The sequence below is a fragment of the Panthera onca genome, chromosome E3, assembly GCF_046562875.1.
Source record: "Panthera onca isolate mPanOnc1 chromosome E3, mPanOnc1 haplotype 2, whole genome shotgun sequence".
In the NCBI taxonomy this organism is placed as follows: Eukaryota; Metazoa; Chordata; class Mammalia; order Carnivora; family Felidae; genus Panthera; species Panthera onca.
The window spans coordinates 38,904,937-39,383,391 of NC_138354.1; the positions used below are offsets into that span (position 1 = coordinate 38,904,937).

The 478,455-nt window shown below is 50.8% G+C and overlaps 22 protein-coding genes, 7 long non-coding RNA genes, 16 other non-coding genes and 3 pseudogenes across 93 annotated transcripts; 19 read left to right on the forward strand and 29 right to left on the reverse strand.

The window, feature by feature from the left end:
- Positions 1 to 1,942: 1,942 nt before the first annotated feature.
- Positions 1,943 to 29,570, forward strand: NLRC3 (NLR family CARD domain containing 3). 2 transcript variants are annotated; one of them, XM_060648302.3, is made up of 20 exons: positions 1,943 to 2,371; positions 10,601 to 10,693; positions 11,079 to 11,140; positions 11,391 to 11,592; positions 11,689 to 13,423; positions 14,406 to 14,492; positions 17,198 to 17,281; positions 17,740 to 17,823; positions 19,213 to 19,296; positions 20,490 to 20,573; positions 20,983 to 21,066; positions 21,725 to 21,808; positions 22,362 to 22,449; positions 22,933 to 23,016; positions 23,501 to 23,584; positions 25,654 to 25,737; positions 26,152 to 26,235; positions 26,915 to 26,998; positions 27,378 to 27,461; positions 27,787 to 29,570. In XM_060648302.3, exons 4-20 carry the CDS (start codon positions 11,415 to 11,417, stop codon positions 27,868 to 27,870), a joined length of 3,180 nt encoding a protein of 1,059 aa, XP_060504285.2. In that variant the 5' UTR covers positions 1,943 to 2,371; positions 10,601 to 10,693; positions 11,079 to 11,140; positions 11,391 to 11,414; the 3' UTR covers positions 27,871 to 29,570. The 2 variants fall into 2 exon arrangements, with proteins under 2 accessions (XP_060504285.2, XP_060504284.2); XM_060648301.3 differs by having other exon boundaries at positions 1,945 to 2,371; positions 22,362 to 22,445.
- A 4,884-nt stretch (positions 29,571 to 34,454) lies between these two features.
- Positions 34,455 to 70,139, reverse strand: IFT38 (intraflagellar transport 38). Of its 3 annotated transcripts, XM_078440180.2 has the most exons (14): positions 70,007 to 70,073; positions 69,423 to 69,616; positions 67,269 to 67,380; positions 65,867 to 65,951; positions 64,838 to 65,017; positions 62,214 to 62,309; positions 59,190 to 59,273; positions 54,672 to 54,805; positions 50,181 to 50,322; positions 47,865 to 47,937; positions 42,232 to 42,339; positions 39,253 to 39,308; positions 38,951 to 39,007; positions 34,455 to 35,483 (listed from the first exon to the last, which is right to left on the reverse strand). In XM_078440180.2, the coding sequence occupies exons 3-14, from the start codon at positions 67,367 to 67,369 to the stop codon at positions 35,337 to 35,339; spliced, it is 1,263 nt and encodes a 420-aa protein (XP_078296306.1). In that variant the 5' UTR covers positions 67,370 to 67,380; positions 69,423 to 69,616; positions 70,007 to 70,073; the 3' UTR covers positions 34,455 to 35,336. The 3 variants fall into 3 exon arrangements, with proteins under 3 accessions (XP_078296306.1, XP_078296305.1, XP_060504273.1); XM_078440179.2 differs by lacking the exon at positions 69,423 to 69,616 and having other exon boundaries at positions 70,007 to 70,139; XM_060648290.3 differs by lacking the exons at positions 38,951 to 39,007; positions 69,423 to 69,616 and having other exon boundaries at positions 70,007 to 70,139.
- Positions 61,745 to 76,203, forward strand: CE3H16orf90 (chromosome E3 C16orf90 homolog). Of its 4 annotated transcripts, XM_060648294.3 has the most exons (4): positions 61,745 to 61,827; positions 68,268 to 68,523; positions 74,937 to 75,287; positions 75,692 to 76,203. In XM_060648294.3, the coding sequence occupies exons 2-4, from the start codon at positions 68,499 to 68,501 to the stop codon at positions 75,847 to 75,849; spliced, it is 534 nt and encodes a 177-aa protein (XP_060504277.2). In that variant the 5' UTR covers positions 61,745 to 61,827; positions 68,268 to 68,498; the 3' UTR covers positions 75,850 to 76,203. The 4 variants fall into 4 exon arrangements, with proteins under 4 accessions (XP_060504277.2, XP_060504279.2, XP_060504276.2 ...); XM_060648296.3 differs by lacking the exons at positions 61,745 to 61,827; positions 68,268 to 68,523 and adding an exon at positions 71,493 to 71,917; XM_060648293.3 differs by lacking the exons at positions 61,745 to 61,827; positions 68,268 to 68,523 and adding an exon at positions 74,307 to 74,453.
- A 5,189-nt stretch (positions 76,204 to 81,392) lies between these two features.
- On the reverse strand, positions 81,393 to 105,164 carry NAA60 (N-alpha-acetyltransferase 60, NatF catalytic subunit). 2 transcript variants are annotated; one of them, XM_060648287.3, is made up of 6 exons: positions 105,020 to 105,161; positions 87,753 to 87,868; positions 85,702 to 85,831; positions 84,250 to 84,346; positions 82,735 to 82,969; positions 81,393 to 81,671 (listed from the first exon to the last, which is right to left on the reverse strand). In XM_060648287.3, the coding sequence occupies exons 2-6, from the start codon at positions 87,860 to 87,862 to the stop codon at positions 81,515 to 81,517; spliced, it is 729 nt and encodes a 242-aa protein (XP_060504270.1). In that variant the 5' UTR covers positions 87,863 to 87,868; positions 105,020 to 105,161; the 3' UTR covers positions 81,393 to 81,514. The 2 variants fall into 2 exon arrangements, with proteins under 2 accessions (XP_060504270.1, XP_060504271.3); XM_060648288.3 differs by lacking the exon at positions 81,393 to 81,671 and having other exon boundaries at positions 81,776 to 82,969; positions 87,753 to 87,934; positions 105,020 to 105,164.
- Positions 105,165 to 112,347: 7,183 nt separating this feature from the next.
- On the forward strand, positions 112,348 to 120,873 carry ZNF597 (zinc finger protein 597). Of its 3 annotated transcripts, none has more exons than XM_060648282.3 (4): positions 112,348 to 112,523; positions 112,711 to 112,807; positions 113,581 to 113,707; positions 115,781 to 120,873. In XM_060648282.3, exons 1-4 carry the CDS (start codon positions 112,363 to 112,365, stop codon positions 116,860 to 116,862), a joined length of 1,467 nt encoding a protein of 488 aa, XP_060504265.3. In that variant the 5' UTR covers positions 112,348 to 112,362; the 3' UTR covers positions 116,863 to 120,873. The 3 variants fall into 3 exon arrangements, with proteins under 3 accessions (XP_060504265.3, XP_060504266.3, XP_060504267.3); XM_060648283.3 differs by having other exon boundaries at positions 112,422 to 112,560; XM_060648284.3 differs by lacking the exon at positions 112,711 to 112,807 and having other exon boundaries at positions 112,441 to 112,523.
- Positions 120,874 to 134,478: 13,605 nt separating this feature from the next.
- Positions 134,479 to 141,256, reverse strand: ZNF174 (zinc finger protein 174). Of its 2 annotated transcripts, none has more exons than XM_060628010.3 (3): positions 140,112 to 141,251; positions 138,884 to 139,106; positions 134,479 to 135,614 (listed from the first exon to the last, which is right to left on the reverse strand). In XM_060628010.3, exons 1-3 carry the CDS (start codon positions 140,517 to 140,519, stop codon positions 135,013 to 135,015), a joined length of 1,233 nt encoding a protein of 410 aa, XP_060483993.2. In that variant the 5' UTR covers positions 140,520 to 141,251; the 3' UTR covers positions 134,479 to 135,012. The 2 variants fall into 2 exon arrangements, with proteins under 2 accessions (XP_060483993.2, XP_060483994.2); XM_060628011.3 differs by lacking the exon at positions 134,479 to 135,614 and adding an exon at positions 137,266 to 138,626 and having other exon boundaries at positions 140,112 to 141,256.
- A 1,434-nt stretch (positions 141,257 to 142,690) lies between these two features.
- LOC132688973 (zinc finger and SCAN domain-containing protein 32-like) lies at positions 142,691 to 154,185 on the forward strand. The gene is given in 6 exon segments (XM_081791733.1): positions 142,691 to 143,317; positions 143,320 to 143,489; positions 145,640 to 145,805; positions 148,075 to 148,169; positions 148,285 to 148,408; positions 153,946 to 154,185. Coding segments are annotated over 6 exon segments (840 nt in total). The 5' UTR covers positions 142,691 to 143,127; the 3' UTR covers positions 154,041 to 154,185.
- LOC132688972 (uncharacterized) lies at positions 152,621 to 153,547 on the forward strand. Its single transcript, XM_060648280.3, is given in 3 exon segments — positions 152,621 to 152,867; positions 152,870 to 153,413; positions 153,415 to 153,547. Coding segments are annotated over 3 exon segments (924 nt in total).
- Positions 154,186 to 163,870: 9,685 nt separating the features above from the next.
- Positions 163,871 to 165,033, reverse strand: OR2C1 (olfactory receptor family 2 subfamily C member 1). Its single transcript, XM_078440183.2, has one exon. The coding sequence runs from the start codon at positions 165,031 to 165,033 to the stop codon at positions 164,095 to 164,097; it is 939 nt and encodes a 312-aa protein (XP_078296309.2). The 3' UTR covers positions 163,871 to 164,094.
- Positions 165,034 to 172,251: 7,218 nt separating this feature from the next.
- LOC132688971 (large ribosomal subunit protein eL42-like) lies at positions 172,252 to 172,697 on the forward strand (annotated as a pseudogene).
- Positions 172,698 to 180,885: 8,188 nt separating this feature from the next.
- On the reverse strand, positions 180,886 to 242,459 carry ZNF75A (zinc finger protein 75A). Of its 17 annotated transcripts, XM_078440166.2 has the most exons (12): positions 242,329 to 242,459; positions 240,231 to 240,749; positions 238,905 to 239,070; positions 238,200 to 238,291; positions 237,798 to 237,924; positions 236,640 to 236,731; positions 236,133 to 236,259; positions 198,206 to 198,297; positions 197,791 to 197,917; positions 195,782 to 195,866; positions 186,317 to 186,406; positions 180,886 to 180,989 (listed from the first exon to the last, which is right to left on the reverse strand). In XM_078440166.2, the coding sequence occupies exons 2-12, from the start codon at positions 240,636 to 240,638 to the stop codon at positions 180,944 to 180,946; spliced, it is 1,452 nt and encodes a 483-aa protein (XP_078296292.1). In that variant the 5' UTR covers positions 240,639 to 240,749; positions 242,329 to 242,459; the 3' UTR covers positions 180,886 to 180,943. The 17 variants fall into 17 exon arrangements, with proteins under 17 accessions (XP_078296292.1, XP_078296294.1, XP_078296298.1 ...); XM_078440168.2 differs by lacking the exon at positions 180,886 to 180,989 and having other exon boundaries at positions 186,318 to 186,406; positions 195,782 to 195,892; XM_078440160.2 differs by lacking the exons at positions 180,886 to 180,989; positions 186,317 to 186,406 and adding an exon at positions 192,260 to 195,657 and having other exon boundaries at positions 238,965 to 239,070; positions 242,329 to 242,458.
- Positions 203,124 to 208,625, forward strand: LOC132688968 (uncharacterized). The gene is made up of 2 exons (XR_013552940.2): positions 203,124 to 203,457; positions 207,013 to 208,625. It is a non-coding gene; the product is annotated as an uncharacterized LOC132688968 (long non-coding RNA).
- Positions 242,460 to 242,488: 29 nt separating the features above from the next.
- Positions 242,489 to 248,002, forward strand: LOC144614781 (uncharacterized). The gene is made up of 2 exons (XR_013552941.2): positions 242,489 to 242,848; positions 244,801 to 248,002. It is a non-coding gene; the product is annotated as an uncharacterized LOC144614781 (long non-coding RNA).
- Positions 244,337 to 261,091, reverse strand: ZNF263 (zinc finger protein 263). Of its 3 annotated transcripts, XM_078440157.2 has the most exons (7): positions 260,425 to 261,091; positions 259,361 to 259,541; positions 258,822 to 258,895; positions 258,418 to 258,544; positions 256,468 to 256,584; positions 245,780 to 245,890; positions 244,337 to 245,691 (listed from the first exon to the last, which is right to left on the reverse strand). In XM_078440157.2, exons 1-7 carry the CDS (start codon positions 260,809 to 260,811, stop codon positions 245,603 to 245,605), a joined length of 1,086 nt encoding a protein of 361 aa, XP_078296283.1. In that variant the 5' UTR covers positions 260,812 to 261,091; the 3' UTR covers positions 244,337 to 245,602. The 3 variants fall into 3 exon arrangements, with proteins under 3 accessions (XP_078296283.1, XP_060504257.1, XP_060504259.1); XM_060648274.3 differs by lacking the exons at positions 244,337 to 245,691; positions 245,780 to 245,890 and adding an exon at positions 253,917 to 255,982; XM_060648276.3 differs by lacking the exons at positions 244,337 to 245,691; positions 245,780 to 245,890; positions 258,822 to 258,895; positions 259,361 to 259,541 and adding an exon at positions 253,917 to 255,982.
- A 17-nt stretch (positions 261,092 to 261,108) lies between these two features.
- On the forward strand, positions 261,109 to 266,001 carry LOC132688966 (uncharacterized). Its single transcript, XR_009614756.3, has 3 exons — positions 261,109 to 261,669; positions 265,004 to 265,117; positions 265,305 to 266,001. It is a non-coding gene; the product is annotated as an uncharacterized LOC132688966 (long non-coding RNA).
- Positions 266,002 to 267,165: 1,164 nt separating this feature from the next.
- On the reverse strand, positions 267,166 to 303,866 carry LOC132688965 (uncharacterized). 4 transcript variants are annotated; one of them, XR_009614754.3, is made up of 6 exons: positions 303,452 to 303,863; positions 290,834 to 290,990; positions 285,696 to 285,792; positions 284,921 to 285,170; positions 281,011 to 281,068; positions 267,166 to 271,850 (listed from the first exon to the last, which is right to left on the reverse strand). It is a non-coding gene; the product is annotated as an uncharacterized LOC132688965 (long non-coding RNA). The 4 variants fall into 4 exon arrangements; XR_013552934.2 differs by lacking the exons at positions 267,166 to 271,850; positions 281,011 to 281,068 and adding an exon at positions 292,565 to 292,710 and having other exon boundaries at positions 282,581 to 285,170; positions 303,452 to 303,866; XR_013552935.2 differs by lacking the exons at positions 267,166 to 271,850; positions 281,011 to 281,068 and having other exon boundaries at positions 282,581 to 285,170; positions 303,684 to 303,852.
- On the forward strand, positions 285,927 to 299,679 carry MEFV (MEFV innate immunity regulator, pyrin). Of its 2 annotated transcripts, none has more exons than XM_060648272.2 (10): positions 285,927 to 286,270; positions 288,902 to 289,738; positions 291,288 to 291,667; positions 292,094 to 292,189; positions 295,300 to 295,530; positions 295,898 to 295,920; positions 297,803 to 297,918; positions 298,098 to 298,130; positions 298,481 to 298,513; positions 298,679 to 299,679. In XM_060648272.2, exons 1-10 carry the CDS (start codon positions 285,994 to 285,996, stop codon positions 299,230 to 299,232), a joined length of 2,580 nt encoding a protein of 859 aa, XP_060504255.1. In that variant the 5' UTR covers positions 285,927 to 285,993; the 3' UTR covers positions 299,233 to 299,679. The 2 variants fall into 2 exon arrangements, with proteins under 2 accessions (XP_060504255.1, XP_060504256.1); XM_060648273.2 differs by having other exon boundaries at positions 285,941 to 286,270; positions 288,902 to 289,693.
- A 103-nt stretch (positions 303,867 to 303,969) lies between the features above and the next one.
- On the forward strand, positions 303,970 to 320,470 carry ZNF200 (zinc finger protein 200). Its single transcript, XM_060648277.3, has 5 exons — positions 303,970 to 304,119; positions 304,873 to 305,203; positions 305,807 to 305,898; positions 306,240 to 306,360; positions 318,369 to 320,470. Exons 2-5 carry the CDS (start codon positions 304,957 to 304,959, stop codon positions 319,118 to 319,120), a joined length of 1,212 nt encoding a protein of 403 aa, XP_060504260.1. The 5' UTR covers positions 303,970 to 304,119; positions 304,873 to 304,956; the 3' UTR covers positions 319,121 to 320,470.
- Positions 314,134 to 332,418, reverse strand: LOC132688967 (uncharacterized). Its single transcript, XR_013552942.2, has 3 exons — positions 332,329 to 332,418; positions 316,988 to 317,139; positions 314,134 to 314,330 (listed from the first exon to the last, which is right to left on the reverse strand). It is a non-coding gene; the product is annotated as an uncharacterized LOC132688967 (long non-coding RNA).
- On the reverse strand, positions 324,657 to 331,320 carry LOC132689738 (olfactory receptor 1F1). Its single transcript, XM_078440181.2, has 2 exons — positions 330,440 to 331,320; positions 324,657 to 326,667 (listed from the first exon to the last, which is right to left on the reverse strand). Exon 2 carries the CDS (start codon positions 326,661 to 326,663, stop codon positions 325,710 to 325,712), a length of 954 nt encoding a protein of 317 aa, XP_078296307.2. The 5' UTR covers positions 326,664 to 326,667; positions 330,440 to 331,320; the 3' UTR covers positions 324,657 to 325,709.
- Positions 332,419 to 337,127: 4,709 nt separating the features above from the next.
- On the reverse strand, positions 337,128 to 339,157 carry LOC144614780 (olfactory receptor 1F1-like). Its single transcript, XM_078440184.2, has one exon. The coding sequence runs from the start codon at positions 338,590 to 338,592 to the stop codon at positions 337,657 to 337,659; it is 936 nt and encodes a 311-aa protein (XP_078296310.2). The 5' UTR covers positions 338,593 to 339,157; the 3' UTR covers positions 337,128 to 337,656.
- Positions 339,158 to 344,093: 4,936 nt separating this feature from the next.
- Positions 344,094 to 345,305, reverse strand: OR1F1 (olfactory receptor family 1 subfamily F member 1). Its single transcript, XM_078440182.2, has one exon. The coding sequence runs from the start codon at positions 345,033 to 345,035 to the stop codon at positions 344,094 to 344,096; it is 942 nt and encodes a 313-aa protein (XP_078296308.2). The 5' UTR covers positions 345,036 to 345,305.
- A 3,058-nt stretch (positions 345,306 to 348,363) lies between these two features.
- Positions 348,364 to 348,463, reverse strand: LOC132689817 (U6 spliceosomal RNA; annotated as a pseudogene).
- A 7,785-nt stretch (positions 348,464 to 356,248) lies between these two features.
- On the reverse strand, positions 356,249 to 356,320 carry TRNAP-AGG (transfer RNA proline (anticodon AGG)). Its single transcript has one exon. It is a non-coding gene; the product is annotated as a tRNA-Pro (tRNA).
- A 445-nt stretch (positions 356,321 to 356,765) lies between these two features.
- Positions 356,766 to 356,838, reverse strand: TRNAK-CUU (transfer RNA lysine (anticodon CUU)). The gene has a single exon. It is a non-coding gene; the product is annotated as a tRNA-Lys (tRNA).
- A 3,836-nt stretch (positions 356,839 to 360,674) lies between these two features.
- TRNAP-AGG (transfer RNA proline (anticodon AGG)) lies at positions 360,675 to 360,746 on the reverse strand. The gene has a single exon. It is a non-coding gene; the product is annotated as a tRNA-Pro (tRNA).
- A 1,155-nt stretch (positions 360,747 to 361,901) lies between these two features.
- Positions 361,902 to 361,973, reverse strand: TRNAP-UGG (transfer RNA proline (anticodon UGG)). The gene has a single exon. It is a non-coding gene; the product is annotated as a tRNA-Pro (tRNA).
- A 2,468-nt stretch (positions 361,974 to 364,441) lies between these two features.
- TRNAK-CUU (transfer RNA lysine (anticodon CUU)) lies at positions 364,442 to 364,514 on the reverse strand. The gene has a single exon. It is a non-coding gene; the product is annotated as a tRNA-Lys (tRNA).
- A 1,163-nt stretch (positions 364,515 to 365,677) lies between these two features.
- On the forward strand, positions 365,678 to 365,750 carry TRNAR-CCU (transfer RNA arginine (anticodon CCU)). The gene has a single exon. It is a non-coding gene; the product is annotated as a tRNA-Arg (tRNA).
- A 4,021-nt stretch (positions 365,751 to 369,771) lies between these two features.
- TRNAP-CGG (transfer RNA proline (anticodon CGG)) lies at positions 369,772 to 369,843 on the reverse strand. Its single transcript has one exon. It is a non-coding gene; the product is annotated as a tRNA-Pro (tRNA).
- Positions 369,844 to 373,294: 3,451 nt separating this feature from the next.
- On the reverse strand, positions 373,295 to 373,367 carry TRNAK-CUU (transfer RNA lysine (anticodon CUU)). The gene has a single exon. It is a non-coding gene; the product is annotated as a tRNA-Lys (tRNA).
- A 1,327-nt stretch (positions 373,368 to 374,694) lies between these two features.
- TRNAP-UGG (transfer RNA proline (anticodon UGG)) lies at positions 374,695 to 374,766 on the forward strand. Its single transcript has one exon. It is a non-coding gene; the product is annotated as a tRNA-Pro (tRNA).
- A 2,707-nt stretch (positions 374,767 to 377,473) lies between these two features.
- Positions 377,474 to 377,546, reverse strand: TRNAK-CUU (transfer RNA lysine (anticodon CUU)). The gene has a single exon. It is a non-coding gene; the product is annotated as a tRNA-Lys (tRNA).
- A 195-nt stretch (positions 377,547 to 377,741) lies between these two features.
- Positions 377,742 to 377,813, forward strand: TRNAP-AGG (transfer RNA proline (anticodon AGG)). The gene has a single exon. It is a non-coding gene; the product is annotated as a tRNA-Pro (tRNA).
- A 3,024-nt stretch (positions 377,814 to 380,837) lies between these two features.
- TRNAK-CUU (transfer RNA lysine (anticodon CUU)) lies at positions 380,838 to 380,910 on the forward strand. The gene has a single exon. It is a non-coding gene; the product is annotated as a tRNA-Lys (tRNA).
- A 2,749-nt stretch (positions 380,911 to 383,659) lies between these two features.
- TRNAP-UGG (transfer RNA proline (anticodon UGG)) lies at positions 383,660 to 383,731 on the reverse strand. Its single transcript has one exon. It is a non-coding gene; the product is annotated as a tRNA-Pro (tRNA).
- Positions 383,732 to 384,756: 1,025 nt separating this feature from the next.
- Positions 384,757 to 384,829, forward strand: TRNAK-CUU (transfer RNA lysine (anticodon CUU)). The gene has a single exon. It is a non-coding gene; the product is annotated as a tRNA-Lys (tRNA).
- Positions 384,830 to 389,465: 4,636 nt separating this feature from the next.
- LOC144614782 (uncharacterized) lies at positions 389,466 to 392,886 on the reverse strand. Its single transcript, XR_013552943.2, has 3 exons — positions 390,692 to 392,886; positions 390,427 to 390,495; positions 389,466 to 389,769 (listed from the first exon to the last, which is right to left on the reverse strand). It is a non-coding gene; the product is annotated as an uncharacterized LOC144614782 (long non-coding RNA).
- Positions 392,004 to 392,076, reverse strand: TRNAR-CCU (transfer RNA arginine (anticodon CCU)). The gene has a single exon. It is a non-coding gene; the product is annotated as a tRNA-Arg (tRNA).
- Positions 392,887 to 393,019: 133 nt separating the features above from the next.
- LOC132688960 (caspase-14-like) lies at positions 393,020 to 399,976 on the reverse strand. Of its 6 annotated transcripts, none has more exons than XM_060648267.3 (11): positions 399,844 to 399,976; positions 399,065 to 399,205; positions 398,765 to 398,960; positions 398,565 to 398,653; positions 397,782 to 397,889; positions 397,478 to 397,645; positions 396,718 to 396,940; positions 396,275 to 396,391; positions 395,771 to 395,842; positions 395,173 to 395,276; positions 393,020 to 394,536 (listed from the first exon to the last, which is right to left on the reverse strand). In XM_060648267.3, the coding sequence occupies exons 1-11, from the start codon at positions 399,898 to 399,900 to the stop codon at positions 394,423 to 394,425; spliced, it is 1,389 nt and encodes a 462-aa protein (XP_060504250.3). In that variant the 5' UTR covers positions 399,901 to 399,976; the 3' UTR covers positions 393,020 to 394,422. The 6 variants fall into 6 exon arrangements, with proteins under 6 accessions (XP_060504250.3, XP_060504252.3, XP_060504251.3 ...); XM_060648269.3 differs by lacking the exon at positions 399,844 to 399,976 and adding an exon at positions 399,605 to 399,791; XM_060648268.3 differs by lacking the exon at positions 399,844 to 399,976 and adding an exon at positions 399,290 to 399,575 and having other exon boundaries at positions 395,771 to 395,818.
- TRNAR-CCG (transfer RNA arginine (anticodon CCG)) lies at positions 393,565 to 393,637 on the reverse strand. Its single transcript has one exon. It is a non-coding gene; the product is annotated as a tRNA-Arg (tRNA).
- Positions 399,977 to 400,570: 594 nt separating the features above from the next.
- Positions 400,571 to 406,627, reverse strand: ZNF213 (zinc finger protein 213). Of its 2 annotated transcripts, none has more exons than XM_060648264.3 (6): positions 406,327 to 406,627; positions 404,707 to 405,213; positions 403,856 to 403,979; positions 403,594 to 403,664; positions 403,256 to 403,379; positions 400,571 to 402,244 (listed from the first exon to the last, which is right to left on the reverse strand). In XM_060648264.3, the coding sequence occupies exons 2-6, from the start codon at positions 405,103 to 405,105 to the stop codon at positions 401,514 to 401,516; spliced, it is 1,449 nt and encodes a 482-aa protein (XP_060504247.2). In that variant the 5' UTR covers positions 405,106 to 405,213; positions 406,327 to 406,627; the 3' UTR covers positions 400,571 to 401,513. The 2 variants fall into 2 exon arrangements, with proteins under 2 accessions (XP_060504247.2, XP_060504248.2); XM_060648265.3 differs by lacking the exon at positions 406,327 to 406,627 and adding an exon at positions 406,089 to 406,320.
- A 7,515-nt stretch (positions 406,628 to 414,142) lies between these two features.
- Positions 414,143 to 434,178, reverse strand: ZNF205 (zinc finger protein 205). Of its 7 annotated transcripts, XM_078440177.2 has the most exons (10): positions 424,642 to 425,317; positions 422,299 to 422,353; positions 421,518 to 421,646; positions 421,215 to 421,352; positions 418,860 to 418,968; positions 418,355 to 418,568; positions 417,966 to 418,057; positions 417,475 to 417,595; positions 415,861 to 415,956; positions 414,143 to 415,608 (listed from the first exon to the last, which is right to left on the reverse strand). In XM_078440177.2, exons 5-10 carry the CDS (start codon positions 418,890 to 418,892, stop codon positions 414,542 to 414,544), a joined length of 1,623 nt encoding a protein of 540 aa, XP_078296303.2. In that variant the 5' UTR covers positions 418,893 to 418,968; positions 421,215 to 421,352; positions 421,518 to 421,646; positions 422,299 to 422,353; positions 424,642 to 425,317; the 3' UTR covers positions 414,143 to 414,541. The 7 variants fall into 7 exon arrangements, with proteins under 7 accessions (XP_078296303.2, XP_060504238.3, XP_078296302.2 ...); XM_060648255.3 differs by lacking the exon at positions 418,860 to 418,968 and having other exon boundaries at positions 421,486 to 421,646; positions 424,642 to 425,319; XM_078440176.2 differs by lacking the exon at positions 418,860 to 418,968 and having other exon boundaries at positions 414,144 to 415,608; positions 424,642 to 425,313.
- LOC144614783 (uncharacterized) lies at positions 415,951 to 417,445 on the forward strand. Its single transcript, XR_013552944.2, has 2 exons — positions 415,951 to 416,063; positions 417,042 to 417,445. It is a non-coding gene; the product is annotated as an uncharacterized LOC144614783 (long non-coding RNA).
- On the forward strand, positions 431,331 to 432,365 carry LOC145713302 (cytochrome c oxidase subunit 6B1 pseudogene; annotated as a pseudogene).
- Positions 434,179 to 439,969: 5,791 nt separating the features above from the next.
- ZSCAN10 (zinc finger and SCAN domain containing 10) lies at positions 439,970 to 444,507 on the forward strand. 2 transcript variants are annotated; one of them, XM_078440186.2, is made up of 5 exons: positions 439,970 to 440,365; positions 440,587 to 440,854; positions 441,078 to 441,142; positions 441,318 to 441,375; positions 442,825 to 444,507. In XM_078440186.2, the coding sequence occupies exons 1-5, from the start codon at positions 439,970 to 439,972 to the stop codon at positions 444,384 to 444,386; spliced, it is 2,349 nt and encodes a 782-aa protein (XP_078296312.1). In that variant the 3' UTR covers positions 444,387 to 444,507. The 2 variants fall into 2 exon arrangements, with proteins under 2 accessions (XP_078296312.1, XP_078296313.1); XM_078440187.2 differs by lacking the exon at positions 440,587 to 440,854 and having other exon boundaries at positions 440,078 to 440,365.
- A 3,375-nt stretch (positions 444,508 to 447,882) lies between these two features.
- IL32 (interleukin 32) lies at positions 447,883 to 454,484 on the reverse strand. 4 transcript variants are annotated; one of them, XM_060648249.3, is made up of 8 exons: positions 454,386 to 454,484; positions 450,913 to 450,955; positions 449,782 to 450,030; positions 449,577 to 449,615; positions 449,374 to 449,430; positions 448,940 to 448,969; positions 448,709 to 448,771; positions 447,883 to 448,505 (listed from the first exon to the last, which is right to left on the reverse strand). In XM_060648249.3, the coding sequence occupies exons 1-8, from the start codon at positions 454,394 to 454,396 to the stop codon at positions 448,188 to 448,190; spliced, it is 810 nt and encodes a 269-aa protein (XP_060504232.3). In that variant the 5' UTR covers positions 454,397 to 454,484; the 3' UTR covers positions 447,883 to 448,187. The 4 variants fall into 4 exon arrangements, with proteins under 4 accessions (XP_060504232.3, XP_060504235.3, XP_078296316.1 ...); XM_060648252.3 differs by lacking the exon at positions 454,386 to 454,484 and adding an exon at positions 451,071 to 451,360; XM_078440190.2 differs by lacking the exons at positions 449,782 to 450,030; positions 454,386 to 454,484 and adding an exon at positions 451,075 to 451,360 and having other exon boundaries at positions 447,884 to 448,505; positions 450,913 to 450,957.
- Positions 453,738 to 465,925, reverse strand: MMP25 (matrix metallopeptidase 25). Its single transcript, XM_060648247.3, has 10 exons — positions 465,292 to 465,925; positions 464,767 to 464,899; positions 463,163 to 463,307; positions 462,792 to 463,084; positions 457,959 to 458,135; positions 457,782 to 457,866; positions 457,549 to 457,631; positions 456,588 to 456,740; positions 456,242 to 456,499; positions 453,738 to 456,093 (listed from the first exon to the last, which is right to left on the reverse strand). The coding sequence occupies exons 1-10, from the start codon at positions 465,379 to 465,381 to the stop codon at positions 455,822 to 455,824; spliced, it is 1,689 nt and encodes a 562-aa protein (XP_060504230.1). The 5' UTR covers positions 465,382 to 465,925; the 3' UTR covers positions 453,738 to 455,821.
- Between the last annotated feature and the right edge of the window lie 12,530 nt (positions 465,926 to 478,455).

Genomic DNA, 478,455 nt, shown 5'->3' on the forward strand with positions numbered 1-478,455 from the left:
AGCCCAGGACGTCACCAGCCGCAGGAGGGGTTGAAACGGAAAAAGGCTTGGGCCAGGAGAGGGATGGGGGGAAGGGAGCGCCGGTGGTAGGAGGCCTTGGCCAGGTCAGGTCTTCACCGCGGGCCCCGGGGGGCCCCAGAGGTCGGCAGTGGGCCCAGCAAGGGCTTGAGCCCCGAGCCTGAGCCCGTGCACTCTCGTGGCAGTGAGGGACCAGCCACAAGCAGAGGACTGGCAGCCTCCGGGAGGAGAGCCCTGAGCTTTCCGGACAGGTCACACCTGGCTGGGGAACGGGACAATCAGGCCCAGCTAACTGGTTGAGAAGGAAAACGGTGTGGAGGAGCTGCCTTATCCCAGCACCCGTGGCGGGGCTGGCAGAGCAGGGCCGGCAGTGGGCCTCCTGCTGCACAGCAGGCAGATGTTCCAGAAGCTCTGCCCTGCCTCGTGATGGACAGTTAGCACAGGTGAGAGCGCGCCGAGCCCCGGAGCAGTGGAAAACCAGGCGACACCCCCACTTTGTGCTGTGTCGAGACCTCCCAGGTCTGTCCCGTGTCCTGTGGCGGGCCTGGCCTGGGCATGGTCACTGCAGGCAATCAAAGGGGAGCCACGAGGCCCCCAGGGGCCTGTACAACACCCCACCCCCACCCCACCCCCGCCAGAGGCCCCTGCTCCCGCCGGCAGGAAGCCTCGGGCTGTCTGAGGTGGGAAGGACTGAGGCCGCTGCCCGTCTGGCTTTCCCAGTTCCGGGTGGACAGCAAGCGCCACAGTGAGACCCCGCCGCAAACATACAAACGCCCGGGAGAGTCGAGAGGAAGGCCTCCTGCGTGTCATGGGCGGTCCGTTGGAGGTGGGGCCCCGAGACCCCCAGGGAGGAGGGTATTTCCTCCTGTGCTCGGGAACCACCTTCCCTGAGCTGTGGAGGGGGGAGCAGAGCAGGCCTCTTGGTGTCTTTCACATGACGGATACCCACCAAGCCCCTGTGGCTTCCAGCATCCTGTGGGCGGCCTGGTTTCAGACGCCTCCACTGCACCTTGTGGCCGGCCTACAGCCTCCGGTCTGCGCTCTGCGGGCCTGGAGCCTCAGCAGGCTTCTCGAGGGAAAACCTGTGCGTCTCCCCCAGCGCCTGGCAAGTTGCCGGGGGCCCCGAAGGCACTGGCACAGGGGAGGGCGGGAGGGGCACAGAAAGATGTCACCGCACGGAGCACTGCTGTCCTGCCACCTCAGTCCCCTCTCTTCCCCTCCCCACCCCCACACAGCTCTCGAGAACAGGCTGCTGTGAGCACACATCCCCTCCCGCCTCCCCTCACCCTCAAGTCGTGCCATCTAAACCCGCCGCCCTCCTGCTCTACAACCACTCATGGCTCCTGGTTGGCGTGCTTAGGAAACCTGAGGCGCAGGTCACTCGGCTCCCACCTGGCCACCTGCTTCTCTCCACGGCCCCACAGTGACCTGCTCCCTGACACTGGAGGCTGTCCTGCACTTGTCCCCTGCCGTAGCGTTTCTCCTGTTGTTCACTCTGGGCACGTCCTGCCCCCTCGTCCCTTCTTGGTCACTGCAGCCCACCTGCAGGCGCCCCGGTGAACTGCCACACTCTGCTGTCTCAGGGCGCGGCTCACCTCCTTTGGGACCACATCGCGGGGTACAGCTGGGTTGCAGGGGCCTGCTGGGCGTTAGAAGGAAGCAAGGGGGGCCAAACAGGCCAACGAGGGCCACAGCCGGATCAGAGCGCGCCAGCCCGAGCGAGAGGACTCCGTTCCAGACGGAGAAGCCAGCTCCCTGCTGTGTGGCCTTAGGCAAGTCACCGAATGTCCCCGCAGCTAGCCCGGTTTCCCTCCCACCCCGCAAAAAGCAGAGGCCCGCTCGTGGTGAGTCCCTTCCCTGTGGCCTTGGCTGGACATCTCTCCTGAACATCAGACAGACCTGCAGGTCCCGGCGGGACCCCTGCCTCTCTGAATTACAGGGTGGTGACAAAGCCGAGCCGGGGCAGCCGCGGCTCATTGATTTGTCTGAGAAGCTGTTGGCTTTTGAAATGAGACAGGAAGGAGGGTTGAGGCGGAGCCCTGCACAGGAAGAGGTGAGGAGCCCAGCTGCCGTGACAGCCGGTGGGCTTGGGGGACTGCAGGAGCCGACGGGCCAGAGCCCCCCTGCCCTGTGCAGCCAGTGCCTCCCCATCCCTTCCGACAGGGCTTTGCTCCCGCCCCGCACAGATCCCGAGGGCTCGGGGCCCAGCTGACCGGCCACAGAGAATCTCAGGACATCCTCGCCACCACGCAGCTGCCTCTGTCCCCTGGAGCAGGGCTGAGCCCGGGAGCACCAGGATGGAGAACCCTCGGCCCCTCAGTCTCGGCATCCCTAGGGAAATGAGGTCTGGGAGGTAAGTCGAGTCCAGGCTGCCTCAGTGCAGGATGGGGGAGGAGGAAGAGACCGCCGGCAGGAAGGACCGTGACTTTTAAGGCCTGAGTTGCTCTAGGGAGCGGTGGCTGGGTGGCACCGGAAAGGTGTCCCCGTGGGGGCCGGGAGCTGCTGAGCAGGACTAGTTCACCGTACGGAATAAAGAAACATGTGCCCAAGGGCAGCCCACAATGGGCCAAGGGGACAAAGCCCAGCTCCCCAGGTACCAGTGATGGGCTGGGAGGAGCAGGAAGTAACCAGAAACCGCTGCAGGCAGGCAGAGTGAGGTTGAGCAGCCGAGGGGTTAAACTTGGCATCGACAGACCCGGGCTCCATCCCTGGCCTCACCTTCCACCTGTAAGACGGCAGTGACAATACCAGACCTGCCCCGGGGTCCTGAGGGCCCAGGGAGACGGCGCAGGCAGGCTGGGCTCTGGCATTCAGTGCCTGCCCCACAGACACCACCCTCTTGTTGGGTGAGCAGCCCCCAGGGGTCTCTTCTAGCCACACCTTTGGGTGGACTCGAGGCTCATCATTCTGAGAGGGCCGGTAACCAGAGAGGCCTTCTCAGAAGAGGTGTCACCGAGCTGTGCCTGCGGTGGCTGCTGGCCATGGTGTCCTCCCCACGGTCGGGCTCCTGGGTTCCTGGGGCGCCTCTGGGTCTCTTCCACGGGGACACACGCTTTCCCCAGGCCGGGGCCTCACTGTGGCCATCACAGGCCACCCTGTGGCTGGCTCCCGAGTAGGGGTGTAGGCCGGCAGCACCTCCTCTGTCCCACGGGCAGTGCAGTATGAGAAGGCCTGTGTCCTGCGGCAAAGCCACCGCTTCCTCCCACCTCTAGGAAAGGCTGCTTGGTCTCGAGAGGTCCACGGCCACGGTGCTGAGCCACCTCAAGGGGCTGAGAACTGAACTCTTGGGCCCTGAGAGGCGGGGCGGGGGCAGGGAGTCTCTGGAGACAGGAGCATCCGAGAGGCTGTGGCCTGAGGTGAGGGCGGCCCAGGCAGGTCGGCGCTGCAGGGTCCGAACGTACAGTCCCCAAGTGCGGGCGGGCAGAGAGAGGCTGGCTGTCTTGCAGGCCCCTGGGAGGGCAGCACGGGACAAGACGGGACTTGCCGGCAGAGCAAATGAGTAGATCGGGACCTGTGTCTTCTCTGGGATGAGACGTGAGCTCCGCTGTCCGTCCTGAGGGACGGGGACTGAGCGACACCAACGCCAGTGAGCACAGGTCCTCGGCTGCGTCGCACCCCACGGGTGAGGCTCTGGAGGATGTGGGGGTGTGGGGAAGCCCGCTCCAGGGGGTGGCCGTGGTCTGCAGCTGTCTGGCTGGCTGGCCCTGCCCACCACAGCTCAGAACGACTCTGGCCTTCAGATGGCCCAGGGCAGCCCAGACCACCCGCCCGTCTTCCCCTCTTTAAGCTGGTCGCAGGGCCTCCTTCCGCTCTCACTGAAGGCTGTCCGCACTGGACACGGCCTGACCGTCCCTGGCGGCGTGTGTGGCACTCGGGCCGTGGCAAGCTCCACCCTGCAGGGGCGGATTCTGGGCTGCACACAGGGCCTGTGCGCACACGCGGCCGGGTCGCTGTCCCGTGGGGGGAGCGCCCTCACTGGCCTCTGAGGTTGGCCCTGGGTTTTAAAGTATAAGCACATCCCACGTAATACTTGGGATATACTTACACTGAAAGAACTGCTGTTTATGCGAAATTCAGATTCTAGTGGGTGTCCTGTATCTTAATTTGCTAACCCCGGGAACCCTAGCCCTACGGCCAGCAGGGCAAGAAAGAGGAGTGTCTGACCCGGAGGAAGTGTTGGCTCCCAAAGCCGAGAGGCACATGGGACTGGAGGTGGGGGCAGGGGGGAGCTCCCCCCTGCCACCTTCCCAGACACTACTCTGCCCTGCCTCTTCTCCCCTGCTGTTGTCCCTCCGCTGCCACTTGCCCGGCCTTTCTAGCCTAGCGGTTCCCAATGCCGGCTGCTCCTTACAATCACCAGGGGAGCTCCAAAACACACACGCGTTGACTGGGCACACGGGTGGCTCAGTCGGTTACGCGTCCGACTCTTGGTTTCGGCTCAGGTCATGATCTCGAGGTTTCTAAGTTTGAGCCCCACATCAAGCTTCGCGCTGACAGTGAAGCCTGCTTGGGATCCTCTCTCTCTGCCCCTACCCCATTCACATTCGCTCTCACCCTAAATAAATAAACTTAAAAATTTTTATTAAAAAAATACATACGTGTTGAGGCCCTACCTCACACCAAATAAACCTCTAGGCGGTTGAGCTAAGCAGTGGCTTTTTAAAAATAGTTCTTCCTAGAACGACCATAAGATTCAGCAATTCCACTGCTGAGTATATAAACCCAAAGGAATCGAAAGCAGGGACTTGAACAGGTATTTGTACACCTGGTATTTGAACAGGTATTTGTTCGCAGCAGCATTTATTCACAAGAGGAAAAAGGCAGAGACAACCCAAGTGTCCATGGATGGACGAATGAATAAACAAAATGTGATCTAACTATAAAGACGGAACATGACTTAGAGTGAAATTTTTAGACGTGTCACAACAAGGATGAACCTGGAAAGCAGACACAAAAGGACAAATACTGCATGAGGTCCCTAGAGGAGTCAGATCCGTAGTGAAAGAAAGGAGAAGGCTGGGTTCCAGGGGCTGGGAGGAGGGGCAAGGGGAGTTAGTGCTTAATAGGGGCAGGCTTCCCATCGCGGGGATGAAACATTCCAGAGGTAGATGGCGGTGACGGTTTCACAGCATTGTCAATGTACTTAATGCCACCGAGTCGTACGCTTTAAAAACGGTTACAACGGTAAATTTCATGCTGTGTATATTTTACCACCCCCACACCCACACACACATAGTGCTCTAGACACTGTCCTGCCAGAGCCGAGGAGCCCTGGGCCCGGCCCTTCTTCCACATGGTCCCCTCATTCCCGTAGCCACCACCTCACCCCCAGTAGCAGCAGGGGCAGGGTGTCACCTGTGGGTGTACCTGGACAACCAATGACGGGAAGCCATGTCTGCCGCCGGGCCACGCCCTGACATCACCCAAGCCAACAGCAGGACACAGGCCCTGCTGTCCTGGCCTCACGTGCTAAGAGGCTGCACTAACACTGCTCGGCCTTGGTTTACGCACATGGGGAGATCTGGATGGCTGCGGAGGTACAGCTTACAGAGAGCAAAGTGAGCCCAGCGGGTTTTTACATCTGTAGGCACCTGTGTATCTGCACCCAGCGGTGATCGTATCGATCGCCCAGATCAACGTATACAAGGAGGTGACTACTGCTATTTTGACTTCTCTCATGTCAGATAGGTTGGGCCTGACATTAAACTCCCCATAAGCGGATTCACAGAGTACGTTCTCTCCGGGGTGACATTTTGTTCACTGTGTGTCTGCAAGAGTCAGCCACTTGAGTTTGTCCGCAGTTCCTTCGCTGTCATTACTACCCGGGACCTGATTGTTTCAACTTTACAAAAAATACATACATACACACACACACACACACACATATCCCGTTCTATTGTTGATGGATATTGGCAGTTTCTCCTTTTTTTTTTTTGGACACTATGAATAAAGCTGCTAGAACATTCCAATACTGTGTCTTGATGGATATAAACACTTGTTTCTGTTAGATATACATAGCCAGGCAGAGAATTGCTGTGTCACAAAAACATGCCTATTTGGCCTTATCACTACCAAACACTTCTCTGAAGTGATTTCACTTTGCATTTCTTAGAATTTTTTTTTTTAATTTTTTTAACGTTTATTTATTTTTGAGACAGAGAGAGACACAGCATGAACGGGGGAGGGGCAGAGAGAGGGAGACACAGAATCGGAGGCAAGCTCCAGGCTCTGAGCCATCAGCCCAGAGCCCGACGCGGGGCTCGAACTCACGGACCACGAGATCGTGACCTGAGCTGAAGTCGGACGCTTAACCGACTGAGCCACCCAGGCGCCCCTCACTTTGCATTTCTTTGATGACTAAGGATATTATCTTTTGTGACAGATCTTCAATTTTTTGGCTCACTTTTAACTGAGCTGTTTCTTAATGTTTATTTTTTTTTATTTATGAGAGAGAAACAGAGCGTGAGCAGGGGCGAGACAGAGAGAGAGAGGAGGACACAGAATACGAAGCAGGCTCCAGGCTCTGAGCTGTCGGCGCAGAGTCTGACGTGGGGCTCGAACTCACGAAAGGTGAGATCATGACCTGAGCCGAAGTCGGACGCTCAGCTGACTGAGCCACCCTGGCGCCCCTGTTTCTTACCGGATTTTTAAATGTACTGGAGACATCTCCTAGTCAGTAGTTTGCTGTCTCACCCTTTTAAAACTGTCTTCTGTCGAACAGATATCCCTAATTTTAATGAATCCAAACATGGCACTCATTTCTTTCACGGTTAGTGCTTTTTTTGTGCTCCACTTAAGTCTTTACCTAGCTCAAGTTCCTGAAAGTATTCTGTAACTGTTCCTAAACACTTGGTGGGGCTAGCATTCACATTTAGATCTATGATCCAGCTTGAATTAATCTTTGTGTGTGGTGGGAGGATGGGGGTCAAGGTCCATTTTCCGATAGGAATATCCCATTGGAGCAACACAATGTAGTACAAAGACCATCTTTTCTCCCCTGACTTGCAGTGGAGCCCCTGTTGTAAATGTGGTGACCACACATGACGTGTGGGTCTGTTTCGGGAACCTCTGTCATATTGCACTGGGCTACCTGCCGGCCCTGTGCCAAAACCTACAGCTCTATACTAAGCCTTGATGTTGGGTAGTAGAAGTCGTCTAGCTTTGTTCTTCTTTCTCAAAATAATTTTGGCTAGTCTAGGGTCTTTTGCTTTACATATATGTTTTAGAATCAGCTTGCCAGTTTCTACCCACCCTTCCTCACCAAAAAAGCTTGCTGGAATTTTGATTAGGATGTCGTTCAATTTATCGATCAATTTGGGAAGAAATGATATTTTAATAATAGTAAGTCTTCCAATCCATGAACATGGTAAATCCCTCTTTTAGGTCTTCTTTCATTTCTCTTAGTATTGTTTTTAGTTTTCTGTGTAGAGGTCTTGCAAATTTTTTGCTGAATTTATTCCTATTTTTTTTTTTTAATGCTTATTTATTTCTGAGATAGAGACAGAGCATGAGCAGGGGAGGGGCAGAGAGAGAGGGAGGCACAGAATCCGAAGCAGCTCCAGGCTCTGAGCTGTCAGCACAGAGCCCAACACAGGGCTCAAACTGATGGACCGTGGGATCATGACCTGAGCTGAAGTCAGACGTCCAACTGAATGAGCTACCCAGGCGCCCCTCGATATTTGCTTTTTAAATATTTCAAACTTTTACTTTCAATTTCATTGTTGCTGATAAGCAGAAATAGATATGACTTTTTTAAACCGACCTTGTGTTCAGAAACCTTGCTAAGTTCATGTATTAGTTCTAATCAATTGTAGACTGTTTTGGATTTTCAATGTATATAACCTTGTCAACTGTGAACAGTGAAAGTTTTTTTTTTCCTTTTCCAATCCTGAAATCTTTTATTCTTTCATTTTCCCTATTGCACTAGCACCTAATTGAAAAACCACCAGGGGGGGCCCTGGGGTGGCTGAGTCGGTTGAGCGTCCGACTTCAGCTCAGGTCATGTTCTCGTGGTTTGTGAGTTCGAGCCCCGCGTCGGGCTCTGTGCTGACAGCTCGGAGCCTGGAGCCTGCTTCGGATTCTGTGTCTCCCTCTCTCTCTCTGCCCTACCCCTGCTCATACTCTGTCTCTCTCTCTCTCTCAAAAATGAATAAACTTCAAAAAAATTTTAAAGAAAAACAACCAGGGCACCTAGGTAGCTCAGTTAGTTGAGCCTCCGACTCTTAATTTTGGCTCAGGTCGTGACCCCAGGGTTGTGAGATCCAGCCTCCTGCCGGGCTCCATGCTGAGCATGGAGCCTGCTTAAGATTCTGTCTTGACTTCCCTGTGCCCCTCTTTCTCCGTCCCTCTCCCCCACTGATCTCTAAATTAAAAAAATTTTTTTTTAATTTAATGTTATTTTTTTTACATTACCAAACTCCTTCATATGCAAGTAATATAAATATGTGTTCCTAAGCTCTATATTATGTTCTGATGACTTCTGTATCTATTCTTGTGCTAGCCCACCCTGTTTTACACAGCTTAATACACGTGGAAGATAGTATTCAAGAACCTAAGGTTGGTTCAATGTTAGAAAATCTGTAGTGTAGCTCACAGATTAAAGGAGAGACTGGATATGAACCCAGCATGTCACTCTCTAGTGACTTCCCACCACACTTAGTACAAACCCAAACGCATTATGGCCATTATGACGGTGGGTGGGTCTCAAACGTCCTCTTATCCTGTGAGCCCCACCCCTACCCCCATTCACTGTGCTCCAGCAACTGGCTTTTTCTGCCCCAGTAATGCACAGGGCATGTGTCCTTGCTGTCCCCCTAGCTCTGTGTGTAATTAACGCTTTCTCACTCTTCAGATCTCCGCTCCTAAGTGGCCTTCTCACAGAGGCCTTCCCTGGCCACCGTGACAGCCGACCCACTCCGCCATGCACACTGGGTGTTTCATTCACAGCGTTAATCATGTCAGATGGCCTCACTCATTCACTGGGTTTCTTTACTGTCATGTGCCCCACCCGGATCACACTCACAGGGTCAGGACCTTGTCTAACTTGTTCCCTTCAGATCCCCCATTGCCCACAGGCCACAAAAGGCCCTCAATAAATACCTCCTGATTCAATGACTGAAGGGAAATAAATCATGTGGTTGTGTCAATACTGCTAAAAAGGTATTTGCTAATTTAACAGACATGCCTAATTTTTTAAATGTGGGGACGTACAAGGGGAACCTCAGTGGCTCAGTTGGTTGAGCATCCGACTTCGGCTCAGGTCATGATTTCACGGCTCGTGAATTCGAGCCCCAGGTCGGGCTCTGTGCTGACAGCTCAGATCCTGGAGCGTGCTTTGGATTCTGTGTCTCCCTCTCTCTCTCTGCCCCTCTCCTGCTCATGCTCTGTCTCTTTCTCTTAAAAATAAACATTAAAAAAATTTTTTTAATGAAGAAAAACGTGGGGACGTACTGTAAGAGGCAGGAGATTGTCCAGCACAAAGGCTGCTGTCAGCGAAGCCTTGGTTTCTCTCTCAACTCAGCTGCTCCCCAGCTGTGTTGCCTCGAGCCAGTCACTTAACCTCCCTGAGCCTCAATGTCCTCATCCATAAAACGGGAGTGGTGACAATTTAATAAGGGTTGTTACAAGAAGCTAAATGACGTAAGTACAATGTTTAACAGATCGTCGTCTGGAGCACAGCAAGCCTTCAGGAGCAATCATGTGGTGTTATCTGAATGGTGCTAGGACACAAGGAAGCGAAAGAATCTTTTCCAAGAGGAGAGAACAACTTAGACACGATCACAAACATGAGGCCTGACGGCTTGGGCTCGAACCACGCCTGGGAGTCAGACGAGGATGCCCAGTGTGATTCCCGTCACTCACCACTGCGTGGGGGAGGTGGAGGGTCTGACCCACGTGGGAAAACTTGTTCAGGATAAGTGCTGCGATTTTAGGAAAGAGATGAAGTTATTCATACTGCAGTAAGAATTCACTGAGAAATGATGGGAAATAACATGAATACTTAACATTTGATGGGAAAGGAGATACAACGCACCAAGACTGTCTGCCTCAGTGACACCCACACCGATCTATCCACATTAGTGAGACTTCAGTCAGAACCCCATCTGGTTTCTTTTCCCCTTGGATTTGACGCCAAGAAGAACAAAAGAGGGGGAACAGCCAAGGGGTCCGAAGAAGAAGAATGAGCGAGGCCTCCCCCTGGCCTTTACAAACGCTGCCAGACTCCCTCAGCTGGGCTGGACACGGCCTGCCCTGAATTCATTGTACTTTAACACTTCAACAGTGCTCCGGACGGAACGGCTGGAAAACGCTATTCTACTTGTTGTCAAGCCCCTTTTAGCATCTTCTAGGTAAAAAGGTTCATCCCGGGTTAGAGTGCCAGGAAAGCCCAGTGCAAACACAAGGTCAGGGAACATGTCGGATCCTTGGGGCTGGAGTCAGGTGACCCCTCCTAAGTGACGATCGTTGAGACCCAGAGAACCGCCAAGCTAGAAGACACGGGCCAGACCCATTTCACTGAGCGGCTGGTATCCGGAGTGGCAGTTGTGGCCTCCGCTCAGCCCTGTCCTGTCTTCTCTCCTAGACCCCTGGGCGAGGGATGGCTGACCCCCACCCCCTGAGTTCGTGGGGCCCTGCCGGAGGAGCTGCCGTGGGCCGGACACCCCGCCCGCTGCAGGTGAGGAGGGGGCAGGGGCGCGCCGGGGGTCCTGGAGCGCCCACCGTAGCTGAGGGAGGGACACACGGGATCCACTCGGAGCCTCAGGGAAAGCGACGGGAGCAGGTGGGGCCCCGCACGGCTCCGCCTCTCAGTGGCCCCACACTGCAGCGCCCAGCAGAGAAGGGCGCTGCTGGGGTCAGGAGTCCCCAGGGGCTCCCTCCTGACTCACTCACCCCTCCCCTCCTGGCAACCACGGACGATCTTTTCCCTCTCTCCACAGTTTTGCCTTTTCCAGGGGGGTCACAGAGCTGGGCTCACAGAGCACGCGGCCTTTCCAGATCGACCTCCTTCATTCTCCCCTTCTCGGGAGCAGAGCTGCTCTTAACCCCGTCTCCACTTCCAGGTCACAAATGAGGACAGCACAGCACGAGGAGCTCAGGCGGCCTGCCCGGTGCCACACAGCCAGTAAGTGGCGGAGCTCAGGTTCCAGCCTGGGCCCGGTTCTTATCCACCATGCTCCTGGCGTCAGGGACGACGCTCGCCACCCAGGAACGAACGGCCCTTCCCGGCCCTTCCCGGAGGCCGGACGGAGGGGGCCACCGGCAGCCTGGGGAAGGACAGGGAGTGGGTCCCTCCCCATCCCCAGAGGCTCACTCACCTGTCCCAGGCCAGGGTGGTGACGCGGCACACGGCACCTCAGGCCCTCTCTTCGCAGCTGCTGGCGGCCATCGCGGACCCCATGAGGAAGCAGGAGGTGCGGACCGGCGGGGAGGCAGGCCAGGGCCGAGGCCCCGGCCCCCCGGCTGGGCAAGTGAAAGCCCTCGTGGACCTGCTGGCCGGGAAGAGCAGTCAGGGCTCCCAGGCCCCAGAGCCCCTGGACAGGGTGCCGCAGGCCCCCCTAGGGCCTCACGGTGACGGTAGGCGGAAGGAGGGTGTCCCCGGGCCCTCCCGCTCCCCGCTGCCCTCCCCTCCCCCACCCTCCCCAGCCCTCCCCTTCGGCCTCTGTCCCGCAGACTCGAGGATACAGAAGTGCCGGGAGGCTCTGCTGAACGGGGCGAGAGGCGGCCCCCCGCCCAGGCTGACCAGCCTCCTGCTGCTGGAGGGGCTGACGGACCTACAGCTGAGGGAACACGACTTCACACAGGTGGAGACCACGCGTGGGGCCTGGCGCCCGGCCAGGAGCCTCACCCTGGACAGACTCTTCCTGCCTCTGTCTCGGGTGTCTATCCCCCCCCGCATCTCCATCACCATCGGGGTAGCCGGCGTGGGCAAGACCACCCTGGTGAGGAACTTTGTCCAGCTCTGGGCCCGGGGACAGGTCGCCAAGGACTTCTCCCTGGTGCTCCCCTTGACCTTCCGAGATCTCAACACCCACGAGAAGCTGTCTGCGGACAGACTCGTCCGCTCCGTCTTCTCGCACATCGGGGAGTCCGGCCCGGCGGCGGCGGCCCCGCCCAAAACCCTCCTGATCCTGGATGGCCTGGACGAGTGCAAGACGCCTCTGGACTTCTCCAACACCGTGGCCTGCACGGACCCCAAGAAGGAGATCCAGGTGGACCATCTGATCACCAACATCATCCGGGGCAACCTATTCCCAGAAGTCTCTGTCTGGGTCACTTCCCGCCCCAGCGTGGCCGGCCAGATCCCGGGGGGCCTGGTAGACCGGATGACAGAGATCCGGGGCTTTGACGAGGAGGAGATCAAGGCGTGTTTGGAGGAGATGTTCCCCGAGGACCACACCCTCTCCGACTGGGTCCTGAGGCAGGTGCGGGCGGACAGGGCCCTGTACCTGATGTGCACGGTCCCAGCCTTCTGCCGGATTGCGGGGTCGGCCCTGGGTCACCTGCGCCACAGCGGGCCGGGGCCCCAGGACGCCGGGCAGCAGACTCCGAGGACCCTGTGCGAGCTCTACTCTTGGTACTTCAGGATGGCCCTCGGCGGGGACGGGCAGGAGAAGGGCAAGGTGAGCCCTCGCATCGAGCAGGTGGCCCACAGCTGCCGCAAGATGGTGGGCACTCTGGGGCGGCTGGCCTTCCACGGGCTGGTCAGGAAGAAGTACGTGTTCTACGAGCAGGACCTGAAGGCGTTTGGCGTGGATCTCGCTCTGCTGCAGAGCGGCCTGTGCAGCCGCTTCCTGCAGCGGGAAGAGACGCTGGCCGCGTCGACGGCCTACTGCTTCACGCACCTGTCCCTGCAGGAGTTTGTGGCGGCCGCGTATTACTACGCCGCCTCCAGGCGGGCTATCTTCGACCTCTTCGCCGAGGGTGGCGTGTCCTGGCCCCGCCTCGGCTTCCTCACACACTTCAGGAGCGCGGCCCAGCGGGCCATGCAGGCCGAGGACGGGCGGCTGGACGTGTTCCTGCGCTTCCTCTCAGGACTCCTCTCCCCCGGGGTCAACGCCCTGCTGGCAGGCTCCCTGCTGGTGCAGGGGGAGCACCAGGGCTACGGGGCCCAGGCGGCCGAGCTCCTGCAGGGCTGCCTGCGCCCCGACGTGGCGGTGTGCGCCCGGGCCGTCAACGTCCTGCACTGCCTGCACGAGCTGCGGCACACGGAGCTGGCCCGCGGCGTGGAGGAGGCCATGCAGAGCGGCAGCCTGGCGGGGCTGACCGGCCCCCGGCACCACGCGGCCCTGGCCTACCTCCTGCAGGTGTCAGACGCCTGCGTCCAGGAGGCCAACCTGTCCCTGTGCCTCAGCAAGGGCGTCCTCCAGAGCCTGCTGCCCCAGCTGCTCTACTGCCGGAGCCTGAGGTGGGTGCTGGGGTGGGGGTGTGCGCGGTGCGGGTCGGAGGAGACAGCGGGGGCCTGGAAGGCCGTTCCCCTCCACCACGCCCCCCCGTGCCAGCATCCTGGGGGCCGCCTGCAGGGCCACAGCACGGACGGCTTAAGGCAGCAGAAACTTGTTCTGTCACAGCTCTGGGGGGCACGGTCCAGACTCAAGGGGTCGGCAGGCCTGAGCTCCCTCTGAAGCCTTCCTGCCTCGCTAGCTCGTGCTGTTCACTGGCAGTCCTCAGCTCGTAGACGCATCACTCCGATCCGGGTGGTCCCACGGGCGCCTCCTCCGTGTCACTGTCTCCACGTGGTGTTCTGACAAGGACGCCAGTCGTACTGGCTTACGGGCCCGCCCCCCTCAGAATGACCTCATCTGGACTCATGACATCCGCGATCACCCTGGTTCCGGATGAGGTCATGAGCTTGAGGCGCTGGGGTGGCGGCGGGAGGTCGGAACACCAACATATCTTTCTGGGGAACACGATTCAACCTACGGCACTCTGTGAGCCACCCCTCTGCCGACAGAGGCCGCGCCCACTTACTCCACCACCACCCCTCCCGCCCATCACCCATCCTGCTCTGGACCTCAGTGTCTCTAAGACCAGGGCCGTCAGGACCTGAGAGCAGCTGCCACACCCTTGGAAGCAGAGCTAGCAGCCCGTGTCCCGCGGACACATGATGCACGGGGCTGCCGGGGAGACGCCCTCTGCGCAGGAATCCTGGGGCTCACCACACTGAGGCTCCCGGCGTACCCTCCCGGGAAAACCTCGAGCCTGGCGGGCGTGCCAGCACGGGTCCCCGGGCCACCTCGTGGTGGGGGCTGCGTGGCGATGGAAACGTGGGCCAGGGAAGGGATGCCAGCCTGGGTGTGTCTGCTGCCCTGAGGGCGGCCCTTTGCCGGGGCCTCGTTCCACCCGCCCGCGGGCGGTGGTACCACTCATTATCGCTCTGCCGCCTGCAGGCTGGACAACAACCAGTTCCAGGACCCCGTGATGGAGCTGCTGGGCAGCGTGCTGAGCGGGAAGGACTGTCGCATCCAGAGGATCAGGTAACGCTGACCCGGGAGACCCCACCCGGGGTGCCTACCTGTCGCACGGGGTCCAGGGCTATTTTCCCGTCCTCCTCTCTGCTCAACCGGCCAGAGGCGCCTGCAAGGAGAGGTGCCTTGGAAACACGTGGCTGCTTGTTGCTGCCCCTTCCGGAAAGTTCCGGAGGCTCAGGTCCCTCACCTGTAAGAAGAGGGAAGGGATGTGGTGAGGGTCAGGTGCTCTGGTGGACATGGGAGCATTTCCGCAGATACTCAACGTTCAGAAGTGCTGCGAGGCACAATGTTCTCTAAGCTCCTCTCGATGTTTGCCCTCAAAACAGTATTACAGGCACAGGATTGGCTCTGGAAATTAAATTAGAAATTTTTTAATTTAAAATTTGGATTTAAATTTGAACTTTTATTTAAACGAGTACAAGAAAAAAAAATTTAAACATTGAATCTTTAATGGTGTGATGAGACACAAGTCTGTGTGCTGACGGCAAAACAGAGTTTCGTGCTTGTGAAATCTCCTGTGATCACATTTCCAAGTCTCAGTAACGCTGAGGAGTGGGCTTGTGACCTGGGGGTGGTTAGAACTAGGGAGAGGAGTCTGGAGAACAGGATCCCGAGAGGAATTCTTCATCCTCACTTAAGCCTTCCTCTGGGTTCAGGAATAATCTCTGAGAAAACAAAAACGGAGTGAGTCAGGAGCCAAAAGAAGTCACGGAAGACAGTGGTGAGCGGTGGGCTCTGTGTGACCCTGTACAGTCAACTCTGCGCCAAAGGAGTGTAAAAATGGGGTTAAAACGGTATCTGTGAGTCTGGGGTCTCCGGGACCCCCCAAAGGTTTAATGATTCACTAGAAGGACTCACAGAACCCAGAAGAGCTGTTGTACCTGCACTTGTGGTTCAGGACGTCAAAAGGATACGGATTTAAATGCGCAGAGGGAAGGGTGCACGAGGCGGGCCCCAGAGAGACAGGGGCAAGCTTTCAGTTGTCCTTCCGCTGTGGTGGTGCAGACGGGGCCCGCCTCCCCAGCCACCACGCGCAACAGCACACATGAAGCGTTCTAACCAGGGAGGCGCACCCGGGCTTGGGTCCAGACATTTTACTGGAGGTGGGTCATGGGAAGCCCCTCCGGAGATAGGGACGTCAGGCTGCTACTGCACGGCCCAAGGGCCCCAGGTAAACACAGACAAGACTTATCAGGCAGGACCTTACAAGCGTTCAGAGGTCACCTCTCCAGAACTGGGGCAAGGTTAACCCTTTCCTGCACATTCCCCCTTCCGGTTGTTGAAGCAGCTTCAGTGGGTTAACTCAAGGCAAGTGGTGAGGACGGGCCAGGCACAGAGGAAGCACTGGATGAGGGCCGGCTATTAGCGGGATCCCCTTGGGCTAGCAGCCAGAGATAGAAATGCAATCCCTCTGAAAGAAACACAATAACATTAATTAATTTCATTAATATTCTTCCTTCACGGGAGCCTTCAGCAAAATAGTCAACTTCCAGAGTTTTGCATAAAGGAGTCTGGATAACGCTCAGAAAATATTCTGCACAAAAGCCAAAATTTCTTCTAAGGCCACGTGCTCTTCTCCCCCTCTCTGTAGTTGGTCCTCAGGGGCCACATCCCGTTTGAAAAGGCACCCTTCAGAAAACACACGTGGCTCATGAGATATTAAAAACTGTTACAAAAGTCCTGGGCAGAGAGGGGACAGAGGTTCTAGGACTCGAGGACAGTTATGTAGAGGGCGGTCTGGATGAATGATCTTCAAACTCTACGCAACAGAATCCCCTTTAAAAGTGGCCTATCAGCCAGAATGCCCACAAAAGACGGGCACCCGGGAGCTTCTGGACAGAAAGAGGAGACGTGGAGGCCCAGAACCCAGGCACGTGGTGCCCCTCAGCCTCTGGGACTCCTGAGCTGTTCTGAGGAACACGGGTTTTTGCTCTTTTTGTTTGTTTTTAATGTTTATTTTTCTGAGAGACAGACAGATTGCAAGTGGGGAAGGAGCAGAGAGAGAGGGAGACCCAGAATCTGAAGCAGGTGCCAGGCTCTGAGCTGTCAGCACAGAGCCTGATGCGGGGCTCAAACTCATGAACCGTGAGATCATGACTTGAGCCAAAGTCAGACACTTAACCGACTGAGCCACCCAGGCGCCCTGTTTCTGTTTTACTTTGAAGTTAATTCTAGTTAGTACCATTTTCCTTCCCTGTGCTAGAAAAGGACAGGGGCCAGTGGTGAGCTGGCCACAGTTCATGAGAGCAGGTTTTTAAAGTTTTAGGAATTTTTGCAAGCTGGGACTGCTTGAAATTGGCCGTGGTGAGAGTATTTACACCATGGAAATCGGCCAATGCTACAAATCAGTATTGTTGTACTTTTCCGGCACACTGCTGCCGGGGATCTTTGTGGGAAACTTCTGTAACTGCCCATGCTTTTTGCTGCCCTGTTTGCATAGAAGCCGTCGTACTGGATTCTGGCCAGACTCTGCCTTGGGAATCTTTGCCAGTGTGAGGGTCTGTCCCCTGCACTCTGGCCTTACCTTACTTGGCTCAGAGGCTTTCCTGGCCTGGGCGATTCTGCTCCAGGGCTCACGTCATCTCCACCTGCGTCCAGGCCCTCATGATGCTGGTGAAACCGGGAGGTTTGGATCACAAGCCTGGTGTTGAGGAAGAGGCCATGACAGTCGTAGACCAGCAATAACCACTCTTCTCCTTCTCCTTGGGCAGCTTGGCTGAGAACCAGATCAGTAACAAAGGGGCCAAAGCTCTGGCCAGATCCCTCCTGGTCAACAGAAGTCTGACAGCTCTGGAGTAAGTAGGACACCAGAGGCCAACGTTCTACCACTGGGACAGGGAAAGCTCGTCAGCCATCTTGTGAAGTCCCCCAGACCACACTGTCCCCTTGGTCAGTTGGAAGGACAGCAGAGTGAGCAAATTCCTGGCTCCTCGTCAGTTGTGGGGATCAGCCCAGGGAGGCACTGAATTTTGGCCCTGAAGCTGGTATGATTCTCCTCTCCACACTTGGCCCAAGCCACGTCCATCAGATCCTGCTCCCCTCCCCCTACCCCCCCTGCCGACCCCCCCATCACATGGGGCCATACTGGGAAATTCCTTACTTGTTCACCTGAATAAGGATCTCCACAAAACATGAAATCTTAAACCCCGTTATTTTCAGAGAGCGTAGATTTAAAGGTCAGTGTAACTTCTTTCTTTCCTCCCTGGGAATTGGATAAAAGAAAACAGTTCTTTCTCTCTCTTCTTCCCGCCAGCCTCCGCAGTAACTCCATCGGACCTCAAGGGGCCAAGGCTCTGGCAGATGCTCTGAAGATTAACCGCACTCTGGCCTTTCTGAGGTATGCGCCATCTGCTCCACATCCCGATATAACCAGCAGAGGGCGCACAAAACCCTCTCCCAGGTGCCAACCATGGAGTGGGAGATGATTCAAAATGGCAGGCATGCTATACTGGCTCCTGTCTAGGTGGATGCCACATGATCTCGTATCTATACAAGTTTCAGGTTTCAGTTCTTCCGTGCTCGTTGTCCTTGTGTGTACAGCCTAATCCAGGGATAGAGGAAAAGGAGGATGCGGTTGTATACAGGTGGAAAAGCAAAATAATCTATGAGGAAAACCTCTCGTCTTCCACCGAATGGGAAATCCCCAAGGCCATGGTGTCAGGATGTTCCCCTGAGGTGTCTTCCAGGACGCTGAAAGTGCCATACTCTAGAATATTCCTATGGTTTGCTGTGCTCCTTTTAGGAGTTGGCATATGTGGTTGTACCCATCCTTAGTTGAGTGTGTACTGTCATTTGTTTTTTCATTTATGTATTTTTATTGGGGTGAAATTCACCACTTTAAAGTATACATTTCAGTGTCACTTAGTACGTTCACAGTTGTTCCTTCGTCACCTCTATGTACTTCCACAATATTTTCATCACCCGAAAAGAAGACTGTATTCTTTATCGACCGCCTCCCATTCTCCCCTCCCCCCAGTCCCTGGAAACCACCAATCTGCTTTCTGTCTCTAGGTTTGCCATGGAATCATACGATAAGACCTCTTGTGTCTGGCTCCTTTCACTTAGCATAATGTTTTGAAGGTTCATCCACATTGTAGCCCGTGTCAGTACTTCATCCCTTTTTCTGGTTAAATAACATTCCGCTTTATGAACAGACCCCAACGTACCCATTCGTCAGCTCACGGACATTTGGGTTGTTTCCACCTTTTGGCTCTTGTGGATAATGCTGCTGTGCACATTCATGTGCACGCATTTGAGTACCTGTTCTCCATTCTTTTGGGTAAATACCTACCAGTGAAACTGCTCAGTAACTCTACGTTGGACCTTTTGAGGAAGCGCCGGACTGTTTTCCACAAGGTCCGCACCATTTTACATTCCCCACCAGCAATGGGTGAGGGTTCCGATATTTCCACATCCTTGTTAACATTTGGAGGCTGTGGCTTTTAGCTGTAATTAAGACTACGGACAACCTAGCTATCGTCATCCAGATAATATGCACACCCTGTTCCCAGTCAGCAGATAAATGCTTAGAGACTCAGAGGGAATCCTTATGATTCCCTGGAAGGAACCAACTGTTCCCAAATCCTGTGTGGTGGGCAGCAAGGGCACGCAGTGGTCAGCTGCTCCCCCCACCCCCTGGGGCTTGGTAACACTGTGGTAGGGGTCAAGGCCACCATTGGGCCCTCTCTTGTGCCATTGGTGATGTACCTCTTCCTTGCCTCCACAGCCTCCAGAACAATGCCATCAGGGATAACGGTGCCAGGTTTGTGGCTGAGGCCTTGGCCGCCAACCGGACCCTCTCTGTGCTACAGTAAGTGGATGTGCTGGCCAGCAGAGATACCCCCCCTTCTCCCCTCCTCCAAGGGCCTGTTTCCTGCAAGGAAGGATGATTGGGGAGACGGCCTGAGACTTTCGGGCCCATCTAGATGACCCCTGGATATCTTGATGTCCACTCTTCCACAGAACAGGTATTGGGGAAATAATTAAAAATAAAGCCTCCTGCCAATGCAGAAAATCCTCTCCGCAAAGGTAGAAAAGAAGGAAACAGTTGCATTATTTGAAGAATCAACCAGATTGCACTGCACATCATTGGCAACCCAGAGCTGGCCAGGACAGAAAGAAATCTCACCCCTTTCTACAGCCAAGCAGATACAACCCACGGCACGCGTGTTCTCAAGATAACTTGTCCTCAAGTAAGAGGACTGGACAGCACCGTCTGTCACCCACAGTGTTTCCTCAGTTTGCCTGGTGGTTAAGGTCGTCAGCCGTTCAATGATTGCCTTTACCCAAAGGAAAAGCCAGGCTCCTCGTGCCGTTATGACAAGCAGACAATTACAACTTGGAGTGGTGCTACCTTCCTCGATGCGCTCCTTTCAGAGACGTGGTTCTGAGGTCCCTTGGGGGCCATCACTCCGGCAAAAGGCTTATTTAGCTTTTAAAAGGATTCATACGCTTCTCAAAGGGACAGATTTACAATCCCAAGTTTTCTCAAAGAAATGCTCTGAGGGAAAGGATCCCTTTTGGAACCAGCGAAAATTCCCTTTGGTTGAGATTGTATCTGGCCTTACACAGGACAGGTCCTGCCCTGCCTGCCCTTCTGGGATGCGCACAGGGGTTCTCTTGTAAGCATCTCCCTCCTCCAGATTTAGTATGAAGGGAAGTAGCTTTCGGAGAAGAGCGGAAACGGAGGGTCTGCCCTAGGCAGGACTGCAGGGGTGGGAGGTAGGCTGCGGGCTGGTCGAGAGGGAGGACGACTGTTGAGTGTTGGGAGGGTTGCCTGGGCAAGGAGCCCAGCCGTCCTTGCCTCTGACCCCCCACATACTAGTGTCGATCTGCTGGCATCGTTTCGGCAATGATGCACAGACTGTTGCTAGAGCCCCCTCTGCCCACGCGGTGGGGAGAGCACCTGAGTCGTCTCTGAGCTCTCGCCCTTCCCCCAGACTGTCCCGAGAGGGGGAATGGCTGCGGCCAGCTTTGCTGAGGGACCCCTCCCCTCACCCACAGCCTGCAGAAGAATACCATTGGGCCTCTGGGAGCCCAGCAGACGGCAGATGCCCTGAAGCAGAACAGGAGTCTGAAGGAGCTCATGTGAGAAATGCGGAAGGGCTACATTTGTATCCTCAGTGACCGGCACAGAGCCCAGCCCATCACAAATATTTGTGAGCATGGGGATGGATGGATGGATGGATGATGGATGAACGGATGGATGGATAGACGTGTGGGTACTTCACATGAAGTATCACAAAACCTCTCACCAAAGAGTTGGCCCTGCCCCTGCTAGGGAGTCCAGACGTACTTTGCTAGGTTCATCTCTCACAGGCAGTTGGGAGTCACCTGCAGGGGCCACCAACCAGACTCAAGAACAGACTGTGCCCTGGGCACCCTTAAGACAACAGAGAGAGCACTGCCCTGGAGGGCTTCCCTGGACCCTGATCCCCGGGCCCCACCCGCCAGGCTGCTCCAGAAAACCAGCGCACCCTTGTCTTCTCTCTTGCAGATTCTCCAGTAACAGCATTGGCGATAAAGGTGCCGAGGCCCTGGCTAAGGCCCTGAAGGTGAACCAGGGTCTGGAGAGCCTGGAGTGAGTCTGCCTGACCACACTCAGGAGTGGCCGTGGGCAGTGGGTGACATCCCTGGGTGGGTGACACATGGGTCTAGACGTCCCATCTAGAAGGTGGGCGGGTCCCGGAAGAGGGCTGTCAGTCAGGGCCACCACCCTGCCGGGATCCAGCCAGCCGCCAACCCTGGGCACACTGGGATCTCGGTCTCTCTCCGCGCCTACCTCGCTGTTCCGTCCCACCACCAGCTCCATTTCCCTGGACAGCAGAGGTTGGTGTTGGTTCTGGAGTTTCCAGAGTCACAAGCACCAAGTCCCCCTAGGCTGGCACTGGCGACTAAAGAGGGTTGCAGCTGCAGCAGCCTTGGTGGGGGCTGGGGGAGCTCAGCGCTGCCCCCACCCTGGCTGCAGACACAACGCAAACCCCTTCTCCGGGCCATTTAGAGCCACTCAAATCAAGGCAGAGTCTAAACTTTGGGGGCTGGTCACGCTAGAGCCACCTGCCCTGACCTAGCAGGGTCTGGAACAGGTGGGGGATGGGGACGGGAAGGAGGGATGATGAGAAGAACACCCAGGGTCCCCCAACTCTGTTGAGCCCTACACCTTCAGTCCCCAAGCTGGAACAGCGGCTCCCGGGGGGTCCGGGACAAGCGTCCCAAGCGCTGCCCCGTCCTGTTTGCAGCCTGCAGAGCAATTCCATCAGTGACGCAGGTGTGGCTGCGCTGATGGGGGCCCTCTGCACCAACCAGACCCTCATCAGCCTCAAGTAAGTCCCGCCTTCCCTCTCCGGCCGGGGTGTCCCTTTGGTCAAGGGGTCTGAAGGGCCTTTGGGACTTGGGAGGAAAGGCTGGGGCTGGGAAGGCCACACCTCCCTCTGTGGGTCCATTAGGAAGACATCTGTGGTTGGGCAGCTGGGTCCTGGAGCATCCTGGGTCCCGGAGCCTGTGGCATCCCACCCGCTCTGGAGGGCAGGGGACAGCAGGGGACAGCCGGGGTCCTCAGCTGGCCGGTTCTGCTGCTCCCTCTGCTACACGAGCTTGTGAGGCAGCCAAGCATGCTCGCCTGCCCCCGTCCCCTCACCTCTGAGGGCCCGTCAACCGATCCGCTCCCTCCTGGGTGGCCCCACTGTTGGCAGTCCCACAGGGAGATGCTTGGCCGGCCGGGGAGCCCTGCCTGTCGGAGGCCCTTCACACCCGATCGCTCAGGACGCCCAGGTCACCCCTGAGGTTCCTTGGGTTTGAGAAGCCTGAGTGCCAGGGCTCGTGTCCCCCAAGTCCCCACGTATCTGGTCAGCAGTTCAGGGTCTTCTCTCTCCCCAGCCTGCGAGAAAACTCCATCAGCTCAGAGGGAGCCCGGGACCTGGCTCAAGCTCTCTGCAGCAACAGCACCCTGAAAAATCTGGAGTACGTGAGTCGGGGGCGGGGTGTGCTTCCTACGGCCCCTTCAGGCCCAGGGTGACAGGGGGCTGCAGACCCTCGTCACCTTGTCATTTTACAGGCTGGAGGGGGACCCGGTTGGGGAGGGGGAACCAGGAGACCTGGCCTCTAGGGGCAGCCCCTCCACTCTCATGTGATAAGTAACCTACAGATGAGGTTCGTGGGGACGCTGCCTGCCCCCGTGCCCCAGTCCCCGTGGTGATGTGAGGGGGGCCAGATCTTCAGGGCAGCGCAGCACAGAGATCAGGAGTGAGTCCTCCAGGGGGGATGATCTGTCCCGGGACCCTGTCCCTGTGGCTGTCAGGAAGGCAGGTGCTTGGCACACACCAGCGCTCAATCAACACGAGCTAGGTGGGTCCTCGGGGAGGAGGGGGCCTGGATTCCCAGGTGAGCAAGGACGGGGGCTCCACGCCGGCAGGCTCCTGCTTACTCACCCCTGATCCCTTCCTCCCAGCCTGACAGCCAACCTCCTCCACGACCAGGGCGCCCAGGCCATCGCGCTGGCAGTGAGAGAAAACCGGGCCCTCACATCCCTCCAGTGAGTCTACGGTGCCCCCCACCCCTCCCTGTCCCCTCTGCAACACTGCGGGGCCATCATACCCGCTGGCATCGGGCTCCCCCACAACACGGCCTCAGGGGCTTCCAGTAGGCCGCGCCCTGTCCCCCTCCAGCCCCCGCCCCCGCCCGCTTCCTGGGGCTGATCCACTGAGAGGCCAAAGGTGGGAGGTGGGCACCCACCTCACACCTGCAAATGCCACAAGCCTCATGCAGGGGCCATTTGGAGTCTTCATTTGAGCCCGTCCCTGTGCCCACCCCTAACCAGAGAGTGCTGACTGACCCCTTGGGACTAGACCCGAGGCGGGGTGCAGGAGTTGTGTCCACCAGTGGCCAGGACCCCGTCCTACAAGTACTCCTTCCCTGCCATCAGACTCTCCTGGGAGGAGTCCCCTCTTTCTGCACCTTCCAGAGCCTCCCGGGCTCTGCTGTGGCCCACGTGGTCACACGTGTCTGTGTCTGCCCAGCCTGCAGTGGAACTTCATCCAGGCCGGTGCGGCCAAGGCCCTGGGACAAGCACTACAACTCAACCGGAGCCTGACCAGCCTCGAGTGAGTGGGGCCTTGGCAGGAGCGGCGGGAAGGGCAGGGCGGCAAGGAAATCTGAAACCTCGGGGTCCACCAGGCACACGGCTCGGCTCGTGCCAAAGGCCCTCAGCACACAGCCTCCTCTGCCCTAAGGCCAGCGGGCATATTTCTGTTCTTATCTGTTTTGTTGTTTTTTAAACAGCTTTGTTGATACGTAATCCCCCTACCACAAAAATCTACCCAGATAAAGCATACAATTCGCTGGCTTCTAGTATACTCACAGAGTTGTGCGACCATCCCCACAATTGTAGACCATTTCCCTTAAACCTTAAACAAACCCCCACACTCATCAGCGGTCACTCCCCATTGCCCCCGTGCCCCAGCCCCTGGAAACCACACGTCTGCTTTCTGTCTCTACGGAGTTACCTGTACTGGACACTTCACGTACGTGGGACTGAACAGCGTGTGACCTCTTGCCACCAAGGTCTTTCGTTCGGTATCAGGTTTCCAAGGTTCACCCAGGTTGCAGCGTGAATCAGGGCTTCATTCCTTTCTGTGGCTGAATCCTATTCCGCTGTGCAGATTGACATGCCATTATTTATCCCCTCATCTGTCGAGGAACATCTGGGTGGTTTGTTTGGACTGTTTGGCTCTCATAACGCTGCTGTGAACGTTCGTGTACAAGCTTCTGCCTGGACATGCGCTTTCATTTCTCTTGGGCACACGAGCGAGTGGAGCCGCGGAGTTGAATGGGAACCCTGTCTCTGACCCTCTGAGTCTCACCTGCTTTGGACCGCGCCCATGGCTTCTCCCTTGGCATCCAGGATAGCCTATTTCTGCCTGGTTCTTCTGTCTCACTGACATCCTGGGGCTCCTCAGGGATGTGTTCTAGGCCATCTTGTCTCGAACGAGCTCCCTATTCCAGAAGCTGTCCTCTCGCACACTCCCGGACTTCAGAGTCCCGGTGCCCCCGCGTCTAGACCCCTCTCTCCCGAGCCCCAGACCCACGGAATCACTGCCCACGCCACCTCCCCACGAGTCTGTTTCTCAGCTCCACCTCACGAACGGGCCCGGCCAACCCGGCCCGCGAGCTAGAAACCTCGTCTCTGTTCTCGCTTCCCGCTTGCGACTCTCCTCCCAAGGCCCCACCGGCTCCCTCCACCCTCGCGGCCACCGTCCGGCCACCAGCTCCACTCACCCTGCGTCCCCGTAGCAGCCTCCACATCCAGTGCATCCGCTCACACCGCTGGCCAAACATCTTTCCAAAATGTGTATCTGTCCCCGTCCTGAGATGCTTCGATGGCCGCCCAGCGCCTGCAGAGTGAAACCCACCCCTCGGTGTGGCTTCTAACAAAGGCCCCAAAGGCCTGCTTCCGTCATTTCACACGCCAGCCACTTGGTGCCATTTCTTCGGGTTCCGTGGACGTGCCAGGCCCCCTCCCCCAACTCTCATCCTGCAGGTTTCAGTTCAGACCTATTTCTCCCGGTGGCCTCCGTGACCACACGGGGGCAGGAGACCCCGTGGGCTCCTCCGTCCCCCCAGCACGTGGCCCACGGGGCCGGCTCGTTCGGTCACACCCGCCCACCCGAGACAGGATCAGGCCAGGGCACCACACGCACTAACACGTCTGCTAAAATCGCGAATGCAAACTGCTCCCTTCAACACCCCAATGCCACCCGAGGTAAACTCTCCATCATTTACCGCGCTAGGAACTGACTTTACTCCGATGTGGAAGGGAAGGAAAAAAAAAAAAAAAAGATGTAAAACCCTGACGAGCAAGAATGGCCAGGGACTAAGGGCTTCGACTGAATTCTCTGGCTGGCACGCCCATTTTTTTGTCCTCACCCTTGAGAGTATTTCCACGTGTCCCTTTTCTTGTTTGCTTCTGATGATCCAGGTTCATAGAGACCCCAGAGCCCTCTGCATGTTAATTAGGAGGCCGCGGGGGCGGTTATCCCCTCGGCAACCCTGGGAGTCTAGTCTGCGGTGTGCGCGGTCTGAATGAAAACTAGAAGGTCCAAGCTCAGGACGTCATGCTGGAGTGCCGCTGGCCCCGTGCCCTGTGAGCCCGGGGGTCACGCTCTGTGTTCAGTTTGCAGGAGAACGCCATCGGGGACGAGGGCGCCTCCGCACTGGCCAGCGCACTAAAGGCCAACACGGCCCTCACCGCTCTCTAGTAAGTGTTGACGTGCACGGCAGCCCAGGCAGCCGGCCCTGAGCCCTGCTTTCATACCAAACATCAGTTTTGCTTCCCAGCCGAGAAGGTGTATTAAATTTTCCTAATGTTAGCAATTGGGACAAAGTAAGAAGTAGGGGTTCAGGGAGTGTTTTTCCTCAAACCCTCCAGGGAACCACCTCTCCTTCCCGTATCCGTAGCATCCCGATCTCTGTCCTTGGCATCAGGGGAGGCCGGAGGCGCGGCGTTCTGTGGACGGATCACAGGCCAACAGTTTTCAGCGCTATGTTGTCACTTGCAGCCCTCAGTCCAGGGGTGGAGAAGGAAGGACAAGGATGCATGGAAGCTGGGCCAGGCGGGGTGCAGGCCGGAACGCCTCAGCCTGTCCGCACTGACCCCATCTCTTCTGCATAGTCTGCAGGTGGCCTCCATTGGTGCCCGGGGGGCCCAGGCGCTAGGGGATGCCCTGGCTGTGAACAGGACCTTGGAGATTCTCGAGTGAGTATTCCAGTCTCTGGTTGCTGTCTCTTACCCAAACGAACCAAGCTGTTGATTCAAAATGAAGATACAGAAGGGAAAAAATGTCAATTTACATGGAAAGTCACAAAGCACTTAAATATCATCACTGAGATGAAGCTTTCCCCAGCTTCCCCGCTGCCACCTCACACCTCTTCCCTGGGAGTCACCGCTGTGGCTCCTGCTCTCCTGGGTCTTGCCCAGGCTGCGCACATCCCGAGGTCCTCTGTAGGGGTCCTTGGCCACTGACCTTGGTCTAGGAGTAGATCCAAACCCCGGGCAGGGGCAGGGGCGACTTAAGCTCAGTGGGGGTCTCAGGCATGTCCCAGTCACTCCTGCTCTTGTGGTCCTGTGACGCTGAGCATGTGGGGACCGCTGGAGGAAGTGTCTCCTCTCTCACCTCAGCCCCACTCTCCTTCCTTTGGGATGGAGGGCGAGGGCTCCAACAAACCACCCAGGTCGGGCCAGCTTCACCCCTCCTGGTGCGTCCTGCTCCCCAGAGCCGATCTCTGTTCTGGGCCGGGGAGTCAGGAAGGAGGAACCGCCCCCCGTGGTTGCTACGTCCCTGCTGCCTCTACCCAGCGGCCCGTGCTAGTCTAGGAGGTACTGTTCACACCCCACAGCTATCGCTGTGCTTTAGGCTTCATATCTTTCCTGACAGCTTAAGAGGAAACGCCATCGGGGTGGCCGGAGCCAAAGCCCTGGCAAATGCTCTGAAGGTCAACTCAAGTCTCCGAAGACTCAAGTGAGTGGTTGTAGAGACCTACCTCCGCCCTGGCACAGCAGACTTCTCTGCTGGAACCTCCCCATGTAATGAGACGTTCTTGACTTCCTCTGTAAGCCGCTTCCCTCTGACTAGAAATAGCACTAGAGTCCACGTTGCAGATGAGTTTGTTCATTCTATCTAGCTTATGTCAGAGGTAAGCCATTGAATGCCTGCGGTTTTGGTCTTCCATCCTCCATGGCGCTCGGACGGGACCACCTGGCTACCGGTAGACACTGGTCTCAGGGGTAAAGGCCACCTTGCTCTTGCTGGGACACCTGTGATCAAAGCAGCGCTGCTTCCCAGCACGTGTTCTGTCCCGAATGGCTCACGATGGTGTCTGCATCTTTTCTCTGCCTAGTCTTCAAGAGAATTCCTTGGGGATGGACGGGGCGATATGCGTTGCCACGGCACTCTCTGGGAACCACGGCCTCCAGCACATCAAGTGAGTGGGGCTCGGCCCTTCCCTGCCATTCTGGTCCAACCCCCCCCCCCCCCAACCCCGCAGGCTCACGGCTCCCAGGTCAGGCCCTGCCTTCCGCCCAATTCCTGGAGCTGGCAGACTCCCATGTCTCTCAGCGGCTCTGCGGGGCAGCCCGGTATAAGAGGGAGCCGTTCTGGGCCTTCCCCATAGGACGGATCCTGGAAGCACGGTCTTGCCTGGAGTTCTGCATTTCGTGTGGTGACTGTCTGCTCTTTACTAAAGGGACTTGCAGGCCTCTGGCCCTTGAGCCCCTCTCTCAAGCCGGGTCCGAATCCTTCTCTTCCAGCCTCCAGGGAAATCACATTGGGGAGTCTGGCGCCAGGATGATCTCGGAGGCTATCAAGACCAACGCTCCTTCGTGCACTGTTGAAATGTGAGCGCAAAAGTGCCTGGTGGGTCAGGCGAGAGAACACAGAAGCAACTGGAAGCTTGTGAACAAAAACTCCCCGTCCAGGGCCCGTCCCTGTGGTCTGGGAACGATGCTGACCTGCACAAAAGCTGGTCTCCTGCAAGAGGCAGGAGGGATGCTGCCAAAGGGGTTGGGAGCACCTCTCCCGGCCCGGGTTCCGACCGGGCAGGGGTGACGCAGATTCCCTGCTGTGGCACAGAGGAGGGAAGGTGTCTGCCGTGGGACTCAGGGACATAGGCCTTAAGCCCAACCGGTGAGAAGCGGGCGTGAGCTTCTTCATACCCCGAGGTCTTCACGCGCCCCTTTTGTTTTCATTGTCCTTTTCCACTGGTTAAAATCATCCCCTCACTCTAAAGTGAGCTGTCACCTTCAAGCCTATGCAGAGTATCCGTTTGGCACGGGTGACAGAAGGGACCTTCCTTTTCTCAAGAAGAACAGAAGGTTTTAGGAGTATGATCCTCAGAGATACACGGAAAAACTGTGAGAATTGGTTTGAAGAGAAATTAAGGCTTTGAGTTATAAAATTCCGGACACAGAGACTAAGCTCTCCAAGGTCTTTGCCGTCTTTGATCCGTTACCAAATCTCTCAAAGGCAAGGACTACGTCTGACACACGTTATGTGGGGTCTGGCACGCTGGTCGTCAATAGCGTGTTACATGTTGACGCCTCAATGTTATTCTACAGCCGGCTTCCCAGACCGCTGCTGCGCCTGCAGCGTCCCCATGAAGGTGACATCAGGCTTCCCAGACCCCTGCTGCGCCTGTCGTGTCCCCATGCAGGCGAGCAAGCTGAGCTCCATGTGGCACAAATTCCCTCAGGGGTTGGTCTGTGATGAAAGGAAAAAGTTCCCAAGTGGACACCACAGTTCTCACCAACTAAAAAACCAAGGAAAATGCTTATCAAGATTTTACAGTTTGAACACGAATCGATGTTGTTCCCAATGTTCCCTTAAAAATGAGTATTCGGGGGGCGCCTGGGTGGCTCAGTCGGTTAAGTGTCCGACTTCAGCTCAGGTCACAATCTCATGGTCTGTGAGTTCGAGCCCCACGTCGGGCTCTGGGCTGACGGCTCAGAGCCTGGAGCCTGTTTCCGATTCTGTGTCTCCCTCTCTCTGCCCCTCCCCGTTCATGCTCTGTCTCTCTCTGTCTCAAAAATAAATAAATGTTAAAAAAAAAATTAAAAAAAAAATGAGTATTCGGGCAAGAATCATCAATGTACGTTAAAACCATGGGTGACAGCCTATCGAGGAAGAAGCTATCCACCCCAAAGGGATACTTACAAAGGGGAATTATCAAAATATCACCCCACATGGGGCATTTACAAAGGGGAAAAAGATATCTTTAAAGATGGAAAATTGGGCAAATGCTTTCTTAACAACGTGGTCAAACTTACCATCAGCACGAATGGGAGAAATTGCCATCACGTGCTCCTGATGGGAGGCGCTGACGACACGTCGCCGATGCAGTATTCTCACCAAAACTATTGATTTGACTCTAATCGGGAAGGAGCAGTCAGACAAAATCCAAATCGAGAGGCATTCTGCAAAAAACAATAGCCTGACCTCTTCAAAAAGATCAATGTCATGAAAAATACAAAAGGCCGGGGACTGTCTTAAATTGTAGGTTAAACAGACATGACAACTTAACGCAGGATCTCTGACTGGATCCTCGACTGCAGAGAAACAATCAGCTATAAAGAAAAGTATTTGGAAATGGGAGACATTTGAATATGGGTCTTGGGTAGTATTTATTTGGATTACTGGGTTTTGAAAGTTATTTTTGCTACATATAGAACTTCAGAATGGTTTTTGGCTCCTAGTATTCTCAAGGTGTGGCCATGCTGTCTTCCGGTTTGCGCAGTTTCTGGCTGAGTGGAGAACTCGACAGAAAAAAAGATGTGGTAGCCAAATGCCGGACAAAGCCATGCCCTGCAGGAACCTAGCCACCAAAGAAACCTCAGGGGCCAAAGCAGTGGAGAAAAATCGTGCTCTCCAGGGACTCCGGGAGCAAGCCGCCTCCCTAGCAGCCTACTGACAAGGCTCTCTATGTCGCCAGCCAGCAAAGGCGAGAGATTTACAAGGAATAGCTCTGTTATCACAGAGCAGACCAAGCGGTGAACTGGAGCAAGGCAATAAACCCATAAACAGCACGGTGGGACTTGTCTTTTTCTTTTTCATTTTGAACAGTTTCTACTGCTGTGTCTTCAGGGTCAGTATGTTCTCTTCTGTGGCGCCTCATCTGCTCTCAATCCCAGTTTTTGTTTTTGTTTCTTTAATCTCCCCAAGTTTTGAGATTTTCTTTAGGCCTTATCTCTTCTTAATATGCTCCTGCCTCCCTCTGCCATCTCAATATAGGGAGTACAGTTAAATGTCTGAATGTCCTTTCCTACTAATTCTGTCATCTGTCATATGAGTATGGGGGGGGGGGTGCTCATTCCTTGGTCTCTTTCTTGATTCTTCTCATTATGCCTGGTAAGTTTTGATTGGACACCAGACACGGGGAATTTTATCTTGTTTCGTACAGACTATTTTTATACGCCTTCAAATTCTTGAGCTTAATTCTGGAACACATTACTTAGAAACAGCTGCATCCCGGGGCGCCTGGGTGACTCAGTCAGTTAAGTGTCCAACTCTTGATTTCGGCTCAGGTCGTGATCTCACGGTTGGTGGGATGGAGCGCTGGGTCAGGCTCTGTGCTGATGGCAGGGAGCCTGCTTGGGATTCTCTCTCTCTCTCCCTCCCTCCCTCTCTGCTCCTCCCCTCCTCACACTCTCTCTCAAAATAAATAAATAAACAATGGAAACCAATTTGACAATAAGCCTCATATATTGAAAAAATAAATAAATAAATAAATAAACAAACAAACAAACATAAAAAAAAAGAAAGAAAGAAACAGCTGGATCCTTTCAAAGCTTACTGTTTTCAGCTTTGTTGGCCAGGACCAGCCACCCTTAAGTTCAGGGCCACTGTGGCCCAACTTGTGAGGCAATGTCTCGGTATTCTGGGTGCTCTACTTGATGCCCAAGTCACAAAACTGTTTTGGAGCCTTATCTACAACAGATGCGATAGACATCCAGGTGTAAAAGATGGTGAAATCAATCTTAGCCTTCGCACTCCTAACGGTAGCATCAGCCCAAGTGGTCATCTGGCCAACTGGTCATCATCACACACACAGATGTGTGTGTTTCCAATACACCATATGGATTTAAGCAGGACTCCTAACGAAGACTTTGCTTCATCAGTTATGAACACTCCCTCTTATAGAGTCAACCCTTCCCATTCCACAAACCAGTTCCCTCCAGCTAAAAAAAAAAAAAAAAAAACCCTCGTTTTCCTCTCAAAACACAAAACAAAGCTTCCTCCGCCCCTCCAAAATGTTCTTGGCCACGCTCTTCTCCCCTGGCTGGGCCCTCTCTTTTCACTTGGGACCACCCCCCTTGCGGAACACTCATCAACATTCACCGTGTTGGCTTCGCATTCTGACCTCTCTTCGGCCCATCGCGTGCCGACTGCTCCCGGCTGAGGTCGCCACAGATTTCCTAAGTGCCAATGTGGCCCGTTGTGACTCCGGCCCGTTGAGGAGGAGGATTTAGCTTGCTCACCCCTCCCTTCTGTGGAAATTCTCCCTGCCTTGGCTTCCCTCACACAACCTTCCAGCCCTCCTACCCTCTCGTCACTCTTCTTCAATGGTCTTTGGAAAATAAAACATATTTTCCCCGAATTATTAAAGCAAAATACAGTCACTTTAGAACATTTAGCAAATACTTTCCCAGTCTCTCTTCCTGGCTCCTTGTGGCTTTTGCCTCCGAGACACAGCATTTCTCAGGCTTCCAACCTTGGCTCTCTTCCCACCCCACGTGTTCTCCCCCGAGCAATCTGAGGAAAATGATCTTCAGACCTCAGTCTCCAGCCCTTACCCTTTTCCTGTCTGTAGATTTACCTTTTCCGAAATTCATTTCATCAAAACAACACAATACACGTAGTTTAAAAAGCCAAAAGTGACCAGGCTTATAACGGAAAACAGCAGCCTTCTGTCTTGTTCCTCCCCTTCCTGTACATTCCCACTCCCAAAACTACATACCCTACATACACTGTTTCTTGCTTTATCATCTTCGAGGTTATCTAGTGACCTCTACATGGCAAATGGCACTTGGATGTACGTCAGCTTATATTCCCACTCTGTTTCTCCTTCTTTCTGACAGAGTTAGAGCATGGTTTTTGTTGACATCGTCAGTGTCCGTCTTTTAACTTTATTACCATTGATCACTCCTGCGCCATTTTCTCGTAAGGACTTTATCGTTCTTAGAATGAACAGTGCACCTTTTTTAAAAACTCCATTTTCTGTGTCACTATGGCTTAATTCTTTCCGAATCGCCCAAGAGAAGTGTACAATCAGAATACCGTTTCACAGACACACTGGTTTTTCCATCAGTTACGTTTTCCCCTCACGACATCCCTGCTTGAGCTCTCGTTCCTCCTCTTCCACTCACATCCTCATTGCAAGGACTTTTGTTCCGGGCAGTTTGAGTTCTCTTGCAATTCAACCAGTCCCGGATTCCAGCACCTCGGAGTCTCCCGGGCCAGTCTAACCACTGTGATATTTATGTGGCGTGTTGCTAACTTCAGCCAAACCCACTTCCTTTCAGACGTTCGGCACGACACGATGTTACAGTTTAAAACGCGAACGAAAGAGTGCTCGCAGGTATTCTGCCCCGCCCAGCCGAAACAGCAAGTTCTTCAGACCTCTCAGTGCGAGAAGTCCTTGGACTTGGTTCTTGATGGCTACCACCAAAAAAAATTAATGACTTAAAAACTTCCTTGACATTTTCAGTCAATACACATCTGGAAAGCATTTTAAGAGGTCCTTTAGTTACACGGCTAAAAACAAAGAACTATTGGCAATGATCTAAATGAGGGTTTTTCATTGACCTAATCAGACAATCTTCTTTGGGGCCCGAGTCTGTTCTGACGCTTGGCCCAAAACAAAAGACACGAGGTCATCAAGCTCTTGTACATATCTGACTCCTGGATCTGTTACAGTGACAGACACACACTGGTAACTACAATCAGGTACTTGAAGCTCCTTTGCTGACAGAAGCTGCCCGAGGAAGGAAGTGCCACTCCATGGGGAGACTGTGCAGTAGTTAACCAAGGGATGAGGGACCACGAAGGAAGAGGTGAAATCATAAACCGCACATGGCACTGGAGCCTCTATTGGAGGAGGGGTTACCTGCAGCTTGGGTCAGGCTCCCCTGTTAATGCCCATGAGAAGAAAAAATCACATAAGGAAGGGGCGCCTGGGGGCTCAGTCAGTTAAGCGTCTGTCTCTTGATTTTGGCTCAGGTCATGATCTCACGCTTCATGAGTTCTAGCCCTGTGCTGGGCCCTGAGGTGACAGCGCAGAGACTGCTTGGGATTCTCTCCCTCCCCTTCTCTCTCTGCCCCTCCCCGGCTTGTTCTTTCTCTCTCAAAAATAAATACATAAACATTTTTTAAAAAAAGAAGAGAGCATCACAAAAGGAAAAGAGAAATACATTTTTTGGTTTTTTGTTTTTTTGTTTTTTTTTTTCAAAAGATAAGTCAGGTCAGAGTCAGGGAAACCAAAATGATAACATCCAGGACGATGCCGTGGAAGGCAGGGCTCTGTGGGGGTGAGCACAGCGCCCACACACCCCATTCCCTGTGAGTGCGTCATTTCAAAGAGGGCACATCTCCATCACTCCCAAATTAACCGAATGCCGTTTTAAAACAGGAGTAATCTCTTGGGAATGCAAGCTGGTGCAGCCACTGTGGAAAACAGTATGGAGGTTCCTCAAAAAACTACAAATAGAACTACCCTACGACCCAGCAGTGGCACTACTAGGTATTTACGCAAGGGATACAGATATGCTGTTTCGAAGGGGCATACGCACCCCAATGTTTACAGCAGCACTATCAACAACAGCCAAATGATGGAAAGAGCCCAATGTCCATCGATGGATGAATGGATAAAGAAGATGTGGTCTATATATACAATGGAGTATTACTGGGCAATCAAAAAGAATGAAATCTTGCCATTTGCAACTATGTGGATGGAACTGGAGGGTATTACGCTAAGTGAAATTAGTCAGAGAAAGACAGATATCAGAGGACTTCACGCATATGAGGACTTTAAGACACCAAACAGATGAACATAAGGGAAGGGAAACAAAAATAATATCAAAACAGGGATGGGGACAAAACAGAAGAGACTCATAAATATGGAGAACAAACGGAGGGTTGCTGGAGGGGCTGTGGGAGGGGGGATGGGCTAAATGGGGAAGGGGCATCAAGGAATCTACTCGTGAAATCATTGTTGCACTAGATGCTAATGTGGATGTAAATTTAAAAAATAAAAATTAGAAAAAAAAAAGGAGTAATCTCCGGCACAGGAGTTGGGAAAAGATAGAGGAAACAGCAAACATGATAGAAACAATCATCACATTATCTCCTAAAAGTTGACATGTACACAGTAACCTGTGAACTTTTCTTAAATATTTTACGTTATAGGTGAATATAAACAACGTAATTATAGTTTCAAGTAAAACTTATTTAATAATATAAAAATACGGTCCTAAATACATTTGTTAAGAGTTAAGTAACTTCAGAAGACTTCTGCGTTCATAACTGAAAAATCTGTGAGAGCTGCTCTGCGCTTCCGTATCAGAAACACGACACAACTCCACCTGTCACTTCTCATTTCACATCAGCGACATTATTATCCTAGTGCTACTCAACCTAATGCAATCCCGGTTAAGTTTTTTAGTCAGAAACAGCTTTCCTTTAACTAGCTTTCCTAGGAAGGGATGTCAACCTTCTGAGAGAAAATGAAGTGCTTTTATTCCGGAGCGTCTCTCTGTTGCCTGGATTTGAAAGAAAGTGGGTTTTCATCTAACTTAGCTAACTTTCATTCAGGAAATTTTAGTAAAATACATTTAAAGCTTGGTATCGCAAACGTGCAGAAGAAAATAGGACCATACAACGAAATAAAAGCCAGAATTAAAAGCCGAAGTACAGTAAATGTTCTAAATTGTACAGGTCAAGAGGAGTCAGGTGCCTCCCCGCCCCCAGCCAATTCCTAAACTGAGTCCTGTGCCCAGCCCGGGTCTATCCCCCCCCACCCCCGACTCCTGGCGGAAACGCTTGACAACAACTGCCAAGATGAACAGCGTTGGCCCTTATTTCTCCTCGGGTTTTCGTCCCGTGGAGGTGCATCTCTTAGAACACAGGCGTTTCCCAAGTTCGCTGAAGCTCCGTGGAGTGACCTGGAGGAGGCTACAGACCGAGGTGTTGCTTCATTAACAAGTCCAGCTGGTTTAGCGCGTGAAATCGGTTTCCCTCCTAACCTTCTAACTTCCCGTTTACCTACAGATCTGAGGGATTTAATCTGTCCGGTCTCTTGGCACAAAGCTCAGAAGTCATTGTCGCTCTCATCCAGGGGCTCGGGTTTCCGGATCCTTCGACTGGGCTTCGCTGGCGTGACAGCAACGCTCTCGTCTTCCAAATCGTCGTCTTCTTCATCGCCCTCCATGTCAATCTCACTGTCCTCCGAGTCCTCCTACAGGAAGACGGCAAACACAGCTGACGGCCCGTCTCTTTCTGACAGCTTGTCAGCAGAGGCCCCTTTCCACCAGTAGCTCAGTTAACTAGCAACACCCACACGTGAAGGAAGAGCTCGGCAGAGAAGCAGTGGGGCGTGGGGCGTGAGAAGGGGACCTTTGTTGGCTCAAAGACAAACACAAACGGATCATCTAAGCAGTGATCCTCAGATACGAGCGTGCAGTCTACACCCGGTGCTGCAGGGGCCGGCTTTCCCACTGAGGTCTCAGAAACACCACCAGATGCCGCTCTGCTCCGGGGGCCCAGAGACCCACCAGTGGATAACAAAGACCGAGGGGCTTGGAGATTAGGAAGGGGGTTTATTTTGGCTTTTACCAGACTGGGGGTGGAAAGCCACCCGGGAATTGGGCAAAATAAAAGGAACAGTGTGTCCCTCGCCTAGATCTGGGGTGACCAGCTCAGCCGGGCTTTAGAGCTGCAAGTGCTGGGGCACCTGGGGGGCTCATTCAGTTAAGCTTCTGCCTCTGGACTTCAGTTCAGGTCACGATCCCACGGTTCGAATGTTTGAGCCTGCCATCGGGCTCTGCACTCACAGCACAGAACCTGCTTGGGATTCTCCCTTTCTTTCTCTCTGCCCTTCCCTCACTAGCGCTCTCACATGCGCTTTCTCTCTCGCTCTCAAATAAATAAACTTAAAACCCAAAACTATAAGTCATGCGTCCCAGGTAAACCAAGATGGCTCGAGCCAGACCACTCCCTCCAGCATACATACATGCTGCAATTTCCTTCTTAAAAATACAAAACAACAACCCTCAACTTCATCCCATCTTCCTTGCCAGCTACTCTGCCCTGTTCCTCTGCACCCCCCTCCCCTGGCAACAGTGAAACTCCTTGAAGGAGCACTGAACCCCCCCCCCCCCCATTGGCTCTCCTCTCGCTGTGTCCTCAACATACTCAGCAGGCTTCACCTGCCAATCCCACGACTGCTCTTGAAACAGAGGAATTCAAATCCAATGGGCGCAGCTCCGGCATCTGGTGTGACCTCCAGCCTGCGCCTTCTTGCTTGAAAGCCACCCTGTGCTGCAGGGCGCCCTTCTCTCAGGTGCTCGCCCCACTGCACTCCTGCATCTTCCAATCTCACGCGTCCCTACACCCTCCGTCTCTCTGACTCTACGACGTGGCTCAGCTCAGAGCCCTGAGGCTCCCTCCTCTCCTCTTTCTACTCTCTCCCCTCACACAATCACATGTATCCTTGCAGCTCGAACGCGGCTGCAAACTCAACTCCAGCCCAGGCCTGACCCCTGAACTCCAGACTTGAATTCCAACTGGCCGTTCGACCCCAGCACGTGGATGGCTGGCAGGCACTGCATGCGTAGCATGTCCCAACCCCAACTCCTGCGCCGCTCCCCAAGCCCCACCCACCTCGGGACATGCCAAGGCTACCTGTGCCGTCAGCCAGTACGCCACAAGCTGGGGTGTCCTTCATTTCTCGTCCTCTCACGCCCCATGTCTAGTTAACACAACTTCATGGTTCAGACCATGGAAACATCCAGAATCCGATGACTTCTTAACACCTTCGCTGCTACCACCCTAGGCTGAGCCGCCAGCCCCTCCGGCTCCCGCAAGTGCCTCCTGACTAGGCTCTCTTCATTGCCAGTCGGCTCTGGCACAGCCGGGCTCGCGGTCCTCGGCCCCTTCCCACAGCACTCAGAGAAAACCCCGGGTCCTCATCAGGTCCTGCCAAGCTCTGGCGCCCCCGCTCCCCGCCCTGCCGCTCCTGTCTGCCATCCACTCCATCCCAGTCGCACCACCGTCTCTACACCTCCAAAGCAGGAGCCATATTCCCTGTGTTCTGGATGCCCTTCCCTGCACCACGTCCCTCCTTCTGTTCAGGCCTCTGCCAAATGTCACCCGATCACAGAGACATTCCCTGACCGATCAAAAGACACCAACCTCCTCCCTCGACCCTGTCATTCCGTTCCCTGAACTGCTTTCTTTTCTTCTGGCCACTATGACCCGACGTATTCCCTTGGTTACTGCCGGAACGTGAGCTTCCTAGAGGCGGGGACGCATTCCCCATCATCTGTAACACCTGCACCTAACAGGCACTCAGCAAGTGTCTGTCGTGCGGACGAGTGCGCACACAAAGGACGAGCCCGTACGCCTGGGCCAGGTGCGGAGGCGGCCTCCCTAAAACCAACAAGCGACAACAGGCGCAGAGGACGTGTGAGCTGTCACTCGGGCATTTGTTCTGAGACGAGAGAGCTACGCACCTGAGCAAGCAGATCGTAAGACAAGGGAGCCGACGGTGCCTTCCGGGCATCCCCAGCCCCCACGCCAGACTTCCTATTCGTGCCTCGAATGGGTAAGACGGGTGGGCAGAAGCTATTTGAGCATCCAGCCCGACTCTGTTAAACATGTTTGAGGTGGTTTCTCTGCTTCTCGAAGACTACCTTCTGCGATTCCAAGGCCCCACCTTCTCTGCGCATCTTGCCCAGCAAACCCTCTCCCTCTGTGGATTTCGGTAACAATACACAATGTTGGCACTAAATGGAGGGATCTTTTGTACAAGAATGTCAACTCCTGCTCTGTCCCTGTGCAGCCACTAGAGCCACACTCCAGACACAGGTGGCACACGACCTGATAAGGAGGTCTGTGCTCTGTCAGCCCAGTCACCCCTTGTTTCTGGGGCCTCACAGGCTTGCCAGGGACTGCCACCAAGAAGGCAGGCCTGGGGCAATGGACGGTGCAGCCCCACCTGTGGGGCCCTGGCAAGGACCGGGTTCCCCATCCCGGTTCGTTTCCCCGTCAGTATTAAGTCAGTGACACTCAAGGCACCGGCAGCCTGATGTCCCAGCCTCTTGCCCAGCCTCTCTGAGGCCCTGGTCTCAGGACAGCCTCCTTTTCTGTTCCCTCCCCAGAATGGAACTGAAGAGAGGGCTGGTCTTGACCCCAGGACCTCAGCAGGTTCCATTCTTTTCTAGGTTACAGTTCAAGGGCCTAACGACCTTTCTTGTCTCGTGGCTCACACTCACCCCTCCTCCTCAGCATAGGGAAGTTCTCCGATCTCTGTGGGACCCGGTTGGCGTGGCTCTCACCCAGGAGACAGAGCCATCACTGGGAGGGAAGGCTCTGCTGGCCCTGAACAGGCCAACACACACACACACACACACACACACACACACACACACACACACACACAGATGAGGTGTAGGCCCTGAGCAGGCCAACACACACACACACACACAGACACACACACACACACAGATGAGGTGTAGGCCCTGAGCAGGCCAACACACACACACACACACAGATGAGGTGTAGGCCCTGAGCAGGCCAACACACACACACACACACACACACACACACACACACACACACAGATGAGGTGTAGGCCCTGAGCAGGCCAACACACACACACACACACACACACACACACACAGATGAGGTGAAAAGAAAACCAACCTGCTTCTTGGAGCTGGAAGTCCTGCACTGACCTAAGAGAGCTGGTGCTGCTTCCGTCTTTGGAAAGCGAGAATGGAAAGAACAGGGAGAAGGAAAAAAAGCGGGGGTGGGAGGGAAAGCACATTCATTGGAAAAGAAAAGAGCCATCAACACATCAACAAGCAGAGGAGAGTCCAGCTCCTGGGGGGCCCAGCTCTGCCGTACGCCCAGCAGCGGGCTAGGCTGAGGCTCACGGCTCATCTACAAAGCCAGCCCCGGAGCAGGAAGAACGGAACAGCTAAGGGGAGCTCGTCGGGACTCACGTCGTCATCGGAGTCTCCACCCTGCATTGTGCCCACGATGAGTTTGCTAGGTCTTCCTGAGGAGAACCAAAGCATGAAGAAATTAGGAAAACCTCATTAAAAAAAAAAAAAAAAAGGCGGGGCGCCTGGGTGGCTCAGTCGGTTGGGCATCCGACTTCGGCTCAGGTCATGATCTCGCGGTCCGTGAGTTCGAGCCCCGCATCGGGCTCTGGGCTGACAGCTCAGAGCCTGGAGTCTGTTTCGAATTCTGTGTCTCCCTCTCTCTTTGACCCTCCCCTGCTCATGCTCTGTCTCTCTCTGTCTCAAAAATAAATAAATGTTTAAAAAAAAAAGGCAAGGAATGGTATTCAAGATTTGCTTTCCTTTAGAAAATTGGGGAAAACAAGAATCACACTAAAAAATTTACTTAGGTAGCATCCAAATAATCAAAACTATAATAAACCACAATAGATTTTCTAGATTTCCACTTTGAAAAAAAGGAAAAGGGCAATAAAATATAATCATTAACTCGGAAGTCAGAAAAATATATATGCATCCTGTAAATGTTGTAAGAAAAATCAGTGAATCCCACTATGAGTAACAGATAGCTGTGCTATCCGTTGGAAAAACAAAGTCTTCCTCCAGGGACCAATGTATTTGAATCTATGAGCTTCAAAGAGAAAAAACTAAGTATCACACTTAGTTCATCTTTCAAACCTGCGCCGCCCCCCCCTCCCCCCCCACCAACTCCATTATCTCAGGGATTCTCCTCTCTCCTCTGGAAGTCAGGGTTGCTGACAGGGGACTTCTGCCAACACTCAGGAGCCATCCTGCACGGGGCAGAAGCGGACAGCTGCATCACACCCGGAGGCTGACAAAGGAATAGCCGTGACCCCAGGTCAAGGCCTCGGGGCAAGGGCAGCGAGGGCAGCCCAGAGAGGAGCTCACTCGGGACAGGCCTGGGGTGACCACCAAGAGCTATTTAAGGAAACTTTCCCTCACTCAGATCAAATGCAAGTCTTGTGTTGTCCAAAGCCCTTATTTATAATTTTTAGAAATGGACTTTGTGACTTGACTCCTGCAGGCTGAATGATCAGCAGAATTCAGGAGCCCCAGTGCCTCTATGAGATTCTCCTGAGCCAAACATCTACCTTTCCAGAGCCTCAGCTCCCATCTACAGAATGGGAGTCATAACCTCTAACCTCTATTTGTATCATGAAGCTGTTAAAAATAAAAGGAAAAGACATCAGAGCATCTAAGTAACTTATGTAAAAAGGAAAATGTAATAAAGAACAGCCGAACCTAGAATAAGGGCAGTTAGCAGGAAGAGTTAGTATCAAATGAAGATAATTCACCTCTTAAATATGTTGTGTATATAAAAATGCAAACTGGGGCGCCTGGGTGGCTCGGTCGGTTGGGCTTCCGACTTCGGCTCAGGTCATGATCTTACAGTCCGTGAGTTCGAGCCCCACGTCAGGCTCTGTGCTGACAGCTCGGAGCCTGGAGCCTGTTTCAGATTCTGTGTCTCCCTCTCTCTCTGCCCCTCCCCTGCTCATGCTCTGTCTCTCTCTGTCTCAAAAATAAATAAAAACATTAAAAAAAAAATAAAAAAAAAATTAAAAAAAAAATGCAAACTGCTCCCAAAATTAACAAATGGTAGATAAATGTTTTTAAAGGCAAGTATGGGGCATCTGGGCGGCTCAGTTGGTTGAGCGTCCGACTTCGGCTCAGGTCATGATCTCGCTGTCCGTGAGTTCGAGCCCCGCGTCGGGCTCTGTGCTGACAGCTCACAGCCTGGAGCCTGCTTCGGATTCTGTGTCTCCCTCTCTCTCTGACCCTCCCCCATTCATGCTCTGTCTCTCTCTGTCTCAAAAATAAATAAACATTAAAAAAAAAATTTTAAAGGCAAGTATAGGGCAATGTAGTAATATCTATCAAAATAAAAATTTACATAACCTTTGACCTAAGAATTCCCCCTTGAATGGTACAAACACTGAAGATAAACAGAAGGATGTATCTACGAGGAAAAGAAAAATAAAATAAATATCTTTCAATATGGGAATGCCTGAATAAACCCCAGGTATGATCACACTGTGGAATACTATGCAGCTGTCAAAAAGAACGAAGCAGAATTGTGTTTTCCTGACACGGGAGGAGTTCTAATATATTTCATCATAATGTTTTTAAAAAGCAAGTTGCAGGAGGTGCCTGAGTGGCTCAGTCAGTTGGGCGTCCAACTTTGGCTCAGGTCAGGATTTCACCATTCACGAGTCCGGGACGCGCGGTGGGCTCTGTGCTGACAGCTTGGAGCCTGGAGCCTATTTCAGACTCTCGGTCTCCCTAGCTCTCTGCCCCTCCCCCCCCCCCCAAAATAAACATTAAAAAACAAAAAGCAAGCGGCAAAACTATGCACAGAGTCTGGTCCCATTTAGGTTAAAAAATGTCTCAGGTGGTCTTTGTGTCTAAGTTTCACTGTATGTGTGTGCTTGCCTCTGTGTGAAAAGGCAATGTGGAAGGACCACCCCCCCCCCCCAAGCCACTGACCGGGACCCCTCTAGGATGGAAAGTGGGACCTCAAGAAGATCCCAGGGGAGCACCCACACTTGTCCAGATATTTTATTGCTCTTTACCAGTGAGAAAGCAGAAACGACTAGGTTTTTTACAGGCAGAGATGGTTGTGTGAGTCCCTTCTCTGTGCATAATTCTCTGATTACACGGGATGCAAGTGCACTGAGAACAGTTTGGACCCAAAAAAGGACAGAACACAGCTCAGTGGCAGAAGCAGTGTGTTCCCATGGCCTCTGTGACCAGGACACAAAGAACAATCAGCTATTCTTGAGACCACAGGTAAGAGTATTAGCAGCAAAGGTGACCACACAGAGGACTTTAAGAGCTGAATCCTGATAAACAACAGAGCAGGATAAACCCTGGAGCAGGGGCCACCCGGAGTGTACTATGACAGGGCACGGGAGGGAGGACAAGAGAAAGAAGTCGTGCTACCTTGCATGAGCACCTCCATGGCCGTTCGCGGCTTGGACAACCGTCTCTCCTCCAATTCACTGTCAGATTCGTCTTCCTCCTGGATGTCAATGTCCGAGTCGTCATTACCTGGGAGCAACACAAGTAGGAAAAACAAAAGGGCGGCTCCATCACTACCTCTGAAACAGCTTGTATCCAAAAGGCTCTTGTGCAAAACCATTTGCACTCCTCAGCCTTCCTTCTGCTGCATTAGATTTTATGAGACTCTTAGGATTGGCCTGTAGATACTTAGAAGGGTTAATGCAAACAAGGATATACTGGGTTACTTTTTTTAAACAATTTTCCCAAGCAAGACAAAACTGGGTCAGAATACTATTCTGGTAGGTGAACTACAATTTGAATCACCAGCTGTCAAGGTATAGCTGGAAGTTCTTGGTTAATTGGGGGCAAAGTCCATTCTCTGTTCACGATTAGGAGGCGTTACCACGACTCGAGCTCTTTGTGGGTAACAGAGATGAGGAGACAGAGCCCACTGAAAAGGTGAGGGATTGCACCAAAACAGGCCTGCAGGCGACAATGAGAGCAGGCCAGGAAAGGCTGGCCTGAGAAAGACGGTGATCTAGTGAGTGGCTGTAAGAACTCGTGCTCACGATCTCCTTTCCTGGAGAAAATTCCCTTACAGAGATACACAAAGAGAGGGCGTTCTCACATTGTGAGATGTGCGACAGCCTTACACATTAATTTCTTACACGTTAATTTCTTAAATACTCTTCCAGAGTCTTGTGTGGGTTAGACATTTCCTAATGGGAACTTAGAGGAGGAGAGTTTCCACAGTGGAGAGAAAAAGCTTTCACTGCCCAGCTGACTCCCTGTGACCGGGGAGAGACACTGGTTTTGGAAGGACAGAGCAGGAGGAGTTTGCAGTCGCTGTGCTGACCAATGACTCAGAGGTCAGTTTGGAAGTACAGTAATTGTTCGTCTACGAAAAGGCTTTGCTCAGCCCCTGCTCTAAGTGGGTGAGTGGGTGGCTGCATCTGCCTGGGCACCAAGGGAAAGTTCTCTGCTTTCTTTGCCGTGGAGAGAAGAGCTGTGCTCTCCAGCATGAAGGGGTAAGCTGGGAACTAGGGATGTGTTACTAATAGCATCCTGCAAGGACTTCAACACAATCTGTCTGAAAACCGCCACCGTACAAAAAGCCTATACAGAGAATATAATTAAATACTAACACAAATGAATCACTACAAAACGCAATTACTATTCATCTGAGTTCACTTTTTATGGACATTTTATTATGACATTGTATCATTACCCCTTGCAATATAAATCAAATGATATCATGAATTTTAAAATAATAATAATACATGTTTCTCAGGCTCAATAGGATTTCTTCTGACAAGCTCAAGCCAATACACTAAATTAACGCATGCGGACATGGAAATCACCGAGTTTTATCAGTGACACGTTCAAGTTAAGGATAGCAGACAAGAGTGCCCATAAAATTCAAAGAGGAAAGAACAGTCTTTCCAACAAATGGTGCTGGGACAACCAGAGAGCCACACGCACAACAATGAGTTGGACTCCTACCTCACACCATATGCAAAGACTAATTCAAAATGGATAACAGTTAAAACTGTAAAAGTCTTCCAAGAAAATATAGGGATAAATCCTGGTGACCTTAAATTAGGCAGTGGTTTCTGAGATATGACACAAAAATGCAAACAACAGAAGAAAAATTAACAGCGTGGACTTCATTAAAAGTTTGTGCAGCAAAAGCCAGCACTAATGAAGTGAAAAGACGGCCCAGAGAATGAGAGAAAAATATCTGCAAATCACAATTTGCATAAGGATCTGGTATCCAGAATATACAAATAACTCTTACAATCCAATAATAAAAAAACAACCCAATTTAAAAACGTCCAAAGGACTTGAACAGACATCTCTCCAAAGATTTGTACGAATGGCCAACGAGCCTGGAAAAGATGCTGCACTCCATTAGCCATCACAGGAACAACCATCAAAGCACAGTGAGACACTACTTCATACCCACGTAAGCTACAGGCAGTTTCTTTTCAGGTTTCTCTTTTTATTTATTATCTTTTAGATGTTTGTTTATTTTTGAGAGAGAGAGAAAGGGGGCGCACGCAAGTGTGGGAGGGGGAGAGAGAGAGGGAGCCAGGAGGTGAAGCAGGCTCCGTGCTGACAGCAGCAAGCCCGACATGGAGCTTGAACTCATGAACTGCAAGATCACGACCCGAGCAGAAGATGGATGTTCAACCAGCCGAGCCCCCCAGGCGCCCCCAAGTTTCTCCTTCTACATCAGCACAGTCCAATGGAAACACAATGCCAGCTGACAGATCTAATTTAAAATGGTCTAGTGACTACATTAAAGTAGAAACAAGTCAATTAATTCCAGTAATGTCTTACTTAACCCAATGTATCCAAAATACCATTTCAACAGGTAAACAACGTAAAGTATTAGTAATGAGTAATTTAACTTTTTACTCATACTAAGTCTTCAAAATATTTTCCACCAACGGCACTCCTCAATTTGGATGAGCCACACTCGAAGTGTTCAAGAGTCACACATGGCTTGTGGCTACGAACTGGATGTCACCATTCTGGCCTCGGCTCCCTGAGCGCCTTATCTGTCACCGTGCCCCCAGTGCTGGTACAAGGCCTGACACACAGTAGGCATGCAGCAAGTAAGTGTTGAACGCAAGAACATTTGCTCTCCACTATATCATAAAAACTAAATCCCAGCAAGGTTACTAAAGTGCTTTGTAGCAATTTGTGGGTCATTTTATGAAATCAGAGGACTCTACATTCCTTACACTCCAGTGCTGAATCCTGTAGAGGGCACAGTTATAAATTTACCACGAACAGTGAGGTTTAAAAGGACGGTGGGAAGATGAGGGCTGTCCTTACTGTGACCACAGGGCATGTGAACAAAGTACTTGGCCTTTTTCGTCTCTGAGGTCCCCAGGGCAAGGACCTGTCTCTGATCACTCAGACTTGCTCTCTCTTACTCCAGGCCCTTACTCCAAACCCACAAAGCCAATTTGGTGACATCACCTCCTGCTTAACAGAGAAGACAGGAGCCATCAGATGGGAGCCCTTCAGCACACGACCCATCTTCCAGCCTGAGCTCGAGTCCTGCACGCCCACACGTTTCCTCACTCGGCAAAACTCATCCCCTCACTAAGCTCTGGTTCTCACCCTTTCTTACAGACTCCCAGGACTTTCCTCATCCGGTACCTCCTTCCTCTCCAAGTTACACTTCTCAGCCTTTGCGTAAATAGCATCTCCCAAGGAGGCCTACGTTGACCCCCAATTTAAAACACAATTCCAGGGCATCTGGGGGGCTCAGTCAGTTGAGCGTGCAACTCTTGACTTCGGCTCAGGTCATGATCTCACGGTTTGTGAGTTTGAGCCCCGCATCGGGCTCTGTGCTAATAGTGGATAGTCTGCTTGGGATTCTCTCTCTCCCTCTCTCTCTCTGCCCCCACCCCACTCATGCTCTCTCTCTCAAAAAAAAAAAAAAAAAAAAAAAAAAGAACTTAAAAAGAGTAAACGCAGGCTGCCCGGGTAGCTTGGTCAAAGTGTCCGACTTTGGCTCAGGTCACTTTGGCTCACGGCTCATGAGCTCAAGCCCCACATCGGGCTCTGTGCTGACAGCTCAGAGCCTAGAGCCTGCTTCAGATTCTGTGTCTCCCTCTCTCTGCCCATCCCCCACTCGCACACTGCCCCCTTCTCTCTCAAATATAAATAAATATTTAAAAATTTAAAAAAAAAGGTAAACACAATTCCACACACCCTCACCATCTCCCTCTCTGCGCTACTTTACCCCGAAAGGCATTTTTCACTTTCCATGCACAGTTTGCTCATTGTTTGTCTCCTCTCACTGGCAACCAGCTTGGTTAAAGCAATGATTGCTTTTTTTTGTTTTTCTAAATTTTTTTTAATGTTTTTATTTATTTTTGAGAACGAGAAAGAGTGTGCACAAGCGGGAGAGGGGCAGAGAGACAGGGAGACGTAGAATCAGAAGCAGGCTCCGAGCTGTCAGCCCAGAGCCTGACACAGGGCTTCAACTCCTGAACTGGGACATCATGCCCTGAGCCGAAGTCGGACGCTTAACCGACTAAGCCACCGAGGTCCCCAGAATCCCTGTCTCTTGTCCACTAAGGAACCCTTCTTCGCACCCAGAATAGATACTCAACAATGGTTTACTGCACCGAATCAGCTGTCTACACGATGGTGTAAACAAGATGAGCTCTTTCAGCTCCTGGATTTTGCTCATTCTTACCCCTAATTTGCGTCCGTGTCCTATTTGCCTTTTCTGTTCAGAGAAGTCTTTCAGAAAGTGTCCTTTTATCTAACTCCCCGCTGATCCCAACTCTCTGGCCAATGTTCCCGCATACACAGAAAAGCAAAGAAAGAACATCTTAACAACTTTAGGATGGTTCTTCTAATTTTCCTCACTTCTTTGCCCTCAAGCTAATTAAGTGCTTTCCTTCATTAATTTGGTTTAAACGGGACATTATTTTTCCAAAAAAAGCAAAGTCACAGATGCTCCTAAGAATATTTGTCCTTCAAGAGATCCCACACCTGTGGATCACAAAATTAAAGTGTGAGTTCAGAAGAATAAAGACCAATGACAAAGGTCTTACGGTTGGCCCAGGCACACGGCAGGGTGCAGCCAACCAACCAGGGCTCTTACTTGTGCTGGGCCTCCTGGGAGGGGATAAACTCCATGCAGGCTTATCACTTAGGGCTGCCTCGGGCTCTCTGGCCTGACCTGGAACCACAGAGGTGAGGGGGGCTGCTCTGGCTAGAGAGGCCCCTGGAATTTCCTAAACTTGCCTCTAAAGGATTTCCCAGCACTCCCTATTCTCCTTCCAGAGTTTCCTGAAATTTAGGAGAGAGAGGCAGAAAACAAGTACAAAAGGAGAGAGGCCCAGAGACAGAGAGGGAGGGAACGTGTCCCAAGTCCCACACACGGCATCCTCAAGCATGAGAGAATAAAATACTTCATCATAAAAAAGAGAGCAATAAGCAAGAGGAGGAGGAACCGAGACAAAGCCATTGATTCGGCATTAAGACCATGTGCTGAGGCCGCCCAGACACCTCGGTGAAGTTCGTGGAGGAAACGTGCTAACCAGTCACGGAGAACACCCCTCCCCAGCACGCAGCTCTCACATACGGGTAGCCCCCACTTGCCCCCAGGTGACGGCCTCACTGCACAATCCTGGATTACTGGGGACACAGGACGGGTGTGTGTGGGAGGGGACTAACTCTAATCAAGTGCCCCACTAACATGCACTGCATTAATGACACCTGCTTTCTATCGGTCCTAAAATAAGGAACCTAAAGACCTCCGAGACCACATTTTCTTTTATAGTTACATATTATACGTAACTCAAACCGTATCATTTAAACAGGGAAAAACAGTATTTTAGTTGATAAGAAAATCAAACGTGCTTTGAATGCTGTGTAATTTGAACCAGTCTCTTGAGCTCGAGTGAATTAAAATGGTACTTGATATAGAAGTTTTGAGAAAATCGCCTTTTGAAAATAAATTAAATACACGCATACATTTGTCGAGGCTAAAAACGCTGGTCCAGAAGAAACAGCCCGGTCTACCCATGTGGGCTTACCTTCAGTCTTGAGCAGACGCTTTTCTTCTTCCTTCAGCTTGTTCTGCATCAGACGCAGAGTGTTCTCAGCTTCCTATGGAACAGCAGGAACAAGATTCAGAAGAGATCACCCTTTGGTGGACTGTTCTATCATTCTCTACCACGTGGATAAGCAGGGCCGAGTCTGTGACGCAAAAGCAGCAAAGATGTAAAGCACATGGAGACAGCGAACGCTGCCTGAGAACCAGGGCCGTGGTCCCAAGGCCCCCTCTCTCCAGGATCAGCCAGCAGCCCAGCCAGGGGAGGCCGCCTGAAGTGGCACCGCGGGCCCTCGAAGCCCTGAAAAACACCGAACCGGACAGGGAAATGCCCGTGTGTCTGTGTGGGACGTCGACATGGGGCAGACGCATTGAGAATGGGATAGTACGGGCCTCCTGCTCTCAGAAAATAAGGCATGAATTTTATTGTTTTTCTGCTCTGTGCTATTCCAGCCCCAGAAGATGCTAAATGGTGAAACTGATCTGGGTGAAAAGAGAAAAGAAATAAAAACTAGTCTAATTCCTAGGGGGACAAAAGCTAATACCTCAGCTAGGTGACAAAATGTGGCCCTGATTACGGTCAAGAGAGAGAACGGGAGAGGACAGTGGCTTTTAAAAGTTTGGTGTCATTCTACACAGCAAGAAACAAGCACTGTTTGAGGCACGAGCTACCTTCAGGGAGCAGGTGTTATGAGCACACGGAGCAGGTGTGAGCAGAGGAAGGAATGCTCGTCCCCGGGCCACGTCCTCGGCACGACCTCCACACCCGGGGGCGGCCCCGCGTGACACCACAGAATGCTCACTTTACTTTCACGGCCCTTTTCTGCTCTTCCCCAGACACTGTCCTCACCACGGGCCTGTCCTGCACCCTTGCGGCTCCGTGGCCTGCCCCTGCCATACAGCAGTGGTGGCAACCGGCTCCGTGTCAAGATAAAGGTGTCCCTTGGGGCGCCTGGGTGACGCAGTCGGTTAAGCGTCCGACTTCAGCCAGGTCACGATCTCGCGGTCCGTGAGTTCGAGCCCCGCGTCGGGCTCTGGGCTGACGGCTCGGAGCCTGGAGCCTGTTTCCGATTCTGTGTCTCCCTCTCTCTCTGCCCCTCCCCCGTTCATGCTCTGTCTCTCTCTGTCCCAAAAATAAATAAAAAACGTTGAAAAAAAAAATTAAAAAAAAAAAAAAAAAGATAAAGGTGTCCCCAGGAAAGCATCAGCCACCCCCCGCCGGCCGTCCTGTACAACCAAACAGCCCCACCTCATTCAAACACCCAGCTTTTAAGAAGGAAGCATAATCTTTACGCCGAAAGCTGCCAAGGACGGCGTGAGAGAGGGAGGTTACAGACCAGTTTCAGCATGAACACGGATTCCAAGGGACCATTCTTGGGTTAAGCAGAAATATCCCCAAGGGATAGTAGCAATTCAAAAAACGAGAGTAACCTGGCCCATTTTCCTTTGTTCTGAAATCCGTATTTACCAGCTCATGCTGGGACCTGAAACACTCTTTCCTAAATGGCCTGGAACAATGGGATGAGAGGAACCCGGACGACCGCTTGCTCCGGGTCCCACACACTTCCCACAATAATCAGTAAACTGCGTTTCCTCTTTATAAAGCAGTATCTGATAAACTACTTTCAATTAAGCAGGGCCTGAAAATCTTTCAGTGACCTGACCAAGCAAATTTTCAGAAATCTACCCAAGGCCAGTCACCTACTCCGTGGAACTCAGTGCAAATGAAAACGCACTTAAGAATTATTAAGAATTCAGGGGCGCCTGGGTGGCTCAGTCGGTTGGGCGCCCGACTTCGGCTCAGGTCACGATCTCGCGGTTTGTGAGTTCGAGCCCCACGTTGGGCTCTGTGCTGACAGCTCAGAGCCTGGAGCCTCATTTGAATTCAGTGTCTCCTCCTCTCTCTGACCCTCCCATGCTCATGCTCTGTCTCTCTCAATAGTAAACATTAAAAATAAATAAATAAAAAATTATTAAGAGTTCCAAACCAGTGACGGCACAGCATTAAAGCAAGCACAGGCCCTCCTAAGCTAAGTCTTGTGCGATTGCGCAGGTCACGTGGCAGCCCCGTCTGCCGCCCTAACGGACCAAACCCATCAGAGATCCGACCAGCCTGGAGTCCAGGCCACACCACCAGCAAAAGAGAAGAGCTGCGTGAGCGATCCGCAGACTTGATCAGGGAGGAGCGACATCCAGGGAATGCTCCCCCACGACAACATTTACAAACTGACACGTCACCAAGTACAGAATCCCACGCCAGAAGGAACGGTCTGTGGAGAGGAGCGGGCTAAGCGCTCACCTCAAACCTCTCTTGCTCCATCCTATGATGGTCTTCAAGCTGCTGTTCCAGGTAAGCCAGATTTCGAAATTTCTCCAGATAAATGTCATACTGCTTCTGCAACTCCTCCTCGATCTTCTCATATTCATCCATAAAGGCCGGCCTACAACGACCAAGTGAAATAAAAAGTGAAAGATTCATCAACAGACAGTTGAGATTAGTATGCTGAGCCCCAGGCCCCACCACGGTCTGCTGTGGAAAGCCTTCATGGAGAAGCGCCTTCAGCTGGAAGCTGCTTAAAGCTCATTTCCCTTTCCTCCTCCCTCCCCTCAAAAGCAACACGCTTAGTTTGTTTGTTGATCAAAAGATCTTTGTAAAAACTTGAAAATAATCTTTAAAGTATGAAGAATAAGGTAAAGATTACTCATAATCCTATCACCAGGTACAAGCACTGAATATTTGATAAACATCCTTCCAGACTTTTCTGTGCATAGGTATATATACAGAGAAAGAAATGTGTTTTTTTCTTTGTTTTGCAAGAGAAAGAGAGAAAGGTGGGAGAGGGGCAGCCAGCAGGCTCCATGCTCAGCGCAGAGCCTGAGACGGGGCTCATTCCCACAACCCTGGGATCATGACCTGAGCAGAAATCAAGAGTCGGACACTTAACCAACTAAGCCACTCAGGCGTCGCAGAAATGCATTTTTATTTTTTATTTATTTAAAAAAATTTTTTTTAATGTTTATTTATTTTTGAGAGAGAGAGAGAGAGACAAAGACAGAGACAGAGCATGAGCAGGGGAGGGGCAGAGAGAAAGGGAGAGAGAATCTGAAACAGCCTCCAGGCTCTGAGCTGTCAGCACAGAGCCCGATGCGGGGCTCAAACTCACGAGCCGTGAGATCATGACCTGAGCCGAAGTCGGACGCTCAACCAACTGAGCCACCCAGGTGCCCCAGGAATGCATTTTTAAACACCTTTAAGTACATTACCTTAAATGAAGCTTTGCAATCTTTTTTCTTACTCACTCTGCCATAGATTTTAATACAGACTTAAAAAGTAATCACGTGTCATACACTTCTCACAAAATTAGTAACCTAAATATATACATTATCTTAGTTGAGCAAAGTATTTCGCTGTCTGGATGCTCCAAAAAGTACTCCATCCCCTAAAAAAGGGAAACATAGGTTGCTACAATTTAAAGCTAAGTTTTTAAACAATATAAAATCTAAAAGCAAAGCAATAACACAAAAGCTTGTTTTGACTGATTTGATGAGTTTATGTTTTTTTCTCTTATTTTCGACCTTAAAGGGAAACTCTCTTGTTTTAAAAATATACAGATAGGGGTGCCTGGGTAGCACAGTCAGTTAAGCTTTCGACTTCAGCTCAGGTCATGATCTCGTGGCTCATGAGTTCAAGCCCCGCATCAGGATCCTTGCTGGCAGTGCGGAGCCTGCTTTGGATTCTGGTTCTCTCCTCTCTCTCTGCCCCTGACCTGCTCACACTCTCTCTCAAAAAACAAAACAAAACAAAAACATAAATTAAAAAGTAAGAGATTATCTTTGGGACTAGAGCAAAACCAAACTTTTCTATTAAAAGGATATGAGAAATCTAACCAAAGAGGTGAAAAATCTATACATTGAAAACTATCCAAAGCTTATGAAAGAAATTGAAGAAGGCACACACAAAAAAAGGAAAAAGATTCCATGCTCCTGGACAGGAAGAACAAATATTGTTAAAATGTCAACAGTATCCAAAAGCAATCTACATATTCAATGCAATCCCTATCAAAATACCACCAGCATTCTTCACAGAGCTAGAACAAAAAATCCTAAAATATGTATGGAACCAGAAAAGACCCCAAATAGCCAAAGCAATCTTGAAAAAGAAAACCAAAGCAGGACACAATCCCGGACTTCAAACTGTATAACAAAGCTGTCATCATCAAGACAGTATGGTACTGGCACAAGAACAGACACTCAGATCAATGGAACAGAACAGAGAACCCAGAAACGGACCCACAAACATATGGCCAACTAATCTTTGACAAAGAAGGAAAGAATATCCAATGGAACAGACAGTCTCTTCAGCAAGTGGTGCTGGGAAAACTGGACAGCGACAGGCAGAAGAATGAACCTGGACCACTTTCTTACACCAGACACAAAAATAACCTCAAAATGGATGAAAGACCTAAATGTAAGACAGGAAGCCACCAAAATCCTCGAGGAGAAAGCAGGTAAAAACCTCTTTGACCTTGGCTGTAGCAACTTCTCACTCAACGTGTGTCCAGAGGCAAGGGAAACAAAAGCAAAAATAAACTACTGGGACCTCATCAAAATAAAAAGCTTCTGCACAGTGAAGGAAACAATCAGCAAAACTAAAAGGCAACCAACAGAATGGGAGAAGATATTTGCAAACGCTATATCAGATGAAGGGTTATATGCAAAATCTATAAAGAACTTATCAAACTCAACACCCAAAAAACAAATAATCCAGTGAAGAAATGGGCAAAAGACATGAACAGACACTTCTCCAAAGAAGACATCCAGATGGCCGACACATGAAAAAATGCTCAACATCACTTATCATCAGGGAAATATAAATCAAAACCACAGTGAGATACCACCTCACACCTGTCAGAATTAACATTAACAACTCAGGCAACAACAGATGTTGGCGAGGATGCAGAGAAAGAGGATCTCTTCTGCATTGTTGGTGGGAATGCAAGTTGGTGTAGCCACTCTGGAAAGCAGTATGGAGGTTCCTCAAAAAATTAAAAATAGAACCACCCTATGACCCAGCAATTGCACTACTAGGTATTTATCCAAGGGATTCAGGTGTGCTGTTTCGAAAGGGCACATGCACCCCAATGTTTATGGCAGCAATGTTGACAACAGCCAAAGTATGGAAAGAGCCCAAATGTCCATTGATGGATGAATGGATAAAGAAGATGTGGTGTGTATGTATACACACACACACACACACACACACACACACACACACACACTGGAGTATTACTCAGCAATCAAAAAGAATGAAATCTTGGGGTGCCTGGGTGGCTCAGTCGGCTGAGCGTCTAACTTTGGCTTAGGTCGTGATCTTGTGGTCTGTGAATTCGAGTCCCACATCGGGCTCTGTGCTGACAGCTCACAGCCTGGAGGCTGCTTCGGATTCTGTGTCCCCCTCTCTCTGCCCCTCCCCCACTTGTGCTCTGTCTCTCTCAAAAATATATAAATAAATGTAAAAAAAATTTAAAAAAATAAAATCTTGCCATTTGCAACTACATGGATGGAACTAGAGGGTATTATGCTAAGTGAAATTAGTCAGAGAAAGAAAAATATCACACGACTTTACTCATATGAGGATATTAAGATACAAAACAGATGAACATAAGGGAAGGAAAGCAAAAATAATATAAAAACAGGGAGGGGGACAAAATATAAGAGACTTAAATATGGAGAACAAACAGAGGGTTACTGAAGGGGGTGTGGGAGGGGGGATGGGCTAAATGGGTAAGGGGCACTAAGGAATCTACTCCTGAAATCACTGTTGCGCTATATGCTAAGTAATTTGGATGTAAATTAAACAAAATTAAGAAAATTAAAAATCTATGTAGGAAAAAAAGGGTACGAGACTTAACAAAAATGAATTTATGCTTGAAAGGCAGAATTTTTTAACGAGACAAACATATCAGGTGGGCCACATTCCAAAGGTGGAAGGACGTGGTCTTGTCCGTGGCTGGGAGGAAGCCTGTGGTGCTCCCTGGGTTACCCCAGGCGCTGCCTTCCCTCAGGTCTCAGGACAGCAGCCGGACTGTGGCCCGGTCACCAGTATCTCAAAACAGCAAGACATTCAAACAGGTGCAGGAGCTACACGGAGGAAGAAGCGAAGGGAGAAAAATGAAGGGACGACGGAAAGGGAGAAAAAGTAGTGGCACGGGAGAGAAAATGACAAACAGACACAGCAAGAAAAGGAGGGCACAAAATGAGAGACAGAGAGAGAGAGAGAAAGAGTGCCCGCAGGCTCCAAGAAAACGCGAGAGACACACTTGGAAGGCTCCAACGACCTAGAAGGCATTTGGCGCCCCCATCATCATCCATATTCCCTGGAAAAGAGGTTTTCGGTGATGGAAAGCGAAGAGAAAGACGAATTACCGGTGAAGAATGATAAAGGTCTAAAATCTACTCACACTGAGAAAGGGGAGTGTGCTTCTGTTTCCCCCTCATTTACGGCAAGGCCCAGATCTCAGGGGACGAGCCTCGCGCAACATTCACCATGTGGACTCACTCACTCGGCCCTGCATTCCGAGAAGCTGTGGAAGCCTGAGGGGAGGCTCCAGGTACGGTGAAAGCAGGGGGAGCACGAGCTGCACAGAGCGCTCGTGACCGTGAGCGTCGCCCGTACACCGGGAGGCCGAGACAGTCCCACAGGAGGCCGTCCCCGCTGCCCGTGTGCCGCTCACTCTGCTGGAACTTTCAAAGACGACAGTCTCCTCATCCTTCAGGTGTTCGTATCTACCTGACACTCTGCAGAGTCTGGAGTCGCTTCCGATTTCTTTCCAGTTCTAATTTCCTCTTCTCGATTTTGGCTTCTAAATTAGCTTCGTCAGAGGCCACGTTATTGAGCAGGTCTTTAGTCTTCTGAACCTGTGCCTACAGTGAACAGGAAGTGAATGAGGCGGGGGCCAACAAGGAACACCAACCGGACTCTCGGCAGAGAGGGACTTCGCGACTCGGCAGGCACCGCGACACAGGCTACGGGAAAGCAGAGTCAGCGAACAGGGCAAAGCCTCCCCTGGCCATCACTCAGTTAACCAACTCGTTGCAGAGGGAACGTCACACAGGCCCAGAAAAAAATGACCGTCCTTTTTCCACGAGAAGAGGTGGTTTCTTGCCAGGGAAACAAATGAAGACGGAAAAAACAGTGTCCTGGGCAGAGGGGAGAGGCTCCCAAGGCCTCCTGCGCAGCTCACTTGTTTAGACTGGTCACCCAGCTACTGCTCTGAGTTGGTAGTCTGCCTCTGTTTACACCAGTCAGGTTACTCCCCTGCTCACAAACATCTGACTCACAAAATGTGTGCACACGCAAGCATGGCTTTATTTAGAAGGCAACAGAAAGAAACCTTAGGGGGTCCCAGCCCTAATCCTGCCTGCTGGGACCGAGACAGAAGGCACCTCTTCTCTCCCCGGCAAGTAAACCTCGACTACAGACTAAAACAGAGAAACTACCCTGTGAAGGCAGTGCGAAAGCGGCCCCCTCAGCGGACCTGGCCTTCGGGCCGGAGCGTGGGTAGCAGGGCCTGGGAAAGAAAGCGAAGGGAAAGAGAGAGATCACGGACAAACCGCAGGCCTCCCTGTTGTCCCACGCCGGTCTGGGAAGCCGGCCGGGCCGGGCCTGGGCTCCGAGCTGCCATCGGCCGCAGCAGAAATGGTGTCCGGGAGCGTGGGGCTGCCTCCCAAGTTCTGACGTCCCAACTCTGCCTCACGTCCCCGACGCCCGAGGCGGGCTTCTGCCCACCAGGACCCCACACACGTGTCCTCACCCACGAAGGCCTCGTGTCTGCTCACCTGCAAGTCTATGACACGCTGTGGGGTCCACAAAGAAACCCTGTAAGGAGCGTGGACACTCCGTGACTGTCAAAGACTATATATCTTTGGAAGCAACCACCTCTATTGTTTATTTACGGTTTCATTTTTTTCTACTAACTATACTCACCATTTCCAAGGTGCTTTCATGAAAATAATCGTATCACTATCCGTTTGCTGCAAGTGCTTTAAAAATCCCAAAAGAGATCTAAGCTCACTCACAAGAAGACAAGGGGAGTTTCTAAACAAAAACCTCAAGTTGATGGCAACTATTTCTCTGACTCAAAGTCAGACTAAACCTAGTGCATTTATCTGACTTCAAGAATAAAAACAACTTGGGGCCCCTGGGTGGCTCAGCGGTTGAGCATCCAACTTCAGCTGAGGTCACGATCTCGCGGTTCATGAGTTCCAGCCCCACATCGGGCTCTGTGCTGACAGCTCAGAGCCTGGAGCCTGCTTCAGAGTCTGTGTCTCCCTCTCTCTCTGCCCCTCCCCCACTTGCATTCTGTGTGTGTATCTCTCAAAAATAAATAAACCTAAAAAAAGAATAAAAACAATTTTTTAGGGGCGCCTGGGTGGCTCAGTCGGTTGCGCATCCGGCTTCGGCTCAGGTCATGATCTCACGGTTTGTGAGTTCGAGCCCCGCGTCAGGCTCCGTGCTGACGGCTCAGAGCCTGGAGCCTGCTTCCGATTCTGTGTCTCCCTCTCTCTCTGCTCCTCCCCTACTCGTGCTCTCTCTCTCTCTCTCTCTCTCAAAAATAAATAAACATTAAAAAAAACAAAACAATTTTTTAAAGGTATGCGCTCCTCAAATAAGAAACACCAGTGTGATAAATACAATTTCCCCTAGCCTGAAATAAATGGCCTATAAATAAGTAATAACCCCTTTTAAGTATCCACGCTGTTGTTTTGATTTTGCTTTTAGAATTATCAAATATCATGGATACTTTGCAACACTTCACAGACACCTGAAAAGGTGTTCACCAACTATGTCGCCTACCTGAAGCTAATGGAGCACTGTGTGCCACCCACACTTCAATTAAAGAAAGGAAATAATAAATAACACATACATGCATGCAAGCATGCATAGAGGGTTCTCCGGGAAATGAACTGGGCCCTCATTTGGCTACTGTACTCCTAATACATACTTAGTGCTAAAGGCACATTCATGCCATGTTAACTCCAGCCAGCCAGAACACGGACAAGCAGTTAACTTTTCAACTGAGAAAGCATCACAACTTACCAACAGCTGGGGTAGAACACGAAGCATTTTCTCCTGGCCTAGGTGAGACAGGGTTGCCGACTTGAGGCCCCATCACCGCTAAATACTTGACTCTGTATTTTGCATGAATGGGGTTCTCTCCTCCTCAATCACTGGCTCATGAAATGGACACGGATGCACTACCACCATCTAGTCCTCAGACCCTCTCGGGTTTCCCCACTTGTCCCCATGAAGTCCTTAACACCAGGCGAAAGTCACCCTTGGCATTCCGTCAGCACATCTCCTCGGGCTCTCCTGGACTTTCGCATACTTTCCGCTGGTGAAGAGTACGAGCCAGGTAACCTGCAGAATGCCCTTCAATGTGCCTTTGTCTGATTAGCTTCCGAACATGCAACTTCAGCAGGAAAGCACAGATACGACCGTATCCGGTGCATATCTCCGGGTGCAGAATTCTGATTTGTTCCGTTACCTGTGATGTTCACTTTGACCACTGGATTAAGGGGGTGTCTGCCAGGATTCTCATGGGAAGTTCCTCTTTTGTCCTCTGTAATTAGTAAGTACTTTTGTGGGGAGCCTTTTTTTTTTTCTTTTTTAAGTAATCTCTACACCCAGTGTGGAGCTCGAACTCACAATCCCAAGATGAAGAATCACTCCCTCTTCTGACTGAACCAGCCAGGAGCCCCTGTGGGGAGCTACTTTGAAACTATGTGAGATACTTTCTCTTCATCAGCTTTCACTATTTTTTATACTAGTGAGAACTCATGATCTCCCATTTCATTCAATGCTCTATAAGCCATTACTATAATTTATTCTGAAGCTTAAACTGTCCCTAGTTTAACCAGGGGAAGCCCACTCAAGCTGCTCCTGTGTCCCCCCGACAGATCCCTTTCATTCTTTGGGCACTTCCTTCCTTGCTGGCCCAAAAGGATCTTGTACTTTCCTGTCCCAGCTCTGGACTCAGACATTTCTCCTCAAGAGCCTGGTTCCTTTTAGTGGAGAATGGCATTTAGAAGCCTAGATGTGGGTGCCAAGTGTGCTCAGAGGTAAGAAAGATAGGAATGTGGACGTGGGTGTGCATGTGTACGTATATAAATATGACATAAACTTAAGTGCACAGACATACACGCAGGGAGCTGGCTACCTACCTAACTAGCCAGTGAAAACCATGCATTTAACCAAGAGCTCCAACTTCAGGGTTCATTCTCATTTTCTTCTCTTTCTCCTCCACTAACTCTCTTTTCCAAGAGTGAGAACCTAGGCATTCATCATCTTTAATATAGTTACCTACTTCTCCATCTGTCTATGTGCCCTCAACCTCCCATCTCGGCTGCTCTGCCCTTCTTACCTGCTGAGGCTGCACCCTGGTGCTGGGTTCAGGGAGTATTACTGTTTTAGGACAAGGATATTATAAAAACCTATCAATCTTAGAATTTACAGCAAATCTCAGCAAATTCTTGTTTTCTGCTACTCCGGCTTTACATAAGCCTCCCCTGCCTGTGTGTACTGAATAAAATGCATCACTGATAACACAGGAATACCTACTATGGGCCAGACTGTGTCTGACACACTGTTACAACGAATACACAGAAGGACCCCATGTGGCAGACACTGCCTTTCTCCCTGTTTTACAGACGAGGAGAGTGAAACACAAGGAGGTTAAGCAACTTGCCTAAGATCACAAAGTGGGATTCAAACCCAAAGCCGTCGGAGTCGAGAGTCTCCCTCACTACTACCCTCCAAATGAATGCTTGAGATGAGATGAGCACATAATTGACGGCGGGTGAGCAGTTAACGGTGGCGGCCATTCTATTCGTTACGGCGCCATTTAAAAACCTCGTGCCTAGGTTTCCACACCAAAAAAAAAAAAGGAAAATCTAAAAATCATTTAAATGCCCATCTGTGATGAATTAAATGATTAAATAAAGTGTGAAGAGTCCATAAAAGAGAGCATCACTTATGAAAAGTATTGAAGAATGTAAGTGAATTATGAAATTATTAAAACTGACAAATTTTGAAGGAGAAATTTTTTATATTTATAACAAGGGGGAAAATAATAAAAGGAAGCAACCTACGTATCCTAGAATGTCCTCTGCATTTTTCATTTCCCCACTTTCATATCCCTTCTCTGTCAACAGGCCTAGGGTTGCTCTGTCTTAAGGAAGTAGGGACTAAATCAATTATTTTCAAGTCCCAGGCACAAAAACTTTAAATAAAAGCAAACAAGCTTACCAGAATGTCTTTTATTGCAATTCTCATCACTTTTTCAGTCTCATTTATTTCTAGAGGTCTGGCAATTGCTTCTGTTCTCAGTTCCTGTGAGAAAGAATGAAATGAAGTTCCTTTTTAGAAGAGGAATTCTCAAAACCAATTCCTAGATGTAGATACAGCTTATGGACTAGTGCTCTAAAGTCCCATTACATTGTGGACCTCTGAGGCAAAACCCCTTCTTCTAGCAATTCCTCCAAACGTTCTTCTAACCCTAATGCCAACCTGGCCTCCCTCCAGCTCCCTGGGCCTTCCTCAGTTACAGGCCCCACGTCCCCACAACGCCACAGACAAAACGGAGCCCACCTCTATCGCCTTTACTCCCAAGTTTGCTTCTTTACCTATATTCATTCATGGGAACCCCAAACAAGAGCAGCTCAACCTGCCGTCTGAACCCCCTGCCAGCCTCTAGGATCTTTCCCATGATTAATTCCCTCTAAGTTGCCCGTCACCGACATCTGCAGCCAACGAGAGGAGTCACCTTGGTCCTGCCCCCTAGCATTAAGCACTAAACAATCACGGGAGGCATCTGTGCCTATCATACCAACACCGGGAACTTCTCTGAGCCGTGGGATTTGAACGTGGATGCAGTTCTGAGGTTTCTGCAGCACGTTCCCAAACTGTCTTGGGCTTCCTTCATTCCACAGCGCCTCTCGTCTCCCCCACTGTGGAAAACTACACACGGCAGGGACCATGACCTATTCAAGGACACAGAGCATGGTGCCTTGCCCGTGACTGATACTAGTCCTCGGTGAGTACATGAAAAACAAATACTGGACAGGGGATCTTCCTCAGACCACGACTGTATACAGAATTTGAGAAGTTCCATATTCATGGCTCCCATGGCAACAGTCCGGCCACTGATTATTTCAATTCATTAGAGGACGGTGCTGAAAGAGTCCCCAGTGGAATCCCGGTTCAAGTCTCCCAATGAAGCCACAGCTCTGTGGCAATTAGCAAGTGACCAGCTCTCGTCTCTAGGTCTCTTAGAATCATGTGTAGACACACGTGCCCTCCTGCACTATAAAGAGAAAACACAGGCACCTGAGGGGCTCGGTCGGTTAAGCATCTGTCTGACTTCGGCTCGGGTCATGATCTCACGGTCCGTGAGTTCGAGCCCCGCATCGGGCTCTGTGCTGGTGGCTCGGAGCCTGGAGCCCGCTTCGGATCCTGTGTCTCCGGCTCTCTCTGCCCCTCCCCCACTCACGCTGTCTCTGTGTCTCTCATTCTCTCAAGGGTAGATGTTAAAAATTAAAAAGTAAATAAATAAAATAAAAGAAATAAAAAATAGAAAACAAAGAACCCAGAAAGCCTAGAGCTGCCTTGTTAACTGAATGAGCTACTAGACGGGAGCGGCCGTTGTGTTCTGCCAACCGCCCTTCACCGGGCGGCCACCACCAGGTTACCGTATCGAGAGCAGGGACGGTGCGCTGGTACCCAAGTCCCCTGCTTCCAGACCACTCCTGGCGCAGAAATGAAAAGCAAGAGAAAAAACACTATCATACTTCATCAGTGATGCCAGAACATAGACCAGGAAGCGAGAGGCCACGGCTGACATACCTGACCAGAACGAGATGAATTAACCGCGTTGAACTTAAAAACGTGAGATGTGAGCACGTGTGCTTCCAATGACATACATCTTTACACGTAAGAGTTAAACAGCATCCATTTCTTCTTCAACCAGCGGCTCCCAAACTCTGCCGCACATTGGAATCACCCGGAGATCTTTAAAAGCTGGATGCCTGGCTCTCAGCCCCAGACATTCTGACTCACTGGTTTGGGGGACAACGTGGACATCAGGTGATTTCAAAGGACTATAGGAGCTCTGGAAGGGTTTTAGGAAGCACGCTCTTAAACAGCTCCTTACATGTAGTGGAGGAAGCATTCTCCTTGATGGGCACTGGCCGAAACAAGCATTGCAAATGAATTTTAACTATAGCATCCACTTCAGCTGAGTGGTTGGGACTGCCTAGGTCACGGGCTCCCCAAACCTGCTGCACGTCAGAATCATCCGGAGACTTCTAACTTCCAATGCCTACGTCATACTCCAAACCAATGACATCAGAACAGAAGCTGGTATCCACGCACACGTGATTCTACCGGAAAGCAAGGTTTGGGAACCATGGGCTCAGAAGAGCACTATGTAGACAAGAATGCTGAGTTCCCCAGGAAAAAGCACCATGATCAGCAAAGTCTGCTATGGGCACAAGGAGGAAAGTTCCAGCAACGTGCTACATAACTGCTATTTGTGGACTAGAAGCCACAGCTATTAAAAACAGACCAGTGGGGGCGCCTGGGTGGCGCAGTCGGTTAAGCGTCCGACTTCAGCCAGGTCACGATCTCGCGGTCCGTGAGTTCGAGCCCCGCGTCAGGCTCTGGGCTGATGGCTCGGAGCCTGGAGCCTGTTTCCGATTCTGTGTCTCCCTCTCTCTCTGCCCCTCCCCCGTTCATGCTCTGTCTCTCTCTGTCCCAAAAATAAATAAAAAAAAAAAAAAAAAAAAAAACGTTGAAAAAAAAAATAAAAACAGACCAGTGGCCCTAGAAGCAAGAATGGCAGCTAACGCTGTGTATTACTTCCCAGCACGATATCTCATTTAATCAGGTACATTTATATGTGTGTGTGTGTGTGTGTGTGTGTGTGTGTCTATAGATATATATGTATATACACACACTTAACGTTTACTCATTTTTGAGAGACAGAGAGAGAGAGCGCAAGCAAGGGTGGGGCAGAGAGAGAGGGAGACACAGAATCCGAAGCAGGCTCCAGGCTCTGAGCTGTCAGCACACAGCCTGACGCGGGGCTCAAACTCATGAACCGCGAGATCATGACCTGAGCCAAAGTCGGACACTCAACCAACTGAGCCACCCAGGAGCCCCAGTCAGGTATGGTTTAATGAAATCAGAAGGACCGGGAAAAGCAGAACTGGAAAGGAAAACGATGAAAAATGCTTCGTTGAGGAAGTATTCAAGCATCCGAATACCGCTTACCCTCAGCTCCACCTCCTTGCCCAGCAGGTCATACAGAGAGGCCCCTCTGGATGTGATCTCAGAAGCAAGCTGCCTGGCTGCTTTCAAGTCTGCAATCTGGAAGGAAAAATATCAAAAACGGAAATCTCGGTGATAGGTTAACAGACATTCAGAATAACCAGTTTGTTAACATCGATTCCTGTCTCCCGTCAGGATACCTGACTACTGACCATGTTTTGCACGGGACACATGTTACATCCTGCGGAGGCGCACTCCCGGGACACGTGGGGCTCTCCGAAAATCCAAATGCCAAGTCAAATGTATTCCTCAACCAGGAAGTGTAGGGAGGGTGAAAGGGACATGCTTCCTATTCCGACTCAGTCCCAACAGGGGACCCCGAAGGTAGCAGGGTGACCACAGGAGGGACAACCGGAGAGGCACACGTCCTACCTCAGAACCCTGGTGCCCCGCGTTCATCGCTCCCACCCCCCGAGCCCCCGCCTCCGGACGGGCCGCACAGGGCCGCTAAGGCCCACGTGACGTAACGCGTCCACAGCCCTGCAGCAGCGCCCGGCTCCCTCAAGGGTGGCAGCTGCTGCCGTGAAGATGACGGCCCGTGGTCTGAGCACAAGCTTCTTTCTTAGGGTTCACAGGTCACCCCCTCTTCCTTGCATCTGCTACGTTTTCCAAAGAGCCCCAATGTTTCCTTGCTCTGCTCCCTCTTGCTCTCTTGCAATTACATGTCACCGCCTCTTATTCCCAGACCACCAGCAACAAGGCTCCCTCTTCATTCACAGCTGAGGACTCTCTTCCCGCTTCTGCTTCCTCCAGCCCCAGCTGCACCCGCCTCACGGCAGCAAAGATCTGGTTTTCTCCGCGGGAGTCTCACCTCCCCTGCTTCCGGGCCTGGAGTACATCAGAGTCTGGTCCCCCGAAGTCTTCCTAGTCACACTCCCTCCTGAGTTCTAGCCCTAACGCCGTCTATGACCTGAGGCCCGACACCTCACACTGAACGTGTTCCAGACCAAACGCCCCACCCTTCCCACCAAGCCCGCTCCTTCCATGCTCCCCTCCGTTTGGGAAACGGGCAACTTGGTCGGTTCCGGTGCTCAGACCAAAGACTTTAGAGCTAGGATGTCTGATACTGCACGGACTTGCCACATGTGTCCATTTTCAATGTTAAATTGTTTAAAATTAAATAAAATTTAGAAAAGAAAAAGATGAATAAGGAAGTAAAAAAATTTAGAACCCACCCGGCTGTGCTAGCTACGCGTGGCTAGTGGCTGCCGTACCGTGCGGCGCGGATAAAGAACCCATCCATCATCACAGAAAGTTCTACCGGACAGCGTGGCTGTAGGATCTTCCTTGCACTGTTTTCTCTCAACTCACATCCAAGCCCCCAAGATCTACGTTCAAAGAAGGTTCTAACTTCCGGTCACTTCTTTCCATGGAGGCGTCTCACTCCTGGTTAAAAACCTAGGTGTGGTTTCTCTGGCCTGACCATGGGCGACCGCCAAGGTTTTCCCTGGCGGGCCCCACGGGGAGAGCTGCGCCCACCGCGCACCAGAAGAGACTCCTCGCTGCAGGCTCTGAAGGGAGTGGCAGTCAAGGACTCCGGCCCCCTGACCCACCGGTTCCTACAAAATATCCGCCTTCCTAGCCCCAGGGCCTCCCCTCCCAGGTCTCCCATCCTCGGCCTCCGGCTGAGGTCCTCTCTGGTGCCTCCCAGGCTTCCCTGTTAGGGAGCTGAGGAGAAAACCCGAGGACAGTCTCCCCAAAGACCCAGCACCCACCACTCTGCCACTCCTGGTCCTCCCCCACCTCAGGGTGAAAACTGCTGGGGCCTTTTGTTCAGAGCTCCCTCAGGACACAACCCTTGACTGGTGCGCCCTCTCCTGGGAGAAAAAGGAATGGCGTCGGGGTGGGGGCCGGGGGGACACTTCCTCTGCTTTTAGCCCCTTGCCCAAACCATGACAGTAAGTGACTCAGGACTTAACTCCCACTTCTGACTTGCTGCTTGAACCAGGACTCCGATGCCTGGCAACTCAGCTCCCTCCTACCTCAGCTGAGCTCCTGACGTCACCCACTTGGTTCAAAGTCACTGTCATGTCTTGCTTTGTAACAGGTCCACCTCCACCCTCACCTCCCCCCTCAGTCTGATCTCACCCCAGCAGCCAGAGTGATGCTCTTAACACAGAATTTCAAATCCCTTCCTGTCCTCCTGCTGAAGATGGCACCTCTCCCATCTCCCTACTGAGGACACCTGCCCCGGCCCTCCCCGCCCCTGCCCTGCTTTACAGTTCCCCACACGTCGGCCACCTGTGACCTGACATTCCTTCTGCTGTGTGCTTTAGTCTGACGCCCCTAACTGAGCCACAGGAAGAGCGGGTTTCCGTCCTCGGTGTTCATGCCCGCATCCCCTGCGCCTGAACTGTGCCTGGCATATAGCGGGCTTTCGATGAGGAGCTGGATTAATTTACCGTGGCTTCTGTTTGTATCCAAGTGCTGACGAGTGCAAAACTGAAAAACTGCTCTCAGTTAAGGCGTCAGGAAAGAAGTGGCGCCGGGAGTATCTGACAGGGTCCATTTCAGACCCTAAGAAATAAATATTCCGTCCCTCACCAGGAGCCTTTCATGGGCCTCACCTTTGAGCCAAGATCAAACTTGAATTTGCTGACGTCCTCTTCTCCTATCTTCGAGCCCTCCAGCCCTTTGGTCTTCATGGCGTTATAAAGGACAGAGGTGATCTTGAGAAGTTCTTTCACTGCATACCCATCTGCCTGATAAAGCTTCTTGGTATTGAGTTTTATATGTGCCTTGGTGGCCTATTTGCAGACAAAAGAAGAGTAACAGTTTAAGGCCCTTTCCACGAAAAATCTAAATCAAATCCTATGTAGGTAATTGGAAAATCTCTCTTCAGTAACCTGACTGTATTAACGGTCAAACTTTCAAGTGGCTCAGGCACCGCAAGCGGGTGTGTAAACGGACGCCATCTGGATGGAGAGCAGTTTGGTAAGGGACAAGAAAATTACAAATGCACATTATCTTCGCCCCAACAATTCCAATCCTAAGGACTCATGCTAGAGACGCAGTCATGAAGAAAAGGATATGTACAGGTTATTCACGACAGCGCTGTTGCAGAGACACAAAGTTACAAACGTCTAAATGCCTATCTGTATATAAACTACATAAATCATGGTATACCCAAACAAGCACTACTACTCAGCTATAAGAAAGAATGAGGAAGCTGTATTTGTATTTGGAAAGTTCTCCAAAATGCACCATTAAGAAAGCAAGATCCCAAACACCATGTATGTAAAGGAAGGGCAAAGAATGTATATTGTATTTGCTTACCTATGCATAAAGAAAACTCTGGAAGATGCGACTGGGGACGGAACTGGGTCAACGGGCAGGCAGGATAAAAAGCCATTCATTCTACTGTTTCACATTTGTAAAAAATGTTGAACCGCGACATCTATTACCCATTCAAAACTAACGAAATAGAATTCTTAACAAACAATGAATTAAAAACAGAACCCCAAAACTCTGTGCTGGTGAAACAGCTACCAGAAACCTGCTAACGGGAGGCGGTCAGAAACCCGCAAGCGGCCCTGACGAGGACTCCTCTCCAGTGGGGTTCGTGTTATCACTCTATCACAAAGCCGGGAACTAACCATGAACTGGGCAATTGCCTTAATGAAGAACACTCGGTCTTGTTCAGTCTCCACATCTGAAGGGATGTCAGTGTGAGGTTCATACCTTTCACAGAAAGAAAAGACACAAGTTAATTAAGTGGAAAGTTAACACAAGAGAAAGCAGGCAGCTGAGGGGATCTGTGACAATTAGCTCTTGGAGGCCCCAGCTAAGGGGGCAAGGTTAAGAGAGACCTCAAAAGTAGCATAAAATGCTAAACACTCAAGGGAATGCTGAGTCCTCACCTAAGAACAGATTTATGGGATTCCAGAAATCAAGTCTGCGGCTCAGCACACAAACTTAAATCTGTCTCAGACCTGAAAGTGTAATTAACATAATCAGAACTATTACTCTAGCCGACAGCCCTTGACACAAGGGCGTGAGGTTGGGAAGCGCGGAGTTACAGGTGCCACTGACGACCCGCCAGGGGTCAGAAGTCAGCAGTCTCTTCCTAGGCAGCCTGCATGCTAAGAAGAGTTTTTACACTTTTCAAGGATTACCTATCACAAACAAAACACGTGTAAGAATTTGCAACAAAGATCTTATGTAGCCTGTGACAGCTAAAATAGTCGCAATCCCCTTAGAAAAGTCTGCCAACCCTGAACCGTGGTAGATTTCTCACCCAAAATGAAATTTAAAACTTGGTAATTTCTACTCCAGTGCTCATCAGAGTGTGTGGGGAGACCATCACTCCCTGTGGAAGTGAGAGCATGAAGAGGCGCTTGGACCTGAGCGCAGTGCATGCTTCCGACTAAGAAATCTCCTTTTACCACTGCCTGGTATATTCCCTTCTCCCACGGCGTTCTTTGTACTCCACTGATTTTTTTTTTTTTTTAACATTTATTTATTTTTGAGAGACAGACAACGAGCAGGGGAGGGGTAGAGAGAGGTAGACACAGAATTGGAAGCAGGTTCCAGGCTCTGAGGTCTCAGCACAGAGCCCTATGTGGGGCCTGAACCCACGAACCATGAGATCATGACCTGAGCTGAAGTCAGACGCTTAAACGACGGAGCCACCCAGGCGCCCCTATACTCCACTGATTTTAAACAGGTTACAAAGGAGTCTGTCAAACTCACAATTTATTGAATTCTTGGGGTGCCCGGGTGGCTCAGTTGGTTAAGTGTCCAACCTCGGCTCAGGTCATGATCTCACAGTTCGTGGGTTCGAGCCCCGCGTCGGGCTCCACGCAGACAGCTCGCAGCCTGGAGCCTGCTTTGTATTCTGCCTGTCTCTCTCCCTCTCTTTCTCTCCCGAAAATAAATAAACGTTAAAAAAAATTTTTTTAAATTTATTGAATTCTTCCTTTTGCTTCACAACGGTATTCTATTCTTGGTAGCTATGGAATATGGTATTCATTCTTAGACCTCAATAAAAGTTCTAACCGTTTCACCAGCCAAAGAAGCACTTCAGACACAAGTCCAAAATTTGGTGTGCGGAAATTTTCCATAGAGATATGTCGAGGGTATCCCAAGGCTCTCATCATCTCTGTGAAATCTGTCCAAAGGTAAAACAATTCAGTCAGTTCCCCATCAAAGACCAACCACTTACTAACTTCGACATTTCCCTTGCTTTCCCTGGTTATTCCCAACATATTGGCAGTTTGGGGGACTATTTATCAACTCTCTAAGAGGGAAAGTGAAAAGGAGATGAAAAACATCTCTGCTTCCTGAAAAACATTTAAGTTCAACGGGAGGGCAAAGTAAAAGCTTTACGTTATAACAGGGTTTAGGGACTGGCTGTGAATCTTTCTTTGGTAGGTCATTTCTCTTGGATATCTTTCTCTGTACTATTCAAAATGAGAATTACTTGTGGGGCAGGGTTCCCTCCCTAAGGAGGGAAAAAAAAAACCAAAACCTCAAGGCGACCTGGCTATACACATACCACACGTACGTGACAACATCCGTCACGACCTTGTAACAGGAGATCACTAGTTCAGACTACGTGTTTGTGTCTTACCATATATGGGAGACAAAGAAGTAAAAAATAGATTTAAAAAACTACACCACGAGGCACCGGGGGCTCAGTTCTTCGGGTACGAACCCAACTGAGCGGTGCCGGCAAGAATAAAGTTGCTTCCCGGAAACAAAAGCCTCAGTGTCACGACTCTGCCCGAGGATCCCGCTACACCTGGCTTTATACAAGGTCATAAGGAAAAAATACATTACATGTGAACAGTGGTTATGTTTAGAGGTGATGGTGGTCAGGGAGAAGTTCACCTGAGTTATTTTGGAGTTGTCTTTTTTATCTTTGTTTAGTGAGCATATAGGACTAAGGTCCTATATAACCCAAATTTTAAAGGTTAATTGCATATTTAAAGAAATCTTAAAGAGACTGGTGGAACTATACAGCAATACTTAGATTTTTTTTTTTTTATACACCAGAACAAGAAACAACACTACTGATACTTGTCGAAACCGGAGGTGGTGGTCACTAAGCTTTGAGCAGAATGAGCAAATGAACACAACAAACGTTTTTTGCGTTTCCACAACGTGCCAAGGTCTATATTCGGTGCGCTTCTGGCTACAGAATGCCTATCCTCGCCCTTCCTGAAGGTTCAAAATATCTCAGCGACATTCACAAATAAACTTCCTGGGCACCGGAGGTTAGGTTGGATGTCAGCAGGCAACAGAAGAGAAGGTACGAGCAAAGGAAAGAGCAAAGGCACAGAGGGCCTCTGTCACTGTTTTCTGGGAAATGTGAACAGTGGTGGTAAATAATGTGGCAGTCTTCCCACCACACAGCCAGGACCTGCCTAAATCCGTCCTCCTATTGAGTAGTCAGGTTCGGTTAATTCCGCAAAATGGGGACAATTTGACTGAGACTCTTACCATAAATTGCACACACGTTTGGCATTCATTAAGGGCAAAATGTTCAGAAATTCCCTTCTTACACCTTCCCCCCCAACACAACTCCATTGAGCGTCCCCTAGCAGAACGCTGGCCTCGGTCTCTAACAGTGGGGGGGGGGGGGGGGGGGGCAGAAACTGGTCTCTACAACGCACAGTCCCCCAGACCCCGCAAATCCCAGAGGTCGTAATTCACACCGTGGTACTACCAGGGGTGTCAATAAAACGCGAGGCCTCCAATCACAACTGAAAGGAGTAATCGTTAATGGTGACATTTCCAGCAATTCGGTTGGAAAACTGGCAGTGAAGACGCACCCCAGACCACACCACATTGGCAATCACCGGCTCCACCCACGCAGGTGGAGCCCGCCTGCTCAACCGCTTCAGATTCAGAAAATGATGGTGCCTAAAAGGCAAGAGAATTCGATTCACACAGGGCCAAGTCCGGATCCCTGGTTCCACCCAGTTCTAGCTGCGTGACCTAAAGCAAGCAACTTTACCTCTCCGTGGCTCGAAGTATTTCATCCCGATTACACTACCTACCTCTGCCAAAGCGAGGACTAAAATACCGTATTGAACGTAAAACGCCTGGTGTGTAACAGGTGCTCCAAAGAATTAGTAACGAATTCTCTTATCCGGATTCCACTTCCCCACCCTTCCAGCAGAGGTGTCTGGGCTCCCTTCTCCTCACCAGCTCTGTTAGGAAGCACGCAGGCTTTGGAAGTTAGACAACCTGAATTCAAACTCCAGCGCCGGCTCTCACCGCCTGTGTCCTCTGACCGAGTTACCTGACCTGGCTGCCCGTTTCCTCCTCTCTAAATACAGGAGCACAGAGTAGCTCCGGGGAGTAAATGAAACGATGCACACGCACAGAACAGGAACTACCTGACAGATCGTAAAAATTCGGTATCAGCTGCAAGTATTATCAATCACCAGTCCCCTCCTCGGTTTTCTGAGCTCTTAAGCTAACCCCACTCAAAAACGTCTCATCGTCTTCCAATACGGCAGCGAGCAGCCCCGTGTGGCAATACAAGTCCTATGACATTAGATACGATTAACCCCGGCTCCTCAGCCGCACTAGCCACACGCGGCCGCGGGCACACACACAACCCCCCCGCCATCGCAGAGACAAGTCTGGGGCGCCCAGCCTGGAAGGGGTGGGGGGGGCGGCAGCGGGCAGGGACACCCCTGAGCCGCACAGGCTCGAGAGGGGGTTCTGGCCGTGCACGCCTCGGACCGAGGACCCGCAGGTGACAGCGGGCAGGTATGCCTTACTGCGGAGGTCGCGGAAAGACATGGCGCTCTGGTCCCCAGCAGCCTGGAGTCTGGGTCGCTCGCCCTCAGCGCTCACGGGTTTCTATGGCAACACACCCAGCCCTCAACGGCGCGCGGCCGGGGCCAAACAAGACTGGGCCGGAAGGGGCCCGGTCGCGCGCGTGCGCATGCGCAAGCGAGAGGGCGCTGGGCCGGGTGCGCCTGGCGACGCTGAGGGATTCCGGTCGCGGCTAGGGGCTGCGAGTGCGCAGCATTTGCGTACCCTTCACACACGTTGCAAACACACATGTGGCCCTGGCGGACGCATTCTGATCACCTACTACGTGCCTGACACTGCTAGGCGCTCTACGTACTGCTTCACATTTCTTCCTCAACTCCCCTAGACAGAATGTACGGTAATGTTACGAAGCCGGGTCTCCCGTGCCCAGCACATTTCTCTCTGCCATGGGTAAACTTGCTGGCTTCACCGGCGACCGAAGGCCCAGAGAAGCGGCAACAGCATGAAGGGGCGAGGCCCGGGATGTAGCTGAGCGAAAACCCAGGCTGACCACCAGGCGGCGACAGGCGGCTCTGGCGCGACCGCGCCTGCGCAGCTGGCTCGGGCTTCACAGCAGGCCGGAAATCGGCCCCGGTCCTTGCAGGCCGGGGATTGTCCTGGCAACCGTGGCTTTTGGGGCGTGGGTGTGGGCGTGAGCCCGTGGAGGGAGTGTGGGGCTGCTGGGTGAGGGATGCGCGTGACACGTGGCCTGGCCGCCGGGAGATCCCGTGGGAGTCCTCCCTGCCTGGCTGCCAAGGTGGGAGGCAGGCGACCGAGAGGGGCTGGGGGCGTGAATGAAGTGTGCCGAGTCCGGAAGGGCGGGCCAAGAGGAAGTAGTGCCACCCTCTGGCCACCCTCCTCCCTGTTGGTGTGGGCGAAGGAACCGACGCACAAAGGCTCGGCCCTTAAAGAGAGTCCCGAAATAGAGCCCACACACCTGGTCGCGCTTCCGTGGAGAGTTTTGTTTTTCCCTAAACGTAAAGCTTAAAATCTAGTGCTCGCTTCGGCAGCACATATACTAAAATCTATAGTTTTCTAGAAGAAAACTTAGGGGAAACGGGTTGTGACTGCGTTGAGCAAGATCTCTTAGATACACCAGAAGTATGAGCCCTTTAAAAAAAAAAAGTTTAAAAAAAAATACATTGGACTGCAGCAGAATTTAAAACTGCTCTTCAAGACACTTTTAAGAAAATGAAAAGATAGCCCACAGTCTAGAAAAAAATATCCACGAAACACACGTGATAGGAAGATTTGTATCCAGAATACATAATGAACTCTCCAAATCAGTAAAAAAGCAAATCAGTTAGAAAGCAGACAAAAAGGGGGCGCCTGGGTGGCTCAGTCTGTTGAGCCTCCGATTTAGGCTCAGGTCGTGATCTCACGGTCTGTGAGTTTGAGCCCCGCGATGGACTCTGTGCTGACAGCGCAGAGCCTGGAGCCGGCTTCCAGTTCTGTGTCTCCCTCTCTCTGCCCCTCCCCTGCTCATGCTCTGTCTCTGTCTCAAAGATAAATATTAACAAACAAACAAACAAACATATGGCTGAGCAATTCTACTCCCAAGTATTTGCCCAAGAGAAACAAACAAAAACTTAGGTTCACACAAAAACCTGTACACAAACATTGATCCCAAAACTTGAAAGCATTCAAACGGACATCCCTCAATTTATGAATGGATAAACTGTGGTATATCCATATAACGGATTACCAGTCAGAAGTAAAAAAAGAAACGAACTGCTGATATATATAGGAGGACAATGCTGAAACTCCAATGCCTTATGCTAACTGGAAGAAGCCGGAATCAAAAGGCTACATACTGTATGATTCCATTTACATGACAGTCTGGATAAGAAGACATCAATAGTTGCCAGGAGAAGGTAGGTACAAAAGAATATTCGGAGGGTGATGGAACTGTTCTATATCTTGATCGTGGTGCTAACTATATGACAGTAGGTGTTTATAAAAACTTACAGAACTTTGCACAAAAAAAGGTCAGTTTTACCATATCTAAAATTGTGTCTCAGTAAGCATGACTAAAATCAAAAAAGCTTTAAAAAAGCAAAACTAGAGGTGCCTGAGTGGCCCAGTTAGTTAAGTGTCCGACTCGATTTCAGCTCAGGTCATGATCTCACGATTTGTAAGAACCTGCTTGGGATTCTCTCTCTCCTTCTCTCTCTGCCCCTCCCCCACTCTCGAAATAAAGAAATAACCTATTGTCAATTCTTTGGGGTATATACCTAGGAGCGGAATTACTGGGTTGTATGGCAATTCTATGTTTAACTTGTAGAGGAACTGCTAAACTGTTTTCCCACAGTGGTTGCACCATTTTACATCCCCACCAGCAGTGTAAGAAGGTTCTAACTTCTCCCACATATTCTTTTTTTTTTTTTTTAATTTTTTTAACGTTTATTTATTTTTGAGACAGAGAGACACAGAACATGAACAGGGGAGGGGCAGAGAGAGAGGGAGACACAGAATCCGAAACGGGCTCCAGGCTCTGAGCTGTCAGCACAGAGCCCGACGCGGGGCTCGAACTCACGGACCGTGAGATCATGACCTGAGCTGGAGTTGGACGCTTAACCCACTGAGCCACCCAGGCGCCCCACCTTCTCCCACATTTTCATTAATATTGTCATTTTTTTTTTCTTATAGCCATCCTCATGGGTATAAAGTGGTATCTCACGATCATTTAAATTTGTAATTCCCTAATGACTAATGATGTTCAACATCTTTTCATGTGCTTACTAACCATTTGTGTATCTTCTTCGGGAAAAATGTCCATTTAAGTTCTTCATCCATTTTCAGATTGGGTTTTTGTTGAGTTTTTAAGAGCTCTTTATATATTCTGGATACTGTGCTTATCAGAGATATAATTCATAAGGTTATCCCATTCTGTAGTCTTTTCACTTCTTGATAGTGTCTTTTGTAGCACACAAATTTTCAATTTTGATGAGGTCCAATTTATCTATTTTTTCTTTTGTTGCTTGTGCTTTTGTTATTATATCTAAGAAACCACTGCCAAATCCAAGGTCGTGAAGGTTTACCCCTGTGTTTTCTTTAAATAGTTTTACAGTTTTAGCTCCTACAGGTAGGTCTTTGTTGTATTTTGAGGTAATGTTTGTAAATGATGTGAGGTAGGGGTCCAAGTCCATTCTTTGGCATCTGGCTGTCCAGTTGTCCCAGCACCATTGTTGAAGAGACTATTTTTCTCCTATTGAATAATCTTGGCACCCTTGTTGAAAATCAATTGACCAGAGATGCATAGGTTTATTTCTGGGCTCTCTTTTCTATTCTATTGGTTGGGACATCTATCCTTATGCCAGTTCCACACTCTGGATTACTGTAGGATTATCGTAAGTGTTGCAAACAGCAGTAAGGAATCTTCAAACTTTTTCTTTTTTGGATTGTGTTGCTGTCTCAACCAGGTTAAACCTTCAGTCCATGAACAAGGATATATATATACATATATATATACACACATATATCCATACACACACACACACGTGTGTGTGTGTGTGTGTGTGTGTGTGTGTATGTTTCCCTTTTTTTCTAGCACTTTTGTAGTTTTCAGTATGTCTTCCACCTCCTTGGTTAAATTTATTCCTGTTTTATTCTTTTTCTTTGCTACTATGTAAAAATACAATTAATTTTTGTGTGTTGATCTTGAGTCCTGTAACTAATGAGCTGAACTTTTTATCTCTAATGGTTTTATCCAAATAGGTTTTGTTTTTACATGTGACTTCATGTTTTCCCTATATGAGAACAGGTATCTGTGTATGAGTTTAACTTTTGAAGAAACTGTCTCCCAAAGCAGTCATATCACTTTACATGCCCCCCAGCAGTGCACAGAGCCCCAGTTCCTCCACATCCGTCCTTACACTTGGTACGGCCCACATGATACCCCATCATCAACTTACAGGGCAATGGACGGTTAGAAAAATTAAGTGACTTTCGCAGCCACCCCAAACCACCTTCTCAGCAGGCTCAAAGCACTGGCTCAGATCTCACCAAGTCTGTGCCCTTAGAGCCTCATTTCCCACCCACGGATGAGCAAACTGACACCCCAAGAGGTCACTGAGGGAGTGACTCTCTGGCCTTCAAGACCTGAGTCTGTTTTGTGTGGCCTGTCCCAAACCAGATCAGGGACCTCCTCTAGGATTCCACCCCCTTCCCTTGCCCTCCACCCACCCTTCCCCTACCCCGGGGCATCACGCTCTCCCAAACTTGGGGGTCCAGGAAGGCTGGGAGTGTTCCGTTTGACATCACAGAGCCGGTTGCCACGGGAGACGTGCAGACCCAGGCAGGGGAGAGCAGAGCCCTGCTGCACAGGAGGCCCAGCAGCTCCTCCCCCACCACGCTGGCCCTCCATGGAAGCCTTGGTCTGTGCGTTCTCTGAGCTGCGCATAAGAGAAGGTGCCGGGCTGCAGGGAGGAGTGGCAGGAGGAGAGATGCCCTCCTGTCCCGACCTGGGCCCAAAGCCACCGGAGTGGCCTCAGCTACATGCATGCTTGGGAGAGGGGAATGGCCAAGGGTCTAGGCTGTGTGATCCTGGACCCACTGTGCAATTTCTATACTGACACCGGAATGCTCTTTCTAGGCTAGGGGGGCAAAAATGGGTGGTAGAAAGGGCTTGAAAATCCTGAAAAAAATCTTTGTGCCACGGTCTCGGGTTTCTCAGACCTCCCTGTCGGATGGGAAAGGGAAGAGGAGTAACATATTGGGTGAGGGTTGGCAGGAGGCAGGGGACTGAGCCTGTTTGGCGGACAGGCAGGTCGAAGCTCGGCAAGCCACGGGTGGTGTCCATTACTCGAGCTGGCCTTAAAGCACGTGACTATGTTCTCCCCTCGTGGCTGCCGTGGCCTGCCAGCCACCACCCTCTTGCTCTTCCCTCTGCAGATGCAGTGAGCTGGGCCCGAGGACATCCCAGCCACCCCGACACGCCACCCAACATCTACGAGGGGGGCCTGGGGGCCCAGCAGCAGTGCCCTGGTGCCCAGGGAAGCAAGCCCAAGAACTTCCGGCTGCGCCACCTCCGGGGCCTGGGTCTCTACCTGCTGAGCCACATGCAGCCCGCCGGCCAGGGTGAGAGCCACTGGCTGGGCCAGCTCATGGCCAGGGGCTGCCTCCCACCGCCCGAGGGTATGGCTTGGCCCCTAGACCTGCCACACGGGACTCTGGGCCCAGGGGACAGCCACCGCTCAGTTCTTCTGGAAACTCAAGTGCCCGGGGACAGCCTGGAAAATCCAGGTGAGGCAGGGCTGGGACAGGAGGGTAAGACCCAGAGAAGGGTTTGTTGGGGACTCAGATGGACCCAGATGGGCCCTTCTTCACTCCCGAGGTTCCTGGGTTCCTATCCCAGCTCTGCCTTCAATGAGGGACCTTGGACAACTTCGTCCCCACCACCCCACCCCCAACTTCAGTTTGCCTGTTTGTAAAACGAGGGGGCTGAGTTAGACAAGGGTCCTTCTGGCTTGAACCATCCATTTCCTTCTTTCTCCTCCCTTCCTTAGGGCTCTCTTTATGGAGAACTGCTCCTCCTTTCCTATTCTGAAGAATGCCAGGTTCGGGGTGGGGGGTGCGCTGGTCATAGGATGGGCTAGCAGCCTCCCTTCAGTCCCTCCGAGTGATTCCTCTCTGTCCACTTTCTTCAGCTTCCAGTTCCAGCGTGGACCCGGCCAAGGGTGCCCCCTCCCAGCCTGGGCCGCCAGAAGGCTCGGGGCTCAGGCCGAAGAGGTCCTGGGGGACCTCAGAGGAGTCCACATGTCCCTTGTGCAAGAGAACCCGCTCTGGGGCTCTGGAGAGACCATAGGGATCTGATGGCAGGACTGGCTGTCCCAGCTCAGGACGGGAAAGGAAAGGATGGCTCAGGAGAGGGAGGCAGGTCCAGAGAGGAAGGGCTCAGCCCCCACCAGGAGTCACCCCACAGAGACACCCCAGCAGCTGCCCAGCACCAGAGCCTGGGCCTCAGGAAAACTCAAGGGGGGGGGGGGGGGGAGGGAGGAGGAGGTCCCGAGGGAGGAACAGAAAAAAAATAGAAGCCCTTGCAGCCTGCTCCAACTCAGGTCAGCCACCTGTACCTGGGAGGCCAGGCTGATCGGAGACTTGGGCTCCCAAGAGGCTGAGAAGCCCACAGGTCTAATTTTAATAAAAGCCAAGGCCTGCACCTTCTTGTCCCTGGGTCGGTCTGTGGGGAGGTCAATGCACAGAGTCTCTCAGAGAAGTTGCCAGCTGCACTGAGAGCAAAGTTCTGGGTTGATGCCAGGGAGGATCCAAGGTGCTCCCACCCTTGGTTGAGGAGTGAACACCTTCTTCTGGGTGAGACTCCCAGAAGGCTTCCCGGACGGGCAAGGTCTCGACAGACCTAAATGCGAGGCGTGGGATTCTGGCCGAGGCAGCAGAGTACAAACGAAAGCAGGCCATGTGTAGGGAGCGTGCCAGGAAGAGAGCAAGCTCCCAACCTGGGCAGAGATGCTGGTCTGAACCCCACGCCGCCGCTCACCTAGGCCTTGGTTGAGTTCACTTCTCCGTGGGGAACCCCGGCCGTCCTGTCCCTCCAGGCAGGATGGGCACAGCCCTTCTCCCTGCTGGGCTGGACTCCAGGCACCTCGGCTTGGACCTCTGTACCAACGTGTGTCAGCATCAGCCCCGTTGACATTGGGGCTGGATCTTTGTTGCAGCAGCCATCCCTGCATCGTAGGATGTCTAGCAGCCTCCACCCACTGGATTCCCATAGGACTCTCCTCCCAATGTGTCAACCAAGTGTCTCCAGGGTCCAGTGTCCCCTGGGGGAGACAGAATCACTCTGGTTGAGACCCTCTGCTCTACATCACTAGAACTCAGCCCAGCAGGGACAGGATGGGAGGACCTGGGTTCGTCTCAATGCCCCCCGTGTGGCTGACTTCCAGTCCTGGCAACCCTGCTCGGGCTAGGGCTGAGCTCGTCCCACCATGGGCTCCTGGGTGATGACCCAGGACCAGACCACATGTGATGATGTCAAGGACACTATGGATACCTGGGTTCCTTCCAGATGCAGGGAAATAATCCCTCAGAGCCCCACCCTGCCCCTGTACCCCGGTCCCACCCTTGGACATTTTGTAGGCCCCTGGTCAGCAGATTCTGGAGACTCAGGTCCCTGGGTGGATGTGCACTTGGGCAGTGGGAGCCTGAGGTGGCAGCAGCGACAGCAGCCCCAGGAGGACTGAAGAGAGTAGGTGTTTGAATCCTCCAGCCGGACCGCGACAGGGACACGGCCGCCTGGCGGACCTACCAGATGAGCCACTGGGCAGTGGCAAAAAGGGCGGCTCCCTGCTGCCCCAGAAGGCCAAGGCCAGGTGGACTGCTGAAGACAGATGTTAGGGAGACTGTCCTGAGCACTGGGCAGAAGTGAGACCTTGCCAGAATCCATGGTATATGGTCCTTGGAGGCAGGGCCCCAATCCCTGCACTTTTGGATGAAGCTGTTGGGCTCAGGGAGGAGCACAGGCTGCCCCGGGGTCCAACTCTTGGGATGTGGTCAGTGGCCACCGTGGCCTCTGATGCACGTGTCCTGGTATTCTCGCTCGTGTAGTCCCCACCTGGAATTGGGACTGGCTCTGGGTCTTGCTTCACCAGCAGAATGTGGCAGAAGGGACGTGGTGTCACTTGTGGCCTGAAGGAGGCCTGGCAGCTTCTGGTGTGTGCCCCGGAGGAGCCCCCCATATGATGGGTAACGAAGTCGGCCCGGGGGAGGCCACGTGGAGGGAACCGCGGCCACAGGCACGGCCAAGCTCTGGGCCTCCTGGAGCGGGTCCCTTGGCCCCAGTCGAGCCGCCCCACTTGAGGTCATGGAGACCAGACAACCTGCAGTCCCAGCTCTTCCCTGGGAGAGACATTTGCTGCAATGACAAGCTGGCTCCAAAGAAAAGTCGCTTAGCTCACCTCTAAACGGCTCTTGCCTAAACCTCCCGAGGTTTTCTTGAAAAACACACGGAATAGGCCAAAAACAGCGAAGCCACAGTCCTAGCGTCCTGGGGACTCAGAGTTGATGTGAAGGCACATCCCAAACAAGTCGACACTCGTGGAAACGTGCACTGAGTGCCCTGGGGCGCCCCCACCCCATTCCCTGAACAGCTAGGAGGCACCCAACTTGGCCGCCAGGAGTCCCTTCCGGCCCTTTGGACACGCGGTGTCCTCGACACCTGATGTGGGAAGGCCAGCCTGGGAAGGCACAGCTGTTCTTAGGGAAAGGCTCGACCAGAACCCCCACCCCACAAGGAACAGTGATACTCAGCCACACAACTGGGCAGGGACCCCAGGGAGTCGCCTCCCTACTGCTGAAGCTGACCCATCAGAGGAAAGCAGCCGGACCCGCTGGCACAAATGACCCGGATGTGACCTACCAGCAGCAGGTGCTGCTCAGAGCTCCCCGTGGGAGCATCGACCCCCGTCCCCATCCCAGAGGCTCCCACCCACCCAGCTCTGCAGGCGCCGCAGGCCCTGGCCCCCAGGGACGGCAGTCTGGATGATGCCCACCCCTTGGGGAGCAGTGCACATGTGCTCTGGAGAGTCCACACCTGGGCTGGGCTCCAGGGCCACAGTTCACTTGCTGTGCAGCCCCGGGGTACTTCCCAGGCCCTGAACCACTCTTCCTCATCTGTCTAGTGGAGTGACAAACATGACCCCCTACCCCGGGGTGGCCAGAAGCCCCAAGGAGAGGCTGGTGGAAGCACCTGGTCCTGGGCTTGGCCCATTAGGGACGGGGACACGCTGGCACCCTGCCGCAGGCTGCCATGGTGGGGTGTCCCGGCCCAAGGCTCCCACGAGGCTCCTGTGGCGGGGGCACCGGCCCAGAGTCCCCACCTGACAACCGTGTTGAGTCACCTGCGGAACCTTCTCTCAGCCAGGACAGTGCCTCCCGAGAGGACCGGGCCCAGCTCAAGGCCAAGAGCCGCTCAGAGACCCCAGAACAACAGGCAGCTGCTGAGGACCTTCTGATTGTGCTGAAGCCGGCTGTGCCCCTCAGCTCTAGAACCTCTGCCTCAGGACCGCATTCTCTGGCAGATTACACAAAACAAGTGGCCCTTTCAGCTGGGAGCCATCCTTGGGACAGGGCAGTGCACACGCAGTCTCTGAGCTGTGCTCAGCCACGGGAGCTGAGACCACAGAGGTAGGGCCAAAAGTGCAGCAGGCTGGCACTGGAGAAACAGGATGTGACCAATTAAAGTCTGTTTATTTGTTTGTAATGAGACAAAACACTACAATCTGTTCAACACTGGGCTGGACACTGCAGTGATTGGGGGCAGGGAGGGAGGGGGCAAGGCAAGGCCTCTGAGCTCAATTATGAAAGTCCAAGGCAAAACCTTCCAGAAGACTCTGCCCTTACCCCTCGGGGCAGAAATAAAAATCATACAATCACCGTTGGTTCAGATTAGAGAGGACACTAAACTGGGCCTCAGCATGAAGCCAAGGTCAGTGCACAGGCGGGGATCTCACCCCGAGAGGCACCACCAGTCACGAGGTGGGGAGGGGGGAGAGCGTGTCTCCTGCCCACGGCTTCTCCTCGTCTTGAGGATCCCTCTCTCCTACCTCATGAGTGGAGGTGGCCCCAGACTGTGCAGTTCTGAGGGAAGGAAGCGTGACTGCCCCGGAGGCCCCCCCGGTCTGGCTGTTCCTCCTTCTCCTCTCAGGCCGGCGCGCTGTGGCCACGCCGGGCCTGGCCCTGCTACCCCCTCTCCTCTGGAGAGGAGCTTTGGGGAGCAAGCAGCTTTGGGGAATTGGGGTGAGAGTGACGCCAGAAGCAAGTGATGTTTGCGTGCACCTCCTGGCGCTGATAGCCTCTCCTGTCGCTGCCCCCAGGGGCTGAGGGACCACAAGGCACACGACAACCCCCAGCCCCGAAGGCCAGGTCCCTTTCGACAGACATCCTTTCGGAGCTGCAGCTGGTGGACTTGGGGGACTGGGGAGAAGACCCCCAGGAACCTCCCTGGCACCTGTCCTCAGCCCAGCTCCCTGGGGCAGCCCTGTGCCGTCCGCGACAGTATGAAGCCCCCCGCAGGATGCTGCCAGAGGGCCCGACCTCCCAGCTGAGCAGTGGGGAATTGTTGCGTTATCTGACCTCTCCTGTCAGGGTCTGAGCCCCAGAGCTCTGTGCCTGGGGGAAAAGCCTCCCTGGCCCCGCCCACCGTGAGCCAGCCCTCCATGGACAGGCAGGGGCTGCTCCCCGTACCCCGGGCTTCTGGGAGCCGGTGTTGGACAAGGGTCTGGCACTCCCTTTATCTCACGCCCTCGTTGTTCTGAGGCTCCTCTGTCTTCAGGGTCAAGTCTGTCCACAACACTTGGGTTCCTGCCGTCCATTAGTTCATTCCGGCTCTGGAGGAAGGAACTGGAAGGAATGGGCATCGGAGGGGAAGGGAGCAGTGGAAGGAACAGACCACAGTGGATGCTGCCGCACCTCACCTGGCCAGCGGGGCCGGTGCACGCTCATGGGGGCAGGACCAGGACAGAGGCAGAGGCGGCGGTTTCCACAGGTTACCAGAAAAGAAAGGAGGACTGGAAAAGCCTGTGGAAAAGAAGAGGGGAGCTGGGGTGAAGGCCTCCAGGGAGAGGGCCTGCTCAAGCCTGCACTGTCCCGGCCTGGGGCTCCCAGCTGCCCTTGGTCCCTGCACAGATCAGGGCACCGATGAGGATTCAGCCTAGGTGGCCACGGCCCATGTGAATTGGCCCAAACCACCCAACTGCCCTGGGCTGTGTCTGTGGAAAGGGGTGGGTCTTGGGAGTCCCCATGACTCCTGGCTCTGTGGTCGGAGAGGCCAGCTCTCCTTAGCACACATGGCACTCAGGAGTGGCCGTGTATGAGCAGAGCCCTGGTCACGAGGCCCCGCCACCAGGTCCTGTTAGCACGGGCCTGGAAGCACGGCCATGACACTGAAACACTGGATGCTCCTCAGAAGGGGAGCTGAGTGGTTGGGGGAGGGGTAGGAGGGGCCTCATCTGGTACCTTTTTAATTATTGGAACCACATGAACACGTTCTCTTTTTGTAATCGGAGCTCAGAAGTGAAAAGACAGAAGTCCTGGCCAAGGGCTCAAGGACCCTGCTTTCCTTCCTGAAGTTTCTGAAAGTCAGTCAGACTACTTCAGCTCTTGCCACTACTCCCCAACATCCCTGTGCAGCAGGCGCCCACTCAGGCCCTTCTGTTTTTGTTGCGGAAAGAGCCACGGGCTTAATGTCCTGGCACCGCCATCCCCCCATCCCACCGGGTTCGGCTCCCCTGTACCCCCCCCCCCCCCACGTGCTCCAGCATACCTGTCCGAGACCAGGCATGCCCCACGACGCTCTGCTCCGAGCCCGCGTAGCACCGGGCCTGCAGCTGGGGCAGGCCGACGGGCCCGGCGAGCGGCCACCAGCTCTGTTGCAGAGGATGGAAGTCGGACGGCCAGGAAGGCGGGTTCTGCGGGGTGCCGAAGGGTGGGGCCTGGCGGAGGCCGCCCAGCCGGCGTCACATGGTCCGGCTATACTCGAGGCCACCCTTGGTGGAGATGCTGGACCACGGCAGGAAGCTGCAGAGCAGGCTGTGGGCCTGGCGGTAGAGCCTGTGCGGGATGGAGCAGGGGCTGAGGTTCGCTAGAGCGGAGCCCAGGTGCTGAATGTAGTCCGTGCGGCTCTGTTAAGGAAGATCGACTCGCCCTGTGTGCCCACGCACCCCTGGCGGCACGGTCAGCAGGCCCACGCGGTAAGCCGCAGGCCTGCATGCAGACGCCGCCATTCAGGAAGGAGGCCAAAAGCCCGCTAAGCCTCTGTAGGGTGCTGGAAAGCCTCGTGAGCCGGAGCGGCTCCACCGTGCAAAGAAATAAAGGGTGGCACTGGGTCGGAGAGCACCTCCTGGGTGAGCAGAGCTCAGGCACGTGGAAAGGGACGGGGCGCCAGGGGGAGAGGTCCGGCAGGAGAGTGAATGTCCCAACTTGACCCCGTACTCAGGCATCGGAACGGCAGGGCCCTGGGACAAGGAAGGGGTCACGGTGCCGACCTCCCGGACAGCTGCAAGAGGCCCACATGCACATGCACGGGGAGCCTGCAGGCCAGGCTTCTCCCTCCTGTTTACGTCCCCGTAAAACGGATAAACCCTAGCCTCGCTCGCCTCATCAGCTTCTTGCTGGCTCACCCTCACACAGAGCATTCTGGAGCCACATCCTGAACTATCAGGAAGCCTCCTGGCCTCCCAACTGCCCATTCTGCCCAGAGAGGGCGAAAGAGGAGGGAGCGGCGTGTGGGGGGTGAGGGGGGACACAGCTCTGGGTGACACGCCTCAGGAAAGGGAGGTCCGAACCCCAGGGCTGCAAACAGCCAGCAATTCTTTTCACCTTGTTTGTTTCCTCCCCTGACGGACGGCACACGGGCCGGGCCCCCTGACGGCAGGGGACCCGCTGTTGTGTTGACAGCTGTGTGCATCTCCTGTGCACCTGGAAAAGGAGGCTCCCAATCGGCATCTGTTGGAAGCATGGATCGTTGGCCAAAGGGGTTAAAACCCACACCTCGTGACGGGTGAAGTCTGAGAAACACTCGAGTACAACCAGATCTAGCCACGGCACGTCCCGTGAGCTTGGCCTCCTGAGTCATGGGAAGGCAACGGCGGCTCCATCTGGTGCATGGGCCCTGGCCCTGCGAGCCACCCTTGTGGCTAGGAAGCCATATCCCTCACCCCTGAGAAGTAAAGGATATAGGATTGTCCAGGGAGGGTGGCCACCATTGATGTAGAGGACGTAGGTGAAGCCATCTTTGAGGACCCCTCGGATGGAGTAGTAATAGGGGAGATAGTGATGCTGCTTAAAGTCTCTGTTTTCGTAGAAGTTTATTGCTGTGTTGTTGGTGGTGAGGACGTGCAGGTAGATGGCTTTGCAGTGGTCCTGGGCGGTGGTTGATATGTGATCCTTTAAGCTCTCGAGTAAGAGGGAACCTGCAGGAGAAGGGACGACAGTCACGCACGGCAGGGCAGGCAGGGAGCAGGAGGCAGTTGAGGAAGCGAGACTGCCAGAGATCTCTACAGATCTACAGAGATCTCTGCCACGGTATCACAGACGAACTCCCGCAACCGCTCAGTCAAAGCCCTTAGAATGCCACGGCCAGATGGGGCTCGTTAGGGGCAGACCATCAGGCATCCGGAACTGCACATGGGGGTCAGGCAGTTCCCTCAGTGGGGCCGGGCCCATGGCGGAGACTCACTAAGCTTCCAGACATCACCAAGTGCGAACCTGAGTGGAGGGAAAAGGTAGAACGGACAGGCCTGAGTCACAAAGGGAGACTGCTGCCTGCGGGCTTGGGGCAGAGCAGGGGCTTGGAGCGGCACCTGGGGCACAGCCCCCTGCACGTGACGGGCATCTGGCACAGGGCAGCTAGGACTGGCTGTCAATCGTTTTCTACTCTTAATCAGCAACACCTCATGACCTGACATAAACTGTGTGTGTGGTGACCCATTCCCCGACGAGGACATCTGGGAGTGTTGTGAATCTGATCGTTTGGGGGGCGCCTGATGGCTCAGTCGGTTGAGCTTCTGACTTGGGCTCAGGTCATGATCTCGCGGTTCCTGAGTTTGAGCCCCGCATCAGGCTCTGCGCTGACATCGCACAGCTTGCTTGGGATTCTCTCTCCCTCTCTCTGCTGCCACCCCCCACCCCCGCACGCTCTGTCCCTCTCTCAAAATAAATAAATAAACTTTTTTTTTTTTCAATGTTTTTTTTTTTTTTTTTTTTTTTTTTTTTGGGACAGAGAGAGACAGAGCATGAACGGGGGAGGGGCAGAGAGAGAGGGAGACACAGAATCGGAAACAGGCTCCAGGCTCCGAGCCATCAGCCCAGAGCCTGACGCGGGGCTCGAACTCACGGACCGCGAGATCGTGACCTGGCTGAAGTCGGACGCTTAACCGACGGCGCCACCCAGGCGCCCCTAAATAAATAAACTTTTAAAAAAAGGTCATATTTGGGAATGAAGCCATCACCCAGACGGCCTTTGCTGTCTGCACCTGGCAAGTGGGTGCTAGAAGCAGGGGTCGAAGGCCAATGGGGTGGAGGGAGGTGGGGCCGGGGACCTGCTGGGAGGGGTGGGAGGCCGGAAGTCCACGCAGGACGGGGGGAAGAGCGGGACGAGGGACATTTACAGGCACGTCACCAGCGCATGGGACGTGACTGGACACGGTGGCTGGAGCACACGCCAAACACCGTGAGCACGGCTGTGCCTTACCGATGCCGTGCTTCCTGAACTCCTTGACCACTCCCAGACTCAGAATGTATGCGACCTGTGTGTCAACAGAGAAGTTGGAGGCTAGAATATCTCCATCCTGAAGAAAAAGTCAGAAAGAAAATCAGGTTAACGGCTGAGGGGCCTGGTCCTGGTGCTGGCACATCCCACGGGCCGACTCTCCCGCCACAACCCCTGTGGGGTGCTGGGGTAGGAGGGGACAGAGCAAAGATGATGGACAGGCTCCCCCCCCCCCCCCCACACACACACAGAGACAAGAGGGTGCGAGGCTTTGCGGCGCAAATGGCTAAACTGAGGACACACACAAAAAGCCGCTCCTCTCGGGGACGTGTGGGGGTGGCAGGACCATAGGGTGTGAGGTTACAGCGGTAACAAGGGAACAACTGCGCGGTGTGGGCACGTACTGGGCACTTGGGACAAGACAGCTGGATGAGGTCTGAAAAGGTTTGTCTCAAGGACCTTACACTGCCCCCAGGTGGTCTCTGAGTAAAGGCGGTGGGGGCTCGAGTGCCCCCCCCCCCCCCCCAGCACCCCGTGCGGCCCACACCGGGCAGAGTGACATGGCAGGCCAACCCATGCGTGCTCCTTGGTTCCGGGGATGGCATTTGGAGCCAGGAGAGTCATGAATCCGGCCACCGTGCAAGACGAACCGGAAGCAAAAAGCCCAGGAGGAAGCTGGGATAGAAAGTCACTCCTAACAGAAACTACCTTTGCCACAATCTAGTCACAAGCAAGATGGGGTCCGCTCGAGTGGGTCGGGTCTGTAAAAGGGAGCTGTCCCTCTTCTACTTTTAAAGAAGTAACCGAAGCTGAACAGACAGAACCAATGCAGGTTGTCAGCGGGTTCCTTCCTGTCCTTGGAGTAAATACCCATGTGGGAAACACAGCTCAGTCGCTAAGATGACCAAAATCATTAGGCACAATCTTGATCCAACGTGACGACGTGCAACAACGTATTTGTGGCTGTGGCCTCGCACTGTGCGTTCAGAGCAGAGCTTGTGGACACGGGGCCCACAGACCCTCCAGTTCTCAGATCGGGGAGGGGTCTGTGAATCCGGATGAAAGGAAATTCTCCATGTTCCCTAACCTCTTACTGGAACTGACCGTGTCCTTCAACCAACCACAGCAGAGGTGGCAGTTCCATGACACTGCTGCCAGTACAAGTCACAGATCTTTCCAGAGCCCCTGACAACTCCGGGGATTCTCAGGGCATCACTTACACCCGCCCCCACTTTGAAATGACAGTTGTTAGGAGGCCTGCGGTAGGTCCTTCATTTAACACGTGGGTGACGGTGCCACGTACACCCCCGAGGCTCATACTCGGTCTGGGCTCCCGGGAGAAAGGGCCACAGAGCAGGGCGCGTGCTTCGGTCACCACCCCCAGCAGGCCCGGCCGGCGACGGGGACCACCAGCTCCTCACCACACATACTCACCTCCTTGTGTATCTTGGTCCTACTTTTTATTTCAGCTACTATCATTCCCACGATGGCGCCCCGGTAGGTGGCGGCGAGGGAAAAGAACTTCTTATTGGAGGTGATATCACGATACCATGAGTCTGGGTACCTGAGGGGGAGGACAAGGTCAGGTGAACACGCTGATGCTGGGCTTCTGGCTGCGGAACCACGGGGGACCCGGGGCCGCTCTGCCCACTGCTCCATGACTGAGAAGGAGTCTGTGTGTCCACCACTCCGTCTACACCAAATGGTCTTCTTAAAGCAGGAATCTGTCTAGACGGCACTGGGGATTTCTGACGGGAAAAATGATTTTTCTATCCTCACGTAAGAGAGGAGAGGAAAAAAACTCCCAATGACGTTCTCTCCACGAGAGCATGACGTGCAGGGGCAGCTGGAAGAGATGACCCTCAGACACTTGGGTCATTTCCAAGAATTCTACGAGACCCCTTCAAGACTGGGGGTGTGGGCCAAGTTCACAGCCAAGTGCATCTGGGTTCACTGCACCTCCCAGGTAGCGATGGGGACGAGCCCTCAAGGGCAGAGTGTGGCCAGGGTTGCCGGGGGCTGTTCACAAGACTCCCCGCCCGGGGGAGCAGGAAAGAGAACATTTTGTGCAAAGGCCCTGGGAGCAGTAATGAAAAGGCAGACTCAGCCACAGCCAGGAGACACAGTCGGGAGGGCTGATGGGGGTGTACATTCATTTTTTAACTTGGGACAGACAACAGGTAACACTGAGACGCCTTTCTTGAGACCCAGAGCTGGAAAAGGGTGCCCTACCCTCGCGGTGACATAGCAGAGAGGCCACTGACCACCCACTGGCACATTCGATGGGACCTGAGCGTCGCCCACACCCCTCCCCTGGTCCTCCCCGCACCGTCATCTTCTGACCCCAGAGCGCTCGGCTGGTGTGGCAGCCGGGACACGGAGCTGCCACCACCACGCAGCCCATGGGACTGCAGCTCGCTTCACCGTCATTGGAACCTGGGGCCTCAGGCACAGGAAGCTGTGAGGAGAGGCAGAGGCTCCAGCCCAGCACGGCTCCACCTGGTGCAGGGTCTGACCCGCGCAGGGGACCGCGGGGTGAAAGGACGGCACCCCCGGTGACCCCTGAAGCCGCTGCGCCCACACCCCGAGAAGGCTGACGCTCGCCCTTCCCCTCCCTCCCCGCGCGCGCGGCCGGTGACACAACCCATCAGAGGGCGGGACTCATGGAAATGCAAGATCTAGTTCGTTTTTAATTTTTAAAAGTTTTTTTTTTAAATGATAAATCCTTGTGATGAGAACTGAGGATTTACTGTCGGCACAGCTCCCCGCACAGTGCTCGCTGCGAGTTCACCCCTGGCAGTTACCCAGCTCCCAGCCGGGAGCCTGTAAATACGAAGTTGCACCTATCTCTCCCACCGCAACCGCTGCACGAGCAGTTAGAGGAGGACAGACAGACGGACAGACGAAGCTGCAGCTGCAACCACCTCCCCACAAACCACTGACAACACCCCGTGACGTGCTGTATGACCTCGCAGGCTTTTATCGTGTACAGGTCTTTAAACAGCAGCAGGATGGGCACAGGGCTGTCTCCTACTCTACTTTTCTCATCTGCCGGCTCATTTGAAAAACAAACACAAAAAAAACCCTCATCGACCAACATACCTCTTCTCTTCCACAGGGTTTTCCCTGGCTGAATACTACAGTACTTGCAGGCCCAGAGCCCGACGTGTGCAACCGAGGCCTCACGTTACACTTAAGCTGCTTCTCCGTTTTCTGAGTCGTCACCGGCACTGCGCTCGGCAGCTTTTTGGCTAAAGATTCTCCGTAAAGCCCAGGGCGGAACTCTCCGCACAAGGGACACAGTGAGGTGGAGGGAGCCCGATGGCAGGCAGGGCCCGAGGCCTAGCGACAGGCAACGTGACCCCGGGCCGCCACGGCGCTGACAGGCCGTCCTGGCCTTCGCAGCAAGTCTTCGTGCGCGTCCCCCTGCCCGCTCCCCACCCCAACCCTCTGCAGCGGGGGGCGGCCGGCGCCGCTCGACTTACTCGATGGGGAACCAGTCGCCGCACAGATGCTTCACGGTGTCTATGTCATCGTGGCAGAGGAGGCGCAGGCTGACCTCGCTGAGGGCGCTGGACGGCACCACCTCTGTCATTCACACCTGCAGGGCGGGAGGCAGCGTCAGGAGGGCGGCCGCACCCCTTCACCGTCTGGCCCCACCTGTCACCTGTGAGGCAGCAAGACGGGAAAACTAGTCTCATCCCCCGTGGGCGGACGTCTCCTCGTAACCGCACCGAGCGTTTCTGTCCCTCACGACAGTCCCAGCACAGGTGCCAGTTGCCCCCAGGTTGCAGACCAGGACCTGGAGCGCCCACACCTGCCTGCTTCTCCCTGGTTCCTCTTGCCTGTCGCCACCCCCCCACCCCCCAACCCCAACCCCAGCCAGCCGTTGCTGAGTCTCTACCACGGAGAGCTCAGGGGCTCACACCCGACTTCTCCTGCCCCTGGCCCCCTCTGGGGCTGCATGGCTAGGTTTCCAGGGGAAGTGGCGCTTGCTGGCTGAGCTGTTCCCCACCCCCCCCCCCCACCCCCGCCCCTGCAGACAAAGACTGGGCAGGAAGAGAGCCCGTGAGACAGGCTGAAGTTCAGATCAGGGGTCATGAATTGCTAACAACTCTTTTTATTTTTGTAAGTGTTTTATTTAAGAAAGTTTTAAGTTTATTTTGAGGGACAGCTCATGTTCCCGAGCAGGGGAGGGACAGAGAGAAAGGGAGAAAGAGAATCCCGAGTAGGCTCCACACTATCAGCACAGAGCCCGACGCAGGGATCCATCTCAGGACCTGTGAGATCATGACCTGAGCCGAAATCAAGAGTCAGACACTTAACCGACTGAGCCATCGAGGTCACCCAGGTGCCCCTATTTATTTTACAAAGGATCTTCCATTCCTATTAAAAAAAAATTGTTTTGTAAGTAACCTCCACACCCAATGTGACGCCTGAACTCACCACCCTGTGATTAAGACCTGAGCTGAGATCAAAAGTCAGATGCTTAACTGACTGAGCTACCCAGGCGCCTTTAAAAAAAATTTTTTTTTAAGTAATCTCCACACCCAACATGGCCCTTGAACTCACAATCCCGAGATGAAGAGTCACATGTGCTCCACTGACTGAGCCAGCCTGGCGCCTTGCGAACAACCCTTTTAAAAGACCAGGAAAGGGGCACCTGGGTGGCTCAGTCGGTTGAGTGTCTGACTTCGGCTCAGGTCATGATCTTACGGTCCCTGAGTTCGAGCCCCGCGTCGGGCTCTGTGCTCACAGCTCGGAGCCTGGAGCCTGCTTCGGATTGTGTGTCTCCCTCTCTCTGCCCCTCCTCCGCTCACACTCTGTCTCACTCTGTCTCTCTCTCTCTCAAAAATAAATAAAACAGTGAAAAAATTTTTCTTAAGTCAGGAAAGTACGTTCAGTCCAGGCTGCTGATGGAGCGGCCTCTTTGTGTCAATTAACGGAAGGGGGGGCAGGAAGGCTGGATTCTGACAAAGCGCCTGCATCTCCAGGATTTGCTGACCCCCGGAAAAAGCCTAACCTGCCAACCCAGGTCCAGCAGCCCCACGTGCCCCCAGTGACAGAGCCCGCCCTGTAACCACGAGGTAGAATACACTGACCACTCAGGGTTCTGCCCAAAACGCTGGGCCTGAATTCAGCACACAGGCTTCAGTTTAACGGCACCACGACAGCCAACAAACACGGAATGTGGGGCATCTTAAAAGACAACTGGCCCGGTCTCTTCCAGAGATCAGTGTTGTGGAAAGAGAGAGTGTGTGTGTGAGAGAGAGAGAGGGAGAGGGAGAGAGGGAGGAAGGGAAAGAAAGAAAGAAAGAAAGAAAGAAAGAAAGAAAGAAAGAAAGAAAGAGAAAGAAAGAAAGAAAGGGAAGGAACGAAAGTAGACTAAAAAAGACAAGGAGACTCACTACCAAATGCAATGTGTAAACCCCCACTGGGAAAAGAGAACAAATCAAAAGTAACCTGGGGAAATATAAACAGGGGCTGGAGAGCAGACGGTATTGCGAAGCTGCTACTGGCTGTCCCGGACGTGAAAGGGCGTAACTACGTAGGAAGTCTTGGGAGATGCGCACTGAAATACGCTGGACGGAGGCATCGTGGGGTGTGAAACGAACTTGAAGTGGTTCGAGAGACTTCACTACTCAGGAGGCAAACATGGACACGGTGCTAGGAACCACGGGACACGGGTGGCAGATAAGAGACAGTGTGGGAACTCACCGCCCACACATTCCGTTTCTCGACGTGTTCCAACTTTTTCATAATAAATGTTGGGGGACGGGACCCCGGAGAGGACTGTCATTCCCTACCGGCCCCAACTGACTCTAGCAACCGTTCTGTGAGTGTGCACCCAGACAGTCCTGGTGATGCTCAAAGGTCTCGGGGACCCGGAAGTTCAGCCCTCGCCACTCGGCCAGCCCAAGTGAGGGCCTGTGACAATGCTTCAAGGTCACCTGCTCCTGTTGCCCTGACATTGTTAGGGCCCGGTTCCCATGAGACTTCAGGCGTTCCTGTGTGGGTCTCCGGGAAGGACATGTCCTAATGTGCCAACTGCCAGGGCTGATTTCCACTGCCAGGCTTGACCACTGGGACGGTGGGGGTGCCGCTCACCCTCTAAGCCCCAGACACATAACCCCAGCACGCTCTGCTCAGCAACACGGGCCCCTCGGAAGGCCGGCCATGGGACCAGGTGCTGCTAAATAGGCCAAGCGCCAGCCAAGGGCTGGTTGAGGGCAGGAGCCCCTCCGGCTGGGAACGGCAGGGGCTGTGGGGTGGTCTGCAGGGCTGCAGGAGGCAGGGGTACTGTGGCCACACTGGGTTCCAACTTTCCAGTACACGCCAAACTCCCAGGGGTGGGGACCACGCCACCCGACGTGTCCCTCTCGGAGCACTGGCTCGAGTTGAAATGAGAGGGGACTTGCTCTCTCCTCCTCCCTCCGTGTCTTCAACCAGTGCCTGCACACTGCCCGTGTGGGGTCTGCAGGGTGGGGACCCCTCCTGTGGCCCTCCCGGCAGCACCGGGTGCCCTGACGCAGGGATCTGAGGGGGACGGAATGGGACACCCCCTGGGACAAGGAACGGGTTTGTCCCTGCTTGAGGCCCGGTGGACCCCGATAGGTCGTGGGTCAGGCGACAGTCAAGGTAGCACCTGCACCTTAGAAACTGGTGTCTACGGCAGGAGCCCTGCTGGAGACCTGTCACTCAGAAGGGGACAGAGCTGGTCCCTGGATACAAGAGCTTGACGAAGCCCCCAAGAGCTAAGCTGACCCAGAAAAAACCCTCCTTCCGGGCAGGGCACGGACAGCCATTTGTGCTGACATAACAAGGGACACGAACTGTCACCACAGTTAACTTGGGAGGCCTGCTGGGACGAGGCAGCCCCATCTGTGGGTCGGCATGTATCTGAGTTCTCAGAACCAAACACAAAACGAAACCCAAGCACGGGGCGCCCGGACGCCTGGCTGGTTCAGCCGGTAAAGCACACTACCCTTGATCTCAGGGTTGTGAGTTCAAGCCCCACACTGGGCATGGAGCCTACTTAAAACAAAACAAACAAAAAAAAACACAAACCAATACAGCAACCAAGCAACAAAAAATATCACCAGACTAAGCAAATCTGACCTTCCCACACTGCTTGCTTTTTTTCTTTCTTGGAATGCGCCTTCAGAAACAAAACTCTGTCCAGCCCGATCTCGGGGTCAACAACAGATCCACTGTTTGTTTGGTTCCTAAACAGTGGGGCTGTTCCAGTGCTCCGCTCGTCCGTGGCCGTCCGCTCCAACCCGTCCTCAATGGTATCCAGGATGCGGCCTGTGGCCCAGAACGTTCCAGTGTGACACCAGGAACCTCATGCCTCTCAACTGGCCAGCTACCTCTTGGGAAATGGACCGGTCAACCGAAAGTGTCAAATCCTGAGTTTTATGAGTCATCCCCGTCCAAAATATAGACTAGCGGTCACTGGATAGGCTGTGGTTCCCCAGTCATCCCAAGCGAAGGGCCGTTTTGTCCCAAAGAACCTGAGTGTACGGGCTTGAGGGGTCCGCCCACCAACGGCAGGATGGACCCCCGCAGTCACAGTCCGGTACAAACTGCCACTCCCCTGCAGGTTTCTGTACAACCCGCAAAGCAGGGGTAACTCTCCCTTGTCCCACAAAAGGATGGATTCGGACATTGAGCCTGGACTTGTCTCTGGCTTGGCCTTAGCCAGCCAGTCTGAGTTGCCTCTAAAATAGAAAGGGTGAGGCCCCAGAGGGCAGTGCTGACGCTGGAACGAGCCGCTGACGCCAACGGGCTGGGAGCTGAAGAGGAAGAGCCCATTAACGTGGGCTGCTGGTGACCACCAGCCGCTAACTAGCACCGTCTGGCCGGTCCAGAGACGTTCCCTTGAACTTTATTGAACATCGATCCTGGTTCAGGGCTGGAGGCACCAAACCAGTTCAGGCTCACCTGAACTGGAAAGAGGCTTTCACCTGCTGACCCCCCATTCCCCTTAGCTGGATTCTGAATCCATGCAGTATACCTGTGACACTTAATTTTCTTTAATGTTTTATGTTTGTTTATTTTTGAGAGAGAGAAGGGGGGAGGGGCAGAGAGAGAGAGAGAGAGAGAGACGCAGAAACTTAAGCAGGCTCCAGGTTCCGAGCTGTCAGCACAGAGCCTGACACAGGGCTCTAAACCACAAACCGTGAGATCACGACCTGAGCCGAAGTTGGACACTTAACCAACTGAGCCACCCAGGTGCCCCTACCTCTGACACTTTAAAAAAAAAAAATTCTCCGGCACAACACACAACACACACACACACACACACACACACACAAAGTCTCTAAAACAACAACTGAAGGTGCCATTAACCTTGTAAGGTATAAGAATAGTGTTGTACAGAAAATGTCTATATTCATGTTTTAAATTTTTTAAATATTTATTTTTGAGAAAGAAAGAGACAGAGTACAGTGGGGGAGGGGCAGAGAGAGACACACACACACACAGAATCCGAAGCAGGCTCTAGGCTCTGAGCTGTCAGCACAGAGCCCGACACGGGGCTCGAACTCACAGATTGTGAGATCATGACCTCCCGAGAATATCCATATTCTTTAAGGCCTCCCGAGAATGTCCATATTCTTTAAGAGATGCATACTGGATATGCAGAGGCAAAACGACAGACTATCCTGTAACTTAATTTAGTTGGAGCAAAGTTAGGGTTAGGGCTAAATGTTAGTAACCGTCCAATTGGATGAGAGTACGCGAAGGGACTGTTTGAAAATGTTCCTAATCGAGTAAACGACTTTCCCACAGAGGCGGAGTGTCAGATATAGATGGCAGGTGTGCCAGGCGACGGATTTAAACGCCTCTGGCACCTGGAAAAGCAGCACCACACCCCGCAGGGACGCCCGCCGCCTCTGTGCACCTCCTCCCCCGAAGAGCGAGTTCTCTCAAACCAGGGCTGGTTCACTGACCCACACTCTGGATCCCAGGTGGGTCTGGCGGCCGGTCCAGGGGGTTATGGGCTCAGTGAATACTGCTGAGGACCCGAGTTAAGCAGCCCTCAAACTCCTCTGATGTTTTAAAGAGCGACAGGACACTCACCATGTAGTCCTAGGACACAGGGCACTGTTTTAGGAGCTGGCTTGAAGCTGCCCAAGATGCTATGCATGTGCCACAGGGTCGGTTCAGGGCAACTCCTTCCCCTTCCGGCCAAGAGAACTGGGAAGTGCAGGAAGCCCCGGCCCAAACCCGGAGCCTCTGAGTCACAGGTCAACAGCCCCACATCATCCAAGGCCAACGACAAGCCTTGTCCCTCAGTGCAGTCTTTCCAGAGAAGGCTCCTGAGACGAGGGGCACCCCCCTCTCCCTGCTGCAACAATCTCAGGGGAAAATCCCGGTGGACAAACCCCAACACGTCACCAGCTGCCAATCCAAGTGGCCAAACAGGATGATCTATAAATATCAACACCCCAACAAGGACACAACTCCTCCCCTAAATTGAGCAAAGGAGGGAGGGTGAGTGGGAGTCCAGTACGGACTCACCGAAAACAGCCCTAAAGTGGAAGCAACCCAAACACCTGTCAATGGATGACCACACCAATAAAATGTGGTCTGTCCACACACTGGACATTTATACTGACCCCGGCTACGACAGGGATGGACACTGAAGACATGATGCTGAGCAGAAGCCAGACACAAAAGGCCACCTATCTTAGGATTCTAGTTACAAGAAATGTCTAGAACAGGCAAATCCAGAGAGACAGGAAGTAGAAGTGTGGTTGCAGAGGCTGGCAGCACTGGAGGGTGGCGGCTACGGGGATGCTACTTCTTTCGGGAGCGGTGAAAATGTCCTGAAGCCGAACGTGGTGACGGATACACAGCTCTGTGAGCGCACTGTAGACACTGAACGGCACTCTCTCAGCAGGTGGAGTGGACAGCATGTGGAGGAGATCTCCATCAAGCGGTTCAAAACAAAACCGAACTAATCCTGACAGGGAATGCTAGAGTCTTTCTGAAGGCAGTCACAGGAGATTCTGGAGACCATCAGAAGCTTTCCAGCCTGCAAGTCAAACTGCAGGGACCCACACCAGTGCCCACTGGAGGGGGCGAGGGGGGACCCAGACCTTGCCACCGTCTGTGCCAGCCCAGTAGGGTGGGGACCCCTGGGAAGACAAAGCTGAAGACCAGGGAGCCCGGCAGGAGATACAGACTTAGAGACGGGGAAGAACTGCCAGTGCGCCAAGGCCAACCTGGTAGCTTACCCCCGATTTGGGCCGATCCTAATTAGTTCACACTGGAAGGAAAAAAAGTCGGTCATTGTGCAAGAAGCGATCACAGGAAGCTACTGAGTCTCAGCCAAGAATATCTGTGCTGTCTGTGAGTTTTCACAGGGTAGCAGCTTAAATGCTTTTGAGAAAGGAAACATCACACGCACACCCCATCCCACCCCCCAGTGAGAAATCAACACAAACCACAAATCACCAGATGAATCTAAAAATCAACCCTCAGCTCCAACATTTGGCCTGTGCCAGGAAAGTTCACGTCCTCCTCTTTCCAGGAACAGCTCTCTAGACAGTTCATCTGGTGCTGGATGGGCTCGAGCCAGCCCGAAACGGGGTGCCGTGACTGCCTGCCCTCACTGCCCTTGGCAGAGCCCCAGGGATCTCACTGGCCGTGCCCCACTGTGCTCTTGGTCCCCGGCAAACGTGCTCTGAGCTCCCACGGAAAGGAGGTGCGGGACAGGACGCAGTCGGCACGCTCCCACCAGACCCTCCAGCACAGCGAACGGAATGAGCGGAGCAAGGGCAGCCAGCAGCCGGCGATCAGGGTCCGGATGGCCACAGCCAGGAAGCCAGGCCTCGACTTGTCAGGTTGCCTGAGGCTGGGGACCTGGGAGGCTGGGGGCAGGGCACTTCCTGAGGGGACAGGATGTGGTCTTTCTAGGTGGCGGTGGTGGTTACACACACAGATGCGCGTACATACACACACGCTGAAACTCATCAGGTGCATTCTGTCGTGTGTGTACTAAACTTCGATAGAACTGATTTTATTTTATTTATTTATTTATAAAAATTTTTTTTTAATGTTTATTTATTTTTGAGACAGAGACAGAGCATGAGCAAGGAAGGGGCAGAGAGAGAGGGAGACACAGAATGTGAAGCAGGCTCCAAGCTCTGAGCTGTCAGCACAGAGCCCGACGCGGGGCTCAAACTCGCGAACCATGAGATCATGACGTCCGAAGTCGGACGCTTAACCGACCAAGCCACCCAGGCGCCCCCGATAGAACTGATTTTAAAAGATTTTTTAAAAACCCCCTACCGTGAGGCCTGATAGCAAAGGATGACATCCACAATACACGAGCATCTCTCATATCCTGGGATTTGTCAATCTTTCCCTAGTACCCTTGGGACAAGGCTCTTGACCAAAGTGGCAGGATTTGTTCCCAGTCTGACTTTCAAGAAAACCACCGGGCTCCAAGATACACACCGATTTGTGGATTCTCATGTCCCTGTTAAAAGTACTTCCATGTTTTCATAAGCCTTCATCTAAAAATAGAAAGTCACTTTCAACTAGGGGAAAATGCAGCATTTATAGTGCCTAGTGTGTCCCAGCCCAACGGACAGCGGGTGGAGAAAAGGACAGGAAGGCAGCGAAAGGGAGAACGTGGCTCACTGAGGTTGTCGGACAGGAAGGAAGGGAGTCGGAGGACGAGCGTAGAGATGGCAGCGGTGCATGCGAGATGCCGGGGTGGCAAGTGGGTGATTCACAGACAGAGAGCAGGACAGGGAACCCACCTCTGGCACCTGAAGGAACCCCCACTTATTCTTCCAGAACCTTCCACCATGCGCCAGTCTCCTATTGCTATGGGCTCCTCTTGGGGCTTATGGAGCAAGGATCCTGGTGATTCACTAGAGAACAGGGGCCCACGGGTGAAGCCAGAGCAGAGGCCCCCGAATCGGGCCTCCACCTAAGCCCTGGGATGCTGGTGGATGTGACACTGAAGCCGCAGACACAAAGGCCACATTTCAGCACGCCTCCCTACAAGACATAGGCACATCTACACTACAACAGCAGGGACCTCTTATGCAAGGAACCCAAAGTTCACTTGGATCGTGAAGCTAAAACATGAAGCTGCGAAGGTCCAGGCTTGTGTGACGATTCTTGCCCAGGTTTCCGGGGTCTGCATTCTGCCCCTGACCTCTGGGGGGCAGGGTGGCTGAGTGAAGCAACTCAAGGAGGGACAGAAACCAGATTCTCCAAGATGCAAATGAAGGGCCTGCCTGCTCACCTGCTCTGTCCTTTCTCCGTCCCCGACCACATCCTCAGGAGGCTGTCTGCAAACCCTGTCCTCCTTCTCTGCTGAAATGACCTCCCTGGTCCCTGTACGAAAGGCCACTTTTCCCTGAGGACTCCCAGGTTGTAGGAGAGGGTGGTGTCTGGACACCTGGGCACCGCCTCTGAGTCCTCAGCCAGAGGGACAGAGTGAAAGTGGAGGAAAGGCCACCAAGATGTCCCCAACGTCCGCCGGGGCACTTTCCATCTCCCTTCCACTGCCAAGTGCTGGGAACTCAGAACCTGCGGGCTGAGAACGAACTGTTCCACTTCCCAGAGGGGTTCCAGGCCATCACGAGGTCCACAGGGCACTCCACTCCCGCTCCAGGCAAGGAGGCCGGGACAACCCTGTTCCTGGATGCCCCTTGTCTCGTGCCCCAATGCCCCAGGTCCACGGGGCTTCTGCCTTCTTCAGAGGCACTGCCTCTCGGTCTCACACAAGCCACATTCAACTTGTAAAAACCACCCCATTCTCTTAATGCCTTGGCAGGTACTCTGGCCTCTCCCCTTGCCCTTAGCTGGATATTCGGGCCAGCCATGACCACACTGCACCCATTAGCACTCCTAGAACCTTCCCTTCCTTCTCTTCTTTTACTCCCACTGGTTCAAAAGGGTCCTTCCTCCTTGCCGAGGCTAGACCACCCTCCACTTATGCTCTGGATGCTATGCCCTGTGCTCTCAGACCCCGCAAGGAGGCTGGGGTCAATGTGACCCCAAGACAGCTGTCCTGTATGTGCCTCTGCTTTCTTACCTGCAGCTGCGAAGATGAAATGAGACGGCCCCTTCCCAAGGGCCACCCCACATTCCCGTCCCTGGCCCAGCTCCACATCCCCTCCTGCCCCGCCCACCCACCCCCTACTCTGGGGACTGTGTGTACCTGCTCTTGGACAGGCCTTCCCGCCACCAGCTTCCCTTCAACATAACCCGCGCCGCCACCTTCCTGCTTTATTCCTGACCGTCTCAGGCCGGCTTCTACCCCAGCACACGCGCACAGGGCACCGGCAGCTCCCCCTCTCTGGAAGCCAGCAGCCTCCTCGAGAATCTCCTCTCTAAACCCTCTAAAGCTCACGACTTGGTCCATCCCTTTTCTGAACCCTCAGTCCGTCACCCACGGCGAAGTACCACCATGGCCTTTCCTGGAACTCCAGGCGTCTTCTCAAGTGAGGCTCGAATGAAGATTAGCACAAGCTCGCCCACAGTGCGAGCGTTAGACACAGGGCCCTCAGGAATGTGAAATTCTGCAGACGCCAGGGTGATAGGCTTGAAAAACCCAACAGTAATGAGCTAACCTCTCGCCTTTAGGATGGGTAGGGGGACGGAAACTAAGGCAGGGATGGATTCAGGACCCTGCCTTGCAGCACAGCAGTAAAATGGGCTACAGGGTTCAAAGGAGCCCCGAGGGGCAAAGGGAGCACGCTTCACAGCCCAGCTGTTCACACGGGCAGCTGCTCCGGCAGGCTGGGCTCCTCCCAAAACCTCAGTGCAGGAGCAACGTGAATAATTTACAAGGGGACGCAAACAGGCAGCTGGCGTTCCGGTTCCAAACAGCCGCCCTCTGAGAACCCACCTCCTCACGCTGAGGGGAGCCCACAACTCTCACTCACAATTTTCTCCAAACGCAAAGTCACGATACTGGAGGATTCCACTTGTAGAACATTCTAAAACCAGCTAAAGGGATCGATGGTGACAGAAATCAGAAAGTGGATGCGATGGGGGAACTGAGAAGGGGCAGAAGGCAACTAGCTGGGGGGATGGTGATGTTCTGTGCCTCCTTCCACTACGTCAAACACATGGCTCTGCTTAAGATCTGGGCAGGGGGTGGGGCGCGTGGGTGGCTCAGTCGGTTAAGCATCCGACTTCGGCTCAGGTCACAATCTCTCGGTTCCTGAGTTCGAGCCCCACATCGGGCTGTGTGCTGACAGCTGGGAGCCTAGAGCCTGCCTTGGATTCTGCGTCTCCCTCTCTCTCTGCCCCTCCCCTGCTTGCATGTGCACGCTCTCTCTCAAAAATAAACATTAAAAAAAAAAAAAAGATCTGGGCAGGGGGCTACACATTAATTATAAGCTAATGGTAAACATTACAGTCAGGTGCCAAGTTCTCAGCCAGGCGCCAGAGAACTTGGGGTACAGGCACTTGACAGCTGGGACCTCCTCCAGATTCTCAAGGATGAGAAAGCAAAGACAAAAGCCTCTGTCAAGTTCAGAGGACCTCTTGCATTTTGGAGCTTTGCTCTTTAGTTTTACTTTGTGCCTCAAGACGACATAGATCTTATTTTGTCTTAAATTTATTTTTCCATTTTGTTTTCCCTCATGTCCAGATGTGGAGGGCATACGCTCAGACCACCCGAGCCCCCTTGGGAAGGCTACGTTGCTCAAGACAGTCGGAGAGAACCCTCTGGCTGTTCCAAGGGCCTGCATCACAGCAGTCGGGCCAGCGAACTTCCACAAAGGTGGCAGACAGGCAGCCAAAGGACTATTTGCCTTTTGTGTCCCTACTTGGTCGGTGTCAAATCCGGAGAACAAAAGCCCAGATCTAGGGTGAGACAATGATGAAGAGGAAGATCAGACAAGACTATGAGCTGGGAGAAAAGGGGACACTGGAACAGGGGGCCAGAGATGTGGAGCCATGAGCAGACCCCATGGTCGCCTCACGGGAAAGCTCCAGATGTGTTTCATCTTCCCAGAACAGAAAATGAGCGTGGAGATGAGCCTCTGCTGCCAGCTCGTACGTTCTCCAAGACCGAGCTCAAGGCTGGAGACAGCAGGCCCAAAGGATGGCCTGGTAAAGAAGCGCTTTTGCCCCGAGGCTTTTTCAGCTGGGATCACCGTAAGAGGCCGCGTGACAAGGTGCACCCAGAGTGTAATTCCCAGTTCTGATCCAGTGAGTGGTCAACTAGTTTGGTTTAACAACAAAAACACCTGTAAATACCACATTTGGGGGGAGAGGGGAAATCAAAGGGTAACGTATTTAAGAATGTATTTAATCTATGTTCTTTTTTTTTTTTTTAAGTTCACTGATTTTGAGAGAGACAGAGCATGAGTGGGGGGCGGGGGAGAGCGGGTGCAGAGAGAGAGAGACGGGAAAAAGAATCGCAAGCAGGCTCAGTGCTGTCTGCGCAGAGCCCGACACGGGGCTTGAACTCACAAAACTGAGATCGTAACCTGAGCCAAAATCAAGAGTCAGATGCTTAATGGACTGAGCCACCCAGACGCCCCCTAATCTGCATTCTTGACTATCACCCAAGACTGGACCCTGTCTAGGGCTCAAACCCAACCAAGAGTGTTTGTTCTCCCGCAGGCCACCAGCAATTCTCAATTCTCAGCACTGCCAGGGGCAGTGGTGACACAGACCCAGGTGGTAGCTATTCACTCTGAAAGGAAAAAGTACTCCAATGGGGGAGTCAGGTATCAGTAACCCTGCCCGCCCCCCTCCCCACTGCCCCCAGCAAGCCAGGCCTCCCTGCCTTCCTTCAGCATTTCCACCTCTGCTGGGTTTTGTTGTTGCATGGGGGTTTTTAATCTCCGCTTCTCTGGCTTTGAGTCTAGGATCCTCCAGAATCAAAGAGACGTTAATTATGAAAGTGGGTCAAATTTGGTATAAGTTAACACTTGATCATGAGGTTAACTTATTATTTTTTAAAAGTAATTCGACCTCCTGTCAGCATTTGCCTCTGGAATTATGGCAGACGTCTGTGTTCCACATCACTCATTTCTGCATTACTTGAGCTTTTTTTTTTTTTTAATGAGCTTGAACTATTTTTATTTTCAGAAAAAAAACAACTGTCAGATGGTATGTGAAAATCATGAATATGCTTTTATTAAAATTATCTCATGGGCTTTTTTTTAATTAGCAACAACTGGGAAGTTTTACAGTGTCTCTTCAAATTATAAGGCGAATGGTTACCCATTTTGCTCCAAAATACTATCTCTTAGTGCCAACTTTTAAACCCTAGACCCTCGAAATAGCAGGGCATTTTGTGCACCGATACCAAGAACAAATGTTCTAAACACACACTCAAAGCTGTAATGGAGCAGAGAAGGTAGTTGTGGATGAGGATGCCAAACAGAATTATAAACATATTTTAAAAAGTACACCTGTAATTATTAAAAAACAATTTTAGTGGCTATATAAAATCCAAATAAAAAAATTATAAGTTTTAGATGACCATTTTTTAAAAAGGTTAAAAAAAGAAAAAAGAAAAAAGAAAAAAAAAAAAAAAAAAACATTCCCCGAGCACTGAATGGCTGGCTCAGTCAGTAGAGTGTGCAGCTCTTGATCTCAGGGTCATGAGTTCGAATCCCACGTTGGGCATGGAGCTTACTTAAAATAAAATGAAAATAAAAAAATAAAAACATTCCCCTTTTCTTGAGGGAAGGAAATGCTCTTATAAACCTTTTTGTTTTACTAAGAACACACGTTCACAGTAAAGAAATTCACGTGCCATGTAAAGCACAACTAAGAATCCCCTATATACCCCATGGTTTCTGGTGTTTCCTACAAGATAATGATTCTCCCCCTCCCCCCAACCGGAAAGGGCTTGGCTGATAAGGGACCAAGGGGCCTTCTGGGGCCCCACGTACACAGGTACATTTATGCCGTGACCATTTATCAAGCAGTGTGCTTTTCTGCAGACACACATCAACGAAGGTGTTAAAAATGGGAGGCCAGAGGAGAAACCAAGCACTGTAATGTGAAACTAAGAATAGAACCGGCAGGGGCTCTCTGACCAGCAAGCCCTGCCGAAGAGTTCAAAGAAAGTCAGGAGTGGCTCCAAAAAGAAACAAGTCTGAAAGAACTATCCAACAGCCCTCCCATGAACACAACAGAAAAGATGTAAATACTGCTGCATTAACATTTTCCAACTTTCTTTCCAGTACCTAAAGGACAATTACCCACAGGCTATTTTATATAATGAAACTGCTTTCTTTTTGGTTCTTTTCAAGATGGGCTCAAATTTCAATACGCTGCTGCCCAAATAGATCACGTTTCAGGAACTCAGGAAATAAAAAAGAGGGACAGGATTTGATTTTTAACAACAGTAACTATTCGACAAGAAGTAGAACCGGTGTAACGTGGTTTGTCGCAGATGACAAAATACTTTTCTCTGGTCTTCCTGTGGAAGCAGAGGGAACAAAGACTTCCTCGGACCGTTGTACTGTGTCCCCTTCCACAACCACCTCCTCTGCTTCTCTACAACTGTGAATCTGTGTTTACAAGGTTCATTCCTCGCATCAGTACACAAAATGCCACACTATTCTGAGGCCACGGGGTTAAAAGCTGGCACTAAGAGTCCATTTTGGGGCAAAATGGGTAATCATTCTTACAAGTTGAAGAGACATTTAAAAGTCTCTGTGCTGTCGCATTCACAGGTGGCTTCCCCCCCCCCCCCGGCCACATGGGCCCTGCCGGAGCTGGAAGTCAGTCTCAGGTGAAGACATGAGGAATCCGAGATGCTGACAGGATGCAACCAGGGAACTGGCCCCCACTCGCTGTTACTCCTTCTCTACCCGACCATCTGTCTCAGCTCAGTGCTGTGGCCACCTCGGGTGACTGTGCATGCCGGCCAGCCTGTTCGGCACGCAGGCTCCATCGGGCACCGGTTCGATGGTTGACTGGGACCCCACACCACTTCATGCAGAAAGCCCTGCCTCCGTGTTCACACTTCCTTCCTATCATTCCACAAGCACTGAGCAGACGCCTGAAGGTCCACACCAGAATGCTAACTACCGTATGCTCGCTGGGGTTCCCGATGCATGGGTCTCTCTTTAATCAGCAGTGTGAGATAGCTGGGCCTCAGCTAATCCTGAACCGGCCTGCCAGCCAGCTCCTATCAAAAGCCACGCTAATAAAGGATGAGATTTAGGGAAGGAGGCCCGATCCCGGCATTATCAAAGACACTTGCAGACATTTGCTGGGGGGGAAAAAATCAGCATTTAAGCCAGAAAGAAGTCCAGCATCACTTTGCAGATCGAAAGCAACGCGCACGGACGGAAGCAAGACCAGCCTTGACACAGCGCCGATCGCCCAAGCTCCCTTTCTGCAAACAAGGGACGGACATCAAAAAATCTCGAGGGCTTTGTGGATTCCTTCTAGAAACAGATGTCGAGGGAAGACAGTGGAGGTAAAATGTAAACACGGGGCCACCACTTCAGAGAAGACGCTGCCTCGGAGGCAGCCAGCTTTCTATCCAGGTAGGAGAACTGTCACCAAGAGCTGAGACCTCTGGGCTATCTCAGCACCGCAAAGGCACGTGCCACCCTAAATGCAGAGCTCTGAGGACTCTGAGCTGTGTCACCAGCAGCGGCTGCACCGTCAGCGTTCTGGGTCCCTCTAAACACACCTCAGGGTGCCAGAAACCAAAATGCTGCTAATGGTACACCGAGGCTCAGGCAGTCTCAGGGCCGAGTCCCCAGGGAGCAGTGAGAGCATCACCTCGTAGGTATCTTTTATCTCTCAAATCTCCTAGCATCCAGGACTTTTTTTACATCCCAGCCGAAGGTACGCTGTCGCTAAGTAACTTCAGGTCAGATCTGAAGTTTGCGAGTGGGTCTGGTTGACGTAAACAGGTGACAAAGTCACCGCAACTTATAACCAGAAGAGGTAAAAGCTACAAACAGACCTTTTAAAAACGCGTCAGTACTTTTTAGCAGTGCCTGGGTGGCTCAGTCAGTTGAACATCCGACTCTTGATTTCGGCTCAGATCAGGATCCCAGGGTTGTGGGATCAGACTCTGTGTCAGGCTCCGTACTGAGTGTGAAGCCTGCTTGGGATTTTCTCTCTGTCTGTCCCTCTGTCCTTCTGCCCCTCTCCCCGCTCATGTGCTCTCTCTCAAAAATAAATACACTTAAAACAAAACATGTCTACACTTTTTATTCTGGCCTGTCAACACTACACCACACCTAGACTTAGTTTTGTACAAGTTTTAACAGTCTACATAGAATCCCAGGGTGTCTCGAAGCTCAGGGGGATGGAGCTGTAGCAAACTATGGCCCGATGAGGAGGCCGCTCAGGCACGCTGCATTTTCAAGGGCCGATCTGCACACTGATTCTAAACAAAATCCCTAAACAAGGTGAGTGAAGACCTATGTGCACTGCCATGACTGATCTGTCCATCTGGAAAGATGACCCTTGAGTTTCGCCACCTGTGAGTTTCGTCTAGTGTGTAGTCTCTTCTCTTCTAAACTTAAAGCAATTCAGAGACTTTCATGAGAGAATATGTTTTTGCTCCAGCCCCTTTTAGTTCAATGTTGCTCAGAACTCCCCTTCTTCATGCCTCACGGGGCAAACAAATAACTTCTCACACTTATCTCTACATCACAAGATGCCACAGGGATTGTGGTATATCTGTAGATGACCCGGAGTCACAGAACTTTCCTGGATCAGTTAATCATTAACTAGAAGTTTTCTGCCTTCGGCCCTCTGGTGAGACTTCTGCAACCAGCAATGTTCTCTCCAGTTCTGAGGCTCCAATTAACCACCACCTGGGGACACAGGGAGCTACTGTGTGGGGCTGCTATCCTTCCATCAGGACCACTGACTAACAAAATCTTATGGCTCAGGACTTGGCAGAATTTAACAGATCGATGAAGCCGCCAATGCCCACGTTTATTGCAGAGTAACTCCGGGTCCTGGGCTCTGTCACCCGCGGGGCACACAGATAACGTGTGTGCTGTCAGTGGTCCAGAGAAGGCTCACAGCCTCCCTCACAATTTTCCCACCGGGCCACATCACAGGGGCTACAGACCCCCACCCTTCCTTGAGAAGTGCCCGATCTGGCGGGGAAGGTCGGGGCTGTCCTACGATCTGCGTGCCGGTCTGTAAACTACCAGAAACGAAAGAAATTGATTTGTCTTAAAAACAAAAGGTACAGCTGAGGACGAAAGAGTCGGGAGATGAGGAAGACAGAGCCCCAGGCTTTCAAGAGTTCACAGGAGGGCAAACAAGTCAGCAAAAAACTACAATCCGTGCAACAAGTACCAAAGCGAAGGTAGGGCAGGCCAGGCGGCGGCAAACCGCCGAACTGTGAAAAGGCCAGGCCCTTCACCAGGAGGGAGACCCGGCGGGTCTGCCCTCTGGTCCCAAATTGCCCCCACGAACTCGTCCAGGGCCCTGGCCCGGAGGCGCCCCGGGAAGGGGTGCTGGGGGCACGCGGGGAAGCGCGCCGGGCACTCTACAGGCCCTCTTTACCCCGGGCCGGCGCGAGCCCCGCGGGCCCCTCGGCACCCCGCGGACACGCCTGGGCACCCAGCGGTGTGGGCCGCGCGCGCCCCGGCCGTCCCACGCCCCGCCACAGCCGACTCGCGTCCCCACCTCCCCCAGCCGGCTCCCCAACTCCCCCGCCCGCCCGCCCGGTGCGCGCTGCCCCTTCCTCCCTCACGACCCCAGCCCCCGGCCGGGCCCAGCGCTCCCACCGCAGACCCGAGCCGGGGGACCTCACCTCTGGCAGGAGCCGGCGGCAGCGGACGCCGTCGTGGGGCTCAGCGCATCCTGGGGTCACAGGCAGCCGAAAAGTGAGGCCGCGCGAAGCCCGCAACGAGTTATGTAACCGGCAGGGGCCGCAAGCCCGGACGGAGGCGGCGGCCCGCGGCACTTCCGCCTCCCGCGCCCGGCCGGCGACGCAGGCCGGAAGCCCATTGGCCACCGGCCCCCACGTGGGGGCGCCTCCGCCCGACGCTGCAGCTGCCCGAAGCCGCCGCCGTCATCTTAGGAGCTGGCAGCCTTCCCGTGAGGCCCGGCGGCCGGCGCAGGCGCAGACGAGCCGGATTCCGACCGGTGCGCCTCTGAGTTGGCTGGAATGGTGGAACGCGGGTGGGAGCCCACCGGCTCGGACCTTTTAGGGCCGACTGAGCACCCCGCGCGCACATACCCGGGCTCCGGAGACCAGGATTGCCCTCTGCCCTGCAGTCCTGGGCTAACGCTCCCCTCGGCTGGGCTTGGGGCTCGGGCTTTTCCGCGTCGAGCCGGGGAAGCGTGGGTGACGACCCGGCCGGCGGGCAGCAGCTTCCTGCCGGGCGACACGGCCTGCAGCCAGTCCGTCTGTTCACAAAGGCTGTTGTTGAGAACTGTCGCCGTGCCAATGGGCAGGGGTCGGTCGCACTCAAGGGACTGGAGGCTCTGTATCACAAGATCGAACTCAAGTTCTGTTCCTAGGGAACCCGTGCCGAGCAAAATCTTACAGTAATTTTAAGTCAGGTATTTATTCTTGCCTTCAAGTAAAAATGGTCCACGGAGCCAAAGGATGAAATAAGAAGGATGTGCTTAAAGCCAAAGGCTAAAATGATTCACCCTAAAAGAATTTAATTTATATCCAAATGAATAAACGTTATGACAGATTAAAAGTCTAAATAAAAGTAACACTATCTTAGAAAAAAGTTAAAAGCATATTCTTTTAACATTTTGAAAAGCAAAAGGTATCTAAAGTTTTAAAGGTAATTGGTATAAATAGATCAAGAGTAGAACAATGCAATGTAAAACAACAAGGAATAATCCGTTGTCGACATAATATGCGTAGTGTCTGGTAGAATCTTGACTTACGTAAAGCAACCTTATTTATATTTCCTTTTTTTAACGTTTAGTTATTTTTGAGACAAAGCGCGAGCAGGGGAGAGGCAGAAAGAGAGACACAGAATCTGAAGGAGGCTCCAGGCTCTGAGGTGACAGCACAGAGCCTGAGGCCAGGCTCAAACTCACAAGCCACGAGATCATGAGATCTCGACCTGTGCCAAAGTTGGATGCTTAACCCAGGCGCCCCTAAAAACACTCTCTAAACACAAATGAGAAAGTAACTATTTTCCTAAGGCTTACTATTTGCCAAACACTGTGCTAAGCTTCTAACACAGGATCTCTTTTATTCTCAGGACAAGGATACCACCTATTGCTACAAGGGTTATGCAAGGTAGTTGTCCTCTGAACAAAAACATTCCACCCTCCAATCGGACCCTAATTGGTGTAATGACTTAAGCTCGGCCCCTTCTCTCCTGGCTCAGTGATTTGGGTAGTGTGGTTATCTGTCTCCTGTAGTTGTGTTTCACCAGGAGCAGTTATCTGTCTGAGAATCCAGTCTGTTCTCCTCCCTTGGGCTGCAAGGCCTCTTCGGGTGTACTGTTTTCTCTTGCCTCCGCGTGGCTCTTTTCACCCCCTGGCCATGGATCAAGCAGAGAGATTTCTAGAGGCACTACCCTTGAGGAGAGCCAGCTACTCCTGTAGATTAGCCACATTCCAAGCTGCCAAGCACAGGCAGTACTCCAGGGAGTACATGAAGGGAAACCCTCAATTCCTGCTTCCTCTGCTCCAGAACTCTTTTCCAGCCTTGGAGACAGGAGGTAATCAGGCTTCTCGGGGCCAGAGTGAGCAGCAAAGTACCATCTACATGAGCTGGCTCTGCCCTCCCCGAGCCCTGGCTTCATCACTCTGCTAATTTTGGAAGTAATACATACTTATTGTTCTATGAATCTCCAAGGTCAAGGTCTCTCCAGAAATCAAGGCATTTAAATTTTCACCTCTCCCCTCTGGTCCCCAGGCTGTCATCTGGCCCATAGAGGAACACAGTTGGGTACTACTCTCTTACACCAATCCTGAGTGATACTACCTATGTAGGGCCCTATTCGCTACTCAAATGGACTAGGGTTCGGGAGGGGGATAGCAGAGGCCGGCGATCAGGTTTCCCCAGCAATACACACACATTCAGGTTATAAACAATATTACTACTGCAACTAACAACTTTGTACAGAAACATGCACACACTGCAGATTATTCCTTTTATTTTTTTTGTTTAGAGAGAGAGAGAGAGAATGAGCCAGAGAGAGGGGCAGAGAGAGAGAGAGTGAATCCCAAACCCACTCCATGCTCAGTGCAGAACTTGACATGTGGCTCCATCCCGTGACCCTAGGATCATGACCAGAGCCAAAATCAAGAATCAAACGCTCAACTAACTGAGCCACCCAGGTGCCCCATTTTATTTCTTTAGGAAAAATTCCTAGAACATTGGTTAAAATTATTTTTTTTTAAGTTTATGTATTTATTTTGAGAGAGACAGAGACAGTGCAAGTGGGGAAGGGGCAGAGAGAAAGAAGGAGACAGAGAATCCCAAGCAGGCTTCACATTCACAGTGGCGCTTGAACCCACAAAACTGTTGAGATCGTGACCTGAGCTGAAACCAAGAGTCAGACGCTTAACTGATTGAGCCACCCAGGCACCCCAAACTTATTTAAAAAAATTTTTTTTTTTTTTATTTTAACGTTTTTTATTTATTTTTGGGACAGAGAGAGACAGAGCATGAACGGGGGAGGGGCAGAGAGAGAGAGGGAGACACAGAATCGGAAACAGGCTCCAGGCTCCGAGCCATCAGCCCAGAGCCTGACGCGGGGCTTGAACTCACGGACCGCGAGATCGTGACCTGGCTGAAGTCGGACGCTTAACCGACTGCGCCACCCAGGCGCCCCCAAACTTATTTTTAATTGGCCACATTTCAATTTGGAAACAAACTCCTGCCAGAACAGTTTTACTGGTTTATTCTGACACCAAGCCTGAGAACGCTCCTGTCCCACACAGCATCACCAACATGGGGTATTATCATTCCTTACCTCTCTGCATCTAAGTGATAAGATCTCATTTTAATGTGTATTCCTTAATAAGTGTGATCACTTTCTCCTATTTTTATTAACCATTTATATCTCTTTATCTGATTTTCACTAATGTGTCCAGCATGTGATTTTGGTTTTCGTTTAACAGGGGGATGGGCGATCTTCTGACATAAAACATTTGTTTGAGAAGTATGCGTGCCATGCCCATGGTACATTCTCAGAAGCACAAACCGAAGGAGATATGGTGACAAGCAGGTTTCCCTCTCTCTGACTCTGAGTGCCAGGGCCTCGTTCTCCATTTATATCATCGGGCTAAGACTGGGATTACGGCTCGGATTCACAAAGACTGAGGCTGAAGCCAAATGCTGGTCCCCCTGTTTATGGTTAAGGGTCACTGGAGTACTCCTATCCCCACTCCAGACACCAATTCCTCTCTAGTATTCCTGGGAAGCTACGTTGAGAATCAGAACGTTCTTGGTAAACAGGGTATGCAAGGAACGGAAACAGAGTCTTAAGGGAGACCTTGTCTAGTGTAGGAATGTTTGCCCCACACGTTCAACGTTCCTTTGTCTGAGCAATGCCAGAGGGTGCTGGACTCTTGCTGACTCTTCTTCCACTTGGTTCCACTCTGACTAGACCCCTCTGTAAATACATCCCTTTTCAGACCCTTAAATCAGAACTTGATTAACTTTCCAGGCTTTGCTTGAGGTTACTTTTTTTTTTTTTTGTACAGAAATGTGATTTCATTTCCATTTTCTCAGTGTAATTCTCAAAGTTCAGCCTTAATTCTCCTTCTTCCAAGCTCCCGGGAAACACATCACTACAGGAAGCTCTGTGTGGATTACAACAACGTATCTAATTGCTAAAGAACCAATGTATCGTCATCTTATTTAAAAACCTTTTCAGGGGCGCCTGGGTGGCTCAGTTGGTCAAGCGTCCTACTCTTGGTTTCAGTTCAGGTCATGATCTCGTGGTTTTATGAGTTTGGGCCCCATGTTGTGCTCTGTGCTGGCAGCACAGAGCCCGCTTGGGATTCTCTCTCTCCCTGCCCCTCGCCACTTGCGCGGTCTCTGTCTCTCTCAAAATAGATACATAAACTTAAAAAAAAAACCTTTTCAATTATGAAGCGCATACTTTCTGAGCACTTCTATTATGCTCAGGTGTTGTATGACATAGTATCTCATTTAATCGTCCTAATAATGACATGAGGTAGTTATGCTCATTGTTCCTATTTTGCAGCAATGGAAACTGAGGCCTTGAGAGGTTAAATAAGGAATCCAAGATGTTAGGGCTGTTAAGGTGTTGGGAGCAATTTCAGCCCACACCGCCCAACTCCACACTCCTGCCTTAACTGCCGTGCTAATTTTGGAAGAAATGCACACCCACTGGAATAAGAAAAATATAGAAGAGCATAAAGAGGAAAAAATTACCCTTGGCTCACCAACCCAAGATGAACACTCAAAATGTGCACGTGTCCTTATTGCTCTCTTCGGTATGTTTTTAATAATGACATTGTCTTACATAGAGTTTTGTATCCTGTTTTCATTTTATTTGTTATTTTTATTTTATTTTTGGGAGAGAGAGAGCACGAGCGGGAAAGGGGCAGAGAGAGAGGGAGACACGGAATCTGAAGCAGGCTCCAGGCTCTGCACTATTGGCACAAAGCCTGACGCAGGACTCGAACTCACAGATGGTGAGATCATGACCTGAGCTGAAATTGGACACTCAACCGCCTGAGCCACCCAGGCGCCCCTGTATCCCTATTTTCAAAAAAATGTTTATTTATTGGGACACCTGGGTGGCTCAGTTGGTTGAGCATTTTGACTTCGGCTCAGGTCATAATCTCATGGTTCGTGAGTTTAAGCCCCACATTGGTCTTGCTGCCATCAGCTTAGAGTCTGCTTCGGATCCTCTGTCCCCCTCTCTCTGCCCCTACCCTGCTTGTGCTCTACCAAAAAAAAAATTTTTTTATGTTTATTTATTTAATGGGGGGTGGGAGGCTCATGAGCGAGGGAGGGGCAGAGAAAGAAAGGGAGAGAGAGAATCCCAAGCAGGCTCTGCACTGTCAGTGCAGAGCCAAACACGGGGCTCAATCCATGAACCGTGACATCATGACCTGAGCTGAAATCAAGAGTCTGACACTTAACTCACTGAGCCACAGAGCTGCCCCGCAAGCTTTCAAGCTCCCTTCTTGATCTACTTGCATAGTTCTGGTAGTTAGAAGGTCTAGGGAAGATTTTGTTTCCTCTCCCACTTCAGAGGTAGCCCTCTCTCTCTGGTTATTCATTGAGTTAATTCCACAGTTTCACTTCTGGTCATTGGAAACTGTGCTTATATCTTTGTAATGAGACCCAAGTTCAAAGGAAAGGGCCAGGAGAGCCTCTTATTCTTGGTGAAAGGGCCAGAAATCAAAATCAAGAGAATGTGAGCCCCGAATGAGATATCCCTGATATAAGAATAGCGTTAAATAAAAGCCCAAAGGAAGAGGGGGAAAGACGACTGCTCGAGCACTACCATGATTCTATGATGAATGTGCTTTGAGTCTAGACCTCCGCGTACCAGGCTGTCAGCTGTTCTTGCACATCTCTGCCTTGACTCCGTCTGGCGAGTCGCTGAGTTTGTCCTTCTCATTCTTCCACCTCTGCTTTCGCAACCTTTCTCCTTCCTCCCGGGATCCCCAGATACCTCTTTTGTAACCCATTCCCAGAAGGCCTAGCTCTTTGCTGTCCACAGATGTCATTTGTGGCGGACGCTCTTAGTTATCTATTCGACATCTGTTCTACTGCTTTCTCTTTCTTTTCCGACGGAGCCATGATTTTGTGAGGGTCAAAGGCCAGGGGAAGGTGAGTCCTTCCACCAGTGCTAGGCGGTGAGCCACGGTTGATCAAAATCAATTACGGTAGCTATAGTCTTTTTGCTCTTGAGAATGACTGGTTTGGGATGGGTAGGTACCTGGTACACTGCACATCTGCATGTATTATGTGGATTCCATTGTCACCTCCGCCAACATGCTAAGAATGGCAGAGGAGAAACATGGAAACATTGGGACCTTGGTGTCACCGAGAAACTGGATTAACCAACCTTTACCTGCCCTACTCTTGAACATAGTTTTCTTGGGTTTTCTGCTACTTGCAACTGAAACCATACTAGCTGATATTCCTCCCATTCCCACTACTTATTTTGTCAATTCCAATGACACTGTTGCGGTAACCATGCAACCATTTCTTGAGGAACCCTTTAGCTACACGCACATGCTTGGCACCAGAATAAGAAAACATACTGAGACTTACCCAGAATTTTCTATTACTTATTATCTCAATTGTTTTTTCACCTTTGTATATCGACACCTTTGTAAACGGACAACTTACTTGAAACCACTCTCTGAGGAGAAGCATCCGGAGCTCTTTGAAGCTGAGAAAAGCAAAGTTGTATATTAACCAAGGTAACCCAAGCAATTAGTGGCAAAGCGTGGGAAGGAGCTCAATTTTAAATTCCAAATCCCTACACCACGGCACCCAGTCCGTCAAGTGTAAACTATGTGGCGATGGGGCCGGACGAATGTGAGGTATTCGGAGGTATACGTGTCTCACGAAGCAAGCCTATTGCTCTATTCCCGCTTGAGCTTCGCTGTGGCTGAGCTTGATCTGGCTCAGCTGGGCTGCAGCCACAGGTCACGAGAAAACATCGCATGCGAGACTAGTGACCGGCCGAAGCTGATCTGAACTTTGTCCACGCAGAAGACACCCCTTTTCATTCCACCGCCCCACAGTCCGTCCCAGATACAGCGGACTTTATTGCACAGGCCGAGACTAGGACGTGCACTCCTGGCCACTCCCTCACCTCACCCCGTCCGCACCGACGTTTCGGATCCACAGGGGACACTTGCCGCTCGAACCCACATTTCAGGGCCGACAGTCTTTCGGGTTCTGGAGTCTCCCGGTCTTGCTTTCTTTATTCCCTGAAACGTTACGTCGCTCTGGGATCACCCTATCTCTTCACACCCTACCTATTCACTTACCTGCCTGCAGGTAAGCGGGCAGGAGCTCACCCCGGAGACTCAGGAAGCGGATCCGGAAATACTTGCTTCGAGAGATGGATGAAAAACCACATTTCCCAGCACGCTCCGTGAGAGAGCTGTCCTCCCTTAGCGGGCTCGATTGGTCAACACACGAGAAGGACTGCCCCTTCGGAGGCAGCGATGGCCAATCACAGGGCAGGGTTTCGAAAACGCAAGGGGGCGTGCCGTTTCCGGAGGCTTTCCCGGCAGCTCCCACGTAAAGGAGCGTGGGAATCTAGCAGTGCCTCGGGCTCTAGGTCTGGAGAGTCAGTGGGGCGTCGGCCTCTGCTCCTTCTCTCCGGGTACGGGAGATTTTCTAGGATCGTTAGTCTCACAGCGGTAGGTGGCACCTGGCCGGCCCGGGATCGGCCCCTCCGAGGCTGAGCCACGAAGAGCGGTCGGCTCAGGTTTTAAAGGGGTTGGAAAAGCGAGGGAGCCCTGGGAGTGCAGCCAATTGGCCCCTCGGGGGGTTATTCTCTCTCCTCCCAGATCTGTCCCGAAGTCAGTGTGTCGACTTGAGGAAGGCATTCCCCTCCCCCACCCCCACCCCGAGATGGAGTCCACGCTCCCGACAACCGGGGCCCAGGTAAGACTAGGTCCCTTCTCGGGGTCCCCGTTCCTCTCGATATTTTCCAGCCTCTACCTGCCCTTCTTTGGAAGAGGGTTAGGAACGCCCCTTTCTGTGGGAGGGCCCCTCATCCCCCAAAAGCCCTTTGACCAAGCTGTCTTTGTTCCTAGACCAGGCGCTTGGGAGAAATGGCTCCTCAAAACCTTTCTGAACCACCAACCGGGAGCAGGGCCCATTGGTGAAGGCTATGAGTATCTCAAAGTGTCTTTCTGGAATGTTGCTCCAACTGAAGATTTCTAGGGTCACCCCACACCTTTTGAATAAATACAAAAACAAACAAACAAACAAACACAACAAACAAAACCCCAGGTGATTCTTAATCACATCGAGGCTCTATTGGTTTATAACACTGGTAAACTGAACGAAGGAGGACAAGGCCTGGATGTGATTCTAAAGAGAGCTTAGCAGTGAGTGTCATGTGTAAGGAGAGAGACTAGCAAGGAGAAGAAATCTCTTCTAGAACTTCTCACAGTTCACCGTCTTGGTCCTTATACCACTGCCTCAAAAATTATGTCTATCTTCACTCCTTTGCGATTTACACCACTCTTCCCCTCCTCGCCACCCCCCCCCCCCCCAGAACCCATTTATACATCATCCTCAGCACTCAGGAACCTTTGACACCAAGCCCATTTCTTCCTTGGTCTGATGTTTCTAGCTCTTCCCCGCCTACACTGAGTGAGGGGGTGGCCTTAGGGCCTTTTGTCCTGAGATGGGCTCTAATGTTGTTTCAGGGACCGATGCTGTTTGAGGATCTGGCTGTGTTTTTTTCTCAAGAGGAGTGTGTGTGTCTGCACTCTGTCCAGAGGTCCCTCAGCAGAGACACTACACAGGAGGGTTTCGAGGAGATGGCCTTGATGGGTAAGGCAGTTATTTTTCCTGCATTTTGGAACTTTGGTCAGTTCTAGGAGCAGGATCTCATGTCTCGTTGACATGTTGGTATGGGGCAGTGGGACCTATCTCTGGGTGATCTATGTGGATATGATAAGAACTTGCATGACAGAACTTTGCGGTTTTCAAAGGATGAGATGATTTCTTAAGACAAAAAAATCCAATCTAATACAGTGACTATGGTTTTGCACGAAACCTGGCAGTACCTACTAATCTTCCCAAATATTTGTTGTAGTCAGTTTACAGTTTTACTTGCAAAACCTCATGAGTGTAAGTTACTGTCATTTGTTAAAGATTCAAAATTAATTTACTCTTTTTTTTTTTTAACGTTTATTTATTTTTGAGACAGAGAGAGACAGAGCATGAACGGGGGAGGGTCAGAGAGAGAGGGAGACACAGAATCCGAAACAGGCTCCAGGCTCCGAGCGGTCAGCACAGAGCCCGATGCGGGGCTCGAACCCACGGACCGCGAGATCATGACCTGAGCCGAAGTCGGCCGCCCAACCGACTGAGCCACCCAGGCGCCCCAAAATTAATTTACTCTTAAAGGGGTGCTATGCCTTTTTCACCTAAGGGGAGCTGTATGCAGAAATGTTCCCATGCCGGAGTGGTGTTTGTCTCTGACTAGGATTGACTTTTGGAACTATATCATATCAGAGTTACAGGTATTCTAACATTCTTTCTATTTTTACCATCTGTGTCATTTCTAGATCTGTTTCTGTTAATTGATTGTGCTCCTACTTATGGGTCATAGTTTTCTGCTTGTTTACCTGTCTAATAATTTTTGATTGGATGCTGGACGTTGTCAGTTTCACGTCGTTGGATGTTGGCTTTTGTTGTACTTTTTAAAATATTTTTGGACTTTGCATTTAAGTTATTTGGGATCAGTGTGATCCTTTCAGGGCTTGCTTTTTGCTTTGTTGGGGTGTATTCAGAGCAGCCTTTAGTCTAGGGCTGATCTGACCTGCTGCTCACGCAGTCTTTCTGAGGATACTGCCCGATGCCTTGTGTGTTCCACTTTGGCTGGTGGGGAACATGAACTATTGAACTATTGTGTGAACTCTGAAGCTTGTTCTGTCCCTTTTTGATGATTCTTTTTTCCAGTCTGGGGTAGTTTTCTCACATGCACTTAAAGACTAATACTCAGCCAAAGTCTTAAGGGGACCCTATCTAGATGCCCAGAGCTCTGCCTGGGCACCTGTCTCGTCCCCAGTATTTTGCTGTCAAATCCTAGCCGTCTCGGCATCCCTGAATTTGGTCTCCTCGAGTCAGTAAAACCATTGGGTATCATTTGAATTCCTACACTGCACTGCAACCCAGAAACCCTTTCTGGGCAGTGCACTGGGGCAATCATAGGGCTGTTTCTCCAGAAGGACAGACTCTTTTTGCATTGACATGTTGGCTTTATAAATTAAGAATATTTGGACAGATGTTAAAAAGGAATGCTTTTTGGCAGGCCCAAGGTCTGTTAGCCATCCTAGGAGCGAGACTGGTTCTTATTTGGCTGCTGCATGCATGGCACTCTACATTGATCTTTCCTCGGGGAGAGGTAAAGAAATTTTGAAGAACTCTCCTAGTGACAATAAAACTATTTGTAATAAGCACAGTGTTTCTCTGCTAGATAGAACAATCCTTACTTGCTCTCTCTTTTTCTCTCTTCAATATGAACCCCAGTCTCTCTTCCAGTTGTGGTTGCTCAGCTGTCACTTGAGATCGCATAAATGATGAAAAGTTCTGGAGACATAGGAGACTAACGGGAAACCCCCTGTAGGCAGTGTGTACCAAGAGTGCCCTTAGTTCCTATCCCACTGGACCCTGACTTAGTTACAGCTCTTTTCTCCTTCCACCCCTCACAGGCTCACCTACCACCGGATCCGTGGGGAAGCCAGTAGAGCCTGCTGGCCTGATTTTGTACAGTGCATCAGTGTCTGGGTTCTAGGATAAGCCGTCCACAGTTTCTCGGTCCTCTGTGTAACTAGCTTCTTTCCCAGTACCACCTGAGGGTGCTGTCTATGTTTTGCTTTCTTTTGTTTTTATCTGCAGGAGGGAAAGGCAAGACTGAGATTACTCAGCAGTTAAATCTAGACTCTATGGGAGTTGAGGAACTGGCCCCAGAAAACTCCTCCATTGCTGTGCCCCTTGTCTATTACCCAGAAAAATCTTCTGAGACCGGAGGTGGAGACCCTGAAAGGAAAGTATCAGGTGGAACTCCTGCTTGCAAGAAAAGGTTCAAAAGCCTATTAGTTACCATCAAAAACCATACTCCATTAATAGACCCACCTCAATGTCTAGAAACTACAGCACTTTCTGAAATTCTTGAATTTTCTGGGGAAGAAGCCAAAAATTTGTATAAGTGTCCTGAATGTGACCAAAGCTTCAGTGATAATTCATACCTTGTTTTGCATCAGAGAACTCATTCAGGAGAGAAGAAGTATAAACGTGGTGACTGTGGGAAGGTTTTCAATCACAGAGCTGACCTGAGGACACACAGGAGAAGCCACGCTGGCGAGAAGCCTTGTAAGTGTGCTGAGTGCGGCAGCAGCTTCCGCCAGCACTCACATCTGTCTCGGCACATGAATAGCCACGTAAAGGAGACGCCCCACACATGTGGCATCTGTGGGAGAGGTTCTTTGTGGCCCCCAGGGTTGGCACAGCATCAGAAAACCCACGCTGCCAAAAAAGCCTATGAATGTACCGACTGTTGTAAAGGTTTCGGTCAGAAGACAAATCTTGCTTCGCGTGAGGAAACGCACACGTCAGCCACCCGGTACCCGTGCACTCAGTGTGTGAAGTGCTTTGGACAGCCCTCACACTCTGTCCTCCCCGAGCAGGGCCACGAGGACGACTGTGAGGACGACGCTGAACACTGCGGTGACTGCAGAGAAAATTTGCTTTTGTTCTCAAAATTCAAACCCTTAAAATGTCCCGAGTGCGCAGTGACCTTCCTCCGTGTCTCTGAGCTTATTTCCCATCAGAGCATTCACAGAGGGGAAAAGCCCCATAAATGTAAAACATGTACAAAGAGCTCTATTTTGGACTCAGAGCTCGCATGCCACCAGAAGAGCCACACAGGAGAGGAGCCTTTTAAACGTACCACGTGTGGGAAAAAGTTCCAGGTTGAATAGACATCTCGTTATTCATCAGCAAACCCATAAGAAAACCACCATGTAAATATAGCCAGTTTGCATTCCTACTCTGCTTTTCCGTATCTGTACTGAAAACCAGGGAGGAGTTGTCCTTTATATGCCAGACGCGTGACACGCATTCCGTGCCCTGCACCCCAACCTTGCTTTGGGCACTGTGATTTCTACTTTATAACCGAGGAAGCATAATCATTGTCACAGCCAGTGAATGAAGCCAGGATTCAGTAACTCACTCGCTGTTCAGGTACCATTTGGATGAGCCAGATAATGATACAGAACTTTTTTTTAATTCAGTTTTCATTAAACTGAAAGTTTTGCTGGAGTTGTTTTAATTTTGTTACATGGTTTGTAAGTTCACTTCTGGAAGGAGAAGAATTTTGTTTTATTTTTTGCCAGTTCTGCAGATCTCGTGTCTAGGAAAGTAACGCATCTCTGTGTTACGCTTTTTTTGACTATAACTCTCTGAATGTAACATTTGTTCTGAGAGCTGATATTTCACGTGCTAGTTTCTGAAGTGGTTTGGAAGCTTGTATTTCTGGTGTGGAAAGTTCCCAAATAGGTGGACAGGTTGGTGTTATGATGCCGATTAGTATCTTTGGAGTTCCCATTCTGAGATCTGATGCCACTGGCCTTTCTGACTCACTTGCAAGGAGTTTTGACAGTCTGACTGTAGCCCTTTCTGGTGCCTGGCCTTGAGTGAAAGTTACTTGCTTCTCTCTGAAAGGATTTACCTCTAAGTCTCTACCAAAGCACATTACCTGCCTTTCTATGAGTAATAGTAACTGGTGTTTAGTGAACCTGGTATATTATCTAATTTAATCTTCAGGATAAATCTGACAGAGAAAGGGCTATCCTTGTTTCATAAATGAGGAAACTGAAGCCCACAGAGGGTAAAGTCAAAGTCAGTACGTTGCCCAAGACGAAAATAGCAATGTACTGAAGCCGGCACTTAACCTTGGGTCCCTCTGACGGTAAAGGTTGTGCATTCTTCAGTATTGTTGTGTGTTGGCTTTGTGTTGGGGCCGCAAGCCACCGGGGAGGCTGAGCTGGGTGGATGAGAGCGGTCATCATGGAGGCTACCCTGTGCACATGCATCCTAGAACCCCTCCACTGCCCTGTGCTTTATCCCAAGCCTGACTTACATGTATGGTTATAAAGCAAAAGAAAGATTCCCCAAGACTTCCGGTTCAAATTCCCATTCCTGTGATCAGATCAGAGACTGCAGACTCTACAGAGTACAGTCCTTATGGTTTTAGTTGGGTTTTGGTTTAAAAAACAAAATGTCCTCTTCATCTCCAAAGAAAAATACGTACAGAGAACGCTTAAGAGTTTCACCACACTACCTGACACCACGTAAGTCTTTAGATACTGCCGTTAACATATAAATATTGGAGCAAGATATTCTTAAATGGGTTGGTCATTCATGTTCAAGAATCAGGGAATCTTGTAAAGATACATTCATACACGATTTCGCTTTAAAGAAAAACTGTGTACCTATCAGCAAAGCTGTTTTTAAATGGCCTTTTGATCAGGATGTGAGAATGGTCTTACTCTACTTAAACACTATAGAAGTATGGCATTGACTAAAATGGGGTTGTCACTGGGAAACCGCGTGAGCAATAGTACGCCTCTTTAGGCAAGTAGTACTTGGAAGATGTGGTTTTTCTACAGGACAGCAGGTTGAGAACTGAATATACAAAATGATGGAGGCTGCTGCTCTAGGCTCTTAACACTGTGCAGAGGCAAGAAACTATTCCTGGGGAGTAAGGAAAATGGAGACCCCAACCCAGCTCACTCCTAACTCCCTTTTTGTCGGTCTTGTTTCTTGTTTGCAGCTCCACAGTTGAGACCCTGTGATCTGAATGTCAGGGTCACGTTTGACTCTCTGTTTTGGATGTCTCCACTCAATAGAGACACCAGTCCGCTGGGGCTTTCGGATCTTAAATTAAAAAGTGAAGTTATCTGCAGGTTTTTCTTCAACAAGTCTCTGGGGAGCTTAGAATTGTGTAGAAAGATGGTCTCTAGTTGGATTTCTTATCAGCCAACTTTGGGATGTACTTTGCTAAACACCAGAAAGTAATATCTGCCAGCTCCCCTGCTTCCGCCTTTGGTGGGAGCATTATCACGTATTAGGGGCTCTCCTGTTTCAGCCGAATGAACAGGGTTGCGGGGTGGGGAATGAAACTGGGAAAGAAGCCCCTGCTTGCAGAGTTGCTGCAGAAAGAAGTAGGGAAGGCTATCTTAGAAGGCGCTTGTGCAGAATGGGGCTGACATAAGACATGAAGGCTGTCGTCCTTTCCTTTGCTCCTAAGACTGTATGGGGGAGGGTGAGCCTTTATGCTGTAAGTGCTGTTCTGCACCTCACCGTGGGAAGTCACCTTTCCAGATGAGGCTTCCTTCACAATTAATTTCAGGTTTTACATTTTTGTTTATTCTCTAGACTTTGTAAGATTATGTCAAGCCTCCATAATTGATAAGAAAAATAGCATTTTTATAAAGACATTAACACACACAGAAGTGTAATTAAAATGCCTTTGTGGTGTAGTAACCATTGCTAACGACCAGTATGTAGAAGAAAAAAAAAAAAAAGAAAAGAAAAACCAGTTTGAGTGTCAGTTACTGTGAAAGAGGCATATTTTCAATTGTTGCCTTATTGTGCATTTGCACGTAAACACACTTGCTGGCTGTAATTCACGCTGCTCTGAGCCCAAGGAGTTGGAAGGAAGGGTGAGTTCACCAATGGAATCCATGCTGTTTTTACGATGATGGCTTTTTTACCCTCCCGTTTACAGTGCCAACTGATGGAGATAGATTTCGCAGTTTGTCATTAAGTCAGAGACATTAGCCAACTATGTGAGTATTAACAAACACTGGATAAAATAATATATGCAGGAGTTCATCGTTAGGAGTGGTCGGTTCACTACCTTTTGCGGCATGGATGTTGACATACTATGCAGGGTGAGAACTTCGTACGAAGAAATTGACTTTTGAACAAATTTGATTTCTGTTGATGGATAAAAAAAATGTGTATCAAACATGTCTTTAACGTGATCGCCTGAATATCATGGCACATTAACAACCATCATTGCTACAGACAGCATTATTCCAGTAGAATTCAGAGGTCCAGTTTATATTTTATAGCTAAAGAAGTGGTGGAATTTAGTTGTTAATCCCAAAGGAGTTGGACTCAAAATAGTTCTGTTTAGAGCTTCGTTACAGTAGTTGATAGGCTATTCACATCTCCCCATTTAACACAGAAAATGACTAACCCAGTATAAAGGGAGTTACAACTAAAAACAAGTTACATTTCACAGTAAATGGTGTTTTGAGTCTTTGACTTCTGAGATTCCATGTAATTACGTGGCATTGTTCTGATGACTGCAGCGTGTTATAGGGTCTAATACCCCAGATTTTGCTTAATCTGCCAGTACTGCACATGTGTACAAAGTAGATTATAGTTTATCTAAATAGTCTATTTTGAATTGTGCATTAAGCTTGTTGTCTTTATAGGATTTCAGTAGTAAAGTGTTTTTGCTTTGGCCATCTGTTTAAAAAGTAAAAGTAACTAAATGGTCTTATTTGAAGTATGCCTACTCATCTGTTTTCGTTTTGTAGACTGAGAGAACTAATATCAGGATGATCACTACCCATCTTTTCACCGCCCATCTGACTACAGGTTTTTTGTCTTTTAGTTTTCAACATCCCTCCTTCATGAACACTCTCGGGGGTGGGGGTGGGGGGAGTGGGGGGGTGGAGGTACTATAACATATATGTACATTTGTATAACCCTGAGAAAATGCTGCAATCTCTAGTTCCTCTGAATACCTCAGAAGTATGTTTGTTGTATGCACTTGTACTGTCTAATGTTTTGATTTTACAGATTTTGGTATATTCTCATCACTCTTAGCTCCAGAATGCACGCTGTCACTAGGCTGTGACTGTCTATCTGACACGCGATTTGGCATCTAATAAATGCTGTTCTTGATGATGCAATGAAGTGAACTTTTTCTTTTACACTGCAGTGGTTTTACATGGCAGCGAGTTTTGAAAACTAGCGGGATTGTGGTTTGGAGTGTGAACGAGTGACTTCGAGCCACGTAATAATGGAGGTAAAAATCGCAAAGGAAAATTCCAGCGCGAACCGTGGGACCGCCCTGGACTTCGATGTCCCCTCCCGCCGCGGCGGTCCGGAGTCCGGCACCTCCGACCGCGCAACCTGGGGAGTGCCCTCGTGCTGCCCGCCCAGCGCTGGGGGTACGAGCCGCCCTCGCGCGGTTCCGTTCCCAGGGCCTCTCCGCGGTCAAGGAGCGCAGGCTGGCGGGAATGCCAACGAGATGAGACGCGCTAGAGCGGCCCGCCGGGCTGGGAACAGGAAGTCGCGCGCTCACTTCCGGTGCCCTCTTCGGGTGGCGCGGCTGCGCGCTCCCGGGGCGGCCGTGGCGCGAATTGTGGCGGTCGTGCGGCGGCTGTCCTGGCGGGGCCCCTGACCCACCCCCGGGACTCACCGCGGGGTGGTCTTCGCAGAAATTGGGCTGCGGCCCGGGAGAGTTTGCTACGGGTCCCTCAGGTCTTGCCCTCCGCGCCACGGGTGTGACTGGGACCGAACGATTCTCTGCCCCGCGACTCTAGGCACCGACCGCCGCGAGGGCAGGAGGAGCCCGCGCTACCTCCCCGGCCCGAGCCCTGCTTTGACAGCGCGAAACTGCGGGCACGCCTTGCTCGCGTGCCTTTGGCTTGTAGAAAGGGACGCTTTGTGCTTCTCGCTAGACCCGGCGCCAGTCTCCGTCTGCTTTCTGTGTGTCCCGCAGCCGAATTCTAACGTGCTTCTTTAGAGTATCCTGGGCTCACCTGACTGCAGGGTCCCCCCGCCGCCAAGCGAGCTTCGCCACTCCTATGACTGCGAAGACGTCGCTTTATGTGTGGCCCAGATTTCTTCTCTCCCTGCGCTCCAGATCCCTATATTCAAGTGTCTGTGAGACATCTTCCTTTGGATGTCCCCGACACGTCAAAGCACATGCCCTACCCCGAACTCAGGCTTTTTAGTCCTTGATCTGTTTGCCTCCAGTATGTGGCGCCACACACACACAATTGCTCACGCTACCAACACACTCCCTTTCTCCACTCGCGCATTCCATCATCAAGTTCTGGGGATTCTACCTCAGAAATGTTTCTCAGACCTGACTGATTCTCTGTGTTTCCACTGGCTCCACCTTTAACTACTGGCTGAGGTCGACGGAAACAGCCCTCCGACCTCTCACATCACTCGGTCTCTGCCAGCACAGCCAACACCTCCGATCATGTCACCATCCAACTTGACATCTTCCACTGGCTTCTCGTCGTCCTTAGGGTAACATCCAAAATAGTCAATGCAACCTTCCTAACCATTACTGCCCTGCCAACTCCAGCCACTTTCTTTATTCTCTCTCTCCCTCCAACTGCACTTTCAGTTCAAATACACCAAGCTCTTTACTTAAGAATAGTTAACACACTTTTTCTTTTAGCAGTAACCACCCCCCCCCATCCCTACCTACCATTACCAAATTGAATAGTAATTATAAAACGGATGTTTTAATGTCTGTGGGCGCAGGGACCAGACACATGGCAAGTGCTTAAAATTGTGCATAAAGAAGGACATTTCTGTGGCTCTGTTACTTTTACACTGTTGGATACAGCTACAAGACTGACTGGAAGAAAGGGAATAGGCAGTGGTGTTGTCAGTTCAAGTAGGCAGGAGGTTTAACAGTGGCCGAGAAAAGCTGTAAGGAATTTAGCAAAAAGCTTGACTAAGCTAGTTCTCAGGATAAAATGTTAAAGATGTTCTATTGCCTGGCAAGAATAATTCAGCAAAGATGCACAACTGCTACGAGCCACATTTGAAGGAAGTGAGGTAAATGTGGTTTGAATTTCAAATAGAATTGTGTTTGGCACAAACAGAGAGGGAAACACGAAAGAGCTGGGTCTGTGTCCTACCGCCTTGAACCTTTCGGGACTAAAGCATTAGTGATTAAAATAGCTCAGATCACAGGCACAGAGGGATCCGGCCGATAACATTTCATTTCCTGTACCGTTCCCATCCTGGAAGAGCCCCTGAGTTGGGGAGGAGTAAGCACCCAAGTTGGCAGGCAGAATGGTCCTACACTTGCAGGCTAGGCCGCCCAGGAAATTACCAGAAGGGGAACTGCTGTCACCCTGACAACCCTGGAACAAAAAGGAACTTGGCCAGCAGTTCCACATTCCTCTTAGAAGTTAAGTTTCACTTGACTGAACTGGCTCATGAGCCCATCCCTGGACCAACCACTGTGGCTGGGAGGATGGAGCACACTGGCCAGGCCTGGTTCTCATGCACTCTCCTGGAGCTGTGGTTGGGGTCAGCCCCACCAGTATCCCGTGTCCAAAGTGGGAGAGAAGAGGTGACTCCAAAGGATACCAGGATACTGTAGGAAGAAGAGAGGCTGCGGGCTGGGGTCAAAAATAACAGGCAAGTCAGAGTAGACAGGCAATTGGAGTAGTGATGAAAACGGCCAACACTAACCAAAGACTCGTTCTGTGCCTGGTCCTCCGATGCTAAGCACTTTTCCTAGATTATTTCACCATTGTTATGTACATTTTCCGCATGCAGAAAACAGGGCCGGATTGCAGGGTGTGTTATGAAGTAGGAGGAGACAGGAAGGAATTCTCAGGCTCGTTGTGGAAGGTTGGAAGGTGTGCTGTTAAAGCCCAGCTACCTATGATTGGTGCAAAATTCAGAAAAAGATTCTCAATCTCCTCGAAGGGCCAGAGAATAATCATGAAGTCTACCTTAAAGTACACTTAAACGTGTGTAACGGTTAAGGGAGATGTTTGAGGTATCTAAGGAATCACTGCCATCAAATGACAGCAGGAGAAAGCTGGGAGAACCTGACCTTCCTCTCTCAGGTAGAGCCTTCCCCAGTCACTTCCCATCACGTGATTCCTGCTCAGTTTTGTTTTGTTTTTCTAAGTAGTTATAGTTGCAGTTTTACATTTGTTGGTGCAATTACTTGATTCATGTCCGTTTCCACCAATACACTGGGCTTTCTAAGACCGCAGATGGTCTGGGTTCACAACAGTACTTCCAGCACCTCGTGATGCCTGGCGTGTAGAAGGCATTCAATAAGCATTTGTCACAAGAGTGAATGAGCCTCCAGGACAGTCCTTCAGTTTGAGGCTAACGGTCCCACGCAAGCACGCGCGTTACGCCTCCCGTCGTGCGCTAGAGGCGGAGCCGTCTGGAACTACATTTCCCAGAGGGCTCCGCGGCGGCCAGCCCCGGGAACAGAGGACGTATGTGCTGTCGGGGTGCCCCCCCCCCCCACCATTCTCGCCCACTTATGCCGAGGTTGCCAGTGGCAGCTGGGTCCGGCTGGGAAGTGTCGACCGGGGTCGCTCGGCGAAAGGAGCCTGCCCGGGCGTCCTAGGGGGCGCTGGGGAAACACCCCTTACGCCAGGCAAATCCCTGGCCCCGCAGAGAAGACCCCGCTCCCGGCTCCCCGCTCCGTCTTCTGCGCCACCGCGGCGAAGGGCCCCCGGTGCAGTGGTGAGGACGGAGGGACGGGGCGGGGCTCGGCGTGACCTGCTTTGTGGGTGCAGATTAGGACAGGGGGGTGCAGTGGTGTGAGAGAGCAGGGCCGGGAGTAGGCAGGGGTCCTGGAAACGAGGAAGACGGGGTGGCCTCCAGACAGATTCAGGAGGCAAAAGTAACGATTTCGTGGGGTGAGAGCAGAGAGGCAGAGAGGACTTGGAAGTTTCTGGGTTGGGAGACTGGGTGGCCAGCAGCTTTGTGGAGAGAAGGTGTCTTGCCTCCTCTCGAATCTACAGTTTTTCTAAACTTTCTAGAGAGATAGGTTAATCACAAGTGTGACAGCGCAGCTGTGGTAAACGCTTCAGAGAAGAGGTGTGTCAAGCTACGAGAGGGATTTCACCAGGCCAGGAAACTGAGGGAGGACACTTCTGAGAGCTCAACAGTGACGTGGGAGTTTAGGGGTTGGAAACCTCTGGAAAGGGCATAGGGCGGTGGGCTGCTGTCTCTAATGGAGAACCTCAGGCAGGCCTCTGATAGGTCGGCTGACTCCCTGTATAGCAAGCTTTTCCTGCTCCAGAGAAACACAGCCAGAAACTGGAGAACCCAGATGCCTGACCACACCCTGCAGAGACAAGGTGTGACGTTTCCAGGTCCAGTCCCACCTGGTATGAGACTGTCCCTGGAGCCATGAGATGGCTGCAAACTTGAGTGCCCTGGACCTCCCCGTCCCCTAGAACTAGAAAGCCTCCTGATAAAAGATGCCACGTGGGGGTGGGAATCTCACCTGCAGACCCATGATCTTGGTCCCCAAACACTGTTGTCACTGTTGGTCCTGAAACGAGGAGGTGGCTGGGCCAGGGAGGCTCTTGGTCATCGTTGGGGATTGTGCCATCAGTCGCTAAGGCCAGAGATGCCTCCCAAGGAGGGGATCCTTAAGCTACTGGAGTGCTCGTAACCGTCCTGTCCAAGAGACCCACATTAGGTTCAGCATGAGCACCCAGAGGGTGACAAGGGGTGGCAATCCTGACGGAGGATTTGCAGAGAGAGCCTAGGAAGCCAGGATGCTGGGTGGGAAGGGCCAGAAGAAGCCTAGAGAGTCTCTCGTGTGATGGCTGATAAGCTCCTCTCCTTGGTGGGGGCGGGGGGTACCCTGAACAGATGTTACCCCTCTGCTTCCTCTTCCCCCCGGAGGTCCTGTCCAAGGCTTCCAACAAGAATCTGCAACATTGAGTTCTGGGTGGGTCACCTTTACTTTGCCAGAACCACACTTTCCAGGTATAGAAGGACAGCTCAGAGGAGAACTGAAAACTAGACAGCATTTTGTCTAAGCACCTGATTTTCTCACAAGGAAACTGAGGTGTAGGCCTGTTAGAGCTCAGTAACTGGCTAGCTGAACACTGGAAACGGAACCAGGGTCTTCAGGCTCTTGGCTCAGTGCCTTTTCCGTGGCCCCGAGCCGTCTCCTGGTCAAGTTGTGCTGCAGCAGCGTTGCTAGCTGTGTGATCAGCTAACTCCTCGTGAAAAAGGAACTTGTGTGTCTCTCAGAAAGGTATCTGTGAACACACTAAAAACCAATGGAACTGTATCTACTTTAAAAGGATGTCGCAACGTGGTGAATGCCCTAAAAACCACTGAGCTGTATATACTTTAAAAGGATGAATTTTATAGTATTTGAATTGTATCGCAATGTAAAAAATAACCTTCGTAGTAAAAAAGTTGAAATATGTATTTTAAAGCTGTAATATATGTTTAAATGTAGTACAGAAAATAACATATCAGAGACATGAAAATGATTTATGTGACCAGCTTATTTATGTGCAGACCAGATGGCAAAGCTGCTTTTGTCTTTTCTGTGCAAAATAGTAGAGTATCTTGTAAGATGAACTGTTAAAACTCTTAGCATTTGCAATAATCTGTGTGGGTTAGAATTTGCTTAACACTGTAAATCAAAGTGAAAACCAAATAAGCTGGATGTTAATATAAGAATGCAGTTCCCAAGAAGATAAATAAACCATAGAAAGATGGGTGTCCTGGTTTAGGGGCTATTTCTTTCCACAGAACTCACCTGTTGCAAAGGGAACAGAGGTCCCACAGTTTCACAGAACAGCGTGGGAGGGTTCTCGCTGGGGCGTGGGGGTAGAGTCTGGCCCTGAGTGGAAAATCCAGATGAAAAGGGGAGCAGGTGCACATCGGCCTCGGGAGGGGCACTTCCCACTCAGCACCTCAGCCCACTCAGGGTGAGTAGTCCTCTGGGACAGAACTAGACACCCCGTCCCCTCCGCCTGCCTTACGAGGTCCCTTACTGGAGGAGCAAACTTCTCTGTCAGAGAACTTCCTTCTCAGCTCCGATTTCTTCCTGAGGGCAGGTATCTCATTCTGCTTTCATCGTGACCTCTGATTCCTCCACATCCTGGATCGGACGGCACTCTTGTGCCCTCTTCTAGATCAGAACCCCTTTCCCAGGGAAGTATCTGCCTGGTGCCGTATATGCCTCGGAAGTGAGCATACAGGGGCGTGCTCTCCAGAGGTGTCTCTCGCCTTCACCCTGAAAACACCATCCCCGGTGGGCTCCTTCCCCGCATTAGAAGAGTTCAGATGAACAGATGGTTACCAAGCCTTCGTGTGGGGCACTTGAGAGGCGACGGCATGATCCCTCATCCCTGGTCCCCCTCATCGGCCCATCCCTCTCCAGGGTATTCGCGGAAGCAACCAGGACTCCAGGGGCGAAGACCGCATGGCGCGAAATCCAGCATCTTAGAACCGAAGAGCACTGGAGGCATACAACTTGGGTCCTGTCGTTTAAACCTTACCGAGCCAAAGAAACACATTTCAAAGCGGACCCAGAGCCACGACTGGATGTAGGTGTGTCCAAAGCCAAAGTTTATGCACACTTGGTGCTGTGGTCTGAATGTCTGAGGCCCTCCCAAAGTTTGTATGTTGAAATCTGAACCCCCAAATACAACGGTATTAGGACGTGGGGCCTTTGGGAGGTTCGAGGTTCATGAGGGCGGAGCCTCATGAACAGGATAATTGTCCTAAAAGAATCCCCAGAGAGCTCCCTGGCCCCTTCCACCATGTGAGGACACAGTGAGGGGAGGGCCGACTGCGAACCAGGAAGAGGGCGATCACTGGAACACGACCTGCAGGCGAGGGCACCCACATCTCCATCCTCCAGCCTCCAGGACAGTGAGAGGTAATGTCTGTTGTGTGTAAGCCACGGGGTCTGGTACTTGGTTGCAGCATCCTGAACAGACCAAAACACGGCTACACCCAAGGGTCTCCGTCACGCCTTTCTTAAAGTTTTCCAAAAGGTAAGGCAAGTGCTTTAAAACTCCTCCTGCGAGCACCGTCTTTGGCCTGAACATCCACGTGCCCCATGAACCACGCTTCTCTCCAGCGTCCCTTCCTGGGCTCTGCCATTTCCTGAGACCGTGTCACTCTCTGAGTCCATCAACTCAGCCCTCCCCCGCCCCCCACTGGTGAACACACGGCTCCTGTCCTGTCCCAGACAAAGCTGAGTCCCAGTACAGGTGTCCTCCCCAATACACACCACCCCCAGACATGACATCACTCCTCCCAGTGGGACACGAGTAGCCCCAAATTTTCAACATTCGTTTCGGATGTTCGAAAGGTGCTTAAAGCCGCTCCTGTTGGGGACACCCTCTCTCTGCCACCCCAGTCTCTCTCCTTGCCCCTAACCCTGGGCTCCACCTTCAGAGCAAGCCCTTCCCTAGACCTCGGCCCCATTCCTGTGTGCGGGCACTCCGGGAACACTACTGCGGGTGGCCTCCCGCACGAGGCTCCGTGGCCCAGTGGCAAACTTTTCATCGGATTTCTGAGAATGACGTATTTACAAAAAATCAGGAACACATTATTCACGATAGCCAAAAGGTGGAAACAACCCCAGTGTCCACTGACAGGTGAGTGGATACACAAAGTGTGGTCTCTCCATACGGTGGAATATCACTCAGCCTTTAAAAGGGAGGACATTCTGACAGCTGCCCTGACATGGATGACCTCTGAGGACACTGCACTCAGTGAAAGAAGCCGGTCACGAAAGGACAAATACTGTGCGAGTTCACTTACATTAGGTCCCCGGAACAGACAAATTCCCAGAGGCAGAAAGCAGGAGGGCGGGTGCGGAGGGAGGGGGAAAGGCGAGTGGGTGTTTAATGGGGACAGAGTATCGGGTGTGGGAAGACGAAGTAGTTCTGGGGAGGGGTGGCGGTAAGGGCTGCAGGACAGCGTGAACGCGCTAAATGCCACGGGACTGTACCATCGCAAATGGTAAACCTGTGTAAATTTTCTGTATATTTCACCATAATGAAATAAATTTAAAAGACAAAGAGCAGCATGAAGGGCCACGGTAGAACGGGGTGCCTCAGCTTTTGGGGCCCCTCTCTCTGGGACACACCCATTTTTATTCATAAACAGCCCTTTGGAGAAACTCTTCTTTCAGGACGTGATCTGTGACTGTGGATTAAAAAATGCTAAATTCAGGGGCACCCGGGTGGCTCGGTTGGTTAAGCGTCCGACTTCAGCTCAGGTCCTGATCTCACGATTTGTGAGTTCGAGCCCCGTGTTGGGCTCTGCGCTGACAGCTCGGAGCCTGGAGCCTGCTTCAGATTCTGTGTCTCTCTCTCTTTCTGCCACCACCGCCCCCCCCCCCCCCCCCCCCGCCAACATGCTCATGCTCTGTCTCTCGCTCTCTCAGTAATAAACGTTTAAAAAAATTAAAAATACATAAAAATCTTAACAAATGCTGAGTCCAGGAAATAGGACCTCTCCTCCCTCGAATTGCTACGGCCTCTCTGCCCTTTCTAGGATCTGAGGGGCTGATGGGAGGAGAATTTAAAAAACTACATTTTACTTGACACCTAGTTCGTCTTCCTTTTATAGGACGCTGGCCAGCAGACAAAATGCTTTCACTGACACATGTTCACTTCACCGATCATGTGAGGTTATCAGGGCAGGCCTTCCCATTACCAGTGGAGAAAAGAGGGTGGGATGTTTTATGTTTATTTTTTGAATTTCTAAGTAGGCTACACACCCAGTGAGGAGCCCAGCGTGGGGGCTTGAACTCATGACCCTGAGATCAAGACCTGACCTGAGATCTAGAGTCAACGCTTAACCAGCTGAGCCACCCAGGTGGCCCAGGTCTGGATGTTTTAAATACTTTTTAGTTTTGTTTTTTTTGTTTGTTTTTAAGAGAGAGAGAGAGAGTGCATGAGCGGGGAAGGGGCAGAGAGGGATACAGCATCTGAAGTAGGCTCTGTGCTGACAGCAGAGAGCCTGACCTCGGGCTCAAACTCACGAACCATGAGATCATGACCTGGGCTGGACCCAGATGCTTAACTGGCTGAGCCACCCAGGCGCCCCTTAAATTGTTTTTTTAAAAATTTTAATGTTTATTTTTGAGCAAGAGAGAGACAGAGACAGAGTGCAAGCAGGGGAGGGGGAGAGAGAGAGGGAGACACAGAATCCGAAGCAGGCTCCAGGCTCCGAGCTGTCAGCACAGAGCCTGACACGGGGCTCGAACTCATGAACCACGAGATCGTGACCTGAGCTGAAGCCGGACACCTGACGGGGCTGAGCCACCCAGGAGCCCCAGTGTGGATGTTTTAAATGACGTATCCAGGCCACCAAGTGGGAGAATGACAGAGCTGGGTGCAAGGCTGTTCCTCGGTCTCAACCTGGCACTAAGGCCACTCCTCTGGCTTGTTTACTAAGCTGCCTCAGGTCCGACTACGGCCAAATCACTCCCAAGACAAGGAAGGTTCTTCTGGGTTTGCCTAGTGGGCTCTGCCCCTTATCTGGCCCCAGAGGAGTTTCTAGAGCCAGGAGTGACATTTGGAGTGGTTTGTCTCCATTTGTTTCACCAGTAATTCAGGAATTGGGACCATACTGGTCACCAGTATTTCGGCTTGTGACAGCTGCGTTAAAAGATATACTGCAGGGGCACGTAGGTGGCTTAGTTAAGTGTCCAACTCTTGATTGTGGCTCAGGTCATGATGTCACAGTTTGAGTTCGAGCCCCGCATCAGGCTCTGGGCTGACAGCTCAGAGCCTCCTAGGGACTGTCTCCCTCTCTGTCTCTGCCCCTCCGCCGCTTGCTCTCTCTCTCTCAAAATAAGCAAACTTTAAAAAAATATTTGAAAAAAGATACATCGCAATTGTGCAAAAGTATATTACAAAAGAACGGGAGAAGATACTTGCGAGTCATGTACCTGCGAAGGACTTGACTCCAGGACCTATAAAGGACTCTTACAACTCAACGATGAGAACGACAACCCAATTTGAAAAGAGCAGAGGTTGTGAATAGCCGTCTCTCCAACGAAGATACACAAGTGGGCAGTAAACATCTGAGAAGACGCGCAGCATGAGGGAAATGCCAACCCAAACCACAAGCGACACGGCACTTCACGTCCACTACACGGCCACACTCGGAGAGGCGGTGACAGGTGTTGGCAAATATGTGGGGGAGCCGAGACCCTCACCCACCGCAGGGGGGGACGTGAGGTGCGGTGTGAAAAAGTCTGGCAGCTCCTCAGAAACACTTCGGTGTCAAGTCAGCATTCGACCTGGCAATTCCGCTCGTAGGTATATACGCACAAGAAACGAAAACACATGCGCACAGAAAGCCTCGGGCGCGCGTTCACAGCGGCACTACTCACAAGAGCCCCACAGTGGAAACAACCCAAACGTCCCGCACTGGATGGACGGAAAAACAAAAGCGGTCCACGCACACAGAGGAATATTACTCGGTCACGAAAAGGATAAAGTTCTGATGCCTGCTAGGACGTGAATGGACCTGGAAGCCACTGTTCACGGGGGACACAGGGATGGGGAGCGACCGCTCAACATGATGGGGTTCCTTCTTAGCTGCTGAAAACATTCTCAATGAGATTGTGGCGAGGGTTGCACACCTCCATGAAGATCCCGTAATTATTGAACTATATACTTTAAAGGGACGAATGTTATATTGAAGTAGATCTCGAAAGAGCTCTAAAAAAAAAAAAAAAGCATTTTTCTTTTAGAAACATTGGGGGAAACGTCAACACTGTGTACTGGATGGTATTTGGGAGTTGTTGACTCTGTCGGGAACGGTAATGGTATGAAGGGAAGAGTTTTACAAGTCCTCATCTGCTGTAGATGGAAAATGCTTTTTCAGGGAAATCGCGAGGTCCAGATCCCCAACCTGTGCACGAATGCTTCCTTCTCTGACTCCCTGGGGGCAACCGGGGAACAGAATACCTCGAGGAGGAGTCACCCCCACCCATGGCTAAGTACAAGCCAAACCCACAGAAAATAGTAAACCGTTCAGGTTGCTCATGGGTGAGGGATGCACACAAGAGGAGAAATATTATCACTTAAATGGGGTCACTAACTGCGAGCCAGCAGGTGGGTGGTCCGTGCGGAGGCCTCCGGTGCATCCACACAAGGGCAGGGGGGTGGGGAGAACCCCACATCTGCAGAACTGAGCACACCTGCAAATGTGGCTGTGCGTCTTCTTCCACCCTTCGGACTCTCCTCACTGGAGTTGAGCCTTACCTGCCGGAGGAAAACTGGGCTGGGAGAGACAAGGGAGCATCACAGGTTTGAAAGCCTTCTGGGAAGGAGTGAGATTCAGATTGGCAATTGTGCCACATTTATCCAAGGACCGCATTTGACTTTACGATTCAGCAATTATTTTTTTAAATGTTTACTTATTTTTGAGAGAGACAGGGAGAGGGTGAGCGAGAGGCAGAGACAGAGAATTCCAAGCAGGCTCCACGTTGTCAGCACAGAGCCCGACACGGGGCTCGAACCCGCAAACCAGAAGATCACAACCTGAGCCGAAACCAAGAGTCAGACGCTTAACTGACTGAGCCATCCAGGCACTCCTAAGATTCAGCAATCACTGATTGTGTGCAGGAGAGAGAGAGCACATACACAAAGTTCTCCAAAACATACCAAACAAACAAAGCTCTTATTTAAAGAAGACTTCCTGTTCCAACTCTTAATAAATAAGAAGACTGGAAATCTAGCTCATTAGCTTTCAGGAGAGATCTTTGACTAACCAAGTTGATTCAACACATGGGTATGGTTGGGCCAAATCCGCCCCCCCCCCCCCCCCGAAGATGCCCACATCCTAATCCCTGGAGCCGTGAATGTTACCTTATAGGGCAAAAGGGATTTTTGCAGATATGATTAAGAATCTTGAGACGGGGAGATTATCTTGGATTATCTGGGTGAGCCCAAATATAAACATTACAGCAGTTTCAAGAGGGAGGCCGGAGGGTAAGAGTCAGAGAACGGAGACATGCACTTTGAAGATGGAGGAGGGGGCCACAAGCCACAGAATACAACGGCCACTAGAAGCTCAGAAAGGCAAGGAAACAGATTCACCCATTCGGACACCTTAATTTTGGCTCTGTGAACCTGATGTTGGGCTTCTGACCCTTGGAACTCTAAGAGACTGTGTTGTTTTAAGCCACTAAGTTTGTGATCATCTGTTACAGTGCCGATGAGAAACTGATACAGACATAACTATGATTAAGGGGGTCTTACGACAGCAAAATTGGCCTGGGAAAAGGAGATGGATGAGGTGGGGACAAAGGAGGAATCAAGAGGTCCTGACCGGTGAGAGGCAACAGACAGGGGTGATGTAACGAGCAGGAGTAACGAGGGCAAACTCCTCTAAAACCTTTTTTTTTTTTTTTTAAGTTTTTTATTTTTGAGAGAGAGAGAGACAGGGCGAGTGGGGAAGGAGCAAAGTGAGGGAGACACAGAATCCGAAGCAGGCTCCAGACTGAGCTGTCGGCACAGCGCCTGAGGCGGGGCTCGAACTCACGGACGGTGAGATCATGACCTGAGCCGAAGTCAGATGCTTAAGTGACAGAGCCACCCAGGCACCCCAAACTCCTCTCAAATCTAACGTGGTTGCCGGGAAGGGGACTGTGAATCAGTCTAAAGGTCCGCTAAAAACGACGAGAAAGGCCAATGAGCTTCCATTAAGTCTCTCTCTGCCCAGAAGACAAGAGGCTTTGTCCACTGCACTCAACACATCGTCACCAGGATCTCTGACTCAGGACTTGGCCCTGACAGAACAACACCTATTTCTCTTGGCGGGGCGTGGGCTCAGTCCAAAAGCTAACATGATGGGAAAATAGGGTTCCTGTCCCTAAAGAGCCTTTACCGTGAACAGTACAGCTCCCGACCTCGGCACTACTGCCACTCTGGGCCAGGTGACCCCGTGGTGGGGCTGTCCTGCGCACTGCGGCGCGCTCGGCTGCATCCTGGTCTCCACCCACTAGAGGTCAGGAGCTCCGCTCCCTGCCCCCCAGTCATAAGCACCAAAAGCATTTCCAGACACTGCCAAACGTCCTCTGGGGGGCAAATCTGCTCCCAGGGTGCTCCCAGCACCGGCGTGTGGTGTGAGGCAGGGAGTGACACAACAAAAGTGCCCAGAGAAGGCTTTGCTGGGCAGGCCACTCCTGTGAGGCGGGAGAGGGAGGAAGTGGTGGGGGCGGCAGGTCGTAAGGTCAAAGGGAACAGTGGGCGCAGAGCCCCCTGGGGGTGGAGGGTGCAGCTCGGTAGAGGGCCTGGAGGAGGCCGGCAGGGACCTGCGGATATTCGGGTATCCTCGCTGTAGGAGGAACGCCACACGGCCGCTTCCCGCCGGAGGCACCCATCCACCAGCGGTCTTCTCGGAAGTCCGAGATCCACTCGTTTGCTGCGGGCGACTAAGGACCACACCGACCGGGTTCGGATTCTTACTCCGAAAGAATATGGGGACGGACCGAGATCGACTCTGGCCTCGTTCCAGGACCTGAACGCTTCGTGCAGATATCTTTTGTGTTTTCTTTTTTAGAAACTTCACTGAGAGAGAATTTACACATCCTAAAATTAACCCATTTCAGTGGTTCTTAGTAAATGTCTGAAAGAATCCAGTTTTCTAACATTTCATCACCAGCCTGAGGAAGGAGAGCAGTGAGGGCTCCCCTCACTGTGTGTGCGCACGCGTGTGGAGAACTACTTACTTGGGAATCCTGTCCTCACACAAACACGTTGACGCTCTCGCTTCATGTGTCCTTTATTATGAACAGCCAGCAATGACAGAAAGAGTATTAGGGGATTTATATTCCAATGAGCTTTTGCCTTGAAATCACTGATCGTTATACCGAAGTGCGTGTGTGGTAAAGACTGTCGGGCATGACAGCAAGTACATCAGGTATATACATATGGAATTTCCCCTTGGACGTATTTAGAGAATAAATAAAGCGGCAGGGGGAAGACTGCACACCAAGGTGGGGGGAGGGGCACCTGCGGGATGGGCCGGGTTCTCTCAGCGGTCACTCCCTGCTCTCCAGCAGAGACCCCGGTTCTCTCTGACCCAACGCCCAGACCTGCCACTTCTTCACCCTGTCACCGACACGGTCCCGTCCCCCTCGGCATCTTCTGGAACTCCTCACGGGCCAAACGTGCACCGCATCCCTCAGGGACTTCTTGCTTTCCTTGTAAGTCACACAGACCCCCTGGGATTTACATGCAAGTAAGGGAAGGTGAAATTCGGATGCCTTCCTTCTGAACGGAGAGACCGAAGCCCCGCTTTCAGTCCCCGTGGTGGAGTCTGTGGTGCTGGTGGAGGTTTGAGCTCTGGCGAAAGCTTTTCCCACACTGGCCGCACTGGTAGGGCTTCTCCCCGGTGTGGATCCTCTGGTGCAGTTTCAGCGTTGACTGGCGCCCAAAGCAGTTCCCACACTCTCCGCACGTGTAGGGCCTCTCCCCTGTGTGCACCCGCTTGTGTCTTTTCAGCTCCGAATTCCACGTGAAGCTTTTCCCACAGTCATCACATTTGTAAGGCTTCTTTGCCGAGCGGGCCGCCTGGTGACCAAGGCGCTGCAGGCGACTGCTCAGGCTCCTTCTGCCCCCTTTGCTTTTCTTCAGCTCTCTCAGCGGGTGGCTTTTCAGGGGGCTGCTGATGTACTCCAGTTCCCTGCAATGTCTCTGGTAGTGAGCGAATGGCTTCTGAGCATTCGGGGGGCTGACCTGCCTCCGTGACAACCGGGGTTCATTCCTATTCGCCCCTCTCGGTTCGGGACTCTGCAGACCGTTACCTTTGGGTCTGCCAGGGGACAGGGCACATGGCTTCCCTCCTTTAGCCCCCTCTGGCTGCGGATTTTCCTTGTTGTCACTTTTCATTCTGGGGGCCTCTACAATTAGAAAGAATAGGTTTCATTTCCTGGGCTCTGAAGAAAGGACCTCAGCAAAAGAGCTAAGAAACATTCTCGAAGTGTGGTCCTCTCCTGGCAACTTGCATTCGACTCATCTGGGCCACCTGTTACGCAAGCAGGCTGTCCCTGCATCCCCACAGCTGTGGAGTCAGGATCTCTGGGGGGGTGGGACCTGGAAATCTGCATGGTTAACAGGTTCCTGGGGTGATTCTAATTCGTATTAGAGTTAGGAACCAAGTTCCCCAACCCCATGTCTTCTTCCGACCTTTAGGGAAAGGTTAGGGAAAGAAAAAATATGGAAAAGCAAACCCATCAGCCCTAGCATTAATTAACAAATGGAAATAAGGGAGAGAGTTGGAATTTCAACACTGCAACACACTCACTCACATGGACACTGAGCGATCGCCACGGTTTCTTGAAATAATGGGAAATGCAGCAAACGTGGCATGTTCGTTCATTAGAAACGTGACAGCATTAGGGTTAAAAACCGTAACACAGGCTAGATATGTATCCTGACTTCAGAAACTCCACAGTTTGTGACCATCACGATTGAGGATTGGGATGGAAACGAGCTGGAATGTCTGTGGGCAGGTAGAAGGATCTGGAGTTGTGCTACCCTGTAGGATTCCTGCCAGGTGGGAAGGATACACGTGTATGGGTACCTGTGCACGTGCTATTCAACAGGGTAGCCACTAGCCACCTAGAGCTACTGAGTCCCTGAAATGTGGCTAGTGTGACTGAGAAACCCCATTTTACGTTTCATTTAATTTTCATTAATTTAAATCCAGATTTAAATGAGCAGCCTATACAATTATGGTCAATTGCTTTTCAACAAGGTTGTCGACACAATTCAATGGGGAGAGAATACTTCTTTCAATAAAAGCGGCTGGGACAACTGGATATCCACTTGGAAAAGAATGAGGGTGGACCCTTGCCTCGTAACACAGCAAACAACAACCCCAAATGGATCAAAGGCCTAAATATGAGAGCTAAACCAATGTCCCTTTGAACAAAACACTGGCGTAAATCTCTGTGACTCTGGATTAGACAATGGTATTTTAGATATGTCACCAAGAACACAAGCAAGCTAACAAAAAAATAAATTGGACTTGATCAAAATTAGAAACATTTGGGCTTCAAAGTATACTATTAAGGAAGTGAAAGGACAACCCGAAGTGGGAAAAAATACTTGTAAATTATATATATAAGACTCTAGTATCCAAGATATACAGAGAACTCTTAAAACAAAAAGACTAATGCAAATGAGAGATGGGCAAAGGATCTGAATGGATACTTCTCCAAAGAAGATACACGACTGATCAGTAAGCACATGGAAAAATGCTCAACGTCATTGGCCATCAGGGAAATAAAATCTCCATGAGATACCACTTCACCCCTAACGGGACTGCTGTAACCCAAAAGACTGACAAGTGCCGACAAGGACGTGGGGAAATCAGAATCCTCCCAGGGACTGCTGGCGGGAACGTAAGATGGCGCAGCCGTTCTGGAAAACAGTCTGGCATTTCCTCGAAAGGTTAAGCATAGTTACCGTATGACCCAGCTATGCCACTCCGAGGTATACGGCCAACAGAAATGACAACATGACCACACAAAAACGTGTACACAAATGTTCACAGCAGCATGATTTATAATAGCCAAAAAATGGAAATACCCCAAATGCCCATCAACTGACGCATAAACACCGTGTCTGTATAATGGAAAATCCACCATAAAAGGAACAAAGTAGTGAATGATACGTGTTACAACATGGATGAACCGTGAAAACATTACGCTCAGGGAAAGAAGCCAGTCACAAAACAGCACAACAAATGTGATTCTGAAATATCCAGAACAGGCAAATCCAGAGACAGAAAGTACACAGTGGTTGCCAGGGGCTGGAAGAAGGGGCAACGGAGAGTGACTGCCAATGGGTCTGGGTTTCTTTTTGAGGCTACAAAAATATCCAAGAATTAGAGGGGATGGTCGCACAAGTGCACAAATACACTAAAAACCACTGAACTGTACACTTTGAAGGGGTGAATTTTAGAGCATGTGAATTCTATCTCCATAAATAAAATTTAAATAGCCACCTGTGGCCAGCAGCAACTACACTGAGCAGTGCAGCTCTGACGGAAGGCACTGCTGATGTTCGGGGTGAAGAACGTGAGAATGTACCTGCAGCGATCAAATAAAAGAAGACGGAGCCCGAATGCACACCGAGCTGCCTGTGATGAGGCAGGAGAAGGGAGTGTGCAGGCCCAGGACCACGAAGTCCATAGGTTATGGGTCAGGACCTCAGCCAGGATCACAGTACTTTTCCACTGGATGCCCCAGGTCTTCTCCATTATTATTTATTTTTTATGGTTATTTATTTTGAGAGAGAACGTGAGCAGGGGAGAGACACAGAGACAGGAAGAGAGAGAATCCCAAGCAGGCTCTGCACTGTCAGCATAGAGCCCAGCACAGGGCTCGACCCCATGAACAGTGAGATCATGACCTGAGTAGAAATCAAGAGTTGACGCTCAACTGACTGAGCACCCCGCACCCCCCCCCCGCCCCCACCCAGCACCTCGGTCTTCTCCATTCTTAAGTTCCAAGAATAACCAAATTCAAGTATTTCACCGAATGTAGCAAATCTTAAAAAATCAATGCGTTCTAGCCTTCTGGTAACTTTTTGCTCTAACTTGCTGACCAGCCTCTGTATTCACATCACTAAGGTTGGCCAAAGTGTCACTGTCATTTGGTCTTCGAGTACAGCAGGGCTAACAATTCCTGGCATTGTACCAGAGACAAGTGGGGAAATAGACATAAGACATCACAGGGAGAGGAAGAGGCTGAAGATATTATGGAGCGGGACATTTCCTTTAATGAGCCTAACATTCTTTAGGCGCTTTCTAAACATGGGACCATCTTAAGTGATGAAACTCAGCCAAGGTTTGCATGGATGTTCATCAGTGGCCATATGTGGATCTATCTTCACTGTAAGAAGCTCTGAAAGGAACAGAAAAGTAGGACCTAGATAATCCTATTGTGTACTGCAGTGTTAGAGTCATTAAGAGACACTGAAAGAAACGTACTTCTTGTGTACAGTATTGCTACCATTCTAATCTGTGAAATTTGTTAGGGAATAAAGCTCTCCTGTTATATAAAACATTAAACAAACTCAACGCAAGGTCTATGGCTTTTCAGAATGAGATAATCTGCTGGAGGTAAAGGACTTAGGGAGAGAAGAGGCATCAAGTGTTTACCTGTACCAGCCAATCTGGGGCTTGGTTCCTGGAGGAGTGTGGATTTTTCCCAATGATGAGAGCTCAGCTGGTCCGGAGATCCCGCCTGGGAAGGCTCCTCCAGAGCACTCTCCCGGGGAAACCTCCTAGGAGTTTGCAGTTGAAAGTCTGGTAGTTCCTGTTCTCCAAGCTGAGATCCAGTTTTCTCCAAGAGCACTTTCTGCCCCTGCATACACACGGCCACCTAGGAACAAGCCCTATGCATTAGAGTGCAGCCAGAGGACTCAGTAGAGAGGAGCATGACCTCTCTCACTGCTCTGTGATGACCCCTTTACCCCGGGAATTCCTGATAACAGCCTGGAGGTCAACTTGGAAAGACTTCGGAGACTCTCAAAGGAAGCAAAGGGAAGGACATGCAGAATGATTAGAGAGGCTGCTTCACATCAGCCAGTATTTCTCGAGTGGGTGCCCCTAAAGCATGAGTCTTTCTCGAGACCTCAGAGTCAACACAGAGAAGGCACAAATATCAGGGTTAGTCATGACACTGGCCCAGCAGATGGTCACCCTATGTCCATGTGCCTCCCTACTTCTACTGGAAACAGGTCCTGCTGGATGGGGATGCAGGATGGTGAGGACATTAAAAACAAAACAAAACAAAACAAAACAAAAACCTAATCAATTGTTCTGCCCCAGGCTTCCCTGGGAAGGAGATCCCAGTAGTAACAGGGCTCTGAGTGCACTGCTCACCCTGCTCTCTGACTGCCTCCATTCCCCAAAACACATGGTTGTTTGCTTCCTGCCTCGCCTCTGACTGGAGTCTGACTTGGGGGTGGGGGCTGGAAGAAACACTGGCCAACTGAGCTGCAACTTCCTGATCCAAAAGCAAGACACTTCACCAAAACAAGGTCCACCAGGAAATTCCCCCCCAAATCAAGTTCCTACACGACAACATGATCCTTTCTACTAAGAGTCCTGATTGTAGGAAACCTTCAGGAGGAATGGGTGTGGGGAGATCTGGCAGCCAAAAAGCAAGAACCTTACTTGATCCTCTACTTCCTCACTGGAGTGCCAGTGCCTGAGTTTTCTGACAACCAGTTATCTCTCTCAGGGGGTGTTCCCAAACAGAAGCCAGAAGCACCCTTTGAAGCCATCCGATCCATTTCTGGACTAACTAGGGAGGGAGCCAAAGACCAGAAACTATCCAGATGAAAACGAAATTCTGGGGACCACGAGAGAGGGCCCTCCTTACCCACTGCTTTGGTCTCTTGGCTGCTCTTTGAAAATCTTCCACCAGGGTCACAATCTCCCTGCAGCTCATTGGACATCGATGCCTGACGCGAGCCTGAATCTCCGAGGGCAGGATGTTCAGGAACTGCTCCAGCACCAGCAGCTCCAATATCTGCTCTTTGGTGTGCAGCTCGGGCTGCAGCCACTGACGGCAGAGCTGCTGCAGCCGGACGAGTGCCTCTTGGGGTCCAGTCACCTCTTGATAACAAAACCGTCGGAAGCTCTGGCGGGAGAGCTCGGGATCGGGGCGGTCCTTTTGCAGAGCGGGTCCCCGTTTCTCTTCCAGCTTTGTTATTATGTGTCTCTCTGGCTTGGAGGAGGCCTGAATGTGGGACTGCGAGCTCAAAGTTATCTCCATCTTAGCCGCCATCTTGGGGCTCAGGAGACAGCCTCTCTCTCCCGGCAAGCGGCTCAAGCCTTCAAGATCATGACTCTGGACAAGTGTCTCTAAGCGCTGGAAAGATGTCAGCGAGGGCGGGGCACATACAGGCCCCAAGCTCCCGAAGACAACGCAGGGCCCGACGGAGAGGAGCTGTCTGTCCCTCTGGCAGTTTCTTGAGCTGTCTCCAAATGGAGAAAAGTCATAACGTTCTAAAAGGAACTGGGGAAAATCTTACTTTTTATTTCATCGATAAACGCGCGAGGTCTCAGAGGAACTGCGCAAGGTGATCCATCTGGCGGTCGGGAAATCCTAGGAAAAGTTCAAGTTGTCACACAGGTGGCCTGCGCCAGCTCCGCGGCACCCGGGCTGCACCGACCTCGAGCACGTCGCCCGGAGCCGCGGGGCTGCGCGTGCCGGAGGGGAGGGATCGGAACCCCCACGCGCAGCAAGGCAGGCTGAGCACGGCGGCGGCTTGCTCCCGACGCCCGGCAGGCCCACTCGCTCCGGCCTCTGAGGGCGCCCCGGCTGCCCCTGGCGAGGCGGAGCTGCGGGCTCTCCGGCGCGCGGCTCAGCTTCGTGGCTGCGTGCGGGCCGGGGCTGGCGCCTGAGGCGGCAGCTCCGCCGACGGCCCCGCAACCCGCGCCCACCGGCCGCGGACTCACCTCTCTGGGGACCTGGGACCCAGAACCTGGGAGCCAGGGACGGGGGCGGGGCCGCTCGTCGCGGACACTTCCACTGGCTGAGAAGGAATGACGCGCGAACTGCGCCGCAGGAGGGCCCGCCCCCTCCCCTGGGGGATTGGCTCCCAGAAGGCGTTCTCTCGTGTCTATTTGCTGCTGAGTCTGTCGATGCTGGCGAGGGACGACGCCCGGCCTTCGCAGTGCACGCCGGGAGTTGTAGTCCAAAGGCGCTGCTCGCGAGCATGCGTAGCCGGCGGACTAGCGCCGGGGCTCCTAGCGCACTCTTCCGGCCCGGCGGCTGAGCGAGTCCGGTGAGTGTTCCCTTTCCTCGCGGCCGCGGGCTCGCGGCGGGGTCCGACGCTCGCCTGTGAGCCCCTTTGCCGCTGGGAATCTTTTCAGGACGGTGGGGACAGGCGCGGTCCTCCTTCCGGGCCTTGCCCGTGCGGATGTTTCCCCACACCTCGCACCGGGCGCAGCGGGAGTCCTCAGAGCGTCCCTGCCGAGCGCGAAGTGAATCTGCCCTGCTCCCGTCTTCGTCCTGCTTCCCGCCAAGCGCCAGCGTCTTCGTCGGAGTGAAACACATTTCCGATACCGGCGTTTTACAACAAACTATGGGGGGGGATGGCAGGGGTCATGAAGAGCACCGGCTCCGTCTTCCGCATGAAACTAGGATAGCATTTATTAAATTATTCCTCATCCAGAGAAGGTGCAGGAAGTAGAAAATCTGTGAGGCATGGGATACTTCTTCGAGTCCGTGACCTTGTGCTGAGGAGCTATGCCATGTGATGCTCCTGTGTTTGTTAAAAAGATCTATAATGCCTTCCATTTCTCTCCTTCTAGCATCTTGGGCCGCATTACATGTAAAGTGATTATAAGTGAAGGCAGTTTAACTTCTTTGGAAGAAGAGTAACTTGAGTCCGGTTTTTATTTTCTTTTTAATATTTTTTAATGTTTATTTATTCTGGGGAGAGAGAGACAGAGTGCAAGTGGGGGAGGGGCAGAGAGCGAGAGGGAGACAGAATCTAAAGTAGGCTCCAGGCTCTGAGCTGTCAGCACAGAGCTGGTGGAGCAGCTCAAGCTCATGAACCGTGAGATCATGACTCCAGCCAAAGTCCCATGCTCAAGTCTTACACCCACCCAATTCAGCAATTCCTAGGAAATTTGGAACTTCTACCCCACCTAAAATCTCAAGAGAATTTTGACAGGCTCTGTTTATGTCACATGCCTGCTCCCCAAGGCGGGTGGTGTGGGGTACTGTAACGAATAGCACCGAGAGATCCACTGGGCTAAAGAGGGACTCTTACAAAGGAAGAAGAGACTGCATTCAAAAATAGAAAGGAATACTGGAGAATAAGAGCATACAGCAAACCAGTCATTTCTCATCCACACCGTGTGTGTGCATGTGTGTGTGGTGGTGGCAGGGGGGAGGGTGAAAGTGATGAAGAAGTTAATCTACAGACACCTTAAGAGAAGGTGGCAATTGGGAAGGTGGCTCCTGGCTTCCGGAGGGGAGGGAGGACAGGGACAAGATCCCGATCTATGGGAAACAAAAGAAAGTAGTTTGGAGAATTCATTAGCAAACACCATCTGAACGTAATGAAAACTATTTTGGTATTTCCAGTGCTTTAGATCCTTGGCTTGGATTGTGGAGGAAGCAAAGGGAAAGGACATAAAATGCATCACAAGAGGCAGAGGAAAAGAATAGGAGATAAATTTACCCTGTCTTTTCCCTTTTCTGCAGCCTCCCTTCAAAGCCTAGTCTTTCTCAACTGTGCATGTGCACCACTCTGGTATTCTCATGTGTCTCTTCTTTCACTGGTCTCCAGGAGAATGGCTTCCTAGTGATCTGAGAAGAAATGGAATCTGCTCTCTAGAGTAGAAGCGGCTACCAGTGAGCCAGTTTGCTGAAGCCAGTCATGGCTGCAACAATGAGTCCCCAGGCATACCCATCCCCAAGTGAGGACTCCACAGAGGGACAGAAGTCAGCCCTTCCCAGCAATGGCTCTGACTCTGAAACTTCCCGCCAACGCTTCAGGCACTAATGCTCCCAGGAGGTAGCCGGCCCCCATGAAGGATTTAGCAAGCTCTGGGAACTCTGCTGTCAGTGGCAGAGCCCAAGACACACTCAAAAGAGCAAATACTGGAGCTGCTGGTTTTGGAGCAGTTTCTCACCATCTTGCCACAGGAGATCCAGACCTGGGTGAGGGAGCAACATCCAGAAAATGGTGAGGAAGCTGTGGCTCTAGTTGAGGATGTACAGAGTGCGTCTGGGCAACAGGTGAGAACAGGCAACTTAGAACCTGGTGAGTTTAATTATGAAGTAGGGTGAGGAGCACAGCAATCCCATTGCTGGAGACGTGTTGAGAAATGCACAGTAGCCCCCCGCCACTCACCACAAACTCTTAGCTATCTTGGGTTGGTCCCATGCCCTTCGTCTATGGAGAGGATTTTGTCATTTGGTGAAATAATGTACACACTGATACAGTCAGTGGATGTTTAGGGTCCCTAATACAAAAGTTAAAGCTCAGAACAGTTCTCCAAAAGGCCAGGGAAAGGACACTGTCCCTCACTCAGGGGATCAGGAAAATTAGAGTTGGTGAATTAACATCCAGTCTCTCTTGCCGAAAGGTTCCTCGAGTGCAGATGCTATGGTTATGCAGTAAACAAAGTTGTATCAGAGCCGCTGCCGCCGGGATTAAGGGGTCAGTGTGGGATAGCGATGAGTTTCACACAGTGTGCGCTTGTCCAGGTAGGACTAGGTGTGAGATCCGGTCAGTGTCACGATCTTGTACATTTCGGGAGAAGGGAGCCGTGAAAGGCCCAGCACAACGGGAACGTGGCTTTGGTTGTGGGAGACCTGTGGGAAGAAGGCAACTGAGATCGCAACCAGAGGTCCAGGAGAGGCACAGCCTGAAGGAGGCGTGTGGGTCAGAGGAACGCCGTAGCCTGAGCACCTCTGTGCTCAACAGGAAGCAGCTGGCTGGGTGCGGAGACGGCATGGCTGGAACTGGAGGTACCAGTGTCCCTGGTGAGGAGGCAGACGTGTCCTTGGGCTGTGGGAGGGGGACCGGCGAGGGGCGCAGCATTTCACAGGACTGAGGATTGAGTGGTGTTGACATAACGTGCGGAGGGCAGAGAGCTTGGTGGGGACGCATCAGGGACAAAGTTCATGAAGGATCCATGGCGTCGGGACAGTAACACCTGGGACGGTGCGGAGAAGGGCGAGCAGTAGCACGTGTGTGGAGTCAGAACTGGGACAGGTGAATGGCAGGAACCCCTACAGGTGAGAAGTCATCCTGCTCCAGTTCCCCTTGCCCTCTCCCTGTGGGGACAGTCTCTGTCTCTTGCGGCCCCTGGTGTTTCAGAGCCAAGCTCTGCACAGGAATGCGGACAGGACAGGAACGTGAGGGATAACACAGCCATGTGAAGCCTGTCTGGGGCGCGAAGGGCACCGTGAGCGGAGGGGAGGGAGAGCGGAAGCTGACGGCACTTGCCAGGACGCAGAGGCCTCTCCGCGCCACGCTCCTCACTCACTCAACGGACAGGACACGTCATACACGGCGGACTTAATGAATGAAGGTGGCTCTGAAAGACACAAGTGGCTTTGAGGTGCCTGCCAGACGGCAGACACTGGGGATTGTGCAGTGAACGGGACAGGCGTGGTCCGTGGCCTGCTGCAGGCTACACTCCAGGAGGGACACAGACCACAAGCAAAGGAAGAAAGAGCCAGGAACGAACGAGCCGGCTGATGTGATAGAGAATGACTGTGGGGCAGACGGAGAGTGGGCACCGCCTCTCCGGGCCGTGACAGAGGAGTGGCTGTCAGGAGCCTCAGGTGGCAGAGGGTGTGGCATGTTTGGCAGAGAAGGGAGGGTGGGAGAAAGGGGCTAGGCAAGAAGTGGGGGGACTCTGCAGAGTGTGGACAGAGCACGTGAGCACGTGCTTTCCAAGACCTGCTGGATTCCGTGTAGGCAGAGAGTGGATGGAGGGCCGGCAGCAGAGGAACGTGGCCCGAAGCAGGCTCATGGGTGCAGCCGGAAAGGGCTGGGGCGAGGGACTTTGCGGCTGGCAGAAATGACCGGACTTGGTGCTCCACTGGATGGGGGGTGGGGAGGGCAGGAGTGCTGAGGCCACGGCTTCCTACGCTGCAGGCTGACCTCACTTCGCACAGGTGTGCACCACGGTTAGCACATCGGCCATGTCACCTCTGTGCTAGGCGCTTCCATTAACTCTGAATCGCTAGAGACCAGGGGATTGAGACCAACTTGTATTCTTTTTTTTTTTTTTTTTTTCTTTTAATTACAGGGCCCGGAGAGTATTTTTCTTCTGCCTCCTCGGGTCTCACATTGTTTCCTAATGTCCCTGTTAGGGCTTTTAAAGTCTCTTAGGCAGGAATTTGTAGTGACAGATGATGGGGTCTGTTCTCAGGTCCCAGATTCAGGGAAGGACTGGAAAGTGCTCAATGAGGAGACAGACCCTTGGGGACCAGCCAGAGAGTCACAGAGGTCCCACCTGAAACGGCGGGTTCATCCAGAGAGAAGCACTTTGACGGGGTCACGGAGCTCACAACAAAGATCAGGGAAACAGCCAGAAGGTAAGCAGAACTCTGCCCTCACCTGGGGCTGCGGAAGAACTCATTTTTTAGAATGAGCAGGTCTGAGCTGGAGTCTGCCCCAGTGTTCTAGATTAAATACCTTTGAAATGTACCCACAACACAAGATTTCAAATGTTAGCTGATGGTAATAGCACTTAGGGGTGGAGAATTTTTATGTGTCACCCTAATTCTCCCTTATTACAACTGATTCTGCTGCTTCTGAACCAGGAATATTAAAATCTGCACATGTGCCTTCACCTGCATAGCAGCTCTTTGTATATTTGAAAACAAAAGCCCTTTTCTCATCCAGCTTAACTTCACCCAAAATACATTTCCCCTGATTTTTTTTGCCTTTCTTCCAAAGCTCTATTTTGGTTTCTACTTCTCTTAAACTTTTTAATCAAAAAACTGTTAAGGTGAAGTGAAATTCATGTAACAAAATTAGCCATGTTCAAGTGAACAATCCAGGTGTATTTAGCACACACATTCAATTATACAATCATCACGTCTATCCAGTTCCAAACATTTTCACCCCCTACAAGGAAACCATCTACCCATTTGGGAGTTACTCCTCTTTCTCTCTACAGATCCGCCTGTTCTGGAGATTTCATAGAAAGGGTATGACCCTCCGTGCCTGCCCCTCTCATCTAGCAGGTTTAAGCCTGTCTCACTAGTTCCATCCTTTTCGTGGCTAAATAATACTCCAGTGCATGGACAGACCAGGGCTCTGTCTTTCTGTATCTCTTGGAGTGAACCACTGTGGCTGCATACACTGAGACAGTCCACGGCCACCGCCGCCTCTCTGCTTAATTGAAAGCTGCCATTGTAGCGTGCTCAGTAATTTGTAAAAGCCAGCTCTTTATTTAACCCACACCCTAGAAGAAAACATTACATCTTGACCCAGTTTCCACTGGCTACTTTCTGTTCAAACAGAAAATTGTCTTAAGAGGAGTATTTGCTTTTGTGTTTTTTAAGCAAATGGAACACTCAGTATCTTTGTAAACGCTACCATTTAGCAGTGATTTCTTTTTAATCCTTGGGAACATCACTGCTCTCTAGGATGTGGTTCCCGAGGCTGGGGGTTCTGAGTGTGAAGAGGGTAAAAACTCACCCTGTGCCAGGTTCCATTCCCCCTGTTCACCCGTCTTCATGCTGTTCCTATCTCTAGTTCGGTGACTTCCTCAGGGCCACAAGCCTCTGCGTCTCCTCTGAAGTTCTGTTCTAAAGTGAAAATAAACCATTTGTTTAATAGAATTCTTTTTTTCTTTAACATTTATTTTTGATAGGGGCAGAGAGAGGGAGGGAAGCACAGAATACAAAGCAGGCTGCAGGCTCTGACCTGTCAGCACAGAGCCCAACATGGGGCTGGAACCCATGAACGGAGAGATAATGACTTAGGCCAAAGTCAGCCGCTTAACTGAGCCACCCAGGCGTCCCTGAAGTAGAATTCCTGAAGGTGGATTTCTGAGAAATATATTATGTTGGCCTGAAAAAAGTAAAAGGCTTCAATTGCCATGGTATTTTTAGGAGTTCTAGGGTCATCTCTTGATGGTGGGGCTCAGAGCTTCCCCCCTCCATTAAACTTTTTTTTTAATGTTTTTTATTTATTTTGAGAGAGAATCCCAAGCAGGCTCCACCTTTCAGTGCAGAGCCTGACATGGGGCTCAATTTCACACCGTGAGAGCATGACCTGAGCCAAAATCAAGAGTCGTCCACTTAACCGACTTAGCCACCCAGGTGCCCCTAAACATTTTTTTGGCATAACATGCACACAGCGCTTTAAAATTTATTGATTTTTATTTTTGAGGCTGAGTGTGTGCCCAAGAGAGTGGGGGAGGGGTGGGGGGAATATCAAGCAGGCTCCCAGCTCAGCACAGAGCCTGATGTGGGGCTAGATCCCACGACCCTGGGATCATAACCTTAGATGAAATCAAGAGTCGGATGCTCAACCAACTGAGCAACCCAGGCGCCCCCACAGCGCTTTAGAATGAAGAAAACCTTTTTGATAAAAGCCGTTATGCCAAGAATCTGCTGAAAGGAGCTTCTCGACACACAGAGGCCACTGGCAATGGCAGTGGCCCTCAAACTCTAGTGTGCTCGGACTCACCCGGGGGCCGTGTCCAGGCACAGTGATTGGGGGTGGGCCCCAGGAATGGGCATTTGTGACGGGTTCCCGGTGCTGCCGCTGCTGACCCGGGAACCCCACTCAAGCCCCGGCTCTGGCTGCTCTGTGGCAGCCGCCCTCCAACTGAGGCTGTTTTCTTGCCAGCCTGGCTGACGGCACAGCCTCCCAGGAACCTTCCCCAGGAGAGGGGTCTTGGAGACCAGGAGACAGGCGCTGCGCATGGGACAGCTGGGGCCCAGGTGAGCTGTCACTCACAAAGCTGTCACTTTGTGAGGCCTGTGGCCACGTCTCTGCCCCGCACCAGGCTATAGCGGTGCTACTTAACGGTAGCAGCAGCCCCCGGTGTCGTTACAGGGAGCAGCCACGTGTGAGGACAGAGCTGCACTCCTCGGTCAGGAAGGACGGATGCACCTCGGCCCGGCACAGAGGGCCCTCCACAGGGACATTTCACAGAGGAATGACAAAAACGACTCCCTGGGTAAGGATGCCTGTTCCCTCAGGCCCAGAGCGGAGGTGTTCATTTGTTCAGAGAGAGAGAGACTGGGAGACCGGAGAAAGGAGACAGAGGCAGACCACTGGGTCGAGGCAAGAAGGAAATAAACAGGAAGAGCCTGAGAGCAGGTATGAGACACAGAGACTGGAAGAAAGGGAAGGACAGGCCAGAGGGCTGACGACAGGGTGGACAGCATGCAAGTGGGAACGAGGGAGGGCGGGACGTGAGAGCAGTGGGGGTGGAAGTGGGAGGCAGAGCAAGGGGCTGGGGAGTGAGAGACAGCAGGGGACAGCCAGCAGCGCGGAGGCACCGCCTGTGGGAGCAGCAGGCCGACCTGAGTGCACGTGTGCTCACACACACACCCGAGGGCTGTCCTGAGCGGCTGAGGGGAAACTCAAGAGCGCCCACGTCTGACCGCGTGCTTCTGCGCCCGGGCCTTCAGGAGGCAGCCGGGCCCTTCGGAGAGTCTCAGGACCATCGGTTGCTGTTCTCAAATCGGCTCTGCCCGCGCCCCCCGCGCCGGGCTCTGTGCCGACAGCTCAGGGCCTGGGGCCTGCTGCGGATTCTGTGTCTCTCTCTGCCCCTCCCCCCCGCTCACACTCAGTCCCTCTGTCTCTCAAAAATAAATACAACATTAAAAACAGTAAATCAGCTCTGCCCCTTCCGGGCTGCTCCTCAGAGCATCAGATTCAGGGAAGGGACAGATGCTCTGCAGCTGGCTCGGCCACGATGTCTCCGCCCTGCATGCTCCGGATCACGGAGAACACGCAGGGACCCTAGACACTCACCACTGAACAAGGAACAATTCTAAGAGTTCCACAAGTGACGATGGCTTGGAAGCCCGTGAGACACCGCCGAAAGGGGAAGGATAAGGGCCGGGTGACGCCCAGCAGCCAGAGGAAAGACAGGCAGGGCCCGGGCTGCTGAGGAAACCAGGACGTTCCTGTCCATTCTCAATGAACCTGAATGTTATTGGAAACTCCACGCGCACCAGCCAAGCAGCCGGCTGTGTGGGGAAGTTGCCCAGCTGTTGTGTGAACGTGGTCCCCACGGCCTCTGGATCAACGTGGAAGGAAGTTCCAAAGCCTCGGGGCTGTGCAAGGCCGCAGCCCAGAACCTGTGCCTTTCAGGAGATGAAAGCTTTGCTGGCCTCACGTGGCTCCCGTGGTTCTCCCAGGAGTAGGGCACGTAGGGCGGGTGAGGCCCAGGGATCAAGCCAAGACTCGTGAAGTGCAAAGACACAGTGGAGAATGCAGGCAGCTACACATCTGACCGCAAGCAGCCAGCCCAGGACACCCACAGCCTCTTCCAGAGCCCCTTGCTGAGGACCTGTCTGCACTGCTCCCAGTACTGATCACCTGTAGGAGAGAAGTCCCCCGCTCTGGGCCTTGTCTTCTGGCTATAAACTGAAGATGGTTCCTATTCCCGCCCAGGTGGGGGCAGTCGGAGTAAACACCTTATTGGCTAACCATTAATGCCATTCGTTGGACCGCGTGCAGCTTACGCACAAGGAAAGGAGCACCTGAACCTTTATGCTGATGGCTGGGTAGCCCAGGGCATTTTCTTTGGAGTTGTGAACTTGGGAAGCCAAGGCCAGGTGTGTCTCTGTCACCGAGGTAGTGAATTTTCTGCCTAGCTGTTATCTGTGGACTTCATCTATACAATGCTAAGACAGTAGGAGCCTGGGAATGAGTGCTGTATTCTCTATGAAAGGGGGTGATGTCCTAGCAGGTGTGGCTGGTGGAGGAGTCCAGAAGTTGGTCATAGTGGCTGGGAATGAGGTTCCATTGCAGCTGCAGGACAGTGGAGAAGAAGGGTGATCAAAGGTGTGGGGACGCAGTGGGTTAGACAGTGGCTTTGGGTTTCACTGAGAAGATGACATTTGAACAAAGACGTGAGGAGAAGCCACGAGCCATATGGCTGTTCTGGGGGGAGAGTGTAACCGAGGGAACAGGCCAGCACACAGGCCGAGGCTGCAGTGAGTCTGGGGAGGCGGCCATTGTGACCAGCACAGACCTAGAGAGGGTGAGCCTGATAAATGGTATCCGGCGCCAGATCACGTGGGGCAGTGCTACTGAAAATGACCTGAACTGAGACAGGGCATTTACAGACCCGCCAAGCTCACATCGCTGCTGTGTCCAAGTGCACTTCTGTATCATTAACAAACCACCTGGCTTTTCACAGATAATTGACAAGCTCTAATGTAGGAGCTGGGACCCTACGTAAAGGACTTCGTAAGCACTTGATGTTTTCTCAGTGAAACGGGGTGGCCTTGCAGGGCTCTAAGCACACAGGGAGTCATTTTTAAATGGATCATGTTGACTCTTTCCATTTTTTGGCTCAAGGAGGAGTAGTGGGGTGAAGAGAAGGGCGTGCCCCTCAGAGCACCAGACCAGAGGTTAGAACGCACTTGCTGGGGCAGCTTGAGACACACACAGGAGCCCTCACCGAACCAGCCCGTGGGCACTACAGTGAACAGCATGTGCTGGGAGCTCCCGAGGAACTGGCCGGCCTCATGCCCTTCTCAGCAGAGCACTGCTTCTTCCCACCTTGGGATGGGACGTGCTGTGGTTTAGTTTCTCGCACCTACAGGGATGACAGGAGATCCTCGAGACAGGGATGGGCCAGTCAGGGCTACTCAACATCAGAGGCGGCAGTCGACAGAAGTGGTCTACAAGTGGCCACGTCCTCTCACGAGCCACAAGCCCTCACAGATTCTCCCAACCACGGAGACAGGCATTACACTTACAGTGACATCACTCAGGAGAAATGAGTGGCATTCAGGATAAAGAACAAGAGTGCAGCTTTGGTAAATACTCCACAACCCCTTCTCCGTTAGAGAGGATGCCCTTTCCAGGATGCTGAACGTGTCTGTTTTAGGAAAGACGCACACAGTGAGGTGGTTCCCAGGGATGACAGCAGATGGTGGCAGAGCTGGACAAACCAGTGTGGAACTTGTGGGGAAGTTACCCTTGCCCTGTGGGGTCCAGGCCTCCGTGATCTCATTGTGTGTCCCTTGTCCCCTGGCAGCAGGTGTGTGCTGGGGTGGAGAGACAGAGACTCCCCTGGCCATTCTCTGTAAAACTCAACTTCATGAGAAATTCCAGACTCATCAGAACAGCCAGACCCACAGGGCGGTGGCAAAAGGACTCTGGGAACAGGGCTTTCTGTGGACCCCAGAACAGTGTCGCACCAAGTTCAACTGCCTATAGTTGAGATACCATAAAGTGAGGGGAGACAGTTGCTGAGCCATATGTCCTTGATGAGGAAATGGATACCCTGTCAAGCTCCTGGGCCTCTGCACCCACGGTGGCAAGCAGTGCTATTCTTGGCCAAGAGGGAAGGGTTACGGAGTTTGTGGGGGTAAGTCAGCAGAACGGGGAGCCCACAGAGGTCAGAGAAGGGGCTATGTGGATGGTGCAGCCACACATGAAAAGGACGTCTGGAATCCTGGCCAGGGAGGTAGGAGACATGACCTGCCAGTTCTGTTCCCACACAGTGCTGGTAGGAGTCTTGGCTCTGACGCACAAAGGACACAGGTCCACCCAGAAAGCCTTAGCCTACCATTCAAGTGGGAGCTGCCCCTGCTACTGGTGTGGTTACTGCCTTGATGGATGACCTTCCATGGGCCAGGGAGTCTGGCGCTCTCAGCATTGAGGCTGTTTCCTCTGCCCTTCAGGGCCCAAGTCCGTATCTGCCAGCCTCTTTCACAGAGCGCGTGTCATTTTTCCTGTACAACTCCTTGCGTCGGCTTCCTCAGGTGGCCAGTCAGGCCTCCAGCCCAGACTTTCCTCTTCCCTCCTCCTCTAGCATGATCCTCCTTTCCTGACAAAGTGTCTGCTGGTCAGGTGCTCGCAACACACTTTCTTCTCATTTGGGCCAAACTCGGGAAGGCCTTTGGTTAGGCTGTCAAGAATTCAGATCAAACCTGCAGACAGACTGGCAGTGACACAGAGCTGGCCTCCCTGCCTCAGTTTTGTCACTGTGTCCAAACATCCAAAAAGGGACAGAACAAGAAAAAAGTAGGTGGAATTTAGGGGTATTTATTTACCTGTGAACCCAGGGTTTGGAGCTTGAAAATATTCCAACTGGAAAATGAAATTAGACTATTAATTAGTAGAAGACTGAATCCTATGACGTCTTCCATTTAGGTATTTTTCTTGATGGTGCTTTAATTGTAACTTTCCTCATTCCTGCATGTCACTTTCCAGAGTCCAGCATGTTTCTGTTCTCTCAGGTCTTGAGATCACGAATGGAACTAAAAACGAGAATCGAAAATGGGAAGATCCAGAGGAGGCAGAAGTGAAGAAGGCCCTTTGGAGAAAGTCTAGTGGCCTTTTTTGCCACCCTGAGACCAAGAGAGACAGGAAGGGTGAGCCTCTGCCGAGAGAGCCACATAGACGTTCTCCAGATGAGCGTGAGGGGACGGCCCCGTCCCGGGACGGGGGGGTCAGCAGACACTCCGTGCTGGAGAGAAGGCCCGAGCAAATCTGAGCAGAGAAACCTGCTCTCAGGGATCTCTCTGTGGCCACCAGCCAGGCGCCAAACTGGAAAAAGCTCCTAAGTGTCAGGAATGTGGGAAAAGCTTTAGCCGAGGTCCTTACCTTGTTCGGGATCGGAGAATCCACACGGGAGAAAAGCCGGACAAGTGCGGCGAATGCGGGAAAGGCTTCAGCGAGGGCTCCGACCTCACTGCCCACCTAAGGCTGCACACGGGGGAGAGACCCTACCGCCGTGGGCAGCGTGGGAAAAGCTTCAACCAGAGGTCCGGCCTCGGTGTCCACCGGAGGACCCACACCGGGGAGAAGCCTTACCGGGGCACCGTCTGTGGGAAGAGCTTCAACAACAGCTCCCGGCTCAGCGCTCACGGGCGAGCCCACGCCCGGCGGAGCCCCCACCCGTGCGCGCAGCGTGGGAGAAGCTTCGGCAGCGGCTCCCGCTCCAGTGGCCACCAGAAAACGCACACCGGGGAGAAGCCTCACAACTGCTCTGTGTGAGAGAAGCTTCGCTAAGCTCCGTGCCCCCATCTGCCATCAGGGGGCACACGAGGACGACACCTCACATCGCCAGGAAGGGACACACGGTACGGGGCTGGAGAGCCAACAGGCCAATTCCGGACGTTGACGGGTCTCCTGGAGGTTCTGTCTGCTCGCGGAGGCTTCTGCTAGCCAGTCCCAGGCTCCCAGGCGCAGCAAGAGACTCACAAGTGGACCTCGAGAACCTCGGGCAGGAGTAGCAATCGGCGTGAGAACGCTGAGCTTGCTTTCCCGGTCTGCCTGTGACCCACAGTCCCGTGTCACCGTGGACTTCCATCTGCTCTCAAGAAAGGGGGCTGCGGGGTCCAAAGTCCTGCCAGAAATCGAGGGTAACCGTGTTCCGAACAGAGGATAGGTGGCTAGGGGCCTGGGAAGTATTCCTGGGGCAGGTCGGGGGAGAAATTTTCCCTCATGGGAAGCACATCTCGAAGTTAACCGCCTAGATGTTTCCTAACCCAATAATGACCTGTAGGCATCTGCTTGCAGGAACGTCTACCTCCGAGTCGATCACTGCTGTGTATCCCAGTCACCCAGAGAAGACGGCAATGGCTCAGGCCACCAGGGACTACTACTCTAAGTGACTTAATCTCAGAGCAAGTGTGACATCTGGGTTCCTCTAAGATTTCTCCCATGTATGGCCCCGACCCAGGTTCCTGCTTTCTGGTCTGGTACAGTTAACGGGTACCGCAGGTTCATACGCGTCACTGTTTCTGAAGAAAATAAAGGTGTTTCTCTCTCCGCTCTTGGCCTTTGGTCTGAATTTTCGCCATCAGAAACTTCATCCTCCTGCAGATCCCACAGGGGGATCCAAGGGCGGCGCCCGCTTTGATGCAGTAGGACGTGCAGAGAAGCAGCGGAACTGGGTTGGGAGGGTTTGCACGGTCACCGAGACGGACAGCAGAGCAGTACGGAAAACGGGCACAGGAGAAGGAACGTGGGGTGTGAGGAGCACTAGGAACCAACCGAAAACACTACTTCTGAACAGGCCTAGATCATGAAGCTTCTGTCAAATTTCATGGATAAAACACGGAAAAGACGGGCACGTTGTCCTGCTTCTTGCCCGTGCACACGAGGCGTTAAGACCTTGTCTAATTACGGTGACTAGGGTCCCGGTCACGGATTCAGACTCTGAGGCGTTGAACATGAGAAAGAAGGAATATTCTGTCAAAGCCAAAAAGCTGACATGTTTTTTTAATTTTAGTGAACAAGGATGAGGAAAGCAACGCGTGAGAATGTACGTCATGCTCCCTCCAGTTGAGCCTGGCCTGGGCACCCCACGTGTCCTGCACATACTGTCCTCGAGCATGGCCCTTGCGACAGGCCACGCAGGCCAGTTTCCAGAGTCACAGGCTTCGCTCTGGAAGGAAAAACCAAAAACGTCTTCCGAGAGCCTGGGTGAAGGCAAAGAGATGGGCTTCGGTGTGACCCGGTGGACTTGACCAGAGACGCATGGTGGGGAGGGGGAGACAGGCCGAGGCGGATCGTTCACAGAGGAGCTTTAGAGGCCCACTCAACTTGGGTCTGGTTAAGGGGGAAAGTAGTTAAGGTCCATGGAAACAATGGCGGAGGGCCCAGTGAGGCCTCACAGGCTCCTCCCACTGCAGGGTGTGCTGGGGCCAAGGCATCGGGGGCAACTGCTGACTCCTTGAATCGTCAGAGGTAGAGGTCACCTCCTCCCTCCAACGGTCTCATGCTCCAGTCCGCCGGGCACAGGAAGGAAGACAGTGCGAGAGTTCCAGACCCTGGCCTGTCAGCTACCCCACACAGTCTGGAGGAGACCGTAAGAAGCGGAGAATACATTCATTTATTCATTCATTCGGGAAACATCCGATTCCCTATAACATACCAGGTTATGTAGCAGCCAGACACAAAGCAGTCAGTGGAGCAGACACCGTTTCTTCCAGAATCTCCTCATGAGATCCCTCCAAAGTACCAGCACCAGTGGGCAGCACCACCTAACTCCAACACCCCCACGATGTGACCCAGCTCGGCAGGGCCTGTCTTCCGAGTTGTCGTTAATCCAACCTCCTCCCTATGTTCCCCCAACCCCACGTGGAGCGGCTCTTTCCCTTCCTTCCTTTCACTTCCTACGTCTGACACCTTACTGCCCACCTCCATGGACTAACACGGCCTGATCGCCGCACTCCCACAGGAGAATGAATTTGAAGTAAGTGTACACGAGGTAACACCTCCAAGGCTACAGATCTGCTCTCAGGTGTAGATGACCCCCCTGGTTTGGCTCAGCCCCTCCTAAGACCATGAAGAAGCCGCTGTTCCCCCCTGTATAGGAAATACTGGGACTCTCCGCATGGTTCCTATATCCGTCACTGAAACATCTTAACCACTGACCTCATTTCCTAACGGACAGGATTCTTTTTGCGAGGACTGCTGACCATTCCCATACAGAGGACCCAGTCTTCTCACACCCAGAGAAGCAGGCCAAAGCCCACAGATGCCCTGCTTCCCACTCACCTGCTGTGGTTCCTCAGCTTAAGGAGCCGGATGGGTGGCCAGAGCCAAAGCTGAGCTGGGCCTCTCCGCCTCCTTGCCCCACTTGCCTTTCCTCTTGCCACCTCTTCTGGGCCTCTCCCGTGAGGGGAGTGCCTTTCCAGCCAGTGTGGGAACAGCCGGGGACTCCGGGGACCCCGGGCTGGAGCGTGCCCATTTCACCGCTGACCTCATCACACGCAAACCCTCAGCTTTGCCCATCGTCAGCTCCTGCCTCACAGTCCTGCCGCTCACCCCGGGCCCCGCTCCCTGGTGGACAGAGGGGACCGAGTATCCTTTACTCGTGGAGAACACAGGACTCTAGCAGGTCACCTCACCTTGACCCAGATACAGGACACAGTTGCAGAAGCTGACACATCCCACATACGGTTGCTAAACTCTGGTTTCTGAGGTGGGCCGGGCACAATGGGGCCTCACCCATGCACCCGGTCTCCCTCACCCTCTCATTCTGGCTTCTTAGCTGCTGCCTCAAAGCTGGGCTCTGGAGCATTTCACATGCGTTTCCATTCCTTCTCAACTGACAAGCCACCTGACATGTCCAAATGGGATTTTTTTTTTTTTTTTTTGAGAGAGCTCGCTCGCTTGCATGTGCCCATGGGGGAAGAGCAGAGGGAGGGGAGAGTCTCTGCAGGCTGATCCTGCCGAAGCTGCCACGGAATGAGCCTTTGTGAGGGGAAGACCACATGAAACTGTGAAGCCTACATTCGCAACCGGACATCTGCACCCCGAGCCGCCAGTTTCCCGGTCCCGATTCTGGTCATGACACAACTACAGGGTCATGTCTAGGATGTCACAGGCACTGAAAAACTCTCGTCCCTGATCCTTCCTGCCTCTCCCCTTCCGGCCTGAGACTGTATCTCACCATCTTCTTCAAAGAGTTGGGCCCCCTTTGAAGGCCCCATGGCCCGCGCAGTCTGAGAGGAGTTGTGTCTGGTTCTTCTCTTGGGAAAGCCCCTGGCCGTGGGCTTCACGGGCTCTCCTTGTGGGAGAAGCTTTGCGACTCCCCACACAACCACAGGGCTGCCGGCTCTTCTCGGAGCACACACACCATCACCTGGACAAAACCCCATCACTGCCACCTTCCCGTCCCGAGAGAGATCATCCACGGGCCGAGGGAAGAAAGGTGTAGTGTAGATTCCTGGACGGCCAGAGCTAAATTAAAGACGAAAATAAGGAGGCGGTCTGGGTGGCCGGGTAGAACAGAAGGTCAGGAACCCAGAGCCACATCTGGCAGTGGCAGAGAGCACTTCAGAGGCCCATCTGCTCAGGGCGGTGCAGGGAAGTCGGTGGCAGCCCCACGCAGAGCCCCGCAGCTGACACCCGGCCGTGCTGCCCTCAGCCCCCAGATGGCCTCGCTCTGGCCCTCTCCCGACCAGAAATCCAGTCACATCCGTCTGCTTCGGGGAGGACACTGAGGACGCAGCCCAAGTTCTCACAGCCTCCCGGGCATGCAGCCCCTGCATCCGAGGGCAGAGGGTTCTCATTCACAGAGCCTGCTCAGTCAACATAACCTGCAGGGCAGAACCGGTTCCGTTTACAGGGGACAACTACCTCCCTTTCTTCATCCTTGGGAACAGAGACCTACTGAAAGCTCAGCGACTGTGAAGGTCCAAACTGGCTGTCCACCCACCACCCTGCCCGCAAAGGGGAAAGACAGCCTGAGCTCTTGGGAAAACTAGCACCAATGCCAATCAGGAAATAAACAAGTATTTAAGGAGCAAAGGGGAGACTGAGAGGCTCAGTTGGTTAAGCGTCCGACTTTGACTCAGGTCATGATCTTGCGGTTTGTGAGTTAAGGCCCCAAGTTGGGCTCTGTGCTGCCAGCTTGGAGCTTGGAGTTGCTTCAGATTCTCTGTCTCCCTCTCTCTCTGCCCATCACCCCGCTCATGCTCTCTCTCTCTCTCTCTCTCTCTCTCAAAAATAAACAACATAAAAAAAGAAGAATTAGAAATGCTATTTGTAAAGCATCTAACTCCATACTTGACACGTAAAAGGTGCAGAGTAAATGGTCTGTGGTGGTTAGAGAATCTCCATCTTACAGGAGTTTCTTCATCACATTCACCAACTGACACGTATTTAGATTTGAATTCTGTCATTCTCTTGCAAGAATGTAAGGTTCTTAGAGAGCAGGGAATCGGTCTGGTCATTGCTGAATCACATCACCCCCAGTATTTTGCTTGGTGTGTATTATTATATTGCAAATGAATGAATGGGTGAGAAATACAAGACTGGGGTCAGTCAGTCTTGATTAACTGCCTAGGTGTCAAGTACTTAAGCATTTATGAAGAATATAAAAGGAGATGAAAACTGGGCAGAGATGTCTCTGACATCTGACTCTCCCCCACTTCCAGTACTAACGCTCGAAGCAGGATTTCTGTACCTCAGCACTACAGACATCTTGGGCCACACAGGTCTTTACTGTGGGTGAGTGGGTGGGAGCGTCCTGTGCACTAGAGGATGGGTAGCTGCATCCCTAGCCTTCACCAACTAGAGGACACGGAGGTCCCCCTGAGCTGTAACTCGACAAATCGACTTCATTGCTACCAAATGCCGTTTTGGGGCAAATCGTCTCTGGTTAGGAACCCCTGTAGGGACAATCATTAAACCACACTGGTGTAAGAGTCTTTATCTGTCCACCTGGTCTTTCTACAAAGCAGATCTGAACTTCTCTCCTTTCTACAGAGTGAGTCCAATTGTATAACTACTCTGTCCCAAAGCCCTGGAGACTTCCTGTTGCCGCTGACATAGGCCAAGAGATACAAGCTTGCAAGGCTGTCCTCGGGACTCAAGGCCCAGTCTACCCCTCCAGCCTCACTGTCCACTCTCCTATATACATTTTCCAACCAGCACAGGTGAACCACTCTCGGTCCTAAAACAAACTGGCTCTGGGCTTTCTGGCCGTAGTGCCTTGGCCTGCGAAACTTCTGCCTAGAACACTTTTCGCAAGTTCCAATGCACTCTTTCCACAGCAACTGAACACAAGGGGTTGCAGGTCTCCAGCCATCCCAACCGGGGAAAGAAGGGCAGCTGAGCCTAGAAACATAGAAAATGCCCTCAAGGAGAGCACCACCAAAAGGCAGGAAGTCCACAGGATGAGTACCGGCACCGGCACCACCACCCCCACCACCCCCACCTTCTTGAACCGTCCTCATGCTTTCAACTCTTCGGCCCTGTCTCCGACTCTCTCTCTCCAGGCGCCTTATCTAACTCCACCTAATACCACGATGTTTCTGGCGGGTTTGTCTTCTCCACGAGTTCGAGAGCTGAGGGCAAGGAGTGTGCCTGAGTGGCCTTCTGAGGCAGTAGGGCCTCGGGGAACGAATGTTTTCTCAGCGTAAATCGCAAGGACAAGAGGCTCAGGGCCTTTCAAAGGCCTCTCCCCTGGGAAACGTAGGGACGGGGACCCCGAAGGGAGACGCGCTGGCACGCCGGCTACCTCGTCCCCACGCCTCCCCAGAGGGGCGAGGTCCCGGAACACGGCCAGTCGGCGTCTTCGCGTCCCGACACCCAGGTCGGGAGATGACAGCTATGGGGAGACGCAGGAGCAGCAGCGCCGGGGACCAGAGGAACAGGAAAAGTCAGCTTCACAGGAGCCACTCACCGGCCGCGCCACCTTTTCCCCGCGCGCTGACCCAGAAGCTGCCGCGGGGCATGCCGGGACTCCCTGAAGCCGGGACGCAGGCGCAGGGGCTCAACCCGAAAAGAGCGGGACAGAACACGCAAGCGCGGCCTAAAGGACATTTCCGTTTCTCTGGTTCCGCCTCCCGCTAATCGACAGCAGTCTTCACCAGTGAATGGACAGGATCCTCTTGACGTCACGCCCTGGGACCATTCACGATGTTGGAGAGGACGCGCGGTGGGGGCGGGATTTGGGCGCTTGTTAACGCTCTCCTATTGGTTACTGCTGTTACGTTGGCCAGGTGGTTCTGCTTGTTGACTTTGACGGGTTCTCTTTCTAACCTTGGTGTTGCTCACTGGGTTTTTCACATGTGACAGCGACAGTGATCAAAAACCGTCACGCTAGCGGTATGCTAAGCCCCGTTGTAAACACGTTCATGCTAAGTCATCCTAACAACCAACCTATTGAGTCGGAAATGTTAACTTTGGGCAGGGAGACCTAAAGGACCTTCAGGGAGGCAGGATGCACCTACAAGTGGGAGGCTGAAGAAGCAGCAGCAGCGGAATTTGGGGGGTGGGTGGGAAAGGATGAGATAAATGTATTCTGGACCTGCTGGCCTAGATGCCATGCGTGCAGTCTCACAAACTTTCTCATAAGGTCTCAATAAAAAGCCAGGGACAAAAATCCTCAGCGGCTACCTAGTCGGGACCCCTCTCACTCTCGAGAGCTTCATACTTTCCTTCAATAAACTCTATCACTCTGTGTCTTTGACCACTCTGTTGTCCACGAGATTCATTCTTCGACTCTATGAGACAAGGACCAGCGTCTCTCCCACCCTCCTGTAACACTATGAAGTCAATAGTATTACTATTTTCATTCTCTAGAAGGGGAAACCAAGACAGTTTTCAAGTGACTGCCTAAAGACAGAAGTAGGGCTAGAACTCTCTTCCAACCCAGTGTTTTCTTCCCTGTTTCATTTTTTAAGATTCCATGAGTACCAAATCATTGTCATATTAAAAGGAAATCTCTCTGTTCCTTTTTTCCCAAGCAACACTCTCTCTATATATAGAGGAAATAACTGTTACTTGTGTGTTTATCTTCCTGTACCTGCATACACAACTTTGCCCATTTACTTTATCTTGAAGTTTTCCTATTTCAATATATCCACCGCATTTTCATTTTTAGGCTGCTGTGTTTAGTCATGTACCATAATATAATCAATCTTCAATCATTTCCATTTTGGTGGACATTGAAATACTTTCTTGATTTAAAAAAATGTTTATTTATTTTTGAGAGAGAGAGAGAGAGAGAGTGTGCGAGTGGGGTGGGGGGCAGAGAGAGAGGGAGGCAGAGGATCTGAAGCCGGCTCTGTGCTGAGCGCAGCCAGCCAGATGCAGGGCTCGAACTCACAACCATGGAATCATGACCTGAGCTGCGGTGGGAGGCTTAACTGACTGAGCCACCCAGGGGCCCAACTTTCCTATTCTGGATATATTTTGAAGAGGGAGCTGATAGATTGGGATGTGGAGTTTGAGGGAAGTGACGGTGGAGTCTTCTCTACGGTCTCTACCTTTACTCTGGCCTCTCCATCCTTCCATCATTTATGAAGACACTGGTAGCTCACTGAAGGAGTTTTCCGGATCAGGATATAAAGGAAAAGAGGTGGGTTGTGAAATAGACTGATAAACCTCCCTAGGAAACAATTACACTTTGATTAAATATGACGCTGAGCACTTTTCACTAAACGTTCTCCCACATATATTATCTGTTCGGTCCTTACAATGTTGCTCCTGGCTATTGTATTCATTTTATAGATGATGAAAGGGAGGGCTGGAGACATCACATCCACTAGCTACCATAGCTCATCAATTTCAGAGTACACCAAAATGCCTCTTAGCTCCTATTATTATGAATTTTCTAGGTTATCTGCTGCCTCCTATTCCAAGGGCAGAGTAACTAGACAGCTACATTGTTACGAGTGAGAGAGCGCATGCACAGAGTGATTGTGGGAAGAAACCCAGCATGGCAGTTAGCTTTTTCTCCTCCAATCCCCTGTGTTTTATTAGCCTAACATCAAGTTAGATTCAAAATATTCTGTATTTTTGATAGGGATACCTGAATTGCTCCAAAGTGTTTAAGGAATCCCTATTTCCCTCTTGTTTTCTCCCAAGTTTTTTAGTAATTAAGAATATGACTGCACAGTCTATTTGGCGGTTGAAGTTCTCATAAATGAATCCACTGGCATTCTAGTTTATAAATTACCTTAGGAGCTTAGTTATTGTGATTGTATCTTCTGAGAACTTCATCTACTCTAAGTGTGCTGATAAATAAAAACTGTGAACTTGCCAGTCTCAAGACTCTGATAAATGACCAGGATAATGCCAGTAGAGACACACTTCAAATATTACTGAGTGGAAAATTGAGAATATAGGTCATGGCTCCCGTCTACAACTGGAAAAACCAATTCACGATGGGATAATATAACTAGAGGTCTTTGAGGGCAGGCATTTTAGATATGTGGAAAGGGGGACATTTGTCATTATTTATTTGGCATTGTCCAAGGGACAGGATAACTCCAAAGTGGTAAACCTAAAAGTGGTTCATTTCACAAGTTTAACTTGTAGTGTGAAAACGGGATACTTGTGAAACTTGTTAATTAATTCATTTCACTAAATGTTTATTGAGCATCTACCATGTATGAGGCATATGTTCAGGTGCTGTGGGGGACACAAAGTCCAAGACTCTTAATTATGTTTTAATGTTTATTTATTTTTGAGAGAGACACACAGAGCACGAGTGGGAGAGGGGCAGAGAGAGAGGGAGACCCAGAATCTGAAGCCGGCTCCAGGCTCTGAGCTGTCAGCACAGGGCCCAACGTGGGGCTCGAACTCGGGAACGGTGAAATCACGACCTAAGCCGGTTGCTTAATCGACTGAGCCACCCAGGTTCCCCAAGACTCTTTTAAAAACAGCCTTGGGGCGCCTGGGTGGCGCAGTCGGTTAAGCGTCCGACTTCAGCCAGGTCACGATCTCGCGGTCCGTGAGTTCGAGCCCCGCGTCAGGCTCTGGGCTGATGGCTCGGAGCCTGGAGCCTGCTTCCGATTCTGTGTCTCCCTCTCTCTCTGCCCCTCCCCCGTTCATGCTCTGTCTCTCTCTGTCCCAAAAATAAATAAAAAAAAAAAAAAAGTTGAAAAACAGCCTTAAGATCTATTAATTTCCTTTTCTCTGGAAATGTAGTTGCTAGGCAACTTTCTCATATGAACCCAGTTCCTGTGTCTATGGAAAGAGTACATGGGCTGTGGTGGCAGGTGTGCGTGCCTATGGCAATTCTAGTGATGTGCCGTTGCACATACTGGCTTTCTAATTCCAATACCTGAGCTCCTCAAGATGAGTGGTGGTGTGCTGGACTGACTGCTGAGTTCCAGGAATTTTAAGGCTGCAAAACTAGATCTGGAGGCGGAGGACATGCTTTATAGATAGATGATTTTTTATTTATTTATTTTTTTGGTGCTCAAACTTGCTTAAGGAATCTCAGAGCCTCTCATAATCCAGCAACCATACTAACGTATCCAAATGCTGGTAGCAAGTCTCAGGGTTGGGTCTTAGGAGGAGGCAATTTAAATAAATAGGTTTATTTGAGAGAAAAATAGTCTTTCTTTATTCACATTAAATATTAGATGAAGCAGAAGGTGGGAGGTAGACATAAAGGACAGGGTAAGTAGGATGACAAAGGAACATATAGGTAGGAAGTATGGGTAGACAGACAGGCATACTGGGAAGAGAGAAGGAGAGATGAGAAAAGTGATGAATGGCTATGGTACAAAGACGAATTGTTTGAACTTTCACTTGGGGTGAATCATATCTGGCTTGATTTTATCGAAGTATAGCATCATGATATATAGATATTGCAAGTGGCAGTGCTTTTTAAAGAAAAGTACAGTGGGGCGCCTGGGTGACTCAGGCTCAGGTAGTTAAGCATCTGATTTTGGTTCAGGTCACGTTCTCGCGGTCTGTGAGTTCGAGCCCCGCGTCGGGTTCTGTGCTGACAGCTCGGAGCCTGGAGCCTGCTTCGGATTCTGTGTCTCCCTCTCTCTCTGCCCCTCCCCTGCTCGTTCTCTCTCCCTTTCTCTCTCTCAAAATTAGATAAACATTAAAATTTTTTAAATAAAGCACAGAAATCTCTAGAAATATAAAAATATGTAATATTTTATTACATGTAACAAATAGTACGTGGACCATAGAGACAGTGAGCCAGATCTGTACTAAATCAACAACCCGTGAGCTGTTGATGGGACACATCTACTCCGTTACCTGTAGTCCACGGGATTTTTCGTGACCAAGTGTAGAGCATTAGAAACAACACTAGCCATGCCTTAACAGCTTAGGGCTACTGGGAACACGTCTTGGCCGTAGTAGGGTTAGTCCTCCTCATGTTCATCTGGCCAGAGCGAGAATGAGAAAAAGTGTGTAGAGAAGAAGAGGGGATGCATGATGGAGCTTTCCCTCCTCTCAGCCGAGTTCTCTTCCCTTTCCCAGCAGCCTCCTCAGTGCCGCCTTTACCTCCTTGTTTCTCAGAGTGTAGATGAGAGGGTTCACCATTGGCGTGACCACAGAGTAGAAGAGGGAAATGAATTTGCCCCGGCCCTGGTGGCTGGTCTTAGCCGGAAGGAGGTACCCGTAGATAGCTGACCCATAGAAGAGGAGCACCACCACCAGATGGGAAAGGCAAGTATTAAAGGCCTTTCTCTGTCCCTCAGCTGAGCGGATCTTCAGCACTGCCCGAGCTATGGAGCAGTAGGAGATCAGGATGATGCTCAGCGGGACGGCAGTGAAGAAGGCGCAGACGCCATTGAGCACGGCCTCGTTGAGACTTGTGTCTCCACAGGCCAGTTTGATCATGGCAGGCACCTCACACAGGAAGTTGTCCACCCTCCGGTGCCCACACAGTGGGAGCTGCAGCGTGAACGTTGACTGGATCACGGAGTTGCTCAAGCCGCCCAGCCATGCAATGGCAGCCAGCAGCCAGCAGAGCCGAGGGCTCACGATGACGGTGTAGCGCAGGGGCTGGCAAACTGCCACGTGGCGGTCGAATGCCATCACCACGAGCAGGATGCACTCGGTGGCCCCTAGCCAGAGGAAAACATAGAGCTGGATCACACAGCCAGCGTAGCTTATGGTCTTATCTGGTCCCCGTAAGTTGGTCAGCATTTGGGGGACCGAGCTGGTAGCAAAAGCGAGGTCCAGGGAGGAGAGGTTGCTGAGGAAGAAGTACATGGGGGTGTGGAGCCGGGCATCCAGGCGGGAGAGCAGGATGATGGTCGAATTCCCAACTAGGGTCAGCGAGTAAGAGAAGAGAATGACTACGAAAAAGACGATCTCCAGCTGGGGATGGTCAGATATACCCATCAGGACGAAGCCCTCTGAAAAGCTGTTGTTGGCCTCTGCCATTCTGCTTGTCCAGTCACTTGAAGAGTCTGTCCGGGGAGACGGCCACTTGCTGAGAGAAAAGCAAGTGAACAAGAAGGATAAGGCTGCTCTGCATGAGAGAGGGTCCAATAGTTTTCTGGGCATCAGATTTAAGTACCAATTTAATTTTTATGACCACAAACGTTCGTGCAACCCCCACCCTCTATCGGTATCACATGAATGGAAATGTTGTGTCACCCAGATGGCGAACACGAGCTATTGCTGTAATGAAAGACGTGCCTTATGAAGAAGCAGGGCATTAGGGATCTTCAGTTCAGCACAGTGGTTACAAGGATGGAGGGAACTGACCTTAGAATTACATGTAGAAATTCTTTAAATACACATTTCCCTAGCCAAGGTTTTGATATGCTCAGGGGAGGGGGAAGCAGACTCGCTGTCTTCGGAAAAGCCCTCCAGAAGTTTCTGATGAACGTTTCTCCCTCTCCTACATCTCCCCCCCTCCATGGTGAAAACTCCTGATCCAGAAAGATGAAGTGTGAAGAAGAACATGATGAGTCTATAAAATCATGAAAAAAAAAAAAAAAAGGTGGAAGAGTGAATACAGACTTATTCACCAAACACAGAAGATACAAACATGTAAGTTAAGAGGAGCTAAAAGTAGGACTTCAAATAAACAAAGCTTCACATAAGCCTAAGTAAGTTTAGGTGGAACAGACTAAAGAAATAAACAGCACTTATCCAAAATGGGGTTATTTCGGCTAATCGGAACCCATTATTAGTAAAGGAAACTAGAAGATCTCAGAGGATATCCTTGACCCTTTGAGGTATAGGACCCCATGCCCATGTCTAAACTATGGAGTAAGTCTTACCATCTCACACACAAAAAATAGCTCTTGTTAATAATGGGCCCATTAGCATCTCCTTTCATTGGGTACGACCTAGGCTTTGTTGAAAATCATAAGCCAAAAGCCCTTTTACCTTCTTTAGTAAATAAAGCAAACCTGGGGTGCCTGGGTGGCTCAGTCGGTTAAGCGCCGACTTTGGCTCCGGTCATGATCACACGGTTCGTGGGTTCGAACCTCACGTCGGGCTCTGGGCTAACAGCTCAGAGCCAGGAGCCTGCTTCGGATCCTGTGTCTCCCTCTCTCCCTGCCCCTTCCCTGCTTGCTCTCTCTCTCTCTCTCTCTCTCTCTCTCTCTCTCTCTCAAAAATAGAATAAACATTTAAAGATTTTTAAAAACTAAATAAAACAAACTCGAGAAGAAAGCAGTCTTTGAGGCAGCTGTCCTCATCTGGACACTGAAGACTGGGAGCAAATTCTCTTCCTCTTTCTCTGGACCAAGATGTGTTCCACAGGAACCCTGGTTGCCACACCCAAAGAGCAAGCCTGCTGGGAGACGCTACTCAAGGGAAGTGTGCTGGTGTGTTTGCTACTTCCGGTGCACCAGGTGGTGGCCAGTTGGCCACATCTCTTGGCTAAAGACCCCGATAACTGTCCTTTCCGTCAATTAGTTGCCAAAATACTGGCAATCCGGATGATAGCTTCCGCCTAGAAGTCAGAAGGGACATCGCTTCTAATTGTAGGTTTAAGTCAGCAATAGCATCCCTCTAGTGAGTCAGGGATGGTAAGCATTTCGGAGGACTTTTCAACCCACCTCCATGCCTCTATGTTATACCTCAAGTGGAGGTGACTACTTATCTTTTTCATTTAAGGCTTAAGGTAGCTGGGGCGTCCTGGGTGGCTCAGTCAGTTGAGGGTCCAACTTTGGCTCAGGTCATGATCTCGCGGTTGGTGAGGTCAAGCCCCGCATCGGGCACACTGCTGTCACCGCAGAGTCTGCTCCAGACCCCCTCTCCCAATCTTTCTGTACCCCTCCCCCGCCCACTCTCACTCTCCCCAAAATAAATAAACATTTAAAAAAAGAAGAATTTAAGGTAGCTGAGGAACTGAGCGACCATCTGAAGGCCAGCTCATCTTTCTCTTCGTAAGTTCTTCCTGAAGCCCATCTCACTACCTCTGGATAGAAGTGCCTCCCTCTTGTATCCCTCTAGGGGAAAGAAATAGACAGACACTGCTCATCTCCTTCCACAAACTGTCCGGTCTTTGGGTGTCTGGTGCTTTGTGGAAGCTCAGAGATGCCAACATTTCTTCCAGACTGTGCTCTGTGCCTATGGAGTTTTTATCCCAAGAAGAAATCAGCCAAAACAGAAAAGAAAAAGCTGTACCGAGAGTGGGAAGCTATCAGCCTCAGCCCCCAGAAAGTGCAGAAGGAAATGCAAGACCAGCTAGACTCTTGGCCTGAGCTTGACATACTCCCCAAGCCAACGTGACTGTAACTTCCAGTCTGAATTCAGCAACTCAACTGCTCTTCAGGGCACTTTCCTCCCTCGAAGGTCTCTTCCCTTGTTCCTATTTCTGTCATAATTTGGGAACGTTAAACTGATCCAGAACTACTGACATTTTAAGAGAAGCCCAGAGAGGACAATATTGAACGCAAAGGGTACACCATTTATGGAGCAATTTAGGCAGGGGGTGGGGGGCACCCAGATGGAGGTTGCTTGTGTACGGAATGATTTCCAAGAATGGCTCCTATGATACATACATAGATGGTTACCATCCTGGCCTGCCTGTGGATTTGGACTGAATGTTCAGGATATTGAGAAAAGGAGCCAAGATCTGTGTCTCAAAAAGAATGCTGGATATTGTAATTTCCCACCTTTACCCAGTTTTCTGCCTGCTCTAAATCCCACAACTCTTCACTGACCACTTGTGGATTAGGTGCCGCATCTGGGATTGGGGTTGTCTGCCTCCTGTCATGGAAACTTGCTCCCGAGCTGCTGGCACTCCCCATTGGTGACTGTGTGTTCTGAGAATCCAAGCCTTGCTTTAATGTGAGCCCGAGCAATAAAGTGAAAGTGAGTCATCATCAACAAACAAACCCAATTGTAAATTCCCAATCCTGGTAGAGAGGTTTTTAGACGTGTTTTCGGTATTTCATTTATTTGGGAGGTCGTTGGCAGTGCTACTCCGGAGAGCCCGGTTTGTGCCTGACTATCTTGCATGGAAGTTCTAAGTGAATCTTTCTCGACGACCTGCTCAGAACGGGAAACAGGGTTTTCTGTGGAGAATGACACTGAGGCAGAATGGCCCGCAAGAACCCAAAACAAAACACACTTTGTGTAGAAGGGTGAAGTCTAAGGTGAAATACAATCAAAATCTCTCCAGTCAGAAGGTCTAAGGTATTTGATCAGATTAACAGGAATTTTATCCCCAAATCTTAGAATCCGAGAATTAGAGATGAGGGAGTTGGAATCTTAAAAGAGGTAAGATAGGACCAATAAGTGAGAAAGGTGACAGTTCAAAACTAAACTTGTGGGACGTGTAATGCCTAAGGGGCACCGCAGTTTAAAAATACTGAAATCTAAGAAATCAGTTATAAAGAGGAGTGAAGGGGGAAAATGCCGTTTGAAGGGGACTTTAACTTTTGACGTTCACATCAGGGAAGACAACCAAGTTCCCTTAAAATTGGTTTCTGATGCTCCTGTTAGAACAATCGTGGCTGCAGGGACCATGAGCCTGGCTCGGGTGGCAGTTCTAATGAGCATAGGATCTCACCAAATAGAAAAAGGGCTAAACGCATGGCCACATATCACCCAGGTATACAAACTGAACACCTCAGACTGAGAATGGAACCGGCGGGATAAGCAGGGGGTTCCGGGAATAGCTCTCTAGGTTACGCGTCTCTGCAAGCTGGTGACAGTTCCTTGCAACGGGTGTCGTCAAAGGAAACCCAGAATGTTTGATGCGAGGGCCAGGGGGAGAGTGCTCTGCCTTGTGCTGCCTGGGCAGTTCCTTAGGGGAAGTTCTTACCTGATTTGCCTGACGGTTTAAAAGACACGGAACATGTGCAGAGTTCTACAGAGGAGGCGGCAGAAGGAACTAGATCCTATGGAGAACGGCTAAGAGGCTAACTCGTTTGAGAAGTGGGTGAAGGGAGGTTTGCTTTGGTTTTCCCTTCCAGTTAGTGTCTTCACGATAGTGAGGAGATTTTAAAGATGTGTGAGAGCAGGTGCTCTCCTTATGTGTGAAAAGCAAACTAGGCTTAAATTAAAAGCAAGAGATATTATGACTGGACATTTTTAGATTTCAGCACGATAACACATGGGAGAAAAAGATGGGCTTAGAGATTTGCCTGCCTGAGGGTGTACCGAAGCCTTCCATGACCTTCTTCTGCTGAGGATGCTGTTCTTAGGACACAGGTATGTATGCTAAAGTGTTTCATTTTGTTTTTTTAATCCTCATAGTTGAGAATTTCCCAGGTCCTCTCCCGGACCATTTTAGAAATGACTTTGTTAGGGGCACCTGGGTGGCTCGGTCGGTTAAGTGTCCGACTTTGGCTCAGGTCATGATCTCACGGTTTGTGAGTTCAAGCCCTGCGTCGGGATCCATGCTGATAGCTCAGAGCCTGGAGCCTGCTTCGGATTCTGTGCCTCCCTCTCTCTGACCTCCCTCCCTTGCTCACGCTCTGTCTCTGCCTCTCTCTCAAAAATAAATAAACATTAAAAAAAAAAGAAGGAAAAGAAATGACTTTGTCAAAGAGCTCCTCACATGTAGTTTCAAAACTTCCCTTCACAGCTCGAATATTTCCCCCTCCCATCTCTTCTCTCAGCTGATGGACAAGGTCACAAATGGGCTCGGGGCTCTGTTACCATGTTACTTCCAACCTTTCTCCTGTGGGAAGATTCCAAGACCTGTGCCTTTAAAAAGCGATTCGTTCCATACTCTCTTTTTTCTGCTTCCTTTCCTCATCGTTTTTCCCTTTTCGCCTCTCTTCCATATACTCTGAAGTCTCTATTCATAAAAGCCTGCAGATTTTCATGGAAATATACCTTTGGCTTCAGGGCTCTCCCAAATCCCATCACGCTGTCCTTGGTGGATCAAATGAGAGGGTGATGATCAGAGAGGACGATGTGCCATGTGGCTGCTCCTTGCCCACGAGTTGGGAGCGCAGGCTTTTAACCCTGGGGCCGGCCTTGGCCATCTGAGAAGCACAGGCCCTGCTGCCTGGAAGCCTGGCTGGTTCTGGCTCCTTCTGCAGAGCCCAGGGGGGCACAACCATCCCCCAAAGGCAATCAGCACTAAGCACCGGCGTGGCCAGCAAACGGGGCGGTGGGGGCAGGGGGGAGCTGTCCCTGAAGAACCCTCTCCATCTTTCACCTCAGGCCCGTCCCAAACACACATTACTAACTAATGAGTAATAAGAATTACCACACTCCTTAAATGGTTACTAAGGATATAATTTTGTCCCTTTTAAGGTACTTTCATATGATCTAGCTCAGTTGTTAAAATGCTTTCCTTTTTTTTTTCTTTTTTTTAGTGTTTATCCACTTTTTTAAAAAAATTTTTTTTAACATTTATTTATTTTTGAGACAGAGAGAGACAGAGCATGAACGGGGGAGGGGCAGAGAGAGAGGGAGACACAGAATCGGAAGCAGGCTCCAGGCTCTGACCACACAGCTAATACGAAGTGGAGCTGGTGTATGAACCCAGGTAATCAAATTCCTGAGTCACTGCTCTGACTACCAAAAAATCCCACAATGAACACCAAACTCATGATAGTGGTTAAATTTGGAGAGAGAAGGAATGGAATAAGAATGGGAAGTGGTACACATGATCTTCAATTATACTTGTTAGATTTTATTTAATTGGGTAGTAGGTGCAAAGGTGTTCATTATATTATTCTACATAGATTTTTTTTCTATGTATATTTTGTTATTTTCATAATTTAAATTTAAAAAAAATTTTAACATTTATTTATTTTTGAGACAGAGAGAGACAGAGCATGAGTGGGGGAGGGGCAGAGAGAGAGGGAGACACAGAATCGGAAGCAGGCTCCAGGCTCTGAGCCATCGGCCCAGAGCCTGACACGGGGCTCGAACTCACGGACCGCGAGATCGTGACCTGAGCTGAAGTCAGACGCTCAACCGACTGAGCCACCCAGGCGCCCCCATAATTTAAATTTTTGAGAAAATATTAAGCATTTACTGCAACCAGTTGGAAAAGAGATACAAGAGAGAATCCAATTACTGGTGTGGCTCATATGAAACAGTAGAACATAAAAAATATAAAATACAAATTTTAAGAAGGAAAATAAAAGAGACATAGTAGAACTAATATAAAACAACTATATAGCAGTAAATCTGAAAATCTAGATGAAATTACTAAATTTCTGGAGGAAGATGAAATGCTGAAATTGGCACATGACAGAAAATAGAATTTAATCATTGAAGAAGTTGAAAGAGTAAACAGTAACGTCCTACCAAAAGAACTCTAGGCTTTGAATTCCCTCATTTGCTGGTCTTCAAAACTGTCTTGAGCATTCTTGACCTTTTGCTCTTTCACATACATTTTCAATTTTTTAAAGTTTGTTTATTAATTTTGAGAGAATGAGAACACGAGCAGGGGAGGGGAGAGGGAGGGAGAGACAGAATCCCAAGCAGGCTCTGCACTGACAGCACAGAGACCCTTGCAGGGCTTAGACTCATGAAACTGTAAGATCATGACCTGAGCCAGGTCAAGAGTCAGATGCTTAATGGACTGAGCCACCCAGGGGCCTCCAATTTTTTTTTTTAAGTAGGCTTTACACCCAGCATAGAGTCCAATGCAGGGCTTGAACTCAGGACCCCTAGGTCAAGACCTGAGCTGAGATCAAGAGTCAGTTGCTCAACTAACTGAGCCATCCAGGGGCCCCTCACATACATTTTTAAATCAGCCTTTTCAGATTTCAAAATAAGCCCTGTTGGTATTGTGAATAGAATTGTATTAAATTTGTAAATTAACTGGGAAGAATCAACTCTGCGAGTCTGAGTCATCCCATCTGTGATGAGAGTTTTTATAAGTCTTTAATGTGCTTTAATTATGACATCTTTTTTCCCATAAAGGTCTTGCACATCTTTTGTTAGATTAGTCACTGAATAATATCTTTTTTGCAATAATTGTATAAACGTTCTAACTTTGCTGGTATATAGGAAAGTAATTGATTTATACACTGATCCTCTATCCAGCAAGATACTAACTTTAGCTGTTTATTCTCTTGGATTCCATATAACTGTAGGCAGTTACATAATCTGCTAATAAAAATAGCTTTATTTATTTTTACTTTCAGTGAGAGTGATTTTTTTCTTTTAAAAATTTTAACACATGTATAGTCTTTCTGTGCTGATAGTGCTCTCACAACCATGGTGAACGTTCCTAAAACCTGCCGGACTTTCTGAAAGAAACGTGGCAAGCACCAACCCCACAAAGTGACACAGTACAAGAAAGGCAGATTCTCTTTATGCCCAGGGGAAGCAGCGTTGTGACAGGAAACAGAGTGGCCATGGTGGGCAAACTTAGCTGATTTCCTGGAAAAATGCTAAAACTACAAAGAAGAATGTGCTGAGGCTTGAATGTGTTGAACCCAACTGCAGATCTAAGAGAATGCTGGCTATTAAGAGATGCAAGCATTTTGCACTTGGAGGAGATAAGAAGACAAAGTCCCAAGTGATCCAGTTCTAAGCTTCATATTTTGTTACATTATGAAGATAATAAAATCTTGAGGTTATGTTCACTTCAAAAAAAAAAAAAAGATTTAACACATGTATAGATTTGGGTAATAATCACCATACTCAGGACACAGAATCGTTCAGTCACCCCCCAAAACTCCCTCCTGCTATCCCTTTGGAGTCACCCCCCACAACCCATCGATGCTGGCAGCCACTGATCTGCTCTCCAACCCTACAGAGATGAAAATATCATATAAATTGTCTTTTTTAATAATATCACCTAAGTGGAATTTTACTGTATGTAACCGTTTGAACTAGTACAATGCTCTTGAGATTCATCCAAGTTGTCATGTGTACCAAAAGTTTGTTCCTTTTTATTCCTGACTAACATTCTACTGTACAAATGTACCACAGTTTGTCCATTCATCTGTTGTGGTTGTTTTCAGTTTATGGTGATGATGAAGGGAAGTTCTATACGTATTTGTGTTCCGGTTTTTGTGGGAGCATGTTTTTATTCCCCTAGGGTAGGTACACAGGAGTGGGATTTCTGGGTCACACTGTAAGTGTATGTTTAACTTTATAGTAAATTGCCAAATGATTTTCCAGAATGGTTGTATCATTTTGCATTCCTAGCAGTGATGTATGACCTCTCCAGTTGCTCCACACGTTTGCTACTGCTTGGTATTTTATTTTTATTTTAGCCATTCTCATAGGTGTGTAGTGATAGCTTATCCTAGTTTTCATTTGCATTTCCCTGATAGCTAATGATGTCGAACATCCTTTTTTGTATCATTTGTTGTTCTTATATCCTCTTTGGTGAAGTGTCTGTTCATGACTTTTGCCCATTTTTAAATTAAATTTCTGGTAAGATAATTGCAGATTCACACACAGTTATAAGAAATCATATAGAGAGACTCATGTATTCTTACCTAGTTTCTTTTAGTCATAACAGGATGCAGAACTATATATATATAGTACATTCTCACAAGTCAGAAGTTGCGGTACAACCCACCAATCTTATTCACAGTTCCCCCATTTTACTTGCAATTATGTGTGTGGTGTGTACGCATGTGTGTATGTATATTTAGTTCTCTACAATTACATCACATGTGTAGGTTAGTATGTCCTCCACTACAGTCAAGATAAAGAACAGTTCCATTAACATAAGGATTCCAGAGGTTGCCTTTTTATAATCATACCCACCTACCTCCTGCTCCCTTAACCCCTTGTAACCACCAATCTGTTCAGCATCTGTAAAATTTTGCCACTTCAAAAACTTAATATAAATGGAGCCATATAGTATAGGACCTTTTGGGATTGGCTTTCACCACTCAGCATAATTTATTGGGGATTCATCCAACTCTTTGCAGGTTTGCAAGCATTGGTAGCTCATTCCTTTTCACTGCTGAATAGTAGTCCGTAGTATTTAAATAGTTAAACCATGATTTAACTATTCACCTGTTGAAAGACATGTGGACTGTTTCCAGTTTTTGGCTATATGAATATAGATGTTATTAGTATTTGCATATGTTTTTTTGTCTAAATATAAGGGTTTTGTGTTGTGTTTACTTTTATTTACATTCATTTTATGCAGAATTTACTCCTGGGCTGTAAGTTTTTGTTTCTTCGGTTTCTTCTAGGGTATCTTTTACTTCTCAGTAACCTCCTTTCCTGGTTTCCAAAACTCTGCTCTTTTTCAGTAAGGATCATCTCAATATGCCAGGGAGAGTTTATGTATGGGTTAATCTGACCATCAGCCCTGTAAGTTCTATACTGTATCTTGGGGGCTTTGTTCACTAGGATGTGCTCAATGACCAGAGAATCTACATCTAAACACTTAAGTTCAGCATCACTCTATGAATTTGTACGCATGTGCAGTAAAAATTCAGCACTCTTTTTGGGCCACTGACCCTGTGTCCAGCCCCAGAGTTTGGCCTGGCTACACCTACCAATTCCACCACTGTAGTGATGGAATGGCACGCATCGTTTCTGCAAAGTGGCATCTTTCAGACACTTGGTGGCTTTTCGGGGATGTATGCCTTTGGTAGCCTAAGCAGTTTCACACGTGTTCTTAAAGTGAACAAAGATCTGAATCTCCTGATTTGCATGATCTTGTAGGGTTTTCTGGGTCAAGTGAATAGCGAGACATTTTCAGAGATCACCTCAAGCCATTAAGGTTTTATTTTTCGGGATGAATGCCCAAGACTTTAATTGCTGGTTCTTACGGTAGTTGCATGTTTAGTTTCATAGGCAACTATCAAGATGTTTTCCAGAGTGGCTGTATCATTTTGTATTACCTTCACCAACATATGCGATCCAGTTCCTCCATATTATCGCCAGCATTTGATGTTGTCACTACTTCTTATTCTGGGCATTCTGACATGTGTGCGGTGATATCACACTGTGGTTCTAATTTCATTTCCCTGATGGCTAACAATGGTGAACCTCTTTCAGCTGCTAACTTTCCATCTGCATATCCTGTTGTCTATGTCTTTTGCCCACTTTAAAATTGGACTGTTCGCTTATTGTTCAGTTTTGAGATTTCCTCATATATTCTAGATACAAGCCCTCTGTCAGATAGGTGGTCTGCAAATATTTTCTCCTGTCAATAGCTTGTCTTTTATTCTTATTTTTATTATTTAAAAATTGTTATTATTGTTATTACTATTATTATTATTATTAGAGAGAGAGAGTTTGTGAGTGGAGGAGGGGGGCGGAAAGAGAGAGAGAAAAATCCCAAACGGGCTCCATGTTCAGCACAGAGCCCAATATAGGACTCGATCCCATGACCCTGGGATCACGACCAGAGCTGAAATCAAGAGTCGGATGCTCAATCGACGGAGCCACCCAGGCGTCCCTTATTCTTATTTTTTATAACACCTTTATCAATATAATTCACACATGATGCAATTTACCTATTTAAAGTGTGAGATTGATAGATTTTGGTATATTCACAGAGCTGTACAAACCATCTTCATAATCAATTTTAGCACATTTTCATAATCACGGAAAGAAACTTCATACCTATTGCCATTTTGACCCAACCTTCCCACCCACACCCAAGCTCTAGGCAACAACCAGTCTACTTTCTGTACAGATCTACTTATTTTGAACGTTTCATGTAAAAGGATTCGTATAATATGTGGTCCTTTGTGACCGGTTTCTTTCAATTGGCATAATGTTTTCAAGGTTTACCCATGTTATGACATAAATCAGTATTTCATTCCTGTTTTTTTTTTTTTTTATTTTAGAAAGAGAGAGCATGTTCATGCAAAAGTAGGGGGAGGGGAAGTGGGAAAGAGCAGGCTCCACGCCCAGAGCACAGCTTGACGCAGGGCTCAATCCCACGACCCTGGCATCCTGACCTGAGCCAAAATCAAGAGTTGGACGTTCAACTGACTGAGCCACCCAGGCACCCCCATCCTCCATTCCTTTTATTTCTGATTAACATTTACATTGTTTCCACTTCTGGCTGTTGTGAATAATACTGCTATGAACATTTGTGAATAGGTTCTTATGTGGACATGTTTTCACTTCTTTTGGATACATACCTAGTTTTGGAATTATTGGGTCAGACAGATGTTTAACCTTTTGAGGAACTACCAGTTTCTTTTCCAAAGCAGTCTTCTCATTATTTTAACAGTGACTTTCATGTGAAATTTAAAAATTTTAACAGAATCCAATATATTTGTTTTTTTATTTTATGGACTGTGTTCTAACATCATGTCTAAGAATTCTTTGCTTAATTCCAAGGTCACAAGATTTCCTCCTATTTTCTTCTAGAAGTTGTAGAGTTTTAGATTTTACAGTTAAGACTGTAACCAATTTGGGGTTAACTTTTATATAAGCTATAAGGTTTACATGGAGGTTCTTTTTTTCCATAAGGATGTCCAATTCTTCCAAAATCATTCATTGAAAAGACTGTCCTTTATCTACTAAATTGTTTTTGCACCTTTGTCAAATATAATTTGGCCACAGACATAGAGATTCCAGGAAAAGAAAACTACCCACTAATGTTCCTTATGCATATAGATGCAAAAAATCCTCAACAAAATACTAACAAACTGGGGCGCCTGGGTGGCTCAGCTGGTTGAGCGTCCGACTTCAGCTCAGATCATGATCTCACAGTCCGTGAGTTTGAGCCCTGAGTCAGGCTCTGTGCTGACATCTCAGAGCCTGGAACCTGCTTCGGATTCTGTGTCTCCCCTTCTTTCTGCCCCTCCCCTGCTCATGCTCTCTCTCTGTCTCAAAAATAAATAAAAACATTAAACATTAAAAAAAATACTAACAAACTGTGTCCGACAGCATATTAACAAGATTATATAGCATAACTAAGTAGAACTTATTCCCTGAATGCAAGGGTGATTCAACATAATGTTGAATTACATATAATGTAATTCACTACATTATAAAGTAAAGGGAAGAAATGAATGATGCAGTAAAACCATTAGATAAAACCCAATACCCTTTCATGATAAAAACACTTAACAGACTAGGAATGGAAGGGAACTTCCTCAACATGATAAAGGGGTAATAATGATGATGATGATGATGATGATGATAATAATAATAATAATAATAATATCCCACAGCCAACATCATGCTCAATGGTAAAAGACTAAAAGCTTTCTGCCAAAAATAAGAATCAAAGTAAAGATGCACAGTTTCATCACTGATATTTAGCATTTTACTGAAAGTTCTATGGTAAATCAAGAGGCACGAAAAAGAAATAAAAAGCATTCATATTGGAAAGGAAGAAATAAATCTTTCTCTATTCATAGATGATAGGATCCTATATATAGAAAATCCCAAAGAATCCACATAGAAATCACTATAAATAATAAACAATCCAGCAAAGTTTCAGGATATGAGATCAACATAGAAAAATTAGTTGTGTTTGTATATACCAGCAATGAATAATATAAAAAAGAAATTAAGAAAACAATTCAATTTACAATAACATCCTAAAGAATAAAATACCTAGGTATAAATTTAACAAAAGAGATGAAAGACTTCTATGCTAAAAACTATAAGGTATATATATAAATTAAATAGAATTTAATTAATAAAATAAGTTAAAGAAGATATAAATGAAACAGAAGACACCCTGTGTTCATGGATTAGAAAACTTTACACTGTTAATATGGCAGTACACCCCAAAGCTATCTACAGATTCAGTGCAATCCCTGTCAAAATTTCAATGGTCTTTTTGCAGAAATGGAGAAGCCAATCCTCAAATTCATATGGAATTGCAAGGGATCCTGATTAGCCAAAACAGCCTAAAAAAAAAAAGTTGGAGGATTCACACTTCCCAATTTCAAAACATACTATAATTCAAAATGATGTGGTACTGACATAAGCATAGACATGTAGACTGCTAGAATAGCATCGAGACTCCAGAAATACACCCCTTTATCTATGGTCAACTGATTTTCAATAAAGACCACAAGACCATTCAATGGGGGAAAGAACGGTTTCTTCAACAAATGGTGCTGGGACAACTGGATAGCCACATGCCAAACAAAAACAAAAACCCCTACTTCACATCATACACAAAAATTAATGAAAATGGATCCATGACCTAAATATAAGAGCTAACAGTATAAAACGTTTAGAAGAAAATATACGGGTAAATCTTTGTGACCTTGGATTTGTCAATGGGTTTTTAGACATGATACCAGAAGCAAAAGCAACAAAAGAAAAAATAGATAAATTGGAACTTATAAAAATTCTTAAAATTTGTGTATCAAAGGACTTCATCATGAAAGTGAGAAGAAAACCTACATAAGGAAAGAAGATACTTGTAAATCATATATAGGGTATGGGTTTAATATCCAGAATATATAAGGAACTTCCACAACTCAAAAACAAAAAGACAACCCAAGTTTTTTTTTAAAAGTTTATTTAAGAGACAGAGAGGGAGACAGTGAGAATTCCAAGCAAGCTCTGCAATGTTAGTGTAGAGCCTCATGTGGGGTTCAAACCCACAAATCGTGAAATCATGACCTGAGCCAAAAATAAGAGCCAGATGCTTAAACAACTGAACCACGCTGGTGCCCTAAAAACCCAAGTTTTAAATGGCCCAAGGACTTGAATAGACATGTCTCCAAAGAAGAGAAATGGCTAACAAGCACATGACAAGATGCTCAACATCATTAGTCATCGGGAAAATGCAAATCAAACTACAGTGAAATATCACTTCACATTCATTCAGATGACAATAGTAATAATAATAATAATTAATAATAATAATATAAACTAGGTAAATAGTAAATGTTGGTAAGGATGTAGAGAAATTGGACTTGTATATGGCTGTATATGGCTGGTGAGAATGTAGAATAGTTCAGCCGCTATAGAAAAGTTTGTTCCCAATAATAAAACATCGAATTACCAAATGATCTGATAGTTCCACTCCTAGGTGTATAAGCCCCCCCCCCTCAACTAAAACATTCAAACAAATGTTCACACATGCATGTTTATAGGAGCACTATTCACATTAACCAAGAAGTAGAAAAACTCAAGTGTTCATCAGCAGCTGAAGAGATAAATTGTGGTATATAAATACTATGAAATATTATTCAGCCGAAAAAGCAAGGAAGTGCTGATATGCGCTACAATATGGATGAACTACAGAAACATTATGCTAAAGGGAAAAAGGCCAGACCCCAAAGGTCACATATCGTATGACTCCATTTACATTAAATAGTCAGGATAGATAAATCCACTAAGGCAAAAAGCAAGCTTATGGTTTCCAGGGACTGTGAGAAGGGAAGAATGGGGAGTAACTACCTAATGGATACAGGGTTTTCTTTGGGGATGATTAAAATGCTTAGGAGCTAGATAGAGGTGGTAGGTGCACAACATTGTGAATGTTTAAAAAAAATTTTAACGTTTATTCATTTTTTGATAGAGAGAGACAGAGCATAAGTGGGGGAGGGGCAGAGAGCGGAGGAGACAGAATCTGCAGCAGGCTCCAGGCTCTGAACTGACAGCACAGAGCCCGATGCAGGGCTTGAACTCACAGACCGTGAGATCATGACCTGAGCTGAAGTCAGACACTTAACCAACTGAGCCACCCAGGCGCCCCGAGAATGTTTTAAATGCGACTCGAATGTTCAGTTTAAAATAGTTACTTTTGTTTAATGTGAATGTCACCTACTAAAAAGTTGCCTATAAAAAAACTTGTCATGTTTATATGGGTCTATTGCTAGACTCTTTATTCTATTCCATTGATCTATGTGTCTATCCCTTGACAATACCACAGTGTTTTGATTAATGGGGCTTTAGAAAAAGTCTTATAATCAAGTGATGTGATTCCTTCAAATCTTTATTATTTTTCACAACTCTTTAGGCTACTCTAGTTCCTTTACCTTTCCATCTTACGTTAAATCCATTGATCAGTCAGGGGCGAACTGACATCTTTACTATGTTGAGTCTTCCCAATTCATGAACATAGTATGTCTCTCTATTTATTTAGGACTTCTTTGATTTATTTCACCAATGGTTTGAAGTTCTCAGCATACATATATGGTTTTTAAGAGTTATACATAAAGATTTCATTCTTTGAAGCTATTGTAAATGATACTGTTCCCAGCGCATAGAAATAGGATTTTTTCATTAACTTTGCATCCTGTGATCTCACTGAATTTAATTATTCTAGAAATTTTTGTAAGGTCTTAGGATTTTCTACATTGACAATCACATCTTTTCTGAATAGACAGTGTATTGATTTTTCCTTTCCAATCTGGATGTTTTATATTTCCTTTCCTTTTTCCAAATAGATTTTGTTAATGTTTATTTATTTTTGAGAGGGGGCAGGGAGAGAGAGAGAAGAGGCAGAAAGAGGGAGAGAGAGAATCCCAAGCAAGCTCTGTGCTGTTAGCACAAAGCCTGATGTGGGGCTCAAAGTGACGAACTGTGATATCATGACCTGAGCCAAAATCAAGAGTCAGACACTTAACTGACTGAGCCCCCCATATTACCCTTTATATTTTCTTTTCTTTCATTATTGGACTGGCTAAGATTTCTGGTAGGACGCTGCATAGGAATAGCAGGAGTGGGGATTCTTGTCTTAGTCCTGATCTCAGGGAGAAAGCATTTAATTTCTGGCAATTCAGCATGATTAGGCATTGTTTTTTTAAAATAGATGCTTTTTTACACGTTGAAGAAGTTCCATTCCATTCCTAATTTGCTGATAGTTTTTATCATAAATAAATGTTTTATGTTTGTCTCTATCTTTACTACAGTGTTCACTTTCGGATTTCTAGTTGTGTTGAGATCAAGGGATATGAGAGAAAATAAATTGTAAACTCACAATCAATCCAGTGATACTTTGAATTCCGGTGCTTTTAGCCAAATCACCTCCTGCTGTTGGCTCTTTGTAGTCCTAAAACAGCGTCTTCAAGCATTTTATCCAAGTTTTATAGTTGTTTCTACGTGAGAGAAAAGAAGAGACATGCTCACTCCATCTTACCTAGAACTTGAACCCCAATACCGATAGTGTTGTTTCTGCCTTTCTAATCCTTAACATTTTGCTTCTTTTCTCTATTATTGGTTCTCCCTTCAGATTGGTTCTCCCTAGTCCCTGCCTCCACAGACTTCCTAAATTAGTTTCTTTTCAAAGCCTTTACTTCATCTTTCTTTCTGTCTACACTCTGCCCTGTTGCATCTGTTAGTTACCGAGAAGCCTACTTATCACTCTCCACTTTACTCCCCTTCTTAGTCAAGTTTTAAATTGAGCTATAAGTCACTTACTATAAAACTCACCATTGTAAAGACTATAACTCAGTGGTTTTATTAGCATATTCACAATTCGTCCCCACTATTTAATTCCAGAACATTTGCTTCACCTCAAAAAGAAACGCTGTATCCGTTAGCCATCACCCTCCATTCTCTTCCAGTTCCCAGCCCCTATCAACAACTCGTCTGTCTTCTGTCTCCAAGGTTTTGCCTATACTGGATATTTCATAAGACATGGGATCTTTTGTACCTGGATCCCTTCACTTAGTGCGGTTTCAAGGTCTCTATGTTGTATGATGCATCAGAACTTCATTTCTTTTTATTGATAAATAATGTTCCATTACACACACACACACACACACCACTTTATCCATTTACCCAATGATGGACATTTTGGGGTGCTTCTAGTTTGGGGCTACTGTGAATAATGCTATGTATATTTGTATACAAGTTTTCGTGTGGACACAGGTTTCCATTTATCTTGTGTAGATACTTAGGAGTGTAATGATTGTGTCAAATGGCAATTCTATGATTAGCTTTTTGAAGGGTGGTCACAGTGTCTTCTATAGTGGTTGAAACATTTTACCTTCTCACCAGCAGTAAATGAGAGTTCCAATTTCTCCATATCCTCAATAACACTTGTTATTATCTGACTTCTTTATTATAGCCATGCTCATAGATAGGAATTGTATCTCATTGTGCATTTGATTTGCATTTCCCGGATGTCTAATGATGTTCAGTGCCTTTTTGTGTGCTGATAGGCCATCTATATATCTTATTCTGAGAAATGTCTATTCAGATTCTTTGCCTTTAGAAAAACTGGGCTGTCTTTCCATTATAAAGTTTCTTTCAGATAGTGGTAAATAATGTTGCTTAAGTTTCTGATAATTTTGGGGCTAATGGCTGTGAAAATTTCAGATGTAGACAAAAAAAAAAAAACCTTCTCATCTTGTGGCAAGTAGAATACAATTGCTTATATGCTAAAGTGCTTACAATTTTTAAAGTAGTTTCTTGTGTGTCTCAACGTATTATTATTAAGAGTATATCTACAGGGGCGCCTGGGTGGCTCAGTCGGTTAAGCGGCCGACTTCGGCTCAGGTCATGACCTCGCGGTCCGTGAGTTCGAGCCCCGCGTCGGGCTCTGTGCTGACAGCTTAGAGCCTGGAGCCTGTTTCAGATTCTGTGTCTCCCTCTCTCTGACCCTCCCCTGTTCATGCTGTGTCTCTCCCTGTCTCAAAAATAAAATAAAAATGTTAAAAAAAAAAGAGTATACCTACAATTCTTTCCTCTGCCTTTAATATTCTAATCATTTCTAGATCCCTAAGATTAATTAATAAGTAAAAATACTGGATGTGCCCTTCAAATGTAGGTGTTAATGTCCACTCCCAAATTAGTAGAATGCCTAAGTCAATTCACATTAATTTTTTTTTTTTTTTTTTAGAGAGAGAGAGAGAGCCAGCAGGGGAGGGGCAGAGAGAGAAGAAGACAAAGAATCTTAGGCAGGTTCCACGGTTAGCCTGGAGCACAACACAGGGATCGATTTCACAACCCTGAGATCATGGCCTGAGCCAAAATCAAGAGGTAGACACTTAACTGACTGAACCACCCAGGCACTGCTCACATCTATTTTTAAAATTTAATATTAAGTTAGTCGAGGTATGTTTTTCCTATTCTGTCTTACAGAGCTGAAGCTGGACTTGAAGATAAGGCAGAGTGGGAAACTGGCCTTGGAAAACCAATCAGCCAACCAAATGAAAATGACATAAACGTATACAAATTATGTACCTAAACAATGTAAAGAAATGTAGAAAATGCCCTCTTTATCCCCAATCCATCATTCTTTAGAAGGAAAAGACAAAACCAAAAAAAAGTTTGCGAATATAAAATCCCAACATGTAAAACAATGACATATAGAAAGTGCTCAGTAAATATTTGCCCAACGTTGAATGAATGAATGAACATTCACAGTGCATATCTTTCTAGAAGCTTCAGGGGGCAAACAACCCCACGCAGAAATAAGGAAAGAGCAAGTTTTCGAAGCAGGTCAATTTAAGTGTCAGTATGGGAGTTACAGGGGATAAACCGTAGGCTAACGTACCAGGAACTCTAGTAGCAATAACACTTGGTTGGTTAAGTAGGTTTTATCAATGATAAACTATGACTTTCACAGAAGTGTATAGCTCAGGGGTACCTGGGTGGCTCAATTGGTTAGGCGTCTGACTTTGGCTCAGGTCATGATCTTATGGGTCGTGAGTTCGAGTCCTATATTGGTGCCACGGCTGTGCGCCCACTTTGCGGCCTCTGTCCACCCCCATCTCTGCCCTTCCCCTGCTTGGTCGTTCCCTCTCTCTCTCTCCCTCTCTCAAAATAAATAAACTTAAAAAAAGAGAAGTGTGCAAAAAGAGAATAGGACACTTTTTGACTACCAGGGCCCTGGGTGTTGGAATATACAGCAGCTACTTTAGAATAGATCCAGAAAGAGGATCAAGGGATGGAATGGACACGAATGACAGAAAAGGAGAGAAAACTCCTCATTTAGAATAAGTATGATAACAAATGGAGAAGAAAATGGAATAGAAGTATTAAATTTCCAGGTCACTTTGCATCCTAGCAGTTACTGAAATGTGATGGTCAAATGCTAATTAAAAAATATACATTATCTAGGGTGCCTGGGTGGCTCAGTCGGTTAAGCGTCCGACTTCGGCTCAGGTCATGATCTCGCGGTTCGTGGGTTCGAGCCCCATGTCCGGCTCTGCACTGACAGCCTGCAGCCTGCTTCAGATTCTGTGTCTCACTCTCTCTGTCCCTCCCCTGATCACACTCCATCTCTCTGTCTCTCAAAAATGAATAAACATTAAAATACACACACACACACATCATCATCATCATCAAGCAGGAATGCTGAGGGGGTGAATTATCACAAAATTCAAATGATTTTTAGTATTCATTTACACTTTACACATTATTCCAAGAACAAAAATGTAAAGCCAATGCAAGTAGGTAAATGAGGGCATTTTGAGCTCCCGGGGGAATGCTCTATACAAATACACTAGAGGATAATTAGTATTATTTTGTTTTTTAGTTGCTTCCAGGAAACTATCAATTAACTGTTGCCACCGAACTCTTAATGAGTGAATCACTTTGGGGCTTGTTAAAAGTGCAACAGTTGATTGTGTAGTTTCATCTTATTAATATGTTGTTCTGTTAACTACTACAGGCATCTAGCGTCCCTCCTGGACCACCCTCATTATGATGCATTTGGATTGCCTGTTGTTCTCATAATTGGACACCACAGAGAGGAACCCGGGAGAGTCCTCTTACATAGCCATCTTGAAAAGTTGTTGGTCAAGTTCTGCCCTCAGAGAGAGTGAAAAGCAGCTCCCACGTGCTCAGTTAAACTTCCCTCCTGTGGGAGAGAGGGTCTCTGTCATGTGGGAATTTTTTCTCAAAGATGGTTCAGAATAGAGATTGTCAATAGAGATTGTTCATGTCTTACAAACTAAACTATTTACGGGTGAAACGTTATAACGTCTGAGATTTCCTTTAAAATACCCCCAAGGGGCACCTGGCTGGCTCGGTCAGTAGAGCATATGACTCTTGACCTCAGGGTCATCAGTTTGAGCCCCACACTAGGCACAGAGATTACTTTAAAAAATAATTTAAAAAATTAAAAAATAATAATTAAAAAATAAAATACTCCCAAACAAACAACCCCAACAAAACAAACAAAATAAAAACAAAAAACTGGAAAGGATAAGTGAAACAGGAGAGGTAAAGTGTTAAAGCCTACACAAATCTTCACCGTATCACTCGACTTTTATGTACGTTTAATGATTTCCATAATGGAAACTTTCAATAGGTGTATGTTAAAGGATGCTTCATCTCCTACATCTACATATTAGCTGTTTCTCTATGTATTAGGATTCTTTCAGTTATAATGAACAGAAACTCCAACTTACACTGGCTTAAACATAAAAGGAAACATATAGATTCATGTAGCTAAAGAGTCAAGGGCAGTTCTAGGTATCAGGTGACGCTTGATCCTACAGCTCAATGTGTCACCAAGACTGAGTATTTATCACTCTGCTCTGCCTTCTATGGTGGTTGGTTTCATTCTAAGATTCACACCTCTCCTAGTTTCAGGAAGACTGTCAACAACCAGTGGGTAACATGTATCATCCAATAAACGCTGGGTTTGTTCTACCATTTCAAACAGAAGTCCCCATGGGACCAACTTAAGGTCATATACCTAACACTGAGCCATCTTCCAATCACAGAGGTAGAATCCTCCTTTACTAACTTAGGTTAGGTCACATTCTTCATTTCGAGGAATGAGGGTAAAGAACCTCACAGACCTCCGAATGGAATCAGTGTTGTTGGGAAAGAGGAAAGGGAAAATGGGTGCTAAGAGACAGTCAACAAATCTCTGCTAAACTCTCCACAGGTAAAGCTTCCAATACAAAAGAAGAGAGGGCAATGAAAGATCTCTTCTAACACAGAAATACAGGTATAAAGCTATGGTCAGATATCAGGGACCTGGATAGGCTGTAGAGATGAAAGATGACCGTAATGAAAGGACAAACAGTATCTGAGGTGGATGGGAATACTGGTGAGGCGTTCTAGGAGGTAAGCATTACCATAATACCAGAAACTAGGAAAAAAAAAAAACCTGCAAGAAAAAAATACCTATAGGTCAGCATCCCTCAATAATATGGATTCGAAAATACTCAACAAGATATTACCAAATCAAATCTAACAATGTATAATAAGAATTATACAGTGGGACTTATTCCAGGTATGCAAGGCTGGCTCAATACTCAAAAATATATTAATGCCATTCCTCACATCAACAGGCTAAAGAATAAAAATCATATGATCATATCAGTAGATGTAGAAAAAGCATTTGACAAAATCCAGCACCCATACATGATAAAAACTCAGCAAACTAGGAACAGAGGGGAATCGCCTCAATCTGATTTTAAAAACTGCCGAAACACCCTACAGCTAATATTACACTTACCTGTGAGAATCTAGAAGCTTTCCCATTAAGATCAGGAACAAGGTAAGAATTTCCCTTGCACCACTCCTCTTCAACATCATACTGGAAGCCCTATATAATTTAATAACGATAAGAAAATAAGAGATATACAGATTGAAAAAGAAGAAATGAAATGTTCTTTGTTTACAGAGGACAAGGTCGTGTATGTTAAAACTCCAAAGAATCAACAACAACAACAAAACTCCTGGAACTTATAAAGCACTTGTAGAAAAGTTGAAGGTTATTAGGTTAATACATAAAATTTAACCACTTTCCTATACACCAACAAGGAACAAGTGGAATTTGAAATTAAAAACAAAATACCATTTACATTAGTAAAATAATAAGCTGGCTGAACATCTAAATACCAAAAACATGTACAAGGTATACATGAATAAAACTACAAGATTAAAGAGATAAAAAAAAATAAATGGAGAGACATTCCATGTTCATGGATAGGAAGAATCGATAATGGGATGTTACACAAATTAGGTGAAGAACCGTTAAAATTCAAAGATAAGAAAATGAACAACCCAATTAAAATAATGGGCCAAATATCTGAACAGACACCTCACCAGACAAGGTACACAGATACAAAGATGTTCCACATTACAATTCATTAGGGAATTGCAAATGAAAACAAAAACACTGGGGTGCCTGTGTGACTCAGTTGTTAAGAGTCTCACTTAGGCTCAGGTCATGATATCACAGTTCGTGAGTTCGAGCCCTGCATCAGGAGTTTCACTGACAGTGCAGAGCCTGCTTAGGATTCTCTACCCCACCCCAGCTCTCTCTCTCCCTCTCCTCCTATCCAACTTGAGCACTATCTCTCTCAGAAATAAATAAACTTTATTAAAAAATAAAAAAAAATAACACCATGCAACCATCAAAATGGTGAAAACCCCAAAACACTGAACACAACTGTCGGCAAAGATGTGGAGGAACAGGAAGTCTCATTCATTGCTGATGGGAATGCAAAATGGCAGAGCTTTCCTGTTACTCTCCTGAAAATCTCAGACCCATTTGAGCCTGAGAATGGTTAGAAGAGAGGTTGTTTTCAGGTACTAGACTGTGTACAGGAACAAGAATGATTTTGGAGGGCACAGCATCCTGGTTAACTCTACAGAAAAAAACTGGGTTTCTTTCTGAAAACAAGACACCATCCCTAAGAAGGGATTTCTGGCCCTTGGGGAGATAGGCGAGATAGCAACATTTAGTCAAGAAAATACCACTTCCTGAGATGTAACTGCCCCACTCTCTCTTTCTCTTCCTTCTAAGACGGTGAGGCTGACATGAGTGGTCAAGATAGTGTTGGAATGGAGCACCAGCAGAGTATCTCAGAGAGCTGAAGGGGAAGAATGCATAAGAAGTACTTAGGAGCCCTGACTCATAAATTCTGTTCCCTAACTGCATGGACAAGAATTTGATTTCTTCCTGGACATCTCATATTCAAAGGACCTTGTCATATCTGAACTAGGAACCAGAAATCTTCCATTGTCTTCATGCATCTTCTCCAACATATCTTAAGACAATCACTTTCTGCCATTTGCTTTATATATCTGCTCTCAAATGGGACCCATGATCACTGTTCTTCACCCCTCCTGGCAAGTAGGGTAGATGAGATCCTGTAAGATGAGCTTTGAAGTTGAAAGATGTTATACAAGGTTGGCCCTTCACTAGAGCCTGGTATCACTGTCCTCTGTAAACCTGAAGTGCCCTTCTCTGATCCTGTTTGTAAAGCACTCTTCGCCATGTCAGATGTTGGAACCTATTGAGATTGTTCTTGGTAAAACGTTTGGATCCTTCAGTAACTATGGAAGATGCCAATCATAACTGCTCATTTGACCCTGAAGAAGTGAATTTTTCTGCCAGGCCCATGCAAAGGAATATTCTCTAAGTCATCTTCTTAAAGGAGAATGCACAGGTCCTAGTTCTACTGTCTGCAGTAGGTAGCCATTGGACCTGAAGCTTCAGCTTCCAAGATTGTAATAGTGTAATAATCGTAATAATGATGCCTATCGCACTAACCAAGAAGCCACGTGGAATGGAGGAAAATGATATTAAATTGTTGAGTCAAGTGTTGCAGGAACTAGTTCTGTCCTATTAAACCAGTTATCCTCCCAGGTTCCTATAATGGTGAAAGGATTAACTAGATCTGTGTTCCCCAAACTGGTGTTCCACCAAACAAGCTTGGGAGTTGTTAGGTGGGACTTCCATACACGACAGCATCACCACAAGGGCCTCCAACTCAAACGGGGCTGGTATTCACTGCATGCTTACGCTCCTTTCCTTTGACCTACCCTCCGCCCCCCCCAACACCTCCCGGCTTAGTTTCACACTACACTTAAATGTAAATGCTCGAAGTCTTCCTATAACAAAACATTCACTTTATTCTAACCCACTGTCCCTAAATTTACTTGGATGAATAATACTTTTTGTCATGGAACATCTCTGCACATCTCAAAGTGTTCTCTGAGTACAAGTTTGAGGTTCACTGATGGAGCTAGATTTGTAAGGGCCTTTCCACATCCTTCTGTATGCATCGTCCATGGCAGGAACAGCTCGAGGGCTTGCAAGACTGCCAGGTCTGTGTGAGCATTCAGGCCCTTGTTACCAGCAAGGCAAGTGGTGGAGAGCAGACATTGCAGGGGTTGGACCAGGAGGGGAGGCAACCTGAGTGGAGGTGATTTTCCTGCAGTGCACATGGAATATGGTCTGCCTATTCCAGGGTGAAGATCCCTGAGCTTTGCGTTTGGGCATTCACGAGGATAAAATGATAACCTTGGATATTCATAGGTCCCCAACATATAAGTCTCTGTGTGATCCTTCAGAGCACTTCATGCTTTCTTCCACCTCTTCTGGTCATGTGCAAGACCAGGACTCATGGCCATCACACATCAGTGCAGCACTCGATACCTCAAGAAGAAAGATTACTGAGCCAGTGGATGCCCTGAGGAACCAAAGCTAATGGGCAGGTGGACATGGCAGTTTCTCCTCTTTGGTATACTTTCATTCTTGTGTTTGTTACATACGAGATTGTGTTAGTCTTATGCTTGAACTTAAGATTCAAGGTTGCCGAAGACAGACACAGCCCCTCCCCTCCCCATGCTTATATTTTTATGGGAGAAGACAGACAAAAACAAGTAAACAAACCAAATAACTCTCAGTGGTGACACATGCTATGATGGAAATAAACAGCGCTCAGAGTGGTAAGAGTAGATAGGACTGGTACATGAGTAAAAGGAACAGTGAGCCTTGTGTGAGTGTGGATTTGAAAATGTGGGAGTTTGGAGAGATCATAAAAGAGAATATTGTAGAAGTGCCTCTTTTAAAAAAAAATGTTTAATGTATTTATTTTGAGAGACAGAGAGAAAACAAGGGGGGATGGGGACAGAGAGGGAGAGTGAGAATCCCAAGCAGGCTCTACGCCTTCAGCGCAGAGGCTGACCTGGGGCTCAGTCCCACGAACCATGATATTGAGACCTGAGCCGAGATCAAGAGCCCAATGCTTAACTGACTGAGCCACCCAGGTGCCCCTGTAGAAGTTCCTCTTAAGTGAAAAAATAAGTTTGGAAATACAAAATTCATCCTCTCTTTTAAGGATAAATAGCTATCATGAGGGCTAACACTCCCTCACCATAAAGGATGAAAGAAATGTTTTAAACAAACCTTTATCCTAACTCTTCTCTGTAAATTATTGCTCCTTAAGATACTAATATTTTTTTAATTTAACTTTTCTCAAGTGAAACATATTTTACTTGTACCTTTATGAAATATTAGGGATCCTTCACTTTTTGTTTTTCTTCAAATGCTTTGACACTGTTCCGTTGTTCATACACATCATGGACAAATGCTTAGTGTGACAATTATGATGTTGGAAATCCATCCTTTGCTTAAAATATTCAACCTTAAGCTTTCTTACTAAGTTTTCCCTTAAAGGTGCAGGGTACCCAAATACTATAAAGCTTAATATATTGTGTTAGTGCCAAGATCAGTGCAACTCCACAGTCATCATCCTACCGTGGGAGAAGGGAGAAGCGATTCTGACAGTTCTCCTAAACCTGAAACTCGGAGCTGCTCAACGCCCGTCAGGAGACACAGACGGAGGGCTGCTTTAAAGCAACGTGTGGGTGTTCTCACATGCGCTGAGTCACACAGGAGAGTCTGACACATGCTGGACTGCAGAAAGCACTTCTGCAACAACAGCCCGATTATCACTGCCCACGGCAGATTCATACACGGAGCAATGGCTGCACAGAAGGGACACCGGCAGATGCTTCAACAGCGCTCCAGCCTTGCTCCCTACTGAACCACACAAGAAATGATAAAGGTGACAAGTGTGAGAGGGATTTAGTGACGACAATATGCTTTTGTCCAAATAGGTTTTGGAAACAACCCTAGAAACACCACGTATGAACAAAAAGTTCAACCTTTCCTACTTGAGGACACTCCAGAGACTCCATTCAGGTGAGAACCCACAGAAACAATGGGAGCCCTTCAGCAAATAATCCACTCTGCACACCGGAGGGGAGAGCCCAGAGAGAAAAGCACTAGGCAGTCTTGACCCATGACACGAGTGCAACTGGCCAGGAAATGCAGAAGGTGGTCGGTGAACACTGGTCTGTGCAGTGACTCGATGATTGGAAAGGCCTCTATGGAATTCAAACCACCCGTGTTATGTCAACTGTCCAGGGCGATCTGATCGAAAGGGCTGCCCAGCATTCTTGCTCTCATATTCTCGGGGGGAATGAAACACTCTTCTCACGGCTCCTGTAAAAGCTGATCAACCCTAGCACCTTGGTTCAATTCCAAGCTCTCCTCTTGTCCTCCCCCTCCAGCGAAGACAGCGGAGGTTCGCAAGACCACCTTGAGGTTCCAGATGGAGTCTCCTAAATGGCGGGGAACACTCTGGGTCTGCCATGGACCCCACACTGTGGCCGCTTAGACCAGTGCAGAGAGGAATGAGGATTTCAGGGTTACACTGGTCAACGATCCAGTTCTCAGAACCAAGCAAGGAACCATTATAAAGCTGTGACCAAACCAATTGAAACACAGCAACTTCTGGACTGTCCTAAAATCATTTGGCTATATTTCTGAGAGCCGTAATACTAACATTTGAGGCTAAATCTAAGGTTGTGTGTTCCACTTCATCTTGAACCCAACCTAAATTTTGATTTTCTGTTGCATTTTTGGTTATCAATGCTCAACCCTGTGAAGAAGCAATAGAAATTCCTTCTCCCAACGTCCACACGTCCACCCCACGTTATAAGCGTAAGGACTTGTGGAACACTGTACTACTGGTAATTGGCTAAGCAGACATTCCCGACAGAGGCTTCTCAATTGAAATGTCCTGCTTCTGCTTTCCTGCACAACCTTCCTTCCAACTATCACCTTAGTCCAAGAGGGCAGCCACCTTCCTCTGTACACCAATCAGGGCAAATTTGCTTCTGCCCTAGATCGCGTGTTTTTTTGAGACAAAACTTACATACGATATGCGACGGATAGTTACCAAACAATTCCTTAAAGCCTACTGCACTCACATGAGGAATGAAAGGCAACCCATCCCCTCTCTGTAGCCCATCGATCAATAGAAACGTATCTTATGCACATAAACACTGGAGCACAGGGGAACAGAGAGCAAGGATAGGGGAATGAAGCCAGAGAGGCAGGGAGAGATGGTTGCCTTGTCCACTTGAAAAAATGACCAACCTGGATTGTCTCAGGTAAGAAATCAGTCCTTTGCTATCATGTAAGCTCCTCAGTGTGCCCACCAGTGTTACATTGGCTCAGAGGAAGGCAGATTTCTGTTGAGGGTCAAAGTCCACATGGAACGACACAGAAAAGGTTCCGCAGCTCTAGTAGATAGCTGCCTCTATTTGTATGAGCCAGGTTATGCTGCAGAAACACACGACACCAACACCTCAGTGGTTTAACAAAAGTTTATTTCTCATTCCCATAAAGTCCATCACAGGTCTGGGACATTCTCCAGAACAGCTCCTCACCAAGGGGCCAGGGGGTGGGGTGCTCAGCATTCCAGACTACTTTGACCCTGTGGCCCCTTCCTGTGTGGGCTTCCATGATTGACGCAGACGAGCACTACCGAGTCTTGCACCAACAATGAAAGGCTTCAGCCCAGAAGTGAGGCCTCTGCTCATAACCCATTACCCAAAACTACCTCGTGACCCTGACTTCAAGTAGCAGAAAACCACAACCACTCTCTCTACTCTTCACTAGAATACGAGTCCCGTGAGAGCGGATTTCCAGCTCTTTTGTTCACTACTATCTTCTCAGTCTAGAACAGTGCCTGGGCCCACGAGAGATCCCCATCAAAGTGAATGAATGTAGCACCAGGAAGATGTCCACATGTATCCCGGGATGACACAGTACCAGTAGTCGAAGGATGAGGGCGTTGGGTAAGAGCTATGCAGACGGGAGCTTCAGAGCTGGCTGTGCTTACGAAATCATATTTGAATCATCTTGAAGAAAATAAAGTCTCATTGAGGGCGCTAGACCATCATGAGACTTAAACCATAAAGCACTGCAGTCACAGACCAAATCAGCTAAGCACTATCACCACCAGCAGCGCTCAACTCCTGAAAGGAGTCGCCAATAGCCACAAATGCACCTGCTTCCTAAGTGTAGTCAGTCTGCCCAGCGTATCATGGGGAGCAGGGGAAAGGGAAAGAAACGCACGGTGAGCATCTACTACTGGCCAGGCTGTGGGGTGCTTTTCCTTCACCAGCCCCTCTAGTCCCCAGAATAACCTTGAGACGAAACACAGTTTTCTTTCACAGAGAACGTGGAGGCTTAAGTGTTTCAGTAACGAATCAAGCCACAGGAATGTCTTATAAGCTAGAAACAGACACAACACAACGTCATCCAGTCTGGCCCTGCAGGGATAACACACACAACCATCCTGCAAATCCTACCTTCAGGCCTGACTCATTCAGCTAAGTGACAACCAATGGACGTACCAACTATAGGGTCCCGAACACGTCCCTGTAACCAGACCTTAACTTTACAGGCCTTAACTTCATCATTTATAAGCCATTTGGAAGAGATCATTTAAACCCTTTCCTGATACTACCTAAAAGCTCTAACAGGAATACATGTGAGTCATTGTTGTAGATAAGAGTTTCGGGAAGATCCACAGTGTAGAGATTTTCAGTCATCTATCATTTATCACCTAAGGCTGTCGTTAAATGCTGTGTGCAAAACAGAGACCTGTATACCCTGTCTGACTGATAATAGTTTACAGTGTAAGACAATCAACATGGATGTAGATTCAGCCAACCTTACCCACCACTCAGCAGTTCCCGAACTTTCCTCTTGGGAAACCAATCTTCAGCCACACCCAGTGAACCGCTTCCTGCCTGCAGCACACACTCCTTCCTAAACCTAACCCTCTGCTTTAAAACCAAAAGGCAAATTAAGAAGTAAATAAAAACCTGAGTTGATCCTGAACTCCCATAAATTTCCCTTTAAGCCCCAGGAAAGTTTTAATATTCATGGTTGACATCATCAGAGGGAAAGGTCTATAGTTTCTTTTATTGCAGACAACTCTTCTTTACATGGAATATATAACATGTCTAAAAATTCCAACCCGTTTCCATACAATCTTATTGATATTGGGTCCTTTATCAACCACTACAAATGAGAGGTATAAATTAGTGCACTGGTCCTTCTTCTGACAGATTCCCTACTGGTGAAATAAATAGCATTTCATCACAGTAAAAATGGGGCTAAAAGGATTTAAGAGCTAAGTTGCTAAAATATTTAAGAAGGAAATCAGGGGCACCCAGCTGGCTCAGTGGGTTAAGCATCCGACTCTTGACTTGAGCTCGGGTCATGATCTCACGGCTTGTGAGTTCAAGCCCCGCATCGGGCTCTGCACTGACAGTGCAAAGCCTGCTTGGGATTCTCTCTCTCTCCCTCTCTGCCCCTCTCCACTCACACGGTCTCTCACTCTCTCAAAATAAATAAACTTTAAAAAAAAAAAAAAAGGAATTCAAATGATGTCCAACTCTAGGAACAGGGTCCAATGACAAGGGAGAGGAAGAAAATCCAGTGTAGTTCTTGGATAATTCAACAATAGAACTCATTTTTGCCCCATGGGACTCTTGACATTGGTAAGCCTACTACCTTGAAGGCAATGGTACACAATTAAACAGGCTGGTTATTGCTTTTTCTTTTGGAAGACCATGCTACAGATGTTTCTCTTATATGTGTTTCAAAGTCGCTGGAAAATCAATGCAAAACCAACAAGATGATCACAGAAGACTGATTAATTCAGAGATGTATTTGCTATTTGAAGGTGAATTTGCTGCCAGGTACAATCACAAAATAGTTATATTCCTTACGCAGAATGTTCTTTGAACATCTTTCTTGCAAGGAATTCCCTGAAGATTTACACGTAAAAACGTTAAATGGTACAAAATTAACGCATCCCCTGCAAAGTCAACCTTGACTCTTTTCTGAGAAACATGTTTATATCACCAAATTTTCCATTGATGTAGAATTATTCATGCTTCATAATTTTGTATTTTTTTCATAAACATCAGGGCTCGGCTGTACTTGGTGAATTTCCTCTTTTTGGAAGAAGTAGAAGCGTCCATTCATTGGTGGTGTTTCTGGTGTGTAATAAGGCTTGACTGCCTGCTAGCTTCTCATGCTGATGCTACATGTGGGTTCTCCGGTGTTTAGTAAGGTGAGAATTCTGACTGAATTTCTTTCCACATACATAACACATAAAGGGTTTCTCTCCAGTGTGAGTTCTTTGGTGTGTACGGAGATTTGAATTTTGACTGAAGCTTTTCCCACACCAGGAGCATTTGTATGGTTTTATTCCTTGGTGTATTGATACGTGCTTATTAAGATCTGATTTCCCTCTAAAGCTCTTACCACAATGCTGACATTTATACGGCTTCACTTCAGTGTGAATTTTTTTGTGTTTAGTAAGATCAGAGGTAAGTCTGAAGTTTTTCCTACACTCCTGGCATGTAAAAGGCTTCTCTACTGCACGGGCTTTCTTGTGAAGATCCATAAGTCTCTGCAGCTCATCTTCCCAGATTGCAAGTTCCTTTGTTTGGTTCACTGGAAACTCTTGGTGCCACTTCCCCATCCTGTGTGTATCACCATGGTTTTCTTTGCCTGTTGTTTTCTGGGGAACTTTTGCTCGGGCCTTTTTTGATACTACGTCTCCTGGTGCTTGTATTTCTAAATCAGAAACACATATAGGCTGATGGTTTTCAGTGTCACTTTTGTGCTTTATTCCTGTCAGAATAAACGGAACAGTCAGCCCACTGCACAGCAGAGCAAAACAACTACAGGAAAGGAGAGGAAAATCCAATGATTATTGACCACAAAATACAGACAGACAGAATTTAAAATGTTAAGCCCTGCGAAGGTTGCTATCAAGGCATTTATCGTGTCCCATGGTGTATTTACCTGTAGGCAGCTCTCCAGGACTGTCCTCGAGCTCCGTGGACCCTTGAACCCATGGCTCTTCCCCTTGCTCTAGATACGAGATCACCTTAGGTTTGGGGAGCACAAACAGTGCTGTGAAATGCAAAAAGTGAGATCAAGGACTGGCAACTCGACAAAGGTCCACCAACTCCATACGACTCCAGGAAGAGTAAAGGGCAGTGTACAGCGCTTTAACCCAAGGGTCACATGGGTAGACTCTGTCACACCCGCTATCAGGTTAACACGGTCCTCCATCTGCGGGTGGTACACAAGTGGACACGGAGAGATAAACCTAAGCTGGCTCCACGGAAAGGCGAAAGGGCATGGGAATCCACCCACAACGCCCCTCTCCTGCCACCGAGACCGCCCCATATTAAACAAGATGGCACCCAGCCCGAGAGGCTGCAGGGAATACAGATTCGTTCTATTAATTCTTTAGGATCCGCCCGAGTCTGGCGGAGCCAGGTGAAGGGCAGTGGGCTGCGTTATCACACGCACCAGTGATTCCTGTCATGGGAACAGTAAGTGTTTACTTAGCTCTTGAGCACCACGCACTGGAGAGGGAAGCTTTTTCCCACTCTTAGCGTTCACCGGTTCTTGTCCAGGTGGAAGAAACAGACCAGAATCCCTCAGTGAAACTTTCCTAATTATACACTGCCAAACCGGGAAGTATGCATCACTCGGTCATTCAGGCAATGTGTACTGACTGCCTGTCGTGTGCCAGGCACTCTCCTTGGGCTGATGATACAGTGGTGAGTAAGTCAAAGCACCCCGGTCTCATGGAGCTTACCTTCTACTGGGAGAACGAGACAAGCAAACAGCAATCAACAAAGCGGTCAGCATGGAATAAATGTTTTGAACGAAACTAAAGCAGAATAAGCATTTAAGAGTCTGCTCCTCTGGGGCACCTGGGTGGCTCAGTTGGTTAGGCATCCGTCTCTTGATTTTGGCTCAGATCATGATCTCATTGTTTGTGAGATCAAGCCCTACATCAGCCTCTATGCTACCACAGTGGAGCCTGCTTGGGATTTCCTCTCTCTCTGCCCCTTTCCCACTCACACGTGTGCTCTCTCTCAAAATAAATAAACTTTATTTAAAAAAAAAAAAAGATTCTGCTTCTCTGAAGCTATTTGAGATGAGGTCGTATGGAAGGCCTCTTTAAGAAAGTGATATTAGACCAGAAAGGTAAAAGGGAGAGATTTAGTATGTGGCACAAAATGTGCCAGGCAGAGAAAAGGGGAAGGTAGAAATGTGCGTAGCAAGTTCGAGAAACAGAAAGATCGGTGAGGATCAAGAGGCCTGAGCAAGGGCACAAGTGGCAGGAGACGAGGGCAGGGAGGTGAGTAGGGTCAGATCCTGGAAGATCCGAATAAGCACTTCAGTAAGGTTTGGATTTTATTCTGAACGTGATGAGTCATTATAAGGTGCTGACACGGGAAACGTCACGATTTGATCAGTGTTTAAAAGATTCTGGCTGCTGTGTGGAAAACACAGAGTGGGAGGGCAAGAATGGTGGCCGGCGTACCAGTCAGAAAGTACCAAGGTCAGTCTGGTTAGACATGCTCCTAGCTTAAACCAGGAGGCTAAGAGCACGAGGGAATGAGACGTGGTTGTACTCGGGCTACACTGTGGAGTTGAAAGGACACGGATACGTTAAAATGGGGTACAACATAAGATCACCATAAAGAATGACTGTATGCTCTTTCCTTCTAGGAACTGGGTGAATGCTCTTTACTGAGATGAGAAAAATATGAGAATAGATACGGGGTAGGAGGAAGAAAAATAAATCAGGAAATCTACATAAGATAAGGAATTTGTACTTGCAAAAAGCCCTCCGAGTGATTTGGATTTACCTCTCCCTTGTCCACACATTATCTAGTTGAGAAACAACAGTTACTAGAACACAGCCTCTCACAGGAGTACATTCCCAGTAAGCAGAGAATAGGATAGGTTACTCAACTTCTACCCAACGGGAGAGGGAGATTCTTTACCTAGAGAGATGACAGTCTCATAGTTTTCCCGCATGACATCATTGTAGAGGGCCTCCTGAGTGGGATCCAGGAACTCCCATTCTTCCTGGGAAAAATACATGGCCACTTCTTCAAATGTCAACAAGCTCTAAGGAAGACAACGGGCTTCAGCTCAGTACTTGCCACTAGAGAAGCAGCCCTACCATCTGGCCCACGGTAGACCCTGGGCACTCAAGGAATCAATAGCACTTTTTTTTTTTTTTTTGTATACTGGGAAGGCAGAAAGGAAAAAGACAAGGGACCATCAATAGACTAGGAGGTGCCCAGGTCCCCAAGGAGAATATCAGGGCTAACACGCCTGTGAGCACCTGCAGGGCAGTGTGGGTCATGGGCAGCAGGGAAAGGCAGCCCTCAATGGCTGGACAGCACAGCTCACCTGGGATTTAGGCAAGACGAGCTCAGGTGCCACTGTCCAGTCTTTGGCGTTTGTCTTCTCAGAAAAGGCTAAGATCTGATGAACAGGCACAGCTGTGGGTAGAAAAAAGGCAGAGAAAATTTCTCACTACTGTGAACATCCTTAACTCATTTCCAAAAGACAAAAGATTCTCGGGCGCCTGGATGGCTCAGTCAGTTAAGCCCCCGACTATCAGTTTCAGCTCAGGTCACGATCTCAAGGTTTGGTGAGTTCGAACCCTGCACTGGGCTCTGCGCTGATGGTTCAGAGCCTGCTTGTGGTTCTCGCTCTCTCTCTCTGCCCCTTCCCTACTCACAGTCTCTGTCTCTCTAAATAAATAAAAAAAAATTTTTTTTAATACAAAAGATTGTTTCTTTTAGAACAGATGGGATACGTTTACAAAGTTAAGTGATACCTAGTAGTGACCTTCTCATAGTAAACAAGAATCAAGCATCTACTAATCCCTGAATCTGGTTCCCCAATAGGCTATCTTCAGTATTCACGAAGTCATTAACAGGAAATCTCACTTTTTTTTATGTGATATATATTCTGAGTAGGGCAAAAATTAGAGGTATTTAAAACTGTAGAACTCAGGGGTGCCTGGGTGGCTCGTCGGCCGGGCGTCAGACTTCGGCACAGGTCATGATCGCACAGTCCGTGGGTTCGAGCCCCGCGACGGCCTCGGTGCTGACAGCTCAGAGCCTGGAGCCTGCTTCAGATTCTGTGTCTCCCTCTCTCTCTGCCCCTCCCCACTCACACTCTCTCTCTCACTCTCAAAAATAAATCTAAAAAAACATAAAAAAAAAAAAAAAGAAAAAAAAAACAACAACTGTAGAACTCAGAGTCCATTGTGCCAGAAGAAGAAATGCAAAGGTAGAGATTAGCTTGATGAGTTCAAGCCACAGCAAAATCAGTACGGACAAGATAACTAAGCAGGACAGCAATGGAAGGACATTAGGGTAGGGAGGTGAAGCAGCCACATCTCGTAGGCTCATGGATACCTCAGTAAGGAATTTGGGTTTTATTCTGAGTGTTTATGAAGACATCCTCGAGTTCACAGCAGAGAAATTTCAGGATTGATCGGGACTTTAAAGTCATACAAGGATGAAACATGATTGCGCCCAGACTACACTGCGAAGGTGGAACCCAAAGGACAGTGCTGCGTTAGTAGTAGGGTATGACAACAAAACCACAGTAAAGGATGACCACATTTTTCGGGCCTGTCATATTGCATGATGGTACCTTGTACAGGGATGGGAAATGTAAAAGAGCACATTTGGAAAGGAGAAAGGGATCAATTATTTTAGGATAAAGAATGAGCATGTGCCCTTGAAAAAAGCCCCCTGGGTGATTTGGATTTACCTCTCCCTTGTCCACACATTATCTAGTTGAGAAACAACCAGTTACTAGAACACAGCCTCTCACAGGAGTACATTCCCAGTAAGCAAAGAATGTGATAGATGACTCAACTTCTACCCAACGGGAGAGGGAGATTCTTTACCTAGAGAGATGACAGTCTCATAGTTGTCCCACATTACATCATTGTAGAGGGCCTTCTGAGTGGGATTCAGTAACTCCCATTCTTCCTGGGAAAAATACATGGCCACTTCTTCAAATGTCAACGAGATCTAAAGAAGACAATGGACTTCAGCTCAGTACTTGCCACTAGAGAAGCAGCCCTACCATCTGGCCCATGGTAGACCCTGGGCACTCAGGGAATTAACAGCACATGTTTCTTTGTTTTAAAGTAAGAAGGCAAAAAGGAAAAAAGCAAGGGATCATCAACAGTCTAACAGGTGCCCAGTTTCCGAGGGAGAACATCAGGGCTATCATGCCTGTGAGCGCCTGCAGGGCAGTGTGGGTCATGGGCAGCAGGGAAAGGCAGCCCTCGACGGCTGGACTGCACAGCTCACCTGGGACTCAGGCAAGACGAGCTCAGGTGCCACTGTCCAGTCTTTGGTGATTGTCTGCTCAGGAAAGGCTAGGATCTGGTGAGCAGGCACAGCTGTGGGTGGAAAAGAGCCAGAAGAAATGTCTCTCACTTCTATGAACATCCTGCCCACATTTCTAAAATACAGAAGATACCAATCCTTTCATCAGAGACAGGACACCTTTGCAAGTTATGTGTGGTGTCTTAAATTGACCTTCTCATTGCAAACAAGAACCAATATCTACCGACACCTAGAACAGGCTCCCTGGTTTTAACAAGTGAGTTAATGAAAGAAAAACCCTTTTTAGTTTCCTCTTATGAAATAAATGGTTCTCGATCAGGGGAAAGTTAAACATATTTGAACATGAAGTACTCAGAGAATCCAGTGTAAAGTATATCATTTTTTATCACTATTTTTTTCCTGATACACAATTGTGTTTATATTTGGGCAATTGATAACCTGTTTCTGATCTCAATTCATTCTGTATTTTATGAGGATGGGACGGCTCCTATTTTCTCCAGCTTTCTAAAGAACAGAATTCACGGTGAGTGAATTCACCAGAGTTCAGTGGTGTGGACATTTCTGCACCTTGGGCCAATGCCCAACTTCACCCACCACTGGTCCACTGACACCTGGAGGGAAGTGGGACTTGTCATTGCTGAAGGGTCTGTTTATGGATCTACAGTGCTGAGCACCCAGGAAACGCTCACAACGTCCTGACTGCACAAGTTCCTATCACATTTCCCAGGAATTAGTAATTATCACGTCCTGCCTTACCCGTCTCACGTGCAGGATCAGTTTCTTTATGAGAATTCCAGTTCAGACACTCTTGAAGTTCATGGTGTGGATTCCAAAATTCATTGTGGAACATGCCTATGGGTTGGGAGTCTGCTGCCTTCATCTTGAAGCCCAGGACATCTAGTTTGTCTGAAGAGCACTCCCTGCCCCTTTTTTGAGCTCTTGGACTGCAAGCTAGAAGAAACAATGTCCATCTGTTACCAGAGAACTTACTTCTGCTGGGGGTGGGCGGGGGGCTGATGGCAGAAAGAAAAAACTCAGTAGAGATGTCGAGACGTATGAGATACTATGGAAGCTGACACACATAAGGAGACACTGGGCCACCAAATTTCCACAGGGTACTGACTATGAAATCTTGGGAAATTACAGACACAGAAAAAAGTTGTGGCAACTGTTAACTCTCAAACAGAGTTGCTCCCACCCTTCTGCAGGCAGCACAGCTCAGGGGAACAGCTCCATGTTCTCAGGGTATCTCGACAAGCTTTCTCCTAGACTTAGATCCCTGCCCTCAGGGGTTTCCTGTTCTGTATTCTTCTAGTTTTCATCCCAATTCCACCATCTTCGGTAACTGAAGCCATGGGGGAACTGGACTAAAAATCACTAAGATGATCTTTGTCCCAAAGCACCGAAAGCAGAAAAAACATGCATGTCATTAAGAAAGTCGCATGAAGTTTACTATCTCCTACTCATAATGAGAGAAAAATGAGCAGAAAAATCCTGCCTTACCTTCCCCTTAAAAAATCCACCACCAGACCCTTTGTCTCCTATTATTCAGGTGAAACAAGGCACAGCTCATTGAGAGACAAACGTCCACTGAGGGCTTGGCCTTCCTAAAAATGGTCACAATTCAGGAAAGGTTGGACAGTGAGAACACTTACAGCTTCTGGCTGCAAGGAGCTTGTCCAAAGATTTCACTCTCGTGCTTCCTACCCCACCTTCCCCATGCCAAGGGGCCATCCGGACAACATTCTGAGTTTCTCTTCAATCTTAACGTGTCATCCGGTCTCCTGTCTATAGTAAGGGGGTACAACCTCTCTGACCCTTCATGCTGTCGTGAAGATGGAAGCCCACAGTGCATGGAACATTCCACCTTCTCAATTCCACGGTATGCCTACTGGCAGGAGACCTGGGACAGAGAAGCGACACCAGAGAAGGAAAGTAATTAGGGAAAAAGGAGCCTTAGCATCCCCCCAATTAAGCAACTAGATGCTCAACACTCTCCTTCGGCACCTCTTTGCAAGAACTGTAAGAGGGCACCGTGCACACGACTCGTTCCTGCATTTTTAAATCTCTCCCTACTTCACCCAGAACAGTAAAGGCGGGCCTTAGCTTACAAAATGTTTATCCAAAGGCAAAGTCGTAAAAGAAGAGAGGAGGGGAGTTGGGGGTGATGAGGGTGACCCTTCAGCCCACCTGCCCTTTCTTCCACGGTCACTGAGACCTCCGGGCGAGGCTGAGGACAGTCTCGGAAGCCTCGCTTTCCCTGAGCGATCCCGCGGGAACGGCACCCAAATTCGTCCCGGAAGCCACGGTACTCCCCCGTGGCCGGCTCCCGGCTGCCCAGCATGCTCAGCAGGCACGAGGACGCTGCCCAGGCTCGGCACCCGCAGAAGCAGCCGTCTCCGAGGCTGCACCGCCCGGGTGCCCGGCGCCCGGTGACACCGGCCCCCGAGGCGGGAAAGCCGGCTGCGCGCCCGCCCCGCTTCTGGACGCCCGGCCGGAAAGCCCGCGACCACAAGGCCCGCCCCGGTGACCGACGGGGTCCCAGCGCGGCCCCGGCACCGTCTGCGCAAGGGGGGACAGCGACGTGGCCTTTAGAGCCCGACGGCGGAGTTCCCCAAGACGGTCCGGCTGTCAGGCTCCCGCCGCCGGGCCCGCCAAGTGCCGCCGCCCTCGGACAATGGCTGTCTCGCCCCCGCCCGGCGCGCAGCGACCGGTGTCCCTCGGGAGCTCCGGGACCGACGCTCCCCCCGCCCCGGGCTCACCTGCAGGTCGCCGCCCTCCGCCCCGCGCCGCTCAGAGGCGGGCCCCGCGAGGCACAGGCCAGACCTCAGCACACGCCCTCAGGTCCCCGTCGCCGCCCGCCGCCCATTCGACCCCGCGCTCCGGCCGGAAGCGGAGTGACGCGCTTCCGGGGGAGGGGCTCCGAGCAGCCGCGCCGCGGCCCCAGGCTTCGCGCGGAGGAGGCGGCCTTCCGCCCGGTGCAGCCCTGGCGGCGGGAAAGAGTTAATGCTACCGAGTGTCCCGGCCCGCCGCGGCCTAGAGGGGCCTGTGCGCGGCTCGGCGAGCGGCTGTCGCCGCCTCGCGTCGCCGCTCCGGGAGGCGCTGCGCACCCGGCGGCGCCCGGTGTCCGGGAGCCCCTCCCGGCGAGGGTGCCCGCCCCTGCGCGCGCGGGGCCCTCGGCCTTCCCGGGGCTTCCGTCCCGGTCACGATCGGCGGCCCCCAGAGGGCTCGTCCCTTTTCTGGGCCGCGCGTCCCCCACGACGATTACGTTTTCCTCGTGAGGTAGGTTTCAGCCTGTGAAACGGGATCCATGTGTGTAGTTGTCCTTGACCGGGAAATGGAGGCGCGGCTCGGCCTGGGCCCCACAGGTGACCGACCAGAGCCCCTAGGCTGGGATTTGGGGCCCCTGCGGTCCTGGCGCCCGCCTGTCCGCTACGGCATGCTCCCTGGAGGCTGGGAACCCCCTTTTCATCTGGCCTCCCCTGCAGTCTCTGCCAGAGTTGCCTGGGTAAAATGGGCATTCGTCCCACGGAGAGTTCGGAGTTCGTGAATCCCACCTTTCAGGACCGCAGTATCTCGAGGTGTCGCTGTCTCCTAGTCATCGGGGTTCTTGTAGTGTCGGCTTTCACCAGGCAGCGGGTTACTTACTAGGCGCACGACGTGCAGCCGGTGGTAGAGTCCGCAGGACCAGGTCTCTGATGCACGGAGTCTGGCGAAAGACTGAGGCACTTTCGCGACCATCACTAGCTAGGAAGAGGGAGCCCTGAGCTGAGCGCTGCGGGATTCCAAGGAAGTGAAAGTTGACCCGTGGTTGGGGAAATGGGAAAAGAAATGGGAAAAGGCTTGAGGGATCTGCCCGCCCCCGGGGAGTGGGGCCACATCCACACAGAGAGGGAGAGGGAAGAGCAAAGCCTCGAAAGCTGGGAAAGAGTGGGATGTGAGAAGATCGGCAGGACCTTTTCACTAAGTGTGACTGGGCTACATTTGGAGGAGACTTGCCTTAGAAAAGAAGTTCTCGGGGACCTGCCGCGGAGTGCCTAGCACGGGAGTGAGGAGATGGCACTGATTAAAGTAACTCCCGGAGCATCCCCGCAGGCTTTCCGAGGGAGCTTCTTTCCAGGGCAGTTCGTCTGGAAGGAAGGTTAAGGTGGGAATGAAAATGGGAGATCAGGTCCAGGCCATGATGTTAGTGGTGCTTTCAGATGGAATCGGGAGCCGCTCTCTGATCCTTTTTGCGTGAGAGAAGAGGATTAAACACAGGCGGTAAGAAAAAGCATCTAAGTCACTGGAATGTTTCAAAGCAGGTTCATTTCCTTGGAATCTGAGTCAGGTTGGGACTTAATTTTTTCAAAAGCAATTATTCTTCCCAGGCTTCCAGAACCCGTGGACAGCGCTGCTTGAGATCCTCGCCATCAGGCCCAAGGCTGAGCATATAAATGGCAGCATCTGCTGGCGGTGCTCCTGTGTTCTCTACAGAACTTGTGTGACTTGTGCATTTCTACCCAGGGCCGCACATACACAGTCACGGGGGCCTTAGTTGACTTGTGCTTCATATCTGGCCTCAGGATCAGTATTGGCCTGTGTGTTCCTGATGCCAAGAGGGATTAACTTGCCTCAACTCCTCAAGGCAGACCAGGCCGGCCCCCTGGAATGGATCAGGGACGGGAAAGAAATATACAGATGTCCAGGCTCCCAAGATTGTGAGACACAAAAGATTGTGAGAAACAAACAAAAAAAAAAAAAACCAGTTGGCTCAGGACTGCACTTAGGCCAACTTTATGACCCACCAGAGATCACACACAGGTAGGGCATGTATCTCCCTGGTGGGAATAGTTAGCTGAAGTCTCACCCGAGGGGAGGACTCTCTGCCCAGAACCCTCACTCATTTGGACCCCAACCAGGCAGTTCAGCACAGGGCTCCCCCAGCCAGGAGGTTGGATGTTGTGAGCAGCAGATTCGATGTATGAACACTTCTCTGTTCTGCTCTACACTCTCTCCCTTTGTATGTTTGTTTAATTATGTATATTCAGTCTCCCTTTTAATTAAAGCTTTCCTTCACAAACGAAACTATCGTGAATTACTATTATTCAGAACACCCTGCATGAAACTGACAGGCCTGATTCATACCATGGGTACGGAGTTGGAAGCAGAAGATAGGGAGACAAGTGGGAAAAGAGACCCTGTGAAGCTAGAAGAAACAAGGCACAAACTGGTGAATAGTGAATGAGTGCCAGTAACGATTTTCGTAGTTTGAAATCTGGTGCCAGAGTTGCTCAACCTTGCTGTGCGGCTCACCAAAGTCCCCGAAGACTTTCCTTTTGCAGTCACACTCCCCTGCATAGATAGGCACTGCTTGAAAAACGAAAGTAGAGTTGGGTAGCAATGACAGCAAATACGTACAGTTTGTTCTGAGATACCACACAAGGGCTGTAGTGGGGACGAATGGTTTCGCTGGGTGACTGGCTGGAGATAATGATGCTGCTATTGGCTAATAAATTCACTTTTTCTTTCTCCATTTATACTAGTTATCAATGATTAACTCCCTTAGTTATGGCTGCCTTTTAAAATGTTGCTGATCCGTTGCCTGTTCTGGCTACCCACACTACCGTGAGCCGTTTTCCTTCATGATTACCTTAGTGCTTCATCATCTCTTGAGACCCAGCCGCGCATGAGTGAGCAGCGTGCCAAACATGGTGAGGAGGCTGTGGGTCTAGTTGACGATGCACAGAGTGCGTCTGGGCAACAGGTGAGAACAGGCAACTCAGAACCTGGTGAGTTTAGTTACGAAGTGGGGTGAGGAGCACAGCAATCCCATTGCTGGAGACGTGTTGAGAAATGCACAGTAGCCCCCCGGCACCCACTGCAAACTCTTAGCTATCTTGGGTTGGTCCCATGCCCTTCGTCTATGGGGAGGATTTCTCATTTGCTGAAATAATGTACACACTGATACAGTCAGTGGATGTTTAGGGTCCCTAATACAAAAGTTAAAGCTCAGAACAGTTCTCCAAAAGGCCAGGGAAAGGACACTGTCCCTCACTCAGGGGATCAGGAAAATTAGAGTTGGTGAATTAACATCCAGTCTCTCTTGCCGAAAGGTTCCTCGAGTGCAGATGCTATGGTTATGCAGTAAACAAAGTTGTATCAGAGCTGCTGCCGCTGGGATTGAGGAGTCAGTGTGGGATAGCGATGAGTTTCACACAGTGTGCGCTTGTCCAGGTAGGACTAGGTGTGAGATCCGGTCAGTGTCACGATCTTGTACATTTCGGGAGAAGGGAGCCGTGAAAGGCACAGCACAACGGGAACGTGGCTTTGGTTGTGGGAGACTTGTGGGAAGAAGGCAACTGAGATCGCAACCAGAGGTCCAGGAGAGGCACAGCCTGAAGGAGGCGTGTGGGTCAGAGGAACGCCATAGCCTGAGCACCTCTGCTCAACAGGAACCAGCTGGCTGGATAGAGAGACGGCATGGCTGGAACGGAAGATACCGGTGTCCCCGGTGAGGAGGCAGACGTGTCCTTGGGCTGTGGGAGGGGGATCAGCGAGGGGGCGTAGCATTTCACAGGACCGAGGATTGAGTGGTGTTGACATAATGTGCAGAGGGCAGAGAGTGTGGTGGGGACGCATCAGGGACGAAGCTGAGGAAGTTCACGAAGGATCCGTGGCGTCGGGACAATGAATAACACCTGGGACGGCACGGAGAAGGGCGAGCAGTAGCCCGGGTGTGGAGCCAGAGCTGGGACAGGTGAATGGCAGGAACCCCTATGGGTGACGAGTCATCCTGCTCCAGTTCCCCTTGCCTTCTCCCTGTGGTGACAGTCTCTCTCTCTCTCTCTCCCGCAGCCCCTGCTGTTTCAGAGCCAAGCTCTTCCCAGGAATGCGGACGGGACAGGAACGTGAGGGATAACGCAGCCATGTGAAGCCTGTCTGGGGCACGAAGGGCACCGCGAGCAGAGGGGAGGGACAGCGGAACCTGATGGCACTTGCCAGGACGCAGCGGCCTCTCTGCGCCACGCTCCTCACTCACTCGACAGACAGGACACATCCTACATGCGGACTTAACGAATGAAGGTGGCTCTGAAAGACACAAGTGGCTTTGAGGTGCCTGCCAGACGGCAGACACTGGGGATTGTGCAGTGAACGGGACAGGCATGGTCCGTGGCCTGCTGCAGCCTACACGCCATGGGCAAAGAGAAGACAAACAAACAAAGATACTCCCAGATGAGTGCTCTGCAGGAACGAGCCCTCTGATGTGGTGGAGAATGACTGTGGGCAGCCGGGCAGTGGCACTGCCTCTCCGAGGGGATGTTCACCATATTGTACAATCACCAGCTCTCTCCAGTTCCAGAACAATTTCAGCCCCCAACAGGAAACTGTCCATTAGGAAGTTACTTCTCATTCTCTCTATGGATTTACCTGTGGTGGAGATTTCATAGAAAGGGTATCACCTTCCGCACCTGCCCCTCTCATTTAGCAGGTTTAAGTCTGTATCACCACTTCCATCCTTTTCTTGCCTAATACTCCCGCACATGAGCAGACATGGCTGGCCGTGTATGTGTCTTACAGTGAACCACCGTATACGTTTTGAGGCCGTCCATGGCCACTGCTGCCTTTTATGTTTAATTGAAAACTTCCATTATAGGGTACTCGGTGATTATATTAAAAAAATTTTTTTTAATGTTTATTTATTTTTGAGACAAAGACAGAGCATGAGCAGGGAAGGGGCAAAGAGAGGGAGACACAGAATCTGAAGCAGGCTCCAGGCTCCGAGCTGTCAGCACAGGGCCCGATGCGGGGCTCGAACTCACGAACTGTGAGATCATGACCTGAGCCGAAGTCGGACGCTTAACCGACTGAGCCACCCAGGTGCCCCGATTATATTTTATTTAAAAATTTTTATTTATTTAAGTAATCTCTGCACCCAGAATAGGTTTCAAATTCACAACCTCAAGATCAAGAGTCACATGCTCCTCAACTGAGCAAGCCAGGCTCCCCTGCTTGATAATTTTTAAAAGCCACCACATTATTGAACCCAAATCCTAGAGGAAAACATTCCGTCTTCACGCTGTTTACACTGGCTAGCTTTTATTGATTAAACAGAAAATGGTCTAAGAGGTACATGTGCACAATCAATATCAGTATAAATCTTACCGTTTATTTCTTTTTAATCCTTTGGAAAGTCACTGCTCTCCAGTGTGTGGTTCCCGAGGCTGTGGCGTCTGAGTGTGAAGGGGTAAAAACTCGCCCTGTGCCAGCTTCTGCTCCCCCTTCTCACCCCATCTTCGGGCTGCTTTGATCCCTAGTTTGGTAACTGCCTCAGGGTCATGCACCTCTGCGTGTTCTCCCAAGTTCCATTAATAAGTCAACAAAACAGTTTCCTTAGAATTCTTGAAGGTGGATTTCTGGAAAAGAATATATTATGTTGGTCTGAGAAAAATAAAAGGCATGAGATACTGTGACAGTTTTAGGACTACTAGGGTAACTGGGTGGCAGGGTCAGAGCTTCCCCCTCCAGTAACCTTTTTTTTCTATAATGTGCCCATAGTGCTTTAGAATGAAGAAACCCTTTTTTGATTAAAGCTGTTATGCCAAGAATCTGCTGAAAGGAGCTTCACACACACAGGCCTCACACACAGAGGCCACTGGCGATGGCAGTGGTCCTCAAACTCTAGTGTGCTCGGACTCACCCGGGGGCCGTGTCCAGGCTCAGCTCCAGGGATTCTGATGCAGTGGATGGGGGCAGGCCCCAAGAATATGCATTTGTGACAGGTTCCCAGTGCTGCTGCTGCTGCACTCACAGCCCCCGCTCTGGCTGCTCTGTGGCAGCCGCCCTCCAACAGTCTGTTTTCTCGAATAGCCTCCCAGGAACCTTCCCCAGAGAGGGGTCATTGAGACCAGGAGACAGGCTCTGTGTGGGGAACAGCCGGGGCCCAGGTGAGCTGTGCTTGACCCCTGTTGTCTCTAGAGGTTCTTATTTTGCTCACTCTTACCCCCAACCCCCTTCATCTCAAGATATCAGAGAGGTCATGAGGTCCTTCACCTGGCCTTCCATGCATTGTTTTCTGGCTCTGACACCCAAAGGGAGGTCCACCCAGAGTCCTTGGCCTGGGAATCAAGAGGGAGCTGCCTCTCCTGCTGGCACGATTACAACCTTAATGGATGGGCTTCCACGGGCCAGGAAGTCTGGCTGTCTCAGCACAGATGCTTTTCCCCTTGCCCTTCAGAGCCCAAATACGCATCCGCCAGTCTTTTTCATGGAGTATGTGTCATTTTTCTTATGCAGCTTCTCTCATCGGCTTCCTCAGGTGGCCAGTCAGGCTCCAGCCCAGACTCTCCTCTTCTTTCTCCAGCATGATCCTCCTTTCCTGATAAATCAAGTTCTGGCCAGGTGCTCGCAACATGCTTTCTTCTCATTTGGGCCAAACTCAGGGAGGCCTTTAGTTAGGCTGTGAAAAATTGAGATCAAACCTGCAGACAGACTGGCAGATGACACAGAGCTGGCCTCCCTGCCTCAGTTTTGTCACTGTGTCCAAACATCCAAAAAGGGACAGAACAAGAGAAAAGTAGGTGGAATTTAGGGGATATTTACCTGTGACCACAGGGTTTGGAGCTTGAAAATATTACAACTGGAAAATGAAACTAGGCTATTAATTAGTAGAAGACTGAATCCTATGATGTATTCCATGTAGATATTCTTGATGGTGCTTTAATTGTAACTTTCCTCATTCCTGCATGTCACTTTCCAGAGTCCAGCATGTTTCTGTTCTCTCAGGTCTTGAGATCATGAATGGAACTAAAAACGAGAATCGAAAATGGGAAGATCCAGAGGAGGCAGAAGTGAAGAAGGCCCTTTGGAGAAAGTCTAGTGGCCTTTTTTGCCACCCTGAGACCAAGAGAGACAGGAAGGGTGAGCCTCTGCCGAGAGAGCCACATAGACGTTCTCCAGATGAGCGTGAGGGGACGGCCCCGTCCCAGGACGGGGGGGTCAGCAGACACTCCGTGCTGGAGAGAAGGCCCGAGCAAATCTGAGCAGAGAAACCTGCTCTCAGGGATCTCTCTGTCGCCACCAGCCAGGTGCCAAACTGGAAAAAGCTCCTAAGTGTCAGGAATGTGGGAAAAGCTTTAGTCGAGGTCCTTACCTTGTTCGGGATCGGAAATCCACACGGGAGAAAAGCCGGACAAGTGCGGCGAATGCGGGAAAGGCTTCAGCGAGGGCTCCGACCTCACTGCCCACCTAAGGCTGCACACGGGGGAGAGACCCTACCGCCGTGGGCAGCGTGGGAAAAGCTTCAACCAGAGGTCCGGCCTCGGTGTCCACCGGAGGACCCACACCGGGGAGAAGCCTTACCGGGGCACCGTCTGTGGGAAGAGCTTCAACAACAGCTCCCGGCTCAGCGCTCACGGGCGAGCCCACGCCCGGCGGAGCCCCCACCCGTGCGCGCAGCGTGGGAGAAGCTTCGGCAGCGGCTCCCGCTCCAGTGGCCACCAGAAAACGCACACCGGGGAGAAGCCTCACAACTGCTCTGTGTGAGAGAAGCTTCGCTAAGCTCCGTGCCCCCATCTGCCATCAGGGGGCACACGAGGACGACACCTCACATCGCCGGGAAGGGACACACGGTACGGGGCTGGAGAGCCAACAGGCCAATTCCGGACGTTGACGGGTCTCCTGGAGGTTCTGTCTGCTCGCGGAGGCTTCTGCTAGCCAGTCCCAGGCTCCCAGGCGCAGCAAGAGACTCACAAGTGGACCTCGAGAACCTCGGGCAGGAGTAGCAATCGGCGTGAGAACGCCGAGCTTGCTTTCCCGGTCTGCCTGTGACCCACAGTCCCGTGTCACCGTGGACTTCCATCTGCTCTCAAGAAAGGGGGCTGCGGGGTCCAAAGTCCTGCCAGAAATCGAGGGTAACCGTGTTCCGAACAGAGGATAGGTGGCTAGGGGCCTGGGAAGTATTCCTGGGGCAGGTCGGGGGAGAAATTTTCCCTCATGGGAAGCACATCTCGAAGTTAACCGCCTAGATGTTTCCTAACCCAATAATGACCTGTAGGCATCTGCTTGCAGGAACGTCTACCTCCGAGTCGATCACTGCTGTGTATCCCAGTCACCCAGAGAAGACGGCAATGGCTCAGGCCACCAGGGACTACTACTCTAAGTGACTTAATCTCAGAGCAAGTGTGACACCTGGGTTCCTCTAAGATTTCTCCCATGTATGGCCCCGACCCAGGTTCCTGCTTTCTGGTCTGGTACAGTTAATGGTTACCGCAGTTTCATACGCGTCACTGTTTCTGAAGAAAATAAAGGTGTTTCTCTCTCCGCTCTTGGCCTTTGGTCTGAATTTTCGCCATCAGAAACTTCATCCTCCTGCAGATCCCACAGGGGGATCCAAGGGCGGCGCCCGCTTTGATGCAGTAGGACGTGCAGAGAAGCAGCGGAACCGGGTTGGGAGGGTTTGCACGGTCACCGAGACGGACGGCAGAGCAGTACGGAAAACGGGCACAGGAGAAGGAACGTGGGGTGTGAGGAGCACTAGGAACCAACCGAAAACACTACTTCTGAACAGGCCTAGATCATGAAGCTTCTGTCAAATTTCATGGATAAAACACGGGGAAAGACGGGCACGTTGTCCTGCTTCTTGCCCGTGCACACGAGGCGTTAAGACCTTGTCTAATTACGGTGACTAGGGTCCCGGTCACGGATTCAGACTCTGGGGCGTTGAACAGGAGAAAGAAGGAATATTCTGTCAAAGCCAAAAAGCTGACATGTTTTTTTAATTTTAGTGAACAAGGATGAGGAAAGCAACGCGTGAGAATGTACGTCATGCTCCCTCCAGTTGAGCCTGGCCTGGGCACCCCGCACGTCCTGCACATACTGTCCTCGAGCATGGCCCTTGCGACAGGCCACGCAGGCCAGTTTCCAGAGTCACAGGCTTCGCTCTGGAAGGAAAAACCAAAAACGCCTTCCGAGAGCCTGGGTGAAGGCAAAGAGATGGGCTTCGGTGTGACCCAGTGGACTTGACCAGAGACGCGTGGTGGGGAGGGGGAGACAGGCCGAGGCGGATCGTTCACAGAGGAGCTTTAGAGGCCCACTCAACTTGGGTCTGGTTAAGGGGGAAAGTAGTTAAGGTCCATGGAAACAATGGCGGAGGGCCCAGTGAGGCCTCACAGGCTCCTCCCACTGCAGGGTGTGCTGGGGCCAAGGCATCGGGGGCAACTGCTGACTCCTTGAATTGTCAGAGGTAGAGGTCACCTCCTCCCTCCAACGGTCTCATGCTCCAGTCCGCCGGGCACAGGAAGGAAGACTGTGCGAGAGTTCCAGACCCTGGCCTGTCAGCTACCCCACACAGTCTGGAGGAGACCGTAAGAAGCGGAGAATACATTCATTTATTCATTCATTCGGGAAACATCCGATTCCCTATAACATACCAGGTTATGTAGCAGCCAGACACAAAGCAGTCAGTGGAGCAGACACCGTTTCTTCCAGAATCTCCTCATGAGATCCCTCCAAAGTACCAGCACCAGTGGGCAGCACCACCTAACTCCAACACCCCCACGATGTGACCCAGCTCGGCAGGGCCTGTCTTCCGAGTTGTCGTTAATCCAACCTCCTCCCTATGTTCCCCCAACCCCACGTGGAGCGGCTCTTTCCCTTCCTTCCTTTCACTTCCTACGTCTGACACCTTACTGCCCACCTCCATGGACTAACACGGCCTGATCGCCGCACTCCCACAGGAGAATGAATTTGAAGTAAGTGTACACGAGGTAACACCTCCAAGGCTACAGATCTGCTCTCAGGTGTAGATGACCCTCCTGGTTTGGCTCAGCCCCTCCTAAGACCATGAAGAAGCCGCTGTTCCCCCCTGTATAGGAAATACTGGGACTCTCCGCATGGTTCCTATATCCGTCACTGAAACATCTTAACCACTGACCTCATTTCCTAACGGACAGGATTCTTTTTGCGAGGACTGCTGACCATTCCCATACAGAGGACCCAGTCTTCTCACACCCAGAGAAGCAGGCCAAAGCCCACAGATGCCCTGCTTCCCACTCACCTGCTGTGGTTCCTCAGCTTAAGGAGCCGGATGGGTGGCCAGAGCCAAAGCTGAGCTGGGCCTCTCCGCCTCCTTGCCCCACTTGCCTTTCCTCTTGCCACCTCTTCTGGGCCTCTCCCGTGAGGGGAGTGCCTTTCCAGCCAGTGTGGGAACAGCCGGGGACTCCGGGGACCCCGGGCTGGAGCGTGCCCATTTCACCGCTGACCTCATCACACGCAAACCCTCAGCTTTGCCCATCGTCAGCTCCTGCCTCACAGTCCTGCCGCTCACTCGCATGTGCCCATGGGGGAAGAGCAGAGGGAGGGGAGAGTCTCTGCAGGCTGATCCTGCCGAAGCTGTCACGGAATGAGCCTTTGTGAGGGGAAGACCACATGAAACTGTGAAGCCTACATTCGCAACCGGACATCTGCACCCCGAGCCGCCAGTTTCCCGGTCCCGATTCTGGTCATGACACAACTACAGGGTCATGTCTAGGATGTCACAGGCACTGATAAACTCTCGTCCCTGATCCTTCCTGCCTCTCCCCTTCCGGCCTGAGACTCTGTATCTCACCGTTTTCTTCAAAGAGTTGGGCCCCCTTTGAAGGCCCCATGGCCCGCGCAGTCTGAGAGGAGTTGTGTCTGCTTCTTCTCTTGGGAAAGCCCCTGGCCGTGGGCTTCACGGGCTCTCCTTGTGGGAGAAGCTTTGCGACTCCCCACACAACCACAGGGCTGCCGGCTCTTCTCGGAGCACACACACCATCACCTGGACAAAACCCCATCACTGCCACCTTCCCGTCCCGAGAGAGATCATCCACGGGCCGAGGGAAGAAAGGTGTAGTGTAGATTCCTGGACGGCCAGAGCTAAATTAAAGACGAAAATAAGGAGGCGGTCTGGGTGGCCGGGTAGAACAGAAGGTCAGGAACCCAGAGCCACATCTGGCAGTGGCAGAGAGCACTTCAGAGGCCCATCTGCACAGGGCGGTGCAGGGAAGTCGGTGGCAGCCCCACGCAGAGCCCCGCAGCTGACACCCGGCCGTGCTGCCCTCAGCCCCCAGATGGCCTCGCTCTGGCCCTCTCCCGACCAGAAATCCAGTCACATCCGTCTGCTTCGGGGAGGACACTGAGGACGCAGCCCAAGTTCTCACAGCCTCCTGGGCATGCAGTCCCTGCATCCGAGGGCAGAGGGTTCTTGGGCTCTGTGTTGCCAGCTCGGAGCCTGGAGCCCGCTTCAGATTCTGTGTCTCCCTGTCTCTCTGCCCCTCCCCCGCTCACACTCTGTTTCTCTCTCAAAAATAAACAAACATTAAAAAAATAAAAATAAAGAAAAGCAGCAGCATAATCAGGTTTCTCCAGCTTCTCCCAGATGCCTGTGCCCTCACCTAGGTAGTCTAGGTCCCTCATCTCACTTTCTCTTTACATAATCCCCTTCTCACCGTGATCCCCCAGCTTCTCAGTCCAAATCCTGCACCCGGGTCACTGCCTTCTCTAGGCTTTCTGGATGACACACCCTCACCCAGGCTTGGATGCCCCGTGCAGAACGGTCAGGAATTGCTTCAGCTCCAGAATCTTCTCCTTCAATGCACCCTGGGCTGCTGCCGTGAATAGCTGGGTTCCCAGAGCTGGATGAAAGCCTCCTGAGGCCGAGCTCTTGCTAGTAACTGCAGTCTCAAGAGCTGGCGGGGTAGCTCCAACTCGCCACCCCCTTGGAGGGGTCAGATCTGACATCGGCCATCTGAGAGAATGTGAGCAATACAGAGGAATTCACCCCCAACTGATGGTGAACAGTTCCAACAACCTGGAAGAATCACCTCCAGGGAGGCCTCTCTGTAACAAAGTGTAGTCTGGAAAGAGAAAGAGGTGAATGTGAGACTTCATTTCTACCTGATTCTCCTAGTGTAGCAAGAACAGGACAAATGTCTTCTCCCGTTCAAGTCACGCTGGCATATGACAGAGTGATGCTTAATGGAAACAGCACTGCCTCTGACCACAGGCGGATCTGGTTGCCAGCCCGGCTTCGCTCCATGATGATTGAGGCAAATCATGCATCTTTTCTGTGCCTCTTTTTCTCATCTGAGGATAACAATACCTAAGTTGCAAGAAAGAGAAAAGGGTTAGAAATGCTATTTGTAAAGCATCTTGCTCTGTGCTTAGCACATAGAAGGTGCAGAGTAAATGGTCTGGGGTGGTAGTGAGAGAAACTCCGTCTTACAGGAATTTCTTCAGGGCGCCTGGGTGGCTCAGTCGGTTAAGCATCTGACTTTGGCTCAGGCCATGATCTTGCAGTTTGTGGATTCAAGCCCTGTGTCGGGCTGTCTGCTGACGGCTCAGAGTCCTGGAGCCTGCTTCAGATTCTGTGACTCCCTCTTTCTGCCCCTCCCTTGCTTACACTCTCGATGTCTGTCTCTCTCAAAAAAAACCAAACATTAAAATTTTTTTAAAATGTTAAAGGAATTTCTTTATGACCTATCTCACCAACTGACATGCATTTATAGATTTAATGTCCGTCATTCTCCTGTAAGATGTAAGGTTCTTGGAGAGCAGGGAACGGGTCTGGTCATTGCTGAATCACAGCACCTCCAGTATTGCTTGGAGTGTATAATTATTCTGCAAATGAATGAATGGTTGAGAAAATGTGAGTAAGACTGGTGTCAAAAGAACGGATTAGCTGCCGAGGTGTCAAGTGCTTAAGCATTATGAATATAAAATATGAAAAGTGGTCTTTGTTTCAGATATCTGTCATCGGTCTCTCCTCCTTTTCCACTACTAATGAGCTAAGCGGGATTTCTGAACCTCAGCATTATTGACATCTTGGGCTACACAGGTCTTTATTGTCGGTAAGTGGGTAGGTAGGGGTATCCTGTGCATTACACGATGAACAGCTGTGTCCATGGCCTCCACCCGATGGATGTCAGAGGTACTGCCGAGTTCTGACAACAAAATTGACTCCACTGTTACCAAATTCCTTTTTGAGGCAAAGTCAACCCTGCTTAGGAACCTCTGTCTAGGGACAGATCATCAGACCAGACTGGTGTAAGACTCTTCATCTGTCCTCCTGGTCTTCTACAGAGCAGATCTGGACTTTATTTTCTAAGTTTATATTTATTTGTTGGGGAAGAAAGCACATGACGGGGAGGAGGGGTGGGGGAGGGAGGGAGGAAGAGAATCCCAAGCAGGCTTCAAGCTGTCAGTGTGGAGAGCCTGATGCAGGGCTCGATCTTACCAACTGGTATGAACACCTGAGTGGAAATCAAGGGGCTGACAGTCAAGCGACTGAGCCACCCAAGTGCCCCTGGACTTCTTTACTTTCTACAAATCGAACCCAATTATATAACTACTCTGTCCCTAAGCCCTGGAGACTTCCTGTTGCCACTGGTATAAGGGTTAAATTGTAGTGTAGGGCTAACCTGTAGTTTGAGAGATAGCAGCTTTGTGTTGACACTGTAGCTTGAGAAATAACAGCTTTGTTTTGACACTGAAGGTTAAGAGATAACAGCCTTGCTTTACGCTTGTAAAATACGCTTCCTACTCTTGTAAATTAGGCTTCACCAATTAAGGGAACAAAAGTTCAAAGAAAAGAGCATCAGAGGCATGGTCAAGGAGATCAACTGGTTGCGACTTAACAGCAGAAAGTCTAAAATAATCACCCCATCCCGGAACTGTTTCCAACTCATCTGGGAACTACTTCTTTGTTCTGTTCCCAGGTGATGATAAAACGATGTGGTTGGCTATAAAAACTCTATACCCCAGCTGTTCGAGGCCGCGCTCTGATCAAAAGTGTTGGTCCCGATCGGTCGGCCTTGCCTCTCATTGCAATAAACTTTGTTGTGACTGTCACTGGTGCCCGTAGCATTCTGTTTCAGGAGTCGTGTGGACGCAACACTGGGATAAGCCAAGATCTCTGAGTTTGCAAGGCTTTCCTCAACATTCAAGGCCCAATCTACCCCTCCAGCCTCACTGTCCACTATCCTATATACATTCTCCAACCAGTACAGGTGAACCAGTCCCAGGTCCTAGAACAAACAGACTCTGGGTTTTCTATCCATAGTGCCTTGGTCCGCTAAACACTTCCTGCCTAGAACACTCTTTTCTCAAGGTCCAACCAGGGGAGGAAGGGTAGCTGAGCCTAGAAACATAGAAATGCTCTCAAGGAGAGCACCACCAAAAGGCAGGAAGTCCACAGGATGAGTACCCGCACCGGCACACCACCCCCACCTTCTTGAACCGTCCTCATGCTTTCAACTCTTCGGCCCTGTCTCCGACTCTCTCTCTCCAGGCGCCTTATCTAACTCCACCTAATACCACGATGTTTCTGGCGGGTTTGTCTTCTCCACGAGTTCGAGAGCTGAGGGCAAGGAGTGTGCCTGAGTGGCCTTCTGAGGCAGTAGGGCCTCGGGGAACGAATGTTTTCTCAGCGTAAATCGCAAGGACAAGAGGCTCAGGGCCTTTCAAAGGCCTCTCCCCTGGGAAACGTAGGGACGGGGACCCCGAAGGGAGACGCGCTGGCACGCCGGCTACCTCGTCCCCACGCCTCCCCAGAGGGGCGAGGTCCCGGAACACGGCCAGTCGGCGTCTTCGCGTCCCGACACCCAGGTCGGGAGATGACAGCTATGGGGAGACGCAGGAGCAGCAGCGCCGGGGACCAGAGGAACAGGAAAAGTCAGCTTCACAGGAGCCACTCACCGGCCACGCCACCTTTTCCCCCCGCGCGCTGACCCAGAAGCTGCCGCGGGGCATGCCGGGACTTCCTGAAGCCGGGACGCAGGCGCAGGGGCTCAACCCGAAAAGAGCGGGACAGAACACGCAAGCGCGGCCTAAAGGATAGTTCGATTTCTCTGGTTTCCGCCTTCTGCTAATGGACAGCAGTCCTCACCAGTAAATGGACAGGATCCTCTTGGCGTCAAGCCCTGGGACCAATCACGCTTTTGGAGAGAACCGGGCCCTTGTTAAGGCTCTCCTATTGGTTGCTGTTAAGTGGGTCCCGTGCTTCTGCTTTTTGACTTGGATGGGTTCTCCTTCCAACACTGGTGTTGCTCAGAGCGCTTTACAGATGTGACAGCGACAGTAGTAAGAAAAAAAAAAAAAAAAGTCACGCTAGCGGTATGCTAAGGCACAGTTGTAAACACGTTCATACTAAGTAATCCTAACAACCATCCTATTGTCTCGGAAAGGGTTGTTAACATTAGGCAGGGAGACATAAAGGAACTTCAGGGAGGCAGGATGCACCTACAAGTGGGAGCCTGAAGAAGGGGCAGCGGAGTTTGAGAAAAGAGGATAAGGTGAACATATTCCGGACCTGCCTGGGCTGGATGCCGTGCGTGGAGTCCCACAAACTTTCTGATGTTCCAATAAAAAGCCAGGGACCCAGTCAGGACCCCTCTCACTCTCGAGAGCTCTATACTTGCCCTCAATAAACTCTATCACTTTGCTCACTCCCTGGTCCACGAGATTCATTCTTCGACTCCATGAGAGATAAGGACCAGCGTCTCTCCCACCCTCCTGTAACACTATGAAGTCAATAGTATTACTATTTTCATCCTCTAGAAGGGGAAACCAAAGACAGTTTTCAAGCGACTGTCTACTGACAGAAATAGGACCAGAACCTGCTTCCAACCCAGTGATATCTTCCCTGTTTCATATCTTAATATTCCACGAGTACCAATCATTGTCGTATTAAAAAGAAATCTCCCCATTCCTTATTTCCCAAGCAACATTCTCTCTCTACAGAGGAAATAACTGTTACTTGTGTGTTTATCTTCCTGTACCTTCATATGCAATTTTGCCCATTTACTTTATCTTGAAGGTTTTCTATTTCAATATATCGAACTCATCTTTCATTTTTAGGCCGTTGCGTTTAGTTATATACCATAATATATTCAATCCTTAATCATTACTTCTTTGATAGACATTGAAACACTTTCCTAATTTTCACATGTGTGTGTTATTCTAGATCGGAATATTCCGAATATGTTTTGAAGAGGGAGCTGATGGGTTGAGATGCTGAGTGTGTGGGAAAGAACAATGGTCTGTCTGTGTTTTCTGGCCCTTTCATCCATCCATCATTTATGGAGGCACCTTGAAGGATTAGCACTCCATCAGGATATAAATGGAGGGAGGTGTTATATGATATACACTGATAAACCTTCTTAGGGAAAGCATTCCACTATGATTAAGAATAACACACACGGGAATGCATACCGGTGCAACCACTCTGGAAAACAGGGTGAAGGTTCCTCAAAAAATTAAAAATAGATCTACCCTATGACCCAGCAATAGCACTGCTAGGAATTTACCCAAGGGATACCGGAGTGCTGATGCATAGGGGCACTTGTACCCCAATGTTTATAGCAGCACCTTTCAACAATAGCCAAATTATGGAAAGAGCCTAAATGTCCATCAACTGATGAATGGATAAAGAAATTGTGGTGTATATACACAATGGAATACTACTTGGCAATGAAAAAGAATGAAATATGGCCTTTTGTAGCAACGTGGGTGGAACTGGGGAGCGTTATGCTAAGTGAAATAAGTCATACAGAGGAAGACAGATACCATATGTTTTCACTCTTATGTGGATCTTGAGAAACTTAACAGAAGACCATGGGGGAGGGGAAGGAAAAAAAAAGTTAGAGAGGGAGGGAGCCAAACCATAAGAGACTCTTAAAAACTGAAAATAAATTGAGGGTTGATGGGGGGTGGAAGGGAGGGGAAAGTGGGTGATGGGCATTGAGGAGGGCACCTGTTGGGATGAGCACTGGGTGTTGTATGAAAACAATTTGACAATAAATTTCATATTAAAAAATAAAATCCAGATTCCTAAGAACCCCTAAACATAGTAAACCAGACTCTACGAATGGAGCTTGGAAATATGAATTTTAAGTAGGGCAATTACATAATTCATTGCCCAAACTGTGACCCTTTTAGGGAAAGGGGGCACTATTAATTATGTTGTAAAAATTGTCATACACCTAGAAGAGTCATAAATTTTATTTTACCGTGATGTGTGAGAATCACTGGCCAAGGTCCTAATCCTTTCATGGTGAGACCCGGGTATCTTCCCTCCTTTAATTAATTCTCTCACAGGCCACAACAAGGACAAGGCCCTGAGCTGATGGGCTGAGCCAGCGGCTACATTGTTGCCATTAGGGTGAGCAGAAGTAGAAGCTGGCCAAGAGTGTGAGAGCAAGGACAGCTGGTGTCCTAGCTAGGTCCTGGCCCACATGACCTCCTGCTACCTTGAGAGATGCTGACTGTGGTCACCACAAATGAAGCTGACAGGACTAGTCCTGGTGGCCCCTTGAACGACCAGGCTCTTCTCACCCAGAGAAGACTTGAAGGTGACTGCAGTCACACAAATTATGCCCCATCTAAATTGGTGGGAAAGAACACGTGTGTTAAGTCAGACAGCCCAGAGCCAACAATAGCCACCTAGGGAGACGTGACACCCTGCCATCTGCCACGTGTCCAGTGTGGCATTGCAGCCTCCAGTTCCTGTGGCTGGACTATTGTATAAAAAAAAAAAAAAGAAAAGAAAAGAAAAGAAAAAAGAAAAAAAGAATAACACCCAGCAAGGGTGCCTGGGTCGCTCAATCGGTTAAGCCTCCTGCTTTGTCTCAGGTCATGATCTCAGGGTTCGTGAATTCCAGCCTGGGTTAGGGCTCTGCACTCATGGCTTGGATCCTGGAGCCTGCTTCAGATTCTCTGTCTCTGTCTCTGTCTCTGTCTTTCTCTCTGCCCCTACCCACTTGTGCTCTCTTTCTCTCTCAAACATAAATAAGACATTATAGAAAAATTTTTAAATATAACACTGAGCGGTTTTCACTAAGCACTCCCATAAATGATCTATTTGATCCTTACAATGTTCCTGTCCGCTATTCTATTCATTTCGTCGATGATGAAATTGAGTGCTGGAGAGATCAGATCCACTATCATATCTCATTTGCACAGTACAGCAAAATGCCCAAGCGTCTTGGTTCCTAGCGTCATGAACTTTCTAAGGTATGCTGCTGCCTCTCTATTCAGAGGGCAATGTAACTAGAGCACTACAATGACAGAAAGGAGAGAGATAACAGAGTCTGATCTGGGAAAAAACGACGACAGAGCAGTGCTTCCCTGTAGCTCTAGTCACATGTCTCCTCAGCCACCTAGAAATTTCTTTAGTGCACTCTTAAGGTCCATGTTCCTTACGCTGTAGATAAGAGAGTATGAGTGTATGTTAAGAACAGGAGAGGGGCGGCTGTGTGGCTCAGTCGGATGAACGTCCGGCTCTTGATTTCGGTTCAGGTCATGTTCTCATGGTTCGTGAGTTAGAACCCTGCTCCAGGTTCTGTGCTGAGGGTGCGGAGCCTGCTTGGGATTCTCTCTCTCTCTCTCTCTCTCTCTCTCTCTCTCAAAATAAATAAACTTTAAAAAAAACAACAGGATAATGGGGCATTTGGCTGGCTCAGCCAGCAGCGTATGTGACTCTTGGTCTCAGGGTTGTGAGTATGGGCCCCATGTTAGCGTAGAGGTTACTTTAAGATAGAATATTTTGGGGGGCATCTGGGTGGTTCAGTTGGTTGAGAGTCTGACTGCAGCTCAGGTCATGATCTCATGGTTCATGAGTTCAAGCATCAGGCTCTGTGCTGACAGCTTGGAGCTTGGAGCCTACTTCTGATTCTCTGTCTCTCTCTCTCTCTCTCTGCCCCTCCCCAGCTCATGCTCTCTCTCTCTCTCAAGAATAAATAAACATTAACAAAATAAAAAAATAAATAAAATATGTTTTAAAAAGAACAGGATAAAGATAAGGAAATTGGTCCAACCAAGGAAGTAGCTGTTCTTAGGAGAGATTTAATTAGACATGACTATCCCATAGAGAATTCCTGTACCACTTGTGGGATATACAGGTTTCTAAAGCTTTGCTCCCCTAGTCCCTGGCTTAGAAGATCTTGGCCAGCTTCTGTAATGTAGATATGGTTGACAAGGGTCAGTCATATGGAGACCAGTAGGATGATGATTGTTGTCACAAAAACTTTGACCTTTTAAAAAATTTTATTTTATTTTATATTATTTTAGAGAGAGAAAGAGAGAGCACATGAGCAGAGGAGAGGGGCAGGCCAAGGGAGAGAGTCCCAAGCAGGCTCACCTCAGCGCAGAGCCCCCAGGTGGGGCTCAGTCCCACAACCCTAGGGTCACAACCTGAGCCAAAATCAAGACTCAGACACTGAAATGACTGTGCCACCCAGACGCCCCAAGACTTTAAACGTTTGAAACCTTTATGGCCACATATGACTTCATCCAGGCAGGCATGTCATAAAGGAAATGATCAACCATGGTGCTGCTCACAGAGGAACAGCTATAGCGTGGCAGGCATCTGAAATAGGGAGTCACCAAAAACATTCTGCAAGGCCATGGGGCACTTTGGTCAACCAGTGGGTGAAGAGCCTGAGTCTTGATTTCGGCCCAGGACATGGTCTCATAGTTGTGGGATCGAGCCCTGCATTGGACTCTGTGATGAGAGTGAAGACTGCTTGGGATTCTCTCTCTCTCTCTCTCTCTCTCTCTCTCTCTCTCTCTCTCTCCCTCCCTATCTCTCTGCTCCTCCCCTCTCTCCTGAAGAAATACAAATAAAATTTTAAAAATTATAAAACTAACACAACATTTTGCAAGGCCAGAGTTGCCAACTTCAAGCAGTCACACCACTGCTTGACCACAACACAGCGGAGGACCAACAGACGGCAATCCGTGGCCGTGGCTATCACTGACGAGAGGATGCTCTCAGAGGAGGTGAGGGACAGGACAAAAAAAGAAAGAAAATCACCTATAGTCTTCCGGTATATTCGTGTGTGTCTCCGAGTTTTCTGGTGTTCTGGGATCAACATTTTTGTAATTATCCAAATGACATAAAACGTCTTGCATGGCTGCAGAAGTTTTTGTGGTTCACATGTTTCTGTAACTTTTCACTACACATCTCACTTGTGATATTCATCCAAGTAGGTGCATATAGGGCTCCTTTATTTTTATTGCTGGGTAATATTCCGCTAAATGACTGCCGCATTCATTCATCTATTCTGTTAGCGGACATTTGGGCTGTTTCAGGATTTTATTATAAACAATGCTGCCGTGAACATTATTGTACCTGTAAACAGGTGTATTTTTTAAGACTTTATCTAGGGTGTGTCCCAGAGAAATAGGTCTTTGGTGTGTAACATCCTCAACTTTACTAAATAATGCCAAAGTGGTTGTACTAGTATCCCCCTCCTCCAGCAGTATTTAAAAAGTGCTAGTTCAGGGGCGCCTGGGTGGCTCAGTCAGTTAAGCATCTGACTCTTGGTCTTGGCTCAAGTCATGATCTCATGGTTTTGTGAGTTCGAGTCCCACATCAGGCCCCACGCTGACGGTGCAGAGCCTGCTTGGGATTCTCTGTCTCCTTCTCTCCGCCCCTCTTTCACTCACGCTGTCTCTGTCGCCCTCAAAATAAATAAACTTTAAAAAAAACCGCTCCTAGTGGGAGCACCTGGGTGGCTCAGTCAGACGACCATCTGACTCTTGATTTCAGCTCAGGTCATGATACCAGAGTGATGGAATCAAGCCCCGGGTCGGGCTCCTCTCTCTCCCTCTGTCCCTCTCCCCTGCTTGCACTTCCTCTCTCTCTCTCCACATCCCCCCCCCCTCAAAAAAAAAAAAGTTCCTGGTGTTTTCATATCATTATGAATTCTTGGTATTTTCAGTCTTTTAAATATCTACCAACCAGAATTAATAAAACAGTATTTCATTTTGGCTGTCACTTGAACCCCTGATTCCTAATGAAATTTGTTATGTTTTCATATATGATCAAAAAATTATGTTTCAGACAATTAGGAACTGAGACCTCAAGTATTGCTCCCATTCTCTAGGGATGCTTTCCCTGTCCTGATTGCCATCTGTCATTTCGTTCTCTGTACAGCTCTGAGTCATCTACCCCTCACATTTGGCCCTTTGTCAACTGTTTCCCCTCTTTCTTGTCTGCTTCTCCCTACACACAAAGCTTGGGCCCAACACTCTTGGTTTGTTTTTCAAAAGAGGGTTCATATGAGGCTTCGCTGGAGCCTGAGAATAATGAGACTACAGCACAGAAAACGGAAATCAAAATCGGAGAGCATTCCCTTCTCATTATTGGACATTGCTTTTACAGGGGTCCCCCCACTGATCATGTTTTTGGTTTTTGCCTGACACAACGTTAATGGGGTCTAAGCATCTTCTGCAAGAGAAGCGTCCCTTTCGAGGCATCTGGGTGGTTCAGTCAATTAAGTGTGGGATTTGTGATTCCAGCTCAGGTCATGATCTTGTGGTGGTGACATCGGGCTCTGCCCTGACAGAGCAGGGCTTGCTTGGGATTCTCTCTCTCTGTCTGTCTCTCTCCTTGCCCCTCCCTTGCTCACACTCTCATAGTAAATAAATAAAAACTTTTAGGGGTGCCTGGGTGGCTCAGTCGGTTAAGCATCCGACTTCAGCTCCGGTCATGATCTCATGGTTCATAGGTTTGAGCCCCACATCGGGCTGTGTGCTGACAGCTGAGAGCCTGAAGCCTGCTTCAGATTCTGTCTCCTTCTCTCTCTGTCCTTCCCCTGCTCAGGCTCTCTCTCCCAAAATAAATAAATAATCATTAAAAATTTTTTTGAAGTAAAAACTGTTTTTAAAAACCTCTCTTTTTAAATTTAATATCTTCACTCTCCTTGTCTCAATCCCCTAATTCTCCCACCAGAAAAACAAAAGAAGTTAATATACTCTCTTTGAGATATGTATTACCTTACCAATAGTAATAAGGACACTTAGGGTCCAGAAATAGGCTTCTAAATACCATTTGAGATAAACAGCTGGGCTAGGGAAAGGATAATACAAGATGAGCATCGAATAGCTTGTGGTTCCAGAAAGGAAAAAGTGCTCAAATAATTTGGGGAAAAGTCAGAAAAACAAAAGTTTGAATGGACTTCCACTAATCAGATAGCAGACAATATAATAATAGTAATACATTACAAACTACTGAATAAAATAGGAAACCTTGATTTTGTAACGTGTAAATAAATGAATACACTGAATTTCATTAGTAACAGGATATTTACACGGTTTCAAATTACTTCACCATTAAAGTTACTAATTATAAAAGGAACAGATAAAATACAGGAAGAGCCTGGCAGACACCATTTTCACTTAAGATGATTCCAGTAATGTCATTAGCAATGGGACACATTGAAACATACATGATCTTAGTTGGCTCAGGCTGCCATAACAAAATACCATAAACAGTGACTTAAACAGGAATTTACTTTCCCATGTTTCTATAGGCTGGAAAGTCAAAGATAAGGGTTCTGGGAGGATTAGGTTTCTGGTGAAGGCTCTTTCCTGGCTTGCAGATGAACACTTTGTTCACGCGTGGTATTTTCTCTGAGTGGGTGTGGATAAAGGTCTCTTCTTTTCTTCCTCGTTTAATAAAGTCACCAATTTTATCGGATTAGATGCTCACCTAATTACCTACCTCTAATTAACTCCTAAAGGCCATATCTTCAAAGGCAGTCACATCGGGGTCAGGGCTTCAAGGTATGAATTTGGGGGTGGAAGGACCCAATTTAGTCCATAGAAACACCTGATAGGACACAAAGAAGGCAACATCACTGCTGTGGTTTCCTGACAGAGAAGCAAAACTTGAATCTAATTATGAGGAAGCATGAAGCTCAAATTGAGGGATGTTTATAAAATAAGTGGCTAATGATCTTTAAAGTGTCAACGTTGTTTATGTCAATAAAAGACTGAGGAACCATTTCAGACTGACAAAGACTAAAGAAACGTGATGGGGCTCCTGCCTGGCTCAGTCAGAAGAGCATGTGACTCTTGATCTTAGGGTTGAATTCAAGCCCCATGTTGGGTGTAGAGATTACTTAAAAATAAACTATATTTTTTTAATATTTTAAATATTTATTTTATTTTATTCTTGAGAGAGAGATACAGAGTGTGAGTGGGAGAGGGGCAGAGAGAGAGGAAGACACAGAATCTGAAGCAGGCTCCAGGCTCTGAGCTGTCAGCACAGAGCCCGACGCGGGGCTCGAACTCACAGACTGTGAAATCATGACCTGAGCCGAAGTCGGACGCTTAACCAACTGAGCCACCCAAGCGTCCCCAAAATAAAAAAGCGTCTCTTTTAAAAAGAGAGAGGTAAAAAAAAAAAAAAAATAGAGATGTGACAACTAAATGCATATATAAATGTTAACAACATCTTCTTGCTATGATAGACCTTACTGGGCCAACTGGCAAAAGCTGAATGGTCTGAGGATTAGATGTCAGGTGTTAATTTTCATTGAGTAATTCTGATGGCTCTTGTGTGGTCCCATAGGATTGTGTTCCTGTTTCTTGGAGATACACATTAAGATATTCAGGGAGGACAGAATTTCAAGTTGTCAGTGCACTCTCAAATGATTCCTTTGTATTGTGCTTTCAACTTTTCTGTGACTACTTGTTTTAAAAAAAATGTTTAAAATAGCACAACCCTTGTAGTCAAGAGTATGTGTGTTTGATTCCCACCCCTCCACTGTGTCATCTTTAGCCCTCAGGTTTCCTCTTGTGTTCCAGTGTCCTCATCTTATAATAGGGACACTATAGGTTGCTGTGAGGAGTAAATGAGTTGATTCTCGTTAAACAGGTTAGATCATTATCTAACACATGGTAAGTCCTAAGTTAGCCATCGGTGTTATAGTCAAATGAACGGACCTCTTTACCAAATGCTTAATGGAGCCTCCAAATTAGTCTTTACTTTAGAGCCCACATTCTAGAGCATAAGCTCGCCAAGCCAAATTCACTTTGCAATTCCTATTTCTCACCAACTTCTTTATGTCAACATCTCCTAACCAAGGCAATGGAATAGAACCTCAGGGCTATGAAGACAGCAAAACAGTTGACTCCCTGCATTGGTAGGTTCAAAAACAATTTTTCCAAGGATTATTTATTTTGAGAGCGAGCATGCAGATGTGCATGAGTGGGGGAGGGGCAAGAAGGGGAATGAGAATACCAAGCAGTCTCAGAGCTGTCAGCACAGAGCCTAAGGCTTGATCTCACCAACCATGACATTAGCACCTGAGCCGAAATCAAGAGCTGGATGCTTTCACTGACTGAGCCACCCAGGCATCCCAAACTTTGGTCCTTTGATTCAGGTATTCATACAGAGTTCACTACCTTAAGAGGTACAGTATGATTCTAGACAGACCTTACAAAAGGGTCTAGGTGATGTGCCGTTAACTTCACATAAATCCACTAACCAGACAAGCATATTTATATGTTGTGCATATTTTTTACTTAGGTTGCTGAATCTTCCATAGATCTTGTTCTCCTTTCAGTTTTTGAATTTCTAAGACACCAAACATACTTTTTCTTCTGGAACTTTAGAAGAACTCCAAAGTCTTTTATGGCAAAGAGCTCGCCTTACATTTAATTGCTTCTTTTTTGACCGTTTCACCAATGAAGTGATTCACGACTGAGACTGGCACATGAAGATGCGTGTCTTCTGATGTTACAGGTGATCCCGGTGATGCGCTCGTGCCCCCGTGTCATCGGTCAGGTTTTTCCCTCCCTCCTGAATATTCAGAACACTGAGATAAGTAGCCAAAACTAGCTTCTTAAAGAGAAAAACAGGTGTTGTAATTTCCTGCCATCACCCAGTTCTCTGCTGACTCCTCCCCTGATTTCACAACAGTTCTCGAGGGGTCACTTGTGGATTGGCTATGGCAGCTGGGGTTGGCTACGTCCCTCACGGAGATCGCTCCTGAGCCACCAGCACCCCTCATTTGTGACTGTGTGTTCTCAGGATTCGGACTGGCTTTACTATTAGCCTGAGCAAGAAAATTAAATTAAATTTAAAAAACAAATAAGCATAATCCTAAATTTCTGATCCTGGTAAAGACTTTTTAGATGTGTTTTAAGTGTTTATTTGGAAGGTGGCTGACAATGATATTCTTGAGAGCTCAGTTTGTGCCAATCTTGCCTGGAAGTTCTAAGTTAATCTTTCTTGATAACTTGCTCAGAACAGGAAATAGGGTTTCCAGTGTAGGATAACATAGAGGCAGGTGTAACAGGCAAGAGCCACAAAACAGGCTTTGTGTAGAGGATGAAATCGGAGGAAAAATAAAATCAAATTCTCTCCAATCAGAAAGATTAAGGTATTTGATCATGTGAACAGGAATTTTACCCCGAATCTTTGAACAAGAACTATGAGGAGACTGTAAAAATGAAAATGAAGGAACATTTAACTCAAAAAATATGATCGGAAATCCAACTTATCCTTTAGGGAGGATATAAAACTATGAAGCTGGCTAATACTCCCTCACCATAGTAAAGGAAGAAGGAAGTGTTTAAAGACTTTTTCTGAATTCATCCCTGTAAATTAGTATTCATGAAGCTACTAACATTATTCACTTAAAGAAACATTCCTCAGGTGAAACATATTTTACTTGTACCTTTATGAAATATTAGGGATCCTTCACTTTTTGTTTTTCTTCAAATGCTTTGACACTGTTCCGTTGTTCATACACATCATGGACAAATGTTTAGTGTGACAATTATGATGTTGGAAATCCATCCTTTGCTTAAAAAGTTCAAACTTAAGCTTCTTAGTAAGTTTTCCCTTAAAGGTGCAGGGTACCCAAATACTATAAAGCTTAATATATTGTGTTAGTGCCAAGATCAGTGCAACTCCACAGTCATCATCCTACCGTGGGAGAAGGGAGAAGCGATTCTGACAGTTCTAAACCTGAAACTCGGAGCTGCTCGGAGCTGCTCAACCCCCGTCAGGAGACACAGACGGAGGGCTGCTTTAAAGCAACGTGTGGGTGTTCTCACATGCGCTGAGTCACACAGGAGAGTCTGACACATGCTGGACTGCAGAAAGCACTTCTGCAACAACAGCCCGATTATCACTGCCCACGGCAGATTCATACACGGAGCAATGGCTGCACAGAAGGGACACCGGCAGATGCTTCAACAGCGCTCCAGCCTTGCTCCCTACTGAACCACACAAGAAATGATAAAGGTGACAAGTGTGAGAGGGATTTAGTGACGACAATATGCTTTTGTCCAAATAGGTTTTGGAAACAACCCTAGAAACACCACGTATGAACAAAAAGTTCAACCTTTCCTACTTGAGGACACTCCAGAGACTCCATTCAGGTGAGAACCCACAGAAACAATGGGAGCCCTTCAGCAAATAATCCACTCTGCACACCGGAGGGGAGAGCCCAGAGAGAAAAGCACTAGGCAGTCTTGACCCATGACACGAGTGCAACTGGCCAGGAAATGCAGAAGGTGGTCGGTGAACACTGGTCTGTGCAGTGACTCGATGATTGGAAAGGCCTCTATGGAATTCAAACCACCCGTGTTATGTCAACTGTCCAGGGCGATCTGATCGAAAGGGCTGCCCAGCATTCTTGCTCTCATATTCTCCGGGGGAATGAAACACTCTTCTCACGGCTCCTGTAAAAGCTGATCACCCCTAGCACCTTGGTTCAATTCCAAGCTCTCCTCTTGTCCTCCCCCTCCAGCGAAGACAGCGGAGGTTCTCAAGACCACCTTGAGGTTCCAGATGGAGTCTCCTAAATGGCGGGGAAAACTCTGGGTCTGCCATGGACCCCACACTGTGGCCACTTAGACCAGTGCAGAGAGGAATGAAGATTTCAGGGTTACAATGGTCAACGATCCAGTTCTCAGAACCAAGCAAGGAACCATTATAAAGCTGTGACCTGAACCAACTGAAACACAGCAACTTCTGGACTGTCCTAAAATCATTTGGTTATATTTCTGAGAGCCGTAATACTAACATTTGAGGCTAAATCTAAGGTTGTGTGTTCCACTTCATCTTTAACCTAAACTAATTTTGATTTTCTGTTGCATTTTTGGTAATCGGTGCTCAACCCTGTGACGAATAGAAATTCCTTCTCCCAATGTCCTTTTGTTCACCCCACATAAGGACTTCTGGAACATTGTACAGCTGGTAATTGGCTAAGGAGACATTCCCTACAGAGGCTTCTCACTCCTCAAATGGAAGGTCCTGCTTCTGCTTTTCTGCACAAGCTTCTTCCCAACCATCACCTTAGTCCAAGAGGGCAGCCACCTTCCTCTGTACACCAATCAGGGCAAATTTGCTTCTGCCCTAGGTTGCGTGTTTTTTGACACAAGACTCACCTAAGATATGCAAGGGGTAGTTACCAAACGACTCCTTAATGTATATTGCACTCACATGAGAAATGAAAGGCAACCCATCCTCTCTCTGTAGCCCATCGATCGACAGAAACGTATCTTATGCACATAAACACTGGAGCACAGGGGAACAGAGAGCAAGGATAAGGGAGAAGCCAGAGAGGCAGGGAGAGATGGTTGCCTTGTCCACTTGAAAAAATGACCAACCTGGATTGTCTCAGGTAAGAAATCAGTCCTTTGCTATCATGTAAGCTCCTCAGTGTGCCCACCAGTGTTACATTGGCTCAGAGGAAGGCAGATTTCTGTTGAGGGTCAAAGTCCACATGGAACGACACAGAAAAGGTTCCGCAGCTCTAGTAGATAGCTGCCTCTATTTGTATGAGCTAGGTTATGCTGCAGAAACACATGACACCAACACCTCAGTGGTTTAACAAAAGTTTATTTCTCATTCCCATAAAGTCCATCACAGGTCTGGGCCATTCTCCAGAACAGTTCCTCACCAAGGGGCCGGGGGCGGGGCGCTCAGACTACTTTGACCCTGTGGCCCCTTCCTGTGTGGGCTTCCATGATTGACGCAGACGAGCACTACCGAGTCTTGCACCAACAATGAAAGGCTTCAGCCCAGAAGTGAGGCTTCTGCTCACAACCCATTACCCAAAACTACCTCGTGACCCTGACTTCAAGTAGCAGAAAACCACAACCACTCTCTCTACTCTTCACTAGAATACGAGTCCCGTGAGAGCGGATTTCCAGCTCTTTTGTTCACTACTATCTTCTCAGTCTAGAACGGTGCCTGGGCCCACGAGAGATCCCCATCAAAATGAATGAATGTAGCACCAGGAAGATGTCCACATGTATCCCGGGATGACACAGTACCAGTAGTCGAAGGATGAGGGCGTTGGGTAACAGCTATGCAGACGGGAGCTTCAGAGCTGGCTGTGCTTACGAAATCATATTTGAATCATCTTGAAGAAAATAAAGTCTCATTGAGGGCGCTAGACCATCGTGAAACTTAAACCATAAAGCACTGCAGTCAAAGACCACATCAGCTAAGCACTATCACCACCAGCAGCGCTCAACTCCTGAAAGGAGTTGCCAAGAGCCATAAACGCACCTGCTTCCTAAGTGTAGTCAGTCTGCCCAGCGTATCATGGGGAGCAGGGGAAAGAGAAAGAAATGCACGGTGAGCATCTACTACTGGCCAGGCTGTGGGGTGCTTTTCCTTCACCAGCCCCTCCAGTCCCCAGAATAACCCTGAGTTGAAACACAGTTTTCTCTCTTTCACAGAGAACGTGGAGGCTTAAGTGTTTCAGTAACGAATCAAGCCACAGGAATGTCTTATAAGCTAGAAACAGACACAACACAACGTCATCCAGTCTGGCCCTGCAGGGATAACACACACATCCATCCTGCAAATCCTACCTCCAGGCCTAACTCATGCAACCAAGTGACAACCAACAGACCCACTAGCCATAGGGTATCCGAACCTGAACTTCCTTATTTATAAGGTACTTAGAAGAAATCATTTAACCTCTTTCCTGACACCACCTAAAAGCTCTAATGGGAATACATGAGAGTTGTTGTAGATAAGAGCTCTAAGAAGATCCACAGCCTACAGAGATTTTCAGCCGTCTATCATGTCTCACCCAAGGCTGTTGTTAGATGCTGTGCACAAAACAGAGACATATATACCCCACCTGCTTAGTAACAGTTTACAGTTTAAGACATCCATCCAACGTGGATGTGGAGTCACCCATTCTTACCCACCAGTCAGCATCAGTTCCCAAACGTTTTCTCTTGGGAACCCTATCTTCCGCCATTCCCAGTGAACCACATCCTGCCTGCAGCACACATTCTGGTTCTAGTTTGTTCTTAAAAACCAAAGCCAAATTACAGAGCAAATTAAAAAGACCTGAGAAGTTCATCCTGAACTTTCATTAATTCTCTTTAGGCTTCAAGAAAGTGCTAATTTTTATGCTTCATCATACTGAGATTATAAGAAAAGGACTAGTTTATTTTACTGCAGAAATATCTTTACATGTCATACACAATCCATGGCTAAACATTCCAACCCGTTTTCATACGATCTCATTAGAGATGTTTATCTTTTTTTCAAACACCACCAATGAGGTATAAGATAGTGCATTATTAAGTTACCTGGCAGATTCACTAGTGGTGAAGTAAATAGCATTTCATCACAGTAAAACTGGCGCTAAAAGGATTCAAGAGCTAAAGTTGCTAAAATGTTCAGGAAGGAACTCAAGTGATGTCCAACTTTGGGAACAGTGTCCAATGACAAGGGAAAGGAAGAAAATCCAATTTAGCTCTTGGAAAACTTGACAACAGAACTCATTTTTTCCCACGCGGGACTTAAAATTGTTAAGTCAACTACCTTGAAGGCAACTGAAGGCAATTAAATAAGTAGGTTATTGCTTTTTCTTTTGGGAGACCGTGCTATAAACGTTTCTGTTATATGTGTTTAAAAGCGACTGGGAATTCGATGCAAAACCAATAGAATTTACCCTCTGCGATCACAGAAGACTGAGTCATGGGCGCATCTGCTCATTAAAGCTGGCTTTGTTACTTTGCCAGATACTATTGCAAAATGTTTCCCTAACTGAGAATGTTTTTTTCAATACCTTTCTTACTAAGGAATTCCCAGAAGGTCATGTGTAAAAATGTAAGTAGTACAAAACTACTTATAGAGATCCCTGCAGAGTCAACCTTGATTCCTTTCTGTGAAATATGTTTTTATCAATTTTTGCACCGATGAAGAATTACTCGTGCTTCACAACTTTGTATTTTTTCATAAATGTCAAGGTCAACCTCTACTTGGTGAATTTCTTCATGCTGAGGACACAAGATGAACTTCCGGTCAGCGGTGAAGTTTCTGGTGTCTAAGGAGGCTTGACCGCCTGCTGAAGTTTCTCCGGCAGGTGCTGCAAGTATATGGCTGCTCACCTGTGTGGGTTCTCCGATGCTTAATAAGGTGGGAGTTCTGACTGAATTTTTTTCCACATTCGTGACAGGTAAAGGGCTTCTCTCCAGTGTGAGTTCTTTGGTGCGTGTGTAGATTTGTATTTTGACTGAAGCTTTTCCCACACCAGGAGCATTTGTATGGTTTTATTCCTTGATGTGTTGTTAAGTGCTTATTAAGATCTGAACTCCATCTAAACCTCTTATCACACTGTTGACATTTATACGGTTTCTCTTCAGTGTGAATTCTTTGGTGCTTAATAAGGTCAGAGCTAACTCTGAAGCTTTTCCCACATTCTTGGCACTTAAATGGCTTCTCTCCAGCACGGGCTTTCTTGTGAAGATCCATAAGTTTCAGCAACTCTTGTTTCCAGCTTGAAAGTTTCTTTTTTTTCTTCACAGGAAAATCTCGATGCCACTTCCCTATCCTGTGTGTATCACCATGGTTTTCTTTGCCTGTTGTTTTCTGGGGAACTTTTGCTCGGGCCTTTTTTGATACTATGTCTCCTGGTGCTTGTATTTCCAAATCAGAAACACATATAGGCTGATGGTTTTCAGTGTCACTTTTGTGCTTTATTCCTGTCAGAATAAACGGAACAGTCAGCCCACTGCACAGCAGAGCAGAACAACTACAGGAATGGAGAGGAAAATCCAATGATTATTGACCACAAAATACAGACAGACAGAATTTAAAATGTTAAGCCCTGCGAAGGTTGCTATCAAGGCATTTATCGTGTCCCATGGTGTATTTACCTGTAGGCAGCTCTCCAGGACTGTCCTCGAGCTCCGTGGACCCTTGAACCCATGGCTCTTCCCCTTGCTCTAGATACGAGATCACCTTAGGTTTGGGGAGCACAAACAATGCTGTGAAATGCAAACAGTGAGATCAAGGACTGGCAACTCGACAAAGGTCCACCAACTCCATACGACTCCAGGAAGAGTAAAGGGCAGTGTACAGCGCTTTAACCCAAGGGTCACATGGGTAGACTCTGTCACACCCGCTATCAGGTTAACACGGTCTTCCATCTGCGGGTGGTACACAAGTGGACACGGAGAGATAAACCTAAGCTGGCTCCACGGAAAGGCGAAAGGGCATGGGAATCCACCCACAACGCCCCTCTCCTGCCACCGAGACCGCCCCATATTAAACAAGATGGCACCCAGCCCGAGAGGCTGCAGGGAATACAGATTCGTTCTATTAATTCTTTAGGATCCGCCCGAGTCTGGCGGAGCCAGGTGAAGGGCAGTGGGCTGCGTTATCACACGCGCCAGTGATTCCTGTCATGGGAACAGTAAGTGTTTACTTAGCTCTTGAGCACCACGCACTGGAGAGGGAAGCTTTTTCCCACTCTTAGCGTTCACCGGTTCTTGTCCAGGTGGAAGAAACAGACCAGAATCCCTCAGTGAAACTTTCCTAATTATACACTGCCAAACCGGGAAGTGTGCATCACTCGGTCATTCAGGCAATGTGTACTGACTGCCTGTCGTGTGCCAGGCACTCTCCTTGGGCTGATGATACAGTGGTGAGTAAGTCAAAGCACCCCGGTCTCATGGAGCTTACCTTCTACTGGGAGAACGAGACAAGCAAACAGCAATCAACAAAGCGGTCAGCATGGAATAAATGTTTTGAACAAAACTAAAGCAGAATAACTCAGCATTTAAGAGTCTGCTCCTCTGGGGCACCTGGGTGGCTCAGTTGGTTAGGCATCCGTCTCTTGATTTTGGCTCAGATCATGATCTCATTGTTTGTGAGATCAAGCCCTACATCAGGCTCTACGCTACACAGTGGAGCCTGCTTGGGATTCCCTCTCTCTCTGCCCCTCTCCCACTCACACGTGTGCTCTCTCTCAAAATAAATAAACTTTATTTAAAAAAAAAAAAAAAAAAGATTCTGCTTCTCTGAAGTTACTTGAGATGAGGTCGTATGGAAGGCCTCTTTGAGAAAGTGATATTGGACCAGAAAGGTAAAAGGGAGAGATTTAGTATGTGGCACAAAATGTGCCAGGCAGAGAAAAGAGGAAGGTAGAAATGTGCGTAGCAAGTTCGAGAAACAGAAAGATCGGTGAGGATCAAGAGGCCTGAGCAAGGGCACAAGTGGCAGGAGACGAGGGCAGGGAGGTGAGTAGGGTCAGATCCTGGAAGATCCGAATAAGCACTTCAGTAAGGTTTGGATTTTATTCTGAACGTGATGAGTCATTATAAGGTGCTGACACGGGAAACGTCACGATTTGATCAGTGTTTAAAAGATTCTGGCTGCTGTGTGGAAAACACAGAGTGGGAGGGCAAGAATGGTGGCCGGCGTACCAGTCAGAAAGTACCAAGGTCAGTCTGGTTAGACATGCTCCTAGCTTAAACCAGGAGGCTAAGAGCACGAGGGAATGAGACGTGGTTGTACTCGGGCTACACTGTGAAGGTTGAGCCACAAGACAGTGATGCGATAAAATGGGGTATGGCGGCAAGATCACCGTAAAGAATGACTGTATGTTCCTACCTCCGAGGAACTGGGTAAATGCTCTTTACTAAGTTGAGAAAAATAGGCCAGGAACAGATTTGGGGGGAAAACAAAAAAAATCAGTCAAGAAATCTAGACAGTGTACGAACACCTGGACAAAGCTCCCAGGTGATCCGGATGCACCTTTCCCCTGCCCATACACCATCTAGTTGAGAAACAACCAGTTACTAGAACAGAGCCTCTCACGGGAGTACATTCCCAGTAAGCAGCGGATATGACAGTTTACTTAATTTCTACCCAATGGGAAATGGAGATTCTTTACCTAGAGAGATGACAGTCTCATAGTTTTCCCGCATGACATCATTGTAGAGGGCCTCCTGAGTGGGATCCAGGAACTCCCATTCTTCCTGGGAAAAATACATGGCCACTTCTTCAAATGTCAACAAGCTCTAAGGAAGACAACGGGCTTCAGCTCAGTACTTGCCACTAGAGAAGCAGCCCTTCCATCCAGTCCATGAACTACATGTTAGGTCAGGCACTGAACGAAATAAGAGCCAACATAAGTATACGTACCTATATATATATATGTGTGTACACACACACATACATACATATATATGTATACATATATATATATATATATGTATATATATATATATATTTTTTTTTTAAGTCAAAGGGGAGAAAGGAAAGAGGCAAAAGGATCAGCAAGAGAGTAGGAAGAGCCTGGTTTCCAGGAAGAACACTGGCACCTGTGAGCACCTGCAGGGCAGCGTGAGTCATGGGCCCGGGGAAAGGCAGCCCTCGATGGCTGGACTGCACAGCTCACCTGGGACTCAGGCAAGACGAGCTCAGGTGCCACTGTCCAGTCTTTGGTGATTGTCTGCTCAGGAAAGGCTAGGATCTGGTGAGCAGGCACAGCTGTGGGTGGAAAAGAGCCAGAAGAAATGTCTCTCACTTCTATGAACATCCTTAGCTTATTGCTAAAAGACAGACAATCCTCAATTCTTTCATCAGAGATGTAATACCTTTAAAACTGTTGCCTGTTACCTAGAAGTGGCCTTCTGACCGGACGCAAGAACTGAACACCTACCGGCTTCTACACCAGGTTCCCCAGTTGACGGTCTTTGGTTTGATGAGTGAAAGCAATAAAAGGAAATGTTTTTTTCCCTTATGTCATAAATTGTTCAAAATTGGGCCAAAACTAGAGGTTTACAATTGCAGAACTCAGTCCAGTGTGCCAAGGAATGTAAAGGGGAAAGTAAAAAAGAACGTGGTGAGTTCAAGAAACAGCAAGATCAGTGTAGATAAAGAGGGCTGAGCAAGGGCACGAGTGGCGGATGAAAGGGTGCTAGATCTTGGAGGCTCCTGGGACCTTGGCAAAGAACTTGGGTTTTGTCCTAAATGTGTGAGAAATCATCTCAACATTTTAAACAGGGTAATCTCATGATCTGATCAAGTTCTTTAAAAATTTGGCCGCTGCGTGCAAAGTAGATTGTGGAAGGCTAAGAGCAGTGGCAGAAGGAGCTAGTTAGGAAGTACTGAGGTGAGCCTGGTTACACATTCCCCTGGATGAGACCAACATGCTAACAGTCAGACTCAGGCTGTACTTGGCGTGCGGAGCCCGAGGACATGGTTACATCAGTAGTATGGCAAGAGAACAAGATCAGAGTCAAGGATGAACACAAATGTTCTGGCCTCAAGTGTTGGGTGAGTAGTGCTGCTCTTTACGGAGATGGGAAAGACAAAAGAAAAGCAGCTTAGGAGAGACGGCAGGGAGCAATCACGAATTTTAGGGTAAGGAATGAGCGTGTGCATTTGCAAAAGGCTGTCCAGGTGATCCGGACATGCCTTTCCGTGCTCACACCATCTAGCTGAGAAACAACCGGTTACTGGAACACAGCCTCTCACTGAAGTCCGTTCCTAGGAAGCCAGGAACATGACAGACTACTCAACGTCTACCCGACGGGAGAGGGAGATTCTTTACCTAGAGAGATGACAGTCTCATAGTTTTCCCGCATGACATCATTGTAGAGGGCCTTCTGAGTGGGATCCAGCAACTCCCATTCTTCCTGGGAAAAATACATGGCCACTTCTTCAAATGTCAACAAGCTCTAAGGAAGAGAATGGGCTTCAGCTCAGAACTTGCCACTAGAGAAGCAGCCCTACCATCTGGCCCATGGTAGACCCCGGGCACTCAGCGAATTAACAGCATTTGGTATTTTTTAAAGTGAGAGGGTGAAAAGAAAAAGGGCAATAGATCAGCAACAGACTCGGAGGTGCTCATTTTCACAGGGAGAACACTGGGGCTAACACGCCTGTGAGCTGGGCAGTGTGGGTCACGGGCCCGGGGAAAGGCAGCCCTCAATGGCTGGGCTGCACAGCTCACCTGGGACTCAGGCAAGACGAGCTCAGGTGCCACTGTCCAGTCTTTGGTGTTTGTCTTCTCAGAAAAGGCTAAGATCTGGTGAACAGGCACAGCTGTGGGTGGAAAAGAGCCAGGGGAAATCTCTCTTGCTTCCGTCCATAAACATCCTCAGCTCATTTCTAAAATACAGATGATCGCGATTCTTTCAGCAGAGACAGGACACCCTTGCAAGTATATGTGGTGCCCTGGAGTGGTCTCATCAACATATACAAGAGCTAAGTATCTACCGGCCACTAGAATGGGTTCCTCAGCCTTTGAGAATGAATAAATGTAAGAAAAACCTTTTTTCCCCTCTCATGGTGTAAATTGCTCTCACTTAGGCAAAGTTAAACAAATTTGAAAATGAAGTACTCAAGATATCCGGTGTACAACAGATCTATTTTTTTTTAGCATTTATTTGTCTCCTGGTACAAAAGTGTGTTCATATTCTACCACCGCTTTCTAAAGAACAGAATATTTGGTGTTATTACCAGGGTTCTGTAGTCTGGATGTTTCTGTATCCTGGGCCAACCCCCAAATTCACCCACAGCTGGTGCTCTACTGCCATCTAGGGGACATCGTAATTGCTACGTGGCTGAATCCGCCCATCCACATAGCTGGGCATGTTCTGGTTCAATAAGCTCTTATCACAGATCCCAATAAGGGAATTATCATGATGTGCCTTACCCCTCTCACATACAGGCTCAGATTCTTTATGAGTGTTCCCGCTCAGCTGTTCTTGCAAACCTTGGTATGTATTCCAGAATTCTTCATCCTGGGCCAGGCCCACTGGCTGGGACTCTGCTGTTTCTCTCAAGAGCACTGACTCCTTTCCCAGCTCTTGGATGGCAACCTAGAAATAATCCCCACCTTTGTTACCACAAAAGTTATTTTTGGTTTTGGGGTTGATTGTAGAAGGAGGAAAAAGCGAACAGTCCAGATGGTAGAAGATATACAACACTAAAGGAAATGACAAAAAGGCTTAAAGAAACAACGGGCGACCAATTTTTCAAAAAGAATTCTCCACAAAATGTGGCAATATTGGGATAAAAGGAAAAGAAATGTGGCTCACGCTAGCCCTCCACCACAGCAGGCCCCACCCCTCTAAACACAGTGCAACTCAGACTACATAGGCCACCTGTTATCATGCTACTTTGACAGACCTTCTCTCTTGACTTTGATCCCTGCTTAATGTTTCTGTCTTCTCATTCTCTCAAAAGATTAAAGAACAAAGAAAACGGTCTCATCAACCAGATTATCCCCATGGCCAGGAAAGGCTTTCAGAGAATGGGGGACGAAATGGGAAAAGAGAGGGGAAGAGAGTGTGGCTCCAACCTACCTCCAGATGATTTCTGGCACCACACATATGCCTGCCTGTGTCTTCTTCCCAGTTGGCCTGACGCCAGCTGGTGTTCTGCCACGTGGCTAAGAACACGCCCTGGATTCCCACGGACCAGCAGAGCCAAAGACCAACTGCGGAGGGCGCCGTGGAGGCTCTCTCATTTGAATCAGAGGACACTATCCCTCAATGTCTCTCTCCTCTCGGCTACTCTGCTAGGATTTCCAAAGCTGTTTCCCTTTTTTCTGCCTCCTTTTCTCTCCCCTTGCACTCTTCCTTCGTTGTTTGGGTTTTCCTTCTCTTTACTATCTCCACTCAACTTTTCGTTTCTAAGTGTTCTCCCTTTTTCAGGTCCTCCCCTTCCTCTCCAACTCCTTATTTCCTTTTACTCATCTGTAACTCAAAACCCATGTCCTCGGGCAAGCCATACTAGGCTTATGACTCTCCATTCACCCTGGCTCTATAGATCACAAACGCAGTCGTTCTGGAAGGCCAGGAAAGTATCTGTGAAACCTGAGACTACTGCTGTGGGTCTGTGGTTTCAGGCTTTGCCTCAGTTGTACTAAAGGAACAATGGAACAGTGACCTAATTCACCTTATTTCTCAATGAAGTGCCCCCCCCAAATCCACTTTCACCCTATTTCATCACGGGAATCGGGAATCTTTCTTCTCACCCTGTTCCTCGTTTGACCAGATTCCCTCTCCAAGTGTTCTACCAGGGTCACGGCCTCCTCAATGCTTTGTAGATGGTCCTTCCTTATCCGGCTCTGGGTGTCCGTGGGCAGAATGGTCACAAACTGTTCTAGCACAAGCAGTTCCAGGATCTGCTCTTTTGAGTGGATCTCAGGCCTCAGCCACTGACGGCAAAATTCCTGAAGCTGGCAAACAACTTCACGAGGTCCGGGGGCGTCATGATAGTGGAAGTTCCGGAAGTGCTCGCGACAGCTTTCTGGACTGAGCCTGTCTGTTTGTGGGGTATACTTCTTACTGTGACTGGAACTCTCTATCTCAGGTCCCTTGCACTCCCACAGAGCCCTGATCTGAGGGCTCAAACAGTCAGCCACCTTCATATCTACCATCATTACTCTGCTGTAGGAACAGTTTTACTCCTGTGTTGGACACCCCGCCAGCACCACCTTTGGCAAACGAGGCCCAGTCAGCTCTGGAGCAAAATCAATAAAACGATCTTCGTCCTAGAGTAGTGAACAGAAAAAAAGTGCACGTCAGAGAGAGTGCCACAAGAACTTTGTTATCTCCTCTTCATAACAACAGACAAATGAACAGAAAAATCCTGCCTTGCTTTCCCTTTAAAAAATCCACTGCCAAGGGCACCTGGGTGGCTCAGTCAGTTAAGCCTCCAACTTCAGCTCAGGTCATGATCTCAAAGTTCTTGGGTCAGGCCCCCCTGTAGGGCTCTGTGCTGACAGCTCAGAGCCTGGAGCTTGCTTTGGATTCTGTGTCTCCAGCTCTCACTCTGTGCATGTGTTTCTCTCTCTCAAACATAAATAAATATTAAAAAAATTTAAAAATCCACCGCCAGACTCTTTGTCTCCTATTATTCAGGTGCAATAAGGTACAGCTCGTTGAGAGACAAACGTCCACTGAGGGCTTGGCCTTCCTAAAAATGGTCACAATTCAGGAAAGGTTGGACAGTGAGAACACCTACAGCTTCTGGCTGCAAGGAGCTTGTCCAAAGATTTCACTCTCGTGCTTCCTACCCCACCTTCCCCATGCCAAGGGGCCATCCGGACAACATTCTGAGTTTCTCTTCAATCTTAACGTGTCATCCCGGTCTCCTGTCTATAGTAAGGGGGTACAACCTCTCTGACCCTTCATGCTGTCGTGAAGATGGAAGCCCACAGTGCATGGAACATTCCACCTTCTCAATTCCACGGTATGCCTACTGGCAGGAGACCTGGGACAGAGAAGCGACACCAGAGAAGGAAAGTAATTAGGGAAAAAGGAGCCTTAGCATCCCCCCAATTAAGCAACTAGATGCTCAACACTCTCCTTCGGCACCTCTTTGCAAGAACTGTAAGAGGGCACCGTGCACACGACTCGTTCCTGCATTTTTAAATCTCTCCCTACCTCACCCAGAACAGTAAAGGCGGACCTTAGCTTACAAAATGTTTATCCAAAGGCAGTCGTAAAAGAGGAGAGGAGGGGAGTTGGGGGTGATGAGGGTGACCCTTCAGCCCACCTGCCCTTTCTTCCACGGTCACTGAGACCTCGGGGCGAGGCTGAGGACAGTCTCGGGAGCCTCGCTTTCCCTGAGCGATCCCGCGGGAACGGCACCCAAATTCGTCCCGGAAGCCACGGTACTCCCCCGTGGCCGGCTCCCGGCTGCCCAGCATGCTCAGCAGGCACGAGGACGCTGCCCAGGCTCGGCACCCGCAGAAGCAGCCGTCTCCGAGGCTGCACCGCCCGGGTGCCCGGCGCCCGGTGACACCGGCCCCCGAGGCGGGAAAGCCGGCTGCGCGCCCGCCCCGCTTCTGGACGCCCGGCCGGAAAGCCCGCGACCACAAGGCCCGCCCCGGTGACCGACGGGGTCCCAGCGCGGCCCCGGCACCGTCTGCGCAAGGGGGGACAGCGACGTGGCCTTTAGAGCCCGACGGCGGAGTTCCCCAAGACGGTCCGGCTGTCAGGCTCCCGCCGCCGGGCCCGCCAAGTGCCGCCGCCCTCGGACAATGGCTGTCTCGCCCCCGCCCGGCGCGCAGCGACCGGTGTCCCTCGGGAGCTCCGGGACCGACGCTCCCCCCGCCCCGGGCTCACCTGCAGGTCGCCGCCCTCCGCCCCGCGCCGCTCAGAGGCGGGCCCCGCGAGGCACAGGCCAGACCTCAGCACACGCCCTCAGGTCCCCGTCGCCGCCTGCCGCCCATTCGACCCCGCGCTCCGGCCGGAAGCGGAGTGACGCGCCTCCGGGGGAGGGGCTCCGAGCAGCCGCGCCGCGGCCCCAGGCTTCGCGCGGAGGAGGCGGCCTTCCGCCCGGTGCAGCCCTGGCGGCGGGAAAGAGTTAATGCTACCGAGTGTCCCGGCCCGCCGCGGCCTAGAGGGGCCTGTGCGCGGCTCGGCGAGCGGCTGTCGCCGCCTCGCGTCGCCGCTCCGGGAGGCGCTGCGCACCCGGCGGCGCCCGGTGCCCGGGAGCCCCTCCCGGCGAGGGTGCCCGCCCCTGCGCGCGCGGGGCCCTCGGCCTTCCCGGGGCTTCCGTCCCGGTCACGATCGGCGGCCCCCAGAGGGCTCGTCCCTTTTCTGGGCCGCGCGTCCCCCACGACGATTACGTTTTCCTCGTGAGGTAGGTTTCAGCCTGTGAAACGGGATCCATGTGTGTGGTTGTCCTTGACCGGGAAATGGAGGCGCGGCTCGGCCTGGGCCCCACAGGTGACCGACCAGAGCCCCTAGGCTGGGATTTGGGGCCCCTGCGGTCCTGGCGCCCGCCTGTCCGCTACGGCATGCTCCCTGGAGGCTGGGAACCCCCTTTTCATCTGGCCTCCCCTGCAGTCTCTGCCAGAGTTGCCTGGGTAAAATGGGCATTCGTCCCACGGAGAGTTCGGAGTTCGTGAATCCCACCTTTCAGGACCGCAGTATCTCGAGGTGTCGCTGTCTCCTAGTCATCGGGGTTCTTGTAGTGTCGGCTTTCACCAGGCAGCGGGTTACTTACTAGGCGCACGACGTGCAGCCGGTGGTAGAGTCCGCAGGACCAGGTCTCTGATGCACGGAGTCTGGCCGAAAGACTGAGGCACTTTCGCGACCATCACTAGCTAGGAAGAGGGAGCCCTGAGCTGAGCGCTGCGGGATTCCAAGAAGTGAAAGTTGACCCGTGGTTGGGGAAATGGGAAAAGAAATGGGAAAAGGCTTGAGGGATCTGCCCGCCCCCGGGGAGTGGGGCCACATCCACACAGAGAGGGAGAGGGAAGAGCAAAGCCTCGAAAGCTGTGAAAGAGTGGGATGTGAGAAGATCGGCAGGACCTTTTCACTAAGTGTGACTGGGCTACATTTGGAGGAGACTTGCCTTAGAAAAGAAGTTCTCGGGGACCTGCCGCGGAGTGCCTAGCACGGGAGTGAGGAGATGGCACTGATTAAAGTAACTCCCGGAGCATCCCCGCAGGCTTTCCGAGGGAGCTTCTTTCCAGGGCAGTTCATCTGGAAGGAAGCTTAAGGTGGGAATGAAAATGGGAGATCAGGTCCAGGCCATGATGTTAGTGGTGCTTTCAGATGGAATCGGGAGCCGCTCTCTGATCCTTTTTGCGTGAGAGAAGAGGATTAAACACAGGCGGTAAGAAAAAGCATCTAAGTCACTGGAATGTTTCAAAGCAGGTTCATTTCCTTGGAATCTGAGTCAGGTTGGGAGTTAATTTTTTCAAAAGCAATTATTCTTCCCAGGCTTCCAGAACCCGTGGACAGCGCTGCTCTTAGTTTTGAGATCCTGCCCATCAGGCCCAAGGCTGAGCATATAATGGAACTTATTAAAGTGAATAAGTGAAGTTGTGCTGGCGGTGCCCTTGCACAGTATTGGCAGGCGTGATTCATGTCATGGGTACGGAGTTGGTTGGGGAAGCTGGGGAGAAAAAGTGGGGAAAGAGATCCTGTGAAGCAGGAAGGGGAAACAAGGCACAAACTGGTGAATAGTGAATGAGGACCAGTAATGATTTTTGTAGTTTGGAGTCTGGGGCCAACGTTGCCCACTCTTGCTGCGGAGCAGACCAAAGTCCCCTGAGATTCTCCTTGTGAAATCACATTCCCCTGTCAGTGCACCACCTGAAAAATGATGAGTGGGCAGCGATGACTGCAAATACATACACTTTATTCCGAGATACCACACAAGTGCCGTAGTGGGCTGAATGGTTTTGCTGGGTGACTGGCTGGAGTTAATCATGCTGCTACTGGCTAAAAAATTCTTTTTTCTCTTTCAATTTGTAATAGCTATGGATGAATAGTTCCCTTACTTATAGCTGCCTTTTAGAAAGCTGCTTGATCTTAGTCTGCATCGGTCTCCACACCGAGAACAGTCCTATTCTCTCATGATCTCTCAGTGCTCCACAAACCAGTTGTCATTTCTCGCAACAAATGTTAGCAGATAACTAGCGGCCTGGACTCTCCTGGGTTTCTAGATGAGAAGCTTGTGATAATTCTTTGTGGTTGAAGAATGAACGAAAGCCAGTCGGCCTGTGCCGTATAGGAGAGGAAACATGACTGAAATGCCAATCATTTTTCTCATTTCTCTGACATGCTTTTCTTTCTTCATAGCACCTGAAATGGATAAAAGTGGCAGTGTTTGTTACTTCTCATGAGTGTGTGTATCTGGAATGAAAACAATGAAATTAACCTAGAGTAGGACATTTGTAAGGACATGGAATGGCACTGGGCATCGCCAGGAGGACCTGCAAGGAATATTTGAGTTCGCAGAGCTACCAAAGACTTTGCCAGCAGAAGGATTTATAGGAGACAGTTGATCAGAAACACCATAGAGAAACCCTTTAAATTTCTTCAAGCAGGGGAAAAAGTGAGTATTCGTTCACATTAAGCAAAATCTACAGTAAAGAGAAACCAAGTGAAGTCTCAAATATAAAAAATCTGTTACTAAGCACCCTAATACAAATCTAGAAAAAGAAACGAAAGGTCGAATCTTTTTAAAAATTTTTACCTATGATATTTTTAAAACTTCTGGATTGATCTATAAGCAACGCCAGGATTCTGAAACTTGATAATTCTGAACATGGAGAAGCGCCATTGAAAAACAAAACTTGTGAGTAATTCCAGATGTACACAAGGAAGGAGCTCTGAGAGCGGAAAAGTGCCACTCGCCAGTTTTTACGTACTTGCAGATTGCCTTGGTGAACGTAGGAAGTTAAAACTCAGTCTCTGAGAATGCTATATTGAATGTAATAAATGTTGGATTTCTTCACATGGACGACGGAACCTCCTAACTTTCTTGTCCGCCCGAAGATACTGTACAGCTGTTCAAGAATACCAGCTCTCCAGACATCCCAAAGTCAGGATAGCTTGAAGTCTTTATCCGGGAGGACGGACTCCTGCTGTCCAGTGAACACTACTTCCAGAGCAACACGAGCGCTGCTTTTTTTCTGGCAGTGAGGTAAAATCGGGTCGTCTTGGAAGGGGAGAAGCCACGCTGCATCTCTGCAACACAAGACTGCTCTGTCTTTGCGTCTGAGGTTTTCCCACACCCTTCTCAAGCACCACCACTTTTTACGTAGACTTATCTCACCTGGGTCTGTCCTTGCGGCCTCATCTCGCCTCTCCTCCTGGTGTCTCTTCCTGTGTTGAGTCGGGGAGAGTATTCCGGTATTCCTGTTATTCCTGACCGGTGCTGCTGTATCTATCAAGAAAGGAGGGTGGCGTTCTGAGAACTGATCACGGTCATTCTGAGAACGTGTTGCAGGAGCAGCAGGGCTTGAACAGGGCTTGAACAGTGGTGGCTTTCTGAGTTCCTAAGACCTTCTCTCTAGACTAGCACTTCGGTCATGAGCCTTTATCCCTTTTAGCCCGTTACCCCTCCGTACAAATGCCTGTGCCTTTGGGGGCTTTGAGCTAGTGTTTTGCTTTTAATTTTTTCCAGCTGTAAGGTTTTTTCCCTTCTTTCCTCCTGTTGGGTTGTTTGAAGTCAAATTCAGCATGAATAAAAGAGGGAAGTATACGACATTGAATTTGGAGGAGAAAATGAAGGTCCTCAGTAGGATTGAAGCTGGACGATCTCTAAAAAGTGTAATGGATGAATTTGGGATCAGTAAATCAACATTTTATGACATTAAAAAGAATAAGAAACTGATTTTGGACTTTGTACTGAAGCAGGACATGCCGTTAGTGGGGGCTGAGAAGAGAAAGAGGACGACAGGAGCCAAATACGGTGATGTGGATGACGCAGTGTACATGTGGTACCAACAGAAACGCTCAGCTGGCGTCCCTGTTAGAGGTGTGGAGCTTCAGGCTGCCGCGGAGAGATTCGCACAGTGTTTTGGGCGCACGGACTTTAAAGCTAGCACCGGTTGGCTTTTTAGATTTCGAAACAGGCACGCAATTGGGAATCGAAAAGTATGCGGGGAACAAGTCCTAAATGCAGCTTCTGAAAACGTTGAGCCATTCCGACAAAAACTCTACACGCTTATGCAAGAGGAGAAACTGAGTTTGGCTCAGCTGTACAGTGGGGGTGAGACTGACCTCTTTTGGAAGTCGATGCCAGAAAACATTCCGGCATGCAGAAAAGAGATCTGCCTGCCTGGACGGAAAATAAACAAAGAACGGTTGTCTGCTCTCTTATGTGCAAATGCGGATGGAACTCATAAGTTAAAGTCCATCATTATTGGCAAGTCAAAGCTGCCCAAAAGCGTGAAAGAGGACGCGAGTACATTACCTGTGATATATAAACCTAGTAAAGATGTCTGGTTTACCAGAGAATTGTTCTCAGACTGGTTCTTTCAAAACTTTGTTCCTGAGGTCAGGCATTTTCAACTTAACGTTTTAAGATTCCATGAAGAGGACGTCAGGGCCTTGTTACTTCTGGACAGCTCTCCAGTTCACCCTTCCACCGAATCACTAACCAGTGAGGATGGCCGAATAAAGTGTCTGTTCTTTCCCGCTAACACTTCAACCTTGATTCAGCCAATGAATCAAGGTGTCATCTTGAGCTGCAAAAGGCTTTATAGGTGGAAGCAGCTTGAAGAGAGTCTTGTGATTTTTGAAGAAAGTGATGATGAGCAAGAGAAAGGAGAAAAAGGAGTGTCCAAGATTAAAATCTACAACGTAAGAAGTGCAGTTTTTAACTGGGCAAAGAGTTGGGATGAAGTAAAACAGATCACCATAGCGAACGCGTGGGAAAATCTCCTTTACAAAAAGGAGCCCGAGTATGAATTTCAAGGCTTAGAAGATGGAGACGATGGAGAAATCCTTGAGAAATGTGGGGAGCTGGAAGCCACACTGGCTGATGAGAGGGTGTGGTTAAATGGGGATGATGAAGAAAAGGGTCATCCCCCAAAAGCGAAAAGTGAAATTACAAAGGAAGTTCCTCAGAAAGGAAGAGGAGCCAAAGAGCAGACTTCTGGATTTAAGTTATCTGCTGTAAGAGAGAGTTTGGACCACCTACTTGACTTTGTTGATGTCACACCTGAGTTTCAAAGGTTCCATTTCACGCTGAAAGAGATGCACCGAGAAATAGTGAAAAAGCAGTTCCAGAGTAGAATCCATTCTAGAATTGGTAGCTTTTGGAAACCTAGACCTCGTATTATCAAGGATTCCTTCAATATGCCTTCAACCTCTAGTAATTAGGCTTTGTGTTTACAGATTTCTGTAGTTCTATGATGTTATATGATGTAGAATTGTTGTGAATTGTCATTGTGTTGATCAGCTGACCTCATTTTGCACAGCAATGCCCATTTATATATTGTTTCTAAAACATACAGTTTAAAAATAAATTTGCTTCTTTAAAGTATAAAAATATTCATTAATCCATTTTTGCTTCTATTTTAGACAAAGATCTGCATAATAAGGAGTTTAGTGGTCCCGGATTATCTAAGGTGGAATGGATGGGAAAGCATTACATTCTGTCTCAGTCAACACATATAACAAGGAAAGTATAGGCTATTTCTAGTTATTTTTAAAAAGACTAAAAAAGATAAAAATAGATTTGGTTTTTAGTTTAATGGTGTGACATGCTCTGCTTTCTTAAATATGTACCACCTATTTAGTGTTTCCGTCCTCTTATTGTGGAATTAGCTGATTAAAGAAGATATATGTAGATATAGATATAGATATATAGATATATAGATATATAGATATATAGATATATATATGATGAAAAGCACCCAACTTCTATCAACTAATGATAGCTTAACATTTTGGTATATTTTACATATTTAAAAAAATAGGCACATTACATTGTAAATACAATTTTATATCTTTTTGTCTGAACATACTTTAGGCCTATGCGTTAATAATACATTAGTGTTTGTTCTAAGCCTGGGGTAGAATGGATTGTGGAGGAAGTTGATGGGAAGGTCCGGTGAGCTTACTGTACCGCTTTTTAGTTCCTTTAAATTTAAGTGACGGCATCAAACGCCCCTCCCCCGTGGGTGGTAAATTTCCAGAATAAGTGACCGGCAGTCACACCCTTTTGAAAAGTATTCACTAATTCTGGAAACTTCACGTTGCCTTTGCATGCTATGTACCGAGCCTGGTATTGGGCATTTAGACCTGAATTAGAAACAAACCGAATAGGAGCACACCCGCGTCCGATGTGTAAGAGCTAAGAGTAGTATGAAGAGGGCTTTGTGAGTGCTTGGGTAAAAGGGGAAGCATCTGAGAGGGTCAAAAGTGTCACTTCTGAGCTGGGCTTTAAAGTTTAATGAGGGCAGGGGCGCCTGGGTGGCTCAGTCGGTTAAGCTTCGGGTTTCGATTCAGGTCCTGATGTCGCGGCTAGTGAGTTCTCTACCCCCGCCCGCCCCCCGCCCCCCCCCCCCCCCCAAGTCGGGCTCTGTGCTGACAGCTCCGAGCCTGGAGCCTGTTTCAGATTCTGGGTCTCCCTCTCTCTCTCTGCCCCTCCTGCCACTCGCACCGACTCTCTTTCTCTCAAAAATAAATAAACATTTAAAAATAAATAAAGTTTAGTGAGGGCGGTGGCAGGGCAGTCCCGGCAAAGGGTAGCATGAGCTCAGGCTCTTCGATGTGAGTGCGCCCCCCTGGGAAGCTGCAAGGTCCCTGGATGATTGCCGTAGGGGCAGCTGGCAGAGAAGAGCAGGAAAGACAGGTCCGGGGCAGATCTTCAATGCCCTTCGGGGTCATCCTATGATTTTAGACTTCCTTCTGAGCCCGCATGAAATCGGTTCTGCGTCCCAAACGGCTTACCTTTTGACTCCGCTTGTCCCTTTCCGTTGTTCGGGTCCCGGCCCCGGCTGCCATCACCCCCTGCCCGGACAACTGCACCCGTCTCTAGTCTCTCTGCCCTCGTTTCTTGTCCCGTCTCCATCCTTTCTCAGCCGGTAGCCAGGGCGCGCGAACTGAAACCAGCGAGGCTTGAGGCCCTACTCGGGCTTCCCACCGCATTTGAGCAACGACGCCTCGCCTCAGGGCAGCCGGCAGGCCCGCCCTTCCCGGCGCCGGAACCTCCCCTTTCCCCGCGGCCGCACCACCCAGGTCTGCGGTCGCCCCGCTGCCGGACGGCGGGAGCCGCACCCGCCGCACTCCTGAGATGCGCACGCACACCTGAGAGAACGGGGAAGCTTCGGGAGTGCGGTAGCGCCGCCGGTGTCCGCTGGGGAGGAGGGAGAGAGAAACCCTCCGGCCACTGGACCCTGCCCGGCCCTGGGAGGCGAGACCCGGGGGGGGGGGGGGGGGGAGCGGGGGTGGGAAGCGGCGCAGCGGTAGAGCGCCCGCCTGCGGGCCACAGCGTCCGGGACGGAGACGGGCTGCGGGAGGAGAGCGCCCCCGAGGGAAGGGCGCAGCCGGGAGCCGCCACAGAGCGTCCGCCGGCGGGCCAGAGCGGCCGGGGCGAAGGGGGTGGGCGCGAGCGGAGGCGCGGCCCGGCGCAGCCGCGGAGCGACCGCCGGCGAGCTAGGGGGGCGCGCGCGCCCGCTGCCTCCGGGGCGCGGTCACGGGCCCCGGGGCGAGAGCCGAGCGGCCCCAGAGCTTGGGCGCGGGGCGACGAAAGGTCTGTCGGGACGCGGCCGCCGAGCGCCCGCCCGGTCGGCACTGGATACCCCGCCCCCCGGCCCCGCGCGGGAGCGGTGCTCGATGGGACCACTCCGGCGGGGGGTTCTAGGGGCGCCGCGTCCCTTCCCCGAGGCGCGACGGGCTGGGCTTTGCCCAAGCCTAGGAAGGGACTTAAGTCTTTGCCTCTGGAAGTAACGTTTTCGGGATTAGAGCTCCTCCGAGAAACTCAGGCACTTCACCGCTGTTCCGGTGGCCGGGGCAGTCTTCCTAAACTTGAGCTGGCCGCCTCCCAGAAGAGCCGGGGCGAGGGGGGGGGGGGGGGGGGGCTCAAGGGCAGCTTCACCTTGAGGTAGGGACTCACACGACGGTTCTAGCACGTTTTCCTGCCTTGAGGGCAGGTGGGGATGGAGAGGCAAACACGACTCCACATTGTGTCCAAAAACATTCCAGGATTTCATTTTCTTTCCCTTCCCCTTTTTGCCTGGGGAAATCAGACCTGGAGCAGGTTTGGATCCCGGTGTGTTACCAGTTTTGACTTCTGACTATAGCTTCTGGGACAGCTAAATTGAGGATGTTAACTGGAAGATTTGACCGAAGTTCTTGGTGGTCTGAGGGTTTTTTCAATCAACCATTTTGTCATTGTTGAATATACCTCGACCATTCCCACTGCCTCCTAACTGCATACATCAGGCAGCACACAGCTCCTCTGGGTAAAAATTACACATCAGAAAAAATTATCAGTCTCCCTTTCAAGAATGGGAGTCCATTCTTAAATCTAGAAGTGTTTGCAAGCTAGATCGAAGGCTAAAAGGATAAATGCACTAATATTTTTTGTAATGAATGCACGTTTGCTTTAATTCATCTTGGTATTTTTTTTTTCAACGTTTTTTTTTTTTTTTTTGTTTTTTTTTTTTTATTTTTGGGACAGAGAGAGACAGAGCATGAACGGGGGAGGGGCAGAGAGAGAGGGAGACACAGAATCGGAAACAGGCTCCAGGCTCCGAACCATCAGCCCAGAGCCCGACGCGGGGCTCGAACTCACGGACTGCGAGATCGTGACCTGGCTGAAGTCGGACGCTTAACCGACTGCGCCACCCAGGCGCCCCTCATCTTGGTGTTTTTGAGCTCCTGACACCCAAAGACATTAGTCTACTAGCAGTAATAAATTTGCTACTGTTTCTTGAAACACACATTAAGAACTTTTTACCTTAGTTGTTTCAAATGCTTGTGAAATAGTTACAAAAATTAGAAGTCTTAAAGCAGTGGAGGGGATTTTGCACTTTCCAAAATCCTATCAGTTGACAGTGTAATGATTCACATAGTAAACTCTTCTTAAAAGGGCTGGGAGTACAAAACCTGCAAGTTCAGATTATGATATTGAGACCCATAAATTTCTTGACTGCAATAAAAATTCTTAGTGATTTCCAAGGAGTTTTTCTGGGGGAAAAAAAAATGTTTAGGGTTTCACTGTTTCCAGTCTCTGGCCTTACAAGCTTTGTCCTCAGTGACGTGTGGCCTGCTGCTTTTGTTGTTGCTTTAAAGCGTGAGCAAGCAAGAGAGCGCGTGTGCGTGAGCAGGGCAGAGGGGGAGAGAATCTTAAGCAGGTTCCATGCTCAGAGCAGAGCCTGACGTGGAGCTGGATCCCACAACTCTGGGATCACGACCTGAGCTGAAATCGAGAGACCGAACCACCCAGGCACCCCTGGCCTGCTGCTCTTAACCTGCTTCTGCCAGGCCTTTTCAGTGCTTAAATGTGGTACCGATCCTCCACCCAGGAGCCCTTCTGCTGGTCTGTGCTACCTTTGCTACAAGGACTGTGGCTAGTGCTCAGGGTCAGTACGGTACCTCCCAGGTCTAGTTTGTACCCATACGGGCTGAGGGAGCAAGAGTATTGCCCCTGTGTCAGTCTCCCATTATCCTAAGAACCAGTTTGGAGACTGTTCTGGTTTCTTTTTCAAGGACTAGCGGGTAAGAGTCTATAAATGTAAAACATGGGTGCGCAACATAAAAATACGAATATAAAAAGCACACACTTGGCCATCCCTTGCAGTGACCTCACGGGAGCCTATGCGGAGGGCCTCTGACCTGCTGTGATACAACCACAAGGAAAGAAATCATCAATCCCGCCTCGCAGTTAACAGACTGCTCCCTGAAATTTCTGCCAGCAGGTCTTGTGTTGGTAGTAGTGGCGGGGGGCTTGGAGGAAAGAGTCTTGCCGGGATTATCTGCCCACCGATGACATGAATAAACGAGCACTTTCTATGTGCCAGATGCGGAGCTCAATGTTTTACATGCCGTATTCTGTGAGATCATCTCATTAACACAGACAACAGCTCTGCTTGTGAATTTGTTGCAAGGGGAGCTAGCCCGGAGGCTGGGACTTGCGACTTTTCCTGTTGGAAAGCCTTTGTAGTGCCAGGAGTGAACTCCTGGGGGCCCTCACGGCTCCAGCCCGACGCTTCAGTGCTCCCAGTAGGCGCAACGGCAGGTAGACCACGTCGGAAGGTCGGCATGGGTCATATTACGGGAGAGAGGGGTGAAAGGGAGAGGTGCTTTCCATTCTCGTGAGACTGGCAATCCACGTAAATGGCAACCTCGGCTTTTTTCTTTTGACAGAGTGTGCAGTGGGTCCGTGTGTCGGGCGGGGGGTGGGGGGCGCAGAGGGACAGGGAGAGGATCTTAAGCAGGCTCCCTGACCCACGACTCTGGGATCGTGACCTGCCCCGAAATCACAAGTGTTGGACACTTAACCGACTCAGCCACCCAGGCACCCCAGTTGCAGTCTTAACCAGAGAGACTGCTTCGTAACATCAACCTGACATCACCCGCCCAATTTCATGCCATCAGCAGCCCAGCAGCCCTGTGCTGCTCTTACAAGGGTCCTAAATTAAGCTCTCCAATCTTCATACTCTCCCCTGCCCCTCAACCCCTGCATTATCCCTGCCCTCTTGTGGAGAAAGGAGGAGAAATAACAAACTAAGATTTTTAAAAATCAGCTCAGGAAACGAAGGAAAAACTCCCACTAAGCTGAGGCAGGGCCGAGACAAGGCTGATACGGAAACGCGGGAAAGGGGTAGGCAGGGTTGCTTCCCTCGCTTAAAATCGATAAATTTGGTGGCCAGTTGCCAGGTCATGTTCCATCTTCCTCTCCCAGAAACAGTTAGCGATCTTCCTCCAGGGCCAAATCCTGAGAGGTTTTCCTACTCCTAGACTACTTCTGGTATTCTACCTCTTTCTTATGACAACACACTCCTAGAATTCCCCGTTCTAAAACAGAATGCTTCCCCTAAAAAAAAAAATGTGCCCTCCCCTGTATCTTCCCTCCATCAATGGGCTTAATTCACTTCTATGCAGGCTCGGAAGAGCCAGATTTTCCTTCAGCTTCATCACAAGAAAGTAAACACTCCCAACAAAGAATCAAAGACAATTTTACTGCTGTCCACCACAGAAAGGAAAGAAACCTTCTAGAAGACCCTTATGACCCCAAACAGCTACCGGGCATGACCCTTTGTTACCACAAAGCGGTCCTCACCTGGAGCCCGGCCAGGGCCGCACCCCACCTTATCTGTCCTCGGCCAACCTCATCGGAACCTTCTTTGACCAACCCAGGAAGACAGAAAAAGCAGGTCCTCTAGCCAAAGCAGACAAGAGACAAGTCAACACTGGAGGCCGAGACAAAAGGTCCTCAAAGAAGAGTCACAGACTTTCTTATTTCCTGAAGACATTTATTACCGTCCAAACATATTTTCAACAAGGAAAAGCAAGATCCCTAATCTCCCCAGGATCCACACTTGCAAAGCCTCCCAGGGAACCCATCTTTCGTGGAACCCTCTGAAGACTCCAGAGCTCTGTTTCCTTCTTGGACAGAGGGGGGACTGAGTCTTAATCTCTGCAAGGGTGAACTAATCCACAGTCTGGCTTCCTCTGCCGACACCTGTGCCGAACTGCAAACTCCTTCTCACCACCTCCCTCAGGTCTCTGGTTCCTTTTTGCCTGAGGTGACGTTTACGTGCCTGGCCTGGGCGCGGGCACTCCGGCCAGAGAGGCGCTGTGGTGACGGCCCCGGACTGCCCACGGCTTCCCAGCCAGGGCTCTCAGGGAGCCGCAACTCACCAACCAGTCTTCTGTGGCCTTGAGCTGGTTTCCAGAACGCTCCGCCCTTCTTTTGTCCCAAGGGCCTCAGGAGCCCAAACGCCCCTGCTGAACATTCCAAGTGAGGAAGCAGTATCAGAAAATCACATGGATCCCCCAAAGTCGCTGGGACGGACAATGGACACGGTAAGGCACCCAAGTCACAACCTGCCTAAGTATACCAAGGCAGTCAGTGTGCCCTGGGACATGCGACTTCACGGAGGACTCTGTCCGGAGCAGGTCACCTCAAAGACTTGACACCCTCGGGAGTTCGGGCAGAATTGCATTCTAGTTCTAGGCTAAGCCTTTGCTGCCCCTGCACCTCCCTCACAGTGACCCCCACCTTGATCCTCTTTACAGTAATTACCTTAAAAACAGATGATTTGGTCGGCTGGGCAGAGAATATCAGCTCTTAACGGGACCCTCTGAGTAGGCCACCTTCTCTGGGCCAGAAAGAAATGCCGCTGTTTCTATCCCGTGTGAGTTCTCTGGTGACTCATAAGGCGTGAACTCCGAGAAAAGCTCTCTCCACACTCGGAACATTTATAGGGTCTCTCTCCCGTATGGGTTCTCAGGTGACGGATGCGATTGGAGCTGTGAGAAAAACTGTCTCCGCACTCATGACAGGTATAGGGTTTCTCTCCCGTGTGAATTCTCTGGTGCCTGATTAAGTTGGATCTATGAGAGAAGTTTTCCCCGCAAAGGTTACACTTGTACGGCTTCTCCCCCGTGTGTGTCCTCTGATGTCTGGTGAGGTGCATGCCCTGCCGGAAGCTTTTCCCACAGGTCAAACATTCGAAGAGTTTCTTCTCTGCCTTGTGGGTTCCGTGGTTGCTAAGAAAGAGGGTGCTGCCACTCACTGCTTCCCCACACTCCGAGAAGGGGTAAAGCCTCTCTTTCTCGTGAGTCCTTTCATGTATGACGAGGTGCGAACTGCGGGAGAAACTTTTCCCACACTCGGCACACCTGTAAGGTCTCTCCCCCGTGTGGATCCTTTGGTGCCTGAGGAGGTTGGAACTATGAGCAAAGATCTCCCCACACTCGGGGCACTTGTAGGGCTTCTCGCCGGTGTGCGTCCTCTGGTGCCTGTGAAGGTTTGAGTTGCAAGAGAAGCTTTTTCCACAGACGTTACATTGGTAGGGTTTCTCCCCCGTGTGGGTGCGCTGATGGCGAGTCAGGTGGGTATTCTGACTGAAGCTCTTTCCACATTCCAGGCACTTATGCGCCTCCTCTCCCAAGTGTGCTCTGTGTAGTGACAGAAAGTGCGGGTTCCCACCAAAGATTTCGCCACACTCCACACCCACGCACAGTCTCTCTGCCGCATGTATTCTCTGGTGCCTAATTAGGTTCGAGTTGTTAGAGAAATTTTTGCCGCACAAGGGACATAAGTGGAGCTTCTTCGGCTGCGATTCCTTCGGTCGCCCCTGTTCTCTGCAACTTGTGGCCCCCACTAAGGACGGCTCCATCCCTTCCTCTGGGGGAGGCTCCCAGTGCCCTTCTGCCCTGTCCCGAGGCCTTCCCTGCTCAGGACTCCAGGGCACCTCCCCTCTGGCCTGGCCAGGCAGCAGCGCCTGCGGGTGGGCGCTCTCGGGGGAAAGGGACTGAGCACTTTCTTCCTGGTTCTCAAACTTCTCTTCTCCTGGCAGAGCGAGAGAAACCAAACCCCTACGTTATTCCTACACGAGACAAAAGGAAATCCCACAGATCTGCTCCTCCCTGTAGGCCAGACGTCCAGAAAGGCTGGTTCTATCTCAGTCTCCCATTTTCCCCATGTAGGTAAAATACCCTAGAGAGGATAAAAGGTGGGGCCGTCGCAAAGGAACAGAGCTCAGACCAATCCTGACCTCGCTTGTACAGGCCCCCGACTCGCTCTACAACTGAGCCTCTGGCTTCTGCCCTGTGGAAATGGGTGGGTTGGAGCAAGGCTGGGATTGGGGCGGGCCCCAGGAGCGAGTGCCCCCTTACACTGGGCACTGTGGGATGGAAATGGGCAGCGGGGCGACGGGAAGCAATGCATCTTCCTGGCAGCGGTGATGGGCTAGCCCTCCGCCCCAGTGCTTGAGGGCTTCCCTCCCGACAGTGGGAGTCTAGCTGGGCAGGCTGCTCACCTCCGTTCCTTCTTACCTGGAGCTGGGCCTCTGGGACTCAGGCCTTCCTTGCAAGTCTGAACACTGGGATCCCATGGCTTTCCTCCTTGTTCCACCTGGGTACTTAGGGCCTCCCGAATGGGAACCTGAGCCTCTGTTCACAACGAAAGAAACAGATGTCTGTCACCACTCCCTCTACCAGGCAGAAGAAACAAAGACGATCTTGGCCCCTGCGCTTAGTGGACATATCCACACAAGGCACACGGAGTCCGACAGTAGTAAGTCTGACAATACACTAAACTGTTCACAGTGGTTATCTCCAGAGAAAGAAATTGGAGGAGGGGGACTGTGACTTTTTTTTCTTGTTACGCTTTTGTAGTACTTGGGATATTTTGCAGTGAGAATGTACACTTTTGTCATTAAAACAACCAAACGTGATTCGAGTGATCACTTCTTGCGGAATTAGTTTAATATTATAAAAGAGCCCCAACTCTCACAGATAAATATAAACTAGAACTACATTCCACAAGACAACTCCAGGATAAAACGTAACGTGGTGGACCATCAGAAAGAAATCTGGGGCTCTGAGATGCCCCGGAGGTTGAAGCCTAGGAGCGCCATTCCTGCGCGATGCTAAAACTAAAACCTCACACCAATCCCAACAAACCCAGACCTTAAACAGTTTAGTTCCAAGAACTCGTGAGCCCAACTTCTCTTCCCACGAAGCACTGAGAGCTAGGCTCAGCTCAGGGCACCAAACCATGGCCTGGTGATGGACAGCCTGGAGAAGGTCCCAGTGAAGGGAACCAAACCCAGCGATGACCCTTATGCAGAGTTACTGCAAGTGAACCGATAACTGTGCCTCTTTTTACAAAGACCGGATGTATGAAAACAAAGTGTGACTCTTTTCTGCCACGTGTCAGTATGGCTACAATCGTAACGTACACAGAATCGCTGTTATTTAAGACTTCCCACAACTTGCGGGGCGCCTGGGTGGCTCAGTCGGTTCAGCGGCCGACTTCAGCTCAGGTCATGATCTCACAGATAGTGAGTTCGAGCCCCGTGTCAGACTCTGCTGACAGCTCAGAGCCTGGAGGCTGCTTCGGATTCTGTGTCTCCCTCTCTCTCTGCCCCTCTCCTGCTCATGCTGTCTCTCTCTGTCTCGAAAATAAATAAAAGCATTAAAACGAATCAAAAAAAAAAAGACTTCCCACAACGTTTTAATGTAAGAATTTTCATACATCCAACGTTGAAGGAATTACACAGTGTCTGTATACACTCTACCTAGATCCAACTGTCATTTGTCATATTTCATAGGCATCATTTTTAATCTCTGCATAACAGTTTAACACATAGATATATCTTATTTATCCCATTATATACATGTGTGTGTGTGCGTGTGTGTGTGTGTATATATATATATATAAATATAACACATGTATATATTTATATATATATAAAAATTTTCAAATTCCCAAAAGGCCTCCCCCCTCCTTCCTGAATTTTTAAGGGCTGGGATAGCTGCTGAACTGGAATGTTGATGCCAGTGCCCCCCCGAAAGGTGGAGAAGGGCCTAGGAATACTAACGAAGCACAGAAAATATGAGTGAGACCAGAAGAATAAGCATCTCAAAATTGCAAGGCATCAAGAACGGAGAGTGTGTGCGAGGGGGGGGTGGAGTGGGGGAGGCTGAACGGAGAGTGTGTGTGACGGGGGGGGGGGGGAGGTTGTCAGCGGATTTGATTTGTTCTGCCCCGGGAAGTCCACTAAAACTCAGAGTCCCTGCCTCTGGCTCTGGCGGCTGGGGGCCGTAAGTCTGCCAACTGTGCCAACCGCCAGATATTTAACGGATCCTCATCCGGGGTGCTTTAGAGAAAGGGAGGTGTTCCGGCAAAACCCGGAACTTCCGTCCAGGAAGTGAGTGGCGAAGGGACAGGCCCCTGGTCAGAAAGGGCCGAGTCTTCATGCCTGGAAAAAAAGTCCTTACCCAGTGAGTCCACATTCTCATAACTCTCCTGCACCGTGTCCCTGGAGAGGGCCCTCTTACTAGGATCCTGATGCCCCCACTCCTCCTGGGAGATGTACATAGCCACGTCCTCTAAGCTCTCAGGCAACTGAAAGAGCACAAGATCTCCTTTAGCCCCCGAGGCGCCAGAACAATTCAAGCAGAGTCATGAGTTACAGGGGCAAAACCCAGGGTGCCAAGGACACACTTCATGGGGGAGGAGGGTGCAGGCCCACAAGTGGGGTGTGGAGGAAATAAAGAAGGCGGGGAGGCGGCGCGTGGTGCGGGACAAAGGATCCTCTCCAAGAGGCAAAGAAGACCCCGTCCCCACAAGAACAACTGGGGGGAGGGGTGCCGGGGGGAGACAACGAGAACTTCCACATCACCTGGGGCCCAGTCATTTCCTTGTCTTCCATGTTTCCTTCAGCAGGAAAGAGAGAAAGCCAGGGAGCAGACAATGCTGAAGGTGACAGAAATCATGATGAGAAAGGCATCTGCAATTCTCGGGAGCCCAAGGATTATTACAACACGGTATCCATTCCCCAACACCCAGTCTCCGCTCAGGATCGAACAAGGAGCAAAAGGCGGCAACGGAGGCGTCGCAAAGCGATACCCAAAATGGCGGAGGTGGGCAAAGAGCACGAGGCGGCTTCCCCGCCGGCCTGCAGCAGTCAAGCCCTCCATCGTTCAAAGCTCTAAACGTCTCTGTTCTGCATACACGGGGGCTTACTTAAAGATCCCCCCGCCCCCGCTCCCATCCCCCAAAGAACCCAGACCACCATGTTTAGGTCTTTGACTCCACGCCGCCGGGGAACCCTGAGGTCAGAAATTCCCTCACCTAGGCGGTGATCCGCCACCTGCTGGTGTCAGGGAACGACCCGGAAGCCCCTCCTCCCTCCCCCCAGCCCAGGTAACTGTTCCTCACCCCTCTCCTTTACAGCCTGGGGGTCCCTTTTGGGGCTGGGGCCTAGCAGCTCCTGCAGCCTGGGGCCAGGGCTTCGCTCAGTCTCCATTGGCTCCAGCTTGAAGCTCGGTGACTCTCGTGCTGTTTCCAGAGGCAAAGGCTCCTCCAAGAGCACTTCTGTTCCCCGCCTATGGTTTGTGACCTGGGAACCAACCCACATCACTCATCATCATAACAGGGCCCGAGAGGAAGGGACATTAGTACAGAATTCTGGGGGCAAGCCTTCAACGGAGAACTACCGGCGATCCCTTTGGGTCCAGCAAGAGAGAAGCATGGTTTCCACTTGACGCTTTTCTGATCCCCTGAGTGCTGGAGAACGTCGGAGCGGAAGACGTCCGCCCCCGGGGCACACCTTCCCCACACAGCTCTCCGGCACACCTGACTCCCTCTTGCCTCCTCCCCCCGCCCCCCATTGTATCTACAGGCTTCCACTCCTCACTTCAGGGTGAGTTAAACTTGACCGACCCCGGGGACCGGTGCCCTCGGAGCCTCAGTGCCAAACCGTGTTTCGCAATCTACCGTTAACCCGACCGAGCTCCGCAGAGGGGACCAGGCTACTGAACCCAACCTGACAACAGCTAACAGCCATGAAGCACTATTAGCCAGCAGTGGGGTCAAAACCACGTGATACTCTCCCCGTAACCCTCAAAACAACCCTAGGAAGATGTTTTGTCATTCTCACTTTACTACGTGGCAAATCCGAAGCCTAAAGAAATTAAGTAATTTGCCCAAAGTCGCAAAACTGCTACAGACCAGAGTGAGGATTTGGACCCTGCGAATTAACTCCGGGGGGGTCACACGAATGCACACCCCCTGCCTCCATGGGGAAAGAGGGCATTCTTCACTGCTGGTTCTGTCCTGCCGGGGAAAACCTGGAGAATGAATCTTCCTAACTGAACTATAAAAAGACCTCTTGCCCGTGTAAAGTCTACTCAGGGCACCAAGCACATAGGTATGGAGAACAGGGCGGCCGCGATGTCCTAGTCCTCGGGGCCAAACGAGCCGAAGACAGCTCTTTCTCTCACCTGAAGTCTCAGTCTCCCAAGCTCTCTCTGCATGCCCTCCACAAGGGTGACCGCTTCCTCGCCGCTCTCCGGATGCAGCTCCTGCACCCTGCTCTGGATCTCCTGGGGCAGGATGGTCAGGAACTGCTCCAGGACCAGCAGCTCCAGGATTTGCTCCTTAGTGCGCAGCTCCGGCCGGAGCCACTCATGGCAAAGCTCCTGGAGCCGGCTGAGGGCTTCCCGGGGCCCGGCGGCCTCTTGGAAGCGGAACCTTCTGAAGCGTAAGTGGGAGGCCTCGGGACTCGGCCCCGGATCTGGCGGCGGCAGCTCCTGGCTCCAGGCGCAGTCCTCCTCCAGTTTCACGATCAGGAGCCCTTCCCGGTCTTGGGAGCCCGGGCCCGACGCCATCCTCAGGCCCCTCCGGAGCACCTCGGCCCCGAAACCAGCTGCACCCGCCCGAGAAGGCTTCCCGGGCCCCGCGGAGCCCAGCCTCGGCCCGGGCGCAGCCGGCTCCGGTGCCTTGGCCTCAGCCGATCACGGGCGCCGTCGCGCCGGCCCCCTGCCCAGGAACCGGCAAGACCACCCCGCAGCAGGAGCTGAACACCGCGCTTTGACTCTCGTCTCCGACTCACGCAAGCCTAGGCGCTCGGCTGCACGCCGGAAGTCCCGGCGCGCTTAGGCGTCCACAGCCAACGGCGCAGGCTCAGGATCAACTTCCGGGTCACGATCTGCGAACTCTAGCGCCCATTGGGTCAGGTCTCGCCACAGACTTCACCGCCGACCAACCAGAGGGGAAGAGTTGCCTGCGGAGACGGGGCGAGCGACGGCCAATTGGAGACGAGAGGCAGGGCAGCTAAGTTTAGAGGAAAACATGCCTGAGGCGGGCGTGACCGGCTGACTACCGATCAGAATTCCCAGAAAGCTTACTAAAGTGAAAACCCGAGCCACGCGAAATCCAGCGCGTCAGTGTCGGGTGGGGCCAAACGACCCGAATTGTTAACAAGCTCTTCCCCCACAGACAAGCTTGAGAATCACTGCCCGGTCATAACGGATTTAAAGGCAGTCCCCACCCGCTCTGGTTACTCGGGGCTGCACGAGAGAGCCCCTCTAGCCCGGCGGCCTCAGAAGCACGCAAGCCAGGGCTCTCTCCGCCGCCTCTCGGCGCCGGGTGGTCGGGAAGCCTGTAGACCGGCCCGGGTCGGCGTCGCTGCGGGGCTTGCCGGGAGATGTAGTCCGTTGCACGGCCCGCGCCTGCGCCCGAGGCAGGTGCCGGGAGCAGGGGCGGAGAGCGGAGGGCCGCGGCAGTGCTTCCGGCGCGCTGCTGGGGTCCTGGGGCTGGGCGCGCTTGGCCATCTCTTGCTCGGTCAGGGTCCTGCGGGCTGGGCGTCCACGAGAGCTCCTGGGGACCCGGGACGTGCTGCTTATTGTCCATCCCTGCGAGGGCGGGGTCGTTATTCAGCTCCCTCCTAGATCTTGTGATGAAAGTTGTGAACTTCACTGCGAGCGGGGAACGGAAGGAAACCCGGAGAGTGGACTCAGCTCCTCCCTTCCCTCTAGCGACAGTCGGGCCCGTGGGCTCCGGAGAGTGTCGCAGGAGTAAATCGTGACAACCAGTAACCTTTTATCGAGCGCTTGCCTAATAGAGCTGGACCCTAACAGCACTCAAAACTGTAGGACGTAGATGCTGTTATCATCCCCCTGTAACAACGGCACCGAGTGTCAGCGAACACCCTTGTCCAGGGTCACGCAGCTAGTCCGTCGCTAAAGTCCAGGCTGCCATAATAGTAAAAAGGGTGAAGTGGGGACAGAGAGGCCGGCTTTGGACGACTGGGTGGAGAGAGTCCTGAGTATTTCGGTTTTTTCTTGTTCCACTAGAGGGAAAGGGCTCCACCGCTGTGGTGGCAAATGTGACCTCAGCAGCCTCAGCACACAGGCCGGTATAGGTCCGTCTCAGAAACCCTTGCTGAGACATGTGACCTCAGAGTCCTCTAAGGCCAACCTCCTGTTTTCGACATATTTCAGGAGACTACAGATTCTAACCTAAAAGTCACTTCGCTGGCATTTACTATGTCATCTCAGACAAGTTACTCAATCTCACTGACCCCCAAACTTCAGTTCCCTCATCTGTTTTGAGGGGATAAGCCTATCTTCACTTTATATTTGGTGAGGATTAAATGAGCTAACGTGTAGGATGCTTAGAACGGTACCTGGCAATTAGTACCAACTCAGTGAATGCTAGTAATGCACAGTAAACTCCTGAAGTCTCACCCTATGTCACAGAAAAGCCACTTGGATTTTTATTGCAGGATGTGGGGGCATGAGAATGTTTGCGAAACTACACATACCTGGAGATGGGAAGAATGAATCATCTGCTAGGTTTAGGTTATTAATGGGGACTTGAAGCAAGATGGACTGTTATTCAAAATTACTGTTAGTATTCCTCCTCCGTTTTTTGAGGCCTATCTATATTCAAACATAGAAAATAGCTGGTGTGTTACTAGGAGTGGGGTTACAGGCCAGTAGATCTACAGGGGGTCATTTGGGGCAGGAGTTCTTAACCCAGAGTCCATGAAATTATAGAGCGGCACTGTCCAGTATAACTTGAGGGGATGCTGAAACGCAGCTCGGGTTGCTAAGTGCCACCTAGTGGCTACTGTTTTGGCCATCACAGTTCTAGAGGGTCACACTGATGGATTTGGAGATCTTCTGAAGTTTCTGTTACTTTATACAATACTGCATGTATATGTGTATGTTCTAGGAAGCAAATCCATGGCTTCCGTCAAGTTCTCAAAACCACCAAAAAGATTAAGAACCACTAGTTTAGGTCTTCGGTGAAAAGTAAGTTAAGGGAAGTAAGTATGCCCTCCAGTAACCATTTTACTTGCTTCTATTTTCTTGTCCTCAGTGATAGGTGGCTCCCTGACTATCACAGAGAAAACACATTTGAATCTCAGATAAAGAGCCCCTACTAATCCTGGCCTTAGCTCTCATGGGCACTAGATTCTGTCTCTGGAGCTGCTTTCAGGCCTTCCCTAGGCCTTCTAGATTCCCTTGCACTCAAGTGGGGCAGCTGTCTCTGTGTGTGGTCTGCAAACCGGTATCCGATGAAACACACAGTGTTAAGACCTTTCGGTCCGTGCTTGTTGGCGAGGGAGCCGACAGACAAGCAGCTCTTAGCAGTCTGAACTGCTTCTTGCCCTGCCTCTGGCCTGAGGGTGCCCTGGCCTCCAGGCCTCTGCCACCCTAAGCCTTTGCTTGCTATCTGCCACTCACCCTGGCTTTGGTTTCGTCCCACTTGAGTAGACCACAGCTTTCTGTGATCAATGCATCAGGTGTACTTTTACGTATACCAAATCACGCTTGGATCTTAGTCTTAGCTTTGCAGTCCAATCATAAACAAAACGGTGACTTTAAACGGCATTTCATTTGAAAAGCATTTTCTTTTTTTGTTAATCTGAAATGTGTTGCTTCTCTTCACGGAAGTATAAAATAAGGCATTTTGCTCCACTTCCTATATTTTGGTAAAGTGTTCTAGAATTTACATTTTTCTTCAGATTAACATTAACTTGCTAATATTGTTTGGTAACGTTAATATTTAAACATTTTCCTCCATGTGGATCATAAATGACTACTTACCAACCCACATTTTATTGCAGAGCAATAAACTTTGTCGGGGGTGGGGGGAGGTGGGGAGGGGAGGAGGGGGCACAGAAGAGGCGGCTCTCAGCGAGGGAAAGAGTGCTAGGATAGAGCAGGGAACTGAGCTGGGCACGATTTCACCAGCTGTCTCTGGACTGCCAGAAACACGGTTAGAGAGTTGTCTTAGTGAACTTCAAGATAACCCACTTCTAGGCTGCAGCTAAAAGAAACGTGTAAAGACGGCATTTGCCAGTCACCAGCCAACCCAGCTCACGTATCGATTTTTATTTGAAAATCTCTGAACTGAAATGAATCCAGGACTCAGTTCCCAAATTCCTGCTTTTACCGCTTCTTCTCTCTTCTCTTGAACTCAATAAGAAAATGTTTCTCAGGTTTGACACAGTCAGAATTTTAGGAAGACTGACATCACACTTCAGTCCTAACTTCAATAATTCTCTTATCAAAATATTCAAAAGATAACGTAAAACTAAACATTTAGTACATTGAATTTTTTTAATTTATTTATTTTGAGAGAGAGAGAGAGAGAGAGTAGGAGAGGGGCAGAGGGAGAGAATCCCAAGCAGGCCCTGCGCTGTCAGCACAGAGCCAGACGCAGGGCTCGATCCCACGTATCATGAGATAACATCCCGAGCCAAAATCAATAGTCTGCCACTTAACCAACCGAGCCACCCAGGCACCCTAGTGCATTGATTTTAACACAGAACTAATTCACTCCTTGTTCACAGATTGGAGGACAACAGCCTTGAATTGAACACAAAAGGAGTTTCCCTCGTTTTGGTTTTGTTTTAATATTGAAATACTGCTGACAGAGGCTTCAGGTGAAATGATCCTAAGAGGAAATGGATACAGAGAGGCCATCTGCCCTAGAAATCGTCCTGAAATCACCCTCCCAATCAGTCGTGAGCCAAACTCTCATGCTTCCTGTCTTTTTTGTAGCCAGAATATCCAGTACCAAAGCCTGGCCTGGGCTTCCCATGGAGCACAGAGAAGAGCCACGGGTGAAGGGACTGCAGAATTTCAAAGAAATGAGACAAGGATTTGGCTTCAAGAAGAGGTGAGTGTTCACTGCATACAAGGGGAGAAAGAAAAGAAAACTTCGGACTCAATTGATGTAAAAAGCTTTGAGATGTACTTAGGACTTTCTGTCATCCCATTACTGGTTTAATAAACCCCTTTTCTCGCCCTCACTTTCTTTCCCCTGGGGACAGGGTGACATTTTCAACTTTCATTTCTTCTCTCAGGTTTTAAGATCAGGAGAGAAGATAAAGAAGCTTCTTCAAAGCAGAAAAAACCTGGAAACTCTGCATCCACTCACTGTAACTTTAGGGGGGAATGCTCTCCAAGGGTCTACTTTACAAAAAAGACTAAAAACCTTTAGAAAACCAATGTGGAAATCCTAAGACTTAGCAGAACTTATAGAGCATCCAACCACTCTATAGGAAGAAAGCCCTGAGAACTCCAACCAGGAAGAACCTCTCAACATTAGATTCTCTGAGCACCAGGGGACTCATTCAGGAAAAGAACCTCACCGGTGCCTCGGTTGTGGGCAAAGCTCCCTTCGTGCAGACTTTTGTAAACGCTAACATCTCCCATCAGAGGAGAGATCCTGTGAATGTACTACATCTTATGGAAAGCAGTGTGACTGTGTTTTAAGAAAATTAAAATTTGGGGGTGCCTGGGTGGCTCCATCGGTTAAGTGTCTGATAGCTCAGGGCATGGTCTTGCGGTCGTGATATGGAGCCCTGAGTCAGACTCCATGCTAAGCGTGGAGCCTGCGTGGGATTCTCCCACTACCTGTCTGTCTCCCTGCCCCTCCCCCACTCATGCTCTCTTTATCTCTCAAAATAAATAAACTTAAAAGAAGCTTAAAATGTTTCTCCTCTTCATTTTTTTTAAAGTTTATTTATTTATTTTTGAGAGACTGAGCGAGTGGAGAGGGGCAGAGAGAGGGAGGGGGAGAGAGTCCCAAGCAGGCTCCGCACTGCCAGGGTGGAGCCTGATGCAGGGCTTGAAGCCATGAACTTCAAGATCATGACCTGAGCCAAAGTCAGATACTTAACTGACTGAGTCACCCAGGCGCCCTGTTTTTTCTCTTTATTTATTATTTATTTATTTATTTTGAGAGAGAGAGAGCAAGAGCTTGTGAGTGGGGGAAAGGCAAAGAGGGAGGGAGAGAGAAAGAATCCCACACAGGCTTGGCTACGTCAGCACAGAGCCAGATGCAGGTCTCAAACTCCCACACTGTTTGATCATGACCTGAGCCAAAACCAAGAGTCGGATCCCTAACCAAATGAGCACCCCAGGTGCCCCTGTTTTTCTTTAATCAAGCAGTTCCACATCTGGGAAACTATTATGAAAGAGAAAAACAAAACAAAAGAGCAGCAACAAAAATAAAAGTCTTTACACACACATACACACACACCCCTCCTCCAGTGGTTCCCCACTGTCCTGATAATAAAGCACAGACTCCTCAACAAAGCTTTAAAGATCTTTGTGACACAGGCCCTGAACAGCTGACTCTGGCTCTCACCGCAAGTGAGAATAACTTTCTTCTGGGCTCCCAGGGTACTTTGTTTAGAACTTCTTTTTAGCACCAAACACAGTTGACTTAGCTGGGAGGCTTAGTTATAATCCTGTTCTGACCTGTGTCCTCTTCTGCTCTCCTGATATACCTACATCAACATCACACACATGACTGGGTCTTACAGGGTAGAGAACAATAAATATCAGTGTATTTTATTTCTAATCTCTGTTTAATGATAAAGGCATTTAAGGCTATGAGTTTTCCTCAAAGTACAGCTTTATTTCCCATAATTTTTATATACAACATTCTCTATCGAACATTTCAAAATAGCTTGTCATTGCAGTTTTTATTTTACTTCCCCTTTAAGCCAAGAGTTGGTCAACTGGTCAAGAAAATTTTCCTCTTAAAACAAATTTCAGGGGGCGCCTGGGCGGCTCAGTTGGGGAAGCATCTGAGTCTTGATTTTGGCTCAGGTCATGATCTCAAGGTTTGTGAGATCTAGCCCCATGTCAGGGTCTGCACTGTCAGTGTGGAGCCTGCCTGGGATTCCCTCTCTCTCTCTCTCCCTCTCTCTGCCCTGCCTCTGCTCGTGTGTGCGCTCTCTCAGCACCGCCTCCCCCCCCCAAGATTTTTTTCTGCATTGATTAGAACACGAGGTTCATTCTACTCTGCTTTGAAAAGTTCATATAGGTTTTCCTATAGAAAAGGCTTGTTAAGTGTCCCCAAAGCCCTAGACAAGAAGGGTTCTATTTGTAGGACATAAATGTACTCTTGGACCTCTCAAGTATTTTTGGATCTTTGGAAGCACCCTTGTGCTTATGTGAAGGGGAAGTGAGATGGAGGAGTTTGGGTGGCTTCCCATTCTGCCTCCCTGTGTGTGGTTTTTTTTTTTTTTTGAACTTCCTCTTCCCTTGTTAAGAGGTTGTAAAAGCAAACAAAAACATTCTAGGGACTTTATATAGCAATTGTTAACAGCTCCCTAGGTATTAAAGGTAGCAGTGAGAACAGGAGGCCAAAGGGCCTTGGAGAGGCCTCATCCCTTACTCCAGCCAAGTTGTCTTCCCAAAGATGCCATAGCTGTTTATCTTCTAGAAAGCAGAAAAAACCCTGCAGGGACCACGTTAAGATTTTTTCGATTGTGACCTTCCAGAATCTGCAGGGATTCTTTCACAGTGTGTTGTCTAGGCTAAAATCAAGGAAATCAGGGAAGAGACTGGTGACTAGGCCAAGGGGCTCACAACATGGGAGGGGAGTGGCAAGAGACAGTACACCTGGCCCTCCCGCACCTGCAGTCACCTTCACGTTCCTCAAGAAAGGTCCAAAGGGCCCTCCTGGAAACTCTGTGATCTTTAATTCTGAAATGAGTACTTGTCCTGAAATCCTCTCTCTCTCCTAGCCTAGTTATCTGGGCAGAATAATCTCAGAAACACCCACAGCTCAGACTTAAGCTTCCAGGCCCAGCTCCGTGCTTCCTCTCCCCAAGGGCCCGCTGAAGATGGAGAACAACGTGGAAAGGGGAGCTCAGCTCTTGCCTCTCCTCAGCACTTAGGATCAGTTCCGTCAGCCCCCAAGTCTGGGTGTTTGAACACCAGAGATGGGGGATTTTTCTATCCCCAGAATGAGACAGGTCCAACCTGTCTTTTCCAGTTGGTCAGACAGGACTTCTTAGAGGTCTAGCAAAGCCTATCCCCCCACATTTTTTAAGGCTCCTAGAAAATTAAATATTATAAAAAGTGTGGTATAGTTTACGTGCTTGCATCTAGCATCTTTAACATCCAACACAAGAACACAACTAGGTGTTTTGGTGGGAAGAACTTAAAAAGGTGAGACCTTTCATGAAGGTGAGACCTTACCAAATGGCCCCCGAGAGGCCTGTCCATGCCTACTTTGCATTCCGTACAAACTCTTTCATCTCTCCCAAATGGGGGCCCTTGCCTGGGGGGGCAGGGAGAGCGGAGGCCAGCAGGAAAGAACTAGTGGCCCCTCGCCGTGTGCTCGGGGATGGGGCACCCTTCCACTGCCTTATCTCCTGGGACAATATAGTTCCCCCTGGGCAGGATGGAGTCCCTCCTCTTCAAGGTTTCTCTCGGGGTTGTCCAAATGCTAGAGGGCCCCCCGCCAACCTGGTTGACTAGAGGAATGAGCTCGAGAAGCCCACGGAAGTAGTCTGGCTGCCTCAGGGCACCACATGTAGGCTCTCAACACGTGAACAGTCCGGAGGTGCCTTCTCACAAAATAGAAATAACAAAATCAAGCAAGTAGACATCACGTTTGTTAATTATGGGGGATGGTGACGTCGGTATTCATGTTCTGTGTTATTAAAAATCTATCTATCTCCCAAGGTTATTCCAGCCAATCTCTGGCTGTTGGTTTGAAGCAGGGTGTGTGCTCCAGCCACAAGAAGAAGTCTCTTCCAACAACAAAGGGAAGAAAGAAAGCTGCAGGTTCTGCTGCGGGGAGGGCGGCAGGGAACGCGAGAGGTGGGGACCCGGGGTCCTGGCCCTGGCACGGCTTCCTGTCCACCCCGCCTGCTCTGCGATGCTGGGAGTACCCCTCAGGCCTTTGTATTTTTTTTCCTCAAGACCCTCCTGGCAGACAGACGAGCCATTCACACGAGACTTGTACTTCTCAAAGGCTCCCTTCTGTCTCCTCCCGGGAACTCAGGGTCTGCAAGTTCCCTCTGCAGTTCCATCAGGCAGCTCCAACAGCGTAGAGCTTCCCCTGGGAAGCAAGCAGGCAGCCTGTGGGACTGAAGCTATTTCAGAAAGTGCCGTGCTTTCTGTCCTTACAACCGTTTTGTTCAACAAGGTCCCTGGGCAGAGGACTTAGAGAGTAAGCATCAGACCCAGCACAGACAGAAGCCGCTCACCAAGACGTTTCATCCTCGGAGCTGGCTGTGGCCAGAGGGTGAAAGATGCAGAGCTCGAGCGGGCTCCGTGGCGCACAGCGCTCAGCCCTGGAAAGGGAGGACGCAGGCTCACTATCAGCCAAAGCTTCTCGCAATTCCATGACCAGGTGCGTACAGCCAACCCATCGCTTTGCCGACGAGGACTGCTGGCTGACAAGTGCTAAGCAGCCGCTTCTGAAACCGCTGGTGCCGGGTCAGTTACTCACAGTCTAGACCAGTGGTTCCGATTCTTGTAAACAATGGATTCATCTGCAGAGCTTTAAAAACTTCTAACACCCGAGGGGGCGCCTGGGTATCAGTCAGTTAAGCGTCCGACTTCGGTTCAGGTCATGATCTCACAGTTCGTGAGTTCGAGCCCCACGTCGGGCTCTGTGCTGACAGCTCAGAGCCTGGAGCCTGCTTCGGATTCTGTGTCTCCCTCTCTCTCTGCCCCTCCCCCGCTTGCTCGCTGGTGCTTGTGCGCACACGCTCTCTCTCAAAAATAAACAAACATTAAAAAAAATTAAAAACTTCTGAGACCCGCTGTCTTAGTCCATTTGGGCTGCTATAACAAAATGTTACAGCCTGGGTGGGTTATAAACAACAGGAATTTCTTTCTTTTTTTAAAAAGATTTTATTTTAAATAATCTCGATGCCTAATGTGGGGCTCAGACTCATAACCCCAAGATCAAGAGTCTCCATGCTCCACTGACTGAGACGGCCAGGCACCCCCCAGAATTTATTTGCCATGGTTCTGGAGGCTGGAAGCCGCAGATCAGGGTGCCGGTATGGTCAGGGGAGTGCCCTCTTCTGGGTTGCAGACTGCTGACCTTTGGTACTCACAGGGTAGAGGGGGCTTGGGAGCTCTGTGGGGTCTCTCTTATAAGAGGCTTAATCCCATTAATGAGGGATCCACCCTCACGACCCAAGAAACTCCAAAGGTCCCACCATCTAATCCCATCACACCAGGCATTAGGATTTCAACACAGGAATTTTGAGAAGACACAAACTTTCAGACCACAGCACCTGGGTGCCAGCCCCTGGAGATTCTGATGTATTTGGTCTGGACATCAAGATTTTTTAAAGCTCTCCAGATGACTCTAATGTGCTGCCAGAGATGAAAACCACTGGCCTGGACATTAATTTGAGGAATGGCATAAGAAACTTGGAAGGAAGCAACAGGCCCAGTAGAAGATTTCCAAAGAGACTCCGTTTGCAGTGACTGGTAAAAGAAACGAAAGGGGTGGGTGTGCTCTGCTTTAATGAAGGTCACTATAAATCATGGGTCAGGTTGAATTTCCTGTTGAAAGTCTTTTAACATCACGTTAAGTGTGGTAGGTTAAAAATGGCCGCAAATTCCTTATTACTTATTGACAAGGGGTGCCTAGACTGGCCTTGGTGACAAGCTTGGGCAACAGAACGAAGTGGACATGACCTTCTGGGCCTATCTGAGAAGTCTTGAAGCCACCACCTGGGGCTTCCTGGAATGCTACCTCTGAGAACACCAGCCGCCATTTCAGAAGGCTGATTATCTTGAGACCGCCACGCCATGAGGAAGCCCAAGCTATGCACACGGACAGAGACGGACGTGCAGCAATCTACCTGTTCCAGACAGCCCAGCGCAGGCACGCCACACGCAGGTGAAGAAGTCACTTGGATATTCCAGTCCCAGCAGACACAAGGGGGGCAAGCACCAAGGAGTCACCAGCAGACAGCCAGTACCGAAGCCACAGACACATAACCCCAGTCAAGCGTCCCATTCCTTTCCAGCAATCTCTGGACATGGGAGCCACCCCAGCTGAAGCTCCAGTCATGGAGCAGACATGAGTTGTCCCTGTTGTGCCCTGCTCAAAACCCTGACCACAAAATTGTGAGAGGAGAAAGGCTGTTTTTACACCACTAACTTCTGGGGTGTTGGTTATGCAACAATACATAACCAGAACCACAGTAGTACATAAATAAACAGTCTGTACAAGATTCAAAGAATATAGATGTATACAGAGAAAATGGGGAAACTTTTCCATCACCCCCTCATGTCGCTTTTTCTCCTTTTTATAGGTAACAGCTGGCTGTACATCCTACCCATTTCCTGACGTGTTTACGCATGTATATGTACTTGTTATGTGTACGTATGATGCGATACACATTTTCCCAGTTTTTTAAAATAACAGTGCGCGTGAATCAAGATGCACAGGCCTTGCGTACTCTTATCAGATGCACGGTATGCCACAGGATGGGCATACGACACTTGTACTTACTCTCTCTTCTACTGGTAGACATTTAGGTTGTTTTCAATTCTTGGTTTCACGAACAATTCTGTGAGGGACATCTTGTAGTGCGACTTTGCATACATCCAGTAATTTCTTTAGGATAGTCCTAGACATAGAATAACTGAATCAACGGGTATGCGCATTTTTTAGGCTTTTGGGGTGGTAGAACGTAACCTCAAATTTACCATTTTAACTACTGTTAAGTGTACAATTCAGTGGCATGAAGTACGTTCACATTATTGTACAACCATCACCAGCACTCATCTCCAGAACTTTTTCATCATCCTGGACGGAAAGTCTAAGCACTAAATAACCCTCTACTCCCCTCCCCTCCCAGGCCCTGATCATGACTACTCTACCTTCTGTCTCTACGAACTTGAATATTCTGGGTACATCATATAGGTACAGTCATACGTTTGCTCTTTTGTGTCTGGCTTACTTCATTTAGCATAATGCTTTCTAGATTTATCCATGCTATAGCATGTATCAGAATTTCCTTCTTTTTCAAGGCTGAATAAGTGGGTAGGTACATCACTCAGCCAGGGCCACACAGCTGGTTAACGGTAGGCACTGTATTCTCACTGAGGCAGTCTGGCCCTGGAGCCTGTGCTATGAAGGCATATGAGGCACTCACAGGATTCTTACATCACGCATAAATTTAGTGCTAATATACGTTAGCTTCAACGTTAAGCGTCACCCATGGCAGTTCCAAAGCTATGATTTTTGGTGTTTTGATACCCTCCTGCCACCACTAGATCAATCTTGGAAAATGTTCTGTGTGGTCTTTGATGTCTGATTTTAGCTTTGACTTACAAGGTTGTTTTCTCCTAACTACTGCCTGAAGCATTAAGAACTGTTTCTAACTGCTGTCTTCTGCAGATGGTCCTGGGGTGGGGGGTGGGAGGGGAGTGTCCACTGTGCTTCTACCGCCAGCCCCAGAGACCACGTGCGAGGGCACCCCCTCCAGGAAGCAGAAGTGCCACGTGAGCTTGGGGATGCACAGCTAGGTCACGCCCTGTGTGAAGGCTGTTGTGCAAATACTAAGACCTTCCTGGGCAAGTGGCCTTACCGTCATTTCAGCTCAAATTTTTTTAAATTGTGGCTTCTGTTGTGTGACATCAAGGGAGTCAAGGCTTGAGGCCGTAAGTCTGCATCTGCGTCAACTTGATGCCTGCAGCATGTGTGTGCGTGTGTGTGTGTTTAAGTTTAGAGGTAGGTCTGTGCTGTGTGTTTAACTTCAGAGGCAGGTCTGTTCTGTTTCTCCAGTATTGGCAAACCTCACATATTATTTGAAAATCTCACATATGTGTTTCTCTGTGGGCACAGTCTGCATTTTCAAAATCCTTTTCCTACTCCTCTGCACTGCAATGAAAAAAAAAGCGTTCCAGTTAATGAGGTTTTATTTAAGTTTTTGTTATAAAGAATAATGAGCAGGGGCACCTGGCTGGCCCAGTCCTAAGAGCATGCAACTCTCAATCTCAGGGTCATGAGTTCAAGCCCCATGTTGAATATATTTACGGACTATGTTTCAAGCGTCACAAAAAGTTTAAATGTTCATTGAAAACCACAAAAATGTACGGAGCACAGAGTGAAAACCACAGCCCCTGTCTCTAATTCTACTTTCTACAGGTGCCGTGTTATTTCTTGTCTCCCTTCAGATACTGGAATTTTGAAAATACTTTTCACACTTTTTACAAACGTGGGATTATAGTGCCATATTGTACCATAAACACGCTTTTATTCAAGTTCTGTAGTGACCATCTCTGCACATCAGCACGTGGAAAACCACGGCACATTTCCAACAGATGCAGCGCAGTCCATGGAACAGGTTCACCGAAATTTACTCGGCCAGTGGTCTGGTGATAGGCATCAGGTTGTTCATGGCTTCTAACTAATTGCCAAGCGTGGCAGGCAAGGGAATGTTCCACAAGGTTGACAAGGATTTGAGTAAGAAGGTGTCCCTCACACTGATAGGGGAAAATCTGTCACTAGACGGCCGACGGGACTCACAGGGGAATTCCAGACCTTGCCCGAAGACTCTCCTTCTGGGTTCTTCTTCCCACCCCGCTTGCCCCGCTCCAACAGACTATAAATTGTCCCCGCTGCTGATGCTCGGGAGAATGATCTCCTCTGAGCCTGCCGGTGTAAAATAAACCTCCCGCCTTCCAAGATCTCCAAGTGCCGCTTGGTTCTTCCGCTGGTGATCCAGACCAGGTTATGTAACATTTGGTTCCCCGACGGGGAAACCCAACCGCGCTGGCCCACTGTTGCCACCGGTTTGGGAAAATGGAGAGGCGGTGACGGAACGAGGAGCCGCAAGGGAGAAGGCGCGCCCTCACTGGATTTCGGCAGTCTCCCGCTCGGTAGCCTCGGGCCAGCCTGCTCTGCCATTCCTGCCGGACTCGAGGAGACTTAGCAGGTGAGGCCCTGGACCCAAGGTCGAATACCGGAAGGCCTGGGACCCAATTCTGTCCTGTCCAGCCCACCCATAGTGGTGGAAGGGGAACCTGATCATTCCCCGGAGACCTCAGGGGTCTCACAGGGAGACATTCTGCGGGAGGGAATGTAGCAACCTCTGGTGTGTATGTGAGTGTGAATGTGCGACTCGGTCTGGCTTGCCTGCTGAGTTCGATTCTGTGGCTCCACGGGCGGGCACCCGTAAGGTCCCCAAAAGCCCACGGAGTCTGAGTGGACCCATCTGCAAATTCCATGGTGAACAGCACACAGTGTGTGCCGGCATCGGAATACTTTCCGATCGTAAGTCACAAAGCTGAGACTGCTACAGCTAAGTGTCACCCAGGTTCCTTCGGGACACGGCCAGACAGGCATCTGACTGGTCTCCTCATTAGAGGGGGCACCCTTACACCTCTGTCTCATGGGAACATTATGGGGGCGGGACAGAGAAAAAAAGGTGTTTTCAGGAGACTATGGAATTAATATAACCACCGGCAAGTTAAGGACCTCATGTGAGCTGGTGCAGGATGGCCCTCAGAGGGAACCTTGGATGTCCCAACGGTCCGCCACATCTGGCATGTTGTCGCCAGAGACCCAGGTTACCCTGATCAGCTCCCATATATCGAGTCCTCGTTAGAGACTGCCCAAACCCTTCCCCCTTGCGTGTGATCTACCTGCAACAAACAGGGACAGGCTAGGGTCTTCGTCACCTCGACAAAGTAGCTCAAGGAAGGTCAACAGAAGTCCCAACCTCCACAAGGTCTCACTGGCGATCCAGAGGAAGAACCAATCTTGCCCCCACCATATGAACCTCCCGGTTCCCGATACTCCGCCGCCTTCGGTCTCCCCACCACCTCTGGACCCAGCAGATCTTCTCTCCCTTGGATCAGTGGCCGGATTGCGCCCTCGGCCAGGCACAGCACTCTCCAGGTGCCGGTCCACAGCCACCGGTACCAAGAGGCTCTCCTCCGGGGGATCCGAGCAAGGGCTAAGAAGCCTGTGAGTCCGCCCAGCCCAAGGGGAATCCCCTGGGGATTATTGTGAGAGCCTACTCGAGGCTTACACCCATTTGACCTCGAGGCACAAGAGAGCCACGACAAAAGGACAGGGAAGGTCCAGCTGCCAAAAGGGGGAAGCCCAAAACCTCCTTAGCAAGGGATCAATGTGCCCACTGCAAAGAAAAAGGACATTAAAAGAATAAATGTCCCAACCAGGTAAAGGCCCTTGAAACCCAACCGATATGCACAAGAACCCTGCAAAAAAGACTTCATAGGCCTGGCAGGAAGAGATTCAGATTGAGGGGGACCAGGCTCACTTCTTCTCGGCCCCCATGAGCCCACAGCCAAAATAAAAGTAGGGGGCCAAACTATGACTTTTATGTAAACTCGGGGGCCACACGGTACGGCACGAGTTCCTCTACCTACCTGAGTGCCCTATCCCTCTCGGCCAGGATATACTCTCAAAGCTGGGGGCCCAAATAACCTTTGGGCCAAAAGACGCACCAGCCTCCAACTGAATTAAAAAATAGAGGTTCTCCTGTGCCCAGGCCCAACCGAGCAGCCCACCTGAATTCAGGACTGCCCTCCCCACTGTATGGGCCTAGGACAACCCCCGCCCCCCCCCCCCACCGACTTGCCCACCACCGGCCCCTGTCATTGTAGAACTAATCCCAGGGGCTCGACCGCAGAGACAGCGGCAATACCCCCTCCCACAAGAGGCAAGGGCAGGCATCCAAGAACACCTGACAAGACTCAAAGAAGCAGGCATGCTGGCTGAATGCCAATCAACCTGGAACACCCCACTTTTGCCAGTCGAGAAGCTGGGAGGAGGGTATCCACCCAGTTCAAGAAGTGACCGTCTCCTTGCACGCAGTGGTCCCGAAGCCTTACACCCTCTTCGGCCAGATTCCAGGCTCTGCCAGATGGTTTACCTGCCTAGACTTAAAGGATGTCTTCTTCTGCCTCCGCCTGCCCCCCCCCCCCAAGCCAACGCTTGTTTGCCTTCAAGCGGACCGAAGCAGACACAGGGCGTCAGATGCAAATGACTTGGAGGTGCCTCCCACAAGGGTTTAAAAAACTCGCCTGCCCTCTTTGGGGAGGCACTGGCCAGAGACCTCGCTGGCTTTCAAAGGGAGGCCACACGCTGCACCCTTCTCCAGTATGCGGATGAGCTCCTCCTTGCCAGCAATACCCAAGAGAATTGTACAGAGGGCACAGGGCCCTCCTCCAACTTCTGTCGACCTCAGGGTATCAGGTATCATGGAAAGAGAGCTCTAGAGCTGGAGAAAAAGAAGGTCATCACTTCCCTACCCCAGACACAAACTAAGAGGGGGCTACAAGAATTCCTGGGGGCTGCGGGATTCTGCCGAGTCCAGATTCCCAGATTCTCAGTAATAGCAAGATCTCTCTATGATCTCCTGTTAGGGCCAGATCGAGAATGCCCTGTCTGGCAGAGGAGGCCAAAGCTGTCTTCCTAGAGATAAAGGCCGCCTTGGGGCAGGAACCAGCCCTTGGCCTGCCGAATATAGAAAAGCCTTTATTCTCTTTGTGCATGAGAAGGAAAAGGTCATCCTCAGGGTTCTCACACAGACTGTTGGCCCTGTCGAAGAGGATGGGCCCAGGGGCAGCGGATGGCCACTATGCCTTAGGGCACAAGCGGCCACAGTTCTGCTCATTAAGGAGGCAGAGAAACTCACCCTGGGACAAGAACTAAGGCTCCCCATGCTGTCACATCTCTCACGCCTCTCCAACTCCCAGCTAGCACAATAGGAGGGGCTCCTCTGCAGGAATCCACGGGTCACTCTTAAAACAGTGTGGACGCTGAACCGCACAACTTTCCTACCTTCCGAGAAAGAGAAACCAGATCGTGACTGCTCTGAGGTGACCAAGAAAGTTTTCGCAAGCCGCCCGTATCTGCGTGACCAGGCCCTAGAGAACCCAGACCTCACCTTGTTCAGGGACGGTGGCAGTTTCATCACAGAGGGCGTTCGAAAGGCAGGGTATGCGGTGACATGCCTTAATCCAAGCTCTTGCCATTAGCAAGGACAAGCGAGTCAACGGACTCCCGGTACACCTTTGCTACTGTACACATACATGGGGCAATCTACAAAGACAGGGGCCTCCTCACCACGGCGGAGAAGGCGATCAAAAACAAGGAGGAAACACTAAAGCTCCTCGAGGCCGTCTGGCTTCCAAAAGAAGTTACAGTTCTACACTGCAAAGGACACCAGAAGGGAGACGACCCTACAGCACGAGGAAATCGTCTAGCAAAGGAGCCAAGGTGGCAGCTAATAAGGAGGTAGACACAGCTCCCTCCCTTATCCGCGCCGCGACCCCCACCAGGAGTTCAAAGAAGAAATTGTCCCCCGGTTCGGCCTGCCGGCCACAATCCACGGTGGAAATGGACCTGTGGACATTATACAAACTTGAACCAGCTCCCTCAAAGCTTTACAATGCTTACCGGCCTCAAAGCTCAGGGAAAGTAGGGCGAATGAATCTCACCCTCAAGGGAACCTTAGCCAAGTTCTGCCAGGAAACAGACCTCCCACGGCCGGACCTGTTGCCCCTGGCCCTCCTGCATGTCCGTTGCACACCAGGAACTCAAGGTTTCTCCCCTTTTGAACTAATATATGGAAGGCCCCCTCCATGTCAGGGAGCCTCCCAGCAAGGAAATAAGAAAACAACTTCAAGCGTTAGGGGCCACCCTACATGAGTTTCAACGATACCCTCGAGAAAGCACCAATCTCTTTAGGATCCCCTGTACATCACTGCTCACCGAGGGACTCACTCTAGGTCAAAGACTGGAAAAAAGATTCTCTCAAACCACAGTGGACTGGGCCTCATACTGTTATTCTGGCCACCCCCACTGCCCTCAGGGTCACAGGTGTCACTCCACGGGCCCACCACTCCAGAGTCAAGAGGACCAATCCCGAGGAGCCTCAGACTTGGAAGAATGACCCAAGTCCGATCTTCAGCCCTGCTCCAGCCACACCCTGGAAGCTGGCTGGTCTATGCAGGGCAGAAGCTTGAGGACTCACCAGTCCTATATAATAAATAGACTGTTCTTACTCCTTGCCATCAGATTGGCAGAGGCTGCCCCAGAAAGCTGGGGAAACAGTGAGAGGTTCCTGTCCGCAATCACCTTCCTCTTATGGATAGGATGTTTTGTTGGTTTTGATTGCCTCTAATCTGGGCCCCACTGTGGAAGAATCTGGGGGGTTTAAAAGCTTAAATGTGGTGTAACCTCTTTCAGTCTGCTGGTTTCCCTGCGAGTAAGGTTGCCAGTGCCATTTGGGGGAAGTGTTTGCACTAAAGTATATGCCTCAAGCTTCAGGAAAAAGAGATTAAAAGATTCTCAAGATAAAAGTTGGTGCTTAGATTACCCTTCAGTCTTAAGGCTTGGGCTAAACGAGCAGTGTTACTACCCGTCCTCCTAGGGGCAGTGATAGCCACGGGGATAGGGACATAGGCTCTTGTGTGGGACTAACGAGTGGCCAACTCCCTAGTGTCCCTACAGAGCCAAATAAGTTCCCTGGCAGGAGTTGCCCTCCAGAACAGACGGGCACTTGACCTCCTCACTGCCAAGAAAAGGGCACCTGCATCTTCCTCAGAGAAAAATGATGCTACTTTATAAACCAGTCAGGAACAGTCACAACCAAAGTCAGGGAACTGAGAGAAAGGACCAGCCCGAAATAAATAAAGATGATACCCTCTAATACGGCCTATATCCGTTTAAAGGGGCATCAAAGGGGAGACTGATAGGGGGAAATCTGTTATAAGACAGCCAACAGGACTGATAGGGGAATTCCAGTCCCTGCCACAAGACTCCTGTTCTGGGTTTTTTTTCCCACCCCGCTTGCGGTGCTCAAACAGACTATAAGTTGTCCCTGCTGCTTAAGCTCAGGACTCAGACCTCTGGAGAACGATCTCCTCTGAGCCCACCAGTGTAAAATAAACCTCCTGCCTTCCAAGATCTCCCAGTGCCGCTTGGTTCTTCTGCTGGGTATTCCGGACCAGTTTCCGTAACAACACTACCATGCAGGTGACAGTCTGGTTATGCTTAACCTGAGACTAGGAAGTAGTCTTGATGGGAAGGACTTAAACAAATAGAATGTTGGAACTAGCAATACAGATACACCTAGTGGAGTGTTCCTCCCTCGATTCTCCTGCAGGATACGCGGACCAAAGATCTTTCTTGAAGGTGAAATATGTAAGACAATGAAAAATTCCGGGCGCTTTGACTGACGTGAGCATCTATGGCTAGAGGTCCCTACTAGGTTCCCCCAGGTGGACTTCAGGAACTCCATGAACCCCCTGAAATGACACACGAAACTGCAGGTGCTGGTGTTTTCCTGAACAAAACCATTATCTCTATGGCTCACAGCACTTCCCTACATTTTTCAAAATGAATGATATAGAAGGGTTTAAGAACCTCTACCCTAGGGGTCTTGCTGTTTGAAAACCAACAGAACGGCAGTGCTGGCGACGGGCTGAGTGACCCATTTCTTTCAATGCTCCCATCAGGACCAGAAAACGACGGTTTTCTCCCCTCTCTGGAAGCCAGGAGACAAGGGCCCGGGGCAAGGGTGCCCCACGACCTGCCCGTCCTCGGCAGGGGGCACTCGGTAAATACTTGCCGTAAACACGAGTGAACGAGGTCTACGGGCTCGTACAGAGCGGAGGGCTGGGGGAAGCAAGGGCCGCGGCGCAGCCCCCGCGCACCCACGTCCGCCAACCTCGGGCCACCGTGGACCGCGACCACTGCCACTTCTCGGCGTCGCGCAGGGGATACCAGCGGCGACCGCCGCGCCTCCTTGGCGCTCGGCGCGGGCCGCTACGGGCAGACGCAGGTATAGGCTGCGGAGGCCGCCAATCCCGACCACGGCGCCGTGCCCCAGAGCCCCCTGGGAGACGTAGGCCCCGTGAGCCCGCCCGCCCGCCCTCCGATTGGCTTTGCGTACCCCCGGAGCCCCCCGGGAGACGCAGTTTAGGGCACGCCGGCCCGGCGCGGGAGACCCGGGCCGTGAGCGCGCGGCCCGTGGGGCGCCAGCCCCCTGGGCGGGTCGCGTCTGCTCCCGCTCTCCCTCCCTCGGGTCGAGCCCTCGCGGCCACGGCGGAGACCGCGTGCGGTGTGGTTGTCGCTCCCAGCGCCTGGAGCCGACACTTCCCTTTTGTCCTCGGGCTGCTCTTCCCGTACACACACCCCGTGCTGCCCGAGCAGCCTCCCCTGGGAGCGATTCTCCCACGGGGTTGCTGCCGGGCGGGAGACCCGCGGAGCGGGGTCTTCCTGCCCCCACGCGCCGAAGTGAGTGCGGCCGCGGGAACCGCGCGCCGTGGGCGGAGGGCGTCTCGGAGGTGATGGCTGTTCGGAGACGGGGATCTTCCGTCCGCCCCTCGGACGCCAACCACGACAAGCCCGGCGCTGAAGGAAGGTGATACTGACTCACGGTGCCAGGCTCTTTTGCATACATTATCTCACTGAAATTCCCAAACCACCCATTTGACTTAGAGGAGACCAGCTCAGAGAAGTCGAATAACTGGCCCCCGGTCACACAGGTCCTAGATCTTGGAGTCCCGTTTTTTCCCCCACTACTTTGTGCACATTGGAGACTCAACGACAGTTTCAATACGAGGTGCTGAATGACCGAAGCAGCACTCGGGGCAGCTTGGCCGCGGGGAGGGGGGTGGGGTGGGAGGCGGTAAGGAGACAGGGAGGTGGGAGTGAGGGCAGGATAATGTAAACCAAACCTCAAAGGATGCCAAAGAAGGGAGAGCAGTTGCCTTCTAGGCAACTGGGTTTTTCTCTTCACTAACCTGTAAGCCTTTGACGGTCAGGGACTGTACGCCCACAGCCAGCCTCCTGGTAGGGTCCCTAAAAATATTGTCAGAACAAATTTTTTTCAATGTTTTAAATTGTAAAATGTCTAAATACAAAAAAAAAAAAATTGTAGAGAATAAAATGAATACCCTCTTACCCTCTATATAGATTTAACAATCAGAATAAATGATGTATAGCACTTTGTACCTTATGAAGCTTCTTACTGGGCGTTAACATATTGCAAATGAAACTCATTGGTGAACCAACCAAGGAACTATTCGACACCACAACTGCACAACATCCACAGTTCAAGTAGCCTACCTTGGGGATCTGGCTTGCTCTCCGTTTCCATCCTGCTCGGGAGGTTGTAGGTGGCCAAAGAACTCGGTTTGTTCTCAGAAAGCACAGTTACAAATATGTGTCTCAATGGGAGGTTCATTGCCTGGAAATTCACTTTGAACTTGAGAAATTAGCCTCTCAAAGTCTCAGATTTCTCCCTTAAAATTCAATAGACTGGAGTGTAGGGAGAGTTGGGTCACAATGGGATCTATTATTTTCAGCATCGTATTAACACAGGAACTCACTCTTCCATGATCTTGCCAATGGTTCGTTCTTTTTCTCAATAACAGATATGTACTATATTTAAATACCATAAACCTTTATCATGATGGTTGGGGGGGCAGGACTGATACCCCCTTGAAGGCAAAGCTAATTATAAAATACTTTTTAAAAATGTTTTTTTTTAATTTTTTTTAACGTTTATTTATTTTTGAGACAGAGACAGAGCATGAACGGGGGAGGGTCAGAGAGAGGGAGACACAGAATCTGAAACAGGCTCGAGGCTCTGAGCTGTCAGCACAGAGCCCGACGCGGGGCTCGAACTCACGGACCGCGAGATCATGACCTGAGCCGAAGTCGGACCCTTAACCGACTGAGCCACCCAGGCGCCCCTTAAAAATGTTTTTAATGTTTATTTATTTTTGAGAGAGAGAAAGAGATGAAGTGCTAGTGGGGGAAGGGCAGAGAGAGAGGGAGGCACAGAATCGGAAACAGGTTCCAAGCTGTCAGGGCAAAGCCCGATATGGGGCTCTAACTCATCAACTGTGAGATCATAGCCTGAGCCGAAGATGGGTGCTTAACCGACTGAGCCACCCAGGTGCCCCTCAATCAAACATTGTTTTTTTGTTTTGTTTTAATTTTTTTTTTTACATTTATTTATTTTTGAGAAACAGAGTGAGACAAAGTGTGAGTGGGGGAGGGGCAGAGAGAGGAGACACAGAATCTGAAGCAGGCTCCAGGCTCTGAGCTGTCAGCACAGAGCCTGACGCGGGGCTCGAACCCGCAAACTGTGAGATCATGACCTGAGCCGAAGTCAGATGCTCAACTGACTGAGCCACCCAGGTGCCCCCCCTCAATTAAACATCGTAAAGACATTCCGAGAGGGGCGCCTGGGTGGCTCAGTCGGTTGAGTATCTGACTTTGGCTCAGGTCACGATCCCATGGTTCCTGAGTTTGGGCCCTCTGTGGGCGGGCTATAATCTTCTTTGCACGTTTTTTCATTAAAAAAAAAAAAAAAAAATTACTGGAACCTCAAAAAATGGAAGCGTAGTGATCTTCTCTTGACCTAGAGGCCTCAGTGGCATCAAAACACTACCTTATAAGTCCATGATCCAGAAATGCCCGTGTTGCAAAATTATCACTGCAATTGCAAAATATCCTGCTGTGGACTGGAAAGCCCAACTTCCTACCCAATCCTGTCGTTTGTACGTGAGCCTCAGCTCAAAGGAGTTTCCCGGCAAGGGAAGACAGGGCATGTTGTTGTACTATTTGGTTTCCGTCTCGGCAGGGGGAGGCTGCCTGCGAGGTAGCTGTGCTACTGCCTTCTGGAAGCTTGTACAGGTCCTGGTCCCAGAGACGCACAGTCAACACCCTTCTTGCCCAACCTGAGAATATCACACATCTAACATGTGCCTCACGCATATGCATTTGGATCCATCCATTTTTTTAGAGAATATGTTGGGTTTGGGGTTATTTTTCTCAGGAGGATCCAGAGAACCAAAAGCACTGGATACTCTGTAACAATACGAAGTACGAGGACTGACTGGACAGTAAGAAAAACTCAACTAAGCAGAACTCAATCTAAGAACGATCCCAGGCTGGTCACACACTGGCAGGTGACACACGGTGCTGTTTGTCCTGCCAGGCATCGGAATGTTGTAACTGACCTGTGGTCAGAATGACCATTTTGAGCCTCCTTGGTCAGCTGGAAAAAGTGACATTACTGGTTAGTGAGGAATAGTAAAATAATAAATTATTATCATGCACGGGGCATCTGGGTGGCTCAGTCGGTTGAGCGTCCGACTTCGGCTCCGGTCATGATGTCACAGCTCGCGGGTTCGGGCCCTGTGTCGGGCTCTGTGCTGACAGAGCCTGGAGCGTGCTTCTGCTTCTGTGTCTCCCTCTCTCTCTGCCCCTAACCCACTCGCATTCTGTCTCCGTCTCTCTAAAAAATAAGCAATACATGTGCTCGCTTCAGCAGCACATATACTAAAAAATAAGCAATACATACATACATACATACATACATATCATGCAGATGGACAATATTGCAAAGTGGCTAAAAGAGGGAGTTTGAATCCTGGCTGAGTCACTGGGCAAGTCGCTAAACCACTAATCCTGGCTGTAAATGAGGATGATGAATCCTGCCCTAAGGGCTGCTGCAGAGATTCCAGGGATCATGCGTAGAAAGCAAGCCGTGCCTGGTACAGAGCACGCGCCGTTGGAGGGGAGCTGTGTTACCAACCAAACATCTGCAAGCCGAAAATTTCATGACAAAGACAGAAAGTTTAAACCAGGACTTGCAAATGACACCGACTAAGTGACAGAAAAGTCGCCACTTTGCATATACCATTGTAGCAAATGATTTAGGAAAGGACTGCCGCCAAATGCCAAAATCATGGGGTGAAAGACATTTCCACACACTTGGGCTACTTATTAATTACAAAGAAAAAATACAGACATCCCAGGGAATGCCTGCATGTACCCTCAGTCTAGTAACAAGGAGACACCCAGACAGATCTAAACTGAGGGACATTCTGCTTGGAACGCACTTTTCAAAAACATTGTCTTGACAGAACTTTAAGAGGTGGGTAAGTGTGAGAGTGTTCTAGATACAAGCAGGCCACAGAGATGTGACAACTAAAAGTGATGCAGGATCTCTGACTCAGCCCCGGATCAGGAAGGGGGAAAAGCTGTCAAGGACATTATCACCACGGCAACTGAAGAAATCTGATTATGGATTCATTAAACTATGATAATGATGTTAATTTGGCAGAGTGTGATGACTGTATTCTGAGTATTTAAAATATCCTTGGGGCGCCTGGCTGGCTCAGTCAGGGGCGACTGGCTCAGTCAGTTAAGCATCCGACTTCAGCTCAGGTCACGATCTTGCAGTTTGTGGGTTCGAGTCCCATGTCAGGCTCTGCGCTGACAGCTCAGAGCCTGGAGCCTGCTTCGGATTCTGTGTCTCCCCGTCTCTCTCTCTCTGCCCCTCCCCTGCTCATTCTCTCTCTCAAAAAATAAATAAACATTAAAATAAATAAAATAGTATCCTTATATCCTCGTTCTTAGTACTTAGGGTATCTGGTATTTGGAGTAATATCTGATAATGTTTGAGATTCATTACCGAATGGTTCAGAGGGGGAAAAAATGAAAAAGAAACTTCATGCATGTGTGTATGTAAGAGAGAGAATCACCAAGTACTGGGAGATGTGAACAGTTGGTGAATCCAGGTAACTCTTCTCGACTTTTCCGTAGGTTTGAAATTTTTCAAAACAAAAAGTTGGGGATAAAAATCAGGGTATGCAGAAAGACAGAAGCAGTTAACTGTGGCAGAAGTCAGCTCACCACACATACGACTTGCGTTAGCTCTGGAGTGACTTCTAGAACCCCACACTGGGCCATGAGCTCCAAAGGACACCTATGCCTTTTTCACCCTTCTTTCTCCAGCATCCTGGCATGGTGTCCAAAATATGTGTTTAGGGCACCTGGCTGGCTCAGTCCATAGAGCATGTGACTTTTGATCGCCGGGTTCTGAGTTCAAGCGCCGGTTCAAGCATTCTGAGTTCAACTGAGTTCAAGTTGGATGTAGAGCTTACTTTAAAAAAAAAAAAAAAAAAAAAAAAAACTTGTTACACAAATGTGCAGGGACCAGCACCCTCCCTCGGAGGTATGCCCTCAGGAAGCCAGGGCAGAGTAGGAAACAAATCAGTTTGACATTTCCACGCAAGGTGTTTTGAGGCCTTCACGATGCTGCAAGTACCAGACAGCTGGACCTACACCAGCAAGGGTGACACCAGGGCTTGTGTCCTGGCAGTGCCCTTCTGGCTTCACCTCCTTCTTGGTGAGGGAAGGGCAAAGCTTGTGGGGCTGCATTTGTTGATTCCATCCCCCCCCCCCACATTTTCTCTGGAGAGTCAATAAAATCCCAGGAGTCTGCAGGAGAACAAGTGGCCAAGGGGACTGACCCTTTTCCTCTTCAGCGTGGGACCAGGGCTTTGTTCCTATTCCCCACGCCCGCCCCCATATCCTGGGAGGAGAGAGGGAAGCATCTGAGTGCCTACTCAGGATGAAGGCTCTGGAATCCGATCCCAGACCCCCTTCCACGCACACACATATTTACCCGATGCTCTGCAGGCCGGTATGTGGAAGTGAGGGGTGGGACATCTGGAGGACCATGTGTCGGGAAAGGCGTTGTGCCCTCCCAGCCCTCTCCAAACCTGTCAGAAAGAGAACATGAGCCAGTGATGACACTGGGAACAAACAAACAATGACACTCACAGCTCCATTTTCACCAGAGTGCAGAGTGTTTCCTGTGCCTTTTCCGTTATTTCACAACCTGTCTCTTTTTTACTCACCCTCTGGGCTCCAGGACAGAAGCTGTTTCAGACATCTGGCTCCGGCCTCTCCTGGTCAACACCATGATCAAGACCCCTAGTGACCATCTGCTGCACTCCCTGGAGGGGCTGGTGCCCAATGACTTTGAGAGGTTCAAGTTTAAGCTCCAGAACACCAGCCTGGAGAAGGATCAATCCCGGATCCCCCGGGGCCAGCTCCAGAAAGCCAGGCCAGTGAAGCTGGCCACCCTGCTGATCACCCACTATGGGGAAGAGTGTGCCGTGCGGCTGACCCTGCAGGTCCTGAGGGCCATCAACCAGAACTTCCTGGCAGAGGAGCTCCACAAGGCGACTGACCCAGGTAAGCAGGTCCCATGCCCTTGCATCCTGCAGCACGACTTCGGGCTGTTCATGGGGTGGGGCGGAGGTGCAAGAAAGAACTTGGTTCTGGACCAGTGTGTTGTGACCTGAGGATTAGGAGTCCCGGGTTTCCCAATGACCCCAGTGACACTGGCCGAGCAATTCCTTTCTGCCGCTCAGGTCTTTGGAGCTGGGTGAGTATAGCCAAAGCTCCCAAAGGCTTAAAAAAAAAAACAAAAAGACTGAGATTCTGACTGTGGGACAGAATCAGAAGAGGCAGGAGCTAGATGCCTGATCTTACAGGATCCTGTACTTCCTAAGTGCTTAACGCTTGTGGACCGACAAGTATCTTGGGGAGAGGACCCACCTAATTTCTTTTGAGCTCTCTGACCCATTTCACAACGGTATTCTAAAATTCTCAATCCTTTTTCTTCCTTTCCTCCATCTTTTCTCTTCCCTTGTTTTCCTCCCTTCTGCCTCTTGTTCTTCTGCTCCTGTTTGGTTGTAAGTTTCTGATTTCATTACACTGTGATCGACGAATGTGACCTATTTGATGTTTGCTTTTAAAGATTTTTTGTGTGTGAGATTTGGGGGGAGAGCTAATACGTGGTCGGCTTAAAAAAATATTCTTTCTCACTTCTCGGCCTTTTGGCTAAGATCAAGTGTAAAAAAACATACTCTTTAGTGTTTGAGTATTTCTTCTACCTCCAGACTCCAAGGACACATTAGAAATGCTTTCCATGTGTGTTTTTTGAAGTAGAAATGTTTAAATAACATGGAACTTCCTGCTCTTTGAAAGAGTGATGGATTAAACCGTAACCGGAGTCTAGAGTCATTTGATGAGAATTTTTTTTTTTTTTTTTTTTGGATGAGGAGAATTTGTAAGTTACTTTGTTATGTTTTAAAACCTGGTTATTAGCATCTTCAGGGCTTTCCCCCGAGTTCTGGAGCCAGTTCCAAGAACTTAACATTTTCCTAGGAAGCAACATGTTTTTACAACAGCCAAGTGTTTTAAACCACTCTGAGGTCATTTCAATAAGAGCTTCTTCAAACGAAACATTAAGGTGCTAATTACAAAAAATCTTCATTTCTTTACTAGAGTAGCAGTTTTCAAGTTACATCCCAGGAAGATATTTCAGGGATTCTTTGGAATGTCAGCAAATACTTAATTCAAATTTTATTAACTTTTCGGGGCGCCTGGGTGGCTCAGTCGGTTAAGCGTCCGACTTCGGCTCAGGTCACGATCTCGCGGTCCATGAGTTCGAGCCCCGCGTCGGGCTCTGTGCTGACTGCTCAGAGCCTGGAGCCTGTTTCAGATTCTGTGTCTCCCTCTCTCTCTGACCCTCCCCCGTTCATGCTCTGTCTCTCTCTGTCTCAAAAATAAATAAATGTTAAAAAAAAAAAAAAACATTAAAAAAAATTTTATTAACTTTTCTAACTCACAAAACCAACAATTTCATATTAACATGTGTCATTAGGGGCGCTTGGGTGGCTCAGTCAGTTAGTCTGACTCTTGGTTTCGGCTCAGGTCATGATGTCACGGTTCATGAGTTCAAGCCCCGCATCAGGCCCTGTGCTGGCAGCATGGAGCCTGCTTGGGATTCTCTCTCTCCCACTCTCTCTGCCTCTCCCCCGGCTCATGCTGTGTCTGTCTCTCTCAAAAAAATAAATAAAAACTTTAAAAATAAACAAATAAAATAAAATGTGTCATTAACTGAATTTTGAAATTCTGGAGGCCACCAGGGTGACAGTTTGTACTGCACTTGAACTCTTTTTTTATGTAGACCTTGGAATTAAGGCTTTCCTGTCACTTCTGTAGTGAAACTATATCCTCAAATTTCCAAGCAAATAGTTAAAAAAAAAAAAGTCACCATTTAGACTTACTCATCTGTGTGTTAGGATTTTCTTCACATCGTGAAACCAAAGAATAAAACAGAAGTGAGTTTCTGAAGTTTTAACAGAGTCCTTCAAAACCTGTTTTCAAATTTTTGTGCCAAACACCTTAATACTTCTTTATTGAAGGATTTTATAAGTGAGCTTTGTACATGTATAATCATGCACACACTTATAGAAGTAAACTAGGGTTTTTATGTATTTTATGTATTAAGAATTCTGTGTAAGACTTTATATTGGATGTTCTCCTGTCAAAGACGTTTGAAAAGCACCATTTGGGAAATATATAACAACTAATTAGCATTTTCTTATTTGATGGTAATTGACTGCTGTTGCCTAGAACGCTCTGAACTTCTGTAATTTTTTTTTAGACAGAGCACGAGTGGAGGAGGGGGAGAGAGGGAGAGAGAAAATCTTTTCAAAATTTATTTGTTTTTTAAAAAGATAGAACGCACATGGGGGAGGGGCAGAGAGAGAGAGAGAGAGAGAGAGAGAGACAGGGAGACACATATTCGGAAGCAGGCTCCAGGCTCGGAGCTGTCAGCAGAGCCCGATGCGGGGCTCGAACCTGTGAACCACGAGGTCACGACCCGAGCCGAAGTCGGACGCTTACCCGACTGAGCCGCCCCGGTGCCCCAAAACCTCTGTAATTAAGAGGATTCCCCTTCTCTCCCTTCTCCCAACCCCTGGCCTCGAGCACCACACATTTTCATGCCTGTGCATCTTGCTGTCTTTGCAGAGTCTCTGATACAAGAAAGTGGCGCAGATGGTTCAGCAATGTCTTGTTCCTCCGGGGAGAATAAGCCCAAAGGCCTGAGGATACCAGATGTCCTGGAAGGTGACAGGCAGCGGCAAAGTGGTGACGGGGCCCCCAGTCTGCCATCCAGCCAGCCTGAGGCTGGAAGGGGGACCCAGAAGAAGCCTCAGGGAAAACGGAGAGATCAGAAGACCTCTGAAGGCCTGGATATGCTGGGCAAGCCAGGGGCTAGGAACGTGACTCTGTCCTGCAGGAAATGCTCATTCTCTGGCAAGCTGCAGGGGGAAAGGGGGATCGATCCCAGCTTCAGTCTACGCAGGAATGCCAGCTTAGGAAGGCTCCAAGGACTGAACTATGGGTCGCTTCCTGGGTCCCTAGGAAGGACAAAATCCAAAATAAATGAAGCACATTTACCTTCTGCACAGAAGCGCCCCAGAAGTCTTGAAATTACCATTTTTTCAGGAGAGAGAGAAGTCCCCAATCCAGAAACTCTTCTGTCTCAAGAGAAAATGAGAAGTGACAATCCAGACTCAGCAGCCACCCTCAGTGAAGTGGCCACTCTGAATGTAGGGGCTACTGTGACTCCAGAGAAAGGCGTTAGGAATCCAGAACATTCCATGAGCCTGAAAGGGGGAGCATTCAGGAATACACTTCCCAATGTATCGTTGACTAGAGCAAAGACGACGTGGGAGCATCCAGAATCTACAGGACCTTCTAAGAAAAACGGAATTGGGGGTCAAGAACCCCCTGAGGCCTTGACAGAGGTGGTAGGCGGTGAGCTCCATGAGCCTTCAGATCCAGAAGTTCCTCCTTCTTCAGGTGAGAAAGGACCCCAAAACTCACAAGACCTGGCATCCTTAGAGATGGTGACCAGTGCAGGTGTTCCCGCACAAACCTCCTTTTATCCCCACTGTATTTATGTCACCAGATGCCTGGGTTTCCCCTGACATCCCCGACCCTTTGGGAATCTGAGGTAGGATGTGAATCCTGAGAAAATGCACGTATGCACATCTTCACAAAATGCTGCATCAAAGTTCAGCAAGTCAGTTCTTAGACACCCTGAAGTCCTTTAGAATTCCAAGGGATTCATGGACTCCAGCTTGAGCATCTGGGAAAGACTGGGTAAAAATACCCGCTTCTCACAATGACCCCATGGCAGTATGTCACGGGGCCGAGATTCTGCCATTCACCCCTCTCTCTGGGCAGCAAGGAGAGCTGCTGGCTAAAATCCTAAATCTCTTTCACTGAGGAGGCAGAAATTAGGATTGTGCTGGGTTGTGGGTGACAGAAATGCCAACGTAATGCAAACTGACACAAGCTAGAAGTTTATTCTCTTTCATATACGTGACTTACAGGTGGTTCATAACAAGGAACCAGGCTCCTCCTGCTTTTCTGTTCCACCAAGTTGGCTCTCAAGCTCATGGTCTCATTCCGAGCAGCAGGGTGGAAGGACAAAGGAGAAGAGTATCACTTAGGCAAGATTTCCAGAAGTTTCTAGAAGCTGCTCGTGATGCCTCCATTTATATCCCTTTGGCCAGAAAGCAGTCAAATAGCCACACCTAACAGCAAGGGAGGCTGAGAAATGTAGGGGTTTGGAGGGGGGTTGGGGGTGGGAGGCAGCCATCAGTTGATGGGAAGCAATCAATTCTGTGATAGGAATTCCTGGGACCTTGTGAGAGAGGGTGGGAGGGGACTGATAGATCGTGTTTCCGTTTCTTGTACCTCCTGTCATTTCTGCCTCGTGAAGTTGTGCTGTGGTCCTGGGGCACAGCTGGTCGCAGCTGTTTGTCATCATGGTGGGTTAAGCCCTTCAGCCTTATAAAGTCAAATCCCTTTCTTTACTTCTGCTTAAGACTTCCTGAACTGGATGGGAGGAGAGGTCTTTCACTGCACACACACTTCTCAACTCCTTACCATGTGCCATCGACTCTCCTAGGGGTCAGGCTGCGAGTAAATCCACGTCCTCAGGGAGATCCCGCTCACGTCTTGAGCAGCCTGGGCGGTTTTCAGCGGCAGAGCAAACACTGGTCAGAATGTCTCGCTGCCTTTATATCACCTGCCAGATCCGCGTCTGTGTGGGAAGAAGGCATAGAATTTATAACAAAAGACCCTTCTTTAGGATAAATACCCAAGGATTGCCAAGTCTCAGGACTGCCCTGAGATCTAGCCCTTAGCCCTCAGTTCCAGTGGGCGGTTGACTGCCTTGCTGGAGCGAAGTCAGGGGAGGACAAGCTAGAAGCGGCCACAGTCTAACCAGGAACTCGTGTGTCCCAGGCGTGGGCTCGCTCCCTCTGCTGTGCTTGGTAGCACCCCTGCATCACACCTTGGCTTTGTCACTCAGGAACTTTTTCCACTGCCGTGTCTCCAGGGAAGCCACGGGATGAGGCTGTGTATGTCCTTGGCCGTGCCCAGGAAGGAGACCCGGTTGGTGGCACGCAAGTGCGCGATTCCTGCAGACGCTCCGTGGCTTCTAGGGATCCCAAGACCTCAGACAGCTGCTTAACTAGCTGGCTCCAGAGCCAGGCCCCACTCTTGGTAAAGAACTCAGGAGACTGCAAGCAGCAGGAGGGCCTGCAGATGACCAGCTTGAGCCCCAAGGCCCTGCCACAGTGTGAGCGACATATGAGGCAGGCCCAGTTGCTCTTCTGCGAGGACCACAGGGAGCCTATCTGCCTCATCTGCAGGCTGAGTCAAGAGCACCGAGGCCACCGGGTGCGCCCCATCGAGGAGGCTGCCCTGGAATATAAGGTAGGGCTTCCTGTTGTGGCCGGGGGCGGGGGGCTTTCTCTGCCGGTCACTGGGACATGCCAGGGCAGCTTTATTTTCCCAACAACCCTGGGGGGTTGATGCATTAGCCAGCATTCTTGGGTTGTAAATGACAAAACACAACACAAACCAGACCAGCAAGGAGGGAATTTAGTGGTTCGTGTAGCTGAGATCCGAGGGCACTGGCTTCAGGCATCGCTGAATGCAGGTGCTCACAGGTCTTTATGAATCTCTCACCACTTCTTGGCTCTGCTTCCCTTGTGAGATGGAGTCATTCTTCCTCTTTCCTGGGCACCCTCCCTATGCTCTTGGCTGCAGCACCATCCGCCTTACTCCCTACAGCAGATTTTTCCCTCTAGAGTTGACACCAACTCCAAGTTTAAACTTCACAAAGTGCCCCTTTTCCAGGAGCAAATTCAAAAGCAGCTGGAGTATCTGAAGGAGTTGAGAAAATCTGGGGAGGAGCAGAGATCTCAGGGGGATAAGAAGACCGCGGACTTCCTGGTAAGGCCAGGGGTGTTCTGTGGCCAGTCCTCGCCTGGATTCACCCCTACAGAAGGAGGGAGGGGACCAAGTGTGAGCAGGGGGGGGGGGGTCCCCAAATTATGTTCTGGTTCATAGGGAAACAGAACTGATCACATATTTAGAACCACCTGCTTTTGGGGCTCCTGGGTAGCTCAGTCGGTTAAGCATCTGACTTTGGCTCAGGTCATAATCTCACGGTTCATGGGTTCGAGCCCTGCATCGGGCTCTGTGCTGACAGCTCAGAGCCTGGAGCCTGCTTCGGATTGTGTCTCCCTCTCTCTCTGCCCCTCCCCTGCTTGTGTGCACTCTCTCTCTCTCAAAAACAAATAAACATTAAAAAAAAAATAGAATCGCCTGTTCTTGACGGGGCAGGAATCCAAGGATGAGCTTGCCCCTGGAGAGGGAGACCCACCTCCAGCAGGGAAGGGAATCTCCGAGGGCCCTGTGTTTCTCATACTCGCCGCAAAATGGTTCAGCAAATCTAACACCAGTGGCTGTTGCTGAGGGATGGGATTGAGGAAATGGGAGGTGAGACTTTTCCATTTTGTTTTATTTTTTAAAAATCTTATTTATTTATTTTCAGGGGGGAGGGGCAGAGAGGGGGTAGAGAGAGAATCCCAAGCGGGCTCCAGCCTGTCAGCGGGGGGCCCCACTCAGGGCTCAATCTCACGAACCGTGAATTCATGACCTGAGCCAAAATCAAGAGTCAGATGCCTAGCCAACTGAGCCACCCAGGTGCCCCAAGACTTTTCCATTTTAAATAGTCCTCTGTATCGTTTTTATAATTGTTGTCCATTTTATTTTTTTTACAAACACCATATTGATTTTTAAAATTCAAATGGTTAAAGGCGACAGTTCCTTTAAAACTGTCACTCTGTGGTGCCACGTATTTCAATAAATACACTTGTGGGCCTTCCTCTGTGGAACTTGGACACATAAGTTGCTTCCTTTTTCCCTGCAGGCGAATTCGCCTCCCCGAATGAGCCTTAATTTGCCTGACGCGTTTCTGTGGCCTGGACACCATCTCCTACCACACCACAATGGGGAACAGGCAAAGATAACAAAGGGCAGGAATGGGGACAGGCATGGCATTGGCCCCGGTGTCTGACTTTTGGGAAACTCATGAAGTGTAATAAAAGAAAACCCTATAATCCTAAGTGGCTTGGAACGTGTGGGTGAAGGAGAGGTCAGGGATGCCCCTGTCATGAAGGTGAGGCAGAGCCTGGGTCGCAGGGAAACTCAGGTGGACAGGAAGGTCTGCCCTTCCCTTAAGACACTCACAATGACATGAGCCCCTGTAGAAAGGTGATGTTGTTTTCCCCTTCTGTTCTTCCTCCTTCTTTCAACAGTCAAAAAAAATTTTTTTGTTTAATCATATGGTAGGGGGAAGGGGAAGCTCTTTTTTATAGCGCAATGCCAGCTAAAACAAATATAGAAGAATAATTGAATTAGAAATTTTCCAGGGACACCTGGGTGGCTCAGTCAGTTGAGCGTCTGACTTCGGCTCAAGTCACGATCTCACAGTTCATGAGTTCGAGCTCCACGTCAGGCTCGCTGCAATGAGCGTAGAGCCCACTTCAGATCCTCTGTCCCCCCCGCCCCCGTCTCTCTCTCCCCTCCCCCACACCCTCTCTCTCAAAAATAAACAATAAAAAACATTTCCATTATACGAGCACCAGTATAAGAATTGACATCAGCAGGGATCATCGACAGATGCTAAAAGTTTCAGCAGGAGATTGTAAGAGAACAGGATACTGACTCCTCCAATTACTTGATAATTATAAAGAAAATAATGTATATTTACAGTGGAGAGATGTGATAGACCCCTCCTCAACCAAGTGACGATCTCAGTCTCACAATAACAGTGAGGGGCAAAGTGGACACTCTGCCTCCCCGTGCGATGTGCTAGGGAAGCCAGAGCACTAAGTATATGGTATTCTTGTCCACGACATGTAGCCGAATTTAATCATGGGCAAAACTATCAAATGATTTTAGAACAGTAAACATGACAACTGGCCTGTCCTCTTTAAGAAAGAAAAAAGCCAGTGTTGCTACCATCAACAACCACCACCAAAGGTAAGGAGACATTTTTGGTTCAAAAGGACCGACGATGCTTTTGAGCCAAAAATGAAACGACTTTTTTTTTAAGTCCAGATCCTAGAGGATCCGAAGGGGTTTCTCTCTCCACGGAGGAAGGGGGAGGTGCCCTAGAGCCACTTCACCTCTCTGCAGGAACTCTCTAGTGATAAGGAGAAAGAGGGTGGTAGAGTATGGACCAAGGGCTGACCTCTGTGCAATGGTAGTGGAGGTCAAGTTCACTTCACATGAATGGACGACGGCCTCCATTCAGAGCCACACTGAAGATCTTCTGCATGCCAACACTTTGACAGGGAGTGAGGTCTCCCTCCTGGACGATCTGGTAGTTATAACCTCGTCCATTTATGACCCCAGGTAGAGGCCATCCGCACACTGGCTTTCAAGGAAGAAAGACGGTGACACCGGGTATCTTAGTGTCCTGTGGCTGCCGTAACAAAGTGCCACGGACAGAATGGCTTAAACCACAGAAATATATTCTCTACAGTTCTAGAGGCCAGAAGTCCAGCATCAAGTTGCTGGCAGGATTGGTTCCTTCTGAAGGTTTTGAGGGAAAGACACATCCCGGGATTCTCCCCTCAGCTTGTTCGCCTTCTGCCTACGTTTCTTCACATGGCGTTCTCCCCGTGTGTCTGTGTCCCAACTTCCCCACTCCAGGATGACCTCATCTTAACTAATTGCATCTGCAATGACGCTGTTTCCACATAAGATCATATTCTTTACGTAGTAGAGGTTGGGATTTCAACATAGGTATTTGAGGGGATACAAATCAACCCATGATACTAGGTTTCAGGGCATTTTACGAGAGCCAGCCCCTGCCACTCTCAGTCTGTTCTGGAAGGTTCTGTCCATTTCGCCTCCTGCTCTGAAATGCAGGCCTCCAAGAAGCTGAGGAAGCCTGCCTCTTACCCATCGCCAGGAGGTGGGCTTCTGGGGATTCTCTGGGCACACATCCAGCACACTGCACAGACCCCCTACACCTTTCTGTTCCCCAGAAACAAATCGAAACCCGGAAGCAGAGAATCCGGCACCAGTTGAAGCAGCTGTACCATTTTCTGGAAGAGCAAGAGAAGTTCTTCATGGCCTCCCTAGAGGAGCTGGGCCAGACCATTGGCCACGTCAGGGAGTCATACAGCACCCGAGCGTCCAGAGACATCGCCCTTCTCAGTGAGCTGATTGGGGAGATGGAGGTCAAACAGAGCCAGCCGGAATGGGAGCTCATGCAGGTGAGTGTGGTTGGACCCGGCCTTCCCCTGCCCGCTGTGCCCAGCAGGACGACATGGGCTCCCGGCATTGCAATAGTTCTACCCAAGTCAGTACAGGACGAGAGTCTTACGCCCAGATCCCTTTGACGAGCTCTCAAGAGCCCAGGGTGTCCCAGCATTCAAGGGATCCCCTGGCATCTCTGAGAAGAGAAAAGCAGGGCTTGGGTGTGGTTCTACTGCAAGCCCCACTGGGCGATGAGAATTAGAACTGGGGAGAGGTGCCCACTTTTACGGATACCCTGGGGCTGAGAGATCGGGAGGAAAGGTCAGGAGTCAGCACAGCCCCTAGGAGACTGGTAATGGAGAGCTTCCCTCTTTTCTCTCCTAGGACATCGGAGTCACCCTGCACAGGTACCGAGAGGTTCCCTCCTGTTTCCTTGGGTGTGCTACAGGAAGCAGTAGGGGAGGCATTCCTAGGAGGGAGATGCTCCCAACCCCGGGTTTGTGACTCCTCCTGGGCTTCTCCCATCTCCTGCAGCTTGCAAAGGCCTTTTTGGATTTGTGTAGGGAAAATGGGAGTGTGATCAGGAGGGAGAGCACGGGCTGAAGACCGGAAAGAACAAACACAGCCTGTGGTGCTAACGGTGGTTCCTAAGAAACCTCCCTAAAGGCGAATTGCCTCACCAAAACTGTTCCTGCAGAAGCGCCTCCCTCCCTGAGCCCACGAGTGCTTATGGGGAGGGAAACGCCTGCTAAGGGCGGAGATGCTACGCCCAGCCCACAGGGGAGGGAAGAGAAAGGGAGAGAGGACGACAGGGGAGGGAAGAGAAAGGGAGAGAGGAGGCTGGATGTTACAGTCATCCTGGGAGCTTTACAAAAGCCTGACATCCAGGCCCTGGCACACAAATTCAACCCAAATCTCCAAGAGTCTGACCCTGGCATCATTTTTCTTGTCCTTTCCCCGTTTTTTTTTTTTTTTTTTTTTTTTGGTGGTGATGGTAAAACATATCTTACATGAAATTTACCACTTTAACCATTTTTAGATGTACAGTTTAGTGGCATTAAGTACATTCGTATTATCGTGCAACCGACACCACCCTCGTCTCCAGAACTTTTTCATCCTCCCAAATGGAAACTTCATACTGTTAAACCTTAACTCCCCACTGCCCCCTCACCCAATCCCTGGCAACCACCAATCTACTTCGTGTCTTTGTGAATTCGACTACTTGAACCGCTTCAGAGAAGTGGAATCATTCCGTATGTGTGCTGTTGTGCCTGGCTTATCTCACTCAGCGTAATGTCTTCAAGGTCCATCCACATTATAGGATGTATCCGAATTTGGTTCATTTTTTTAGGCTGAGAAATACTCCATTGTATGTAGACACCAATATTTTTTATCCTTTCATCCATCAGTGGACACTTGGATTGCTCCCACCTTACAGCTTTTGTGAATGATGCTGCTACAAACACATCTGTTTGAGTCTCTGCTTTCAATTCTTTGGGGTATATACCCAAAAGTAGAATTGATGTGTCATATAGTAATTCTATGCTTGGTTTTTTGAGGAACCATTATACTATTTCCCACCGTGTCTGCACCATTTTACGTTCCTACCACCAATGCACAAGGGTCCCAATTTTCCCAGGTCCTTGCTAATACCTGTCATTTTGATTTTTTTCAAAATAATCATAGCCATTCTAATGAGTCATATCTCATTGTGGCTCTTTGTTCTTATTGTCATTTCTATTTCAACAGCAAAAGACCGAAGAAGTGTAATTAATTTGACCTAGCTAATTCTGGGCTGAACATTTCAATAGCAGCACCATTTTCAGGCCACTATTAAAACTGATTGTGGTTTTGATATCAGTGTTTTTTAAAAACCCCTAGGTCATGCCAATCTGGGGCCAAAGTTGAGGACCAGTGTTTAAAACTCAAAAGTCCAGAGAAGACTTTCTTTGCAAAACCCAGGCAGACTGGGTGTGCCCTGTGGAGGTTGCACCTTACTTCCAGCTCATGGGAACTACCCCTAGGCTCCCGCCTTCTCTGGCCAACAGTCTTTTTTTAATTTCAGAGAAAGAGAGAGTGCTCGTGGGGGAGGGGCAGAGAGAGAGAGAGAGAGAGAGAGAGAGAGAGAGAAATCTTAAGCAAATTCCAAGCTCATTGTAGAGCCTGACTCGGGGCTCAATCCCATGACCCTGGGACCATGATCCCAAGATCATGACCTGAGTCAAAATCAAGAGCTAGACGCTCAACCGACTGAGCCACCCAGGCGCCCCAACAATCTTTTGTCTCTAGGGCCAAGATGGTGACTGTCCCTAAGCCATGGGCCACTCCTCCAGAGGTGGAAAAAAAGATGCACTTGTTCTACCAGAAATCGGAGTTTGTGGAGAAGAGCATGAAGTACTTCTCGGGTAGGTGGGCTAGGAAGAAAATGGGAGGTACCTGCTGACTTCCTCCCTGAGATCCACATAGCCCAGAACCCCCTGGCATCTCTTCCCCATCTCCCATGGCCATTCTGACGCCACCTTCAGCCTCTTCCTGATCTGTCCCTAGCCACGGAACCTAACTCAGCCTCCCTTTCTTCTTTTAGAAATTCTGCATTCAGAAATGGACACCATCAACGGTGAGTATAGTGGTGGTATAATGTGCTTGCCAGGGGTTACTGTGATATTCCCTGTGCTGGACTTCTGGGCATTATTTAGAAGAGAGAGAAACACGCGTATCAAAGGCAGAAGAAAGCCCTCATAGGCTCCGTACTGGACTTGTTGGTTGGGTCGTCTCATCAGACCACACAGTCTCCAAGGCAGACCCTGGGGTCTGGGAGGAATGGGGTTAATCCAAGCAGAGGAAGCAAGGTCCTGAGCTGGGATGGGGGTCCTTGTCTGTCCTGGTTGCAGTGACCAGAGTAGACTTAGCCTCTCTGAATTGGGATGCTCAGGGTTCCCCCCTCTCCCATCTTGTTTTTCTCTATAGTTCCAGAACTGATTTGCGCTCAGACACATGCCGGTAAGTGCCCAGACCAAGGCAAGTGGCCTTCACCTGCTGGGTCCCCGTGCTGACCTCCACTGAATTCTAGAAGAATGTCCCTTTGCATGTTTCCTGGAGGTGGGGAGGACCCTGTGGGGATGTTGCCCATGGACCCCCAGCTAGGTATTCTAATTCTCTCTGCAGTTAATGTGATTCTGGACACAGAAACTGCCCACCCCAATCTCATCTTCTCTAATGACCTGAAAAGCGTGAGACTTGGAAACAAGTGGGATCGTCTGCCTGACAGTCCAGAAAGATTCGATAGTTGCATCATTGCCCTAGGCCTTCCAAGCTTCCTCTCTGGCCGCCATTATTGGGAAGTGGAGGTAGGAAACAAGACAGGGTGGATCCTGGGTATCTGCAAGGCATCCATGAGCAGGAAGGGGAACATGACTCTGTCACCTGACAATGGCTATTGGGTGGTGATGATGACAAAGCGAAGCGAATTCCAGGTGTCCACCATTCCCCCAACGCGCCTGCAGATGACGGAACCCCCCAGGCGTGTCGGCATCTTCCTTGATTACACCACCGGAGACATTTCCTTTTACAATGTAACAAACAAGTCCGTTATCTACACATTCACCGGCTTCTCTTGCTCTGGGCCCCTTCAGCCTATCTTCAGCCCTGGAACACATGATGGAGGGAAGAACACGGATCCTCTGATCATCTGTCCAGTGGGTGGCCAGGGGCCTCCCTGAATGCCCAACACTTTGCATCTCTCTTCTGGCTCCCAGCCTTGTATCTTGAATCCGTATACTCGACTGTCATTATTGAACACTTACTGGGTTTCAGCTGCTGTGGGTAATATATTGAGTAAGAGAACAGCGTCTGTGTCCAAAATGCCTATGGGATGGTAGCAGAAATAAGCTAGGTACACGAATATTGGTAAAACAAGAGTGAAGAGAGCACATGTACTGATGATACCTCAAGGGAGGAAGTACATGGCTGTTGCTTAATAAATCCTTGTATGAATTAGCACCCTAAGATGCCCCCGAGACAGAGACCTCACCCTCAGGTTCCCTCAGAACTCTATGGCAAAGATGTGTCCCTTCATTCCATCCCCCTCTTTCCTTGAGGACTTGGAAAGCTGAAAAATCAATCAAGCAGACTGGGCCTCATAAATAAACCGATTTGAAAATTTGGTCGTCATCGCACTCGGTTTGCACTCAATTTGTTGTCACTTAGTCGGTCACTGTGAGATCCCACTTCCCTACTGAACACCATGAGAAAGATGGAGCTGCTCGAGTGGGAAAAGAGACACACATTTCAAGTGTCAGCTTTTTAAAAAAATCTGTCCTGATCCATGGAGAACCTGTGGAATATTGGGTGTTCTGGTTCAGGTACGCCCTCTGTCATCCCCCATTTAAAGAGATGCAAAGAGAAAGGATGTAAGAGGGAGGGAGAAAAGAATCAAAAGAATATTAGACTCTAAACCTCTCCTACTCCAACTCATCTTTCCACTTTCATGCTAGAACCTAGACTGGACTCAAGTTCTCCACAGTTGTGGCCAGAACGTGAAACAAGGCCTTGGTTCCTTCCTGGAGTTTGGTTCTATGCACACAATTGATACTCCAACACAGTTCGTGTGTTCTATTTGCTTAGCTGTTCCCAATTTCCCCTCGATGAAACCTTTCCATGAACATCTTCCTGTATTTTCTCCACCACCTCCCCGTACATATGTATTTTCTCCTGTTATTCATAAAATGGCTTCAGAATGTGAACTATTTGATGACACTTGTTACAGCTGGCCATACGACCCTTCAGAAAGATTAAATAATGTTTCATGCCCAAAGTAATGTTTGTCATTTAAACATTTTTTTTTTGCGGACTCAGTAGAGATGTCATGGGGTTTTACCTATGTTTTAATTTATTTATTTCATTTATTTCATCACCTGTTAGTGAGGCTGTGAATTTTCCATATGAACTCCTACTTTTCACTTCATTCTACAGGAACAGCACAGTTCCTTTAACTACTTGCTATGTAGAATCTAGATATGGAACTCAGCTGTATGTAGTTCCATAAATATTTTTATGGAACTACATAAATATTTTAGATACTAAACATTTGTATTTGTAAGATGAAAATTTCTGGTTTTTTTTTTTTTCATTGAGATAGAATTCACATACCATAAAATCCACCCTTTCAAAGTGTATATTAAGGGGCACCTAGGCATGCAACTTCGGCTCAGGTCAAGATCTCACGGCTTGTGACTGTGCTGACAGCTCGGAGCCTGGAGCCTGCTTCGGATTCTGTGTCTCCCTCTCTGCCCCTCCCCTGCTTGCGCTCTGTCTCCCCCTCTTAAAAATAAGCATCAAAGTATGTATCAAGCGGGTTTTAGCATATTCACAATATGTACAAACATCAGCACTAAATCCAGGATATTTTCATCGCCCCCAAAACAAGCCCTACATCCACTGGCAGTCACTTGCCATTCTGTCCTATCCCCAACCCCTGGCAACCACTACCCACTTTTTGTCTCTGTGGATTTGCCCATTCTGGACACTTCATGCCAGTAGAATCGTACAATATGCGGGCTTCTATGACTGGGTTCTTTCGCTTGGCATGTTTTCTAGGTCCATCCATGTTAAATGATGTGTTAGTACTTCATTCCTCTTTTTATTGCTGAAAAATAATCCATTGTAGGGACATACTCCATCTTGTTTAGCCACTCATCAGTTAATAGACATCTGGATTGTTTCTTTTCAGCCATTATGAATAATGCTGCTATTCCCATACAAGTTTTTGTATGGAAATATGTTTTCATTTCTCTTGAGCTTATACCTAAGAATGGAATTGCTGGGCCACGGTAATTCTGTGACATCATTCTGAGAGACTGACAAACTATTTCCAAAGTGCCTAAGCTTCTTTTCAAATATTAATGGCCATTTAGTTTTCGTGACTTCATAGCCTTTGCCTTTTGTCTTTTATCAGTTGGCAGGAGTTCTTTGTATGTTGGCAATGTCTAATTCTTTATCTGGTCTTTCTTTTACAATTGCTTTCCAGTCTATTCATTATCTGACTTTATTAATACTGTTTTTTAGGGTTTTTTTTAATGTTTATTCATTTTTGAGAGACTGACAGAGACAGAGCATGAGCAGGGAAGGGGCAGAGAGAAGGAGACATAGAGTCTGAAACAGGATCCAGGCTCTGAGCTGTCAGCACAGAGCCTGATGAGGGGCTAGAAGTCACAAAGTGCGAGATCCTGACCTGAGCCGAAGTCAGATGCCCAACCGACTGAGCCACCCAGGCGCCCCAAAAGTTTTTGTAAAATACAGTTACACAGGATTATATTTTACTTTAAGGCATTTCAGTTTCTTGTTTTGCGTCTACATTAACGTTCTTTTGTGTTCTTTTACTGGTTATTAAATTCCATTTTTTTGTGTACAGTATAAGGAAACGAGCCTTACTTTTTTTCCAGAAGAAGAGACAATCTTTGCTCAGCATCATCTATTTTACACTAAGCTGAAATGCTACCCTTCATACAGGTTCACATACATTCAGGTCAATTTTGGCATTTACTATTCTTTTCTACTGTTCTATTTATTTACTCCTAGTTCAAATCATACTGATCTTATTTATTTTGAGAGAGAGAGAGAGAGAGAGAGAGAGAGAGAGAGAGAGGAGGAACGTGAAGGAGGGGCAGAGAGGCAGGTAAAGAGAGAATCCCAAGCAAGCTCCACACTGTCAGCATGGAATCTGATGTGGGACTCAAACTCACTAACCATGGGATCATGACCTGCATACTTTTTTTTTTTTTTTTTTTTTTTTTTTTGAGCGGGCAGGTGACAGAGAGTGCAAGCACAAAGGAGGGGCAGAGAGGGAATCCCAAGCAGGCTCCGAGCTGTCAGCAAGGAGCTAGATGCAGGGATGGAACCCACGAACCATAAGATCATGACCTGAGCTGAAATCAAGAGCCCCACTTAACTCACTGAGCCACTCAGGCCCCACCAGCACCCTTTTTTTTTAGTTTATTTATTAGAAAGCACACGCCTGAGCAAGGGAGGGGCAGAGAGAGAGGGAGAGAGAATCCCAAGCAGGCTCCATAATGTCAGCACATAGTTCAACACAGAGCTCTGCCTCACCAACTGTGAAATTATGACCTGAGCCCAAATAAAGAATTAACCGACTAAGCCACTCAGGTGCCCCCAAACCATACTGCTTTGCTTGAAGGAATTTTTGTTGCTGTTTGCTTTGTTTTGTTTCTGATGCCTGGAAAGGCAAGTATTCTTTATTTTTACAAACACTTGTGGTAGAACACAGTTTTGACACTACTCTGTAACATATTAAAAAAAATTTTTTTAACGTTTATTTATTTTTGAGAGACAGAGCACGAGTAGTAGAGGAGCAGAGAAAGAGACAGAGAATCTGAAGCAGGCTCCCGGCTCCGCACTGACAGGCTGACAGCAGTGAGCCTGATGTGGGGCTTGAACTCCCAAACGGCGAGATCGCGACTTTAATCGACTGAGCTACCCAGGCGCCCCTTCTGTAACATATTTTAAACCATGGCTAAGTGAGTCACCTACAGTCAAGGTTAAGAAAAAAAAAAAAATTGTATTTTTACTTTTGTCATCCAGCCGGAGGCTGGTGTTGCTTAGAGGAATAAGGCAATCCCTGCCCCGAGGCTGTCACAACCCTGAGCAGTGCCTCACTGGGGAATAAACCGAGTACAGGAACAACGCAAGGAGAAAGGATGCTTAGGCCTCCGTGAGAGGCTGAGGACGGAAACGAAGGCGACTGGAGAAGGACCACTAGGATTTCTCTGAAAACAAGATGACCCGTTCAGAACGCACGGTAGAAGCTGGCAAGCAGGGAAAGGGAGGGTCGCCCGGCTCTGACCTACGGGCCGCCCCCGTCAGGAGGGACAGCTGGGACAGGACCCAGAACCCGGCAAAGACCTCGACCCTCCACCCACTCACCGCCTCCGCAGTCCTTTGACCCACACCGGACGCTCTGGCGGAAACAGCCGCCGCCTCGCGCAGATCTTCCGGTCCGAGAGGCAGCCCACATCCGGCCGAGCCGCAGGGGTGGGGTGTGGGTGGGATGGGAGTGGGACTGCCCCGTCGCCACCGCCGCGCCTGGCGGTCTCCGGTTGGCTATTTGGGGCCGAACTACATTTCCCAGCAGGCCATGGAGCTACGCCGCTGGTGCCTGGAGAGGTGCCAGTCCGTCATGGAGGACTGGGGCCAGCTTTCTGCCTTTCGTCTCCCAAACAGAGCCCCAGACACAGCGGCTGCCGCCAGCCTAACCTCCCTCTGTCGCTGAGAGGTCTGTCGCCGGCCTCGAGCCTCGCCTTCACAAGCGCAGACTGCTCGCTCCGAGCGGGGAGACCAGGCTTCCGCACCGGAAACGAAGTACCGGTCGTGACGTAGCAGCTGCGGGGGCACCCGGTCTCCCAGAAGGCACCGCGCCCGGCCGTGCTCCTGAACTGACGGCGGCGCTCGCCAATAGTCGCCGGCGGCCCGTGAGGGCACTCCGAAGGGCGAGGGGAGGGCTTGGCCTCTCGCGCCCAGTTTCCCCGTGTCTCTGCGCCTGGGTCTCTGGACCGTCCCCTGCAAGCTCCCAGAGGCGGCACAGCCCCCGAGAGGTGAGGGGCTCCGCGAGGGCGGGAACCAGGCTGACGCGGCCTCTAGGGAGCAGAGCTTGGTCCGTTGCTGGGGGTGCCTGACCGCCTGGGGAGCCGGGAACGTACCCCGGGCAATGCCGCTGGCTGGTCGTTGTGGTAAAGGTGCCCCTTGGCCGGTGGGAGAGGCTCCAGAGTGGGCCTGGCCTGCTGGCCCCTACTGGGATGTCCCTTGCCGCTCTCCACGGGGCTCTCACGGCGGAAAAGTCAGCAGGCCATGTATGGACAGCTCTTGCGGCCTTGCGATTGCTCCTTGAGCCATCAACTGCCCCCCCCCCGCCCCCCCCCCCCCCAGGGGCATCTGAGGGACCCAGGGTCCTAGGTGTGCGGTACGGCTGGATTCAGTGGCCAGGCCAACTTATAAGCAGATGCCCTTGGTGTCGGACCCCAGGTGTCCTGTCTTCCAGCCCATCGCTCTTCCTACCTGCTTGAGTTCACCCGCTCTTCCCAGTGGAGTTTGCATCTCCTATTTCTCGGGAGGATGACCCTTGAGGTTTGGACATCGTCCGGCTTTCATTCTCAGATCTTCCTTTCAGGCCAAGCTTGTTACGAGTGTCTAGTTCAGGGACCTTCCGTTTCAGTTAGGAGTTCCCCCCACCCCAGCTTACCTTTCCTTCTGCTTTACATTTCGTGTGGCCTCACTCTCCAGGCCATGTACTGGGGTGCAGGCATGCCTACCTGGTTTTGTGGGTAACCCGTGGTTTCTCTTGTCTGCAGCTTGGCTATCTGACAGATTTCCTTCAGTAAGAGGGGACTCCTGAAGCTCTGCAAAACGAGTGTGGTGTGTGATTTCAAGGCGCGATGGCTGCAAAAGTGGTTCCAATGCCCCTAAAGCCAAAGCGGTCCTTTATACTGAGAGTTCCTCCGGACTCCAAGCTGGGCCAAGACCTACTTCGAGATGCTACTAGTGGGCCCAAGACCATCCACCAGCTAGTTCTGGAGCACTTCCTCACCTTCTTGCCCAAGCCAAGCGTGGTGCAGCCCAATCAGAAAGTCAAGGAGACTTTGGTTATTATGAAGGATGTGAGCTCAAACTTTCAGAACAGATGTAAGAAGCATATGCTGTTTCACTAGAAGAGAAGAGAATGGTATTGGGGTCCGAAATAGGTGTTCATGTTAGTAATGAATTCAGGTTAGGATAGTGGGTATTGAAAAAAAGGAGTGGATTTTAATAAGTCAACATACTGGGGAGAGGGAGTATTGTTTTTCTCAAGCTGGAGCTTGAGTGGATTGCTGGGTGTGTGTAAAGCCATGGAATAAACTGTGTGTAACTTTCCATAGTGGAGGGGGAGTGTATATCTTTTTACCATAAAGAAATTTGGATGAATTGTTTAATTGACTGCCATTTATGTGGAATTTTGGAAATTTTGTGCTTGTTATGAGCATCTCCAGACTTTACCCTCCCCTTTACTGGCGAAGAGAATTTAAAAAACCCTTAAGGGAATCATTCTTTTCATAATGAGGAGACCCTAAATACAGGTTCAAGACCCTGTGATTTATGACTTGAGCTCTTCCCTGGGTTCAGAGAAGCTGAAAAAAACCATGACTTGCCTTCTGAGGGAGTGAGGACAGTGTGGCCTGAAGGTGTGGTTAGGGTTTCCATATTAGTGTCACTGACATTTCCATTAACTACAGCTTCCTCTTTCCCCAGTGCAACCTCATCCCATAGTGAAGCTTCTACCCAGAGAAGGAATCCAGCAGAAACAGGACACATTGTCTCTGTATCTGAAAACTGAGCCTGAGGTGGGTTCGGTTTTCCCGTTCACTGTTTTGAGTACATCACGTTCTCTGCTCTTACAGACCTCCCCACTCAGTCAACCCATATACATATATTTAAAAAAAAAAAAAAAAGACATACCCTTGGAAGGAGAGTGGGCTTGTTTTCATTGCCTCTTTCGATGTTTCTCTTCTGCTTATCCTTTGGCTCCTGTCTGAGCCTGGGTTTCCTGTCTGCTGCATCTGCGTAGGATTTATAGGTCCCTTTCACCTTCCCTTCCCTGATCCTCGGGTTCCAGCCTATTTTACCAGCAAGGATGTCAAACAACCTCTGTTATTAAGAGGAATGGGGTCTATTGCTCTTTCAGGAACTGGTGGTCTTTGAGGATTTGAATGTATTTCACTCCCAAGAAGAATGTGTGAGCCTAGATGCTACTCAACAACCCACCTCAGAGAAGGAAGACAGTGTTGGGGAGATGATGTTACTGGGTAAGAAATCTTGTGTGTTCATATTGAATGCTATGGAAAAAGCATGTTCTTCTATTGCATCAGACTTTTTACTTATTTATTTTTTAAATGTTTATTTTAATTTTGAGAGAGAGAGTGAGTGAGCAGGGGAAGGGCAGAGAGCGAGGGAGAAAGAATCCCAAGCAGGCTCCGTGCTGCCAGCACAGAGCCCGATGTGGAGCTCAAACTCACGAACTGTGAGACCATGATCTGAGCGGAAATCAAGAATTACATGCTTGGGGTGCCTGGGTGGCTCAGTCAGTTAAGCGTCTGACTTCGGCTCAGGTTATGATCTCGCAGTTTGTGGGTTTGAGCCCCACGTTGGGCTCTGTGCTGACAGCTCAGAGCCTGGAGCCTGCTTTGCAGTCTGTCTCTCTGTCTATGAAAAATAAACATAAAAAAAAAATTGGACGCTTAACCGACTGAGCCACCTAGGCACCCTTCATCAGACTTTTTAAAGACCTGATTAACACACTAGCTAACGTACATGTTCACACTCGTTTAATTTTTATTCCATGTGGCAGAGCTTGCACCAGCTGTGGGTGGCCATTTTTTGTGTATCTTTAGGGCAGCAATGGTGGAGGGGACTTCTCTTGGGAAGCAAGACCTAGAGCTAATGTACTGACATCAAATATTCAAACAGATAAAAAATGCAGCCAGGTTGTTTCTCAATCCATTTTCTGGATCTAGTGCTAATCTCCCAACATGTGTATTTTAAATTGTGTTTTCATTGGGCGCATGAGTCTTTTTTTCCTTGATGTCCAAAGGCTAAGAAGTCTACTAGTGTGAATGAAAATATATCACACTATTGGTAGAAATGATATCTAGCACTTAGTACTTGTGTGTTATTATGTACTAGGCACTAGTCTGAGTGCTTTGCGTGCATTTATTACCTCATGTATTTCTCACAATACTGTAGGACGTAGGAATTATTACTATTTTAAGATGGTGAAACTAAAGCAGAAAAATGTCAATTGCTAAAGGTCACACAGCAGTAGTTGGCAGAGCAGGGATCTGGACTCAGCGATTCTAACACCAGAGCCTGCAGCCTTAGCCCAGAGTTGTACCACCTTCTTGATGCATTTCTCACAATTGTTTCAGTGAGTTTCCTGTATGGTTGGTGAATGGATCCTTCTTCACTTCTGCTTATTTCCCAGTAATGGTTAAGCAGCATTCGCAAATGAGAATACCGCACACGCACTCATGTGGCAGCAGTTCTCTGAAGCTGTTGAGAGATGATTCACCTTTCTCTACAAATACACTGCTACCCAAGAGTGACCAGCCTTCAAAAATCGCTTTGCTGAGCGCCTAATACTTCTTACTTTGCCTTCAGGGCTGTTTGCTTCTGAGGCTGAAGCAGAGCAGAAAGTGGATTTTGTGAGTTGCCTGGGGTGACAAAAATCCATGGCTGTTGAACTCTAGTTGTCTTATGCTGTATGGTCAGGGTAGTAGTACATAGTGAGCCTGCTTCATTTTCCACAAGTTATTTATTCTATGTAGTATTTTTTTGTTAAGCATATATATATATTTATAATAATAATAATAATTATTATTATTATTATTATTATTTAGAGAGAAAAGAAAGCTCACGAGTTGGGGAGAGGCTCAGAGGGGGAGAGAGAATCTTAAGCAGTCTCCGTGCTCAGGGCAGAGCCCGACATGGTGTTCAATCCCATTACACTGGGATCATGACCTGAGCTGAGATCAAGAGTCAGACACTTAACTAACTGAGCCACCCAGACACAGACACACACACGTTTTTTTAAAGTAAATTCTGTGCCCAGAATGGGGCTTGAACTTACGACCCTGAGATCAAACATTGCATGCTCTACAGACTGAGCCAGCCAGGCGCCCCTGTTTTTCTTTGCTTGTTTTTTTTAATTCAAGTTAACATATAGTGTAGTATTGGTTTCACAAGTAGAATTTAGTTATTCATCACTTAGACATAATACCAGAGCTCATCCCAGCAAGAGCCCTGCTTAAATGCCCATCACCCATTTAGCCCACCTCCCCTTGACCAGCCCTGTTTGTCCTCTGTATTTAAGAGCCTCCTAGGATTTGTCTCCCTCTCTGTTTTTATCTTATTTTTCCTTTCCTTCTCCTGTATTCATCTGTTTCTTAAATTCCACACGAGTGAAATCATATGATCTCTCTCTGACTTATGTTGCTTAGCATAATACACTCTAGTTTCATCCACGTTATTGCAAATGGCAAGATTTCATTCTTTTTGATTGCTGAGTAATATTCCATTATATATATATTTAATATTCCAATATATATGTATTATACTACATCTTCTTTATCCATTCATCAATAGATGGACATTTAGGCTGTTTCAATAATTTGGCTATTGTTGATAACGCTGCTATAAACATTGGGGTGCATGTGCCCCTCCAAATCAGCATTTTTGTATCCTTTGGATAAATACCTAGTAGTGCACTGCTGGGTTGTAGGATAATTCTATTTTTTAACTTTTTTTTTTTTCCTAAGTTTACTTATCTATCTTGAGAGAGCAAGAACACACAGGAGGGGCAGAGAGAGAATCCAAAGCAGGCCCCGCACTGTTAATGCAGAGCCCAACGCAGGGCTTGAACTCACACACTGCAAGATCATGACCTGAGCCATAATCAAGAGACGGATGCTTAACCCACACATCCCTATTTTTAACTTTTTGAGGACCCTCCATACTGTTTTCCAGAGTGGCTGCCCCAGTTTGCATTCCCACCAGCAGTGTAAAAGGGTCCCTCTTTCTCCACATCCTTGCCAACATCTGTCGTTGCCCGAGTTGTTCATTTTAGCCATTCTAACAGGTGTGAGGTGGTATCTCATTGTGGTTTTGATTTGTATTTCCCTGATGATGAGTGATGTTGAGCATTTTTTCAGGTATCTGTTAGCCATCTGGATGTCTCTGGAAAAGTGCCTATTCAAGTCTTTTGCCCATTTCTTCACTGGATTATTTGTTTTTTGGGTTTTGAGTTTGATGAGTTCTTTATAGAGTTTGGTTACTAACCCTTAATCGGATATGTCATTTGCAAATATCTTCTCCCATTCTGTCGGTTGCCTTTTAGTTTTATTGATTGTTTCCTTCACTGTACAGAAGGTTTTTATCTTGATGAGGTCCCAGTAAGTTCATTTTTGCTTTTGTTTCCCTTGGCTCTGGACACATGTCTAGTAAAAAGTTGATGCAGCCAAGGTCAGAGAGGTTGCTGCCTGTTTTCTCCTGTAGGATTTTGATGGTTTCCTGTCTTACCTTTAGGTCTTTCATCCATTTTGAATTTATTTTTGTGTTTGGTGTAAGAAAGTGGTCGAGTTTTCCCAACACCATTTGCTAAAGAGACTTTTTTCTATTTTGTCAAAGATTAGTTGGCTTTATGTTTGTGGGTCTATTTCAGGGTTCTCCATTCTGTTCAATTGATATATGTGTCTGTTTTTGTGCCAGTACCATACTGTCTTGATGATTATAGCTTTGTCATACAACTTGAAGTCTGGAATTGTGTTGCCTCCAGCTTTGGTTTTCTTTTTCAACATTACTTTGGCTATTCGGGGGATTTTCTGGTTCCATACAAATTTTAGGATTGTTCTAGCTCTGTGATGAATGCTGGTGTTATTTTGATAGGGATTGCATTGAATGTGTAGACTGCTTTGGGTAGTAGCGACAGTTTAACAATATTTGTCCTTCCAATCCATGAGCATGGAATGCTTTTCCATTTTTTTGTGTCGTCTTCAATTTCTTTCATAAGCTTTCTATAGTTTTTAGTGTAGAGATCTATTACCTCTTTGGTTAGGTTTACTCCTAGGTATCTTAAGGTTTTTGGTGCAATTGTAAATGCGATCGACTCTTGATTGCTCTTCCTGATGCTTCATTATTGGTGTAAAGAAGTGCAATAGATTTCTCTACATTGAATTTATATCCTGCAGCTTTGCTGAATTTGTGTGTCTGTTCTAACAATTTTTTCGCTGGCATCTTTTGGGTTTCCACATAGAGTATCTTGTTGTCTATGAAGAGTGAACATTTGACTTCTTCCTTGCCAATTTGTATGCCTTTTATTTTTGTTGTTGTCGTCGTCATCGTCTGATTGCTGAGGCTGGGATTTCCAGTACTATGTTGAACAGCAGTGGTGAGATTGTACATAGCCGTCATGTTCCTGACCTTAAGGGAAAAGCTATCAGTTTTTTCCCATTGAGGATATTAGGCTAATGTTTTCTTATTGTAGGGAAGAACATAAAGAGATTGGATTTATTACACTGACTTTTTCTTCAGTCTTGGGTAAAACTAGCATTTATTTTAGGTGACTGGTTGGTGGGTAGGTTGTCAATTCCAGGAACACTTTGGCCATAGACCTTGAGGCCCTGAGGCCCAATTCTCACTCTTTCCATTCCCCTCCCTTGCCTATACCACAAAGCTGAAGATTTAAACTTAGAATCATTCACTAACATTTAATAAATGCTACTTGCTTTTTCCTTAGGCAGGGTTGAATTCTGGAGTTATCAGTGAGTTAAAATGATACATAATGCTACATTCCTGCCCTCCAAAGCTTCCGGTTAAAGAATAAACTTATCTTAAAAGATAAGTCATTCACGTAAAAAGATAAGCAGTATGGGGGCGCCTGAGTGTCTCAGTCAGTTAAGCGTCTGATTCTTGGTTTTGACTCAAGACATGATCTCAGTTTCATGGGTTTGAGCCTTGCGTTGCGCTCTGTCTGCACTGGCAGCACAGAGCCTGCTTGGGATTCTCTCTCCTTCTCTCTCTGCGCCTCCCCACCTCATGCTGTCTCTGTCTCTCTCTAAAGTTTCTGAAAAATTAAAAAAAAATTTTTTAATGTTTATTTTTTGAGAGAGACATAGAGTGCGAGCAGGAAAGGGGCAGAGAGAGAGGGAGACATAGAATCTGAAGCAGGCTCCAGGCTCTGAGCTGTCAGCACAGAGCCCAACATGGGGCTTGAACTTAGAAACCATGAGATCATGACCTGAGCCAAAGTCAAACACTTAACCAACTGAGCCACCCAGGTGCCCCTAAAAAAATTTTTTTAATAAAAAAAGATAGGCAGTGTGAAACCATTTTAACTATAAAGAGCTATGAGAAGGTCAAGGCCAGATTTGGAAGTAGGAATAGAGTTTAGAAGAAGATGGATTTGATTTTAGATGAGATTGAATCCATGATAGGAAATAAAATGAGATTATTTTCTGGGTACTTGAACATTAGAAATTGGAGGTCACATGTAGAGATCTGGGAGTCAGTAACATTTGGTCAGTTTGGAAAGGGAAAAGTGTAATGGAATGAACCTTGTGGGGAAAGGAATCACAGGAGTGTCCTTGACCGAGGAGGACAGAATGTGTGTCTCAACTCAAGTGAGCCACATAAAACAACTAAAAATGTAGAAAAAAATTCTTAAACACATTCTCAGTGAGACAGTTCTTATGTTTGTATCTGACATCTCCTGTGGCAAAAGAATATAAACCTTTTCAAGATTATCTACTTACTATGGAAGAAAGAAAGATTCAGTAGATTCCAAAAAGTAGAAATAACACAGTAGGATCTATCACAATGATACAACTAGAAGGTAAAAATGAAACTTGGGGGGAAAAAGTCCCCTTCACCTAGAAATTTTAAAACTATTAAGTAACCTTGGATCAGAGGGGAAGTACAAATTAAAGTTACATAACGTTTGGAGACTATACTCTGTGTCAGCATCTACAGTATAACCTCAAGTGGTACTCAGAAGAAAATTTATGCCTGTATAAACACACACATTAAGTTAGAAAAATGAAAGTAGGGGCACCTGGGTAGATCAGTGGGTTGAGCATCCGACTTCGGCTCAGGTCATGATCTCATGGTTCATGGGTTCGAGCCCCGCATTGGGCTCTGTGCTGAACGCTTGCTCAGAGCCTGGAGCCTGCTTCAGATTCTGTGTATCCTTCTCTCTCTGCCCCTCCCCCACTCATGCTCTGTCTCACTCTCTCAAAAAAATAAATAAATGTAAAAAAAAATTAAAAAGAAAGAAAGGAAAATTAAGCCTCTGGTTCAAAGTTAGGAAAACAGTACAATGAAGGAAAACAGAAAGAAAGTATTAGTAAATACAAAATTGGAAATCAGTAAGTTAGAAATAGAGGCACTAGGGCGCCTGGGTGGCGCAGTCGGTTAAGCGTCCGACTTCAGCCAGGTCACGATCTCACGGTCCGTGAGTTCGAGCCCCGCGTCAGGCTCTGGGCTGATGGCTCGGAGCCTGGAGCCTGTTTCCGATTCTGTGTCTCCCTCTCTCTCTGCCCCTCCCCCGTTCATGCTCTGTCTCTCTCTGTCCCAAAAATAAATAAAAAAACGTTGAAAAAAAAATAAAAAAAAAAAAAAAGAAATAGAGGCACTAATACGTAGAAAGATTTAAACAGAAGTAGATAAAACAGTTTCCAGAGAGGAAGTTGGAATTGTCAAAAAAAACTAGCCCCCAACCCAGGGAAAGGACCCTCAGTTTCATAGGAAATTCTTACAAAGCTTTAACAATTGCACAATTTAAATGCTACGAAAATTTTCAGAGTGAAAAAAAAGGAAAACTTCCATATTCTTCTTATGAAACTAGTGTGACAAAGATACTACAATCTGATAAAAAAAAACCGTCCTGACCAAGGAAGATTTATTCCAGGAATGCAAAAGCGATTTAATAATAGAAAGCCTATTATATTTTATAGTAAAGGAGAAAAATCCTATGATCAATTTCATAGTTACTGAAAAGATATTTGACAAAATACCAATGCCTTGTGCCTTCTTCACAAAAACACTGAACAAAACAGTAACTAATGGATACCTCCCTTAGGGGATATGCATCCTTTCGGTCCGGAAGGACCGAAACACTGGAAACACTGGAAGGCATTCCCACTAAAATCAGGACAACAACAAAGCCCATTATCACTACTACTGTCTAATACTGTGTTTTAGGTATTGGCCAGAGCAGTTAAATGACAAAGAAATTAAATGTTTAAGAACTTAAGAATCTATTACATATGATATAATTGTGTAACTAGAAAACCCCAGGAAGTGTCTGAAAATTATAAATAATAAAAGCATTCAGTAAGGCAGTGGGATGAAAAATTATTATATGGAAATCATTAACTTTCATATATGCAGTCATTTAGAAATTATAAAAATAGGAACAAACAAGATTAAACACCTAGAAATAAACTGAAGAAACATGCAGAAATTATGAGGAAAACTTCAAAACATTTCTAAAGGACAAAGAAGTAGATCTGAATGAATGGGAAGAAATACCATGTTGGCCAGGAAGATTTAACATTAAAAGGTCAGTTCTCCCCAAGTTCATTCATGAAGTGAAGGTAATCCCTTTAATAATGCCAGTAGGATTTTTCCCCCTGGTACCACACAATCTGATCTCTAATTCAAATGGAAATAAATAAATACAATGACCAGGAAAATTGAAAAGAGCAGCGAAGCAGAGGAGCTCATAAAAGGTGTTGGGACAACCCAGCCATTTGGTGCATCATACTTTGTACCCCAAGAGAAAGACCAACAGATTCGCTTAGGAATACAAATGACCCATGAACACATGAAAAGCTGTCCAGCCCAACTCATAATTAGAAATGCAGATTAAACCTTTGCCAAATTACCATCTTTTTTCATCCATCAGATTTCTAGAAATCCAATAACAACACACTGGTGGTGAGTGTGTTAAGAAATAAGTATAATACTGGCGGACATGCAGAATGACTCCCGATATACGGCCTAATTAGGCCTATACAGTCTAATTACCAGTATTAAAGATGCATTCACTGGGGCGCCCGGATGGCTCAGTTGGCTAAGTGTCGGACTTCGGCTCAGGTGATGATCTCGCGGTTTGTGAGTTCGAGCCCCTTGCGGGCTCTGTGCTGACGGCTCGGAGCCTGGAGCCTGCTTCGGATTCTGTGTCTCTCTCTCTGCCCCTCCCCTGCTCATGCTCTGTTTCTCTCTGTCTCAAAAACAAAACAAAACCAGATGCATTCACCTTTGAAAACAATCCAGGTGTCTCTGGTTGAATGTGATGTGTCCACACAGCATACCAAGGTAATGTCTATGCACTGGAATATAACGATCAAAATAAAGCAAGTTCCAGACATATACACAGTGTACTACCTTTTATATAAGAAAAGAGGAGAAAGGAAAATATGTCACCTAGATAAACAATGAAAAAATAAAAAGAAACTAATAAAACTGGTATCTGTCTGGGGGGCAAGTAGAATGGATGGGGATAGAGACTGGAGGAAGGCTCCTTGGCGTACACCTTTTCACATTGAGTTTTGTACCATGTAACTATATTAGCTACTAAATTTTTTTATCATAAGAAAGAGTACACTAAAGGAATATAAGATATATTCATTGACACTCTCAGGAAAATCAGAAAAATTCCTATGAGTTTTGATGAATTGTCTTCAAAACAGATAGCCCTTTACTATAACATGACATTTATGGTCATTCATCAAACACTGATGGTAATTCTTTTTAAAAAAAAAAATTTTTTTTTTAATGTTTATTTATTTTTGAGACAGAGAGAGACAGAGCATGAATGGGGGAGGGTCAGAGAGAGAGGGAGACACAGAATCTGAAACAGGCTCCAGGCTCTGAGCCATCAGCACAGAGCCCGACGCGGGGCTTGAACTCACAGACCATGAGATCGTGACCTGAGCCGAAGTCCGACGCTTAACCGACTGAGCCACCCAGGCGCCCCTGATGGTAATTCTTTAAAAATGAGAATAACAGGTGCCTGCGTGGCTTAGTCAGTTACAAGTCCGACTTCAGCTCAGGTCACAATCTCACGGTCCTGAGTTCAAACCCCACATCAGGCTCTCTGCCCTCAGCCCAGAGCCCACTTCAAATCCTCTCTCTCTCTCTCTCTTTGTCCCTTCCCAGCTCGCTCTCTCAAAAATAAACAAACATTAAAAATTATGAAAATGAAATAAGGAAACCTGCCATCACTATTATTAACTAGATAAGGCAAAAAGATAAGGGGTTAAGAAGAATAAATATTGGAACCAAAATATGGTTTGTATTTAGAAAATCTAAAAGGACCAACAAAAACACTGTATTTAATAGTTTTAAAGTAGGTAAATAGGGAATGTATAACAATAGCATTCTTTTTAAAAAAAAATTTTTTTTTTAATGTTTATTTATTTTAGAGACAGAGCATGAACAGGGGAGGGTCAGAGAGAGGGAGACACAGAATCTGAAACAGGCTCCAGGCTCTGAGCTGTCAGCACAGAGCCCGACGCAGGGCTCGAACTCACGGACCGCGAGATCATGGCCTGAGCTGAAGTCGGCTGCTTAACCGACTGAGCCACCCAGGCGCCCCAACAATAGCATTCTTAAATTAACAAAATGGGGGCGCCTGGGTGACTCAGTCGGTTAAGCGTCCAACTTCAGCTTAGGTCATGATCTCATGGTTCATGGGTTCGAGCCCCTCATCAGGCTTGCACTATTAGTGCAGAGCCTGCTTGGGATTCTCTCTGCCCCTCATGCTTTTTCGCTCTGTCAAAATAAATAAATTTTTTAAAAAATTAACACGGGCACCTGGGTGTCTCAGTCAGTTAAGCATCCAACTTCATCTCAGGTCATGATCTCACAGTTCGTGGGTTCGAGCCTCTCATCGGGCTCAAAGCCTGGAGCCTGCTTCGTATTCTGTATCCTCCCCCACTCTGCCCCTCCCCACTCATGTTCTGTCTCTCTCAAAAATAAACATTAAAAAAATTTTTATTAAAAAATTAACAAAATGATGGAAGCTGTCATTCAGAATGGCTATAAAATAGGAGTGAACCACAGATGTTTCATTGGTAAATATAAAAGATTTTTTTTTTTTTTTTAAGTTTCTTTATTTTTGACAGAGACAGAGTGCAAGATCATGACCTGGGCCGAAGTCGGATGCTTAACCGACTGAGCTACCCAGGTGCCCCTATAAAAGATTCTTAAATATCGGAGAGACACGGATGTAAATGGGAAAACAAATCGTGTAAAGATATTGGTGCCCTCCAAATTTATTTACACTGTAGGTAACAGAGTCAAAATTTTCAAAAGGATACTGTGGCTGGTTTTACCAATATTAGACATGTTACAAACAATAACATACAGTGTGATACTAAACTCCAAATGTATTAAAAATTAACTGTAGGGACGCCTGGGTGGCTCAGTCGAGTAAGTGTCCAGCTCTTGGTTTTGACTCAGGTCATGATCTCACAGTTTGTGACTTCAAGCCCCGCATATGGCTCCACACTGTCATTGCTTGGAATTCTTTCTCCCTCCCTCTCTCTCTGCCCCTCCCCTGCTCATGCCCTCTCTCAAAATTAATAAATAAACTTAAAAAAAAGAGTTAACTGTAAAAGTAAGTCATAAAGGAATGGCTAGAGAATAGGACATTTATCTGATTTTGAAAGACTGATACTTTTTGATGGTTTTAAGTTGTGGAGTGACAGAGGTAGGCTTCAGTTAAATATTTACATTAGTAGTGACTGCCTACACAGGGATTAAGATTTGCAAAATGTAAAATTTATTTAAATTTATGAGTCTCTCAGCCCAATAAATTAGTGGTTTGTAGTAACAAAGTACAAAATAAAGCTACAACGAGAAACCATTTTATACCTATTAAATGCTGACAAGATTAGGTAAAATTGATACCCGTATCTTGATGCTTGTGCTGAAATTGGTACAGCCTCTTTTGAAAGAAATATGGCAGTCAGTGTCAAGGACTGTGATAAAAATTGCCATATGCTTTGACTCAGCATTTTCATTACCTAAGGGAATAAATGAAAAAGAAAATGCCTGTTAGTGTAAAACTACTAATCCAGCAAAGATTCATATCCCAGATCTGTGGTTAGCTGTCTATCTAAGAGGTTGACTTAGCCCTTTAATATCCATAAGTTGCCCAGAGTTTAGGGGGTCCCTTGTTGCTCTACCTTTTCACAGCATACTTTTCTTTTTTTAATTTGTTACTTAATCTTTGTATGTTATTTTACAGACTTCTTTCGGAGGTAATAAATACAGAAAACCCTACAGATCAAAAGTGTACGCCTCACGTTTTCACAAAATGTACACGTCTGTCTGACCATCACTCAGACCATTCCTGGCATCCAAGAAGTCCCTTTTGTGCCCACTGCCCAGTTACTACTCCCCTTTCTCCCCCAAATAGACCACTATGGGTTTCTACCATAGTTTAATCATTTTTAATCACCCTAATGCCCAAATAATCATCTAAGGAGTGAACATGATAGGCCTTCATTATTTTTGGTCATTTGAATTATTCCCACTTTTTCCCTATTATATAGGGAAATACTGTAATATATATATTACAGTATTATCTAATTCCATACTATTGTAATACTTAACGTAGTGAAAACCTAGAAGTAACTCATTGTACCTTTCACTTACTAGCCTCCTAAAGAATTGGGATGGTGTACCCTTGAGTATTGATGTCTTTCATCCCCTGGCCCTTAGCTCACTGTTCTACACAGAATATAAGATCAATATGAACTTCTTGAGGAATTAGTGCTTACTCAGAAAGCAAACCTATAAAATCTTTCAGTGTAGTCCCCCTCATTTCATTAAAAAAAAAAAAAGGAAGAGGGTAACTGGGTGGCTCAGTCAGTTGAGCGTCCGACTCTTGATTTCTGCTCAAGTCATGATCCCAGGGTCATGGAATCGAGCCCTATATCAAGCTGCGCACTGAGCATGGAGCCTACTTGGGATTCTCTCTCTACCCCCCCCTTGTCCTTCCCCACTTGAGTGCTCTCTCTCTCTCTCAAAAAAAAAAAGAAAAAGGACTGTGTGCTTGCAATGCATTGCATAGAAAGATTTATCAGTCATATATTCCATCCACAGAGTGGAAAACGAGTGTTGGTAACAATTATCTGCTAGTCCTCAGACTTCTGATACTCAAGATTATTGTTTGATGAGAAATCCAATTTGTTTTTTTCCTGCGGTATCATATCCCGCAAAAGTTATTCAATTCTCTTTGTTTCCACAGACAATGACATTAATCCTGAGAGTGACGATCTTCAGAAGGAACCCGGAGAGAGTGAAGATCATAGAGAAAAGACTTCAGATTGTGATGAAGTGGACTGTTCTATGGTCTCTGAGCAATCTCCATATTGCCATAAAGACAGACTAAGCACATCCGCTCCAAAACAAAGGAAAGTGAGAAATCTTCTAGTTACTATTGAAAATGATACTCCACTAGAGGAACTCTCAAAGTATGTGGATATCAACGTGATTGCACTTACCCGAAATCGGAGAACGAGAAGATGGTACACTTGTCCATTGTGTGGGAAACAGTTTAATGAAAGTTCTTACCTTATATCCCACCAGAGGACTCACACTGGTGAAAAGCCCTATGACTGTAGTCACTGTGGGAAAAGCTTCAATCATAAAACAAACCTTAATAAACATGAGCGAATCCATACAGGAGAGAAACCTTATTCATGTTCTCAGTGTGGGAAAAACTTTCGTCAGAACTCTCATCGGAGTCGCCATGAAGGAATCCATATAAGGGAGAAAATATTTAAGTGTCCAGAATGTGGGAAAACCTTCCCAGAGAATAAAGACTTTGTGCTTCATCTGCAGAGCCATGAGGCTGAGAGGCCGTATAGTTGCAAAAAATGTGGGAGAAGATTTGGTCGGCTTTCCAACTGTACCCGGCATGAAAAAACCCACTCAGCATGTAAGACACGAAAGCAGAAATGGGATCAGGAAAGGTCTGATGGTCCTGCCTTGACCTGAAATCTTTAATAGGGAATTCTAAATTCCCAGGCTTCTGAAAAGACGCAGATATGTGCAAACCTCATTATAGTCAAAATTGGGAAAATACCCATCTTGGCTGAAACCTCAAAGTTTTAGAAAATTTCACAGGGAAGAAGACATTCTCAAGGGCTATACCTCAGTCAGCATCCACATTTTCTGGATTAAGGAGCTCTCTTTTGTGAACTTCTACAACAATGTACAGGCCACAGATCCCTTTTCCCAAAAAGGCTTTGAATAGGAGTCTGGAGGCCACTTACCTGCAAGGTGAACAGAGTGGCTCATGTGTACGGAAAGTGTATCCATTTTCCCCCCACATAGGAACTCACACTTGTGAAAAAAAAAAATAATATAATAATGCAAAAGTCCTTACCTGGAACTGTGTTCCCCTGCGAGAACCAAACTACTGATTTATTAAGCCAAGAGCTTCTATTAGCAGTTCACATAACCTTCTAAGAATACCCTGTTGAAGCTTGAGTGTTGAAAGGGATTGTTTACTTTGGAATATAGGAAAATAACAGCAAGTGAATGTCAAAGACTTACTCTGTCATTTGTATGTGATCTAAACTAACCATCGATGTCAGTAACGTTTGCATTTTGCAGTGACAAGTGACTTTTACAGGAATACTTTTCACAACATACTTTTAAAGTGTCTGTTGTTCTTACTGCATTTTTTGTCCAGCTCTTCGCCGCTCAGATAGCACTCATGCCTTTCCATTGCCAAAAGAAGTTTGGATCACTCAGGCCCAGCCACCCAGCCCTACTACTGGTAAAGCTCTTCAGGATCTTGTCCCTCTGCTGAGCCAAGAAGAAGGCCTGCTAGGAAGGAAATCCAGGTGCTGGAAGAGGAAGACGTCGGCTTGGACACATGACTGGCCAGTAACCTTACCATGTGCTCACTTCGCCTCCAAGCTGTCTTCAGACCCTTGGCAATGGGTGGTCACTACCTCACAAGCAAAGTGTTTTATTTTTAACAGTTGTCTCCAGTGGCTAGTTCACATTGCCCCTCGAGAGGCAGGATTCCAGAGTCTTCATTGTAGTGGATGTTTGTTCTCTTTGGCCTCCTGATACCCAGACTTTCCTGACGTGTCCACCCAGAGGCCAGGCCAGCGGTGCCTTCACGGGACCGATCCTGTGGTGTGTTATTTTAAAGATTCTCGATCAGTTTTGCTTTATTTTAGGTTTCCTGGAAGTTTACATTGGTATTTTGATTGAAATAGGTTAATCCTATAAACTATTTGGGAAAACTTGTTAGCTTTACAAATTTTGTTTCCCATGCCTTTATTAAAGTATTGTATTCCTGAGTAAATGTTTCTAATTTTCTTAACGTAAGTTGTATACGACTTTGTTATTGCAAATAGTTTTTTTTTCCATTGTATTTTTCTAGTTGGCTCTTGCTTTTACATAGGAAAGTTATTTTTAATTGTATATTTGTGAAACTAGCCACTTCATCGAATGTTAATTTTCAGTAATTTCTCAGTTCTGTTACAATCTGTGGTTCAAAATTATACCATCTTCAAATAATAGTTTTGTTTCTTTCTGCCTATTGCTCTTTTTTTGTTTGTTATTTTTTGCTTTTTTTTTTAATGTTTGTTTATTTCTGAGAGAGACAGCGTGAGCCAAGCAGGGGAGGGGCAGAGAGAGAGGGAGACACAGAATCCAAAGCAGGCTCCAGGCTCTCAGGTGTCAGCACAGAGCCTGATGCAGGGCCTGAACCCACAAATCCCAAGATCATGACCTGAGCCAAAGTTGGACACTTAATTGGCTGAGCCGCCCAGGCGCCCCTTTTCCAATTATTTTTTAAACCTGTAGTTCTAAGTTTTGTTTTGGTTCAAAGCATACTAAAAATGAAAGACATCTGATGATACAATTCAGTCCTGAGTCCTAATTCAGACACTTAAAGGCCACACACACAAAAAAACTGTCCTTTATTGATTTCGTATTTCAAGCCTACAGTACCCTTTAAAAACCAGGGACAAAACTGGATGCCAGCAACGTTCTTCTCTTATTCCTCAGGAAGACTGGCTGGGGTCTTCCTGGTTATCACACCTAGAAAACAAAGCCTAAGTGGCTGCTGGGCAGTAACTGGAGAGGGTGGGGTCTATGGGGCGAGACTGTCCCCACAGGGACACAAGGATGCAAGGGTCGGACCACACAGTACTCAAGGCCGGTGGGTATGTGATACTCCCACGACGCAAACCCCTCCCCCCGGGAGCTGCTCTCTGCCGTGGGCTGTGGTGTAGGCGAGGGCCCAGCAGTCAAAGTCCTTGTCACCTGTCCCCAGAGGATGGGGCCTGGGCCGCCTGACTTCCCTACACCTACTCCCTGGATCCTGGAGGGTCTGGAGCAGAATGCTCCTCACCCCTGCTCTGGAGTTCAGAGGCAGGATGCCCAGGGTCCACACCCCCGAACAGGAGAGCACTAGGAAGCCGTTGGACGACTAAGTGCTCGATAAGGAGCTGACAATTAGTTCATGAAAATCAGTAAACACTCAACAACGAATGGTTTTCCAATAGAGCAGCAAGGGCCAGTTAGCACATCTGAAGGCCTAAGGTACCCGGGTGGCTCAGTCAGTTGGGTGTCTGACTCAGTATCAGCTCAGTGGGTTTGTGAAATCGGGCTCCTCGAAGTGACAGTGTAGAGCCTGCCTGGGATATTCTTATTCCCTCCCTCCCTCCCTCTCCCTCTCTCTCCCCTTGCTGCCTCACGTGCACACGTTCTCTCTAAATAAATAAATAAACTTAAAAAATCTGAAGGCCCAGATATCCAGTTAGAATAGCAACTTCAAATTGAAGGCATGCATCCCCTAAAGACACAACACAAGGACCAGGGGTTGTAAAGGGAAGCAACGCACCCATGGAGTTTCTTGGGATGGAGGATGGGGAGAGGGGGTCAGAAACTCAATAAAACTAAAAAAACATATACAGCTCCAGAATGACAAGTGCTAGGAAGGGAAGAATTCTAGAAGGGTGTTATAAGTGGATTTTCCAGGGAGGACCCTGGGGAAGTGGCCTTTAAACCGAGACCAGAAGGATGAGATAAGGGGAAGAAGTGGGCAGCAAGGGAACATTCCAGTAAAACATGAACAGATAACTGTTAGGTAAACTTGAATGGCTACAAGAAGTCTGAAAGAATGTTCAGGCTTACTAGTAATCTAAGAATGGTAAATTGAAAGAACAAGGTGTCAGGTGTATTAAATGAGCAGGCTGTGTGTATGTGAGTACGTAAATGTTTGGCTTGGCAAAAGAGGAATAATGGTATCCATCTACTGGGACAATCTTAAAAAAATATATTACTATTAGTCCCATCAATTACATTCTCAATACAAGCAAAAATACAACACTGTAATACTGAAAATTAAAAACAGCCCAAATGAATAAATATGTAGAATATTAGATAGCTAATAAACGAATGCTTTTCATCAAAAAAAAAAAAAAAATTAATGTTTATTTATTTTTGAGAGAGACAGACCCTGAATGGGAGAGTGGCAGAAAGGGAGACACAGAACTTGGAGCAGGCTCCAGGGTCTAAGCTGTCAGCACAGAGCCTGACGCAGGGCTCAAACTCCAGAACCGTGAGCTCATGACCTGAACCGAAGTTGGACGCTTAACCGACTGAGCCACCCAGGTGCCCTGCCCCCAGTGCTTTTCATTTATTTTTGTTGGTAGGGTGGGTCTCGTCCTCTCTTTCCATTCTCTCAAGCCCACACCGGTTTCACCTTCAATTCCAACACTTCCCTGAACATTTATAGAATATTTCATCCAAGAGCAGCAGAACACACATTCTTCTCAAGTGCACGAGAAACATCACCAAGACGGACTGCATATGGGCCATGAAACACACCTTAGCAAATTTTAAAAAATAGAAATCATACAGAGTATGCTCTCCGATCACAGTGAAACTAAACTAGAAATTAATAACAGAAAAGATAACTGGAAAATACCAAAATATATGTGGAAATTTAACAACACCCTTGTAAATAACAAATGGTTATTTAAATCTCAAGAAATGTAAAAATATTTTTGAACTAAATGAAAACGGACATACAACTTACCAAAACTTGTGGGATGCAGTGAAAGCAATGCTTAGAGGAAGATTTATAGCCCTGGATGCATATATTAGGAAAGAAAGACCTAAAATCAATCATCTAAGTTTCTACCCTGACATCTACAAAACAACAGAAAATTAAATCCAAAGTGAACAGAAGAAAACCCAAATAAAAATCAGAACAGAAATCAACGAAATTAAAAACAGGAAGCTAATAGAGAAAACTAACAAACGAAATCAAAAGCTGGTTCTTTGAAAAGATCCATGCATTTGATAAACCCTTAGCCAAGCTAACCAGCAAAAGAAGAGAGAAGGCACAAATACTACTGTGAGAAATGAGAAAGAGGTCATCGCTGTGGATCCTTTGGACATGAAAAGGGCCCTAAAGGAATATCATTGTGAAAATTGATAAAAGGAAACTTCACTCTGAACGGAGTAGGGAGGCTTAACCTCCCCACTGTGTGAGAATGACAAGCTCTCACAAGCTGCCGTTGGCCATCAACCGTAGACCCAACAGGAAGACAGGCCTCATGAGTAGATACTACCGCCTACCGCGGCAGGAGAAAGAAAGGTTTTGTCCTTGCCTAGAAAGAACCAAGCCAGTGACAATCACAACTCAGCCAATAAGGAAGCACGACACTTCAGAACGCCATTTACTCCAATGGACTTTTTGCTTATGACGGCCCCTCCCAACTCCCCATCTTTCTCTATACAAGAGCAGTCCTCTTTGTCTTCTGGGAATGCCTGTGGTTTCGTCATTGCATGCTCGTCACTAATTGCAATTCTCTCCTAGTTCCAGATAAACCCATTTTTGCTGGTAAGATAACTGACAGTTTTATGTTTAAAGTCAACCATATGAACAACTCTATGCCCATAAATTTTATTTCTAGGCAAGGACAAAAAGGATAAAAGGATGAAACAGGAATAAATAAAAATTATAAACATATATGCATCTAACTACAGGCCACCAAAATACATGAAACAAAAGCTGGGGGATTCCTTCAAAATTTCGAGGAACAGGTACTTTCCATCTTATTATGAAGAATTCCTGGATATGTAGACTAAAAATTGAAAATGTTACCATATATTCCATTTGGCAAACATATGGAGACGCAAATACGTAAATATAAAAATTACATGATAAACTCAGAAATACCCCCTGATTCTGAGTTCTGTCAGTGTTTATGCAAGATGTCATTTTGCCTCTCTCTCTGAAATTAAAGGAAACTACACCCTATTTTCCTCTTCGTTCCTCCAAATCCAGAGCATCCTTTTCAGTGATGTTTTGACCAGTTTCAATATTGGTCAGGTTATGTTCTGCAATCACTTTCAAAATAAATTGAGTTATAATTTTATAGTAAACTTCCCTTACGTTTTATTTTAGAAACAGAATTACTAGTCAGCATATTTTGCTAGAACAACTTGATGGAAATATATCAGTATAGCAAAATACAATTGTGGAGACTATACAGCAATTTTGAAAAGCTTTATTATAAAATTATAGTGGGAAATCAGGATACAAATTAGTAACTATGTAAAATATCTCAGCGCATTGACATAAACTGAAGGCAGTGTGGAAAAAAGATGGAGTTCATTGACACAGTGGAGATTTTCGAAGATATTCTTGTGTATCTCACACTTATTCCTGCTGTAATGCTGTGTGACCCAGAAAGCTCAGATAAGAAAATAACAAATAATTAGCTCGAATTCGTGGCAGAATTAGGGCTTCTTGGAGCCCTAAATGAACCCTTCCCTTTCCTACCCCCACCGGTCTGAGCTTCCCGTAAGATGTACTCTTATCTCTGCGTCTCTGTTGTGAGAAAGACAAACCAGTCCCGACACCCAGGAGATGGCCTGGCACTCACAGATCGATGCCATGTTCTCAGGATGAACACAACCACAGTACCACACAGGGCCGCTCTGTGACTGACCATCATGGAGCAAGACAAAGAGAGACCACTCTGTAATCATGTCCGAACACTGTCCAAGCCACAAAAATGACCAAACTCCCCCTATGTTGGCTGATACGAATTAATGCTACTTCTCTGCCAATCACAGTCTTGCCTTAGTCTAGTCTTCCCTCCTGGATAAAATATTTTAAGATACTCCATCAGAATCATCCCTACTATGTGACAGTGTGAAATCCAGAGCACAGACCCATTTCCTTAAATCCTCACTAAATTCACCTCAGACAACAAGCCTTTTGTAAATCCTGTCTAACACCTTCCTGCTAAGATGCCTCACAACTCCCGATGGTATGCATTCTCCCCTCTGAGCCTAATAAACCACACTCATTCAACAAGACATGTGTTGCTAGTGGGTTTGGGCTGCAGGGCACTAACAGGTGCAGTAAGTTATTTGGTAAAAGGATCTTGCTTTCCATCCTTAGCTGAAGAGGCTGTATCAAATCTGGTCTCCCAAGACAGACACTAGATGATTCTCTCACACATGACAAATGCTGAGCTTTGCACAATAGAAAAAGCAAATGTGGTCTTCTTAGAAACTAGTTCCCTGCCTGATTTTCTTAGCCCATTTGATTACCAGGTAGAAAAATATTCAGAGCAACCACTTTTCCAAGAGCCCCTTTTATGTCCTTGTTCCTCAGGCTGTAGATGAAGGGGTTCAGCATGGGAGTCACCACCGTGAACATCACAGCAGATGCTATATCTGCCTCAGCTGAGTGTGAGGCTAAAGGGTTGAAATACACAGCAATGATGGTGCCATAGAAGAGGGAAACCACGGCCAGGTGCGAGCCACAGGTCGAGAAGGCTTTCCATCTTCCCTTCGTGGACGGGACTCTCAGGACAGCGCAGGTAATATGCACATACGAAGCCAGGATGCAAATAAATGGAGAGATCATGATCAACCCTGCTTCGATAAGAACCATCATCTCATTGAGATGGGTGTCAGAGCAGGACAGTTTCAGGAGGGGAGTCACATCACAGAAGAAGTGGGGGATGGCATTGTCTGCACAGAACGAGAGTCGAGCCATCAGCAGGGTATGCAGCAGGACATCCAGGTTGGCAATGACCCATGACCCAGCAACCAGCAGGGCACAGAGCTGCTGGGTCATCTTTGTCGAGTAGTGTAAGGGGTGACATATGGCAACAAAGCGGTCATAGGCCATCACAGCCAGGAGGAAATTGTCCATGTCCACGAACATGAACACAAAATACATCTGTGTGAGACACCCAGAGAAAGAGATGGTCTGAGTCCCAAGGATGTGGTTGGCCAGCATCTTGGGGACGGTGGTCGTGGAGAAGCAGATGTCCACAAAGGACAGGTGGCTGAGGAGGAAGTACATGGGGATGTGCAGGCGGGGGTCCACGCAGATGGCCAGGAGGATGAGCAGGTTTCCCAGGACCGTGGCCAGGTACATGCTCAGGAAGAGCGCAAAGAGGGCCTGCTGCTGCTGGGGCTGCCTGGAAAGCCCGAGGAGGAGGAACTCGGAGACACTCGACTGGTTTGCTCCTCTCATGGGGCTGGACTCAGATGCAGAGAAGAGAGGCAGAGCGCAGAAACCTAGAAGTTCTGGGTTTGGACACATCAATCTAAGCTCCATCCAGCCACATGGTCACGTTAATGAAACCTGCATTAGAATTGCTCAGTCGGGATCCACCCCTGGTCTCTACACCCTGAGCTTCCAACTCCCAGTACTAGATGATGCTGGTCCCATTGCACTAATCTTTAAAATTGTATCAAATATAAAAACAACAAACAGGCACAAACAGAGCCCTTCTCTGCCATTATGTAATGTTTCTTCTAACATTGCCAGGCTTTCTCCCACTTCTTAGCAGCTCACAAAGATAAGTGAAACAGTTGATCATTACTGGGTTTATCTCAAGCTCCAGCTGATGGATTCAGGACTCTTTCTATTACTCCTTGGATCTGGGGTTTGTGTTTTTTTTTTTTTTAAGTTTATTTATTTCAAGAGAGACAGAGAGAGCAAGTGGGAGAGGAGCAGAGAGAGAGAGAGGGAGTGAGAGAATCACAAGTAGGCTCTGCATTGTCAGTGCAGGGCCCGATGCAGGGCTAGAACTCACAAAACATGAGATCATGACCTGAGCCGAAACCAAGAATCAGATGCTTAACCTACTAAGTCACCCAGGCACCCCATTGGATCTGGAAGGTTTGATAAAGAAAGCTCTTCGCATTAGTGGAAAAAATACACACACACATACACACGTATATATGTATATATGTATATGTATATATAATCTGTTATAATCCTACCTGGAAGAAGTTTGTACTGTTGTTATCAAGGGTTCTTTACCTTTGAGGAACCAACCAATGCTCCTCTTTAATATAAGGATTGGAAAGTAGTGGAAATATTGGTAGATCCCGAGCAAGTGAGAAGCGGAGGTTCACGGTCTGAGCCCTCTGTGTAGAGAAGGATGTTGGGGAGGATCTAGAAACAGGTATTTACAGTGCCTTCCATGGCCATTGGGACCAGATTCCCTGAGAGCCTCGTTAGAGACAAGCAGAAATTAATTGTCCCACCTATTTCCTGGTCCCTGTGGACCCAACAGTGATGACAAAGTATAAGGATTTAACCCCTGGGTCAGAACTTGGGAGACAAAACAATCTGGGCAGAGATAAGTCTCAGAGAAAATTCCCTGAGACCTCAAATTGCATCACCTTGCTGATCTGGGCTTATGCCTGTGGATGTGAAAATCTTATTGGTTAAAAGATTTTTCTTATTTTCTTAGGTCAGAAACTAGGGTTATTGCAGTGTTACCTGAGTGAACCCCTTTTTTTCTTTCATGTCTCGTCACTTACAGATGGGGATGCTGGGAAGGGGTTCAGGGTGGCATTACGGAGTTGTACTAAGTCCTTTAAAGCATTTGGTGTAAAGGATAACCTGTTTGTAACGGGGGGGGGGGGGGGGGGGGTGGGTAACAGATCAATCAGAGATGGCAGAGCACACCATGACTGAGAAATCCCAGGCTCCTGGAGTAGATGTTTTCACAGTGTCTTCCCAGCTCACAACGGATCTCCCTTTTCTGAAAACGGTCCCCTAATCCGAGCATCACAGGGGTGTGGAATCTAGCAGCCCGGTTTACACTCCAACACGTCCTGTCCAGTGATGATTCGTGACTGGCTTAGGGAACCTGGAACTGAGGCCGAGGACCTGTGGGTAATTCTCAGTGTTTCCTTCTTTTTCCTTTTCTCTTTTCTCTCCTTCCTTCCCTCTGTCCCTCCCTCCATCCCTTCCTCCTTTCTTCCCTTCCTTTACTTTCTTTTTCTCTCTGCCCCCTTTCCTTCTTCTTTCCTCCCCCCCCCCCACCCTCTCTCTTTCTTTCTTCCAGAAGTAGCTAGGGGAGGGAGGACTTGGCCTAAATATGTAAATCTAGAAGCTTGCAACTCTTTCCTGGCTGCCTCACAGATGCAGAAGCAAAGTCTATAGAGAAGGGCAAAGAATGCAAACACAGAGAAAAGTAGAGATGAGCTGGAGACATGGCTATCCAGCTCAGAGTTCAAGACCTTTTCTGATGATTGGCTACATCGTAGCCTCACTCACAGTTCTTAGTTGCGAATGACAAAAATCAAGTCTCACTGAGGTAATCAGAAAAGGATTTCTTGAATGGATATCCTTCAAAAACACTGAGCAGGTGGGGAACGAGGCCCAGAAGGTCACACACCATAATGGCCCAAATCACACCACAGAACTGGTTTGATTAGCACAGGTGTTTCTGCTGACGCCAAGCCGGAATGTTACAGTTCACGGCTCTGACACCGCTATCACTGGACATGGGATGCCACCAGCAGCACTTGGGAATTCACTTCCGGCAACGACTGCCACTGCTGGAAGAGGTCCTCCTGGTCTCCCCTTCTTCCTGTCAGAGGCAGGGTCAGGATACCTGATGGGCAGTCATATGCCCACATCTTAGCTGCAAGAGCAGCTGGGAAATGAGTTATTCAGGGTGTCCTGTTACGTAGGAAGAAGCTGGCTTTTTCTCAACCAGAATTATGAAGTGAGAAATTACCTAAGCTTGAGAAATGTCACAGAAGTTGGGAAGCCAAAAAGCAGGATAAATGCCCTCTAGAATTCACCCCTCCAGTTGCACACAACATTAACACATACCCCTCTTACCAATTCATGCTTCAGTAGAAGAGAAACTATCTGGCCTAAACATAATGCAACTATACTGCTCACAGTGTGGAAACAACTCAAGCCCATCAGTTACTGTATCCAGGCCCATAACGGGATCTCTGCTACTCCAATCATGTTCCCCGCGTGACATTCTATTACTTCTGAATCAAACTTGAAAGCCAACCAGTAACTACATATGCTACGTGTACGTAAAAGAGAGGAACGAAGGCAGAGAAAAGAAGAAGAAAGCTAGCTGGCAAAAATACATAGACGAAAACACAACACGGGAAGGAAGAAAATATGACTGGAAGTTGTAGTGTTCATTTCCACAGGTAGCCATGAATCCTTAGTTGATATTAGTAATTTTCCTTATCCACAATTTAGTTCACGTTCCCTTTGTCTTTAGCCAGCATCTTGGCTGTTCAAGTTTCGAAAATCTGATATAGTAAAAAAAATTATAATAATAAATAATATTAAAAAATAAAAATAAATAAATATAAAATAAAATCTGATATAGTCACCCAAACTTTCATGTCAGAGAGAGTTGACCTCTTTATGACCTTGCCCATATAAGATTATCTTAGTCTTTCATTAGCTGCCATCACAGGTCATGGCAATTCCAGAATCCTCTCCAGGAGATCTTTCCATCCATATTCCTCTCTGCTACCATCGTGTAGCAGCAAAACTATTTTCTAGTCATCGTCAAATGCATAACAATATTAGAATCTCTTTTTTGGTCAGTTTATCCAGCAGCAAAATGAGTCCAAATTGGCCGGCAAGAAGTCTCTTCAGAGCCCAGTGTTGCTGGGATAAGAAGCAAAATTGTGCAAGGAGATCATCAGGTATTACGACAAGCGGTGCGAGTCTACTCCTCCTACCTCTTGTTTCCTTGCCCCATAAATTCCTGGTTGGTAGAAAGTTCAGCAGATATTGTCCACTGGTATGAAACTTACATTGTATACTGAAAAACAGCACCCTAACCTCAACTGGTGCCCAAAGTGAGTCTTTAAAAGACCATTTCTCTATTCCATAAGGTCAATTGCTCCTGGTGATGGTGCACAAGTAAATACCAGTGAATCACATGGACCCCAGCCTTATCCTTTCTATTAGTTATCTATTGTCAAGAAACAACTTAGCAACTTAAAACAGTAAACATTTACCTTACACAATTCCTATGGGTCAGGAACTTGTTAATGGTTTAGATGAATGGTTGTTCTCGACCAGGACTTGTCATGAGACTGCAGTTAAGTTGTCCGTAGGGACTCAGTCATCTGAATGCTTGACTGTGGCCACAGGATGGTCTTCCAAGGCGGTGCCCTCATGCTACTTTTGGCAGGAAACTCAGTCCCTCACATGAACTTCTCCATAGAGACAACTTCATATGTCCTTGCAACAGAGTTAATCGGCTTCCCACAGAACAAGAGATTCGAGAGAGCAACATGGAAATCACAGTATCTTTTATGATGGAGCTCCTACCATCACACATCATCATTTCCACAACATTCTGCTGTTTGCACGGTGCTAAGGAGAGAATGGTTATGTCCCCAGCAAGTTCATAGACTGAAATCCTAGCCCCAAGGTGATGGCAGGGTCCTTAGGAGGCAGGGCCTTTGGGAGGTGATCCAGTCATGAGGGCAGAACCCTCACTAAGATACTAAGATAAAAGTAGGTCTGAGAAAGCTCCCTTGTCCCTTTCACTGTGTGAGGTTACACTGAAAAGAAAAGCCATCTATAAACAGGAAGTGGGCTCTCACCAGACACCAATGCACCATCACCTGGATCCTGGATTTCCCAGCCTCCAGAACTGTGAAAAAAACATTTCTGTTGTTTATAAACTACCCAGTCTAGGGTATTTTGTAATAGCAGCCAAAATGGGTTAAGACACAAAGTCAGGGTCACCTGGGCGGCTCAGTCGGTTGAGCATCCTTCTTGGCCTCAGGTCATGATCTCACGGTTCCTGAGTTTGAGCCCCACTTTGGGCTCACCGCTGTCAGCGCGGAACCCGCCCGCTTCAGATTCTCTGGTCTCCCTCCTTCTCTGCCCTTTCCCCGCTCCCACTAAAAAATAAATAAACGTTAAAAAAAAAAGGACACAAAGTCATCCTAAGTCAATGTGGGAAGGGACTACACAAGACCAGGATCACTGGGGGCCATCTTGGCAACTGGTGACCACATTCCTTTTATTATAAAGTGAATTCCTTGCCTAGAAACTATGTTTGTGGGACGCTAAGCAGGTGGAATAGATTCATTCCTAATACACATCCTATCCGTCTTTAAACCTCAGGTTGACTAATGCCTCATTGCGTATATTAGTTTCCCTTTCCTGATTGCTTCTGTACACTCCCTGATACCTATGCTCACATAGCTTATCTACTTGTATCATAGCACTTTCATTATACCACCTTAAGTGACAAAGTGACTCAAGTGACCTGGAATGCATAAAGATCCTAAGTCTGACGCACAAGACTCACACCTTAACCTCTCCTTTAGGTCTGCAGTATAGGCCACCGTCTCCAGAACCAAACGCATTCATCAACATTGCCTTCTACACCAGAAATCACGCGAAGCTTAAAGCAGCAATTCTCAAACAGTAACGTGCACAAAAACCACCTAGGCATGTCGTTAACGTGAAGATTCTGATTCAGGAAGTATGGGATGCAGCCTGAGATTATGCATTTCTAGCCATCACCCAGGCTCTGCCTGGTCCTCGAAGAAAGAGGTGCCCTTACTCTGAGAAGGACCCGAGCCACCTGCACCCGTTCGTGCGCCGCTGGCTCCTCAGCCAACCTTGCCTTTTGAAAGGATATTCAAAATCGAAGTCAGACCTTGACCTCCCACAGTCCCAGCCTGTGGAAGTAGGAGACAGGAGTCGTGAACACCTGTAGCCCATCCCAACTGGGAAGGGCAGACGATCCCGCACAGCCCTAAAGGACTGGCGCAGGTGGGCTGAGGAAGGCTCATGGAACCCGCCAGTTGCCCAGGTTTGGTAGGCACCAACCGCAGAGTGCCTCTTCACGCCATTTCCGGGTAAAAGGGTCAGAGCCACTTACGGCAACGCACAGCCCCCACTCCACGCTGGACTTGCCAGCCCGCTGCACTTCGGAGAAAGGCTACGCCGCACCTCCCCTCGGAGACTGCACAGAGCGGAGGCTGCGCAGAGCGGAGGCTCCGCCCCTCCTGTCTAATTGGGCAAGAGCCCGGGGGGCGGGAGCGACGCATCCTCTGATCGCATCCGTTTGAGGGCGTGTACAGCGCTTCCGGGAAGTGATACCGCCTGGTCCGCCTCTCCCGCGCTGCGCCTGCGCATGGCCTAGGGAGGTGCTTTTGGCGCGCCTGAGTCTCCAGACACCCAGGATTGGGAGGCGGAAGTGCAAAATGTAAAGGGACCCAAAAAATTTAGTAATCAAAGTAAATAATTCACCAATGCAGTGTTGTTGTTTTTTTTCCAAGCAAAGTTAATCATTTAGCAAAGTATCAGAATTTTAAAGGTATGATCAGTATCTGCCAGTAAGCTGGCAGTTAATCTAAGACCTTCACTTAGTCAAGAGAAATTATCAAATAGGGCATTTCTCTCAGTTGAAACAGAGATAGGCAAAGGTTTTGAAAGCTTTACTGATGAGTTTACCTCTACTAAGTTAGTGTCAAAGATTAACACAGCCAGGCATTAAAGCTGTGAAAAACGATTTTATCCAGTAAATACTGACGGTAGGAGAAGGAGCTGAGCTCCATTCCATTCTCTGCAGAGGTGATTGGACATTTTATTTTATTTTTTTTTTTAATTTTTTTTTTTCAACGTTTTTTATTTATTTTTGGGACAGAGAGAGACACAGCATGAACGGGGGAGGGGCAGAGAGAGAGGGAGACACAGAATTGGAAACAGGCTCCAGGCTCCGGGCCATCAGCCCAGAGCCCGACGCGGGGCTCGAACTCACGGACCGCGAGATCGTGACCTGGCTGAAGTCAGACGCTTAACCGACTGCGCCACCCAGGCGCCCCGTGATTGGACATTTTAAAGGGAGAATGGGGAAGTAGGGAGAGGGAATGGAGGGAGCTTGAGCAGTCAAGGAAATGAAAAATTACAAAAAGCTGGGTAACGGGGTTGGTCCTTGTGAAATCCAAGCGGCTATCTTCAGGTGTTTCTGGAACTAGTTCATTCTTATGGCAGCCTTGGTTTTTCTGAGGCAGGCAGTAAGGGTACCTAGGGTGATACTAGGAATGTGGCCTTGAGATGTTAGATGCTGTGTTAGTGTTTGTTCAAGTCTTCTAGGTCAAAGTTGAGCACAGTCAAGGAGAGGGAGAAGTCTGACTAGAGTTTGGTCAAGAAAGGACTCTGTCCTTACACAAGTAAAATTGTAAAAGATATTGGTTTGGGTGTAATAAAATATTGTGGTTAAAATAATGTGAGTTTAGGGGCACCTGGCTGGCTCAGTTAGTAGTAAAAAAAATTTTTTTTAATGTCTATTTATTTTTGAGAGAGAGAGAGAGAGACAGAATCCAAAGAAGGCTCCAGGCTCTGAGCTGTGCTCTGAGCTGTGCTGACAGCTCAGAGCCTGAAGTGGGGCTCGAACTCACAAACTGTGAGATCATGACCTGTGCCAAAGTCACACTCTTAACTGACTGAGCCACCCAGGTGTCCCAGCATGGAGCCCACTTCACATCCTATGTCTCCCTCTCTCTCTCCCCGCCCCTTCCCCACTTTTGTGCATGTGTGCACACACACTCTCTCTCTCTCTCTCAAATATTAAAAAAATTAATATACCTACTTTTAACTTTTTCAATATTTTTTCAACCACTTTAAATGTAAACAATTAACCATTAACACCTTTAAACCATTAACCATTGAAATACATTAAAACATGCATATCAGGCTTCATTAAGGTCTGATGTGATGTGGCAGAGAGCTGAGCCAAGCCCATCAACTCCTTTAGAAAACTTTTTCATCATCCTCTACAGTAACCTCCCCATAGTAATTCATTCATATAATCATTTATTTGGGTAAATAATTACTGAGCAACTCCCACATTGCAGATACCTTTGAAAAACCTGGTCCCTGCACTCACAGCCAACAGCCTAATTAGGGCAGGGAGAATAGGAAGAAAAACACAAAGTAATTCCCCGAGGGTACTGACTTTTGCTACTCATTATTCATGAAACATGCACTTTATATGTACCAGACCCAGGACCTAACACTGTGTATAAATGTGAATAATGAACCATTTCTTAATTCAAGGACCATATATATTCATGGTGGAAGACCCCAGAAGAATGCAGACATCTGCAGTAGAAGGTTGTACAGGTCCTATAGGAAGGATAAGGCAAGCAGTTCGATTGTGGTGTATTGGTTTTCTAGGCCTGCCATAGCAGAGTACCATTAATTAGTACAGAAATTTATTCTCTCACAGTTCTGGAGGCTAGATGTCCAAAATTAAAGTGTTGGCAAGGCTGGTTTGTTCTGGAGACTCTGAGAGAGAATGTGTTCCATGCACCTTTTCAAGCTTCAGTGGCTGCCATCAACCCTTAGTGTCCCATCACTTAGGATTGCCTGGGGTCAACAATCCTTAGTGATGCTTGTAGATGTACCACTCCAATGATTGCCAGTCTTCACATGGCAAAGGGTGAAGACTTTTCCCATCCCCGAGGGTCTTTGTGTCTAAGTGTCTTCACATGTGTTCTCTCTGTGGGTGGCTATGTCCAAATTTCTCTCTTCTTAGGAAGACACCAAGTTATTGCCGCATGGCCTACGCCAATTCTGTCTGAACAAATCTTAACTTGATTACATCTGTCAATACCCTACTTCCAAATAAGGTCATATTCATAGGTACTGGGAGTTAGGGCCTGAACATCTCTTTTGCCGACTGTGGAACACTATGGTAGGGAATAACATCGAGGAATGATAGGGAGGTAGAATGCAGAGGACTTAGTGACTGATTGGACCTGTGGGATTATGGAAAGCATAGGAGGATTGCAACGTTAATTGGGAACCATTCAGTGAGATAGGCAGTGCAGGCAGGAGAGAAATGTGTCTGCGCTTGGTGGGATGGATCATGGTGTGGAAACCACATGTGGTGCCCCATGGTGGCAGTGGAAACTTGACGGGTTCCACTTAGGAAATGTGGGATGTGAAGACATCCAGGTTGGACTCTGGATACACAGGTCAAGGGGAGGTCAGACCGATATGGCTTCGGAAGTCACCAGAACAAGGAGGTGGTTAGACACAAAGTAGATGTAATTTCCCAGGGACAGCGTATAGAGTGAAAAGAAATCCAAGTATAAAACCCAAGAGGAAAACAAATGCTTATGAGATGGTAGAAAAGGAGGAGGTGGCAAAGCAAAGGGGGCAAAAAGACACAAAAACAAGCGTTTTAAGGAGCTAATGGGGTAGTGAGTTTTAAAAAGAAACAAATGCTAAACAAGGCCACATGCACAGAAAAATCAAGCAAAATGACTCAATAGCAACACTGTATTTTGTAAAATTATATCTTCAAATTAAAAAATACTGAATGTTTCAATAAATGGTTACTAATGTGGCAAATGGACTAGACCCTAGTGCTTAACCTTTTGTTACACAACAGGGTAGATCTGTTCTTTTCCTTTGTTGTCATTCTGCTACAATTATTAAAAGATGTCTCAGGTTGGGTTCTCAGAAAGCACATGCTTTTTGTTGACCTATTCAATGTTAAAGGTTTGCTTGTGTAATATGGGTCAGGAGCCAAGATTTTTATGGTGCCCAAGGTGAATAGTTTCTGTATGTGATCCCTGAACATCCACAATTTTTAGAGGGCCCTAAGGGCAAAGAGGAAAAGCGGAGAGGAAGCAGCAATAAACAGACGACACAGAATCACGTACATAATAAGTCAAAGAGGAGTTTCCTGTGGGAACTCAGGAGAGAGAATGAGAATCTGAGCCTAGAGGAATCATCAAAGGCTTCCTAGGGGAGATAGCGACTTGGATCTTGAAGGTTCAGGGAAGGTTTGGCCCTCGGATAGAAGGACTAGGCGCCCTGAACAGATGACATAGCAAATGTTAATCTCTTTCTCCAAAATCAAAGGAACATCTTATGCTAAATATACTCCCATAAGGCAAGGCAATCAAATTGGGTGATGAGACACTGACACAGATTGTTTCTGCCCCCCCTCCCCGCCAAATTAATATGTTGAAACCTAACCCCCCAATGTGTAGTATTTGGAGGTGGGACCTTTGGGAGTTGACTAGGTCATGAGCTGCAGAGCCTTCATGAAGGGATGAGTGCCTTCATAAAACAGACCCCAGAAAGCTCCCTCACCCCTTCCACCACATGAGGACATAGAAAGAAAAACCAGGAAGCCGGCTTTCATCAGACACGAAATCTGCTGACACCTCGATCTTTAAGAAATAAAAGTTTGTCGTTCAAGCTACCCCAGTGTATGGTATTTTTGTTAGAGCAGACTAAACGGACTAGTGAGAGCACTAAAAATTATGAAGTGTTCTTTGGATTCTATGTGACGCTAAGAAATGTACCTTGAGCCAAAGGACGGGCTGTCTCAGCACAGGAACACTTGAGCCCAGAGAGAACCTCAGTGAGTGGTTTTCACCTCTATTGTTATTACCCTCAGTAGACATCAGATTTCCTTTTGGGGGTTCTAGGCTCACTCTTTTTTTTAAATGTTTATTTCTATTTTTGAGACACAGAGAGAGAGAGAGGAAGCACAAGCAGGGGGAGGGGCAGACAGAGAGGGGCACACAGAATCCCAAGCAGACTTCAGGTTCTGAGCCATCAGCAGAGAACCCAACAATGGGGCTCCAACCCATGAACTGTGGAGATCATGACCCCAGCTGAAGTCGGATGCTGAACCGACTGAGATGTGCCAAGGCTCACTCTTGATAATGAGCAATCATCCAGTAACTCCAAAGCAGCATGATGGTCAACTCAGAAAATTACACTAGAACCTCCTGCAGACATTAAAGGGGAAAAAAATACCAATTCCTGGATCCCACTCCAGAAAATAAGATTTAATTGGTCAAAGTTGGGTCCAACATCTGTATATACGCTGTCAAAGCTCCCCAAGTGATACTATCATGTATCCAAGATTGAAAAAACACTGCCTTATTCTGAGAGCATTTCCAAAAAAGGAAGTGGGGAAAAAATTATTACATGTAACTTTTTAGCGCGATCACCCAGAAATGAAAAACTTGTCCTTAGGCAAAGCAATATGAAATACAATAATTAGAAACAAATAAAATTACCTATTTAAAGGAACAGGGTTGTACTTAAGTCTGAGTTCATTCATAACTGTGTACTGAGAGTATTCTAAGTTCCTTGCAAACACTTTGATTACTACATTCAGTGAATTGGCAAAGATTAAAATGTTGGGAATGATAGGTCCATTCTACTGTCATCACTAAGAGCATATCTTCCTGTCCACCATTTTTCGTAGGGCCCCCTTCAAGTCCCTGTTCCTCAGGCTGTAAATGAAGGGGTTCAGCATGGGGGTCACCACGGTATACATCACAGTAGCTGCTGTGTCCTTCTCAGAAGAGTGTGAGGACAGAGGGTTGAAATACACAGCAATGATGGTGCCATAGAAGAGGGAAACCACGGCCAGGTGCGAGCCACAGGTCGAGAAGGCTTTCCATCTTCCCTTCATGGATGGGACTCTCAGGACAGCGCAGGTAATATGGACATACGAAGCCAGGATGCAAATAAATGGAGAGATCATGATCAGAGAACCCTCAGTCAGAATCATCACCTCATTGAGGTGGGTGTCAGAGCAGGACAGTTTCAGGAGGGGAGTCACATCACAGAAGAAGTGGGGGATGGCATTGTCTGCACAGAACGAGAGTCGAGCCATCAGCAGGGGATGCAGCAGGACATCCAGGTTGGCAATGACCCATGACCCAGCAACCAGCAGGGCACAGAGCTGGTGGGTCATCTTTGTCGAGTAGTGTAAGGGGTGACATATGGCAACAAAGCGGTCATAGGCCATCACAGCCAGGAGGAAATTGTCCATGTCAGCAAGCTCAAAGAGAAAAAACATCTGTGTGAGACACCCAGAGAAGGAGATGGCCTGAGTCCCAAGGATGTGGTTGGCCAGCATCTTGGGGACGGTGGTGGTGGAGAAACAGATGTCCACAAAGGACAGGTGGCTGAGGAGGAAGTACATGGGGATGTGCAGGCGGGGGTCCACGCAGATGGCCAGGAGGATGAGCAGGTTTCCCAGGACCGTGGCCAGGTACATGCTCAGGAAGAGCGCAAAGAGGGCCTGCTGCTGCTGGGGCTGCCTGGAAAGCCCGAGGAGGAGGAACTCGGAGACACTCGACTGGTTTGCTCCTCTCATGAGGCTGGACTCAGATAAATAGACAGCAGTGAAATCAGATACCTATAGAGGGATCGTTAACAAATCAGACTCCAGGCACGATCACTTTTGCAAATCAGTTCATAGAATCGCTAAGAGGATGTGCCCGTCCAACCCATACTCCCAACTTCCGAACAGAGTTCTGATGTTTTTCCTACTGGATTCACTAATCCTTACTTTGTATTGAGAAACACACAGTAGGGGTGCCTGGGTGGCTCAGTCAGTTAAGCGTCCTACTCTGGGTCAGGTCATGATCTCACAGCTCCTGAGTTTGAGTCCTGACTTAGACTCTGTGCTGAGAGCTCAGAACCTGGAGCCTGCTGTGGATTCTGTGTCTCCCTCTCTGTCTGTCCCTGTCTTGGGCTCTCTCTCTCTCTCTCTCTCTCTCTCTCTCTCTCAAAAATAAATAAACATAAAAAGAAACAGAAACATTAACACTTAAAAAGAGACAGATATCCACACACCTGACTCTATGTGTCTCTGCTTACATTTCCTAGTTCTCCCCCTGACCCACTCAACTCCTATATAGTTCATAAAGAGATGAGAGAAAAAACCGATTATTACTGGGTTCTTCCTAAGTAACATACGATGCCACTCTGGCATTAACTTCCTCTATTTGGAAGATAGAGCAGAGGAAGTTTCTAAAAAAAAAAATATATATATATATATATATCTTGATAGAAACCAATGTCTCTACTGCTGTCATCTTACCTGAGGGAGTTTGGGGCTATTGCTACCATGTGTTATTCACCTCTGCATAACTGGTCAACACCTCTCTTCATTGTAGGGATTGGAATGTCTTGCAAACAGAGGTAGGTACTGAGTGACTGAAGAGCAGGGGGTTCATGGTCTTAGTCCTCTGTTTGGGAAAGATGTTTGGGGCAATCACAGAGCAAGCATTTACAGGAGCTTCACATCCACTGGGACCAGATTCCCTGAGAGCCTCATTAGAGAGGAGAAAAGAATGATTGTCTTGCCAACTTTTGGCCCTTTGGACGAAACAGTAATGACAAAGAATACTATCTAAGGTTTTATTGGTAACCCTTGAGACAGAACATGGAAGATACTAGAAATGACGCCAGCTTGATGGAGACAAGTCCCAGACAAAATTCTCCTGGACCTGAGTGATCTGGGCCTGTGCACATATATGTGTGAAAATTCAGTTATTAAATCCCTGTCCTTCTTACTTCCTCTTTTAAGACCCTGGGCTATTCTTTCGTTTCCATATAACTCTGGTTTTCTTAGGCCTACTTATCTTCAGAGAAGATGAGTGATGCCTGATCTTCTCCATTTTGCAGATGGGAATGTTGAGAGCACAATACAGAGCTGAGCATAATCCATCATGGCATCATGGATAAAGGATAGCCTGATTCTAAGGGATGTTGTCTCCAGGAGAACTCAGCATGCTGTCATTTGCAAACTCCAGGCCTCAGGGGCAGATACCTTTGGGATTTCAATCCAACTTACATTGTTTTACCTTTTTTCCTGGACAGAAGCTCCTAATCCAAATAGTAGTAACTGTGGGGCCCCAGACGCCATTTTTGGTCCATATGCCCTTTCCTTCACCATAGCTGATTGGACCAGGGTATTTGGAACTAGGATTGAAGGAGAGCCAGTCCATCTCATTATGTGGCTTGGCTGGAATGTATAGATCCAACCATCTTCTGCCTGCCCACTGCCATCTGACGGACTGAGAGGCAGAGAAGGGTTGAAGAAATAAATATAGAGAAAGAAGATATTCATTGGAGAAAATCTTCATGGTGTTCCAATTCTGGGATCGAGTGTTTTCCTGACGATTGGTTACATTCCAGCATGTTTCACTCTGGGTTCTTGCTTGCAAACAAGAAACACCAATAGTGGTTAATTTTAGCAGAAAAAGAATATTGATTCCATCAGTGAATGAGTGGATAATCAACTCGTACTCTATATGACCTGAGCTGAAATCAAGACTTGGCTGCTTAACTAACTGAGCCACCCAGGCACCCCTAAGTGACATTTTCAAAGTATATAATATGCAATACAGCCTTGTGGTTGAGCATATGTGCTCTGGTCAGCCAACATGGCTCAGCCCTCCTTATTGTTGTCAGAGCATCATCATAATTAAAATGATAAATGAAGAAGTAGGAAACAAAAATATTCAGAATTCAGGTTTTTCTGATACTTTTTCTTTCTTCTTGATCATCTTCTGCATTTTCCAAAAACTTTTTTCAATAAGCAGTGTCAAGAACTATAAAGGGTCTGAGACTTTACCCTGCTTACAAGTTAACAAGCTAGTCTGCAAATTTCACGGCAAGTGGCAGAAGACACAAAACTCTTGGGTCCGAGACAAAGGACTTTATTACTCACACGAATAATAGGACCCAGCGTATCAGCATTTATACCAGTTCCCTAAGCCCCAGTTCCCACGGAATGACATGAATAAGGCCAGGCAGCACCTGTGTACATAGTGGGCGATTTAGAGGAGAGGACGCCCAACCTTAAAAAATCAAACCTTTGTAATTGGCAAAAAGCCTTCCTGATGTTTCCCCAGAAGAAAACATTATATTTATTAGAGTGGACAGTGAAAAACCCTCCATTTGCTCTGGAAAGGCACCATTTTCATCTTCCAAGGCCACTCACTATAGAAACATTTTTGAAGAGATTATATAGAACAGAAGCACTCACTGTCACTGCTCACAAAATGTACAGAAAAACAAGAGACCCATGGAATATTGTCTCCCATCAAACATGTATTAATTTTATACTCATAAAGTTTTATTTGTTTTTTAACAGTGAATAGGAGACGGAGGCTTTCGTAGTTGAGTAATTTCAGGTGAAGTATTGTATTCCAATTTTTTCTCATGTACTAGAAGAAAAAATAAATAAAAAGAACAACCTGACAAGCAGGGAAAGAATCCTTCATCCAAGTCAACTATTTCAGAAAGTCCAAGAGAACGAGCCAACACAGTCCAAGAAAAAGTAGAGATAGGGATTTCATATTAACCGTAAGGAGTATTTGATTAATATTAAAAGGATTAAAGAGAACAAAGATCTTTCTGTTACAAAAAGATACAATCCATAATAAAGGTACAACCTTCATGAACCTCTGTGGCCTCCAAAACTTTACATCAAATAGGAAAAGTAAAAGTTATTAATAGATAGAAAAATAGTTGAAATGTTCATTATAAAGCCTTACAGATCAATCAATAAAAACACTAAGTATCAGAATATTATCATCTTCATATACACGTATTTGAATTCTATCTTACAGATATAGCTATATCTTAGAAACAAACCAGATTGAAGTCCATGTCATATAAAAAGACAGACCCCCCCCCCTCCAAGGATTCAGAGAGGGTGTCAAAGGTAGAAGGGTAAAGATGAGCTGGTGTTCTTGGTTGACACAGTGGAGCGGGAAGCCCCTGTGGGTGTAGCCACCATGGCCCAGAGTCAGACTTCAGTGGAGAATAAAGTAAATTTGTGCTCGGATAGCTGCAACCTGAGGCCATAGGAGGGTGCAAGAGTTGTCCCCAAAGGGTTGTGAGCCACAATCATCAATGTTGCAGAAAAAAGGTCTACAGCAGACCACACAAGACTGAGATTCAGGAGCTGCACTGTTTGCTAGTCATTCACACAATCATGCCAATGGACGGGTCCAACTTCCGGTTCTCTCTCTTCACCTGGGTGGGGAAAGGAGGACTGGCTGATCCCTCTGAATGAGCTTCTGGGTGCTTTGACACCAAGAAAGAAGGACTGGATACCCCTGATAATAAGTGACAGGTAAGGTGGGGCAGAAATAATGAAGACATAAAGAAGTTCTGACCTTAATTTCTATTGCAAGCTGAAGAAATTGGTCAGGGAGGCTACATGTGGGATTAAGGGACACAAACAGGGAATTACGCACCAGGAAGTATGTGGCAGCATTTCTTGTAGTACCGAAACACTCGAAATTGTTCAGAGTCAGGGAATGCATTCGTGAATGGATCAAATATTATGTGGCCATTAAAATCACATTTCTAAGACTTCTACTGACATGGTAAGAAGGAAGTGGAAAATTGGAACACAAAATTATATGGAAAGATTTCAGGCAACTTTTCTAAAATTATATCCACAGGTGTATAACAGCAGCCATCTTGGAGCAGCAAGACTGCAGGTTATTTTTGCTTTATTCTTTATGATTTCTGGTGCTCCATATTGTGCAGGGCACGTTAGGTATTACCTAACATTGGTTTAAAATGAAGCAATTTTTAAAACTCCTACTCAAGAAATAATGTCCAAATTAAAAGCTAAGGCAGCATGCATTCACCCTTTTATTTTTTTCCTTTAAGCTAGGCTTTGGTCTGGGAGCAGTGCCAGGCACTGGGGTACAAGGCAAATACTATGTGAACTGGGGTATGGAAGAGTTCGTAATCTGTGGAAAGCACTTGTTGGAGTGGAAGAATAAACCAAAGGAAAAAAGAGAGAGCTCAATAATCAGAAGAGAGAATCAGGAGCCATCATGGATGACAAGGTGACATTTGACTTGCTTCTTGAAAGTGCAGGAGGGTGTTGATAGGGGGTGTGTGTTCCTTCATGCCACAGAGAAGAAAGTAGGGGGAATTGGTCCAGGCAGAGGGAACAGGAAGTGTTCATTTGCTCCCCTGGAATCAAAGACTGCCCTACTGACCCCACGCTCCATGGTATGAAAGCCAACCAGGATCCTCGCCATCGAAATGTTTCCCCGTTCTGTGCTGCTTTGCCTCTTGAAACTCTGGGCCACTTGCCCACCTGGGCCTCTGAGCCTCACCTGAAATTTTATTACCCACTTTAGTCCTCATATTTTACTCTATTCTTTTGCCTGAGTCTCAAATCTTTTTTTTTTTTTTTTTTTTGAGTCATCTCTACACCCACGTGGGGCTTGAACTCATGACCTGAGATCAAGAGTTGCAGGCTCTTCTGAATAAGCCAGCCAGGCATCCCTCAAAACTAATTTCTGTTATCATTCCTGTGACCCAATTTTTATGACTGACCAAGACAGAGGACATGTAAGGAATACAACAAGGACCAAAGATTCTCCACTCTGACTGCACATTAGAATCATCTGAGGCTTTTTAAATCTCAGTGTTGTGGCCCCACCCCCAGAGATTCTGACCTATTTGGTCAGTGTTGGATCTTGGACATCAGTGGACTATAAAAGCTTCCAGGTAATTCTAGTGTTCAAAAATATGTGTCACCTGTATCCTTCCGGACAGACCATTTAAAAAGGAAACACTTGACTTAGGTGTAAAATAATTCAAAAGTTAGTCATTAAAAAAGAAATCTCATTACTGGTAGATGCAGCAGGAGTACAGGTGAATTCAGGCCACAGGTAAGTAAGTAAGTAACAATTGCCATCTACATTCCCCTAGCACAGACATGAATAAGTTTGTTTCCAGACTCCCTTTGACAAAACATCTGCTCTCTGATACTCAGTTGATTAAAAAAAAAAAAAGTTTTCATGAAAATGAGATTCAGCTTTGATTCTCTCATCGCACAGAAAATGTCTTTCTTCCAACCACTTTTCCAAGAGCCCTTTTCAAGTCCCTGTTCCTCAGGCTGTAGATGAAGGGGTTCAGCATGGGGGTCACCACGGTATATATCACAGTAGCTGCTGTGTCCTTCTCAGAAGAGTGTGAGGACAGAGGGTTGAAATACACAGCAATGATGGTGCCATAGAAGAGGGAAACCACGGCCAGGTGCGAGCCACAGGTCGAGAAGGCTTTCCATCTTCCCTTCGTGGACGGGACTCTCAGGACAGCGCAGGTAATATGGACATACGAAGCCAGGATGCAAATAAATGGAGAGATCATGATCAGAGAACCCTCAGTCAGAATCATCACCTCATTGAGGTGGGTGTCAGAGCAGGACAGTTTCAGGAGGGGAGTCACATCACAGAAGAAGTGGGGGATGGCATTGTCTGCACAGAACGAGAGTCGAGCCATCAGCAGGGTATGCAGCAGGACATTCAGGTTGGCAATGACCCATGACCCAGCAACCAGCAGGGCACAGAGCTGGTGGGTCATCTTTGTCGAGTAGTGTAAGGGGTGACATATGGCAACAAAGCGGTCATAGGCCATCACAGCCAGGAGAAAATTGTCCATGTCCACGAACATGAACACAAAATACATCTGTGTGAGACACCCAGAGAAGGAGATGGCCTGAGTCCCAAGGATGTGGTTGGCCAGCATCTTGGGGACGGTGGTGGTGGAGAAGCAGATGTCCACAAAGGACAGGTGGCTGAGGAGGAAGTACATGGGGATGTGCAGGCGGGGGTCCACGCTGATGGCCAGGAGGATGAGCAGGTTTCCCAGGACTGTGGCCAGGTACATGCTCAGGAAGAGTGCAAAGAGGGCCTGTTGCTGCTGGGGCTGCCTGGAGAGCCCGAGGAGGAGGAACTCGGAGACACTCGACTGGTTTGCTCCTCTCATGGGGCTAGAAGCTGGTGCCCAGAGGCAGACAATGCAGGAAAAATTCAAAAGCCTTGAAAATGATGGTCAAGGTTGTGCAACTAAGAAGACTCCTAGGAGAAAAACTGAGTGACACAGGTGAGGCATTAGAACCCTGCTCCCTGTGTGTTTTGGCCACTGATGGCCTTTTTGTGCGTGCATTCTTTCAATATCAAAATGAGGGCCATGCCTCTGGAAGGACATTGAGAGATTGGGACAGTGGTTTTGTCCGGAAATTCTTTGTATGTTTGAGTTTTCTACCATGATCACGTATCTTTAAATAGTGTCATAAATCACTAAAGATATAAAAATATTAATAGAGACATTAATATTCATAGTACTGGAGAACACACGCTCTGTGGTTACCACAGAGACTGAAATATAGTAAGCATACGCCTTAATAGAGGATATTGATGTCTTTGTTGTCATTAGTGGTGTTGCCCTAGAGAACATTTTTCAGTTGCATCATCTCTAATCCGGACATGCTACACATTGTGAAGATGTTTCCTCTGTAGATGTTATCAGTAATCACTCAGAATGGTAACATTGCTGCTGCTTCTTCCTGGGCTCACATTTTCTGAGCAATTTATGGAGCTCTGAGCCAGTCCTTCTTGGTTATATCCACGGAGCTCCCTCTAGTCTAACTTGTAAAATGGAAATGGAAATAATCCAGACATATGGGCAGACACTCGGCCAATTGTTTTTCCTTACAGTTCAGGTCTCATAAACAGACAAGGCATAGATGGTCATATATGACCGCAAGGGATGATTGATGATCTCAGAACTGTTTCCTTGGCTCCACTTAAAAGAAAGATGTAGCGAGGCGTGCCCCTGCAAAGGCTTCCACCTTAACAATCAGTGATTGGTAAAGCCCCACTGATCTGACTCTTACCCGGAAAGAAGGGCAGTTATGACAGTCACCAGGAGTCCCAAGCTTGCTTCACTTTTCCAGACCTGGCCAGAGATTATTGGTTTGAGGGGAATGGACTTGTCACTGGGGTTTTCAGGCTAAGTCTGCATGAACAAGGGCTAAAGCACAGAGACTCAACCCTTGGTGCAGGAAGGATGTTTGAGAGAATCAGAGGGCCAGCTCTTTACGAGAGCCACCATGGCCACTAGGGCCATATTCCCTAAGAGACTCATTAGAGAAAAGGAGCAAGTAATTGTCCCTTTTCCTCCTCGGGCTCTTTTAGGTCCAACACTGGTAATAAAGACCTATTGTCGGAGTTATGCAATTACTGCTTTAGGGCTTGGCAACAATCTTGGGGGAAATCATCACCAAGAACTTTTCTACTAGAGAAAACTTACGGTCCTATATTTTATACTCCACTCCCACTGGGGTGGTGTCCTTGTTAGGAAATATACATGATGCTACATATTAAGAGAATAAACTTTGAATTCACACAGCTGTGTCCTTAATTCCCAGATCTGCCATTACCGGTTGTGTAATCTTGAGAAATCTATCAACCTTCACAGAATCACAAAATAATATTCACCTTGTACAGTTGTGTAAATGAAGTAATTTGAGTTAAACATCTCATGACCCTTAACCTCATCGATGCACTGGGCTCGAACCATGTCCAGTACGTAGAAGCTAAAGATGTTAAGTGATATTTACATCTATCGTCCTCTGCTCAGTCATCTGCGTTCTGGATAAATATCATTTGTAAACAGTGTCTTGTGTTTCTCTTCAGATAGCAGTAGTCATTTTTATACAGGGTCAGCTGACAAGTTTTTTATCCTATATTCTATATTTTTATTATATATTTAATTTGAGGTAGACTATGAACCATTATTGAGTCCATTTATAAATTAGTATAACATGGGTGCCAATGAGGAACATAGAATTTTTGAGTCCAGTAAGTATCACCACATAGCACTGAAGGCAAGATCTGGCTTTAAGGCGCCCATAAAGCTTTTGGTCTTATGCACTGAAAAATTTACTTTCCTAAGTTGATAATATTAAAGAGTTACTCTTAAAAACCATCCACCTCAATCAGAAGTGCCAGTTGAATCACTAAAAAAAGTCTTCTGGAGACCAGTGTTACTCTAACTGATCTTACACTTAGGTTATTTATAAAGAATGTATTCTTCATGCTGATTATGATGTCTTAATAAATATCATTCACCTGTCCCGAGTAACTCAAGGTAAGAACTTCAGGGCCATAGGAATCCCCAGGTCTCCATAAGATACATGTTATCGGATATCAAGTTCTGTACATTCTATCTCCAAAAATTGGCCTAAAACCACCTCACCATGTGAATTATCAAAAATCTGTGGAGGAGGGGAAAGTAGTCACTGGATTACTAAAGACACTGTTTGCAAGCGACAGAAAACCAACTCCTACCAGTTTAAGAAGTGGAATCTATTGGCTGATGTAATTGCAAAGTCCAAATTTCTTGCAGGTTTCAGGCAGGGCTAGATTCAGGGACCCAACTAATGACATCAGGACATGTATTTCTTATCTCTCTATTCTGTTAGCTTCTGTTTGACTTCGTTCTACAGACTGTGTCTCTCCATGTGGCAGATAAGATGGCCACCAGTACCTCCAAACTCACATCCTCCTAAACTAGCAATCGCTGGGCACATAGAACTTCTCTCTACCCATGTTTTTTTTTTTTTTAATTCTTTAAAAAAATTTTAAGTTTACTTATTTATTCTTGAGAGAGAGGGAGAGAGAGAATCCCAAGCAGGCTCTGCACCACCAGCACCAGAGCCTGGTGTGGGGCTCGAACCCATGAGCCATGAGATCATGATCTGAGCCAAAATCAAGAGTCAGACACTTAACCAACTGAGGCACCCAGGTGCCCCCTTTTAAAATTATTTTTTGGGGCACCTTGGTGGCTCAGTTGGTTGGGCGACCAACTTCGGCTCAGGTCATGATCTCGCAGTTTGTGAGTTCGAGCCCCGCATCGGGCTCTGTGCTGACAGCTCAGAGCCTGGAGCCTACTTCGGATTCTGTGTCTCCCCCTGTCTCTGCTCCTCACCTGCTCACGCTCTGTGTCTGTCTCTCAATAATAAATGCATGTCAAAAAATTTTTTAATTATTTTTTAATGTTTTATTTATTTTTGAGAGAGAGCATGGGAGCAGAGAGAGAGGGGGACAGAGGATCCAAAGCAGGCTCTGTATTGACAGCAGCAAGCCTGATACGGGTCTTGAAGTCACAAGATCATGACCTGAGTCAAAGTCGGTGCTCAACTGACTGGGCCACCCAAGCACCCCTAAAATTATTTTTAAAGATTTATTCCGTTTCCAGTGTAGGCACCGTGGAGTGGTTCAGAGGTTTGGAATGAGGCTTCGCAATTTTTTTTAAATATGGAAGCTTCACGAATTTGCGTGTCACCCTTGCACAAGGGCCATGCTAATCTCTGTATCGTTCCAATTTTAGTATATGTGCTGCCAAAGCAAACATGTGATTTTGTTTAGTAAACTCTACCCCCAAAATAGGACTCAAACTCAAGGACCCAAGATCAAGAGTTGCCTGCTTTATCGACTAAGCCAGTCAGGTGCCCCTACCAGTGTTTATTTATTAACTTCAGGTGAGACCATGATAATTTCTTCTTGGGTCATATGCCCAAATCCGAACCAATCATTCTGGATGGGAGAGTAGGATGTTTTGGTAGTCTTGGGTCTCAAGCCCAATGCATTCCATGTGGGAATCCAGTGATGTACATTATCATCATGACTAAATGTAGGCAGGGAGGAGTTTCCCAAACAGATACAAAGAATGGGAATGGGAAGGAATGTCCTTGAACAAAAAATCTAGTTACTAAGATCCACTCTTTGCTCCAACAGCTGAGTTGTACAAAGGATTGGAGAAGGAACACGTAAGACAAAAAGATAAATTAGTAAGCTGTTCTAAAAGGTGAACTAAACAAAAAACAAAATCTGCAATTAATGATAACCCAGTATCAGTGAGCACTCCTAGCACCTAGATCTTGGCTTCTAAACACCATTTCCTATTAAAAAGAATTAGGATTCCATAGAGAAAGGGCTGATTGCAAGTCTGGGCAGGAATAAGATAAGGTGGGTCTAGCACATTATATGTATGTAAGTAAATAAGCAAATACTCAAAGTTCAATGAGAACATTTCTAAACTGCAAATGACATTCAAATGAACCACTATATCCACACATTTTTCTTTTTCTTTAGGCTTGAAATTTTTCAAAGTAAAGATATGTGAATAAATAGAGATCTTTAAAAAGGAATAAAGATGTGATATTGAAAAGACTCCCCCCCACTGGCCAAATTTGAAACAATTTGGGCGTCAAATAAATAAATAATAACTATAAGTAATTACAACACTTTAAAATATTAAAATCTAGGAATCAGTAATAATAGTATAAAAAAGAGAAAAATATAAGGTAATTTGTTCTAACTGGAGGTGAAAATCAATAATTAAAGGGAAAGAATTTAGCATGTACTCTGTCTTTTAAAAATGATCTGAAGTTCATCTTGGGTTCATTTTGGGGGGAAAGCTCTTCTTTACAGAACAATGCCAATTAAGAAATATAGAAAAATGAACCCACAAACATATGGCCAACTAATCTTTGACAAAGCAGGAAAGAGTATCCAACGGAATAAAGACAGTCTTTGCAGCAAGTGGTGCTGGGAAAACTGGACAGCGACATGCAGAAGAATGAACCTGGACCACTTTCTTACACCAGACACAAAAATAACCTCAAAATGGATGAAAGACCTAAATGTAAGACAGGAAGCCATCAAAATCCTGAAGGAGAAAGCAAGCAAAAACCTCTTTGATCTTGGCCGCAGCAACTTCTTACTCAACACGTCTCCGGAGGCAAGGGAAACAAAAGCAAAAATGAACTACTGGGACCTCATCAAGATAAAAAGCTTCTGCACAGCAAAGGAAACAATCAGAAAAACTCAAAGGCAACCAACAGAATGGGAGAAGATATTTGCAAACGACGTATCAGATAAAGGGTTAGTATCCAAAAATCTATAAAGAACTTCTCAAACTCAACACCCAAAAAACAAACAATCCAGTGAAGAAATGGGCAAAAGACATGAATAGACACTTCTCCAAAGAAGACATCCAGCTGGCCAACCGACACATGAAAAAATGCTCAACATCGCTCATCATCAGGGAAATACAAATCAAAACCGCAATGAGATACCACCTCACACCTGTCAGAATGGTTCACAATAACAATTCAGGCGACAACAGATGTTGGTGAGGATGCGGAGAGATAGGGTCTCTTTTGCGCTTCTGGTGGGAATGCAAACTGGAGCAGCCACTCCGAGAACGGTATGAAGGTTCTTCAAAAACTTAAAAATAGAACTAACCTTCAACCCAGCAATTGCACTACTAGGTATTTATCCAAGGGTGCATGTTTCAAAGGGACACATGCACCCCAATGTTTACAGCAGCACTATCAACAACAGCCGAAGTATGGAAAGAGCCCAATGCCCATCGATGGATGAATGGATAAAGAAGATGGGTTATATATACACAATGGAGTATTACTCGGCAATCAAAAAGAATGAAACCTTGCCATTTGCAACTACGTGGATGGAAATGGAGGGTAGTATGCTAAGCGAAATTAGTCAGAGAAAGACAAATATCATATGACTTCACTCACATGAGGACTTTAAGATACAGATGAACACAAGGGAAGAGAAGCAAAAATAATATAAAAAACAGGGAGGAGGACAAAACAGAAGAGACTCATAAATATGGAGAACAAACAGAGGGTTACTGGAGGGGTTGTGGAGGGGTGATGGGCTAAATGGGTAAGGGGCACTAAGGAATCTACTCCTGAAATCACTGTTGCACTATATGCTAACTAACTTGGATGTTAAAAAAAAAAAAATGAAATGAAATGAAATGAAACATTCCATGTAAAAAAAAAATGATCTATCTTATGTTGTCTAATTTTACATTCACATAAAAATAAAAAAAGAAATATAGAAAAATGATAGAACTAAGAAACCTTCATTCTTTAATTCCCAGTGAAATAAGTGATTGATACAATGATTATGAAGGAATGTTGAAAGCAATATGTCATAGAGGCATTTGGGTGGCTCAGTCACTTGAGCCTCCGACTCTGGATTTCAGCTCAGGTCATGATCTCACAGTTCATGAGGTCCAGCCCCATGTCAGACTCTGCTCTGACAGCGTGGAGCCTGCTTGGGATTCTCTCTCTCTTTCTGCCCCTCGTCCACTTGTGCGCGTGCTCTCTTTCACTCTCAAAATAAACTTTAAAAATTGTTTTTACAAACTCACTACCATGACCATCTTTCCCAGTGACGCAACCTTTACCAAGCTCTCAGATAAAATCACTAATACCTCCAATTCCAATACAACACCATAGGATTAATGGAAGCCTTCTCCTTTCCCATTTCCATCACTGAGAAATCTGGTTCCCATTAACCTCATTGATTAACCCCAATATATTAACTTATTTGTTTAGCTCCCTGTACATAGCCCATTTCCTGACCCCACCAAGCTGCCTTCTAGGTTGGCCACAGCAGGCTGATTTCCGGCCAGCCCTGTACCTGGCCCTGTGCCAAACTAGCCCTCCTGTCTGATCTCAAATGAGAACTGTTTGCACCAACGTTTATGGGCTTGATTCTCTAGACAACCATATGGCCCACAACCATAAGACACTGGACATAGGGGGGTATTTTCAGTCGTCATAACTATGGGTGCTACCGGCATCTAGAAAATAAAGTGCAACAATGCTGTTAAACATTCCACACTGCACAGGAGAGCCCCCTACCACAGAGAATGATCTGGCTCACGGTGTCAAAAATGCTAAGGTTGAGAATATAAAAATCTAATTTAAATGATATAGGACTAGGCACATCAATAGATCTGAGTCTTGCCAACTTAAGAAGTTTCATTCAAGGACATCTACTGGGCATGTATTTGAGGCAAGTCGGCATTCTCGCCCTCCTCTGCTGCCTAGTGTGCAAGCCTAGGGACGTGGACGTGCACACAGCCCAGCAGGATTCGACCCAGGTCTCCTGGTCAGCAGGTGGCTCAGGGACTCCAAGGCCCAGGATCCTGAGGCAGGGGCTCAACAACAAAACCCACCCAGCAGGAATACGTCTCCACACTGAGAGCTTGTGTCTCCCATAAGCTGTAGGTCCCAAAGGGGCCCGAACATACCCAAAGCCACTCGCCTAAGAGAGTCTTCATTCACTCAAGTGTTTATTTTTTTTTGAAGCGTTTATTTATTTTTGAGACAGAGAGAGAGCATGAATGGGGGAGGGTCAGAGAGAGAGGGAGACACAGAATCCGAAACAGGCTCCAGGCTCCGAGCAGTCAGCACAGAGCCCGACGTGGGGCTCGAACTCACGGACCGCGAGATCATGACCTGAGCCGAAGTCGGATGCTTAACCGACTGAGCCACCCAGGCGCCCCGCTCAAGTGTTTATTGAGCACCTACTATAAGCCCCTACTGGTAATACCGCAGTTAGCAAAATGTTTTGTTGTTGTTGTTGTTGTTGTTTAAGTAGGCTGCACACCTGGTGTGGAGCCCAATGCAGGGCTTGAACTCATGACCCTGAGATCGAGACCTGAGCTGAGATCAAGAGTTGGTAGCTTAACTGACTGAGCCACCCAGGAGCCCCCAAAATTAATTTTTAAGACAGAAGAAAAAAGGGAGCCGGATTCCAGATCAGAGGAAGTTGCTGCTTTTCATTTTTGTTTTCTTCCTCACCAGGCTCCAGGTCTGCAGCTTAAAAGAGCACACCCACATTTAACCTGAATACAAAACACACTAGTCATCTTCTCAGGGGCCATTGATTCTCTCTCCCCCGTTAGGATACTAGCCCTGCTCACTTTCATTATTTAAAGGGGGATAAGGGGGTGGTGCCTGGGTGGCTCAGTCTTTGAGTTCCCAACTCTGGATTTCCGCTGGGGTCATTGATCCCAGGATCGTGGGATTGAGCCCCTTGTAGGGCACCACGCTGAGCATGGAGCCTGCTTAAGATTCTCTCTCTCTCTCTCTCTCTCTCTCTCTCTCTCTCTGCCCCAATGGCACACTCTCTCTCCCTCTAAAATAAAATTAAAAAAAAAAAAAAAGAGGAAAAGGAAAATGAGGGGGGAAAAGAAGCACTAGAGGTGGGTAGTCTGAGATTCAATTCTGGATGGGGCACCTTAGCAAGCTCAAAAGCCTGGCGTGGTATTTCCGGGGACACGGGACCTTTCAGTCACCAGTATGCTGAGTCACATGTCAATCAAAGACATCGTTTGCTAGACACCAAATCCTGGGCTGACACTGAGATTCTAACAGTGAGGCCCTGGAGGAACTATAAAGAGTCACAGAAGTAATTATATTGAAACAACAGAACCCCAAGCAGAAAATCACCCATAATCTTAACCCAGATCAAGACAATGTCATTGCTGGCCGGCATCACCTCAATTCTCGCCAAGCGCCCATTCAATTCTGACATTTATATCACAGGTCCAACGTCTGTTCTCCACATTTTCTGTGTACCTGTTGAGTTCCATACTCTGCATTTTGCTAGAGTCTCTTTTCTCTCCCCTCCCCTGTGTGTTTCTGCGTGTTCACAGCTTTGTACACCGTTTCTTTCTTGGGCAGTCCTGCAAAAAGGGCTGAGGGTTGGGAGTTGCCATTTTAGGGAAATAGGCTCCCATCTCTCTCATACTGGAATCTTTCAGGCCCCTGGACTTGGGCTCCTGTAAGTTTGAACACTGGAAGCATGAGTTGACTGCCCGATTCCCCCTCACCTCGTTTGGGATACGGTTCCTAGAACCTAAAAGGTCCCTCTAACATGTAAAGGTTAGACCCACCCGACTACCCCAGGTGGGACTCGAACCCACAATCCCTGTGGGACTCGAACCCACAATCCCTGGCTTAGGAGGCCAGTGCCTTATCCATTAGGCCACTGGGGCAACCGCCAAGATGCTTGCTTAGTGGCTAGAAAGTGATCCAGAGATTGCTTTGGGTTTTTATTCAAAACCAGGCCGAGTCCGCAGTGTGTATTCCAGCCTCCGGGAAGAGCCGCCCTCCTGGAAACAAGCGCCCCCTCTCCGCGGAGGTCCCGCGCAAGGGGGCGCAGTCGCCACCCGCAGCGCCCTCCTCTGCCTGCGTTCCTGCAGCTCCTCCACAGGCCTCGCGGAGTCTGGCTCTTCTGTTTGCTCCAGAAGGGGTCCCACGCTCAGAAACGCACTGGATTCTGCTTCGGATGAATGGATTCAGAGTGCAGCAGGGGGCTCCGGCTGGGTCAGACGGTGGAGCGTTGGGCCTGGCCACCGGGCTGTGTCGTTGACAAGTGTTCTGTCCTCTCCGGGCCCGGCGTGACCAATGACCCCGCAGAGCGCAGGGCTGGGAGGTAGACGGTGCGGGGCCGTTACAGCGTGCAGGGAGGAGGCGACCCTCCGGGCTCTCCGAGGCTCCCCCGCGGGCCGAAGTCAGAGCCTCCTGCGCCGCGGTCCCGCGCTGGGCGCCGCAACTCCGGGCTTGGCTGACATCCAGGGGATGGAGACATCCCGGAAGATTCTACCCTGGGCCTCACCTTTCCAGGCTCGCGCGCGAGAACTGGCACCGAGCGCCAGACCAAACCCCTCCGCTTAGGGCTGCCTGGAGCCGAAGGTCCGGGTATCGTGCACACACACACACCCTGCAATTTTCCTCGCAACACTCCCCCCAGTTATTCACTGAGGCTTGTAATGTAGCCAATGATTTAAAAAAAAAAAAAAAAAAAATCAGCAGAATCTGGAGCCGCTCATGATTCTCTCTCCCCATCGCCCTAAGATCTCCGGGACCTCGGAGCCTCCCTCGCCACACCTCCAAATTTATCCTGTATCATTTGTGCAACAAAATTCGGGGGAGAGGGGGACCTCGCCCTTCCGGTGAGAGAGGTCTCCGCACTCGCTCGCCTTTTATTTAAAATCATCTGCATTTTAGCGGGGAAGGCGGAGGCCCCCTGAAACGCGCTGTCCAGCCGCAGCTGGCGGCCCGTGGGGGCGGGACAGGGGTCATCCATGCATCCTCCTCTCGCGGGGCCACAGGTTCAAGGCGGAACTCAGGAGCAAGTTCTGCTCTCTGCCTTCGCCTCGCCTGTTTGCGGAGAATTGGCAAGTGCCCTCGGTGCGTCCCGCAGGTTTGGGGATCCACGCACCCCCGTGGTTTTCCACATCCGTGTAAATGCGGCCAGGAATTTTTTTTTTTTAACTCTCTCGAAAGCTCTTCATCGCTTTTATGTGTGTTTGTTTTGAATATCCATCATTTCCCTTTGTTTTTAGCCAGTGGGTTGGTCCCCCCCCCCCCCCAAATCCCGCCCATTTGTGTTACTGGAAACTGTAAGTCTCTCCTGGTGGTTTTCTTTGTAGCAATTTCCTCAAAACTACTAACAATTTTTTAGAAACAATAAATAAAGGTTAAAAACAAACCAACAAAAAAACTTTGGGACAGGGATGACTCCCCCCAGGAAATCTGATTCGACGGACAGCCGCGGGGGCTTGCATGGGCTCTGGAAGAAAGAGATTTGGCCTGAGATTTGTCCACAGTTGCCCAGAAAGCGGGACCTTTCACCCGTGGTGGAAAGCAGCTCTCAGGGATTGGAACTCCTTAGGGGTCAAAGTCAAACCCCACCTGGGTCTCCAATCGCCTGGACCTCACAGCCTGACGTTCAGAGAGTAGCACAGGACCCTAGTCGTGACTGCACTCAGTCCCCTGGCGGGCTCTGGGACCAAGGCGGGGGGTGGGGGGGGGTGGGGGGGGGGGACGACAAGGAAATGGAGGGAGGAGGTGGGGGAAGAAAGGAGAAGGGAGAAGGGCCCGAGCGCCTCCCCAAGTGCGCACCCCACTCTGCCCCCGCAGTCGTGCCGGCGTATGAAATCCTGGATGCTCAGCAGCGGGCCTCTGAATGCCACCCGGGCATTGCTGGACTTGAACCTCAAAGTTGTGACTGTGGGGAGCGTTGCCTCTCACGGATTCCCCTCCCCCAACTACTGGCCTTGCACTAAACCTGACGCAGCCGCGGGAGGAGCGCCCTCCCCGGGGAGGCCTGCACGTCTGGAGCCCCAGGATTCCAATCTAAAAACTTTTAAAAAGCACCCGGGGTCGACCGTAGGCTTTCAAAGATTCTCTTTTAATTCTCTCTTGCAGTGTCCTGTTTCCACGCCCAGTGGCTGAGGTCCCGGGACAATTCCTCAATCTCTGAGAGGGTTTTGCACAAAAAAAAAAAAAAAAACCAGGGCTCGTCCGGGATTTGAACCCGGGACCTCTCGCACCCTAAGCGAGAATCATACCCCTAGACCAACGAGCCACAGGGACGCGTGCCTCCGGCTCTGTTTATGACTTCGTGGCGACCCGGGGGTTGGGACAGGCGGGACCAGGGAAGTGACGCGAGAAGGAGCTTCGGATTTCAGACCCGCGGGGAAGGGCTGAGTTCAGAAGCGGGTGGGCGGGCCCCTCACGCCCCCCCAATCCGCCTCAGCGCTGACGCAGTAAGGAGCCCGAGGCCACGTAGACGGTCCGTGCGTCCCGGCGCCTCCCTGAAGTCACTTTGCAGACATTCCTCGTGGCCAGGAGCACCCTGGCGACACCTTGGGGCAAAAGCCAGCGCGGGACTCCCGGTAGGAGGGGCAGCTTTGCGTGTCTTTCGATTCTAGGTCAGTGGGACACGTTGCGGGGAGGCGCAGCCCCCGGTGTCCGTACGACTTCCTAAACTCCTCCTGCAGAGTTTTATGGCCCAAACCAAGAAAACAAGCCGCCCAACGTGGGGCTCGAACCCACGACCCTGAGATTAAGAATCTCATGCTCTACCGACTGAGCTAGCCGGGCGCCCATTGGTCGCGACTCTAGATGCTAAAGTGATCTGAAGTTCATGGGAACCAGGTAAAGCAATGAATTGGACCTGAGCACCAGGGACGGTTCAGTAGCCAAAACCCCCGGGCCCCACACAAATTCCCCACTGCAGCAAGGGTGCTGCCAACCCAGGACTTTCCTCCCGTCCTCGGGGCCTCTAGCTGGGGAACCCGCCTGGGCCCTGTGCCCGCCGAGGCCGACCTGGCGTCAGGCCAGGAGGAGTAGCCCCCGCAGCTGGGTGAGGGGGCCGGAGCCAGCGGCGGAGAGAAAGCCTAAGCCAGGATGTACCACAGTTAGTTTAAACACTGACCCCTTGACAGACATCTGGATTATTTCCAGGGTTTTTTGAGGTGGTTTGTTTTGTTTTTTTTTTTTTTTTTTTTTTTTTTTTTGGTTTTTTTTTTGGGGGGGGGGGCTGTTACAAACATGTAACACCCAAAAAATACCCAAAGGTGCAATCGAGGTCATATGGTAGTTATCTGTTTCCCTTTTAAAGACACTGCCACATTGTTTCCTAGCGTGGCCGGCCGTTTTCCTTCCCCATCAGCAGTGTATGAGTGGCCCAGTTTCTCCAACAAAATGTTCAATAGAAAGAGTGGCAGCATCCTTGTATGTCCAATCTCAAAGACAATATTGCCAGGGATTCACTATCAAGTATGAAGTTTGCCGTAGTATTTTGTAGATAATTTTGGTAATTATGGGTGTTATCTCCTCTTGCTAGTTTGCTAAGAATTTGTTTAAATGTTTATTTATTTATTTATTTATTTGGGTGGGGGGATGAGCAGGAGAAGGTAGAAAGAGGGGGAGAGAGAATCCCAAGCAGGCTCTGCACTGTCAGGGTAGAGCCCCAAGCAACATTTAAACCCACCAACCAGGAGATCTTGACCTGAGCCAAAATCAAGAGTGATACACCTAACCCACTGAGCACCCCCTCCTAAGAATTTTAAAAGTCATAAATGGAAGTTAGATTATATTGAATACTTTTCCTTGAATTTGTTGCATACATCAGATTTGTCTAATGTCAAATAAACTTCGCGTTCCCTAGGATAAACTCAACTTGGCCATGGAATATTATCCTTCTTATATGTCATAAGATTTGGCTTGCTAGTATTTTGTTTCAGAATTTACATCCATTTCCATGAGATTATAGATTATGTGCTTTTAAAATTCTTTCTCGTGCTGTTTAGTTTTCATATCAGAGTTGTGCTGGCCTCGTAAAATGTGTTGTGGGATTCCGTCTTCTATTCTGTGAAAGATTTTGTGTGAGATTAAAATTTAGTTTCTTGAATGTTTGGTAGCATGCCCCCACTGAAGCCATCTGAGTCAATAATTTTCTTTGGAGGATAATTTTTGACCATTGATTCATTTTCTTTATTAATTTAAAGGTCATTTACAATTTTATTCCATTTTGATCCCATTAAGGCATGTTTGTTGTTGTTGTTTGTTTGTTTTTTAAGACTTTCTGCCCAGCACAGAGCCCAACACGGGGCTTGAACTCACAACCCTGAGATCAAGACCTCAGCTGAATCAAGAGTCAGATGCTTTAATTGACTGAGCCACTCAGGCACAAGGCATGCTTTTTAATTCAAAGAATTATGTATTTTTCTAAGTTTTCACAAATCTGTTTAGCATATGCTTTTAAGTTATGTAATGACTGTGAAGTCATTCTTATCCCTGATATGGGTTGTATGTCTTCTTCCTTTATTTTGTAATCAGTTTTTGCAAAGTTTTATCAATAACTGTTTTTTTTTTCAAGATCTGCTTCAGGATTTGTCATTAATCTCTATCATATGCTTGTTTTCTAGTTCACTGATTTCCTATCTTATTATTTTTCCCCTTGTTCTAACTTCTTTGGGTTTATTTTTGCTGTTCTTTTTCTGACTTCTTGACATTAGTATTCAACCTTTCTTTTCTATTACATGCATCTAAGACTATCAACCTCTGCTTTAGCTAGGTCTTACAGGTTTTTGTATACAGTATTTTCACCATCATTTATTTCAAAGTATGTATTTCTTCGAACTTTCTTTGTAGTTTGTTCTTTAATCATGGAACTTCTAAGGTGTGTTGCTTAATCTGTAATCATATTGGGATTTTTTTGGGTTTTGTGGTATATATTTCGACCTATTTTTCATTTACTATTTCTGCACCTTTTTAAGCTGTTAGATACATCTACTGAATTTTGTTTCACTTTTTATGTATTTTTATTTTTAGAGGAATTTACATCTTTTTCAATCTTCTAGAGCATTTTACATAGCTTCTGTTCTCAAAGATATTTTAATTAGTCTTCCATCAGTTTATGCATAGTAAGATTAGTTGTATTATGATCTGTGTCTTCCAATCTTAGCATCTGAAATCTTGGCAATTTTATTTCCATTGCTTGTTGTTCACTGGTTGTTGCTCATGGTGCCTTATTTCCTTGTTGTTCTTGTTTGTTTTGTGAGTTGCCCATTTCCCTTCTAAATTTCTTGATGTATGGAATTCTGTGAGACCTAGAATAAAAGTGTCTCTGCACAGAAAATTGTTGTTGATTTCAGCCAGGGGCTCAAGGACGTACCATTCATGGGTCACTTTAAATTAAATCTTCTACTTGAGGGTTTTGGGTTTTTTCCCCCAATTGGTCCTCAAGTACACAGAATTGGATTGTTCATGATCCTTGGGTCATAGTGCGCTCTCAAACTCACCATCCTCAACAAAAAGGAAGACCGTGCCACTAACAGTTGTCCAACACCACGGGCCTCTCCACCACCACGTTCTTTTGCTTCCTTCTCTCCGGTGTAACATCCTTCAGATCCTCTAAGAGGCAGAAGGTCCTGGCACACCATGGCACTCTTGTTTCCACACATGCTGAAGGCATCTGCTGGGAACTTGCAACTCCACAGAAGTGCTTTCCCTGGACCCCGGAGCCCGACGACGAGCAGGGAAAGGCTGGAGGAGTTCATCCCTGTCCCCTGAGTCCCACTTTCCTTTCGGGTCCGGTACTGGGAGGAAAGGTGCCTTCCCCCCTGAGGGAGTGTTTTATAGGATTTTGGCACCTGAAGCATCCCCGCCTCAAGGTTCTGCAGAACAGCGTCCACCCTTGCAGAGCTCTTGAACGTGGTCGGTCGGGCTTAGTCACACGCGCAACATATTATTCTCTAATACAGTTTTAAAGTGTTAACATCTGTTTGACCTTTTAGCTGATGGGGCAACGAGTGAGTTCACGGTCTCAGACCAATACGCCCACTATTCTTCAAATGCTTAGGTTTTCAAGCCTCGTCGTGTTGGCAGGACCCGGTCCGTTTCTCACGCGGCGAAGGCGACCCCCATCCACACACAGCCGGAGCTGCAGAAAAGTGGGGAGGGGACCCGGCTGGGGCAGGGACCAAGGCAGGGACCAGGGCGGGCAGGGGCTGCGGGGAGAGCCCCAGGAGGCCACGCCCACGTGTGGGGGGAAGGGCTCGGCGTCTGGGGGTCCCTCCGGCCACGCTGCAAATACCAGAAGTCCATGGCCAGTCCTCAAGCTCCCGCACTCCTGAGCCCGGGACCGCGCTGGGGCCCCGCCTGGCCGCGCCAAAGGCGTCCTGGTGCACAGGAAGGAAGGACATCTTTCTCCCACCCCGGTGCCTCCAACTCCGACCGACAAAGCAGCATTTAGAGACGTGGCTCTATCAACGCTTTGGCGACTGGGCCCCAATTAAATTTTAAAGGCAGCGGTGGGCGGCACTGAGCCAGCTTGAGGCCTTTTTAAGCTTCCCTCCCCCGGTGGAGCCTGGCGCGGGATTGGGGGTGGGGGTCTCGGGCCAGCTCTCCGATCCACGGGGAGACAAAAAGGAGGGCTCGTCCGGGATTTGAACCCGGGACCTCTCGCACCCTAAGCGAGAATCATACCCCTAGACCAACGAGCCCTGCTGCAACTCGTGTCCGATCTCCTCTTTGTGACCGATAGGGCTTCCAGGGCGGGAACGGCGGAGCAGCGCGGGGAGGGGAATCGGTTTCAGATCCGTGGAGAAGGGCTAGAGGTTGGGATCCACGGCCGTGGAGGGAACCTAACACTCCCTGCGCCCATAAAGTGGGGAGCGGTTCCTGCGTGCCCGCAACAAGGTGGCCTCCGCCGATTCCGCTCCGCGCTCCGCCCCTGGCGCGCAAGGGCGGCCAGCCGGGCAGGGGGTCCGTGCGTCCCCGCGCTGCCCTGTGGTCACTCTGCAGGAGCTCCTCCCGGCTGCTCTCCCCTCTCCCGCCCCTGGCAAGATCAAACCAAGACATCGAGTTTCCGACGTGGAGCCTACAACCCACGAAGCTGACTAAACCAGGCGGCCAGCGACCTTCCTGCCCTAGGGTGACCTCGGCCCGGAAGGGCTGGCCCCTGGAGGGGGGTGGATCAGACCATCAACCAGACCCCGCACCGGGGCGGCTCAGGGATGCCCTCCCCGGCTCAGCAGGGGCGGGAGGAGGGTCTTCAGGTCCTCAGGTGGTGGGGAGGATGAGGACACCGCCCTCGGGGCAAAAGGACTGCGTCCAGGGATCGGGGGTCGGGTTCCCAGCACTCTGCTGTCTCTGTGTCCCTCCCCGTGTCCAGGCGCGACCCATCCCCCGAGGACCCGGCAGATCTGGGCTAGCGGGTTCGCTTTGTGCTGTCTGACCACCTAACCACCACCCCTCCCCATCCATGGCGCGCATTTCCTTGAGCTGTCATCTGGGCAAGCCCGGGGGAATGAAATTCTGCCCACGGAATCCAGGGTGTCGCTCCCTCTCTCCCCTCCTCCCCCCCCCCCCCAAAAAAAAATCAAGTTAAGGGTAGGACTCACCTGAGACTCCAGCGGGGATCATCTGTACTCCCAGAAGAACCAACGATGCACTTTGCCTTACTTTAGATAACCTCCTCTTACTTCCCGGAGTGGTCTCCTTTAACCTCGGTGCCGCGGATTCCCAGCCACGGGAGATACAGACCATGTGCGTCTCACGGCTCACGGCGCCCTAGGTCCCACGCGGGCTGTGCCATCAGGAGCCTCAGCCTGGTGGGTGCCGTCTCCGCTGAAAACGCGGACGGGAAAACGGAGAGGGGGCTCGTCCGGGATTTGAACCCGGGACCTCTCGCACCCAAAGCGAGAATCATACCCCTAGACCAACGAGCCACCACGACACGTCTCTCCCTCCTTGTTCTGCCGCTGACGCACGCGGAAGCGCTGAAATCACCCCGATAGCTCAGTTGTCAGCGCGTGCACCTGTGAAGCCGGCCCTGTGGGTTCGCGGGTTCGCAGCCTCTGTCAGATTTCGGACCGAGGGTTAGTTCTAGGCTCATCAACGGTCCACGAGCGGCCCCAGCGGAAGGAAGACCGAACCGCGCGGCCTCTCCCCAACCCACCGCTTCCCAGCTACGCAGCTGATCGCGGCAGCGCGCAGGGCAGGGCTCGTCTCCGGCCCAGGCTTGCATCCAGCGAAGGAAAGAGAACTGCAGCTGTGCCCAGGGTGGACTGCGAGGGACACAGCTCACCCGCAGTTGGTCGCAAACCGGGACCGATGCTCTGCCTCCAATCAGCGGCGCCTGTCTTCCTGGGCTGGAGCGCTCTACATTGGCCGCGGACGGGAGTGGGCGGGGAAAGACGCGACAGACACTGGAACTCACAAACTACTGATCATTGGGGCCCCTTCTCAGGGGCGGGAAAACAGGCCTGACCCCTCGATTCCTCATTCCCTTGAAATACTTTGCTGAACTCTGACACTGAGTTCGGGCCTTGGGATCCAGCTCCTTCGCAGGGAGTGGGGCAGAGCCAGGGTCTGCCAATTTGGGACAAGAGACTGTTCAGGTTCCTGCCCAAAGGGGTCAGGAGGAGTGTGAAATGGGAAAGCAGAAGAGGCCGGAAAAGAGAGAACTAAGAGGGGCCTCAGAAAGAAAACCTGGGCTTCCACCAGCCGGGAGTTGCCCGGTTCAGTGAGGAAGGAGGACTGGGGCCGGCAAGCAAACTTGAAGCTGGGACAGGAGTTAATGTCTCAGGGCAGTGTTCTAAATACTTTACAAAAACAAAAACAAAAAAAAGTTAAGTAAGTTAATATCCCAAACAAATCTTTGAGTCATGAGCTGGGATTATCCCCACTTTACAGCTGGATAAACTGAGGTCCTTGAAACGCTGGGTTTCGGGGGCCCAGATCTGTGGGGCCCAGATGGAAAATAGTGGAGCCTAGTCCTGTAGCTCTCCTGCAGCCTTAAAAGAACTGCCCAGAATGTGTGTTCTGCACGTTTCACATCTAGGGGAAGGCTCAAGGCCCCAGCCCACAAGCCAAGGAAAATCCCCCCCCCCCCACAGGATCTCTCCAGAAAGCACAGAGTTCCCCTGAGGCTGAGGCTACAGTGAGTACCAACTTGCTAATAGTTTCCCAGCGACAGGAGGGCTGTGAACAGGGTCTCCCAGGCACTGGGAGGGGTCCCTGCAGGGAAGCACTGCCAGGCTGGAGTAAGGAAGGCAGACACAGAGGGAGTAGAGCCACCTGCAATTGGGTGGGGAGAGCAGAAAGCCCCAGAAATTGGCCCCTGTCACTGGGGTCAGGTTTAATTCTAAACGTGTCCGTTCCTTATTCCCTCTGCTGTCTTCACCATCACCTGGGCTCCTGGCTTTCTCTGCCCATCCCTGCAGGGCCAGGGTGTCCCAAAGGGCTACTGAGGGCAGGGGAGGCATCTCACTCCTGGGGGTCTGAATCGAATGTGTCTGGAAAGTGCCAGGAGGCCACATCTTGGTGTATCATCCGGGTTATTCTCTTTTATGGGTTCCAGGTTGGTCTGGGCCTCACAACAGATAGATGGGAAGATTTGTTCAAGCTGGGAGCCCACAATGTCTAGGTGAAGGCCTCACTTACACCCACAGGTCCAGGGCTATAAAAGGTGGACCCAAGGTGGACTTCAGGCCATGTCCCTGGGATAAGAGCCTCAGCTCATCCTCCTCAAGGACAGCAGACTGAGTGGGGAGAAGAGTTGAGTCTGAAAGGAAGGAGAACCGTAAGCAGGGGGATCAGGGAGGATCCTCGGCCCCTTCACCTAGTTCCCACACTGTGGAGGCCTCCGGGATCGGTGTCCCCTTCCTGCCTGACCCCGTGCCCACTCCCCTTCTCTGGAGACGGATCATCTCTTGTTCTGGGTTCCCAGGTGCACAGATCTGATGCTTCCCCCTCCACTACCCCCATCTGGGCCTACCCTGCGGTCTGACAACCTCATCACCCACCCCTGGAGAAGGTGGAGGATGTGAGAGCCATCTGGGATGAGGGGTGGAGAAGGCCCCACGGACTGATCCTGACTGACGCAAAGCCGACTCACGCCTGTGAGTGACGCAGGGGGACCCAGTCCGTAGGGGAAAGGACCTAGACCCCACCTATAGGGACCTGCCCCTGTAGGCTTGGCTCTGCCTTTCTAGGCTTAAGCCACCACCGCCCCTAAAAAATAAAACTCTAAAGATAAAGAGCCTCAGAATGTCTCCCTTGAGGGTAAAGGTTACACCCACGAACCGCGTTCTCTTGTCATAGAATGAGCAACCAGAGGTTTGTTTTCTCAGGAAGATCTCAGGGTGGGGATTAGGAGTTGTTGAAAAGCCTGCTGAAGGCCAAAAGGCACACCCGCCCAACGTGGGGCTCGAACCCACGACCCTGAGATTAAGAGTCTCATGCTCTACCGACTGAGCTAGCCGGGCGACAGGAACCTCCCCTGGGTGCTCTGTCCTTTGTATTGAACCCTCTGGTGACCTGGCTGCAGCGGTTCTGGGGGTGTGGCGGGGGGAAACGGAGGAGCCGCCCCTCCAGGCCTGGGGACGAGGTCCCACTCTTTGAACGTGAAACGACCCGCTGAAGCCCCCGCGGTGAAGGAAACGAGCCACCTCCTGCGACCTCAGGTGGCAAGGCTTGGGATCTGGGCTCGCGGAGTCCGCAGGCCCGGCGCCCAGAATCCGGGGGAGCTGCGGCCGCCTCTCCGGCAGCAGGGTCTTGGGTCCGAGTCCCGAGGGCGTTGTCGGAGGACAGGGGCCTGCGCGGGTCCGAGTGCCAGTGCGGAGGGTCCCGGCTCTCGCCCCACCTGGTTCCTTGTCCTCAGGTCCCGGGGTCCTTCCCAGTGGGGTCCCTCTGCACGACGCGGAGTGAGGGACACTTCTCCCCAGCAGGAGAAAACCGCAGCCACCACCTGTCCTATCTGTGCTCGCGCTATAAAGGCGAGACACCTTCCCGGCTTCTTGCTCTCCCCCCCCCACCCCCCCACCCCCCGGAACCAGCAGAATCTGGACACTCGGGGACGCCCAAGGCTCCGGCGCAGGGCCGCTCGTCCCCCAAACAAGCACCGTACCTCAAACCAAAGAACGAAGACGACGGGTCGGGCCCTTAGGGACTCTGATCGCCCACCTCGCCGCAGGGGAAGGGACCCGAGAGATGGTCCCCCCAAGTGTCCCCCGATACCACAAAGGGGAGGAGGGATTCGGCTCGGGCCTCTGCGGTCCATTCCCGAGACGCACGCGCGGGGACGCTTCCCTCGGCCGCCCGGCCCCCACCTTCGCCCCCGCGAGGCGCGGCGGGGACTCGGGCGGCTGCGGAGCTGGGGCGGCACCGGGACCCGACGGGACGGGGCACGGGGGTGGGGGTGGTGCCAGGACTTCCCGCCCGCTCGCGGCCGGAAACTAAGAAGCCGCGCAGCCACATGCGGGGGACAGACGTCGCCCTGAACGCGGGGCCTCCGGCAGCATCGGCGCGCGGGCACCTCCACGGGTCTCGCGCGCCGATGCTGCCCGAAGCCCGGCGTTCAGAGACCCGTGGAGGTGCCCGCGCGAGGAAGGGGGCGGTGCTGGCCAGGGAGCCTGCACCCCAGGGGCACGCCCCGGTGGCCTAATGGAGAAGGCACTGGCCTCCTAAGCCAGGGATTGTGGGTTCGAGTCCCACCCGGGGTAGGGTGGTCGTGTTTTTGACATTCCTGCGCTGGGGTGGTTTCTGTAGCCAGACTGTTGTCAGCCACCCCTGGGAGCGGCACCTCCTAGGACCCCGAGGTCGGGGCACGGGTGTTTTCTTTAATACCCGTGAAGGTGAGGAAAGAAGGGACTGGAGCTAGCTGGGGGGCAAGTGAGGGGTGTCTCACAGAGCGGAAAGCACACCTGTGCTCAGCTGGTTTGGGTGCTGATGGGTGGGGCTGAGGGCAGAACTTTTTCTGGGCCACCACCCATTAGCCCTTTGGCTAAATTCCTCTAGCTTTCCTGGTAAGGGGGTGAGGGTGGTCCTGATCCCTGGAACCTGTGTGCGGGGTGGCTCTTCTTAGCATTTGGTGGGGTTTGGGGGGAAGGAACAGATTAAATGGAGAGCTGAGAAAGTCCCATGGACCATACCTGGCAGATGGTCCCAATCTGGACCCACATGCAAAAAAAGACAGAAACATCTAGAAGAGAACGATCACACATACCTTCAAATACTGAACCCTCCGGGGTCCGGGAATAACAATCCCAAGAGCAGAATCCTAGTCTCCCTTCCCCCAAACCCCACAATTCCTGGAGGAGGGGGATCCACCCGGGGGGGGGGCTCTCTTCCTGGAGAAACATGACAACCTGCCCCGGGTGGTGGTGTGTGTGTGTGTGGGGGGGGGGGGGTTCCTTCCTCCAACGGCCTTGCCTGTTGGACCAGGACCAGGCTCTAGTGTCCCCTAGCGGAGCTGTGTCCCTAAATCTCACCGATGGGGTGGGGTGGGGCCATGGATGCCCCAGTCCTGAAGATGCAGATGTCCACTGCAGGGCAGGACCCCGACGGTGGCAAGGAGCAAGAGGGGAAAATGATATTTGATATTTGATATTTTGATATTTCAAAAGAAGCCTGGAGTGAGTCATCCTGAGAGAAATAAGGGCTGGAACTCACACTTATCGTCCAGTTAATATGACTTATTTAAATCAAGTGTGAGAGTGGGAGAGCCTTTGTCTTTTCTTCACCTCGGGCCTGGGGACCGAGGTGGCCACAAACCAGCCACAGAGCCCATCCATGAAGTGGATCCGAGTCCAGAGCCCGAATGTCAGCACGTGCTCCAACCCTGTTCGCCCCCCTCACCGGACCCCCCCGGCAGCTCCAGGCCAGGCTCCTCGCATCTCTGTCCACACCAGCCGTGGGTGGCCGATTTCCTTATCCCTTGTCGGCAATGATGGGTGTGGGGGAGGTGCCGGATAGGAGGTCCTAGAGCCACCTGTCCGTAAACCCAGACCTTTAAGGCTGCACAGAGTGAGCTCTGTGCCTGGAGGGGTCGATCCCAGGACGGGCCACGCCCCACTCAGGGCCTGACTCAACCCGGACATTTTGGCGCCTCCCGAAGTCCTCTGATGGACTGGGGCTGGGGGTGGGGGGAGGCTGCTGAAGTTTCCTGGCTAGGCTCAGTAAAACCCTTAGTTTCAAGACTGTAGAACTGAGCCCCACCTTGGACGTCAGATTTGCAGGGACGGTGCTGCTGATCAGCCGACGTTAAAGTTGATCGGCCCCCCTCCCCCCACTGCGGATGCTGACACCTTACATTTGGTGCTTCTGTGATCGATTGGATCCCCCTCCTGTGCGTGCCCCGGGCTAGAGAGGGCCTTCTGCTTTCCCCTCCACACCGCCGAGACCCTCACAGCTGGCTGAGGCCAGAAACGTTCACGTGGGCCTCTGCCCTTGGTTCATTTTATCCTGAACAAAGCCTACATTTTGAGAAATCTGACCCGGGAGAGGGTGCACGAGGGGGACCGCACCGGCCCGGCAGTGCCACGAAAGCTGGCCAGGATTTTGCATCCTCCCTGAAGATAGGGAGCACCGCTCTTGCTGGCCGTCAATTAGGTCCTCACGTCAAATAAATCCGGAGAGGAGCTGGGGGGCGGGGGCGCGGTGTGTGTGGCTTCTGCCATTGGCTGATTTTCTCAGCGATTCCCTAGCATTCCCGGCAATAAATGGGCCCAGCGTTGACACTGCGGATCTTTGTGCGCCTGCCTGGAACTGAGAACCCTTTCTGAGATGGGGGGACCTTTCTGAGTTGGGGGAAATGGAACGGGCTGTGGCTGATGAGCCCAGGACCAAGGCCAGAGTGGAGCTCCCAACCCAGACTGGGAGAGGGCTCCGTGCTTTGCCAAGTAAGCTAGCCAACACTGGGAACTTTCCGTGGTTCTCCAGGTCCAGGAGGAACCTCAAGCCCTCCGGGAAAGCAAAGTCCCGGAGTCAGACTCAAACCCAAAACTTAGCCCTTAGCAAAGCCTAACCAGGGGACCAATTGTGTTTATGGGTGTTGAGGACACCTGCCTTCTGTGGACCCCAACGCTGAGTGTCTGGACCCCTGCTTGCTGTGGTTTTCATCCCTGGAGGGACTATGAAGTACCATGATACTAGCTGTAAAGAAAAACCCTTGACTGTAGGCCAAGTCAGATTCCACCTACCTAACTGTAAAAGCAAGACCCCAGGGGTGCTCGGCTGGCTCAGTCCATGGAGCATGGGACTCTTGATCTCGGGGTCATGAGTTCAAACTCCATGTTGGGTGTGGTGTGCTTAAAAAAAATAAAATCTGGGGCGCCTGGGTGGCTCAGTCGGTTCAGCGACCGGCTTCGGCTCAGGTCATGGTCTCAGGGTTTGTGAGTTCAAGCCACCGTATTGGGCTCTGTGCTGACAGCTTAGCATTCTGTGTCTCTCTGTCTCTCTGCCCCTCCCCCACTCATGCTCTGTCTCTCTCTGCCTCGGAAATAAACATTAAAAAAAAGTTTTTTAAAGGTATAAATAAAGATCAGAAGTAATTAAGTGATACTGTCATTATTCACAGATGATGTGCCTGGATATGCAGAAAATTCTGTAAATTAGAAATGACACGAGTTTCACAATGTTACTGGATCCAAGACTGATATGTAAAAATTGGTTGTATTTCATACATATCTGCAAAAAATCACACATTCTATCCAAAGGGATGCAATTTACGATAGTTTCAACAACATCAAATACGCAGCAAAACTTCTAATGAAAGATAGGCAAGACGTATCTCAGAAAAATATAAAACGCTACTGTGAGAAGTTAAAGAAGACCTTAATAAGTGAGGGGACATATCAGGGCCAGTGGTCACCAAAACATATTTGAGAGAGTCACATGCCTGGATATCAAGACTTACCCATAAAAGCTAAACTGGTTTGGGCACGAGAGTAAACAGACCGAGGTACGAAGCAGCGAAGTCTTAGAACCACATACACTCAGACTCTTGATTTGTGAAAAAGTGGGCGCCACGAACCAGGGGCGGAAAGGACGGTCGTTTAAATAAATCGTTGTGAATCAGAACTGTTCCCATTTCACAGATGGGGAAAACAGCGTCTGCATGGCCGAGTGTCTCGTCCAGGGCCCAGAACCCAGGCGGGGAGGGAGGGCCACCCCCGGCTACGGTGTCGAAACCGGAGGGGAACGTTTTTTACCATCGAGAGGTCGATCCGCATTTGGAGCTAGGACCTCTGCGTCCCACAACGAGAGTCAGGCCTCTGGCCCAGCGTGGTGCGTTATTGCCGGCCACAAATATGAGCCACGCCTGCCACTTAAAATGTTCTAGTGGTGCACGAAAACGCACAACAGTAAGTAAAAAGAAATAGGCAAAATTGATGGCGATAATATATTTTACATAACCTAATATATCCAAAATGTCACTGCAACACTCGGTAAGATCGCTTACTTTCCTTGAGACAAGTCAGCGCATCTCAAGCGGGCCAGCTGGAGGAAACAGGTGTCCCGCGGGGGTGGCAGAGAGGAGAGCAGCTGGGCTGGCCACCAAGTGGACTGGCCGACCGCACCCCCCTCCCCGCCCCAGCCTGTAGCCCGAAGCCCCGCCGCTCTCCCCCACAACCCCCAAGAGCACGAGTGGCCAGGCCCCGTCAGGTCCCCAGCGGAGAGCAACACGCTTCCTGAGCTCCATATTCCCCTTGTAAAAGGGTAGAAAGCAGAGGCGCGCGCCCTGGGCTCGTCCGGGATTTGAACCCGGGACCTCTCGCACCCGAAGCGAGAATCATACCCCTAGACCAACGAGCCTCGCACACACGGGAGGTTGCTTGAGCTTCGCACACAACTGTTCGCGTCACGCGTGACCCCGGCTCAATCCCAGGCTGGCTGAGCGGTGCCGTCCCAGGAGGACGGCTCGGCTGATCCCCCGGATGGGGGCCGATTCCTGTCCCCAGGGGAGTGGGGAGCATACTGTGGGGGAGGGGAGGACGAGGGGCTCGGGTGAGCGGGAGGGCCCGTGCGGCCAGAGCACTCGCTCTGCAGGGGACCCCGAGGCTTCAGGCGGCCACGGCGGTGGGGGCTATGGAGGCTGGCTGGGGGGCAGACAAGAGGAAGGGGACCGGCACCAAGTAAGACGGGGTCGAGGAGGAGGAAGAGGCGAAGGAGGAGGTGACCGGTCCATTTTATGCGCTCAGCGCCAGGGAAGCCAGTCTGGGCGCGGGAAAAGGGAGTGCCCGCAGCGGACCCCGCTTCTCGCTGCTGATCCTTAAGCCCCGCGGGGTGGGCGACGGCCCCCTTTGGGAACTTCCCGCAGTTCGGGGCGAATCGTTTCGGTGGCAAAGGCAAACCAAGGCAGGGTGAAGAGTTTCGGATCGGCTAGCTTGACTAATTCAGTGAGATGCGGGACGCAGGGGCTGTCCCTCGTTGTCTGGTATCTGCCACCTGGTGACTTCGGGCAGGGGTGGTGCCAGAGTCAGGTGAGGAGGTGGGTAGGAGTTTGGACGCACCGTTGGCTGGTTTGCCTACGAAAGGCCTGTTGGCAGGCAAATTGTTTCCTCTCTCTGGGAATTAGCCCTGGGTGGAGGGGTTTCGCCTCAGCCGGCAGGGCCCCCAAGAGGTCAAACCGTCATAAAATACAGAAACCAGAAACCCTGATTAATACAGGCGTGAATTGAATCCGGGTGTTTTTACCAACATTTCTGAAGACCACGTGACTGTTCTTGGTCATTCCCTCAACATGATTAACTACTTTGATCGATCTTGAACATAAAACCAACCCTGCATTCCTGGAATAAATCTAGCCCAGCCCTCATTTCACCGCTCCAGTCTTTTTAAAAGAGGTAAGGAAATGATGGTCCTTTCTTCCCAGGACATGCCCAGATACCCAGGCTGGCTAATTTGAGACGGGGAGGGGGCGGCGGCACTGACCTCTAGCTCTGCAAGTCTCAGAGGCCAAGGACACAAGTGACCCCCGAGTTCCATTCCCCATGTGCTCCTGTGACACAGGGTCACGCAAGTTTCCTCCTTGGTGAGTTCCAGGTAGAGACTGTGCTGGGGGGAGGTGGTCACACAAAGGGAACTTGATGTGCAGCAAATAAGGAGATCGTGGGGAATACTTTCCAAAGCTGTTGACTCCCCAAGTGGGGGTGAGCGGGGTTTCTTTTGTTTAGGGTTCGGGTGACTACTCAGAATGGGAGTTTTGTCCTCGAAAGTAGAGGCGGGGGGGGGGGCGTAAGTTTGTGTAGGAGTACCCAGAAAATATGTGTGTCCTGCGTTCCGCTAACGAAGCTTGCGCTCCTCGGGCGAAGAGTGTAACATTCTAACGAAGCACAGGTAAGTGCCAGTGTCGCCAGGGTCCATCTGCACAGTGGGAGGCAGTGAAGCTCAAACTGGTCTAGCCTGGCCGCCAGGGTCCATCTGCACAGGTCATACCTTGGCTGGGGACGGCTCCGTTGGGTATTTTAGAGGGACTGCGCATGCCGCCTGGGTAGTGTGAGACAGAGAACCTAAAGGGACCCCGTGAAGAACTGCCTTTTTTTGTTGCTCCTTTTTCCGCTTCCGTTCCCGCTACGTCCCACACCCCTGCCTCACACACACCTTACAGGGACAGATGATGTATGTCCTCCTGGTAAAGGTCAAGGGATTAATGGTTCCCTTGGAGTCTTCCAGCAAAACGGATGACATCTAAGGAGTGATGGGGCGGGAGTCGTCCTGAACGTTTTCCAAGACCACCGACTCATCAAGACCCCTGGCTCAGAGCAGGGACTTACGGCGAACAGCTAACCCATCTCTGTTCCTGGATGCCTCGGAAGACACGTGCACCGAACCGCCACCCTCAGCAAAAACCCCAGGCCCCAAGCAGACACGAGACTCTTGTTTCCTTTCCAGGCCTCCTAGACGTTGTCCGCGTCTGTACGTCTTCGACAAACTGCGCCCACTTCCTCTCCACTTGCGCCTGATTTCTCTGCTGCATGAGGCCCAGGACCCTCTTGGCTGGCTGGTCCTGTGGGACCCCTCTGGGTCCACCTGCCGGTAATCAGCTACACTCGCACACATGGACACACCCGGCTGTCCACAGCCCAGGGTGCCACGGCAAGGACCACCGCCCGAACGGCAAGGAGGTTAGGACTGAGCCAAACTTGGCTTCTAGAGCCCTGATCTTTCTTTCAAAGGCAGTGGATCAAGAGTTCGGTGCTCTGTCCCCTGAGTTCGCCGGGGACTGTGGAGCAGAGCGGAGGTGTTCTGTCCGCGCTGATCCAGCTTCTGCCGAGCGAAGCCCCTCTCCCCTCTCTGAACATCCCAGCTGCGCGGCCACCTTGGACACCAGCTACCCTAGGACTGGGTCTCCTGGGGTGGAGGAGGAAGTTCCAAGACTTGCGCTAAAGGAAGGGCTCAGGGTTTCTTCTCCCAGTCTAGGGATAAGCAGACAGACCCTCCTGGGTGCAAAAACTCCTGTTTCCTCCTTCCCCCACCCCCCGCCCCCCGCCCCGTGGACTCTGTTCTATGACCCTGAGCCTGAGGGCTGGTGTGGCACTCTCACCTCCATAGCCCCAGCCCCTCCCCAGTCTCTCCATCCCATCCCCACCACCCAGTGTCCTGGAAAAGCCAGGCGCTTATCCTTGGTCCCAGCTGGGAAGGACTCCCCTCGGTCTATGAGTGAAACTCAAGGCAATTTTCACAGGATTGAATTCCTGGCTCTTGTAAGGGAATCGGGGGGAGGAGAGAACTGTAGCCCGTGGATCTCTCATGAACTCAGAAGCCCGGGGTCCGGAGGCGAGGGACCTCACTCCTTTATCCTGAATTCACATCGACACCCACTCTGGGAAAGTCCAGGGCGTCAGATGCGAGGACCACATCCACCCCAGGGGTCCAGACAACTGGGCAGTCCTGGTGTCCTCAAAAGAGTTAGGAAACATGCTCAGAGTGTGCTGTGTGAGATCACGTAACTGCAGGAATGACTCCCCTGAGCTATGCTACCCCTGCCACGTCTCCATGGACTAGATACACATTTAAATCCCAAAATGCAAAAGCAACTCAGTCCACAATCTCTGTTAGAAGAGACTAGACCTAGAGGTAGAGACCTGAGCAACTCTAAGGTGTCCCCTTCTCCCGTCCAGCCTTCCGGCAGCTCCAAATCCAGCACAAGGATGTGGTCTTTGGGTCCCCCTGAGAGTCAGACCCTGAAACGTGAGTTGTAGTAACTGCTTACTCTTAAGGGCGGGGAAGCATTCATTTTCTTCGCCCAGGCTTGTAAAACGCGCGCCCAACGTGGGGCTCGAACCCACGACCCTGAGATTAAGAGTCTCATGCTCTACCGACTGAGCTAGCCGGGCATGGCACCTGCCGGCTCCTTCAAAGGAAAAGGGAGGCAGCGCTGGGGCAAGACGGCCTCCCCCTCACCGCAGCCCCGCCCCTGTGACCAGCGCTGCCTCCGACACGATTCCTCTGTTCCAGCCGGAAACTGACCAGAACCTCAGAATTGAAAGCCGCAAGGGAGGAAGGGGGGGTGGAACCCGAAATTCAAGGCCGCGGGCAGGGATCGGGGACACTCTGACCCAAAAGGACAAACAGAAGGAGGCCCAGGGGGCCCGGCAGCGCTGGGAAGCCGGTGCCACGCAGGCACCGAGTCCCTGAAACCCCACGGTCGCTCGGCCCCGGGAGGCAGCACGCAGGCCTCAGCAGTGCCAACCCGCCTCCTTCCCTCCCAGCTCCGGGATGGGAACCGAGGCTCCCCCCAGCCCTCCCGCCCTCCGTCCCTCGGGACCCTTTTGCAGACTGGGAGCACGGGATCGTGGAGGTCAAGGTCACTGGTGTTAAGTGGGAAAAGATGGCCCTGGAGGATGAGTCCGCTGCGCCTGCGAGCGCTCGGGGTCCAAATCCCCGACCGGTCTCTTTCAAATTCTCAACGTCTCCCCCTGCCCCCACGCCGCGTCCCCTCCACCGCGTCCCACACCTCGCTTTAGGGCTGGCGGCGCGGCGTGGACGGGGAGACCCAGAGAACCCGCCGCAGGACTGGAGGGGGACCCCCAGCGCCCCGGGGGCCCCGCGCAAGGTCGGGTCGGGCCACCTTCTTCCTTTCCGGTCGGTTTCTAGAATCGTCGCCCATCCAGAAGGGAAGATGAGCGCGGCGCCTCGAGGCCCCGCACGTCCGCCCAGCCCAGGGATGCGTCCGCGGGACGGTGCCCGGCGCCGGGCCAAAGGGGAGCTTCGTGAGACCCAGAGTCCCGCGGGGGCTTTGGGGGTTGAGGCCAGAAGAGGGCGGGCTTGGCCGAGGACAAGAGCCTCTGGGTCTGCCCCGGACCCTAGTTCCCCTTTCTGCAAACAGAGAAGACGCGGCTTTGGCCAGAGGCCCACAGCCCGGGCTGGGGGGTTCGAGGCGGGAGGCCCTAGTCTCGGGTTTGAGTCCCCCCCCCCCCCCCAGGGAACCCCCCCACGCAGTCCTGGAGCTGGCCACAGTCCAGGGCGGGAGGGAGGTCCTGGTGACAGAGGCTCTGGGGGGGAATTGACCCCTGAGCCTCTAGGACCCGTAGTGTCGAACCTCACGGCTCTCTGGACGGTGACCCAATCCTCTTTCCTTTCGGTAGGCATCTGGGACACCACCGCAGCCGAAGGAGGGGAAAGCCAGGGGACAGAATTAACAAGACAGGGCAGGGCCAATTTGGCTCGTTGGTCTAGGGGTATGATTCTCGCTTTGGGTGCGAGAGGTCCCGGGTTCAAATCCCGGACGAGCCCGTGTCTCTGCTTTTTTTTTTTTTTTTTTTTTCCTTCCTTCTCCAGATGGTCAGGTTGTTGCTGACAAAGGGACCAAAGTCCACTCAGGGCCAGGAAGGAGCAGGGACCCAGAGACCCATCACTCCACCTGACAGTGACTAAAAGACCTTCCAGACTTCAGAGCTGGCCTGGACCTCCACTCACTCTCTGCTTAGGCTGTCCTTGTGTCCTCTGCTGTGCCCAGCACTGGGGGCCCCTTGGGGGGACCCGTCTGAAAACAAGGTCCAGAGTTAGCATCCCAGACTCCAGGTATGAGGGCATACTCCTCCCTGGCCAAGGGAAACCGAGTCAGTGCGTCAGGCAAGCGAGGGAGAGACGTTAGAGCCACCATGGATCACCAACCAAAGGGACTTTTTTTGGCCTAAGGATGTTTGTCTTGCTTTAGATGTGAGGTCTCAGATTCAATCCAGGAGGCCTTTCTGAGGTAGGCAGTGTGGGGCCTGGCTGTGCTGTCTTTTCAGACCAAGAGGGAGGGATACCCCCGGCCGACCTGGGGTCTTGAGCCCTCGGTGTTGCGGATGGTTGAAAGGCTGGGCTGGGTCAAGGCACCACTCAGTCATAGACAGGACCCTCAAGTGGGACTGGGGTCAGGGTACAGCCACTTCCAAAGCAATCGCCCCCAAACCTCCGCCCCGAGGAGCCACCAGCATGAGTTCCCTGTGACGCCAGCGACTTCTGCCCCTAAAGCACCCAAAGGTGGCGCTTCGGGCTTGAGTCTGCGATGGGCGGAGGCGCCTTTAGAGTATGTAAAAATGCCCAGGGATATTTAAAACTTTTGAGGGAAACATCAATCCTCAACATCCATCAGGCACCGCACTCTCTGAACACTGACTTTGAACTTTTGACGATGCTATATTTTTGCAACGTTGGATTTCCCACAGTATCCGCGCGAGCAGGGCAAGAGAATCAGTGTGGAACAGGAACCGTGCGAGGCAGTACGCAATCTCATCCCAAGGTTGGAGAAGCCGTACACGGCCCGCCCACTGCACATATCCCAGTAAAAAAGAATTATTATTTAATAAGAAGATAGGGCGGATGAACATAAGGGAAGGGAAACCAAAATAATATCAAACAGGGAGGGGGACAAAACAGAAGGGACTCATAAATATGGAGAACAAACTGAGGGTTATGGGGGTGGGGGGGGTGGAGGGGGTGGGGGGGCTGTGGGAGGGGGGATGGGCTAAATGGGGGAGGGGCACTGAGGAATCTACTCCTGAAATCACTGTTGCACTATATGCTAACTAATTTGGATGTAAATTTTTTAAAAATAAAAAATAAAATTAAAAAAAGTAAAAAGAAAATGGGGTATCGGGCTGGCTCAATGGGTAGAGCATCTGACTCCTGATCTTGGGGTTGTGAGTTAGAAAACGAAAAGGCACATAAAATTTTTTGGAAAAAAAAGAGTGTTGAATGGTGTCCCCCGACTACCGTGGCCACCCAGAACCTCAGGAGGTAGGGTCTTTGCACATATAAGTAGATACAGTGAGATCCTGGAGTAGGGTGGGCCCTGACCCAACGACAGGTGTCTTTATAAAAAGATTATATGAGGACACAGAGGCCCGTGGAGGGAAGAAAGCCACTGTGACAGTGGAGGCACAGACCGCAGTGATGAGTCTAGAAGCCAAAGTTGGCCAGAGCACCAGAAGCTGGAAGAGGCGAGGAGGGGTTCTTCCCTGGAGCCTTTAAAGAGAGTGGGAAAAATGGCCAGCTGGCACCCTGACTTTAGACTCTGGTCTCCAGAAGCGTGAGAAAATATATTTCTGTTGCTTTAAATCGCTCAGGTTGTGGTAACTTCTTACAGGGGCCACGGGAAGCTAATAGAGACACTGAGTTGGTAAGAATTTTTTCCAAGAAGCGACGAAGGTGTATGGACCTAAGTCCCTAATAAACTGAGTTTCCTTTTCCCCTAAGAACACCAGGAAAGATTACTGAGACTAAGAGTGCCCTGAGTGAGAAATAGAGGGGGCTTCTGGCAGATCCCAGGGTCCAGAGGAGGGGTGTCTCCCAGCGTAACCTGGGTCCCCACCACAAAAGAAAGAAAACACAGTCCTGTCAAACACTTAGCGGGGTCTTTTCACGAGCCTAAACCGTTGCAAGAGAACACAAGAAAGTCAGCTGATGGGAAGCACATACCCTCCTTCTCCCTCTTCCCCAAGATAGAAAACGAAATGCCCCCTGTCTGTTTCCCTTTCATTGGGGAGAAGTGAAGGAAAGCTGACAGGCCACCAACCTCGGGGTGGGGGTGGGGGAGGGAAATTCTGCGCAGTCCCTCCTCAGGCACTGGAGTGGCCCCGATCAGGAGCCACCTCCTGGGAGCCCCACTCGGGACCTAGAGAGTCACCCCCAAACCCACACAGACACCGAGCTCTGGGTTTGCATCCTGTTCCCCGGTCAAATGTGATAGCGCAGGTCACTGTCAGGTTACTAATCTAAGAAAAGATATAGCTATGTGTCTTCTTGGGCCAGCATCCAGAAGCTGGCTGGTGGGCCCAAATATTTACATTGCTTCACAGGAGCACAGAGACCGCGCAAGGCTTCGGAGAGCCACGCAGCCACCTCCCTGGTAGCATCTACCTGAGATCGTTAAAGGCCTCTTTAAATGGCGGATCTGCGAAATACCTTCCCTGCGTTGAGTTGTCTTTTGGCCTCTTTATCAGGCAAAACCGCACGCCCGACGTGGGGCTCGAACCCACGACCCTGAGATTAAGAGTCTCATGCTCTACCGACTGAGCTAGCCGGGCAAGGACAAAAACTGGTCCTACCTCCCTGCTACTCAAAGTATTAAAGGCAGGTGCTACAAGTCGAGGCAAAAGCGCATCTTGCTTCGGGAGAGGCGGTGCGCGCATGGCTGCCCCCAGAGAAGGAGACTGCAGGGAGGTGGGCACCTAGGGCGTGAGGATACTACAAATAAGGAGAAGTAGGCAGCTACCAGGGGTGGCTCGTTGGTCTAGGGGTATGATTCTCGCTTAGGGTGCGAGAGGTCCCGGGTTCAAATCCCGGACGAGCCCCATCCTTTTCCTTCTCCTTTCTCAAATCCCCCCAGGGCCCTGTTGAAGTCCTGGGTCCCCAGCCCAGAGCCACCTGCAGGAACAAATGCCACCTGATGTACCGTCGCTCCCGCGGCCAGAGAGTCCTGAACTTGAGCTCGACATCGAATTGGGGGCCTACAGAGAGAGATGTCCAGGAGCAGCCGCGCCACACAGACGTGAGAGGCCACGGCTTCAGCCAGGGACTCGGCCCTTCACCAGCCTCCAGCCGCTCCTGCACTCCCAGGTGATTCTCTTCCCGGCCGCCAGGGGGAGCGCTGAGCCAGCACGGCGGCTGGGCTGGGTGGCCCGGGTCCTGCGCCCGCGGGAGTGGCAAGGGGACCCAGACCCGGCGGGGAAGCCCCGCCCCCCAACTGTGTTCCCGAGGAGCCAGACTCTGGCTGACGGCCAGCATTGCTTCTTGTGTTAATTACCAGTGCGGGCCCGGGGAGCCTCCGGGGACACCTCCCCCTCCAACCCCCTCCCCCGCCTCCCTGCGGTCACCCTGCCCGAAGGGGAGCGTCTGGTGGCGGGCAGGGCCTGCCCAGAGCGCGCAGCTCTCGAAATGGACACTTTGACTTCAGCCCCGGGTTCCCCTCACCTCCCTTTTCCCTTCCTGGGACTTGAACAAAACCTGCAGGGCCCAGGACCCGGCAGCAGCCCCGGAAGCCTTGCTTTACTACAGCCTCTAACGTTGCTCCAGCCTTCTCTTTGTCTGGTGGGATGCCCCACCTCCCCCCAGCCAGGGGGTGACAGCAGAGGCCTGGTGGGGAGCCTAAACTCTCGCTCCTGCCCCGCAATAAGGACGCCCCACCTTGCGTGAACTGGGCCCCCCAGGCAGCAACAAGGTAGAATCTTCTTTTCCCATGGGGGGGTGGGGGGGCGCGTTGTCAGAGGAGCCCGCTGAATCAGAAGATGTACATGAGATCTAGAGTCTCAAAACATAACACCAAACTTGTCCAAACACGACGGAGCTGCAGACCACTGGTCCTACTAGGAACCAGGAAAATCCCAACTTGAAGGAGAAAAGATGAGTGAAAGACAGGGACACAGATTCTGGAACCATCTGAAAAGGAGAGGTAGAAGGCAGCCATCCTAAAAATGCTGGAAGGAGCTATAAAGAACGCACGTGAAACAAAATTAAAACTTGGAAGTCTCAAAGATATAGAAGACATAAGGCATAACCGCATGGAAAACTTAGAGCTGAGAAATGTAATAGCTGAAAGAAAATAGCGTAATGGTTGGGCGACAAACGAAGGAACAAGACGGAGGAAAGACTCACTGAACAGGAAGACAGAAAGGGAGGGAGGGAGGAAGGAGGGGGGGAAAGAGGGAAGGAAGGAGGGAGGAAGGGAGGGAGGGGAGGAAGGAAGGAAGGAAGGAAGGAAAGAAAGAAAGAAAGAAAAGAAGGAGCCTTAAGGTTTTGCTGGGATTTTAACAAAATATCTAATGGAGTCATTGGAGACCCAAAAGAGAAGAAATATGGGGCTAAATGCATTAGAAGAAATAGCAGCTCAAATTTATCTGTGTATTTTTCATTCTTATTTCTAACTAGGCTCCACACCCAACATGGGACTTGAACTCACAACCCTAAGATCGAGAGCCACGTGCTTTACCAACTCACTTAGCCAGGTGTCCCTGTTTACGCCTTTTTTTAAGAACAGACTTTATTTTTTAGAGCAATTTTAGGTCCGCAGCAAAACTGAGCAGAAATACAGAATTCTCAAACCTCTCTGCCCCCTGCCCCGCACAGCCTCCCCCATTTGTGTATTTTTAAAACCTGTCCTCCTCCACTTTTTAATTTTAAAGCGCATACCGTATAGCCTCAACCATAAAAGCTTTTCGTTTTGGGGTGGGGAGCAAATACCTCTGCAAGTAAAGTCCTTTTGTTTTCAAATACCCTCAGTGCCTTGCACGCACCCAACACCATTACACCATGCACTCCGTGTTCTGTCTTCCCCAGTCTGTGTGCCGGCTCCCTGCTGCCTCCTTCCTCCTGTCTACACTGGTGAGCTGTATTCAGGATGCGGGCCAGATCCGCACACGCAGTTGCGGTGTGGAGTCTGGAATCTCAGCGGATCCTCAGCAGAGTCACTGAGCCACCCCGACTCCAGAGTTTGGGGCGGGGGACGAGCAGAGAACTGCTGGGTCCTACTCCCAGCCTACTGTTTACCTAAAATTCCTCCTTGCTCTGGAGAGGGGGGTGCGGTGGGGGCTGCCCCAGCCCCAACCCACCTGGGGCTCAGACATGCAGACACACTAGGACCGAACCTCTGCGTCCAGGGACACCTTGCTCTTGCCCCTGAAACCTGGAGACTGGATCCCGAGGCAGCTAGCGGGAGGCAGGCACCCTGGGGTCTCCCAACCCGCCCCCCCCTGCAGCCGACCACGGTGGGGGGCAGATTCAGCAGCTCAGGGTTGCCCAAGGGCAGACCAAGAAGGTTTGGGGGCAAAAAATATATATATTTTTTTAATTTTTTAATAAAAATAAATTGATTTTTGATAATTCAAAGGAAGTATAGATGGGAATTTTCCCGCGAACGAGTGGAATCTGGTGGGTCTAATAATTATTTTAAGTTCGCAGGTTTGTCTGATTACGTGAGGGAGGACGGGGCCTGCTGTCACTTCCCCATTTCCTGCCGCCTGTCCATGTGTGGCGGGGTCAGCTGGCTCGGGTCCGCTGAGTCCCGTCCACGCCTCAGGGCTCCCTACGGCTGCCCACCGAGCCCATCTATCTGTGTGTGTGTGTGTGTGTGTGTGTGTGTGTGTGTGTGTGTGTGTGTGAGGGTCAGGGTGGCCCCTCGGCCTCCACCACTAGGCTCCCCGCTCCCCATGCCGGGCTGGGGACGCCGCCCTTTCTGAGCAGATCCCACACGCAGAGTGCCCCGAGGGACTCCAGAAGTGGCCACGTCCCTGTTGTCCCCAAGACCTGAACTGCTTAGCCATTCTGACTTGTCTGCAGCCCAACAGATTCTGAAACTCAGCCGCAGTACCTTGCTTACGGCTGCCCGGCTAGCTCAGTCGGTAGAGCATGAGACTCTTAATCTCAGGGTCGTGGGTTCGAGCCCCACGCTGGGCGTCCTTTTAGAAAGAGACCGCTGAGCAGTTCCTGGCATATTCGGTTTAGGTAAAACCTCTTGGGCGCACCAAAGCCATCGGAGGTGATGAAGGACACCCACTCCTTACACAGCCGCTTTATTCCTCAACTTCCTCTTTGAGCAAAGCAATCTTAGAAAGCAGTTCTTCGGAGATTTGGACCTGGCTACAGGAGAAAAGCCACCACGGTCACAGTTTTCTCTTGGGTTTACTCAAGGGAAGGAGCCACAGCCATCACCTGCACGACCGAGGGACGCCACGGCAGGATGCCACGTGCGCGGTGGTGACAAGCTCAAGTTTTTGCTAAGTTGTCCCTTTGGGGGTCAGGGTGTACGTGGGACTCCAGGGCACGATCATCACTCAGCGGGGAGGCGCTCAGGGCAGAGGGCCCCGGACCACTATGAGTAGGGGAGGGTGACAGCCGGGGGGTCATGTCCACGCGTCCTGGTGATTGCAGCGCGCCCACTGCCAAACACCCCCAAAAGCAGGGCTCGACTAGGATTTGGGCCTGGGACCTCGTGCACCCTAACGGAGAATCAAAGCCCTAGACCAAGGAGCCACCCCTCCGGCTCTGGCTCGTTGGTCAGGAACTGTCCCCACTTCCTGTGGGTGTCAGAGAAGGGTTTGATTCAGGTCTCTATGGACAGGAGAATGGCAGGGGTGGGGGGCAGCACTGCCACACGCTAAGACTCCAAGGCAGCAAGTCCCAGTCTGGGTTTTGGGGTGGCCGCTCTTCCTGCCAATGGGAAACTGAGGCTATCGGCTTGGGAAAGCTCCCCCAGACCCTCCTTCTGTCACCACGCCCAGGGCCGGGCTGTGGAGTGGAGCTGAGAACAGGTTTTGGACCCCGCACCCTTGGAGCGGGACCATTCTCTCTCCCATGGGACCCCACCCCTCCCAAGCCACTGGAGGGACCCACCGCTCTGACCCAAGTGTCACCTTCTGCCCCCAGGCTCCAAGACGTGCATCTGCACCCCGCTCGGACCCAGATGGAAGCTGAGTGTCTACAGGTGGAGAAAGGATGAGGAAGGACGTTAAGAAATTTGGGGAGCCCTCAGGGGAAACCGCTGCCCGTAACCAGGGTCCAGGCGTCCCCTTGTCCATTGAGCACACCTGGACACCGGCCTTGGGGCCCAGACCTGATCCGGCCACCGTCTCTGGTCCGTCCCTACAGGGATCCGCTGGGGCCTCCGTTCATGCCCTGAAAAGACTGCGAGGAGGAAAGTGTGGGCTCCTCAGGGACGTGAAGCAGAAGAGAGAATGTGCCCTCCTCCCCAGGGACCTTCCCCGCGGAGCCCCGGCCAAAGCTCCCTCCAGGCCTGGGTGTGAAGGTGCGGGGCAGACCCTGAGCACTGGAGTCAGGAGGGGTTAAGGCAGGCTGGAGGGAGGGGGGATGCTGCTGGTTCCGGAAAGAATTTGGGGGAGGAGCTACTGGGCCGCTGGGGGTGGTAGTGGTTTCCCCATAAGCGACGGGAGTCTTCAAGGGTTCTGGGCCTGCTCCCCTCAGGGACTCCAGCAACAGGGGGCATAAAAGGGGCAGCCAGCACGCACCGCCCTGGGGCTTGCGTGAAGAAAGCAGAGGCTGCCTGGGTCAAGGGGAGGCCCACCGGTCTGCATGTGCAGAGGGCCCTGGCCCCGCTGCCGCTCGCCTGGTGAGGGCTCCGGGCCACAATCCCCAGGCCGGACTTGACTGAGATCGGGAAGCTCTTCCCAGATTGGGGGGCTGCTGAAATGTCCACCAAAGCCCCCCGCCCTGCCTTTATTAACCAGGTCTTTTCTTTTCTATATTCTGAAACTTTGACGTCAGGGGCCTTGTTGACCCTGGCGGGACTTTTCCCTCCCAAGGTCAGCCAATTCCTAGAGATTAGCAAACGACTCTTAAAGGGTGCATTTCCGACGCAAGCCAACTGGAGACCACAGCGCCCCCCCCCCCCCCGTCGCCTTTTGCATGGGGCTCTCAGACTGGGGGTTACTATGCACCTTCCAGAATCACCCCAAGGCCAGGAAACAGACAACTAGGGACAGCGCCTATGTCCCAGAGGCAGCTGAAGTTAATTCAAACCAGCTTCACCGAAACCAAGAGAAAGGCTCTTGCCCACGCTTTCTCCTCACTTCCTGTGCTTCCTGACTACCCAGTGCCTCCACTGTGCTGTCCTGTGCTGGCCCAGGGGCCAGGCGTGCCCTTCTCGGGAGCTGTGGGGAATAACCCGACTTTTCAATGGCTGCATGCGCCGGTCCCACCATACCTGAATGGTAATAAAACCTATTGAAACCCTGCGGTTCTTCCAACGTGGCGGAAGCGCCTGTGGGGACGAGCATGGGGACCCGAGGAGCCTGTGGGGACCCGCATGGGGATCCGAGGCGCCATGTGACCCGCATGGCCCCACCACTAAGGCCCAGCCCCTCCCCAGGCCCAATTTCCACTATGGTTTCCTTCCTTCCCTTGTCTGTGGAAGGGCCTTCTGGTAGCCCTTCAAGAAAGAAAAAGATGTCTGTAAACATGACCTTTCACACACCAAGGCAAAAGGGAAGAAGGCGTCCAGACTCAGTCGGGTCCTCGCCCCCCATCCTGGGACTACCTGGCGTGTGCAAACACGCACAAGCACGCAGACCAGGTCTCCGGCTCAATGACAGGGGAGACTGGCCTGGGGGGAAGTGAGAGGGCGACCAGTTTCTCTGATCCCGGACCTCCTGAGGCTTCACGCATCGTGACCCTCCGAAAAGACAAGGACGGGCTCGTCCGGGATTTGAACCCGGGACCTCTCGCACCCAAAGCGAGAATCATACCCCTAGACCAACGAGCCGTCCCACGATGCAAGTCGCGAGGTCTCTCCCTGGAGGCCTCTGTCCTGGGCTCCGAGCTCCCGTCCCACCAAGTCTCGGCTTCTTGGTCCCTCGGAAAGTTGCGCGGGGCGAGGTTTCGGTTTCGATTCCGGAAGGGGAGAGGGTGGGGCGAGGAGGGAGCGGGGGGACCCGCCGGCCCCCGGACCCTCTCCCCGCCTCCCCTCCCGAGCACGACGGCCCCGCCCCTGCCAGGGCCCCCCGCCCGGAGCCACCAGAGAAGCGAGTCTGCGGGGCCCGGGTGAGCACGGCGATGTCTCACGTGGGCCCCAGCCCAGAAATTTCCCCCAGCGCGGGACCCAAGTCCGGGACCCTGAGAATGAGGCTCGGCCGGCCAGCCCCGCCAGGCCTCCAGCCGCTCGGGAAAGGACCCCGGGGCTCCTGTGCTCCGCCGAGCCCCCTCTGGACCCGGGCTCGGCCCCTCGCAACTGGGGAACCCCGAAGCGGGGGTCAGAACCGGGGTCGCCGCTCACTTCTTCCCATCTGCAGGTGCGCGAACGCTCCCAACTTTTCTTTCCTCTTGCTCTAACACGGGGTCCAGCACCCACCTGGGAAGGAGGGTTTCCCCGGCTTGTCCCCTCGGCGAGGCCCCGCAGTCTTCCCGATTGCTCCTTGCCGCCAGCCCTAAAAAGGGCCGAGGGTTTCAAAACGAGGGAGCCTCCGTGATTGGAACCTGGCAGCTCTCCACCCTAAGCGAGGATCACAGCGGGCTCCTTACCGGCCGTCTCCAGTGACACTCGTCCCATGCTCTTGCTCCAGACTTGCCGGCTCCCCTGAGCTACTGGGCCACACAGACCCACTGACAGGACAGGACGGCACACGGTGACCTGGCCGCGCCCTCGCTCCTGGCTGAAAACAATCCGCCACTTCTGCGTTCCACTGCCCGGGGTGCAGCGCGCACAGGATCCAGAACCTGTCCTTACCAATTTTAGAACAGGAAAGTTCTGGGGTACCTAATCAGCCTGTGGAATAGCGGTCCCTTACGACTGCCCGGCTAGCTCAGTCGGTAGAGCATGAGACTCTTAATCTCAGGGTCGTGGGTTCGAGCCCCACGTTGGGCGTAACTTTTGAGCCAGCTTGACACAAGGAAACAGGTGACCGGGTCTGGTCTGTATAATAGAAACTAAAACTCTTCCAAAGTGGAACATGAGGATGGTCCGGGGAGGCTAGCACAGCAGAGGGACCACGGAGGAACCTCACAAAGGCAAGATGCATTCGTGTTTTATGTCATTCATATATATATATATATATATATATATATATATATACATATATATGTGTGTGTGTGTGTGTGTGTATACTATATATTTATACTATACTATACTACTTATACTATATATTATATATACTATATATACTACATATATAGTATATATAGTATATATATGTATACTATATATTTATTACTATATATATACTATATATTTATACTATTACTATATATATATGTGTGTGTATATATAGTAATAGTATAAATATATATAGTATATATATAGTAATAAATATATAGTATAAATATATATACTATATATAGTATAAATATATATACTATATATACTATATATAGTATATATAGTATATATAATATATAGTATAAATAATATATATAGTATAAATATAAATAGTATAAATATATATAGTGTGTGTATATATATATATATATATATATATATATATATAGTAATTTTAAAAAGTTGCCATTTACACAAAAGTTCCATATACAGCACACACAGCGGAGAGAGCCTCTCTCAGTAGTTTCCCTGCTAGGAACCTCCTTGAAGTTTGGAAAGATCTGGGCAAGGGCTAACCAGGCCAAAATAAAATAGCTCCCAACCTAGGACTCGAACCCACTGCTTAGGAGTTTAAGTCTCAGCTCTAAAGGCTGAAGGAGGGCTACGAAAGAGTACTTGGAGTGGATTTCCAGCTAAAGGTGGAAGCTCACTGACTCTGGCCCTGAATGGAGGCCTGCATGGGGCCCCCATTCTGTATCCCCTCGCGGACCCTCCCTTTCTCCAATACTGTGCCCCCTGCCATCTGAGGCTTTCCCTCCTGGTGCGGCAGGGAAGTGACAGGGAAGAGACCGTCTGTCCAGCCCTGTCCCAGCTCCTCTCCCCTTTCTAAGGTAGAAAGAAAATTGGAAATCGCGGGATACTCCGAGTACATGTCGGGGTCCGGCTCCCACCAGAGCAAGCAGCCAGGGAAGAAGTATGGCTTCCCTTCCGTGAAAGGGTAGGAGAGCCCAAAGGATTGACGATGCCAGTCCTGATCACCACGTTGGGTCGTCTGGGTATCTGGGGTTTCCGGGGGTCCGTTCCTCCGGGTGCCTATGCTGCTCTGGCATCCAGCCATCCCAGGTCCTGGCTCAGGAAACCGAGGCTGCCGTGGGGGGTGGGGAGTGGGCTGGGGAGTGAGGAGGCACCTGCCGGGTACCACTTGGCGCCGGGCTGGGGCTCCCTACCCGTCCCAAACAGACTGTATGTATCAGAGTTCTCCGGGGAAACAGAACAGAGTGGGGGCGGGTGGAAGCCTGGGCCCAGAGACTTCCAGGTTGTCCACGCACCCGCCCTCAGCTACCCCCACTCCAAGTCTCTGGGTCTCACGTCTTCCCTCCCAGCACTCTGACATTGGCCTAGGAGGGTCACCTTTTCCTCAAGATCTGCTACTTTCACACTAAGGCCCCCAGCCTGCTCTTGGGCTTTGTTGGCCGAAGGGCAGGTGGGTTGCTTTGGGTTCTGCCAAAGTGCTTTGAACGGGTGATTAGTTGACATGCGTCTGTCGTTCTTTTGTGTCCGTGCGGTAAAGCTACTCAACAACAACCTAACCGAAGAGGCGAAAGACCTGGAGTCTGAAAAGTACAGAACACCGATGAAAGACATTCAAGATAACACAAAGAAATGGAAAGAAATTCCATGCTCCCGGGTAGGAAGAACAAATATTGTTTCAACGTCTATACAGCCCAAGGCAATTTACACATTTAATGCAATCCCTATCAAAATACCAACAGTATTTTTCATAGAACTAGAACAAAGAATCCTAAAAATCCTAAAAGGCTCTGAATAGCCAAAGCAATCTTGAAAAAGAAAAACCAAGCTGGAGGCATCACAATTCTGGACTTCAACTTATAACACAAAGCTGTAGTGATCATATGGTACCGGCATGAAAGTAGTCAGAGATCAATCAAACAGAATAGAAAACCCAGAAATAAACCCACGATTCTATGGTCAGTTAATCTTCGACAAAGCAGGAGTGGATATCCAACAAGAAAAAGACTGTCTCTTCAACAAATGGTCTTGGCAAAACTGGACCACTCTCTTACAGTATACACAAAAATAAATTCAAAATGGATTAAAGACCTAAATGTGAGACCTGAAACCATAAAAACCCTGAGAACACAGGCAGTGACGCTTTTGACATCAGCCGTAGCAATTTCTTTCTAGATACATCTCCTGAGCAAAGGGAACAAAAGTAAAAATAAATTCTTGGGACATCATAAAAATAAAAACTTATGCATAGCAAAGGTAACAATCAACAAAACTAAAAGGCATCCTATGGAATGGGAGAAGGTATTTGCAAATGACATATTTGATAAAGGGTTAGTACCCAAAATACATAAAGAACTTATACAAGTCAACACCCCAAAACCAAATAATCCAATTAAAAAATAGACACAGGGCAGCTGGCTGGCTCAGTCAGGGGAGCTTGCGACTCTTGATCTCAGGGTTACGAGTTCTAGCCCCATGTTGGGGGTAGAGATTACTTAAAAAACAAAATCTTTAAAAAAAGATTTTATTTATTTATTAATAATTAATAAATTAATAAATTTATTTTATTTATTTTTAAATAAAAAATGGGCAGAAGACATGAACATTTTTCCAAAGAAGACAAAGAGATGGCCAACAGAGACCTGATAAGATGTTCAACATGACTCATCATCGGGAAATGCAAATCAGAACTGCAATGAGCTATCGCCTCACACCTGTCGGAAGGGCTAGACTCAACAACACCAGGAACACCAGGTGGTGGCAAGAATGTAGAGAAAAAGGAACCCTCCTGCACTGTTGGTGGGAATGCAAACCGGTGCAGCCGCTCTGGAACACAGTATGGAGGCTCCTCAAAAAGCTACAAAGAGAACTACCCTATGACCCAGCGATTGCACTACTGAGTAGTTACCCAGGAATACAGGAACGCTAATTCAAAGGCATACATGCACCCTGATGTTTATAGCGACGTTATCTACAACAGCCAAACTATGGAAGCAGCCCAAGTGTCCATTGATTGATGAATGGATAAAGAAGATGTGGTGTAGATGCACCGTGGAATATTACTCGGCCATCAAAAAGAATGGAATCTGGCCGTTTCAATGACCCGGATGGAGCTCGCATGTCTTACGCTGAGCCAAATCAGTCAGAGACAGACAAATACCGTATGAGTCCATTCACATGTGGAATTTAAGAAACAAAACAAGCAAAGGGAAAAGGATAAGAGAGAAATCAAAAAACAAACTCTTAATTATAGGGGACAAACTGATGGCTACCGGAGGGGAGAGGGTGGGGGCACGGGGGGGGGGGGGGGGGGGGAGGGATAGGTGATGGGGATTATGGCGCGCACTTGGCCTGATGAGCGCAGGGCGATGTATGGAAGTGTTGAATCATGATATCGTACACCTGAAACTAATATTACGTTGAATGTTAACTAAGTGGAATTAAAAATGGAAACTTACCAAAAAAAGACAACAACAGCCGCATAATCCCACGGTCTTGACCAGCTCTTTCCCGCTGTGTCTGTGAGGCACCCGGAGACATGGGACAAGGGCAGTTCACTTCCCAGCTCCTCTGGTCTCTCCCCGGTCAGCACAGGCCGGAAGTCTCGACACCTGCTCTGCATTTCTCAAAACCCTCCCACCACGGGTGCTGTGTCCTCCGGGCCAGGCGGCCAGCGGGTGGTTCCACTTTAGAATCTCATTCTTAGAGTCCGGCTCCAACCGTTGAAGGACAAGTTTCCCGGAAGCAAGCCCGAGGCAGGGATTCCTGAGTAATGGGTTCATTCCTGAACACGTTCAGGAAGCAGGACAGAGCAGGTGTGCCGATTAGAACGCTGCTATCGCCGGCTTCCAACTCACCCTTCCAGACCCTACCTGGTGATCGCTTTACCAGCCGATCCCTGTTAGCTTTGGCCCACAGGAGGCATAGACTGAAAGGCTGGAGGAGGAGGAAGGAGTCCCTGCTTCCTGTTTTCTGTTCCCGCCACCACCACCCGTTCTATCCAGGCAGCAACGGTTCATCCCAGGAATAACAACTGAATCGAGTTTGACATTTCCGCACACTCACAGAATCAGCCTCGTCACGGCTCATTAGAGACTCCGGCACAAGCTGCCTGAGGTCCACGGGACCCTCCTCCGAACTCAGAGACACCCATCCCAGCTGAGAGGCACTCTTTCTCCAACATCTGCTTTTCAGCTCCTTAAGGCCCTCTCCAAGTGAAATGATTACCATAATCAACACAGGGTAATCGTGAATGAACACATGCATCATCTCACAAGGTCACTGTGTGTGTGTGTGTGGTCAGAACACTGAAGATCCACTCCCTTAGCAAATTTCAAGCATACGATACAGTATTAACTATCATCGCCATGCTGTATATGAGATCCCCTCACCCTATTGGTCTTACAATGGGAAGTTTGTGCCCTTTTACCAACCTTCCCTCTTTCTCCCCAACACCCACGGATGGGTTTTCTGACTGCTGCCTGGACCCTGATTTGGTAATGAATTTGGGCTCAAATGCCACTGAGCTCCTTGCCAACGGGAAAGGGGTTGCTGGTAATCCACGGCACGTGGTGGCATCGAGATCGAGCCGCACGCCACCTGGTCGGTTGTGATGGCGTGCTGACCAAAGCATCGCCCTGAAGGACCCTGCGGCTGCCGTCCTATACTGTCGTGGCAGTAAAGGTGATTCTGAGGATAGTGGCATGAAAGGGGTTCTTCTGGGGGCGCTGGTTGGCTCACTGAAAGAAAATGACAAAACCAGACCTTTCAACCTTCAGCCCAAATCGTCTCTTACAGCTGCAGGGCTGATACGGCTAAAGATCAAACACGTAGGTAAACGGTGCACGTTGCAGAATGACAATGGAAGTTGGGTTCCCAGCCTCGGGACATCTATTGTGTGAAAGAAATGGCGACGGTGATGCAGAAGTGGAGCCCAAGGCATGGAGACCTCTGGGGGGGGGGGGGGTCTCGAATGCCCCCAGACACTTGGAGCTTCCTTGCCAGCAAAATCAGCCTGGAATCTGCGGAGAGTAGCCTTCCTGCGCTTGAACGTGCTGTCTTCATCTCAGCTGGAGCGGCGGTCTCGCAAGGGGAGGCCACGCCTCCGCCAAGCCCACGCCCACCACCCTTGCGAGCCGTGCCCCATAACCGCAGTCAGACCAGCACGCTGTGGGCGGTGAGGACAAGAGCTGACCCGGGAGGAAATCCCTTAGACACCAAAAGAATTGGCAGTGGTGTTCCTGTATGCCAGCAGAAACCCAGGGGATCTGTGTGGGAATGAAGCTAAGGGTGTTGGAGCGAGCAGGATGAGATCCGACTTGGCTTTGCGGCTGGTGAATTTATTGACCTGAGGGGGGGGGGGGCACTTCCCCGAAAGCCCGTATTTAACACGTTACCCTGTGCGGCTGACTGTGGCTCTCTTAGGTTTCTTGGTTGGTTGGCTCAGCGTTGAGCTGCGTGGTAGCCTATGTTTAAGGAGACACGTGTGAGAACTTCATCATCAAGCAGAGAAAGGAAGCCAAAGACAGGGAGACAGCAGTGCTGGCGGGGATGTGTCACACACGACGGGCACAGCCGCCCCCCGCCCCCGAGCGCCCGGAGAACATTCCTCTCAGTGAGGCATTGAGAAATGTCAGCGAGAGAAGCGGGAAGCAGCAGCACCCTTGGATAGCTCTGTGGTCCCCATTCTCTTCAGGTCGCCCACGATGATAGGAGACAGGCACTGAGATGAGGTCCTTGACTCCAGTGGGGACAACGGGGCCCCGGATGTTTGGGAAAGTGGAAGAAGCAAGGCCGAAGCCGGATGAACAGAAGAGTCTCGTTCGTGGTTTCTAAAGGCAAAAGAGAACTGTATTTTTTATGTGTTTATAAAGCTCCAGTGGTCATCCTTTCTACGGGCACGTGGAATAGGAGGCTGATTTTACTCTGCTTCCTGTCGCGAAGTTTGGGAGATTCTTACCTCGGGATGAAGACAGAGATTGCATGGATTAAAAGGAGAGAAAACTTCATTTTTATCTTTTTTTAAAATGTTTGCTTATTTTTGGAGATAGAGACAGAGCATGAGCAAGGGAGGGGCAGAGAGAGGGAGACACAGGATCCGAAGGAGGTTCCAAGCTCCGAGCTGTCACCACAAAGCCCAATGCGGGGCTTGAACTCATGAACCGTGAGATCATGACCTGAGCCAACGTCCAACACTTAACTGACTGAGCCACCCCGGGGCCCCGAGAGAGAAAGCTTTATTATGGTCTATTTCAAGCATGCACTAAAGCAGAGAAATAGTATAATGTGTCCTGCCCCTCAGTTTAAGCCATTATCAATTCACAGATAGGCTTGTTTCGTCTACACCTCCATCCAACTCATTATTTTTCCCTAGCTTTATTGAGATATAATTGACAAATAACAATGAAATATATTGAAGGTGTACAATGTGATTGTGAAATATTTACCAATTATTTACCAATACATTTGTGAAATATTTACCACTGTGAAGTCAACACATCCATCCGTTCACATAGTTACTTTTCCTGTGTGCGTGGTGACAAGGCTCCAGATCTCTCACAGCAACTTTCAGGTATGCAGAACATATTATTAACCATAATCAGCACTCGGTCCGCTGTTTTAAAGCACAACAGTTGTCATATAATTTAATCTCTAAATGATTGGATCTGTTTATAAAAGATTAGAACTCTTAATATATGAAACCACAATAAAATTAATACACCTGGGAAAACGAACAATTATTCCTTTATATTACGAGAAAAGGATGCTAGAATGGATGGTTATTTGAAACATTTGAACGACGCAAGTATTCTTTTGTGAAAGCTGGAAACGCGCACCCCTTATTAGAAAATAGAGTTGCAGTGGATTGTCAGTAGCTTAGGTCTGCGTCTGGAAAAACTCCAGGAACTTGCTTCCTCCACTAGGGAATTGATTCGGGTTTTTCTTTGGCAGAGGTCTAAAACTTAACCCCTCGTACCCCGGGTGGGACTCGAACCCACAATCCCTGGCTTAGGAGGCCAATGCCTTATCCATTAGGCCACCGGGGCCGGCGGCAGATGCCTCGTAATGGTCCTAGACCAGTCTCTCGGTCACCTCCCCGTGGTTCCCACAAATGACGCACAGCCTCCCCGCTCCGTCCCGGCCTCCGTCCTGCCCCTCAGCACCCGCATTCACCCGGCGCTCACCCGCTCCTGAGCGTCCTGGGACCCCGGAGGGACCGCGCACGCGCAGATGGAGCCTAAAGAACCGGGGCCACAGGTTGTCAGCTCAGCTCTTTGGCCTACGGTGTGATCCTCGCTTAGGGTGCGAGAAGCCTGGGCGTCAAAGCCTGGGCGAGCCCTTTCCTTCTCCTTGCGGGAGAATCCGGGCTCGTTGGTAACTATCGATTAGCAAGAAGGAGCTGGCTATGCAAAACGTCGGAGAGGAGAGGACGGGGGTGCCAGCCGGGAGAGTGGGAAAAGCGCCGTCCCTGTCCTTGTCCTCCTCCCTACACTGGCCCGCAGACAAGAGGTATTACCTGGACTCAGGTCTCCGCGGTTTTAACAGAGCTCAGTGGCCTCCCTAGTGGCCCCGTATCTGACCGGCTGGCTGTGCCCGTGAGGATGAGAGCCCAGCGTTAGCTTTCCCACCAGAGGATGGGTGTTCTTTCTCACCTCCAAAATGTTGGTCCTAATGAAGCTTCAAACCACCGAAGCACCACAAACACGGTAACACCCCACATGACCCCAGGGTACCTGCGCGCACCTTCCGGAATGTGGGCTCCGGCTGCCACTGCCCCAGGGGTCACCAGGTGGGAGGAGGTCAAGTCACCTAGGTGAGCTGGCTTAGCCAGAATCCTTTGGCAAGAACACGGTTCCTCAAGTGGAGACATTTTTTCCCCAGGTAAAATAACCCAACCCTGGGCATATTGTTTATATTTAAACGTTTAAATATACATCCACACTAGTCATTTAAGGGTACACTATCATTGCAAGAAATCCAAATAAGCTATTAGATTTTTAAAACATTTTATTCTGTTAAAAATGTGTATATAACGCTATAGCCAATTTAGCCATTTTTAAGCGTACAATTGAATTCAGTGGCATCAGTTACATGCACAATATCATCCAACCGTCACCAGAATTTCCAAAACTTTTTTTTAATCACGATAATCTATTATAGTTTGGAACGCACTTGTCTCCTGAGCCCTTGGAACAATTCCCGCGCCCCCCGCGCCCAAAGGTCCAACCTCTCATCTGTTACAGCTCTGGTCCTCAGGACTGTATTCGTGCAGCCAGTCCCTAGTGGGCCCCGGGACTCGCGGCCGGTGGCTTCAGGTTCCGGCCACCGGTGGGCCTCGCAGCTCCTCGGGGGCGCGGGCGTGCGGACCAGGCGCTGCCTCCTGAGCTCCGCCCTTGCAGGCGCGCGGCGGCCGCCGAGGTGCCGGAGGGCGGGGCAGCGGGCGGGGCACCGCCCAGGCGACCTAGGGTTTCGCGGAGGGCGCAGTCCCGACCGAGGGAAAAGGCAAAGCGGAGGGAGAAAAACAAGCTGCGCAGCGACCACGAAGGGACTCGAACCCTCAATCTTCTGATCCGGAATCAGACGCCTTATCCATTAGGCCACGCGGCCCCGCCGGTGGGGCTCCCACCGCGTTTCTCATAAAGCTGATTCAGGCGCCTGCGTGTTGTACCGCAATACGCATGCTCCTACTGGCAAGGAGCTCCGCCCCCTCGGGCTCTATGTGGGCGGAGCCGGGGCCCGGCGCCGAGAGGAGCCCAGGCGGCTCCGCGAGAACCGCCCTCCCTGACTTGTGCTTACGAGTTCGAGCCCCGGTGAGGCCGCGCAGGCCCTTCCTGCTCTAACAGACGCCTTTGGAGCTCTTCCCCCGCGTGGCCCCGGAGCGCGTTGAGTCGGGAGCTGCCCAGCGCTCCCCAGGCCCTGTTTCCCCTCATTCACAGTACCGATCCACCTGCAAGGCTCGGTCCAGAGTGTCATGGCTCCAGACTAGACTCTGACCGCGTCTCCCGCATTTCCGCGGCCCCGGCGCGGGGCGCCGCCGGGGTGCGGGAGCTGAGACCGCCACGTGGGCCCCGGCTGCCCCTGCTCGGAACATCCAGCCCAGCCTGGCCCGTGCTGGGCTCCTCAGGCCCTCCGCCCGCAGGAAGGAGGGCCCAGCCTGGCTCCCGGGAGCACAGATGCACCCTTACTGGGTGCCGAGCACCCTGCCTGCAGTCTCCCGCTGCCCCGCCTCCCCGCGAGCGGACGCATTCTCGGTCTTGCACAGACGCCGGCCGAGCCCCCGCCCGGGCTGTCGCCCCCACTGACAGATGAGCAACGGGGGGCCGCGGGTGGAGTCGGCGGCGGCGCCGGCCTGTGGCTCCCACCGGCCGCACCCCCGGGGCAGCGGCGCGCGGTCAGGCCTGCAGGCAGAGCCGGCGCCTCAACGAGCTGCGGATCTCCAGGCAGGCCTTGCGGCGCTCCGGGCAGTCGGGACCCAGCACCTCCAGTTGACACACCCGCCGGTTGACCTGCGAGGCCCACGCCAGTCAGACCCAGCCACGCTCCACTTGGCCTCAATCTGAGGGGCTTCAGGGGGCGCCCGGGGGGTTCAGCCGGTTGAGCGTCTGACTCTGGTTTCCCCTCTGGTCGTGATCTCACGGGTCCTGAGATGGACCCTGCGTGGGGCTCTGCGCTCACAGCTCGGACCCTGCTTGGGATTCTCTCTCCCTCTCTCTCTGCCCCTCCCCGGCTCGCTACTCTCTCTCTCAAAATAAATACATAAACATGAACATTTTTTTTTTTTAACCTGAGGGCTTCAGTTCCCTGCAGGTAGTGAAATTATTCAAACAAGCCAATCAGCTCCTCCTGCAGGAAGCAGGGGGCACCCCCCCCCCCATAAAGCCTGCGGCCCACAGCCCCTGCAGGTTCACTCTGCGTCTGACTGCAACTCCCAGGGGCCCCGCGTGACAGGGGGGTTCTCTCCCCCCCCCACCGTCTCCTCCACGGCGGAAAGGGAGTGTATGTGGCTAATAACTGCCGTCCATCTCGCCCCCCGCCAGCGCCCAGCACCGAGGGGCGAGTGTGGCTCACGGACAGAGTTAAGAGATGGCGAGAAGGATGAACCCAGCCCCCCTCCCCAGGGCTCTGCCTCTCCCCCGACACACCTCAGTCAGCAGCTCCAGAACTTCTCTCCCAGGGTCAGCTCTGAAGACCTCCACCAGCGTCTGGATAAAGTCTGAGCCTGTCTCATCCCGATAGGCTACACAGCCTAGGCCAGAAGACCAGGGTCAGAGTGTCAGACTCGGGACAGGACCGCGGCCTTCCAATCCCCAGGGGCTCTTTGTTGGGGGAAAAGGGGGGGGGGTGGCAAAGAGACAGGACCCCAGGGGTCTGGCAAGGGGATGGTGCAAAGAGCAGGAACTTCTTGCTTCTGGAACAACTTGTCGCTTGATATTTGTGGACTGAATACACAATTGCATTGAACGTGGAACACATATTCACTGTGAACCTACCACCTTCTGGGCACCGGGCAGAGGCCTCACGGAACCTGCAACCCTCCATACAGTCAGCTCTCAATATACGCTCACCATCATTACTATTATTATAAATAATAGACATGGGAGGAAGATGGCCTAACTGAAAAGGGGCTAGTGCCCCTGTGCCCCAACTGCCACGCCCTGGCTGTCCCTCAAGCCACTCCAGATGTCCAGCCAGGATGCAGGGCCCCGTGTAACAGGGCTTCTTGATGACCCGTCCCCTTACCCTCGGCAGCTGCGTAGACCGTCAGGATGTCTGCTTGGTCAGAGCTCCCTGCAGTGGGGAAGGGAGAGCTGCCTGCAAGAAAGACCAGCATTTACCCAGCACCCTGGGACTCTACCAGCCCCGGGGCTGCCCCCTCAGTCCGGCTCAAGGACACCCAGGGCAGTGGAATGAACACAGGGCGGAAACGGCAAATCAGAACTGCAGTCTAAAAACAACCAAACAAAACCTCAAAGCTCAGCCCCATCACGTATCGGCTCTGTGACCTTAGAAGAGCTATTTCACCTTCCTGACTCCGAGGTTGTTTCGAGGCTCAAGCAGGGGAAGAAGCCCTCGATTTTCAAAGGCCCTTGCAGTTTAGGAAGGTTTTCCTTCCCAACCTCTTGGCAAAGCCAAGAGGATGCTGGGGGCGGCAGGCCCCCAGCTCAGAGCCCTGGAAATGCAGGCCAGAGAGGCCACCCAGTAGCCCCCCGCCAAGCCCAGCCTCCAGAAGGAAGGCACGCCCACCTTGGGCATCAGCATAGATCTGGAGGACATCGGCATGCGAGGGGGTGGTGGGTGATGCCCGCAGCCAGCGCCGGAACCAAGGGAGACCTGCGGGGCCCACACCGGCGTCCCTATGCCCTGGAAGAGGAGGGGACACACAGGCCCTTTCACTGAGCAGACACCTGGGGGGGTCTCCAGGGGCCCATAGCCCACCCCCCAGAACTCCAGGGCAGCCCCATGAGACTAGAAAATCCAGGGCAGTGAACAACGAGAGCTGAGGGTGAAGTGCTCAAGTTGGTAGACTTGACTTCTAGAAGAGGCCCGGAGAGACCCGGAGATGGGACAGGTAAAGCACCAGCGCTCAGGCTTCCTGAAGAAGGTGGACAGCAAGTCCTGGGTCGCCGAGGGCTGGATGTGGGAAGCTAGGACGGGAGGAGGCAGGTGGGGGGTAGGACCCCACTCACCCCCACGGCAAGCCTGAAGCAGAAAGACCTTGGGGCAGCCGCACAGGGCCCTGCAGCGGCTCAGCTCCTGCACCAGGGCCTCTGGCCGTACCTCCCGCCCGTCGGCCCCCAGCAGCTGTCCCTGTGGCCCCCCGTGGGCCATCAGGGCCACAAGGGCACAGCTCACTGGGGCCCTGTGGGCGTCTAGGCACTCCCGAAACTGGGCCAGCTCCTCCTGGAAGGCCTGGGGTGGGGACGAGATTGAGGCCTGGGCCAGGGCCATTGCCTCCCCAATACCTGGTGGCCCTCCGGGGAGGCTTCTCCAGCCCCCGCCCACCCTACTTACCACCTCCTGCCCACCTCAGGCCACGGCGGAAGTTCTCTTTCTAACCCCCCACTGCAACCCAAGGCATGGCCCAACTGGAGGTGACGTGTGGCTCTAGCCTCTTACAGCTGGGCCTTTGGCCCCAACGGGGAAGCTGCTCCAGAAAGTTAAGACGCGTGAGGGGCAATGAGCTGACGAGTGTCAGGGAAGGAACCCGAGACCCTCCCAGGAAAAGCTCGAGGGTGCAGCTGGGGCCTGGAGCAGAGGAGTAGAGGGTCAGCCAGTGTGGGAGGCTGCAGGAGCCCTGGAGACTGGGCGCCCAGAGGCAGGGGAGTGAGCTCCCCACGCACGCAGCAGGAAGGACTGAAGGCAGACAAGGGGCGGGGGGCCCGGGAGAGAGTCGCTGGAGTCCTGGGGTTGGGGGCGCCCTTCCTTTAGGGCACCACCACACCTCACCTGGGCCGTGGGGTCTGTCCTTAGCGTGGTCTTGAAGCTCAGGGCCTGGCACAGGGCCCCCAGCGCCTCCACATCGTGCTGGGCCCCGGGCCGGCCGTGGATCACGGACAGGAGGAGGGCGGCCCTGGTCCCGGACAGGTCATACCGAGCGGTGGGGCTGGGTTCTGGCTACGGACAAGCACAGGAGCGTTCGGCGTGGTCTGCGAGCTTCCCAGCTCCTCACCTCCCCCACCTCAAGTCTCCCGGAGCCTCTCTCCCACTCGCAACTGCTGCCACCTGGTTCACCCCACGCCGTCCCCCTCACCTCGGGCCCCCAGGGCTCCACGTCGCCCAGGCACAGTGCGCCCCGCAAGGAGCTCCGAAGGACTGGACAGGAGGTGGCCTCGGACTCTTCAGCTGTCCCGCAGAAGACCTGGGGGCGGGGGTGAGGCCAGAGAACGCCTCAGGGGGCTGCTCCACGGGGGCACGGTTCCGGGAGGGAACAGGACGCTGGCTTCAGGGAACAGCTTGGCCGGCTCGCGGCTCCTGCAGTCTCTTTGGGGTCCCCTACCAGAATTAAGGGAGGAAAAGACAGACGAAAGAAGGGGAGGGCACAAAGGGGAGGTCCTAGTTGAGGTTCAACATCGGGGGCGTCCTCAAGTGGAGAGCGGCTGTGCCATCCACGGCACCACTCCCCGCCCCAGGGACCAGTGTGCACAGGGCTGGGTGCTCCCTAGAGCAGGTTGGAGCCTGTCTGGGAAGGCTCACCGTGGGGGGGGGTGCCACGTGGCGAGGGTGCCAGGCAGGGGAAAGCTGTGGGGCAGAGCCAGGGGCCACCCCTCACCTCCAGGGTCACCCAGCGGCTACCCAACTGCCCAGGGAGACCTTTGGGCCTTGAGCCCAGACCAGACCTGGATCATTCCCAACTCTGGCCTCCAGGGACCCCCAGTCTGACAGGACAGTCGCTGCGCGAGTGTGAACAGGGGTGGGCAGAAGTGCAAGCCAACTGATCTAACAGGCTCAGGACAGGACAGCAGAGCCAGGGGAAGTGACTGGCACGGCCCCCCTCCCAGGGACTCCCCTCCCTCCCCCGACCTGGGCCCCCGACCTCGGTCAGCAGCTGCAGCAGAGACCAGTGAGGAAAGCGGCCACACAGCTCGCTCAAGCCAGTGAGGAAGGCTCCGGGCTGGGGGGCAGCTGGGTGGAGGAACAGCACATTGGCCAGAAAGGTGGGTCTCGGCCCCCCTGCCCTCCCCCACCTCTGCTTTGCGCTGTCCCGCTGCCAGGGTCCCTGCCCAGCCCACTCACCCCCAGGAGCACTTGAGAGCAGAAGGAAAACTTTGGGGCGGCCCCAGAGGGCCCCACAGCGGCTCAGCTCCCGGACCAGCTGCTGGGGCTGCTTCAGCTGCCCCCTGGGGGCCACCAAGGCCACTAAGGCACAGCCCACAGGGCCCCCGAGGGCATCCAGCTGCTCCCTGAAAGCGGCCAGCTCCCCAAGGAAGCCCTAGGGCAAGAGCAAAGGCCGGGCCTGAGTCCAGGGAGGCCCAGCAGCAGGGGGGGTGGTGGCGTTGGGGTGGGCGTGGAGGCGGGAGGCAGGTGAGGACTCACCTGGACAGAGGCCTCCCTCCTCTGGCAGCTCTCAAAGCCCAGGGTCCGGAACACGCCCTCCAGGACAGCGACTATAGAGGCTGACACCTCAGGGCTGCTGAGGGTCAGGGCCACCCTTGGGCCCCGCATGCTGTACTTCCCCTGGGGAGGCAAGGCCAGAGTTGCGCCGGGGTGGGGCTCCGCTGAGAGCCGGGAACAGGCTAGGCCAGGCAGCGCCCCGGCTACCTTTCTTCCCAGGCTCTCTCGAGCATCTGCGATCTGTGAGGCCACCTGCAGGGTCCCAGCCACCAGGAAAGCCATGGGGGCCGGGTGGGGGCTTCCTCTGAGCACAGAGCTTACCCCCTGACCCCCATGCCAACGCCCTGGCTCCCAGTCCTTGCCCTCCCCCCTCCAGCCCTGTCCTATCAGCTCTGTTTATGAGCTGAGCCGGACTCTGCCCCTTTCCCTGGAACCCTGGGTCTCGGGCTCCACCGCCCCAGGGCCTGCTCTGTCCCCTGGCCCCAGCGGGCTCCTCTCTGGCTGGCATTGGCACACCCTCACCTGAGCCGGGAGCATATGCCCAATCCTATTCTTAGCTCCTGGCCCACCTCCTATCTGATCTCGTTACACGGGAGTGTCTCCCTTCGGAGCCAGCCACCAGCACCAAAAACGTCCATGCCCGGCTTCCGCCAGCCCCCACTCTCCCGTGCACAGCACCCACCCACGTGCACACTGCAGCCTTGAGCACAAGGGTGGGAGGTGGGGTGAAGGGCGCCGTCCCACAGGGAGAAAACTCTGACCGGAGTCATGTGTCCCCCGTGAGACTCCAGTCGCTTCATCTGGGAAAAGGGGTCCATCGCAGTGACTTCAGGAGGAAGCAAGTGTTACACGGGCGGCTGGCTGAGGAAGTGCTCTCGGGCCAGAGGGGCTGGCACACAGAGTAAGGGACAGAACATTCTGTCTCCGCCCACCCCCACCCCCTTTCGGGAGGGCTCTGCTGGGGTAGGATGACCTCTGACTGTGCACCCCCCACTCCTGTGCGGGCTCCAGGCCAGGGAGGGGAAGGGTCAGACGTCAAGGGCTGGGTGGGGAACAGGCAGGGCCCATTCTGACCCAGCAGGGAGCAGGCCCCCCCACTGAGGGATCTGAACACTGAGACGGCTTGAGTCCTGCTTCCCCACACACCCCACGCCCAAGCCCCTTTCTTCATTTCGCCCGTGAGGCCTGGCGAAGACCCACTCAGCTCCCCCACTGTCCTGCTGGGGTAGTGGGGGGTGCAGGTGCCCCCAGTTATCCCATCCTCATCTGTCCCCGGTCCAGGGCAGGCGCTGGCTGATGAGGGATGAGAGTCCGGACACTCGTGGCTGTCATTTGGGACCCAGCCATCCCGGAAGCCAAGAATGTGGCCCCACCTGGTGACCACCCAGTACCAGTACCACCAGGACAACCGAGCCAGGAGGCCCAGAAGTAGGAGTTCCAGGTCCCCCCCACCCCTAGCAGCCACATAAACAACAGAGCAGTCTGGAGGAAGTTTCCACGTTTATTCAAAGCCCTCTGCTGCCCTTTTGAGAACAGCAGGGCCCAGCTCCTTTAGAGAGCCTGTGGTCTGTCCCTGGGAATGCCAATCTGCAGACAACGCAGGTGGCGCTGTGGAATGCAGTGCTTAAGGAGTCAGCGACAAGTGCTGACAGAGTGCTAGTGTTAAGTATTACAAAGCCCACACCTCTGGAGAGGGGAGCAGCGGGGAGCAGCCAGCCTCCACAGGCCCCGTCCTTGTCTATACGGTCAGCCTCCTGTCCCTGAAGCCACCACCACCCTCACTAGATTGGCAGGGGGTGGCCCTCAGGGACTCACTGGGGGCAAGTCAGCCAAGTGCTGAGGCGGGCAGGTCCCCACCTCCGGACAGGCAGTGGTCAGGGCCTGGCCGCGGGAGGGGGGGTAGGGCCAAAAGCCCCTGCGGCCACGCCGGGGACCGGGATCCTCACAGGTCTGGGCTGTCCCTCCCAGAGCCTGGCAGCACCCTGTGGGTCAAGGCTTGTCCTCTGCACCCACCGGAAGGCACAGCTTGGCAGGGCAGAGGGCCAGGCCCAGGGCCCCAGCAGGGTGCAGGGAACATGAGCCACAGGGCAAGCGAGGCTGAGGGGCGGGGACCCAGAGCCCTGCCGATGACGTCCTCACACATCCCTGACACCCTGGCCTTCCGCCCCCGCCCCCCACCAGGCCAGGGGCCGGGAATGTGCTGGGGCTTCGGGAAGCCAGAGGGGCAAGAGAAACCCCAGGGGCAAGACAGGGAATGGCCAGGAGGTGACAGACAGGGGATTTCCATTCCCCGGGAGTGTCGGCCAGGCCCAGGGGCCGAGCCGAGCAGGGGCGCAGGGATGGTGGCCGCCCACGCCCACGGGTGGAGAAGCCCGGAGTGGGGGGAGACACCGCCCCGTCCCCGGCTGGGCCACGCGGCCCCCGCCAGCCCTCAGCCCACGGGCTGGGCCATCTTGGCGTGCAGGCTCTGGTGGGCGATGAGGTGGGCGCGCTGCTTGAAGCTCTTGTCGCACTCGCCGCAGCCGAAGGGCCGCTCGCCCGTGTGCACGCGCCGGTGGTCCAGCAGGTAGGAGCGCAGCGAGAAGCTCTTGCCGCAGTCACTGCAGCCGAAGGGCTTCTCGCCGGTGTGGATGCGCTGGTGGTCGGCCAGGTAGGCGCTGCGGCTGAAGCTCTTGCCGCACTGGGCGCAGGAGAAGGGCTTCTGGCCCGTGTGCACGCCCTGGTGGCGCACCAGGTCCGAGGAGCTGCGGAAGCTCTTCTCGCACTCCTGGCACTTGTGCGGCTTCTCGCCCGTGTGCGTGCGCTGGTGGCGCGCCAGGTCCGAGCCCCAGCGGAAGCGCTTGCCGCACTGGCCGCAGCCGTGCGGCTTCTCGGCCGCCAGGTCCCGGAACTGCCTCCGGCGCGTGGGCGGCCGCCCCCTCCGCGCCCCCGCGGCCCGCGCCAGGGGCGCCCCCGGCCGGGGCTCGCCCCGCCACGTCTCGGCCTCCTCGGGGCTCCAGGACACAGTCACGTCGCCGCCACGGCCCCCGCCACAGCCGGCCTGGCCCTGGAGCGCCGTGGCGGCCTCCTCCAGCCGGGACTGCTCGCTTTGGCTCTCGGACCCCAAGCCTGCAAGCCGAGAGGGGGCGGCCTCTTCGGTTCCACTGGGTTCTGGGACCAGAGCTGGGGCGAGGCAGAAACGGGACTCAGGATCAGAAAGCCCTGGGCTACAGAGACCCAAGCCTCAGCTTCCTCGTCCATAAAATAGGGGCCTGATAAAATGCCCGCAGAGAAACACTTCGGAGGCAGAGGCAAGGAAGGAGTCCGGCTGGGCTGATCTGCCTGCAGAGACACTTCCCGATCACACCCCTGACTTTTCCACCCCCGTGTCCGCACTGGGGCCCGGTGCCCCACGGTCTGAACCCTGGCTTTGCAAACTCTAGAACTGAATCGATTTAGGTAGTTTGCAAATTATCCAAGCTCTCAGTGCTTCTTACCAGAAACTGACGAACCACAGGGTTCGGCCTGTGTGGCTGCTCTCACCCCACCAAGCTTTTGTCCCTTGACTCAAGAACAGAGTTCAATAGGGAGTGATCCTCGTCTTCCCATGGGGTCATGTGGATTAAATGAGATGATCCCCAGACAGTGCTCAGACAGCCTCTAGCTTGGAGAGGGGCCCCAGGAGGGTGGCCCCTGAAGGGCGGGGCCCAGGCGTTGGCACAGGTCCGGCAGCTGCTTTCACTGTCAGCACCTCTTCGTGGGGCAGGCGAGGGGACCTCACAACTACTTCAGAGTCCCTTGGCCTCTCTGAGTCTCAGATCCCTTGTGTGGGAGCCGGGACAACACTTCTACGCACCAGGCTGTGAGAATCACAGGAAAATGCCCGTATGAGAGCTAGCACAGTGTGGGCACGCTAAAAGCACCCCTCACATGGTAACACACCCTCACAGGCAAACAAAAATGAACATTAACAGAAATAAGAAACCAGCCAGTGCTCTTGAAAAGGCCCAGGAAAAGCCCACTTTCGAGCCAGCTCGACGACTGGTGTGGGAAAACTGAGGATTCCAGCGGGACACAGAGGAGTGTGTGGCCTGCTTGGGCCAACCATCCAGCGCTGGACCCCCCAGGAAGGGTGCTGCCTCCAGTTCAGAAGAGCCAAGGACCCCAGGGATTCTGGCTGCACCCGCTGCTTACCCAGGGCAACATTCCGGGAGTTTTCCCGCTTTATGTCCCAGAAGAGATCCCTCTGAGCAGGGTCCAAGGACCCCCATTCTTCCCGGGAGAAATAGAAGGGAACGTCTCCAAACGTCACAGGTCCCTGGAGTGAGGGGAGAAAACCTGGCTCGGCACTGCCACTCAGGGCTCCCCAGGCAAGCCATGGGTGGGGACAAGATGGGGGCTGGGATGGGGAACAGGACAGGTCCAGGCAGGGCCAAGATGGATAGAAGAGGTCTTGATGAGAAGGCAAGGCTCATTTTAGGGACTTGACAGCACAGAGGGCCTCAGAGGGGACACAGGGACTAGAAACTCACGTGGACGTCAGAGGCAAAGCTGGTACCGGTGTTCTCTCCGCTACTCCCCTCTTTAAGAGCAGGCAGCTGGGCTGAAGAAAAGAAGAGACCCTCAGAGAGGCCAGCCCAGGCCAGGGGCCAGATCTCGCACATGTACACACACACACAAGCACACTTTCCTAGGCTCCTTAGAACAGAGATAACCTTCCTGCTACCCTCAAGGCAACAAGCGGGAAGGAGCCAGGCCCCTGCCCAGCCACCTGTGGCCCACAAGCTTACTCACCGCCATGGCTGTGCTGCTCCCAGAGTACAGGTGGCCAGCTTCGTGCCCCCACTTTCACGGGAAGCCCCTTGGCTGGGGGTCCCTGGACTGTGGCCTCGGGTTCCACCTCCTCTGAGGGCACTTCCTGTGCAGGAACCACAACATGCTCATCAGCACCGAGATCGGACGGGGGAGACAGAGCTTAATCCCTGGGAAGGAGACACAGGACACGTCCCTCAGGAGGAAGGGGCGTGGGGAAGGAGATCAATATGGGTCCCGGGAAAATCCAGAGGAGAATGTTCTGTGTGCCCGAGGGCACTCCCCGATCAAGCATGAGGCAAGAACAGCCCCCAAAAGCCAAAATCACAGAGCCACTTACTAAGGGGATGTGGGGGCAGATCTCCAGGCCAAGGGTGAGCCCCACACCCCAGCCACTCATTAGCACCTCCCCAAGGGTCAAAATCGAACACCCCCCCAGACAGCAGGGTTCACACGGACAGCTAGCTTCTCACACCCACTCTGGTGCTGTCATGACACATATCACTGTACCCCCAGGGCCCGGCCGACAGCAGAACACGGATGAACATTTGCAGAACCTGTGTGGAGCTAACATCTGCCTTCCTGGAACACGCCCACTTTGATCCTGCTGCTGCCCTCCAAAGCCACCAAAACTAAACGACTCATTTGGACAGTGTCTTTCAGAACCGCAACACCTGCTATGATGCACTCCTGCGGATGCTCCCTCTGGCCCCGCATCCCTACCACCCCTGGAGGACTCGTTTCCAGGGAGGACTTCCTCTAAGAGAGGAGACGGCCACCTCCCTTCAGCCAGGAGCCATCCAGGGGCCCTGGGTGCGGGAGGGGCCCCTCACCTGTGGCCACGCTTTCGCCGGCTGCCTCTGCAGGACCTCCACCAAGGCGACGGCCTCCTCACCACTGCCGGGACACCGCTCGCGCACCCAGTCCTGGACGCCTCCGGGCAGCACGCTCAGGAACTGCTCCAGCACCAGCAGCTCTAGGATCTGCTCCTTGGTGTGCAGCTCGGGCCGCAGCCAGCGGCAGCAGAGCTCCCAGAGCTGGCTGAAGGCCTCATGGGGCCCGCCCACGTCCCTGTAGCAAAAATGCCGAAAGCGCTGGCGGCAGGCCTCAGAATCCCTGCTGTCTTCTTGCGGGGCGGAGTCCTGCTCCCACGAGGAATCTTCTACCTTTACAATCAGCAGCCCTTCTCCCTCCCCAGGAGCCTCATCCTGAGGCTCTGGGGGTGCTGCCATTCCCCTGGCCTAAGGACTGGTTGGCCTCAATCTGGGCCTGCGAGCCTGCCCCTCAGTCTCCCAGAGGAATCTCCTGTGGCAGCCGGGTGGGCATCTGGACGAGGACTCCTGGGGAAAGAGCAAAAAGGAGGAGGGAGGCAGTACATGAGCAAACACCAGCCTGCTCCTGGCCTTTCCTGGCCTTGACATCTTTTTTAGGCTGTCCTTGCTTCTGTGACTCTCTTTTTTCTGCCCAAACAGGTCCATAGCTCCTTATCCTCAGCTCTGAAATCCCAAGCTCCCAGGCTTTTACTCCCTGGCCTACTGATATGAGCGTATTTATAATCTCCGTTTATCTCACTAAATGGAGATGTTCACATGTTTTACAGCAAAAACATTTTTGTATGTATTCAGTTTGGAAATATTCATCAAGCTGTACGAACCATGTGTACTTCTGTAGGTGTCCTACACCGTGAGAAAAAGTGTAATTAATACGTTTGATTATTATCTATTGCTGCAAATTTTGTTGGTGGGGTCACTTGATATACCATGTGTACTGTATTATCGTTCTCAAATTTGAAAACTTCCGAATTCCAAAACACATCCCGGACTTTGGGTGCCAGCGAAGAGCTCACAGAGACACCTGTCTAAGCCATTTATCCACAGGTACGTATGAATGAATGACACAAATTTATCCCTTACATCACTACTCTTCCAGTACTCCTGAAAAGTCTGGACTTTGAAAATTTCCTTAATTGCTCTCTTAACAAAAAAATGTGACGCAGACCATCGAAATAAAGGGGGGAGGGAGATGTAAACGATACAGAAACCCATAAAAGAGAAACTCTCGCAATTCAGTTGCACCCTCCCATCAACAGCATAACATATGACCTCCCAGACTTTCCCCTATCCATCTATTGAAAAGGTATCTATAGAAACGGGGAAAACCAAGTGTGTGTGTGGGGGGGGGGGTGTTTACATAAATGAGGTCTTACTGCACATGCTATTTTGCAACTTGCTTTTCCACCTAACAATGCTTCTTCGTTAGCCGCTCTGCGAGATTCCACGGTACGAATGCGCTCCAGTAAGAGATTCACGTCGTTTCCAGTCCTCTACTACACACTAAGCACTTTATTTACTTTGTTCTTACACTCCTCGCAACGCCCCTGAAAGGTACGCGCTCCATCCTCATCCTCCAGTGACCATGGAGAAGGCTGCGCTCGGAGAGGGCCAGGGACTCACCAGGGTCGCTCGCAGGACGCGGCGGGCGAGAAGGCGGACCCGGTCGGAGCCCTGCGCTCCGACCCCGGCGGCCTCGCCTGCGCGCAGCTGAGAGGGAGCGGGCGGGTAGTGGACACGGGCGCGTCCCCACCCCCGGCACTTCCCAGAGGCACGCGACCCCTTCGGCCTCCGTCTCCGGACGCCGACCCCGGCCGCCCGGAGCCCCGACGTCGATCTCGGAGCTCGGCGGCCCGCGTCGCGGGTCCCGCCCCCGGGATACACACCGCCCACAACCGCCCAGGGTACCTAGTTCCGCCGCCAGATCCCTGCGCCGGAAGTTCGCGCGGGGCTCGCCGGGAAACAACAAGGCGCATGCGCCGCAACAAGCCCTCGAACTACACGCCCCAGGAGGCCGTTCGCCCAATTGAGTCCGCCTTCTCCCCAATGGTTAGCCAATGAACGGGGAGAATCTCCAAAATTGGCCAATCAGGAGGCGGTGGCGCCCTGCGCCTCACCACCAATGCCCCCATACTCAGGTCTGTGTCTAGATTCGTGCTTTCAGATTTCTCTGAAAATCTAAAAAGCCACTTAAGGGCGAGAGGGGAAAGACAAGCCCGGTCTGGTGGGCCGAGCCGGCGTCTGGCCCAGCCACGAGTAGAGCTCCTGATCCGCCGGAAGGGATCCCCTGAGGACGAACTCTTCCTTCCGCCCTCCTTGAGTCAGACGAGGGCGGAAGGCTGAAGGCCCGCGCGCGACCCAGGAACTGGAGCTCGGCCCCGGGAGACTCATTTCCAGCCCCTTGGGTCCCGCCCTCGCCTCAGTCTTTACCGCCCCTAGAGAGGCGTGGAGCTTCCTGGGAAATGCAGTCCAGTGAGGGACGCGGAGCCTCCTGCGGCGATTCCCGCCCCTCCCGTCCTCCCCCTCCCCCCCCCCCCGAGCTTCAGCCTGGGTTGTGCAGCGGGACGCGGCAGGCGGGGACACTGACCCCGGGGAGCCCCGCCTCGCTTTCCCACCGGCAGCTTCGTCTGCGGGGCAGCGGGGTCCTCGGGGAGGGGAGCGCTGGGTTCTTCTTTCCATGTATTTGTACCTGCTCCTACACTCTACTTCTCTACCTGGAGATCTGAGGCTCCGGATCTTTTCCTGAAATATAAAGAGCTCTCTTGTTTTGATTTGTTTTGATTATGCAAGTGTTGCATGCTTAGTGTAGAAAAGAAAATAGAGTATGAAAAATTATAAAGTTATTTATATCCACAAGACTAGCTCCGTCAATCTGCTCAAATGTCACTCCCTCCAAGTGGCTTCCCCTAATCCTATGTAAACAGCACCCCCGCCATGCTTCTGCCCTGCCTTATTTTTCTTTTATCGCTGCCTGACAGACTTGTGTAATATTTGTCTCCCGGTACTCGAGTATAAGCTCCGTGAGGTCAGAGTTTTCACTGCCCTACTCCCAGCACCTGGATTTGTGTCTGGCACAATATTTGTTGAATAACTGAGGGCAAAAATAATTGAAGGTGAAAAAATATTCCCACTAAGGCCATTCAGAAGTGAGTATCATTAATATTTTAGCCTGTTCTTATACATCTATGGATATCTGTACTGTAGATCTGGAATCATTCTATGTAAGTATTGTAGGTTGACTCAAAAGTCCATCAAGGATATCTTTGCAGGTCACCCTATGTAAATAAAATGGATCTCTTTTGCAGACTGCATAGTATTCCATAGCATGCAAGTTCCATATTTTATTTTAAATCGCTTCCTCTTGGACAATTAGAATTTTTCCATTTTTCCGTATGTGCAGATCGTTTATGCAAACACCCACCTTCCACTATTTGCTTGAACCATTTGCTGGAGAGCAAATGCCAGGCCTGCTCTGTGAAGGCTGCTAAAGTGGCTGCTGCTGCTGCTGCTTTCTTCCCTCCCTCTACTGGCCCCGTGGAAAACTGCCCAGGGGAAAAAAAACTTGAGAGTCCCCTTTTCTAGGTGTGGATTTGGGATTTACAGTGTTCTTCCATCGCCCTCTATTGGCAAAGACTAGCATCAAGTCGACTAGCGAAGTAGAGAGGTCTACAGGCTGTAGTATCGCACAGGGTGACAAAATATATGTGTTGGGGGCTGAGAAACAAAAAACTGGCACATTTACCGTGTATATTATCGGGCATTGCTGGCAGATGGCAAGTCATTTGTATACGATTACATTGAAATTAATCACCCAGTAGCACTTCTTTTTCTTTCTAATTTTAGTTTATTTTTCTAGCTAGGAAGTATAATCTATAAATAATGAAAAAGTCAACATTCTCTTTCCAGAAAATTTATATTCATTTCCGGAATTTATACTCATCATTTTCTCAGTCTTAGTCCAGAACCCTCGAAACAGTGTCAAAAATTGAGGACAGGGGCGCCTGGGTGGCTCAGTCGGTTGAGCGGCCGGCTTCGGCTCAGGTCACCATTTCGCGATCCATGAGTTCGAGCCCCGCGTGGGGCTCTGTGCTGACAGCTCGGAGCCTGGAGCCTGTTTCGGATTCTGTGTCTCCCTCTCTCTCTGACCCTCCCCCGTTCATGCTCTGTCTCTCTCTGTCTCAAAAATAAATAAACGTTTAAAAAATTAAAAAAAAAAATTGAGGACAGTAGGCATCATTGTCTTGGTTAATAAACAGTTTTGTGATTTATAACTGTCCATTGTTTGTCTCTGATATATATTCATGTTTATAGTAAGGAGCATCTATTCTCATTTGCAGCAGAAAAGCTACTAGCTGTTCCCCAATATCTGTTTTCTCCCTCTAGAGTAAGAATTTGGGGGAGCACCTGGAGGGCTCGGTTAAGCCTCTGGCTTCGGTTCACGTCATGATCTCACGGTTTGTTGAGTTCAAGCCCGTGTCAGGCTCTGAGCTGAGCCTGCCTCAGATTCTACCTCTCTCCCTCTCTCTCTCTCTGTCCCTCCCCTGCTCACGCTCTGTTGCGGTCTCAAAAATGAACGTTAGAAAAAAATTAAAACAATTTTTCAATGGGCACATGGCCGTTCAGAATGAGGAGTATACCTTCCCAGCCTCCCCTGCAGCTGAGTATGGCCATGTACTTAAACTGAAGGCAAGGAGATGTGAGAAGACATGATTTTTCATGTATCTTGTTCGAAAGGGATGGGTCATGTCTTCCTATTTTCTTTTCCCCAGCTGCTAGCAGAAATTTGGACCTAAAGGCACGGGCCATGCCAATGAAAGTAAGCCCCAGAGGTATCAAAGCAATAAGATGGAAAGTGTCTAGATTCCCGACGATTGTGGAACGCACCAAACTAGCCCTAGATTTATACCCAAGCAGTGATGTGAGAAAGGAATAGATATGGCGTTTAAGCCACTATTATTTTGGACCTCTGTTACAACCAGAATGTACACCCTGACTACCATTATTGCCTACTAAGAGGTTTTTTTCATTAAAAATAGATGATAAAAGGGGCGCCTGGGTGGCTCAGTCGGTTAAGTGTCCGACTTCAGCTCAGGTCACGATCTCATAGTCCATGATTTCGAGCCCCGCATCGGGCTCTGGGCTGATGGCTCAGAGCCTGGAGCCTGCTTCCAATTCTGTGTCTCCCTCTCTCTCTGCTCCTCCCCCGTTCATGCTCTGTCTCTGTCTCAAAAATAAATAAACGTTAAAAAAATTAAAAAAAAAAAATAGATGATAAAGGAGCACCTGGGTGGCTCAGTCAGCTGAGTGTCTGACTTCGGCTAAAGTCTTGATCTCTCAAGTTGAAGCCCTGCGACGGGCCCTATGCTGACAGCTCGGAGCCTAGAGCCTGCTTCAGATTGTGTGTCTCCCTCTCTTTCTGCCCCCCCACTCACACGCATGTGCGCACACACAAACACCTCTCTCAAAAATAAACACACACCAAAAAAAATGTTAAAGAGATAGAAATAAAAATATTTATTTTTATTATTTCCCCTATAGGATACTGGCTATTCAGAATTTCCATGTCTTCCTGCCTCAATTTTGACAGTTTTTAAAATTTCTCTAGGAAATCATTCATCTGCAATTTGTACATGGTATTCCCATTTGATAAAAAATGTTTAAATTAGCATGTATTGGGGCGCCTGGGTGGCTCAGACGGCTAAGTGTCTGCCTCCAGTTCAGGTCACGATCTCACGGCTGGTGGTTGCAAGCCTGGCATCAGGTTCTCTGCTATCAGTGCACAGCCCACTTGGGATCCTGTGTCCCTCCCTCCCTGCCCCACCCCCACTTGCGTGCTGCCTTTCAAAAACATACATAAAAACATTTAAACATGAGCATGTACGGTTCAATGCTACTCCTGGTTTTGGGATGGTGAGAGGAGACTTTACTGGCGGTGAGATGAGACTCCTGGTTTTGGGATGGTGAGATGAGGGCCTGGGTCCGTGCTGGCTCTGCAGGCTAGGGCCGCCACACTTGTCCTGACGGAGGCTGCCTACCTCCAGCCCACCTGCGCACGTTATCGTGAGAAATACACTTACATCTGGGTTAAGATCCTGCTCTTTTGGATCTGTTAATTGTAGTTGAACTGAATCCTAACTGATTCACTACCTCCTAAGATTGTGAAAGGATTAAATAAGTAAGAGAATATATATGTAAGACCACTTAGCCCAGCGCTAACTTTTAACACACAAGTAGTGCTCAGTAAAGAGTGGTTTAGTCCCAGGGAGTTCAGCATCGCCAGGAACCTGTCACCTGGGCAGGCCCACAGGAGTGTGGGGTACTTAAGAGGGTGCAGGATTTAGGCCCTCCAGGCCTTTTTTCCATTTTCTCCTTAAGATTTGAGCCAAACTTGTTCCGGTCAGTGGCCTGTGGGGATTGTAGTACTAATCTTCATGACTAGTCCATAACTTTGTTAGTTGAGAAGAGAAAAACAGGTGCTCTAGGAGGTGACAGAGGTGCAGGCCACAGAGTGCTGTCTTTACAACCCAGGCAAGGGATCGTGTCTGACCACATGCCACAGGACGGCCGGAGGAGGAAGGGTGGACCATCCTCATAACCTCCTTTCTCCACCCTCTGCCACACGCCAAGGAGAAACTTCAGACCACAGTCCTGGGCACTGTCACCTTCTAGCCTCCCCTCCTGCAGTCATCTTCTACCTTCCCTCCCAAGAGAGGTGTCATTTCAGTCTCTTCCTGGTGGCCGGGCCTTTATTCACTCTGTTTCCTGTGCATGAAGTTCTACCCCCAAATCCTAGTAAAATGGCTTCTTGTCTTTTCCAAGTCTCAGTTTAAAACTTCCCTCCTTGAAGAGGCCCTTTCTGACAATCCGTTCCTAACATTGTTTCACCCGTTCCTTTCTTTCTGATATCTGTCACTACTTGAAATTAATGTCTGTGTCACTTATCTGCATGTCGGTCTCCCTCACTAGACCGGAACCCCGAGAGGGCAAAGATCTTTTCTGGCCTTTTCACCGCTTATTCCTCAACGTTTAGCAAAGAACGTGTAACACTCGCATTCATTCCGTATCTGCAAAATGAATGAGTGAATGCAGCAAAGCCCCTATTTAACGTTTCCCCGCCCTTTACCTCCCTCCACACAGCACCCAGAGCCACCCCACACCCCTCGCACTAGCCACCTCAGTCTCCCCGGCTCCCCCCGGAAGAGGACTGAGCTCTCCTTCCAGGCCGTTCCCGCCCCCGCGCCCGGCTCTCCCTGGCAGCACCGTCAGGCCCTGCTCCAAGGCTTGGAAGGTGCTAGAGCGCCGGCCGGCGGGAGGAGCGCAGGCGGCCACCGAGCTCCAGTGCAGGGGTCGTAGGTGCCTGCTGGGTTCGGGGTCCCGGAGTCTCCAGCCAGCAACGAGACGAGAGGACTGAGGGCGCCAAGCCGGAAGTGGCTCTGGCCCAGGCCCTCAGCCCTCTGCCCACGTCCAGTCTAGGACCGCAGGAGGCTTTGCATCTCGGTAAGCCCAGGCCGGCTGTGAAGTCTCGCGGGTTGGCGAAGCCAGTAATCCAGCACCCGGTGGTTGGACCCTTCCGAGCCCGACGCGTGGCAGAGAAGAAAAGGGAAATTGTCAAAGCGGAGGTTTCCGGCCATTACCGGGCAATCTTGCGGCGGGAGGAGCAGAAGGGTGAGAGAGACGGTCGTGATTGGCCGGGTCCACCGGTGCCCGCCTCTTGCCCCGTCCAGACGTCTGATTGGCTAAGGGCAAGGGTGGGGGCGGGACATTCCGGAACCCATCCTCCTTGCTGTGAGGGCGCCCAGTGAGCTTGTCCCGCTTATGAGACCCTCGCACGCGTCCCGCCTCCCTACCCCGCGGAGTCACCCCAGCAAGTGAAGAAATGACCCCAGACCGAGCTGGGCCCTGAGCCCCTTCGACCGGACTGGGCCTTGCCTTCGGGCCGCACAGGAAGCGGGTGGGGAGCCCACACGGAATATTCCCCGCCTCCGCCCTCGCCCTTCTTTTGACCGCGCAGGCGCAGGTAAACGGTGAGCACCCAGGTGGGGCTCTCCCGAGCCGAACCGAGCAGCTGGGCGGTCAGGTGTGAGCAGAAGCCAGAAGGAAACGGGCCACATCCGAGCGGATACCCAGAGACACGAAGGCCCTTCCCTGGCGTCCCCCCCGCCCGGCCAGCTGCCTCCCCCCCACCAGATCACGAACACCCTTCGGCCTGACATTCTAGGCCCTTCCAAGGTACCTCAGCTACCTCTGCCGTCTTAGTTGCTCTTGTCAAATATCTAAATTGCCAAGTTCCACTCTTAAAATGTTCCCGGCAGCTTTGTCCCAGAATGGTGGGCCTCTGGATGGGTCTCTAGGGAGAAGTGGACTGAGACCCACGGAGCCCTTGGTATCGTGCCCGGGCCTCCGCTAGTCAGCAGCTTTCTGGCATGCCGCTGATTACCCACCCCCCACCCCACTTGCCATCTCCAGCTGGGTTCAGCACCCCTGAAGGTCAAGTTTACAGTCTTGTCTTACTCTTTTTAGACAGCCCTACCTCATAACACGCATTAGACAATCAGTAGTTGTCAGGGTGCATGGAAAGAGGAGTATTCTTTACACAACAAAATTCCTGGACCTGAACCCCAGCTCCCAGCTCACTGGTTGTTGGTTAAGTTACTGGATTTCTCTCTCAGCCTCAGTTTCCTCATCTACAGAACTGGGATGGAATCCACTGCTCAGAGTTATGGAGCGTAGAAGCGACATATACACGGCACTTGGTCTCACACCTGGCAGGCAGCCGCTTAACTGGCAGCTATTACTATTCTCAGTCCAGTCTCCTTTCCAAGCTCCCCTAGAGCTTGATCCATGGAAGCAGGTGGAGCCTCAACAGCCTCCCTCAAGCAGATGTCCTCAAGGTCAGTTGATGACAGAAGTGAATGTTATCTTGGGAGCCGAGCTGCAAATCTTGGATAATAAGCGGCTGAGCCCATTCCTCCCCAGAGGGGGAAAAAAAAAATAAAGAATGGGAAATAGAAGCTACAGAGGTCAAAAACCAGAAGGCCAAGAGTAGAAGACCCAGGCAGAGGCAGATAGGGCAAATTATAAAAGACATGTACGAAGAGGCCAAGGAGGTGAAAAGTAGCAGAGGGAGCTGGCGGCAGCCTTTGAAGGCACCAGGAAGGCCAGTGGTCCCTGTTAAGGGAGGAATCCTCACTGGATTGCGGCTGGGCCCCAGTGGAAGCAGATGGAAAATGTTCAGTCACAAAACAGGCTTCCGGTGCCTGAGACAGGAGACAGAGCACCAGACAAGGAACAGGAGTTTCCATGGTGGCTCAGCCCTGCTCCAGCTCCCAAAGAGAAGAGCCCGGGGAGGGTCCAGGGCTCGGCAGTCAATGTGCCTGGGACAAGAGTGATGGCAGCAGGAGCAGACCGCCCTGGCAGGGGGACCCACGGTCTCAGAAGTGGCTGGTGGGCTTCAGGTTTCTGTGCCCAGAAGCCTTTGCTTGTAGACTTAGGGTCCTGATGCTTTGGAATGGCCCCAAGCCAGGTCAAGGCTGGGGACGGGAGTACCCAAGCCCCACAACCAGGATTTCAGGGACGCCTCAGCCACGTTGGCGCCAACGTGGCTGACCCGGGAGCCCCGGGAGTCGGCGTCACCACCGGGGCCCCCACGAGACAGAGCACAGGCGGTGGCTGGAACTCCAAGGCCTTTAATTCGCAGCTAGCGTGCCTGCGCCTCGCCCCAGCTCCTCCCCACGGTCATGCCCCGCCCCCATGCCAGCACCTCCCTCTCCCTGCCCACACCCCCTCTCACGCAGCCCCCGCGTCTCCCCCACGGCCACCCCCCCCCCCACCCCGCCTCCTAAGTGGGAGCCTGCGGGGGTGCCGCCAGGGCCCCCGCCGCCCCCAGCATCAGCACGGCCAGGGCCTTGGGCCCCGCGGTGTGGATCTTCTCGTGCCGGTGCAGGTTGGAGCGGCGGCTGAAGCTCTTGCCACAGAGCGGGCAGGAGTAGGGCCGGACGCCGCGGTGGGTGCGCTGGTGGGCGGTGAGGTGCGAGCTGTGGCTGAAGCTCTTGCCGCAGTCGAGGCAGTGGTAGGGCTTCTCGCCCGTGTGCGTGCGGTTGTGCGCGATGAGGTTGGAGCGCTGGCTGAAGCACTTGCCGCACTCGGGGCACGGGTAGGGCTTGACGCCGGTGTGCGTGCGCTGGTGGGTGACCAGGGCCGAGCTCTGCGTGAAGCACTTGCCGCAGATGGGGCACTTGTGGGGCTTGGCGCCCGTGTGCGTGCCCTGGTGGGTGACCAGGTCCGAGCGGCGGGTGAAGCGCTTGGCGCAGCGGTCGCACACGTAGGGCTTCTCGCCTGTGTGGATGCGCTGGTGCTGGATGAGCGTCGAGTGGTGGCTGAAGCTCTTCCAGCAGGACGGGCAGGTGTAGGGCTTCTCGCCCGTGTGGATGATCTGGTGCTGGATGAGGTGCGAGCTGCGGCCGAAGCGCTTGCCGCAGTCCGTGCAGGCGTAGGGCTTCTCGCCCGTGTGCGTGCGCCGGTGTGTCACCAGGTGCGAGTGCCAGCTGAAGCCCTTGCCGCACTGCTCGCACGTGTACGTCTTCTTGCCCGCGTCCCCGTCGGGGGCCAGGCCCTCCTCGCTGCCCTCGGGGGTGGCCGTCCGCCCCTCTCTGGGTTTCTCTGGGAGGCGGCCCTCCGGGGCTTTCGCCAGGCTGGCATCGGGCGGGGCCGGTTTCGCCGGCCTCTCGTCCGGGGGGCCCGGCTGCGCATCGTCTCTGGCTGCCCCTGAGCTCTGGCCGCTGGCCACCTGCTGCCCGCGCGGCAGGCCGTTCCCCTGCGCTCTCCCCACCCTGCTTCGGAAGGACTTCGCGTCCCGGAGGGCTGCCGGGGATGGGGCCGGCTCCTCCTTCCCCACCTCAATGGCTCCTGGAGAAAGAGGGTTTCCGGCAAGAGAGAGACTTTGGTGAGGGACCCAGGGGGACTCTGGAGATGGAGGTAAGAGCAGGGATCCTGGAAGTAAAAGCCACCCCCTGGAGAAGACGGGGAGCTGAAGGCCCTCCCCTGGAAAGGCCGTGTGCCTGAACCCCAGGGGAAACGGAGAGTCCAGGCTGACGAGGGGCGCCTGGGAGTGACAGCAGTGACCCCACCGCCCCGCCCACCTGCCACCCCTGCACGCACCTGTCTTCTCCTCATCTCCCATCTGCCGGCAGGAGCCCGAGGCCTCACCCTTGCCCTGTCCTTGGGAGGCCCAGAAAGGTCTGCTGAAGGGAAACCCTGGCCAAAAAGAGACAAGAGATGCTGCGCTCAGTCACCAGGCGGCACAGCAGGGGACACCCCCTCCCCACCCCCACCTGCCAAGGACACAGCTCTGCACACGTGGGGTAAAACTAAGCGAGTTCAAACATCACTTGGGGTCAGGTGTCCACCCGTCTCTAGGAAGCAGGTTCTGGGGTAACTGCCAGACACGCTCCTCTCAGGGCTGAGCTGGGCCCCATCTAGTATCCCTGAACGAGCGCCAGGAGTAACGGGAGAGGGGGTGCATGAGGCCAGCTGCCCATGACCCCCTTATGGCACACAGGCCCCCAGCAGCGGCCCAGCAATGTTTCCCGCTCCTGCACCTTCCCAGACCGTGAGCAGAAAGGGCTCCCAGGGGAGGGGCGGTGGGGGACAGGAAGCCAAGTGGGAGGGCCTGGGCGAGGAGGCCGGCTGTGGTGACCACCCAGAAGTCAGGGACCAAAGGCGAACTGGCCAAGTCTCCTGGGGCGTGAGCCTGGGGATTCTGGTCAAGTCAGTAAGAGAGCGGAGGAGCCCAGCCTCCACGCCCTGACCCCAGCCCTGCACCGGGGAAGGAATGCGATGGACCAACCAGTGGGTAGGGCTTGCCATGGGCTGCAAATGGGCTGCAAATGGGTGCCGGGTTCCCTGTGATCTCCCAGGACTTGCCTGGACCTGCCGGTCTGTGCCCCGGGCATGGTTAACAGTGGGTGGAGAGCAAGCCTGAGATAATTAAAGGACTGAGCTGCCCAGACCCGGAGGCCCACCATCAGAGTCAAGGGGGGATTCCCAAGCCCCCAGCTCCACTGGACTAGCCAGTGTGCAACTGACGTGTACTGACAGACAGACAGACTGGATGAATGAATGAATGACAGTCAATGAACGGGTGCTCTGAGTTTTCCATCCGACCTCGTAGAATTCTGCCAAGAAAACCAGAGCCTGAAAAAAGTGCTGGGACTTTACTTACCGTGAGAAAAATGTCCTCTCCAAGAGGACAGGCCCCTCGGGTGGATGTGAGACAGCAAGGGGTCTGGGGGCCTGGAGAGAGGAGCTGACCGTGGCCCGCCCCACCCCCCGGCCGGCAGCTCCCGATGCGGAGCCCAGACACCGGTGTCCGCGCAGACACCTCTCACACGGGGCTCGGAGGGGCAGGAAGCTGGAGCGGAGCGAGCACTTCCGAAGAGCCAGGAGCAGAACCCCCAGGTCAGTCCTGCCCCCCCCCCCCCAGAGCCGCTAGCCAGATGGGGCTACCTCAATTCAAGTTTGCGCTGATTAAAGTGAAATTAATAAATAAATAAAAAGTAGCTCCAGCCACATTTCTCGTGCTGAGCGGCCACATCTGGCCCGGGGGCTCGTGGCTACCACGTCAGTCAGCACAGCTGGAGCGCACGTCCTTCACCAGGAAGATGCCGTGGAGCGGCGCGGTCCAGAGGAGCGGCGAGAAGGACTTCGCGCCCTGGAAGGGGAGGAGGAGGTAAGGGTGGGAGGGCCCCACCTCGGGCACGACCCGGCCCTTACCCAAGGACAGCCCGTTCCTCTTCTGCAGGACGTCCCTGTAGAAGTTCTGCTGCGCGTGGTCCAGCCGCCCCCACTCCTCCCGGGAGAGGTACAGGGCCACGTCCTCGAAGGTCACCGGCATCTGCAACAACACAAAACGCCCACTCTCCAGGACACGCCAGGACCCCCCGGAAGGGGCACCATGGCTCCAAGAGGAAGGCGACCCGGCTCCCGACCCGCTGCCCCGAGTGAGCCCCGCCCTCGCGTCTGCTGGTGAAGCAGGACGGCCGCCCGAGGGTGGCTTCGCGGGGGCAAGAACGAGGCGGCTGTGTACAACCCGGGAGACAGAAACAAGCGTCCCTTTCGGGCGCCGCAGCCGAAGCTCGGGGTCTCCACGCACGCTCCCCTGCAGCCCCCACCCCCCGGGCTGGCGCTCGCATCCAGGGGACGATGTGGTTCCTCCACATCCCTCTGCTGTTCCTCCAGCCCTGGACTTGGACGGGGACACTCACCTGGGACCAGGCGGTGAGGAGCGCCGCAGCCATCTGCCGGTCTCTGGTCCTCCCCTCACGAGAGAGCACAGGGATCTGGGGGGAGGGGAGGGCTGAGAGAGGACAGAGGTGCTCAGGGCGGCCGCCTCGCCCCGCCTACCAGGGACACCCCCCGCTGCCTCAAACTGCACCCCGACCTGACCCAGGAAGAGGGTCAGTAGCCTCTGTGCAGTCAGAGGCTCCGAGGCTGTGCGGGAGAGGCGTGTCGGGGGCAGGTGCGCACACACGCAGGCCTCTCCCGTGGCAGGAGAGCTCGCGCCCTCCCCGCCTCTGCACCAGACTCCACCTCTCCCCACAGCTGCCACCGAGAAGGGGCCCCTCTCCGCGCCCCTCTCCATCCCTTTCCTCACCTCCTCCGGGCAGGAAAAGAGCTTTGTCCTTAGAGCCCTGGCTTAGGGACACCCAGCCCTGCTCTCCTCGGGCCCCGGCCCCCTGCGATGCCCCCTCAGGCTGTGGCTCTTCCGGCTCCGTCTTGATGTGGGGAGACTCCTGAGCAGCTCCCAAAGGCACCGTCTCCTCTGACTCAGAGAGCATTTCTTGACGAGGATGCCCATGACCTGAAACCTAGGAATGACAGCCCCCGTCAGCACCTGGGCAGAGAACGGGAGACGCAGCCGAGCCCCACACCCGAGGGGCCTGGCAGCGGCCGACACCCAGGTGACCAAACACACCCGAATGCAACTAACTCACTGCTGGCCTTGCTTCCTTCTCCCGGCCCTGGGGCCCCGCACGTGCCTGGTTCGCCCCCACAAGGCCGGGACAGCACGGGAAGGAAGGGAGGCTCGAGGCCGGGCCAGGGGCGGGCTGGCCAGGTGCCCACAGAGCAGGTGTCTCCTCCCCGTTCCAGCCTCGTACCTCCCACAGCAGTGTGGACGGTTCCTCTTTCATGTTAGAGGACACCAAGTGTGGTGGGCTGAATGGTGTCCCCCAAATTTCCCGTCTGCCTGGAACCTCACAATGTGACCTTATTTGGAAAAAAAAGGTCTCTGCTGATGTAATCAGTAAAGGATCTTGAGATGAAATCATTCTGCAGTTAGACTGGGCCCTAGATCCAACGACCAGTGTCCTTAGAATGAATTCTAGTTGTTTTATGCCACCCAGTTTGTTACACAGACACAGGAAACGAACACACCCAGGCTCAGAGATCGACCATGACCCAAGATTACAGAGCCTGTGAATTCTCAGCCAGCACTTGAACTCCAGGTGTATCTGATTCACAAGTCAGCCCCAGGGCCACCATTTCCTGAATATGACAGGGAGGTATCATGTAGCCTTGGGCCATTTCCAGCCTGACTCAATTCGGTCACGGAAGTTGGAGTTTTTTTAGTTTGGAGAAACAAGTCCAAGGGTACCTCTAACTGTGCCGAGGCCTGTGCCCACCTTCGTCTGACAGAAGGAGACCTCCTCCCGGCTCACCCCTGCAGCACCACCCACCGCAACTCGTCCAGGGTTCTCCAGGGTCCTCCTAACTCATCCCTTCTTCACATCAACCTCGGGTGGGAAGGTCAGGCAACCGGGGCTTGATCCAGACCAGCCCCTCGCTCGCTGCTCAACCCTGAGTGGGCACCGCCTTCCCACAAACCTCAAGAGCTTTGGGAAAGTCACTTCCTTTGCATTGGGGGGCTTCTCGTGAGGCCTCATCATCACCCACAGCACAGGGACTGGCCAGGCTTCTGCTGAGAACTCAGACTTCTCTCTCCACACCTCCCCCACGTCTGTGTATATCAGAGCCCCAAAGGGAAGACCCTCAGGCCAGGAGTTGGAGGGCCTGGGAGCCACACGAGCCGGGCAGCCTCCAAAACTCAGCTACTCTGCCTCACGCACAGATCCCCTGTGAGAAAGAGCTGCCTGCTCTGGAACATTCTGGATAAACACAGAGCGGTGCCAGAAATAATTACTATAACTGTACTGTGCGAGTTGACAGAATCCAGCAGGAGAGAATGTCAGGGGCGTGCGAAGCCCACTGGGTGTTACAAAGGCATCGTGGAAGCGAAAGCACGCAGTGTTGACACGTCTTTGTACCTTCTACCGTACGAAAGTGCGAGACGTAACGCCGATGGTCCCTGACTCTCAACGGCTCAACTTAACGAGCTTTCGACTTTATGATGGTACAGAAGCGGCACACGTTGGGTAGAAACCACACTTCGAAGTCTGAATTTGCCCCTTTCCCTGGGCTAGCGATGTGTACCACGGTCCTCGCTCAGGACGCCAGGCGGCAGGAGACATGGCTTCCGGTCAGCCGCGTGGTCACGAGCGTAAATGACCACAAACTGGTGGCCATTCTGTCTTCCTCCTTCAGCACGGTGTTCGGTACATCACGTGAGATACTCAGCACTAAATTACGAGATCGGCTTTGTGTTAGGTGGTTTTGCCCAAGGTAGGCTGCTCTGAGTGTTCTGAGCACGTTTAAGGTAGGTGAGATTAGGCTCTGATGCTCAGTAGAGCGTGTATTAAATGCATTTTCCACTTACTAATATTTTCAGCTTCCAGCGGGTTTATCAGGATGTAAACCCATGGTGAGCTGAGGGAGATCTGCTCTTGATTTGTGCTTGTCCTTACACCTGCTCGTTGAGGCGATCTGTTTCTCTGATCTAGGTTCTGGTTGCTGTGGGTGTTGTTATTGCATATGTGACAATAACGATCTGGATGAGACAGGTGGCAGCAGCAGGCAGGCACAGGGTGTACATTTTATAGACGACACACCTGGTTCCCAGAAGCCAGGGGACTTGCCCAAGGTCACACACCTGGCTGCAGCTGACTCATATTCCTTTGATTCCAAGCTCAGGGGCCCAGGTCCTCCCGCAGGGTGTAATTACACACATGGGCAACAGGTACAGGAAGGAGACAAGGAGCTCAGACCCAGGGAGAGAGGAGATGGGGTGCTAGGCAGGAGGGAGCGGAGGGTAAACTGAGGCTCCCCCACGTGCGCTGGGCACAACCTCACCAGTAGGACCCCCACGCAGGCTCCCCGCTATTTCACGTAGCCTGTGGCCGACAGACTCCTGAACTCAGCAGGCAGAGCCGAGCAGCTCTCTGGCTGTCAATTCCCAGTGCAAGAACTTTCCGGTCATAGCACCAACTCCTCCCATCACCCCCATCCGCCCCAGCGAGTCTAAGTCTTCCACTGGCGTAGACACCCTACCTTGAAAACCCCCTCCCGCTCCAATCCCTTCCAAGGCATGCATCCCTCGCCCAGCGCCCGGTCCATACCTCTCGGGCTCTCTCCTTGTCCTGGGTAGCCTGGGCGGCTCTGCCGTCTGCAGACATTTCTATCTCAGAGGTAGAAAGCACAGCCCCGTCGTTTCTCCTTCTTATTGGCCAAGCCCCCTCCAGCTTCTGGCCAGGAGCCTACCAGAGCAGAAATGTAAGTCAGCCATCGTCTCCCGGACACCTCCAAAGCACCCTGGAAATCCCCACGCAAGCCCAGACCCACGCTTGGTCCCAATCAGAAATAAAGCCTCCCCAGATGCCCTCCGGTGACCTCATTCTCTCTGGTGTTGTTTGGTCCCTCACTTGACAGAATGCTGTTTTGTATCATCCCCTTTGTCGCTGAAGCCAGAACTCTGCATCTCAGAGCAACCAGTTAGGGAAAGCCAGAGCTGACTCGGCATCTGGATCTCTTGTCATCAGGAGCCGAAAGGTCTGCAGAGACCGTACAAAACAGGTGCTGGGTGTGACCCCATCCATCACAGCCGGCTCAGCTGAGGAATCTGGGCCCCACTGTCTCCCAGACGCAGGGCACACACAGCATGTGCTCAGCCTGACTCCGCCGCCTGGGATCCAGAAATTGCGCTGCCCGGTCTCAGCAGCCCTCCCTGCAGCGGTAACCACCCGACGGGGACAAGAGTCCATCCTGTTCACAGGCCTGGATGGCCCACGTCCTTCCCCTTCCCGAACCTGGGTCCGGGCCCCCTTCTCTCCCCACCAGCCTGAAGCCTTCCACCTTTGACCCCGTCCCCTCCCGCCAGCTGGCCACCCGTGTGGATCTCGGGATCCAGGCGCCCTCCCCAGCACCCCTCTCACCGAAGTGGAGGCGGAGGGGGCACCTCGGGCGCTGGGGGCCCCCTCCCCCGGGAAGGGAGACTCCACAGCCTACACCGGGCCGGGGAGCCGGGTGGAGACTGGGATTAGGGACAACAGGAAGTCCCTCCCATATCCCGTTCCCCACGCAGCTGCAGCCCTACAGGGTTCCCAGCTTCGAGCGTTCCGGGGCTGGGGTCCGGAGCTGGGCTGCACCTGCTCTAGGCAGGGACCTGAGTCCTAGATCTGCACTGCCAGCTGACGATCGCTTTACCTGGTACGTTCTTGTGCTACCAGTAGAGCAGGATGCGGAGATGGGAAAACAAATTCTGTGGAAGGACCAGATATTTGACGTTTCAAAGAAGGCACTGCGGCTGTCCTCACAGGAGTGAGTGCACTTTTCTGGCAGAGGGGCACGATGGTCCTTCACAACACACAGGGCCTCTGAAGGTCTTATGGTCTCTCACGGTCCTGGATTTCACGTAAGGCGCCCAGGCTGGTGAGCAGGTCGTCTGGGCTCTCCCCAAGACTGGCAGGGAGTTCTCTCTCCCTCAGAGCAAACTTAGGAAATAGGCCCAGGAACTCTCCTCTCCACCGCCCCCCACCCCATGCCCCACAGCTTGAAAAGATGTGGGACCAATCTGATTTTTCTAGATCTGCTCTCCCCCAGCTCCCTCTCAAGGCCAGGGAGAGCAGGGGTAAAAGGGTCTGACCCAGCTATATCGACAGGGGCCCGGACTGCCTACCCCACCACTTAGTCTTTGTTTTCCATTTGGACCTGAGAACTAAGGCTCCCAAAATGGAGGACAGAGACTGCGCTTCGCTTTCTAGGGTGAAGAACCCATCTCTCCTCTGAGCAGGGCACATGGGTCAGAGGAAAGGAGTGGGGCCAGCTCTGGGGTCAGATTCCAGGAAACATTTCCATGCCCGTGGCCTGCGGCCATCAGAGTCCTCTGAGACGCATCCTTTCATCCAGTACCAGGCACAACTGGCCCCTGTACCAGCCTATAGGCGTGCTGTGGGCTCACAGGGGTTTAATTTCCTTAAAACTTTGTTTCTGACATTTAAAAATGAGTAGAGTTCTCATAAAATCGATTTTCTTGAAAACAAGCAGATCATTGGGCAACCCTGGACTCATATTTCCCACCTTCAGGGCCTGCTCTCATGTGGCTGCATTTCATCTACACTTGCCTCCGCAGCATTTTGAATTTGCAACCCTGCTTTTGGAGTTAAATGTGTTTTAGGACTCTGATCTATTCTACTGTCACTCTGATGAACAAAAAATGTTACCCCTGGGGTTTGTCTCTGGTCATTATTTCCAGGCATCTTAATCTTCAAGGTAAAGAGGGATGTACGCAGTTGTAGCAAAAGTCAGGAGTATTTTCAAGCCAGGGGCACCTGGGTGCCCCAGTCGGCTAAGCGTCCAACTTCGGCTCAGGTCATGATCTCGCAGTTTAGTTTGTGAGATAGAGCCCCGCGCTGGGCTATCTGCTGTCAGAGCGGAGCCTGCTTGGGATTCCCTCTCCCTCTCTTTCTGACCCTCCCCTTCTCGCACAAACATGCATTCTCGCTCTCTCAAAAATAAATGAACTTAAAAAAATTACTATTTTCAAGCCAGCGAGCTATAAACTGGAAAGTGACAGGGGGCTGTGGAAAAGATGAACTATTCATTCTGTGAGTGTTTCTCCATCAACAAGGAGCATGACAAGCATCCGGAGTAAGGGAATTCACTCCTGAGGCCATGTCAGTGGCAGTTCCAAGAGGGCACTGAGTCCCAAAAATGTGGACACGTCTTGACTCTTGGGCAAATGTTTCTCTACCGGACAAAAGGGGCCACTTCAAGGACTCTGGGGAAGCCGAGCGGTTTGGATCCTACCACGGGATCACCTAAACCGGACCAAATGAAGTCTCAACATTTATTTAACGGTTCGGAAAATATTTATTGAGCACCTACTATATGACAGACATTAGCCCCTTCTTGAACGGGGGAGGAAACGCTTCCACAGTCTAGGCTCTAGGACTGAGCAGGTCTAGGGGGAAGCAAATGTCATATTTGCTGTGTGAGAATTGAAGTCCCTAAAAGACTTCAGAAAAGCACCACGGAAAGGTGAGTCAGTAAGCAAAGCAGAGATCAAAACTCTAAACACCTCCAGCAAGCAGGCAGCACAGCATATGACGAGTGGCTTGGATGTAAGATGGCACTCAGAGCCTCAAGAAGTCATGTTGTATTCAAAGGGGGCAGTTGGGGGCTCAGTATTGCCAAAGCTTAAAGACTTTTTTTTTTTAATTTTTTTTAACATTTATTTATTTTTGAGACAGAGAGAGACAGAGCATGAACAGGGGAGGGGCAGAGAGAGAGGGAGACACAGAATCTGAAACAGGCTCCAGGCTCTGAGCAGTCAGCACAGAGCCCGACGCGGGGCTCGAACTCACAGACCGTGAGATCGTGATCTGAGCCGAAGTCGGACGCCTAACCGACTGAGCCACCCAGGCGCCCCAAAATGTCCCAACTTTTAAATGTTCATGATTAAAATAAAAAAGTTAAGAACTCTGTACAACCCCAGCAGAAAACACCTGCTGTCCAGCTCACAGGGCACCAGTCTAGAGATGTACTCACCTCAGAAGCCTGTCACAAGGATAACTACCATGGATGGAAGTGCTTATCTGAGCTTCAGACAGGGAGAACACTCAAGGAAGGCCAACTCCAATGTCTGGCGGCTTCACTGAGCTTATGAAGAGGTCACCTTCAGCCAATAAATCGTGATCGACCTTCAGAGATTGGCCTGAGAACTGACTCAGGTCTTACAAAAGCACTCAGAATAATAAAAACTAGAAAAAGAAATCATCTGAAGTAAGAAGAAAAACGTTTCGTTAAAGGAAAAAAAAAAAAAAAAAAAAAAAAGCTTGTACTAATTAAGGCTGATAAGCCAGGCTGGAGACAGGGTAATGGCGAGATCAAGCCTTAGGAAGGAGAGAAGATGGGGGGGGGGGGGGGGGATAAAGGAACGTGAGAAAGGCCAAGAAAAACAGGAATCATCGAGTAAACAACACAGCAAATGTTAACCATTGTATAAGAAGAAAAGGAAAGCAGATAGGTGGGGCCCCAGGAGTAAAAATATTTTAAAAAAGAAAATAACGAAGAACCTCCAGGGCCACTAAGAGCAGGGCGTGGACGCTCACGCGGCCAGCGGCCCTCTCACCCCCGGAGGGGCGGCGACACGCCCGTGACCCCGTCCCTGGACGCGAGGCGGCCTCACAGGCACAAGTCCCAACCAGCTGGAGGCCCAGGAGCCCCGCAGTCTGCGGAACACTGACGCCGGGAGGCCGTCGCCGAGGCAACGACGCCGCCCCGCCCACGCGCCCACGGGACACACCTTTGATTGGCTGGTTCCCGGTGGCTCCGCCCATCCGGCTCCCCAGGGCTCCGCCCCGTCGCCTTACCCGCGCGCTCCCGTCCGCGCCCCCGAGGGACAGGCCTGCCGATGGGGGGAGGGTCACCCGGGTGCCGCCTGCCCCCGGCCGGTGTGCCCGCATTTCCCGTCCGGCTGCCCCATCCCAACTTCCGGTTTCCCGGCTCTCTGGCGGCGCCCGCCTCTGGGCACCGTGCGTGGGGACAGCCGGCGCGGGTGAGGACCGCAGGGTGGACACACACTGCGGGGCGGGACACATACGGCGTCCCCTGTGGGGAAACTGAGGCTGTCTGCGCGCAGGCCCTTGCTGCTGACCCGCTCCCTCTGTGTGACACATAGCTCATTAAATATAAAAACACAAAGAAAACATGCAGCGCATTAGCACCAAACAACCATTCATCAAAGCAGGGGAAGCAGATTTCATTCGGTAACTGCTGACAGCAGGGAAAGAGCTGAGTTCCCTCCGACTTGTGCAGAGGTGACCGGGGTTTCCAAGGGAGACCGAGGGAGGGGGAGAACAGGGCTCACTAGAGTCAGAGAAGTGAACGATCACAAAGAGCAGGCCAGTGTGGGTGTGACTAGGCCAGGCGTGTCCGCTGGCAGGTATGGAAGTCGGGAGTCTATCCTCCCTGGAAGAAGGGAGACAGAGGCCATGTCCTTCCTGACGAGAACATTCCAAAGGAAAGGCTCTCAGGCCCAGGACAGATGCTTCTGGGTTGTAAGAGACACGTAGCTCCGAGTCTGAAGCCCTTTTTAGGAAATGCTCTTAAGAAAGGGAGGTCAGGGGCCTCTCATCAGGTGTTGGCTGGAACAAGCACTGAATTCTCCCCGCAGCACTGAGCTTTCTCAGGCAGCTGTTTTCACGGACTGGGGTCATGCTAGCCGTGTGCTGCTAGAAGCCATTCTAGAGTTTGATCAAGTCTCTCAGAGCCGGTTTAAAGGGAGGGGCTATGTGCTGAGTTCTGGAAATCTCAAGCAATGCCGTGCTGGACTGTAGCTATGGCATATTCCGTTGTATGGCTGACCCAACAGCCTGCCCATCAGAGGCAGCAGAAACGGCCTTTTCCTGCCCTGGGCAAACCCCAGAAAAGGCAAAAAGACTCCTTACTGGGCAACATGACCAAGACCTTCTTTTTATGATTGTCAAGACGAGCACCTTCAGCCTCAGCCTGGCAAGCTGTGGACTCCAGGCCAGAACCTCCCTCCGACCACCACCAAACTTAATAAGCTAGGCTGGGGGCATCTAGGTGGCTCAGTGGGTTAAGCATCTGACTTTGGCTCAGGTCATGATCTCACCATTCGTGGGTTCAAGCCCCGCGGCGGTCTCTGTGCGGACAGCTCACAGCCTGGAGCCTGCTTAGGATTCTGTGTCTCCCTCTCTCTGTGTCCCTCCCCTATTTGCACTCTGTCTCTCAAAAAAAAAAAAAAAAAAAAAAAAAAAAAAAAAAAAGAAAGAAAGAAAGAAAGAAAGAAAAGAAAAGAAAAAGGATAGGCTGGATATATTCCCCAAGCACCCACATCCCAACTTCCAGAACATTCTCTACCTAGAAGCTAAAGACAGCTCACACTACACGCAGGGAGGGGACACTCTCGTGAAACAAGGCTCAATCAATAGCTCAAGACTTACTCCAGCTGGCCCTTTGGGGTGGAAATTAGAGTAAATTAAGTTACTTTTTCATTAGAGATTGGTGTGTTTTTAGGAAGCCAGGGCGTGTCATCATCCTAAAACACCCTTTGCTGCCGCAGCTGCTACCTTCTGCCATCTTATACCTAAAGTGTCCCCCCACCCCCAAGGTCTTCAGGTTACATTCACTCATGCAACCCTAGGACACTGAAGCAGGTAGGGACAGGGGCACTCAGGAGGCATTCTGCCCAGCTCAGCATCACAGGACCCTTAGCGGAGGTCCCTCACGGGAGCAAATGACAATGGCACCCAAGCACCCACCCTCGATGGCCTTTTCTGCTGGTATTTACAGCCCTTCGTCCTATGGCAGTCTCCCTCCCTCACTTCCCAGCCCTCAGACTCCCTCCTCTGCGTGCCACGTGGTCCCTGCTCAGAATCTTTTACATTCTTTTTACTTCACTTTGTACGAATAAAATGTAGAGCTTCCATTTGTTTTTACTTTATCTCATCCTTTTAAAAATTCAATTTTTGTGAATGCTTTGTTTTATTTATTTAAATTTCAAATCCAACTTAGTGAACATATAGTGTAATAATGATTTCAGGAACAGACTTCAGTGATTCATCACTTACATGTAACACCCAGTTCTTATCCCAGCACGTGTCCTCCTTAATGCCCCTCACCCATCCAGCCCATCACCCCACCCAACACCCCGCCAGCAACCCTCAGTTTGCTCTCTGTATTTAAGAGCCTCTTATGCTTTATGTCCCTCTGTTTTTATCTTATTTGTGCTTCCCTTCCCTTATGTTCTTCTGTTTTGTATCTTAAATTCCACCTATGAGTGAAATCACGTATTTGTCTTTCTCTGACTCATTTCGCTTAGCATAAGACACTCTAGCTCCATCCATATTGTTGCAAATGGCAAGATTTCATTCTTTTTGACTGCCGAGTAATATTCCTTTGGACGTATACACCACATCTTCTTTATCCATTCATCAGTCCATGGACATTTGGGCTCTTTCCATACTTTGGCTGTTGTCGATAGTGCTGCTATCAACATTGGGGTGCATGTACTCCTGCGAATAAGCACTCCTGTATCCTTTGGATAAACACCTAGTAGTACAATTGCTGGGTCATAGGGTAGTTCTATTTTTCATTTTTTGAGGAGCCTCCATACTGCTTTTCAGAGTGGCTGCACCAGTTTGCATTCCCACCAGCAGTGCAAAACGGGTCCCCTTTCTCCACATCCTTGCCAACGTCTGTCGTTGCCTAAGTTATTCATTTTAGCCATCTGACAGGTGTGATGTGGAATCTCATTATGGGTTTGATTTGTATTTCCCAGATGATGAGCGGTGTTGAGCATTTTTTCGTGTCTCTTGGCCGTCTGGATGTCTTCTTTGGAAAAGTGTCTATTCATGTCTTTTGCCCATTTCTTCACTGGATTATTTGTTTTTTGGGGTATTGAGTTGGATAATTTCTTTACAGATTTTGGATGCTAACCCTTTATCTGATATGTCGTTGGCAAGTATCGTCTCCCATTCTGTCGGTTGCCTTTGAGTTTTGCTGATTGTTTCCTTCACTGTGCAGAAGCTTTTTTATCTTGATGAGGTCCCAATGGTTCACTTTTGCTTTTGTTTCCCTTGCCTCCGGAGACGTGTTGAGTAAGAAGTTGCTGCGGCCGAGGTCAAAGAGATTGTTGCCTGTTTTCTCCTCTAAGATTTTGATGGCTTCCTGTCTTATGTTTAGGTCTTTCATCCATTTTGAGTTTATTTTTGTGTATGGTGTAAGGAAGTGGTCCAGGTTCATTCTTCTGCATGTTGCTGTCCAGTTATCCCGACACCATTTGCTGAAGAGACTTTCTTTATTCCATTGGATATTCTGTCTGCTTTGTCAAAGACGAGTTGGCTATACGTTTGTGGGTCCATTTCTGGGTTCTCTATTCTGTTCCACTGATCTGTGTGTCTGTGTTTGTGCCACTACTATACTGTCTTGATGATTACAGTTTTGTCATACAGTTTGAAGTCCGGAATTGTGAAGCCTCCAGCTTTTGTTTTCCTTTTCAGGATTGCTTTGGCTATTTGGGGGTCTTTTCTGGTTCCATAAAATTTTAGGATTATTTGTTCTAGCTCTGTGAAGCATGCTGGTGTTATTTTGATAGGGATTGCTTGTGAATGCTTTATAATGTAGGGGGAAAAAATCAGCTAATGATAAGAATCAGGGCCCTTGGAAAACTGGCTGGTCCTAGCACCAGAGCAAGAAATACACAAGACGAATCTATAGATGGTGGGAGGGGAAACCGTACAGGCTCTCTAGAAGTGGCAGAATATTCTAAAGCTGAAATCGACATATGCTGTGACATAGCGATTCACTCCTGGGTAGAACCCAGCAGTAACTCACATTTATGGTCACCAGAGACATGTAAGAATTACTACATGTAACTCCAAACCAAAACCCACCAACTGTCTAGCCACAGTAGGATGAACAAATAATGCACCAGGAAATACTGTTCAGGGAAAAAGCAAAAACATGGATTGAGTCTCCCACTGTAGAGTAAGGCCAGATGAAGAATTCCTTGGGGCACCTGGCTGGCTCAGTTGGTAGAGACAATGTTGTAGGGTCAATGCGACTCTTGATCTGAAGGTTGTGAGTTCGAGCCACGTGTTGGGTGTAGAAATTGCTGAAAAATAAAATCTTAAAAGAAAAAACTTCTTATTGCGTGACTTCATTTACATGAAGTTCAAAACCAGACCAGACAAACCTGCTGTGGTGGGAAGTCAAGATGATGATTATGGGGGAGGGAAGTGGCCAGGAGGGCTGGAATGCGAGGGCTGTTTTCATCTGATGCAAACTCATGACACTCTACATTTTTGGTTTGGGTACATTTCTGTATGTTACACCTAAAATTTTTCTTTAAAATAAAAAAACAAAAAACAAAAAATGGGAAAATGGGTGCCTGGCTGGCTCAGTGGAACATGCAGCTCTTGATCTTGAGGTTGTGAGTTCAAGCCCCAGGGTGGGTGTGGAGATTACTTAAAAACAAAATTATAAATAGGGGCACCTGGGTGGCTCAGTTGGCGAATATCCAACTTCGGCTCAGGTCGTGATCTCATGGTTCATGAGTTCAAGCCCCACATTGGGCTCACTCCTGTCAGCGCACAGCCTGCTTCAGAGCCTCTGTCCTCCTCCCTTTCTGCCCCTCCCCGACTCAATGTAAATAAGCATTAAAAAATTAAAAAATAAAATCAGGGCACCCAGGTGCCACCTGGGTGGCTCAGTCGGTTGAGCATCTGTCTCTTGATTTCCACTCACGTCATGATCTCGCAGTTCCCGGGTTCGAGACCACACTGAGCTCTGTGCTGACAGTGCAAAGCCTTCTTGGGATGCTCTCTCTCCCTCTCTCTCTGCCCCTCCCCTGCTCGAGTCAGCTATCAAAATAAATAAATGAACCTAAAAAAAAATGTAAATGAGGAGTGCCTGGGTGGCTCAGTCAGTTAAGCATCCGACTTCAGCTCAGGTCATGATCTCCCTGCCCCCCACCCACCGACCCTGCTCCCGACCCAGTTTGTGAGTTCGAGCCCCATGTCAGGCTCTGTGTTGACAGCTCGGAGCCTGGAGCCTGCTTTGGATTCTGTGTCTCCCTCCCTCTCTCTGCCCCTTCCTCCACTCATGCTCTGTCTCTCTCTGTAAAAAATAAATATATGTTAAACAAAAAAAAAAAAAGTAAAGGAAGTGAAACCAGTTACGCCATTGCTATGGTCCAGGCAAGTGACAATGGAGGCTTGGACTCAGATGACAGCAGCAGAAGTAAAGAAACAGGCAGACTTGGAAAACGCACGGAACATGGCGACTGATGAGATGTCAGGATGAGGGAACTCAAGGGGATCCGGGATAAATCCCAATTCTTGGCTTGCGTGACCGAATGGACCGTACTACGTTTACCGAAACAGAGAATACCAGAAGCAGAGATCTGATGTGAAAGACTCATTGGATCCACATTTAGTGAGGACACAGCAGAGCATGACAACAAAGCCACTGTCGTGGAGCTTGTGTTTAAGTGGCCGTGTGAGTTTGGCTTTGAAAATGAAGACTTTGGGGGCATTTATGAGACACCCAAAGAGCTGAGAAATAAAACATAAGTACAAGGATATTGGCATTGGGAAAGGTTATTGAGGCCACAGTGGCTACGAAACCAAAAAGGGAGGTGTATTAGTTATTTACTGCTGCGTAACAAATGATCCCCAAACATGGTATCTTAAAATAAATACTTAGGTGCCTCTGGCTCCAGGTCAATAGCTGTGGTCAACTTGTCTGCTTGACTGTGGGGAGAGGGTCCAAGGTGACTGGCCTTGGTCCCTCACCACAAGCGCCTCTCCTCAGAAGTGGCTCCCCCAGGGTAAGCAAGCAAGAGATTGAGACAGCGCGCATCTGAGGGCCCCCAAGACGAAGCCACAGTCGGTTTACAACAGAATCTCAGAAGCGACACCCCTCCCTCCTGCTGGATTCGGTTTCTTAGAAGTGAATCACTAAATCCAGCCCGCCCCCCGCCCACACACACAGGCAGTGGATTACACAAGGGTGGGTCAGAGCAGACCCAAGGTCACCGGAGGGCCCCCCCCCCCTCCCCGGGCCGGAGCCGTGCAGAGTGCCAATATTTAATGCTCAGGCAAAGAAAGCGAAGCTGGTGAAGAAGGCTGAGAGGAGACAATGGGAGAAACAGGGAAAACAGAAGATAGAGGATAGGTAAAAAAGGAAGGAAGACAGAAGATCAAATCCACTGAGCGGTCAACTGGGAACCATGACCCGCTGAGACACGCTCTCTGGCTGACAGTCCCGTGCGGGGACAGACAAGAGCCAAGCAGAGAGGAAAGCAGCAAGTGAATCACGGTCTGTGGCAGGTGCTGGGACGGGAACAGAGCGCGCTGGGAGGGGACACTTTAACAAGGGTGGTTTCCACGAGGAGACGGCCGTTTAAGATTGAAGAGGAGGTCTTTGCTGAGGGTCACACTGAGCTGCGAGGTGCTTCGGGGGTGTCTTTAGGACTCAGCACCATGGCAGGAGACATCAAGACCAAAATCAAGAACGACCAGACCGCCCCTTTTGACAGCCACTTCCCCAACCAGAACCAGACCCGGAACTCCTGGCAAAACTACCTAGACTTCCACCGCTGTGAGAAGGCGATGACTGCTAAAGGGGGTGAGGTCTCCGTGTGCGAATGGTACCGGCGTGTGTACAAGTCCCTCTGCCCCATATCCTGGGTGGCAGCCTGGGACAACCGCCGGGCGGAAGGCACGTTTCCCGGGAAGATCTGAACTGGCTCCCCGCAGCTCTCGTCTGTATTCCATCCTTCTTCTAGGGCAGTGAAGGGGGGACCTGGGTACATGGTGATCCCCACCCTGGGATCCTGAAGCATGGCTTAACTAACCATAGATACTCGTTGGAAAAGTTAAAAAAAAGAAAAAAGAAAAAGATTGAAGAGAAGCGGACAAAGGGCGAGGGTGAGAGCCTCCTTTCCAGGCCAGCATGGCGAGTGGGATCGAGCTGGTATGTCCAGAAACAGAAAGGCAAAGGAAAAGAGGGCAGAGGATGTGACCATGGTAAGAAGAGGTTTTAACAGTCATCTTTCCCAGAGCTGGAGAAGGATTTCTCCCCTTTGCCCTGAATTATTCTCACTGGAGGAATCCTACAGAAATAGAAAATACAGGAAAACGTGTCTTTCTCCTGCAAGCTCTCTCTCTCTCTCTCTCTTTTTAATGGTTATTTATTTAGTTTTGAGAGAGAGCAAGTGAGTGGGGGAAGGGCAGAGAGAGAGCGGGAAATAGAATCCTAAGCAGGTTCTGTGCGGTCAGCGCAGAGCCCGACATGGGGCTCGAACCCACAAACCGTGAGATCATGACCTGAGCCAAAAGCAAGAGTCAGACGCTCAACCAACTGAGACACCCAGGCGCCCCTGAAATCTCGTAAAAGATGAGAGAGAAAGGTTCCATCAGTCAGGCGCTCTTACTGGCCTGGCGGATACTAGACCTGAAGTCTTTTTCACATTTAATAAGAAAAGTTGTACACCTGAAACTGATTATAACACTGTGTGTTAACTATGTTGGAATTAAAATTTAAAAACGTAGTTAAAAAATAATTATTAGCGGCATGCTCAGTCGGTTGAGCCTCTGACTTCAGCTCAGGTCATGATCTCCCCATTCGTGAGTCTGAGCCCCACATCAGGCTTGCTGCTGTCAGCTTGTCAGTGAAGAGCTTTCCTGGGATCCTCTGACACCCCTCCCCCGTCCCTGCCCCTCTCTAACTTGTGCTCTCCCCTCTCCAAAAAATAAATATTTTTTTCAAAATGTAATTTGGTGTGAACTTTAAAAAAATTCCAAGGTAACAACTAAAATAGTTTAAGTGTGCATTTTCAAGATAATTTTAGGAGATATTGAAATATACCCCAAATAGGTAGATTTTCATTAAAAATCTCTCCTTTGGAGATTTATCACTCACTAAGTGGAAATAAATAACAACCCAAGCAATTTCACAAGAATTTTCGTCTATTACTGAGTAATGCTGGGAGAGGGGAGTGTAAGGGACTTCAACGTTCAATAAGCCCTTTTTTTTCTGCAAAGTAACTTTAGTTAATGAGAGGAGTCCAAGGAATCCCAGCTTTGGTGACCTGGCGTTGCCCAGACTGTAAGCCTCATGGGGGCAGCACTTGTCTGTTTCACTCGGCACTGGGTCCCTGGGGTCAAGGACAGTACCAGACACACAGGAGGGAAGCAAACATTTCCCGCAGGAATGAATGAATGAATGAATGAATGAATGAATGAATGAAAGAATGAAATGGTGCACAACCGCGATGGGCCAGCAACAAACAGGATTGTTAGCCAAGCGCATGCTCGGCCACGGGTTTAGAAATGGAGCTGGTCTCCACCTCTCTGACATATTTCCAGGAGAGGTAGCATGTCTGAGTCGGAGGCCTGAAAGTCAGTGCTAACAGCGAAACCCGAGCCTTCCGGCTGAGCCAGTTCCCCAGGCCCTCCCTGCGCGCCCCGATCCTTACCCGTGGAGGCCACGTTCTAGCAGTTCTTCCCAATCATATCCATACAGGCCCGGTTGTCCCCACACCCAGGGCTCAGACAAGGCCACGTCCTCGAAAGCCACAGCCACGGGGAAGCAGGTCAGTCTTGGGGGAAGGGGCAAGTCAGGGACGGCCGGGAAGCGTCCAGATCTGGGGGTGGGAGGCGCCTCCGCCCGGGGGTTGGCTTTTGCGGCCCCTGCCCAGGAGGTGGAGTTTCTAGGCTCCTCCCTGGGGTGGGGTTTCCCGACCTCTCCCAGGAGGTGGGCGGTCGTGGAGCTCCCGGCCCCGCCCAGGAGGTGGAGTTTCTGGGCTCCTCCCTGGGGTGGGGTTTCCCGACCTCTCCCAGGAGGTGGGCGGTGGTGGAGCTCCCGGCCCCGCCCAGGAGGTGGAGTTTCTGGGCTCCTCCCTGGGGTGGGGTTTCCCGACCTCTCCCAGGAGGTGGGCGGCGGTGGAGCTCCCAGCCCCGCCCAGGAGGTGGAGTTTCTAGGCTCCTCCCTGGGGCGGGGTTTACCGACCTCGCTCAGGAGGTGGGCTGCGGGGGGGCTACCGGGGCTGGGCGCCTGCACACTCTGCGTGCTGTGGGTCTCGCGGGCCGCCTCCTAAGCCATTTCGTCTTTTGGACACATGCCAGCTCTGGGCCAGGTGTGGAGGACGCGGAGCAGATAAGGGAAACACCACTTGTCCAGAGGGAGCTTGTAGTCCAGTGAGGCCCACGCTAGACAGTGAAAATAAAGGAACAAGATTAATCCCAGGTGCTAAGTGCAGGAAGACAACCACCTGGCTGAGGAGCCAGAGCGAGCTCAGGTGTCCCCGGGTCCCCAAAACAGGGCACCGCGAGAGTGCCCGCGGGCTCTGAACCGCAGGTTCCTACGAGGAAAACGCCCTCCGGGCTGCGGCCGCCCAAGAGCACGACCCAAAAAGACACCTTAGAGCAAATGCAGTCTTGACTTTGGAGGTCGAGTTGGGCTCAAGGCCAGTGGTGAGGTCACTTCCCTTCCCGGAAGCCCCTGCTTCGAGTTTGGGAAACCTGGGATAAAAGCCACCCGGCAGGATTCTTGGGAAGATCTTTGTTGGTGTCGATGGCGCCCTTTCTTCCCCCATCACGTGATCCTGTTGTGTTATTCTTAGCCCGGGACTGCTCAGCACACGGGTGTGTAAGCCCTCTGAAGTCAGGGCCGGTTCCTCCTGCTTACCCCAGCCCCTGCAACTGTGCCTGGCACAAAACTGGCCCTTGGCAAAGATTTGTGGCGTGAATGAAATGCCCAGCAAAGAGCCCCACGACACAATAGGCATTTTAAAATGGCAGCTCTGGGGACGCCTGAGTGGCTCAGTCTGTTAGGCTCAGGTCATGATCTCACCGTTGGTGAGTTCCAGCCCAGCGTCCAGCTCTCTGTTGTCAGTGCAGAGCCCTCTTCGGATCCTCTGTCCCCCCCCCCCCCACTTCTGCCCCTCCTCCGCTCGTGCTCTCTTTCTCTCTGTCTCAAAAATAAATAAACATTAAAACAATTTTTTAATAAAATAAAATGGCAGCTCTGGTCCCCTCAGAAAGTACAGGGTGACAGACGCCCCCAAGAAGAACAGGACAAGTCCTGATGAGGGGGGGTGAGTTCTTACCTGGAGGGGGAGTTAGACTCTCCTACTCAGTCCCAGGTTGGACTCTGGATTAGCCGCTAAATCCTCATTTCTCTGGCCCCTCCCTCTCCCCACCCCACTCCCAAACTGGGAGGTTAAGGGTTAACTCTAGGAAGCCCCCTCATTACCTGGATGGGACCAGAGCTGGGAACTTCCTGTTCAATTTTCCGGGAGCCCTTTCCCAGTCTGCCTGAGGCTGACTCTGGCCCTGGGGCCCTCAAAGAACCCTTAGCAACCCCCCCCTCTGGAGTGGGGACCCCGAGCGGTGAGTTGCAAGGAAGCCTGGGGTAAAGGCTGCCAGGACAGACACAAGGGGTTCCTAGCAGCTTGGAGGGAAAAGAGGGACCTGGGCCTCAGCGAAGGGATGGGGGTTTAGGAAACTGGAAAAGAAAAAAGTCTTGGAAGGATGTGGGTGGTCTATGCTGGGAGCCCAGTGCCAGCCAGCTCTGGGGCCATCGAGGAGGGTGGCGGGACTTCCTGTAACATGGGCTTGCTGTACCCACTGGGGAGGGGAAAGCAGGCAGGCTCCATGTGCCCCCAGGTGGACGGCCGGCCTCCTGGACTCAGCTCACCACCCGGAGGGGAGCCTGGCCAACAAAAAGTGGCCTGTGACTCTCCTGCCAGCTGTGTCCAGGGAGAAAGGGAAGGTCCCCGGCCAAGGATCCGGGCTCGGGGCTCTCCCGTTGTCTGGGTGGGTCCTGCGGCCGCACTGCCACCCCGGGCTGGTCCAGCCCTTGCCTCCCACCTCGCTGGGCTCCAGATTAAGCTGGTCGAATATTGGAGGGTAGCTGAAGAGCTCTCACCCCCCACGGATGTGCATATGAACAGAGCTTTTGTCCTGGAGACTGGGGGGTGGGAAGGAGAGGCTCTGCAGCCAAATTCCCTTAAATTCCTCCTCTTTCAAGCCTTACCACCTCACCTGAAGTTTCCGGGCACCCCTGCCTGTGTCTAGGCCTGAGGGCTGGAACTCGGAATCTCCTTATTTTTTCTGAATCGCGCCGTGATATTCTGGCTAAAACTAGGCCAATCGCACCGGGAGGGAGGGGAACTGGGTCCTTTTCTGTTTCCGAGCTTTTGCACCCTGGTCAAGATCAGTGTTCTCACCTTAAAGAAAATCTTGGCTCCCCCTGCTGTGACCTTGAGCAAGGCACCCGTCGGCTCCCAGTGTGGCCTCTGCGCTTGTCACAGGGAGAAATTATAACCCACCCCGTGGGCTGGGGGTGGGCGAAGCAAGCCTGAGTTGAGAGCCCCTCCAGATCAGCACTCAGTACCTGCCAGCTATTATCACGAGGCTGCTGGTCACACGCGATCGGTTCTATCCTTTCGCTCCTGCTGCCCAAAGAGTGAGACAAAAGCCCATTCTCTTCCACACCTATCAGAGACTTTTTCTGCACCAGCTTCGAGTGCTTTCCTCAGTAAGTACAGCTGCCAGGCGGCCATCCTCGTTGTGTTACTTCTACTAACACACACGGAAGCCGCTTCAAGCACGAGGCGAACGGTTGTGCTCGAGACGCAGCTCCTACTCGCAGGCGGAGGGGAGAGAGACCCTCAGCCGTGGTCGTGGCCCAGCGTGACCACGGACGGGTAGATGCAGGTTGCTGGTGTGTCGGGGGTCCCTGAAGAGAGACGTCAGGGGGTGAGAGGCGCCCCGTGGGGTCGAGCGAAGGAGGGACGGGGAGGGGGGCCGGAGAGAGGCTGGAGCCACCATGGCTGCCCGGGGGCAGGTGGCCAGGATGTAACCCTGGGCCTTTGTTTCAGCATCCCCGGGCTCTCCCTCTCTGAGGTGGAAGCGCCGGGCCGGGTATAAAACCCGCTCTTCCTCTGTTCTGTCACACCACGCCTCACTCCCCCCACCAGAACAGGAGGTTCCTTCCGCCCTCAGCCCTGCAACAAGGAGGCTCCTCCGCAAACTGTCCAAAGCTCTTGACGAGGCTGACTTCCCCCCGGCCGCATTGCCAAGGCGGGCCCGTGACGGGAATGACTGTTAGCTGTGCTCACTTGTGGTTTCGCCCAGCAGTAATGAGAACAGCAGTTGCTAGTCTGTAGGTGGCGGGCACCTCTCTGCTGTCTCTGGGTGGTGGGGAGTGATGTCCCTCTGCCTGGGATGTCCCTGGCGTGGGGCTCGGGGAACAGGTTTGGGAGAAGCTCATCATCGGTAGCCCTGAGGCCAGAGAGCAGGGAGGGCAGGCGGATGTTGGAACTTGGGTTTTTGTATCCGTAAAATAATTGCAGCCCAAATTAAGAGAGGAAAAGTGCTTCAAAACTCTGGAGCCGAGGTGCTGGCCTGTGCAGAACGACGTAAGCCTTCAGGGTTGTGCTGAAGGACCGAACTGAGTCCCCTGGGGGTGAGGCTGAACTTGAGGCATCTCCCTGTTCGTAGATCTGGGTGACCCCAAAAGGAAAGAGTGGGTGGCCCTACAGAGCCCTCTGGTCTGAGAGGAGAGATGGGCCCGTGGTCAGTCCTGTGGACCCAGTGCCCCCTGGTGGCCAGTTAGAGCCACTTTTTATTGCTATTTGGGGATAGATACCTTCCAGAAGGGTAGACCAAGGAAGAATCCAGAATTTATAAAAAAAAAAAAAAAAAAAGGAATGAAAGAAATGATTGCCTCTCCTGCCCCTCACCCAGCTCCCAAGAGTGTATCCACTAGAGGTCTCGGAGGTGGACAGGGCAGCTTTGATTGGCCTTGCAGACCTATCTGTCACCGATCTCTGCAAGTTCCCTGCAGATCTCTGCAAGCCTTAGTCTCTCATCTGGAGACCCACGTGCCCATCTCACCTCTCTGGCTCATCCTGCCCTCAGTCTCTGGTGGAACCTGGCAGGGGAGGAGATTGGTACGCCAAGTGGGGGCTCAGCCCTGCCCTGATCAGCCGGGTGGTCCTGGCCTTGACTGCTGAGAGCCACCCCCAGAGACGTCAAGTGAGAGTCAAGATGTCTGGTCAAGGAGAAATCCCATGCATGAATCCCCACTCCGCACCCAGCCCCCACCTTTTGTCTTTAAAACTGCCAAACTTCCGGAGACTTTGAGAGAGCAACGCAGTGGACATCAACACATCCATCTCCCAGATTCGGTAGTCCTTTTACTTTCCCCATTTGCCTTTACTATCCCTAAGTATGGCTGAACCCTCGGGCCCCCTTCCTTCCAAACCCTTCAACATCTCCCCAAAATAGAGGCATTTCCCACAAACCACAAGACTGGAATCCTTTCTCAGAAATTAATGGTCAGCTCCATTGCAATCTAGTGTCCCATCCATCTTCCAATTTCCCCAGCTGACTCCAGAATATCTTTTAGAGCATCCCTGCTTCCCCCTCCACCCATCCCCTCCCCTCTTTAAAAACATCGGGCTCCAGTCAAGGTTCCTTCATTCGGCCATGTGGCTGTTAGTTTCCCCTAGAGCGATGCGCCCCCTACAGGTGCTTTTAAAAATAATGCTGAAGGACGGGGGCCCGGCCAGTTGGCGAGAAATATTCTGCATTTGTAATTCGTTCCATTGTTTCCTCGAGGGATCATTTCGCTTGTTCTTTTTTTCTTTTAATTGAATAAATCTGACGTGTGACATTGTGTCAGTGAAAGGCGTGTCAGTGTTACTTTGATACGTTTGTATATTGTAACACGACTGCTGATGCAGTGATATTTATATATATCGAATTACATAATTACCCCGCAATAGTATTGTCTATATCCATTATACTGTGCATTAGATCTCTATGGGTTATTCACTATGAGTGACAAGTTTGTCCCCTTAAACACCATCGCTCTCATCCACTGCACCCCCCGGCCTCCCACCCATTCTCATTTCTGCAGTGCAAAGTGGGGTCTAAAGGCTGGATCGCGTTGCGATGGAACGTTTCTGCCAAGAACCCCTCTTTGGCGGTGCCGTGTCCTCCCTGTGGCCTCAGGAGGCGGGGAAACCAGGTGGTCCTGTCTCAGAGATGCCACTTTTGATCACTGGGGGTGAAGTGATGTGAAATTCGAAATGCTGCAGGAGGGAGTGGAGACACGGAACCGTCGGTTTTCTCTGCCTTTTCGTGTTTGGGGCTGTCCTGCCGGCCGAGCCGTTGCCTAGGACCGGCGAGAGAAAAATGATTCCTCCGGGGGCCACATCTTTAGGCATTTCTTAACACCGCAGGTGTGGGAGCAGAGAGGGAGAGACCTGACGGTGGGACCAGCTGCCGTGAGCCGTGCCCCGCCCTGCCCCCCCCCCCACCCCGGCTGAAGGATGCTCGAAGAACCCGTCCCGGCCGCCCGAGAGCCCGAGCAGCTCGGGGCCGTCAAACTGGAGGAAGAGGAGGCCGTCGGTCAGGAGGACCTCAGGCACACTGAGGCCAGGCCCCGGCCCGAGGTGGCTCACCAGCTCTTCAGATGCTTCCAGTATCAGGAGGACATGGGGCCAAGGGCGTCCCTGAGCCGGCTCCGGGAGCTGTGCTGCCGCTGGCTGCGGCCCGCTCTGCACACCAAGGAGCAGATCCTGGAGCTGCTGGTGCTGGAGCAGTTCCTGAGCGTGCTGCCCCCGCACCTGCTGGCCCGGCTCCAGGGCCAGCAGCTCAGGGACGGCGAGGAGGTTGTGCTGCTGCTGGAGGGTGTCCAGAGGGAGTCCAGCGCCGCGGGGCCACTGGTAAGGGGGAGGGGGGGGGCGGCCAGGCGGCAAGACAGGGACTCGGGTGCCCCGCGAGGAAATCACCCGACACTCCGTTCTCCTCCCTCTGACAATTGCTCCTTAACCTCCTAAGTCCTGTGACCCTCACCTTTCCGTGGCCCCCTTTCCCTTGGGAGTGAGAAGGACGCGCATCGTCCCTCTGCCCTGTTCGCCACCTGACACGGATGCATTTTGCACAGGATTTTAGTTTTAATGCTGGCAAGAATTGTCCCCGCGCAGACGTCACTGCGGAGGACCAGGGGGGCTCTTCCCAGGTCTCCAGCCACAGCCCCAAAAAGGAAGCGCCCTCAGAAGGACCCCCGGCCCCGGAGCCAGCCATGGAGCCCCCAGCATCCCAGCCAGGGCCCTCCAAGCCTGCTGAGCTGGGGACCTGGAGACATCCCCCAAGTTCAAAGCAGCCACTGAGCCCAGGCCCCAAGAGGACATTCCAAGCCCTGCAAGAGTGTGGTGAGCAGCTGGTGCCCCGGGCAGGTGGGAGCCAGGAGGCCTGGTACGTGAGGACGGGGTGAGATGAAGGCACCCCCCCTCTTTGACAGGGAGGGGAGAGCGCCGAGATGTCTCTCCCAGGGCCCTGACCATGGGTGCGCCCCCCCCCCCCCGTACGGCCGGGGGAGGGTAAGTCGGCCCCCTAACAGCTCTCTCTTTCTCCCCTCCCCCCCCATGCTGCCAGCCCCCCAGGGCCCTGTCCTGTGGCTGGAGGAAAACGCCCGAGATCAGGAGCTTGCAGCTGTGCTGGTGAGCTGGCCCGGCCCCTCCCTCCAGACTGTCCTCGGCCCCCGGACGCTCGCTGCCCCTGCTGTTGTGGCAAATCCGTGTCTTCCTTAATTTAAACCCTCAGAGTTTTCCATCCCCCTCAGCTCACAGCCCCATTCGTCTCTCACCAAGGATCTGGCTCATCCTTTTGTTACAGGAGTCCCTGACCTTCGAGGATGTCCCAGCAAAGAAGGCGTGGCCTGTTCACCCTCTGGGTAAGCGGCCCTTCCAGCTGGGGACCACTGAAGGCTCTCTCCTTGTGTTTCCAGAGTGGTCTCTAAAGCTCCAGACCCTACCTGACTTTTTAGCCTCTTTGGCTAAAAATGGGCTATGTTAACACGAATTCTTTCCTTCTTTCCTTTCTTCCTTCCTCCATTCATTTACTTATTTTATACTTTTAAAAAAATGTTCGTTTACTTCTGAGAGAGAGAGAAAAAGCAGGAGCGGGGGAGGGGAAGAGAGAGGGGGACAGAGGATCCGGACATGGGGCTGGAACTCACAAATATGACATCATGACCCGAGCTGAAGTCCGATGCTCAACCAACTGAGCCACCCAGGTGCCCCTTACTTATTTTATTAAAAATTTTTTTTTTAATTTTTTTTAACATTTACTTATTTTTGAGACAGAGAGAGAGAGAGAGCATGAACAGGGGAGGGTCAGAGAAAGAGGGAGACACAGAATCTGAAACAGGCTCCAGGCTCTGAGCTGTCAGCACAGAGCCCGACGCGGGGCTCGAACCCACGGACCGCGAGATCGTGACCTGAGCCGAAGTCGGACGCTCAACCGACTGAGCCACCCAGGCGCCCCTAAAAATTTTTTTTTTTAATGTTTATTTATTTTTGAGAGAGAGAGAGAGCGTGAATGCAGGAAGGGGCAGGAAGAGAGGGAGACACAAAATCCGAAGCAGGCTCCTGGCTCTGAGCTGGCAGCACAGAGCCAGACCCAGGGCTCAAACCCACGAATCGTGAGATCTTGCCCTGAGCCGAAGTCAGTCGCTTAACTGACTGAGCCACCCAGGTGCCCCTCTTTTACTTATTTTAGAGGCTTATTGTGTTTGATGTAATCATCAACCCGGTTAACTTTGAGCTTTTATTTTTGTTATTTATTTATTTTTTTTTTTTAATTTTTTTTTTCAACGTTTTTTATTTATTTTTGGGACAGAGAGAGACAGAGCATGAACGGGGGAGGGGCAGAGAGAGAGGGAGACACAGAATCGGAAACAGGCTCCAGGCTCCGAGCCATCAGCCCAGAGCCCGACGCGGGGCTTGAACTCACGGACCGCGAGATCGTGACCTGGCTGAAGTCGGACGCTCAACCGACTGCGCCACCCAGGCGCCCCAACTTTGAGCTTTTAAAGTGGGTGGTCATGGGAGTGCTTGCTAAGAGGTTTGGGGTTTCCATCCAGGGGAAGGACAGAGTTCTGACACTAGATAGACAGTGGTGACAGTTGTACAACACTGGGAATGTACCTGATGGACCTGAACTGTGCACTTTAAAATGGTTACTACGGTAAATTCTATGTTTTTTACCGTCACCTTCTGCCACCGCCCCCCCCCCGCCCCCCCCCATTGCTTTGAGGCAATGAGGCCCTGGCAATTCCTGGGGGCCTCTAAGAATAGGCCTGCCCACATGCCCCCCACCCCTTTTCCTGCTTCTTTCTCAGGACCCGGAAGCAGAACCCCAGATGAGGAGTTCAAAGAGGAGCCCAAGGCGGTCGCCTGGCCTGCGGCCCTCTCAACAGGGCCTCAGGCAGACGGTCCTCCGGCGGCGGAAGAGCCCCATGTCCAGGTGCTGGGGCCTGGCCCCGAAGTGAGTGGCACCGGCGGAGGAGGGTCCCCTCCCAGCAGGAGTGACATTCTGGAGGTCAAAGTGGCCGACGGGCCTCCCAGGTCGGAGGCAGAGATGGAATTCATCTGCACCGACTGCGGGGTGACTTTCCGACAGCTGGCCCGCCTGGAGGCGCACCAGCTGCGGAGTCACCCGGGCGCCCGGTCCTTTCCGTGCGAGCGCTGCGGGAAGAGCTTCGGCCGCAGCTCCATCCTCAAGCTGCACATGCGCACGCACACGGACGAGCGGCCACACGCCTGCCACCTGTGCGGCCACCGCTTCCGCCAGAGCTCCCACCTGAACAAGCACCTTCAGACGCACTCCTCCGAGCCCGCCTTCCTGTGCGCCGAGTGCGGCCAGGGCTTCCAGCGGCGCGCCAGCCTCATGCAGCACCTGCTGGCGCACGCCGAGGGCCGGCGGTCGCCGCGCGCCCCCGAGGCCAAGCCCGAAGCGCGCGAGCTGGCCGTCGTCCTGTGCTCTCACTGCGGCCAGACCTTCCAGCGCCGCTCCAGCCTCAAGCGCCACCTGCGGATCCACGCCAAGGACAAGGGCCACCAGTGCTCGGAGTGCTCGGGCAGCCTGCGCTCGGGCCCAGAGCGCAGGCCGTACGTGTGCAACGACTGTGGCAAGGCGTTCCGGCGCAGCGAGCACCTGGGGGCCCACCGGCGCGTGCACACGGGCGAGCGGCCCTTCTCGTGCCAGGTGTGCGGCCGCAGCTTCAGCCAGAGCTCCCAGCTGGTGTGCCACCAGCGGGTGCACACGGGCGAGAAGCCCTACAGCTGCCCGCACTGCGGGAAGCGCTTCGTGCGGCGGGCGGGGCTCGCCCGCCACCTCCTGACGCACGGCGGCCCGAGGCCCCACCACTGCACCCAGTGCGGCAAGACCTTCAGCCAGACGCAGGACCTCGCCCGCCACCGGCGCAGCCACACGGGCGAGAAGCCGTGCCGCTGCAGCGAGTGCGGCGAGGGCTTCAGCCAGAGCGCCCACCTGGCGCGCCACCAGCGCATCCACACCGGGGAGAAGCCCCACGCCTGCGACACCTGCGGCTACCGCTTCCGCAACAGCTCCAACCTGGCCCGCCACCGCCGCAGCCACACCGGCGAGCGGCCCTACGGCTGCCAAACCTGCGGCCGGAGCTTCCGGCGCAACGCCCACCTGCAGCGGCACCTGGCCACCCACGCGGGCGCGGGGACCGAGGCGGCGTCCAGGCCGGCCGAGCCCCCGCAGGAGTGCCGGGAGTGCGGCAAGAGCTTCAGCCGCAGCTGTAATCTGCTGCGCCACATGCTGGTGCACACGGGGGCCAGGCCCTTCTCGTGCGCGCAGTGCGGCCGCAGCTTCAGCCGCAACTCGCACCTGCTGCGCCACCTGCGAACCCACGCCCGCGAGACCCTGTACTAGCCTCGCGCAGGTTCCGCCGGGCCCCGCCCCGCGCGCGCGCGCGCGCCTCCGCGTCCCCCGTGTCCTGGGCAACCGAGGCCCGCGGTGGGCGTCCCTGGCCCCGCCCCGCCCCGCCCCGCCCCGCCCCGCCCCGCCCCGGCCTCCCTCTGGCTCCGCCAGACCTGTGTGTTAGTTTTCCCCTACCCCGGAGGCAGGTCTCCCTGGCTTCAGGGTTGTATTTCAAAATCCTAAAGTAAAACAGCTTTCCTGAAAATGACTCTGCTTTATTTTTTTGTGAGGTCCACCAAAACGCTGTTACCCTCCTACTGTGACAGTGACGCCTTTTTCCCTTCCCCGCCCCAGCACCTTCGATAGCAGCCTAGAGGGGAGCAGGCCCAAGGACGGGCCTCCTCCCCCACCCGCAACACACACACCCCGAAAGGGCCAGGGTTGGGGGGGCGACAGAGGGGTGCCGTCTGTCCCAGTCAGCTGTGAGGAAGGCCCGGGAATCTCACCCGGAATTCTTCCTTCTCTGGAGTCTGCCCCTAACCTGTGCTGTCCAGTCCAGTACCCTCTAGCTGTATGTGGCCGTTTAAATTAATTAAAATGGCGGGACGCGTGGGCGGCTCAGTCATTTGGGCGTCGGACTTCAGCTCAGGTCATGATTTACAGGTTGGTGAATCCAGCCCTGCCTCACGCTCTGCGCTGACAGCCCAAAGCCTGCCTGGGATTCTCCTCTCTCTGTCCCTCCCCTGAATTCTGTCTCTCAAAATAAATAAATAAAAACCTGAAAAAAATAATTACTTTAATAATGGAATATAATTTTAAAATCCCAGATTCTGGGTCATTCCAGGAAACCTTGCTTTTGGCATGTAGGTAACTGATTCAAATCGAAGCTGCCAGCAGATGAAACGAAACCTGCCTGATGGCCAAGACAGGTTGCGGGCTGGGGACCCCTAACGACCCATAATCCTGTAAACCCGAAGGTGGTTTGGCAGAGTGCCTACCTTCTCCGACCTCTCAGGCAATCTTGGCAATCCGGTGGACAGATTTCGTTTTCTCCCAGTCTAGTGGACAGATTTTTAAAATCATGTGACTTGTAATACTGCAAAAAAGAAAACAGCCCACCCCAGCTGTAGGGCGTGTGCACACACACTTCCTGCTCTAGTCGGTGGCTTGTTACCTACAACCTTTCGGGTTGTCTTTGTCCCTCCACCAGCCTGACACACGACTGCTCTTTGGCAAATGCTTGTGGACATACAGTGAACTTGTCAGCCAGCGGCCAAGGGACTTGGGAAAGATCTGTCCCCAGATCTAGAGGAGGTCCATGTTTTGAGGGATTGGGAGGAAGATGAGGTGGGATACAGAGAGTCACCAGATGTCCCAGAACAAATTAGAGCCTTGGAAGACCTCCCGAGAAGAAATTTTCAAGAAGGAAGCTTTCTTGATCAACTAAATGAGTAAGGAAGTTGGGAGAACCCATGGCATTTGAAGGCTTTATTTCTTGAGCACCTACTATGTACCGGGGAACGTGCTGGGCTATTGAGGAGAACAAGGCCTGAAATAGAAGAGGGAGACCACCTCAGAAGAACCGGAGGGAGGGCACCCTCATTGGAGGGAACAGCAGGTGCAAAGTCCCTGAGCAGAGAATACTGTCCCTGAGGGAGATCTGTAAGAATCTGATGACACAGACACAGCCTCAGAGGCCCAGGTCAGAGTGTATTTACGATGGGAAGATGGGAGGGTGTTAATCAGGCAGTTACTTCATTTTGCCATGACATTGATTTGGCCTCGGCACTGGAAAGATTTGGCTTGAAAGAGGCAAGACCAAGGCGACCAACTGGGTTTGGGATGACGGTGACCTTGATGGGGCCGTGGGGTCATGAAAGCCCCTGACGGCTTCAACACGGTAGGCAGGTTTTCTCAGCTTCTCACCGGAGTCAAGCGCAAAGGCACAAGGAGAAGTAAGAGACAGTCTGACCACGGGGTCATGTGAAAATGCGGGTCAGGGGTCTAAAAGAAACTGAATGTTGACTGGCCATGGGAGGAGAGGACACGACGTCCAGGGGGAAGCGAGAGCTAGGTCAGGCCCTGGCGGGGGACGGCCCCTTGGAGCTGGGGACTCAGGCCTGAGATGGGCCTTCCAGTGTAAAAGGCTTTCAGAGGGATCCCCTGGGAATGAAACAGGATGTGGGCCAGCACAGGGCTCCCCAAAGTCCACTCCCTCACAGGGCAGGGGCAATGAGCAAGCAGGGCCCCTCAGGATGACCAGGGCCACCATCAGGGTCTGGCTTCAACCTTGCCCACTCCTGGTGGACTCCCAGCTGTTCCCCAGGGAGGTGATTTTTCTAAGAATTGAGAGTTCATTAGTATGATCCAAAAGGGTCTTTAAGAAACTGGCAGATGGCGGGGGGGGGAGGGGGGGGGGTGGGCACCTGGGTGGCTCAGTCAGTTGGGCAACCGACTTTGGCTCAGGTCATGCTGTCCCAGTTCGTGGGATGGAACCCTGAGTCCAATGTCGGGCTCTGTGCTGATGGCTCGGAGCCTGGCGCCTGCTGCGCATTCTGTGTCTCCCTCTCTCTGCCCCTCCCCTGCGCGCCCGTGCGCTCGTGCGCTCTCTCTCTCTCTCTCTCTCTCTCTCTAAATAAACATTAAAAAAAGAAAAAAGAAAAAAACAAAGAAAACACCACAGGAGTGAGTGATAGAAATGCCCCCAGCTGTGAGGCCTCCCGGCTCCCAGTCACCTCCCCACATACCTCTCACCCCTAGGCACACCTCCCTGGTCTGGAGCCTTTCCTTTGCTGGCGTGTTTTCCCCGCACCCCACCCTCACCCCACCACACCTGTCCCCTTTCCTGCTCTGTCCTCAGGTCAGGGCCCCGGAAACGGCCCCCCCCCCCCCAGCTCTATCTCAGCAGCTGCTGTTCACGGATAGACACCTCAATGCAAAAATCTGTGTGCAGCTGCAGGAAGCAGGAAGTCAGTGGGGGAGGGGGGAGCTTCAGGGAAGCGGCCTCAAAAATGGTGAGCTGGGCCGACCCCCTCCCTGCCCTGGCCTTGCTCCTGGCTCCCCTCCCCCCACCCCCTCCCCAGTTTCTGCATTTGCAGGCTCCCAGGAGGCCTGAGCCAGAGATCTGAGTCCTGTCCCGCCCTAGGCTGCCCTTCTCTCTGGTCCAGGTAGGGGTGAACCCTCCTCCCCCTCCCTACTCCTCCCTCCCCCGCCTCTGCCCCAACCTCAAAGCCAAGGAGTTTCCATGGCCTGGTGAAGGATGAAGAGCCAGGTCAGAAAAACAAGCCAAGGGGCAGATGTGCCTCAGACCTGAGCTCCCTGCTGCCCCAGCGTCAGGCAACGCGCAGGCCAGAAAACTTCCAGCCCTTTCCACAGGCCAGTTGTCACTCGTGTCCATGTACAGATTATAGAGGTCAGGTGGACCCCCCCTCCCTGGGGTCCTGCCCCCTCCCCAGCCACCGGGGGCTCCTGCCTCCCGTCCAGCAAACAGGCACTCAGTTTGATTCAACCAACTTTTTTTTTTTTAACGCTTATTTATTTTTTGAGAGACAGAGACAGAGCAGGAGCTGGGGAGGAGACAGCGAGAGGCGGGAGTCACAGATTGCGAAGCAGGCTCCAGGCTCCGAGCTGTCAGCACAGAGCCCGACGGGGCTCGGGGCTCATGCCCATGAACCATGAGATCATGACCTGAGCCGAAGGCGGACGCTTAACCGACTGAGCCCCCCGGGGCGCCCGCAGCCAACTCTTATTAGGACGCCACAGCCAGGGCGACGGGCCGGACCCGGACAAGGAAAGCGGCCGGGGAGGGCCGGGCTAGGCCTGGACGGCGCTCCTGAACACCTGAGCCACTGAGGTGCAGAAGCTGTTAAAGGCGCTCCAGACGGCCTCCACCGCGTCGCAGAAGGCCTGAAGGCCGGCGGCCACCTTCTCCCTCACCCACGCCAGCGCGGCCTGCCACTTCAGCTGCAGTTGGTAGAGCAGCCTTCGGAACAACCTCAGGGCTCTGTCACAAAAGCTCTCCTCAGTCTTCTGGACCTCGGGGTGCTCCTTCTCTTCCAGGTCAAGGACGGAGGACCTCAAGACTCTGGAACGCAGCTCCTGCCGCACTTCGGGAAGTAACGGACTGGATTCCTGCAGGGGCGGGGGTGCCGTTCGGTGCGGGGTCCCACCGGGAAGACGCGGCCCGGGTCCTGGCCCCGGCTGAGGCCTCCCCGCCTGTGTGAGAGTCTGGGAGCCAGAAGCCCGGCTCTCCACACTCGAGAAGACTCCACCCAGGGGCTCAGCCCCTCCTTGCCTCCCCACCGGCAGGGCTGCGACGGGCGTCTCACACTCACCTCGTCGTCGTTCTGATCATGGTGAAGGTCCACGGCTTCCAGCATGATCTCGTTGAAGCCATCCTGGGGAGAGGGGATGGTTCGGAGCTCCAGATCGGCTCCTGTCTGTGGCCTCCATGCGTCCAGGGGAGTGTCAAGGGAGCCAGGAGCCCAGACCCAATAACGATAACCTGGCTGTAGCCCTGGGGACGGAGCTTTGGTGGGGGCGGCGGGGGGGGGGGGGGGACTCACCTCCACCTCTCCCAGACTGAGCCTCTGTTGCTGGGGGGGGGGGGGGAAATCACTTGGTTTAAAATCCTCCCAGCCTCTCCCGCCCGCAGTCTTCTCCCCCAAGCCCCCACCTGTTGTCTGCTCACCAGGCCCCCATCACTGGGTCCAGCCCAGGGGGCCTGGGGACCAGGTATCTGGCATCCCCGCTCTGTCATCAATATGCGCAGTGACTTGATCACCTTCCTAAGCCTCCCTGGGCCTCTGCATTTCTCACCTGTGCCCTCACCTGCACGCGGGTGTGAACGAGGAGAGTGTGCCAGCAGGTGCCCAGGTGTAAGGAGTGAGCAGACCCGAGGTAGCATCTCCATCACCCTCACCGTCATCGTGGTCATTGTGAAACCACCCACACGACCCCAGCTGCAGAGTGCATGGGAGTGGGGGCCACGGCGACCCACCTGTGCTCCTTGGGATTGGTGTTGGGTCCTGTCACAGAAGATGTCCACCAGCTGGTGCTGTGCAGAGAGGAGAGGCGGAAGTGAGAGAGGCCTCATCGTTCCCCCTCCGGGGGCCCTGGGTGGCCCAGAACATTCTCAGCTCTACACAGCAGGACCCAGGTCCCCCTGTCTCCCCCAGACACACACTAGGAAGAGCTTCTTACCATTTGGTGCCTCATAAATTCAATAGGATTTCTGCCCACCTGTGGGGGTGACAGTGATACTCAGACACGTGGGACCTTGCCACCCCCCACACTTGCTGTACACACACACACACACACACACACGCACACACCCTCACCATGCATGTGCACACGCATGGGTGAGCATTGCCCCAGAGTGCTCAGGATCCACTGTGTTACCAAATACCTGTCCCTCTCTGTCCTGGCTGACGGGCTGGCCAAGGGACGGGCTGGCGGGGACGGCGCTCTCGAAGGTGGTGACAGGTATGCAGCTCTTGACAGCTGGCTCTGCAGACCCACCTCCCCTGCCCGGACCCTCGGCTTGCCCCACAGAAGCGCAGGGTGGCCCGGACACGGCATCACGGGTCTCCACCAAACCTGGTGCCGGCTCCCTGGTCACGGGGCAGTCCCTGCCACACGCGGAACGTCCACGGCTCTGGGCAAATATCTGTTGTGAGGCACCCGTCTCCACGCTTCTTGAGTCCCTGATGGCACCAGCCTGTCACCCCAATCGGGGGGCGCTGGCCGCAGGGAACAATTTGCTCTCCGACTCGGGCTCCCAAACTGGGCGTGGCCACCGAGCCTGGGGTCATTCCAGAGTCCACTATGACAAATCCCGCAGGGCCCCGGAGCCTGTGGCCAACCTCACAACGGGGGTGGGAGAGGTGACCGGGCACCCCAAAAGGGAGGAACAGACACCAAGGTCCTGGGCGGCAGGCCCAGGCAGGGAGGAATTTGTAAACTTGGCAGGAAAGCACGACCTCCCCGCCCCCAGGTTTCCAGGGTATCGGGACAGGGTCTACCCGGGATCGGCGCCTCTGGCCCTATAGACCCTCCATGCCCCAGCTGCGCCACCAACGCATCGGGTCCAGCTCCTGGAGTCACCCCCTTGCCCTCATACACAGCATTCCTCAGTATCCTTAGCAGACACACACGCAGACCCTCTCCCCGTTGTTTGCCCCCAGACCGGAAATCTGGCCCCACGATCGGGACCCACTCTCTAAAGTGAATGACTCACAGCAAAATGAAACGGTGTGGCTGTCAATAATTATTCAGAATTTCAGGCAGTGAGAGAGCATTCAACAAAGTAAGCCGGGGGTGGTTATGAGCCTGGGGCCCTGTTGAGTGCACGGGTCACATGCCTCTGACCCCCTGCTTCCCCAGTGGACTCCCCCATTGGCCTAGGAGAATGGGACAGAGCCAGGTGCACGCGGAGAGATCAGGGGGTCTGGCGGCCAGCGCGAGCGGGAGAGGGGGACACACAGCGGGGAAGTGGAATCTGGGGGGCCCCCCCACCCCTCCAATTGCTCTCACTCACCTTGGAGGACCACATGGTGGCGCAGGGCTCTGGGGGCTGTGGCCTGGCGGGGAGGAACAGGTGTGAGCTAGAGGGTTCAGGGAAGAGGCCTCCCCGCCAGCCCACCCCCCACTGGACGTCGCTTTGGCTGCAGCCTCCTCCCCCGGCTGCCAGGTCACCTCACACAGATTCTCCCAGCCTATGCTTCTGCTCCAGAGAGAGCTTCTGATTTAAGAGGGAGGAGGGAGGAGGGAGAGGCTGGGGGAGGGTGGAGCCTGGCTTGGAGGCAGGATGTGAGGCTGTGTGTGTGTGTGTGTGTGTGTGTACGCACGTGTGTGGCACACGGAGACAGAAGCTAGGACAGGGAGACCGCCTGGGAGGGGGTGGGCAGGGCCCTCTGGCTGTGCCCCCTCCGCTCTCTGAGCTGAGGTGGGGAACTTCAGAGCCCAGGAACAAGCCTCTTTCTCAACCTTACCGGCCCGAGACAGGGAAAGACAGAGGGAAAGTCCAGACTGGTGAAAGCAGATCGGAGCACTCCCAGGCTCTGGAAAATGAAGTCATCCTGTTGAGGGTCAAGTAAGGTGCTGGGGAATGCTGACTAGCTCACTTGAAATGGAGCATACCCCAGCTCCAAAGTCCAGAGAATGTTCTAAGCATCTCCAGGCCCAGGGCAGAGCAGGGCTGGCAAGATCCCTAAGGTGGCCCCACCGGGAGGGGTGGGGAGGGGAGGGGAGCTGAGCAGACTGCCCCAGGGGCCCCTGCAGGGGTGGCTGGAGGTGATGCCTGTCTGCCACGGGACAGGGTGAAGCCCTCAGTAGGAGCTGAGGGCCTAGGGTCAGCTGGCCAGACTATCCCGAGCCCTCCTGGGGCCGAGGGGCACCATGTCCCGGCCAGCCCTGAGCAGTTCTGGGGTCACCCCCAGTTCGGCTCGCCCTACTCTGGCCCAGAGTCCCCCCGCTTCACCACAGCCGTGTCTAACCTCGACACTAGGGCTGCCCGGTGCCTGGGGCCGCGAAACCGATCAAGGCCTCGGCAGGGTGGTCAGGGTGGTGGCTTCGAGGGCCGTGGGGGAAGGGCCTGTTTCAGCCTCTCTCCCAGGCCTGCGGATGGCCTCTTCGTGCTCATGTCATTCTCCTAGCATGCGCGTCTGTCCGCTAACTTCCCATTTTTATAGGGACACCGGTCTCACCGGATTAGGGCCCATCCAATGACCTCATTACCTTGATTCCCTCTGCAAAGATCCTATCTCCAAATAAGGTCACCGTCTGAGGTCCCGGGGATTAGGACTCGAACACGAGGACCTGGGCTCCTGAGGGGCCCCCAGAAGGACAGAACTGTAAAGCATATTTCCTTGGCGCAAGTCTCACTTGCATTGACTAGACCCCAGCAGGTGTCTCCTGGCCCCTTAGGAGCCCATCAACGGTCTGAAACGCCCTGTGCAAACCTCGGAGTCCAGATCCCTCCCTGAGCCATCTTTAAATTCCAGGTGGGGAGAGAAAAGGTTGCGGCTGCAGGTAACAGTCCTGGGCTTCTTTCTCGGGAAGCACGGCCCCCCGACCCCACGAGACGCTTGGCCCCTCCGTGACAGTCTCGCAGACCACCGTCTGCAAGCATTTTGCGTCACGGCAGGCTGCACCATTTTCTATACAGCTTTGGCGAGAAACAATTCACACGCAACTCCCCCACTGAAGCGTATAATTCAACGCACGGAAACGTGCACCCGTCAAGGCCAATTTCAGAACATTTTCGTCGCCTCAGAAAGGCGAGCCAGCACCCCCCCCCCCCCAACGATCCCAAAGCCCCACCCAGACACCCACGCATCTACTATCTGTCTCTGGAGTTCCCTGGTCTGGACGTTTCATATACATGGAATCACATAGAGATGGTCACGCCGTGTGACCTTATGTGGCCACCTTTTGCACTTAGCACGGGGCTTTCAATTCCTCGGGGTTGTAGCACGAACCCGCGCTTCAGTCCTTTTGAGGGCTAAAGAACGCTCCGCTGTATGAACGTGCCACTTCCCGCATCCACTCGTCCGTCCATGGACATTCGGGTTGTTTCCACCTTTTGGCTATTACGAATCACGCTACTGTGGACGCCCGTGGACAAGTTTCCGTGCGGATGTCTGTTTTTAGGTCTCTTGGGTTCACACCTAGGAGGGGAATTGTTGGCTCCTATGGTAACTGACTATGTTTTCCACTTTTTGAGGAACCACCAGACGATTTTCCAAAGTTACTGTGCCCTTTTCTATCCCCAGCAGCAGCGCGTGATGGTCCGTTTCTGCACATCCTCGCCCATGCCGACTATGAGGTTTTTGATTCTAGCCGCCCTGGTGGGTGTGAAATAGTATCCCCGTGTGGTTTTGATTTTCATTCCCCTTATGACTAGTGACGTCGAGCATCTTTTAGTGGGCTTGTCGGCCACTTGTACGTTGTCCTTGGAGGGATGTGCATTCTGATCTTTTGCCCGTTTTTAAATTGGGTCATTTACCTTCTGCTTATTAAGTTGTCAGAGTATTTTATATATTCTGGATACGAGCCTCTCGTCAGATATGTCCTTTGCAAAAATAAAATAAAATAAAATATATAAAAAGAAAAAAAAAACGGTTAAGCGTCCGACTTTGGCTCAGGTCATGATCTCACGGTCCGTGAGTTCGAGCCCCGCATCGGGCTCTGTGCTGACAGCTCAGAGCCTGGACCCTGTTTCAGATTCTGTGTCTCCCTCTTTCTCTGCCCCTCCCCTGTTCATGCTCTCTCTCTCTCTGTCTCAAAAATAAACGTTAAAAAATTTCTAAAAAATAAAAATAAAAAAAAATAAAAAGGTATGTCCTTTGCAAATATTTTCTCCCGTTTTGTGGGTGGTCTTTTCATTTTTTAATGGTGTCCTTTGAAGCACAAATATTTTACATTTTGATTATGGGACCATTTTAACGATAAAAATAATCAATTTGACCTGGCATTTTTCTGTAGTATACTTAAGTGTGTGTGTGTGTGTGTGTGTGTATATATATATATATATATATATTTTTTTTTCCCCCTAAGATTTACTTCTAAGTAATATCTACACTCATCGTGGGGCTGGAACTCACAACCCTGAGATCAAGACCCTCAGACTCCACCAACGGAACCAGCCAGGTGCCGCAGACAAAGTGTTTTGTTCCAAAGTAGGCTTCGTGCCCAAGGTGGGGCTCAAACCCAAACCCACAACCCTGAGATCAAGAGTCACATGCTGTTCTGACGGAGCCAGCCAGGCACCCTTAATATATTTTTAAAGGCTGGAGAAGAAGTCTCCGTGTAGCACTAAATGAAGCCCCAGATTTCACATTGGATGGCCCTCCTCTGAGGTCCCCTAGCCGACTTTTGAGTTTCTCTCTGTTCCCTCCTCCCACTCATTCTCTTTCCGTCTGTCACCCCACTGCCCGTCAACTCTGAATCCCAAGTTCTGCTACAAGACAGAGCAATTCAGGTCTGTCAAGCTCCTGCCACCGAACTCACCCCGCAGCCATCTGTGCTCAGGAGAAACGAAGGGCTTTCTCTCGGGTCACCTGCATTGTCCTCCTGTGTGGGGCTCATAAGCTTTTAAAATATAAGTTTCCTCCTCCATGTGTTTTGAAAGGATCCTGACAGAGGCCCGGGTTTCGGGTTTTCTGGTGGCTTGGAATTCTCAGGTCACGGGTTGGCTGAAGACACCTGGCTGTTGCCCTCTGACTGGTCAGCTTGTCCTGACCGAGGGAGGGCCCTGCACGCTGGGACAGCGGCCCGCAGCCTCAGCCCCAGGCAGCACTGTGGGCCGACGGCAACCCAGGAAGTGGCCCCTAAGAGGCTCCACCCAAAGGGGATAGATCCTACTCGAGCAAGGCCATCGACCTGATTCTGCAGAGAATGTGCTCAGGTTGGTCCCTGGGAGGGAGAACACTTCAGAGACACAGAAAAACCACAAGACAGAGATGACAGCTGTCGTCCCGGCCCCCTCGCCCATCAGGGCTGCCCCCCCAAGCTTACTCGAGCGCAGACTCCTGGCCCCAACCCCCAAGTGATTCAGGGTGAGGGCATGGGATACGCATTTTTAAGTTCCCTAGGGGATTCTGATGTGGAAGATTCCAGAAGTGCAGTTCCAGAGGCACTGATGTAGGTCCTGAATTCGGGGAGGAGTGGGAGGTGAATGAGGTGGCCCTCCCACTCATCACCCAGGGGTGCTGAGGAAGCAGTGACCCCTGGGTGGAGAGGGAACTCAGTCCACTGTCTTCACAGCACTGAGCCGCGGAGAACCCAAGAGTTCTCCCTGCGGGAAGCGGTACACACTCCAGTGTGGAGGGACTGAGCGGATTTTTAGGGATTGGAGGGTGTTCTGTTGAACCGGGACTGTTCTGGGTCCAAGATGGTGACCAGAAAGGAGGTCCACAGGGGCCTCGGTTGTGGAGGGTCGTCTGGGTGGCCACTGATATCACCCAGGATATGGCACACTCGCGCTCAGGGGTAACTTGAGGGCTGGGTCTGGGGTCCCCATCCACGTGGCATTGCCTGGGACGTTGCAGAAGCAGGACAGTGGGACACTTCTGGGAAATTCGGAGCAGCGGGTGGAGAGAGGGGCTGGGGTTCAGTGGCCCCAATCTGTCCAGTCCTCTAAAGCCCCAAACAGCCAGGGAGCCGCTATGAGGAGCCCCTGTTGCCACGTGGGGCCAGGGCTATAGTCACAGGCTGCTGAGAAGCACCAGCTCTTCCGGGAAAAAGAGCTTCCTGTAGGGGCAGCGCGTGGCGCAGCCAGGACAAAGGTGGGGGTGGGGGTGGGGCTGGGGGGGGGGAGGGGGAGAGGGGGGGTGCTGGAACGGCGAGGGTGAGCACATGGCCCGTCCAGTCTAAGGGCTAGCCATTTGCCCGCGTCCCCAGGGCGAAGCTCCACCCGCATGAGCCCCGCCCCGGGACCGTCCCCCTCAGCTGAAGGCGACGCCCCCCACCAGCGGGGGTAGAAGGGACAGCAGGAAGGACAGCGACGGCCGCCCTGAGGCCTGATTGATCTCGCACTGACAATTGCAGGCTCCGGGCTCCCGGGTGGCTTTGGGGGGCCTGGGGGAGCGCGGGCCGGCGCTGGGGGCCGGGCAGTCCAGCCACTTGGGGCCCATGGGTTGGGGGGAGTCGGACTCCGCCTTGACGCTGCCCTTGGGAAAGCGCCAGTAGTGGGCGCCCTTGAAGAAGTAGGTGTCACCTGCGGGGCAGGGAGGAGACACGTCAGGGGCCGGTCCAGGCTGCCCCTCCCGCCGCGCCGCGTCCCTCCTGAGGGCTCCCCGAAACCCCCAGGAGGGCCCCTCTCCCCGTCCCCGGGGCCCCCAGCCCCTCCCCGCGCCCTCTCCCACCTGCGTTGCTGACGGTGACATCGTCGGGGGCGTCAGGCGCCCCTTCCCAAAGGCTCAGGTCGCGGGGGTAGCCGGGGTCCGGGCGCGCGGCCGCCTCGTCGTACCGCCAGTAGCGCCCGCCCCGGATCAGGTAGGTCTTCCCGTTGAGCGGCCACGAGAACACGGCGTCCACCTGCTCTCCGGCCGGCAGCCCCAGCTCCGTGAGCGGCCGCGGGGCGCCCTCTAGCTGCCGCTCCTGGAACACCCAGAACTGGGGGCCTGCGGGGCGCGGGGGGCGGCAGGTGAGCAGGGGCGCCCCCCACCCCGCCCCCGGCGCCACCCCAACCGCGCCCCGGCGCCCGCTCACCGCTGAAGAGGAGGATGCCGCGGTCCCGGGGCCGGGCGTAGGCGGCCTGGATGACCTTCACCCCGGCGGGCAGCCCCTCCCAGAAGCGGTGGAGCCTGGCGGGCCGGGGCGACACCAGCTGTCCCGAGGGTTGAACGCGCCAGAACCAGGGGCCTGTGGGGGGGGGGGGGGGGGCGGGAGGGGTGGCCACGGGGGCCCGAGATGACCAGAGTCTTCTCCCTCCAGGGGGTGCCTGGGGGGACTCAGGTCATGATCTCAGGGCTCGCGGGATCGAGGCGGGCTCTACGCTCTCACCGAGGCGCCTGCTTCGGATTCTGTGTCTCCCCCTCTCTCTGCCCCTCCCCTGCTGGCTCCCTCGCTCTCTCAAAAATAAATAAACATTAAAAAAAAAAAAAAAAAGAAGCGCTCCTTTATTTAAAAAAAAAAAAAAAAAGTCTTCTCGCTCAGAGTGGGTGCTGGGACTCCCTCTGGCGGCTGGGCGAGGAAGTCCATCGGGATTTCACGGGTGCAGGGGCTCTGGAGTGACCAGCTCTCCTAGGACTTTCCTTTTTTTTTAAGTTCTTTTTTTTTAAGTTTATTTATTTATTTTAGAGAGAGAGAGAGACAGAGAGACAGAGAGAGAGAGAGAGAGAGAGAGCGAGCAAGCTGGGGAGGGAAGAAGAGAGGAGACAGAGAGAGGATCCTAAGCAGGTTGGCTCCAGGCTCCCAACCAGCGGCACAGAGCCCCATGTGGGGCTTGAACTCACCAACCATGAGATCGTGGCCTGAGCCCAAACCGAGAGTCAGACACTTAAAGGAACAGGCTGAGCCACCCAGGCACCCCCAGGGCTTTCCTTTTTTTTTTTTTTTTTTGTCAGCACTGAGAGTCCCGAATCCTGGGAAACCCCACAGGACTGGTGGGTCATCCTAAAGGGGTAGGACACCAACTACATGTCGTCAGGGGAGATCTAAGATGACTCACCTTTGAAGAAAAAGGTTTCACCACGGATATTAGCGATAGCATCAAAATTGCCTTCACATCGGTCAGGGGTGGGGAGAGAGGGGCTACAATGGAAAGGAGAGGTGAGCAGAGAGGGGTCGGGGCTCCTAGTGTCTTCACTTACCCTTGAGAAGAGCCCCGTGAGGTAGGGACTCTTACCAAGCCCACCTCACCAAGAACCACGCCGAGGTAGGGAGGTCACCCCCCTCACTCACCTGTCTGGGGGCGCGGTAGGGGGTGGGGGAGGAGGAGCCAAGGGTTTCCTTGTGGGCTTATCGTACGGGGTCTGGGGCACCTTCCCTGTGGAGAGAGAGCCGGAGAGGCGTGAGTCCCCCGACTCTGCTGATGAGGCCACAGGGCAAGCCACCGTCCCCGGTCCCCAGCCCCTGTACCATAGAGCTGCTGTAGGCCTTCCCGGTCGTCCTGGGACAGGCGGTACTTGTGGGGGTCGCCCACCGGGCCCTGGTAAAAAGGCCTCATGATTGAGTCGGGTGCTGAGGAGTGGCCCAGGCCCAAGGCGTGGCCAAACTCATGAACAGCCACAGCAAACAGGTCCGTCCCCTCACCATCTGGGGAAGGAGGAAGACTGGGCTCGAGCTCTACCCTTCCCCCATGCCAGAAAAGAAGGCGGCCAGGAAGCCCCCGGAGGGGGGCCTGCGGGCAGAGGGACAGCTGGACAGCGGGAGACCCTCCAGACACGGCCACACCCAGACCCCTCCCCGAGTCACCGTCTTTCCTGGGTGCTTTCACTTACTCGGGAGGTTTTTTTCTAGTAGCCTGGTCTGGCAGTTCTGGACACTTGGGGACAGGACCGGAGACCCGCAGAACGGGTCAGGGAAGGGGCAGAAGGAGATGGCCTGGACAGAGGAAGGGGTGGCCTTCCTGCCGTAGTCCTGGTCCCCAGGAAAGGAAGCCCATGCACTCGGAAACACTCTGGGGAAAGCGGGAACCTGGGGGTGCACGCGGGTCTCCGGAGGAAGCCCCAGCCTTGGAGTCTCCCTCTTTCGGGATGCCGTCTGGGGCCAGATGCCCCCACCCACAAGGAATGTCGCTCAGTCTCCTTGGCCCGGGGTTCCCAAGACGTTCGCCCCTCTCCCACGCTCATGGTGCTCCACTCCCTCCTCCCACGCACGCCCCTCTAGTGCCCACACCCCCATCCACCTTTCCGGGAGCCTCCCCCCTCCCCAGCTTCAGACGGCTCCTCAGGCAGGCTCTCTCGGCCCTGGCGGCCGGCCTCGTTCCCACCCTCTCTGACCACAGCCTCGTCCTCGGGGACCCAGCCTGGGCGCCAGGAGGGAGCCTGTGTCCACTGCCAGCTGCTGGCCGAACCCCAGCTCCTCATCGACCCAGCGGCTGCCCGCCGGCTCCTCCTCCAGCCCCGAGAGGCCGAGGGAGCGAGACAGCAAGAGAGGCGAGCAGCTGCCCAGATGTTGATGTGCCGCGTGGAAATCTCTAACCAGGGTCAGCAGTGTTGAAGGCGGAAGTGACCCGGTGAGTCGGAAAGCAAATTTCTCTCAGCCCCTCAAGGCTGCTGGACGAGAATGTGAGCGTGAAGGGGTGAGCGAGGGGTGACACGGGCCGTCATTTACGTCTCGTAAACCTCTTCCTTCCAGCCTCATTTTACGGGTGGGAAACTGAGGCACAGGGCGGTCAGGTTAAATGACAGTATGGCCAATTAGTGCCTTTCAGCAGCGACTTCACCTGACCTTGGTCCAAACGCATCCGTACTGACAGGTCTCCGTGTGGACTGTGGGTTTTCTTACTGCACTGAGTCCCTTTTCTGAGAAACTGGAGGAAGTTGGGTGTTTATGACAAGTGGATCTCTTTCCTCCTCCTTCCCTCTTCTCCTCCCCCTTTGGCCACACCCGTCATTGCACCCTTTACCCCCCCCCCCCATGCAGCTGGGGGAATTGCACAACTGCAGCCTCAGCCCCAGTCCACAAGACTCCCGGTGGCCGCTCTCCGAGGGTCATCGATACCTCCTCCCAGTCCTGCTCTAGACCTCACCAGGCAGTTCCTCTGAGCTGCCCACTAGCCTCAATTCCAAGCCCACAGCCCCTCAAGCTGCTCCCCAGCTCCAGTCCTAACTCTTAAGAGGACAAGTAGGTCAGATGTGTTTCCTATTTCATCAACACAGGCCGGCCGATGTAATCTGTAACTTCCTGTGCACCCGGGCAGACAGCTGTATCTCCCCCGTGCTCACCTCCTATCTCCTGCCCTGCCCTATGTGAGGCCCCGGCTTCGCTCACCTCCTGTAGGACAAGAACCCATCCATCCATCCCTGCATCCCTGTGTATGTCTGTCCATTCATCCATCCTTCCATCCATCCATCCATCCATCCATCCGTCCGGCTGTCCATTCATCCATCCATCCGTCCATGCATGCATGCATCCATCCATCTGTCCATTCATCCATCCATCCATCCATCCATCTGTCCATCCGTCCATCCATCCATCCATCCATCCATCCATCCATCCATCCCATCCATCTATCCATCCATCCATCCATCCATCCATCCGTCCGGCTGTCCATTCATCCATCCATCCGTCCATGCATGCATGCATCCATCCATCTGTCCATTCATCCATCCGTCCATCCATCCATCCATCCATCCATCCATCTATCCATCCATCCATCCATGTGTCCATCCGTCTATCCATCCATCCTTCCTTCCATCCATCCATGTATCCATCCATCCCACACCTCTTTCTTTCTGTTGGCTCATCCAGCATCACTAAGTGCTCAAGACCCTCATCCTAAATCACCTCAGTACCTCTCCGTATCTGTATCTGCCCCCATCCACACCCCTCTCCTTCCCTAGCAAGTTCTGTGGTCAGTGGTCTAAACTCAGAGCTCACTTCCTCAACCCCTCTCATGTCTGACTTCACTGTGGTCGGGACTCCTCCCCCACCTGCCAAGGCTGCAGGCAACCGAGGTCACTTTGTCCCCAGATGATCAGACCTAGGCCCATGTAACTTACTGGACTGGCCTGCTGCCCTTCCCACTGGTGACCACTTCCTTCTTTGCTCTAGTTCTTGGTCACCTGTGGGCCCGTTCTTTCTCCATTTCCTTTGATCCCTCCCCCCTGCCACCCTCCCCTTAACTGTGGGGCTCTCCACAGCTCCATACTTGACCCTCACGTTCTACACTTTCCTCCTAGAGCCTTAGCCACCCCCCGAGTACCACTGACTCTAATCTGCCACGAGGCCCAGCTCATAGCAGCTGGCAATGAACAGAGCGCTACTTCAGGCCGGCCCTGTGCTGACAGCCGTAGGTCAATTACTTATTAAATCCGCAAGCCCACCCTGCCAGCAGGTACTGTTGTAACTCCCATTTCTCAGACGAGGAAACTGAGCACATCGAGGTCAAGAAACTTACATGCGTGGCAAGCAGAGGAGCCCTAACCTGAGTTCCGCTTCAAGCCGGCATGCTTAAATGCTGCGTGACACAGCCTCAGGTCTGTGCATGCTGTGGGCACCCCGCCCAAACCCTACAGAGCCTGTGCGCCCATCCTCTGGCTGCCCCCCTCCCCAGAAGATGGCTCTCCCTTCTGGCCAGCCTCCAGGCCACGGGAAGCTCGCAGCCAATGGCGGATTGCTAAGACTGGAAGAGCTGGAACCCTAGCCCCCAGGCAGGACCGACCCTGTGAGCTATTCATGCTCCTGAGCTCAGGCTCCTCTCAGCTGAGACCACTGTCCTGGCTAAGCCTCCTTCCCCAGCCCTCTCTTGCTTCCCTTTCCCCTGAGAACATACCCTGCGAAACTGCTTGCACAAGACTTTTCAACGCGAGCTCCACTTCTGGGGAACCTGACCTAAGCCAGAGAAGTCCAAGTTCTAAAGCAAGACACTCAACCGCTAATGCACCGCCTGCACGGAAGGGCCCGCAAGCAGTGCAAACCCGAGGCCAACGTGAAGTCACCCTGCCCTCCAAGGGCCGGCTCTTCCTCCTGCGGCACCTCCCACGGCCATGAACAAGACCCCTTCCTGTCCGTCCCCTCTGCCGCCAGGATCCAGTCGGATCCCAGTCCCTGCCCATCCGACTAAACAGCCCTCCGCCCCCTCACCTTCATCCACCTCTTCCCCGGACCCTGCCACAGCTTCCTGCCTCCCTGCCTCTTATCTCGCCCCCCAGCACAGCCAGTGGTATTTCCAGAATGTGGAGCCCTCCATCCCTCCCATTCCCTCCCCCTGCTTCCAAGGCCCTCTGGGTCATGGGGCATACCAGCCTCTGCACTCCTCTTCAGTCTCCCTCCTCACACCATCCTTCTGCCTTCCTGCCCCAGATGTCCCCCCCCCCACCCTCACCCCTGTGCCACTAGCCCTGACTACCCTGTGTCAGCCAGCTCACTGGCTTGCGCGTTGTCCTCTGCGCCCTCCCCGCACCCCCACGCACTCGGGGACAGCGGGACCTGGTGGGCTAGTGGGCACGCGGTACACATGTGTGGAATGAACAAAGTCACCACTTCTAGGAAGCCCCATCCGTCAAAGGTTCTGGGCGGGCCTCCGCTCGAGGCCGTGGTTCTCCGGGACTTCCTCTGCTATGATTTTCCGCAGCCGCATCACCGTGTGTAGCAACTGCCGGTTACCCTTCTGACTCAGCTGCTGCGCACGGCTGCTTTCACATCTCTCGGTCCTCAGCTCCAGCTTGGAGCTGGACCCCCGAGAGGCCTCTGTGATAGGCGATTCTGTGTGTCCGCTGAGCCAGCCTGTGGCGCCCAGTTGTTTAGCCGAGCACCAGGCCAGGTGTGGCTGTTTGGGTTATCGCGTAGATGGGCTCTGCATCTACGATCAGTTGACTGCAAGTAAAGTAGATCGTGTTCCACGGTGGGCGGGCCTGGTCTCATCAGTTGAAGGCCTTAAGAGCAAACCTGAGGCTTCCCAGGGGGAGAAGGGAATTCTGCCTCCAGACCGCAACACAGAAATCCTGCCTGGGTCTCAGGCGAGCCGGCCTGGCCTGCAGACATCGGACTCAGGACTGCAACATCAACTCTCACTTGAATTTCCAGCCTGCAGGACTGCCCTACAGATTTAGGCTCGCCAGCCTCCACCATCCTACGAGCCAGTTGTTTAAAATAAATCACTTACACACACGCGCGCCCACACACGAGCATCCTACTTACTGGTTCTGTCGCTCTAGAGAAACCCAACGGACACAGCGTCCGTCGATACGTGTGATTTCATAGGGACAGACAGACTCGGGGAGGGGACGTCTCGGAAGGTCGTACCTTTTGACCCATAAGTCCAGATCTCCTCGTCGTCGAAGTGCGTGTCCCCAGAGATGGCGTGTTCCCCGGGGAAGAAGGCGTGGGCTAGGGTCCCTCCCTGCCCGTCGAAGGGGTAACTGTCCTGGTGGTACGCCCGGGCAAAGTCAATGACGATGTCGGGCTCCGTCGGGCTCTGAAAGCCCACCTCCTGGAATTTGAGGCCTGACTCGACGCCCCAGGTGGCCAAGGCGTGGTGCATGAGGGTCCTCACCATCTCCTGGCTCAGTGCCGAGCTCTGGGGGAAGGAGTGCACCCTGGGGAGACAGAAGGCAGCCGTTGGAGGCTGGGCCCGGCAGGCGGCGGGCCAGGGTGGGGAGGACACCGTCTCCTACCTCCACGTCAGCGTTCGCTTCTTCCACACGCTGCCGCTCAGGGCGTAGCGCCGGCGCCGGCGACGACGTCTCACCAGCTCTGCCGCCCCCAGCACATCAGGCAGGGAGCAGCGGGGCCTGTGCATGGTGGCCATGGTCACCGGGTCTGTGGGAGGGGTTGCGGGGCAAGGGGATCAGCAGGAGGACAACCGGCTCTAGTCACGGACCCAGCCGCTTCTCCAGGGACCAACAGGCTCAGGGAGGCCGAACCGCGGGCGCAAGAGGGCCCCGCCGCTTGGATTTGCACACAGGCTGCCCAGTTCCAGAAGCCAGCTCATCCCAAAGGACAACACAGCTCTTCAGGACAGCGCCCCAGCCTTCACCGGGCCCTGGACGGACTGCTGCCTCCATGCGGTGCTCGGATCTGGGGTCTGGGGTCCTGCTTCCCTGAGCCCTGGTGATGGGACCCAGCGGAAAGGAGCCATGGGGTGCCGTGTGGACTCGTCTGAGGCTGGAGCCCCCTAGGCCACACCTGACACCATAGGTCCCCAGTCCTCACCAGGCGGGCTGGGTCTCTGGTCTCCCAGGTTAGACCTGCCTGGAATCCTCTGTCCTAGCTCGGCTCCCTTCCCAGCTGTCCCCTCGTCTTCAAGTGAAGGTCAAAGCTGACCACTGGTCAGGTGACAAAGGGCAATCGAGCACGTACAGATGCAAACACTACTCGGCGGGGAACAGGGCACACAGAGGTCCTATCTCCTCCTGTGGCCGGCCAGTGCGCCCTCGGTTCCCTTCTTCCCCATTTTACCCAAGAGACGAGCCTCTCAGCTCTACCTCCAAAACATGCACCTTGAATTCAGCTCCCTCCTTCCTGGTCTCCATTCTCCATCAGCAACCAGAGGAAGCTTCCAACTGTAAATTCAGTCCAGTTGTCTCCCTCCTTCAAATCCTCTGGTGGTTGCTTATCATGCTTGTAATCAAACCCAAACGTCTTTCAAGCATCACACCCCCCCTCCCCATCCCCCAGTCAGGCTCTTGCTTAGCTTTTCAATCCTCCTCTCATTACAGGCACACCACCTTGTGGCTACCACAGGGCCTTTGCACTTGCCTGGGACTCTCTCCATCTTCCCATGGCTGGCTCCTCTTATTTGCATCCCATGCCTACCACAGGACCTTTGCACTTGCCTGGGACTCTTCTCCATCTTCCCATGGCTGACGCCTCTTATTTGTGTCCCATGGGTTCTTTGTCTCATACGAGCTCCCTTCAACCCATGACCCCTTTCAGAGGGATCTTCCCTGACCAGCATTTTATTCTCTTCAAAACACGAATCACCATCTGAAATGACCTGGCATATTTCGAGTCTTGATCTGTCTGTCTCTCTCTCTCTAGAGGGATGAGAGCAGGGACCTTTTCTGCTTTGTCCATCACTGTACCAGTAGAGCCAGAAACGGCCTTACCCATTAGAGACTCTTAGTAACTATTTACTAAAAAGAAACGCCTGAGAACCTCCTGGGTTGGTCCCGGGGATCAGCGTTTTCATAGCTCCTGGGATTCAGGTGTGTGGGGAGGTTTAGAAACCGCTGGGTGCAGGGGCAGGGCGGGGGCAGGCGGGGCTGCGTCTACCTACCCAGGAGGCCTGTCTCAGGCAGCCCGGCAAACCTCTGCATGACCTTGATAGCATCCCTCAGCTTGGCAGGGCTCTGCAGCTGTGCTTGGGCAGGGTGGGGTGGTGGCAGGTAGCCGTAGCGGGTCAGCCAGTCCTAGGCCGCAGGAAGGAACAGGTGAAGGGGGGAAGAGTGCGAGAGACTCCCCCTTCCCGTCTCCATCCTGGGAGCCCCACCCCTCGCCAGCCACCCAGAGCCCGGGGGTCCCAGCCCCGGCGACTGCCTGCTGTCCCTCTCAGAGTCCGGTCGCTCCAGCCCTGGGCTCTGCCTAGATCCATCGGTCCTGGTCTCCACCTCCCCGCCCCGAGCCCTTTATAGATCTTCAAATCCCAGCCCCAAACCTCATGGGTCCGAGAATCTGGGTCCCCAGACCCCATCCCCCGGCGCTCTGACTTGGAATCAGCCCCCAGCCTCCTCCTCCGGACCCAGGCGCCCTCCCCCCCCCCAGCCCCCCGCACTCCCCAGGGGCGCGCAGACCCGGCGCTCACCACTCCCAGGCTCACGTCCTGCGCGGAGGGCTCCTGGGCGCGCGCGGGCGGCGGCAGCAGCGGGAGCAGCAGCGCGAGCAGCCCGAGCATGTCCGCGGGGCTCGGGGGGGGCCCGACCGCGGCGGCTCCGGGGACCCGGGGCAGGGGGTCGGGGGCCGGGAGAGGCCCGGGGAGCCCTGCGCGAGGTGGGAGCGGTGGGCAGGAGGACGGGGCGCCGGGACCCAGGGGGGCCCGACGCGGGGGACACGGAGGCGTCCAGAGGAGGGCCCGGGGGTGGAGGGGGGGGGGGGCTGGGGTCGCTGCGGGTCCCGGGAGGCCGGAGAGGGGACGGGAGGGGCGGCGGTGCAGCCTCTCCGGGTGCGCGGCGGCGGCCTCTGGGTCCCGGGCCGGCCCGGCCCCTCCCCCCGGGCGGGGCAGGGCTGTCGCACCGGATGAGCCCAGTCTTCGGACGGCCCGCGGGCAGCGACCAGCCGGACCCCGAGACCCTCCTCCGGGCGCTTCCGAGAGCGCGGGCGGCGCGGGTGGGGGGTGGCGGCGAGGAGCCCGTACCGAGCGCCCCCCGTGCCTCCCCCGGCCGCAAGTTTCTCTTCCCAGAAGCCGGCTCCGCTGGGACTCTCCCGGGCACGGCTCGTTTCTCCTTTCTCCGCACGCCGCGGCCGGGCCCGGGGGGGGGGGGGGGGGGGGGGAGGGGCGGCTCCGCGGCGCCCCTCCCCCTCCCGCCCTGCCGGAGCCCCCCCGCGGCGGGGGGCTGGGACGCGCCCCTGCTCCGCGGGCGCCCGGGGGCGCTGGTCCCCCCGCCGCGCGGTCTGCGGGGGTCTCGGCGTCCGCGGCCCGCGCCCCCCTCGCCGCAGGTGCCAGACGTTTAGGATCCGGGGGCCCGGGCGGAGGCTCGGGCGCCTAGGACCCGGGAGGGGGCGGGGGGAGGGGCGGATCCCGCAGAGGCTCGGGGACCCGCAGGGCCACGCCTCAGCCCTTCCCGGGGAAGCCCAGGGAGAAATGGGCGGGGGGGGGAGGGGGCTCCCCGAGAGGGGCAAGGGGCGCGCGAGGACCAAGGCTCTGTCTCTGGAGCCGCGCAGCGACCGGGCCCCACGTGTTTTAGACAAAATAAATAATGAGCAGGATTAGCGAGCTGGAGACGCAAACTCCAACAGTGAGATCCCGGCTGCGCTCATCAAACACCACACACCGTGTGCCGGAGACAGCGGACATGTATTTGTCCACACAGTTCCGGAGGCTGGAGGGCCGAGACCCAGGTGGCGGCCAGGTGGCTTCCTCCTGGCGTTTCCGTCCCTCTCCTGGGCTTGCGGGTGGCCCTGGCGCGTCCTCTGTGTCCGCGCAGCCCCGCCGCCGCTGTGTGCCCACATCTCCTCTGTGAGGACACAGGCCACCCTGACGGCCTCCGTTTACCGTCATCGCCTGGGTAAAGTCCCTGCCTCTAAAAACTGTCACCGTCTGAGGTCCTGGGGATTAGGACTGGACACAGCCCTTGGGGAGGGGGGACCCACACAATGCATGCAGTCCGTGGCAAATCCCACAAAACCCTGCACTCCTCCTCCCGAGTTTCTCCTTTACTCTCAAACTGCGGCACTCACAACAATTCTCTTTTTAATGTTTATTTATTTTTGAGAGACAAAGAGAGACAGAGTGCGAGTGGGGGAGGGGCAGAGAGAGGGGGAGAAACAGAATCCCGAAGCAGGCTCCAGGCTCTGAGCTGTCAGCACAGAGCCCGATGTGGGGCTCGAACCCACAAACCATGAGATCACGACCTGAGCTGAATTTGGATGCTCAACCCACAGAGCCCCCCAGGCGCCCCAGCAACAATTCTGACACCAGATGTGTGTGGGGTCTTTCCCCACATCAAGCAGTTATTTGGCACACGAGCTGAGTGTACTGCCTTTCAACTCAATTTTTTAAAGTTTATTTATTTACTTTGAAAGAGAGAGACAAGACATGTGAGCAGGGGAGGAGCAGAGCGAGAAGGAGAGAGGGAATCCCAAGCAGGCTCCCCACTGTCATCACAGAGCCCGACTCAAATCCGGCCTCAAATCAGCAGCTGAACCGAAGCCTGAGATCATGACCTGAGCTGATACTAAGAGTCAGACGCGTAACCGACTGGGCCACCCAGACGCCCCTCAGTTCAATTCTGACACTCCCTGGAGTTATCACGGACCCCACAGGGGAAGGGCTCAGTCCCTCTAGACTCCCCCCACCCCACTTCGGTTGCCAGCCATAAATAGCAGGTCCCCAGGTTACCCACAATTTCTGCCACCTTGGCCACAAATTGTAGGTTCCCATGAGCCCCTCTCCACCCCAATTCAACTATTTGCTAGAACAGCTCACAGAACTCAGAGAAACAAGCTTACCAGTTTATTACATAGTAAAAGCTATGACAAAGGAGACAGATAAAGAGCCATAAAGTGATACATACATCAGGTGAGGTCTGGGAGGGTCCTGAGCGCTGGAGCTTCTGCTCTCTGGAGCTGGGGGGTCCCACCCTCCCAGCCTGGAGACGTTACCAACCCGGAAGTGCTCCAAACCCCATACTTTGGGGAGTTTCATGGAGACTTTTCACACGGGCACGATCAATTTATAACTCAGTCTCCGGTCCCTCTCCCGCTCCTGGATGATGGGGGATGGGGTTGAAATTTCCAAGCTTCTAATCATGGGCTGGTCTTTTAGCCTGTCTAGGAGCTACCAAGGGGGCTCACCAAGAGTCTCCTTATTAGAATGAAAGGCATTCCTGGGGTGTGTGGGTGGCTCAGTAGGTTAACTGTCTGACTTCCGCTCAGGTCACGATCTCTCCGTTTGTGAGTTTGAGCCCCGCATCAGGCTCTTCACTGACATCTCAGAGCCTGGAGCCTGCTTTGGATTCGGTCTCTCTCTCTCTCTCTCTCTCTCTCTCTCTCTCTCTGTGGCCTTCTCCCACCTATGCTCTATCAAAAGTAATTAAATAAATAAACATTAAATTTTTTTAAAATAAGGAACAAAAGGGGCGCCTGGGTGGCTCAGTCGGTTGAGCGGCCGACTTCAGCTCAGGTCACGATCTCGCGGTCCGTGAGTTCGAGCCCCGCGTCGGGCTCTGTGCTGACAGCTCAGAGCCTGGAGCCTGTTTCAGATTCTGTGTCTCCCTCTCTCTGACCCTCTCCTGTTCATGCTCTGTCTCTCTCTGTCTCAAAAATAAATAAACGTTAAAAAAATTAAAAATAAAATAAAATAAAATAAGGAACAAAAGACACTCCTATCACCCAGGAAATTCCAAGGGATTTAGGAGCTCTGTGCCAGGACCCAGGGCCCGCCTCCAAAATATGTGATTTTCTTCTATTATTTCACACCCCACCCCCTGGTCTCTGGCCACGGGGTCCCTTGCAGCAAAATGATAATACAGCCCAGGAACTGGCACATTACTAATGTCCCAGGAAGTCATTAATAATCATCCCGGTCGATCATTGTATCGCATGAAAACGTCTCATGCTGAGGCCGCTGAGGTTTGCAGGCCTTCCATTCGATCTTGTCACTTGTCAGGGCGCAAAAGCTGGGGTGATCTCAGCAAACACTTGGCGTCTGGCGGGATCGAGCCAAGAGACAACATCATCTTGCTCTGAAGCTCTTTTGAGGCCTTCATGTGATCCTAGGTTTCCCTTAGGACCTAACTCCTGTGTTCATGACTTTGCCCGTGGCTGCTAGTGTTCCTTTTCTCCATTTAGACCCAATCGCTTCTGCCTTTGGAAGGAACATTAGGCTGGTCTACACTGCAGGCAGCAGTACTGGCCTGGCAAGTGCTTCCCCTGGGTCCACCGCCATCCCCGTAGGGTGAGCAAGGTGACACAGGTGCAGAACCGGGGGGCTCGTGTTAGCACAGGCAGTGCGCCTGCCTTTACTGTCGTCAGATGGGGTACAGGCTCATCCTGCCGTCAGGCCCCTCGGAATTCTGACACCGAATGTAAAACACAATTGCAGTTTCTTGTTTAGGAGCCCTTGCTGTTTTAGGCACCTGGTCTTATGACGGCTGCACCAGGGAGAAACAAAACAGCAGGTGACATGTTGTGGGGACACTAGCACCTTCCCCACCCCCTTCCCCAGGCCCAGGAGAAAACCAGAGAAATCTACCCAGAGAGGACACTCCTTTACCCATGGTGTGTGTGAGCCGGCCCTTCCAGCCTTTATATCCCCCCTCCCTTTTGTTTTATTTTATTTCTTTAATGTTTATTTATTTTTGAGAGAGACATCACAAGCGGGGGAGGGGCAGAGAGGACAGAGAGAGGGGGACAGAGGATCCGAAGGGGGCTCTGTGCCGACAGCAGAGCCCGAGGCGGGCCTCGAACTCCCGAACTGTGAGATCATGGCCTGAGCCGGAGTCGGACGCGTTAACGGGCTGAGCTGCCCGGGTGCCCCTAGGGCCCCCTGTTTTAGACAACCAACGTTTTCATCGCCCGTTCCAAGTCTCTATCAGACTAGTCTCGGAGGAGGATAGCTGTCTGCCCCTTGTTGGACATCATGGGCTGTAAACGGCGGTCCTTGGTCCGCAGAAATGACGCTTGGCTGTGCACCCTTCTCTCTCCTGAGCCCTCTGAGCGTTTGCATCCGGCACTGGGTCAGCAGAGCCCGGTCCAGAGTCGCGGTGCCTTCCCGGCAGGACCCATCTGTAGCCTCCAGGATTCCCAGCATCGGTGTGACTCTGGCAGGCATGCAGGGGACCTTCCCACCGGGACTCTGCCACCCGGCCATCCGTACCCTCGGCCTCTTGCTGCCAGACAGAACGGCTCCCACCGGCATTTGGGGCCTTCGAGGCCACGAGAGGACGGTGTGCGGACTCGGCCCGTTTCGTGGCCCCAGGTGGCCCCTTCCAGCGCACGGGGGTAACTGCTTGTTGACCGCGGTCACCTTCCCCACCTGGAAGGCGGCTCTTCTGACGGGCACCAGCATGTCCCATTTTGTTTAATGCGCCCCTCGACTCCCGCAGGGGTTTCCCCAGGACTGAGCCCCCGCGTGGGTCGGGCTTCCGCTGCCCTCCTGCCTATGCGTCAGTAGAAACCAAAACAGAAGGGCCTTTACCACTGTTCAAGGCTTCCTTCACAGCTGGAGAAACGGCTCGCAGTTCAGCCCACGGAACTGATTTGTTTGGACCTTCTTTGATCGGAGCGGCGGCCTTCCAAACAGGATGTCGTCCGTTCGCTTTGGAAGTGCCATCCGCGGAGCAAGCGGCCCTTGTTGGCCAGTGGAGAGCGGTCGATGGGGACAGATCAAGAGACAACAGCACCCAGCATCTCCCGAGGCTCTTCGGGAGTCAGCCTCGGGAAAGAGGCTCCGTGCTCAGAGCTGTCCCCTCGCGTTTCCCAGGCAGCAGGGGGTCTGTGTAACCCACTCTTGTCTAACCCTGGCACCCTTCTGGGCACTTCATCCCCATTCGAGTGTTTTCCGGACGTTCGCCAGGACAACACGGGCGTAACAGATCGTTGTGAGTCCTTCCCTCCCCGGGGTGGCTTCGACTGATGTCGGGGAGCAAGGTAGTAGGCGCCCCTCGTATGGAAGTTCTCCAGGCCAAAGCCCCAGGGGTCGTCGCTGGGGTGGGGGAGGCTCTCACAGCCTTTTGCATAGCGCCTAGAATTTGTCCCCACCCGCGCTCCCGCGTCCCCTCCACACTGCGCTGGCTCTGCGTTCCCACACGCCTCGATGGCTTCTGCTTTGCATTATTAGGTAGAGGAAACATCCCCTAGTCAGACACAGTGTCCGTCCCCGTCCCCAGAATACGATCTGGTAGAAGAGATCAACCACCTCCCACGACGCCCTTCCCAACAGGCCCATTCTCCTGCTTTGGCCCTCGTTCCATCCACCCTTACGTTCCCGTCAACCTCCATTCACGACTTCATCCACAGGTTTTGGTCTCGCAACACTAAGCAGGGGGAACGTTTCCCAGTGTGACGTAATACCCATTTGCATGAAACATTAGGTAAAGGAGACACAGCCTCTTTCCACCACGCCTGCCCACATGTCCCAGCGTCCGCAATCTGGCCCACGCTTACATTTCTACCTTCCGCCTGACTGTGGCCCAACTCAGGGCTTCACCGATGGGCTTTGGTCCCGCGGTGCGTGGGGCTCCTAGGTCAAGGAGTCCGGGGAGCTTGTCTTCTCCAGCCCTGATCATTCATGCCAAAGGCCTTGGATCAGGTAAGATTCTGGAAAGACGGTGGAGTAGGCAGCACTGGGAATGGTCTCCCCACAAGGACGCTGATAGAATCCGTCCAAAGGAACTGTTTTGGAATTCCAAAATCCTGTTGGAGACTTAGGGCTTGCAGGAGAGGTTCTGGAAAGTAAACCACCACCAAGTTCAGCTCCTAGCACAGTCGCAAGCCTCGCAGCAGCTTGCCCGAACCAGGTGGGGGCGGTAATGACCCTGCCCTCCAAGAATCAGGAATCTCATCACAGGGGCGCAAAGAAGTGGGCGGCCACTGCTGTCCCCGCCCCCCCCCCCCCCACTGTGGCACATCTCCCCGTCTCTCTGGCTGAGGTGACTTCCAGGGGATTCGAAGGGCGGGTTCTCCTATCCCCTCTTCATTTTCCACTTTCCCGTTTTTGCAGGAGCCAGACACCAAAGACTAGAAAACAATTGCATATAATAGAAACCGAGAATAGAGTAGAATGTTGGTTACCAGGGGCTGGGCTGCAAAGGAACGGGGGAGATGTTTTTTAAGGCCACAAATTTGTAAGTAGTACATACATAAGTCCCGAAGTTCTAAAGCCCAGGGCAGGAATATAGTCAACAATCCTGTATTATAAACTTCAAAATTAAAAAAAAAAATTAGTCTCTATCAAACCAGAGAGAGACCCAAAAACCAGATAATCCAGTGAAGAGATGGGGGAAAAAAGCATGAACAGACACTTCTCCAAAGAAGACATCCAGCTGGCCAACCGACACATGAAAAAATGCTCGACATCACTCATCATCAGGGAAAGACAAATCAAAACCACCATGAGATAGCGCCTCACACCTGTCAGAATGGCTCACGTGAACGACTCAGGCAACAAGAGACGTTGGCGAGGATGCGGAGAGAGAGGATCTCTTTTGCATTGTTGGAGGGAACGCAAGCTGGTGCAGCCGCTCTGGAAAACAGGATGGAGGTTCCTCGAAAAAAATAGAACTACCCTTCGACCCAGCAATTGCACTACTAGGTAATTCATCCAAGGGATACAGGTGTGCTGTTTCGACGGGGCACACGCACCCCAATATTTATAGCAGCACTATCAACAACGGCCAAAGTCTGGAAAGAGCCCAAATGTCCATCGATGGATGAATGGATAAAGAAGATGGGGTCTATATATACAATGGAGCATTACTCGGCGATCAAAAAGAATGAAATCTTGCCATTTGCAACTACGTGGACGGAACTGGACGGTATTATGCGAAGTGAAATTAGTCAGAGAAAGACAAATATCATAGGACTTCACTCCTATGAGGACTTTAAGAGACAAAACAGATGAACATAGGGGAAGGGAAACAAAAAGAATATCAAAACAGGGAGGGATGGGGCACCTGGGTGGCGCAGTCGGTTAAGCGTCCGACTTCAGCCAGGTCACGATCTCGCGGTCCGTGAGTTCGAGCCCCGCGTCAGGCTCTGGGCTGATGGCTCGGAGCCTGGAGCCTGTTTCCGATTCTGTGTCTCCCTCTCTCTCTGCCCCTCCCCCGTTCATGCTCTGTCTCTCTCTGTCCCAAAAATAAATAAAAAACGTTGAAAAAAAAAATAAAATAAAAAAAAAACAGGGAGGGAGACAAAACAGAAGAGACTCTTAAATATGGAGAACAAACAGAGGGTTGCTGGAGGGGCTGTGGGAGGGGGGATGGGCTAAATGGGGAAGGGGCACTAAGGAATCTGAAATCACCGTTGCACTATATGCTAAGTAACTTGGATGTAAAACTTTAAAAATTAACTAATTAATTTAAAAAATTAGTCTCAAAAATAAAGAAACATAAAAAAAAAACCCAAAAACTAGAGGCGCCCGGGTGGCTCAGTTGGTTGAGCGTCTGACCCTTTGGCTCAGGTCGTGATCACAGGGTTGTGGGATCGAGCCCTGCATTGGACTCCATGCTGAGCGTGGAGCCTGATTAAGATTGTCTCTCTCTCTCCCTCTCCCTCCGCCCCTCTACCCACTTGTGGGCTCTGTCTCTCTAAAAAAGTTTAAACAAACAAACAGAACCCCCACACCCCAAAAATCACAATACAACAAAACAATTATATACACAGGGCAAGTGAGAAAGTCAGTGCCCATGTCCAAGAAAGGGGTCAGACAAGACCTGGGGAGACAGGAAGTTTACCCCCCCCAAAAGCTGCTCCCGCACAGAGACCCACAGAGACCGCCCACAGCATTCACAAAAACAAAAGTACAATCAACAAACACAATAATAAATCGGAAGGGAGAATCTGGTTTCCAGAGCTAGGCCATTATTAGACTCAAATGTCTAGTGTCCCATGAAAGATCCCAAGGCCGGCCGGCTGGCTCGGTCGGTAGAACGCGACACGCTTGATCTCAGGGTCGTGAGGCCAAGCCCCATGCTGGGCACCGGGCATAGAGATTGCCTAAAAAATAAATAAATGAGTCACAAGGCATACAAGGCAAAGGGAGGTATGGCCCACTCAAAGGAAAAAAGATATAAATCAACAGAAAGTGTGCCCGAAAAGGACCGAATGGCAGAGAAACGCTCTCAGATTCTACTTCTGGGAGGCGCTCGGTGTCGTCGAAACCACAGAGACAGAAAGCAGGTGGTGGATGCCAGGGGCCGAGGCACAGGAAGTGCGGAGTCAATGTGTAACGGGCACAGAGGCTCGGTTTGAGATGAGAAGGTTCTGGGGAGGATGGTGTTGGGTCTGGCCGTTAATGCCACTGAAGAATGGTCAACACCGAGAGGAAGCCGGGACAGCGAACGCAGTAAGACTTCCCAAACTGCCCTCGGTTTCGCAGCAGGAGGCTACATGGGGGTCCCCACGCAAAAGGGCGTCCTTTACCCACAGCATTTACTGTGACCTGGGGCACGAGCGTATCAGCCGTTGAACGTCCAGGCGTCTTGGAGCGGGTGCCATGGGTCACACACACACACACACACACACACACACACACACACACAGGCTGCTTCACCTGGGATGCTGTGCTTGGCATTTATAGGGGCAACAGACGGCCCTCCTTCTTGGGGCACCTGGACCCTACAGGGGCTTTTTCCTTGCTCACAGGGGCTCCCATCCCGTGTGCCAGGCCGGCTCTTCCCGCAGGGGTAACCTCCCGTGGGTTACTCCTGAGGGATCGTGTGCGGCCACCTGTGAGCCGTGGGTCCCGACTCCACCCAAACGTGTTCCTCCGCGCCCTGGCCCCAGCCCCAGCCCCCACATTAGTCACTTGCACAATCCGTGTCGGCGAGGCTCCCCAGGAAGCTGACGATAGTGATCTAAAAACTGAAACAACGCCTTCACCCTGTGGTCCCGGATTTCAGTGGCTTCTTGGTTTTGTCTGTCCCCAACGTTGATGACCGGCCTCCTCGGTGAGCAGAGGTCTGAGAGGTACCGTCTGTGGTCGCCTTATAACTTCTCCCTTGGGGAGGGGGCTTTTAGGCTGGTGGCCAAAGCTTGGACTCATCCAAATCCAAGCCTGGTCTAGCAGCAAGGTGTGACCCAGCATTCTCTTTTCAAGTCACTCAACCGACTGAGCCACCCCGGGGCCCCCTGCGTTTTAACTGTTACAGATAATCAAGGGATTGAATATTTTGCCTTTTTTGCACTAGGTCGCATTTCCTTCTGCAGCCAGTGAAGCCGCTCTCGGAGTCTCTAACTCCCATCGGTAACTGTTACCTCGAGGAACTGAGGGCGCCCAGCTCCACACCTCGAGGGAGCTCCTGCCCCCCCCCCCCCCCCCCCGGAATCAGAGGCCTCTCGCCCCCACCCGTTCTCCCTGGCTCTTCCCAAACCACGTTTTTGACTCAGGGCTGTTCTGGCAAATCCCACTTCACCCACACCAGCTGTCATGAAAACCGCAAGCCCTAACGCCTTTATTTACAACAGTTTTAGGGGGCGCCTGGGGGGCTCAGTCAGTTAGGCGTCCGACTTCTGCTCAGGTCGTGATCTCGCGGTCCGTGAGTTCAAGCCCCGTGTGGGCCTCTGTGCTGAAAGCTCAGAGCCAGGAGCCTGCTTCGGAGTCTGTGTCTCTCTCTCTCTCTCTGCCCCTCCCCTGCTCACGCTCTGTCTCTATCTCTCTCTCTGTCTCTCTCAAAAGTAAATAAGCATTAAAATTTTTAAATAAATAAAATAAAACAAGGGTTTTAGAGGAGTTTTGTGCCAGCAACTGGGGGTATATATAGTTCACACCGTCTTTGCCATCAGACTGGTAGAAATTTAATTTTTTGTAACGTTTATTCGTTTTTGAGAGACAGAGTGCGAGTGGGGGAGGAGCAGAGAGAGGAGACACAGAATCCGAAGCAGGCTCCAGGCCCCCCCCCCGACGCGGGGCTCGAACTCACGAACCCGCGAGATCACAACCCCAGCCGAAGGGGGACGCCCAACTGACTGAGCCCCCCAGGGGCCCCCCCGACCGGCAGAAATTTAAAAGTCTGATGATGTCAAGTTGCAGCCAGGTGTGAGCCAGGTGAAATTCATCACGGGATCCAATCTTCACATAAAAAAACTCTACGGTAGACGCAATGGTCCTCCACCAACCTTCAAGGCTGAGTCTTTTTTTTTTTTTTTTTTTTTTTTAAATGAAATTATTTTTTTTTTTAATTTTTTCCCAACGGTTTTTATTTATTTTTGGGACAGAGAGAGACAGAGCATGAACAGGGGAGGGGCAGAGAGAGAGGGAGACACAGAATCGGAAATAGGCTCCAGGCTCCGAGCCATCAGCCCAGAGCCTGACGCGGGGCTCGAACTCACAGACCGCGAGATCGTGACCTGGCTGAAGTCGGACGCTTAACCGACTGCGCCACCCAGGCGCCCCAAGGCTGAGTCTTAAGAAGGCTTGCAGCTTCCGCCCAGGCCTCTGGGAACCTGGTGTCGGGGAAGCCAGCTGCCGTGTCGAAGTCTGAGAGAGCCATACTGTGAGGACATCCACGCAGGCCGCAGGCAGAGGGCGGCTGAAACACAGGCAGAGGGTGACAGAAACGCTGTCCGGCCCCGGTGGATCCGGGGGTCCAGCCATCCGGCCCGGGCGCCAGATGTGGGAACGAAGAAGCCTTCTGATGACCCCAGCCCCGGCCACTATGTACTCAGGAGACCCCCACCCACGTGTCCACGGAGGTCTGTGTACAAGGATGTGCATTAGCAGGTTGTTTATAACACGGAAAAAGCGCCAAGAGACGAAGTCCTTCACTGATGGGAGAGAAATAAATCGGGACATAAACATTGGATGAAATACCATACGGCTGTTAACAAACTAAATCCAAACGCAACATCGGGGATGAATCTCATAAACATTCTGGAAAACAGCTGCCTGGAGTTTTGTGGGGTTTTTTTTTTTTTTTTAGATTTTTTTTTTTATTTGTAACTAATCTCTACTGTCATCGTGGGGCTCAAACTCACAATTCCAAGATCAAGAATCGCGTGCTCAGGGGGATGGGCTCACTGGGGGAGGGGGATTAAGGAGGGCACTTGTCATACACTATACGTTAACTAACTAGAATTTAAATTTTTTGGAGGAAAAAAAAAAGTCACAGGCTCTACTCACTGGGCTAGCCAGGCGCCCCCAACAAGCGGGCTACTTTAGATTAAAGGACACCTGAGAAAAGACAGCTAAATGCCCTATGTGATCCTTGATTTCATCCTGGATCAAAGAAAACATCATCTAACCGGGGCATTACTGGGAATTATTCGAACATGAGCTGTATATTGGGCAAGATTCCTTAATCTGTTTTATCACTGTTCAGTTCGTCACTGGTGATAATGTTCCGTGTTACGGAGGCGAATATCTGCGTCCTCAGGAGATGCAGACCAAACCGAGGTTGCCAGTGGTTCAGCAAAATGTGTGCCGGGCAAGCCTTGTGTAAGAGAGAGAGGAAGCGTACGTGGCAAATGTTCACAATTGTGAGCCTACGAGGAGCGCGTTCGTTGCGTTCTCCCTGCAACTTGGCTTCGGTTTGAAAATTGTCAGTCGATTCTACGGATGCATACAGCCCGGATGAGTCTCAGAAGCATGATGCGAGGTCAGAGAAGCCAGGCGCGAGAGACCACGCACTGTACGTGATTCCACGTGGAGAGCATTCTGGAAAAGACAAGATGATAGTGACACAAAGGGCGTCCGTGGCCGCGGGGGGGCCGGGTGTGGGAGAGGGACTGCACGAGGGTTTGGGGCGCCTTGGGGATTCAGCCAGTGCTCCGTCCCAGGACTGTGGCAGAAGTTACAGCACCACATATGCTTGTTAAAAACTCATCAAATGAGGGACGCCTGGGTGGTTCGGTCGGTTGAGCATCTGATTGCAGGTCAGGTCGTGATCTCCCGGTTTGTGAGTTTCATTCAGCCCGCGTTGGGCTCTCTGCTGTCAGCCTGGAGCCCCCTAGGGACCCTGTCTCCCTCTCGCTCTCTGCCCCTTCCCCACTCACGCTCTGTCACTCTCTCTCTCAAAACAAACATTCAGAAAAAAAATGTCTTAGGCTCATCGAATGAAACACTTAACCTGGGGGAGTTTCATTATTCCTTGCAGAGGCTTGTGTCACCAGACAACAGGTGTCCAGGTCCTAATTTCCAGACCCCGGGGAATGTGCCACTATTTGGAAACAGAGTTTCCAAATAGACAGGCCCGGAATAGATTTAGGCCTCAGAGCCCCCGCAGGGAACCAACCCTTTCCGCACTTTGATTTGGGACTTCTGGCCCCCAGAACTAGGAGACGCTAAATTTTGTTGTTTAAACCACGCAGTTGGCAGTAATTTGTTACAGCAGCTTTTGGAAACAAATACCTACTTCGAGGAAGCTGAGTTTTTTGTTTTTGTTTTTTAAGAGGGGAAGAAACTTGGGAACATTGGGTTAAACGGAGAAAGCAAGCAGCGGAAGAACGTATTGAGTGTGCAGTATTTTATACAGAGGTTTAAAATGCTCCAAACAATACCGCTTACTGTTCACAGACTTTGTATATGTCGTAAAAGCCCGGAGGCACCTTGGTCTGGACCCGCGCCGTTCCCACGGGGTTACCTCTATGGCAG

Excerpts from the sequence above, each read along its gene's own strand:
- NLRC3 (XM_060648301.3), top strand. The coding sequence starts at position 11,415 with ATGAGGAAGCAGGAGGTGCGGACCGGCGGGGAGGCAGGCCAGGGCCGA. Across the intron at positions 17,282-17,739 it reads AGAAGTCTGACAGCTCTGGA|CCTCCGCAGTAACTCCATCG; the intron begins GTAAGTAGGACA and ends TCTTCCCGCCAG. Across the intron at positions 22,446-22,932 it reads AGCACCCTGAAAAATCTGGA|CCTGACAGCCAACCTCCTCC; the intron begins GTACGTGAGTCG and ends CCTTCCTCCCAG.
- IFT38 (XM_078440179.2), bottom strand. The coding sequence starts at position 70,028 with ATGTCTTTCCGCGACCTCCGCA. Across the intron at positions 65,018-65,866 it reads AGGCAATTGCCCAGTTCATG|GCCACCAAGGCACATATAAA; the intron begins GTTAGTTCCCGG and ends GTCTGCAAATAG. Across the intron at positions 59,274-62,213 it reads GCAAGGAGGTGGAGCTGAGG|GAACTGAGAACAGAAGCAAT; the intron begins GTAAGCGGTATT and ends TCTTTCTCACAG.
- CE3H16orf90 (XM_060648293.3), top strand. The coding sequence starts at position 74,408 with ATGGAAGCCTTGGTCTGTGCGTTCTCTGAGCTGCGCATAAGAGAAG. Across the intron at positions 74,454-74,936 it reads TGAGCTGCGCATAAGAGAAG|ATGCAGTGAGCTGGGCCCGA; the intron begins GTGCCGGGCTGC and ends TTCCCTCTGCAG. Across the intron at positions 75,288-75,691 it reads GGACAGCCTGGAAAATCCAG|CTTCCAGTTCCAGCGTGGAC; the intron begins GTGAGGCAGGGC and ends CACTTTCTTCAG.
- NAA60 (XM_060648287.3), bottom strand. The coding sequence starts at position 87,862 with ATGACAGAGGTGGTGCCGTCCAGCGCCCTCAGCGAGGTCAGCCTGCGC. Across the intron at positions 84,347-85,701 it reads GGACCAAGATACACAAGGAG|GATGGAGATATTCTAGCCTC; the intron begins GTGAGTATGTGT and ends CTTTTTCTTCAG. Across the intron at positions 81,672-82,734 it reads CACCCTCCCTGGACAATCCT|GGACTACATTCAGCACCTGG; the intron begins ATATCCTTTACT and ends ACAGAGCCGCAC.
- ZNF597 (XM_060648282.3), top strand. The coding sequence starts at position 112,363 with ATGGCCAATCACAGGGCAGGGTTTCGAAAACGCAAGGGGGCGTGCCGT. Across the intron at positions 112,524-112,710 it reads CCTCTGCTCCTTCTCTCCGG|ATCTGTCCCGAAGTCAGTGT; the intron begins GTACGGGAGATT and ends CTCTCCTCCCAG. Across the intron at positions 113,708-115,780 it reads CGAGGAGATGGCCTTGATGG|GAGGGAAAGGCAAGACTGAG; the intron begins GTAAGGCAGTTA and ends TTTTATCTGCAG.
- ZNF174 (XM_060628010.3), bottom strand. The coding sequence starts at position 140,519 with ATGGCGGCTAAGATGGAGATAACTTTGAGCTCGCAGTCCCACATTCAG. Across the intron at positions 139,107-140,111 it reads CCAAGAGACCAAAGCAGTGG|GTGGCCGTGTGTATGCAGGG; the intron begins GTAAGGAGGGCC and ends GCTTGTTCCTAG. Across the intron at positions 135,615-138,883 it reads CCCCAGATTGGCTGGTACAG|AGGCCCCCAGAATGAAAAGT; the intron begins GTAAACACTTGA and ends TTCTAATTGTAG.
- OR2C1 (XM_078440183.2), bottom strand. The coding sequence starts at position 165,033 with ATGGCAGAGGCCAACAACAGCTTTTCAGAGGGCTTCGTCCTGATGGGT.
- ZNF75A (XM_078440158.2), bottom strand. The coding sequence starts at position 240,638 with ATGATGGTAGATATGAAGGTGGCTGACTGTTTGAGCCCTCAGATCAGG. Across the intron at positions 238,292-238,904 it reads TGAGCCTGTATGTGAGAGGG|CTGTGCCTGTTCACCAGATC; the intron begins GTAAGGCACATC and ends TTCCACCCACAG. Across the intron at positions 236,732-237,797 it reads TGAGACTGTCATCTCTCTAG|CTGTGCCTGCTCACCAGATC; the intron begins GTAAAGAATCTC and ends TTCCACCCACAG.
- ZNF263 (XM_060648274.3), bottom strand. The coding sequence starts at position 260,811 with ATGGCGTCGGGCCCGGGCTCCCAAGACCGGGAAGGGCTCCTGATCGTG. Across the intron at positions 259,542-260,424 it reads TTGGGAGACTGAGACTTCAG|GTCACAAACCATAGGCGGGG; the intron begins GTGAGAGAAAGA and ends GTTGGTTCCCAG. Across the intron at positions 258,545-258,821 it reads AGGAAATGACTGGGCCCCAG|TTGCCTGAGAGCTTAGAGGA; the intron begins GTGATGTGGAAG and ends GTGCTCTTTCAG.
- MEFV (XM_060648272.2), top strand. The coding sequence starts at position 285,994 with ATGATCAAGACCCCTAGTGACCATCTGCTGCACTCCCTGGAGGGGCTG. Across the intron at positions 298,131-298,480 it reads AGAAATGGACACCATCAACG|TTCCAGAACTGATTTGCGCT; the intron begins GTGAGTATAGTG and ends TTTTCTCTATAG. Across the intron at positions 298,514-298,678 it reads TTGCGCTCAGACACATGCCG|TTAATGTGATTCTGGACACA; the intron begins GTAAGTGCCCAG and ends TTCTCTCTGCAG.
- ZNF200 (XM_060648277.3), top strand. The coding sequence starts at position 304,957 with ATGGCTGCAAAAGTGGTTCCAATGCCCCTAAAGCCAAAGCGGTCCTTT. Across the intron at positions 305,204-305,806 it reads CTCAAACTTTCAGAACAGAT|TGCAACCTCATCCCATAGTG; the intron begins GTAAGAAGCATA and ends CTCTTTCCCCAG. Across the intron at positions 306,361-318,368 it reads TGGGGAGATGATGTTACTGG|ACAATGACATTAATCCTGAG; the intron begins GTAAGAAATCTT and ends TTGTTTCCACAG.
- LOC132689738 (XM_078440181.2), bottom strand. The coding sequence starts at position 326,663 with ATGAGAGGAGCAAACCAGTCGAGTGTCTCCGAGTTCCTCCTCCTCGGG.
- LOC144614780 (XM_078440184.2), bottom strand. The coding sequence starts at position 338,592 with ATGAGAGGAGCAAACCAGTCGAGTGTCTCCGAGTTCCTCCTCCTCGGG.
- OR1F1 (XM_078440182.2), bottom strand. The coding sequence starts at position 345,035 with ATGAGAGGAGCAAACCAGTCGAGTGTCTCCGAGTTCCTCCTCCTCGGG.
- LOC132688960 (XM_060648266.3), bottom strand. The coding sequence starts at position 399,364 with ATGGCTTTCCTGGTGGCTGGGACCCTGCAGGTGGCCTCACAGATCGCA. Across the intron at positions 399,206-399,289 it reads GAGAGAGCCTGGGAAGAAAG|GGGAAGTACAGCATGCGGGG; the intron begins GTAGCCGGGGCG and ends TTGCCTCCCCAG. Across the intron at positions 397,890-398,564 it reads TGCTGCAGCTGCTGACCGAG|GTCTTCTGCGGGACAGCTGA; the intron begins GTCGGGGGCCCA and ends CCCCGCCCCCAG.
- ZNF213 (XM_060648264.3), bottom strand. The coding sequence starts at position 405,105 with ATGGCAGCACCCCCAGAGCCTCAGGATGAGGCTCCTGGGGAGGGAGAA. Across the intron at positions 403,980-404,706 it reads CGGCGAAAGCGTGGCCACAG|GAAGTGCCCTCAGAGGAGGT; the intron begins GTGAGGGGCCCC and ends GTTCCTGCACAG. Across the intron at positions 402,245-403,255 it reads CTCCCGGAATGTTGCCCTGG|CTCTGGTCCCAGAACCCAGT; the intron begins GTAAGCAGCGGG and ends GCCTCGCCCCAG.
- ZNF205 (XM_060648255.3), bottom strand. The coding sequence starts at position 421,542 with ATGATACAAAACAGCATTCTGTCAAGTGAGGGACCAAACAACACCAGA. Across the intron at positions 418,569-421,214 it reads ACAAGGAGAGAGCCCGAGAG|GTTTCAGGTCATGGGCATCC; the intron begins GTATGGACCGGG and ends TGTCATTCCTAG. Across the intron at positions 415,609-415,860 it reads GGGAGATGAGGAGAAGACAG|GAGCCATTGAGGTGGGGAAG; the intron begins GTGCGTGCAGGG and ends CTCTTTCTCCAG.
- ZSCAN10 (XM_078440186.2), top strand. The coding sequence starts at position 439,970 with ATGCTCGAAGAACCCGTCCCGGCCGCCCGAGAGCCCGAGCAGCTCGGG. Across the intron at positions 440,855-441,077 it reads CCAAGCCCTGCAAGAGTGTG|CCCCCCAGGGCCCTGTCCTG; the intron begins GTGAGCAGCTGG and ends CCATGCTGCCAG. Across the intron at positions 441,143-441,317 it reads AGGAGCTTGCAGCTGTGCTG|GAGTCCCTGACCTTCGAGGA; the intron begins GTGAGCTGGCCC and ends CTTTTGTTACAG.
- IL32 (XM_060648249.3), bottom strand. Across the intron at positions 449,616-449,781 it reads GCCAGGACAGAGAGGGACAG|GTGGGCAGAAATCCTATTGA; the intron begins GTATTTGGTAAC and ends TCACCCCCACAG. Across the intron at positions 448,506-448,708 it reads ATGATCAGAACGACGACGAG|GAATCCAGTCCGTTACTTCC; the intron begins GTGAGTGTGAGA and ends CCGCCCCTGCAG.
- MMP25 (XM_060648247.3), bottom strand. The coding sequence starts at position 465,381 with ATGCTCGGGCTGCTCGCGCTGCTGCTCCCGCTGCTGCCGCCGCCCGCG. Across the intron at positions 458,136-462,791 it reads CTGGACTTATGGGTCAAAAG|ATGGTGAGGGGACGGACCTG; the intron begins GTACGACCTTCC and ends CTCCTTCCCCAG. Across the intron at positions 456,500-456,587 it reads CGGCATCCTCCTCTTCAGCG|GCCCCCAGTTCTGGGTGTTC; the intron begins GTGAGCGGGCGC and ends CGCGCCCCGCAG.